Raw genomic sequence first — 537,431 nt, 5'->3', positions numbered from 1 at the left:
ACAAAACCAAAGTTTTGCTCTCGCAACACAACTACAAAATAAAATCACAAGACTAGTTATTGTTTACGAATAATAGCTCCTTCAAAGAGAGCGGGGCAGTCCCCTACCTCTCAAACCTTCTTAAAGGTTTGAGTGCATTTGTTTAATTTTAATTTTTTTCAAACATTTTCTTTTGGATTCCATTTTGTTTATACATAAAGAAAGCTGGGTTCCAACCAGTCAATGGCCTGTCTGGTAAATGATACTAGCTTGATCTCCCGTGTCAATCTTGAATTTCATACTAAAATGACTAGCGATTCTTATCAGCTTTATCCATGACTAATTCATGGATGAACAGTTAATCACTTTGTTGAGTCTCTGAACTAATAATTAATTTAAGGAACAAAATTCTCTAAGGGAAGTAAAGAGCGAAGTTGAACCTTAAAACGAACAAAAATTAATGCTTCACAGTCTATCTAACATATATCAATAAAGCTAGTACAAATAAACCAAATAATCATATTTCTCTATGTTTGTAGGATTATAGAAAGCTAACGCGAGCAGGACAAAATGAAAACCTACAGGACATAATGAAGTAATTAATGAGCAAAGCAAGATTCTTTGAATTAACAAATCCTCTTAAAATAATGATATCTCATACCCTGGTAGTGGTCTCGCGGATCTGTACGAATCATCCAATCATTGGATGTGAGGTTCAATCCCGGTCCGTGCCAGGGAACTGTTTCTAGCTATCAAGTGTTTAATTTTTTCATATATTTCAAATATTTTGAATTTGAGCTAGTACGAATAAACCAAGAAAACTATATAAATAAAAAACCCAACTAAACCAAGAGTATAGAAAACTAGCGCTCTACTGAAAACACACAAACCAAGCATAAAAAACAAGAATCTGGATTTATTAGTTAAAAGTGATTAAGTTGCCTGACAACAACAAACTAATCTATAAAGCTTTACATAGTCCTACACCAGCTATGATATCAGTAACTTTCAGTATACAGTTAAAATTATCTTAAAAACATAAGTATACAAATAAATACTTTTTTAGTAACGGCAAAGTCACTGAACAGCATACAGAAAAGTTGGATTGATTTATCAGGTATCATTTTGGTCTCACCAGCTATAATACAAATGGTGAGTAATAAACAATCTTTGATTGTAAGAAATACGCTTTAGTATTACTCAAAATGAAAATCAAATAAGCCATAATATGAATTCTGGAAGCGGTAATTTTTCTCTGTACAACAGAAAATTTAAAGTTATGATACAAATTTTAAGACTAGTCTATAGTCCTAGTACTATCAATATGGTTTCACTTCAAACTTGTCTACAATCGAATCATGACATGTCCTTTTCAGAACCAAAACGAGAGCCAATCATTGGACATTGCAGAAGTGCTACCAAACTAAACGAGAAGAAAAATTTAACAACAATCCTAAAATGCTTTTTTTTTATACTGTAAAAAGTGTCCTTAATCGGTTTGCTTTTACTTTACCAAAACTCCTATTTATTTTTTGTGGTTTCAGTTAAGCGCTAGTTCTCTATAATCTTTTAAACATAGGGAAATATTATTATTATTTGGTTTATTTGTAGTAATTTTATTGATATATGTTAGATAGACTGTAAAGCAATTATTTTTGTTCGCTTCAATTTTCAACTTTGTTCTTTACTTCCATTTTTTATCTTTTTAGGGGGGGGGAGGGCAGCCCCCTCATATACGGAATAATTTCTGTTCGTTTTAAGTTTTAATGTTGTTCTTAAGTTTCAGTTGAAAAATTATTTAATTTCTGACAGTTTTTCAAATAATCTCGATAAATCTATGATACACAAAATCTTGTACACCTTAACAGTCAGGCAAGAGTAATTATTTTTCTAAAGAAGGATTTTATGGTTTTCAAAACCTAAGCAAAATATTTGTATGTGCAATGTATTCCATTGAACGCCTCCCCCTCCCCCCTAATAAACACAAAAAACTTTAGAGATACAGGTATGGAATAGCAATAAAAAAGAAAAAGTTGGAAAGTAACCTGACAACTAGAAAAATATCACAGAAAAAAAAACAAACAAATAGGTTCTTAGTGTTAGGCCTATGTTGTCTCTATATACGTTACACATAGTTTTATTCTGTCTAATAAACAGTAAGACAACGAAATATAATGAATAAATAAATATAACAATAAGCAATCCTTCTTCGAAGATACTACTTTGAGTGGTTCCAGAACCATATGCCTACACTTCTCCGATCCCTAAGTGGCAAGGACATGGGGTCCAGGGCGTAATTTGTTCCAAAAATAGTGTATAAAACATTTCACAATTCACAAAAAAAAAAAATAGAGAATTAGCTGAAAAACAATCAAATATAACACCATGATTGATACAAAACCATGATTGAAAAAAAGCCTGATTAAGAAACTAAACCCTTGCCATTCTGATCATGTTTGCAGCGGTAGCTGCAATCTAGTAAAGAGCGAACCACAGCCCATAGTAGCCATAAGTTTAAAAAAAGCGTTTTAAAAAAGAAAACTGCATAGTGAAAGAAATAGCCATCTGACACTGACTCAGGAATGGTAACTATTATTTTGGTTCGTCTTAAAAGTAAAAGTTTATAGCGAAAAGAAATTTATGGTTTTCGAAAAAAAACTTCTAACCTTTCGAAAATGGCGTCAGATCAAAATAAAAAGTATGTTGGAATCAGCATAGTCAGAAACATCAATACAGGCTATTACATTTCCCCTCCTTGAACAACAAGTAATATCCCTTTTTTGCTTCGGTAGCACTGATCTCTCTCCCGTTTTTTTTTTTTTTTTTTTTTTTTTTCAATAGGCCTAGTGGGCTACCATAACATCATAGAGAGATGCTTTATGGCTCATTCATGTTATTTCTATGATGCTATTTATTTTATGACTATTTCTCATATGTACGTGCTTTTTATAAATTCTGCCATCTGCAAGTGTCATTTGGCACTAAAAGGGCACTTTTTGTACCATTTCTCAAGGGGTGGAACTAGCAGGCTATTAGAACATCGTAGATAGATCTTTTATAGCTCATATAAATTCCACATATGAGCTATACCGTCTTTCATATAAATTCCACCATCAGCAAGTTCCAAATGGCACTAAAACGGCGCTTTTTGTGCTGTGGCTCAAGTGGAAAAGCTGGGAATATTGGTAAAGCAGAAATTACAAGAGCGATGTTTAATGGCTCATTTGGAAGCTATTGTTTATATATACGTCCTCTTTTCTTCAATTTTACCATTCGTAAGTACGATTTAGCACTGAAAATAACACTTTTGGTGCCACTTCTTAAGGGGAAAAGCTCAGAAGTACAAAATATGTACTATTGTAATAGTTAGGTTCCAGAACCCTTAACTGGAGGTATACAAGAACCCTTCCTGTAAAACCCCCTCCCATCCCCCTTAGTAAGTTTCATAAATTGTCTGTTCATCAGTAAACTACTGGAACATTAGGAGGCTACCACACCATCGTAGATAGATGTTTAATGGCTTAATTCAAAGCTATTGCTTATATTTACTAGGTTCTTAAAAATCCTACCATCTCTTAGATTTCACAGATTTCTTTGTTAACTAGTTTCTAGAGAGAATTTGCAATGAACTCTTTGTCATGGTTGAAGCATTAGCTGCAACCTAGTAAAGAGCGAAAAACAGCCCATAGTAACTAAAATTTAGAAAAAAAATGTTAAAACGGTCTTTTGTTTCTTCTTTTTTCAGACATAGCAGGTTGCTAGAACATCAGAGATAGATGCTTAATAGCTCATTAAAAAGCTATTTCTCATGTGTACGTGGCTTATCTAAATTCTGCCGTCTGTAAGTGTCCTTTGGCACGGAAAAAGGCACTTTGTATGGCGTTTTTTAAGGGTGGGCTAGTGGGCTACCAGAACATCTTAGATAGACTTTTGGTAGCTCATATAAAAAATGCTCATATCTACGTTCTTCCTATAAATTAAACCTTCTGCAAGTTTCAAATGACACTAGACACGGCACTTTTGGTGCCATTTCTCGAGTGGAAAAGCCGGGGCTAGTGGGCTACCAGAACTTTTTAGAGTGATGTTTAATGTCTCATTTGAAAACTTTTGCTCATATCTAAGTGCTTTTTGACAATTTTACCACTCGTAAGTGAGATATAGCACTGAAAAGAACACTTTTGGTGCCACTTCTTAAGTGGAAAAAGCTGGAAGCACAAAGGGTATCATTGTAGTAATTATGGTCCAAAACCCTTAAGTGGAGGTTTGCAAGAACACCTCCCGCAAATTCCTCCTCCAGGCCCCTTAATACGCTATGTTATTAAAGTCCTACAAACACCAAAATTTTAAATTACATTATTAGAGGCGTGGTTCTGTTAGTACAGAGTGGACCTCAAGTTGGATTATCATGCGTTCGATTCCAGCTTGTATTTTTTTTTTACTATGGTCTGTCCCTTCTTATGATTACTTTTCAGATACTCCACTATTTTTGCAAATGTGTTGAACTCATTTTTAAAGCATATCCTGGGAAGGGTCAGTTATAACTTATTACTCATATCTACATGCTTTTTATCAATTTTTCTATCCATAAGTGCCGTATAGCGGTAAGAACGGGACTTTTGGTACCACTTCTTAAGTGGAAGAGTCTGGAAGCATAAAACAGTGCCATTGCAATAATTATGGTCCAAAGCCCTTAACTGGAGGTTTATAAGAAGCGCTTACATACAATCCCCCTCCAGAAACTCTTAGTAAGTTTCATAAATTGACTACTCATCTCGAAAGTAAAAGATTGTTTTGAAAACAAATTAACTAAAACCAAAACTTTTCAACTAAAACCAAAACTTTTCAACTAAAAATCTACCAAAAATTAAGTTTGAATGATCAACAGTTTTGAATTGAACCTTCAAACTTCACTCTGCGATGAAGCTTGTGTGCTAGTTGTAACGGACGTAATTGAGGGGAGGGGATATCGTTGCCCCCTTAGTTTTTGCTCCTGCCTGCGTTTCGAAAAACGTCTTTTTTGTCATTTCTTTGGAAAAGGCACTTTTTTACTTAAAAAAAAAAAAAAAAAAAAAAAAAAAAAAAAAAAAAAAAAAAAAAAAAAAAAAAACAGGGGGAACATCGAAAGTGCACTTTGTGGGAAAGAGCTATCAAGTCAAATTTATAAAAAGAGATCAGGTATAAATATAAGCTTTTAAATGAACCCTTAAACAGCTCTCTTTTGTTACCATAGCCTTTTAGCTTCTGCTAGTCAGTAGGTGATTTATGAACCCCTGTCTTTATTATGGCTTTTTCAGGCGAAGTCGACCGAGTAAAAAACAGCTTTTTGCTCATCGAAAAACAAATGTTCCTGAAAAGCATGTGTTGTTTTATATATCAGTAAAACTAGTACAAATAAACCAACTAATTATGTTTCCCTATGCTTTTAGGATTATAGAAAATTAGCGCTTTACTGAAAACACGAAATAATTTTTTTCGTTTTGGTACAGTAAAAGCAAACCAATTAAGGACACTTTTCACAGAATAAAAATATTATCAATCCCTTTTACGATCAATCATGTACAATCCTTTACGAGTTCAAAGTAAAGCCATCTTGATAGCATTGGGAATATAGACTAGCTGTAAAATTTGTATCATAGCTGGAAATTCAATGTTGCTTAGAGAGAAATAATTGGAATTCCATGTTATGCCTTATTTGATCTTCATTTCAAATATATTTCTAAAGCATATTACTTACAATTTAATACTGTATATTACTCACTATTGGTATTATAGCTGGCGAGACCAAAATACTACCTGATAAATCGATCCAATATTTCCGTATGCTTTTCAATTACTTCGCGGTTATTAAAAAATATTTAATTTTACACTTTTGTTTTAAAAATAATTTTAATTGTATACTGAAAGTTACTGATGTTACAACTGGTGTAACATTATGAAAAGCTTTATAGATTCGTTTATTGTTGTCAGGCTACATAGACACTTTTGACTCCCAAATCAATACTCCTGTTCTTTTTTTATGCTTGACTTTTGTGTTTTCAGTAAAGCGCTAGTTTTCTATAATCCTAAAAGCATAGGGAAACATAATTAGTTGGTTTATTTGCGCTAGTTTTATTGATATATATTAGATAGGCTGTGAAGTAATAATCTTTGTCCATTTCAAGTTTCAACTTCGTTCTTTACTTTCCTCAGAAAAACATTTTTTTAAAAATTAATTCAAAGTCTAACGCGCTAGTAAGTGAACTACGGTGGCTGAAGATCGAATTCAATCTATTTGTTCTTTTAGGACTGTAATTGTGTAACCTGAACCCCTTTTCCAAAGACTATGGAGAGTTATGTCTTCACCAAAAGCATAGTTATTGGACCTTATTTCGCAATTACATATGCAATTGGCAATTATAAAACATCGAGTTAATAAGGTTTTTATTATAAAGAGTGAGAGCATTAAACTATATTCGATGAAGCTAAACTTTTTTGAACAGGAATAGTCATTTGAAATTTCTAGATCCAATTATTTGTTATTCAATGAATTTCTTCCTCTTAAGAACATTCGATATTTAAAAAATCATTTTGCGAGCCTCAACATCGGCTGACCGCGTTAAAGAGCTAATAGCGTATTCTCCCAACGGACTAATGAAACTTACTAAGGGGGCTGGGAGGGGTAATATATGGGAAGGGCTCTTGTAAATCTCCAGTTAAGGGTTTGGGAGCATAATTATTAAAATGGTACCGTTTTGTACTTCCAAGCTTTTCCACTTAAGATGTGGCACCAAGTGCCATTTTAAAGCGCTATATGGTACATGCAGATAGTAGAACTAATAAAAAGCACTTATATATGAGCAATAGCTTTCAAATGAGCCATTAAACATCCATCTAAAAAGTTCTTGGTAGGCCACTAGACCAAGCTTTTCCAATTGAGACATGGCACCAATAGTGCCATTTGGGCACTTGCAGGTGGAAATTTTCTTAGGGAAAACGTAGATATGAAAAATAGACTTTATAAAAGCTATTAGCTGTTGGTGTGGCGCTTCGCGCTACACCAACACCTAGTTGGTGGGGGCGCTTCGCGTCCCCCCCCCCCAAGTCCCCCGCGCGCGTAAGTTGTTACGCGCCATTGTAGTTGTTTCCCTGTGTCCCACCTGTGAATATAGATAGATATATATATATGTTTTTAACTACGTAAAATTTGCGAATATACAATATTCTTCGCTGTCCCATTGTCAGTGCATATATATATATATATATATATATATATATATATATATATATATATATATATATATATATATATATATATATATTTGTAAGCCTCTACAAAACAAAAATCTTAATTTGCATTTCTTCTAAATTTGCACAAGGAGAAAATGTCACTTGAATGACATTCATCAACTTTCTTCTTGAATGTCAGTAGGTTTGTGGAGCAGATTACTCTTTCTGGTAAGTTGTTCCAATGCTGAATCACTCGGTTGCCGAAAGTCCATCGGCCCATGTCCTTGTAAAAGCGTTCCGTACTCACTTTGTACTGATGTCCTCGGAGATGATTTTTATTGAACTGCACGATTCTCTGGGCTGGTACGTTATCATAGGCTCCATTGCAGAGCTTGTACATTTCAATAAGATCACCACGATGGAATCTATAGGCGAGGGTTGGGATTTCAAGCTTTCTAAGCCGCTCTTCGTAGGGAAGGAAGCGTAACCTGGGAGAGAATTTAGTTATCCTCCTCTGAACATTTTCGAGAGCATATATGTCCTTGTTGTAGTATGGTCTTGTAGAACAATGTCCATACTCAAGAATCGGGCGGACAAGGGACTTATAGAGCGTAGCAAGCATTTTGTCGTCCTCGCACGAGAAGTTTCTTCTGATCATACCAGCAACTTTGGAAGCCTTCTTGACGACAGCTTCATAGTGGCTACTGAAGTTTAGTTCAGAATCCACGATGCCTAGGTCTCTTTCTTCTCTACTAAGAGTGAGTGCAGCAGAACCAAGAGAGTATGAGGACGAAAAGTTTTGTGGACCCAAAGTGAGGATATGACTTTTCTGGGTATTGATTTCCATGATCCACTTCTTCATCCAGTCATCGATTCGTTGGAGATCCGCCTGCAGGTGGTGAATGTCTTCACATGACGAGATGACACGATAGAGCTTTGTGTCGTCCGCGTAGAGAAGGATGTCAGATTCGATGCCCTCAACTAGGTCGTTGATGTAGAGATTAAACAGAAGGGGGCCGAGGATTGACCCCTGGGGTACTCCGCTAAGAACTTCCTCTTTGGTATTGCTGAGACAACCTTCTAGGCACACAACTTGCTTTCTGCCAGTTAAGAAGTCCGTAATCCATTAAAGAAGACTGGATGAGGATCCGGATGAGGAGAGACCATATTTCTGGATGAGGACCCAGAAATAAAGCAATATCAAAATTAAAACTCAATCGAACAGACGTTTCTATAAGTTGAAAGAATGGCATCTAAAAGTCTAGAAATAAAAATGATCAATAAATTCCATTTTAGAACGCAAAAATTACCATAAGTAAGAGCAAGACCCATATCCTCTCAAAATTTTTAGAGGCAGGCCAGATTTATCAAATGGCCCACTAGGCCAGGGGCGCAATAAATCATCCCTGAGTGATTTTTTCTTAGCATAAGTGGACTGATGTGATTTATCGTCAGGGTGCTAGTGCACTCCGCTGCCGCGCTGCCCGTTCAAAGAAAAGTGATTTAATAACACCACAGGAATTCCCTGGCCACTTGTAAACATTTTGATGCATACCAAGGATGGCAGCTGAGAATTCGGTATCACCTCTCTCTTTTATTACTTTTGGCTCACAACTTGCGCTTTGTTCAGTGCTTCCACTGTCCCTGAATTTCCAGAAATTTCCCCGAAAATCTTGCAAGAAATGATGCGGCAAAAACGCTTGAACCTAGAAGGGTCAAAGCTTTAAATTTGACCCTGCTTAAAGGCCAGCATTTGGAGCAATATCTTACATTGCAGAATAAACGTATAATTCATTATTTGGTACTTGTGTCTTATGGCCACCACACTCAAGTTCTGTTGAGAAGTGAAGTTTGGTTAATGCTAATGAAATAGAATAAAATATGACGGAAATATAATATTTTATCAACAAAATTGTGAAAACTACAACTTAGAAATATGCACAGGTTAGGTTAGGTGGTATTTGTGTCTTGCAGTCACCATACTCGCGAACATGAGACAATAACCGGTTTCACGGTCTTTATACCAGACAATTAGCTTCGGCTTGGTGGGAAAATACATTGTAGCTGTAGTTTAATTGAATAATTAATTGGTATTTTGGTTAGGTTGGAATAGGTGGTCCAAGGTAGTCTAATTGCCTATTCTTCAGTCATTGGCAAATCCCAAATTGTCATTTTAACATTCATGGTCAGACGCTATTTCCTATAAAAAAAAAAATTGTTAACTGAAATGAAATTCACCCCACTATCTGAAAAACTGGTATTATCTTTATTTTATTAGTACTAATTAAACTTCACTTCTCAACAGAACTTGAGTGTGGTGGCTATAAGACACAAGTACACATTCTTTGTTTTTTAAGTTTGAATAGAATGCGTGTAAATGAAAGTTTTTGAACTTTACACTTTCTGGGTTTTTTTTTTGTTTTGTTTTTTCAAACTAGACTGTACAAACTTTACAAACATATACTTATACGACATTTTATTTTTCCATCCCTTTTCAACAAACAGGGTATATTACTATGGGATCCGATTACAGGGATTCTCGGCGCCCCCTCATCTTCAAAACGCTTACGCTAAATTTTTACTTGAAACTAAATTGAAGTGCAAAACTGTAGCCAGCTGTTAGTTTATAGCGTTTTATTCACCGATTGCCTTTGATCACACTGGAACCCAAAATTGTCCTAAGAAGTGCTAATAAATAAACCCTTCCAATATCAAACTAAGACAAAATAAAAGATCTTTATGACACTGTTATTGTGTCTAGCGCATTTTTTGTTGAAGCATTTGGTAGTTCTTATGGAACTTGGTATCTAACAAGTGACATAGCGATCGCAAATTCTGTCAGTCGGTCTGTCGGTCCCGGTTTTGCTAGTTTAGGAACTTCCAGGCAAGCTAGGACGATGAAATTTGGCAGGCGTATCAGGAACTAGACCAGATTAAATTAGAAATTGTCGTTTCCCCGATTTGAATATCTGGGGAGGGGGAGTGGGGGACGGTTAAATCGGAAAAATTAGAAAAAATGAAGTATTTGTAACTTACGAACAGGTGATCGGATCTTAATGAAATTTGATATTTAGAGAGATATCGTATCTCAGAGCTCTTATTTCAAATCCCGACCGAATCCGGTGATATTGGGGGTAGTTGGAGGGGGACCTAAAATCTTGGAAAACGCTTAGAGTGGAGGGATCGGGATGAAACTTGGTTGGAAAATAAGCATATATCCTAGATACGTGACCGGATCCAGCGCCATTGGGAGGGTTGGGGGGGACCGGAAATATTGGAAAACACTTAAAGCGGAGAAATCAGGATGAAACTTGGTGGGAAGAACAAAAACATGTCGAAGATACATGACTGACATAACCGAACCGGATCCGGTCTCTTTGGTGGAGTTGGGGGGAGGGGAGTAATCCGGAGAAATTAGAAAAAATGAGGTATTTGTAACTTACGAACGGGTGATCATATCTTAATGAATTTTGACATTTAGAAGGATCTTGTGCTCTAAATCTCTCCTTTTAAATCCCGACCAGATTCGGTGACATTGGGGGGAGTTAGAGGGGAAACTGGAATTCTTGGAAAACGTGAAAATCGAGGTATCTTTATCTTACGAATGGGCGATCGGATCTTAATGAAACTTGATATATAGAAGTATCTTATGTCTCAGATGCTCCATTTTCAATTCGAATCGGATCTGGGGACATAGAAGGTTGGAGGGGGGAAAACAGAAATCTTGGAAACCGGAAATCTTGGAAAACGCTTAGAGTGGAGAGATCGGGATGAAACTTGATGGAAAGAATAAGCACACGTTATAGATACGTGATTGAAATAATTGGAACGGATCCGTTTTCTTTGGGAGAGCTAGGGGGTATTAACTTGGAAACATTAGAAAAATTGAGGTATTTTTAACTTAAGAACGGGTGACCGGACCTTAATGGAATTTTATATTTAGGAGAAAATCATGTCTCCTAGCTCTTATTTCAAATCCCAACCAGATCTGTTCACATCGGGGAGAGTTGGAAGGGGAAACCGAAAATCTTGGAAAACGCTTAGAGTGGAGAAATCGGGATCAAACTTGGTGGGTAGAATAAGCAAATGTTTTCATCTTATTTCAAACCCCAACCAGATATGTTGACATTGGGGGGAGTTGGAAGGGGAAACCGGAAATCTTGGAAAACGCTTAGAGTGGAGAAATCGGGATGAAACTTGGTGGGTAGAATAAGCAAATGTCGTAGATACGTGATTGACGTAACCGTTCTGGATCTGCTCTCATTGGGGGAGTTAGAGGGTGGGGTTCAGTGCTTTGGCGAGTTTGGTGCTTCTGGACGTGCTAGGACGATGAAAATTGGTAGGTGTGTCAGGGAGCTGCACAAATTGACTTGATAAAGTCGTTTTCCCCGATTCGACCATCTGGGTGACTGAAGGGAGCAGAAAAATTAGAAACATTGAGGTATTTCTAACTGACGAGTGGGTGCGGATCTTAATGAATTTTGATATTTAGAAGGACCTCGTGACTCAGAGCTCTTATTCTAAATCCCGACCGGCATTAAGCCTCTGATTTTCCTTTTAAATCAATCTATTGAGGCTTAGAATTTTTCTACAGCTCATACTATATGAGCTCTTGGCTCTTAGCTCTCCTGACCTCGTCACAAGTGCCATATGAGCTCTTAGATCTTGTTTTTTAGTGTAACACATAGTGTATAGTGTATACATTTAGTGAAATATTCTAAGAATAATGTTGTTTGTTTTAAGTTTAACTACTGCCATTGTACTTTTTGTACAATTGTACAAAAAAAAAAAAAAACAATTGCATAAAAAGTACTTAAAAACAATTGTATTTTTATTTTATTTTAAATTCGTTTCTAATTTAGGAATATATCTCCTGAATCACGTTTTTTCAATATTTCGCTCCTTTTCAGTTCACGTGTTACAACGGCATATACAACCCATTTAAAAAAAAAGCAAGGGAGAGACCCTGTAATCCTTCAATCCCTCCCAACTCATAAAAATGAGCATTCGCGAATTTAGTATTCGCAGTGTTTAATCAATAATCTTGTACATGTGAAATAATAAAAATTTTATAAATAATTCTGCTTTTAGATTATGATACTAGCTCATCGGCTTTTACTAAATATTTACTTACTATAGGGATTGGTATAATAGAAATTACTAATTCGATTTGAAGATATTGACTGCCACATTTTGTACCACACTTGGCACACATCGCCATGTTTGGCACAGTTCCGCTCCGCTTAACACAGTTTCGTCACGCTTAGCACAGTTCTGCTACGTTTGGCACAGTCACGCCACGCCCAGCACAAGTCCACCATGCCCGGCTCAAGTCCACCACGCTTGGCGGAAGTTCTACCAAGCTTGGCACCGTTACGCCACCCTTGATACTCTTGATACACGCCACCTGTTGTACATGATTTCTGAGTGTCGGCAACCCTTTGTTTTTATCAAGTGTACCTGCTTCACTTTTTAACTTTCCAGAATTACCTGACGACGTCCAAATCTCTTCAAAGTTTGTATTTGTTAATACGATAAAAGATTCACCCAGTGACGTTTTAGGGGAGTTCTAAATCACTTATTGGATGAGATAGCACTCCGTAGAAAGATCACCTAAAGAAGGTCCATGGTAATCTTGGGGATTTCTCCGTTATCTCTTGAATCTAGTATATGACTACTGAAGCATCTGGCCATTATAATATGTGTTTATTTTCTCTTATTTCCTTCTTTTAAAACAGCTAATTTCAATATTTCTAAGCTGAAAATAAATTCAGTTCTTGTTCAAGTGTGCGTCTGTTTTCCTTTTTTCTCTTCTTCACTGTCTTGTCACGATGCTCACCTTCTGACTCCAATACTTATATACAAACTACTATTATTATGTTACAAACGACTATGCATCTTATTTTAGTTTACTTACTAATACCCTTTTTCATAGGCTTCTGATGAAGCCCCTAAACTGCACGAACAGCAAGATGGCGAACACGCTGATTTGGGTGATCATCATTTAAACAAATTGTGAGCATAAGCGGTCATCTTTGTCCGTTTATAAGTTTTTCAGTGACTCTTATATGCTCCTGACCTCTACTTCCTACTGAGGTCGAACCATGAGAATTTGATCGAAAATCTTAATTTGGTAACACTTTCCCATGACATTCCGATTGGAAATTTGCGGGTTCCACTAAAACAAGCAGCACGACGGAAAGCCCAAAACATCTGCGATTAAATGTTTGATAATAAAACCACATTTCCTTATGCATGCCGTTGTTTAATTATAGCTTAATATTTACAAGAATGCTGTTATAATTAAACTAAAAGCAAACAAATAATTGCATCTTCTGGTCTTATTTTGGAGGACATGTAGTACTGTAGGCTAACCTAAAGAAGAACGTAAACATAATCAGGATACAGAACTAAGGCCTAGTCAGGATAACCCTTTTCCCACCAATTGTAGATAATATAAACAAAATTTGCTGTTTTAATATGCTACAATAAGAACATTACTTCCGTAGTTAATCCTCTCATCATTCCCAAAACTAGTTACGTTCCCCCTTCCTTCATTTAAATGATTTATAATCAGGGAAAGGATGTTTCGTCAATTAAAAATGGGCTTCACATTTTTTTGGGTTAGAAGCCAGAGGTATGATTTCAGAAAGGAAGAATACCACTTTTTTGTTCCAAGTTCAGTAGCGTCAATTAAGCGAGATCTTTGGGCACATCTACTTGACTTTATAAATATCTTTCTCATTTCTCGCTTTGACAACTTTATTAGAATTTACTTTTTTACTTTAGGATAGGGACAAAATTCGACTTATCTAGTTGTCCATGATTTGGGACTAATAGCCTCCAAATTGGATATTCTAAGATAGACCCTCGATTTCGAACTATAAATAAATTATATATTAAGCTTTCTAGTTACAGAGAAAGTAATGCGCATGGTGGCGCATTCGTTCCTAAAAAGTCACATAGTCCCTACAGGATAAAGGGTTAAAATGGATATTTATCTTGATGCTGGATTGAAATAAATTGATACATTTGATTTTTCACGGAATCCTATTTAGTGATCAATAAATACTTATTAGATATCATGAAGGAAGGGCGAAGGGTAATTGTGTGTGTGAGGAGGATGCCAGATTCCTAAAGAGTGCGCTTCAATTTGTGTCCCAGTGTCATTTGTGTCCCAGTGTCCCAGTCTGTAATTTCTCTTTGAGTGTCCCGGTGGTCATTTATATTCCCTGTGTCCCAGTATCTCGGTCCTCATTTGTGTCCCGGTTTCCCGGTCTGTAATTTATCTTTGAGTGTCCCGGTCGTGATTTATATGTCCCGGTCGTTATTTGTGTCCCAGTATCCCAGTCTGTAATTTCTCTTTGAGTGTCCCGGTCGTCATTTATATTCCCTGTGTCCCGGTTTTAAGTTTTCTTTTTCTCCTTTATTTTTCAGTTTTTTCCCTTTTTTTAATTTTTTTTTCTTTTTCAGTTTTTAGTTTTTTAGTTTTTTATTAGTTTTTAGTTTTTTTGTAGTTTTTACCTTTTTTTGTTTTTTTTAGTTTCTTTTCTTTTTTAGTTTTTTACCTTTTTTTATTTTTTTTTAGTTTTTTAGCTTTTTAGTTTTTTTAGTATTTTCTTTTTATTCTTTTTTTGTAGTTTTTACCTTTTTTAGTTTTTTTCTTCTTTTGAATTAATGCTAAAGCCAAGGTTCGAACCTGGAACCTCTCGGACCTAGAACCTGGAACATAACGCTTTACCAACTCAGCTACTTCGGCTTGAATACATTCGTTTTTGAATTGGTATATGATGACTAACTTCATGACGACATACGACTCAATCCTTATAATGACGTCAGTCGACAGACAGACAAACAACTTATTTTTATATATATAGATTTTCAGTTGAACCAAACTGATTTGCTTCGTATTTCACAAAATATCTACAAGGATGCGCAAGTGCATCAACTACTTCGAAGGAGGGGTGGTGGGTCATTTTTTTTAGGACGGGAGATGCCTCAAAGAGTCATCTAAACTAGAAGGCTATTGTAACAAAAGAGAGCTGTTTAAGGACTAATTTAAAAGCTTATATTTATGCCTAATCACTTTTTATAATTTGACTTCATAACACATTCCCATAAAGTGCACATGTGCACAAGAATCCGTAAAGTGGGATTCGTGTAAACCTCCAGTTAAGGGCTCTGGAACATAACTATCACAATAGTAATTGTTTTGTACTTCAGAGCTTTTCCATTTAAGAAGTGGCACCAAAAGTTGTTTTCAGTGCTACATTGCACTTACGAATTGTAGTATTTATAAAAAAGCACGTTGATATGAGCAATAGCTTTTAAATGAGCCATTAAACATAACTCTTAAAAGTTCTGCTAGCCCAATACCCTTAGCTTTTCCACTTGAGACATGGCATCAAAAGTGCCGTTTTTAGTGGCATTTGGAACTTGCAGATGGTGGAATTTATAGGAAGAACGTAGATATGAGCAATATCTTTTGCATGAGCTATCTATCTACGATGTACTAGCGTCACCGCTTGAGAAATGGCACATGGATCATGTAGAATTGTGCTTTAAGGCAACGAGTTTCGTTATTATGCTATTCAGTTTGTAATGACGTTCAATTAGCTTTTGTTTGGGTAGGCGCTAAAAACTAAAAATCCAAATTAAGAAATGGCTATTTTAGTGCCATATTGCACTTGCAGATGGCAAAAAAAAATCACGTGGATATAAGAAAAATCTTTTGAATGAGCTATCAAGCATCTCTCTATGATGTTCTGGTAACCCGCTGAGCCAAAAAAAAAAATGGGAGACAAATCAGTGCTACCGATGCAAAAAAGTGATTTTCTGTATTGTTCAAGGAGGTGGACTATAATTTCCCCGAAAGGTTTTCGACCATGATGATTCCAATGGTACACCTTTCATTTTGATGTGACGCCATTTTCGAGAGATTCAGGCTTTTTCAAAATCATCATGAATTTTTATGGCACTTGGTATCTACCAAGTGACATATAGCGATCGCAAATTCTGTCGGTCAGTCAGTCTGGCTGTCCCGATTGTGATACTTTAGGCACTTCCAGGTAAGCTGGGACGACGAAATTTGGCAGGCGTATCAGGAACCAGACAAGATTAAATTAGAAATTGTCGTTTCTCTGATTTGACCATCTGGGGGGGGGGAGAGTCTGGGGAGGATTAAATTGGAAAAACTAGAAAAAATGAGGTATTTTTAACTTACTAACAGGTGATCAGATCTGAACGAAATTGATGTTTGGAAGAATATCGGGTCTCAAAGTTCTTATTTTAAATCCCGGCCGGATCCGGTGACATTGGGGGGAGTTTGGGGGGAAGCCTAAAGTCTTGGAAAACGCTTAGAGCTTAATGAAATTTGATATTTAGAAGGATCTTGTGCTTTAAAACTCTTATTTTAAATCCTGACCAGATCCGATGACATTGTGGGAGTTGGAGGGGGAAACCGAAATTCTTGGAAAACGTGAAAATCGAGGTATCTTACACATGGGTGACCGGAACTTAATGAAACTTGATATATAGAAGAATCGTATTTCTCAGATGCTCCATTTTCAATTCGAATCGAATCCGGGGATATAGAGGGTTAGAGGGGGGAAACGGAAATCTTGGAAACCGGAAATCTTGGAAAACGCTTAGAGTGGAGAGATCGGGATGAAACTGGATGGGAAGAATAGGCACAGGTTATAGATACGTGACTGACATAATTGGAACGGAGCCGTTCTCTTTGGGAGGCTGGGGGCGTTAATTTGGAAAAATTAGAAAAATTGAGGTATTTTTAACTTAAGAACGGGTGATCGGATCTTAATGAAATCTGACATTTAGAAGGAATCCACGTCTCAGAGCTCTTATTTCAAATTCCGATAAGGTCTGTTGACATTGGGAGGAGTTGGAGGGAGAAACCGGAAATCTTGGAAAACGCTTATAAATGTCGTAGATATGTGATTGACGTAACCAGACTGGATCCGCTCTCTTTGGGGGAGTTAGGGGGTGGGGTTCAGTGCTTTAGCGAGTTTGGTCCTTCTGGACGTGCTAGGGCGATGAAAATTGGTAGGCGTGTCAGGGAGCTGCACAAATTGACTTGATAAAGTCGTTTTCCCCGATTCGATCATCTGGGTGACTGAAGGGAGCGGAAAAATTAGAAACATTGAGGTATTTTTAACTGACGAGTGGTGATCGGATCTTAATGAATTTTGATTTTTAGAAGGACCCCGTGACTCAGAGCTCTTATTTTAAATCCTGACCGGCATTAAGCCTCTGATTTTCCTGTTAAAGCAATCTATTGATTCTTAGAATTTTGCTAGAGCTCATACCATATGAGCATATGAAATAATAGTTACCATTCCTGAATCAGTGTCAGAGATGGAATTTTTTTTCGCGATGCAGTTTTTTTTCAAAACGCGTTTTTTAACTTTTAGTTACTATGGGCTGTGGTTCGCTCTTTACTAGGTTGCCGCTGCAACCTTGAGAAAAATCAAGAACGTTTTTAATACGATTCTTGTTTTTTTATGGCACTTGGTATTAACCAAGTGACATATAGCGATCGCAAATTCTGTCGGTCTGTCGGTCTGTCGGTCTGTTTGTCTGTCTTTCGCGGTGTTGCTACTTTAGGCACTTCCAGGTAAGCTAGGACGATGAAATTTGGCAGGCGTACCAGGGACCAGATTAAATTAGAAATAGTCGTTTTCCCGATTTGACCATCTGGGGGGGGGGGAGTGGGGGCCGATTAACAGAAATTATTTTTAACTTACGAACGGGTGATGGGATCTTAATGAAATTTGATGTTTGGAAGGATATTGTGTCTCAGAAATCTTGTTTTAAATTCCAATTAGATCCGGTGACATTGGGGGGAATTGGAAGGGGGAACCTAAAATCTTGGAAAACGCTTAGAGTGGAGAGATCGGGATGAAACTTGGTGGGAAAAATAAGCAGAAGTCCTAGATACGTGTTTAATATACTGGATCGAATCTGCTCTGTTTGGAGGAGTGGGGGGAGGGTTAATTCTGAAAAATTAGAAAAAATGAGGTATTTTTAACTTACGAAGGAGTTATCAGATCTTAATGAAATTTGAAGTTTGGAAGGATATAGTGTCTCAGAGCTCTTATTTCAAATCCCGACTGGATCCGGTGACTTTGGGGAGATTGAGGGGGGACCTAAAATCTCGGAAAACGCTTAGAGTGGAGGGATCGGGATGAAACTTGCTGGGAAAATAAGCACAAGTCGTAGATACGTGATTGACATAACCGGAACGGATCCGCTTTCTTCGGGGGAATTGAGGGGAGGGTTAATTCTGAAAAATTAGAAAAAATGAGGTATTTTTAACTTACGAAGGAGTGATCTGATCTTAATGAAATTTGATGTTTGGAAGCATATCGTGTCTCAGAGCTCTTATATTAAATCCCGACCGGATCCGGTGACATTAGGGGGAGTGGGAAGAAGGGGTAGCCTAAAATCTTGGAAAACGCTTAGAGTGGAGGTATCAGGATGAAACTTGGTGGTAAAAATAATCATAAGTCCTAGATACGTGACTGAAATAACCGGAACGGACCCGCTCTCTTTCGGGGGAGTTGGGGGAGGAGGGTTAATTCTGAAAATTAATCGGATCTTAATGAAATTCGTTTTTTGGAAGGATATCGTGTCTTGGAGCTCTTATTTTAAATCCCGATCGGAACTGGTAACATTGGGGGGGGGGATTGGGGGGACGTAAAATCTTGGCAAAATGCTTAGAATGGAGGGATCGGAATGAAACTTGATGGGAAAAATAATTATAAGCTCTAGATACGTGATTGACATAACCGGAACGGATCCGCTCTCTTTGTGGGAGTTGGGGGAGAGAGGTTTGATTCTGAAAAATTAGAAAAATGAGGTATTTTTAACATACGAAGGAGTGATCGGATCTTAATGAAATTTGATGTTTGGAAGGATATCATGTCTCATAGGTCTAATTCTAAATTCCGACCGGATCCGGTGAAGGGGAAGTCGGGGGGAACTTAAATTCTTGGAAAACGCTTAGATTGGAGGGATCGGGACGAAACTTGGTAGGAAAAATAAGCTTAAGTCCTAGATACGGGAGTGGCATAACCGGGACGGTTCTGCTCTCTTTGGGGGATTTGGGGGGAACGTTAATTCTAAAAAATAGAAAAATGAGTTATTTTTAACTTACGAAAGAATGATCGTATCTTAATGAAATTTCGTATTTAGGAGGACCTCGAAGCTCAAATCTCTTATTTTAGATCCCGACCGGATCCAGTGTCATTAGGGGGGGGGGATCTTGTAAAACGCTTAAAGCGGAGATATCAGGATGAAACTTGGTGGAAAGAATAAGCACAAGTCCAAGATAGTGACTGACATAACCGGACCGGATCCGCTCTCTTTGGTGGAGTTTTGGTGGGGGGAGAGTAATTTGGAGGGCCTTATGTTTTGGGTGAAAAAAAAGTACTTTAGATCCCATTCCCACTGACTTGGGTACTGATTTCCGTTAATCTCAAACAAAAATATAAGTTGAATGAAAGAATTCCAATGAAAGAACTGGACAAACTCAGCAGAAGTTAGGCAAAGATATATTAAAGATTGTTTTTGGACCTGTGCTGATGGGACTTTAGGATTGAAATATATTAATTTTGTTTTTGCTTATATAATGCACCCATGTTGAGACAGCCTCTTGCGCTTCACCTTCTTTTATTTTACGTTTTGTTCTTTGTTTGATTAACCAATTTTCCATGGTCACTATTATTATGAAGAGATTTCCATGAAGGGGTTAGTCTTTTTGGTATCACCAACTTATTAGAAGCAAGCTTTCCCTATAGTTTAAGGTCATTAGGCTTGGAGGTGACTCATTCAATTGGAAATTGATACGAAATTGAAACTTCCAAGGCATATTGAGGGGGATGTTGAGGAGTGATAAGGAGGGCAACTAGTCTCCCCTTGCCCTTTTTAGATCCCCCCCCCTCCCTGACACTGATAAAACTTTGAAAAAGCGATTTTGTCGAGAATAGTCAAAAGGTGTAATAACTAAATCTGATAGCTGCTATGCCCCCCCCCCCCACTGCTCCCGGGGCAATATTTTTTGATTATACAATTTGTACATTATTTATGAGAAGAATTTATAATTGAAAAGGATGTTTGATGCTGGGCTTGTCCGAAAATACTAAGGGTATTGATGTGAAATATCAGTGGATGTTGAGAGGTATTAAAACTATATCAAAAGACACTATGCTCATCCAGGGTATCAAAAAGGCGTACATGTAACATCTTGGGAGCAGCTAAGGACATTGACTTGAAACGTTCAAGGCCACTACTACTACTACTACTGCAACAGCTTGCCACTATGACTTTAACTACTTTCGACTGCGATTACTTATACTTGCGAAGATTATAAGGTAATTTTGAGGAGAATATTGAACAAAATCAAAAGACATTATGCGTGTGCAGGTCATTAAAAGGGTGCATCAGCAAAATCTCAGGTAGGATTGAGGATATTAAGTTGAAACTTTCAGGGCTTGTTGAGGGGAGTCTTAGAAAGCGTTCGGAGGGTGACCAGCCTCCCTTATCTCTTTTAGATGCTCCACCTCAACACTCATCGAAATTTTGAAAAAGCAAATTTGTTCAAAAGAGTTAAAAAATCTAAAAACTATTCCCCTGGGGATGTCGATCCCCCCACAGCCCCCGGGAAAAAGATTGTAAATTACAAGGTTGACCCATTGTTTACATTCAGGATTTATCATTTAGAAAAGGGTGAATATTTGATCCAGGGTGGGGACGAAAAGGCTAAAGGTTTCTAGTTGAAACTTCGAGAAATGTTGAGGGGTATGTTGAACTAAATTAAAAGAAACTTTTTGAAAATTGATTTGTGGCAACTACCTCACGGGAAGTTATGATGTTGGAAGACTCCAGGATGAAAATTTGAGAGAAACTTTCCAGGAACAGTTGAATACTAAACTTAGGAGTTTAAAATTTGACAATGTGGAGGATGGTTGAAATAATTTTAGAAAAATAATTCGTGAAGTTGCTGATGGTATATTAGGGAAGAAAGTTAAAACTGCAGCAAGGAATATTAGTGAAAAGGGTTTGTGTTTAATAGAAAGGAGAAGGGGTTTGTACAAGAATTATCTGAGTAATAGATCATATGAAAACAAAAGAAATGTAAAGAAAGAACATTTCGAGAATGTGCTAAACCGAGCTAAAGTTGCAGGAAGAAATATAGAGGAAAATGAAAAAGTTTGTGATACCCTAGATGTGAAGCATGATTTGTTTTGCGAGGAAGAATTAGTGACAGTACTAAAAGGATTAAAAAATAATAAGGCTCCTGGTGCTGATAATGTGGTAAATGAGTTTCTTAAATATGGTGAGTCCGAGGTTAGACATAAGTTACTGAAGATTATGAATATGATTTTTGAAAAAAGTGAAGTACCTAACGGTTTTAGGAAAGGCTTAATGAAACCACTGAATAAGAAAGGTGATGAGAGTGAGTGTCGTAATTATAGAGGCATTAGTCTGGTTTCTGTAGGTAGAAAATTACTTAGTAATATAATACTTTTTAGACTGAGAGATGCTGTAGACAAAGTTGTAAGAGAAGAACAGTGCGGTTTTAGAAAAGGTAGAGGATGTATCGACCAAATTGTTACTCTTAGGTTAAATATTGAGAAGTGCCTTAGCTGTCAAACACCTTTTGTCCTTTGTTTTATAGAGTATGAGCAAACGGTTAATTCTGTTGATAGAAGAGCTTTAGCAAAGGTATTATCCGTATACGGTATACCAGAAAAATAATAAAATTAAAGTGATTAGTGCTAGGTACGAGAATAATACTGAAAGATCTGTTTCGAATTCTTGTTCTCTCTTTCCAAAAACAATATTTGGAGGCTCGACTGTCTTTATAGTCGATTTAGATTTATGTCTGTTCGTAGAAACAACCCATGTTTTTTCCCTTTGAACTTAGTGGTTTTTCTCGTAGGCCACTTTCCAATAGAATTATTGGGATGACATTTACTTTCAGTGAGCAGAGATGCCTCAACTGAGAAGTTTCTCAAATTGATTACTGGGACTTGAAATAACGAAAGATCTGGCCTATAAATTTTAATCAGATGGTTATATTCCAATAAAGCATCTAAATCGAGTAAAATTTTCGGTGGATCGAGTTCTACTAAATACAGACCTGCACTACTAGTCACACGTGAGAAAGCGACGTAGATTATACCTGGACCAAAACAACGACTAGTTAGATTTTCCCGTACCGCCAAAGCCTGATACAACCATTTTCACTGACTTGGTACCATCTCTTTTGATAACAGATTCCACAATTTCCCAACATCTCTCTTTTGATCAGTGTTCAGTGACTCGTTGTCATTGTTTAATCTATCTTCCGTGTCAGCATCCAATTTCTTTCTATTTGCGTTTACCGAATCATCCATAGATTCAGCAGCTCTATCAATAACTCCTCCCTGAATTGCATTTTCTGGTTTGTCATCTTCACACTCCTCATCACATTTTGCTTTAACAACGAATTCCTCATGGTAAGCGACCATATCTCGAAAGCTTGCACTTTCCACACAGTACAATCTCGTAATTGCTCATTCCACTGATCACTATATCTTTTTCAAAATTGTCTACTGAATAGCAGAAACTAGACAGCTACTAGGTATATACCCATTTAAGTACCTATAGAGAAGGAAGCATGCAAAGTAAACAATTCTTACTTCATAATATGCTGAATAATTGTAGTTAACTCATTTTGCATGCAGCTCTGCTATACTTTAACCCAACCTCCCCCAATGGGCAAATATGTAGCCCAAATATAATTCTAATGCGTTCTGCCACCCGTCACTTGTTTTCACGTTCTTATTTCGTCAGAGTTGATTCAATTTACAGGCTGCACACGGGTTGAAACAAGAAAGCTGCATTGGAAGAATTGATGGGAAATATATAAATCACGCTATGTTCCAATATTAGGGGGGTGGTGGTAAAATATAGTGAGGCTTTATGCAAAATGTGTTAACCACAATTATTCTGCATATTATGAAGGATGAATTATTTCTGGATGAAGTAATGAAGTGTATCTTTCTCTATAGGTGCTTAACTAGGCATTTTTGTGCTTTTTATAAATTTAACTTGATAGTGCCATCATAAAGTGCCACATTCCTAAACAGTGGACTTTTGCAATGTGCACTTTTGGTTGATTCCCCTATTTTCAAATGAATCAATCGGCTTTTCCAATGAAATGGCTACAAAAAAGCTGTTTTTTCAAAACCTAGCTAGGATAAAAAAAACAACTAAATCTACAAGGGCGTCCCTCCACTCTCTAGTACCACCATTAGAACTAGTGCACAGGCCTCATCGCAGCGATATTTTAAGGCCAAATTCAAGGCTGTTGATCAGTCAAGCGTACTTTTTCGTAGAATTTTAGTTAAAAAGAGCACTTAAAAGTCGCATTGAGTGGTGATCAATTTTTGATGTCTACATTATCTTATTGTGCACACCGTTTTCGTGTGTATAATACCTTCCTAAAGTGTCAATATTATACAAAAAAAAATCAATTTTGGTGCCATATCTACAGTTAGCAAAAGTTTAAAATTGCGCTTAATTCTAAAAACGAATAAAAGTAATTAAAGGATAAGAATGGAAAAATAATTTTGTGGATGTTGAACCAGATTTGAGAACCAATATTATCAGATATGCCTATCCAAACCTGTTAAATATTGGATTTGATCATCAGAAAATTTGATATTGGACGTAGATAACTGTTTCTTTTGATATTGGAAGAAGCCAGGACCCAAAGGCCAGCGCTCCTTTGCATATGACTTCACCACCTACCTCCGCTTGTAACTAACACAAAACTCGGTCACTTAATTGGCTTAGTTTATATTAGTACAATCCTTCAACCAATTGAAACTGAATAGCTCAATAACAGAATCAATGCGTCAATAATAAAAACGTTGTTAAACGTTTGATCAAACATGGAAAGCAAACCTCCCATACCTGCAATTGACTAAGGGATAATATTGATAGAACATACGATACTTTTAAGGGGGTAAACTTGACGTTTACATTTAGGGCTTAATGGGGCAAAATAGAATGCCAACAAATTTGTCCAAATTTACATTATTGGTATCTGACTCATTTATAATTACATAAAAACAGCTGTAACTAATTGTTAAAAAAATTATATTTTGAGTAAAATGAGATTTAAGATCATAACACCCAACGGCCCATGTGCGTCAATCTCAGTACTTTCTCTATAAATGAAACAGCTGATAATTAAAACCACTAAGCTGTTTTTTTTTGTGTTTTTTTTTTATTTCAAGTAAAAATAGCAACACTTTCAGATTCAATTTATAGCCGAAAAATGAGTAACACGTACGTTGATATGACGCATGGCAAAAAAAAATGAATAAATAAATAAAATTTCAGTGAGTCATGATATTACTAAACAGCACATTATTCCCTGATATTCATTTCATGATAGAATAAACAGAACAAGAATTGGAAATTAAATTATGGGAATTAAAGCCAACACAAAGTGTTACTTCGCCTGAGATCGCTCTAAAATTGAAATATTTTTTTGAATTAAACTTAAAAAAAAAGAATAGAAAAAATAGTTTATGGTCTTATTTACAGATCAGGCTGTTGCAAGAAATGCGGGCAATCCGGAACAAGACGACTAGGAATTTAGCTTATATGCTTAGAGAATTATGTGTATTCTTATTTCTTTAGTTATTCCGTAAATGAGGGAGGCTGCTGTTTCAAAACACCCCACCCTTTATGCTAAATTTTATAGTGGTTCAAAAATACTTCTTATACCAAATTTAAACTTTACTGTAAAGAGCTGGATACCCAAGAGACGGCGCCCCCTCATGTATAGACCAATTTCTGCATGTTTTATTCATAATTTGGTAAACATTGAGCAGTTCATATTATTGACCTACAAATAAAGTGAACATGCCACTAGATGCCATTTTTTTATGCTCTTCCTGAATACAATAATCGCTTTTCTCACAAATTCAAGTTTTAAGCCTTTTTTTGACCCTTGAAAATGACAATTTCTTTATACGGTTTTTGGTATAAAAAGGGTTTAAACATTGGTCTCGAACTTACTATTTCATTAGAAAATTTATTTTGTTAAAGTTATACAATCTGCAAGCAGTGATTGGTCACAATTAATTTTGATGAAAATTCAAATAAATTCTCCATTTTCCATCTGCTGTGTTTCTTCTGTCGGTTTTGATATTTTTCGACATATAGGCGATACGGCAGTTTTAAACGACCTAACAGAATAAGAAGAAAACATGGTGGATTTGTTTATGAATTATACAAGTTTTTATGAATTATACAACTTTTTCAAAGTTGATTTATAATGAAATAGTAAGTTTGAAACAATTGTTATAACCCATTTTTATAGAAAAAAAATATAGAACAAAATTATTATTTTCAAGGGTCCTAAAAAGAGCTTAAAACTGAATTTGTGAGAAAAGGGACTACTACATTCATAAAGAGCATAAAAATAGCATTTAGTGGTATGTTCAGTATATTTGTAGGTCAATAATATGAACTGCTCGATGTTTACCCATAGTTTTTAATATCACTTCTTGTTTTCATTTGAAAAGCTTTGTTTTATTTAATGATAATAAGCATTGAATTAGCTGTTTCGTTATTTTCGATCTTTCGCGGTTGTTCAAATCTGCCCAATCTAACTTTGCTCAGTTTTCAAGCCTTATGTTTCGGGTGAAAAAAAAAGTACTTTAGGGTGGCTAAAGTGACAGCAAATTAACAGCATAGGTGGCTGTTTCTAGGGTTTTTATCTAGATGAGGTACAAACGGGGGGGGGGACTAAACTATAGAGAAGGCCCTTTTAAGTTTTTTTGATAGTAAATAAACGACACGTAGGAATAGCTTGTAATTTTTGATGCATTTGAAAGGAATAACGGTACTTGTGTATTATACCGCGAACAATCAAGTTTATGCTGTGTAAAACTCGAGAACAAACCGGTTTTTATCTGCCTTTATCAAGAAACAATTAGCTTATGAATTATATAATTTGAAATGTGTATTTGCACATTAGGGGGGCTGATGGTTAGGTAGCCTCCCCCCCCCTAATTTGCAAATATATAGCCCAAATTTGTTTCTAAAATATTCTATTTTCATCTTGTTTTCGTATTTTTCGTTAGGATTAACCCAACTTCACTTTTTAACTGTTGGCGGCATAATAGATAAGTGCCGGAATAATAAAAGCCAGACTAAGAATAAAAATGAATATGATCGAAATACATTGTTCCTTTCAAAATTTAGATCTTAAGATTTTAAAGTAACAGTGTATTTCGATCAAATTCATTTTCATTCTTAGTCTGGTTTTTATTATTCCGGCACTTATCTATTATGCCGCCAACAGTTAAAAAGTGAAGTTGAGTTAATCCTAATGAAAAATACCAAAACAGGATGAAAATATAATACTTTAGAAACAATTTTTGTACTATAAATTTGCAAATTAGGAGCGGGTAACCTAACCCTCAGCCCCCCTAATGTGCAAATTCATGGGTTCTTTGGCTAAGTGTGGAGCCTTGACACCCAATGAACGACCAGATCAGAACGATCCAGGGGATCAACTTTGTCAAGCGTGTGCACATATGTTTCTTGCTATAATTACAACTACACATTTTGGGCACGTAGATAGCATTATTTTTCATAAGGGACGGGGAATTGTTAGCAGGGTTACTATCAAACCTTTCAATAAAAATAATGAATTAAAAATATTGCCAGACACTTTGGGGAATCCTGAAAAATCATTGCATTCGGGGGGTGGGGGGGATTTCCCTCAGCATGTGTCCCTGGATACTTTCTACGACAATTGTAGCGATTTACATTTTGAAATCTGGAGGATTTTATAGAAATATCAAATAGGCAATGTCATATATAGTTTTGGCAATTTTTAGCAGGGTATGGGTTTTGAGATTACTTTATGGAATAATATATTCTTTCTAACTTTTTCTCCAGCTTTATTTTGCTCTGCATGAAAAACATGCTGTAATTATCACTTTACTAATTATGCAAGTGATATATGCATTCTTTGGCTCATGACCATCAAACGTTCGGTCTCCTCGTGAAAGGCCCTCCATTCGCTTGGGTGGTAAATTCTTACTTTATGCGGTTGTAAACTCGTGCCTTTGGTCCAGGGCCGTTCCTAGGGTTGGTGGGGCACGGAGAAAAATTAATCACAGCACCCTCTCCCGACTTAAACATAAGCAAAAAAGCCGAATAAAATGAAAATGTCTGATTTAAGTGGGCAACACCCCAGCCTGGACACCGCACAAACCTTGGTGCCCGGGGTAGCTATTCCTGTTGCCCCCGCCCTTGAACGGCTCTGCTTGGGTCTAGGCAATTTTGACAATTGGGTTATTTTGATGCTCTTGTCAAACTCAGTGATTTAAACTCAAATTTTCCAAAACATGATCAAGCAGCACATTAAAATAGGGCTTCTTAAACCTTCAAAATCAAGACAGTTCTACCCATCGATATGTATAGTTCACCTTTTTCTGTGGTATTTTACATGATAATCTACATCTTTTTAATGAAGTGAGGCATTTTAGCAAACGTGTTTTTACTCGTCATTCCTACTTTTTCAAAACTTCTTACTCTAATACTTTTTATTTCTATTCCTGCTCCCCAATCCTGTTTTTCAGACCTGAAAAGATCAACACCCGGGTATATTCATTTAATTTTTACGTTCTTCGGAAATTCTTCCGGAAATGCACGTTCAATAAAACTTGTAGATGTGGATATATAGCCCGAACTAGGGGTTAACATTTTTTCATGTTTCCCCTCGCATCCCTCCCTACTTTCCCAAGTAAGTCTTGAAATATTATAAGGCTAAAAAAAACAAAAAAAAATCAAGTTTAGCTTAGATTAGGCCTAGTGTCTAGTTCACCCGGACAGTGGGTATTGTCATGGTGTTTTTTTTTTTTTTTTTCAGATTTCAGATGTGTTCTTCACTTTTTTTTATTCTATTGACACTCTTAATAGCCCTATGTCGGTAAAAATTTAGGGCTTGATTAGCCACTAGTCAGGCCCTAAGCTTTTAGGGCTTGACTTTTGTTTATCATGACGCGAAAGAAAACACAACTGGACCTACGTTGCCCGGGCAACGTGAAGTGTTGCAGCAACCTTTTTTCGGCTTCGCCGACTAAAGTGTTGCGAGAGTAACACTTTGGTTTTGTTTCTTCAGTATCTGTTAAACGCTGAAGTTGTCAACCGATCTCGATTTTGAAAATGGTATGTTCTTTGGCAACCTTGACGAATTTAGTCCTCTCTTTGGTCCGTTGGCGGAATCAACTAAGCGATCTGATTGGCCGTGCATTAGGGAGAATGAAGTAAAGGTCTATTTTGCTTATTCGCGTTATTACAAGACGCACCAAGGAAAAGACGAATCTGTAATAAGCGTTGTATGCCGTTTTACATATTTGACCAATGTTTCAGGGAACTTGTAAGTAAGAACCGGTTGTTAGGCTCGGTGATATGGGGTTTGTAAATTTTGCTAGTTGGTGTACCCCGACCTTCGATATTTTTGTTCCTGATTTCAGACTTCCGTTTTCGTCAAAATGGATCTCGAAGGTGAATGTAGATCAAACACGGCTTACAGTGCTGGATGTTGTACGTCCCAGATTCCGCATGTTTCAAAGGTGTCATGGAGGCAACCCGATCGAGAGACACAATAAATATATAAATAAGCCCAAAGTGAACCGATTCTTACTTACAAGTCCCTCTCCCGTGATAGGCATCAAGTTCACCGGAAACAAATAAATGGGTACACCAAATAGCAAAGTTGCAAACCCCTCACCACTGAAGATGAATGTAGCCTAACAACCGATTATTACTTACAAGTCCCCCACATGTCTTACCACTGGAACCAAATTGGTTTTACCATCAAATACACTGGAAACAAATAATAGATACACCAACTAGCAAAACTTGCTAACCCCTCATTGCCGAAGGTGATTGTGACCTAACAGCCGACTGCTGCTCACAAGTCATCTACATGTCTCACAATTTGTATCGGCCTATTTTTGGTTTCAGTGTGTACCTTACTACTGAAGTTGTCAACCCCTTGAAACTTACTAACTGGTATACCTCATGAAGGAATTTTTGTACCAAAAAATGGATGACATATACTTTGATCAGCTCATCAAGAGGTATCGACTGCCGTCGAAAAAAATTCTATCTGTCTTAGTTCTAAAGTTGATTTTTTTTTTTTTTTTTTTTTTTTTGCATAGGCCAACTTTTTAACGTCACCACTTAGAAAGGAGCAGAGGATAAGCTCCAATTTCTTTAGCAATGAGATAACTTTTATAGTTTATTAGTCACACCTGATACCATTTCTCTACCGCAATTCCAAGTCCGAAAAACCGAATGATAAACTCAGTTGAAATCACGAACAGAAATGGGTAGAAATAATAGAAGACAGCACTTTCGGACCCGTGGGAAAATGCCGCTTTTTTGCTTCTGTCAATTTTTCTATCTATCACTCGAAGAAGATATATTGGCTGTAGGGCCGGATAACTGCCACATATATTTAACATTTATAGATTTTAGTCCATCTTCAATTTGAAAGTGGTGCCTTCCTGCTTGCTTGCTAGAACGTAGCTTTCCATTCGAAAGCAGAAACATGGTTTGATGAAACGAAAGCTTGGCTGCACAACTTCAGATACTCCTCTCTGACATAGGCTATATAACTCGACTTACCTTCGCACACCATAATCTCTGGCTCGTGGACAAGCAGAAACCATCCTTTTTGTCCCCAGGCAAGAGCTCTGCGGAGCTTGCTTTGCAAAATGTAATGCCATAGTCATCAATCTGGCCTGAGGTCCACACTTTCCGTAAAAACCGCACAGGTTAGACCCTTACCAGTTTCCAGGAATAAGCTGAGATCGACGGCATAGAAAAAAAAAACGGGACAAAACCAAAGTTTTGCTCTCGCAACACAACTACAAAATAAAATCACAAGACTAGTTATTGTTTACGAATAATAGCTCCTTCAAAGAGAGTGGGGCAGTCCCCTACCTCTCAAACCTTCTTAAAGGTTTGAGTGTATTTGTTTAATTTTAATTTTTTTCAAACATTTTCTTTTGGATTCCATTTTGTTTATACATAAAGAAAGCTGGGTTCCAACCAGTCAATGGCCTGTCTGGTAAATGATACTAGCTTGATCTCCCGTGTCAATCTTGAATTTCATATTAAAATGACTAGCGATTCTTATCAGCTTTACCCATGACTAATTCATGGATGAACAGTTAATCACTTTGTTGAGTCTCTGAACTAATAATTAATTTAAGGAACAAAATTCTCTAAGGGAAGTAAAGAGCGAAGTTGAACCTTAAAACGAACAAAAATTAATGCTTGACAGTCTATCTAACATATATCAATAAAGCTAGTACAAATAAACCAAATAATCATATTTCTCTATGTTTGTAGGATTATAGAAAGCTAACGCGAGCAGGACAAAATGAAAACCTACAGGACATAATGAAGTAATTAATGAGCAAAGCAAGATTCTTTGAATTAACAAATGCTCTTAAAATAATGATATCTCATACCCTGGTAGTGGTCTCGCGGATCTGTTCGATTCATCCAATCATTGCATGTGAGGTTCAATCCCGGGCCGTGCCAGGGATCTGTAATACCAGCCATCAAATGTTTAATTTTTTTCATATATTTCAAATATTTTGAATTTGAGCTAGTACGAATAAACCAAGAAAACTATATAAATAAAAAAAACTAACTAAACCAAGAGTATAGAAAACTAGCGCTCTACTGAAAACACACAAACCAAGCATAAAAAACAAGAATCTGGATTTATTAGTTAAAAGTGATTAAGTTGCCTGACAACAACAAACTAATCTATAAAGCTTTACATAGTCCTACACCAGCTATGATATCAGTAACTTTCAGTATACAGTTAAAATTATCTTAAAAACATAAGTATACAAATAAAAATGCTTTTTTTTATACTGTAAAAAATGTCCTTAATCGGTTTTCTTTTACTTTACCAAAACTCTTATTTATTTTTTTGTGGTTTCAGTTAAGCGCTAGTTCTCTATAGTCTTTTAAACATGGGGAAATATTATTATTATTTGGTTTATTTGTAGTAATTTTATTGATATATGTTAGATAGACTGTAAAGCAATTATTTTTGTTCGCTTCAATTTTCAACTTTGTTCTTTACTTCCATCTTTTATCTTTTTATGGGGGGGGGCAGCCCCCTCGTATATGGAATAATTTCTGTTCGTTTTAAGTTTTAATGTTGTTCTTAAGTTTCAGTTGAAAAATTATTGAATTTCTGACTGTTTTTCAAATAATCTTGATAAATCTATGATACACAAAATCTTGTACACCCTAACAGTCAGGCAAGAGTAACTATTTTTCCAAAGAAGGATTTTATAGTTTTCAAAACCTAAGCAAAATATTTGTATGTGCAATGTATTCCATTGAACACCTCCTCCTCCCCCCTAATAAACACAAAAAACTTTAGAGATACAGGTATGGAATAGCAATACAAAAGAAAAAGTTGGAAAGTAACCTGACAACTAGAAAAATATCACAGAAAAAAACAAAAACAAATAGGTTCTTAGTGTTAGGCCTATGTTGTCTCTATATACGTTACACATAGTTTTATTCTGTCTAATAAACAGTAAGACAACGAAATATAATGAATAAATAAATATAACTATAATCAATCCTTGTTATCTTCGAAGATACTACTTTGAGTGGTTCCAGAACCATATGCCTACACTTCTCCGATCCCTAAGTGGCAAGGAATTGGGGTCCAGGGCGTAATTTGTTCCAAAAATAGTGTATAAAACATTTCACAATTCACAAAAAAATAACAAAAATAGAGAATTTGCTGAAAAACAATCAAATATAACACCATGATTGATTCAAAACCATGATTGAAAAAAAAAGCCTGATTAAGAAACTAAACCCTTGCCATTCTGATCATGTTTGCAGCGGTAGCTGCAGTCTAGTAAAGAGCGAACCACAGCCCATAGTAACCATAAGTTTAAAAAAAGCGTTTAAAAAAAGAAAACTGCATAGTGAAAGAAATAGCCATCTGACACTGACTCAGGAATGGTAACTATTATTTTGGTTCGTCTTAAAAGTAAAAGTTTATAGCGAAAAGAAATTTATGGTTTTTGAAAAAAAAACTTCTAAGCTTTCGAAAATGGCGTCAGATCAAAATAAAAAGTGTGTTGGAATCAGCATAGTCAGAAACATCAATTCAGGCTATTATATTTCCCCTCCTTGAACAAAAAGTAATATCCCTTTTTTGCGTCGGTAGCACTGATCTCTCTCCCGTTTTTTTTTTTTTTTTTTTTTTTTTTTTTTTTTTTTTTTTTTTTTTTTTTTTTAATAGGCCTAGTGGGCTACCATAACATCATAGAGAGATGCTTTATGGCTCATTCATGTTATTTCTATCATGCTATTTATTTTATGACTATTTCTCATATGTACGTGCTTTTTATAAATTCTGCCATCTGCAAGTGTCATTTGGCACTAAAAGGGCACTTTTTGTACCATTTATCAAGGGGTGGAACTAGCAGGCTATTAGAACATCGTAGATAGATATTTTATAGCTCATATAAATTCCACATGTGAGCTATACCTTCTTTCATATAAATACCATCAGCAAGTTCCAAATGACACTAAAACGGCGCTTTTTGTGCTGTGTCTCAAGTGGAAAAGCTGGGAATATTGGGATAGCAGAAATTGCAAGAGCGATGTTTAATGGCTCATTTGGAAGCTATTGTTTATATATACGTCCTCTTTTCTTCAATTTTACCATTCGTAAGTACGATTTAGCACTGAAAATAACACTTTTGGTGCCACTTCTTAAGGGGAAAAGCTCAGAAGTACAAAATATGTACTATTGTAATAGTTAGGTTCCAGAACCCTTAACTGGAGGTATACAAGAACCCTTCCCGTAAAACCCAAATATATGAGCAATAGCTTTCAAATGAGCCATTAAACATCTATCTAAAAAGTTCTTGGTAGGCCACTAGACCAAGCTTTTCCAATTGAGACATGGCACCAATAGTGCCATTTGGGCACTTGCAGGTGGAAATTTTTTTAGGGAAAACGTAGATATGAAAAATAGACTTTATAAAAGCTATTAGCTGTTGGTGTGGCGCTACGCGCGACACCAACACCTTGTTGGTGGGGGCGCTTTGCGTCCCCCCAAGTCCCCCGCGCGCGCTTGTTGTTACGCGCCATTGTAGTTGTTTCCCTGTGTCCCACCTCTGAATTTAGATAGATATATATATATGTTTTTAACTACGTAAAATTTGCGAATATACAATATTCTTCGCTGTCCCATTGTCTGTGCATATATATATATATATATATATATATATATATATATATATATATATATATATATATATATATATATATATATATATATATATATATATATATATATATATATATATATGATATATATATATATATATATATATATATATATATATATATATATATATATATATATATATATATATATATATATATATATATATATATATATATATATATATATATATATATATATATATATATATATATATATATATATATATATATATATATATATGTATTTTTGTAAGCCTCTACAAAACAAAAATCTTAATTTGCATTTCTTCTAAATTTGCACAAGGAGAAAATGTCACTTGAATGATATTCATCAGCTTTCTTCTTGAATGTCAGTAGGCTTGTGGAGCAGATTACTCTTTCTGGTAAGTTGTTCCAATGCTGAATCACTCGGTTGCCGAAAGTCCATCGGCCCATGTCCTTGTAAAAGCGTTCCGTACTCACTTTGTACTGATGTTCTCGGAGATGATTTTTATTGAACTGCACGATTCTCTGGGCTGGTATGTTATCATAGGCTCCATTGCAGAGCTTGTACATTTCAATAAGATCACCACGATGGAATCTATAGGTGAGGGTTGGGATTTCAAGCTTTCTAAGCCGCTCTTCGTAGGGAAGGAAGCGTAACCTGGGAGAGAATTTAGTTATCCTCCTCTGAACCTTTTCGAGAGCATATATGTCCTTGTTGTAGTATGGTCTTGTAGAAAAATGTCCATACTCAAGAATCGGGCGGACAAGGGACTTATAGAGCGTAGCAAGCATTTTGTCGTCCTCGCACGAGAAGTTTCTTCTGACCATACCAGCAACTTTGGAAGCCTTCTTGACGACAGCTTCATAGTGGCTACTGAAGTTCAGTTCAGAATCCACGATGCCTAGGTTTCTTTCTTCTCTACTAAGAGTGAGTGCAGCAGAACCAAGAGAGTATGAGGACGAAAAGTTATGTGGACCCAGAGTGAGGATATGACTTTTCTGGGTCTTGATTTCCATGATCCACTTCTTCATCCAGTCATCGATTCGTTGAAGATCCGCCTGCAGGTGATAAAGGTCTTCACATGACGAGATGACACGATAGAGCTTTCCGTCGTCCGCGTAGAGAAGGATGTCAGATTCGATGCCCTCAACTAGGTCGTTGATGTAGAGATTAAACAGAAGGGGGCCAAGGATTGACCCCTGGGGCACTCCGCTAAGAACTTCCTCTTTGGTATTGCTGAGACAACCTTCTACGCACACAACTTGCTTTCTTCCAGTTAAGAAGTCCGTAATCCATTAAAGAAGACTGGATGAGGATCCGGATAAGGAGAGACCATATTTCTGGATGAGGACCCAGAAATAAAGCTATATCAAAATTAAAACTCAATCGAACAGACGTTTCTGTAAGTTGAAAGAATGGCACCTAAAAGTCTAGAAATAAAAATGATCAATAAATTCCATCTTAGAACGCAAAAATTACCATAAGTAAGAGCAAGACCCATATCCTCTCAAAATTTTTAGAGGCAGGCCAGATTTATCAAATGGCCCACTAGGCCAGGGGCGCAATAAATCATCCCTGAGTGATTTTTTCTTAGCATAAGTGGACTGATGTGATTTATCGTCAGGGTGCTAGTGCACTCCGCTGCCGCGCTGCCCGTTCAAAGAAAAGTGATTTAATAACACCACAGGAATTCCCTGGCCACTTGTAAACATTTTGATGCATACCAAAAATGGCAGCTGAGAATTCGGTATCACCTCTCTCTTTTATTACTTTTGGCTCACAACTTGCGCTTTGTTCAGTGCTTCCACTGTCCCTGAATTTCCAGAAATTTCCCCGAAAATCTTGCAAAAAATGATGCGGCAAAAACGCTTGAACCTAGAAGGGTCAAAGCTTTAAATTCGACCCTGCTTAAAGGCCAGCATTTGGAGCAATATCTTACATTTCAGAATAAACGTATAATTCATTATTTGGTACTTGTGTCTTATGGCCACCACACTCAAGTTCTGTTGAGAAGTGAAGTTTGGTTAATGCTAATGAAATAGAATAAAATATGATGGAAATATAATATTTTATCAACAAAATTGTGAAAACTACAACTTAGAAATATGCGCAGGTTAGGTTAGGTGGTATTTGTGTCTTGCAGTCACCATACTCGCGAACATGAGACAATAACCGGTTTCACGGTCTTTATACCAGACAATTAGCTTCGGCTTGGTGGGAAACTACATTGTAGCTGTAGTTTAATTGAATAATTAATTGGTATTTTGGTTAGGTTGGAATAGGTGGTCTAAGGTAGTCTAATTGCCTATTCTTCAGTCATTGGCAAATCCCAAATTGTCATTTTAACATCCATGGTCAGACGCTATTTCCTATAAAAAAAAAATTGTAAACTGAAATGAATTTCACCCCACTATCTGAAAAACTGGTATTATCTTTATTTTATTAGAACTAATTAAACTTCACTTCTCAACAGAACTTGAGTGTGGTGGCTATAAGACACAAGTACACATTCTTTGTTTTTTAAGTTTGAATAGAATGCGTGTAAATGAAAGTTTTTGAACTCTACACTTTCTGGGTTTTTTTTTTTGTTTTGTTTTTTCAAACTAGACTGTACAAACTTTACAAACATATACTTATACGACATTTTATTTTTCCATCCCTTTTCAACAAACAGGGTATATTACTATGGGATCCGATTACAGGGATTCTCGGCGCCCCTCATCTTCAAAACGTTTACGCTAAATTTTTACTTGAAACTAAATTGAAGTGCAAAACTGTAGCCAGCTGTTAGTTTATAGCGTTTTATTCACCGATTGCCTTTGATCACACTGGAACCCAAAATTGTCCTAAGAAGTGCTAATAAATAAACCCTTCCAATATCAAACTAAGACAAAATAAAAGATCTTTATGACACTGTTATTGTGTCTAGCGCATTTTTTGTTGAAGCATTTGGTAGTTCTTATGGAACTTGGTATCTAACAAGTGACATAGCGATCGCAAATTCTGTCGGTCGGTCTGTCGGTCCCGGTTTTGCTAGTTTAGGAACTTCCAGGCAAGCTAAGACGATGAATATTGGCAGGCGTATCAGGAACTAGACCAGATTAAATTAGAAATTGTCGTTTCTCCGATTCGACCATCTGGGGAGGGGAGTGGGGGACGGTTAAATCGGAAAAATTAGAAAAAATGAAGTATTTGTAACTTACGAACAGGTGATCGGATCTTAATGAAATTTGATATTTAGAAAGATATCGTATCTCAGAGCTCTTATTTCAAATCTCGAATCCGGTGATATGGACTCGAAGCCGGATTCGGATTCGAATCCGAATCCGGTGATATTGGGGGTAGTTGGAGGGGGACCTAAAATCTTGGAAAACGCTTAGAGTGGAGGGATCGGGATGAAACTTGGTTGGAAAATAAGCATATATCCTAGATACGTGACCTCGTTACGGACATAGTAACTCGGATCTCTTATTTTAAATCGTGACCGGATCTAGCGCCATTGGGAGGGTTGGGGGGACCGGAAATATTGGAAAACACTTAAAGCGGAGAGATCAGGATGAAACTTGGTGGAAGAACAAAACATGTCGAAGATACATGACTGACATAACCGAACCGGATCCGGTCTCTTTGGTGGAGTTGGGGGGAGGGGAGTAATCCGGAGAAATTAGAAAAAATGAGGTATTTGTAACTTACGAACGGGTGATCAGATCTTAATGAATTTTCACATTTAGAAGGAACTTGTGCTCTGAATCTCTCCTTTTAAATCCCGACCAGATTCGGTGACATTAGGGGGAGTTAGAGGGGAAACTGGAATTCTTGGAAAACGTGAAAATCGAGGTATCTTTATCTTACGAATGGGCGATCGGATCTTAATGAAACTTGATATATAGAAGTACCTTATGTCTCAGATGCTCCATTTTCAATTTGAATCGGATCTGGGGACATAGAAGGTTGGAGGGGGGAAACAGAAATCTTGGAAACCGGAAATCTTGGAAAACGTTTAGGGTGGAGAGATCGGGATGAAACTTGATGGAAAGAATAAGCACAAGTTAATGATTGCCACTTGCAGATGGCAAAAAAAAAATCACGTGGATATAAGAAAAATCTTTTGAATGAGCTATCAAGCATCTCTCTATGATATTCTGGTAACCCGCTGAGCCAAAAAGAAAAAAAAATGGGAGACAGATCAGTGCTACCGATGCAAAAAAAAGTGATTTTCTGTATTGTTCAAGGAGGTGGACTATAATTTCCCCGAAAGGTTTTCGACCATGATGATTCCAATGGTACACCTTTCATTTTGATGTGACGCCATTTTCGAGAGATTCAGGCTTTTTCAAAATCATCATGAATTTTTATGGCACTTGGTATCTACCAAGTGACATATAGCGATCGCAAATTCTGTAGGTCAGTCAGTCTGGCTGTCCCGATTGTGATACTTTAGGCACTTCCAGGTAAGCTGGGACGACGAAATTTGGCAGGCGTATCAGGAACCAGACAAGATTAAATTAGAAATTGTCGTTTCTCTGATTTGACCATCTGGGGGGGGGAGAGTCTGGGGAGGATTAAATCGGAAAAACTAGAAAAATGAGGTATTTTTAACTTACTAACAGGTGATCAGATCTGAACGAAATTGATGTTTGGAAGAATATCGGGTCTCAAAGTTCTTATTTTGAATCCCGGCCGGATCCGGTGACATTGGGGGGAGTTTGGGGGGAAGCCTAAAGTCTCGGAAAACGCTTAGAGTGGAAGGATCGGGATGAAACTTGATGGGAAAAATAAGCACAAGTCCTAGATACGTGATTGATACAACCACAACAGATCCGCTCTCTTTGGGGGAGTTGGGGGGAGAGTTAATTCTGAAAAATTATAAAAATGACGTATTTTTAACTTAAGAAGGAGTGGTCGGATCTTAATTAAATTTCATATTTATGAAGGACCCCGTAACTCAGATCTCTTATTTTAAATCCTTACCGGATCCAGTGTCATTGGGGGGGAGACCGGAAATTTTGGAAAACACTTAGTGGAGAGACCAGGATGAAACTTGGTGGGAAGAATAAGCACAAGTCCAAGATACGTGACTGACATAACCAGACCAGATCCCCTCTCTTGGTGGAGTTGGGGGGGGTGGAGTAATTCGGATAAATTAGAAAAAATCAGGTATTTTTAACTTACGAACGGGTGATCAGATCTTAATGAAATTTGATATTTAGAAGGATCTTGTGCTTTAAAACTCTTATTTTAAATCCTGACCAGATCCGATGACATTGTGGGAGTTGGAGGGGCAAACCGAAATTCTTGGAAAACGTGAAAATCGAGGTATCTTACACATGGGTGACCGGAACTTAATGAAACTTGATATATAGAAGAATCGTATTTCTCAGATGCTCCATTTTCAATTCGAATCGAATCCGGGGATATAGAGGGTTAGAGGGGGGAAACGGAAATCTTGGAAACCGGAAATCTTGGAAAACGCTTAGAGTGGAGAGATCGGGATGAAACTGGATGGGAAGAATAGGCACAGGTTATAGATACGTGACTGACATAATTGGAACGGAGCCGTTCTCTTTGGGAGGCTGGGGGCGTTAATTTGGAAAAATTAGAAAAATTGAGGTATTTTTAACTTAAGAACGGGTGATCGGATCTTAATGAAATCTGACATTTAGAAGAAACCCACGTCTCAGAGCTCTTATTTCAAATTCCGATAAGGTCTGTTGACATTGGGAGGAGTTGGAGGGAGAAACCGGAAATCTTGGAAAACGCTTATAAATGTCGTAGATATGTGATTGACGTAACCAGACTGGATCCGCTCTCTTTGGGGGAGTTAGGGGGTGGGGTTCAGTTCTTTAGCGAGTTTGGTCCTTCTGGACGTGCTAGGGCGATGAAAATTGGTAGGCGTGTCAGGGAGCTGCACAAATTGACTTGATAAAGTCGTTTTCCCCGATTCGACCATGGAGCGGAAAAATTAGAAACATTGAGGTATTTTTAACTGACGAGTGGTGATCGGATCTTAATGAATTTTGATATTTAGAAGGACCCCGTGACTCAGAGCTCTTATTTTAAATACTGACCGGCATTAAGCCTCTGATTTTCCTGTTAAAGCAATCTATTGATTCTTAGAATTTTGCTAGAGCTCATACCATATGAGCATATGAAATAATAGTTACCATTCCTGAATCAGTGTCAGAGATGGAATTTTTTCTCGCGATGCAGTTTTTTTTCAAAACGCGTTTTTTAACTTTTAGTTACTATGGGCACTTCCAGGTAAGCTAGGACGATGAAATTTGGTAGGCGTACCAGGGACCAGATTAAATTAGAAATAGTCGTTTTCCCGATTTGACCATCTGGGGGGGGGGGAGTGGGGGCCGATTAACAGAAAGTATTTTTAACTTACGAACGGGTGATGGGATCTTAATGAAATTTGATGTTTGGAAGGATATTGTGTCTCAGAAATCTTGTTTTAAATTCCAACCAGATCCGGTGACATTGGGGGGAATTGGAAGGGGGAACCTAAAATCTTGGAAAACGCTTAGAGTGGAGAGATCGGGATGAAACTTGGTGGGAAAAATAAGCAGAAGTCCTATATAAGTGTTTGATATACTGGATTGAATCTGCTCTGTTTGGAGGAGTTGGGGGGAGGGTTAATTCTGAAAAATTAGAAAAAATGAGGTATTTTTAACTTACGAAGGAGTTATCAGATCTTAATGAAATTTGAAGTTTGGAAGGATATAGTGTCTCAGAGCTCTTATTTCAAATCCCGACTGGATCCGGTGACTTTGGGGAGATTGAGGGGGGACCTAAAATCTCGGAAAACGCTTAGAGTGGAGGGATCGGGATGAAACTTGCTGGGAAAATAAGCACAAGTCGTAGATACGTGATTGACATAACCGGAACGGATCCGCTTTCTTCGGGGGAATTGGGGGGAGGGTTAATTCTGAAAAATTAGAAAAAATGAGGTATTTTTAACTTACGAAGGAGTGATCTGATCTTAATGAAATTTGATGTTTGGAAGCATATCGTGTCTCAGAGCTCTTATATTAAATCCCGACCGGATCCGGTGACATTAGGGGGAGTGGGAAGAAGGGGTAGCCTAAAATCTTGGAAAACGCTTAGAGTGGAGGTATCAGGATGAAACTTGGTAGTAAAAATAATCATAAGTCCTAGATACGTGACTGAAATAACCGGAACGGACCCACTCTCTTTCGGGGGAGTTGGGGGAGGAGGTTTAATTCTGAAAATTAAAAAATAAGGTATTTTTAACTTACGAAGAAGTGATCGGATCTTAATGAAATTCGTTTTTTGGAAGGATATCATGTCTTGGAGCTCTTATTTTAAATCCCGATCGGATCTGGTAACATTGGGGGGGGGGGGGGATTGGGGGGACGTAAAATCTTGGAAAAATGCTTAGAATGGAGGGATCGGAATGAAACTTGATAGGAAAAATAATTATAAGCTCTAGATACGTGATTGACATAACCGGAATGGATCCGCTCTCTTTGTGGGAGTTGGGGGAGAGAGGTTTGATTCTGAAAAATTAGAAAAATGAGGTATTTTTAACATACGAAGGAGTGATCGGATCTTAATGAAATTTGATGTTTGGAAGGATATCATGTCTCATAGGTCTAATTTTAAATTCCGACCAGATCCGGTGAAGGGGAAGTCGGGGGGGGAACTTAAATTCTTGGAAAACGCTTAGATTGGAGGGATCGGGACGAAACTTGGTAGGAAAAATAAGCTTAAGTCCTAGATACGGGAGTGGCATAACCGGGACGGTTCTGCTCTCTTTGGGGGATTTGGGGGGAACGTTAATTCTAAAAAATAGAAAAATGAGTTATTTTTAACTTACGAAAGAATGATCGTATCTTAATGAAATTTCGTGTTTAGGAGGACCTCGAAGCTCAAATCTCATATTTTAGATCCCGACCGGATCCAGTGTCATTAGGGGGGGGGGTATTGTAAAACGCTTAAAGCGGAGATATCAGGATGAAACTTGGTGGAAAGAATAAGCACAAGTCCAAGATAGGTGACTGACATAACCGGACCGGATCCGCTCTCTTTGGTGGAGTTTTTTTTTGGGGGGGGGAGTAATTCAGAGGGCCTTATGTTTCGGGTGAAAAAAAAGTACTTTAGATCCCATTCCCACTGACTTGGGTACTGATTTCCGTTAATCTCAAACAAAAATATAAGTTGAATGAAAGAATTCCAATGAAAGAACTGGACAAACTCAGCAGAAGTTAGGCAAAGAAATATTAAAGATTGTTTTTGGACCTGTGCTGATGGAACTTGAGGATTGAAATATATTAATTTTGTTTTTGCTTATATAATGCACCCATGTTGAGACAGCCTCTTGCGCTTCACCTTCTTTTATTTTACGTTTTGTTCTTTGTTTGATTAACCAATTTTCCATGGTCACTATCATTATGAAGAAGTTTCCATGAAGGGGTTAGTCTTTTTGGTATCACCAACTTATTAGAAGCAAGCTTTCCCTATAGTTTAAGGTCATTAGGCTTCGAGGTGACTCATTCGATTGGAAATTGATACGAAATTGAAACTTCCAAGGCTTATTGAGGGGGATGTTGAGGAGTGATAAGGAGGGCAACTAGTCTCCCCTTGCCCTTTTTAGATCCCGCCCCCCCCGACACTGATTAAAACTTTGAAAAAGCGATTTTGTCGAGAATAGTCAAAAGGTGTAATAACTAAATCTGATAGCTGCTATGCCCCCCCCCCCCACTGCTCCCGGGGCAATATTTGTAGATTATAAAATTTGTACATTATTTATGAGAAGAATTTATAATTGAGAAGGAGGAGGATGTTTGATGCTGGGCTTGTCCGAAAATACTAAGGGTATTGATGTGAAATATCAGTGGATGTTGAGAGGTGTTAAAACTATATCAAAAGACACTATGCTCATCCAGGGTATCAAAAAGGCGTACATGTAACATCTTAGGAGCAGCTAAGGACATTGACTTGAAACGTTCAAGGCCACTACTACAACTACTACTGCAACAGCTTGCCACTGTGACTTTAACTACTTTCGACTGCGATTACTTATACTTGCGAAGATTATAAGGTAATTTTGAGGAGAATATTGAACAAAATCAAAAGACATTATGCGTGTGCAGGTCATTAAAAGGGTGCATCAGCAAAATGTCAGGTAGGATTGAGGATATTAAGTTGAAACTTTCAGGGCTTGTTGAGGGGAGTCTTAGAAAGTGCTCGGAGGGTGACCAGCCTCCCTTATCTCTTTTAGATGCTCCACCTCAACACTCATCGAAATTTTGAAAAAGCAAATTTGTTCAAAAGAGTTAAAAAATCTAAAAACTATTCCCCTGGGGATGTCGATCCCCCCACAGCCCCCGGGAAAAAGATTGTAAATTACAAGGTTGGCCCATTGTTTACATTCAGGATTTATCATTTAGAAAAGGGTGAATATTTGATTCAGGGTGGGGACGAAAAGGCTAAAGGTTTCTAGTTGAAACTTCGGGAAATGTTGAGGGGTATGCTGAACTAAATTAAAAGAAACTTTTTGAAAATTGAGTTGTGGCAACTACCTCCCGGGAAGTTATGATGTTGGAAGACTCCAGGATGAAAATTTGAGAGAAACTTTCCAGGAACAGTTGAATACTAAACTTAGGAGTTTAAAATTTGACAATGTGGAAGATGGTTGAAATGATTTTAGAAAAATAATTCGTGAAGTTGCTGATGGTATATTAGGGAAGAAAGTTAAAACTGCAGCAAGGAATATTAGTGAAAAGGGTTTGTGTTTAATCGAAAGGAGAAGGGGTTTGTACAAGAATTATCTGAGTAATAGATCATATGAAAACAAAACAAGTGTAAAGAAAGAACATTTCGAGAATGTGCTAAACCGAGCTAAAGTTGCAGGAAGAGATATAGAGGAAAAGGAAAAAGTTTGTGATACCTTAGATGTGAAGCATGATTTGTTTTGCGAGGAAGAATTAGTGACAGTACTAAAAGGATTAAAAAATAATAAGGCTCCTGTTGCTGATAATGTGGTAAATGAGTTTCTTAAATATGGTGAGTCCGAGGTTAGACATAAGTTACTGAAGATTATGAATATGAATTTTGAAAAAAGTGAAGTACCTAACGGTTTTAGGAAAGCCTTAATGAAACCACTGAATAAGAAAGGTGATGAGAGTGAGTGTCGTAATTATAGAGGCATTAGTCTGGTTTCTGTAGGTAGAAAATTACTTAGTAATATAATACTTTTTAGACTGAGAGATGCTGTAGACAAAGTTGTAAGAGAAGAACAGTGCGGTTTTAGAAAAGGTAGAGGATGTATAGACCAAATTGTTACTCTTAGGTTAAATATTGAGAAGTGCCTTAGCTGTCAAACACCTTTTGTCCTTTGTTTTATAGATTAAGAGCAAGCGGTCAATTCTGTTGATAGAAGAGCTTTAGCAAAGGTATTATCCGTATACGGTATACCAGAAAAATAATAAAATTAAAGCGATTAGTGCTAGGTACGAGAATAATACTGAAAGATCTGTTTCGAATTCTTGTTCTCTCTTTCCAAAAACAATATTTGGAGGCTCGACTGTCTTTATAGTCGATTTAGATTTATGTCTGTTCGTAGAAAAATCCCATGTTTTTTCCCTTTGAACTTAGTGGTTTTTCTCGTAAGCCACTTTCCAATAGAATTATTGGGATGACATTTACTTTCAGTGAGCAGAGATGCCTCAACTGAGAAGTTTCTCAAATTGATTACTGGGACTTGAAATAACGAAAGATCTGGCCTATAAATTTTAATCAGACGGTTATATTCCAATAAAGCATCTAAATCGAGTAAAATTTTCGGTGGATCGAGTTCTACTAATTACAGACCTGCACTACTAGTCACACGTGAGAAAGCGACGTAGATTATACCTAGACCAAAACAACGACTAGTTAGATTTTCCCGTACCGCCAAAGCCTGATACAACCATTTTCACTGACTTGGAACCATCTCTTTTGATAACAGATTCCACAATTTCCCAACATCTCTCTTTTGATCAGTGTTCAGTGACTCGTTGTCATTGTTTAATCTATCTTCCGTGTCAGCATCCAATTTCTTTCTATTTGCGTTTACCAAATCATCCATAGAATCAGCAGCTCTATCAATAACTCCTCCCTGAATTGCATTTTCTGGTTTGTCGTCTTCACTGTCCGCAATGTCCTCTTCCATTTTTTCAATGTTATAAATTTCTTTCGACTGTTCTCGTATTCTTTTCTTTCACTCCTCATCACATTTTGCTTTAGCAACGAATTCCTCATGGTAAGCGACCATATCTCGAAAGCTTGCACTTTCCACACAGTACAATCTCGTAATTGCTCATTCCACTGATCACTATATCTTTTTCAAAATAGTCTACTGAATAGCAGAAACTAGACAGCTACTAGGTATATACCCATTTAAGTACCTATAGAGAAGGAAGCATGCAAAGTAAACAATTCTTACTTCACAATATGCTGAATAATTGTAGTTAACTCATTTTGCATGCAGCTCTGCTATACTTTAACCCAACCTCCCCCAATGGGCAAATATGTAGCCCAAATATAATTCTAATGCGTTCTGCCACCCGTCACTTGTTTTCACGTTCTTATTTCGTCAGAGTTGATTCAATTTACAGGCTGCACACGGGTTGAAACAAGAAAGCTGCATTGGAAGAATTGATGGGAAATATATATATCACGTGTTCCAATATTAGGGGGGTGGTGGTAAAATATAGTGAGGCTTTATGCAAAATGCGTTAACCACAATTATTCTGCATATTATGAAGGATGAATTATTTCTGGATGAAGTAATGAAGTGTATCTTTCTCTATAGGTACTTAACTAGGCATTTTTGTGCTTTTTATAAATTTAACTTGATAGTGCCATCATAAAGTGCCATATTCCTAAACAGTGGACTTTTGCAATGTGCACTTTTGGTTGATTCCCCTATTTTCAAACGAATCAATCGGCTTTTCCAATGAAATGGCTACAAAAAAGCTGTTTTTTCAAAACCTAGCTAGGATAAAAAAAAAACAACTAAATCTACAAGGGCGTCCCTCCACTCTCTAGTACCACCATTAGAACTAGTGCACAGGCCTCATCGCAGCGATATTTTAAGGCCAAATTCAAGGCTGTTGATCAGTCAAGCGTACTTTTTCGTAGAATTTTAGTTAAAAAGAACACTTAAAAGTCACATTGAGTGGTGATCAATTTTTGATGTCTACATTATCTTATTGTGCACACCGTTTTCGTGTGTATAATACCTTCCTAAAGTGTCAATATTATACAAAAAAAACAATCAATTTTGGTGCCATATCTACAGTTAGCAAAAGTTTAAAATTGCGCTTAATTCTAAAAACGAATAAAAGTAATTAAAGGATAAGAATGGAAAAATAATTTTGTGGATGTTGAACCAGATTTGGGAACCAATATTATCAGATGTGCCTATCCAAACCTGTTAAATATTGGATTTGATCATCAGAAAATTTGATATTGGACGTAGATAACTGTTTTACTTTTGATATTGGAAGAAGCCAGGACCCAAAGGCCAGTGCTCCTTTGCATATGACTTCACCACCTACCTCCGCTTGTAACTAACACAAAACTCGGTCACTTAATTGGCTTTTATTAGTTATTGGCTTTATTGGCTTTATAATGTGCTGTTTATTATTAAACAGCACATTATTCCATGATATTCATTTCATGATAGAATAAACAGAACAAGAATTAGAAATTAAATTATGGGAATTAAAGCCAACACAAAGTGTTACTTCGCCTGAGATTGCTCTAAAATTGAAATATTTTTTTTGAATTATACTTAAAAAAAAAGAATAGAAAAAATAGTTTATGGTCTTATTTACAGATCAGGCTGTTGCAAGAAATACGGGCAATCCGGAACAAGACGACTAGGAATTTAGCTTATATGCTTAGAGAATTATGTGTATTCTTATTTCTTTAGTTATTCCGTAAATGAGGGAGGCTGCTGTTTCAAAACACCCCACCCTTTATGCTAAATTTTATAGTGGTTCAAAAATACTTCTTATACCAAATTTAAACTTTACTGTAAAGAGCTGGATACCCAAGAGACGGCGCCCCCTCATGTATAGACCAATTTCTGCATGTTTTATTCATAATTTGGTAAACATTGAGCAGTTCATATTATTCAATCAATCAATCAATTTATTAATACTAAAGAAAACTATTACAAAAGTAAATCAATTAATAGGCCCAAGAAGCTATGCTTGTAATGGGCCACAGAGCACAAAAAAAAAAAAAACACTTATAAAATATATACAAAAAAAAAAAAAAAAAAAAAAAAAAAAAAAAAAAAAAAAAAAAAAAAAAAAAAAAAAAAAAACAAACACTGGAACAAGACAAGATTTTAAAAGAAGAGAAGTGACATACAAATTGGGATAGAATTAAAAGAGAGACAAAAATTATTTAACTGGAAAGACCCGACGAAATAATGCATTTGCAGAAAGAAAAAGAGGGACATCCAAAGGGATGGAGTTCCATAATAGAATTGACTGATATACAGGAGACCTCTGAGCTGCTGTAGAGGATCGTTTTGGTAAAATAAATCGTCGAGAAGAATTACGCAAAGAAGAAAAGTACCTACCTGAGGCGGTGGGAGAGTACCTAGAAAAGCAGAATGCGCAAAATAAAGGGTACTTTTACCTATAATATGATCCAGCGGAGCTATTCCAGTATCATTATAAAGATCAGAGGAAGGGTAAAGCCGAGGGAGAAGAAAAGTAGCCTTCACTGCCCTATTTTGGGCTCTTTGAAGTGAGCAGAGAAGAGATTTATTAGTATTGCCCCAGACAGAGCAGCAATAAGAAAGGTAAGGATGAATAAAAGCATGATAAAGAGAAACCATAATATCAGGAGGAAGAAATGAATTAATCCGGTGCAACATTGAAGACTGGCGGAGTATTAAGGAACGGGTGTGAGTTATATGCGGTTTAAAAGAAAGAAAACAGTCAAGATACACACCAAGAAGTTTCACCATAGTAGCTTGTGGTATAATATCATTCCCAAAAGTCAGGGTGATTGGCTCCCGTACGTCTCTCATGCGGTAAGGGGTCCTAAAGTTGACAATGGCACTCTTTCGGCTGTTAAGAGCCATACCATTTGACCAGCACCAATCCTTTACTTTATCAAGAAGACCTTGAGCTATAGAAGTGGCAGATGGCAGGTCCACCGCAGCAATGAAAAAATTACTGTCATCAGCAAAAAGAACAGGGTGAATATGGGGATGAATACCATCAACAAGATCATTAATGTAGATTAGAAACAAAAGTGGTCCAAGCACAGAGCCTTGTGGGACACCTTTCAATACAGGCAAAGTAGTGGAAGAAGTACGGTTAACCAAAACATACTGAGATCTATCTGAGAGGTAGGACCTAAACCAATCTAGTGGGACTCCATGCACACCAAATAAGGATAGTTTAGACAGAAGAACATTGTGGTCAACCATATCAAAGGCCTTTGAAAAGTCAAGAAATAGACCCAAAACACACAAGCCCTTGTCCAGATTAACACGCACAAACTCTGTAGCATCAGTAAGTGCATGTAAGGTAGAGAATGAGGGACGAAAACCATACTGATGGTTAGTGATGAGAGAATTTCCATCAGTCGAATTAGTACTAAATACAAATGAAGAGAGTCGACGATACACTACTTTTTCAACAACCTTTGAGATGACGGGAAGAAGAGAAATAGGTCTGTAGTTTGAAATTAGAGACGAATCACCTTTTTTATGCAAAGGTAGAACAGTAGCAACTTTAAATGAATGAGGGAAAATACCAGAAGAAAGAGAGAGGTTAGTTATGTGTGAAATCGGATGAGAAACAAACTGACTAATTTTTTTAAGGACATTATTACTCAAACCAAAACTATCAACTGAACGACTGCTAGGAAGTTGGGAAATAATACTAGAAATCTCAGTAGTACTACATGGGGAAAGGAAAAAAGACTTCTCTGCCAAGGGAAAACAACTTACTCTACTCGGGGGTGGAATTAGAACTGAAGGAAGTGTGGTGAAATACGAATTGAAGGCACTCGCTGAGGATTTTTTGTCTACAACAGAACCATCAGCATTTCTATAAAAACATGGAGAGGAATGTTTGTGTTTCTTGCGAGAGAGAGCTTCATTAATTACAGTCCAAACCTTGCGCAAATTCCCCTTGCATTCATTAATTCGACGCGAAAAATACAGCTTTTTTGCTACACGAACTGAAGAAGTGAGCACATTTTTGTAATGTTTATACTTCAAAAGATCATCCTGTGTCTTACTTTTACATGCAGCCTTGAACAAAGAGGCTTTCATATGGGTTGCATTGATCAGACCTCTAGACATCCATGGGCATTTGGGTGCAAAATTCCTTGGCTTATTTCTAAGAGGAAAATGCTTATCCAACAGAGTCCCCATACGACACAAAAATAATCTAGTTGCACAATCAGCATCATTAGCTTCAAGAACACTAGACCAATCATTACTCTGAAGACCATATATTAAATTAGAAATTTCCTTATCTGTAAAAGTTCTGAAAGAAGATTTACCTTTCTCATCCACAGTAATCTCAGTTTTAGGCACAGATAGTGATAGATAAATAGGAAAGTGATCAGAAAGATCAGTGAAAACAAGACCAGAAGAGAACTTCAGATTAGGAGAATGAGAAGTGAAAATATTATCTATTAAAGTGGCAGAATTTCTTGAAGGGTCAACACGAGAAGGAAAAAAAATTGAAGGAAGTAGCCCTGAAGAAGAAAATACATCAAAAAGATGGTCACATTCATCATTTGATCCGACATTTAACATATTGCAATTAAAGTCTCCCAAAACACAAATTCGTTTTTTAGAGAAAGTCCCCACACCAGAAAGCTGATCAAGCAAATCACAGAACAGATGTGTTGGAAATGGAGGGGGCTTATAAAACAAACAAACAGTATCACATGCAAACTGGCTTTTCAGATCAATGACAAGAGAATAAACTGTCCTATTATTAGACACAACTGATGTAAACAAGAATTCAAGGTCAAATCTTCTACAAAATTCAATATTAGATTTTATAAACAAAGAAATTCCCCAAGAACACTTTGTTACCATTCTAGGGACATGAATAGCAATATAACCATCCACATCATAAGCTGCAAAATTATCACTATCAGATAACCATGTTTCTGTCAAGCCTATGACATCAAAAGGGCAAGAATTATTAGACCACAAATATGATTTAAGACTGTCCCACTTATCTCTTATTCCACGCACATTCAAACAAAATACATTAAAGCAACTATTTGAAGAGAGTGAGGGCAAAATGTTATCACAATAATCAATGGTGGTGTGATAATTGCAGCTAGAACTAACCATAGATTCAAGGAGAGGGTCAAAAGTGTGTGCCTCCTGTCTACCAGCACTACTTGGTTGATCAAATATAACTGAATTAAGAATAGATGAATTCAAAAGAAAGGAGAAATCACCCATATATACTACACAAGACAAATGTATACAACAACTTTACAAATGAACACAATATCATACAAGCAGGCTGAAGTAAGAGAGGGTGGATTGAAAGGTAAGACATATAGGCAACAATAGAGAAAAACAACTGCAAGAACAAAGACAATAATAAACTACTAGGTTCAAAGGGAATAAAAATAATAAACAACATTATGCAAACATAAGAAAAACTATTAAATCATAAATAAATTTACAAAACAGAGCTGAAAAAAAAGAGAAATGATTTATTTCACTCCTGGGAGGGCTTTGATGGACTTGGATGAGCTGTAATTAACTGATAGAGAGTATCAACTTGAGATGCCTCTTTGACAGTAATCACTTTACCATCAGAAAGCTTTGTGAGTATTTCTCCTCCACTAGACCATGTAGACCTCTTCCCAAGCTTGATTTAGTATAATTAAGTAGCTGAAGTCTAGACTTTGTGAGTGACTCAGAAATAAAGACACCACTACCTTGCAAGCATTTCTTTTCTCTAAGAATGAGCTGCTGCATTCTAGAACTGCAAAATTCCACAACAAATGGACGAGGTTTCAAACCTGAGCCTTGCTTACCAATCCTTCTAGCAGAAACTATATCATTCTGGGTCACAGGAATACCAGGAAATCTAGTACTGCAAAATCCAAGGAATCTGCTTTCAGAAGCTTCTGGATAAGGGTCTTCTTTTAAACCAAATAGAACAGCTGATTTGAGAGTTTCATTTGGTCAAACTGATCACTCAGACGATCAACATTGGATTGAATTGGTTTCAGAGAATTTTGCAGCTTTGACAGACCTGAGTCAAGCAATTTCAGGGAGGATTCAAAGCTTTGTCATCCTCAGATCATATTGTTTGAGTGATTTTTCAACAAGCACATCAAAATCCATTTTCAGGCTAGAGTATACCTCTTGTTTGATTATTTCTATACTGTTGGCATCAAAAGTAGCAGGTTCATGACTAGGGGTAAGTTTTTTAACAGAGGCCTCAACCAATGGACCAACTTCAGTAGACAGTGCTTGACTGACAACTTCTGCCATTGTAGTTTTGAGCGTTTGATCATTCAGCTTCTGCTTATTCTTTAGGGTGTTTAAGTGAGAGGTGAGCAATGCAATTTGATCATTAATGGATTCAGTACCACTAAACTGTATGGAGCAGTCTGATCTCATCTCTCTGGTGTTAGGTCTATAGCTCTTTTTTGTATCACCCATGATTTAAAGATATAGCAGAGATATAGGCATCAAGCACAAAATAAAAAGACTGTACCTGGAGGGTCCCCAATTGCACCCCTGGGGTTGGGGCTGATAGACTTGCCTGCCTTTCCCACTGGACTGGTTGGCAGGCTAAACCAGCTCTTCATACAATTCTGAATTTAATGGATAGATTAAAGATGCCACATATTCCACTTAAATAAACAATAAAAATTTCCAGTGTGTATTTTTAATTTTGAATTTTCCGCCCGGAAAATTCCGGGCGGAAAATTGACCTACAAATAAAGTGAACATGCCACTAGATGCCATTTTTTTATGCTCTTCCTGAATACAATAATTGCTTTTCTCACAAATTCAAGTTTTAAGCCTTTTTTCGACCCTTGAAAATGACAATTTCTTTATACGGTTTTTGGTATAAAAAGGGTTTAAACATTGGTTTCGAACTTACTATTTCATTAGAAAATTTATTTTGTTAAAGTTATACAATCTGCAAGCAGTGATTGGTCACAATTAATTTTGATGAAAATTCAAATAAATTCTCCATTTTCCATCTGCTGTGTTTCTTCTGTCGGTTTTGATATTTTTCGACATATAGGCGATACGGCAGTTTTAAACGACCTAACAGAATAAGAAGAAAACATGGTGGATTTGTTTATGAATTATACAAGTTTTTATGAATTATACAACTTTTTCAAAGTTGATTTACAATGAAATAGTAAGTTTGAAACAATTGTTATAACCCATTTTTATAGAAAAAAAAATATAGAACAAAATTATTATTTGCAAGGGTCCTAAAAAGAGCTTAAAACTGAATTTGTGAGAAAAGGGACTACTACATTCATAAAGAGCATAAAAATAGCATTTAGTGGTATGTTCACTATATTTGTAGGTCAATAATATGAACTGCTCGATGTTTACCCATAGTTTTTAATATCACTTCTTGTTTTCATTTGAAAAGCTTTGTTTTATTTAATGATAATAAGCATTGAATTAGCTGTTTCGTTATTTTCGATCTTTCGCGGTTGTTCAAATCTGCCCAATCTAACTTTGCTCAGTTTTCAAGCCTTATGTTTCGGGTGAAAAAAAAAGTACTTTAGGGTGGCTAAAGTGACAGCAAATTAACAGCATAGGTGGCTGTTTCTAGGGTTTTTATCTAGATGAGGTACAAACGGGGGGGGGGACTAAACTATAGAAAAGGCCCTTTTAAGCTTTTTTGATAGTAAATAAACGACACGTAGGTATAGCTTGTAATTTTTGATGCATTTGAAAGGAATAACGGTACTTGTGTATTATACCGCGAACAATCAAGTTTATGCTGTGTAAAACTCGAGAACAAACCGGTTTTTATCTGCCTTTATCAAGAAACAATTAGCTTATGAATTATATAATTTGAGATGTGTATTTGCACATTAGGGGGGCTGATGGTTAGGTAGCCTCCCCCCCCCCTAATTTGCAAATATATAGCCCAAATTTGTTTCTAAAGTATTATATTTTCATCTTGTTTTCGTATTTTTCATTAGGATTAACCCAACTTCACTTTTTAACTGTTGGCGGCATAATAGATAAGTGCCGGAATAATAAAAGCCAGACTAAGAATAAAAATGAATATGATCGAAATACATTGTTCCTTTCAAAATTTAGATCTTAAGATTTTAAAGTAACAGTGTATTTCGATCAAATTCATTTTCATTCTTAGTCTGGTTTTTATTATTCCGGCACTTATCTATTATGCCGCCAACAGTTAAAAAGTGAAGTTGAGTTAATCCTAATGAAAAATACCAAAACAGGATGAAAATATAATACTTTAGAAACAATTTTTGTGCTATAAATTTGCAAATTAGGAGGGGGTAACCTAACCCTCAGCCCCCCTAATGTGCAAATTCATGGGTTCTTTGGCTAAGTGTGGAGCCTTGACACCCAATGAACGACCAGATCAGAACGATCCAGGGGATCAACTTTGTCAAGCGTGTGCACATATGTTTCTTGCTATAATTACAACTACACATTTTGGGCACGTAGATAGCATTATTTTTCATAAGGGACGGGGAATTGTTAGCAGGGTTACGATCAAACCTTTCAATAAAAATAATGAATTAAAAATATTGCCAGACACTTTGGGGAAGCCTGAAAAATCATTGCATTCGGGGGGTGGGGGGATTTCCCTCAGCATGTGTGCCTGGATACTTTCTACGACAATTGTAGCGATTTACATTTTGAAATCTGGAGGATTTTATAGAAATATCAAATAGGCAATGTCATATGTAGTTTTAACCCTTATAAATTTATAAACTAAAGCAATCATTCATTTGCTCAGTAGGGCAACCAACGCTTATTATTTTGTCGGTAACGCGGCGTGATCCCACTCAGCATATCATGAAATATTTTTAATGTGGCTTAGACTGAAGGTCATAACCTTTACTCTGAACTTGAAATGAAAGGGCAGTTTTACTGTGCCGACTATTCATCAAACTGTGTTCTATTTATATGAGCTTATTGCGTATTCCCATGGTACAAGGGTTGTTTTGGAAACTTTGGCAATTTTTAGCAGGGTATGGGTTTTGAGATTACTTTATGGAATAATATATTCTTTCTAACTTTTTCTCCAGCTTTATTTTGCTCTGCATGAAAAACATGCTGTAATTATCACTTTACTAATTATGCAAGTGATATATGCATTCTTTGGCTCATGACCATCAAACGTTCGGTCTCCTCGTGAAAGGCCCTCCATTCGCTTGGGTGGTAAATTCTTACTTTATGCGGTTGTAAACTCGTGCCTTTGGTCCAGGGCCGTTCCTAGGGTTGGTGGGGCACGGAGAAAAATTAATCACAGCACCCTCTCCCGACTTAAACATAAGCAAAAAAGCCGAATAAAATGAAAATTTCTGATTTAAGTGGACAACACCCCAGCCTGGACACCGCACAAACCTTGGTGCCCGGGGTAGCTATTCCTGTTGCCCCCGCCCTTGAACGGCTCTGCTTGGGTCTAGGCAATTTTGACAATTGGGTTATTTTGATGCTCTTGTCAAACTCAGTGATTTAAACTCAAATTTTCCAAAACATGATCCAGCAGCACATTAAAATAGGGCTTCTTAAACCTTCAAAATCAAGACGGTTCTACCCATCGATATGTATAGTTCACCTTTTTCTGTGGTATTTTACATGATAATCTACATCTTTTTAATGAAGTGAGGCATTTTAGCAAACGTGTTTTTACTCGTCATTCCTTCTTTTTCAAAACTTCTTACTCTAATACTTTTTATTGCTATTCCTGCTCCCCAATCCTGTTTTTCAGACCTGAAAAGATCAACACCCGGGTATATTCATTTAATTTTTACGTTCTTCGGAAATTCTTCCGGAAATGCACGTTAAATAAAACTTGTAGATGTGGATATATAGCCCGAACTAGGGGTTAACATTTTTTCATGCTTCCCCTCGCATCCCTCCCTACTTTCCCAAGTAAGTCTTGAAATATTATAAGGCAAAAAAAAAAAAAAAATCAAGTTTAGCTTAGATTAGGCCTAGTGTCTAGTTCACCCGGACAGTGGGTATTGTCATGGTGTTTTTTTTTCAGATTTCAGATGTGTTCTTCACTTTTTTTTATTCTATTGACACTCTTAATAGCCCTATGTCGGTAAAAATTTAGGGCTTGATTAGCCACTAGTCAGGCCCTAAGCTTTTAGGGCTTGACTTTTGTTTATCATGACGCGAAAGAAAACACAACTAGACCTACGTTGCCCGGGCAACGTGAAGTGTTGCAGCAACCTTTTTTCGGCTTCGCCGACTAAAGTGTTGCGAGAGTAACACTTTGGTTTTGTTTCTTCGGTATCTGTTAAACGCTGAAGTTGTCAACCGATCTCGATTTTGAAAATGGTATGTTCTTTGGCAACCTTGACGAATTTAGTCCTCTCTTTGGTCCGTTGGCGGAATCAACTAAGCGATCTTATTCGCGTTATTACAACACGCACCAAGGAAAAGACGAATCTGTAATAAGCGTTGTATGCCGTTTTACATATTTGACCAATGTTTCAGGGAACTTGTAAGTAAGAACCGGTTGTTAGGCTCGGTGATATGGGGTTTGTAAATTTTACTAGTTGGTGTACCCCGACCTTCGAGATTTTTGTTCCTGATTTCAGACTTCCATTTTCGCCAAAACGGATCTCGAAGGTGAATGTAGATCAAACACGGCTTACAGTGCTGGATGTTGGACGTCCCAGATTCCGCATGTTTCAAAGGTGTCATGGAGGCAACCCGATCGAGAGACACAATAAATATACAAATAAGCCCAAAGTGAACCGATTCTTACTTACAAGTCCCTCTCCCGTAATAGGCATCAAGTTCACCGGAAACAAATAAATGGGTACACCAAATAGCAAAGTTGCAAACCCCTCACCACTGAAGATGAATGTAGCCCGACAACCGATTATTACTTACAAGTCCCCCACATGTCTTACCACTGGAACCAAATTGGTTTTACCATCAAATACACTGGAAACAAATAATAGATACACAACTAGCAAAACTTGCTAACCCCTCATTGCCGAAGGTGATTGTGACCTAACAGCCGACTGCTGCTCACAAGTCATCTACATGTCTCACAATTTGTATCGGCCTATTTTTGGTTTCAGTGTGTGCCTTACTACTGAAGTTGTCAACCCCTTGAAACTTACTAACTGGTATACCTCATGAAGGAATTTTTGTACCAAAAAATGGATGACATATACTTTGATCAGCTCATCAAGAGGTATCGACTGCCGTCGAAAAAAATTCTATCTGTCTTAGTTCTAAAGTTGATTTTTTTTTTTTTTTTTTTTTTGCATAGGCCAACTTTCTAACGTCACCACTTAGAAAGGAGCAGAGGATAAGCTCCAATTTCTTTAGCAATGAGATAACTTTTATAGTTTATTAGTCACACCTGATACCATTTCTCTACCGCAATCCCAAGTCCGAAAAACCGAATGATAAACTCAGCTGAAATCACGAACAGAAATGGGTAGAAATAATAGACGACAGCACTTTCGGACCCGTGGGAAAATGCCGCTTTTTTGCTTCTGTCAATTTTTCTATCTATCACTCGAAGAAGATATATTGGCTGTAGGGCCGGATAACTGCCGCATATATTTAACATTTATAGATTTTAGTCCATCTTCAATTTGAAAGTGGTGCCTTCCTGCTTGCTTGCTAGAACGTAGCTTTCCACTCGAAAGCAGAAACATGGTTTGATGAAACGAAAGCTTGGCTGCACAACTTCAGATACTCCTCTCTGACATAGGCTATATAACTTGACTTCACTTCGCACACCATAATCTCTGGCTCGTGGACAAGCAGAAACCATCCTTTTTGTCCCCAGGCAAGAGCTCTGCGGAGCTTGCTTTGCAAAATGTAATGCCATAGTCATCAATCTGGCCTGAGGTCCACACTTTCCGTAAAAACCGCACAGGTTAGACCCTTACCAGTTTCCAGGAATAAGCTGAGATCGGCGGCATAGAAAAAAAAACGGGACAAAACCAAAGTTTTGCTCTCGCAACACAACTACAAAATAAAATCACAAGACTAGTTATTGTTTACGAATAATAGCTCCTTCAAAGAGAGCGGGGCAGTCCCCTACCTCTCAAACCTTCTTAAAGGTTTGAGTGCATTTGTTTAATTTTAATTTTTTTCAAACATTTTCTTTTGGATTCCATTTTGGATATCCATGAATAATTCATGGATGAACAGTTAATCACTTTGTTGAGTCTCTGAACTAATAATTAATTTAAGGAACAAAATTCTCTAAGGGAAGTAAATAGCGAAGTTGAATCTTAAAACGAACAAAAATTAATGCTTCACAGTCTATCTAACATATATCAATAAAGCTAGTACAAATAAACCAAATAATCATATTTCTCTATGTTTGTAGGATTATAGAAAGCTAACGCGAGCAGGACAAAATGAAAACCTACAGGACATAATGAAGTAATTAATGAGCAAAGCAAGATTCTTTGAATTAACAAATCGTCTTAAAATAATGATATCTCATACTCTGGTAGTGGTCTTCCGGATCTGTTCGATTCATCCAGTCATTGGATGTGAGGTTCAATCCCGGTCCGTGCCAGGGAACTGTTATCGAAGCTGTCAAATGATTAATTTTTTTTCATATATTTCAAATATTTTGAATTTGAGCTAGTACGAATAAACCAAGAAAACTATATAAATAAAAAAAACTAACTAAACCAAGAGTATAGAAAACTAGCGCTCTACTGAAAACACACAAACCAAGCATAAAAAACAAGAATCTGGATTTATTAGTTAAAAGTGATTAAGTTGCCTGACAACAACAAACTAATCTATAAAGCTTTACATAGTCCTACACCAGCTATGATATCACTAACTTTCAGTATACAGTTAAAATTATCTTAAAAACATAAGTATACAAATAAATACTTTTTTAGTAACGGCAAAGTCACTGAACAGCATACAGAAAAGTTGGATTGATTTATCAGGTATCATTTTGGTCTCACCAGCTATAATACAAATGGTGAGTAATAAACAATCTTTGATTGTAAGAAATACGCTTTAGTATTACTCAAAATGAAAATCAAATAAGCCATAATATGAATTCTAGAAGCGGTAATTTTTCTCTGTACAACAGAAAATTTAAAGTTATGATACAAATTTTAAGACTAGTCTATAGTCCTAGTACTATCAATATGGTTTCACTTCAAACTTGTCTACAATCGAATCATGACATGTCCTTTTCAGAACCAAAACGAGAGCCAATCATTGGACATTGCAGAAGTGCTACCAAACTAAACGAGAAGAAAAATTAAACAACAATCCTAAAATGCTTTTTTTTTATACTGTAAAAACTGTCCTTAATCGGTTTGCTTTTACTTTACCAAAACTCCTATTTATTTTTTGTGGTTTCAGTTAAGCGCTAGTTCTCTATAATCTTTTAAACATAGGGAAATATTATTATTATTTGGTTTATTTGTAGTAATTTTATATATATATTTTAGATAGACTGTAAAGCAATTATTTTTGTTCGCTTCAATTTTCAACTTTGTTCTTTACTTCCATTTTTTATCTTTTTAGGGGGGGGGGGGGGCAGCCCCCTCATATACGAAATAATTTCTGTTCGTTTTAAGTTTTAACGTTGTTCTTAAGTTTCAGTTGAAAAATTATTGAATTTCTGACTGTTTTTCAAATAATCTCGATAAATCTATGATACACAAAATCTTGTACACCTTAACAGTCAGGCAAGAGTAATTATTTTTCTAAAGAAGGATTTTATGGTTTTAAAAACCTAAGCAAAATATTTGTATGTGCAATGTATTTCATTGAACGCCTCCCCCTCCCCCCTAATAAATACAAAAAACTTTAGAGATACAGGTATGGAATAGCAATAAAAAAGAAAAAGTTGGAAAGTAACCTGACAACTAGAAAAATATCACAGAAAAAAAAACAAAAACAAATAGGTTCTTAGTGTTAGGCCTATGTTGTCTCTATATACGTTACACATAGTTCTATTCTGTCTAATAAACAGTAAGACAACAAAATATAATGAATAAATAAATATTTACAATAAGCAATCCTTCTTCGAAGATACTACTTTGAGTGGTTCCAGAACCATATGCCTACACTTCTCCGATCCCTAAGTGGCAAGGAGTTGGGGTCCAGGGCGTAATTTGTTCCAAAAATAGTGTATAAAACATTTCACAATTCACAAAAAAAATAACAAAAATAGAGAACTAGCTGAAAAGCAATCAAATATAACACCATGATTGATACAAAACCATGATTGAAAAAAAAAAGCCTGATTAAGAAACTAAACCCTTGCCATTCTGATCATGTTTGCAGCGGTAGCTGCAATCTAGTAAAGAGCGAACCACAGCCCATAGTAGCCATAAGTTTAAAAAAAGCGTTTCAAAAAAGAAAACTGCATAGTGAAATAAATAGCCATCTGACACTGACTCAGGAATGGTAACTATTATTTTGGTTCGTCTTAAAAGTAAAAGTTTATAGCGAAAAGAAATTTATGGTTTTCGAAAAAAAAACTTCTAACCTTTCGAAAATGGCGTCAGATCAAAATAAAAAGTGTGTTGGAATCAGCACAGTCAGAAACATCAATACAGGCTATTACATTTCCCCTCCTTGAACAACAAGTAATATCCCTTTTTTGCTTCGGTAGCACTGATCTCTCTCCCGTTTTTTTTTTTTTTTTTTTTTTTTTTTTCAATAGGCCTAGTGGGCTACCATAACATCATAGAGAGATGCTTTATGGCTCATTCATGTTATTTCTATCATGCTATTTATTTTATGACTATTTCTCATATGTACGTGCTTTTTATAAATTCTGCCATCTGCAAGTGTCATTTGGCACTAAAAGGGCACTTTTTGTACCATTTCTCAAGGGGTGGAACTAGCAGGCTATTAGAACATCGTAGATAGATCTTTTATAGCTCATATAAATTCCACATATGAGCTATACCGTCTTTCATATAAATTCCACCATCAGCAAGTTCCAAATGGCACTAAAACGGCGCTTTTTGTGCTGTGGCTCAAGTGGTAACTAAAATAATAAAAATAACTAACTAACTAAAATAACTAAAAAGCCCATAGTAACTAAAATTTAGAAAAAAATGTTAAAATGGTCTTTTGTTTCTTCTTTTTTCAGACATAGCAGGTTGCTAAAACATCAGAGATAGATGCTTAAGAGCTCATTAAAAAGCTATTTCTCATGTGTACGTGGCTTATCTAAATTCTGCCGTCTGTAAGTGTCCTTTGGCACGGAAAAAGGCACTTTGTATGGCGTTTTTTAAGGGTGGGCTAGTGGGCTACCAGAACATCTTAGATAGACTTTTGGTAGCTCATATAAAAAATGCTCATATCTACGTTCTTCCTATAAATTAAACCTTCTGCAAGTTTCAAATGACACTAGACACGGCACTTTTGGTGCCATGTCTCGAGTGGAAAAGCTGGGGCTAGTGGGCTACCAGAACTTTTTAGAGTGATGTTTAATGTCTCATTTGAAAACTTTTGCTCATATCTAAGTGCTTTTTGACAATTCCTACTCGTAAGTGAGATATAGCACTGAAAAGAACACTTTTGGTGCCACTTCTTAAGTGGAAAAAGCTGGAAGCACAAAGGGTATCATTGTAGTAATTATGGTCCAAAACCCTTAACTGGAGGTTTGCAAGAACACCTCCCGCAAATTCCTCCTCCAGGCCCCTTAATAAGCTATGTTATTAAAGTCCTACAAACACCAAAATTTTAAATTACATTATTAGAGGCGTGGTTCTGTTAGTACAGAGTGGACCTCAAATCTGTCCCTTCTTATGATTACTTTTCAGATACTCCACTATTTTTGCAAATGTGTTGAACTCATTTTTAAAGCATATCCTGGGAAGGGTCAGTTATAACCTATTACTCATATCTACATGCTTTTTATCAATTTTTTTATCCATAAGTGCCGTATAGCGGTAAGAACGGGACTTTTGGTACCACTTCTTAAGTGGAAGAGTCTGGAAGCATAAAACAGTGCCATTGCAATAATTATGGTCCAAAGCCCTTAACTGGAGGTTTATAAGAAGCGCTTACATACAATCCCCCTCCAGAAACTCTTAGTAAGTTTCATAAATTGACTACTCATCTCGAAAGTAAAAGATTGTTTTGAAAACAAATTAACTAAAACCAAAACTTTTCAACTAAAACCAAAACTTTTCAACTAAAAATCTACCAAAAATTAAGTTTGAATGATCAACAGTTTTGAATTGAACCTTCAAACTTCACTCTGCGATGAAGCTTGTGTGCTAGTTGTAACGGACGTAATTGAGGGGAGGGGATATCGTTGCCCCCTTAGTTTTTGCTCCTGCCTGCGTTTTGAAAAACGTCTTTTTTGTCATTTCTTTGGAAAAGGCACTTTTTTACTTAAAAAAAAAACAAAAAACAAACAAACAAAAAAAACAAACAAACAGGGGGAACATCGAAAGTGCACTTTGAGGGAAAGAGCTATCAAGTCAAATTTATAAAAAGAGATCAGGTATAAATATAAGCTTTTAAATGAACCCTTAAACAGCTCTCTTTTGTTACCATAGCCTTTTAGCTTCTGCTAGTCAGTAGGTGATTTATGAACCCCTGTCTTTATTATGGCTTTTTCAGGCGAAGTCGACCGAGTAAAAAACAGCTTTTTGCTCATCGAAAAACAAATGCTCCTGAAAAACATGTGTTGTTTGATATATCAGTAAAACTAGTACAAATAAACCATACTAATTATGTTTCCCTATGCTTTTAGGATTATAGAAAATTAGCGCTTTACTGAAAACACGAAATAATATAGGAGTTTTGGTACAGTAAAAGCAAACCAATTAAGGACACTTTTTACAGAAAAGAAATATTATCAATCCCTTTTACGATCAATCATGTACAATCCTTTACGAGTTCAAAGTAAAGCCATCTTGATAGCATTGGGAATATAGACTAGCTGTAAAATTTGTATCATAGCTGGAAATTCAATGTTGCTTAGAGAGAAATAATTTGAATTCCATGTTATGCCTTATTTGATCTTCATTTCAAATATATTTCTAAAGCATATTTCTTACAATTTAAGACTGTATATTACTCACTATTGGTATTATAGCTGGCGAGACCAAAATACTACCTGATAAATCGATCCAATATTTCCGTATGCTTTTCAATTACTTCGCGGTTATTAAAAAATATTTAATTTTACACTTTTATTTTAAAAATAATTTTAATTGTATACTGAAAGTTACTGATGTTACAACTGGTGTAACATTATGAAAAGCTTTATAGATTCGTTTATTGTTGTCAGGCTACATAGACACTTTTGACTCCCAAATCAATACTCCTGTTTTTTTTTTATGCTTGACTTTTGTGTTTTCAGTAAAGCGCTAGTTTTCTATAATCCTAAAAGCATAGGGAAACATAATTAGTTGGTTTATTTGCGCTAGTTTTATTGATATATATTAGATAGGCTGTGAAGTAATAATCTTTGTCCATTTCTTGTTTCAACTGCGTTCTTTACTTTCCTCAGAAAAACATTTTTTTTTTAAATTAATTCAAAGTCTAACGCGCTAGTAAGTGAACTACGGCGGCTGAAGATCGAATTCAATCTATTTGTTCTTGTAGGACTGTAATTGTGTAACCTGAACCCCTTTCCCAAAGACTATGGAGAGTTATGTCTTCACCAAAAGCATAGTTATTGGGCCTTATTTCGCAATTACATATGCAATTGGCAATTATAAAACATCGAGTTAATAAGGTTTTTATTATAAAGAGTGAGAGCATTAAACTATATTCGATGAAGCTAAACTTTTTTGAACAGGAATAGTCATTTGAAATTTCTAGATCCAATTATTTGTTATTCAATGAATTTCTTCCTCTTAAGAACATTCGATATTTAAAAAATCATTTTGCTTGCCTCAACATCGGCTGACCGCGTTAAAGAGCTAATAGCGTATTCTCCCAACGGACTAATGAAACTTACTAAGGGGGCTGGGAGGGGGAATATATGGGAAGGGCTCTTGTAAATCTCCAGTTAAGGGTTTGGGAGCATAAATATTAAACTGGTACCGTTTTGTACTTCCAAACTTTTCCACTTAAGATGTGGCACCAAGTGCCATTTTAAAGCGCTATATGGTACATGCAGATAGTAGAACTAATAAAAAGCACCTATATATGAGCAATAGCTTTCAAATGAGCCATTAAACATCTATCTAAAAAGTTCTTGGTAGGCCACTAGACCAAGCTTTTCCAATTGAGACATGGCACCAATAGTGCCAATTGGGTACTTGCAGGTGGAAATTTTTTTTTAGGGAAAACGTAGATATGAAAAATAGACTTTATAAAAGCTATTAGCTGTTGGTGTGGCGCTTCGCGCGACACCAACACCTTGTTGGTGGGGGCGCTTTGCGTCCCCCCCCCAAGTCCCCCGCGCGCGCTTGTTGTTACGCGCCATTGTAGTTGTTTCCCTGTGTCCCACCTGTGAATTTAGATAGATATATATATATATATGTTTTTAACTACGTAAAATTTGCGAATATACAATATTCTTCGCTGTCCCATTGTCTGTGCATATATATATATATATATATATATATATATATATATATATATATATATATATATATATATATATATATATATATATATATATATATATATATATATATATATATATATATATATATATATGTATTTTTGTAAGCCTCTACAAAACAAAAATCTTAATTTGCATTTCTTCTAAATTTGCACAAGGAGAAAATGTCACTTGAATGATATTCATCAGCTTTCTTCTTGAATGTCAGTAGGTTTGTGGAGCAGATTACTCTTTCTGGTAAGTTGTTCCAATGCTGAATCACTCGGTTGCCGAAAGTCCATCGGCCTATGTCCTTGTAAAAGCGTTCCGTACTCACTTTGTACTGATGTTCTCGGAGATGATTTTTATTTAACTGCACGATTCTCTGGGCTGGTATGTTATCATAGGCTCCATTGCAGAGCTTGTACATTTCAATAAGATCACCACGATGGAATCTATAGGCGAGGGTTGGGATTTCAAGCTTTCTAAGCCGCTCTTCGTAGGGAAGGAAGCGTAACCTGGGAGAGAATTTAGTTATCCTCCTCTGAACCTTTTCGAGAGCATATATGTCCTTGTTGTAGTATGGTCTTGTAGAAAAATGTCCATACTCAAGAATCGGGCGGACAAGGGACTTATAGAGCGTAGCAAGCATTTTGTCGTCCTCGCACGAGAAGTTTCTTCTGACCATACCAGCAACTTTGGAAGCCTTCTTGACGACAGCTTCATAGTGGCTACTGAAGTTCAGTTCAGAATCCACGATGCCTAGGTTTCTTTCTTCTCTACTAAGAGTGAGTGCAGCAGAACCAAGAGAGTATGAGGACGAAAAGTTATGTGGACCCAGAGTGAGGATATGACTTTTCTGGGTCTTGATTTCCATGATCCACTTCTTCATCCAGTCATCGATTCGTTGAAGATCCGCCTGCAGGTGATGAAGGTCTTCACATGACGAGATGACACGATAGAGCTTTGCGTCGTCCGCGTAGAGAAGGATGTCAGATTCGAGGCCTTCAACTAGGTCGTTGATGTAGAGATTAAACAGAAGGGGACCGAGGATTGACCCCTGGGGCACTCCGCTAAGAACTTCCTCTTTGGTATTGCTGAGACAACCTTCTACGCACACAACTTGCTTTCTTCCAGTTAAGAAGTCCGTAATCCATTAAAGAAGACTGGATGAGGATCCGGATGAGGAGAGACCATATTTCTGGATGAGGACCCAGAAATAAAGCTATATCAAAATTAAAACTCAATCGAACAGACGTTTCTGTAAGTTGAAAGAATGGCACCTAAAAGTCTAGAAATAAAAATGATCAATAAATTCCATCTTAGAACACAAAAATTACCATAAGTAAGAGCAAGACCCATATCCTCTCAAAATTTTTAGAGGCAGGCCAGATTTATCAAATGGCCCACTAGGCCAGGGGCGCAATAAATCATCCCTGAGTGATTTTTTCTTAGCATAAGTGGACTGACGTGATTTATCGTCAGGGTGCTAGTGCACTCCGCTGCCGCGCTGCCCGTTCGAAGAAAAGTGATTTAATAGCACCACAGGAATTCCCTGGCCACTTGTAAACATTTTGATGCATACCAAAAATGGCAGCTGAGAATTCGGTATCACCTCTCTCTTTTATTACTTTTGGCTCACAACTTGCGCTTTGTTCAGTGCTTCCACTGTCCCTGAATTTCCAGAAATTTCCCCGAAAATCTTGCAAAAAATGATGCGGCAAAAACGCTTGAACCTAGAAGGGTCAAAGCTTTAAATTCGACCCTGCTTAAAGGCCAGCATTTGGAGCAATATCTTACATTTCAGAATAAACGTATACTTCATTATTTGGTACTTGTGTCCTATGGCCACCACACTCAAGTTCTGTTGAGAAGTGAAGTTTGGTTAATGCTAATGAAATAGAATAAAATATGATGGAAATATAATATTTTATCAACAAAATTGTGAAAACTACAACATAGAAATATGCGCAGGTTAGGTTAGGTGGTATTTGTGTCTTGCAGTCACCATACTCGCGAACATGAGACAATAACCGGTTCCACGGTCTTTATACCAGACAATTAGCTTCGGCTTGGTGGGAAACTACATTGTAGCTGTAGTTTAATTGAATAATTAATTGGTATTTTGGTTAGGTTGGAATAGGTGGTCTAAGGTAGTCTAATTGCCTATTCTTCAGTCATTGGCAAATCCCAAATTGTCATTTTAACATCCATGGTCAGACGCTATTTCCTATAAAAAAAATTGTAAACTGAAATGAATTTCACCCCACTATCTGAAAAACTGGTATTATCTTTATTTTATTAGAACTAATTAAACTTCACTTCTCAACAGAACTTGAGTGTGGTGGCTATAAGACACAAGTACACATTCTTTGTTTTTTAAGTTTGAATAGAATGCGTGTAAATGAAAGTTTTTGAACTCTACACTTTCTGGGGTTTTTTGTTTTGTTTTGTTTTTTCAAACTAGACTGTACAAACTTTACAAACATACTTATACGACATTTTATTTTTCCATCCCTTTTCAACAAACAGGGTATATTACTATGGGATCCGATTACAGGGATTCTCGGCGCCCCTCATCTTCAAAACGTTTACGCTAAATTTTTACTTGAAACTAAATTGAAGTGCAAAACTGTAGCCAGCTGTTAGTTTATAGCGTTTTATTCACCGATTGCCTTTGATCACACTGGAACCCAAAATTGTCCTAAGAAGTGCTAATAAATAAACCCTTCCAATATCAAACTAAGACAAAATAAAAGATCTTTATGACACTGTTATTGTGTCTAGCGCATTTTTTGTTGAAGTATTTGGTAGTTCTTATGGAACTTGGTATCTAACAATTGACATAGCGATCGCAAATTCTGTCGGTCGGTCTGTCGGTCCCGGTTTTGCTAGTTTAGGAACTTCCAGGCAAGCTAAGACGATGAATATTGGCAGGCGTATCAGGAACTAGACCAGATTAAATTAGAAATTGTCGTTTCTCCGATTCGACCATCTGGGGAGGGGAGTGGGGGACGGTTAAATCGGAAAAATTAGAAAAAATGAAGTATTTGTAACTTACGAACAGGTGATCGGATCTTAATGAAATTTGATATTTAGAAAGATATCGTATCTCAGAGTTCTTATTTCAAATCTCGAATCCGGTGATATGGACTCGAAGTCGGATTCGGATTCGAATCCGAATCCGGTGATATTGGGGGTAGTTGGAGGGGGACCTAAAATCTTGGAAAACGCTTAGAGTGGAGAGATCGGGATGAAACTTGGTTGGAAAATAAGCATATATCCTAGATACGTGACCTCGTTACGGACATAGTAACTCGGATCTCTTATTTTAAATCGTGACCGGATCTAGCGCCATTGGGAGGGTTGGGGGGACCGGAAATATTGGAAAACACTTAAAGCGGAGAGATCAGGATGAAACTTGGTGGGAAGAACAAAAACATGTCGAAGATACATGACTGACATAACCGAACCGGATCCGGTCTCTTTGGTGGAGTTGGGGGGAGGGGAGTAATCCGGAGAAATTAGAAAAAATGAGGTATTTGTAACTTACGAACGGGTGATCAGATCTTAATGAATTTTCACATTTAGAAGGAACTTGTGCTCTGAATCTCTCCTTTTAAATCCCGACCAGATTCGGTGACATTGGGGGGAGTTAGAGGGGAAACTGGAATTCTTGGAAAACGTGAAAATCGAGGTATCTTTATCTTACGAATGGGCGATCGGATCTTAATGAAACTTGATATATAGAAGTACCTTATGTCTCAGATGCTCCATTTTCAATTCGAATCGGATCTGGGGACATAGAAGGTTGGAGGGGGGAAACAGAAATCTTGGAAACCGGAAATCTTGGAAAACGTTTAGGGTGGAGAGATCGGGATGAAACTTGATGGAAAGAATAAGCACAAGTTAATGATACGTGATTGAAATAATTGGAACGGATCCGTTTTCTTTGGGGGAGCTAGGGGGTATTAATTTGGAAAAATTAGAAAAATTGAGGTATTTTTAACTTAAGAACGGGTGACCGGACCTTAATGGAATTTTATATTTAGGAGAAACTCACGTCTCATAGCTCTTATTTCAAATCCCAACCAGATCTGTTCACGTCGGGGAGAGTTGGAAGGGGAAACCGGAAATCTTGGAAAACGCTTAGAGTGGAGAAATCGGGATGAAACTTGGTGGGTAGAATAAGTAAATGTTTTCATCTTATTTCAAACCCCAACCAGATATGTTGACATCGGGGGGAGTTGGAAGGGGAAACCGGAAATCTTGGAAAACGCTTAGAGTGGAGAAATCGGGATGAAACTTGGTGGGTAGAATAAGCAAATGCCGTGGATACGTGATTGACGTAACCGTTCTGGATCTGCTCTCATTGGGGGAGTTAGAGGGTGGGGTTCAGTCCTTTGGCGAGTTTGGTGCTTCTGGACGATGGAAATTGGTAGCCGTGTCAGGGAGCTGCACAAATTGACTTGATAAAGTCGTTTTCCCCGATTCGACCATCTGGGTGACTGAAGGGAGCGGAAAAATTAGAAACATTGAGGTATTTTTAACTGACGAGTGGGTGATCGGATCTTAATGAATTTTGATATTTAGAAGGACCTCGTGACTCAGAGCTCTTATTCTAAATCCCGACCGGCATTAAACCTCTGATTTTCCTTTTAAATCAATCTATTGAGGCTTAGAATTTTTCTACAGCTCATACTTTATGAGCTCTTGGCTCTTAGCTCTCCTGACCTCGTCACAAGTGCCATATGAGCTCTTAGATCTTGTTTTTTAGTGTAACATATAGTGTATAGTGCATACATTTAGTGAAATATTCTAAAAATAATGTTTGTTTTAAGTTTAACTGCTGCCATTGTACTTTTTGTACAATTGTACAAAAAATAACAATTGCACAAAAAGTACTTAAAAACAATTGTATTTTTATTTTATTTTAAATTCGTTTCTAATTTAGAAATTTATCTCCTGAATCACGTTTTCAATATTTCGCTCCTCTTCAGTTCACGTTTTACAACGGCATATACAACCCATTTAAAAAAAAGCAAGGGAGAGACCCTGTAATCCTACAATCCCTCCCAACTCATAAAAATGAGCATTCGCGAATTTAGTATTCGCAGTGTTTAATCAATAATCTTGTACATGTTAAATAATAAAAATTTTATAAATAATTCTGCTTTTAGATTATGATACTAGCTCATCGGCTTTTACTAAATATTTACTTACTATAGGGATTGGTATAATAGGAATTACTAATTCGATTTGAAGATATTGACTGCCACATTTTGTACCAGACTTGGCACACATCGCCATGTTTGGCACAGTTCCGCTCCGCTTAATACAGTTTCGTCACGCTTAGCACAGTTCTGCTACGTTTGGCACAGTCACGCCACGCCCAGCACAAGTCCACCATGCCCGGCTCAAGTCCACCACGCTTGGCGGAAGTTCTACCAAGCTTGGCACCGTTACGCCACCCTTGATACTCTTGATACACGCCACCTGTTGTACATGATTTCTGAGTGTCGGCAACCCCTTGTTTTTATCAGGTGTACCTGCTTCACTTTTTAACTTTCCAGAATTACCTGTGACGTCCAAATCTCTTCAAAGTTTGTATTTGTTAATACGATAAAAGATTCACCCAGTGACGTTTTAGGGGAGTTCTAAATCACTTATTGGATGAGATAGCACTCCGTAGAAAGATCACCTAAAGAAGGTCCATGGTAATCTTGGGGATTTCTCCGTTATCTTTTGAATCTAGTATATGACTACGGAAGCATCTGGCCATTATAATATGTGTTTATTTTCTCTTATTTCCTTCTTTTAAGACAGCTAATTTCAATATTTCTAAGCTGAAAATAAATTCAGTTCTTGTTCAAGTGTGCGTCTGTTTTCCTTTTTTCTCTTCTTCACTGTCTTGTCACGATGCTCACCTTCTGACTCCAATACTTATATACAAACTACTATTATTATGTTACAAACGACTATCCATCTGATTTTAGTTTACTTACTAATACCCTTTTTCATAGGCTTCTGATGAAGCCCCTAAACTGCACGAACAGCAAGATGGCGAACACGCTGATTTGGATGATCATCATTTAAACAAATTGTGAGCATAAGTGGTCATCTTTGTCCGTTTGTAAGTTTTTCAGTGACTCTTATATGCTCCTGACCTCTACTTCCTACTGAGGTCGAACCATGAGAATTTGATCGAAAATCTTAATTTGGTAACACTTTCCCATGACATTCCGATTGGAAATTTGCGGGTTCCACTAAAACAAGCAGCACGACGGAAAGCCCAAAACATCTGCGATTAAATGTTTGATAATAAAACCACATTTCCTTATGCATGCCGTTGTTTAATTATAGCTTAATATTTACAAGAATGCTGTTATAATTAAACTAAAAGCAAACAAATAATTGCATCTTCTGGTCTTATTTTGGAGGACATGTAGTACTGTAGGCTAACCTAAAGAAGAACGTAAACACAATCAGGATACAGAACTAAGGCCTAGTCAGGATAACCCTTTTCCCACCAATTGTAGATAATATAAACAAAATTTGCTGTTTTAATATGCTACAATAAGAACATTACTTCCGTAGTTAATCCTCTCATCATTCCCAAAACTAGTTACGTTCCCCCTTCCTTTATTTAAATGATTTATAATCAGGGAAAGGATGTTTCGTCAATTAAAAATGGGCTTCACATTTTTTTTGGTTAGAAGCCAGAGGTATGATTTCAGAAAGGAAGAATACCACTTTTTTGTTCCAAGATCAGTAGCGTCAATTAAGCGAGATCTTTGGGCACATCTACTTGACTTTATAAATATCTTTCTCATTTCTCGCTTTGACAACTTTATTAGAATTTACTTTTTTACTTTAGGATAGGGACAAAATTCGACTTATCTAGTTGTCCATGATTTGGGACTAATAGCCTCCAAATTGGATATTAAATGAACCATTAAACATAACTCTTAAAAGCTCTGCTAGCCCAATACCCTCAGCTTTTCCACTTGAGACATGGCATCAAAAGTGCCGTTTTTAGTGGCATTTGGAACTTGCAGATGGTGGAATTTATAGGAAGAACGTAGATATGAGCAATATCTTTTGTATGAGCTATCTATCTACGATGTTCTGGTAGCCTACTAGCGTCACCGCTTGAGAAATGGCACATGGATCATGTAGAATTGTGCTTTAAGGCAACGAGTTTCGTAAATTATGCTATTCAGTTTGTTATGACGTTCAATTAGCTTTTGTTTGGGTAGGCGCTAAAAACTAAAAATCCAAATTGAGAAATGGCTATTTTAGTGTCATATTGCACTTGCAGATGGCAAAAAAAAAATCACGTGGATATAAGAAAAATCTTTTGAATGAGCTATCAAGCATCTCTCTATGATGTTCTGGTAACCCGCTGAGCCAAAAAAAAAAAATGGGAGGCAAATCAGTGCTACCGATGCAAAAAAGTGATTCTCTGTATTGTTCAAGGAGGTGAACTATAATTTCCCCGAAAGGTTTTCGACCATGATGATTCCAATGGTACACCTTTCATTTTGATGTGACGCCATTTTCGAGAGATTCAGGCTTTTTCAAAATTAAATAAAAAAAAACTAATTTTTTTAGCTGAAAGTAAGGAGCGACATTAAAACTTAAAACGAACAGAAATTACTCCGTATATAAAATGATTTGTCCCCTCCGCAATGCCTCGCTCTTTACGCTAAAGCTTTTAATTGTTTTAAAAAACAGAATTGTGGCAAAGAGTCAAGTTTGTTTTAAATAGTAGAATTGTGACAAAGAATCAAACTTTAGCGTAAAGAGCGAGGGATTGCGGAGGGGACAAACCATTTTATATAAGGAGTAATTTCTGTTCGTTTTAAGTTTTAATGTCGCTCCTTACTTTCAGCTAAAAAAATTAGTTTTTTTTTTATTTAATTTCTGAACGTTTTTGAATTAATGCATGTTTGGTTTTGGCTCTCTGCACATAAACTATTAAAATGAAATTTGTATAATAATTCTTTTTTTGGCTAAATGGCTTTCTCTTAGTTCTGATCAGATGATTTTGAGAAATAAAGGGTGGAGAAGGAGGCCTAGTTGCCCTCCAATTTTTCGGTTGCTTAAAAAGGCAACTAGAACTTTCAATTTTTAACGAACGTTTTTATTAGTAAAAATTATACGTAACTTATAAATTAGCAACTTACGTAACAAACTTTCATAATCTTATATTTTTATTATGTATACAAGGGGGTTTGTATCCTCGTCAATACCTCGCTCTTTACACTAAATCTTAAGTTTTGTCCTAATTCTTTAAGAATGACCCCTGAATCAGAAAGGCTGTAGAATAAATAGTTGAAATTACTAAAAATACTTTAGCATAAAGAGCGTGGTATTTATCTCCTCCTAAATACCTCGCTCTTTATGCTAAAGTATTTTTAGAACCCCTCATATGTGTTATAATCTCTGTTCGTTTTAAGTTTCAATGCTACTCCTTCCTTTCATTTGAAACAACGTTTTCATGTTTATTTTTCATTGTTTTCTAATTGTAATGCTAGAAAATCGCCCTTTTCCTTGAATTTTTCTTCCCCCATGACGGATTCCTCCAAGAAAAGATCCTCCAACATAGCCCCCTCCCCTCAGCCCCACCCCCCAAACAAAATAAAATCCCCCTGAAAACGTCTGTATACTTCCCAATAACCATTACTATATGTAAACACTGGTCAAAGTTTCTAACTTGCAGCCCCTCCCCCAGGGATTGTGGGGGAGTAAATCATGCCCAAATACATAGTTATTATGGTTTTCGACTATGCTGAACAAAATGGCTATCTCAATTTTGATCCGTTGACATTGGGAAAAAATGAGCGTGGGAGGGGGCCTAGATGCCCTCCAATTTTTTGGTCACATAAAAAGGGCACTAGAACTTTTCATTTCCGTTAGTATGAGCCCTGTTGCGACATTCTAGGACCACTTGGTCGATACGATGACCCCTGGAAAAAAAAAAAAAACACGCACCCGTGATTTGTCTCCTGGCAAAAAATACAAAATTCCACATTTTTGTAGATAGAAGCTTGAAACTTCTACAGTAGGGTTCTCTGATACGCTGAATCTGATGGTTAAGATTATATGACTTTTAGGGGGTGTTTTCCCCTATTTTCTTAAATAAGGCAAATTTTCTCAGGCTCGTAACTTTTGATGGGTAAGACTAAACTTGATGAAACTTATATATTTAAAATCAGCATTAAAATGCGATTCTTTTGGTGTAGCTATTGATATCAAAATTCAATTTTTTAGAGTTTTGGTTACTATTGAGCCGGGTCGCTCCTTACTACAGTTCGTTACCACGAACTGTTTGATCATCATGAATTTTTATGGCACTTGGTATCTACCAAGTGACATATAGCGATCGCAAATTCTGTCGGTCAGTCAGTCTGTCTGTCCCGATTGTGATACTTTAGGCACTTCCAGGTAAGCTGGGACGACGAAATTTGGCAGCGTATCAGGAACCAGACAAGATTAAATTAGAAATTGTCGTTTCTCTGATTTGACCATCTGGGGGGAGAGTCTGAGGAGGATTAAATCGGAAAAACTAGAAAAAATGAGGTATTTTTAACTTACTAACAGGTGCTCAGATCTGAACGAAATTGATGTTTGGAAGAATATCGTGTCTCAAAGTTCTTATTTTAAATCCCGACCGGATCCGGTGACATTGGGGGCAGTTTTGGGGGGGAAGCCTAAAGTCTTGGAAAACGCTTAGAGTGGAAGGATCGGGATGAAACTTGATGGGAAAAATAAGCACAAGTCCTAGATACGTGATTGATACAACCACAACAGATCCGCTCTCTTTGGGGGAGTTGGGGGGAGAGTTAATTCTGAAAAATTATAAAAATGACGTATTTTTAACTTAAGAAGGAGTGGTCGGATCTTAATTAAATTTAATATTTATGAAGGACCTCGTAACTCAGATCTCTTATTTTAAATCCCTACCGGATCCAGTGTCATTGGGGGGGGAGACCAGAAATCTTGGAAAACGCTTAAAGCGGAGAGACCAGGATGAAACTTGGTGGGAAGAATAAGCACAAGTCCAAGATACGTGACTGACATAACCAGACCATATCCCCTCCCTTGGTGGAGTTGGGGGTGGGTGGTGGGGGTATAGTAATTCGGATAAATTAGAAAAAATCAGGTATTTTTAACTTACGAACGGGTGATCAGATCTTAATGAAATTTGATAGTTAGAAGGATCTTGTGCTTTAAAACTCTTATTTTAAATCCTGACCAGATCTGATGACATTCTGGGAGTTGGAGGGGGAAACCGAAATTCTTGGAAAACGTGAAAATCGAGGTATCATACAAATGGGTGACCGGAACTTAATGAAACTTGATATATAGAAGAATCGTATTTCTCAGATACTCCATTTTCAATTCGAATCGAATCCGGGGATATAGGGGGTTGGAGGGGGGAAACCGAAATCTTGGAAACCGGAAATCTTGGAAAACGCTTAGAGTGGAGAGATTGGGATGAAACTGGATAACTTCAGCGCAAAGAACGAGGTATTGACGAGAGGACGACGCCCTCGTATACGTAATAATTTCTGTTCGTTTTAAGTTTTGATCTTACTCCTTACTTTCAGTTGAAAAAACTTGTTTGTTTTTTTATTTATTTAATATTAGTAAAACACCATTGCGACATAGTGAATGGGTCTAAGTCATTTCCATTAGAAGAATTCTCAGCTGTTCAAAAGCTGTTCAACAAAAAACAAACAAACTTACTCAGGTTGATTCGTAGCTTTCCAAATTTATCGTAGATTAAGTAAGGTTGTTCGTCTTCTTTATTAATTCCATGTTAATGGGGTATTTTCAAAGCTTAATCAGGATCGATTGTGTCAACTGAGCAGTTCTTAAGAATGAGAAAATAATTATTAGAGAAATAGAGGAATAAGAAATTATCTCTATTTAGAAGTCTTGTCAATTGGTTCATACCCTAGTACAATGATAGAAAACAATTCATAAAAAAAATAAGGATACAAAGGACTTGTAGATACCGCTTTCTCGGCAAAAGTTTTCTACCTCTCAAAATAACAGTAAACAGAAACAGGCTGTCTATTTGTATTCAGTCGGTTTAACTGTTTCTATTTACGGAAAACAGAAACATTGTCGATGCATTGCTCAAATTAAATGCTTTTTATCATCACCTATCCCAGGGGTTTCCAACCCGGCGTGTAAGCATCCGAAGGGATACGGGTAAGAATTTTGGGTGTGATTTTATAAATATTACTAAAAACACCAAAAATATTGCGGTCGATTTAAAAGGAGGTGCAAGATATTGAAAATGTAAACCCGAGTGTAACTAAGATATCCTGATCTATCTGTTGTACAGTCTTGTCTGTCATTGTTTTTGTTTTTGTCTTATGTATGCAAAAAAAAATGACGAAATTGAATTCCAACACTTTGACACCGACAAAAGACTCGGAGATGCTGTTAGACTAATAGATCGGATTGCTAAGTTTCATTTTAGAGAAAAACAATTCTAAGACAATGTTCTTTAACTTTGTGGTCGGCAGACCACCCTAAGTTCACTGAAGTTTTCTTTTTTTTTCTTTTTTTTTGTGTGGGTGTGTGGCAAATTGTGTTCAAGTACATGTAGTCGCTTCTTGATTCAGTTTCTGTTTTTATTTTGTGCAAAAAAGGAGCTTTCTTTCTTCGAAAGCATTAAACTATCCTTACTGATTTGAAGTAAGTATCGGTATCAAAATTAATGCGAATCTTATTTAACTTGACCAACTATGTCCAACCTGTGGTCCTTTCAACCACAATTAGGTTCGCAATTGAACAAGCTCTCTTGGATCTCTCTTTTTTGCCTTTCAAGCTAAAATGCAAGATAAGTAATATGAGGAAAAAAATACTGCTGAATAATGGAAAATATATATGGTGGCTCAATCATTTTAAGCAAAAACTCTTGAAAGAAAGTTGAGAGAAAAGTTGATTGGTTATCACCACAAGAGCCCAATGTGTTTTGGGAAGCTAACCCCGTTTGGAGCGTGGGTCAGCGGCATGACTCAGTGAGCTCAGGGGAGAGTCGAACCAGCTCAAAAAATAAGGGAAGTGTCGGATGGTTTGCCCCCCTCCCCCAGCCATGCATTGCACTCCCGCCTGAAGGCATAGAGTCAGATACGCAAACCATTAGTCAACGTGCGAAAGAGATTTTTTAAGCATATGGTGTGATTCTGTTTCGTTGATGAAAGTGCGCCTAGCAGTTTTTTTTCCCTTTCCAAACTTGTTGGTACAAAGGCGTATTATCGTTGGTGAAGATACAAAAGCATATTTGAAACGTTATGGTTTATTCGAATATAAAAATTGATTGTAAAACATTTGTAAAACAGCCCGGGAAAGAACATGTAGTGGAGCATACATAGAATGAAGCAACTACAAAGATAGGTCAAAACTAGTTATGGAGAAACCCGATTATAAAATTTGCCACCTAGAATTGAGCCCTCTTTTGTAAGAGACTACAAATATGTTATTAATGAAACAACAGCACTCAAAATGGACACTTTTCGTGTAGGACTAAAAAAAAAAAAAACATCTGAGGGATCTCCTGGATAAAATAAGTAGTAAAGCAGGGGGAAGTTGTTTGTCAAATAGTTTAATATAGTCTATGTTGCACCAGGTCTGGAGATTTAAGCCTGACAGCCTTATATCCTCTTATGATATTAGAGGGCCATAATATCCTCTTATATTCTTCTTAAATAATAAAGCTGTCTTCACTTTGATAAATTAATAATTTCAATTGTGTTACACCAAATTAGAGTCTAAAATTAAAGGACCATTATTCAAATGACAGCTTTGCTGAAGTTTCTTGAAAATTGCAAAATAACGGCTCTGAACAAGAGAAGAATCTTACTTTCTACGGTGTTATTTCTAATATCATGAATATCAAAATTAAAACACTCATTTACCATACTATCAGGGGTTGCTGTTTTTGCATGATGAGCTTTTTTATTCAGTTAATCTCAGCACATACGATAATCCCTTCCTCCTAAAGAATACATTTTGGGCCAGAAAGTCGTATCAACATTCGAAGGGAATTTTTTTTGGTCTAATGGATTATTTTCATGCATTGACATTTAACACTTTACATGGACTAGTAGACTACGAAGAACTAAAAAATCTTTGCAAACAGTTTAAAACAACAAACAGCTATAAAAAGACTAATTGAGTCAGGATTTGCAATTCCGCTATTATTTGAACCCGGAATAAGTTGGCAAATATATTCCAAGGACCGATACCCACGATGAATCTTCATCATTACGTCAGGTTCCTTTACCGGCTTCTTTTTGGCTTGACAAATGATTCTTAAAATTTCTGGGATGGACCAAGAAAAAAGATTATACAACACGTCTAGGATCGATGATCTCATAATGTGTATTAATATTCTTGTTTGAACTCAAGTTTGTATCCAAAATCCAACACCTAAGAACTTCTCATGAGCATTTAATAATAGGCCTAAAACAACTGGAATGAAGGATATTATGCTCAAATGCTTATAAGGTGAGCAATTTTCAGCAAATTATCTCTTACTTACGTTAGATTGATAGCCTTGTTACTTTGGTTTATTTTAAAACTCATGCTACAATTTTCATTACACATATAGCTATCAAAGGACACCATAATTATTTAAAATTAGTAGATTTTTTTTCCTTTGGAGTAACTTATTTGTATTAATCTTTGATTTTTTTTCGGACTGTAAATAGCTTTGGTACCGTTGCCACCGCGTCCCAAAATATTATTAAACTGGGGTGCTGAATAGGCGGCTTTTTGATAATTTATATCGATTTGCTATATCGCAGAATTTGACCTCAAAGCACTTTGTCTACCTTCAGACCAAAATTATTGCATTGTGCCTCAAAATAACAGAAAACATTCACATTGCTGCGGCAAGGTCGTTACTTAAATCTTATTTAAAGCAAATGTATGTAAAATACAATGTTGAGTAGGGCATACAAGGTCTTAATGGAAAAGGTTTTTCTTCTTTTACATGGCAAGGAATCGCGTTGTACAGACAGAACTCAGAGAGCTTGCTGCCCTGACTCGGGGCAAAATCAAACCCAATGAAACAGATGACTGGAAGAATGAGCAGCTTTACGTTCCCCCTCTACCCCCTACAAATCTAAGAGGGTGCCATTTAATTAGGATACAATATGATATTTTTGTGAGTATTTTTTTGTTTCAGCTTTTTTTTATAGGGAGATAGGTTTTGCTTCGAAATTCTTGGTGTCCATCAGGAAGTCAAGCTCCTGTTTTGTGGTTTATAAGTTAAAATGCATATAAAGTTTGGCTCATATCCACCATTTAGCCATGGAATCAGTGGTATCCTCTAACCTTAAGTCCAAGCAGCCTAAGTCCTGTTGATTAATTTTGATCATTTCAAAGGATTGTCCTGACTGGTCAATGCTTTCCTTTGGATAAAAATGGCCACATATATCTTAATTCCTTAACTGATTCCTTCTTAATTCATTCAGTTGACATATTTGCATAGTAATTAAGGTCGAGTATGTTTCCTTCAAAAAGATAGTGGACACAAATTTCCCTCCTTTATGCTGACAGTTTGGTCCTCAGACTTTCCCAACAATAAAAACGGCTTCTAAAATTCGTTGGTGTCACACTTTGATTCATAATCTACACTTTTCTTTAATCAGGGACGTCTCATCTGATGAACAGTTATTTATCAATAAAAAGAAAACAAACCTAGATTACATGCAGAGCACTAAGTAGCTATCGCAAAACGACAGCAAATTCAGGTTTGAATTTGCTGTCGGCAAAAAGAAGCTCTTATTTATACGCGCATGTGCCTATGAAATATACTTTTTTTTAGAAATACTTTTAGCCAGAGTTTTACAATTTCGGATTCTAGATTCAACCTGCTAAACCTTAGCGATGTCTATCAGAGACTCATAACAACTTGAACAGTGGCGCCATTTCAGAAAACCTTAGGGGGGGGGCAAAAATCGATTTTGGGCCCCCATCCAGCCTTAAAAATTTTAAAATTTTCGAACATGCCTTTAGGTACCGTACTACCTTTGGGGTTCATATTTTGCAGCTTATTTAGGGACTCAAACCAGTACTAAAATAGAACATTTACTGTATAAATCAGAAACTTACGTACAGTTACTTCAGCAATGGATATCTCCTTTGCTTCATTTTTGCGAAGTCGTCGACAAGCTTCTCAAAATTGAGCTCCTTCACTGCAGCTTTCTCAGAGAATATAAGCAGCAAATGCGAAAGTCGCTCGTTTTCCATCGTTGTCCGGAGGTAGTCCTTCACAAAGGTCAACACAGAGAAAAAACATTCATTTGAGCACGTTGTGAGCGGGAGTGTGAGGACTACCCTGACGACCTTAAGAAGCTCAGAATAAGCTTCTTTCAATCCTCCGAGGCGTGCGAAGACATCTAAAGCATTTGCCGGTTTCTGTGGAAGCTGCAACACAAATGCACGAGCTATTAAAGCTTGACACTTCAGCTGCATAGTATCGATTCCCGCCTGATCGAAGTATGTCGCGATCACAAAAAGTAAATCTGAGTCCATAAAATCTGTGGATTTGGGGTTAAGGCAACGTGTGGCTTCTAGCACTGGCAGGTGGACAGAAAAACGCTCTTCAAACTCATTTAACACTCTGTCCAAAACCTCGTAGAACTCTCTCCGCATTTTGTCTTCCGTTGTTGTGCTTTCGGAGTCAATGTTGTGCTTTCCAATTGTTGTTGTCGTCAAATAGTCTCTTAGTCTTCCGGATATCTTCTGAACTCGTTTTGATTTAACAGGTATGGCTGAAGAGAGAGCACTTGTTTCCGACAGATCAGCTCCGACATTAATGGCCATCTCTTTAGACTTGCCGTATAGGACACGAAAATACTCGTCATCACGCATTTTCCTCAGTTCGTTCTTTGTTGCACTGATTAAAGTGCAAGCTTCTGAGATGACCAGATCTGCTGCCTGTAGTTGTTCAGAAAGAGGGTTTATCACTGCAAGAACTTCGTGAATGACATGCAAACTGAATATGAAGGGAAACGACTCTAGCTGGTTCTTAAGGCCCGTAGCTTCTGCCGCTGCCTCCCTGTCAGAAGATTCTTGAACTACTGACAGAACTGCGAGTATGCAGTCATATCTAACCAGGATCTTAGCCACTGATCTATACCAGTAAGACCAACGTGTCACTACTGTCCTTTCAAGCGTTAGCACAGGCACATTGGCAGTTTTCTGGGCTTCGACGAACAACTGGTATCGAGTGTTGCTGTTGGAGACGAAACTGTAAACTGTTTGCAAAACTGAAAATACTGATGAAATTCTTTGTATTTTCTGCATACAATCGCCAATGACAAGGTTAAGTCTATGGGAATGACAGTGTGTGTACACCGCTTGTGGTGCTTTTTCCCGGAGACGGGTCTGTACTCCTGAAAAGTGTCCGCTCATTACACTGGCCCCGTCATAGCACTGTCCAACACACTTTGACCAGTCAAGGCCGATACCCTTTATTTCGTTGTAAATGAAGTCGGCCAAACTCTCAGCGTCAACCTTGCGCATGTGGTAGCAACCTATGGCCCTTTCTTTGATTTTCAGGTCATGAACATAGCGCACTAAGATCGCGAGTTGTTCCTTTTTTGAGAAGTCTTTTGTCTTGTCAACAAGAACGGCAAAATATTTTGCTTCTCTGACTTCTTTCGCGATAGAACTTTTGATTTCATTTCCTATGACCTCAATGTAGTCGTTTTGGTACTCGTGTGACATGTAATGGCCATAGGCCTTACGAGAGTTTTTCATCAAGTCCGGGTTGATTTCTGTTAAAAGATGTACTGTCTCTACGAAATTCCCTTGATTGGCACTAGACTCCCCTTCATCATGGCCACGAAACGTAAGACCTTGCCGTCCAAGTAATGCTGTAGTTTTTAGTAGAGCTTTTACGTACTGTCTATTCTCTAGTATTTCTTTTTCGCGTTCTTTGGAGAGGCATGACGCAACAGATTCGGCCGCCTCCGTCTCAATAGCTTTAAACTGAGTCAAAGAAATGGTACATGCTTTGTGTCGGTCGCTGTTTTCGTTCTGCCGTATCAGTTCAGAAACGTCTTTCCACTTTCTAAATCCTATATCAATGAATGCTCTAGCTCCATACCTTTCGCCTGATCTTTGCGAGGATCCACTGAAATGTCGGCAATTGAAACAGAACACCGAGTCCTGTTCTTTCGAATATTCGAGCCATGGGTATTTCAAGAAATAGGAGCTGTTAAATTTTCGTTTGCGATTCCCGATGGTAGTGGCGGGATAGTCAGTCAAAACTGGTTGGCAGGGGTTATCATACGGGTTCACGGACAAATCGGTACTGATCGTTCTGGAAGCCATTTCCTCCGTTTGTGGTTCGCGCAGGTTTGTCTCCTCAGAAATGTGTCTCACGTCCAGGGTCTGCTCGTTTCTCGGTAAAACTTCGGTTGCCGATGGGTTGTCCCTTGACGTCCCAGCATCACTATCCTACAGAGTAATCAAGTTTTAATTAAAAACAAATTAAAAGTGATGTCCCAGTTACTTCTTTTACCAGGACGTGAATTGTACATAATTAACATAGAAAACAACACAAAATTTAGAGCAAGCAACAACAAAAAACATAATCAATTGAACTACGAAGCTATAATCAATTAGTTCGTGGTAACGAACTTCAAGTAAAAAAGCGACACGGCTCAATAGTAACCGAAACTCTAAAACACGGAATTTTGATACCTATAGATGCATCAAAAGAATCAGATTTGTACGCTAATTTCAAATATATAAGTTGTATCAAATTTAGTTTTACCCATCAAAAGTTACGAGCCTGAGAAAATTTGTCTTATGTCCGAAAAAAGGGAAAAACACCCCCCCCCCTGAAAGTAATATAACCTTAACAAAAATATCACCATTTAATTCAGCGCATCACTGAACTTTACTGCAGGAGTTTCAAGCTCCTATCTGCTAAAATGACGAATTTTGGATTTTCTTGCCAGAAGAAAGATCAAGGACGCGTGTTATTTTTTTTCCAGGGGTGATCGTATTGACCCAGTTGTCCTAGAATATCGCAAGAGGGCTCATTCAAAGGTAAATTAAAAGTTCTAGTGCCCTTTTTCAAATGAACAAAAATTTGGAGAGCAACTAGGCCCCATCCCACCCTCTTTTTACCCTAAGTCACCTGATCAAAATTTTGAAACAGCCATTTTGTTTAATATATTTAAAAATTTAATAAATATGTCTTTAAAGATGTCTTAATTGTCCAAAGTCTCTGGGGGAAGGTGTTCAATTTGTGGACTTTGCCCTTTTTTATAAATAGTATAGGTAATTGCGAAGTATACAGACATTTTCAGTTTTTTTCTGGTGGGGGGGCAGCTCGAGCAGAGGAGGTTATGTAGGAGGATCTTTCCATGGAGAAACTTTTCATAGGGGAGCTGAATTTTCGATCAAGGGGGCACTGGATTTCCAAGCATTATTAAAAAAAGAATAAGAAATTAAATGAAAAAAAAGTTTCTTCAACTCAAAGTAAGGAGCAGGATTGAAACTTAAAACGAAAAGAAATTATTACATATGAGAAGGTTCACCCTTTCGTCAATACCTCGCTCTTTACGCTAAAATTTTTTTTTTTAGTACAAAATTCCTATACAAAATTTCTTTATATATCTTGCTTTCTATTTACTGGCTCAATTTCACGCTTGGAAGTGTTAAGGGTAATTGTCCCAGTAAATTTTAACCAGGATTGTATTGTTCAGAGGATGTTTCCAAGGGGGATTTCTCCGTGGAGGTGAAGCCAGATTTCCTGGCTTTATTTAAAAAATGATCAGAAATTAAATAGAAAAACAAGTTTTTCAACTGAAATTAAGGAGCATTATTAAAACTTAAAAATAACAAGAATTATTACATATACGAGGGGGGTTGCCTCCTCCTCAACACTGCGCTCTTTATCCTAAAGTTTAAATTTTGTCCCAATTCTTTAAAAATGACTCCTCAAACACAAAGGGCGTTTTATTAAAACAGTAAGTAACTTTTTTACAAATGCTGAAAAACTTTAGCATGAAGAGCGGGGTGTAGAGGAGGGGGAAGACCCCCTCCTCTATGGGGGCACTGTGGGGGACTTGGGGGGGATCCGGATTTCTGGCAATTCCGCGAGATCGGTACTTCCTGACGCAATAGGACAAAATTTAAAATGTGGTAGATTTACTTACAGTCGGTTTGAAAAACGAAGCCAATCGTCGTTGCATCTTTATTTCTTCTTCTTTCCTTTGGGCTTTTATTTTCCTTTTTTTTGCACCACTCGCACCGGATGAACTCATGTTTCAATAATCGGATTTGAACTTGAACACAACTCAACACTGTTTCACGGTTCTTTATTTGATGAAGGGTAACGAGAAACTAAATACAAACCCTGGTCTGGATACCCTCTTTTCTAGATGTTAGCCTACACATAAATGTGCCGACTGACGGGATTCATTAATCACTGGAGAGACTTCAATGTCACAGAAGTACCCGAGCCCAGAAAGGACTTTACTTTACAAACCCCTGCCAAAAGGGTGACCATAAATTAATTAGAGAGAACGGCAAAAACAGGATATTTCTTGAAATGCAATAATCGTCGAGTATCTTGAATTTGCTATTTAGTAATAATTCACAGTAGAAATACGGTAAAAAAAAGAGAAAAAAGTAGAACAAGGACGAATAAACAAAGAATTACGTGGTTGAAATTGGGCCCCTCCAGAAATCAGGGGGGGCATGCCCCCCCCCCCCTGCCCCCCCAAATGGCGCCACTGACTTTGGGGATGGGGCATGACCTAAAATACATCTTAATGCAAAAGCACCAAATTTCCTAACCAATTTATCCCTTAACTTAACTCTTGCTACCTCATACTTTTCACAAGCAAAAATAATGTGCCTAACATCCCCATGAACACCACAAATATCACAATTTGGTGTAGAGCTTGCCCTCCGTTTATTGAGAGCTTCAATTGTTTTAGAACGTCCTGTTCTAAGTCCAAAAATTGTTCTAGCAATTCTCCTATGATCATGGGTCATACGAGACCCATGATCATATGGGAAGGGGGGTTTATAATCAGCGTTTCCCTTACAGATTTAATACCCATACTATCAAGAAACTACATACCAGTTTATGGAAGTCTTTCTCACTAAATTTAATTTCAAATTTATTCTAGTTTGTTTCAGACAGTATGTAGTCGAGTAATGTTCCACTTAATCTTTCAAACAATTAGATTATGTTCGCACCGTCCTTGGTACCTTTACAGGATTCGAACTAGTGAAATGGGTATCACAGGTGCCTAAAATTAAGGCTGAAGATGAGATAGTTAAAAAAAAAGCATTGGGAACAAATCGAAACAGGAGAAAATTTTAATATTTTTGAAAAGAAACATCCTTAAGCCTCGATATCTGGAAAATCGTTTAAGCTTAAAATTCGGTGGGTGAATTGCCACGCATAATATATATGGTTTATCAAAAATTCTCTAGATTATATCATGTTTTTACTCTAATTTCAAGACTTTTTAGGTCAAAACCCAACAACCCTTGGGTCTTGAAATTCCGTTAAACTCCGTTTTGTTTAAAATAATATAGAAGAAAAATGTTCAGCTGAAATCTAGTAGACATTCAGCGAGGCAAAGCGCCACTGCATGGTTGGTTGGACATGTCGTATTTTCGAATTCCGTAAAGCCTAATTGCTGTGCTAATGGACGAAATCGGCCATTACGTTAGTTTAGCTGTATTTTCGTTTTAAGCGTGAGAATTTTCAATCAAATTTCTGACAGACCAAGGAGAAAAAATTACCAAACTAGAAGGAAAACATGATATTTCCAAGGTCTCAATGCTTTTCTTTTATAATTAAATGACAATTATAATTAAATGACAGGTATAAGCACGACATTTTTGTTGATTTTCAGACATAAACTGCACATAAAAGCAATCCCTTATATTGTTCTTCCAAAGAACTTCTCTCCCCCCCATCCCGAGTAAGCTATCGTTTTATATACGTACATCTTTGTATATATGTTAAAGTGTATTATAGCTAGATTTTTTTTCTCAAAGTTTTTTCTGAGTTTTAATTTTTTGATGTTAAAGTCTTTTAACCACGTAAGTTCCACTGTATCCAAACTCAACTGCGCGGTTGCTGTTTCACTGTTTTATGTACACACTGAAAAATAAACTAAACTAGTCCTGCTAGGTAATTTATGCGGGATAATTTTTGAAATTATTGGGATGGACACAGGCTATACAAACCCAGGAAAAAAAAACTAAAAAAGAGAGCTAAAAAAGCATAGCCCAAAGCTGGAAATATGACGTCATTGAATCACATTCATGAGGGTCGAGCATCTGAGCTATATTCAATTTCAAGGGTCGGTGACCCCGGATGGAGACGAAAAGCCCGCGAAGGGGTCTCTTTTAGGCAGAAAAGTGGCATCGGCTCTTTGGCTAGTGCACATAAAATCGAATGTTCAAAGCTTTGTCTGTTTGTTTTCCTCTGTAAACCTTCGAAATTATTAGAACTTGAAATATTATTAATTTTTTTGAAATACTGCTTAAAACTGCAAAGAAAAGACTATTTAAATGAAATCCACCTGACTATCTTTACCTTTGCTATTCTTGAGGCATATCATAATTCCGACCTCTAAAAATCACAATAGAACTTTTATTTTTCCCATAATGATTATTGAAAAAATTTCCAAAAATCATTGAATGATCGAAATTTAGCAAATTTTGTACATATGATTTTATAAATTAATACTCATCCTCATGGGCGCCCTAAAAGGGGGGAGGGAGGCAAGGCTGAATGAAGCTTCCTTATATTTTTGTCTTGAAATTTCTATTATAGAACATAGGAAGTGGTGATTAGACCATTAAAGCCCCCCCCCTAAAATTCCAACTTATGGGTGCCTATGCTTATCTGTAGAGACAAAAATATACAAAACTGCTTAGTTGCCCCAACCTGGCAGTTACTGTTTAAGAAGGTGGTAATTTGAGACATTTACTTTTTAGACACTTTCACTTTCTTTGCTTTTCACAATCTCCTTATCTGTTATCTTACGCCCTTTAAGTTCACTCTCTCCTTCACTGCCACATGACACTCCTTGCTTCAGAGCACAGTTCTACAAACCAGATATCTCTTGAGCAATACCTCACTGAGTTTATTTGCAAATATATTGCTACTTTTCAAGGTTACCATTAATTCACCTCTCTAGTACTGTTAGAATTTCATTCTCAAAACCATTTTCTTTTTTTAGTTTCAAATTGAACCCAAAGGAGTTGACCGTCCCATAAAATTGCAGCTACCTATTATGTTGGCAACTTACCCATTAAGAGGTGCTGATGGAACTTTACGGAGGAAAAGAGGTGCGCAATATCCAGCAACCCTTCCCATTTTTCGACCATGGGTAGAAGAAAAATCTATTGAGTGACTATCTTAGCTTAAACGCGTTACAAATAATACGAGAATTAGCAGCCACAGGCTTTCTTAGAAGATTTGAAGATGTTTGTCTTACGTCAGTGATAGAGGGACGCCCTTCTAGAAAATGTATGAAACCAGTGAATACACATAAAGGAAAACGAGTCAATGTGAACAGATCCCAGTGCATTTAAAGCCATATGACGTGCGAAAGTTATTTTTTTCTTCATTTACGTTGTTCAGTTTGTTAATATAGTGTGCATTTAACATTTAGTATTCTTATCACTTTTATACTGTTGCTTTTCTTCAAGTTAGGCATATTATAATAATATATTTTTAAACTAACAAGTAGGTGTTGTTGTTTTGTATTTGAAAATACTTCATTCCGCATAATTTTTCCCATCGAAATAACTTTTTTTTTCTCTATTCTTCTTGCTGTTGTTGCAAGAATGTAAAACTTGAATTTTTTATTATTTTCAGCAGGTAAATAGCCTATAATCGGTCAATTTTGTGTAAAAAAAAAATATTTTCTATTATTTCTTTAGCATAGAAAGTAACTAAGTGGCTTTGTAAGGCACCATCAAGTAACAGCAACAAAGTAAGGTTGTAAAATGTTTTCATGTAACTAGTAGAATCAGCCACCTTACAAATTATTTGGTTTTTTGATATAACATATCAGACATCCCTGTTAATAATAATAGTGATAATTGGCAATTATGATTTTAATAGAAATCTATTTTACTACTATTGTTGTTCTTATTGGAAGACTAATACTTCCACGAACTGTTGTCATACCTGAGGTTGCGCAGAACACGGAAGAAGACTGTCAGGAACGCCACACCACAAAAAATAAACGTAACGCTATAGAAACGTGACTATCAGGGACGCCACACCACCAAAAAAATAAACGTAACGCTATAGAAACGTGACTGTCAGGGGCGCCAGACCACAAAAATTTTTTTTAACGCTATAGAAACGTGACTGTAAGGTACGCCCGACCACCAAGGACGAGGAGGACAAGGATTTTTTTTCAGCGAATATACGAAATTTTTTTTTCTAAAATCGAGGGGGGGGCAGTATCCCTGTTTTTTATTTCTTCAAATGAAATACAAAAAAGATGTTTGTCAAAATCTAAAGGGGGTATAAGACCTGAGCTCTTTGTTGCCTCGTCACCATAGATTGGCACCCCTTTTGAGTATTTCTAATCACACTAACGTTCTTTACAAGTATATCGGACAATTTATTTTTCTGAATACAGTTTTTCTTCTGTTTTGCTTTCATACTTTCTGACAGAAAAAAGTCAGTTTTGTATATATATATATATATATATATATATATATATATATATATATATATATATATATATACATAAATAAGTTGTCTGTCTGTCTGTGGATCAGGTGACGTCATGTTTCTGTGTCGGCTGACGTTATGTTTTCGACTGACGAAATTACGAAATTACATTGGGACACAAATGACGACCAGGACACCGGCACATAGGGAATATAAATGACGACCGGGACACTCAAAGAGAAAGCGACCGGGACACAAGGAATGTTCAATTAGCAATCACCATCAACAAAACACCGTCAACAAACCATCACAAATGACGACCGGGACACAGGGAGTATAAATGACGACCAGGACATAAGTAAAAAAAAAACTAAAAAAAAAGGTAAAAACTACAAAAAAACTAAAAAGAAAAAAACAAACTAAAAACTAATAAAAAAAACTAAAAAAACTAAAAAACTAAAAAAACTAAAAAATAAAAAAAACTAAAAAAAGGAAACAAAAAGAAAAATAAAGGAGAAAAACAAAACTAAAAAAATAAAAATAAAAAAAAAACTAAAAAGAAAAAACTAAAAAAACTAAAAAAATGTAAAAACCAAAAAAAAACTAAAAAGACAAAAAGGGGAAAAATACAAAAATTTATTTCATCATTTACCATTTCAAAAACGAATGTATATACAGACTGGGACACCGGAATACAAATGACGACCGGGACACAGGGAATATAAATGACGACCGGGACACAGGGACACAACTACAACGGGGACGCCGGGGGGCACAGGGGGATATATAAATGACGATGGGGATACAGAGAATGTTCGATTAGCAATCACCATCAACAAAGCTCAAGGGCAATCATTAGAATCATGAGGTATAACTAAAAAAAACTAAAAAAAAAGGCAGAAAACTAAAACCTAAAAAAAAGACCAATTCAAAAACGAATGTATATACAAACTGGGACACCGGGACACGAATGACGACCGGGACACAAGGAATATCAATGACGCCCGGGACCCTCAAAGAGAATTCACAGACTGGGACACCGGGACATAAATGACGACCGGAACACATGGAATATAAATGACGACCGAGACACCGGGGGGCACACGGGGATATATAAATGACGACGGCGACACAGGGAATCGTCGATTAGCAATCACCATCAACGAAGCTCAAGGGCAATCATTAGAATCATGAGGTATCGATCTGAATACGGATTGTTTTCCCATGGACCATTATATGTTGCATGTTCAAGAGTCAGTAAACCTGACAATCTATTTATATGCACAGACAATGGGACAGCAAAGAATGTTGTATATTCGCAAGTTTTACGTAGTTAAAAACATATATATATATATATATATATATATATATATATATATATATATATATATATATATATATATATCTATATTCACAGGTGGGACATAGGGACACAACTACAATGGCGCGTAACTAATATGGCGCGTAACGACTTACGCGCGCGGGGGGCTTGGGGGGCGCGATATATATATATAAATAAATAAGTTGTTTGTTTGTGTGTCGACTGACGTCATGTTTGTCGATTGACGTCATTATAAGGATTGAGCTATATGTCGCCATGAAGTTGCTTGTCGACTGACGTCATGTTTGTCGACTGACGAAATTACAGACCGGGACACAAATGACGATCGGGACACAGGGAATATAAATGACGACCGGGACACTCAAAGAGAAATTACAGACTGGGACACCGGGACACAAATAATGACCGGGACACAGGGAATATAAATGACGACCAGGACACAGGGACGCAACTACAACGGGGACGCCGGGGGCACAGGGGGATATATAAATGACGACCGGGACACAGGGAATGTTCGATTAGCAATCACCATCAACAAAGCTCAAAGGCAATCATGACGTCATTATAAGATGACACTAAATACCGGGACACCAGGACACAAATGACGACCGGGACACCGGGACACAAATGACGGCCGGGACACAGGGAACATAAATGGACACAGGGAATATAAATGACGACCGGGACACTCAAAGAGAAATTAGAGACCGGGACACCGGGACACAAATGACGACCGGGACACAGGGAATATAAATGACAACCGGGACACAGGGAATATAAATGACAACCTGGACACTCAAAGAGAAATTACAGACTGGGACACCGGGACACTCAAAGAGAAATTATATACTGGGACACCGGGACACAAATAACGACCGGAACACAGGGATTATAAATGACGACCGGGACACACCTACAACGGGGACGCCGAGGGCACAGGGGGGATATATAAATGACGACCTGGACACAGGGAATGTTCGATTAGCAATCACCGTCAACAAAGCTCAAGGGCAATCATTATAATAATGAGGTATAGATCTGAATACGGATTGTTTTTCCCATGGACAATTATATGTTGCATGTTCAAGAGTCGGTAAACCTGACAATCTATTTACATGCACAGAAAATTGGACAGCGAAGAATGATGCATATTCCTAAGTTTTACAAACATATATATCTATCTATATTCACGGGTGGGACACAGGGACACAACTACAATGGCGCGTAACTAATATGGCGCGAAAAAAGCTAAAAAAAGAAGAAAACTTCAAGATCTATATTCACAGGTGGGACACAGGGACACAACTACAATGGCGCGTAACGACTTACGCGCGCAGGGGGCTTGGGGGGCGCGAATATATATATATATATATATATATATATATATATATATATATATATATATATATATATATATATATATATATATATATATACATAATTGTCTTTAAATTTTGTAGTAAAAGTGGTGAATAAGCTAGACATGCTGTAGGCCATTATTTTTTTTCATTCTTTTTGCTGCTCTCAATGTCTTAGAAGGGGGTTTAACTACAATAACAATGAGTATCCAGCGTTTCGAAATATTAAACGATTTTGGAATATTTTGCCAGTTGAAATATATTAATATGTCATAATTAAATTATTACCTCATTAAACTTCCTTTTCTTTCTTTTTTATAGTATACAGAACATTATGTAATATCTTGCCAAAATATTTAGTTTAGAATCTTTTTCTACGGTATTGCAATCCATAAAAAGTAGTTTGACTGACCGATTGTCTTTGACAGTGGGAAATACCGTCAGTTGGGCTAGTTCTAAATCATAATCTTCAAAATCCCTGCAGAAAATTAAGATTTAATAAAATGCAGTTAAAGCAGCAATAGATTAAATGATGATAGTAAAATGGTACTAATTTTATTGTGAACGTTGTACTTAGGAAAAGAATAGATTAATACGATGGATATAATAGCCGTATGCAGTTAATGTAGAAGAGCTGATAACCACATATCGTTGGAATACCTCATGATATAGTTTTTGCAGGGATTGGTAATTCTAAATGAATGAGCTTCCACTTACAACCAAAATTTTTCGGAGAAAGCTAAATTTTTCAGAGAAAGCTGGAAAATAAATTTTTCAAGAAACCTAAGAATAATTAGTTTTATTTGGCTGCTTTTTAAAAGATCGTGAAAAATTAATTTTAGTGATGCAACAAGAAAACAATAATAAGATTTTGGGAAATGTTTTTCTTATTTTTATAAATCCGCACCTACCAATCATAAATAACCATTGCTTCTTCGAGGGGTATAACTGTAAAATTTATATGTTCAGTCAAAAATTAGCTGAGGCAAGTAATTACTGTAATTTCCTTTCTGCAAAATCTGATTATGTCTCATATGGTCAAAATATTTCTTAGCATAAATACTTCTAAAATAACCGAGCGTGTGCACCTCAGCTTGAGAATAGTGGCTTTTGGGAGCAATCTGATTGTTATTATCACATCTTCTAGACTTCACATTTACAAAATAACATTTTAGAAGAACGGGGTTAATTTTTTCACAAATGCAGCAAGCTGCTCGTATATTATTTTTTTCTCTTGGTAATTTTACACTATTTTCTGTTCTTATATTGTTAATTCCGGGATTCTTTTTTTCCGAAATAACCGTTTATTTAGACTCTGCTGTCTCTGTCGTCACATCGATGAGCCGTTCAGTTTGAAAATATTCGTTTATTACTTGTGAAAGAGAATCGTCTTCCATAATAGTTGACGGAGTAGTATAGACATAGTTAGGCCCCTACTGAAGAGGAGTATGACGGTTCAAGTGGAGAAAAAGTCAAGAACAAACGTAGCCGAAACAAGGCTACGTTTTTTTATGAAAAACATTTTTTCTTATTTCTATAATGAAATAATCGCTATAATCATTATTTTTCTCTAAAGAATAAACACAAAAATCTAAAAGTGTTCCGAGGATGTTTTTTTTTATTAGAAACAGAAGTTACTTCACAAATAACGAAACTAAGACGTTCTATACAGTCAACCAAATGCACACTAAATCTGTATGCAAACCTACAAACGAAAACAGCATTTTTCAAATGCCAATTAAGTAGTAAGCATGAGTGAGATCAAAACAAGGATTTTTATGATATGGGTCTATAATCAACCTTCAATTAACCCGTCAAAAGGAATGTAACACATTGTATTGACAAAACTATAAAAATAAATAAAAAAGCTGCTTCTTCTATCACGGATTGATTTCTGGAACAATAGACCTTTCTACAAGCTTTCACTTTCAACGTATATCAAAGAAGAAGATAATTAAGCCATACATGAAAACAGATCATGAAATTTAGAAAGATTCAGCGGACCGGTTCTGGAGAATTTTCCTTTTCCGCAGGAAATATATTTACAAACGAAGACACGCTATCATCATTAGACGAGAAAAATCCATAGAAAAATAATAATATCCTGAAGTTACAAAATTCAATAGATGGGAAAAAATGCCATCTACACTGGGAGTTATAATTTTGTATAGACATGCTTACGTATCTATAATTTTGAGACAAAATTTTCAAATCATTTTTATTGAATAGTTTCAAAGAAGTTATATGGGATAAACTTTATTTTTTTGCCACGAAAATAATTTGTAGAAAGGTCTATAAGAATTCATTCAAAGGAATTCGGAGGAGACAGAGAATAGGTAGCTGGAATGTGTCATTACAAGTGAAATCGGAATGCAACTTGAAGAATTGGGGGACTCATTAGCGACTCATAAAATTTAATTTAATTCTAAAGCAAGCTATTCGCCAAATTATACTAATACAAAAAAAGAAGAAGAAATAGAATTACTTGGGAAAAAATTCTAGAAATTCTTAATAAAAGATAAAAAAAATCATCAATTCAATTAATAATGCTTCAAATATGCAAAAAAGTTGTGCAATGTGAATTTCATTGCTTAGAACCCTATTATTTACATAAACATTTGATTTCAATTTTATCAAATTTCAGAAACCCCTTGAAACTTAATAATTCCTGCAATCCTCTTTTAAACGAAATTTAGATGAAATTAAGTGTTTTTAATAAGCATATATTCTTTAATGCCACGTTAGACTATTCGGCTAAATTCTCTGTCTTCCCTTGTTCAAAGCAACTGACAGAGAATAAAAAACGCATAATCGAAACTAAACCTGAAAATGGAATGTATACAAAAAATGAGATCGTAATTGACTAGCTCAGCATAGGGTAGTGAGGAATATAACTTAAAATGCCTTGAACGACGACCTTCTTAGCAACAGCCACTTTTAAGTACTCATACATAGCTCTATAAAATCAACTTGCATCAAAAAAACTATTCTAAGATATTGCTCATTGTAGGCCATTCAGCCTGTACTTAAATAAACAGCATATTGTACTACAGAGCCATCTTTAAACAATTTTTTCGGAAAAATGTATCGTGGGCCCGAAGCTTTGATAAAACAGTTTATTGTTCAGGATGAAAACGAAAAAAGTTATTAATGGAGAATTCTGATTTCTTGTTAGTGGTATTGGGTTTTCTTTACCATAGTTTTTAGTTTCGTATTTACATTTACTTTGCTTTCAACTCACCGATTGTTGTGATTTGATGAGATTATCATAGAGATAATAAAACAATAACATATTAGAAATGCCAACCTCTTTGACTTTTTTACGGCCATTTTTTAATTATTTAAAATCAGTTTGCATAAAGGGTTGTATGTACAATAGGAAATGGGCCTGAACCCGGGTTATATTAGAAAGAAAATAATAATACAATGCTACTTTTCAGGTCTAATAAAAATTCTAGACTGAAATTCGTCGCTTTCTTAAAACTTTATGTTTAGGAATAATATAAGAAGAGGCATCCATTTAGTGTTTATGAAAAGCAAATTCCCGAGTCGTCTTTAGAAGACTCGGCTAGCTAGGAGTGGCACAAGCGAAAATTACCAAATTTGAAATTGGATTTTTATACATTAGTTATCACTTATGAGAGTCTAATTCATAGACAAAAGAACTCTTCGTAGGCTATTTAATAGGAAGTGGTTAGTTTGAAAAGATTTCCAGAATTTTTTGGGAAACCAATATACAAAACTGTCATTCAAGGTAGAAAAACGTTTTCCTCGTAAGCTTCGTATCATAAAAAAGCTCCATCTTTTATATATGGATACAACCTCAGATGAAAGCATATGACAGAGGTGCTATTAGATTAGCGGCCTTCTTAACAAAATTAAAGCAAAAAAAGGGTATAAAGATGGTTCTGAACAGAGTACACTAATTTAGTGAATTAGGTGCATACATCAAGCGATACACTAATACTAAAATGCACCATTAATTGTACAAATGTATACGAGTTCTATAGCACTATAAAAGAGAGGTTTCTCAAATTTTACCATATTTATCTCTTCTTGCTATATTTTTTTTTAAACTTTTTAGATAACCTTATATACAATGGCGTAATTTTGTCAAAATCCTGGGGAGAGCGAAATTTAGAGCCAATTTTACCAATTCAAGCGAAAATGACAGTGAAACCTAAAAATGAGCCATATAGTGCCGCTGAGGCAAAAAAAGGGCAAATTAAGGTCTTAGGGGGGGGGGTATTTTCCTCCCCTGCCCCAAAGTAAACCTGCTGAAATAAGTATGTTAATCTAAAATAAAGGAAAATTCAGTTTTTGAATTTTTGGAATCCGACAACTAATGTCCCTTTTTGAGAAAAAAAAAATGTAACTAAAGGGAAATATATTTTAAAGAGAAAGCACATGTTTTTTTTTTTCTTGAAATACATCATTTTGAACAGAAAATTGGCTATTTAAAAATTGACTCAGCATGAACAATGAGTTAGACTTTAATCTGTTGGGGTAAAAATGATTTTCAGCGCTTTGATTTAATATAATATTAATACCATATCTTTCCTGTACGTATGCTATTTCAGAAACCTCTCTCGTCTCTGACAACACTTGAATGAGATTTCTACAAACTAGTCAAAGTTTTCGAACATAAATATTTATAGAGGACTCTCACTGTTTGAAACATAATTAAAAAAAAAAAACAACAAACAAAGGAGCTAAAAACAGAATATTAAAAGTATTTATAGTAACTTCGAAAGCTAGCTAGGCGGTTTGAGACTGAGGGGGTTATCACCTTCTAAAGAGATTGGTCATATATATTCCAATAGATTTTGCGGAAAAGAATTGAAATTAATAGGTAATATACAACCGCCATAGCGAATACATAGTTTTTTTTATGATACTAATAACTTTTTCTCTTAAAGGAATTTCAAACAAAACTTAAAAAAAAAAAAAAAAAAAACACTTTTATAACATCCATTAATTAGTTTTTCTGCTGTTTAAGTACAAATGTATTAAAACCCAAAGGGGATCACAAAGAATAAAGAGAAAATGCAGACACTCTTGTCACCCTCTAAAAATAAAGGAATAATCTTTGAAAATTTCAGCTTTTAAATATCAAATAAAATGTAAAGTACATGGTTTGTTACCCTTTTCGAAGTTCAAGCAGCTGGTCTAGAGGTCGTATTTGACACTTTCGAACTTCTAAGAAAATTGCCAAAAAGTGTTTTCTAAGCTTTTCTCAATGGGATGATTAACACGGCAATGTAAGTTCAATCACATTTCGATGCTCCTGATCTAAAATAACCTGATGATCATCCATTTGAAATCAGCTTACCAAGTCATGTTACCGTGAATGTCCGAAATTAGTGAATGTTTACGATCTCTGGTGAATGTCCGAAATACCATTTTTCTCCTTGGATTTAGTCAGCGTTGCCAGTCAGCTTTTTCGGTTTTATGCAAGGTTTGATGGTGGCAGGTAAGGTTAGGCTTTTAACCCATTTGTGAGATTTATAACCGAATTTCATCAAACTTTTACCATCAAACCTTGTATAAGAATGAAAAATCTGATTCACAAAGCTAATTGAATTCAAGCAGAGAAAAAGAAATCTCGGACATTGACTGAGTGTCGACACTTTGAATGTCGACATTAACCAGATTTTGAACATTCACAGTAAAATTCACAGATAGCAATTATATCCTATCTACTAGTATTTTTTTCTTCTAAACCCTAGTTCTTGATTTAATTTTCATTGGTGCAAAAGATTCGTTAACCGTTATATAAATTATACGAAAGGATTGTTATAAGTAAATTCCGAAATTAAATTGCTCAATTTTAACTAAGTCCATTGCGGTCTTGAATTAAGACTTATATAACTTAACGTCTGTAATAGAATGATTTAATAATATTTTAAAGTATATTTAAGAATATTTCCAAATAGGAAATCTTTGAGTTGGAGCATTCATAGCAGCTAATAAGCGCTCGATCCTCTACATTCAAGTAAGGACAGGGACATTAATAGAGCAGCACAACAGATTCACTTTAGCTCACAGTTACCGAAGAAAATTGTTTCTAGCACATGAATCCTATATCTTACTCAACTTACGACCTTTAATTGCAACCACTTTCCCAGGTATATCAGTTAAAAAAAACTATTATTTAAGCACCCATAAAAGTTGCCTTACGTAGCATATAGGAAAACCTTGAAAAGTAATAATATATAACTTAAGATAAGGTTCAATAAAAAATGAAAATATTTTGGCAGTAGCATTTCCCCAGATATTTCACACGAGAGGTCTGTAAAGAAATATTTTCTTAAAAAGAGTGACATTCCATCTGTATGTCCTTAAAAATCACATATTATCAGTTAATACCACAAAAGCGTTATAATAAGTAATAAGACTCCTCAATCGTATTAAAGCATTGCACTTTCAAAGCAATTAGCTTTCACTTTGACTAGGCGACGACAATATTTCAATAGTCGGAACACCAGTGGCTAGTTTCACCACCGAATGTCCCTGCTTTATGTCATAATTCTGATGACATTCCAAGTTGAAGCTGTGCCAGAGTTGCATGAGTTACTATATGACTTTGATCATATGATGCTAAGTTGGCATTAGATGGGGTGGGAGAAGGGGTCATGCCTCCGTCCGAGCAGCCGATGTTGCTATTGGACGGTGAGCGAGGATCTTGATCTTCACGCCATTTGTCCATCGAACGTCTTCGAGCGTTCATGAAGAAGTTACCGACAGTTGTTGGTTCAAGACCCAATTGTTTGGCAATAGTTACTTGCATTTCTTTTGACGGGCGTTTAGTTTCCTGAAAAATTAACAGAATTATAAGACTAGTTTTATAGCTGTATTTCCAAGTAAATAAATGGTGGCACTAGGCAATCAAAACTCAGAAGATAGATTGTCGGTGACGCGTGTATATAACTAAGCTTCATAATCTATAGAACTTATATTCATAACTTTACAAAAGGGGCTAAAGTGGAGTTTGCAAAACAAATTTCCTATGTCATCGCCATCTTTTTTTTAATCCGAATAATACTGAAAGAGCAAGCGCTTGAGTCTGTAATGTCATGTTATCGATGAGCTAGATGTCGTTATTGAAAAAATCATTGAAAACTTCACTGCTAATTAGGAATTAGTTATACCTCTGTAAATATGCCCAATATTTGTAAGACAGTTATTTCCTTAAAAGCGGAAGAACTCATTTTCGGATATAGCTTAAATACACAAATCAATTTTGAGCACGCTTTAAAAGAAAATAGCTTCGACATGGTATATACGGTATATATACGGTATATACCGACATGGTATATACGATATGGTATATACGACACATACATGGTATGTGTCGGCTCCTACACATTTGTTACCATGATGTGATATATCTGATTGGCTTTCATTTTCAGTTTTTTTTTTCTGGATATTCGTTCCCTTTGTATATTCTCATGGTTTCAAGACTATTCATAATAAATTATCGTATTTTTTAACGTGATTGTTTGCAGCTTATTTTTTCATAGTGAATAGGTATATTTATATATGTATATATAAACAAGATAAAAGAGCTCACGACACGGGCTTCTCGTCTAGCCAAAAAAAAAAAAAAATAAAAATTGCGGGTATTTTGATGATCCTGATTTCCCTCAGGCCTTAGGCATTTCACAAAAGGCCCTTCCTTCACTCGGGTGACTGCTCGGGTCTTTGGCCCTCATGAATAGATCGTGTCTAAATCAACAAAACTGACTATTTATGTCGATATATGACTAGGAAAAATAATACCAGAAAACAACAAAATTAATATTTTTTTTCCGATTTTGCGGATGATCCAGACTTACCCAGTAGAACGAGCAATGTCCTTTTCATTTTTCTACGTGTGCAGGTTAGAGCTGACTTAGGCTGCTTTTAACTTCTTGTTTGTTGCTAGTTACTCATTCACAACATTACTAGAGAGTAACTTTCAGTGAATATTTTCTTCAATATTTAATCAAACCCATATATATCAAGCCAACTAAAAGGGATGGGGAAAAGAAACAAATACCCTCAGTGCTAATAGCTTCTAATATCCAATGTAACGGCCAAATTTTCCCCTTTAAAACATTTAACACATTAAAACGCTTTTTAATTTAACATTTAAAAAAAAGTTAGCATCTACTTTAAAATACATTTAACTATTGTTCACACGATACAATAGCTATTGATACTATTGTAACAACAGTCGATAGTATCCAAAAGTCTCAATAGTCGTGATATACAAATATATCACGACTATTGACGACTATCACCTTTTGTCTAAATTTTGACATGTTTCTAATTTTCTCATGGTAGACTTAAGGCTCTTCATATTAAAGGGTTCTCGGTATCTTTTCTAGTACTTCCCTAGAATAGAAGAAATCAGATTCCATTTCAACGATATATTGTTATCACTGTCAGAAAGGCGGTCGAGTTTTTTATCCCAGCAAATGCAAAATCAGTTATACCCAGAAAGCAAAGTCATCGTTATTTGTCCACGATAGGACTGCCACTAAGATTTGAACAATATGCCAAGGTTCAGTTGTAAACAACCCTTATTTGAGCTAAGATATCAAGTTACAAATTTTTTTTTATGTGTGAACTTATTATACTTCTCATAAATTATGTTTAATTCGCGTTTAATACAAACTCCCAAATCCTGGAATGAATCGTAAGAAGTGGCATTCCCGGTCCGCAATATGGTCACCTCCAAATTGCAATTCATTACCGACCTCCTAATATATCTGTTAAAAAATTTATATTTTCACAGCCGTGAATATCGTGTAGATCCAAGTTTCGCAGTGTATTTGTTGTTTTTTGTGTTTAATGACAGTAGTATTAACAGTTTCAATTTTTCTTCATTTTTTAGTCTCCAATGAACCCTTCAATTCTTTAGTTCTCTGTTAAAGCTATTTATATTCAAATAGTATTTACTTAATATAGCTAATTCATTTACAATATCACCTACTTTCTGCAACGAGTTCAAATGGGCTGGCCGTAGAATTAATTTAGAGAACTTAAAAGCATACTTTAATGTACCTTAAAAATAGCTTGGAGAGTCCGTCGTTGTAGGTCAGTAAAAACCAAACGAGGTTTCTTCGGGTTCGATTGCTCCCCACTTGACATGGAGTCATCTTTCCGTTTGCAAACTAAAAAATAATAAACGGTTAAAAAACCTATTTTCCAAAAGCAAAATACCGACACCTTCCAGACTACATTCTCGAATATTAAGTGTCATTTGGGGTCACCGTTGGTTCTAGATCATTGGCCGATACAATTAAACAGAATGCCATCTTATGTAAAGCGTCAATATCTGTTTATCTATGTGTCCTCATTGGATAGAGAGAAAATTCCCCCCCCCCCCTACCCAACCAATATCTGTTATAATACACAAATTTGGATTTTTTTTTTCTAACTCGCGTAATTGTAAATATAGTACGAATTTTCAAATAACGAACAGAAATTTTTCGTAAAAACCCCCAAACCTGATTTATTTTTAGAAGCCATCCAATTTGTCCTTAGAAGCCCTTTGACTAAATACATGTTTAATTAACGGTACAAAAGTCTCCCTTACCATTATAAGCTAGTTCACAAGGCTCTGGTGGCATTGACAAGCAAGAAAGAGTAAATATTTTGATAAATCTCACAACGGGACTCTCATGCAAGGTCATCGCCCTCCATTCTATTATGTGAACAGCGCCGAGGCGACAAACTTGTTTTTAGGGGAGACAAAAGTGAAACGGATTATTTCCAAATTGAGGGGCGGCGTAAAACCTGTCTAATCACAACTAAAACTTAACATTTCCTAGAAACATGTGCAGAGTTAAACAATTATTAGGACATCTTTGAAAATTTAAGTTAAAAAACTGAAATAAAAACTAAAAACTAAGCGAAAAAATATGGAAAAAGGAATAAGATACACAATCTACATATATACCCAAACCAAATATCTTAAGAACACTTGATATCATACAACACTCAGGAAAGGGGGGGGGGAAACTCTACTGTTACAAAAGTACCACGCTTTACCGAACGTTTGAGAATCGTTGCTTCTTGTGTTTGTCTTTCATAGGGCATGGGCATTTACAGATGTACATCTTGCAGGTACTAAGACTCGAAGGGCTACCAGTTGAGGTAATGCTATTGGTTTCAATCAAACATTTGGTTTCCATAGATACGTAACAAGCATGTTCACGAACAGGACTGATTTTAGCTGGTTATCCAATTTTCTTCGTTTGTTAGACAGTAATTGACGCATTAAATATAATCTTTGGTCAAGGAAAAATTGTCAGAGAAATAGTTGGAAATCATTCCCTTGTGATTATTTTAACATCTTTTTCTTGTTTGGAAGGAAGGGGGTTTTCCAACCTTTTCCTTTTTGTTGAGCGCAGCTGTATACAGATCTTCGCTTTTATTTAAAGAAAGTAGAAAGGCAAATAGAAAATAGCTTATTCAGCATGCGAATATTCATAAAGTTACTGAAATCAAGAAATTTTAAAAGGCTCTATTGAGAGAAATAGTGGCAAAGCTGATGGAGGATAACGCATATTCCAGACTTCTGCTCCCTCTCCTATAATTTGAAAAAAATATGTGATGTACCTTATTTTTAATGTATGCATGAAGAACATACTTTGACAGGGGGGAGGGCAATCCCCCTCTCAAAACAACTATATGAAATACACTAGATGTCCAAGAATTCTCAGGGACAAAATAAAATCTTTGTACAAATATATCAAGACCAAGACTTGTAAAACCCACACAGATAACTGAGCCCAGAACGTACAAAATATACAATTCGGCTTCAACCTTGATGAAAATAATGAAAGTTTGCAATAGAACTTCAAGGCTCGACCAACGGCAAACTAGTCCCAGATCTACCGCTTCCTGCAACCTAGGCATAGGAAAGATGGCGTGTATTTTGAGACATCGCACCATAGACACTCTCGAGATCCCATTCCCACTGACTTGGGTACTAATTTCCGTTAATCTCAAACAAAAATATAAGTTGAATGAAAGAATTCCAATGAAAGAACTGGACAAACTCAGCAGAAGTTAGGCAAAGAAATATTAAAGATTGTTTTTAGACCTGTGCTGATGGAACATGAGGATTGAAATATATTAATTTTGTTTTTGCTTATATAATGCACCCATGTTGAGACGGCCTCCTGTGCTTTACCTTCTTTTGTTTTACATTTTGTTCTTTTTTTGATTAACCAATTTTTTTTCTGTGGTCACTATTATTATGAAGAGATTTTCATGTAGGGGTTAGTCTTTTTGGTATCACTAACTTATTAGAAGCAAGCTTTGCCTATAGTATAAGGTCATTAGGCTTCATTTTTTTTAGCCACTTCATATGGAAAGGGTGGTCGTAGAACACTTGGAGGTGACTCATTCGATTGGAAATTGATACGAAATTGAAACTTCCAAGGCATATTGAGGGGGATGTTGAGGAGTGATAAGGAGGGCAACTAGTCTCCCCTTGTCCTTTTTAGATCCCCCCCGACACTGATAAAAACTTTGAAAAAGCGATTTTTTCGAGAATAGTCAAAAGGTGTAATAACTAAATCTGATAGCTGCTATGCCCCCCCCCCCGCTGCTCCTGGGGCAATATTTGTAGATTATAGAATTTGTACATTATTTACGAGAAGAATTTATAATTGAGAAGGAGGAGGATGTTTGATGCTGGGCTTGTCCGAAAATACTAAGGGTATTGATGTGAAACCTCAGGGGATGTTGAGAGGTATTAGAACTATATCAAAAGACACTATGCTCATCCAGGGTATCAAAAAGGCGTACATGTAACATCTTAGGAGCAGCTAAGGACATTGACTTGAAAAATTCAAGGCCATTACTGCTACTACTACTGCAACTGCTTGCAACTATGACTTTAACTACTTGTGACTGCGATTACTTATACTTGCGACGATTATAAGGTAATTTTGAGGAGAATATTGGACAAAATTAAAAGACATTATGCGTGTGCAGGTCATTAAAGGGTGCATCAGCAAAATCTCAGGTAGGATTGAGGGTATTAAGTTGAAACTTCCAGGGCTTGTTGAGGGGAGTTTCAGAAATACTCATCGAAATTTTGAAAAAGCCAATTTGTTCAAAAGAGTCAAAAAATCTAAAAGCTATTCCTCTGGGGATGTCTATCGCCCCACAGCCCCAGGGAAAAAGATTGTAAATTACAAGGTTGGCCCATTGTTTACATTCAGGATTTATCATTTAGAAAAGGGTGAATATTTGATCCAGGGTGGGGACGAAAAGGCTAAAGGTTTCTAGTTGAAACTTCGGAAAATGTTGAGGGGTATGTTGAACTAAATTAAAAGAAACTTTTTAAAAATTGATTTATGGCAACTACCTCCCGGGAAGTTATGATGTTGGTAGACTCTAGGATGAAAATTTGAGAGAAACTTTCCAGGAACAGTTGAGTACTAAACTTAAGAGTTTAAAATTTGACAATGTGGAAGATGGTTGAAATAATTTTAGAAAAACAATTTGTGAAGTTGCTGATGGTGTATTAGGGAAGAAAGTTAAAACTGCAGCAAGGAATATTAGTGAAAAAGGTTTGTGTTTAATAGAGAGGAGAAGGGGTTTGTACAAGAATTATCTGAGTAATAGATCATATGAAAACAAAAGAAATGTAAAGAAAGAACATTTCGAGAATGTGCTAAACTGAGCTACAGTTGCAGGAAGAGATATAGAGGAAAAGGAAAAAGTTTGTGATACCTTAGATGTGAAGCATGATTTATTTTGCGAGGAAGAATTAGTGACAGTACTAAAAGGATTAAAAAATAATATGGCTCCTGGTGCTGATAATGTGGTAAATGAGTTTCTTAAATATGGTGAGTCCGAGGTTAGACATAAGTTACTGAGGATTATGAATATGATTTTTGAAAAAAGTGAAGTACCTAACGGTTTTAGGAAAGCCTTAATTAAACCCCTGAATAAGAAAGGTGATAAGAGTGAGTGTCGTAATTATAGAGGCATTAGTCTGGTCTCTGTAGGTAGAAAATTACTTAGTAATATGATACTTTTTAGACTGAGAGATGCTGTAGACAAAGTTGTAAGAGAAGAACAGTGCGGTTTTAGAAAAGGTAGAGGATGTATCGACCAAATTGCTACTCTTAGGTTAGTAATTGAGAAGTGCCTTAGTTGCCAAACACCTTTTGTCCTTTGTTTTATAGATTATGAGCAAGCGGTCAATTCTGTTGATAGAAGAGCTTTAGCAAAGGTATTATCCGTATACGGTATACCAGACAAATACATTAAAGTGATTAGTGCTAGGTACGAGATTAATACTGCTGCAGTTAACGTAGGAAATGAGGTTAGTAGCTGTTTTTGTATGAAATCAGGAGTTAAGCAGGATTGTGTTCTATCCCCCTTTATATGGATCATTTTGATGAACTTTGTCCAAAGGAGCACAGGAAAGGCAATAGGAGGCCACGGAATAAAATGGGGAGGAACAACTCTCCTGGACTTAAATTATGCTGATGATTTATGCATCCTGGATGAAAATTTGAGCAAAATGGATGAACTTTTAAAGGTTTTCCGAAATCAGGGTGCTAGAATAGGTTTGAAAAAATTAATGTTAAGATGACCAAGTCGCTAAGGCCAGGAATAAGTGGAGATAAAAAGGTGAGGTTGGGTAACGAAACGATAGACTAGGTTGGCATCTTCACTAACCTTGGTAGTATTATTAGTAAAGACGGTGGGAGCAGTGAAGACGTTAAAAGTAGAATAGCCAAGGCTCAGGTTTTTTCACAATTAAAAAAAGTTTGGAAGAATAAGAAGATAAGTCTGCAAGCCCAGATTAGAATATTGGAAGGCACAGTGACAGCAGCGGTCAAATATGGCTCTGAAGCATGGGCACTCCGAAAAGTGGATGAAGATTTACTAGATGTTTTTCAGAGAAATTGCCTACGGATTGTTCTGGGTACCCGGCTGACTGATCGTATTTCCAACAGTAGGCTATACGAAAAGTTTGGTTCAATCCCACTTTCTAGGGCTATAATGAAAGAAAGGTTGAGATGGTTAGGGCACGTTCTGAGGATGAAGGATGACATATTGCCGACGATTGTCCTTTTCGGCCAACCGTCTAGGGCTAAACGAAAAGCAGGTCGTCCTCGTCTGCGGTGGTAGGATGTCCTAAAGAAGGATTTAAAGGAAATGAGAACTTTTTGAAACGCTGCAAAGAGGGAGGCTCTGAATAGATTGGGATGGAGGAGGAGCGTGCGTAGTTGTGTTGGTCTCAGGCGGCTTGGTGCTGCGGTGAGTTGTTAGCAGTAGTAATATAAAGAATATTTCTCTGATTTTTCAGTTTTGTGGCTTAGGAATTAAAAAAGCCGATTCTAGCTTAATTTTTATGATGATCTTTTCTATATAAGGTGTTGGCTTCGATTTTATTCCATATAATTATTATTTAAGTTCCGTTCAATTTGAATTCAAGGTTTGGAACACTTTTTGAACTAAGATTTTGATCCAACGGTAATTTATGGATAATTTACTCAAAAGGATTCTCCTAGGAGAATGTTTTGAACCTGACATATGAATGAAAATGGAATAGGAGAATGAATAAGAATGTTAGAATGAATATCACTCAGCTTTCTATATTTCTGACTTTTTCAACTCTTTTCTTTGGGACTTCAAAATGAACGTTTGCTAGGTGTAGAGCAGAAAAAAAAATACTATTCTGACAACCTGGATGAAAATAACGTATTTTCATCGACATCCTTGACTTCCTGTTGTTCCCTTAGCCCCAAGGAATATATTATTGGGAAAGGGGAAACTTTTTTCCTGGTTGTGGCTGAAAAGGCTATGGGTATTACGGTAAAATTCAGGGATGTTGAGGCGATGTTGAACCAAATCAGAAGATGAAATAACAAAGTCATAAAGCCAAATGGCTAACCCGACACAACATAGGACAAAAGTAATTTTAAGGGCCGTTCCAAAATTAAATCGTCATTTATTAGGTGTTATTACCTTCAGTCTAAAATAACAATTAACATCACATCTAAACAATAGAATGCTTATTAGGTGTTATTACCTTCAGTCTAAAATAACAATTAACATCACATCTAAACAATAGAATGCTTATAAAAAAGATTGAATACTCATAAAAGGGCTAACATTATTGTACACAGCACTTAACCACAGAAGTACAAATTGCTGATAATTTTGCGGTGCCCTTTGTTTTGGAACCAAATATACTAATAATTAGTAATCATTAACAATAACTGAGTTCTGGAGTATACTCTAAGAAACAGGACTTTAGGGCAAAGTAATTCAAAAAAGAAAAATATATCGTGAATATTTTGTCTAAATAAACGACAAATCGTTTTCACTCAAGCCCAAAAAAAGAGAAGAAAACAACAAGCAAATACACAATTCAACAGTAAAAAATACAAACTTTAAAAACCCTAAAACTAAGGAACCGTGAAAATACACAGGAAATAAACTAAATAACAAAATAAAAGAAGAACGAAACTAAAACCACAAAAAACTATTAAGCACATTTATTCCTGTTTAATCCAGTCGGTAACTGATCTCGAATGACGATTAAAGAAAATGAAGACAACGTTGTTTATTGTTCAAATGATCATTTTACTATTATCCTTTACCCTCGACGAAACAACTTGGAATATCCGGAGACAAGAAAAGCCCTGTAACTGCCTTGGTAATAAATTATCGCTCAATGAAAGCAGCGAACAAATAATGGCACCTTTAAAACGGAGCATCCATATAAGAACGATACAAATTTTAAAAGTTTATAGAACTCAAAATTACCCGGCTTGGTATTACTAAAAGAAACTGGGAAAAATATTACAGTTAAAAGATGTCGGTAAATAAAAAAGGAAAAACTGATGGTTTTGAGGCTAATACAGGCTTAATATAATTCAAAATTAGAGAGCAGTATATGGAATATGAAAAAAACATTTGGCATGACCATTTATGATTGCAAAGGATACTATACCGCATGGCTATACATTCTAAATTTGGCAAGTTCCACCCTTTTATCCCCCATACGCCGATATTACAGTAGAGCCAATGAAACAGTAGAATCATTGTTTCTTCAAGTGCAGTATAGGCTCTTCCCAGAAAAAAGAAGCATAGCCTTTCCTGTGCAGTGAATTCTAGTACCAGAGGTTAGGCCTCTTCTCGAAAAGCCTAATATAGCGGCACCTTGTTAAAAGTGCTGAAACTAAACTTTTCAGGCATAAATTTAACGTTTCTAGCGACAAAAGGTATCACTCTCCCCTTCTAGCAGAAAAGTTAGGAAAAAATAAGTTAAATAGTATCAGCATAAAAGTTAACAACCAAAGAGGAAAAAGAAGAAGTTTGTGGATTTAATCAACTTTGTACCATTGTTACCTTGAATTTCCTGATGATACACCTGTTGTGGCGGAGGTAGTGGCTGATGTTGCTGCTGTTGTTGGCCGCCAACTAGAAAAAAGAATAGAACTCTTGTCAAACTCTCAAATGGCGAAGCTAAAGAAAAATCAATTCATTTTTTTAAGTTCAGTTTTGAACATGATACATAAACCTGAATTTTAGTCAAACAGTTCATTGTCAAAAACTTTGAGGAAAGAGCAACCCACGCCCGTAGTAACCCAACCTCTTAAAAAAAGAAGTTATGAAACAAAATATATGTAAATAAAAACTGCAGCACATGGTGATTAAGATACACAGGATTCATTAAGTTTCAATTTGCCAATCAAGCTATCCACCTAATAAAATGTGCATTAATTGAGAAAAAGGGGGAAAGCATTAAGAGAATTTGCGAAATCTCAAAAAAGGAATAGAAAGGTCCAAAAAAATATTCTGACTTATTTAAAACTTCCCCATTAAGTTCAGCATGCCTAAAAATATTTCAATAGAGTTTTCAACCCTTTAACTATAACAATACAAAGTTTCGTATCAAGTTTTAACGCTTATTTGTTTTTATTTGTCTTTTTTTCACTAGGAGGGATTGATGATAAAACCAATAGTCTCAGGGGTGATTGGCGACCATTGTTGACTAGAACAAATGCTGAAACGGTAGAATTTTAGAAACAGTTTTATTCAAATTAGCAAGTTCAAGTGCCCTTTCAAAAGCCAAAATTTTTCGGAGGACACCTAGACCCCCTCCAAGGTCATGATTTTCCCCAGGTTTTATTGCACTAAATCTTGTGTCAAGTCGAAATTCTAAGCTTGTGGATCAACGTTTTAGCCCGACTCCGTCGCCCACAAGATCCACTATAATAGCTTAAAGCGCAACTATAGGCTACAGTACTACAAGAGACATCATTATCCACTTCTGTCGATAGGGACTTGAAACCTTCCTTCTTGGGGTTCTTAGAGAAGCTGAAACTTTGTGAATTTAATTTACCTTTTCGGTGGAGTTTTCCGTTGTGTTTTTTAAAATCTGGAAATGTTCATATGCTTACAACTTTCGCTTCGTTAATTGAAAATCTAATAAATTTCACTACCTGGAATTAGCGTAAAAATAGAAATAATTTTATATTTTTGTTAGAGCACCGGCTTCTACTTACACACATCGGTCTTGACCAAGGCCGTATTCAGTTGGTGGGTGGTTACCGGGTTTGACCGCCCCACACCTGAACTTTTTGTACGACTCGTAAAACGATAAAAAAGCATATAAACAAGTTTTTGATGCGTTCTTTAAAGTTTTTGTACCTTCCCCCGAAAAAAAATCCTGGATACGCCCTACATTCTACAAGGTATTAAGATTATCGTATGCTACTTCTTATCGTTTCCGTTTTAAAATAGCTTTAAACGATCACTAGTTTCTTTCTAAGTTCATCAATTCTTAATTTTACAAATTTAATCAACATTTCCAAACAATTTGCTTCAAATCGTAGCTCAAATCATTCTTCCCCATCTCTTGAGCCTTGGACCAGTATTACACTTCGACTCCAATCCATTGTCACTCATTCTAAGCTATTCAAGCTCATTCAAGATTACAAAATTTCAACGGGTTAATCGGCAATCTTTCTCAGTCACTGCACATTCCCCTAGCTTAAAAGTTCATTTCAATATGTATGGCAGAGATCATTTCCTATTGAGAATTGTCCCTCTTCAGATTAACCCAGGATATTCATTTTCCTCTTTTTTTGAAAATTCATAGCTCGATTGCCCATACTGTATAGAAAAGAATGTCTAATTGCACGTAGCAATGGCAAATAGAAACTCATCATTTTGGGATTTAAGAAAGGAAAATTAGAGAATCTTTCATCCAAGATTAAAGATTTAAAATTTCTCTTTTCAATTCAGCACTTTTGTATTTGAACAATAAAAATTGCTTGTATATTTCTTTTCACAAGGAATTTGGAGATTGGACTGGAAACTCGCCAAGGTTTCTTAAGATATCGGATGATCACTAGAAAGGATCCTGTTCCTATTTAAAATTTTGATAGCCATCTCTTACAAATGAAATGGTATATGAACAGTTGGTTCACAAAGAAAAAGAAGGATAAATTAGTGTTCAATCAAAACCATACCTACGGTTCTCAATTTTGTTTTTTTTTAGAACCCTCAAGTCCAGGTCATTTTTTGTCAACCTCATAATGAGTTTTTCTTTTATTTTTCCATTTTTTAGAATTAATTGAGAGCAATCAGCACGCAAATTTATGTCTTTTTAACTTTAAATGGCTCCAGCTGCAAAGTCTAGACTTGTGGATTACTTAAATATCTCGAATAGATCCAGTAGCTGGTAAATATTTCTTTTAATATGCTAAATGTGAAATGAGAAAAAAAAAAAATCAGAAACACTTATGACATGAGACTTTTGTATTCCTGCAGAATAAAGGGAACTACCCCATCTCTTACGCCGAATTCACAGGAAATAATTTAACTCTTGGCGACATTACATCAGCAACCTGATCATTGACATTCACGAGAGACAGCGCCCTACCTTGTTTAAATTGAAATTGGAAAAATTTCAATTACGTCAACTTATATTTAGAAATTCTCTTACCCAAAAATCATTAAAACACGTTCTAAAATATTAACATTATCACTCTATACAAGCTTCAACCTTATAGATTAATACAAATCTGAATTACACTACATTGTGTACAGGTAACTCAGAAATGATGTGAAAAAAATAGTAAACTTAATTAGTATAAGTGTGAAACAACAGCGATAAATTAGTACATAAAATGGCATTTTAAAAGTTATACAACAAATTAATTGAAGACCATCACTTTATCGTACAATGCGAAAAGGTTATGAATTCATCTCCTCCCCCCACAAACTAATAAGGATAAAAAAGAATGCACGAAATGGAGAAAAGGAAGAATTTAGTACTTGTATGATATATCGACCACAGCTATATCATGCAAGTACCCGTGTTAAAAAAAAAAAAAAATAAATAAAAAAATAAAAAAAATCTTACTTCTGAACATGCAGAATTATCACAGTTAACACATCTTGCATGCACCCCCGCAATAATTTACCTCCAACCTTCCTGATGTGCAAATATATAGCCCAAATTATATATTTCCTATCTATTCTCCAAAAGCGTCTCAGTTGTTTCCACCCGTCTACCTATAAACTGAATCAACTTTGACGAAACATAAACTGGTAAAACAAGTTACGGGCGGCTGAATACTTTGGAAATATATAATTAGGGCTATATATTTGCACATTAGGGGCTTGGGGGTAAAGTGTAGCGAGGCTGCATGCAAAATGTGTTAACTAGTGTTAACTAGGATTATTCTGCTTATTCAGAAGTAAGAATTGTTTTCTTAACATGGGTACTTGCTGTGGTCGATATATCATACAAGTACTAAGAATTTAACTGAAACCAGTTGTCCTAATCTCAGAGCACGACAATAGAATCGAAACTTCATTTCTAATAATCTTGGTATCTCAGAACTAAAAAGAAAAAGATTTGAAACACATGACTCAAGGTTTCAAGTACAATAGGAAGACACCCTTGGGGATTTGAAGTGGCTATCTTGAATGAAAACCCTTCACTAAGACAAAAGATATTCTTGAAATACGAACCGAAAACTAAATTAAAAGGAAAACATTATGTGAAAGGAAGAATAGTCAAGCCCCACACCCCCACTTATTCTAAGAGAAGCCTATTGTTCAGTCTTTTGTTCGTTGCTGTTCTCTTGTCATAAGACTACAGTTTCATTTATTTTTCCCAGTAGTATTTTGAGATGTCTATTTTGGGCAACGCATTATAATGCTGTGCTTAGCGAAGAAGAAAAATACCAGTAGCGTCGGCTATAAGATGAATTTTATGGAAGCCATCTTTCATATCTGAATAAAATGTGCTATATTTTAGTCATTGTAAGCTACGTATGTTTTTTTTACTAAATAACAAGGGCAACGATTGCTCTATTGCACCTCAACCAAAATAGAAAAGTGAAGAAGTCATATGACTTCTTGATCACGACATAAAAAAAACTTAAAAACGCATCAAAACCGATTTTTATTACATATTACACATTTTTATTACGTTTTTACGAGTCGGGCAAATATTTCAGGGGGGAGGATTAAACCCCTTCCCTGGATACAGCCTTGCGTGCTAGGCTATTTAGATAGCCCAAACACTCGGCAAGCGGCAGGATATGGATCCTCGTTGTCAATTGTCTTCTAACCACAGAAAATTTGAGACAGTTTGCTGTCTTTTCATATTATGGTCTTTTCAAATATATTTGCTTATTAAAGCAAGTCCGATTTCTAACAACAATATCTACAAAGCTTCAATCTTTCGGTTTGCTTTTTTAGGGTTTTTGAATTGGTATAATCCCTTGTTAAAATATATGCAAATATTTTTGTAATTACCAGTTTTTTGCTCTTTACGCAATTTAATGTTTTTTCATTCTCTGTCTTTTCAAAGATGTTTGATTATTGAAGAAAGATCCTTGATTTTGTCACAGAACATTTCTATAAAGAAATTCCAAGGATAGCAATATTAAATCCAAGTCAACTCTATTGTTAGAAAAAAGAGATTTTGCTGACCATCCAAGAAATTTAATTAGAAAAGTTCGGACAAGAGGAACCTGATCTCATCATTATATTATCTTTGCCTCTTTTTTCAACTATATGCTTGTTTCTGATTAGAGCACGCGATATGGCATGTATTCTGATCCCCAATGATCCTTTTAGTATCCCTAATAGGGTCTTTACCTTAGACCTTTAGGAATGGCTCATTAAGCAAATCGAAAGATAAGGGTAATTCGTCAAGGTCCTTTTCTTTGTTAATGAGGTATTATTTACAATTGAAAGCCCCAGAATTTTTATGACACCTTGATTTTTATATATTTGAACTGTTTGCTGAAGAATCCAAAGAAAAAGGTAACAGCAAAATCACAAAACATTCCTGTTCTTTATCATTACCCTTTACGTTTTCTCCACTGATAGTGGTGTGCTGAGCTGTGCCAAGTATGAGTGAGGTACAACTTCCTTTTTTCCCCGTTTTAAATGTCGAAAGGCGAATCGAAGTTAAATCCAAACGGAAAAGTAATACTTCATTAAAAAAATTATTGAATATTCAGAAAAAAAAACAGTTTAAACAAATTCCGGATACTATACGTATTAGCAATTTTTCAACGTCATTATTCATGATTATTAATTAAAAAACGTTCTTGAAAAAAAATATTTCAAAGCAAAGTAAAGAGCCATATTAAAATCAAAGACGAGGATAAATAAATTCCAACAATTATTCAAACTTAAAAGAACAGAAATTACTATCAATGAATAAATGAATCTCAAAACGAAAAGGAATTAAAATAATCAAACATAAGGATAACAGATACACCTTTAGATGAGAAAATAAATCATAAAACGATAGAAATTAAAATGAATAATGGAGTCAAAGTAAAATGAACAGATATTGATACACACGGGGTAGAGGTTCTACCCTCTTAACCTTTTCAAGGGTGTAGTGTCATCTGCGCCTTACTGTAAACGATTTTTATCCACAGGCAATTTCACAAGGCTGTACCCACTAATAATTTCACATGGCTAATAAAGGTGTTCAAATTAGAGTGGTTATGCACCATCTCCCTCTCAAACCCTCTAAGCGGCATGAATGTCATTTTCGTTTATTGAAAACGATATGACTCCGAACAAGTCTTTCAAATTAAAGTAAGGAGCAACATTGAAACTTAAAACGAACAGGAATTACTATATGTGAAGGGGATTTCCCCTATCTCAATCCTCGCTGTGTCCTGATTCCTTAGGAAAGACTACTCAAACACAAAGGCCCGGGTTTTTTAATGAGAAGTTTTTTTTTAACTTTAAGGCTTTAGCGTAAAGATCGAGGGTTAAGACGGGGGCAGCTCCTCTCACATAGAATAATTTCTGTTCATATTATGTTTCAATGCTACTCCTTACTTTGAATTGAAAAACTTAGTCCTTTTCCTCGGGACTATAAACGGTCATGCTATCACCGAAAACATAGTTATTGGACCGTCAACTAAGCTGAATCAGATGGCTATCTGAAATTTCTAATCAGATATCTTTGAGGAAAAATGGGCGTGGGAGGAGGTTGGGTGCCCTCCAATCCTTTCGGTCGTTTAAAAATGACAGTTGAAAAGGGCTTGGCTCCACGACTTGGATTAATATGGCTATGTACTTGTCTTTGAAAACTTCTTCCGAAAACTTTTTTTTTTAATTCATTTTTGTTCGTTTTCGATTGGCATAGTTTTATTGCTGGTTTATATTAGGAATATTTGTGAAGTTGTTTTCGGTGTTTTTCTACTAAAGAATCAAAATAATAGATTGTTCTTTTTTTAAATGTTGAACAAAATTTAAATATTCAGATAAAGTTTTCGATTAACAATAGTTTTCAACAATAAATTTTGTGATAATATTTCTACTAGAAGAATCTTGGGTGGATTGAAAATGTGATACCTTCTATAGGAACAGCCTACAGGGACATCCTGTAAACACCCTGGAATAAACTCGTATTTTATACACCATTTTCTTCAGATAATTTCTTGTGGTATATTTTAATGCAATTCTTTGTTTGTTTAAATAATTGCATGTCAAGGTCATTTATTAAATAACAATACAAAGAGTTCTGTTTCGTCTTTCTTTTAGAGAGTCATGAATCAATACAGCTATATTTCTTTCCTATTTTTTTTTTCTTAATTGGGGTTACCTTGGTCCTGGGATTTTAATTGATGTGCCTACATGGCCTGAAACTTTAAAGCAGATCAGAGTGAAAAATCGGAATTTTTGTGATAAAAAATAGGTAAAATCATGCTTTACTTCTAGAATTCATAATTCTTGTGAAGGCGCCCCTGGCCAATTTTAAAAACCCTGAAAATTCACACCGACCGGAAAAAAGGTGTTTGGCCTAATCTAGAGTTTTGGGGATCATCTTCAGGAACAAATGCACTCCCACGTTGCATTGCTACTTCTGAAACTGGAAAGATCGATTCATGCATTTTAATTATTTTAACTCGATTTGCAATTTCAGAGTTTTCCCTTTATAACTTCTTGGCCCTCTTTGAGTAAAATTTTTGTCTTGTGCAGAAAATACCATTTTTTTGTGGCAAAATATTTTTGGCCTCATAGCTTAACAAGGGAACTAAAACATTCAATTTAATTTTGAATGAGCCTTCGCCCGGTATTGTAGGACCGTTGGCTCGTATAATCACCTCTAAAAAAAAATATAAAACACATCCGTGATCATCCTTCTCGAAAAAAAATCCTAAATATTGCATTTTAATAAGCTTGGATTTGATACATCTGCAATACGATTCTATGACATGTTGGATTTGATGGTGTATTACACCTCAGCCACGAACTCACTAAAGGCTAGAGTGAGATTTGAGTTTCACTAAAAACAAATATATTACCAGTACCGTTTCTTTTTTCGTTATAACATAAAAAAAAATGCAAGGTACTCCAGGAATTCTTTTCGTATATTAATTTTAAAAATTCATAAAAAGAAGTTTTCCGAAGAAAATTAAAGAGCTATTTTGAACTTAAGACGGGCAGAAATAAAGTGTTAAAACGACTAGAAATTACTATCAAAGAATAAATGAAATCCAAAATGAATAAAAATAAGAATTAATATTAATAAGAAACATAACAATATAAAAGTTTTATTATGTGTTAATTGTAGGAATATTTGAGAGACTTTTTGTATCTTTTTTCATAAATATTGAATTCCAATTTAAAGTTGAGTCGAGATTTGGGATCAGCCATAGTTTTGTGTAATACTTTTTAATGATATTTTTGCTAAGAAATTGAGAGTGGATGGAGAAAGGATTTTTAATCATACAGATAGAAAGCCTTTGCATATTTTCTGGTTTTCTATAAGGCTGATACTAGGCTGACCCCCCATTCTGTGTGCACCGTTGAATATAAACGAATCTTACTCCATCCTTTTATTAAAAGAAGCTTTTGCATTCTATTTTGTAGCAATTGTTAATGTTTTAAATAAATAGATTTTAGGTGATTTGCAAAATTGCAACATTGTGCTGTCTTTAAATAAAATTAATGGTACGTATTTTAATATAAATAACATCCAATGTCTATACGGATGTTTTTTTTTTTTTTTTTAATAAAACCTTTGAAGCATGGTATCAACAAAAAGAGTTTCGCTGAAGATACGATTTGCAATTATTTCATTATTTTATCCGAATAAAATTCTTATCCCTATCTATCATCAAAACAAATTTTCATTCTACTGCAGGAAATAAAAATTACTCTGTATATCAAACAAAACTCATCCTATTTAAATATAAATAACTATTTAATATAAATAGCATCCAATAGAATAACATCCAATAATAAAATAATACTATTTTAATATAAATAACATCCAATGTCTATACGGATGTTTTTTTTTGTTTTTTTGTTTTTTAATAAAACCTTTGAAGTATGGTATCAACAAAAAGAGTTTCGCTGAAGATACGATTTGCAATTATTTCATTATTTTATCCGAATAAAATTCTTATCCCTATCTATCATCAAAATAAATTTTCATTCTACTGCAGGAAAAAAAAAATATTCTGTATATCAAATAAGAGGCAGCGTTGGTGCCGTATGGTAAGGGAGGGGATGGAAGGGTTACGAAACTGTTTATACAACCAATTATACAGTATAATCATAAGGAAACCCAATCACAAGGTTGCACGCATATTATCGTGGGATACTTCTTATTATTGGTTGAATAAATCTGATTGATTGATTGATTGGACAGCTTTGGGTGGGGTAGGAATTAGTAAAACAGCAGAGCCAAGGGACAAATAACTATGTAGTGAGCTCCACAAAAGTAACTTGAATTTTTTTTTTAATGATTTGACTGACATTGGTAACTTCTGCGTTGGCTTGCCAGGGAGGCGATGAAAAACCTGAAGTGTTTAGATCCGCTTTAAATTTGGTGCGCGGGTAGGTAGACCAAGGAGAGTTATCCCAAGAAATATTAGGTCGCGCTGCTTTATATTTTAGGCACTAGTATGCTTCAAAGTTTTATGTTTTCAGGCCTACCTGAATTTTGAAACTTGGAGAGCTACTAGCGTTTCAGCCGGAAATCTAAAATTTCTTGGGGGTCGTTTTCTTTTGTCCTTAGCTATGGACCAGCCCAATTCCAGGTGGCTTCATGTACTTTCGTGCGGAATGCAGGTGGGGATCGAAAGTGGAGTACTCCTCAAAAAATCTGTTCCTTTTAACCCTTTGGTTCATGGCTATTTGTCATACGTTGTCAGTTTCTTCAAGCCTTGTTCCCTCGGCCCAAACTTTGTCCCATAAGATTTAAGTAGACCTAATCCCATTTATGTGAAGCTCAGAGAAAGAGAGAATGTATCATACCTATGCCTCACTGCCACAAGTTACTTGCCCTATAAAGTTTCAACATAATCCAAGAATAAAAAAACAATCCTAGCTTTATCCTGCAAAACTAGCTGCAGAAGTGCTGGTGAAGGGTTTACGGTCCCATTTTAGTCCTCCAATTATAAAGCTAAGAATCCCTTGCACGATTCACAAAAAAGACACCACATCCCGACCTTTCTGCTAAAAACTTGGCGGCGTGGCTATGAGGCCACGGGCACAATTGACGCCCCCAATCCTAAATTTTGAAAATCATTGGATGTTATCCATTTAAGGAAGACATAACATGTCAAACTTTCTGCAGAAAAGTTTGCAGTCAGAGAAGTAGAGGAGCGAAGCACTGCTTGGGTTCAGCTCGCTTTGCATCAGTTAAGGACTTAGCTCATTTTTGGACTGAACAAGCCCTCCACTGGTTTTTGCACCAAGTTAGAAAAAAAGACAGATAGAAGAAGATGATTTCAGCCCTTCCAGACAAGACTTTCGAGTTTTTAGCCCCTCCACGGGAAACAATTTGCAGGTGTGACTGTGTTCCTCTGTAATTTATTTAACACTTGACTAAAGCTTCATTAGATATGACTTACTCCATTACGTGACTGAGTGTCTAGCCCACTTAGCCCTAAACTAGTAAAACTGGTGCTTGCTTGAAATATTTTTTATTGCCCACTATTTATCTTTCAGGTATTCAATGTTTTTGAAGCTTCCTTTTCGCCAACGCCCATAAAAATTGATAGATAGTTCTTCACTGTCTAGGAACAATAGGGAAAATGCATTTTCCAAAATTTCCTTTTTGTACAAAGGAATCCTGGAGAAAATGACAGGATAATCAAAAGAAAATCCAGAATAAGGAATTTTAAAGGAGCCTGTCTTATTAGCTAATACACAAGTACCTTAAATTTGGAAAACTGTCTTGAAACTATTTGAAGAAAGGCAGATTTTATATGTAAGTAGTAGTGTGGTATTAATGAACAAGAGTCAAAATTTGTATTCAAATCAGTAGAAAAGATGAAAGTTCTATTTTTAATACAACTAAGAAAGAGTTTGCTGTACCACATAATAAGTATACACTATAACATAGTAAATATTACAAATTATGATTCAACCGATATTTTTTTAAATATTAAAATTTTATGACATAAATAGGGACCATAAGGGTCTCCCGAACAGTTTGACACAATAAAAATGACAGCTTGGCATACTATATCAAAACTAAGAACTGAATGAATCATCCTAGGCTTTTTATATCCAAAGTTTGACTGAACACTCTTGGAAAAAAACAGAGGTAAAAACACCCAGCATCTGTATCAACCAACCTTGCTTAACTTGACCCTAAACTTGGCTTGAATGAGTTCATCACTTGAGACCATCCAAAAACAGGCACTCAAGCAAAACTCGTATGCTCGGCTCCCAACCAGGCACTCCTCCAAGGCGAAGACATAGGAGAGTCGCTCTACTGTTAAAGCCTACTATATTATACCATTCACAAAATTCTGCACACATAATATACACTTTTTTTTAGAACAGCATATCTAACACTCTAATGCGAGAATTTGTTATTGCATGATGAACAATTATTTCCGCAGAGAAATCTATTTCTATTGTATAAAATTGATGCTTGGATTATTAGGCCTATTTCGAAATAATATTTTGCACATGATTTTCATAATCTTCCCAAGTAGTTAACTGTCATACTGGTAAGCTTACATTTGGACCTTCCAAATAAGCTTACAGTTGGACCTTCCAAATAAGGGTAGCCACCCAAGGGCTCCACAGGAATTTTTCCAAGAAGGCCGGCCTGCGTCATTTTTGCCTGGGGAAAGGGCTGGAGGTCTGAACAAAAGGGTTTTCTGACAGAAAAGTGTCAGATTTGTTCCAAAGTTACAGCAATTTGTACTTTTGCATGTGTTTGGTCTTCTGAACCCCACCCCCTTAATCCATCTTTTGTGGCTGACCATGGTAGCCCCTCTCATTTATTGAGGAAATAGAAATCCAACTTGGACAAAAAGTTACAAAGAAATATAAATTAGGTTTGAAGAACTATTTTTTCAATTACAAGTAAACAGCTATGCTAAAATTTACAATGAACAAAATAGGCCTGGACAGATGTGATGTCCTTCTTAATCCCTCTCATTTCATCAGAAAGCAATAATGCATGTTTTATCGATTAAAAAAAAGTATTTCTTGTTAAAAAAAATTATTAAAAAAAAAAAATCGAAAAAAGTGTAACGTTATGAAAGTACCTCTTCTGCAAAGGAAATTTTTATTCGTCTTAACACTTTATGCATGTAACCAGCTTCTGTTCCATTTTCACCGCAATGAAATTAACAGAAATGATGAATAAAATGAATTTGAGGCGTCATTCACAAGCACGGTTGCCACTTTACTTTTTGAAGCTCACTAACTTATCGGAAAAAAGGACTACAAGACGGAAAAACTTTCTTTAGAAATTCGTCACACGTTTTGTACTTAGCTGGCATAGAAACACTAAATAAACGTACAAAATCAAAAATTTTACACATAAGTTACCTAATTCTTTCAAAATTTAGTAACTTTAAAGGAAAATAATTAGAAATACTTCTTTCTCTAGATGTACTCATAACCCACTTAGTAAAACAAAAACTGCAAATGGTTGTCATTGGCAACCCTGTTCGTCAGAGCAATCATTAGTCCGTGGATTGTTAAAAAATCAGTCAATAATTGAACTAGTCCTGTCGGGCCCGAGCGCTGATTGACGCACAAGGAAAGAGCAAAACCAAAAAAGAATAGAGGGAGATAAAATATTACTTTTAGCCCGGAATCTCACTAAATTTCGAAATCATGGTCGTAACGGCAAGGTTTTAACAAAAAATGTCAAAATCACTATCGTCATTCTTTTTTAGGCCATACATAGCTAGTAGGCTAAGCAATTGAAATTACAATAATGAATTGAAATTCTCATGGAATTTAGTGTGACCCCGCACTAACGGCGAAACCTGACCAAACCATCCGGCCTCCATTAAAATAGATGTAAGAAAAGAAAAAGAAGTGAAGGTGAATGGTGCAGGCAATATTACATTCAATCGTAAAATATTGCAGTGTTGTAGAATTTTCGGCAACTCTCAGGGATATAAATTTCGGATTTGTGTTTTCTGCGTTTTGAACTTTCGGATAAGCGTGATAATTACGAGCTCAAACATGGAAAGTTCCAATTTCGGTTGGAAAATGATTTAACCTACAAAGTACCAGCCTAATAAGTAAAAAATCCAAAACCATCCCGCTTTTGTACATAATTTGTTTTTATTTAATACTTGTGTCTGTATTCGTGTTTCTTGTATGGCACAATGTTTGACATATTTTTACCATGCGCCACCTGCTGTGTGATTTCGGAAAGACGGCGACCCATAGATTTTTCCTAGCCATGACTATTGCCAGCTTTCCCCAACATAGTATGACTTGTGAGATCTGTTATTTAACAGTTTCTTATATAGCACTAATAAAGTCTCTTTATCAAATACATACAGAGAACTCTATTTTGGTAAAAGGAGCGGGGAAGGGGTGAATATTATCTTCGAAAACCTTGCAAATCATAAATGAAACCCAATTCATTAACGCTAGTTTATTGAAAATATTGAATATAACAATGAAAGCGTGATCAGTCTTTAAATAAAATTTTTGGTTACAATATGCTGTTGTTCGTTTTCTACTAGTAATAGTAAACATCTTTGCTTTACGTCTTTAATATGAAGTTCATCCTTTACTTGGAATTAATAAAAAAAAACTTTGCGAAAAAGAAGTTTTCTGGAGAAAAGTAAAGGCCATATTAAACTAAGATCAGAAGAAATAGAAACCTATAGAAAACGAAAAGTAATTAAATAAACAATCATTTTCAATGCTGCAATAACTGGAAAAGAAAATTTGTAACATAATTTGTTTTCAGTGAAGTACCAACGACGTAGTAGGCTTAAGACTTTTACAGTTAGGGAAGGGACAGTATACAAAATCTTGTTTGTACTGAAGCTCTATTTGTCATGAACAGCTTTGAAAGAACTAATAAAATTAAACTAAATATTGATGTATAATTATATTAATTGCTGAAAGATCATCAGTTCAGTTCAAAATATAACTTTACTGTAATTTTTATGTTTAAATCAAATGTTGTAATAAGTACAAAAGAAAATATTTGTGAAATAATTCGTTTTCAGTAAAGCGCCAATGACGCAGTACCTTTTAGACTTTTACAATCAAAGAAGGAGGCAAAACCCAAACTCTTCTTTGTAGAGATTTTTGTTCGTTTCAAGCTGGATTTGCATATTCAATTTAAGTTTCACTTGTTTTATTATTTATTTACTCATTTATATTAGCAACTATTGTTTGTTTGTTTGCTATGATTGTTTCTCACCTGCTCAAAATTTTGTTTCACCCAGGCCGGATTTAAAGCTTTGGCGCCTCCAGGCCAAAGCGTTTTTAAAAGACTTTTGGGGAAAGCCCCGAAACTTCGGGAATACTGAAAGCCGCAAACTAAACAAAGTATCGAAGTAACAATGCGCAGCTTGAACAACTTACAGCCCCTGCACCGTAAATCGAAGTTACACAGGAAATCACTAAATCCAAGCATCAAATTGAACAAAATATCAAAGTAACATTAAGTAAGTTCTGTAGCTCAGAACCATTTCCCCGAGGCTGGTGGAGGGGGTCAACCCTGGACACATCGTTATTGGCCTTTGAATTATTTTGAACAAAATAGCTATCTCCAAAATTTATCCGGATGCCCATTGGGAAAGGGGAACGTGGGTTAGTTGGCCATTGATCACTTTTGACTCTTAAAAAGAGCTAGAAGCTTGAAGTTCCAATAAAATGAGACCACCCCCCCAAAGTTAATACGACCACCCCTTCAACAGAACCTTGTATTCTAATAATGGGCAGCTTAAAAGAGTTACAGTCCTTGTCTCTTGGGCTAGGGAAGATTTCTCAACTCCTGAGTTATAGTAATTGGAATTTTGGACTATTTTGAACAAAATGGCTATTTCAAAATTTTGATAAGATGCATTTGGAGGAAAAAGGCACAAGGGGGGAAGGCTTGTTACTTTTGATCACTTTCGATTCTTAGGATCTCAAAACTTACATGAGTTACAATTCTTGTCCCGGGTACTATGGAGGAATTCTCAACCCCTAATTTATTTAATTTAATAATTTAATCTAATAATTTAGTAATTTGAATTTTGGACTATTTTGAACACAATGGCTATCTCAAAATTTGCATTGGATGTATTTGGGGGGAAAGGCGTAGGGGCGGGTAGATACCCTTCGATCACTTTTGATGACTCATGAAAAAGGTAGCTAGAACTTTAAATTTCCAATCAAACAAGCAATCTCTGAAGTTTATAAGACCACCCCTTTCATAAAACCTTATATGTTCTTAGAGCATAGCTTGCAACACTTGTCCCTGGGCTGTGGGGGGATGTAACGACCTCGGAGTATTTGTTATTTGATCTTTAAACTATTTTGAACTCTCGAATTTTGATTGGATGCATTTGGGGAAAAATGGCATTGGGAGGGGGGCTAGTTGCTCTCTGATCATTTTTTACTCTTGACTCTTATACGACCACCTCTTCCATAAAAACTTTATATGCCTCCGCGGATTGAGTTAAAACCTTTCCCCTGGCCGTGGGGGGGGGGGTGTTGGTAACGAAGTTCTTGTTATCTTATCGTTTGATTATTTCAAACGAACTGTCTATCTCAAAATTTTTATTTGATGCATTTGGGAAATAGAGTGTTCGTTTCAGGGAGGTGGGAATATATATCCTCCATTAACTTTTGACTCATAAAAAGGTAGCTAGAACTTTGAATTTTTAATCAAATAAGCCGCCTTCGAAGTTTATACGACCACCCCTTACATAAAAACCTTATACCCCTCCGGGCCATAGCTTAAAACACTTGCCCCCAGGCTCTGAGGGGTTGTATTGATACCGAAGTTTTTCTTATCTGACCTTTGAACTTTTTTTTTTACAAAAGGGCCATCTAAAAATTTTATCAGATGGGTTGGGGGAAAGAGGCGTGGGGGGCTAGTTGCCTTCGGATCTCTTTTGACTCTTAAAAAGTAACCTAGAGCTTTCAATTTCCAATCAAATGAGCCCTCTCTGAAGTTTATACGAGCATCATTTCCATAAGAGCCATATATGCCCACAAAGCATAACTTATAAGACCTGACACCGAGCCCTGGGGGGTTGCGTCGACACAGAAACTTTTTTGTCTGACCTTTCAACTATTTTAACAAAATGGCTATCTCAAAATTTTTATCAGATTGGCTTGGGAAAAAGGGTATTTGGCCCTCGGATCTCCTTTGACTCTCAAAAGTGAGCTACAACTTCCGATTTCCGATCAAACAAGCCCTCTCTGAAGTCTATACGAGCATCCCTTTCATAAGTACCATAAATGCTACCACGGTATAACTTACAACGCCTTCCCCTGACCCTGAGGGGTTGTGTCGACACTGGAGTTTTGTTATTCGATCTTTGAACTATTTTTAACAAAATGGTCATCTCAAAGTTTTTATCGGATGCATCTGGGAAAAAAGGTGAGGGGGAGGGCTAGTTGCCCTCCGATCACTTTTGACTCTTAAAAAGGGCACTAGAACATCCGATTTACAATTGATTGAGCCCCCTCCAAAGTTTATACAACGATCCCTTCCATATGAAGTGCCTCTGGGAAAAAATAATAAATAATAAAACATTGGAGCCGTATGGCCTTTACTATAGGCAACGTTATAGCGTTGCCTTTGACAAATTTTTGGTTTATGCTAGAACTTCATTATTTATTTGAAGTAATTTTTACTAGCCAATCTTATAAGCCAACTTTGATTTTATTTCTATTGGATATTAGCGATCGGCAATTTTAGCCGTTAACACACGGCTTGCTGTGGATAACCCCCTATAGTTAAACCCTGCTCATCAAAGAGAATTTGCAATGATTATCCTTGCTCCCTATTGGCCAGTAAGATAACACTGCCTAACGGGAAACACTGACAAAACAAAGTGAATACCGAGCGATTTCCGTTTTTATGGCACTTGGTATTAACCAAGTGACATATAGCAGTCGCCAATTCTGTCGGTCTGTCGGTCTGTCGGTCTGTCTGTCGGTCTGTCGGTCTGTCGGTCCCGGTTTTGCTACTTTAGGCACTTCCAGGTAAGCTAGGACGATGAAATTTGGCAAGCGTATCAGGGACCGGACCAGATTAAATTAGAAATAGTCGTTTTTCCGATTTGACCATCTGGGGGGGAGTGGGGGCCCGGTTAATTCGCAAAAAATAGAAAAAATGAAGTATTTTTAACTTATCAGCGGGTACTTGGATCTTAATGAAATTTGATGTTTGGAATGATATTGTGTCTTAGAGCTCTTATTTTAAATCCCGACCGGATCTGACGACATTGGGGGGAGTTGGAGGGGGGAAACCTAAAGTCCCGGTTTTGCTACTTTAGGCACTTCCAGGTAAGCTAGGACGATGAAATTTGGCAAGCGTATCAGGGACCGGACCAAATTAAATTAGAAATAGTCGTTTTCCCGATTTGACCATCTGGGGGGGGGAGTAGGGGCCGGTTAATTCGGAAAAATAGAAAAAATGAAGTATTTTTAACTTATGAGCGGGTGATTGGATCTTAATGAAATTTGATGTTTGGAATGATATTGTGTCTCAGAGCTCTTATTTTAAATCCCGACTGGGTCTGATGACATTGGGGGGAGTTGGAGGGGGGAAACCTAAAATCTTGGAAAACACTTAGAGTAGAGGGATCGGGATGAAACTTGATGGGAAAAATAAGCGCAAGTCCCAGATACATGATTGACATAATCGGAACTTATTTGGTCTCTTTGGGGTAGTTGGGGGGGGGGGAGTAAGTCTTAAAAATTAGAAAAATGAGGTATTTTCAACTTACGAACGGGTGATCGGATCTCAATGAAATTTGATGTTTAGAAGGATATCGTGTCTTAGAGCTCTTATTTTAAATCCCGACCGGATCTGGTGATGGGGGCGGGGATTTGGGAGGGGGAAACCTAAAACTTGGAAAACACTTAGAGTGGAGGGATCGGGATGAAACATGGTGGGAAAAATAAACACAAGTCCTAGATAGATGATTGACATAAACGGAACGGATCCGCTCTCTTTTGGGTAGTTGGGGGGGGGGGGTTAATTCTGAAAAATTAGAAAAAATGAGGTATTTTTAACTTACGAACGGGTGATTGGATCTCCATGAAATTTGATTTTTAGAAGGATATCGTGGCTCAAAGCTCTTATTTTAAATCCTGACCGGATCTGGTGACATTGGGGGAAGTTTGGGGTGGGGAGACCTAAAATGATGGGAAACGCTTAGATTGGAGGGATTGGGATGAAACTTGGTTGGAAAAATAAGCAAAAGTCTTGCATACGTAATTTACATAATTGAAACGGATCCGCTCAATTGCGGGGGGGGGGGGGTAATTCTGAAAAATAAGATAAATAACGTATTTTTAACTTACGAAGGAGTGATCGGATCTTCATGAAACTTCATATTTAGAAGGACCTCGTAACTCCGATATCTTATTTTAAAACTCAACCGGATCAAACGTAATTGGGGGGGGGGGCAGTTGGGGGGACCGGAAATCTTAGAAAATACTTAAAGCGGTGAGATCAGGATGAAACTGGATGGGAAGAATAGAAACCTGTCTAAGATACGTGACTGACATAACTGGACCGGATCTGCTCTCTTTGGTGGAATTGGGAGGGGGGAGGTAATTTTGAAAATTGAGGTATTTGTAACTTACGAAAGGGTGACCAGATCTTAATGAAATTTGATATTTAGAAGGATCTTGTGCTATAAAGTTCTAATTTCAAATTCCGACCAGATGCTGTGACATTCGGGGGAGTTGGAAGGGCGGATCCGCTCTCTTTAGGGGAGTGGGGGCGAGGGTTAATTCTGAAAGATTATAAAAATGAGGTATTTTTAACTTACGATTTAAGAAGGAAACATGTTTGAAAAGGAACCATGATAAGAAAACAATTTACAATATGCATAACAATTGTAGCAAACAGATTTTGCATGGAACCCCCTATATTTTACCTCCCCCCCCCCTTAATGTGTAAATATACAGTCGAAATTATATATTTCCCCTCTATTCCCCCAATGCGTCTCTCTTGTTTCATACCTTGTACTTATTAATTGAATTAACTGTTTAAAAGAACAACCGGAAAACAAGTGATGGGTGACAGAATGCATTGGTTTTATATAATTTGGATTATATATTTGCTTTTTAGGGGAAGGGGGGTTGGCGGTAAAGTATAGGGGGGATCCATGCAAAAGGTGTTTGCTACAGCTATTGTGCGTATTATGAAATGTTTTCTTTGCATGTTTCCTTCTCTAGGCTTATACCCCTAAGCTGTAACTATTGCTGACGAAATTGGAATTCCCTAAGAAGCAAAGTCCTGCGGATGTAACTGTTCCAGTCATCTATGCAGTCAGCACAGTAAAGCGAAAATATTTTTACACTGTGACAGTCATCAATGATGATTTCACATTGTTTTCCCAGATTCGACCATCTGGGGGGCAAAAGGGAGAGGAAAAATTAGAAAAATTTAGGTATTTATAACTTACGAGTGGGTGATCGGATCTTAATGAATTTTGATATTTAGAAGGACTTTGTGACTCAGAGCTCTTATTTTAAATCTTGACCGGCATTAAGCCTCTTATTTTCCTTTTTAAATCAATCTATTGATTTATAGAATTTTGCTAGAGCTCATACCATATGATCTCTTGGCTCTTAGCTCTTCTTGCCTCGTCACAAGTGCCATATGAGCTCTTAGCTCTTGTTTTTTCTTCTTTTTTCTTGTCTTTTTTTCCTTTTATTGTGAATTGGTTCGTGTTGGTGCAACGAGTCTCTACTACAAATTTTACGACTTATAGCAAGAAAACTGTTGAAAATTGGAAATGATCTTTTACTCTTATGCTAAAAAAATTAGAGTGAAAGGATTCCAGAACCAAAATGTTCTCCAAAATACTAGGTGAATCGACAGAAAACACCTGTTTTCATCGCACAAGCATTATGTTTTATTCAACAAGCCAAAACAACTTGATTCAATTTTTTCTACAATATCAAAGGAAAATGTAGAATCATTTATTATCACAAAAAAAATTCACAAGAGAAGTATAAAAAAAAATACTGTTTCTTTTTAAATTAAATAAAAAACAAGTTTTTCAACTGAAAGTAAGGAGCGTCATTAAAACTTTAAACGAACGGAAATTATTGCTTATATGAAAGGGGTTGTCCCATCCTCGACGCCTCACTCTTTAAGGTAAAGTTTTACTCTTTCTCACAACTCTACTTTTTAAAACAATAAAAACCTTTAGCGTAAAGAGCGAGGAGTCGAAGAGGGGACAACCACTTTCATATATGGAATAATTTCTGTTTGTTTTAAGTTTTGCTGACGCTCCTTAATTTCAGTTGAAAAAACTTGTTTTTTTAATTTAATTCCTGAACGTTTTTCAATTAATGCATGTTTTGATTTTGGCTCACCGTATATGAATAATTAAAAAGAAATTCGCACTTTTTTTTAGGGGGATGGGGCTAAATGACTTTCTCATAGTTTTGACCGGATTATTTTGATAAAAAAGGGGTGGGGGAGGAGGCCTAGTTGCCCTCCGATTTGTGGCTGTTTAAAAAGGCAACTAGAACTTGTAATTTTTTTTACGAACGTTTTTATTAGTAATAAATATATATAACTTAAGAATTAACTTACGAAACAAACTTCTATATTTGTAGATTTTTATTACATATATGAGGAGGTTCTCCCCCTCGTTAATACCTCACTATTTACACTATAGCTTGAATTTTGTCCCAATAATGCTAGAAAATTCTGCGCCTCCTTTGTAGAAATTCTCTTCCCTCATGATAAATTCTTCCATGGAAAGATCCTCCCACGTAACCCCCTCCAACCGACAACCCCTCTCCCCACTACGAAAAAGTCCCCTTGAAAACGTCTGTGCACTTCCCTATAACAATTACTATATGTAAACAATGGTCAAAGTTTGTAACTTGCAGCCCCTGCCCCGGGGACTGTGGGGGATTAAGTCGTCCCCAAAGACATAGTTATTAGTATTTTGAATATGTTGAACAAAATGGATATCTAAAATTTTGATCTGGTGAATTTGGGAAAATGAGCGTGGGAGGGGGCGGAGGTGCCCTCCAATTTTTACTCACTTAAAAATGGCACTAGAATTTTTAATTCTCATTAGAATGAGCCGTCTCACGACATTCTAGGAACACTGAGTCGATACGATCACCCCTGAAAAAAAAAAAAAAAAAAAAAAAAAACGCATCCGTGATCTGTCTTCTGGCAAAAAAAAAAATACAAAACTCCATTTTGTAGATAGGAGCTTGAAACTTCTACAGCAGGGTTATCTGATACGCTAAATCTGATGGTGTGATTTTGCTAAGATTCTATGATTTTTAGGGGGTGTTTCCCCCTATTTTCTAAAAAAAGGCACATTTTCTCAGAGTCGTAACTTTTGATGGGTAAGACTACACTTGATGAAACTTATATATTTAAAATCAGCATTAAAATGCAATTCTTTTGATCTCGCTATTGGTATCAAAATTCCGTTTTTTAGAGTTTCGGTTACTATTGAGCCGGTTCGCCCCTTACTAAAGTTCGTTACCACGCACTGTCTGACAGACTGTCAGTACCTTGGCGTTTTTCTGTTTGTTTTTGAAGAGCAGTAACTAGATTGAAATCAGCTAAGCAACTCCACAATCAACATGCACAGCACATTTACTATTATTAATAGTTTTTTTTTCGTTACTGTTAATATTAAAACATCGAAATTTTGGACTTGGACATCGTAAGAGTTAGCTGAAGTACAAAAAAATATAAAAACCTGACAAAATATATATAAATATAAAAATTAAATATAAAAATTAATTTGTCATTACCCTGTTTACAATAAGGCAAAGGGGATTTACGGCCAGGTTTTTCTGTTTAAATATGAAGTAAATTAACGGATAAGAATAAAAGACAAAAAGAAAGAAAAAACATCATCGCGTAGCCTACAGAAAACAGGCGTACCATAGGTAAGTACGCAAGAAGTTTTTTAGATGAAGAATTGGAACAATATGATGCAATGGTATGAACCTTTACAAAATTATATGAACAACTGTAAGTTTCAAATGTATGAGTGGGAGTGGGGGAGGTGTGCGCCAGAAGCCCCCCCCCCCACCTACATACATACATTAAAATCTGAACGTGGTAAAACTTGGCGAGTAGTATTAGCCAGTTGCAGCGACTAGTTTTTTTTTTTTTTTTTTTTTTTTTTTTTTTTTTTTTTTTTTTTTTTTTTTTTTTTTTTTTTTTTTTTTAAATTTACCTATTGCTACTACAGGTTGAGGTTCCCTCTTTACTAGGTTCAAAATCTCTTGTGTTTGCTGTTTGTACACGGGTATATCCATCCTGAATTTTACCCGACTGAGAGTAAAGCCATCTTTATCTCAAAGTAGAAAACACGCTCTTAGGTTGGTTACTAGTACTAGTATTAGGCATAGCCTTTATAAAATCCCCGTAAAACAGACCTTTGAGAATTAATAGCAAAATTATACTCCAGTATAGCTTAATGGAAAAAGTTAATAATTGAGCATGAGATTTCTAGCTAGCAGACTAAGATTCTCCAAAACGATAATAGCTATTGTTGTATAATGCCTGTCATGAACCGGCTTACTATTAAGAAAACATTTTCTTTTCAACTTTCTTTGAAAAAATTCCAGATATTAATCTATTGGTTGAAGACTCATAGAGCCAGTTCGACTCTTATTTCTATTTTACTAATAGCTATTTCATAAACCAGCTTACAATTCACACAATAAATTTTATTTCTACTTCCATTAAAAAGGTTTTCTGATTTCAATCTTCCGAGTAAAGACTCCGAAAACAGATCATTTCTTTCTTTCTTTTTTATGGCAAACCTCTAATGAGTTAGTTAATTTAGAGGTGGAAAAAATCAGTTTAGGTTTTAGTTTGGCAACGGCTTTATCTCCTATAATAATCATAATAAATCGGCGATAATACGCTCAAGGGGTGTATCAGACGTTTTCTGACTTCTAAGATAACTACCAAGCCGTTAGCTAATTTGAGTTCAAAGCAAGGATTAACAGGGTACCACAGATCATGAGGATTAAAGGATGATTGCATATATATTGCTCTGCTGATCCTCCCTTTGAGAACGACTTTGCAAACAGTTTTGAGAATTATCGCAGGAGTATGAAAGTGTTAGGTACAACTTTTTGGCACAAAAGCACATGAATGACTTAAAAACTTGCCAGCAAGACGAAGAGCAGACATCCTCTGAAACTCTGGCTCTTGAAGCCACTTCCACATTCTGCGAAAAGTTTCCCGGCCAGACTTAAGTTTTGACCACGGTTTAGGGTTTCTTAATAAGTCCGACAAAGTACCCTGAGACCGGCATAAGACTCGTTGAGCGAAAATGGCTTGTGGAATGCTGTACCGCTTGAGTTCTGCGCTTATTCTTTGAGCCAGATCTTTCGTGTTGATTTCCTCACCGTCTCCTAAAAGATGATACAAATAATGATACGTATTGGCTTGTAAAAAGCAGTAAAGACAAAACCAAAGAACATATGATATCATGGAAAACATGTACAAAGAAGTACTGTATCTTTCATATTTTATGCATGTATATATATATATATATATATATATATATATATATATATATATATATATATATATATATATATATATATATATATATATATATATATATTCTTAAAAATCATGTTTGACATAAGCCATAAATATTAAACTAGCATTTTCACAAGGAAATTAAGTGTAGTTGGTTAACTGTTCTTATTTAAGACATGAATTATATTTGCTTGCGAAGACTTAATTCAGGCACATCATAAAAAAGGAAATCAACTTACAAGTGAAATTCAGCTAGGACCGTTTCTTTTCAACAAACAAAACTAAATAATAACAAGAAGTTAATGAAAACATTTTCTGAAGACAGTAACCGAAGCGAATATTTCAGCTATATGACTGATAGCCGTCATAAGCAAACTGCAATGGAAGAACTAAAAGAAGAAAGTCAATCAAGAATCTAACTCGCTAAAAACCTCTTCAATGAAACAACGGTGAACTAAAATAGTAATTTAACTGAGACTTAGCTTAATTACCTAAAAAAAAGTTCAGCTATGACCAACAAAAAAGGCTACTGATTCATGTCATTCAGTTTATTAAAAATCTAAAAACACTTTATTATTGCAAAGAATTTAAAAAGAAAACATAGTTTTTCTTACAAAAGTAAAGAGCAAAGATAAAAATTAAAACGAAAATAATTACTGTTACGAAGATTACCCAAGATTTATTTGCAAAACTAGTTTAAACAAACTAACTCGATATATTTTCCAGTTTTTGTAGAACTCTAAAAACCCACAATTTGCTGAAAACACAAAACCAACCTAAAGAGAACAGGATGTTCTATTAAGAACAGAAAATTCCATGAGTAGCCTTCAGAAAACAAGACTAATTTATAAATCCCAAAATAGTCTTTCACCGTCCATGCTATCAAAACTTTTAGTTTGCAATTATAATTCTCGAAAAACTTTAAGCAACGTCGGTTTTCAGTAAAGTACTAGTTCTCAGTGTATTTAAGCTAGTTTTGTAGATGCATTTTGAGTAACCAGCACAATCTGCTAGAATCTTCTTTTTTAAAGTAATTTTGGCTCATTTCATTTTTTTTTAAAACACAATAGATTAAAAAAAGAAAAACCTTTGTTTAATTTAGGTGGTAAAACTACAAGAGTAATATGGTTTTTTGTTAATATACCAAAAATAATTTATGTTTTACTTTCTAATCTCCTCAGACTTTCCCTCAAGATATCTGTAACTTTGTCAAATAGCTATAAAGTTCAAGAAATGTGTCGTTATTGACATCTTTGAGAATTTTCAAATAAAAAATTAAGTGATTGTCGCAAATAAAACAATGACGAAATTAATTTTTTTATTATGCATCTTTTTAATTTTTTTTTAACTTTTCGCTTACTAAGGGGACTAGGAGAAGAAAAATATAAGACAGGGACTATACACGGTCAGTTAAGGAATTTTGACAATGGAGATTATAATGATACCCTTATTATATTTCCCAGACTTTCCACTCCATATGGTATCATATGGTACTTTCCGATGGAGTTTTTTTTTTTTATAAAAGTTAGGAGAGGCACATATAGAGAGGCGGTAGCTTTTAATGAGTCATTAAACATTCCAATGCGATCTTGTGAGAACCTGCTAGCCGTGGCAGAGCCAAGTTCTCTTTTACCGGGCTTCTTTATTATATTTCACAAAGTAGTGTCGTAAAGTAACTAGGCCAAGTCCTTTACTATAAATGCCATGTTTCACAAAGTTGAAACATGCAAATTAACGGATTTGAAATAATTAACCGTTAACCTCCGTCGATCTTTTTTCCTAAAGAGATAAGGAATTCATATGCATAGAAGTCGTGTGCATATAACTGAACCCTCGTGTAACTAAGCCCTATACAACTGAACCCTTGTAACTGAATACTCGTGCAATTGAACTTCCTAACAGCTGAACCCCTGTTTAACTCAATCTCCTTTCAACTCAACTCCCTGCAACTTAAACCCATTGAATTCAACCCCCATTCAACTCAACCACATTAAAATCAACCCTGTGCAACTCAAAGTACGTACAAGTCAACACCATTTAACTGATCTATCATTCAACTCAGCCCCTGTGAAACCTAACCCTCTTGCAACTCATCCTTATTTAAATGAAACCTTGTTCAACTCAACCCTCATTAAAGTAAACCCCCATTAAACTCAACTCCTGTTTAACTCAACCTCTGTTTGACACAAACCTCCACGCAACTCAATCCCCGTTTAAGTTAACCCTCATCTGACTCAACCCCCCCTTTAAATGTAGCCCTGTTTGGCTCAACTTTACCCAAGACCTAATAATAAGTTAAAAATAGTCATGATTAGAATCTCAAAGCTTGCTTCTCGCTTCGGTCACTGATCTAACTTTATAATTAGCTTGTTTTAAAACGTGTGAATGGAGAGGGTCGTTGAATTTGGGCCTTGGTTCCAAAATTAGAAATAGCTTTTTTCCCTGGTTGGGCTTGGAAAAATTGAGAGATATTGGGAAGAAACTAAAGCTTTAGAGGATAGGGTAGCAGGAAAAGAAACAGAGGAAAATGAAAAAGTTTGTGATACCTTGGATGTGAAGGAAGATTTGTGTTGTAGTATGCAGTATGCTCTGTAACACCAAAATCAGAGATCAGCTGATGCGCACCTTTATGAGGTGGGTGAAATAAAACCCCAATCCCAAGAACCTCGGATGGTTACACAATTCAGTGCCCCTCCGATGTTCCAATGATCCACAAGCGCTGGAGAAAATTTAATAAAAAGAAAACACAGCTGGGTATCACACACTTTTTCGAAATTCCCAATAACTTGTTTCGTAAGTATTCTTACGAGGCAGAGTTGTTTTTTAAACTTATTTTTTAAGCTTTTGGCTATTATGGGGTGTGTTTCCTCGTGGTTTCAGGGTTCAACTATTGCTTAAACCACAAGGTTCGAGTGTGTTCGGACACTGGGCATAAAAAGTTCCTCGAATTTTCAAATATATGACAGATAGATAAATTTGTTTTTTAGAGGGGGGAGGAATAGTTTTGCATTGAAGTAGCATAACACTAAAAAGCACGAATTAATCAGTAAATAAAAACCCTTTCATTCAAGTCAGTTTTTATCACTTCTAACAAAACAGGTAAAATTACATTTAAGGGGGGTTGAACTGAACGGAATAGATTCAAATGGGTTGAGTCAAACAAGGTTCGTTAAACGGGGTTGATTTGTATCAAGATCGAGTTAAACGGTGATGAATTACACATGGCTTGATCTGAAAAAGGTCTGAGCTGCATGGGGGTTGAGTTGAATGGAGGTTATGTTCAACGAGGCTTAACTTAAAGGGGGGTTGGATTGCATGAAGGTTCAGCTGAACAGGGGGTTGAATTTCACGAGGGTTAAGCTGAACGGGGGGGTTGTGTTGCACTAGGGTTCAGTTACAGGGGTTCAGTAAAACGAAGGTTACGTTATATGGGGGTTCTGTTGAATGGGATCAAGTTGAATGGGATCAAGTTGAATGGGATCAAGTTGAATGGGGAGTTCAGTTAAACCGGATACCAGTTAAACTAGAGCTGAGTTAAACGGCGGTTGAGTTAAACAAGGGTTCAGTTGCACGGGACCTGCACAGGAAAATATCTGAGCAGCAGAACAGCACTATAAAAACGTCCTAACGCCTCGATTAGAAGATATGCAGAAGTATGTAATACAAATATGTTTAATACAGTCGCTAAGAACTAAAGAGCAGGTATTGGAAATGGGACTCGCAAATGAAAATACATTGCCGCCTAGTTGCCTTTTTAGATTAAATCAAACGGTCGAATCAAGCAAAAATGCCGGCACATCAGATTTATTGTTAAGGGAATTATTCAAACTTTACTTTATCATAATGAAGAAACGATCAAAAATGGAGCTTTTAAAGCGAAACAAAAATACTGGAAAAGCACACAAAGCGAATATTTCGAGAGGACAACCGCCTCTCTTCTTCAGCGCGAACAAAAAAAAATATATTTAAGGAAAATGCCAAAAAAGACAAAGAAAAAAATCAAAAGCAAACGTGAAAAGTCGATTTGAAAAAACAAAACCAATGAAAAAAACAAAATTAAAAGTGAATAAGACTCATCTTTTTTTTATTGGTTTTTTTTACATTAACTTTCCACGTTTGCTTTCGGTTTTTTATTTGTCTTTTTCGCATTTTCCTTAAATATATTTTTTTTTGTTCGCGCTGAAGAATGGAAGCGGTTGTCCTCTCGAAATATTCGCTTTGTTTTTTTTAACATTTTGGTTTGGGCTTAAAAACCCTAATTTTTGATGGTTTCTTCTTTATATTATGGCAGGCCAATGTACTTTAACAAAATATCTTCAAACTACATCCTGCTCAAATCCTGAAATACACCTAAAAAGCTCAAAAACAACCTCTGCTCGGAAACACACTATTCCGTCATATTTAAGATTAAAGTACAATTTGCTCTTGGGCCGCGCAGGCAATTGCTGCTTTGACCCAGGATTGCTACTCCTAGACTTAATTGCGTCAAATCTTTGTGTGTTCACGGACTCTGTGGCGTCCTCAGAGTCATAGTAGTGAATGGATGGGTTGATGTAATCCACAACGATTCCCCTTTTATGCGGCCTGTACACTATTACATAAAAAAAACTAGTTTTTTTTAACTGAAAGTAAGGAGCGACATTAAAACTTAAAACGAACAGAAATTTCTCCGTATATGAAATGGGTTGTCCCCTCCGCAATCCCTCGCTCTTTACGCTAAAGCTTTTAATTGTATTAAAAAGCAGAATTGTGGCAAAGAGTCAAACTTTAGCGTAAAGAGCGAGGGATTGCGGAGGGGACAACCCATTTCATATACGGAGAAATTTCTGTTCGTTTTAAGTTTTAATGTCGCTCCTTACTTTCAGTTAAAAAAACTAGTTTTTTTTTATTTAATTTCTGAACGTTTTTGAATTAATGCATGTTTGATTTTGGCTCTCCACACATAAATTATTAAAATGAAATTGGCATATTAATTCCTTTTTTGGCTAAATGGCCTTCTCTTAGTTTTGATCAGACGATTTTGAGAAATAAGGGATGGAGAAGGAGGCCTAGTTGCCATGCAATTTTTCGGTTACATAAAAAGGCAACTGTAAACTTTAATTTTTAACGAATTTTTCTATTAGTAAAAAATATACGTAACTTAAGAATTATCTTACGTAACAAACTGTTATATTCTTTAATTTTTATTATGTATATGAGAGGGTTTGTACCCTCGTTAATACCTCGTTCTTTACACTAAATCGTTTTGTCCCAAGTTTTGTCCCAATTCTTTAAGAATGACCCCTGAATCAGAAAGGCCGTAGAATAAATAGTTGAAATTACTAAAAAATACTACAGAATAAAGAGCGAGGTATTTATCTCCTCCTAAATACCTCGCTCTTTATGCTAAAGTATTTTAAGAACCCCTCATATGGGTAATAATCTCTGTTCGTTTTAAGTTTCAATGCTACTCTTTACTTTCAATTGAAAAAAACTTTTCCATGTTTATTTTTTCATTGTTTTTTTATAGTAATTTTAGAAAATCCTGCGCCCTTTTCATTGAATTTCTGTTCCCCCATGACATATTTCTCCATGGAAAGATCCTCCTAAAAAGCCCCCTCCCCTCAACCCCACCCCTAAAACCAAAAAAAATCCCCTGAAACCGACTGTACACTTCCCAATAACCATTATTATATGGAAACACTGCTCGAAGTTTGTAACTTGCAGCCCCTCCCCCAGGGACTGTGGGGGAGTAAGTCATTCCCAAAGACATAGTTATTATGGTTTTTGACTATGCGGAACAAAATGGCTATCTCCAAATTTGTATCCGTTGACTTTTGGAAAAAATGAGCGTGGGAGGGGGCCTAGGTGCCCTCCAATTTTTTTGATCACTTAAAAAGGGCACTAGAACTTTTCATTTCCGTAAGAATGAGCCCTCTTGCGACATTCCAGGACCACTTGGTCGATACGATGACCCCTGGGGAAAAGAAAGAAAAAAAAAGAACAAACAAATAACACGCACCCGTGATTTGTCTTCTGGCAAAAAATACAAAATTCCACATTTTTGTATATAGGAGCTTGAAAATTTTACTACAGGGTTCTCTGATACGCCTAATGTGATGGTGTGATTTTCGTTAAGATTCTGTGCAAATTTTCTCAGGCTCGTAACCTTTGATTACAAAGACTAAATTTGATGAAACTTATATATTTAAAATCAGCATAAAAATCTGATTCTTTTGATGTACATTTTAGCATCAAAATTCCGTTTTTTAGAGTTTCGTTTACTGTTGAGCCGGGTCGCTCCTTACAAAAACATGTAATTTTTTTCTCCAAAGTCAACAGATCAAAATTTTGAGATAGCCATTTTGTTCCGCATAGTCAAAAACCATAATAACTATGTCTTTGGGAATGACTTACTCCCCCACAGTCCCTGGGGGAGGGGCTGCAAGTTACAAACTTCGACCAGTGTTTACATATAATAATGGTTATTGGGAAGTGTACAGTCGTTTTCAGGGGATTTTTTTTTGGTTTTGGGGGTGGGGTTGAGGGGAGGGGGCTATGTGGGAGGATAGCTTTTAATCGTTTCAAAAAGTAGAATTGTGGCAAAGAGTCAAACTTTAGCGTAAAGAGCGAGGGATTGCGGAGGGGACAACCCGTTTCATATACGGAGTAATTTCTGTTCGTTTTAAGTTTTAATGTCGCTCCTTACTTTCAGTTAAAAAAACTAGTTTTTTTATTTACTTTCTGAACGTTTTCGAATTAATGCATGTTTGATTTTGGCTCTCCGCACATAAATTATTGAAATGAAATTTGTTTATTATTTTTTTTTTGGCTAAATGGCTTTCTCTTAGTTTTGATCAGACGATTTTGAGAAATAAGGGGTGGGGAAGGTGGCCAAGCTGCCCTCCTATCTTTCGGTTACTTAAAAAGGCTACTAGAACTTTTAATTTTTAACGAACGTTTTTATTAGTAAAAAATATGCGTAACTTAAGAATTAACTTACGTAACAAACTTTTATATTCTTATATTTTTATTTTGTGTACGAGGGGGTTTGTACCCTCGTTAATACCTCGCTCTTTACACTAAATCGTAAGTTTTGTCCCAATTCTTTAAGAATGACCCCTGAATCAAAAAGGCCGTAGAATAAATAGTTGAAATTACTAAAAATACTTTAGCATAAAGAGCGAGGTATTTATCTCCTCCTAAATACCTCGCTCTTTATGCTAAAGTATTTTTAGAACCCCTCATATGCGTAATAATCTCTGTTCGTTTTGAATTTCAATGCTATTCCTTACTTTCAATTGAAAAACGTTTTCATGTTTATTTTTCATTTTTTTTATAGTAATGCTAGAAAATCCTGCGCCCTTTTCATTGAATCTTTCTTCCCCCATGACATATTCCTCCAAGAAAAGATCCTCTCACATAGCCCCCTCCCATCAACCCCACCCCCCAAACCAAAAAAATCCCCCTGAAAACGTCTGTACACTTCCCAATAACCATTACTATATGTAAACACTGGTCAAAGTTTGTAACTTGCAGCCCCTCCCCCAGGGATTGTGGGGGAGTAAGTCATTCCCAAAGACATAGTTATTGTGGTTTTCGACTATGCGGAACAAAATGGCTATCTCAAAATTTTGATCTGTTGACTTTTGGAAAAAAATGAGCGTGGGAGGGGGCCTAGGTGCCCGCAAATTTTTTTGATCATTACAAAGGGCACTAGAACTTTTCATTTCCGTAAGAATGAGCCCTCTTGCGACACTCTAGGACCACTTGGTCGATACGATGACCCCTGGGGAAAAAAAAACAAATAAACACGCACCCGTGATTTGTCTTCTGGCAAAAAAATACGAAATTCCACATTTTTTAGATAGGAGCTTGAAATTTTGCTATAGGGTTCTCTGATAGGCCGAATGCGATGGTGTGATTTTCGTTAAGATTCTATGACCTTTAGAGGATGTTTCTCCCTATTTTCCAAAATAAGGCAAATTTTCTCAGGCTCGTAACTTTTGATGACAAAGACTAAATTAATTGAAACTTATATATTTAGAATCAGCGTGAAAATTCGATTCTTTTGATGTATCTTTTAGCATCAAAATTCCGTTCTTACTACAGTTCGTTACCACGAACTGTTTGATTAGACAAAGTCTATTAGGCAAAATGGCTAGGAGAGGATTTCGAGAGCATTAAAGCTATTAACAGAAAGGGCCAAGATCATGTAGAAATAAGATTAATATATACATATATACAGTATATATATATATATATATATATATATATATATATATATATATATATATATATATATATATATATATATATATATATATATATATATATATCTATATATATATATATAAAATACATAATATATATATATATATATATATATATATATATATATATATATATATATATATATATATATATATATATATATATATATATATATATATACCAGTAACATTCAAGCGTCAAAAGGCTATTTAAAACTGTTAAAATCCCCCTTGCTAGTTGACTAATTAGTTGTCTAAATGCTTCTTACGGTAAAACAATACAAGGAGCAATTCTTCGTCAGGCTATAAGATATGGAACAAATGGGCATTATGTTAATTATTTACTAGATAAAAGCAGTCAGTAAAAATGATCTGCAAGTTGCTAAATTCTTCTGGCACCCATTATCAAATATTTTGGCCACAGCATTAAGCAAGCAGATCACCAACATGGAACCTACTGCCATTATGAGCTCCATACCTCATTTCCCTCATCGGATGATAGTGCTTTTTGCTCCTAACGGCATTATCATCCTCAAGAGGCCCGTGTTCTTTTTTCTATGCATAATAAGAGCTATTTTCTTAGAAATAACCATTTCGGATTTTTTTAAAGACCTAAATGATCGAAAACCTCACCCCGTAGTTTTGTATATGCATAATCTTCCTCCTAAAGTACTCGGCTGTCGTAATTCAAAAGGCAGTTTGGTATTTGTCCATTATTCAGAACACACCCAAAAAGTGAAGTTAGGTCAATGAATATACAATACTTTATTAACAAAATTATGGGAACTACAGCAGAAAATTATGGAAAGCAGGACACCCAGGATGCAATACCTAGCCAAACCAAGATACCAAATCTATATATTAAATATTTAATCAAAATATATCTACAAGGTAGTTTTCCCACTGAGCTTAAGCTAATTGTCTCCAAATACAGACAGCTAAACCGGTTTTTGTCATATCTTTCAGTTCATAATTATTGAGTGTGTTCTAGCGGCAGCTTGTTGCATAACGTCAATTTTAAAGGAGAACGAAAAAACTGAAAAATCTGTTTTGTTTTCTTTAGTGTTACGAACTGCAGTTAGTGACACCTGTTTAGACACTAAGATACGGCAAAAAAAATCAGATTAAATTAAATCAAAACCTTTAAACTTGAATCGAATTTTTTATTCAAGTTTTGATTCTATTTGATCCAACTGTTTTCGTATCTTGGTGTCTGAACAGGTGTCCGTTTTACTAACTGCTGTTAGTAACACTATAGAAAACGAAATAAATTTTTGAATGAAATTTGTTCATTTGTGATTCTTGGACAGGACGACCTTGATAATTTTACATCTATGTGGTATATGATAACTATATGGATCACGATAGTCTTAATAATTGACACACTTTGAATTTGAGGAACAAGAGGGGTTTATATTTGGAATTACGGCGTGCCAGAACATCGAGAACATCTACCTTCTGTCACACCTGTTGACAAAAACAAAACTAATTCCCAAATACAGTGGCCTACCAGTTCTGTGCGTAATTAGGTGTTAATCGCGGAACGTCCAGCTATCAACTTAGAATTTATGACACAAAAGCGAAATGAAGAATCCTCACTCTGCTAAAAAATATGCTGAAATCCTCACTAGGATTTCAGCACATATTTTTGGAATGAAAACATGATGGAAGGTTGAAAAGTGACCGGCGTTTACCCCCCCGCCGGAAAATACCCCTGGCGTTTACCCCCCGGAAAATACCCCTGGCGTTTACCTCCCCCCCACGGAAAATAGCTCCCCAGCGTTACCCCCCCCCCCCCGCGGAAAATATACCACCGCCGAAAATACTGCCCACGGAAATACCACCCCCCCCCCGAAAATAAGGCTTTCCGAATTTGAGAATTTCATTTGAGTTTTATTTGTTTTTTTCAGTAGGGGGAAGGAATTTTGGTACTTGCGTATAATACGTCACCCACTCAAGTTTAAGCTGTGTGAAACTCGAGAACAAACCGGTTTCTTAGTTAGTTTCTTTCAGCTTAGCGTGAAAAAAGACAAAGACAAGTGACAGAATAGATGAGAAATATATAATTTGGGCTACATGTTTGCACATAAGGGGGGAGGGTAAAGCATGTGGACAGTTTGAAGTCCGAAAACAATTCTTATTTCATAATATGCAAAATAATTTTACCTACCACACTGTGCATGAAGAGCCACTATACTTTACCCCCCCCCCCATGTGCAAATATATAGCCCAAATTTGTTTCTAAAGTAAAGAAGAAAACAACGAAAAAACTTATTTGCTCTCGAGTTTTACACATCGTAACTTGAGTTAGTGGCGTATAATACACAAGTACCGGAATTTTTCATAGAGAGAGAGCAAGATTTCCCGATTTTATTTAAAAACGATCAGAAATCAAACAGTTCGTGGTAACGAACTGTAGTAAGGAGCGACCCGGCTCAATAGTAACCAAAACTCTAAAAAATGGACTTTTGGTACCAATAGCTACATCAAAAGAATCGCATTTTAATGCTGATTTTAAATATATAAGTTTCATCAAGTTTAGTCTTACCCATCAAAAGTTACGAGCCTGAGAAAATTTGCACTATTTAAGAAAATAGGGGGAAACACCCCTTAAAAGTCGTAGAATCTTAACGAAAATGACACCATCAGATTCAGCGTATCAGATAACCCTACTGTAGAAGTTTCAAGCTCCTATCTACAAAAATGTGGAATTTTGTGTTTTTTGCCAGAAGACAAATCACGGGTGCGTGTTTATTTGTTTGTTTTTTTTTTGTTTGTTTTTTTTTTTCTTTTCCCCAGGGGTCATCGTATCGACCAAGTGAACCTAGAATGTCGCAAAAGGTCTCATTCTAACGGAAATGAAAAGTTCTAGTGCCCTTTTTAAGTGACCAAAAAAATTGGAGGGCATCTAGCCCCCTCCCACGCTCATTTTTTTCCCAAGGTCAACGGATCAAAATTTTGAGATAGCCATTTTGTTCAGCATAGTCAAAAATCATAATAACTATGTCTTAGGGGATGACTTACTCCCCCATAATCCCTGGGGGAGGGGCTGCAAGTTACAAGCTTTGACCAGTGTTTACATATAGTAATGGTTATTGGGAAGTGTACAGACGTTTTCAGGGGGTATTTTATTTTGTTTGGGGGTGGGGCTGAGAGGAGGGGGCTATGTTGGAGGATCTTTCCTTGGAGGACTCTGTCATGGGGGAAGAAAAATTCAATGAAAAGGGCGCAGGATTTTCTAGCATTACTATAAGAAAACAATGAAAAATAAACATGAAAACGTTTTTTCAAGTGAAAGGAGGGATTAGCATTGAAACTTAAAACGAACAGAGATTATACGCATATGAGGGGTTCTAAAAATACTTTAGCATAAAGAGCGAGGTATTTAGGAGGAGATAAATACCTCGCTTTTTATGCTAAAGTATTTTTAGTTATTTCAACTATTTATTCTACGGCCTTTCTGATTCAGGGGTCATTCTTAAAGAATTGGGAAAAAGCTTACGATTTAGTGGAAAGAGCGAGGCATTAACGAGGGTACAAACCCCTCGTATACATAATAAAAATATAAGATTATGAAAGTTTGTTACGTAAGTTAATTCTGAAGTTACGTATATTTTTTACTAATAAAAACATTCGTTAAAAATTAAAAGTTCTAGTTGCCTTTTTAAGTAACTGAAAAATTGGAGGGCAACTAGACCTCCTTTTCCACCCCTTATTTCTCAAAATCGTCTGATCAAAACTAAGAGAAAGTCATTTAGCCAGAAAAAGAATTAATATGCAAATTTCATTTTAATAATTTATGTGCGGAGAGCCAAAACCAAACATGCATTAATTCAAAAACGTTCAGAAATTAAATAAAAAAAACTAATTTTTTTAGCCGAAAGTAAGGAGCGACATTAAAACTTAAAACGAACAGAAATTACTCCGTATATGAAATGCGTTGTCCCCTCTGCAATCCCTTGCTCTTTACGCTAAAGTTTGACTCTTTGCCACATTTCTACTTTTTAAAACAATTAAAAGCTTTAGCGTAAAGAGCGAGGGATTGTAGAGGGGACAACCCATTTCATATACGGAGTAATTTCTGTTCGTTTTAAGTTTTAATGTCGCTCCTTACTTTCGGCTAAAAAAATTAGTTTTTTTTATTTAATTATATAAAAAATCAAGTTTTTTCAACTGAAAGTAAGGGTCAACATCAAACATTAAAACGAACAGAAATTATTACTTATGTGAAAGGGGTTGCCTCCTCCTCAAGACCTCACTCTTTACGCTAAAGTTTTTTTAAATAAAAATTTAAAACAAAGTTTATTATTCTGATTAAACGGCCATTGTGTTTAAGAAATCGTTCATAAAGAATTAGTACAAAAAGTCAAAACTTTAGCGTAAAGAGCAACGTCTGGTGGAACTCCTTTCATATACTTAATTATTTCTGTTCGTTTCGAGTTTTGATGTTGCCCCTTAGTTTCAGTTAAAAAAACTTGTTTTTTAAAATTTATTTTCTGATAGTTCTGATCATAATTTCTGATATATTTTCTAGACAATTCAATCCGGGTGAAAATTTACCCCGGACAACTGCCCTTAACATCTCTACGCGCAAAATTGAGTTGACAAAGAGAAAGCAAGAGATAAGAAGAATTACGTATAGGAATTGTTGCAAATTCTTATAGTTTAAATTTCCCCTGAGAAATTCATTCCCTTGAACTTCCCTCCCGACGGAAAATTCTTCCAGTAGAAAATGCCCTCAGCAGATAATTAGTCCCCACCCCCCGAAAAACGTATGCATACTTCCCAATAACAAATACTATACGTAAACAATGGGCAAATTTTATAACTGAAGACTATTCCCCAGGGGCTGTGGAGGATAATGATATCTCCAAAAGAATATTTATTCGGCCTTTCGGCTATCCTGAACAAAATGACAATCTCAAAATTTTGATCGGATGATTTTGAGAAAAAAGGGGCGTGGGAGAGGCCTAGTTGTCCTCCAATCTTTTTGGTCACTTAAAAAGGACAGTAAAACTTTTACTTTCCGTTCGAGTTAGCCCTCTCAATATTCTAGAACCACTGGGTCGATACGGTCGCCCCTGGGGGGAAAAAAAGACACATCCGTGATCTTTCTTCTGCCAAAAAATACGAAATTCCACGTTTTTGCAGATAAGAGCTTGAAACGTCTACAGTAGGGTTCTCTGATGCTCTGAATCTGACAGTGTCGTTTTCATTAAGATTCTATGACTTTAAAAAAGGGTTTCTTCTTTTTTTAAAAATCGGAAAGATTTTCTCAGGCTCGCAGCCTTTGATGGGTAAGACTAAACTTAATGAAACTTATACATTTGAAATCAACAACATAAGCCAATTCTTTTGCCATATCTATTGGTATCAAATACAGTTTCGGTTACTATTGAGTCTGGTCGCTCCTTACTTACGGTATTTTACCATGAATTGTTTGGATCAGAGCCAATAAATGCTCTAGCGTTGCCTCTAGTAAAGAGTCAAATGGCTTCGATGTATTTTTTGTTATTATTCATTTTTTCCCTGGGCCACTTCCTATGGGAGGGGCAATCGTAAGAACTTCAGAGGGGGCTCATCTGAATGGAAATTGAAAGTTCTAATTCACTTCTTCAAAGCCAAAAGGGGAGGCCCTTTTTTGCTAGCTGTGCTCTAGCCTCCAAAGACATCCGATTAAAATTTGAGATAGCCATTTCGTTTTAAGTTGTCGATAGCCATATTAAAATGGATGACACCAATCTCCACAGGCCCTAGGAAAAGGGCCAACAATAATACAAATTGGCAATTTTTTAACTCGTGTCTTATGACCGAAAAGGTGGGCTTGTTTGATGTTGGGTGTGTAATTGGCTCGACATGCACGGATCGTTCTCTGGGTTGAAAGAATCGTGGGCCAAAGACTTTTTGTCCCTTATCAATTTAAAACTAGCTATAATTCTATGCACCAAGAGGAGAATAATATACAGAGACATTCCAAGACACCACCCCTTCCCAAAAAAGAAACGGCATCCGAAAAAAGGCCCGACATTTTCGTTTCTGGTCGGCTCGAAACATATATCCTGAAGTCATCGGTCTACAGAAGAAGAAATACAAGAACTGTTGGTTTCCCCAAATCAGACCCAACAAAGGGCCGGAAATAGACCAAAAATGTTCCCTGCCATTTCTCCCGAAATGATGGTCAAATAAACATGGAAAGGGGCTCACTTAAGATTTCGATCTTGTTCAAAATAGTCGAAAAGCTGAATAAATACTCCCACGTAGATGGCAATACACCACAGTCCCTGATAGAAGGTCTGTGAACAATGCAAATTGACAATTGCTGAGACAGTTTTATAATGACAAAAGAGGTTTGTCTGATATTGAGTGTGCAACTGGCTCGTAGCTTTCTTCGTCTGAAGGTAAAAAGCATTAAACAATTTGTAGGGGGAGAGAACAGGGGGTCCCAAAAACAGGGGCAGAAAGTTTTTGTCCCTAACCTGTTTGAAACTCATAGCCGTGAGACTATGGACCAAGAGACACTTGATGTACGAAAACATATCTGGGTACGGTCCTACCATAATGGGACTAAAATAGGGCTAAAGAACTTTTCTTCCGATTGGATTGGAGCTGTTACATTTCAACCCATGGGTTAATAGCATACCCATGTAAAAGCATTTTTTTTTAAAGAATTGGTTCCTCCCAAAGATTCCAAAGATAAACAAACATTCTCAACGTTTCCAAAGGCATACTTTGTAGATGATATGCGCGCCTGAATTGATCAAAAGACGATATGTGCGCCAATGTTATCTACAATGTCTCAGGAATCGCTTGGAGTTCAGAGTTAAAACTCAAAAGTACGGTTGAGGAAAAGAAGGGGTAGAACGGGCAAGGGTACTTCAAATTCTTGTGCTTGGAAAGGGGTTAAACAATCTTTGTCTCTGATCTACTAAAACGATTTTACACTATCCACTCTTATGGGAATTTCAATCTCTGCCAATCTAAGTGGAAAATTAGTTCAAAACCACTATGTTTTGCCAGGTTATCAAAATGGCGTATCTGCAATGTCTCAGTAACAGCTTCGAGCATAAAGTCAAAGGTTTAAAGGAATACTGTGAGGGCAGGGGAATTAGATGTTTAATTATACCTTGGGGAAGAGGGTTTAGCAAACACTATTGCAGAAGAAAGGAGGAAGAGGTAGAGGCTTGAAATTTTGTGCTAGGGGTAGCGGATAAAAAAAGCTACCGTGTGTCTCTGATCCACCTGCGCGTTTTTGCACTAAATCTAAAGACACATTGTGATAAATTAACAATACTATGTTGAACGAAGTTTCCAAAATAGCAGTTCACCTTGTCTCTGGAATGGCTTGAGGTATCAAGTTGAAACTTCCAGCGAGTTTTAGGGGGTCAAGTGGACCTCAAGGTTTGGCTTGCGGGGGGAGGAAGAGAGTCCTCAAATTGTTTTTCTTTTATCTACTTAAATGTTTCGCACTATCAGCCTCTGTGAGACATAAAATCTGTTTAGTGCTAAGTAGGCAAACGGGGTTAATAAAAGGAAACTACAATATAGTTGAAAAAAAAACTTTTAATAACAATAATAGTCCGAATATTTCGGCTTCACGTTCAAAATTCTTTTCAGCGAAGAAAAACTAAACTAAATAAAACAAAACTTTTAAAGAGAAGGTAAAAACAAAGCAAAAAACACAAGCAAAAAGAAAAAAACTCACGTCTTAATAATGTCTGGCTTTAAGAATATTCATTGAAAGTTACAAGCCTGAGAAAATTTGCCTTATTTTCAAAAAGGGGCGGATGCAATCCCAAAAAGTCAAGCGATCTTGATGAAAATTCTACCACCAGATCCAGCATATCAGAGAACTCTACTGTAATGGTTTCAAGTTCCTATCTACAAAAAGATGGAGATTTGTATTTTTGCCAGAAAAAAGATCACGGATGCATGTTTATTTTTTGTTGTTTTATTCTAGAGGGGATTTGTGTCGACCCGATAAGACGAAAATCCAGACGAAAATTAAAAGCTATAGGGTCCTTTATAAGTGACCAAAAGGATTGTGCAGCAATCAAACCCCTCCCACTCCCCTTTTTTCCTCAAGGACTTCCAATCAAAATTTTGAGATACCTATTTGGTTCAGCATGTTGAAAGGTCAAATAACTATACCTCTGGGGATGACATGACCACCCACCCCTTGAAAAAAGGGCTATGAGTTATGTAATTTGCCCATTATTTGCACATAGTATTTCGTTTTGGGAAATATGCAGAATCATTTTTTGTGGAGAGGGGAATTTTCTGAAGTGGAGGTGATTTGCACTGGGAGAATTTTCCGGGAATATTTCCACCGAAGGCGAAATTTTCCGGCGTGATTTGAAAAACGACAGAAACTAAATTAAAAAAGCTGTTTCAACTGAAAGTAGGGAGCAGCATTGAAAAATAGAACGAATAGAAATTATTCTGTACATCAGGAGGGGTGTCCCCACCTCAATCCCTCACTCGATACGCTCTTTAGTTGTTTAAAAAGTTTCTTATTCCAACCGAACGGTTATTGTGCTTCAACAGTTGTTCTTAAAGAATTTTGACAGAAAGGCAAACTTTAGCGTCAAGAGCGAGGGATTGAGGAGGGAGCAGTTCCCTTCTTGCAAGGAATTATTTCTGTTCGTTTTAAGTTTTAACACTGCTCCCTAACTTTCAGCTGATATTTTTTTTTTTGAGCCAAAATTTATAAGGTTGAAACACGCCTAGGGCTGGTTATGCAAACAGTCACTATTTGAAGTATTTGAGGCTTTGCTATTTTTTTTTTAATTAAAATATTATGAATAGGATTTATTCTATATTCTTGTTCATCTATAATTATACTGTTGTTGCTTTATTGGGACATAGAAGAGAGACGGTGTAGTTTTTCCTGATTTTATTTGATTTTTTGGTTCGTGAATTGGTGAACATTTGTCAAATTGGACATTATCTAGATGTGGGCTTTTTCATTCTTGTTTTTTGTCATGTTTTTACCCTTTTTTTACATATATATTCTGTTGGTATTTATCTCTTATATCCTCCACAATCAAGTTCTTGGTCTGACAGAACCCCTTTCTTTCTGTACTTTCTTTCAGGTTTGCGTAAGAGAGTGTATATACACTGCATTGTAGGTATATTTTAATTAAGTATTTTAGTTAGTATTTCGGTTAGATTAGAAAACATTTAATATAATACACTCCGGGGGCCTGATTTCCATAATTCTCTGTTGAAGTTTCCATAATTTTGTTATTAAAGTATTTTATTTTCATCATACTTAGTTGTATTTCGTTAGGATTAACCAAACTCCACTGCTTAAGTGTGCTGGGTATAAGAGATAAGTACCGTTCTATTTAATTTGGTTTATTTTTTTTTCCTCTTGATAAGGACTTCCGAACGTGAACCCGAAATATTCAAACCTTAACTAATATTAAAATGTTTTTTTTCCACTGTCATACCTGAAATATTACACCAACTCAATATTTTCATTTGTTTTATTTGTAAATAGAAATGCAGTGTGGTCTAAATTCTTGACTTTTTCTACCAGAATTAGTACTTCTATCACGTTCACTTCTATAGCTACTATTTCTTGCACCTCTATTGTTTGCCCTTCCAGTGCCCTTTTCAGATACTCACTTCGATCGAGCGATTTTCTGCCACGACGCAAATGTTTGTTTGTACGGAGAAAAAAGTGAGATATATCCAGTAACACTATATTTTCGATGGCTCCCCTGACCCCTCCAACTACTTTCTAAGCAATGAGCTTAAAAATCATTCTTAATATTTCAGACCCCTTCCCTTCCCCGAAGAAATTGTTAAGGATTGTGGGATTTTTCACAGATGTTTATCATTTCTGAGCACTGTTATTATGCTAAAGTTATACTTCAGTATCAAGTGAGGGATCGAATGAGGTGGTAGCCCTCTCATATTTAGGGAATTCCTAAAAAAAAAAAAATTAATGGCAACAAAGGGGACGTAAAAGCTTAAAACGACGGCAAGTTTTCTTATATATAGGCTACAGACGTCTTTATCGCCCTAAACCCCACTCTTTGTTCATAGATTTAAAACATTAAAGATTCAGATTATATTCTGAAAAGAGTCCTGTGGTGGCGCAGTGGATTTGACCTTAGCTTGGTAATACGGGACCCAGAGATCGAATCACGCTGCAGGAATGCACTGCAGGGCCGACGCAGGGACCTTAGTAGTCAAGAAGCGTCGTTAATTCTTAAATCAAAATTCTGAAAAGATTGACGAATCTTAACATTCAGCGTAAATAACTTGAATTTACTTTTTATTTATCGATCCAATGAAGCAATCCAAAGTAATAATTAGCTACGACACAAAAGAACAAAATACATTAAACAGAGCTTACCACATGATGATGATCCACTGTTGCTATTCTGGCTTTGAACGACAGTCATTGGAGCAGATTTGCTAGCAACCACCACTCCGACGCTCCCGTTTGAGTATTGCACTTGATTCTGACTTAAAATGTGTTGAGATTGGGATACACCATTTTGATGACTAATATTCGACAACGAGTTAATCATGGCGTCCCTGGTGAGCACACTTTGAGAGGGAGAAGTGGGAGATGTAGGCATCAGGTCCCTAGTTAACTGATTTACTTGTTGAACTGAAGATCCAAGAGGTGGTGAAGCCGTATGTGGGGAAACAACAACCCCGTTTGGGCTTAGAGGTGGCAATCCATTTATATTTTGCAATGTTGAATTTAAAGCCGCATTCATACTATAGGAGGACATAAGCCCGTGAGGTGGGGAATTTAGTGAGTTGGACTGGGGACTTAGTGGAGCTGGGCTTGGTGGTTGATCTAGACAACCGGTTGTGGAGCTTCTCATGGTATAGTCGTATCCAGTCGGCGATAGAGACTTTGGAGAGTGCATTCCGCTATGACTGTATGCAGATGGAGATAAGGGTGAGGACTGTTGAATGAGACCAATTGCAAGATTAGATTGGTTATAATGAGGTGGTGGGGAAGGCGGCATTTTTTCATAGCTATAAGGAGATCCGTGCATAGTAAGCCCTAAACTGCCATTCTGCATCACTGTGAAAGAAGCAGATACAGCAGTATGCTGCAGCTGGTTTTGATGGATATGCTGGGTTTGGGCATATGAAAATTTGTCCGACACTGTCGAGATTGGCGGCAGTGGTTGAAGGGATGGCATGGGAGAATATCCATTATATGATTGCGGTGAAAGTCGTCCATTTAAACTATGGAATGTTTGATAGTTAGAATCATGTAGCCTATAATCAGACGCTTCAATCATTGCCAGACTTCGTGGAGATAATTCACTGGGGCTTAGTAACTCTGAATCTGATTTTAATCGAGATTGATCGTCACATTCTTGTTGGACATTCACAAAGAGGGCCTCATCAGCATTATTGTGGAGCCTCAAATTATCAAAGTCAGATTGCTGGTGATCTATTTCCTCACTTGAATTTATATTATGTTTAATATCTTCGTCAATCTCTCTTTGCAAGCTTAAGTCTTGAGGGTCTAGATCTTCTTCCTCTTGATCAAAGTGCTGATAGCTATTAGAGTATCTTTGACTGTCTTCAGGTGTGTGCACCCTATGTTCTTGTACTCTTAAATCTTCGGGATCAACTGTCTGTTGGAATTCTGCTTCGTTAATTTCCTGTTCCCTGGATACATTCTGGTAGTCACCTGCGACTACTAGAAAGCCGCGCGCAGATGGGCTCTCCACAGGAACAATTCTAGAGCCATCTAACGGAGAATGAGTCAAACTATTGCCAACTGTTACAGCAAAAGATAGATCGTGCCGTAGGTTATCTTTTGAATCCGTAGAATCATCGCGGAGAATGTAGCGTTGCTCGTCTTTTACTTCTGAGTTTTCGCGTTCACCAGCGTATATTCGTGGATCAGGAGAGTATTGGGTTGGAAGCGTTGTAATAATAGGTTTTCCCTCTATAGAATTATCTAATTTGACATCTGAGTAAATCAAAGTCCAGCCTTGGGCACCCCCTCTTAGGACTCCAATAGGGGCACCCGTTACGTATTCGCCGTTCGAATCCAGTTTAATATAATTAGTTACCGCAGCATGCATTCAATAATCTGAATTTTTAACTTTTACTAGAAAACAGTATGGCTATTTAAACAGCCTTTTGAAAGTCAACTTAAAAAATAAAATTATAATTTTTCAGTACAATAGTTACCACACTATTGAAAGCGAGTCTTCTCCAATTTGAACACGGTATTTTAAAACCCTTACTGTTAGTCTGATAATCCTTATTCCTTACAAAACTGCAGTACCATATCCTCCGATTTACCTTGTGCGAGTACAAGTAGTATTATATATCTTCTAGCCCATTTTTGAACGAAAAATAGGTTATCACTTTGTTTAATATCACCATTGAATGAAACACCTTCAAATCAATTAGAAATTATTCACAGTTGTATCCATATTAACACCACGTGTAATAATGATCACATAATCATTGATTTCCGATAAGGTAAATTTCAAAACAACACCTTCAGAAATTTGAGTTTATGGCACTTAGACAGTAGCATTGCAAATGCAGCTGTTTGATAGCGACTGGAGCGCAGGGCGTCTGACAGGAGTTGCTGGAGTCCGCGAGGTGATGACGCAATCGAGAGAGGCAATGGGGGAGTTTATTACAGCGGGATACTGCTTCCTTTGTTCCGGAAAGCAGTGAAGTCGCTTAGAACGAATACATGATTTTGTCGCGTATCTGAATGTAAAAAAGAAAAAGTAAACTCAACACACCTGTCCATTTTATCTTGACAAAATATGAAGTGATCATTTTTAAGCTTATATATGTTCAAAATATTTTTATATACGTATATATATATATATATATATATATATATATATATATATATATATATATATATATATATATATATATATATATATATATGTTTGTGTGTGTATAATATATTAGGAGGACATTATATATAAAGTATATATATATATATATATATATATATATATATATATATATATATATATATATATATATATATATATATATATATATATATATATATATATATATATATATATATATATATATATATAGAAAAATGTAAAATTTTGTAAAATAGGGAATTTATATGGCGAAAGAAAAGAAATCCAAACCTTAGCCCCTAACCTTTTTCCGGAATAAACACCTTAGGATAGCATCTATAAGAGTCCTTAGGGTTGTTTAATAGCCTCCAAGTCAAGTTGATCGCATCGGGTGTTTGTACTTACTGTTCTCTAAAACACAAATTTTTAATACAGATATTTCTTTGCTAATGTTCATAATGACTATAATATTAATATTTTTAGGAAAGATGTTTGTGAAACCTAAGTTTAAAAAATCAGGGAAATTAGGAACCAAGGAAATTTGAATTTGATAGATAAGGCGAATAAAAACACGGTCAAAATAATCTGCAAAATCTAAAAATTTGAAGGTCTTAAGGATAAATGAAAATCAAGCAGTAGCCTAATCAGACACGGTCTGATGCTTAAAGCTCACCCCGGGCAGGTACGCAGTGCGGCGGACCTCACGCACGGGCTTCGTCCCGGGAATGGTGACTTCTCATGTATCTTTTTAATTTTTCCTGTAGATCAATAACTTTGAAGTCTTTTTCTAATCCCTCCCCACAAGAATTTTTGTGCATACTCCAAAATAGATTCCTGCGTAAATACCTGCTCGAACAATACTGCTTAACATGAAATTAAATATAAAGAAATTTTTTTCAACGGAAAGTAAGGAGCACAATTAAAACTAAAAACGACCAGAAAGTATTACGTATAAGAGAGGGATTGCTCCCTCCTCAACACCTCGCTCTTCACACTAAAGTTTTTTAGTAGTTTTAGAAAAGCTTCTTATTGTTGTAATTAAAAACGAAACGAAAAAAATTACAAAAACGAAACACGACACTTGACAAAAAATATTGTTTAAAGTAAATTCTTCCTGCCTGAATGGGGATGGATGATTTTAACCTCGTATTGATATTTTGTTACTTATTGAACAAAACTTTCAAGCTTTATCAGTTTGTGTAAGTTTATTGAAGAAAATCATTTATTTTTTTTCTTTTATAAAGCTAATGATCCAGAACTGCTAAAACTTTCAAGAATGAATATAATCAACTAATAGGAATACTTAACTGTCAACATACATTCATTAGTTCTTTTCAGTACTTTTGGTTATTATGGTGATTTTCTTTCTCTTCGTTGTTGTTATAACAAATAAAAACAAACAGATTGAAATAGAAATTAATTCAGATAAAACACAAATGACTTTCAGGCCTTTTTTTCGTGCTTTGCTTAATTCCTGTTTGTTTTAAGTTTGATTTGATTTTTTATTGTAATTGCTGTTCGTTTTTTTTGTGCAGTGGCTTATTTCCATTTTGCGCTTGAATTATTATTCAGTGGCGTGACTCTGTAAGCTCAGCCAGGTTTAACCCAGCTCTAAATGAGTACCTGGAGAAACCTGGGGAGGGTAAGCTGGAAGCGTGTGCGGAAGCACAAGATGGCTGTCCCCCAACCTGTCCCTTATACAATATTGTATAATTGCACTTCCTGGCTAAAGGGCCGCAAAACAGAGATCAGCACCGCTGGTTTGGACCTTGAGGGCATAGCGCGGTCATACTTACTTACTTACTTTAAATTATGATTTGACTTCATTTCTGCTTGCCATGGTTTAATCCAGCTCTTTATTTTAATAAATAAGAAAAAACAAGTTTTTAACTACAAGTAAGGAGCGACATTAAAACTTAAAACGAAGAGAAATTATTCCGTATATGAAAGGGGTTGACCCCTCCTCAACGCCTCGTTCCTTACGCTAAAGTTTGACTCTTTCTCAAAACTCTACTTTTTAAAATAATAAAATACTTTAGCGTAAAGAGCGAGGCGTTGAGGACGGGACAACACCTTTCATATATGGAATAATTTCTGTTCGTTTCAAGTTCAGTGTCGCTCCTTACTTGCAGTTAAAAAACTTGTTTTTATATTTAATTTCTGACCGTTTTTGAATTAATGCATGTTTTGATTTTGGCTCACCACACATAAATAATTAAAACAAAATTCGCATATTTTTTTTTGGTTAAATGATTTTGATAAAAAAGGGGTGGTGGAGAAGACCTAGTTGCCCTTTAATTTTTGGTTACTTAAAAAGTGACTAGAACTTTTTATTTCTTTTTATGAACGTTTTTATTAGTAATAAATATAAATAACTTACGAATTGAATTACGTCACCAACTTCTATATTTGTATATTTTTATTACGTCTACGAGGGGGTTCGCCCGCTCGTCAATACCTCGCTCTTTAAACTAAAGCTTCAATTTTGTCCCAATTCTTTAAGAATGATCCCTGAATCACAAAGGCCGTAGAATAAATAGTTGAAATTACTAAAAGTACTTTGGCGTAAAGAGTGAGGTATTGTAGAGGAGACGAACCCCCTTACATACGAATTAATTTCTGTTCATTTTAGGTTTTAATGCTGCTCATTACTTCAAGCTGAAAAACTTTTTTTCTTATGTTTTTTTTAGGTAATGCTAGAAAGTCTAGCGGCCCCTTCATGGAAATTGCTATATCAAAATTTTTATCCGGTGACTTCGGGGAAAAATGGCTATATAAGCTATATAATGGCTTAGCTATATAAATAGCTATATTAAAATTTTTATCCTTTGACTTTGGGGAAAAATGTGCGTGGGAGGAAGCCTATGTGCCCTCGAATTTTTTAGGTCTCTTAAAAAGAGGACTAGAACTTTTAATTTCGGTTAGAATGAGCCCTCTTGCGACATTCTAGGACCACTGGGTCCATGTGATCATCCCTGGGAGAAAAAAAAAAAAATAAACACGCATCCGTGATCTGTCTTCTGGCAAAAACTACAAAATTCCACATTTTTATAGTTAGGAGCTTGAAACTTCTACAGTAGGGTTCTATGGTACGCTAAATCTGATGGTGTGATTTTTGTTAAGATTCTATGACTTTTAGGGGATGTTTCCCCCTACTTTCTAAAATGAAGCAAATATTACCAGGCTCGTAATTTTTGATGGGAAGGACTAAACTTGATGCAACTTATATATTTAAAATCAGCATAAAAATGCAATTCTTCTAATGTAACTATTGGTATCAAAATTCCAGTTTTTAGAGTTTTGGTCACCATTGAGCCGGGTCGGTTCACGAACTGTTTAATAAAGAGTTGGATTATCAACTTATGCAAGCTTCCCATAATTCACCTAATCCAGTATGTTGGTAATATTTGGGCAAAAATTATTGTTTTGCGGCACAATGTGGCAGAATATAACTCCTTTCTGTGAAACGACCTATCTGTTACTTAGAAAGATCATCAGGTAATTTAATTTTCGTTCAAATGAACCCTTACCCAATTTTCTACGACCGCTGGCTCAATAAAATCACTGCTGGTGAAGAAAAAGGAGACAAATCAATGGTGCCCATTCTGACAATCCTTGTTGTACAAGACAGGTGATTTTAAATCCCCACTTAATGGTATTCGACAAAGGCGATGTCAACGCTGAACTTTTTACTTAGATTTGACGTCATTTTTGGCGATGTCAGTCACTTTTTGAAATTCTCAAAATTTCCTCTTAAAATTTAAAATTATTTTTGGTTGCAACCGAATGAAAAATGCTATTTACAAAATTTGCATTCAACATATTCCCAAAATAACGTTCATAAGAAATATTTCTATTAAACGGATTCTTATTTTTTTTTTTTTTTTTTTTTTTTTTTTTTTTTTTTTTTTTAGCTTCTATGGGCCTTGGTTTGCTTATAACTAGACAACTGCTACTGCTGCAACCACGGAGAATAATTTAAACTTGTTTAAAGCCATGAGATACTATCCAATTCACAGATCAACTTCTTTGAAATGACTCCTTGTGCAAAACGAATTATTTTTCTAACAACAAATAAATCTTTCTTACGAGCAAAACAAATCTTTCAATCACATCGAACTGTACAAAAGCCTACGCGACAACTCCAATTCGTTAAATTTGTAATATTTCGTTCTAGCGTCAAAACATTTGATAGCAGTTGATTGGCTTTGAGCTTCACAAGGTTTAACTATATTCCCCAGTAGAAAGGATTAAAACTAAAAGAACAATAAATCGTATTTTTGAATTATGTTTAAACTGTAATTTCGGTTAAACTTTGTAGAATTGGCCTCTGTATTGCTCATTTAAAAATGAAAATATAACGGAAAACTGGACTGGTTTTCTCAGGCACCTCAAACATCTAAAGTATTATTTGCATTCAGTATTTAGAACCACTAGCTTTGCCCTGCTTCCATGGCAACTTACAAAACAAAAAGAAGGAGATAGCTAGGGGGAAGCATGTGAAAAGCTCTCGGGATGGATTTAAATATCACCCTTGTCGCTTCATTTTGTGATAAGCGAAAAAACGGGAATGATATTTATTCTAATTTGGCCACTTTGAACATTGAGGAGTCGGTTTTGGATTTTACTAAACAAAATTGAAAATAATAGTAACGAGTAAAGAGTAATAATAAGGATGAGTTTCATCTTTTATTTAACAGAGATGTTGCACTACATGATTTTATATTTTAGAAGTTGGAGAGCGAACATTGTCTATTACAGAGAATTAACAAAATGTTCAGGCCTTTTGAATTTGGCTTGTGTTCTGTTCAAAAAGTAAATTGTATTTAGCAAAAGTTAAGCATTAAGTTTAGTAAAAGAGAAGAAAGTGGATGAAATACCCAGTGGGGGTCGTCTGGAACTTGTTGCATACTCAAGGATTAACAGTATACTGACATAGAAGTAATTATAGCAAAAATTGTCAGACTATTAAGCAATAGGAAAAAAAGGGGGGAGGTTTTGACACGAGTAACAAATACGGCTAAAGACTGGATCTAACGGGTCTTTTTTTGGGGGCGAGGGCATTCTCCATGAAAATGATGTAAGCATTTAGGTCTTAAGGGGGAAAACTCGTTAAATCTCTGCAAAAGACCTATAAAATCCTAATTTGAGACTTACTAATTAAACTAATTAAAAGATCAAGACCATTCTTGGTGTGATGAGCAAAAACGAGTAAAGAAAAAAAAATCGAAACAGAAACGACCAAAGTTGCTTAAAAATTGTCAATTATTTTCTTAATTTAATATAATACCTTTGATTTGGTTTTATAAACCATTAGGCGCACATTAGTTTGGAGAATATTACAGATAAAAGAGGACCATACCTACACACAGGGAGGTTGGGTTTAAGACAACCTTCTAGGGGAATTTTGTCGGATATGTCCAGCTGTCCAAAAGGAAAGTTTTTGTCTTTCTCTCCGTCATATAGCTGAAAATCACACATTTTGTATAATTTTTCTTAAATTGAAGGGAAGGGAGCATAAAGCCGAAAATGTCCCTCCCCCAGTTAAGCCCATAGATTTGGTTAGCTTTCAGAGTCCTTTTAAAATGGTTTGGTAAGGGACAATAATTGACGCTCTAGTTTCGATTCAAGAAAAAGGTAGAAAATAAATCGCGGCTGCGCCTGTAGTCGAAACCACAGTGATTCAGCTTGGTACTAGCAACTTGGTGGTCTGTGATTGTATTTGTTTTTTTGGTGAAACTTCCACTTCTTCATTCCATCAGTTGTTTTAAATCAGATCATTCCAAATTACAAGGGATCAAGCATAGTAATTAGAAACTCGTTGGAATTTACTTCAACCAATATTAAAAATATGGTTTCCGTTTTCCGCCGGAACTTTTAAGTATCTGGTTACCTATGAAGTAAATAAAAAGTTTTAAAAAAGTAGTATAAAGCTAATGAGACAAGGGGATTAGTTTTATTTGAATTTCTTGCATGCAGAATATTTGAATATTTCTCAATATAGAACAAATTGAGTCACTCAATCTTATAACTAGTTTGTAAAAACTACATTAAACTTTTAAAATACGTGTCGTGAGAGACACGTGATGTATTGTCTTTTTTACGAAAACTGTATTGATAAATACTATAAATAAAAATCCTACGACACACACATATATATATATATATATATATATATATATATATATATATATATATATATATATATATATATATATATATATATATATATATATATATATGAATTTAAGAATTAAGAGATCCTGTTTTATTGTTTAAGGTGAGTACCCATAAAAGAGTTCTTTCATTGCTTAACCACACTTTTACAAATATCTACAAATATTAAACATTAGTATAAAGAGCGGAGGAAGGTTGAGGGGTAGTCGGATTCATCAAATATCTAGGGAAAAGCTTAGGTTATAATATCAAAAGTGAAAATGTTAATTTGTAAAAACAAATTTTTCAAGAATCGAAGGCAAAGCTAGAGCGTTGCGTAAGTATAAGGGCCATGTCCTTTCAATGTATAATTATTGTTATTCTCCGTACCCTCCATATATAATTCGTTGTCGTAGAAGCATTGAAAGCAGCTCGTCCAATTAAAAAATATAAGTGTAGTGCCCTGTTTTAGGGTCGCAAGTGATTTGAAAGGAAAGCAGCCCCCCACATGTGTCTTTTATTTACTGCCTGACCACCGTAACTACCCAAGATATCAGTTCAGAATTTTGATACAGCTATTTTCTTCAAAGTTGTCAAAAATCCAATTAATATGGCTCCAGGGATAACATTCACCCACCTCGCCCCTGAGACAATGTCCGAAAGTTATACAAATTTACAATTGTTTACAGATTAATATTTATGGTGAAAAATAGGGCATGTTTGATCTCAGGTGTTGGACTGACTCGAAGATTTCAGGAAATGTTCCCTGTACCAAAAGAAATCCATATTTTGTTGGAAGGGAAGGGGATTTTAAAGGGCCCGGAAACAGGCAAAACTCTTCGTTCCTGACCAGTTTGAAACTTAAAGTCATTGATCATTGGGCCAAGAGGAACCTAATGTCCACAAAAATTGTTTGGTGGTCCCTCCCCCAAAAACCAGGACCTCAAAAAGGGCTGGAAACTTTTCATCCAATCGATTCGAAATTGAAATCCTTAGTTCCTTAGGCTAAGGGCTCAAAGGTCACGAATGCAGAAGGAAAAACTTACAAATGTACTAGTTCCCCGAAAACAAGGCCTGGCAAAGGGCCAAAAAAAGAACCAATAAATTTCTTTCTGAAGGTGCAGTACTTAAAACTATCCCTGGGTCAACTGGACCCTACATATACAAAAATAATTTAGTTTCTTTCGGATTAAAACTTTCCATGCCATGGGGAGCACAATGCACAAGAAAAAAATTCAAACGAAATCATTTCCAAAAATGGTGACAGAAAAGGAATCAATATCGTTTTCAATAATAATAAAAATCAAAAGAGATCTAAGTACATCCAGGTTTTCAAAAGGGCTTATTTGTAGTATCTAATGAGCTGCTAAGGGTGTTAAGCTAAAACTCTTAGAGAATGGTGAGGGGGTTTAGAACTTAAGGACACTATAGGTCTTTTGATTACCAAAGGGCTTCAATACCTCAGAAACGGCTAATGATATTAAGTTGAAAATTTCAAGGAATGTTGAGAGGGATTTTGAACTATATTTAAGGATATAATGTGCATCCAGGTTGTCAATAGTGTATATTAAATGTCTCAGGAACGGTATTGACATTAAGTCCAAATTTTCAGAAGATATTGAAATAAATAAAATGACACTTTGCCCATCCAGGTTGTCAAAAGGGCGAATGTGAAGTATCTCAAGATTCTCAACAACAGCTGGGGTATTAAGTTTGAAATTTAAGGGGATACTGAGAACGGTATTGAATTCAACCAGAAAACATTATGTGCATTCATGTTGTCAAAATGGCATCTTTTCCATACCACACCAAGCAAACACTCCCATCAAAGTCAAAAATAAAAGAGTTTAAAGAGTCAGAAATAAAGAAAGCTGAGTGATAGCTTTCTGATATGCGAATGATGCCTAATAAATTTTTGCTCTTATTATATTTTCGTTGATATGTAGTTTTGGGAACGTTCTCCCTGGAGGATTCCTCGATTATATTATCGAGAAATTGCTGTTGAATCAAATCTTATGTTAGGAACTGTTTCAGACCATAGTTTCAAATTGAACGAAATTTATGCAATAATTACAAATAAAAGTTTGAATGTGATAAATCCTTTTATTAGACAGTGACAATAACAATCACAAAATATACTGGACATTTTGTGCTTGTTATTGTCACTGTCTAATAAAAGGATTAATCCCTATCCCAAATTTTATTTATTGTCATTAAAAGAGAGTATGGTTTTCTTAATTACCTATGCAATAATTGTACTGAATACAATAAAAGCCAATGCTCAGATCAACCCATACAACTTAAAAATTTAAATTAAAATCTTATATTTTAATTCTTAAGCCTACAACCTCAAAACTGAAGAATATTCCTAATTTTAACAAATAATAAAAAATAGGCAAACAAATGAACAAAAATTAATAAAAAATCTTTCTGAATATCATTTTTTCAAAAAAAGGAAAGAGCCATATTAAAACTTATGACGAGCAGAAAGAAAATCCTATAATAATTCAAACTCAAAATGACCAGAAACTACTATCAAAGGATAACTGAAACCCAAAATAAGCAGAAACTAAAATTAATAATCTTTTCGAACCTAAACATAACATACAAATATAAATGAATAAATAAATCCTAAAACAAGTAGCAATCAAAATGAATACTCAAGTCAAACTTAAAACGAACAGAACCCGGCCTTGTTTTCGGGGAACTAGTACTTTTGTAAGTTTTTCCTTCTGCATTCGTGGCCTTTGAGCCCTTAGCTTAAGGAACTAAGGATTTCAGTTTCAAATGAATTGGATGAAAAGTTTCCAGCCCTTTTTGGGGCCCTGGTTTTTGGGGGAGGGACCACCAAACAATTTTTGTGGACATTAGGTTCCTCTTGGCCCAATGATCAATGACTTTAAGTTTCAAACTGGTCAGGAACGAAGAGTTTTGCCCGTTTCCAGGCCCTTTAAAAGCCCACTCCCTTCCCAACAAAATATGGATTTCTTTTGGCAGAGGGAACGATTCCTGAAATTTTTCACCATAAATATTAATCTGTAAACAATTGTAAATTTGTATAACTTTCGGACATTGTCTCAGGGGCGAGGTGGGTGAATGTCATCCCCGGAGCCATATTAATTGGATTTTTGACAACTTTGAAGAAAATAGCTGTATCAAAATTCTGAACTGATATCTTGGGTAGTTACGGTGGTCAGGCAGTAAATAAAAGATACAAGTGGAGGGCTGCTTTCCTTTCAAATCACTTGCGACCCTAAAACAGGGCCCTACAACTTATATTTTTTAATTGGACGAGCTGCTTTCAATGCTTCTACGACAACGAATTATATACGGAGGGTACGGAGAATAACAATAATTATACATTGAAAGGACATGGCCCTTATACTTACGCAACGCTCTAGCTTTGCCTTCGATTCTTGAAAAATTTGTTTTCTCAAATTAACATTTTCACTTTTGATGTTATAACCTAGGCTTTTCCCTAGATATTTGATGAATCCGACTACCCCTCAACACTCCTCCGCTCTTTATACTAATGTTTATTATTTGTAGAAGCGTGGTTAAGCAATGAAAGAAATCTTTTATGGGTATTCACCTTAAACAATAAAACTGGATCTCTTAAATGTGAGGGCGCTTTCTTTTTCTCAACAAAGTCTTAGGGGCAGGGCTAGAATTTAGTTATTATTTAAAGTTGGAACTTTGAATATTCAAAATATACATTTGTAAAATGGTTTTCACTGGTATGACTTATTTTGATAGTTGTGTATAAATGTGTAAGTGAAAATTGCAAAAGAGTAACCTTTCGAAAACAAAAGAGGCAGTGGAGGTACATGTTGCCCTACTGGATCTATCTCTAAAGAATCACTTGTAAAATTATGATAATTTGTTCTAAAATGTAACATGTAAGGAACCCTTTTTTACTCAACAAATGTTTCTCTATCCCGCAAACACTTTGTAAGTAATTATTCAGCGTTGTATAAAAGATCTAACGCTCAAACCAACCAAATTAGTCATGTAGGAAGTGTTAGTTTGTCATAACCATTATTATGTAAGTCTTATAAAGGGAACAAATGTGTCACCCCATGGTTTTGAAACTTGAAGAAGGCCTCATTTGATCGCAAATAGCTTAATTAACAAAAAATCAATTTGGGGGCCGAAATCAATCACAGAGCAGCCTACTTCTCTCCTAAGGCAAATCTTTTTCTTATCGTTTATACTATTATACATATATATATAAACAAGAGCTAAGAGCTCATATGGCACTTGTGACGAGGTAAGAAGAGCTAAGAGCCAAGAGATCATATGGTATGAGCTCTAACAAAATTCTATGAATCAATCGATTGATTTAAAAGGAAAATAAGAGGCTTAATGCCGGTCAGGATTTAAAATAAGATCTTTGAGTCACGATGTACTTCTAAATATAAAAATATCATTAAGATCCGATCACCCACTCGTAAGTTATAAATACCTAATTTTCTTATTTTTTCCTCTCCCTTTAGCCCTCCCCCAGATGGTCGAATCTGGGAAAACGACTTTATAAAGTAAATTTGTGCAGGTCCCTGACACGCCTACCGATTTTCATCGTCCTAGCACGTCCAGAAGCACCTGACTCGCCAAATCATTGAACCCCTGCCCCAAACTCCCCCAAAGAGAAAAAATCCAGTACGGTTCCGTCAATCAAGTATCAAGGACATTTGCTTATTCTATCAACCAAGCTTCATCCCGATTCCTCCACTCCAAATGTTTTCCAAGATTTCCCCCTCCAACTCCCCCCAATGTCAAAGATCTGGTCGGGATTTGAAATAAGAGCTCTGAGACATGAATTCCTTCTAAATATCAAATTTCATTAAGATCCGATCACCTATTCGTAAGATAAAAATACCCCAATTTTCCCGTTTTCCAAGAATTCCGGTTTTCCCCTCCAACTCCCCCCAATGTCACAGGATCTGGTTGGAATTTAAAATTGGAACTTTAAAGCACAAGATCCTTCTAAATAACAAATTTTATTAAGATCTGGTCACCCTTTCGTAAGTTGCAAATGCCTCAATTTTCAAAATTACCACCCCCCCTCCAACTCCACCAAAGAGAGCAGATCCGGTCTGGTTATGTCAGTCACGTATCTCAGACAGGTTTTTATTCATCCCATCCAGTTTCATCCTGATCTCACTGCTTTAAGTATTTTCTAAGATTTCCGGTCCCCCCAACTGCCCCCCAATTACGCTGGATCCTGTTGAGATTTAAAATAAGAGATCTGGGTTACGAGGTCCTTCTAAATATGAAATTTCATGAAGATCCGATCACTCCTTCGTAAGTTATGAATACGTAATTTTTTCTAATATTTCAGAATTAACACCCCCCCCCCCAATAGAGCAGATCCGTTCCAATTATGTAAATCACGTATCTAAGACTTCTGCTTATTTCCCACCAAGTTTCATCCCGATCCCTCCAATCTAAGCGTTTCCCATGATTTTAGGTTCCTCCACCCCAAACTCCTCCAATGTTACCAGATCCAGTCGGGATTTAAAATAAGAACTTTAAGACACGATATCCTTCTAAATATCAAATTTCATTGAGATCTAATCACCCGTTCGTAAGTTAAAAATACCTCATTTTTTCTAATTTTTCAGAATTAACCCCCCTCCCCAACTACCCCAAAGAGAGCGGATCCGTTCCGGTTATGTCAATCATGTATCTAGGACTTTTGCTTATTTTTCCCACCAAGCTTCATCCCGATCCCTCCATTCTAAGTGTTTTCCAAGTTTTAGGTTTCCCCCTCCTAACTCCCCCCCAAGTGTCATCAGATCCGGTCGAGATCTAAAATAAGAGCTCTGAGACATGATATCCTTCTAAATATCAAATTTCATTGAGGTCTCATCACCCGTTCGTAAGTTAGAAACACCTCATTTTTTGTAATTTTTCATAATTACCCCCCCCCCCACTACCCCAAAGAGAGCGGATCCGTTCCAGTTATGTCAATGATGTATGTAGGACTTATGCTTATTTTCTCCACCAAGTTTTATCCCGATCCCTCCACTCTAAGTGTTTTCCAAGTTTTAGGTTTACCCCTCCGAACTCCACCCCAATGTCACCAGTTCCGGTCGGGATTTAAAGTAAGAGCTCTGAGAAACAATATCCTTCTAAATATCAAATTTCATTGAGATCCGATCACCCCTTCGTAAGTTAAAAATACCGCATTTTTTCTTAATTTTTCAGAATCAACCCCCCCCCCCTAACTACCCCAAAGAGAGCGGATCCGTTCCGGTTATATCAAGCATGCATCTAGTACTTGTTCTTGTTTTTCCAACTAAGTTTCATCACGATCCTTCCACTCTAAGTGTTTCCCAAGATTTTAGGTTTCCCCCTCCCAACCCCCCCCCAACCCCCCAATGTCACCAGATCCGGTCGGGATTTAAAATAACAGCTCTGAGACACAATATCATTCCAAACATCAAATTTCATTAAGATCGGATCAACCGTTCGTAAGTTAAAAACACTTCAATTTTCTTTTTCTTTTTTTCCGAATTAACGGACCTCCACTCCCTCCCCCCCCCCAGATGGTCAATCCGGGAAAACGACTATTTCTAATTTAATCTGGTCCGGTCCCTGATACGCCTGCCAAATTTCATCGTCCTAGCTTACCTGGAAGTGCCTAAAGTAGCAAAAGCGGGATCGACAGACCGACAGAATTTGCGATTGCTATATGTCACTTGATTAATACCAAGTGCCGTAAAAATAGTAACTTTTCTTCACTACCGCTTGAAGAAAAGTGTGTTATTGAAGACTTAGGGCAGGCACATGTTACCGTCAGTTTTGTCCCATTGTGTGTTCAGTGTCCATTATTAAATAATTTCCAAAAAGAAGTTTTTAGACATTTTGAAAACACATTTAGGCTTTATTTTTTTCGTATGTCCAAACACTCCTTTCCCCCGAAGAATATCCCACACCCTTACTTCCCAGATGTGGACCCACTATTGCTCCCCTCCTCCAAAAGATAAACTCCCCCTCAATATTTCCTAGAATATTTTACCCCTATAGTCGCCCCCTCCTCAATACCTCGCTCTTTACTCTTAAGTTTGACTTCTTGCCTCAATGAACGATTCCTGAAACAAAAAAAAGGTAGTTTAACTAGAACAACGAACTTTTTTTTGAAGTACTAGGCTATATAAATGTAGCGTGAAACGAGAATGATTGAGGAAGGATGGCCTCACTCATATACAGAATAATCTCTGTTTGTTCTAATATTGCCCCTTACTTTGAGTTGAAAAAATATTTTTTTTTAATTATTTAATCATAAGTAAGACGAATAACACTTTGTGAACAAATAATGCTGCTTCCGAGGTTTTTCATTGGCTGAAAAAAGCTATTAATTCCTGATTATCATTGAAAGATAACTGTTGCTGTCCAAACCCGGAATTGGAAAATAAACTAATACTAAATTTTGAATTGAGGTTTGAAAGACGTAGATTCCAGAGAGGTAGCTCGTAAACTTCCACTGTAAACACTTTAATTATAAAATGACCCTTCCTGAAATCAAGTGCAAGTTGGAAATATTCGTCATTTGTTATAAGAACTTAAAAATTGAATCTTCTGCTTGGTTGTGACATTTTAATTTAAAACATTTAAATTATATTGAACACCATTAGTTACAGAGATTGGGGTTTTAATTAGTGAAGAGGACTCCTTCTATGTAATTAATCTTACTGCAGTAAAATTGGCTTCTTTCTTTTTAGTTTAAGCATTTTTGTTTTTATAAACGTAACTCTAGTTATTATAAAGTTGTTAAATTGACTGATTTTATTTGGTGTAAACTTATTTTAATATATGATGAATTTTTAGTATATATATATATATTATTGAAGATACATTGAAAATGTTACAATGTTATAGAATTTTAGTGGAATTTGGTTTGAGTGTAATCAAATCAGCTTTTTTTTTTATCCTGATTTAGCTTTTGTTCATTTCTAAAAGCGTAATTCCTTTTCATATGAATATATAAATTAATAGCTTTATTTATTGTAGCCTTATTTATTATGAAAATTTAATTACGTTTAACATAAACATAACATGACTTGACTCAATCGAAAGGGTGATTTAAATTTAAGACGGTATAATTGCCACAAGCAATGATTTTAAAAAATACTAAAAATCGCTCAAAGATTCACCATAAATTCGGAATTATCCCTTTTTTCGTTTCGTCCCTTTTTTATCCCTTTTTTTTATTACCAAAACGTAATCCCTTTATTATTATTCACGGGCTTCTTTGAGATTTCCTCTAGTTGAATGACCTTTTCGATTAATATAAAGAAGTGTACTTTTTGCATAGTACCGTAAGAGCTATGTATAAGAGGGAAGGGGAATCATGATTTGTGAGATACTTGGGTGAAGGTGGCGAAATAAGATAATACTTTAATGACAAAAACTATCACTAGCTAACAAAGCCAAATTTGCGTTCCAGATCAAACAATATAATCTATGGTTCCCTAAATTCAATTATGCTGAAATAGTTTCTAACCATATTCACATTCAGTGTAAAGTATACTTAGAGCCACAAATTACTAAGGAACAGCTTTACTTTTACTACTCGCCTCCTTTCAAGGTCTTGTCTTACCTGATTACTTAATTTTTGTCATTGTTTGCTTATAAATTAGTAGGAATGTGTAAGTCGATAAATTGATTACGTTCTAATACTATTTTGTTCGATTTCCGAAGGCCAAGATATGTGTTTCTATCTGCATCCTTCCCCTCGTCGAAATCGGGGGAACGGATCGATACTAGGAAAATTACGTCACTTGTAGCCTTATAAGAGACTATTGAGGGGTGTTTAAAGCTCCTGCTTACTAAAGCTTTCCATGGTTTCTCTTCTGTTTGTTATAGAATAGTTGCGGTCAAAGTTTCAAAATCGGGCTATAATCAAAACATTGTTAAAAATTATTGTAGATTAAACATACTATAAGTTCAAACAAGAATAATGGTTTAGATTAATGTGAGTGTTTTAAGAACCTGGATTTTCTGATTTTTTTTTTCTTTTTCTCTCAAAACTTCTCTACTTTAAAATTTATTTTTTATTTTATTTTTTTTTACTCAGTGGCTGCTTTACTTCAGGTGTTTCCTCACTCTATTCCAGCAAAGTTTTTATTTTATTTTGCTAACGTATAAAATGTACAAGAAATCATGGAAAAGAATGTGTTTGCCAAACCAACAAAATAGCTGGCTATAAGCTGGATAAAGAAGCTAAGGTGCTAAGTTTTCAACTCTAGTATTTATATTATGATGACTTTACCGTATAGCTGTGGCGACTTAACATTCAACATAGAATATATTGCGAAAAAAATAGTTAACCAATGAATTTAAAGTGTCAAGAGATTTAAAGACAATAAAAAGCATCATAAGACATATATGACTTCCCCAAAAGTGTCAAAAGATTTACCGGACCTCCCTAATTGTACAAGGCGGTAATATTTTTAGACGGAGGCAACCACATTGACTTTGTAAACAGCCATGAATCTCCCATGAATTCCCTTCCCCCCTTCCTCATCACACAGAATGAATAAAAGCTTGTCGTGGAAACTTAGGGGAGGGTTCATTCCATCGCAAATTGAAATTCTTATTACCCTTTTGCACTATCAAAAACTGAATAAGGGAGTAACTTGCGATCCATTCAACACCTGAGAATTCCAAGGGCACACCGAACCCCACTTGGCACCAGGTTCAAAAATTCAAGATGGTCAATTGGTCATTTGAGTCGAAGCGGCTGACGATTCTACATATGTCTCTGGCACATTTAGGTGATATGATAAGTGCAATCCCTGGGACAAGGCTTCAGATATACAATTTAATAGAACACAAAACTTGTTAAAACAATTGAACTCAGAGTCATACAAAGGTATACAATTTACATGATTAAATGCTCTTGACAGTGCTTGGCTCATTCCCCCCGGAAAAGTCTCCCATGCGTAAGACTGAGCAGCCAATGAGAAAGTATGGCAAATAAAACATAATAAAAAAAATATTTCTGAATATTCTACCTATTTTCAAAGATGTGGGCAGAATACATTGTGCAACGAAGGAGGTCGGCAGCCTATGACCTGCAGATCACCAAGGGGATACCCCCAGAATTTCTTTAAAGTTTTTTATAATAACAATCTATAATACACAAAGTCCAGAGGGCATTGTAATTATTTTCTTAATACAGTTTTTCTTATTTTCCGCTAAAAGACTATTTCGAAATGAAAATATCACTAACTCAACATCCCTTTAATGTTCACATTGTGATTGATTTTGGCCCAGGGCCAAAAAAGGTTGCAAACCCCTAGTGTCCTATAGTGTTTATTTTCATAGTTTTATTTTATTTAATTTCTTTAATTCCTACTTCTGGGGGTTGAGTTATCATAACAGAGTAAGAAAAAGGCTAAGACTGGGACTGTGGGGGTGATATCAGCCCCAAAGGCAAACTTAGTAGGCATTTCGAAGGTTCTGAGCGAAATATATTTCTAAAAATTTTGATTCGATATCGTGGATGTTTGAGGAGCGCCTGATAGCAGAAACTGAGGGGAACTGATAGACCTCCAGTTGCTTTTGGACTTTAAATAGAGCGCTATAACTTTAAATTTCCAATCGAATTAGCCCCTCCAAGTTTCTAATTTAGCCCTTTCTGTTGGAAGTTAGTGGGAAAAAGTTTTTGGCCATTTTCAGGCCCTTTTCTGGGTTGTATTTTGAGGAGAAGCAACGTTTTTGTTTATTTTCCTTCTGCATTGAATACCATTAGCCCAAGGTTTCATTTACGAGTAAGATTCATAAGTTTTTGACCAATTGAAATAAATTTGGCTCTTTTTTGGAGGGACAAATCTCAATGAAGCAAATCCTTTTAAAAATAATTTTCTGCCATAGTCTCCTTGGCCCAAGGACTTACCGATGTAAGTTTGAAATTAATCAGGGAAAAATGTTTTACAGAAACACAAAAAAAGAAACAATATAAAAATTTGTAAATATACAGTATAGGATATTCTACACCACACATTCTGCCTACATTTGGAATATTGGTAGACTATTCAAAAATTCATTCTTTCCCATCATCTTTATTTGCTGAATTTTACATGTGGGGGAAATTTTTCAAGGGTGAGGGAAATTTCCCCAGGAAATTTTTCGTCGGGCCATTTTCCTTTAATTTTCCATTGAATACCATTAGCCCAAGGTTTCATTTACAAGTAAGATTCATAAGTTTTTGACCAATTGAAATAAATTTGGCTCTTTTTTTGGAGGGACAAATCTCAATGAAGCAAATCCTTTGAAAAAAAAAAATTTCTGCCATAGTCTCCTTGGCCCAAGGACTTACCGATGTAAGTTTGAAATTAATCAGGGAAAAATGTTTTACAGAAACACAAAAAAAGAAATAATATAAAAATTTGTAAATATACAGTATAGGATATTCTACACCACACATTCTGCCTACATTTGGAATATTGGTAGATTATTCAAAATTCATTCTTTCCCATCATCTTTATTTGCTGAATTTTACATGTGGGGGAAATTTTTCAAAGGTGAGGGAAATTTCCCCAGGAAATTTTTCGTCGGGCCATTTCCCTGGAATTTTCCAGAGGAATTTTCCCCGAGGGAACTTTTCTCCGGTGAAATTATTAATCATAAGAAATTAGGCAAATAATTCCATCAAAACTCAATATCAACACGCAGTTGGCATGTAGTTATTTCTCCAGAAGTGGTTGATTGCCACCAAAATTGGTATTAAAAAAAAAAACTTTTTCCATGCTTGACCAATGGTCTACGTTGCGCAGGTACCAACCTCCTGATACGATGCCTTCGGCCGGGAGTGCCATGCGTGGTTGGGGGTATATCGGAGTTGGTATTTAAGGATTATTAAAATTGGCGATTATAAAGCTATGGCTAATATCGTGAAATTGGAGTTCAACCTCAAAATAAAAGCATATTTTAGGCCATTTACACCTTATTCAGTATCTAAGTCATGCAAAGAATTTCAAAATGCATCATTTGAGGGTTCAAAGTGAAGGTTCTTCATTTACATCTCTTCTAACGCCACCCCTCTCAATCTCCAAATTGCTCATTTATACTTATTGCACCTCTTGCAGCTCATGGTCGTTCAGGAATTGATCATGAAGGAATGGTCGTAATTGATTAAATGTTAACAACTATCAAACAATTCATGGTAGCAAACTGTAACTAGGAGCGACTCAGCCCAGTAGTAACTGAACTCTAAATCACGGAAGTCCTATAACAATAGATTCATCAAAAGAATTAACTTTTTATGCGGATTCCAAATATACAAGATTCAATAAGTTTAATATTACTCGTCAAAGGCTATGAGCCTGAGAAAGTTTGCCTTATTATTGAGAAGGGAGGGGACATCCCCCAAAAGTCATTGAATCATGTTGCAAATCGCAAAATCAGATTCGATGTATCACAGAGCAGTATTGTAGAGGTTTCAAGCAAATGCAGAATTTCGCTTTTTTTTACCAGAAGAAAGATTACGGATGTGTGTTTATCTGTTTGATTGTTTGTTTTTTGTTTTTGCCAGAACAAAAATAAACCAATGTTCCGTGTAGAACCAAATGTCCTAGAAGATCGGAAGAGGACTCTTTTAAAAGGAAATTAGATGTTCTTGTGTACTTTTTAAGTAAGAGAAAAGATTGGAGGGCAACCAGCCCCCTTCCATGCCCCCCTATCCCCAAAATCGACTGATCAAAATTTTGAGATAGCGATTTTCTTCGGCATAGTTTAAAGGTCCAATAACTATGTCTTTGGGGATGACATGATTCCCCACAGCCCCCTGAGAAAAGGCTGCAAGCTACGGAATTTGCCCATTTTTTAAATCTGTTATGTGTTATTGGGAAATATACATACATTTTTTGGGAGGGGGTATTTTTCGCGGGGATATTTTCTAAGGGGAGAATTTTTGTCTTTGGAGGGAAGTTGCCGGGGATCAGCTTTCAAGCAGAAGTTTTACATGGGAGGGATTTGCCAGAATTCCTGTAAAAAATTCGTTTTATTTGTCTATTTTTTTTTCTTTGGTGACTTAAATTTACATGTTAAGATTTTCTGGGGGAAATTTTCGTTGAGGCTGCAATTCTTTGGCGGATTTTCCCTTGGGAGTGGGATTTTCCGCAGGAGAAATACTCCAAAGTGTATTATCATCAGGAGAAATTCTCCCTGGGAAAATTTTCCACGGGAGAAACTTTCCAATGGAGGGGAGAGTCCAGGAAAGTTTTTCAGCATAGGGGGTTTTCCGGTATAAATGTAATAACGATCAGAAAGTAAATAAAACAATTGCTTTTTACCAACGACAGTATGCTAAAGAGAATTTTTCAAGCAGAATCGTCCACAAGAAATTTCCTGGGTGGAATTTGCAACGAGGATGAAACTGTCCAGTGATAGTTTCCCGGGGATGATGGAGCATTTTTTGCGGTAGAACTTCCTATGGAGGAATTTTTCGTCGTTGAGGGAATTTTCATAGAGGGGGAGGCCGATTTTCTTTTGTTTCGGTTTTTAAAGAACAACTCCCCCAAAACACAAGGACTGTTTAGAAAGAACAAGAAACTTTATCATTATTGCTTCAAAACTTTAGTATGAAGAGAGGGATGTTGAGGAGGGGGCATCCCCCCTCATTTACAGAGTAATTTCTGTTTGTTTTAAGTTTATCGCCTAATGCAATCATTTTATGATTTCAAATTATTTTGCATAGTGAATCAAATTTCATTTTTCTCGGATTATGAATTTGATACAACAAAAAAAAAAACAAGTAAAAATGAAATTTAAGAAATTCGTATCTGTAATTCTTTTAAATAATTTATTACTTTCAAGCTTCCAGTTGCTTAGAGGTACTGAGGACGAGGCTTACTCCTCACTTGTTCGATTTACTTGCAATGTCCGTGGGTCTACTAAAGACAAATAGGGCTGCCCCTCTTCACAAGCCCACATTGCATAGAGAAAAAGTGGAAATAGATAGAACCGGAACTATTTTGAAGCTTTCTGAGCTACTTGATAACAGTCACTATATCTACCGGTAAACTACCATGAATATGTAAGGGGTACTCTACTACCCTATTGTCGTAAGTATAAAGACCGTTACAGTTTTGTCATAGGGGCATAGGGTGCGGGTATAGCAGGAGCAGATGGTAATCAGATGAGATGAGGTAAAAGGCTCGTGAATTTTCTTTTGATCCGGATGCACGAGATTACCAACATCTGTCTATAAGAGCGCAGATGGTGTTTGTCACGGGGACCTTTATTGTTAATTAGCGAGGTGCGGGTGAGCGGATTCACTGATTCTAAGCGCGTGCCAAGTTCTTTCCACGATGTAAAAGATAATGAAAATACACGAACTTTTTGTCAAGGAACATTTATTTGAATTTGTTACAAATTGTTCTGCGTCATGCAGCAATTGTACATCTACCGTATTTGGTATTGCACCTTGTTGGAGGGGGGGGGCTTTGGTCTTTTGTCTGATTGTGTCATCTCAATTATAAAACGACCTCGATCATGTGCCATATACCATTTTTGGTACTTCCGTATTAGCGAGTACACACTCAAGAAGTTTGCTGAATGTAAGATCTAAGAAAACCAGTTTCATAGCATCAAAGACATATGACGGGTGACAGAATGCATTGTAATTGTATAATGTGGGTTATATATTTGCACATTAGGAGTTGGGGGTGGGTTAAGGTTAGGTTACTTTACCTCCCATCCCCCTCCCTAATGTGCAAATATATAGACAAGTGTGTATTCTCCTGATGAGCCATTGTATTGGGTTGTTGCCTCTGAATTATTTGGCTTGTTTTACTGTTTTTAATATTTGGTAAATGACGACTTATACTTACTTACGACACGACTGCCTGTCCATGGATTATTCTTTACGGTTGATTGTGTATGGTTATGCTGTTTGACCAATGTGATTGTATGGATGAGTAGGGTTAAGGCCTCATTAAAGTACTGATCTATATTAATTACTAATGTAGGAAAACGGTCTTCCTTTTCTCCTTCTGTCTTCCTTTTTTTTTATGCGTTTGTTCTGTTGCATTGGTGATTTCTTTTTTAATTATATAATCTAAATTATATTGTTATATGAACCAAAGTATTATATTTTCATGGTATTTTTTTATATTTTATTAGGATTAACCTAACTTCACTTCTCGAGTGTTTACTGGATAATACAGAAGCCCTAAATTTTTAACTGACAAAATAAAAAAAGATAAACTATATGAATAGTGAAAATTGCATAAATGAAACATAAATACCACATAAATTACATGCTGTAAAATACAAGGCATTACTTTTCGACGAGACAACAACCTTAAGAAAATATATTAAACTTAAGAACACGCTTGGAGAGAGCTGAGAGATGTGGACGGACTAGACGTTGCATAAGACATGCTAGAAGGCACCTGTTTTATCAATGAGTCACTTTAGTTAGAGGCGGGAGGGTAGGGCAATTGGAGGTATTACAGGTAGGTCTAACCAGAGATTTGAGTAGGTTTTCCTGTTATCGTCGCTAATGATAATTTTTGTTCTTCGCTTAATAAATGTCTTGGAGATTAGAGCAAAAACAACAACTGGAAATAATTTTATTTAAATAGCACCCAAACATATATCAGCGAACCTATCCATGTGCCCACCTCCAACGTATCCAGTGACACAGTTATTAAATATCCCTCAGTTGCAGACAATAGGGAAAGACAAAGGCTTGATTTTAGTTTAAATTTTAGTATGAGTAAAATGATCGATCATTTAAGGGCGATATCCACAAACATTTTAACAAGAAAAAATAAAATGCTCCCGATAATTTTTCAAACCACCTTGTTTCATGTAAAAAACTGCTATTAATTTTTCTCCGTCCAATGAAAGGAGAAAAATCTTGGGAAGTTTTACAACAAACCAAACAAAATATTATAACTATATATGTATATTTAAAATTTTCAAAAGTTGCTTCTTCATACCTCCCATGAACATTAAAACCTTTCATACGACTTCTTCCCATTCCCTTCTGATTTGTACATCTAATCATCCGATTTCATCCCATTCTGACCAAATGATATATTAATACTAATAACTCACCGTTACACCAAGCCACCTGAGGCCAACACAGCTACGCGCACCCCTCCTCCATCCTAATCTATTATAAGCCTCCCTCTTTACAGCCTCTCAGGAATTTCATATTTCCTTAATTCTTCCTATGCGACTCCTATACAGACGACATGCTTTCCATTTAGCCCAAGGCGGTTTTCCGAAAACGATGATCCTTGGCAATCTGTCATAGTTAATCTGCCAAAGTGTCACAGCCATCTCAAACTTTCTCTCATTATTACCCTAGAAAGTATAACCACATTTTTCAAAAAGCTTACAATTTAAAATACGGTCTGTCAATAGGGTACCAAAAATATCTGTAAAAGACTCACCAGGAAAACATCTAAAAAATATTCCTTCGTCTTCTGTGGCACCCATATTTTTGCACCATACTGTAGTTTCAAATATTCTAGTTTTAATTTGCAGACTTATCTTCCTATTTATTCCTGGTCTGAATGACTTAGGCTTCTTACAATTAGTTTTCAAACCTATTCTTGCCCCCTGAACTCTCAAAACATCAAAAAATCATTCGTTTTTCAGACATTTTTATAAAGAACAATCAAATTGTCTGTATAATCTAACTTTAGAAAAGATTTATCTTTCCATTTGGTTCCACAATCTTTACAGTGTTCCTTAGGACAAAGTCCATCAAAGCGATCCCTGTAAGTGGGGATAGAACGCAAACACGCTTGTTCCCTAATTAAATATGAAACAAGCTACTAAGCTCATTTTTAGTCGCAGCAATATTGTTTTTGTACATAGCCTTCAATTATTGTACACCTTCAATAAACCTCTTCCATCAGCTAAATCAAACACGTGTTCATAATCTACGAGTATCAAACAGTTCGTGATAACGAACTGTAGTAAGGAGCGACCCGGCTCAATAGTAACCAAAACTCTAAAATATGGAATTTTGATACCAATAGCTACATCAAAAGAATCGTATTTTAGTGCTGATTTTAAATATATAAATTTCATCAAGTTTAGTCTTACCCATCAAAAGTTACGAGCCTGAGAAAATTTGCGCTATTTTAGAAAATAGGGGGAAACACCCCCTAAAAGTCATAGAATCTTAACGAAAATCACACCATCAGATTCAGCGTATCAGAGAACCCTACTGAAGAAGTTTCAAGCTCCTATCTACAAAAATGTGGAATTTTGTATTTTTTGCCAGAAGGCAGATCACGGATGCGTGTTTATTTGTTTTTTTTGTTTTTTTTTCCCAGGGGTGATCGTATCGACCCAGTTGTCCTAGAATGTTGCGAAAGGGATCACTCTAACGGAAATGAAAAGCTCTAGTGCCCTTTTTAAGTGACCAAAAAAATTGGAGGGCACCTAGGCCCCCAAAACGCTAATTATTTTCCCAAAGTCAACGGATCGAAATTCTGAGATAGCCATTTTATTCAGCGTAGTGGAAAAACCTTATAATTACGTCTTTGGGGACGACTTATTCCCCCACAGTCCCCGTGGGAGGGGCTACAAGTTACAAACTTTGACTTGTGCTTACATATAGTAATGGTTATTGGGAAGTGTACAGGCATTTTCAGGAGAATTTTTTGGTTGGAGGCAGGGGTTGAGAAGAGAGGGATATGCTGGGGAAGCTTTCCATCGAGGAATTTGTCATGGGGGAAGAAAATTTCCATGAAGAGAGCGCAGGATGTACTAGCATTTCTTAAAAAAAAAAACAATGAAAAAATAAATATGAAAAAGTTTTTTTCAGCTGGAAGTAAAAAGCAGCATTAAAACTTAAAACGAACAGAAATTATTACCCATATGAGGGGCTCACTTCCTCCTAATACCTCGCTCTTTACGCTAAAGTATTTTTAGTAATTTCAACTATTTATTCTGCGGCTTTTGTGATTCAGGGGTCATTCTTAATGAATTGGGACAAAATTTAAGTTTTAGTGTAAAGAGCGAGGTACTGACGAGGGAGCGAACCCCTCTCATATATATAATAAAAACATGAGAATACAAAAGTTCTTTACGTAAGCTAATTTATAAGTTACGCATATCTTTCACTAATAAAAAGATTCGTAAAAAATTAAAAGTTCTAGTTGCCTTTTTAATTAACCGAAAATCGGAGGGCAACTAGGCTTCCTCCCCCGCTCATTTTTTTCTCAAAATCATTCGATCAAAATTAAGAGAAAGCCATTTAGCCAAAAAAAATAAATATGCCAATTTCGTTTTAATTATTCCTCTGCGGAGAGCCAAAATCAAAATATGCATTGATTCAAAAACGTTCAAAAATTAAATAAAAAAACAAGTTTTTTTGAATGAAAGTAAGGAGCTGCATTAAAACTTAAAACGAACAGAAATTGTTTCGTATATGAAAGGGGCTGCTTCCTCATCAACGTCCCGCTCTTTACGCTAAAGTTTTTATTGTTTGAAAAAGAAGAATTGAGAGAAAGAGTCAAACTTTAGCGTAAAGAGCGGGGCGTTGATGAGGAAGCAGCCCCTTTCATACACGAAGTAATTTCTGTTCGTTTTAAGTTTTAATGTAGCTCCTTACTTTCATTAAAAAAAACTTGTTTTTTTTATTTAATAAAACTAAGAACTAAAGGAGTCTGATGATCAAGGCACTTCATAGTTATTGAGAGAGAAAAACCATTTATTATTAAACAAAAGCAAAAAGATTAATAACAGCCACCCCAAGAAGTAAAAAGCATGTCCAAGGGGGTGGCAAAAACACATTAGAAAATAATAAAGGGCAAAGAAAAAATTGTCTTTTATAAAACAAATAGCACGACCTAATCGACACCACAAGCCTTACAACAAACAAATTCAACAATACTAATAAAATCATAACCCTGGAGATTAAAATAAGTTACTTAATATTTATTTCCCCCCCCCCCCTAAAAAAACTAGAACAAAAGAACTAAAATTCATACTTAGTAAAAAGGATTTCTTTTATTTCTCTCTTGAAAAAAGAAATATCATTATTATTTTTTAAACTTTGATCTAGATTATTCCAACTTCTAACCCCCCAAGCACAGAAAACGTCCACCGGGTCGAAACAATCAATGGAATATTAATATCTCCAGAAGATCGAGTGTCATAATTGTGGATCATGAATCTCAAATTAACTATACTGTCAAAACATGACAAATTTGCACCCTGATGTAGCCTAATAATAAACAAAAGTGTAGTATCCTTATTCACTCGTAGACGTGCTGCACCAGATCCCGGGGTTGTAGGCCAACCAACAAACGAACAGCATTATTCGTACGGCTCGTACGGGACGGACAACGGACGCAAATGTACCAAGCCAAACACCACTACAATACAGAATATATGGATGGACAAGGGAAAAATGAAGGGGGCACAGGACATATGCAGGGAAAAAATGCTTAAGTGTTCTCATTATACCTTAGTTACTAGACAAAATTTTAATCACAGACTGTGCATGAAATTTGAATGATAAAATCTCATCAATATAAACCCTCAGGTACTTAGTCGATAAAGCACGCTTTAAACTGTGTAACAATTTCATTAATCCAAGGATAAAAAACAGGAGATCGAGAAAAAGACAAATTTTGACGTACCATGTCAAAAATTACCTTGCCAATTTACCCTCAACCAAGACTGTAACCAATACACATTATCTTTCATCAATGTCAGGAGTATTTCTTCCGTTTTTGCAGTACTGATATCCACTGTGTAATCCGCAAATAATGACAGTTTCATTCCGGAGACTTTTAGTCATGTCACTAACGCTAAAACAACAATTATGGATATTATTAGGCATATCATTAATAAACAAAAGGAAAAGAATCGGACCAAAAACAGATCCCTTTGGGACACCACAACTGACTGGGCGTAATTCAGATTTTAAGCCATTCATCTCTACAAACTGGTACCGGTCACCCAGGAAACTCCGTAGAGGATCAAGAGCTTTACCTCGGATCCCATAAACTTCACACTTCTCCAAGAGTAGACCATGGTCAACTGCATCAAAAGCCTTCATTAGGTCTAGAAATATTGCACCAACCTTCAATCCTTTGTCTATAGCCGCATTATTAATACTTGTCAAAAATATCAATGCATCCTCCGTCTTCCTATTCTTCCAGAATCCAAACTAATGAATATTCAAAAGAAGAAACTTCTCAAGAAATGTGGTTAACCGAGAACTAAAACATTTTTCAATCAGACGAGAAACAACTGGCAAAACTGATATTGGGCGATAATTACCAAGATCATTTCTGTCACCGCCTTTATTAACCGGTGTCACTCTTGCATAAATTAAACAATCTGAAAACTTACCTTGTCTGAAACAATCATTGATTAATGATGTTGGAGTGCTGATGTTAGAGATGCTAGAGTATTGCTCTAAGAGTGAAAATTTCGCCGAGGCATCCACTCCTCTTCCTAAAGCCATTCTTTTTAAACTTCATCTACAGCATCACTGAGCTAAAAAAGTATCATCATGCTAAGTAATTTGGTCATCCTCAGCTCACTCTTTACGCTAAAGTTTCATTGTGTAAGGTTGAGTTTGAGCTGTCGTTCTTAAGCAATTGAGAAAAAAGTTACAATTTAGCATAAAGAGCAGGGGGTTGAGGAAAGGGTAGCCCCCTCCTATACAGAATAAATAATGTCGTTTTAAATTTTAATACAGCTCCTAATTCCTTTTTAGCAAATTTAAGAAAAAACATTTTTTAAATGTAATTTCTGATGGTTTTTAAAATGATGTCTAGGCCTATCCAATATATACTGAAGGACTCAAGCCTGTCTCATAAACCCTCACTGCTTGCTGTTAAATTGTATAGATCATTACTTTTAAATTTATTGGAAGTGTTCTAGATTAGCCGCGGAAAAAAATACATTAAGTGCCAGAGACAATTTCTCTGGCACTTAATTTCTTTCATTTAGTAAAACTAAAGCGATCAAAAACATTTTAAAAGAGAAAACCGATGGCATAAGATTAGCTAGGATAAATTTGAAACGTCAGTTCAATTCACGAATGAAAGAACAGAGTTGCGAAATTGTTCCCCTTTTTTGTAAAATTTTTAAAACCATGGACTTCTTTCAAGTCATAATCAAGCTATAACTAAGAGAAAAGTAGAAACAGAAAACATATAAAGCATGTCAAAAAATCTTAGGTAAATTTTTGAAGAACAGATAAAGTCATACCTGAAGATATTATCATTTGTTTGCCAACCATTTTTACATCCAAATCATTGCAGATACACAATCAATCTTCCAACATTTGGCTGTAGACGCAAATACCTGAGTTGACATAAATGCAATTATGAACAACGATGGCAATTTGTTTGTCGTTTCTGTGGAGTGACTTGATAGTTGTTAGTCGATAAGTCTAATCGTTTTCATACTTACTTTAACTCCTCATTCTCATTTCTTATTTTCAACCGGCTTTGACAGTAATATGTATTGTAACACGTCAACTCTTAGCTGTTTTGTCTTGAAAAACACAGGTGACTGTTCAGTTTTATTGGTTTTTAAACTTTTTCGGGACATAGCTTCAAAATCCTATAAAGAGTAGAGTATTATTTATAATAATAAGCAACAGATATTGAAAAAATGCAGTTTTTGAAAAACCTCATTTTGCTCCAATGCAATCACTTTTGACTCTCACAAACCGCACTATAATTTTAAATTTCATGTTATAATAAATACTCTCCGGACCTTTTAGGACCATTGTTTCGATACGATCACCTCTGAGAAGAACGAAAAGAAATTTTTCTATGAAAATTCCACCTTTTTTTGTATTTAGGAGGAATAGGGCTCTACAATAGGGCCCTCTCACATGCCGAATTTGATAGTGTGATTTTTCAATCAAGATTACTTGCCTCTCTGGGAATATTTCCGCCTTTTTTGAAAATCAGACAGGCTTCTTGATTAATAAAGTTTAAAACTTTAAAATTAATAATTTCTGTACATTTGGGATCGTCATAAAATTCAATTCTTTTGATGTGTCAGTTGTTAGCATACTTTTTTTCTTTCAGCTAGTGGTAGCTCAGGTCTCTCCTTAATTACACCTAATAACAACGAACTGTTTTAAAAGGGTATGGGGAATCACACAATAATTATCTTTGACATTTGGTAATTGGGAAACTTATTGCACTTTATTAGTTTAAGATGGTTGACTTAAAACAAGATCAAAAAACTCCCTATTCTGACTGTCACTGGACTCCGTAGGATGTGACTAAGCGGAAAGGCCATTAAATTTCGCCATGCTAAAATTCCAAAGGCTCTTTTTTAAGGGAAATTCAATACATTGATCTAAGCAGAGATCCACATGGCGCGGTGACCGGTTTATTTACGTTCATTCAGATCTTCTATCGACCGAAGTTGTCTAGGTTTTATCCCAATCTTGTTTCTAGATCGATTGCTTTAAAAGCACTATGAAACCGTGCCGGGACAGAAATTATTGGTTTATTGAGCTACTTCTAATGAAAACAATAATAAAACGACACATGAATCGAGTTTAAAATGATGTACAGACCATATTTATTAGAAGCTTGATTATAGAAACTTGATTTTGATTTTTGAAAGAAATAAAGAACATCAGCTTTAGGCTTTGCTTTTTTAATACTGAATTACATGAATAAATGACGGGTAATTTAACCCTCCGAAAGGGGTGACAGTATTGTAGTCAAATTATAAACTTGTCATTTCTGATGGTTACAATAAAAGATTGGCAGAAATTCAAAGAAAAAGTAAGTTTACTTTAGCCTATAGAATATTGAAAAATATTATAGTTTCAGATATTGGTGAATATTGATGCAACAAATCTTGGATATGTGTCGTTTATAATAATAAACCTAATAAGGTTTGAATTTATAATTAAATAACTGTTTGTGATGTGTATCATTTTGAAAGCTTAGATCACCTTTAAGTATATATATATATATATATATATATATATATATATATATATATATATATATATATATATATATATATATATATATATATATATATATATATATATATATATATATATATATATATATATATATATATATATATATATATATATATATATATATATATATATATATATATATATATATATATATATATATATATATATATATATATATATATATATATATATATATATATATATATATATATATATATATATATATATATATATATATACATATATATATATATATATATATATGTATATATATATATATATATATATATATATATATATATATATTATATATGTTTGTATGAAGGTATATGTTTCCAGTTTACATTTCGCAAATAATACTAGCCTTGCGTATGCCGCAGTGCCACACACTACGGCACTACAAAATAGTAGTTCCAGTTTTGACCGATCAGAAATCGCTAAATATGAAATTGGGCCATCCTGTATTAATAGTATTAGGATTACTGGAAATTAATGTTTCCAGATTTTGTACAAAGGGATGACAACATTCATTTTGCAATATGAAACTCAATTTACTACTGAAAAATATAATAATTCTATTATAATAAAAAAGATGTCATCGGCTTTCTCGTTTTTTTTCTTTTTTAAAATGCTTGGCTTGATTCGTTAGAAAAGTTGCAAATTTATTTGAAATTTGTTGTTTCGCATCTTTATTTGCAATGTTTCATATAAAACCTAGTCTTCAACTGGTTTAACATCATGTTGCTGAAATTATGCGTTTGTCTTTCCTGCTTTTGTTAGCATAACCGTTAACGAACCATTTAACGAATCATTTATCAAACGGCTATCCAGTCAAAAACAGGACTTACAACCACATAAGAAAAACTGGGAAAAAAAAATCATCCCTTTTCCTTGGTAGAAAATGTCAGTTCTCTGAATTTATCTCCCTCTTAAAGTACTTCTCATCAATGTCTCTTCGAAGTTCCCCTAAGCACTTGACTTTCTCTTTTATAACAGAGAGCTAGAGGTGAAATAATCGGAAGGGAAATCATTCATCGTGCTAAAACCTCGATTTTCAATGCTGATGCAGGGGAAATAAGTAAAAACCAGCAAAAAGAAATTCTGCTTATGAAAGACACTTTCCAAAAAGAAAAACAACTTGAGTCGCTTTTTCGTTTATGTCAACAAGAAAATATATGCGTATGCGTATGTATGTAAATACATGTATTCATGCATATATATATATATATATATATATATATATATATATATATATATATATATATATATATATGTATGTATTTATATAGGCTATATAAATATACTGTTTGTTTGTCTGTTAAAAACAGTATAAATAAAAATAAAAAAGAAGACAGAAAAAAACAAAAAAAACGGCGCAGATAAAAATTAGTAAAAAAAAAAAAAAAAAAAAAAAAAAAAAAAAAAAAAAAAAAAAAAAAAAAAAAAAAAAAAAAAAAAAAAAAAAAAAAAGTCTACCGGAGCCTAGATATCCTGAACCTGGAAACTTGAAGTTAGCATTTAGGTTTCCGGCTTCAGGTTTTATATATTTAAAATATATAAAAATTATAGAACATTGCTTGTTTTACATACGAACGATAAAACTGTCTCTCATTAATTGGTTCAAGAGTCATTAATTCTGAACATCTTTTGTATAGGGCATCAAGGCTAGTTAGCCATACACATTTCACTCATTATAACTTGAAATATTCAAGCACGGTCCATTTTATATTTGAACGATTCTTTTAGCAGCATTATTTTGTGATTTTACTCAGGTGATTTTTTTTTACTAATAGAGTTTTTATCTATAACCAGCTCTTTTCGAACGGCTCTGAAAAGTAAATTAGTAAGATAAAGAACTAGCCAGTAGAGTCTGACACGCAGAAATAGAACATAGCATGAGATTTGCAAACAAAACAGGGAAAGAAGAGCAAAGTTGGCGTGAATAAGTATATTTTGGGTAATATAGGAAGCAAATATTTGTTACATTGCAAGTGAGTAATATATATTGCCAGTGGTCCGCGTCTGGTTTTCATAAAATAAATTATATATTTAGCTATTCCATATATCGCCATGTTAAATGCTGTTTCAGAGACAAATCAAAGACGTCCGACATATTTTTTTATAATCCAGTAAAATAAAACAAGCGAGATATTATATATTTGTTTGAAAAATTCCAGAGAAATAAAATAATTCCAATAAAAAATTCCAGAGAAATAAAACTTATTTTATAAAAAGGTTGTCAGTTATGTTATTCCCAGATGCATAGTTATTGGACCTTTCAATTATGGTGATCAAATGGCTATCTCCGAATTTTGATCGGATGTCTTCTGGGAAAAAAGGAAGAGGGACAGTTGCTTCAAAAAAGGCATCATAACTTTTATTATCCGTTCGAATGAGCCTTCTCTCGATCTTCCAATACCATTTGCTCGATATGATCATCCATAGCCAGGTTCTCTTCTATGCCGAATCTGAAGGTGTGATCACTTGTCTTTTTGTGGGTGTTTCGCCTTTTTTTTGAAAATCAGGTTTATTATTTCAGTTTTGTAGCTTTTGATGAGTCAGAGTTTCCGATACACTTATCACTTTTGCGGATGACAGTACTCTCGGAACAGTCGGTAGAATTGAGTCTGATTTCCCTTCAAAGATGGTTGCCCTTTTTTAAATTTATTTAGTGGTTTGATGTTGCCTTAAATGTTGGAGTCATGTTTTCTTATTTCCTAAAGAGTTCCAAGGGGCTGCACTGGTTTAAATAAAATAAATGTACCAAAGGGTCCCCTTAGTAGACTTAGGGATTGATTTGTAGGGATCTTGCTGGATGACCGTCTACTTTTCAAGCATCAGGTTGATTTCATTGAAATGAAAGTCTACAGGAAGCCATGGGGTTCTTAAAAAACTTGAAACATATATTTCCAGGGTCAATTCTTAGCATCCTGTTCTACAGCCTAGTTCATCTCTATGTTTCACACTCTTCTATTATTTGGATGTCACTTTTCTTTACTGAAGCCCTTTTAAAACCGTATAATAAAGCAAGGACTCTTATACAGGATACTAACCGTTCCCAACTTAAATCCTTGCTTGATTTGAAATCTCTTTATCTTCTGTCTTGTGCTTCTTTCAATCTTTTAAAATTACATAGTCAGCTTCCTGCTGCCTTATGTGGTAGTATATCTTTTATTGCTGAGAAATCGACTTACTGTTTCCACACTTTTAATAACTTAGATACCTTACTCCATCAATACGGTCTGACTTCAACCCTCTGCTAGCTTGCAACATGACATGGAACACTCCCGGAGTCTGCCCGGAGCTGCCACTCATTATGCATCTTCAAAAAGTATTTTAGAGATAGTTTTGTTAATAATTAAGTTTTCTTCAGTTTTCCTTGGAGTTGAGGTCTCTGGATTGGGTTTGTTGCTTATTTAAGGTGGTGGAATCATGTACTACTCCACTACCTAATTTGTGATTTTTAGGATTGTTCAGATTGGCGACGTGAATTCATTATGTTATAAATTTTCATTGGATGTATTTTTGCTTCTCCCCTATTTTCTCCTGGCCATAGAGCCTTAGGGGGGAGACTAAGTTGAAGTGTTTGTCGTAAATTTATCGATGAATAAAACTCTGAAACTGTGATATTAAACTTAATTTAATTTTATAGTTTTTTAGAATTAGTATAAAAAGCTTTTATGATGTATTAGTTGAAAACATCATAAAAAAGCTCTTATGATGTATTAATTCTTTTGATGTATTAATTATTATCAAAACTCCTTGTTTTTAAATATTTGGTTACTGTTTGGACCGAGTTGGCAAAACAAAAAGAATAATTTTCGGTTTTCTTGGCTTTCGGTGACGTTTTCACTAAAAAATTCATTTTGCTTTCAATAATTAGCTTCTGGAATAACTTATTCACATGAAGTTCTACACTGTATAATAAAAAACCAATAGCCTTGGTAAAGAATCACTAGTTTAAAAAATCATAAGAAATAGTGATAAATCACTAGAGGTGGCAACCCTGTCTCATGGAAAAAATCTCAGGGCTGCCAGATATCATGTAATATCATCAGCCTTATTACTATTCAGCAACCACTCGTAATACTTCGGTCGGATACCGTAAATGCACCAAATGTATTTAATCATACTTTCACGTTTAAATTAGCCTTTTGCACTCTTAACGTCTTTGCACTTAAATAGTTTTAAATAATACTTGCCCATTGAATAATTGTAAACATACCTTCCTAATTTTACATACAAGGGCTTTAGTTACGACAAAGAAATCTAATTAATTAGGATATTTTTTATATTTTACATTAAAAATATTGAAATCTGATGAATTACAAACTTTTCATATTAATACCTCTTGCTTGTGCAAAAAGTAAGAGGAATTCCCTATATCCGATCTAGTCCACGGAACCCAAAGCGAAACGATCTACCCAAAGGGGGGGGGGACTAGGTTTGACCCCCACCCCAATTTTTCTTATTAATAAAAACGTAACAAAAATGCATATAAACAAATTTTTATGCGTATTTTTTGTCGTTACCCCCCGTTGGCCTCATTCATACATCAATTCGAGAAGCGTGCGAGCTCTGAAGCCTTGGAGCCGGGCTTTGTCCTTCTGGCTAATTTCGTCATGATAAACAAAATTATAACTTGGCTCATAAACGAAAAATGACAGTTGGAAACAAGCTTGACTTGAGATAGAGACTATTTGTCCTCACGATCACTACAATTAATACCAAGACATACATGCAGTTCAACTTATTTAACTGCAGGCTTATCGGCCCCTCTTATTTCACCCCTATAATGGCTTAAATGGCTTGATAAAACTAAATTCAACCAGTAGAAAATTTTTATTCTAAGATAATTATTGCCAAGACGTCAAAATAGCATATAACCAACCGTTCCAAATACAAGAACAGTACACAGATAGTCACTAAAACAAGAGAAAATTATAGTATATATATATATATATATATATATATATATATATATATATATATATATATATATATATATATATATATATATATATATATATATATACATATATATATACTTAGGCTGCCTGAATTAAAAGTAGTAAAAGCTACTTAAAATAAAACATTTCATTTTAGTTTGATTGGTTCATTAATGGCACTTCAACAGAATATCAATATTTTCACATAATTCAACAAGAAATAACAATATTAAGCATCATGATTAGAAAACAAGTAGACTAAAAAACTAATTCACTACTGTATTTACGAAAAAGAAATAATAAAAAAGAAGCTTAGAGATTTTAAAATTTCAATATTATCACAAGACAGTAGATTTTTCCAAGTGAGATTCAAAGAATTACACGAAAAAAAGATGATTTTTCAATCGTACCAAAGAATTCGTAAAAGATTCATAGCTAGAAAAAAAAAAAGCTTTTCTTCTGACCAATTTGAAACCGAATATTCTCTATCTTTTATGATTTCATCCTAAACCTAATACTTTCTCAATCAAATTTGTTCGTAAAAACCGAGGGCATGTTAAATTGGTATCAGATTGTCACCCAACAGGAGATAAAAACCATAAAAAATACTGTTCTTTCAGTAAAATATTTAAAGAACGGGTAATAACTAACGTCTACTGGCAATACGCCAAAGCAATATTTCCTAAAACAAGAAAAATAATAATTAAAAAGACATTAATAGCATTGCAACTTCAAACAATTCGAATGGTAATAAACAATTTGTATTGACAATGCAAAAAAAACGTACAAACAATACCTAATTCAGCCATCTCTGATTAACGAACGCAGATGTGGTAATGATGGATTAAGAACATATATTTTGCTTGAATTGCATTCAGAATTGACTACTTGATGTCCTAGAACCGGCAAAGCGGTACATAGTCCTCTTCAACTAGCAAACTATGCATCTATTACAAGATTCTGTCAAATTATACGAATTCAATCTTTATGCTCATTTATGTACGGTAATACCTAAAACAAATTGAAAGCTAAGAAAAAAACAAATTAATAACCAATCACCAAAAACGGCTCAAAATTAACAATTAAAGGTATTTAAAATATTTTAATAATGCTGGAATGTTCACTGCCAATGCTGATCCGTGAATCTAGCTTTTATGAATGATAAAATCCCAAGAATCCTTCCATTTCAAGTCCAAAATTTCGGTTGCAGTACCACTACCAATTCCATAAGTTAAAATCTTGAACTTGTTAAATATATATACTGAAGACACAATCCAACCAATTATAAGGCCAACAACAAGCTGCCGCAACCATTTTCGATTATAAACATCCCTGAAAAAAAAAGAACAAGAGATTAAATATTAAATACGACCATAACTATGGAACAGAATTGTAGAAAAGAAAGGGAAAGAGAAAATGCGAGTTACAAATTGAGTAAAGGGAATGGTATCAAATTTTCTTCAAAAAAGGAAGGGCAAATCTACGACATTTTCCTATGAGGCTGCTTATAGGAAAAATCAGAACACGAGAAGCAGAAAAGTAGAATTTTAATAGGAAAGTTTAACTGCTCCTTCCATCTATTATCTGAATAAATAACAAAGCATACAGGGATAGAAAAGGAGGGGGTGGGAAGCTGAACAAACTATAAGTCATCATTTCATTAGGTAGACAACCTTTGAGACATATTTTTTTTATCACCATCACATATAGAAGGAGTAACAACAAATTTTCAATGGCAACGAAGAACCTAAGACTTATTGTAAACATTAGCAATCACTAAGTTTTCTGAAAAATTTGGTTTCGACTCATTTAGGTCAAAATTGTCAAGCACAAGCGAGAAAACCTCGGTCAAGGAGCTATTCGCTTCCATGCATCTCTTCATCCTTGGGTCCCAGCAACTAACCACTATGATTAGTCAAACTGAGCTGGCCCGAGCCCCTCAAGGGCTATATTTCAGCTACATTAACGAAAGTTGTAGTACAAACCTGGTAATTTGTGTTGCTAAGGTTAGCATTTCAGAAACTAAGACCACAGTGACCTAGAAATATCCAGGAATTATGTCCCCTTTCAGCTACAAACAAAGGCACAAGCATGATTCAGAAAATAAAAACATTTTGAGCTACCGAGTAAACGCGTTCCCTGCTATCATCTGGTTATTGACGGTGGCGTTGTTTAGCTTCAGCCTTACACTAACCGCGGTTGATTACGGTTGGTTATTACTCAGCTAAATGCCACAATTTATGATCCCACCACGTATGAGAATCGTAGCATTATAAAATTTCTGAATAAAAGAAAACTGAGACCAATAGAAAATTAAAGACACATCACTGAGGCTCACGGAAATGTAACGAACGAAACATCCGTTCACAAGTGGTATGTCATGTTGGATGGCCGACGGGCGGATGTGTACGATGAGAAAGTGCTAGGACCAGACTTCTATTATGACTGGTGAGCTCAAAGGAAGAATTAAAAAAGGATTAAAAGGATAGGTGACATTCCCAATTAACGGGCTGTATTCACTCTTTCCTGAAATTTGAAGACTCGTGTTATACAAAATTGTTAGTGGTACTATTGTTTACGAAACAACAACCCCGCAAGGTGGGCTCCTCAAATGTCGTCAGAACACAAAAACAAGCGAGTGGGAGCTACATTGAGTTTTCTCAGCCACTATTATAAGAATGGCGATAAGCTTTTGAATTATATTATTACTGATAAAGAGACTGGAATTTCGCATATATCTTTTGAAACAAAGGAATCAATCAGCGGAATGACACAATTTAAATTCTAGCCCAAAACAAAAAAAAATCCAACAAACTTGGAGCACAAGAAAAGTTAGGGCTACGGTGTTTTTAGATCGTAAGGGGTTTTGCTTGTTAACTACTGGTCAACAGGTCAGACTACATATTCAGAGGACTACTGTCAGATATCACTCTGGCTTCGTCGCGCGATCCAAAACCAAAGGTGCAGATTCCAGATCAGTGATTATATTAAGAGTTAACAAAAAAAAAAAAAAAAATTTCTAAAGTTGTTAATGAATATTAACTTTAATTATTATTAGTTATTACTTATTAAGTTATTGTCTTGTGAGAGCAGCACTTCGATATCGTCCAGTTTTTTTCTGGAATATATATGAATATATATATATATATATATATATATATATATATATATATATATATATATATATATATATATATATCATGAAAAGAGAAATCACCAATGCAACAGCACAAACACATAAAAAAAAAAAAAAGGAGACAGAAGGAGAAAAGGAAGACTGTTTTCCTAAATTAGTGACTAATATAGACCAGCACTTGAATGAGGCCTTAACCCTACTCATCCATACAATCACACAGGTCAAACAGCATAGCCATACACAATCAACCATAAAGAATAATCCATGGACAGGCAGTCACGTCGTCAATAACTATAAGTCGTCATTTACCAAACAATTGAAACAATAAAGACAAATAATTCAGAGGCAACAACCCAACACAAGGGCTCATCAGGAGAATACACTTGTCTATAGGATTTCGCCACATTAAATTCTCTACCCAGCCAAGTGTTGTGGCTACCATAGAATATCCATGGCATCCCCGTGTCAGGTATCACCCCCCAAATACATGCCTATGAGAGAAAATAAAACAGCAAATGTAAAACAACCAAGTAACACCAAAACAAGCTTATCCTGTTAATATATCCCTCTTTTTAGCAACAATAGGTAAACTAAATATGATAAATTTTACCAAATCACAAAAATTAACACATTACAAAAAACCTGAATGAACTAAACAATTATAGAATTCATCTTTACCATGTGGCTATTTTTTTTAAAAAATCCGCTCTATTAGAAACACAATTCAAAATAAATGGCGCTGCAACATCATTTCTCGAACCTCCGAAATTAGTTGAAAATTTCTTTAAGTATTTCCAGATAATTCTTCTGATATTTATTTAAAAGTTCGTTATAATGAAAACTAAATTTTTTAAATTGCCAAGTTAATTTATTTGCAGAAAAACCTCTTGATATCAATTTTTGGTTTAAGATTTTACATCTATTTTTAAAATCAATATAATTACTACAAATCCTTGCATAACGAAGCAACTGTGAGAAAAACGCTGAATATGTGATATTTGAGTGTATATTACTTTCAGGGAATGGGAAACTAATCACTTCAAAATCAAAATCATCCGTTTTATTATACATTTTAAAACTTAATTTATTATTATCACAAATATTAATATTTAAATCTAAGAAATGATCTTCATGACCAGCGCCAGGACTAGGTTCAAGAGTAAGCTCTGATGGATATATATTTTGAGAAATATCAATGAAATCCTTACAATTTAAGACCAAAATATCATCTAAATATCTTTTATTATTTGACAAAACATGTTTTAAATTATTTGGATTATTCTTATCCATCATATATTTATATTATAGTTGACTTAAAAACAAGTCAGCTATAAATGGGCTGGCATTCCCCCCCATGGGAATTCCCACGATTTGCTTGTACAAATCACCACCAAATCTTATATAAATATTGTATAAAACAAATTCTAATAACTCGAAAATCATATCCAAGCTGTAACATCTCAAGTTAACTGTAGTATCAAAGCAATTAGTCCATGTAGCTTTTTTATTTTAAGTGTCTATTTTTAAGAACCTTTTACCAGATAAGAGGAAAGATTTCTTGATAACAGTTTTTAAATTATCTAACACTACATTAAGTGATAATATATGTCACACTGTCCAAATACTTTACCCCCACCCCCCACAATGTGCAGATATATACTCAAACTTTATATTTCCCATCTATTCTGTAATTTCTTTTTGTCTTCAATGCATTAACAACTTGAGCGGTAGTGGTTATATCAAACAAGTACCATATAATACATATATATTATATATATATATATATATATATATATATATATATATATATATATATATATATATATATATATATATATATATATATATATATATATATATATATATATATATATATATATATATATATAATATATACTTTCAGCTGATCAATAATTATTGACCATCCCTTTGTCAATGCTTTATGAACCAAGCAAAGTTTGTGACATTAGTTTTTTCACACAAAAATACGCGCAGTGAAGTACGTCATTTAAAAATCTTGAGGGGTCGACAGCTTCATTGCTGCAGTAAAAGAGAAAAAAGAATAAGAAAGTAAAGCGATGAAAAACAATCGTAAATCGGCTTAATCCATGCCTCATTCAGCCCCCCCCCCCCTAACACCTTTCCAAACTTTTATTAGAAAGGTAAAGAGGCAGCTTTTACATTGGAAACATCCAATAATTTTCAATATGCACAGTGGGAAGAGCAAAATGGGCCTGTGGCTCCCCCAGCAACTCTTCTAAAGCTTCGCAACAAAAAGGTGAATATTTTACCCGTTGATTTAAACAGAATCACACACAGTAATCACATAAAGCCTGCTTACGGCCTCTAAAACCACCTCCTACCACCACTTATTAGTGGAACTTATTTGCATCTTGTAGATTCTCACAAATATTCTTGATCTGTATTCTGGGAGACATAAAGGTAACCCGTGACGCCTCTACCACGCTTCTTCCACCATTAGTTGAAGGGTAGAAATGCCGATCGGAATCAAGGAAATATTCACATGAAAATATGCACGCCTTTTTTCGTTGAAAAAAGCTTTTTTGGTACTTTTATAGAAAAAAGGACGAAATTGCACATCTATTTCTTAAAAAACATACCCCCCCCCCCTTTCCAGTTTATTTCTTTTCATTGACTGAAAAATCTTTTTCGAAAATAGCACAAAGACTGGAAAATAGTTTTTGGACAGGCGAGTTTTTTGTTGCAGTTTAAGGCAGCGTACCAGAAGTTTAACAGTTGCAGTTTTATGACGTGCAGCACATTTCTTTTATTTTCTTCACGTTTCCCATAATAATAACACGACTGGACGCCTCGAAAAAGTAAAACTTTTACAATACTGTTTTAAAATTAAAAAACACGCACGCCAAGAAAAAAAATAACAATTTAACACGGAAACTATTTTCAACCAACTTTCAAGCTCAAGACGAATTTTCTTTTTAAAGATGTTTGAAACATAGTTTGGAAAGAAAGAAAGAAAACATTAGTTGTATTTATTATCTTCAATCCTTTCTTAGATTTGTAGAAAATTTGCAAAGCAATAAAATTTCTTTCACTTTTTTGCTTAAAGTGCAAAATTGCGTTTTCCCAAAGATAGTTTCTGTCATGAAAACGGATAAACTCTCCACTGTGCTCAAACCAGTTAAGTGGCAGAACTGGATTTTATTTCAGTGAAGTTGGGGTTTTCCAAATTTTCTCACCTCAACACAAAAAAAACTAAAATTTCACTTATGGATCGATAACAAGTGTCACCCAATTCTATAATATTGATCAAACTCAAACGGGAGCCATATACTCTCAATTGTCACTTTGTGCACCTCTAAGACACTAGATATTTTTTAGGTTGATCAAATTAAAGGAAAAGGGACGAAGTGACGTCTGAATTTTAAATATGACTTAGATTCAGAGACAACAAAAAGAAAGAATTTAAAATGAGGCTCAAGGATAAATAAATTATATTACTTATATTTTAATCCCGAGTAATTGACACTTTATTATTCTTTTTTTCTTCAGCACTGATATTTTATTACTTCTGGAACTTATTAATTAGTTAGGACAGATTCTAAAGGAATAAATGGATAATGTACTATTTAGCTTGGTTCAAGCCACCTATTGGCCGAACTCACCCTCCCTGTGGGTAAGGTTCAAACATTGTAAAATTGTTCTCTTCTTCTTCAACGCCATAATAAAAAACATCTAACTGTACAAACATTCCTAATTTATTTCATTTTAGCCTAGTTTTTAGGTATAGTTTTAACCTTTTAAACCTCTAAAGATTTTTAATTAGCGGGATTACAAAATCAGAAGTTATTTATTTAAAGACAACTTTCATAGTCGTAGATAAAAATCACAAACTAAATTTCGTGAAAAAACATTTCCAGTGGATAGAGGACTTGCCCGAAGATGAGCGTCATCTAAGTCTTTTTCAAAGAGTATTCCAGAAATGGCTTTAATTATTCTTAATCCTTTCATATTTTTATCTATTAAGGATTCTCTTTCTAGGTTCAGGATTATAGTAAATATAGTGCTTGAGAAAATGATATATTTTAATTACGAGCGAAGCATCCCGCTTTCCTTTCTTTTTTTTTATTTTTTAAAATAAATACAAAGGAGGGCAATGTAAAATGAATGATACTTATATTTTCATTATGACGTTGCCCTTATCTTAAAAGACACAATTTTTTAAGCTAAGAAAATTGCGGAATACTTACCTAATAGCATTAAGAACATGTTCCGCCATTGCTCCAGCTAAAAGTAATTTGAAGGCGTAAGCCGGAAGATAGTGATGTAAAAACAAAGTATGGTCAACAAAGAAAAATGGAGCAAAATGTATTGCATAGCCAATAAGGAAAACTTCTCCGATTGTAACAAACTGATTCCATGTCTCTATAAAAAAAAAGAAGAAAATACAACTTAAAAAGGCAGGAGCAAGAAAAATATAGGATAGCGTAGAGGCTAATAATTTTCTTTTACTCCGATTTTCATGAAGAACCGATTGGTATAGCCAAACTCACGCCATATTCTTGATCTTTCTTTTCTATCCATTTAGTTTAGCTATGTATGTTATATCTAATAAAATGTGCATAAACTAGTAAATGTATACAGACATTAAAACGAATTTTCCGGAAGGGGCCTAGAGGCATATTTTAGTTTCAAGATAATGTTTTCATTACTCTCTTGCAATATTTTCCAATATTTTTTTTTTTCGAAAAAAACCAAATCAAAAGAACAACTAAAAGCAGTTCAGCCACTATGGGCACTTGTTATTGCAAAAGAAAGGAAGAAAATATTCCTTAATAATCAAGTATATTAGACAAAGTGCGTAACAGTTATTTATATAGACTTATATGGTATAAACTCTGAACTGCCTATGAAACTACTCAGATATTAAACTAATTGAGGCTAAAAATGTGGCTAGTTTACAAGGCCGCGGAAGAAATAGCAAGAGACCTCAGAGAAATGTGAGGATTTTTAGACATATCTACAAATATTTATGAAAAACAGAGAGAAAAAAATGTGCAGGATAAATCTGAATGGACATATCAAAGGATTGCACTTGTTTGGATTAAAAATACAATAATTATTAAAACAGAGAAAAAAAAGTGTGGGACACCTCTACTGTTGGTCGAGAAGAGCTCACCGCAAAAAAAGTGCTATCTGTAGTCTACTATATAATAATACCTCCATGGCGATAACTGGTCTTCTTTGATGTCTACTTATGCAAGTACATGTTCAGTCAATTTACACGTTTCTTTGTTCCCTTCAACGGCTGTTCATATAAATTTAATAAGATAAACAAGTTTTTTCACAAAGTAAGAAGTGACATTGAATCTTAAGACGAACTGAAATTATTCCGTGTATGAAATGGGATACCCCCTTCTCAATACCTCACTCTTTACGCAAAAGTTTCACTCTTTGTCCCAACTCTACTTTTTGAGTAATAAAATACTTTAGCGCGAAGAGCGAGGTGTTGAGGAGGGGGTAGCCCTTTTATATACGGAATAATTCCGGTTCGTTTGAAGTTTTAATGTCGCTCCTTACTTTCAGTTGAAAAAAATAGTTTTTTTTATTTAATTTCTGACCATTTTTAAATAAAGCTGGAAGATCCATGAGACACAGAACGGTGCACACGATTTTGAAGACCATGTGGCAAAACTAATCTATGAAGAAGTAATAAAGGAAATTATATTTCAATATATTGATAATGCAAATTATCTTTTTGTTCCAGAATTTCACAATTCCCTATCAAACTTCGGTGGTTTTTCTCCTTTTTTTTACAGTCAAGGACAATAATATTGTATTACGTGATATATGTCTCATTATATACTGATTGTTTGATTACATAAACTGCTTCCGAAATATTCAAACCTGACTTGGTTAATTTTAAAGCTTGCATCATAACATAGTTGAAAATTGGTCAAGTCTAGGTTAACTAAATAAATTTTAGGGAAAAAGCTTGAACTTCCACTATACTTTACCCCCAGCCCCCTAATGTCCGACGCATTTTGTTATACGTTACCTCTTGTTTTCACTGTGTACCCATAAATTGAATCAATGATAAAAAATCAAGAAAAATAAAAACACTCAAGAAATATATAGTTTGGGCTATATATTAACATGCAAAGGAGGGGGGTAAGGTATAGAAGCGCCTTAAAAAAGAGTTGAAATATTATTATATATATATATATATATATATATATATATATATATATATATATATATATATATATATATATATATATATATATATATTCCCGTTCCGACGGGAAGTCGGAAATAATATTTTGAAACAATGCTGAATCAGGAATCAAATGAAGCTACTCTCTTGTTACCACACTGCTTATTTCATATTTGGAATCTTGGTTCAAGATCACCATATTGCCTAAGGTATAACTGCCTCTTTAAACAACAGTCTAAACGTTGTTACTTATAGGGTACAAATTAGATATAAATTAAAGAAATATACAATTTGATTCCAAACTCATTTTTTTTTTTCAAACAGAATGGGCCTAATCACTGTTGTTGGTAGATTGACCTATGAATAGTTATCATTTCGTATATTAGGGAGGTCGCCCCCTCTTCAATACCTCGCTCTTCATGCTGATGTTCTTTGGCACTTTTAAAAGAGATTCTTATTCTAATTGAACGGCCCTTGTGTCTCAGGAGTCGTTCCAAGTCAAATTTTAGCGTAAAGAGCGAGGTATTGAGGAGCGAGAAACCTCCCTAATACACAAAAACAATTCCGTTGGTTTTAAGTTTTAATGTTGCACCTAACCTTCAGTTGGAAAAATCTGTTTTTTCCAAATTTCTGATAGTTTTTCAAATAACTTCAAGAAATCAAACCACCTTTCATGGACAATTCCCTCCCCCACAGAAAAATGTGAGGGAGGGGGCTAGCTACCCCTCAAGGCCACCCCTCTGCCTATCGTCTAGGACTGTTTTCGATACGACCATCTCTAAAAAAGGGCATCCATGATCCACAAAATACAAAATTACTCATTTTTATACATAGAAGCTTTCATCCACTCTGATACGATGAATCTTATGGTTTTGGTTAAGATTCCTTGACTTTGAGGGGATGTTTCCCTCCTTTTTCAAAAATAAGACCAATATTTTCAGGCTCGTATCTTGATAGGTAGCACTGAACTTAATGAATCTTATATATTTGGAATCAACATAAAAACCGATTCGTTTGATATATCTATTGATATCAAAATTCGGTTTTTTAGAGTTTCAGTTACTATTGAGCCAACTCGCTCCTTACTACAGTTCTTACCACAAACTGTTTGATAACATAGCTTAAATAATTCCTTAAAGGTACATATTTTCACATAAGAACGAAAAGATTGCATCTTCCACGAAAAAAAAAAATCTAAATTGAAAGATACTTTTCAGCAGTACACGACGAAATGGAAGAACATTGTGAAAGTGAAGTGACAAAAGTGAAAAAAAATTATGAAAGTGAAGAAAAAATTGTGAAAGTGAACGACGAAATGGAATAAAATGCATAAATATTCCCATCATCAAGTTTTTATTACTGTATAGAAAAAAGGGCAAGAATAAAATCTTACTTTCGGATAGGTCATAACACTCTCTTCGCTGTCTGAGCAAATAAATGACAAGCAATACAGCATACAATGTCAGCAAACCCGTGGAAGTGTACCAGATAGCCACGTTTCCTAATAGCTGAATTTGTGCCTGAAATGAAACAACGGATTTAGCTAACGAAAATTCAACATTGGCAATTGGGCAACACTGTTGCAGACCAGCTAAATAAGTCTGAATTCAATAATTTTCAATATATTATAACAATTTCTGAATTTTTGGATTTAACCCGAGTTAGGCCTGCTAACTAAGATTAATAGCTAATTTTTAGGGTAAGATCAATTACCCACTGAGCTTATCTAGTCACCCTATCACGGTTGATCCTTGTTGACTTACACATCTTTTATGTTTTGTTACGTCTGAATGACATTATTTCGAGAAACTGCCTTTGAACTTTTGGTAACACCTTTGTTGGGTAGAATTTCTTCATTTTCGTGAGTATTTGTAAGGGTCCCTCAGCATAGGATTTTAACTCTGAGTGACTCCAATTATAATCCCCAATTATTATATTGCTTTTCACTATCAGAAAACATTTCTGTAAACACTTATCGATCGCTTTAAATTATTTAGAGAGGGGAGAGAAGAGAGAGAGATAGAGAGAGAAGAGAAGAGAGAGAGAGAGAAGAGAGAGAGAGAAGAGAGGGAAGTGAGAGAGAGGGAAGAGAGAGAAGAGAGACAGAGAGAGAGAGAGAGAGAGAGAGAGAGAGAGAGAGAGAGAGAGAGAGAGAGAGAGATTATCATGATGCATATACAACACATCCGAGACACTATTTCTAATTTAATCTAGTCTGGTCCCTGATACGCCTGCCAACTTTCACCGTCCTAGCTTATCTGGAAGTGCCCAAACTAGCAAATTCCCCCAACTCCTCAAAACAGAGCTGATCCGGCCCGGTTATGTCAATAACGTATCTAGGACATGTGCTCACTCTTCTGACCAAGTTTCATCCTGATCTCTACACTCTAAGCGTTTACCAAGATATCCGGTTTTTTCCTCCAATTCCCCCAAATGTCACTGGATCCGGTCGGGATTCAGAATAAGAGCTCTGAGACACAAGATCCTTCTAAATATCAAATTTCATTAAGATCTGATCACCCGTTTGTAAGTTAAAAATACATCATTTTTTCTAATTTTCCCGAATTACCCCCCCCCCCCCAAGAGAGCCAATCCGGCCTGATTATATCAATCACGTACCTAGGACTGGTGCTTGTCCTTCCCACTAAGTATCACATCACGATCTCTCCACTCAAAGCGTTTTCCAAGATTTCCGGTTTCCTCCTCCAAGTCCCCTAAATGTCACCGGATCCAGCCAGGATTTAAAATCAGAGCTCTAAGACACGAGGTCCTTCTAAATTTCAAATTTCAGTAAGATCCAATCACCCGTTCGTAAGTTAAAAACACCCCATTTTTTCTAGTTTTTCCAAACTACCGAATTAGGTCGCCCCCCACCAACTCCCTCAAAGAGAGCGGATCCGGTCCAATTATGTCAATCACGTATCTAGGACTTGTGCTTAATCTTCCCACCAAGTTTCCTCCCGATCTCTCCACTATAAGCGTTTTCCAATATTCCAAATCCCCCACCCCCCAATGACACAGATTCCGGTCGGGATTTAAAATAAGAGGTCTGAGTTATGAAGTCCTTCTATATATCAAATTTTATTAAAATCCGATCACTCGTTCGTAACTTAAGAATACCTTACTTTTTCTAATCTTTCCGAATCAGGCCCCCCTCCAACTCCCCCCAAAAAGAGTGGATCCGTTCCAGTTATGTCAATTACGTATCTAGGACTTGTGCTTATTTTTCCCACCAAGTTTCATCCCGATCTCTCCAGTCTAAACGTTTTCCAAGATTTCAGGTTTTCGCCTCCAACTCTCCCCAATGTCACCGGATCCGGTCGGGATTTAAAATAAGAGCTCTGAGACACAATATCCTCCTAAATATAGAATTTCATTAAGATCCGATCACCTGTTCGTAAGTTAAAAATATCTCATTTTTTCATTGGAATTAACCGTCCCCCCACTCCCCCCCCCAGATGGTCGAATCGGGGAAATGACTATTTCGAATTTAATCTGGTCTGGTCCCTGATACACCTGCCAAATTTCATCGTCCTAGCTTATCTGGAAGTGCCCAAACTAGCAAAACCGGGACAGACAGACCAACACACCAAGAGAAACTGCGATTGCTATATGTCACTTGATCCAAGTGCCATAAAAAAGAATATGTCAATATGTCAAAAAATATTAAACCAATCCAGAAAAAAAATCAGGACCTAAGCGAGTATTTGAACTTAGAGTCAACATATAGAACAAATATGTGTAATTTCTTTTTACTATCTTTATGCTGGAATTTTTTTTTATTTAAGCCGTAAGCCAAATTTTTAAACCTGATCACAAATTAGCATCAACGCACTTAACTTTCTTGAACGCTGCCTCTTCGAAAGTATATGCGCTAGAAGTAAAAACCAATGACAAAAGATCATAGGAAATATCTTGGCCATTATTCGGTAGTTCTTTAGAAGTCAACAGCGACAAGTCCGTACTATAATGTACTAACACATTCTGTTTATTAAAAGATCTAAGGAAATGCCAAAAATATCTAGTACAATTTTCCCAACAGATAAATCGCATATTAAAACCAAAACTAACAGCATAGCTTCTTTCAAAATTTTTGCCGTTGGTTATTTTACGTACATCGTTACGTACTTTGCTGTACTTGTAGGATGAAATCCATAACAATTGTCCATATTCAATTACAAAGAGCAGTGTTGCTTAGAAGCTGAGATCGAATCAACTACTAATGTCGTTGCCTCCCTTAACCGCAAAAATATTAATTTTATCAAAAGCACTGATTTCCTTACCTACCTCAACTGCAGAAACATTAATTTTATCGAAAGCACTTATTTAGCGCTTTAAAGTGCTTCTTTAAGATACGACATAATGGCAGGGCCTTCACAGAAACGTTTTTATTGCCACAATCAATCACTCGATCATACTCAATAAACTTGGCCCTAAAGGTTTCTGATAACATAGACAACTCTCAGTTACTAACTTCACCATAAAAATTGGACCAATACAATCCCTCCCTTTCATAAAACTACACTCCCTCGTCTTACATCTCTACACATAGTCAAGCAGTCTCTTTAGTCTAAGCAATGCACAAACTGCTTAACATCATACTGAGCAACTTGACTCACCTCGAAATCAACCTACTGAATCTATGATTAAAAAAAAAATTATTTATCGCTTTTTTAAATGGTTTAATTAAAGTGTTCCTGTTATAAGTAGGTATTTCCCCTTTGCCTAAAATCATATTCATAATTCAGTATCATATTCATAATTCAATATCAGTATCTAAATTCATAACCACTATATTTCAAAACTTATATGTGATAAGGACCTGCCGTCTTATTATTTTTCACTGTTCTAAGAAACAAAGAAAGAAAGAAAGAAAGAAAGAAGAAGAAAAAAAACACGACTTGCTTCAATCCTAAATTACCAAAAATTATCAAAGCTGTATTCTATATCCTTTCCTAAAACTTTAAAACTGTTTAACCTATTCTCAAGATGTTCAGCTCATAGTTCTCTCTATCACCTTAACACGCAACACCTTAGCGCTCTCTATCATTAACTGAGGCCTTATTGCTACCTTTACCTGGGACTAGGACTTACAGATTATTCCCCTAGAATAACTTGAAGTACACAGGCATCAAAATAAAAATACTTTACCCCCCCCCCCCCTCAGGACACATTTTAGGTCTATTCATACATAAAAACCGAGATTATCTAATGCTTTGTTTTTGTTGTTACATAACTACAACAAAGTCTTTAGAGCATTGTCGCGTTTTCGTATTTGTTGCCACGCTGGACCCAGAAAACGAAAAAGCAAAATTAATTAGTAAAATCTGACAACGCTATTTGTCTATAAAATTCAAAAATTAAAAAAACCGCTGAATCCCACAAGCAACTATATCTTCGTAGAAAAGCTACAGCTTCTTCCGCAATTTGATGTCATGTGGTTTTATCTCATGTATTGGTGATTCTCCACCTGCTCTTCTTTTATTTTAATTTGCCACCCGCTACTAACGAAATCTGCATGACTGCAAATGGAGGTTTGTTCGTTAGAAATTGGATTCCTGAATTGTTCCTAATTATCTAAGGTATATGGTTGCGTAAGTTTCCCTTTAACCAATTCATATAATGAGATTTTAAGTTCACTATCCTTATTCTGCAAATCGATAGAGTATCTTGCCACGAATGGCTAATTATCTTATTATTCCATCTAGCTGCATGTTACAGATCTGTAACAATTTTAGCCATAGTCTCCTTGTCTAATCCTCTCAATTTATACTTTAATGTCTTCTCCATTTCCCTTGTTCTCGTAAATCTAAAAACTCATAAGCCTCTTATACGAAATGTTCTCTTCTATTTATGCTTTGAACAAGCTTTCTTCATTTATTTTTCTTTTTCTCTTTTTTTTACCTGGAAGCTTCAAATACTTTTACGGTGAAATTCCAAGCTACTTTTTTCAATTTCATTCATAACACATGGTCTGCTACTCTACAGAATATTTTCCTAAAATTGTCCTATCTATCTCATAAATTATCAAAGTATATTCTTTCCGATTTCGGAACTAAGCTCTTTTCGGAATTCCAAATATCCTCTCAAATAGTCATCCTAAAGTCTATAAGCGCCATATATACCTGGCAAGCAATCGCTCTTCCAGAATGTCAGCTTTAAATTAACTCTAAATAGTACACGATGGCGACCGTTAATTTCAACATAACTAATAGATTCCCAAACATCTCTGACCACCTGTATCAATCCAGCCAATTTTCAATTTATAATAACATAAAGAAAAAACTTTCGTCTTAAATCGTTTGCATACCATGTTAGATTAGGATCACTTATGACAAAGAACTGGATAGGATATAACTGGGATTTATTTTAAAAAAAGGTTGTCCCAAAAGAGTTTCAAAGAAGGGTGAAAAGCAATGCTGGAGGGTCTTTTTGCTAAGAGATTCATCCGTCAAGTAAAATTTCAAGAAGCCTCCTAAAAACGATTAAAGCTAAAATGTTTGTTGAATAGCTTACGTTTGAAGTAGGTGATATCCAATAGGCTATTCCTCTGTTTATAAGGAGCCATTCCCAGGGGCTTGACGTGTACATGTGATTTGGGACATTTTCATTGGTAATGAAAAGCATTCGGATTTGGAGTTCTAAAAACTTTTCAATGAAGTTCAATTTGACTGGCTCGAGCGGGATGAAATCTGTATTCATTAATTCTCGCTGTAAGTCCTCTTTTTCTTCATCTAAAAAAATAATTCACCTCTAAAACATACACAAGAGCAACAAGTTAAAACAGGGAAATAAACATTTTCAAATAACTCCTTTTTAATGAAGGTAATACTAGTGGTTAAAACTTTATTGTAATCAGCACCAAAATTAAAATTTGTTTTCTTACAACAGCCTTACAAATAAAGGAAGTATGGATATATAACATAAAAGTAAAACCTAATGGAGAAATCATCACGATTTTTGGAATGACACATTCTACAAAATACTCTGAGCAACATAGATGTCGTTACATTTTCTCATCATTTAAGACAAAACATGTTGTGTTCAAAAATGTTATATCTGCATAAAATTAGGTTATAGACATGTGTCTTACATTAGATGATGAAAAGAAAGTTGTATTATAATTAGACTAGAAAAATACGGGTCAGGAGCATGTTCAAAAAGAAAAGGAATTGGAGAACCAGAAGAAAAAAGAGAAAGAAGTTGACAGGAAAAAGGTCCGAGCCTCGAACCTTAGTGAGAGAAGCAAGGTGATGTCAGGATGTATTTGGGAGTCCTAAGACCAAACCCTGTTATCTGTGTGGACTGACGCCCCGAACTGCCGAGCGCATCTTCCTGTATATTCAGGTACATTAATGAATCTAAACTACATCAATAAAAATTGCATGTGCAACAATATGTTTTAAAAGTATTTGCATATATTTTAGTAAGGTAATACAATACTGAAGTATCGTTTTAAGAAAAAAAAAGTTACGTATATGCAATAAATACCTATACAAACTGCAATATATACAATTATGTGCACATACAATTATCTCCCCCTTGTATCCCTGGCCATGGAGCCTTTCTAGGGGGAATAAGTGTATTGTATTTCCATTTTGTATTGTATTGTATAAACTTCTTCTTCTTCTTCGTCTAATAAGATCTTCTGCCCAATTTTGGTGGAAAACTGATAACCCCTTCTGCTAAATTTCTTGACCACAAGAAATTAATAACTAAAGACCTAACTGACACACTTACTATTACCTCTTATACAGTTTGGCTGAAATTCCATAGCCCCTTTTAATGGACGTTCTGATGTCAAAAATTTGGACTCCCCCTCAACACAAAGGCTGAATCAGAAGTGGACCTCCAAAAAGTAAAACTAAGGACAATCACTTTAACCTTGCTCAAATTGAGATCCGACAACCTCTTCTACTAGATGTCCTGATGACAGGAGTTAGAGAGACCCACCTTCCATCCCCACAGAGGTTGGATAAGGTTCTAATCCCGAGATATCCACCAGGAAGACCCTAGTTCCCACCAAGTTCGGTTACGATCAAAGTATTCCTTGTGGTACATGTCGAGATAACGAAAATTCAGCCCCCCCCCCCCTTAGAGCAGAGCACAGGTCAGAAGTCAGTCTACAGCAGAGGTCAGAGTGGGCCCATAGAGCCCGAATGCACAATTAGGGCACTAGGTTCTACTTTCTCTCAAGTCTGGTTCAGATATAATAGCCCTTTCTGGTAGATATTCAAAAGACGTGATAACAGTAAACACCTCTGCCTTCCCTTAAACGTATGATCATATCACAGCAATACTTATTTAAGTTAACTTGTGGGTCCGAAACTTATACGCATACCAGATTTCATTAAATTTGATCTAAATCAAACATTTATATATATAAAAAAAAAAAAAAAAAAAAAAAACCAATAATTCTCGAATTTGGCCTGTCAAGATCGATGTTTCTGGAATTATCCCCTAAAATTAAAAAAGATAGGCAGAATTTTCTATTTCCGGATTCGAATAGAACATTTTTATTCTACACAAGCCTGGCATTACATTATCCATAAGAACGTTTCGGACAGTTTCATTTAGCTTCTTGTTTGTACTATTTAAGACAGCTAAAAAAAAAGAAAAAAATCTTTTTCTCTAGAAAGTAACTATACATTAGCAACCTTCAGAAGACTTTTTCCTTTTCCGTGAAAGCAGCAAGCTTACGAGAGAGCATAAGAAATCTTAACGAATGTTATTTTGCCAGAGAATCAATAAAACAATCATAGTTTGAACAAATCATTCGACAAAGGAAGTCTATTTATATATTGGTTTACAAGAATTTATTGAGGTTTACTTTTACTTCCATCGAAAGGTACATTCAAGTATGCTGGATAAACGGTCTTTCAGCCTGTTCAAAATATGAAAAGAACGTTCTTTAAATATAAAAGAACGTTCACCGATTTTGTTTAATACAAAGAATGGATAGCTGGACGGTCAGTCCTATTTTTACGTTTACGTAACCCACTTCTTTTTTGAGGAGAGAGCAATGAAATTAACAAAAATAATTCATATATAGCCTATTTTTTATGGGTATTACGACTCATATGTACAATGCAATATTCACCATCCTCAACAACAGCTTTTATTCTGATTTCAAATATCTCAGGTGAATGCAGCCATTTTTTCATGAGGATTTTATAACAGGCAACGAGACTGTTTTACCCGTATGCCTGAACCTGCCACAAATGAAGCTTATCTTTGGTTTCATTTAAATTCAAAAGGGTGGAAGATCAAGTTACCACTGGTAAAATATTTCCAGTAACTGAGAATAAAAGGAATTACTCACTACGTGTGTAACGATGCTCTTCAACATTCCAGTTATTGTCTTTATTGCTTAATTGTATATCACCAACAACTTCCTGTTGATGGAAACCCCAGTCTGGCAAAGTGCGGCCAGAATATGAAAGGGCAGCACTGGTGTTTACATGCACAAGGCGAACCTGAAAATGGAACAGAAAGAGTAAACAGATAATCAGATTATACAATAATTCAAGACATATGAAACATTTATATTTTTTCAATCTTCCATAACATTCAGAAAAAAAATTCCTTTGTTTGATTTGTTGTTTAGTGTCATAAATGAAATGACAGTTAAGGTCTTTTGCTAGCCTCTCGGGGAGGGGGGAGGTACCTTTTTGTTTTTAATTGTGCATAAAAATATATGCTGGATAAGAACTGGCGTAACGAGCCAATAGCTTCCATCCATTTTTTTTTAAATTTATGAGCAATAAAACGATGCTCCTAAAAAAAAAAAAAAAAAAAAAAAAAAAAAAAAAAAAAAAAAAAAAAAAAAAAAAACAAAAAAAACCGGAGATATGAACAGTGCCGCACCTATAAGCCCCAAACTGTAAAATTGGAAATTAACTGGAGCGCCCTTTTCCTCCAAAACTGAATTCATCTTAATCCTATGCGGTAAAATATTCTCAATGTTGACAAACAGTCTCCCGTTACTCCAGGAACTATCCAAATTTTACTCAAGATTGCCACAGGTAAATCACACCACAAATCGACCAGAAATCTCAGACTAAAAAAAAAAAAAAAAAAAAAAAAATATTGCGCTGTCTGAAAAGAACAAGCAAGTTTTCTGAAATACTTCCGACAGAGAATTTTATTTTATACTTTAAACTTTTATTTTAATTCAACTTATTTTAATTTGATTATTTAATTTTAACGAAAAGATCAAATATCCAGAAACCTTTTATTTAGACAGAGAAAAAGATTTCGTACAAAAACTCGTGTTTTCGAATGCCAACACAGCATACTTTTGAAGTTCTGTCATTTTTCTAATAAAATCTTCCTCTTTTGTGAACTGCCGAATCTGTGCATATATTGTGGCTTTTATCTGTTCAAACAACAGCTGAGGACATACTGAAATTAAGACAATTGAAACAGCCTTCCTCAATCAACAAAGCTTTGAAAAATTGCTTCATAAAAACATGCGTATGCAATAAATGAAGATATATACATAAATATGCGCATATATATATATATATATATATATATATATATATATATATATATATATATATATATATATATATATATATATATATATGCGAAGGTGAAAATATAATGTTCCCTCTCTCGACGAGTGGCTGATGCGAAATTTGGTATTACCTTGTTTCAGGTTAGATCTTGATTACCAATCGAACTGCATCCGAAACTATTCACGACCTCGACATTCCCCCCCCCCCCATACATTCATAAAACGAGAATTTGGTATCCATGCTGTTAGTAAAGGAAGATGCAGACCATTACATCTAATATTATAATAAATAAATTACGTATACAAAAAATTTTCACGCAAACAAGTTAAAGCTCCACTTTGAGCTTCCGACGAACAATTACCATTCATTTATGCCAGTATGAAATTCTCAACTCTCTCGTTAAATCATGTACCGTACGTTATGGTAGTACACAATTCATCCTCACTGTTACAAAAACGGACTTTCTCTTGATCGAAAGTAGAGTACCTTAGCTCCTTTTTCAAGCAAGTCTTTTCAGAGAATTCTTGATACTAGAATCCTTTTTTAAGACAAATGAACTACAGGCAGTGCTAGAGGGTGTCTCGTGGTATTTTAGATAGTCCTAAATCTCGTGCCAAATTTTTCGGTTCGTGCAGTTCAAATTACTAACGAATGAAATAATTTTTAATTAGAAAATCTTCATTGCTAGGATTACTTCGATTTCAACCAAAATCTGAGGCACTAGGGCTATAACTGATAGTAAATAAGGATACAATTACACTCTTTTATTTTATCAAGACCTGACGTTTTCACTACACAATAGTAACAATGACTCGAGTGAGCTAAAGATTCTTGCCAAACCACAGGTAAACCAAACTAAATTTACCAGAAGCCCTTTCTTCCACATACGCAAACTCTTGACATACAGCTTGCATGCTTTGTGAGACCCTCGTGATTTTGCCTCATCGCCAATTTTTGCCGTAAAATAGCCAAAAGCTATTTCTAAATAAAACTCACAAAATAAAAGTACTTATACTTGTCCTAAGTCTGGAAAAAAAATGCCACATATGCATAACACGAACTTAACAGAGACTGGTATAAGGAAAGGTTCCAGTTCATATATAAATACAAACTAAATGATACTAATCATGTATGCAAACAAGAACTCGGATTTCATGTCGGAATACGGTTCACTATATCCGAGTGACGAATAGCGTCCCGCTATAAAATCATTTTGAGCATAACTGGGCTAGTTTAAACGAGTGGGCTCCTGTCGTTAGTCTGATGTCATTGACCCCGGGATCAGCTGGAGAAGTTTCCAGTGAGAGCAATAGTGCATCCTAGAATTAGCAGCGGGCCCCGTGGAATGGTCCAAGCGACCATTCGTTTGGTATCGGAAAAACTTCGAGACGGTAGAAGCAAAATCACCACAATTTTGAAATAAGCATGGGGTTCAAATCCGAAATCAACACAAACTGTATTAAAAGTTGTTCCCACAATGATTGTTAAATAACACACTATATTATAATCAAACTATTGTACCCAATCAAGACTCAAATGTAGCCTACCGTATATTATAACAACTAAATAGTTCTAATAAAATCAAAAATAATTAGTAGCATACTTTCTACAGGTAAAGTAGAAACGACAAGCCGCGGCATGCAGAGACGAAACTTTTAGGTGGGATAAGCCACCCCAGGACTAAACGCCAAAAATTACAACAACAAAAATGTACAAACACAAAATTACTCTTTTTTTTAGAAAAAAGATTTTGTCAGAACATCAGACAAAAAGCAGAAACAGGTCGGCTTCTTTCACCAACACCCACATTTTATAGTTTCCTCCTTGATTTCTTGTAATATTTAGATAATTTGCCTGTTTTACGTTTTTTTTTCAAGTACCCTCCCCCTCCTTTGCAACGAATTCCTGTGTACGTGTCGTGACTAATCATACTTAGGTTGGAGTCCTTAAACTGTCTATATTCAAGTATGAACTCGATTGGCCCAATGAAATAAACAATTACCAGTTAACTGTTTGCTTAAGAAAATAAAATTCACACACAAAGAAAAAAAAACAAAAAAAACTAGCGACGAAAAAGATAAACAGACCACTTCAGAAACGTACCACAATTGACGTTTTGGGTGTTTTGGAAACTTATAGGATGTTTCTCTGGCGATTTGAGAACCTAACTTGAATTTTGTTCAAACATGGTCATGTCTAAAAAGCAATTTGTAACCTTTCCATGTTCTAGGCATTTATTCTGGATATGAACGTATTTTAGAATTACCGGCACTAAGAACCTAGAGACAAGAAGGGAACGACATAAAATCTAAGGTGACTTTAGTTGTGGACAAACCGCAGTTTGTATTTAAAAACGGTTTGTAGATTTCATCCTGAAATTTGGACTTTCTGTGTCGTTCTACAAGCCATCTTCACTTAATAATTCAGCATATTTTTAACCTAGCCAAAGTGGAGTTTGTGTTCACAAATCGTTTAGAACAAAAAAAAAGTCGAAGCTGGGTTTCCTTCATTAACAATATTTCCCAAAATATGGAACTCATTTGAGCCAAACATAGCTGTAGTAGTGCATATTTCATAACAAGACGATATTCCTGAGCATTTTTTTGATATTCCATCTGAACAAAACATACCCATCATATCAGTCTCATTAGCCAAAACCCAGCATCTCCACAGATTCCAGATCCACAGACGGCCAAGATTCCAGAGGGGTATCATCAGTTTACCCCAGCGAAACCAAGTATAACCATACTATAATCTCAAATTATTCGTCCGCAATACAACGGAGAGGCAAAGGCGGGAATAAAACGGCTTTGGGGCAACCTATCGACAGAATCCAGAATCTTCATCAATTTCTCCCGCTATAAAATGAAAATAAAAATCACCATTTTGCAATTATCTCAAAAATTTGAAAAATGTTATTAGCAACGCAAAATCAGGGTTACTAATATTATTTCAAAAGGATAGTTGTAATTGATGCACCATCTACCTTTGGAAATAAGCAAGATAGCTGAACATGGCGCCAGGACATCGTGGGATTCGGTCTTTCCTGGTCATATGTGGAAAAGCTAGATGACATGCTAAGTGCATTTTAAATTATAATGTACAACTACCCAGAGTCCAACAATAATTCATAGTCAGTCACTATGCAGGTCAAGCAGCGGAATAGAAGGGAACTGTCAACCAAACTCCTTGTTTTATGCAACAGCCAGGAATTATAAGACTAACATGACGTGATAAATAACCCCCTTAACCCCCTTTCCTGGAGACGAAAATAATTCTAAATTCATACCATTTTCGAAATCTTACAGGAAGAATATTAAAGTCGATAATCCTGAGGTGGTGCACTGAGACTGATATCTGCTCGGCAATACGAGACCAAGAGTTCGATCTCATCTGCAGCAACCCAACACAGGGTCCACAATTTAGTGCCGGTTATGGGATTATGCAAACCAGTCTCAATAGTGATCCAAACAAGAAGAAGAAGAAGAAAGGATATTAAAGATTAAGCTTTAGCAATTTGATGGGTTTTTATTGAGAAGCAAACATCAGCTATGGTGACATGTCAAAAAGGCAGGCTTGTCTAGAAATATAATTTTAAATTTAATCCCATTTTTAAAAACCTTAAAAGAAGAAAAGTTCTAAAGCATCCCAAATTATGGATTAAGAATGATCTTACAATGGATTCAAGAGCATGCCAAATGTCTCCAACTTCGTTTTTATTGACGATGTCGACACGCCACAAAATTTGTGGATCCATAGACACATTATAATTGATGTAACAGCTGATCTCCTGAAAGGAAAGAAATACTCAGTAACAACCAGAAATGCTCATAAGGATAAAGACTGACAATAGTAGCTCGTGAACTAACGCAAGATAAAGGCAAACATTCAAAAGCTCCAATCTTACAGGAGAGCAAGACATAGTTTAGAAGCATTCTTCCTTGGGACCTTAATGCGGTCGGGTCCGTTTGAAATTTATTTTCTCGAAGTCAAAATAATGACAATCAATTGAACTAAAAAAAAAACAAGGTGTTCCCATTGCATCCTTTGTTGGTCCCTATTTGAATTTGGTTATTTGAAGGGATTCAGACAAACGATCCATACCTTTAGATTCAACATAAACGCTTTACACAAAGGATGGAGGGTCCAGTTTACCACTTTAGATAATTTGTTCCCTTCTAGCACAAAATAGTCAATTAGTTACATGATTTTTTTCATTAGTAAAATTTAATCATTTTTAATAATAAATCTATTTTAGGAAGCCAGGATAGGAATATCAGTAGTAAATTAATTACTCCCAAACCACACTGTATAGGGATATGTTATTTGAGTGACATCATATTAAATAACATGCTGTGCGAAAGAAATTGGTTCCATCCCAAGATCAAGGACTCCATTGAATGAAAGATTATGATCGTTAGATCTCATTTTAGGGATGACAGATGATAGGTAGGGCGTATGCCAACATTTTTTTCGCCAAGGTTTTTTAAGCTAAAAAAAGGTTTTAGTAATGTTATTTTGGGGTGCTGAATCCAAATATGAATTTTTCTGTATAAGAACAATTCATATGAATTGTTCTGAAAATATATTCTTTTCTAGACACAGCACTATCATCAACAATTAATTTTACAGTTAAATCGATCTATATATCAATGAAGTATGATGATATATTAACTAGTTCCTGTATTTTATCTATTAGTATTATGGTTTGCCGCAAATTATAAAGTAATTCCAATAAAATAACTATACTTACAAAAATAACAGAAGAAACTGTGTTACTGTGCTACACATATAATAAATGTAACATGAGATTTTACATATTTTTATAGTGCAATTGTAGCATATACCCAATAGTAATGTCCGTTTTTAACTAGTGCTTCTCTCTGACGACTAACTCCAGTTAGTTTCAGAAAAATCCAGTGGAGTTTTAGCATCTGCCTGGCGGGCAATGGCGTGAGGGGTTACGCTGAAGTTGATTAGCTGGAGGGTTCTCACCGTGGTAGTTAAGTGGATGTGTCTCAGAAATAATATTTTTGATCAGGATATAGTTTTCATAAAATAAAAAAAAATGTGTCATATAGGTTGATGTGCTTTTATTGTGGCTACATTTTAGAATTATGAAAATGACTTCTGGTTTAAATAGAAGAAGTTGTGTGAATCATCCCAATAGGTTTTGCTACGTATGTGGAGAGTTCAATTTTCAAGAAAACAGGAAGCCTATTGCTAACTTTGTAAAGAAAACAAACCTTGGGTATTTTGGCGTCAAACTTGGTGACCAGAACAAGACATGGGCACCACCTACAGTCAGCATAACCTTTTAGGAACATTTACAACAGTGGACTATAAGGAAAAGAAAATGTCTCAAGTTTGAATGGTTTAGAGAGAACCTAAAAACCATATTGATGAGTGCTATTTCTGTATCGTAAATGTTAATGGAGTAAATAGAAAGAATCGCAGAAAGTGGTATTATCCTGATTCATCCTCTGTAAGACGACCAGTGACTCCCGATGACGCGATACCGATACCAGCATTTCATCAGCTACCAGAGTTCAGTGAGGAAGAATAATACTCCTTCAATGATTCTTCCGATAACCATAATGAAGATGACTGTGATTATGAGGGAGTTTCATCCTTTCCACAACGTTTTAACCAAGACGAGTTGAATGACCTCGTTAGAGATCTCAATCTGTCAAACGAAGCTTTAGCATTTCGCTTCTAGATTGCATGACAAAATTAACTGGAGCAAAGGAAACAAATCATACTTTATCGCAAAAGAGAAAAGAATTTCTTACGCTTTTTCAATCAAGATCACAATCCTGTACTCTATGATGCTATTAAAGACCTTCTAGAAGAAATGGGCATTCTAAAATATTCTGTGAATGACAGACGCTTATTCATTGACAGCTCCACGTGAAGTATAAAATATGTTCTTTGCACCATGGCAACAAATTTGGGTCCATATCAATTGCTCACTAGACGAAAATGAAAGAGGAATACGAGTTTTGGAGCAGTTTTGGAGCACTCTGAGCATCAGAGAGTCATTTGTGTAGAATTTAAGATGGTAAATTTTCTTCTTGTCCAGCAAAGTGGCAACGCAAAATTAGCTTGTTTCTTGTGTGTTTGTGGCAGTAAGAACAAGAAAAACCAGTGGGTAAAAAGGAGTGACTTTATAGAGACAAAACAGTTCTTGGGAAAAGGATATCATTAATGAACCTTTAGTTGAACGAGAAAAAATCCTCCTCTCTTAACTGCGTATTAAGCTGGGACCACACTGCCTCATGTGACCACAGAGAAGATTAAAGCTGGGTTTTTCGATGGACAAAAACAAGACAACTCATGGAATATCCTGTATTTGTAAATTCCATAAATGAAGCTAAGCGAAAAGGATAGACGTCATTTGTTTAATTTTATTGGGAAATTGAAAAACAAAAAACTATGTTTCTATGAAGGATTGTTACCAAGGAATATTACACATGTGATGGCGGATTATTCCTAAAGTTAGAAAAGAGAATGTTTCAACAAAGTACAATCAACAATGTCACACAAAAGAAGCCTCCGTAGTTTCAAGTATTGTTCGTGCATTATCAACTTCTTAAGATTAACATGTGACTGTGCATTTAGTTTAGTTTCTCCAACGATTTTATGTTGTTTTTTTTTATTGTCTGTAAAATAAAAATAATGTTTAAAAACATTGTTTATTTTTTCCAGATGATACTCAGTTTTCATTTAAAATAGTATGTCTTGCGTCGCATCACATTCCTGTATCCTAAAAATTTGAGCTCCTAGCCAATAACTTGTACCATATTTGAATTCAGCTCCTTAAATGCCTATACAATAAACACCAAAATCCGCGGCAACAAAACCAGCGTTGCCCAGTGAATTAACAGAGTCAAATTTTAAATGAGTAACATATCTAAGACAGAACTTGATCAGATAAAGAAAGACCAACATTTTTTTCTTTATTTTTATAAATGCTTTTTAAACAAGAGCTAAGAGCTCATATGGCAGTTGTGACGAGGCAAGAAGAGCTACGAGCCAAGAGCTCATATGGTATGAGCTCTAACAAAATTCTAAGAATCAATAGATTGATTTAAAAGGAAAGAAAGAGGCTTAATGCCGGTTAGGATTTAAAATAAAAGCAGGATTTAAAATAAAAGCTCTGAGTCAGGATATCCTTCTAAATATCAAAATTCATTAAGATCCGATCACCCACTCGTAAGTTAAAAATACCCAATTTCTTCTATTTTTTCTTCTCCCTTTAGCCCCCCAGATGGTCGAATCTGGGAAAACGACTTTATCAAGTCAATTTGTGCAGCTCCCTGACACGCCTACCACTTTTCATCGTCCTAGCACGTCCAGAAACACCAAACTCGCCAAATCACTGAACCCCTCCCCCAACTCCTACAAAGAGAGCGAATCCAGTACGTTTATGTCAATCACGTATCAGAACAGTTGCTTATTCTATCCACCAAGCTTCATCCCGATTCCTCCACTCCAAGTGTTTTCCAAGATCCCCCCTCCAAATCCCCCCAATGTCAAAAGATCTGGTCGGGATTTGAAATAAGAGCTCTAAAGCATGAATTCCTTCTAAATATCAAATTTCGTTAAGATCCGATCACCTATTCGTAAGATAAAAATACCCCAATTTTCACATTTTCCAAGAATTCCTGTTTCCCCCTCCAACTCCCCCCAATGTCATAGGATCTGGTCGGACTTTAAAATTAGATCTGGTTATCCTTTCTTAAGTTACAAATACCTCAATTTTCAAAATTACCCCCCCCCCCCCAACTCCACCAAAGAGAGCAGATCCGGTCCGGGTATGTCAGTCACGTATCTTAGACAGGTTTTTATTCTTCCCATCCAGTTTCGTCCTGATCTCCAATGACTCCAATTAAATTGAGATTTAAAATAAGAGATCTGAGTTACGAGGTCCTTCTAAATATGAAGTTTCATGAAGACCCGATCACTCCTTCGTAAGTTAAAAATACGTCATTTTTTCTCATTTTTCATAATTAACCCCCCGCACCAATAGAGCGAATCTGTTCCAATTATGTAAATCTCTTATCTAAGACTTCTGCTTATTTTTCCCACCAATTTTCGTCCCTATCCCTCCAATCTAAGCGTTTTCCATGATTTTAGGTTCCCCCACCCCAAACTCCCCCCAATGTCACCAGATCCGTTCAGGATTTAAAATAAGAACTTTGAGACACGATATCCTTCTAAATATTAAATTTCATTCAGATCCAATCACCCATTCGTAAGTTAAAAGTACCTCATTTTTTCTAATTTTTCAGAATTAACACCCCCCCCCCCCAGCTACCCCAAAGAGACTGGACCCGTTCCAGTGATTGCAATCATACATCTAGCACTTGTACTTATTTTTCCCACCAAGTTTCATCCCGAACCCTCCACTCTAAGTGTTTTCCAAGATTTTAGGTTCCCCCTCCCAGTCCCCCCCCCCCAATGTCACCAGGTCCGGTAGGGATTTAAAATAAGACCTCTGAGACACGATATCCTTCTAAATATCAAGTTTCATTGAGATCTGATCACCCGTTCGTAAGTTAAAAATACCTCATTTTTTCTAATTTTTCAGAATTACCCCCCCCCCCCAACTACCCCAAAGAGAGGAGGATCCGTTCCGGTTATGTCAATCATGTATCTAGGACTTGTCCTTATTTTTTCCACCAAGTTTCATCCCGATCCCTCCACTCTAAGTGCTTTCCAAGATTTTAGGTTTCCCCCTCCCAACTCCCCCCCCCCCCAATGTCACCAGGTTCGGTCGGGATTTAAAATAAGAGCTCTGAGACACGATATCCTTCTAAATATCAAGTTTCATTGAGATCCGATCACCCGTTCGTAAGTTAAAAATGCCTCATTTTTACTAATTTTCAAAATTAACCCCTCTCCCCCCAACTACCCCAAAGAGAGCGGATCCGTTCCGGTTATGTCAATCATGTATCTAGGACTTGTGCTTATTTTTCCCATCAAGTTTCATCCCGATCCCTCCACTCTTAAGTGTTTTCCAAGATTTTAGGTTTCCCCCTCCCAACTCCCCCCCCCCCCCAATGTCACCAGGTCCGGTCGGGATTTAAAATAAGACCTTTGAGACACGATATCCTTCTAAATATCAAGTTTCATTGAGATTCGATTACCCGTTCATAAGTTAAAAATGCCTCATTTTTTCTAATCTTTCAGAATTAACCCCCTCCCCCCCCCCCAACTACCCCAAAGAGAGCAGATCCGTTCCGGTTATGTGAATTATGTATCTAGGACTTGTACTTATTTTTCCCGCCAAGTTTCATCCCGATCCCTCCACTCTAAGTGTTTTCCAAGATTTTAGGTTTTCCCCCTCCTAACTCCTCCCCAATGTCACCAGATCAGGTCAAGATTTAAAATAACACCTCTGTAATACGATATCCTTCGAAACATCAAATTTCATTGAGATCTGATCAACCGTTCGTAAGTTAAAATACTTCTATTTTTCTATTTTTCGAATTAACGGGCCCCCCACTCCCCCCCCCCCAGATGGTCAAATCGGGTAAACGACTATTTCTAATTTAAGCTGGTCGGGTCCCTGATACGCCTGCCAAATTTCACCGTCCTAAATTACCTGGAAGTGCCTAAAGTAGCAAAACCGGGACCGACAGAATTTGCGATTGCTATATGTCACTTGGTTAATACCAAGTGCCATAAAAATATGACAAATACACTTGAACTCAGAATTGTTTCTGAGCCAAGATTTATTTCCAGCTCTAAAAGATTATGGTCAGATAAAGGACAATATTAATGCATAGTAAACAAAAAGAGTATACCTGTTTTGTAGCAGTAAGCGGTGCAGCAACGTTATGTGTATTTAATGGTCTTCCACTTAAACCATGCACCAATTGAATAATGTCACCATGTTTTATTCTGTCTAAAGGTGCTGAAACCATGATGTCATCTCTAAAATTAGGGAATTCATATTAAATTAAGAACGAAATAAGAGCTTAGTTTGCAAATAAATAGATTTAAATTAACGTAAAATCCCTGTTTATTGCTTTGTTTTTAGTTCAGCGTTTTTACAGCCGACAAATAAGATATTTTGGCTAAATTTTGACTGTTTTATTATTTTTTTAAGCGTCAGATATTTCAAGGATCCTCTAATTACCGAACACATTTAGACTGTGTAAACCTACGCTGTCATTCTAGGGAAAAAGCTGAAAGTGCCAAGTTGCACATGTATGTTATAGATGACTTTTGAAATCTACCATCAGCATGACTTTTTCAAAGTGGAAGTTGAATTGTTAGGTTAGCAGTTGCTTCGATCTGGAATCAAAGGTTAAGCAGGGTCGTTTCTTATCCCCACTCATATGATTGTTTTGATGGTCTTTGCACCAAAGTATCCAGCAACAGCTACGAGGAAACATGGTATGAAATGAGAACGTAGAACTCACTTAGACATGAATTACGCGGTGAACGGCGTTTAATCCCCCCCCCCCCCACGTGGAAAATAAGGCTTTCCAAATTTGAGAATTTTATTTCAGTTTTTTCTGTAGGGGGAAGGAATTTTTGTACTCGTGCATTATACGCCACTCACTCACGTTTACGCTGTGTAAATCTCGAGAACAAACAGGTTTCTTCGTTAGTTCCTTTCTTCGTTAGTTTCTTCGTTAACTGTGCTTGTTTTGAGTTTGAATCAGTTACTTATTGTAATTTCTACTCGTTTTGGGTTTAAACTATTTATTGATGGGAATTTGTGGTAGTTTTACCCTAGAAAAATTATTTGAATTTATTTCTACTCATTTTTGGCTTAACGAGGCTCTTTACTATTCTTTGACAAACTTGTTTTGTAGAAAAAGCTTTTTTAGATTAATTTCTGTTCATTTTTTATTGACCTAGTCTTTTTCACAGAAAATTTTTCTTTATATCATCTGTTTTTTTTTCTATAAGACTCCATAGTTTTAAGTTGAAAGAAACTAAGGAAGAAACCAGTTTTTTCTCGATTTTTACACAGTGTAAACTTGAGTTAGCGACGTATAACACATAAGTACCAAAAAATTCCTTCTCTCTACGGAAAATAAAAAACTCAAATAAAACCATCAAATTTGGTAAGCTTTATTTTCCATGGGGGGAGGGTATTTACCTGGGGGTATTTCCCGCCAGGGAGGGGGGTATTTTCGGGGGGTAAACCCCAGGGGGGGAGGGTAAACGCCTAGAACCCGATTATACATATGATTTGAGTGACCTAGATAAAAAAAAACTGGGTACATCGTGTCCTTTGGAAATCTTGAAGGTCCAGAGTGCGAGAAAGGGATTGACATTTAATGGCAAGGATACTAAATTGCGGAAATTTGGAACAAATGAGAAGTGAAGAGGTAATGTTAGGCAATAAGAAGATGAACCGGGTAGATAGCTTCATTTACCTATGTAGTATTATTAGTAAGTGTGAATGCAGTGGAAAGGTAAAAGCAAAAAAGCCAAGGCACAGGTGTGTCTCTTTTCTTTTTATTTTGCAGTCAGAAGAAGTTTGGAAGAATAGGAAGACACCTCTTTGCCCTTAGATTAAGATATTAGAAACCACGGTAGCGATAGCCGTCAAGTGTATTTCTGATACATGTGCCTTAAGGAATATATGCACCAGGACGTCCTCTTATGCGGTGGGAAGAGGTCACAAGGAAGGACTTAGAGGAAATAAGAACTTCATGAAAAGTCCTAAGGATACTTTGAACCAACTGAAGTGGAGGAACGTGCGCACCTGTGTTGACCTAAGGCAGTGTGGTGGGATGAGTTGTTAGCAGTAGTAGTTGCATGATACCTGCCAAAAGGTTAGTCTTCACTCTCATCGGGCCAAATCAACAGCCAGGTCAACATTTTCTTCTACTAATAGAAAAATCTAGATGAGAAAACAGTAAATTCTTTCATTTTTGTATGGTTTTAGGAAGCGATAAAGATTATACAGTTTAAGATAAGCATACTACTAAAGATATGAGTTAAAGACTTTTTTGTATCGGACTTCGTGTCTGAACTGCAGAAAAAAAAATCTTTTTTTCGGAAAAAACCTTCTTTTCTGAAAAAAAAGTCTTTTTTTTCTTTTTTTTTTATGTGAATTTATATAAGATAGTCTCCACACCAATGAAAAACTTGGCTTATTAGGCATAATGCTTATTAGGTTATACGATACCTTCAAATAAATTATTTCATAATAAAGATAAAATAAAGACTCTCCTCGTCAAATATTTTAAATGCCTGAAGGCATTATCATTAAATATTTTCCCAATAAGATAGAAAGTTTGTCCGAAAACAGGCTGATAAAAACACAAAGGAAAAATAAAAGACAATGTACCTTTCTGGTCTCTTGACAATCCACCAGTTGTTAACATCTTTATGTCCGTAACATGTTACTTGTTGTTGATGGGATGATCCACGGCCATCTGAGTACCTAAAGATTGTCTCGATTTAACAAAGGAAAGCCAATTACAGAATAGACACGATACTGAAGCAAACACATTTTAAAATCTTTAGGGTGGAAAATTGTGTCAGGGGACGCTATCTGGGTATCGAAGTATGACGATATGACGTTCCAAAACATTTTTTTAGCCTTATGTGATGTTTTGTAAGTTATCATTTAATTTTTTAAAATTATTTCTGGTGAAAATATTCCTCCATATAGCCTCCATATTCCCTAAATAGTTATGGGCGAAAAAAGTTAATCGTTAATTACAATCGCTAGTATTTGCTGTAAATAATCTTAATCACAATATGTGTAAATCTTGGATATATATACATCCCGATATCTCAAAGTTTTTTTTTATTTTCCCCACAAATTTAAATATGCACGGTTCATTTACTATACTGAAAAAAATATAAAAAAAAATATATAAATATTTACTTATACTGAAAAAAAAAACAAAAAAAAACAGACACTCAATTTCTGATGGTAAGAAACCAGTCATTTGGTGAAAAAAAAAAAAAAAAAAAAAAAAAAAAAAAAAAAAAAAAAACTTGTTTGGCTTACGTATTTGAGCATAGACAATGTGCTGTGACACTTTTTTTTTAAAACCAAACCTTCTTCATTAAAATCTCATTATATATTACGAGGCCAAATCTCCGTTACCATTTTCGGCATTAAGTTTTTCTTTATAAGTTTCCCTCTGGATGTTAAAAGCAAAATTTTCAATCATGTACTTTGGCACTGAAACACAGAATATTTAAAATTAGACTTCCAAAAAACCCTAACAGCTGTCATCATTTTCTACGATAATAAATCAAGATAATGGGTATTGATTATACAGAAAATGTTTATACACAAAAACGGAAAACATCGCAAGAACTGAAGCAAGAAAAAGATACAGATAAAGAGGATGCATGAGCTTAAGGCCTCTACGACTGCACCAGTGCCAAAATAGGCAAGATCATAATATATGAAAGACCGACGACCCCCCCCCCATGCAATGAAAACAAACAACAGATGTTTCCCATTGTAGAAATGAATAAACAAAGGATAGTAAATCTTGAAATATTCTCTTTCTTGAGTGAATGAAAAGAAGGAAAGATAAGAGCTACTTATAGCCCTTCTTAAAAAAAGTAAAAGCTTTCCATTTTTAAACTAGAAAATACTACAAAACAGACTAAAGTGAAGCAGTTTAAATTAAACCCAAGTCATTGGCTCAACAATTAACCTTATTTGAGTTCAGCAAAGCCACATGGACAGGTTTCTATTTATCTCCCTCTACACTACCATCACCATCTTCTCTTAATAGAATAAATAGGTATATTCTAAGTAACTGCTGTAAAGTAAAAATTTCGGCTCAAAAATTACACAATAAATGACACTGAAGAAAAGAAGGGGTATCCCAAACTATTCCTTAAGTTTCGCTGACTGCATATAAAGCCAATTAGCTTCCAGCATAAAAAGCCAAAATTCAAGGCTTTACAAAAAAAGAAAAGACTGACAAAGTAACAAGCTACAAATTATGTACAGTACTACATTTACTTAATAGGATATTTGCCATCGTGTGAGTGAAGCCAACATGGGTTTCCGTGAGTATGCCTGAGAGTGACTTGAGATCCATGAACTACTTCCAATGGTTGCCCTGACACAATTGAAGCTAGTCCTCCCTGAAATTAAAAAATTGTCAGCTGGGGCAAAAGAAAAAAGAGAGTAATAGACCAATGTATTAAGTCAAAATTCTTGCATGTAGCTCTGTTTAGTCTTTTTCATTTGTTTGGTAAGATTGATGACAGTCATTGAGCTTAGTAAACTAGAAACTAGTCAATATGAGGGGAAACTAATAAACTAGCCTAATTCTGTGCATTTTTTTTTTACTTATTCTCATAAGAAAATAAACAATAATTATTCTTACTGAAATTTACTAAAAAGAAATGAATGGAGATTATATTAGAGTAAACGTTTATCAGCTATAGGGGGCAAAGGATAACAGCTTTAGTTATAGGTAATTTCAAACAGCAACACTCCATTATGTTACGTATTTGGAATCTATACAGTGAAATAGGCTAAGAATAATTTTCTGGGAAATACTTCCATCGAAAGTTATAAAAAATACGAGCTTTAAAAGAAATTAACATTGGAATTCAAGGAAGGCAATTTTAACCACCAAGAAAAATACAAGTTAAATAAAAAAAAATACAAAGTAGGCTAATACTTCTCGTTTCGATTCTAAATGCACAACATTTTAGGGGTCGTTGCCATTTTAAATTTTAAAGCTACTCCATAATAACCCGCTTCAAATAAGGATGGAGGGGGTCATCTCCTACAGGTAATGCAATTAGCTTTCCCAAGCAGCTAATACACATTCATCTTACCAAAAAATTCACCACATGCTTAGTTTTTTTTTGTTTTTTTTTAAAGAAAGATTTGTAGTGTCGCCAAGACATAAGTCGGCTAAATACTGCACACAATCAGATAAGGAACTTTTTTGAATGCCTAAAGGAGGGCTGAGCCCTGAGTCACAGTGACGTCACTGAATATCAGTGATATTCACAGTAGCTCCAATTGAGAGGAGGAGAGAAGCTGTGTCCCGTGAGATTAAAATAAAAAACTTTCTTGGGATATCTTCACTGAAGAATACCTTTTTGGGTATTTTTATATATATAAACAAATTTACCCCTTCTTAGATATTAAGAAATTCATTGTGCCCCCACCCACCATATTTTCGTGAATTGATGCCATCGGACATTCATACATATTATATTACTAATCACAAGATACCAAGAATCACAAGAATCACATATTATATTACTAATCATGTTCAGAATCACAAGATACCAAGTTTGTTTTCATATCCTTCTCGTGGCAAAAACTTGCCTCGCTTGCTAATCTAATCGCCAGTATCTCCCGTTCGACATGCAATTTTCTGTGCAAGATAGTTAAAGGGGTGAAATGGCAATGGTTGAAAAATTTCCCTTTTCAGCTATGGGTCCTTAGGCGGTGCAATGTCGAGATCATTTTTCTTTGTACAGAGTCAACCTAATGATAAAAAATCGACTTCATGGCACTGGGCTTGGAGCAGAGTTCACCCCAGCAGATGCGAGTCTGAGTATTAAATTGTGATTCCCACCATTATGGTTCGGAACTACACCTTTACTTCACAGAGGGTATTATGATATGTAGAATTATTATAAATTTAACTCTAAACTCGCCATAGTTTCCTTAGCAATGACAGACTCAATTAGAGCGCCTCCAGTCATCCTGCACTAACATTGCATCCACTAAAATTACGAATTCATGATTACAAGCCACACCTCCCAGAGACCAACTTCTTGTTTAAAATTTCAAACTCCACGAGCCCAAGAATTTACTATTTGGATCTTGTTTTCTCTTCTTTCTTTCAAGTGTTAAGACTAATTACTGTACCCCGCAATTTGTCACATTTTTTTAAACAGTTCGTGTTTACGAACTGTTAAAAATTGATCACCCTTCATTCCCGGAAAAATTTTTCAAATATTTCCGGAACAGAGTATCTTACACGGGTATTGTAGCTTAATATGCCCTCTTTTATTCCAGTTCTGCATGACACAAGGTTACATTCTTATACTTAATGGCACAAAAAGTAGAGAGGTGAGGAAGGAGACATCATGAGCACCAGCAGGAAATTTCCCAGGAGGGGAAGGGGGCGATTGCTAGCAGTAATTTTGTTTTTAATTCAAACCCCTGTTGATTTCCATGGGAGACACTCCCATAAAAAAAAGGTTTGTATGAAGAACTCGCTTTGTAGGCCATGGAAATGATGATCCTATAATTCATTTTTGATATTTCAGACCCTCTCCCTTCAAACAAATATTTGGAGGGGTATACTTTTAGGGATGATTATCATTCCTGAAACGTTGTTACACAATTATCAAACCTGAATGTAAAAAAGAGGGTTGAAGGAGGGAGTAGTAGCCTCGTTCAAATTCAAAGGAGCCTAGGACCAAACGAGTCGTAAGTTAACAAGATAGTTAAGAAAGATCACTATCAATAAAAGCCGAAGCTCTAAAAAGCAAGAGCTAAGAGCTTGTATGACACTTGTGACGAGCGATCGGATCCGGTCCAGTTATAGTCAATCACGCATCTAAAACTTGTGCTTGTTCTCGAACTCGCCTAAGCACTAGAAATCCCCCCAACTCCCCCAAAGAGATAGGATCTGTTCCGGTTATGTCAATCATGTATCTAGAACTTGTGCTTATTCTTCCCATCAAGTTTCATCCCGATCTCTCCACTTTAAGCGTTTTCCAAGATTTCCGTTTTCCCCCTCCACCCCAATGTCTCCGGATCCGTTCCGACTTAAAAATGAAACATCTGAGACATGACATATTTCTATATATAAAGTTTCATCAAGATCCGATCACCCATTCGTGAGGTAAACATGCCTCAATTTTCACGATTTCCTCTCCCTCCAGCCCCCCCCAGATGGTCGAATCGGGGAAACGACTGTTATCAAGTCAATTTGTGCAGGTACCTGACACGCCTACCAATTTTCATCGTCTTAGCACGTCCAGAAGCACCGAACTCGCCGAAGCACTTGAAATCCACCTCCCCCAAAGAGAGCGGATCCGGTCCGGTTATGTTAATCACGTATATAAGGCTTGTGCATATTCTTCCCACCAAGTTTTATCCCGATCTCTCCACTGTAAGCGTTTTCCAAGATCTCCCCTCCCCCTTCCAGTTTCCCCCTTCAAAAAGCTTTGAGACACAAGGTCCTTCTAAATATCAAAATTCATTAAGATCCGATCACCTATTCGTAAGTAAAATATACCTCATTTTTTCTAAGTTTTCCAAATTAACCGTCCTCCCCCCCCCCCAGGTGGTCAAATCGGGGAGGCGACTATTTCTAATTTAATCTGGTCCGGTCCCTAATACACCTGCCAACTTTCAGCGATCGCTATATTGATCACGTATCTGGTTTCGGATCTTCAGCTCTAGACCAGCAAGCTACCCTTAGGAACAACAATTATTTGTTTTATCGGCAAATTCGATTCTCCTCAAATATCTCGTTCGCTTGCTCCCCCCCCCCCAGATGGTCGAATCGGGGAAGCGACTTTTTCTAATTTAATCTGGTCTGGTTCCTGATACGCCTGTCAACTGTCATTGTCCGAGCTTATCTGGAAGTGCCCGAACTAGCAAAACCGGGACCGACAGACAGAAATAGCGATCGCTATATGGCACTTAGTAAATACCAAGCGTCAAAACGAATTTTGATTAAAATATATGCAGCGATAAAATCTATTGTGTATGCTGATTCTAGATATGTAGGATGTACTAATGTTAAAGGTACTCATCAAAAGCGGTTAATTTCTTTTCTCAATTCTTATTTTAGGAATAAATTGCACCAGTCGCATACATCATATTGATTTCAAACAGAGTGGAGAGCTTGTCAACATTCAAAAAACAGGGAAATTATAAGAGTAAATAAAAAATTATGCAGGAAGTACAAGCAGGCAATAAGTTAAGAACCAAAAACCCTTTCCCACTCCCTGTGCAGGTACTTGTATGATACTAAACTATCTTTGACAATCAAGAAAATATAATCTCTTCCTGCTGTAACACACAATACAAAAAAAACTACACACAATTAAAAATGAAAACATGCAAATAAAGAACAAAAGCATAAGGGAAAAGGCAACAAAGAAAACAGAGGTCTAAAAGAGACAAAAGGATAAGGAGGAGCGCTTACTTCTAAACTGGCTTGGAATGCACTAGACATAGCAGAGTCATGCGGTCCAGCATTAGTCAAAATGCTTAAATGAACATAGAAAACTGCCAAATAAATAAAAGATGGAATCAGAGAAAAAGCAAGTCCACGAGTAATTATGTGCTTCCATAACAAAGGCCGAGAAATGTCTTTTCGGGCAAGAACTCGAACCCAAAATTCGTGACCGACCAAAGCAGCGCCAAGTGCAAGTGAATAGAATCCAACGTACTTCACACTACAAAAACAAAATAAGCAGCTAAACATAAACACAAAAAGCAGACTAAAGTTACATAACAAATACATAGGTTTTATTATAATCCAGTTATGCAGAAGGCAGCTTTTATTATAATCCAGTTATGCAGAAGGCAGCGAGCACACACAACCAATAACAAAATGAGTGCATCAGTCCTTGGTATAACACCTAATTAAGCTTAATTTCGTGGTAGTCAGTTGAGTTAAGAGCAGTCTGTGGCAATTTTAACCAAAATTAAGACAAGAATTTGACAACAAATGTACACCAAAAACTATTTTGATACATGCTGTACATAAATAGCTTTTCCTGGAGTTTCTGAATACTTAGAGCGATGTCAATAAAACATAACCCTCATCCTAAAACTAAGCATGTCTGAGGAGCCTAGAAATTCAAGATAGGGACAGGTTTGCACTCACACCCAAAGAATTACTAGTCGTAGTAAGTCAGGAGGGAGGTCATTCGAAAAGAAATTATAAAGTTCTAGTGCTCTTTCCCTAAGTTCAAGAACCGATTTTGTACCACAAAACAAATTCTGAGACGGTTAATTACATAGCCTTCCAGTTTCAGAGGCCTTACTATCACACAGTGGGGTTTTTGTTTCTATACATTATAAAACCAGTACAATTATAGAACTTATTACACATTCATCACAGTACGCATATGCACGATTACTAACGGTTTCACTGTGTTGCATAGTTAGACACTAACTATTGTTCTAAGGGTAGGAATGTCAGTAGACCTTTTTGTGGGAGGGGGGGAGTGCTTGAAGCTCCAAAAAGTACTTTTATAGGAGTAATGCATGTAGGTTTTCCCAGGAAGTATTTCACGGGCACTTGGATTGATGGCTTTACCCCTTAAAACTCCCTCATTTGGAAGTGCATATTTGAACTCAGCGTGTACTATGGATGTTGAGAGGGTAAAACCTCATCTCTGGCTGCAAAATGTTTTAAGTAAAATAAAGTATCGCATTCATATGCTTACCACTCCGACGTTTAGAAGGGCAACCCCAAGGAAGCGCCCCCCTCCCTTTGAAAAATATGAACATCCTGACCTGGAAAATCATTTTTGGCGTTCTCTTTCTCATCGCTGAAAATATAAAAAAATGCAACAAACCTTTTCAGGGTGAATTACACTTTCAAGCATTGTTATGCAAAAGTTAAACTTTAGCGTAGAGTGTCGGTCAAGGGAACGGCAGCCTCACTCATGAACGCTGAATGATATTAAAACGGAGAGAAATTAATAAATACATTAAACTTAAGTGACGTCAAAACTTAAAAGGATCATAGGTTTCATAGCCCAACAGATCAAAGGACCCGAGTGTAAAAAAAAGAATTGCTTGATGATAACAGGTAGACTTTTTACAGTTGTTTACAAAATTTACAAATATTCTTTTGGTTGCAAGAAAATGTTTTTACTCAAAGAAATTATATCGGACTAGGCCTAGGAAACCTCTCTTTAGTGTGACAACATCGGCTTCTTTCAGCGTAGAAAAAAAAGTAACATAAAATATTAAGGTATACCTTAAATTAAATCACTAAAGTTCCTATTTTAACAAACTTATATTTGAAACAAAAGTTCTAAAAATGTTGCCTACTATAGCAAGCAGTGATTCGCCAACCCCCGTATTAGACTTTCATTTTGCTAAAAGTTACAGATTAGATACCATGATAAAACTTTCAAAACCCTACAAAGTGTTTTAACCACTTTAAGCCTGTTCCCTACCCCTAGAAGTTTTTGTGATTTTGCTAACAGCTCATTACCTTTTCAATAACATTTGCCAATTTTTGGCTATTACAATAAACCATTCAAAACACTACAAGAGGGAGATTTATTCCTTAAAGAAGAACGGAGAAAGAAAGTGCTTGAAAGGCAATACACAACAACAAAGACATCACAAATCTAATAAAAGGGATAAGAAAACAAACCAAAAACTGAAACTCAAATACTAAAAAGTAATAAAACAGGAGGCTAAATAAGTAAGAATACTAACCAATTAGCACAAGTAAGAAGTGCAACGCCAGACGATAGCCAAAACCACCATCCAAAAGAAAAATCCTTAGTACTATTTTGTCGGAACCTCAAAATGCACATAATTCCAGACAGAGAAAAAAACATCAAAATTGACTCCATCAACATAAAATGAGACTGAGTTACAAGGGAGTTGTCTAAATAAAGAAAAAAAAATTATGAGAAAACACTAGTTCCAACGCGGAATAGTAGGAATAATGACAATAATAACAAATATAAAAACAATAATAACTTATAACAAGCAATAATAGCATTAATAATAACATACAATTATGAACAATATTAACAATAATACTACCATTACTGCTAACAACTCCCTGCAGCACCAAGTCACCTGAGGCCAACACAACTACACACGCACCTCCTCCATCCTAATCTATCCAAAGCCTCCCTCTTCACATATCCTCCTACCCTATTCAGGGGCGACCTACTTTTCGTTTGGCCCTAGACAGTTGCTCAACAAGGACGACCTTGGGTAATCTATCATCCTTTTTCGTAGAGCTTACTCTTAGAGACACGGTCAGTCAGTCGTGTACCCAAAACAATCCGTAGGCAATTTCTCTCGAAAAATATAGCAATTCATCTTTTGTTTTTCAGATTGCCAATGCTTCCATACCTGACCACTGCAATCACTGTAGCTTCCAATATTCTTCCTGGTTTGCAGACAAAGAAAAATAACAAATAATAATAATAATAACAACAGCCATATACATATACCGGGCAAGTTTACTGTTATGCAGTTAAACCACCAGAATAACAAAGTCAAAGTATAGATGACTGAAAATTGAAAGTATACGTGAAAGTCCCCGTTCTTATAACCAGTAAAACCATATATTACAGCTCAGGTGTAGCTTATTATTCAACGCATGGTGTCATCTTAAAAAGTAAAAAATTATTTTGCTTAAAACGTTTTCTGTTACATCCGTAACATATTTTGGTCGTGCGTGTGTAATATTAGAAAAGAACTAAAACATTTAAAAAATGATTGTCAATCGGCCTCTCCAGTCCCTCAACTTTAGGTTGATTCCCTTTAAAACTAACGAGCTGATAAATTCCATTTTACGAAGTCGGTAATTAGGATGTAAAAAGTGGATAAGCTTCAACTGAATCAACTGAATTTCAACTCACCTATACAAACAGCTTTTATTCAAATGAACAACTTTTCCAGCCGCAAATGAAAAAAAAAACTTGTAGTGTTTTTTCTAACTTTATTGTTCCTTGAAGAATTTAAACGGTCGTATCTGCACATGACTATAGACTTGTATTCTCTCTCTCCCTTTGAAATGTTACAAACGTTAATCTGTTACTCATAGCCTTAATCATGAACGGGTTCTAAAAGTTTCCTCATCCATCATAATACCCAAACCCTGTCAACGCGAACCCACTTGTCCACCTTTTTAAGCCTATTTGTTCTTCCTCCTAGTCTCAAAAACCATAATGCCACGCTGTATCACATTCGTCCCTAAACATATACGCAATTCATAAACATAAACAGCTATTCCGGAAATTATTTTGGAGCTGTCCTTAGCTGAGTTTATTCATTTGAGGTTTCCTCGATTCTGCCCATGAGTCCACAGCTACTAACCGAGTATTAGGAGGGATTTCAGTGGATCTTTCCATGAGTGTAGGAAGGGGGGTATCTCAAAAAGTGTATTTTAGGCCCAACTTTAAAATTTTCAATGTGACGTTTATGAAAGAGCATGAGGAGGAGAGGATAATCATCCCCCCAACCTCCTTCATCAAGAGGAATACAGTTGGACAATACATCACCCCTTTTTGCTGTCATCTAAGCTCGATCGCAATCCATTTTTTTGGCACACAGGAGCCAGAGCTCTAGGAATACCAGAGCTGCAATAGGGGCACTGCAGATGACAGTTCCTCTTTTACTAAAGGAATATTGTGACTGCCGCATAGAAGGCTACGTTCACATGTTTAATTACAGAGAAGGGGGAGGATGGAGCCGTGCAAATCTACCAATGACGGATGTTTGCGAAAAACTACACTAAAAAAATAAAAATAATAGGATAGTCCTCTCCACATCTAAGAATGCGCCAGATATGACATTAAAATGAGCAGAAAGGAAATACAGATAACATTTTTTTTTTTAAATAAAAGTAACAGGTAACGATAAAGTTTAAACCAAAAGAAATGTTTATGAAAGGGGCTCTTGTCATTCTCGACTTCCCAATCTTCACGGTAAAGTTTAATTATTAGACTTTAGATGTCAAAATTATTGCTGGTCGATAAATGCAAGTGTTTATTTACCAATTGCTTTCCAAAATCTTGCAACTGAAAGTTTAAAGCAATTGTGAATGCTTCCCAAGGCATTGTGATAAAAAAAAGAAACTTTCTCGCTGTTTGTGCATATGTGCATTCATCATTAGAGCATAGAAAAAAAAAGAAGTCAAACTTGAGTTTGGAAAGTCAATGGTTGAGCAGGGAGGCAGAGCGTGGGAATAGTAACCCTCATCAATAGGATTATTTCTGCTCGTATTTTCTTAGATTTTGTATTGCATTTTCTTTCATAATTTCTGTGAAAGCAATATCATTATCAAAATAGATACTTCATTTTGATACTTTTTATTAACGTCTATCCAGATATTTAGATATTGAATACTACACACCACTGACATTAGTTAACATACCGAATGCAAACAGGAATGCAGTTAAAGCAGCCGTCCACTGATGAAACCCAAGGAGCAACATGATCTGGTAAGCTAATGGAACAACCAATGAACCACAAAGGGCCGGGACCATCCTCATCGCAAATACTGGAACTGACTCATTATAGGCGTTGCCAATTTTTTCAAATTTATACTCCGTAGCTAAAAAAAAACAAAAAATAAGTGGGTACTGACAAATTAAAGTAGTCACTTACACTTTCTTTCTAGACTAAACTGAATAAAAAAATGTGTTGCAGATTTTGTGTTAGCGGAATTAGCTGAATTTGTGTTAGCGGAATTTGTGTTAGCTGAAGTTAGCGGAATGCCACCTAATATAATCATCTAAAACAGCAAGATTATCTCAACATTTTTATTTTTTAAGAATGGCTCTAATACGAAGTCCATACCAGCACACAGAAGCTACATAGATGAGAAGAGAATTTACAAGGAGAATTATCAGAGAGACATAAACACTGAATTATTCAATTCGAATGCTAGTCTATAAAAGAGCTTTTTGTGGAGTGTTAGACTTATCCAGATATGTTTACCCCCTCCCCCTCTGAAAAAATTTAAGAATAAGTACACCTATTATAATAGATGTAATTCAATAATTATTTAGTCTAGGAATGGTTTACCTTTAAATCACAAATTTCTATTCGAATCAACAAACTTTACAAGTTTTAATTTTTCATGTTTAATTTTTAGGTTAAACATAAATGATGAAACGAAATACGAATGATATCTTAATCAAAGATATAACTTTCAGGCCACATTTGACACTTTCATGTATCTTACCATTAAAGCCAGCTAGATAGCCAGCAAGAGCCAACATCTGCTTCCCAAGCGGTGGATGAGAATCGAAGAAAAATGTCTTTTTCAAATATAAACCAGCATAACGACCATAATGCAGCTCATCAAACCTAAAAAAAAGAAAAAAGTAACAAGAATGCAAGACGACCTCCGAAGTTCCAAGGGCCTGCTAATCGAGCCCTAAATGAGTAACCCCTCACAATATGTAGCAACGAAAAAAGTGGAGGTTGTCCTTTCAGGGGGTGCAGTCAAGCATGGTAAGGTACTGACTATGAATATAAATTCTGAATTTTCAAGATGTGTATTTTTTATCGGGGAGGGAGAAATGTTATATGTTTTCTCAATAGATTTCCAGATGGTAGAAAAAAAAATTTGGAGCACTAATTTCCAAACGAAAAAAGTTTCTTCATTCCAGAAGATTAATAACGTCACAACGACTTTTATGACTACGACTTTTCCGAAGAAACAAAATAATTTTAATATTGTGACCCAATAGAAAATACCTTCAAACTCATGCTCTGAAACGTACAAACAAAAATTGGACATGGGGATGATCAAGAAATTTCACACACTACATTTCAAAAGGCACAAGAGAGGTTTTCGAAATAGCATCGCACTTTATTATCCTGACTAGACTAAGTTTCAAAAATGTGATAAACTTAATTATTAAGATTTAGGTCTTCTTAAGTCTTGAAGCAAATAAGACAGTAGCAGTTGTCCAGTAAGTTGCAAGATCCTGGGTTAAAGACCAAAGCTCCCCCATTGCTTTCTTTGCCGTATCAGCCTCCTTTTCTAGAAAGGGACCTGGTGTGGTCTGCTACCTACCACCTCTCGACCGGCTAGGTAGTTTCCAGGTCCACGCATGAAAAGGTAGAATTTTTTTCGTCATTTACGTCATACAGCCCAATACTTCCAACGTCTTTAGTGAATCTCCTCGGTTATCAACTGTTCTTTTTCCGTTACTTTAATCTCTGAATCCCTACTCTTTCATAATAATAATGAGCTATGAGTATTCTTCTTAGGCAGTTATTTTCACATTCAAGAAGCATTTTATGAAGTATTTTATGAAGAAAATTTCAATGAAGCTTCACTTGTGGTCAATAGCCCAAATAAAATAATTTATAATTATAAAAAGTTTTTTATAAGTGGTTAAGAAATAAACAAACAAAACAAGAAACCATAGAAATTATAGTGAAAGCTTCTTAGGAGAAAAAGTAACAGAAACACCTGGACTCATTTAAACTACTTCTGAAAGAACTGCCAAGAGGAGGAGCAGTATAATTTGTTTCGGGGAGGCAGAGGTTTGGAAAAAAGGTTCCTTGAAATAAAACTTATATATTTCTGAATTTTGGAAAATTTATTGCTTTTGCATACCCTCCGGGCTGGAAACCCTCCGGGACATTCAATTTATTATTTTTTTTTTTAGTGCATCCTATATTTCATTATAATCAGAATTATTAAAGAAATGCATCTCTAATTCATAAAGAAATATGGTCAGTCCGTTATTTGACGCCCGATATTGATTCAAAAGGCGAATTTGTTTATTATTTGGTCGCCTGAAAACTAAGGATAGGCTTTTCCAGCAACAAGAATAGATTTTTAGATCACCAGGTAATTAATGGTTTTCACAAAAAACTCCTTTTTTCGACAAGTCAAGAGTTTGTGAACATTTTTAAGTTCTTACTCTAAAAGAGGATTATAATTTGCAATTAAAAAAGAAACAAGGGGGCCTTAAAAAAATGGTGAATGATTTATAAAATATAAATATTACATGTAAAATAGAAATCACATAAGTCTGGGGGGGGGGGGGGGGCTTTGTAAGTACCTGACACTTGTATTGAAAGTGCTAGTGACAGTGGAATTTAAAGTTCCCATGGAGTCGATTCAGTTGCTAGTTGTTAAATATAAGGACCCACCTTCCTGTTACCTTATTCATTTTATCTAGAGGCATTTAAGCCCGAACCCCTTTATATCTGTCACGAGAAACTGTGCATGAGTTTTGGCTCAATCCACCTTCTCCATCACATCAACAGGAAAATCATTTCGTCTCCTTTTCTCCCTCTTAGATCCTGATTTCCCAGAGAAGCAGCTGTGAAAGTTCCTAAATTGACACCGGTTTCCTCCAGTTCACACCGCTATTCGCGAAGCTTTGTGCCAAGTTTTGTTCGTGTTTTTAATAATTAGTAATTTTTAATGTCTTGAGCAATTTTAATTATCATAGTATATGTTGCATTATTATATTTTCTTTTTCTTAAAAATCCCATGTTTGGGCCATTTGATTTGATTCTTAAGTCTTGCGTAAAATAATTCCCATGGAGTCTTATGTTTTTATTATGTAAAATTTTTGTAGCTAGCCAAGTTTTTATGTTACTGATTGAGTTATGGGCACAAACTTTGGCAGGAGGAGGGGCTAAAGACGCCACTAAATCCTAAAATCAAATGTCCTGAGGAGGAACCCCCGCACAAAAAAAGCTTGATTTATTCCATAGGAAGCACAATTACTCATTTTTAACATACTGGAATCAGATTGGGTTAAATATGACAAAACCACGCCCACTCTATATATACAGAAAAAAAGGGTCTCAACTTGGAAGAAAGGTTAAAACGGCAATGCACTTTACATTTCTCACCGTGGTGCTGATCTCCGTTTCACGGCCCTTCAGCCAGGAAGTGCAATGGGGACCAGCCATCCTGTGCTTTCACACACCCTTCCTATTTACCTTCCCTAGATTTCTCCAGGTATCCATTTAGGGGTCGGTCGAATCTGGCAGAGGTTACAGAGTCAAATCACTGACCTCGTCCCAAACCGAATAATCAGTGACACCAGGACTCGAACCCCTGTCCTCACAGACAAAGGGTATCAAGTCTAGTGTGCTACAATCAGCTAGAATGACACTTATAAGTAGATCTTTATTAGTTTAGGACGAGTATGTTTCAATCACTACAAAATAGGACATTCAATGACGTCTATTTGATAGGTTTTGCTTCTCAGCATCCAAACTATTCCTATTTTTCTGTCCATGCATTGCATATGAGTCAACTCACATAGACAGGCAGAACACTACGTCAGAACAGAACTCAGCAATTTCTTTCATCAAAGAATCATAAAAAAGAAATTCGAAGAAAAACAGTAGAAACCCCAACTCAACGAAAAAAACTTAGATGCTGCCCAGTTACAACATTTTTTTTTAGATAATAAGAATAAATAGCTCAAGAAAAATAAAACTTACACTATGCTGTTTGGCTCAGATAGTCGATAGAAACGTAGCCCTGCTGCAATGGCAAATAATAGAAGCATCATGACACCTGGCCGCCATATTGTTGAGAGTGGCACTTCTTTTGAGTCTCTTCTTTTCAATTTTTCTTTTCCGTGCTCCTGAAAAAAATAGAAAAGGGAAGAATGAGCCACTCATTCATTGAACAACTTGAAATATTTCAAAGCAAAATAACAATACTTCAAGCATGCCTGCACAGGAGAACCAGGAGAAGAGAATCCGCCCTATTCAGGAAACCGTGTTAAGAAATTCAGGAGCGTAAGAAACCTCACTACTCAGGAAACCGTGCTAAGAAACATGAAAATCAGCATATTTTGGATATAAATCTACTCCCTAAATCATTAGGCCTATATCCCCCTCCCCACGAAATCAAATATATTACAACATTTGTCGAATGATAAAGCATGAAGCTTGAAAATAATAGAGCATATGCAGTTAAAAGGGACTACGATAATTAAAAATAGAATTAAATATCAACATTAAAACTTTTTTAATGTTTTTAATGTTAAAGTTAGCATAAAACTTTTCTTATACCTGGCCATTTATAAATAAGGACTGATTAATGGGCCTTCCCTTGGAGGGCAACTTTGGTTTAAGTTGCAGGAGGGGAGGAAATAGTTCCTGGGTCACCGAGATAATTAAAACCTTTTGGCCAAACCTGACGTAAAGGGTATCATATCTATCACGTAGGGTGTCCACCTTCTATAAACAATAAGCATACGTCGTTTGTGCTTCTATATAGTCTTTAGAGCTCTTTTTTGAACTACTTCGATTTTGTTCACATTCCAATAAAAGGCAAGCAAAAGATATTTAAATACGAAGAACATGGTTTAGTGGGCATCAAAATTTTGAAAAAAAGACTTGGGTAGAGTAAGGAATAGGTTAGCCTACTATTACTAAGAAGTCTAATTTGAAAAGTAGTTAATCTGGGAAGTATAGGAATTAAAAAAGATGGGGTTGAGGAAATTAAATGTTAGAATTAAAGACTTATTTGTATTAAGTTTCATCTTGCTAGACAATACTTTATTGGAAATGTCACCAAGAATATCAAATGCAGAGCTTTTTATAGCTCCCTTACTTTATTTTTATAGCTTCATTTACAGAGTAGATTCACAGTAATCTACTCTACGAATCACAATAATGATCAACATGAAATTAACGCAAAATTTACCAATAACCACAATAGGATCCAAAGCCAATTGAAATTTGAAAGTGTGATAGTCTACTATTCTCATAATCAAGGAAGAAAGTGATGTGTTTTGGTGGAATTAGTTTTGTCATCCAAATGACAATAAAAAAAGAAGTGTTTACATTACTCCAATCAATCATACCCTTCACAGGACAAACAAAAAGCACTTTCAAATAAATTAAGCACACTAACCAGAAAAAGGTGTTTATTTTAACTTGTCTCTCAATGTGTGTTAAATCTACTCTGCAAAAGGATTACAACTGAGATCAAAATACAATAAAAACACACATAAGATTTTTTTTTTTTACTCAATAATGACAATAAAAACAACAATTAGAAATATTAAAGCATAATTTAACAGTAATAAATCCTATTAGAATTGAAAAATGTTTTCAATTCCAAAATTAATTTTAAAATTGAAATTGATTGCATACAGAAGTTTCTTTCATCTCCTTTTTATAACATATAAATCAACATGTGCCAGTATTAAAAAAAGCTAAGATTAAGCTTCATTTTGAAAGGTAAAAAACTCACTATCAGCTACTACAGAATAACAAAGCCGTTTATTTATTTTAAAACCTGTTCTGTGGGCTTTTTTGTGCATTCCCTATACTCTGCAGTCTAGCCTACTTTATGGGCAAGTTGTATACTCTTACAAATCAAAGTATGTTTTTTTTTTTTTTTACTTTTTATTTTTGCTTTTTTTTTCTTTACCTTTGCAGATACTTCTTTTATTTCTTCTGTTTTCTGCTCACTTAGAGCTGATTTTTCTGGTTCTGTTTTATTTCCCTTCCTTTTCCTGACTTCAGTTGCTTTGGGGCTTCCAGTTGCTTCTATGGGATTCTTTGTTACAATTGCCATGGAGATAATAAAATTGGTCTGAAAATAAAGAATAAGTAGCCCAAAGTTCACAAAGACTAGCTTTAGAAACCCCAATAGCAATGTTTTATTATCAACAGAATAGTTACTAGCCCCCAGAGGGAAATAAATGTGTTATTAAATAGTTTATAGGCTTGCTGTTAAAATACAAAAATGTCTTTCAAGCAGTATCTAAAATAATGGTGCACATAGTCTCAAAGGTGATTACTTCAATACAAAAGTAGCATAAAAGATGTAAAACAAGAAAAATCGAGAAGATGACGTGTTTTGGTCATTGGAAATTAAGAATTATCTGATCAAGCAAAAGGCACTCATATTCTGATTATGTTTTTGTTAGTGTTTGTTGGGGGTTCTGGTTCATAACATTCCTCCCAAGCTATCCTCATTTCCTTCTAAAATGCATAGACTCCTGACAAATGCCCATTGCCTAAGCTTCTCAGCCTTTTTAATACAAATCTCTCATTGAGCTATGTCAATCCCATCCTATCCCCTAGAGTCCAACAGTGCAATGAAACATATGGCACTGTCTTTTCCAGCGTGTTTGTCAAAGCAGATAGGCCACTTGTCAGGCCATTAGGCTGCAGCACTTCAGCCTGTGTAGAGCAGCAGCATGTTACAAGAGGGATATCACCCACCATTTGGCACCAGAAAAAAAGCTGGCTAAATAGTTAAACAAACGAGACTACAGCCAAGAGTGAAGAAGAAGATAGCCATTGTTGCTACCATAATATTACTATGATTATCAGACAACTATCAATGGAGACTCTCAGAGGCGTTGTTAAATAAGAATAATCCAATTTTATTGCCCTTCCCCAATAAGCACCTTTCTAAAATTTATCATAGAATTCGGGCTGGCTCAAATCAGCTATATTTTCAGGCGTGTTCATATCAGTTCCCTAATTCAAGTAGCTCAGTTCCCTCTTCCCCTCTTTGCGGGTATTGTAATTTAAAAAATGAGACAATTGACCATTGCCTATTTGAATGTAATATGCTGACGTCTGCACAGTATATCCTGCAATGTAAACTGTTAAAATGCTTCAAACACCCCAAAATCTCACAATCAGCTAAGATTCGATCTGACTATACCTGAACACAGAGCTCAGAAATCAGTGTTTATCTTCTTATATTTCAACTCCCAGAATCAAAAGATCTGCTGAAAGAAATCTGAGCAGATTCAAGATGAATAGGAAGCAACCAAATCAGTAGCTCTGTTCATCTCACACAGTAATTCAAAAGGAAAAGGGCTGGATAGTCTCAACTGAAAAGCCCTTGTTTGCTGAAACAGAGAAGAATATTAACATTTCAACAGAATATTGACTGTATTTTAAAGCTAATTCAAGGTGCAATTCCAGATGCCAGCAAGTAGAAACATAGTTTTAACTGTAAAAAGATGACTTGCACCATACAAAAGTTCAAGAAACATATATCATTGCAAACTGGAAACAGCAGAAATTTTGAAACTTCCAACTTAAACAATAACAATCTAACTCGTACATAAACAATGTTGCCATGTAATTTTTAATTTCCTTAAAGTAAAGGTCATTATGTGCCAAATAGCAACCATCTAAAAAACAGCCTAAACCTGCTAAAAACTAAGAAAAATTGGTATAAATTAAACCCAAATAAAAAATGAACACTTTTTGGTCCCACTTTTTGAGGGTCTATGTCCCCAGCCTAAACATCTTTTGTACATGAGGGCTCCTTTGGCCTAAGAACTTGTGGGTGTATGTTTCAAGCTATTGGGAGAAGTTTTGACTCTTTAGTGGAACAAATACTTATTTTTCTTGTGTGTATGGGTCAGCAGCACCAATTCATGAAAATTTAGCAGGAAGGGAGCAAAATATACTTTTCAAAGTCTAGGGGGGGGGCAAAATTGTCGTTTCTTCATTGAAATAAAAAAAATAATCATTTTTTAAAGACAACACCCAAAAAAGAGGCTTTTCATTATCAAGGGGGGGGGCAAAGATCTAGGGAACCTGTACCACTCCCCATTGATTGGAGTCCTCTAGATCCAAAGACTTAAGGATAAAAGTTTCGAGACAATAAAAAACCAAACAGTTTTTGGTTCTTTTTTTATGGAAAAGTGTCCTCAAACTGTTCCTTTTATATTAGATTATCCTTGATTCAAGGACTTGTGCCTACAACTTAAAAAATAATAAGGAGCAACAAGTTTTTTACCCATTTATAGACCCCTGATACTTTTCGCCTTCCCAACAAAATGTTTACTCCCCTTAACAAAAATTAACAATACTTGGAAGGTTCAAGCCAATTGAAAAAAAAAGATTTTAACCCTTTTTTAGGAGAAAATAACTTTATTTTACTTTTTCTTTTTGGAATTAGGGTCCCCAAGGTTTAATTACTTAAGGACATTAGTTATGAGACAATTAAAAAAATTGCTACCCCTTTTCTGCTCCCATTTTTGAGGGGCTCATGACCAAAACTGAAATTATCTTTGTTCATTACAGTCCACCTGGCCCAAGGACTTAGTTTTAAGTTTCAAGCCATTTGAAACAAGTGAAACACGTTTTTTGAGGCCCTCTCCCACCTATGGCTGTAACTTTCAAACTGATGAGGAATAAACATTTTTAGGCTTCCTAAGCCCCCCCCCCCCTCACCCCCAACAAAATGTGTTCCTCTTGACCCAAGGAACAATCCCTGAAAGTCTCAAGCTGATCTGAAACCCAAGATCAAACAACATTCTAATCCTACTATAGAACCACATTTGTCAGCAATTAGCAATATACATAATTTATTACCCGTGCAGCTCTGGGGACCAAGTCATCCCTAGAGGCATACTTATCACACCTCTCAACTATTCTATACAAAATGGCTAGCTAAAATTTGGTCTATTATTATGGTGGGTTGTAGTGGGGGGGTTAGCAAAAATGGGCATGGGAGAGGGTGGTTGCCCAGTAATCACTTTAGCCCTTAAGCCAACACTAGAGAATTGCTTCTGAATGGGAAGATATTTGTATTTTTCTTAACTTTTTACTACTAATAATAGCTCAGTGCAGCACCAAGACATCTGAGGCCAACACAGCTGCACACACTCCTCTGTCCATCCCCATCTATTCAAAGCTTCCCTTTTTACACCCCCCACAAGAAGTGTCAAGTTCCTTTAAATCCTTTCTCACAACCTCTTCCCACCACTATTGGGTACAGCCTGATTTTTGTTTGGCCCTAGATTGGTGTTAAAAAAGGATGATGTCTGGCAATCTGTCATCCTTTGTCTGCAGAATATGTCCTAGCCATCTCAACCTTTTTCTCATTATATTCGCCCATGAAAGTGGAGTAGAATCATGGTCTCCATACATCATACTCTTTCAAATACAGTCAGTCATACAAGTACCCAAATGGATCTGAAGACAACTCCTCTTTAAAAATCTAACAAAAATCTAACTCTTAAAATCTCCCCAAAGCACCAGCACTTCTTCAGAAGGATCAGCATTTATCAAAATATTAGTGATTACAACAAGGGCATCAGCACATCCTGATCCTTGCTTAAAACCAAACTGATGTAGAGGAGTATACATGTTTCAACAGGACATATTATAGAAAAGAAGGTTTCCAAACCAGGAAGAAACCTGAAAACCATATTCCAATCTTATTTTGGATGTGTGGAGTTTTTAATGAAAAGATTTTTATTATGCACAGCAAGAAGCTTGGAAAACTTTCTCTTTGTGAATATCCTTATCCTATTGATAAGCCCAAAATTTGGATGACCACATTCTTTTCACACAGAAAACCATAATTTGTTTGAGTACATCAAGTTTAAAGATTGAAGTTTGGTGATGATTCAGGAATGAATCATTTCCAAATTTGATGCAAAGGAACTGCTTGTTTTTTTCTGCAAAATGGGGAGCAAGACATACATCAACACAGTACAAATCTAAACAGGTCTGGATCCCATTTCCTGGGAATTTCCAAAGGGGGTTAAATAGCAAATGCATTTTTATTTAGAATAACGTCAATGATTCAGTGAATAAGGCTTGGTTGGATTTTTCACCAATCATGACAAGATTGAGGTGCTTAGGGACCATATGGAATATTTTAGTAGCCTGGAAAAGGCACTGGAATTGAACCTGTTATTAGTAAATGGTCAGATAACTTAAAATCAGCTGAAATACTTGGTACATCACCTTTAGAAGAAACTGCAATGTGATTCAAGTTAGATGTTTGCAAGGGTACATAGATAGATATAAATTACCTTATCTTAAGATAGTCTATACAAAATCATATGATTAATCTATTTCAAACCACCAAACAGGCCCTTGACAAGTACTGAAGTTCTACTCTGATAATGCACCCAACCCCCTCAAATGGTCCCAGCTACAGCATTAAATAATCTATGTCTCTATTGTTTTTAATCTTATAATGAGTGCGTACCTAATAGCTGTATTCTTGACCTGTCAAAAGTATTACTTGATTGAAAATGAACTGTTCTTTAAGAACACAGACAGCAATGGAAGGACACATAATAGCCTGATCCAATTAATAGAAATATACTGTATATTACCAGAATCCACATAGGGCTGACTACCTAATTAAGTTCAAAGCTGCAAAGGGACAAAGTTCAAGCACTGTCCAGAAAATTGATAGGTAATTACAAGGAGGTCATTACTACAACCTCAAAAACCAACCAATCCAGTCAAATGACCCCCCTAAAATTGTTGATGCCTTGAATCAACAGTTTACATCAGTATTCACATCTACAGACACTGCCCCCCTCCCAACCCTACCACACTACATAATTAACACTCACATGTCTCCAATTATACTGGATGAGGCTGAGTTTGCATCTTGCCTTAAAAAGCTTAATCCGAAGAAGTCTGTTGGGCCAGATCTCATTTACCCACAACTCTTAAGCCAAAGTCCAAGCATTTTACTCTCTAGTAAATTCTTTTTTCTGATGCAGCAACTTGGTAAAGACAAAGGTGTCAGTTTTCTTTGTTGCTTCAACTAAACAAACATGAGAAGGATGGACTTAAGGGGTTTCTCCCTCAAAATTATGATGATTGCATTGTTATTCTTTGTAATTTGGCAAGTAAATAGGAAGATTTATTTGCAAAAGAACTATTATTGGAGGAGAAAATTTGAGAAATTATTATTTGAGGAGAAGTTTTTTGGGGGAGGGGGAGGGGTTCAACTCTTATGCAAGAAATACTAGGAAAAGACAGGAAAATTAAGCATTTTGCAAAGTCTGGGGGGGCGAATCACTCCCCTGCGCGCATGCCTGTGGTCTGGCCATCATTATTTGCCAGGGTGCGCTATAGAACTTGTGGAAATTGCAAATAAAAAGTACATGTTTTTGGGTTTTTACTTCATGCAGACCTATTTACACCAATAAAATTTTGATTATTGCTTGTAGCAAAGTGGCCAATTTACTCTGTTTTATTTATCTATGCAGGCCCATAAAAAGAATTCTAAAGCTTGAGTGCTGCTTGTGTATTTGTATATCTGAATTACTCCTGTACAATCAAAGTGGTTAGTCCCTTGGTCTAATTTATGCATTCTCATGTGCTCTAATTACAGCTACATCAAGTCTTTTGAGGGAAATTTTTGACTTTGGAATATAAATATGTGAAGTATTTGAAGGGACTGCAGCCAACTGGTATATATCATAGCAATAAGTTTCTGATTGCTGAATAAAATATTTTTTGGTCTATTTTTTGATATCTTACAACAACAGTGTCAAGTGTAGCAATCTAGAATGCAAACCCAAAATAGGTTTTATAATTATTTTGGAATTATATTCACCAGATTTTTTCTATTTAATTTTTTCTATAAGAGCCAAGAGCCCATATGGCACTTCTGACAAGGTCAGAACCTAAAATTAGACTTAGTATTAGAGTCATTGATTTCATCATCCTAGCACATCAAGAAGCACTGAACTCACCAAAGCAATAGAAATCCCTTTAACTCCTCCAAAGAGATTAAATCCAGTCTGCTTATGTCAACCATGTATCTATAACTTGTTCTTATTCTCAAACTTACTGAAGTACTATAAATCCCTCTCTCCAGCCACCCCCAGATGGTCAAATTGGGGAAACAACTGTTATCAAGTCAATTTGTGCAGGTCCCTGACATGCCTACCAATTTTCATTGTCCTGGCACATCCAAAAGCACCAAACTCACCAAAGCACTGGAAATCCCCCTGGCTCCCCCAAAGAGAGGGGATCTGGTCCAGTTATGTCAATTATGTAGAACTTGTGTTAATTCTCCCCACCAAGTTTCATCCCAATCTCTCTACTCTAAGCATTCTCCAAGATTTCCAGTTTCCCCCTCCAACTCCCCCCAATATTACCAGATCTGGTCATGATTTAAAATAAGAGCTTTGAGACACGAGGTCCTTCTAAATATCAAGTTTCATTAAGATCCAATCACCTGTTTGTAAGTTAAAAACACCTCATTTTTTTAATTAACCAAATAACCCCCAACTCCCCCAAAGAGAGCAGATTTGGTCCAGCTATGTCAATCATGAATCTAGCACTTGTGCTTATTCTTTCCACCAAGTTTCATCCCAATCTCTCTACTCTAAGTGTTTTCTAAGATTTCTGGTCTCCCTCTCCAACTTCCCCAAGGTCACTAGAACTGGTCAGGATTTAAAATAAGAGCTCTGAGACATGAGGTCCTTCTAGATATTAAATTTCATTAAGATCCAATCACCTGTTTGTAAGTCAAAAATACCTCATTTTTCCAATTTTTTCAAATTACCCTCCCCCCAACCCCCACAAAGAGAGCAGATCCATTCCAATTATGTCAATCATGTATCTAGGACTAGTGGTTATTCTTCACACCAGGTTTCATCCAGATGTCTCCACTCTAAGCATTTTCCCAGATTTCTGGTTTCCCCCTTCAACTCCCCCCAATCTCACCAGATCCAGTTGGGATTTAGAATAAGAGCTCTGAGACATGAGATCCTTGTAAATATCAAATTCCATTAAGATCTGATCACCTGTTTGGGAGTTAAAGATACCTCATTTTTTCTAATTTTTCCAAATTAACCATCCCTCTACTCCCCCCAAGATGGTCGAATTGGGGAAACAGCTATTTCTTATTTAATCTGGTCTGGACTCTGATACACCTGCCAACTTTCACCATCCAAGCTTATCTGGAAGTGTCCAAACTGGCTAAACCAGGACCAACAGACATAAATTGTCATTGCTATATGTCCCTTGGTAAATACCAAGTGCCATAAAAACTGCCAAAATCACTAATTCAGGAACATCAGGCATACTCCAAATGTTTAACATGGGAGGTGTAGGAAGATTCCTTGAGAGCCCATCCTGCCTTAAAGGAAGCTCATGCCCAATTAGTATTGCTACTCTCAAGGCTCTTCCAAAGACTATTGATGCCAAGGTCAAACCATTGGACTGGAAAGTTCCCCATATCTTGCCAACACACAAAGGAGGTAACAGGCTTAAAGCTCCCAATTATTGGCCAATCTGCTGCTGCCTCTGCTGTCAGGAAAATCTTTGATGGCATTGTAAATGCTGCCATTCTCAAAGATCTGGCCACAAATAACCTTCTATCAAAACACCAACACAGATTCTGACCTGGTAGATCAGTTGAAACAAATCTGATTGACTCATACAATTACATAACTGGGTAAAATTCTAGTTAATACACTTTTTGCTATCTTGGAAAGGAGTTAGGTTAGGAAAATGAAACTTTTGGGGATGAATCTACAGACTAAAGTATCTCCTGGGAAGGTATTTTGAAGCAACTACCTCTACTCCTTCTCCCTCTAGAGGGCCTGACCTTTGATAACCTTTAAAAATATGTGTTATAAAAGTGAAACCTCACAAAATAGATCTTCTGCTTAATTGAAGTACAACAAAATTGTTTTCAGCTTCTTAACTTTGCTCAGTTCCATTTTATAAGGTTTTAAAGATATGCAAATACATTTCCTAAATTTTGAAAAAAAACCATTGAAATGGCTCAAAATTCTACTCAAATAACAGGAATCGCAATTTCAGAACTAAAGGCAGAGAAAAAGCAACTAGTAACTGAAAATTCAGGTAAAATGTTGTTTTGTCAAAATTTCAATAGGTATATACACCTTTCATGTAGGCAAATTTCAGGGCCCTCTAGAGAGAGAAGGAGTGGAGGTGGGTACTTTAAAATACCTTCCCGGGACATACTTTAGTCTGTAGTTTCATCCCTGAAAGTTTCATTTTCCTAACCTAAACCCTTTCCGAGATAGCAAAAAGTCAATTAACTAGAATTTTACCCATAACTGAGCTCTTTGGCCAAAGTCTCCTAGTTGATATGGTTCTGCTAGACTTCAATTCAATGTTATCAAATTCTAGTGAGAGAAAACCAATTTTCAAGAGTACCTCATATAGAGATTTGGGGGTTGTTGTAGATGAAGACCTTAGATACATCTGCCATACCTGCGCTGTAGTAGCATGTAGGCTGTAGTAAAGCATCAGTATGTTAACTTTATCTGATTTAGGCTGTCAGTAAAATTCAACAAATTTTTCTATGTTACAAAAGTTTTAATGAAAAACACTCCTTACTTTGTAATACACAGGAAATCATAGCTCACAAGTTTTGAAAGCAATTCCACTATATTTTACCCTCCCCCTAAAATGTGTAAATATATAGCCAAAATTGTACATTTCCCATTTCTTGGGTAATGGAATAGCACATGGGAAATGTATAATTTTGGCCATGTTTGCACAATAGGGGGGTCGGGACACCTGCTTTGCCACTATTGAGGTATATAGGGGCCTAAATAGACCTGATTCACAAAACTAAACCAAAAAAGACACCCTTGACAACCGTGGGGTTTAGGCAAAACTATGCAAAGAAAAATTACATAGGCTTAGAATAATTTTATGTAATGTCTTATCCGATCAAGAAAAAGCATGAGTGTAGTACCAGTACCTAAATCAGCTAACCAGTCAGAACCTGTCGGCCAAATAACGGTTCAACGAACTGAAAGTCCTTCTATTTCTTCAAAAAACAATTAATATGAGAAGTAATTATAAATCAATAAAGGTAGCGCTACTTGCACTTAGGAGGCACAGTGGATTGGTCTCTGCTTGGTAATACAAGATCTGGGACTCGATCCCAGCTGCCACACACAAAAGCAAGGACATGTGTAGTAAATAATTGTCATTAATCCACAGTCTAGACAAAGAAAATGTACAGCGGGCTAGCGTTCTATTTTTCTCACAGACATTCGAAACATAAATCGGGCTAGGATAGCTATGTAGGCAACAGTGGTTAATTTCGAGGTACAATTCTTTTTAATTAGCTCTTTCACTTCAATAGCTGTTTATCCAAAGTGCATGGTCCTAAAGTCTCACCAGTGAAAAGGTGAACTAAATGTCGTCAACACCGTCAGTAATTGGTTTGAAGAAAGTGTTTATTTTCACCGAATCTTCTGAAAAACGTCTGATCTGCCCTGAGAAAAATCACACACCGTGTTTTGTTGTTAAGTTTTACTAAAATATATGATTTTGTGTTTAAAGTTAACATCTTCACAAAACACTCGCTAAATTAAAAATAATACTAGTAGGATTTAGAGATTTCTTTGTTTTCTTTAGCACTTTTTAAGTCTAGATTACTAACGACTGATGAAGTCGTTCAATACTTGAAAAGACCAGGTCAAGTCCCTCTAAAACACTTAACAATTAGCATTATAAACTTGTTGCCGATATTTTCATAAAGTTGTAGATGAACATGAACAGTGCTTTATCAAAAACATAAAATCCGCTCCGACAAAAAAAAAACAGAAAACAAAAAATCATTAACTAATTTGTAGAAAGGAAAAGTCAAGTTCGTGTTCATAGTCGTAGAATTTCACGGTACGATCCGATTGTTAAAAAAATAGTGTAAGTCGTAAGACTTTTAGCACATCTCATTAAGCATCCATTTGACAATTCAGTAAAGGAGCCAATTAGTAGATTTGGCCTATTTGTTGTACCTAATCAAGCAATTTAGACAAAATAAAATACCTTATTATGCTTTGTTATTTTACCGTAAAAACACTTTATAGTTCCTCAGGCGTCTTCTGTAAAAAAAAATGCTCTTCAACAATGTTTGATTTCCAAAATCCTAAAAAATATTAAAAGCATCAGCACACACATTATCTGTGCTAATTTTACAAATACATATTGCATAGACTAAGAAAAGATAATTTTTTATTTTGTTGAAATCTTGATTTCACTTTTTAATTCATCACAGAAAATTTTTACTTCGGTAAATTACGCTTGTTTTTTAAATAGTTTTTACTATAGACTAAACCTGACTAAAAACTCGTTGTCTAACTTAACTGATAATATTAAAAAGTTTAACGGAGGTCATTTTCAAAAAGTGGTAATAAGTATAAGTTTAACTCTTAACTTTATTTAAACTTTCCCACGAATATATAGCAGTCCCCCACTAAAAAGGACCACCATCCATTTATTTTAAAATGAATTTTGACGATCTATGAATCTATTGGTCTGATTATAGATATTAATTCTATATGACATATATATAGGAATTTTACAGAACCGGCGGCATATTAATAGTGATTACAAGAAGCAGAAAGATACAAAGAGTAACACAGGCCCTGCTTCCATCTAGTGAATATGCTAAAAGCCTTTTTTATAATATATTTGACTGAGTTAATCGCTAAGCTAGGAAAATGATTCTTTGCTACAGTTTTAAAGCTGTAACTTACAGTCAAAGTTAAACCACCGTGCATTATTATTAAAGTCTTTTACTGAGAAAAAAATCTATTATATCCCATTTCAAGGGATTGAAGCAAGGCTTAGTTTGTAATCTATAAACATGTACTAGTATTCGGTACTTTGATCCCGCAAAAAATAGAGATGAGGTACGCCATCTGAGAACATTTCTTATTATTTAAGGACAAGATAAGCAAACTATCAAATCTTAACTCCATTTGGCACCGTCTCATCTGGCGCTTCAAATTTGTTTCCAATTGAGCTGCTATTGTTTAAAAAAATTATCCTTTGTATTATTTTTATTAAGAAGAACCAACTCTGTTCTCTAACGCTTTTATTATGGAAATGACATCTAAAATTGGCACTTGTCAATGTCACAGGGTATGAGAACGTGACAGTATCAGTATCAGTTTACAACTATATGTTGGAGTCAAGACAAGCTTTTTTTTACATAATTAAATAAGAAAACAAAGTTTTTCAACTGAAAGTAAGGAGCAGTATTAAAACTTAAAACGAAAAAAAATTATTACGGATATGAGGGAGGTTGTCCCCTCCCCAACACCTCGCTCTTCACGCTTAAGTTTTTAACACTTTTCAGAAATCTTTTTATTGTTCTAACTATCGACTTTTGTGTTTCAGGAGCGGTTCTTAAAGAATTGGGGCAAAATTCAAACTTTAGCGTAAAGACCGAGGTGTTGAGCAGGGGGAAAACTCCTCGTATACGTAATAATTTCTGTTCATTTTAATTTTAATGTTGCTCCTTTCTCTCAAATTAGAAAAATTTGTTTTTTACTTAATTCCTGACCATTCTTAAAATAATGCCAGGAAATCTGGCTCCACCTCCACGGAAAAACCCCCGTTTCCAATGGAAATATCCTCTAGATAATTCAATCATAGTGAAAATTTACCCCGGATAATTATATTTAACATCTTCATGTGTAAAATTGAGTCGATAAAGAAAAAGCAAGACATATAAAAAAAAAAATTATATATAAATTCTGGCAAATTTTCCCAGTTTAAAATTTCCCCTGAAAAGTTCATCCCCTGGAAACTTCCCTACCTAAGGAAAGTTTTCCTGATGGAAAATCTCCCCAGCAGAAAATTCACCCCCAACACCCAAAAAATATATGCATACTTACCAATAACAAACACTATATGTAAAAAATGGGCAAATTTTATAATTTAAAATCCTTTCCCCAGGGGCTGTGGGTGTCATGTTATCTCCAAAGGCGTAGTTATTAAGCCTTTCAACTATGCTGAACAAAAAGCCTATCTCAAAATTTTGATTTGACGATTTTGGGTAAAAAGAGGGTGTGGGAGGGGGCCTTGTTGCCCTCCAGTTTTTCAGTCACTTGAAAAGGACACTAGAATTTATAATTCACTTTCGAATGGCCCTTTCCTAATATTTTAGGACCACTGGGTCGATACGACCACCCCTGTGAAAAAAAAAACAAACAAACAAATAAGGACGCATCCGCGATCTTTCTTTTGGCAAAAAATTACAGAACTTTTACAGTAGGGTTATTTGATACGCAGAATCTGATGGTACAATCTTCATTAAAATTCTTTGATTTTTAGGGGGTGTTCCTCCTCTTTTTTGAAAATCAGCAAAGTTTCTCAGGTCTTTAGCCTTTGATGGGTAACACTAAACTTAATGAAACTTATATATTTTGAATCATGGTTGCAGCGGTAGCTACAACCTAGTAAAGAGTGAGCCAAAGCCCATAGCCATCAAAATTTAAAAGCTATTTTTAGAAGAAAACTACCTAGTAAAAAACAAAAACCATGTGAAACTGATTTAGGAATGGTAACTATTCATTCGGTTCGTCTTAAAAGTAAAAGTTTATTGCGGAAAAAATGTATGGTGAATTCGAAAAAAGTCTGAAACCCCTCAAAAATGGCGCCATATCAAACTGAAAAGTCTACCATTGGAATTACCACGATAGATATCCCAGTAAAGGGAAATTACAGACCCCCTCCTTGAACAACGAGGAAGATCACTTTTTTGCATGATAGCACTGATCTGTCTCCCTTTTTTCTTCATTTTTTTACTAGCAGAGCTATGGGGTAACCAGAACATCATAGAAAGATGTGTAATAGCTCTTTAGAAAAAAATTACATTTTTTAGTGCCCTTTTGAAGTGACAAATAGATTGAAGGGCAACCATCCCCCCTCTCTAAAGGGCCCCAACCCCCAAAGTCATCCAGTCTAAATTTTGAGATAGCCATTTGGTCCATGATAATTCAAAGTTCCTAATGATGTGACCCTCCATAGTCCCTGGGGAAAGGGCTACACACTGTATCGGTATCAAACGTATTGATATCACGCGTGTCGGTATGGGTGTATTGTTATCGTGTGTATTGGTATCGCAGGTATAATAGACAGATTTTCAATAGCTCATATAAAAGATATTGCTCATATCTGCAGCCTACCTATAAAATCTATCATCAGCAAGTTCCAAATGGCACTAAAAACGGCACTTTTGGTGACATAGGTCAAGTGGAAAAGCTAAGACTAGGGGGCTACCAGGACTTTTTAGAGTACCGTTTAATGGCTCATTTGAAAGTTATTGCTCATATCTACGTGATGTTTATCTATTCTATCATCCGTAAGTGTGATTTAACACTAAAAACAATACTTTTGATGTCACTTCCATGGGTTCTGGAGGGAAGCAGGGGGGCATGGCCCCCTAGAAATTTGGGGCTATAATGTAATTATAAAGAAACCAAAGGAAAGAGAGCACCATGAAAAAAAAATGTTTGTTGCCCTATTTTTGGCTGCCTGTCAACAGATTTCGACCCTTAATAAGGAAAATATAGGTTCTAATTTGTGACTGAGTGACCTCTAGCAATTTTTATACGTTTTTTTTATCCTAAAAATGCATTTATTCATTTATTTATTAGTTATTAACGCAGTTATTAGAACACAAGAAATGTCGTGTAATTATAGAAAACACAAGAAAAAGAACTTAACAAGGGACAATTTTGGTAAGAATATGCCGTCAACTTTTGCTTGCATTGCAAGACTACCGATGAACTGATATATGAAGCCACTACAATTAGAAATGTTTCCCCCGAACGGAATGCTGGGAGATTTTAATTTTTTTACCCCCTAAACGGATACGTTTTTGCGTTTTATCTATCTAGATTTTATTTATCTAGTTGTCACTTTGAAAAAGACTTAATTTTTTACAGTTATGAAGTATAAAGGTGTCAAATATACTGGCTTTTGGTATTTAAAATTAATTTAAAAATATTGAATTAAACATTTTTATTGATTTTATTAATCTTAGTTTTAATTTTTTTACTTTGAAAAAACTACTTTGATATTGCGTCACTTCTTATAAACACCAAGTCTAAAGGCATTAAATATTTTGGTGTTGGACAACCAAGTTCAGAACTGTCGAAATTGTTAAATAATATCCGTCCAACGCTTCGGCATTTCTCAATAGAACTGAATGCAGGGAGTTTATATCTTAGTTATTTTTCAAGTCGTCTATTGTTTTGTGTTTTTTTTTGTAATTACTTACTTTTTTCATTTTTATTTACTTTTACTTTATTTGACATACTTTTTCCATTGTCTTTAGAAAAAAGTTTGTCTCTAAGTTTCATTAAATAAAGAAAAAAACTAATTTTTTCAACTGAAAATAAAGAGCAACATTAAAATTTAAAACGAACAAAATTATTATGTATATGAGGGGGTTCACCCCCTCCTCAGCACCTTGCTCTAAACACTACAGTTTTTTGGCACTTCAAAAAAAAGTTACTTATTGTTGTAAATAAATGACCCTTGTGTTTCAGAAGTCATTTTTAAAAAACTGGGACAAAATTTAAACCTTAGCGCAAAGAGAAAGGGGCTGTGTCAATGCGATCATCCCTAGAAAAAAAACACGCATCCGTGATTTTTCTTCTGAAAAAATTCCAAAATTCCACATTTTTGTTGATATGAGATATGAGCTACCTCTACAGTAGGGCTCTTTGATACACTAAATCTGACGGTGTGAATTCTATGACTTTGAGGGGTCTTTCCCCCTTTTTTCGAAAATCAGACAAATTTCAGAAAATATATAAACTTATATATTTGGAATCATCATAATAAGCCAATTCTTTTGATATATTTAGTGTTATCAAATTTCCGTTTTTTAAAGTTTTGGTTTACTATTGAGCCGGGTTGCTCATTGCCTACAGTTCTTTACTACGAAATGAATTGCCTTGAAGGGCATCAAGGTGGGGGTGGACTATGAAAACACGAACCAATGGATTTAAAGCCTATTTTTATCATGACCATATGTGAGAATGCCTTAGGAATGATAAGTTGTGCCAGAGGGTGCTGTGTGCAACCCATTGTTTGCCACGATGGCGTAAATTGCTATGGAGGGCATCACCTTAGGGGATGCCCTCCATCCTTAGTGAAATTTAGCTCTTAATATAGCTTAAATTTACCTCTAACAAGACTATGCGAAATACGAAGAAAAATATTATTCAAATATGTGCCTGTCAATCAGAAAGGCCTAGTCTTGGCCCAAAGAAACGAGGCATTTTCATTAAAACCTCCCAGACATATCTCTTAATATGTCTTAAATTTACCTCTAATATCAACCCCTGTTGGAATTGGTTGCTAGGGTTCCCACCTTTCTTTAATTCACACTTTTTGCTTATATTTTATCCTATATCAGCTTTCTTAAGTATTCTTAAAGTATTATATAACATCCCACGTGTACGCGGTCATTACATAACAGTAACGTGTACGCAACCATTACTTAGCATTACTAACATTACTAACACCATTACTAACAAGACTATGCGAAATACGAAGAAAAATATTATTCAAATATGTGCCTGTCAATCAGAAAGGCCTAGTCTTGGCCCAAAGAAACGAGGCATTTTCATTAAAACCTCCCCGACATATCTCTTAATATGTCTTAAATTTACCTCTAATATCAACCCCTGTTGGAATTGGTTGCTAGGGTTCCCGCCTTTCTTTAATTCACACTTTTTGCTTATATTTTATCCTATATCAGCTTTCTTAAGTATTCTTAAAGTATTATATAACATCCCACGTGTACGCGGTCATTACATAACAGTAACGTGTACGCAACCATTACTTAGCACTTACGTATGCACCGCCATTACGTAACACCCACGCGTGTGCCCTTGTCAGTTACAAATGGGGGGTCCCCCACTTGACTGTAATATGTCACGTGGGATTATGTCACTCTCAATAAATCTAACATGTCAAGTGACATTAGGTCATCATCAACGTAAACAAACACTCCCTATTAATTAGGTTTCCCCGCTTACCTAGCGGACCTTGAGATCTAACAAGCCCCTCTTACGTAGCAATCAGGTGTACTATACCATTACAAGCGCACTATAATATTGCGTAAGTGTGCGTAATAACATCTTGAGGGGTTAGTAGCTCCAATAGTATACCCTCTATGGCTGTTGTGGAGTAGATTGACCTGTCACTACTAGCAGCATCTTAGGAACGGCTATCATTATTAAGTTAGACAATTGAGGGTTAGTTGTGGTGGATTTTGAACTAGTCAGAAGACACAATTTGTATACTTTTAATACTGTTTTTACGGTTACTTTAGTTATGTTACTAAAGCCATTACGGTGAAACTTTTAAGGAAGGTTTAGGGAGTGTTTATATTAAACGAAAAGACTGTATAGGTTCAGGTTTTTAAAAGGGCATAGAAGCGATACCATAGGTAATAGTGCTCTATCATAGCTAGCAATATTATTGCAAATTTTACAGGTGCTAAGTCGATTGGAAATTAAAAGTTCTAGTGCCCATTTTAGAGCCAAAAGTGATTGGAGGGCAAGCGGCCCTCCTCCTTAGCCCATAAATTTCCAAAATCTTCCAATCAAAATTTTGAGACAGCCATATGTCAACCCCCCACAGTTATTCAATTTATCCATTATGTTATAAAATTAAATCAAAAGGCACTGTGTTTATGCTGTTTGCCAATAAGACATCTCAAAACAGTATCGCAAAAACGACTGAGGGTATGAAGTTGGAACATTCAGGGCAACTATTATTACTACTTCTTCTCTTACAATTTGACTAAATCTAAAGAGTGTAAGAGTATCCTGGTTGTCCAAGAGCATAGATAGTATCTTTGGGAATTGTATTAAGTTTTATTTTTCAGGTCAACTCGAGGAGGTTTAAACAAAATACTATTGTTTATGTCAAGATTTTCAAAAGGGTGCATGCTGTTAAAAATTGTTGAAAAAGTTTCTCCAACATACAATTGATGGCTACTTGATTTTAATTCAAAAAATTTAATTCCAAATTTAATTTGAATTTAAATCAAGTTGCCATCAAGCCATTGGCCAATTGGAGACAAAGCCAAGACAGATTAGTCTGAGTGAGAGGCAAAGCTGGCATAAGCCTTTTTCAGGATTGTATAAAAATTATGTCTTTTCACTTGTTGATAGATAGTCTATCGCCCATCCATCCTAGGGCAGAGCTAAGTAACTACGACTCTCAAATTGGAAAAATACTTGTCTGTAAGCTTTTGAAGAGACACGCCCGCCTAGAGTATCAGGCAGCTGACCAAGTTTCAGAATTGACGCATTAAGAAAAAGAAAAAAAAATTATGAAGTTAAAAAATGAAACTATGTTAAGGAAAAAACCTATGAAGCAGATTTTGAAGCCGAGCCCCAGCACTTGGCGTGTGGTAGGCTTGTGTATATCAATTCTCGTCATAAGTAACGACTTACAAATGAGTCATCTTTGTTTGCTACTCTTTCCTAGGGAGAAAAAGAAGGAGCCCAAGGATATATATATATATATATATATATATATATATATATATATATATATATATATATATATATATATATATATATATATATATATATATATATATATATATATATATATATATATATATATATATATAAAATGAAAGTTTTATGAAAGTTTGAAAGCACTGTGAAAGTTTTGTGTTAACAGCGAAAGTTGAGGAGGGAGCTGTCCCACTCATATTACAAATATTTTTTTTTGGTCTTTTCATATTTTAATGTTGCTTTACTTTCATTTATAAAAGAATTGTTTTTTTTTTCATTTCATACCGACGAAACACCAAATGAATGAACCAAAGAAAAACTCCATTTTCTTTTGCTGGTTTGAAATAACAGTTTTTTGCTTTTTCATTGATTGATTAGTTTTCTAGTGTGCCTGTAAAATACCGAATACAAATATGTTAAAACAAAGGTTGAATTCAATAAAAATAAGTACTGAAATTTACCTCCCTATAATGTGCAAAACGATGTCGCCTAGTCCAATAAATACGAGAGGGAAACACAATATGATGTTAAATAGTCTGGCTAGCTAATTCAATTTTTGTCAGCACTGGTTCTTTTAAGTAAACGAGGAGGTTCAATACTTCCCTGTGTCATAAGGTCAAATATTTCAGTTTTAGGACATTGGGATTTTTAGAAATTATGATTTTTCATTTTTCTCTATTGAGAACATAATAATGTTGGGCACTGTGGTACCGGACCTACCGCAATCAATTCGCATTTGACGAAAGTTCCTGTGTGCTTTCTTCCTTAGCACGGCAGTGTAGTTGATTGTAGGTAATATTATACCCGATAATTGCATCTTATATTTGAACTCAATCTCATCCTCTTCAATATTTTCCTAAAATCAAGACTGCTCCGTCCAGAGGAATTTACAAGAATTGCAACAGTTTTGTGTCTCATTGTGTTTTAGGATGTGAATGCTAGAGGATCGTACCTGAATCAAAGTGCTAGTTAATTATGGAAACCATGTGGGTTTTATACATTTGGATCGGTCTCAAAGGTGAGAATGTATTTTTTTTATGCTAGTGGTGTTCTGGTTCGTTTAACTTAATCGTCGATGCGGATAAATCAAACCAACAATAAAAATATGTATTCATACTGATTAAAATTTATATGGCCAAATTTGATTATTGTTCCTGAAATACACTTTTTTGGTAAAGTTCTAGAATAACGGCTCTTCAAAAGTTTACTTTTGAAAGAAAGACACTTTTAGATTGCTAATTTTATGTTCATTTTAATGTCTTTGTTTGCCTTTTTGACAATTTATCCACAGCACTAATGGTGTCATATAGCCGTAGACTTCATAAAAACTTACCAAAAAATAATTGAATTCCTACTTTATAATATGTAGCAAATATTAATGAATCATACTTCCTTGTTTTCCCATTTTTTTCTATTTAGAGTCAGTTTTCATCATTTATTATGTTAGTTTTTTTCCATAGCCTAGGTCTATATGAGATCATCAGAAGGAGGCTGGGGAGGAATTTTCAAAAACGCAAACACAGCCTCTCTTTTTTTCTAGCATGTCTTCTACTGAAAAGCCACTATTCTAGACCTCCATCTCTTCATTAGGGCTCGATTTTCTTTTTACGAGAAAGGAAATCCGGCAATATTTGCTTTTTAAAATAGTTTTCAAAATAGCGCTCAATTTTAAAATCATAAAAAAAAATCGCATTCTTCAGTATTAACGTGATGTAGTAGACCAGGTTAAAATAACTGCCCGTTAGCGAAGAGATGTGCGATGATTCAAGCTATGAAAAAAAGTCGCGCCATATCTGACACCACTGGGGAGTTGTGTCTTTGTCATGGCAGGGACCGTAATATTCGGAAAGAATGTTAACTGGGAAATCGAACAGTACATCTCTTCTATTATTCTTGTATTTCCTTCGGAAGGGCAGATACTAAACCGTTACCGAGGACTCGAAGCTCAGACACCTGGAAATGAGAAAAATTGTAAGAAAATGTAAGCCTATACTTTTTAATTATTAAGCCTAGTAACTATAAGAACAAGTTTTACAGTAGGAGTTACCCCCCCCCAAATAGAATCCTAGCTAGACAACTAATGGGGTACAGCCAGGGGCAAATCTCCAGCTTTTATTGGGGGGGGGGCAATAGGGGCTCATATCCAGATAATCGAGGGGCACGGGCTGTATAATAGTTTTTTTTCCAAATTATTGAGAGAGAACTGCAACCCCCCTTGCCGACCCTCCAAACGACGCCCCTGGGTACAACTGAAATTTGGTATGGAAGACTAAAGCCCTAAAAAAGACTTGAAACATTTCTACCAAAATTTATAATTGTTTATTTTCCTTTATTTATATAGTATATAATCAACAGGATATGAGCTCCAAATAGTGTACATCAAATTTCGTAAGTAATTTCTACTTCATTTAAAAGATGCATTAGCATACGTTACTTTTAAAAGCATACGTTACTCGCTGAAAGTGGTAAAAATTTATTTTTTACCACTATGTATGTTGTTGTTGCGGATTACCACACAGTGGTATGTTGCGGATGTTATTCATTGGAAGTAAACCCACACGCATAGTCTCCTAACTATTTGATAGACAAGTTACTTAATACAGAAGTAATTGTTGAATATTTACTAGGCAATTAGTCCGTGTCCAGTGATTACTTAGGACATTAGTTGTAATGGAGAACCGCGGTTTCCACTCCGTCAAAGATGGGGAGTGTGGGAACAGTTTTGAATTATAACTATAAATTGTCCTACGCTTCAAAAGACACTTTGCGTAACGGTTGATCCCTGTCATGTTCAAGAATAGAACAATCATTCCCGGGCAGGGGAGCGGAGAATGACTGGACCCTAGGGGACAAAGCTCTTCGTGGCTCCCTGTACCCCTTTTTCCCACTGTGCCAATGCGGATAAAATGAGAAGTCATAGGCTGTTGGTAATGGAAACAAAGAGCTGCAGGCGACCCCCTTTCTTGCCCTCTTCTGCAATTGTAAATAAGGTGGACTTGGAAGGAGAAAAGCAAAACAAGAAAAAAAAAAATCCCCAGTCGATGGCACTCTCCGGGGGAATTTTCAGTGGGTAAAATACCTAGCGCCATCACTCTTGCATTAGACTTCGAATTTGTTTTCTTGATGCTTCAAAAACGAATGTTCCAACTGAAGGACAAAGGGACAAACAGTCTGAAGTTTGTATCTCAATGCTTTGAGAAGGAAGTTCTTATCTATTCTAATCTGCTTTAATCTGAAGTTTTACAGTAAATACATTTGAAAGGCCAAAAAAAACAGGAGTTTATTATAAATGAAAAAATGAAGCCGAAAACGAACGGAAATTAAATGAAACCAAGTCACACTTTCAACGAACTCAAATTACTACAAATAGGAGTAGGGCAACTGGCCCTTCTACCCCTAACCCATGCGGTGTCATTTTCAATTCACTGAAAAAAAACTGCATTTCGAATGGTGTTTTTTTGTTTGTCATAACATGAATTTAGGTCAGCGCCGAAATAAGTTTCTATGTGTGCTATGCATCCAATTCTGTTCCCGAAAAATTTCTTGTGGACGATTCTGGGTGACAAATTTTCCAAGTCCACTTTCATTTGAAAAAGAATTTGATTTCTGATTGTTTTTAAAATCATACCGGAATTCTCCTCCTCCGTGGAAAAACCTTGCCCCTCCCCCTCCCCCTCCCGCCCTCTAGATAGTTGCTCCCGCAAAAAATTACCTCTAGAGAATTTATCCCGTGGAAAAGTCGCCTATGGAGCATATCTCACGAGGAAAATATCCCCATCCCTATAGTAAGATACTCTAGACAGTTCCAACATGGTAAAAATTTCCCCACGGACAATACCCCATAACGTTTTAACGGACAATTCTCCAAATGTAAAATTGAGTTGGCAAAGAGAAAGTAAGACAAATAAAAATAATTTTGCATAGGAATTCCCACAGATTCCCCCTGTGTTAAATTTCTCCTGGGAAGGTCACCCCCAGAAACTTCACTCTCCACGAAAAATTCTCCCCGTGAAAAATCCCCCAGCAGAAAATTCATCTCCCCCGAAAATATTAGTATACTTCCCAATGACAGATACTATTCGTAAACAATGGGCAAATTTCATGACTTGTAGACCTTTCCCCAGGGGCTTTGGGGGGTCATGCTATCCCCGAAGGCGTATTTACCGGACTTTTCAACAATGCTGAACAAAACAGTTATCTCAGAATTTTGATCGGACGCCTTTAAGGAAATAAGGGGGAGGGGCTAGTTACCCTTTAATCTTTTTGGTCATTTAAGAAGAGCACTATGACTTTTAAATCCTGTTTGAATGAGTTCTTTTCCAATATTCTATAACTATTGGTTCGATGCGATCACCTCTGGGGAAAACAAACAAACAACAACAAATAAACAGGCATCCGTAACCTTTCTTCTGGCATAAAATACAAAATTGCACATTTTGCAGATGGGAGCTTGAAACTTCAACAGAAGGGTTTTATGATGTGCTGATCTGTTGGTGTTATTTTCATTAAGATTCATTGACTTTTAGGGGTGTTTTTCCCCTTTTTCGGAAATCAGGCATGTTTCCTCGGGCTCGTAGCTTTTGATGGGTAGCACTAAACTTAATAAATTTAATATATTTTTAATCAGCATAATAAGCCTATTCTTTTGATATAGCTAATGATATCAAAATTCCGGTTTTTAGAGTTTCGGTTACTATCATGAACTTTTTAATATTCAAACTTCTTATTGATTATCGTCTCTTTAACTTGGTTCTACGATTTAGATGAAGACTAATTCCCAGTGTTTCGTGTTAAATGAAAAAAATATTGTGGTAAAAAAACAATAGAAAACAAAAGTGCTGTACTGTCCATTTTGAAAACAGTGGACCTTGGTGTAGTTTCCAAATGAACTACTGGGCTGCTCATATGCTGCCATCCCATGTCCTGAGCAATTTTATGCCTAGGAAATCTATTCTACAAAGATATATTTGGTTAATTTTTTTTCATTATCTAGTCGAAACGATTTATAATGTTGCCTAAAATAGTCTATATTTATGTTCAACGCGGGGTACTAATCTACATTTATACTGGACAAGTCGTGATTAGCTTTGGCATATTTATTCGCCAAGGATGCTATGATATGATCAACCACAATCACGTTAGTCTATTGTGTGTAAACATGACCCACCGAATAAAGTAAGCCGTCAATCATGTTCGATGCCTTGCAATTTAGTTCCACTGCTAGTTTCTTCCGGTTAACGGATGTGCATTCTTCCGTTATTTTGAAAGTCTTCGGAAATTATTTAGAAAATTCTCGCGACTTTACAAACGTATTTACACTTTTACCTTGGCAAAAAAAATGCGCCTTGTTTGATTTACATTCTTGTTGAGTTTTGTTTAAAAAGATTACTTGTCTTATAAACAACTTAATAAAAATACTCAAAATAAAACTTTTTTGAAAACGACTTTGTTTCTAAACGCATTAAAAGTACAAAATAGTTTTTTGCCACCCAGAATAATAAGGAAATTTTACAAGACTAGAAATAAAAGCAAGGGACGATCATTGTTTATTTTATGACTGTAAAGCTGGATATAAAAGTAAAGCTAAATGTAAAACAACGTAGCTTTAAAATCACAAGAATAAATATAAAAAAAGCGAGAATATTTATTAAAAAATGTGGTCGCAAATAATATTCCGACTGTTTTCGTATTGCCACATATGGTGGGGGTAAAGAAATTCCTTTAAGTTTTACTCGTGGATTCCATCTTTGGAAAATTGGCGAAAACCTAGGTTCTTCCGCCCAAATACGCGCCTTTTTAATCATCGTCCTTGGAAAAATCCTTTAAACCTCTCATGGTTTTTGGTAGAGCCTCTATCGTAGTATTTCCGCCACTTGGAACAGACAGAGGCTATAGATGTTTTTAAGGGCTGCAAAAAGGAAGATTTCTAATTGTAACAAAAATTGTACATTTCATTATTAGTTAATTTAAAGTATTATTCGTGTCAATCCAAACTATTTTTCTTTCTTTTCTTTTTTTTTACGGTAGGTGAATTCTAAGCAAGGTGAAACTCATCAGGCTCTTAGCTAGGGTTGTATGTTCATATCCCTACCACTCTTCCCAAAGTAACAGGAATTTAATGATTTCCCTCATATCCTAATCAATTTTTCGTGTAATCGGTTTGTTTTTGCATATTTTTTTTTATTTCTAGATTACAACTTATAATTGTCCAAGGAATTTGGGCTCCATAAGGGATTTAGTCTCCCTTGTCAATGTGTGCAATATGTCCTTATTCAACTTATATTAATTTATTTAGGTCAACAAAAAGCTGAAAAGGCCTAATCAGGACCTCCTTTTCCCTCTACTCTAGCCATTCAGTTTTAAGGGGATGACGTTTCTCTTAAGAGCTTTTTCATAAGTGTGCCCAGAATATTGTGAATAAAATTGAATGTAAAGAGACAAATAGAAACTTCAAGGGTCATTAACGCTGACAATGTTAGCTTTAGCTCTGAAATATATTGCGGTGCCTGGAGAAAATCAGTCTTAGAGATTGTTCATTCTAACTCGGTGACATGTAAAATGTGGCTTAAAGAAATATCGTATATCACATTAGAGTTGGCATTTATTGAGAAGGGTGAATTAAATACGAATAACCGACATATTCCAGAAAAGTGAAAGACAGATGTTAGTTCACACACTTTCTGATGATTTTTTCTTTTTTAATTCGTTTTAAAGATAAAAAGTGTAAATTCAAGCTGATTGTACTCAAAATAGCTTAAAACTTTGCTTTTTAAATTATCTGAATGTAATATACTTTCAAAAATTGAAATTATTGAGAATATTTTATCCGTAGATAAATAACTTTCGAAAAAAATTAGAAGTCGTGGATTAGACACACTCGATCCGTAAGATTATTAAAAAGGGTACACAATTTTGACACCATGTAATAGACACAAAATGTTTCAATGTTACAGTATTTAGTTGGAATTTATTTGCATTATCTTTTTTGTTTTGTTTCGTGAATTGGATGCTTAAGTGTGTGTTAGTTCACACACTTTCTGATGATTTTTTTTTCTTTTTTAATTCGTTTTAAAGATAAAAAGTGTAAATTCAAGCTGATTGTACTCGAAATAGCTTAAAACTTTGCTTTTTAAATTATCTGATTGTAATATACTTTCAAAAATTGAAATTATTGAGAATATTTTATCCGTAGATAAATAACTTTCGAAAAAAATTAGAAGTAGTGGATTAGACACACTCGATCCGTAAGATTATTAAAAAGGCTACACAATTTTGATACCATGTAATAGACACAAAATGTTTCAATGTTACAGTATTTAGTTGGAATTTATTTGCATTATCTTTTTTGTTTTGTTTCGTGAATTGGATGCTTAAGTGTGTGTTAGTTCACACACTTTCTGATGATTTTTTTCTTTTTTAATTCGCTTTAAAGATAAAAAGTGTAAATTCAAGCTGATTGTACTCGAAATAGCTTAAAACTTTGCTTTTTAAATTATCTGATTGTAATATACTTTCAAAAATTGAAATTATTGAGAATATTTTATCCGTAGATAAATAACTTTCGAAAAAAATTAGAAGTCGTGGATTAGACACACTCGATCCGTAAGATTATTAAAAAGGCTACACAATTTTGATACCATGTAATAGACACAAAATGTTTCAATGTTACAGTATTTAGTTGGAATTTATTTCCATTATCTTTTTTGTTTTGTTTCGTGAATTGGATGCCTTCCACATAACTGCGACTCAGTGCCGTTCGAGAAATAATAAATTTTCAACAAAATAATAAATTATTGTTGTTGAAAGAAATTTTCAACAAAATAATAAATAAACTTTACTTGAAAAAGGCTTGCAGTCAGAGATAAATTTCAGAGGAAAGGGGAGGAGATGTCAGATTTCAGGAAGGGCCTTTTTCATAATAACCAACCACAAAAAGCAAACGATTCTTGTGCAGACTGTAGGAAAATTTAGAAAAATCGTAAATACCATTCAAATTTCTGAAGTTAGGAGGGGTCTGTGAACATATCGCCCTCCTTTCAAGGATAAAAAAAAACATGGTTCTTTTATGACAGCTTGAGGAAGAGGATGATCACGGTCAAATTGTTACACTAAAATTTATCGTTTCCGCAAGTACCTGTAACTATCGAAAACATTGAGCATTTTATTCTGTTTTGACTGATTTTCCCCTATCCAGACATAGATCCATCCCTTTAGTCTAGGGAAGGGTCTTTCTTCAAAAGGCCCGAAGTCTGTTTTTAACTGTCAAGCTAGCGAAGACATTTACTGACAAGTGAAATTGCTTCTGATACTTTCATACTCGAACATCGGATAGTTAGCAGAATAATACGGATCACGTTAATGCAGCATTAATAATACAACAAATAATACAACAATTGCCTGTAGCACATGCATTTACAAAATGGAATCGAGGTTCGTGGGACCTCTGTGAAACTAGTGGTCGCTGTTTCAGCGTTGACATAAATTTCACATAGGCTGTTAAAAGAGGGGCTGGGCTAACCCATTTGGGCCCATAGCCTAGTTTTAAGTCTTCGCAGGGCTGAAAGGCTTAGGTTGGCCAATGTAACACTCACTTCTTGTGGTGCGAAGATGCAGAGACTCTATGGTGTGAAGATGAAGGGGAAACTAACCCCTTAAGATTCCTTTACAGTTTCTTCAAGCCGAAAAAGCAAGGAATCAATGTAAAAGAACTCAAACTCTGTTTCCTTTTGACTTGTGGCCACTTACTAATCCACATCGATGTCTCTGTCAATACATGGGTTTTTATTGTTGCTTATAAGGACGGCCCAAAAAGCTGAACGTCTGTACTGCAAATGTCCGTAACAGCTGACATGAATAATTCCTCCGTAGCATTCACAACGTTCTGACGTAGATAAAGTGATAGCAATAAGGTATCAGCTTGTCCTTTGTTTTAAAAAAAAACAAATTTTTCCGAGGGAAGTAAAGAGCGAAGTTGAAACTTAAAACGAACAAAAACTATTACTTCACTGCCTATCTGACATATATCAATAAAACTAATGTAAATAAATCAACTGGTGATATTTCCCTATGTTTGTAGGATTACTGAAAACTAGCGCTTTACTGAAAACACAAAACAATATAGGAATTTTGGTACGGTAAAAGTAAACCTTTTATGGACACTTTTAACAGTATAAAAGTAAAACACATTTAGATCGTTGCTTTATTTATTTTTTTTCGTTTAATCTGGCATCATTTCTGCACAATGAGCTCAGTTCAATGATTGACTGTCATTTTGGATCTGAAAAGGACATTTCATGATTATTTTGTAGACAATTTCGAAGTGAAGGAATCTTACTAGTATTAGGACTACATACTCGCTTTAGAATTTGTATCACAACTTAAAATTCTCCGTGTTATAGAGAGAAATAACTGGATTTCCAGAGTTCATATTACGGTTGATATGTTCTTCATTTCAAGTAATACTAGGTGAGACCAGGATGTTACCTGATAAATCAATCCATTATTTTATATGCTGTGTAATGACCTTTAACTTATTATTTTTATGCCTAAGTTCTTAAGATAATTTTAATTTTATACTGAAAGTAATTGATATCGTAGTTCCTGTAGGAACATGAAAAGCGTTATAGATTAGTTTATTGTTGTGAGGCTACGTATTTACTTTTGTCTCCTAAATCAATATTCTTGTTTTTTATACTTGGCTTTTGTGTTTTCAGTAAAGAACTGGTTTTCTGCAATCCTACAAACATAGAGAAATATCATCAGTTGAATTATTTGCATCAGTTTTATTGATGTATGTTAGATAGGCTGTGAAGTAATAATTTTTGTTTGTTCTAAGTTTCAACTCTGCTCTTTACTTCCCTCGGAAAAACTTTGTTTTTTTAAAGTAATTTATGCTCGTTTTTGATTAAAGTTTAATTTAGAAATAACACTGTCATGGTCTTTTTTATTTACATGGAATAATTTCTGCTCGTTTTAAGTTTTAGTGATGCTTTAGTTTCAGTTTAAAACTTATATTTTATTTAATTTCTAATCAGCTCTAATCGAGGGGAGATAAGACACCTCAATCCTTATTATGGAACTCAACTAAGAAGCCGTACAAGAACTGAAGGAAAAAATAAGTTTAGAGTGGAAAAAAATCGAAACATAATGTCGTTTCTTTTTCTAAAAAAAAAAAAAAAGAAGAAATAGATCTTTAGTTCTTTATTTTAGTAAATTAAGTTTAGCCACACTTAAGAAAGTAGCTCTAGGCGAGTAGCTTCGACACAAAAGGTTAACTGAGCGGACAGGTTTGTATATCGACATACTTGCGGAAAATTTTGCTAGCTCAACAGAATTGTGCCTTTAGGCTTTGACCTAAAATAAAGAATTTAGGCTTTGACCAGTCCCTAAATAAAAAGCCACTTATTACTCAGATTTGAGTGAAAATTTCAAAAAAAGATCATTTCTTGTGTAGGTATGATAAATGGTATCATAAACTAAATTTGTTTTCATTTCAAAAATTTTGGGAAGAATTACCTGAATTTTACTACAGAACTGTTTTCATTTGTTTTGCTTTTTCCTCTTTGGATGCACAGTCTTACGTGTGGAGAGAATATTACGGTGGAATTGTCAAGTAAATAATTTGAATAAGTTACCCTTCTTTTAATATGCAACTTTGAGTGGTTCCAGAACCACATGCCTACACTTTCCAACCACTAAGTGGCAAGGGGTTGGGGTCAGAGACGTAATTCGCTATGGGGTGAGGGGGCAACATCCCCTCCCAGACCTCAGTTTGTCCCCCCTCCCTACCAGCGGAAATTTAGTTTCTCCAAAAATGTTTTCAAAACTAAGATAAGCCTATATAATTCAAGCATCCAGTGAAACAGGTCAGTTTTTTTTTAGTACGTCTTTACCCTTTTTATTACTATTCTGCTAGTTTTTCATTTTTTTTGTAATTTTCACTTGATTTGAGAAAATTGGCTCCAACTTTCACCCCCCCCCCCTCACACACAGGATTTTGAAAAAATTACGCCATTCGTTGGGCTATGGATTTAGTGATCTACTCAGAATGTCGTTGCAAGCCATGAACTGGATGACCTTTATTCCCTTTTGGATCAAAATGCTCGACCAAATACCTTCCTGAGACATGCTTTAAAAAAATGACATTTACAAAAATAATGAAATTATTTGAAAATGATCGTATACAAAGGAGAGAACCATGATTAAAAAAAAACACCCTAGTAAGACACTATAATTCAAAGTCGAACGCTGTACTAACAGAACAACGCCTCTAATAATCTAATTTGGTATATTAGTGTTTGTACTTTAATTGCGTAGCTTATAAAGGGGGCTTAGAGGAACATACGAGAGGTGTTCTTGCAAACCTCCAGTTATGGGTTTTGGACCATAATTATTATACTGATGATACTTTTTATACTTCCAAGCTTTTCTACTGAAGAAGTGACATCAAAAGTGTTGTTTTTAGTGCTATATCGTGCTTACGGATAGTAGGAATGATAAATATCAAGTAGATTTGAGCATTAGCTTTCAAATGAGCCATTAAACGTCACTCTAAAAAGTTCTGGTAGCCCACTGGCCCCAGCTTTTCCACTTGAGACATGGCACCAAAAATGCCATTCTTAGTCCCATTTGGAACTTGCTGATGGTTGAATTTATAGGAAGGACGTAGATTTGAGCAATATCTTTTATATGAGCTATTAAAAATCTGTCTAGATACCTGAGATACCAATACGCCCAATAACAATACGCCAATACCGATACGCGTAATATCAATACGTCCGATACTGATACAGTGTGCAGCCCTATCCCCAGGTACTATGGAGGGTCATATCACCAAAACCAAAGATATTTGACCTTTGAACTGTGTTGAACAAAATGGCGATCTCAAAATTGTGATTGGATGACTTTGGGGGAGGGGAGCTAGTTGTCCTCCATTTTTTCGGTCACTAAAAAAGGGCCACCCCCCCCCCCCTGGTCACCCCCTTGCCAGAAAAAAAACAAACGGAAACATATCAGTGCTACCCATGCAAAAAAGTCATTTCCCTTGTTGTTCAAGGAGGGAGGCTGTAATTTTCCATAACCAGGTTTTCGACCGTGCTAATTCCACTGGTAGGCTTTTCATTTTGAACTGACGCCATTTTCGAGGGGTTTTAGAATTTTTTTTTGAAATCACCATAAATTTCTTTTCGCAATAAACTTTCGTTTTTAAGACGAACCAAAATAATAGTTACCATTCCCAAATCAGTGTCAGATGGCAATTTATAAACGCGTTTTTTAATTTTTGGTTACTATGGGCTACGGTTCGCTCTTTACTAGTTTGCAGCTACCGCTGCAACCATGAAAATTTCCAAATCGTTGTTGATAAAATCGATCATCGGTATGCCAACAGCGCACTGATGAAAGTCTTCGGAATAAGAGCAGGCTGGATTACTACTGTGGAGTTGTATTTGATTTGTCTTTAGAGCTTCAACCGTTAAGCTGATCCGCTCTGCAAGATCTTCGTTTTGGTCAAATCTTCGTAACATATGATTATTTTAATAAAATGGTTGATTAAGATGCATATATATTCAAGAGTCTCTAAAGAGTGGGGTTCAGGGGGCTTCAGTCCTATAGAAGACCGAAACTTACACAGATTTTCAATTCAAGTGAATTACGATCCCATCCCTTTTACCTGAGATTCTATAGTAAAACTATTATTAAAATTTGATGCAGTAAAACTATTGCTGATGGAAAGTTATGCTGAATATTCAAATTTTGTCGAAATTTTGACTGAAAATACTGAAAAGCAGATAAACTGAAAAAGATACTAATATTCCCAATATTAACCAATATTGAAACTATTTCAACTGAAAACAAACGAATATTCTATTTATAAAAATATTTTCCATAAAAGAATTTTTCGTAGAAAAGTAAAGAAATAAACAACAAAGAGAGATAAAACTCCACACACACAAAAAAAAACCTCAAACGAGACTACGGCCAGTAGAGAGGAAAGACTAAAAATAACGCGGATATTTCGCCTGTATCCAAACTAGGCTTCTTCGGCACAAGATAAAAAGAAAAAATACTAAACTAAAAACAAATAAAACCACCACCAATAATAATAAATACAATTGTCACCACTGATTCACGTAGGGAAAAGAAGCTATTAGAGTTACTTCAATGAGAACATCAAAGCAACTGAGGAAAAATTACGAAAATTGAAACTTAGTTAACTATTCTGTTGCGAAATAATCCTCTTGTAAGCTAATATGTTTTATGATTATAACTTTTTAAGAGTAAAAGATTCCTGAAACTACCCGAAAATTATATATTAAACTTCCAGTCTACGTTCATAAGTTCTTTCTACTAATACTTATTTTTATGGTGATTGTGTTTTGACAGATAAAAGACCGAATTTCTATCATAGCCTATATATCGTTTTCAATAAAATACAAATGGAAATAAATCGGTTTAGAAAGTTTGAAGGGGGATACTAGTCATATTTGGGAACCTTGATTGGCCTTGTAAATGTTTTTTTTTTTCGTTACTGCTGTTTAAATTATGGCAAATTAAAACACAGTGTTCGGAATAGTAACGTCAGAGTTACAAAACAGACGTTCTAGGCTTAGGGGGTGAAAGACCTACTCCTATTTGGGGTAAAATCTGTTGGTTTTATATTTGACTTTATTACTCATTTGATTTCTGTTTGTTTTAGAATTTATTTATTCACCTATTGCCAAGGGTGTCTCCATATTTTTTGTTCGGATGGGGGGTACAACAAAAGTTTACAAAACACATAAAAAATTTGTTTATATGCATTTTGTTACTTTAATACGAATTGGCAAAGATTTTGGGGGGGGGGGTCAAGTCCATTACCCCTTCCCCTGGACATGGCCTTCTGTCAGCATGTCTATTATTTTAATGGGCAATGTGATTACTCATTTTAATTTTTCTTCGTTTTTCGTTTGTTTTTGTTCGTTTTGGGTTTCATCTATTCATTGATAGCAAATTTTGTTCGTTTGAGTTTGGATTATCATAATATTGTATCTTTGCTCTTTTTAGGTTTTAATATGATTCTTTACTTTTCTTGAAAAACTTGTATTTTGTAATGCACTTTTAAATTAATATATGAATGCACGAGTTATAGAGATATAATATTACAAAGGGTAAAACTACAAAATAAGTTGATATTCAAACCACAGATGCACGATTTCACTTTTTTTTGGAAGAATGTTCAGTAAAAACACACATTCTTCTGTCATTTCGATCATTCATTTTCCTTTTCGGCCGAGCTCCTTGTCACGTAACCAGACTGGCGGTACTGAATGGGACTAAGCTTGCTATAGAAATTACTCACAGTGTCAAAGGAGATATGTGTCAAAAAGGATTTAAAGTGTCATTTTCAAAGGATATTGAATTTTTAAAAGGTAACCAGTAATTTATTGCCATTCCGATTCTAAGTTCCAGCCTAGCAGATTGTCATAGGCTGGTGTATAATAATGCAGTTAAGATGGATCAGAAATATTAATCAAACAGTTCGTGGTAACGAACTGTAAGTAAGGAGCGGCGCGGCGCAATAGTAACTGAAACTCTAAGAAACGAAATTTTGATATCAATATATTAAAAGAACCGGCTTATTATGCTGATTCGAAATATATAGATTCATCAACTACGACCCTGAGAAAATTTGCCTGATTTACGAAAAAGGGGGGGACACCCGTTAAAAGTCAAACAAATCTTAATAGAAATCATACCAGCGTATCAGATGAAGCGTATCATAGAATTCTACTGTAGAAGTTTCTAGCTCTTATATACAAAATGTGGTTTTGCATTTTTTGCCAGAAGAAAGATCACAGATGCGTGTTTATCTTCTTTTTAGAGGTAATCATATTGAACTAATGGTCATACAAGATCAGGAGAAGATGCTTTCGAACTGAAATTAAAAGTTCTAGTACTTTTCTTAAGTGACCAAAAAGATTGGAGGGCACCTAGACCCCTTCCCAGGCCCCTTCTTTCCTCAAAGACGTCCAATCATAATTTTGAGATATCCATATTATTCAGTATAGTTAAAAGATTAAATAACAATGCCATTGGCGTAATACGACCCCCATAGCCCGCGGGGCTGTAAGTTATGAAATTTGCCCATTGTGATCCTATAGCATTTGTTATTGGGAAGTATACAGACATTTAGTACTTGTATGATAAACGCCCTACCAATCAAGTTCATTCACTGACCCGTTATAATTCGGGGGGTGGGGGATTTTATGCTTGGGGTGAGTTTCCATGGCAAGAATTCTATGTTACATACCTTGTTCTTTATGATAAAGTTTGACTGTTTGTCTCAATTGTTTAAGAACAACTCCTGTAACACAAGGGTCGTTTAGAATACGAATCTTTTTTAAAAGTGCTAAAACTTACGCGTGAAGAGCAAGGTATTGAAGAGAGGGGCATTCCCTTCAAATGCGAAATAATTTATGTTCGTTTTGAGTTTTAGTGTTGCTTCTTACCTTCAGTTGGAAAAAATGTTTTTTTTTATTATAATAATAGAACGTGGTCGACATAGTTGATGTTTTTACAAACAGAACCTGAAATATACATTTTCATTTTACAGAAGCCACACTGAGCTGTCACAGTTGCACAATAATACAGTTCTTCAATCACAATAAAATTGCAGACTAAAATATCCAGAATTTAATTCATTTTCACAATTTAACCAATAATCCTTCCTGTGCTGAACTGGCTATCCCCGAGATGATGCTCTTTCGTAAGACGAAATATCTCAAATTGTAGTATTCCTGGATTCATTTGTTTAACATGACGTTCCCCCATTGTTGTTAAGTTTCAGACTTCCTCTTCAGTTTATTGAAAGGTCTTCATTAGTCAAAATGATTGATGCACTTGAAAATAACGACCACGGTGATTCAGTTAAACGTCACAATTGACAAACCATCCGTCTCTTTCGGAATTTTGAACAGAGAGCTCTGACGCTGGAAAAATAGATATCTTGAAACTACAATCCTACAAGCAATTAATTACTAAACTCCAAATTATAACGAAGGACATTCGGAGCACTGGAGTCAGCCACATACAGTGGGACTTTATTGGGTATAGGTAGGGTCGGATCTATATTACCTACTTGTGGATCTTAGGTCAAGCATGTTCAATGGGCACATAAGGGTGTTCAAATGCATGTTTTATCATTGGTCTTAAAAATCCACATTAAGTGTTTTTGACAATTAGACAAATGAGTCTAATTCCCGCCTCTCCAAGACTTACACACATTTCAACCTATGCTTGTAGGGGGTAAAAACACCACAAAGAGCCTTCAAATGGTTATTGACAGTCTTAATTTTAGTACACTGTTGCCATATAAATTGAAAATTTTGGAAGTGCGGTTTCTATTGACCTCAGGTGGGGAGACTGGATGCCATGTCTACCCTTGATTTGCTCTCAAAATGCTAGTGGAGGTTCAAGTTCCACAACAAAATCTTGAAAGGGGCTTATGTAATCTAGTAGGTCTTACTTTTAAGTCCATGAAGGTCTAATAAACTTCAAAGCAAACTTGCTGAAAGAGAAACCCCAAGTAAGGAGATAAGGCGTATTTTCCTTTAAGAATAACAAAATCAAGACAAAAAAAAAATATTGGATTTCCGTCTCATCAAACAACAAATTAGTAAACATATAAAAGCAAAAAAAAAAAACTAATCACTAAAAAATTTATCGCTAAATGAAGTATTGACTAAATTAATACTGTCAACAAATTAAACCCACAAAGTAGAGGCCATTCAATTCGGCTGTCATAATTAAAAGTGTAAAAATATGCCATTTTGGTCGAAAATGAGTGTCGTGGGTAAACTCAGCACGAGGAATCAACAGGTGTAGCCAGTGTTTAGAGTATGTTTCCTTTTTCTCCATTAGCCTCATCCTTCAGAGCGACCACAGCCAATAAACTTTTTTTCCGTTTTTTTTTTTTTGGCTCTCCTGAAAAGGTACAAGGATGGCTATGTCTCCCCTTTAATTATCACAGCCGAATTATCGAAGGATAAAAAACAATAATAAAAGGACGTCGTTAAAGAAAAACACAGTGTGAATCGTAGAAAATAACGAAACAAATGGAATGGAAAAATTGATATAAAATTGGTTCAAGCGAAGTGTCAAAGGAGCTAAAGTGAATATAAGGAGATTAATATATCCATTATCAACTTTCAAAAAGTTTGTGGTAACGAACTGTAGTAAGGAGTGACCATTATCAACTTTAAAAAAGTTCGTGGTAACTAACTGTAATAAGGGGAAACACCCCCTAAGAGTCATAAGATCTTAACGAAAATAGCACCATCGTATTCAGCGTATCAGAAAATCCTATTGTAGAGGTTTCTAGCTCTTATCTACAAAAATGTGGAACTTGGTATTTTCTGCCAGAAGACCGATCACGGGTGCGTGTCTATTTGTTTGTTTGATTTTTTCCCCATGGGTGATCGTGTCGACCAAGTGGTCCTAGAATTTCGCAAGAGGGCTCATTCTAACGGAAATTACAATTTCTAGTTCCCTTTTTAAGTGACCAAAAATTGGAGGGCACCTAGGCCCCCTTCCAAGCTCATTTTTCCCAAAGTCAACGGATCAAAATTTTGAGATTGCCATTTTTTCAGCATAGTCGAAAAACATGATAAGTATGTCTTTGGGGCTGACGTACTCCCCCACAGTCCCAGGGGGAGGGGCTGAAAGCTACAAATTTTGACCAATGTTTCCATACAGTAATGGTTATTGGGAAGTGTACAGACGTTTTCAGGGGGATTTTCTGGTTGGGGAGAGGGTTGAGGGGAAGGGGATATGTGGTAGGATCTTCTCTTGGAGGAATTTGTCACGGGGGAAGAGAAATTCCATGAAGGGGGCACAGGATTTTCTAGCATTATTTAAAGAAAATGAAAAAATAGATATGAAAAAATTCTTTCAACTGAAAGTAAGGAGCAGCATTAAAACTTAAAACGAACAGAGGTTACTACGCATGTGAGGGGTTCATCTCCTCCTAAATACTCGCTCTTGACGCTAAAGTATTTTTAGTAATTTCAACTATTTATTCTACGGCCAGTGATTCAGAGGTCATTCTTAAAGAATTGGGACAAAATTAAAACTTTAATGTGAAGAGCGAGATATTAATGAGGGAGAACACCCCCTCGTATACATAATAAAAATATACGAATATAGAAGTTCGTTACGTAGGTTAATTCGTAAATTACGTAGATTTCTTACTAATAATAATGTTCATTAAAAATTAAAAGTTCTAGTTGCCTTTTTGAGTAACCGAAAAATTGGAGGGCAACTATACCTCCTCCCCCACTCCTTTTTCTCAAAATCGGCCGATCAAAACTAAGAGAAAGCCATTTAGCAAAAAAAAAAAAAAAACTTAATACGCAAATTTCGTTTTAAATTTTCATGCGCGGAGAGCCAAAATCAAACATGCATTAATTAAAAAACATTCAGAAACTAAATTAAAAAAATAAGATTTTTTAACTGGAAGTAAGGAGTGACGTTAAAACTTAAAACGAATAGAATTTACTGCGTATATGAAAGGGGCTGTTCCCTCCTCAACGCCCCGCTCTTTACGCTAAAACCTTTGTCTTTTTATTTAATAAAATTAAAAACAATAGATTTAACAGAACTCCTCCAGTACCAATCCGTCTAGCAGAGAATTTAAGTGAGAATGGTATTTTACGGCCGTTCTCACTTGGAAGTTGACTTCATGTTGGGCTGGGGGGGAGGTATGACCCTTATGTCCAAGGGCTAATTCAAATCACTTGGCAAAAAAGCAGGTACAAAGGGCCTCAATTTTGTCGAACGGGTCAAATAAACCTGTCTTCTTTAAAAGACGTAAGACAAATGTCTTTAAAAAATAATTTTTCTTTTCGATGTAACACCTTAAATTAGGTGTCATTTTTTCAGACCACACTGCCTTTCTATGACGAACGAATAAACTTTGAAATGGGGATAAATCCATTTATTGAGACAGCGAAAACAGATACAAAGATCTAAATATTATGATCACTGTGTATTTGATCGAAATATTTAGACTTTTGTTCCTGTTTTTGCTGTCTCAATAAATGGATTTATCCCGAACTTGTTCGTTGTTGTTGTTGAACTTGTTCGTTGTCCGAATTTGTTAGTTAAAAAATAATCTTGAACAGATCTCTTAACATACTTAGAGATCATATTTATTTTTCTGAGATTCGTCTATGCCAAACGGACACCCATATCAGTGAAATTGAAGCCCCGCGAAAAAAAGCTTGAAAAAGTGCAATACAAAATATTTTCTTTAAGAGATGCCAAGGTTTTATTATATTGAACATTTGGTCCTGGCCTCCAGTCCCACACACAGGGGGATTCCCCCTTTCCTCCTAAAAATATGTGCCCCTTGCCCCATTAAAATTTCTAAATTTCAACTGTAAGTTCTCGCATTTCTCGTAATGCCTAAATGAAGTTTTATCCCTCCTCTTCTCTAAACAAATCCCTCAGTACCTGCCTGTCAGCCCACCTCGGAAAAATGGAGATACGGCACGAATGAATGTGCTTCTATTTAGCAATGAATTGAAAAATTTCAACAACAGGAGTTTTCAAAGAGAAGTAAAGAGCTACATTAAATCAAAGTCGAGTAGAAGTAAAGTCAAATAATTTTTCAAGCGTAAAACTACCATAAATCATCATCAATAAATAATTGAAACCCAAAACGAACAGAAACTACACTAAATAACCAAGTCAGATTCAAAATGAGCCGAAACTACCACAAAGAAAAGTAGGGCTTGCACCCCCTGCGGCTTGTAAAGACTAGATCATAATTTAAAATTGATCTTGTTTTAGTAAAGTGCAAAATACGTTCCGGTCTTTAGAAGGTATCCGGGGTGGGGGGTTGCAAACACCCGTCACCGCTTATATCAATGGTATACCCTGAGGATACCCATCTAATTGCTTGTCTTCTTAATTGAGTGGGGGGGGGGGGGGGGCCAAAGTTCATGATAAACCGGTTAAACACGTATGTGTGATCACCTGCTCTAAGTTAGCTGAAAGTAACCAGTTTTCCAAGTGGATTGCCTCAGAGTGGCCTTGGAAGGATGCCAAAGGAATATTTTATTGTCTACTTCCAAGATAGGTCTCTACTCGTGGTTTTCAAAAAAGAAGGGAAACATCCCCCAAAAGTCAAAGAATTTTAATGAAAGTCACTTCATCAGATTCAGCATATCAGAGAACCCTATTGTTGAGGTTTAAAGCTCCCATCTGCACAAATATATGGTTCTGTATTTTTGCCTATGCCTCTTTCTTTCTTTATTTTTGTTTCTTTGTTTTTCTTGGGGTGAATATATCGAGCCAAGTATCCTCGAAGATCGGGATAAGAATAATTTGAATGGAAGTTGAAGTTCTAGTGCCCATTTCAAGTGATAAAAAAACTGGAGAGCAGCTAGTCCCCCTCTCACGTTCCTTTTTCTCCAAAGTCATATGATTAGGATGATACGATACCCATCTTGTTCAGCATATTTGAAAGGTCTATCATCTATGTTTCTGAGGATGACATAATCCCCCAAAACCCCTGCGGAAAGGGTAGTAAGAAGCGAAATTTGACCCTTGTTTACATGTAGCATTGTTATTCGGGTATCGAAAGGACGTATCTCCATAATTGTAAATGCTCAGAAGAGCAACAAAAAAAATCTCACAATTTTCTTATTTCCTTTCCGATAACCGTGAAACAAAAACAGATCGATATGTAAATCAACACACATCAATCTTTTCTTTTGTTTTACAGTTATTGGAGGGAAAATAGAAAATTATGAGGTTTTGTTTTTCCTCTTCTGAAAACTTGCAATTATGGAGATACGTCCTTTTGATACTCAACTGACGATATTGGTATGTATGCAGATATTTTCTGGGGGGATTTTAAATGGGGAGAATTTTCCATTTGGAGGGAATTTTCCGGGGATAAATTTTACCAGGGTAAATCTTGCACTGGGGAATTTGCCAGAATTCCTATACGCAATTCTTTTTATTTTTCTTACTTTCTCTTTAATAACTCAATTTGTACGTGGAGATGGGGGAGGGAGTTATCCCGGGGGAATTTTTAGTTCGATTGGAGTTATATGAAGGGTTTTTCCGTGAGAGGGGGTTTCTTATATGAAAAATTCTTCATGGGAGAATTTTTTGCGGAAAAAGTTTCCATTGGTGAGAGTTTTGGGAAAAATTCTCTACGGAGGAAGAGATTTCTAGTATCACTTGAAAACAGTCAGAAATTAAATCAGAAACAAGTCTGTTTTCAATTGAAAGTAGGCTAACGATAACTTTCCAAGCACAATTGTTCGCAGGAAGTTTTCTGGGGGAATTTTCAGTGAGAATGGAATTATCCAGGGTGGAGATTTTACGTGGGAGGAACTTTCGAAGGGGCGATTTTTTCGGGGGGGGGGACTTTCCAAGGAGGGTGGAAGTAGATTTCCAGGCATTATTAAAAAAAGATCAGACATAAAATAAAAAAAAACAATTTTTTTTTACTGAAAATAAGGAGCAACATTAAAATTTAAAAGTTCAGAAATTTCTCTATATGAGGGGGCTGTCCTTTCCTCAACACTTCGCTCTTCACGCTAAAGTTTGCTTTGTCCCCAATCCTTTAAAAACAACTCCTGAAACACAAGGGCCGTTTGATTAGAATCAGGAGTTTTTTCTTAAAGTACTAAAAAACTTTAGCTTAAAGAGCAAGACATTGAAGAGGGGCAGACCTACCTTATGCGGAAGCCTTTCTATTCGTTTTGAGTGTTAATGCTGCTCCTTATTTTCTGCTGAAAAACTTTTTTTTTTATTGAATATTTCTCTATAAGAATCCAGATTTTACGTCTCTATTTATATGTTGGACAAAATTTTTCAACAATTTTCAATAACAGATGTGCTATAATGTTTTAGATTGATGGTTACGGGAAAAAATATTTAAATATATTTGGTGAAATCCGCATAATCGTTGGGGCTCTACAGGGCTGATGGAATTGCAGCCCCCATTATGTTACAACCTTGATTATTGACGAATATTAATCAGCTGTCCTCATCGACATGCTTTGAAATTTTCATCCTGATTCATATAATATTTCCTGAGATATCGCATATGCACCCATTTAACAACCTTGGATGACATAGTAAATTTTGTATTGGTCCAATTTATCACTCAACATACCCTGACAATTTTAACTTAATACCCTAAGTCGTTCCTGAGATATTGCAGATGTGTTATTTGAACAAAATTGGATGCACATAGTGTGCTTCGATTTAGTTTAACATATTCGAAAAGCATACCCTCTGGGTCCTACGTAATACCTTGAATTTTTCCTTGGAATCAATTAATAAAAAAAGCTTTACAAAAACAAGTTTTCAGAGAAATGTAAAGAGCCATATTAAACTTAAGACTTAAACTTAAGACCAGCGCGAAAACAAATTTCTGTTACTCAAAACGGCCCAAGAATAAATGAAACTCAAAACGAACATAAATTAAAATACACGATCATAGCAAACATAGAGGCACTAAGTTTTGCTATAGATGAATAAATAAATCTTGAAACGATTAAAAATTAAACGGAATGTTCAAGTAAAACTTAAAACTAATAAAAATCACTTTTACGGCCAGGGAAGAGGGAAAAGGGCCGTAGCCAAATTAGTGTAAAGCCCTTGTTTGCGCATGATACAATTTCTTCTTTGCCAAGCGTCTTGGGGGAAAAATATAATAATACATAGGGTACACTTCGTTCTTTACTTAGACCCCAGCTTAGATACCAATACAGTTATGAAAACTCCTATCTTGCCCATGAGAAGCTTTTGGTACAGAGCTCTGAACTTGGCGCCTTCTCCAAGCCCGCGCTCCGACGCGTAGATCGTACTACAACGCCATAGACAGGAACGCGATTTTGTTTTGTTGCATACAGAGCTTAGATACCAATATTGGTATCTAAGCTGTGCTGCGAGTTTCCTGTCTCCAGCCGCTAGCATCGCTACCGCGCATTGTGTCCCAAAAATAAATTGAGTTTTCATAACTGTATTGGTATCTAAGCTGTGACTTAGACAGTACTATTGCAACGCCTACGATAACTATGTCAAAAGAATGGAGCACAAAAAGATGTCTTCAAGTATTTTCGAGGTATTCACACTAACTGTAGCTCACGTTTTACATTTTATTTTTGACCAAGATAGCCTATTCAGACAATAGATTATTAGACATGTTGGGAGATCACCCTCCATGATAAAAATTCAATCTTAGTTATTTATGGGTAGCATGAATCTGATACGAGTACCTTTGAGTTATTAACGTTTGACATTGATATGCAGCTTCTCAGCTTTTAAAATATCAAGCGACCCAATTGTAACCAGCTAATTCCATTTCATTTTTATGTTTTCCTAATCCTGTATAAGGAGGCTAGATAATGGAAAACCAGATCTTTGAACATTGTTTTCGTTGCGGCAAAAGCTGCCAATGCCCTTCAAGAATGAAACGATAAATGCAATAACTGTCGGAAATTTTAATTCGTAGTAAGGGAGGATAGTGTGTAATGCAACGGTACATTTGGAAACGGATTCGCCATTGCACAAGGAAGAAATCGGAATTTTTACTCGAAATAGTCATAGAAATACTTATTGCCAGACGTAGAAATACTTCTAAGTATTTTTAAATACTTCTAAATATAGGAAAACTTATTGCTACATGTAGCAGTAATGTGTTTCTCTTTGGAATGGTTGGTAAAGCTGAATATCTTAGGAACTTCTACTCTGCCTTGTTAAAGAAGAGTGTTGCCAGGCAGACACAATGGATGAACTTCTAGCTTTTTGAATTTTGGTTATTGCTGCCATTTTTACGATAATAACCTGGGGTTTATGTATTATTAGCCTTTCAGGCCAATTCGACGGAATTGAACAGCAGAGGAAATTACCCAGTTACAAAAAACGCTTCGCCAGGTCTTGGCGAGCAAATCCGCCCACTTAATGGGTAACTCTGTCACCTTTCTACACTTAAGATGCTGACACACTTTGTGGCCCGGCTAACGCTGCTTTGCTCAACAGTTCGGATATTTGGCACTCGTAACCAGGCCCTTGCTTTGCTTAGCAGGAGCAGGGGCTCAAATCATAAAATGTAGTGGAAGACAAGAATTACAACAATTTTTTTTATTAAGAAAATAGAAATACTAAAAAAGATAGGCCCCCCTGACCCATTAATTGGCACCACAGGAGGGGTATTAGGAATTTGGTCCTAAAAACTGATTCCTTGCTTCCCTCAGACTGGGACAGGGACTTCAATCCCTACATATAGGCTCTTGCTTGAATCAGACAGGAACAGTGGCCTTTCTCACTGCCGATGACGTCGTTCTAAGTTCAGTTTTTTTTTGTATTTAATCATTTTTTAGTTACAATTGTGGTCGTTTTGCATAGTCTGTTGTCGTCCATATAGTTTAAAAACAATTTTAATACTATTGAAATTCATAGATCCATAAACTAATTCACGATGCATCAGTAGGCCAAGCAACAGATAATTATCAGTTGTATGGGTGATTAGACCATACAATAAGCAATAATCTTGTATATGATTATTTACCTTATGATTTTGGAAATGGTCTATGACCTAATCCTTATCTTCAGGAAACGTGATGATTGCCCTCAAAGTGATGTGTAGCTGGTACATTGGAACACCAACAACCTCAAAAGATGTCTTTATTTTATCAGATTTGTATAGATATATCCTATTGAAACATATCTACCGAAAACCAAGTATTAAAATGAATGCAGGCCGATCAAATTATTTCAATCTCTTCCACAACAGTTGCATTGGCTAGAATATCTTTGAATATTTTGACTTCTGACTCACTGATATTTTTCTTTTCTTTTATGCACTGACGCTAAGAAAAAAAAAAATCAAAACAAGAATCTTGCTATGCAAAAAAAAAGAATAGATATAAAACCCTGACAATTTTCTTGTTTAATTAAACTTTGGATAAGATAAGCATACTATTGCCTCAATGATGGTGGTCTCTAAAAAACTAGTATTATTAAAAAGAATTACCTACATCCAAGCTAAATTTGCCGTCCAGTACAAAGTTAATAAACCCTCCGTAATACTTGTCTTTAAAAATACAAAAAGAGGTTTTTTCAAACGAAAACAGATCCAGAGCAAAATCTTGGAAGGGGGGAATGTGATAAGGGAGCTAATGAGCAAAATCATTGGGGGGGGGGGGCAATCTGACAAAGATACCAATAATTGACCAAATTGACAAATTTATTCTTAAAAAAGAGAAAAAAGAAAAAAAAACAGGGAAAGGGGCATCTGAAAAATCTTGGGGGTATGGTCTCCCCCGCCCCCTGGATCTGCCAGTGAGTAACAGGAGTGACACGATATAAAAGGGGGTAGCATCCCTTCAATTCCTTCTCTTTGAGCTGAAGTTTGAATATATCTTTGCTAGAAGCATTTTAGAGGACAACACATATTGCCACTTCGTAAAAACACGTTTTTTTTTTCATTTATTGACTGTCTTTCAAAATATTTGTGATGAAAATTTTTATCTCCGAAGCAATTGTGAAAGAGGGATTCAAGCAATTGGTAGTACATAGGCCCTTTAGTTCTCGAGCCAACGGGATAATATTATTAGAATAATTGTTTATTTCTCTTGTGCGAGATGCATTCATTCTTCAATCGCTGGGGGTAAAGTCACACTTCAGCGCAAAGAGCGGAATGTAATTATATATAGGGGTTATTTCTGTTCATCTTCTGTTTTGAAGTCGTTCTTTACTTTAATTTGAAAAATTGTATAATATACAAGAATTTATGGGGGGAGGGGGGTTTGCTATCGCACTTCCTTTTTGGGTTCACTTATTGGGGCAGGGGATTAAATAACCTCTCTGTGTTCATCTGAATGACCTGTCATGGAAAGTTTGAAATTTTGGAAAAAACACTTTTCATACTTTATCTACCTATCTACCTATCCCCTTCCCCGACAAAAATCTAAGAGGTTTTAAAATTATCTTTTTGATACTTTAAACTGATTTTTTATCTCGAAGTTGTCACTTGACAACATTTTATCATTCTTAGGACCAGCATTCTTACTGTGTGTTGAAATGTGTTGTTTTTGTGTGTCAAAAATTACTGTATTGAAAATGGCATAATTTGGCACTTTGCAAAGACATTATGATGTTTGAAATCTAATTCGCACCTCTTTTTGGTAGTGGCACCCCTTTTAATGCCAGGTTTTCCAGGTTATTAAGTTCTTTGGGGCAAAATAAATTTTAAAAATGGTGGTATTGGAATCAGCAGAAAAATAAAATGTTTTATAGTTATATATTGCAGCGAAAATTCTTTTTTTTTTTTATTATTTGTTTCTACTTGTTTTGACATGGAAGATCTGTATCTTATACATGAGAGGGCTTTAGGGTTTTTGCGCTAGTGTTTCAACATGCTATAGATACCAATTTTGCTCTCAATAAATCATAAGCTAGGCTTTACCATAAATAATGAGATGTTTAGTAAAGGGTTGTGATCTCATCACGTATTTTGGTTCGCCTTAAGTCAGTACTAAGGATAATATCTGTTGGTTTCGTGTTTTAAAATCATTATCTACTAGATTTTAAAAAATCTCGTCTTTTCTGTATGTTCTCAATATCAAACAGTACGTGGTAACGAACTGTAGTAAGGAGCGACCCGGCTCAATACAAAACTCTAAAAAAAGGAATTTTGATACCAATAGCTACATCAAAAGAACCGCATTTTAATGCTGATTTTAAATATATAAGTTTCATGAAGTTTAGTGTTACCCATCAAAAGTTACGAGCCTGAGAAAACTTGCCTTATTTTAGAAAATAGGGGAAAACAACCCCTAAAAGTCAGAGCATCGTAACAAAAATCACACCATCAGATTCAGGGTATCAGAGAACCCTATTGTAGAAGTATCATGCTCCTATCTATAAAAATGTGGAATTTTGTATTTTTTTTTGCCAGAAGGCCGATCACGGATGCGTGTTTATTTTTTTTTATTTTTTTTTTCTCCCAGGGGTGATCATGTCGACCCAGTGTTCCTAGAATCTTGCGAGAGGGCTCATTCTAATGGAAATGAAAAGTTCTAATGCCCTTTTTAAGTGACCAAAAATGGGAGGGCACTTAGGCCCCCTCCCACGCTAATTATTTTCCCAAAGTCACAATATCAAAATTCTGAGATACCCATTTTATTCAGCATAGTCGAAAAACGAAAAATTTTATAACTCTGTCTTTGGGGACGACTTACTCCCCACAGTCCCCGTGGGAGGGGCTACAAGTAACAAACTTTGACCTGTGCTTACATATAATAATGGTTATTTGAAAATGTACAGACGTTTTCAGGGGTATTTTTTGGTTGGGGGGTGAGAAGAGGGGGATATGTTGGGGGAACTTTCCTTGGATGAATTCATCATGGGGGACGAAAATTTCCATGAAGGGAGCGCAGGATTTTCTAGCATTATTAAAAAAAAAAGAATGAAAAAATAAATATGAAAAAGTTTTTTCAACTGAAAGTAAGGATCAGAATTAAAACTTAAAACGAACAGAAATTATTACGCATATGATGGGCTCACCTCCTCCTAATACCTCGCTCTTTACGCTAAAGTATTTTTAGTGTAAAGAGCGAGGTACTGACGAGGGGGTGAACCCCCTCATATACGTAATAAAAACATGAGAATACAGAAGTACGTTACGTAGGCTAATTTATAAGTTACGTATATCTTTTACTAATAAAAAGTTGCCTTTATAAGTAACCAAAAAATCGGAGGGCAACTAGGCCTCCTCCCCCGCTCATTTTTTTCTCGAAATCATTCGATCAAAACTATGAGAAAGCCATTTAGCGAAAAAAATAAATATACAAATTTTGTATTAATTATTCATCTGCGGAGAGCCAAAATTAAAACATGCATTGATTCAAAAACGTTCAGAAATTAAATAAAAAAACACAAGTTTTTTTAACGGAAAGTAAGGAGCGACATTAAAACTTAAAACGAACAGAAATTACTTCGTATGTGAAAGGGGCTGCTTCCTCATCAACGTCCCGCTCTTTACGCAAAAGTTTTTACTGTTTTAAAAAATAGAGTTAAGAGAAAGAGTCAAACTTTAGCGTAAAGAGCGGGGCGTTGATGAGGAAGCAGTCCCCTTCACATACGAAGTAATTTCTGTTCGTTATAAGTTTTGACGTCGCTCCATAGGTGCACAGCTATGCAATAGCACATAATCAATAGTAATAGTGGGTATTGTTCTATAGAATAATCTTTAATTTTATATGCATTACAGATATGCAGGGAAGGGAGAATGGGCCACCACATGGTGGTAGCGCTTCTGACAGTGGGAGGCTTTATATATACCTTTTTGGGGATGTTTCCTCCCTTTTTCTGAAACTAAGCATACAATTTTTTCTACTAATATCATCTGATGGGTACATTTAAACTTAATGAATTTTGCACATTTGGAATCAAAACAAAATATACTCCTTTAATGCGCATTTTATAATAAACAAGAGCTAAGAGTTCATATGGCACTTGTGACGAGGTCAGAAGAGCCAAGAGCTCATATAGTATGAGCTCTAGCAAAATTCTAAGAATCAATAGATTGCTTTAAAAGGAAAATCAGAGGCTTAATGCCGGTCGGGATATAAAATAAGAGCTCTGAGTCACGAGGTCCTTCTAAATATCAAAATTCATTAAGATCCGATCACCCATTCGTAAGTTAAAAATACATCATTTTTTCTAATTTTTCCTCTCCTTTCAGCCCCCCAGATGGTCGAATCGGGGAAAACGAATTTATCAAGCCGATTTGTGCAGCTCCCTGACACGCCTATCGTCCTTTTCCTTTCATCGTCCTAGCACATCCAGAAGCACCAAACTCGCCAAAGCACGGAACCCCACCACCTAACTCCCCCAAAGCGAGCGGATCCAGTCCGGTTACGTCAATCACGTATCTACGACGTTTATAAGTGTTTTCCAATATTTCCGGTTTCCCCTTCAACTCCCCCTAATGTCAAAAGATCTAGTCGGGATTTGAAATAAGAGCTCTGAGACATGAGTTCCTTCTAAATATCAAATTTCATTAAGATCCTGTCACCCGTACTTAAGCTAAAAATACCTCAGTTTTTCAGATTTTTCCAAATTAACAACCCCCAGCTCCCTCAAAGAGAACGGATCCGTTCCAATTATGTCAATCCCGCATCTATAACTTGTGCTTATTCTTCCCATCAAGTTTCATCTCGATCTCTCCACTCTAAGCGTTTTCAAAGATTTCCGGTTTCCAAGATTTCTGTTTTCCCCCTCCAGCCCTCATGTCCCCGGATCCGATTCGAATTGAAAATGTAGCATCTGAGACATAAGATTCGTCTATATAACAAGTTTCATTAAGATTCGATCACCCATTCGTAAGATCCCTCGATTTCACGTTTTCCAAGAATTCCAGTTTCCCCCTCCAACTCCCCCCAATTTCACTGGATCTGGTTGAGATTTAAAATTAGAGTTCTAAAGCACAAGATCCTTCTAGATATAAAATTTCATTAAGATCTGATCACCCGTTCGTAAGTTACAAATACCTCATTTTTTCTAATTTTTTCGAATTAACCCCCCCTCCTCCAACTCCATCCAGTCCGGTTAGTTCAGTCACGTATCTTGGACTTGGGTTTATTATTCCCACCAAATTTCATCCTGATCTCTCCGCTTTAAGCTTTTTCCAAGATTTCCTATTCAGAAAACAGAATCCGGGGGAAAACAGAAATCTTGGAAACCGGAAATCTTTGAAAACGCTTAGAGTGGAGAGATCAATGACACTGGATCCAGTCGGGATTTAAAATAAGATATCTAAGCTGCGAGGTCCTTCTAAATATAAAATTTCATTAAGATATGATCACTCCTTCGTAAGTTAAAAATACTTCATTTTTTCTAATTTTTCAGAATTAACCCTAGCCCCCCAACTCCCCCAAAGAGAGCAGATCTGTTCCGGTTATGTCAATCACGTATCTAGGACTTGTGCTTATTTTTCCCCACCAAGTTTCATCCTGATGTCTCCACTTTAAGCGTTTTCCAAAATTTCCGATTCCCCCTCCTCCCCAACGACACTGGATCCAGTCGGGATTTGAAATAAGATATCTAAGCAACGAGTTCCTTCTAAATGTAAAATTTCATTAAAATATGATCACTCCTTCGTAAGTTAAAAATACCTAATTTTTTCTAATTTTTCAGAATTGACCCTAGCTCCCCCCCAACTCCCCCAAACAGAGCGGATCTGTTCCGGTTATTTCAATCACGTATCTAGGACTTGTGATTATTTTTCCCACCAAGATTCATCCTGATCCCTCCACTCTACGCGTTTTCAAAGATTTTAGGCCCCTCCCAAACTCCCCCAGTGTCATCGGACCTGGTCGTGATTCAAAATAAGAGCTCTGAGACACGATATCCTTCCAAACTTCAAATTTCATTAAGATATGATCACTCCTTCGTAAGTTAAAAACACCTAATTTTTTCTAATTTTTCAGAAGTAACCCTCCGAACCCCCAAACAGAGAAAATCCGTTCCGGTTATTTCAATCACGTATCTAGGACTTCTGCTTATTTTTCCCACCAAGTTCCACCCCGATCCCTCCACTCTAAGCGTTTTCCAAGATTTTAGGTTCCCCCCTCCAACTCCCCCCAATGTCATTGGATCTTTTTGGTATTTAAGATGAGTTCTCTGAGACACGATACCATTCCAAACATCCAATTTCATTAAGATCCCATCTCTCGTTCGTAAGTTAAAAATACTTCATTTGTTCTATTTTTTCCGAGTTAACCAGTCCCCCAACTCCCCCCCCCCATATGGTCAAATCGGGAAAACGACAATTTCTGATTTAATCCGGTCCAGTCCTTGATACGCCTGCCAAATTTCATCGTCCTAGCTTACCTAGAAGGGCTAAAGTAACAAAACCGGAACCGACAGACAGACAGACCGACATACAGACCGACAGAATTTGCGATCGCTATATGTCACTTGATTAATACCCAGTGCCATAAAAATCTATTTTTTACAGTGTCGGCTTCTATTGCTAGGGAATCATTGTAATCTTATTCAAGAAAAGAGGTTTCTCGTAAGACTTAGAAATCTTCCGAAAGGGATGTATCCCTGGAAGTCCAATCAAGGCTGCAAAAGCAGGACATACGGCATGGTAGACACATTGGACCAAGGCAGCATCTCTCGCCGTCTACATTTAGTCAATCAGACATGAAGGGAGGAATGACATGCTAAAGTGAGGCTTCAGGGGAGTTATGGAAGGTGGGATATTTTCTTAAGGGGTATTTCACTGACACTTGGAGAACGAAGGAAGTCTTTGGGAAGGCTTAGGTCATGAGCGGTTTATATTTTTGTCCGGTGTAAGGGAAATGATGATTTGAAGCACTTGCGCGTATTTATAAGGAGTAGAAAAACTTGATGGATAAAATTTTGGTACTTGGCTATAAGAGGAAAGGAATTCGTATTTATTTATTAATTGTTTTAACCTAATGACAGCTGTTGAACAATATAAACTACGATGATCGAAGTACAGATACTGATTTATGTCATACTTGTAGATTGGTAGGTAAAAAAGTATCACGACTTGTAATGCAACATTCTCTATTTGAGACTTTTAAAATACTGCAATTACGCTAGGCGAATCTCCTAAGAGTCGGCTATACGCACAAGACGAAAAATGTTATTATGATAAATGTTTGTGACGATGCAACTATGTAATGATGTAAGCAAACAGTCTGTGGTAACTGAGAGTAAGTAAGGATCAATTTGTAAAAAGTTTTGATTACAATGTATGCATCAAAATAATTGGCTCTTTATGGGATTCTAAATATGTAAAATTCATAAACTTATCCACTATCAGCTATGACTCTCAGAAAATTTGCCCGTATTTTGAAGAAGGGGAAAAATACCCCTAGAATCATTTTATTCCTTTTTTATGGCACTTGGTCTTAACCAAGTGACATATAGCGATCGCAAATTATGTCGGTCGGTCTGTCTGTCCCGGATTTGCTAGTCTAGGCACTTCCAGATAAGCTAGGACGATGAAATTTGGCAGGCATATCAGGGACCAGATTAGATTAAATTAAAAATAGTCGTTTCCCCGATTCGACCTTCTGTGGGTGGGGGGGGGGGCAAGTGGGGGGATGATAATTCGGAAAAATTAGAAAAAAGAGGTATTTTTACCTTACGAAGGAGTGATCGGATCTTAATGAAATTTCATATTTAGAAGGACCTCGTAAATCAGATCTCTTATTTTAATTCTTGACCAGATCTAGTGTCATTGGGGGAGTTGGAGGGGGGACCAGAAATCTTGGAAAACGCTTAGAGAGGAAAGATCTGGATGAAACTTGGTAGGTAGAATAAGCGCAAGTCCAAGATACGTGACTGACACAACCGAACCAGACCCGCTCTCTTTTGGGGGAGTTGGTGGGGGGGTAATTGAGAAAAATTTGAAAATATGAGGCATTTGTAACCTAAGAACGGGTGATCAGATCTTAATGAAATTTGATATTTACTAGGATCTTGTGCTTCAGAGCTCTTTTTTAAGTCAAGACCAGATCCGGTGACATTGTGGTGAGTTGGAGGGGGAAACTGGAAATCTTGGAAAACGTGAAAATTGAGGTTTCTTTATTTTACGAATGGGTGATCGGATCTTAATGAAACTTGATATATAGAAATATCTTATGTCTCAGATGCTCCATTTTTATTTTGAATTGGATCTGGGGACATAGGGGGTTGAAGGGGGGAAACAGAAATCTTGGAAACAGGAAATCTTAGAAAACACTTATAGGAGAGATATCGGGATGAAACCTGATGGGAAGAATAAGCACAAGTTCTAGATACGTGATTGACATAATTGGAACGGATCCGCTCTCTTTAGGGGAGTTGGGGGGATTAATTCGGAACAATTAGAAAAATTGAGGTATTTTTACTTAAGAACGGGTGACATTTAGAAGGAACTCATGTCTCAATGCTCTCATTTTAAATATCGACCAGATCTGGTGACATTGGGGGGGGGCGTTGGAGGGGGAAACCAGAAATCTTGGGAAACGCTTAGAGTGGAGAGGTCGGGATGAAACTTGGTGAGCAGAATAAGCAAATGTCGTAGATACGTGATTTCCGTAACCGGATTGGATCCGTTCTCTTTGGGGGAGTTGGGGGAGGGGGTCCAGTACTTTGACAAGTTTGGTAATTCTGGATGTGCTAGGACGATGAAAATTGGTAGGCGTGTCAGGGACCTGCAGAAATTGACTTGATAAAGTTGTTTCCCCGATTCGACCACCTGGAGGGGTTGTATGCTCATGCCATATGAGCTCTTGGTTCTTCCAACCTCGTCACAAGTGCCATATGAGCTCTTAGCTCTTGTTATCTTTCCTTTCGCATTTTCCATCTTGGTGATAAGTACACCACCAACGTTGGCATATTAGAAAACCGATTGCCGGGGTTTCAGGCCGTAATCTACTAAAATGCCAAATGCTGTACTGTTTATGATAGGGATGACCACGGATGCGCATTCATTTTTTTATGGCACTTGGTATTAACCAAGTGACATATAGCGATCGCAAATTCTGTCGGTCTGTCTGTCCCGGTTTTGCTACTTCAGGCACTTCCAGGCAAGCTAGGACGATGAAACTTGGCAGGCGTATTAGGGACCGGACCAGATTAAATTAGAAATAGTCGTTTTCCCAATTTGACTATCTGGGGGAGAGTGGGGGGCCGGTTAATTCGGAAAAAATAGAAAAAATGAGGTATTTTTAACTTACGAAGGTGTGATCGGATCTTAATGAAATTTGAAGTTTGGAAGGTATCGTGTTTCAGAGCTCTTACTTAAAATCTTGGAAAACGCTTAGAGTGGAGGGTTCGGGATGAAACTGGGTGGGAAAAAATAAGCACAAGTCCTAGATACGTGATTGACATAACCGGGACGGATCCGCTCTCTTTGGGGGAGTTGGGGGGGTTAATTCTAAACAAATTAGAAAAATGAGGTATTTTTAACTTACAAAGGAGTGATCGAATCTTATGAAATTTTAAGTTTGGAAGGATATCGTTTCCTATAGCTTTTATTTTAAATTTCGATTGGATCTGGTGACATTGGGGGTACCTTAAATCTTGGAAAACGCTTAGAGTGGAGGGATCGGGATGAAACTTGGTGGGAAAAATAAGCACAAGTCCTAGATACGTGATTGACATAACCGGGACGGATCCGCTCTCTTTGGGGGAGTGGGGGGGAGGGTTAATTCTGAAAAATTAGAAAAACGAGGTATCTTTAACTTACGAAGGAGTGATTGGATCTTAATTAAATTTGATATTTGGAAGGATATCATGTCTCAGAGCTCTTATATTAAATTTCAACCTTATCCGTTGAAGGGACTGTTGGGGGGGCGGAATCTAAACTCTTGGAAAATGCTTAGAGTGGAGGGATCGGGATGAAAATTGGTGGGAAGAATAGGCACAAGTCCTAGATACGGGATCGACATAACCGAAACGGATCTGCTCTCTTTGGGGAGTTGGGGGGGGGAGGTTAATTCTAAAAAATTAGAAAAAATGAGGTATTTTTAACTTGCGAAAGAGTGATCGTATCTTAATGAAATTTCATATTTAGAAGGACCTCGAAACTTAGATCTCTTATTTTTTTCATCCCCAGCGGGTCCAGTGTCATTAGGGGGGGGGGGACCGAAAATCTTGGAAAACGCTTAAAGCGGAGATATCAGGATGAAACTTGGTTGAAAGAATAAGCACAAGTCCAAGATAGGTGAATGACATAACTGGACTGGATCCATTCTCTTTGGTGGAGTTGGAGGGGGGAGAGTAATTCGGAAAAATTAGAAAAAATGAGGTATTTGTAACTTACAAACGGGTGATCAGATCTTAATGAAATTTTATATCTAGAAGGATCCTGTGCTTTAAAACTCTCATTTTAAATCCCGACCAGATCCGGTGACATTGAAGGGAGTTGGAGGGGGAAGCCGAAATTCTTGGAAAACGTGAAATCGAGGTATCTTGCGAATGGGTGATCGAATCTCAATGAAAATTAATATATAGAAGAATCTTATGTCTCAGATGCTCAATTTTCAATTCGAATCGGATCCGGGGACATGAGGGCTAGAGGGGGGAAACAGAAATCTTGGAAACCGGAAATCTTGGAAAACGCTTAAAGTGGAGATATCTGGATGAAATTTGATGGGAAGAATAAGCACAAGTTATAGATACGAGATTGACATAATTAGTACGGATCCGTTCTCTTTGGGGGAGCTGGGGGTTGTTAATTTGGAAAAGTCATAAAAATTGAGGTATTTTTAATGTAAGAACGGGTGGCCGGATCTTAATGAAATTTGATATTTAAAAGGAACTCATGTCTCAGAGCTCTTATTTCAAATCCCGGCCAGGTCTGTTGACATTGGTGGGAGCTGGAGGGGAAAACCATAAATCTTGGAAAATGCTTATAAATGTCGTAGATACGTGATTAACGGAACCGTACTGGATTCGCTCTCTTTGGGGGAGTTAGATGGTGGGGTTCAGTGCTTTGGCGAGTTTGGTGCTTCTGGACGTGCTAGGACGATGAAAATTGGTAGGCGTGTCAGGGAGCTGTACAATTTGACTTGATAAAGTCGTTTTTCCCGATTCGAACATCTGGGGGGCTGAAGGGAGAGGAAAAATTAGAAAAATTGAGGTATTTTTTACTTGCGAGCTGGTGATCGGATCTTAATGAATTTTGATATTTAGAAGGACCTCGTCACTCAGAGCTCTTATTTTAAATCCCAACCGGTATTAAACCTCTGATTTTCCTTTTAAAGCAATCTATTGATTCTCAGAATTTTGCTACAGCTCATACCATATGAGCTCTTGGCTCTTCCGACCTCGTCACAAGTGCCATATGAGCTTTTAGCTCTTGTTTTTCTTGAGGGTGGATATATCGGAGCAATGATCCTAAAATATTGAAAGAAGGATGATTCGAACGACAACTGAACGGTCGGTACTTGTCTGTATAACGAAACACACCCAACACGTGAAGTTAGTTTAATCCTAATGAAATATACCAAAACATGATGATAATATGATACTTCAGAAATAAAATTGTGGAAATTATATCGCAGAATTATGGAAAGAATGTCGCAAAGAACGTATTATATTAAGTACCTAACCTAACTAAACCCCTAACCACCTCTATGCTTAAAACATTTGATTAAAATATAGCTACATCGCAGTTTTTCTCACTCAAAATAAGCAAATCACAACCGATCCCGATCAGGTGAACCGGCTATTGTTAGATCCCCTTTTTGAGTCGCAAGAGATGGATTTACATCATAGTGGCGTTTTTTGCCATTCTGCCATGTGGCGATTAGCCATTTCTTCTACATTGTCCAACGAACAAAATGAAGTCAGTTAATGCCAAGGTAAGAATAGCGGGTGCGAAAATCCTTATCCCTGCCGTCATCTATACCTCAGAATATTTCAATATCCAATAGACAATTGTATATTATCAGCCCAAGTTGGCTTTAACTGCTCTTGGGTGGCAAAACCTATTAAAATATTCCAATACGATAAAATTATTTGATTTCTTAAAAAAGGTAATAGACTATCAGATGACATTTTTAGCACTTACTTCACAGGTCACAAATGTATATTTTCTCAGAACTATAAAAACCGCTAGTTTGTGAGCAAGATGTCAGTTTACACATTTGTCGGTGGCAAAAAGCATAGTTAATGCAATGGCGTTGACTTAGCCCAGAGTGTGCTACTATCATGTACTTTTTTTTCCCAGGAGACATCTTACAGAATTGGCTATTAAACTTGGAGAAGGGCTTTCCAATAGTAAATACTCAGTTCTTGGACCCTATTAAAGGGTGAAACTAGCTCAGGAGCGGCCTACCATCTCTTCCACTCCCCTTCTGCTCATGTGTGACCTCGTAGCCCCAACTGATGTATGATCAAACTCAAGGTTAAAACGTCAAATTGTGGGAATAGCAACAATAACGTAGATTTGTAAACTTAATTTATAAACTTATTAAATTTATAAACTTAAGTACGTTACACCTATTTTGACAGCTCGTCTTGTATTTTTATTTAAAAACACTGTTCAAAATACAGCAGATTTCCAGCAAATCAAAATTATTCAGAGTTACAAAATTCGTGAAAGCTTAGGGGTTGGCAAGCACTTTTCTTTATCTTTTATGAATATGCAAGAATAACAGCAAAACATTGAGCAAATATACTTAAAACCGGCGGTAGCTGTGTAAGGGGTATTAAATAGCCATAAAAAAATCACAATGATAATGTACAGGACCAGTGAGCCAATCTGACTGGCTCAACACAGCACATAGCTAAAATACGGAATAGCTAATAGATAGATATAACAAGGTATTTTTTCAGAATATTTGGTGTCCATTGTCTCCCTGATCTCCTTCCTTTCGGTGCCCCTGAATGTGTCTCTGGTTCTTAAGGGGATTTTCAGGGGTAGCAGATGAACTCATATGTATGGTAATTTCTGTTTGTTTTAAATTAAACTTCACTATTTTAATTTGGATTTATTCATTCTTTATGATCTATGACTCATCTCGTTTCAGGTTTTAAAATTGCAGTTTAATTTCATTTTACAAGGGTTTAAAAAAAACTGTTTTTATTTGATAAATAGAAAAGGTTAAAGTTGTCAAAATCCTGTAATGCTGGTCTTTACCATAACAGGCGTATAATTTATTTATGCAACAACTAGAGAAGACTGCCAACGTAAAATAATTCACCATAATTTGCATTTAAAGAGATTTCATGATTTTAATCAGAAATGTAATAGCCTTTAGGGCAGGATTTTTGCTAGTAAAGAATTTTATTCTTCATTAAACCTTAGTTTTTTACTTTTTCTGTCAGTAGAACATGAGATTCTTACCGTAATGTGACATATACTGCCTGTGAACAACCTTTTTGGAGATATTAAATTTCAGCTGGGTGGGAATGAGGTCTGGTGGAAGGCACCCCGAGGTCCGGGAAGGGTAGTTGCCCCTCCCTGACCCTTAGCAACTTACTTCCCTGCCTATTAAGGCAACTCGAAAATTCTTCTCTTTCAATCATGTCTTTTCGGTTTAAATCAAAAGGAGCTAAAAGCCTCGTTTGGCCCTCTAGGTCTCATAAAGCTGACTCAGAACAATGTTTCTTTCACGATGCTCAACGTAGGCGTATCCCAAAGTCGAATAGTAAAGTTAAGAAACAAACAATTTTTTTGGTTACTCGCGATACAGCTGATCTTCCAAGGTAGCTAACACGTTTAATGAAATATTGATAGTCCCTGAGGTGTAATCTTTTTATAGCCTTTCATTATTTCATTATAGCCTTTTCATTAAAATCACATTAATTAACTTTTGGAGTCCATTGTGGTTTTAAAATGATTTTTGATCAGGTTCAGTGTAAAAAGGACACTTACTACTAGCAATTGTGCCAAGCAGAATTAGTGGTGAATTTTTCTGAGTATCTGAATGCGTTATTCCTGTTCATTTAAGGAAATTAGAAAATTCAAAGTCGCTTTTGTGTCCAGGTCCCATTGCAGTCATAATTGTGGATCCCAATTACGCACCACTGCAATATCAATGAAATATCCCCTTTTTAATTTGTTGAGTTGAATAATGTTCAAATATAAAATTTATTATTGACCCTTCGGAGTAACTATTCAAGGCATACTTTTTTGGTATTGGAAAGGATTGAAGCTCGGAGAGACAGTTCTCCTATCTGTGATGTGGATTTGAGAAAAGACACTAAGATAGAGTTGATAAAAGAAGGTCCTCCAGAGCCATTACTGGCGCATCAGGTTTCGAATCAACGTTTTAGTTGATGGGTCTTTTTAATAGGGACAAGAAGCAAGCTTATCGCATTTTTTCGTAGAAATTTCTTCATTTGAAAAAGAAGCCGTTTTCCGCTGCTTTAGATCAAGTAAGACCTTAAAATCAGAGGAAATACGTATCATTCATAAATACTAGCTTTATTTATGGATACATGCGACTACGGTATCACTCGTTAGTAGACATTTCGCCAAGGAGAAGATGAATATTCGCACAAAAGCTATTTTATTGATTAAAAAAAAAAAACTTTTCCCCTTATAAACCTCACCTCAAAACAATCTGTTACCCTTTATCTCCTGTTTTTCATTTTTAATCCAAATAAATTACTCGAAATCCGGAGGTGCTAGAACCCCTCTCCTACTCTGATCTCTAATACATCCAATGAAATAATTTGTAGTGCTACTTTTTAAACTGTCCAGAATAACTGTTTCATATTTCTGAGATTCCTATTCTGAGAATAACTCAGAATAACTGGTGAAAAAAACACCAGATTCTTCAAAAAAAAATCACTAAATCAGCACACAAATCACTTGATTTTTGACAAGAAATCACTAGAATTATAAAACTCTTTATCATTGTAATTAATAATTGTTTTATTTCTTTGCCATGTTCTATACAGGCGCACCTATAGGAAAGGGGGTAAAATTACCTCCTAGACTTGTAAAATACCTTTCGATTGATGTTTTGTTGTTTCTAAAGCGAAAGTTACCCTAGGAATTTTGAAAAATGCTAAAAATAAAAATGCTATTCAAAATGAATTTTGAATAGATGGAAAATTTAAATTTTTCATGTTTATGCAGAGAATAGAGCAAAATCCTTGCTTCCTCCCTTTATTTTCTCGAATTGGTACCCCCGGCTTATACACTGATCACTGAAAGTTTGGTTATCGGTGATCTAATCAAAATATATCTTTTTTCTTTTTAATTTGTTTTCCTTTCAGATCCAAAACCCCGGTTTTGTTCCAAAAAAAAAAAAATATAGAAAATATTTTTGGGTACTTGTCTGTTATAGCGCCGACCGATCAAGATATTCTTCCATTGACGCATTGCAGAACCGATTTCTTTCGTTAGTCTCTTTCAGCTTAGCGTGAGACAGTGCAAAGAGAAGTGACAAAATAGATGGGAAATATATAATTTGGGCTATATTTTCCCACATTAGGAGGGCGGTAAAGTGTTTGGACAGTGTGAAGTTAGGAAACAATTCTTACTTCATAATATGCAGAATAACCCTATTTTCTTTTTACTCTAGTTGAGCTAGTAAAGTTACTGGGACACCAGCGACAATTTTAAAAATGGCATTCTTTTATGTTCATTAAAAAAAAGGTGTCCCACCCTTTACAAATTTCGATAAGATCGGTCTTATTGCTTCTTCAATAAAAAAAGGGTACTTGTTAATTAGAAGGAACACACCCAAGAAGTAAAGTTATGTTAATCCAAAGGAAATATTCCAAAATGTGATGAAAATATAATACTTCAGTTTAAACAACAATATAATTTGGGCTACATATTGGTACGTTAGGAGGGTGTGAGGGTAAAGTAAACTAACATTACCCCAAACCCTCAACCTGTAAATATATTGCCCTATTTATACAAATCCAATGCATTCTGTCACCCATTATTTGTCTTTGTGGCTATGAAACTCGTTTTCATAGATTGTACATTATCCTTATTATCCTTAGCAAATTATCCTTAGCCTACTTTCGTCCCCAGATCTATCCTCTGGGGCTCCGTGGGTCATGTTAAGTCTAAAGGTATAGTTTTGGAACCTTTAAACTATTCTAAACAAAATGGCTATCTCAAACTTTTGATCGAACAATTTCTGGGTAAAAAGAACAAGGGAAGGGGGCTAGTAGCCGTCTGATCCTTTTGGTCAAATAAAAGGAACACCATAAATTTTAAATGAGCCCTCTTCCGATGTTTTAGGACCGTTGGTTCGATACGACCACCCATGGAAAAAAAATTAAGTCGTAACCATGATTTTTCTTCTTGCAAATAATACAAAATTCAACACTTTTCCAGAGAGAAGCTTGAAACCTCTACAGTAAGGTTTTCCGATTCGCTGAATTCAATGGTTTGATTTTAAATAAAATTCTTTGCCTTTTAGTGGGTGTTTCCTCCCTCTTTCAAAAATCAGGCAAATTTCCACAGTTTCTTTGCCTTTTATGGGTAAAACTAAGGTTAATGAATCTTATATTTGGAATCAACATGATAATCTGATGATATATCGATTGACATAGAAATTCCGTTACTAGAGTTTTGGTTACTATTCAGCCTTGAAGCTCCATTCTTACAGTTCGTTACCACAAACTGTTTGATATGTTAGCACAAAAACTTAAAGAATCAGACGTTATCTGCACTTGTAAGGTGTTTCAATTACAAATGAGAGAATTTGGAGAATTATTGGAGTTTCGATTAGATATCAGAAGTAAAGATTAAAATCAATAGATAATTCTCAGAGTAGATACCCCCTCCTTACTCCTTACTGACTTCAATCATCAAACTACAATCGATTTCATCTGTCTAGTTATATTACAAATCGTATTATAAAAACCATTAAATCCTATTTTCTTCTTCAATGATTTTTTTTTCATCTAGAAAATTATATCTAATGTATGCCTACATTCTTATTTTTTAATGATTTCATTTCTGTTCTGTTGTCAGATATAGAAGGTGTATTCACTTCCACCATTCATTCCACTTTCAAAGGTTTTAACCGAAGAAAATTTAATTTAGAACTGATGATTTAAAAACCTAATTTAGCAATTCAGAACTGAGATTACAAAGAAAAAAAAAAACATATGAATGTGAAGGCAAAAATTCAGCTTAGCAGATATTGTGAAATAAGAAGCATTGAACACTTTTGCAATTTTGTAATTATGTAGGTTCGCCCATTGTCTTAATGATAACGGGTGGGAAATTGAAAGTTTCAAATGCGGTATATTTGCATAAATGCTAATCTGGAATATATTAAGAACTGTTATGAATTATTATTTTGCGTTTTTTACTAATTAGTTTCCTCTATTACTTATTCGATTAAACTATGAGTCGACGCGCTATATCGTGAAAATCACTAGATTTAAGAAAAAATCACTAGTTCTAGAACAAAGGTCACTATAAATCACTAGCTAGAATAAAATCACTAGGCAACATGAAAAAATCACTACCAATAGTGATTAATCACTAGTAGTGACAACCCGGACTGTTTTTCTTGTATGTTTCATGTGGGTATGTTTAGGAAATAATTGCTCTACTACGCGGTAATATTGGCTTTAAAAACTGAGAGGTTGGAAAAATAGCTTTTCGATAGTTATAAGCGATTGGAAAATCTGAGGATTTCCGCTAGATGGAATTTTGGCCCTTCTCATGGCAAAATTGTATTTTTGTAGCACAAAATGTCTGCACTATCCTGTTGTAGTGCCTGTTTTGTTGCTTAAAAAGCACACCAGAATTTTTTATTATACGACACAGTTGAATATGGTCACCCATAGGGAAAAAAAAACAGAAATCTTTGACATTTTTTTTCTGGAACTATTAAAAGTGAGTTTTTTTTTGTTAAAGCAAAGATTGATTGTAAAACCCTAAACGGGCCGAGTATTTTATGAGTGAAAAAATTGAACCCCCCCCCAAAAAAAACAAAAATATTTTAAATCGAAAAATCAAGTATCCGAGCCAACACACTAATGTTGATTAAGCGAAGTGCTATGTTTCATTCCCCTCTAACCATTGCGTATAGTCGGAATTGCTTTGGGGAGAGGTCATACGATTAGAATTCGAAAGCAACAACTTGTTCTTTAAAGGATGAAAAGTGACTAGAGCTCAGCCATCCCCCCCCCCTCAAGCTCTGTAATTTAGGCACCCTGATATCTAACGAAGCTTCAGTTTCATTTGTCCCTCTCCCAAGTTTTTCAAATACTTTACTTTGGTATTTTCGTTGAAAATCGGCTTTTTTTGCATTTTCATTCAAAAAATAGAGAAAACAAACTGCCCACCACTAGGTCCTAAAAATATATTCCTCTCCCTAATTTCTATGAATTGATGTCACTGAGCCAAAAAAATACAAATAATGTGCAAGATCCCCATTTTCTTGAGAAAGGTGTGTGGTAAAAAAGTATTTTATTCGTTTTTTATAATTACTACTTGGGTGCCACACTGCACCCTAACTTATTTTCTTTTATGATTCGGGCAAGTTGTATGATCAATTTCAATAATCCCCGACTAAAAATGGTCCTTTATTAGCTTAAAGATTAAGCTAAAGATTTTTTATTTTTTTATAATTTTTTGTATCAACCGTTGGCTATTTTACCAGCAATGTCCAAGGTTAAAAAAAGATTCTTTTGCTGATAAGCTGTATAAATGCGTAGAAAGACATGAATTTATCCCTAGTTGAAATCAGTTAATGCGACACAAAACAGCTAAACAAGCAGCGATGTATGTAAAAAGTGCTACAAAAGCTGTTCCTGATCATGGACGGAAAATCTTAGAATTTTTGAGATTGTGGTTTTGAGCTGTCCTGAAAATCAAATTACTTCTGTTAGGAATGGCCCCTCTTCCCAATTGGTACGCTTGGTTTTCTCTACAAATTGGCTTACCTAAAAGTGTGACTACAACTCAAACAATAAATGGTTTCGTCAATACAGGTGGAGTTATGATGTCTTCCTAAATATCTTGCATTAAGGATGGTATTACATGAAAATAAGTTCTTTGCCTTGTCACTTTAGCCAGATGTGGGCGATAGATTTCTGCAGATGATCGCACGTGGTAATGAGTTACATGAAATCATTGATGAGAGAGAATCGTCAGTGTATCAACATGTGAATATTGTTCTCACACATCAACACTCAAAAGCTTTAAGCTAGACTTTATCTAGATTAATCATGACTTATTCTCTCCTTTTAACAATATAATGAAAATTTCCATGCCCTTTCAGACAAAGGTTTCATCCACTTTCATTGTTCTTAAATTTTATTCAGTTCTATAATGTGGGAATTCGTTTTTTTCATTGTAACCTCAGTGATGAAATTCGCATAGGATTATACTCCATCCGTTATTAACATTTTGCTTTTCAAAAAGATTGATGAGATTTAGAAAAAACTTATTCAGATTGATTCTTGGTTATTCAATTTGTGTGAGCATATTTGATATGAGCTATGTTTTACCATTACTTCATGAAAGCAGGGCAAGACCGTAAGTTTAACTGAATTGATCCCATAGACTTCTTCTTATTTGCCTTCTTAGCCTTCATAGTTTAACCATTTCGTGTTTCAATTTTTCAACCCTGGTTACTTTCAAGCAGTGGCGCCAGTAGTGATGGGACTATGGATTTAGAATGATCTATAGCCCCTACTCTTTTCTTCCTTTAATGGCTTAAGCTGACAAAGAAACTTAACGACGTCCCTCTCAGGGAAAGACGCCAATGTATTTGCGTAATAGGGAGGGTTTTCTAAACGATGCAGGTGTCAATTACGTAATTGAGAGGGCTTTCTAAACGATGCAAGTGTTAATTACTTAAAATCACTGCTAGGGGCAGGGTTTGCTTACTTCAGGATTACTTTGGTTTTTCCGTAATAGGGAATGTTTAAGCGTTAGTTTCTTCTTTGAGTGTTTAAAATACATAAGGGTGTAGGGAGAAACCTTCAGGGGCCCGCCAAATCAGGACTTCTTTGTTGTTACGTAATAGAACTTCTCTTCAAGAAGTTTTGTAAGACGTTTTCAAGACGTCTTACAAGACGTTTCAAGATGTTTAGTATGACATTTTTCTTCAAAACGTTTTTCAAGCCATATTAAGAGATATTTTTGAGAGGTCTTAATTGAAATGACTCGTTTCTATTGCTTTATTGGATGCGCATACCTGTTAAATTCCCTTAATTCAAATCTTATTACTAGCAAAATCACATTTTGAAAATGGAACACGCAAGCAAAGAAAAAAAAACTTATTTTTACATTCGGTTATTTCCAAGAGATTTTTAAAATATCACGCTTCTTTGAGCCAAGACTATGTATACATGCCACCGTGACAATATGTGGCTAAGCCACCCTAGCAAGCAATTCCAGAGGGAGAGGTGTGTCATTAGAGGTAAGGTTCAGCCATCTTAAGAGATATTTCTGGTAGGTTTCGACGAAAATGGCACGTTTCTATTGTCCTATTGGATGCAACTGCCTGATACATTCCATTGATTTAAATCTTGATACTAGAAAAGTCACAGTTGGAAAAATGAAACATGCAAACGGAGAAAAAAGAAAGACATTTTTGAATTCGGTTATTTCTGGGAGGTTTTAATGTGAATACCACATTTCTTTAAGCGAAGGATTGCATATTCGCGTAAACCTGGAAATATGTGGCTAGCCCACCCTAGAAAGCAATTCCAGAGGGGCAGGGTTCTTATTAGAGGTAAATTTAAGCCATATCGAGAGATATTTCTGGGAGGTCTTGACGAAAATACCTCATTTTTATTGCTATGTTAGATGCGCCTGCCTTTTACATTCCATTGATTTAAATTTTGATACTTGTAAAATCAAATTTTGAAAAATGAATCATGCAAACGAAGAAAAAAAGGACAGATTTTTGCGTTCGGTTATTTCTGAAAGGTTTTAATGGAAATGCCAAGTTTCTTTAAGCCAAGACTATGTATATTCACGCAATCGTGACAACATGAGACTAGCCCACCCTAGCAAGCAACTCCAAAGAGGACGGGTTTTATTAGAGGCAAATTTTAGGTGTATTAAAAGATATTTCTGAGAGGTCTTAATGAAAATGTCAATAGGACAATTTAAATCTTGATGCTAGCAAAATCACATTTTGAAAAATGAAACATGCAAACGAAGAAAAAAGAGAGATTTTTATATTCGGTTATTTCTGAGAAGTTTCAATAAGTATACCACGTTTTTGAGCGAAAAAATGTATTTTCATGGCACCGTGTGGCAATATGTGGCTTGCCCACCCTAGCAAGCGTTTCTTTGAGCCAAGACTTTATATTCACGTCACCGTGACACTAGTGGCTATCAAACCCTAGCAAGCAATTACAGAAGGGGGGGGGGGTTATTAGAGGTGATTTAAGACACATTAAGAGGGTATTGAAGGTCATAATGCCGATATTTTATTTTTATTTCTATATTAGATGCACCTGCCTGTTACATCGCATTAATTTAAATCTTTATAGTAGGAAAATCATATTTTGAAAAATGAATCGCAGAAACGAAGAAAAAAGAAACGAATTTTTGTTTTAGGCTGTTACGGAGAGGTTTTAATGAAAATGCCACGTTTTTTGAGCCAATAGTGTGTATATTCACGCCACCGTGGCATTATGAGGCTAGTCCACCCTAGAAAGCAAATCAAGAGTTGGCGGGTTGTTATTAGAGGTAAATTTAAGCCACATTCAGAGATGTTTCTGAGAGGTCATACTGAAAAAGTCTCGTTTCTATTGCTCTAGTGCTTGCTCCTGTCTGGTAAAATTAAGCCATAATAATAGATGTTTCTGAAAAGTTTCAATGAAAATGTCACGTATCTCTGAACCAAGACTATGTGCATTAACGCCAACGTGGCAATGTATAGCTAGCCCACCCTAGCCAGCAACTCCAGAGAGGAGGGTTGTCATTAGAGGTAAATTTAAGCCATATTAAGAGATATTTCTGAGAGGGCTTAATGAAAATGCCTGGCTTCTATTGCTCTATTTGATGCGCTTGGCTGTTACATTTCGTGAATTTAAATCTTGATTCTAGTAAAATCAATTTTAAAAAATGAATCACGCAAACGAAGAAAAAAGATACAGATTTTTGCAGTCGGTTATTTCTGTGAGGTTTTAATCAAAAGGCCGTGATTCTTTGAAAGCCAAGACTCTGTGTTTTCACGCCACTGTGGCAAAATGAGGCTAGCCCACACCAGCCAGCAATTACAGAGAGGGTGGATTGCTATTAGGGGTTAATTTAAGCCATATTAAGAGATATTTCTGAGATGTCTTAATGAAATGACTCGTTTCTACTGCTCTATTGGATGTGCCTACCTGTTAAATTCCTTTAATTCAAATCGCCCCCCCGCTACAGCGGGTACCGTGCCTTCTGGCCGCCTCCGGGGAGAGGCATCCTCAAGTGTTTTCTTAATGTCCAAATGTTTTTAAATGTCTCTGTAGATATATTTAAGTGCCCATGTAACTATGTTTTAAAAAAATTTAATGTTTGTTTACTTTTTTAAGAAGCCATATATCTTATTTTTTACATTTTAGTATTTATTCAACAGATTGAGGTTATATCAGCTGTATTTTGACAGCGAGAATTGTAATATGCATCAATTTAAAAATTCTTACACATCATTCTTTTTGCGGACCTTATACGTCTGACAAAACAACACTTTTAACGAAAATTATTCAAAATCGGTATAATATTTTTCTTAGAAAACCTGAAAATATCCGTTTTTGCTATAGTATGTGGCAAGAGCCCTGTGATAAAATAAAGACTCTTTCACCAGACATAAAATTCATAGGGGGACTTGACTTGTTTAATATTATTGAACCAAACTCGTGGTTGATTATTGATGATTTGGCTGATTCCATTGAAAAGTTGTCTCAGAAGATGTTACAGTTATTCACGGAAATATTTCCACAACTATTATTCTTCAAAATCTCTTTCATCAAATTAAATGTATGAAAAAACTTGCATTGAATTGTTCTTACTTTATCGTCTACAGGATTGTTCGTGATTCAAGTTCTCTAATAAGTTTAAACAAACAAATGTATCCCAGTGAGCCGAAGTGTTTGCTTTCGGCATACAATCAAGCTACGAATAAACCCTGTGATTACATTTTATTGGATCTCAATCAAATCACACCCGAGTATTTACGTGTGGTCACAGGTATTTTTGACAATGACATTAAGGTATATCTACCCCCAAATAGTAAAAAAGGGTCATTAGTTGCTATCATGCCATTGAAGAAACTACATTAAAACAGCCATTTACTTTCTGTCCTAGGTAATTCAAAGCCGCGATTTATGAAGGCTATACACAAGCATGGTATTTACAATGAATTCATTAATCTCCTATCTGAGCTTTGTTTAAATTTAACTGATGGCAATGGTCAACTGCCAGAAGTAGTTAAGCAACAGACTAAGTAACATCGTCCACTTATACGTGCCTTAGCTTGCTAAAAGAAAGAAAATATAAAAAAACGACTTGTTCAAGCGGGTGGTAATTTCTTGTCACTGTTACTGCAAATAATCGTCGGACTTGTAGAATAGACGAATAATCGTCTATTCTATGGAGAATAGAAACACTATTCTCCAGATGAATAATACATACAAATTTACGCCAATAAAATAGCTCTTTCACCGAAAGAGCACTTTGAAGATAATTTTGAAACATTTTTTACCAAGGAAATAATTTACGACAATGAAAAATTTAATTTGCTTCAGAATAACCTTCGACGTGTCGACAGAAATAAACCCTACCGTGAAAGACAACTCAAATAAAATGTCATTGATCATTCTCAAAATTCTGGAAGTTCAACATCACTACCACCCCCGCTACCATAACCGAAACAAGAAGAAAATTTATTTAAAATTTGTCAAGTTTTGTAGACCTAATGTGTCAATCCTATCGCGAGCAAGTAAAAGACTCTTGAACTATTTCACTTAAAATGAACATATAAAAATTGATTACAAAAAGAATGAGGTTATAATCTACGACAGGAGTTGCAATTTAATTGATTTTGTAACACATATAATTGCAAATGGTAAAAGAATTGAATCATTTGATAGTCATTGGTAGTAAATTTTGAAGTCATCAACCTTTCCAAAAAGTCTTAATGGGAATAAAAATATTTTAAGACGATTAAGGGAATATGGAGAAATATCAAAATAAGTTTTAAATCGTTTCTGGGAAATACTAGCACGGCAATGGACAATAATGATTTAAAAGTATCAAATGAAAGCGTCTTAATATCAGCGCATGACCTATTAGCATGCAAAAGGGTAGCGCACGCTTCACAACATGTTTACGTTTAAAATGGCACTAGTTTTGAAACATGCTTATGAAAATATTGGCGAAGCATTGAGTTTAAGTTCCCCCACTACCCATGCCGAAGTCGCTGGAGTTTGTGACAGAGTATTTACAGAATAAACCCAGTTACACTCTTCATCGAAATCATAGAGTTTGCAGTAGTCATTATCGAAAATCTAAAACCTTTTTACTATTGCATATATTATAAGTGGATCTGCTGACTCTAGACGAGATTCACCAACATATATTTATACTTGCAAATATATTTTAATTGCAATCAGTGGTTTTAGTTGCTATGCAGATGCCAATCCATTACGTTCAAAGAGAAGAGATGCAGCTTCTAGATCGTCTGCACCTATCTTTGAACAAGATTCACATACTAAAATTCAAACGGACTGAGGAAGTGAATTTGTTAATCCACATGTAAAAAACGTTTTATTGAAATATAATACAATATTCTATTTTAGTCATAGTCCAATATATTTGGCATTGACGGAACGTTTAATAAAAACAATTCGACTTTTAATCTCGAGATATTGTACATTGAAAAATATTGCTGCTTTTATTCAAGATTCAGATAAATCATGGTGATTTATAATCAACGTCCTCATCAATCCCTGTTCAACAATAGTCCTCTTGAGGTTCATCACAGTAACGATACACTCGATATTTTTTGTATCAATGTTCCAATGAAGCGAGGGGGGATAAAACAATTTAATGTTAGTGATACAGTCCGAATTAGTTGAACAAGTAACATTTTTGAAAAAGGAAATTACTTTGGTCTAATAAGCTTTTTAAAGGGTCAAAAGTCTTAGTGACTAAACCTTTAGCGCATATTCTTTGGGGTTTTTACTAGTATGAATCTCAAAAAGTTAAAAACAGTAGAATGTATCAAATTTAGAAGATATTAAAAATTTTACCTCGCAAGGGTGAGAGATATTTGCTTGTTCGCTGGCTAGGATACAACTCTGATTTTGATTTTTGGATTGTCGCTGAAGACGTTTACAATGCCTAAATATTTTTATGTGAAATTCTTGTCCAATTTCTCTGTCACCCTCTATGATGATTTGAATAAAACAAGGGATTTTCGGACAAAACTCTCCCGCACCACCAAATTCCAGGAAAGGTGTGAAGTTGCTCCTACTGATTGCATTCTCAAAAATACTAAATTATGTCCTGAGAAAAGATCGCACATATGAAATCAAAGCTAGACCACATGATATGCCAGTCTATGTTGAGGAAGAGGAATAGGTAAGATCACTTAACTCTGATATATATCCACATCTCACCTTAAAATACAAGGACAATGGTCGTATGACTGATTTGTGTTGTGCTATCAATATATAAATATCCACCTTTCTACTTAACAATTTAATGGAACATGGTAGGGTTTACATTACCTCTCCCATTGAGAACGAAATGATTCATCTCAATGATAATCTGAGAGATGTTCTTGGTTATAAACGTAGTATAATCGAGCTTAAAAGGGCTGGAAGCATCAGTGGTATGGAATTTGTTGTTTTTGCAGACTATCAACCCGGTTTCTCATCTGACAACTGTATATTTCTTTATGCATCCTTTGTTGAGACATCGAGAGTCGGTAATATCAATGTCCCCCTCCTGCGTGTTCTTAAACGAAAAAACACTCACGAACACATCCAACACTATAATATAAAGCACCTTCAATATATTCCAGTCAACACTTCGTATTCGGTACTCTGTCAGTTAGCGTCAAGAGGTGAATTGGGCGATCCTTTAGTAATAAAAAAAGGTTTGACTGTGATTGCTTGTCATTTTTACTCATTCAGTAAGATGGCTGATATAGAACATACTTTTTTGTCCCGATATTGATTTCTATGTCGTTACTGTAAGACCATGACAATTGGGCCATGGAATGGACTGCTACATGGGTCGTTTGCCAATGTATGGTTATGGTCTCGGCAATTGGTTTATGAAGTTGTTTCGCTCTCCATTTCTTCTTGCTAAAAAATATAATTTTTACCGATTGACATGGATTTTGCGTCCTCTACAATACACGATTGGAGCCCTGGAAAGGTTTTTAAAGAAAGCGTTTCACAAAATCTACGGTCTGAAGCGCGATCCTTCGGCGAGCGATTGAAATTAAGACAAAGTGGAAAAGGTTAAAAAAAGTGAGAAACACCTGATCATTCAACCGTTTCAAATCAGGCCAGAAACGTAAAACATCGCTCTTGTCAAAGAAGAATAACAAACCAAGAATAAAAATTGTTGGATCGAAAAAGGATTTCTTTTCTTAGAAATGGCATATTTACCACATAAAGAATCTCATCCTTCAGTCACCTCATCTCTAAATGTTTCAATGCGGAAAATACTGATTTTAGTGTAAAATACGGTTACTATGAATAATTTTTCCACAATAACTACTTTCCGAAAACTTTCATTTTCAACTTCATTCGACTATTTCATTTGACTTCCACATTTATGGATTTGTATGTGGCTGTCAAAAAATTTAACAATGAAAAACCTAGTTCAGCCGAGGGGTTATCCTAGAAAATTTTGTACCACATGATTTGTTTAGACAAAATCATTATCTACATAAATGAAACATTGGATAGCACAAGCAATAATTTTTCAAACTATGCAAGTTTTATACAATATATGTTGATGACTTCAATGTCCTATAAGCTATTAAGAGGTTTGGCTATAGGATATGAATATAAAACGAAAGCTGACACTAACAATTTACTTAGAGATGTGACAACTAAAGATTTACACTTGGTTGGGCAAATACACCATGAAATATTTAAAATACCTCAACGGTTACCTCCCAATGTCAAGTTTGATATAAGGCTACAACTCGCTCCGTCCAATTTTATTTTGCGTAAAGTACTTGGCACTGAACCTGATACAACAGTCTCTCTCACCTCAGAAATACCTTATGTACGAAAACAACAAGTAATAAGTTCTGCTGCTTTGGCAATTGAGAAATTAAGAGCTACTGGAAATAACATCAAATTGCTCGGCAAAACTTGCTTTGACTTTTGTGAAAAGTTCTAGTTCCATAGGACCATGGATAAGCTCCCCATATAAATTTGAAATGTTTGGACTTCCATCTTTTGTATTTAAAGTAAATAGAATTTCACTCTACACTTTAGCCATTAATAAATCCTACAGGACCCTATATGAATTGACAATGCAATCCCTGGATCGAGGTTCACAACTATTTGAAAACTTTATAACCGAAGAAATGTTTGCAAAAGCACATGGTATCATCGTATAGGATCTGTCTGTTACTCAAGATATGAGGACTTTCCGAACAGGTACAGTACGTTTGGAGTGTACCTTTTGCTGAACAATTGGAGGAGAGTGTGGCATTGTTCTCGCAAAATCAATTTGAAATTTATTGGGAAATTACTCTTGATGGCAGTGTTCTACTACACTTGGCACCATGAACACAAATCAAATAATCTATGTATTCCATTTGGATTCGTACATGTCCAAATACAAATCGTATTGCATACCCTCAGATTTCCTTGGTCATATTCAAGTAGTTAACAATAACCTTATCATTGTTAATAGTATTCCACCAACAGCAAAGACAGGACATCGGCTATGCATATTTCAAACTGCAAAGAATATTCAGTTTTTCGATCATCTTGGCCTACCGTAGGCTTTCTACCCACCTCACATCAAAAATTTCTCGAGTAAAGTGGAAAATCTACTATTCAGAAATTGGATGTGAGAACAAGACTTATCAACGAAAAGCTGTTATTTTCATGATATTTTTCAGCATTTATGGTGACAATCCTCGATGGAATGATTTTCTAGTTGAAAATACTCTAGCCTACCTGTATAATATAAATCTCAGTGCCCTAAGAGCGAAATGCTTTAAAAATGTCTGTGAATTTGTTTACTGATAAAACTTGTATGTAAAAAATTATGGATCCTTTAGGTTTCTTCTTCCACATACAGGTAACTATCAGTAAGAATAAATGGCTTTCAGCTCGTCAGGATTCAACTTGTATTCATCCTGGCAAGTCAAGTCAGCATCACTTTTTCTACAGTATTATGTAACTTCACTTTTATTGTATCTCTTTGTAAGGTCAATAATACTATTCTGATTCATGTTATAAAATTTACGTCTTTCAATTTGCTTATTTGAAGCAATGTCACACACGATATTCTCATGTAGAGAATCATTTTCTGAAACAGTCAAATAAAAATCTGTGGGTTTAAATTCATAGTAGCTGGTATCTTCACAGCGATGCCGTAAAAGCCAAACTTTCTTATTATTCCAGCAATTGAAATATATACCAGGTTCTTCCTCCCAAAACAATTTAAAACCACAACGATACAAGTCTCTCACAATGAATTGAAATCACCTTTAGGGTTTTTGCAATCATACCAGGGTAAGTATTTTTCTATTGATCACAATTATTATAGTTACAATTGGAGTATCGGAAACCTCTAGTGTGCGAGTCACAAATATGTTCAATACAGGACTTACAGTCTTTAATTTGTGCTGCATATCCTCTAGGCAATTTACATGGATTGCATAATCTACACTTTTTGGTATATCCACCAATATTGACTGTCTCACTGCAAAAAAAACTGACTCGCGACCAATAAGATGAATGTCTTCTAGGAGGAGGAGTGATCGAGTTATGTCACAAGACATGTATAGACAAGATTTTTCAATTATTTCTTGGTGTCTTGCAAAAACGGCCGTCTTAAATGAATTTGTAGGTAGTGTTCAAAAGTAAATCTACATGATCATTTTGTTTTTTTTTTCAATTTTTTTTTTGTTTTTTCCAAAAAAATCCTTTCAAAGAAAAAAAAGAGTAATACTTAAAACAGATATTCGTATGAATGAATAAAGGAAATCTCCAACGGAAAGAAAGTCATTGAAAGGTCAGTTGAAAGTTCAAAATCAATTATTACTATGAAATCAGACTATCAATATTTGATGTTTTTAGGTCTTTTATGCGCTGAAAGCTATACAGTAAGTGTTCAACGAGTAACTGCAGGCGAAACTCTGCGGTTAGAATGTCAAATTAGAGGGAGTATGGAAGATTCAGAAGAAGAAGAAAAAGCAGAAGAAAATATTGGCAGCAATTTTCCTCTTATTTGGATCAAATATGATATAGAGGGTAGGTCTATGACTTCCATTAAAATAAAATTTAGTAAATGGTATTAATAGCCAGAGTTTGATAACAATATTTTATTCGGGAGAGAGATTCTTGCTGCGAGGGCTGGGAAACTATTTGAAAAAGTCGTCAAGCTTTTTATGAAAAACTGGAAAATTCTAATGGGAAGAGTAATGATTGAAAAAAACAAAACATTTCGCTGTAGTCAATTTATTTTTATAGGAGACTAATCCTAATTTAATCTGCGTTTTAGGAGGCGCAAATTTTTTTTGAAATCATCTGCCAGAATGAGGGGGGGGGAATTGTAAGGACTAGAATTCAAAAGCTCGTTGAGTCTAAAACTATATTAAACAAAGATAGCATTGCATACTATAGCCAAATATAGACTATTTGTAGATATTATAAGTATAAGTTAATTTTTAAAAACAAAGTTTTCTGAGGATTATAAAGAGCGGAGTTCAAGCTTTAAACGAACAAAAACCATTGTTTCACAGTCAATATAGCATATATCAATAAAACCAACTAGTTTATTTCCCTACCGTTCTAGGATTATAGAAAACTATCACTTACTGAAAATCACAAAAGCCAAATATTAAAGAGAAATTGTATTTAGGAGACAAAAGTGAGTAGTTAGCCTAAAGACAATAAACTAATCTATAAGGCTTTTCATATTCTTACACGAGCTGTGATATCAATAACTTTCAGTATAAAATTTAAATTATCTTACAAACTACAAACATAAACATACAAATAAATGTTTGTTTTAATAAACGGAAAGTCATTGAACAGCATACAGAAATATTGGATTGATTTATCATGTTACATTTTGGTCGCATCAGCTATAATACCAATAGTGAGTAATATACAATCTTAAATCCTAAAAATTAACTATTTGGTTTGGGAAACTATTGGGAAACTATTTGAAAAAGTCGTCAAGCTTTTGATGAAAAACTGGAAAATTCTCCAACATTTGATTTTAATTATGGTGCAATGAGCCAGTTCAACCTCGTGAGCATACCTCTATTGAAACTTTTTTGCTTAAAGAATGATATTATTTTCTAATGGGAAGAGTAATGATAGAAAAAAACAAAACATTTCGCTGTAGTCAATTTATTCTTATAGGAGACTAATCCTAATTTAATCTGCGTTTTAGGAGGCGCAAATTTTTTGAAATCATCTGCCAGAATGAGGGGGATTTTTTTCGTTGAGTCTCAGAATTTTTGTGCCTCGCAGCACAGAATTTTCGTTGAGTCTAAAAATATATTAAACAAAGATAGCATTGTATACTATAGCCAAATATAGACTATATGTAGATATTATAAGTATAAATTAATTTTTAAAAAACAAAGTTTTTCTGAGGGATATAAAGAGCGGAGTTCAAGCTTTAAACGAAAAAAATCATTGCTTCACAGTCTATATAGCATATATCAATAAAACCAACTAGTTATATTTCCCTATAGTTCTAGGATTATAGAAAACTATCACTTTACTGAAAACACAAAAGCCAAATATTAAAAGAGAAATATGTATTTAGGAGACAAAAGTGAGTAGTTAGCCTAAAGACAATAAACTAATCTATAAGGCTTTTCATATTCTTACACGAGCTGTGATATCAATAACTTACAGTATAAAATTTAAATTATCTTACAAACTACAAACATAAACATACAAATAAATGTTTGTTTTAATAAACGGAAAGTCATTGAACAGCATACAGAAATATTGGATTGATTTATCATGTTACATTTTGGTCGCAGCAGCTATAATACCAATAGTGAGTAATATACAATCTTAAATCCTAAAAAACACGCTTTAGTATTATTCGAAGTGAAGATCAAATAAGCTATAATTTGAACTCTGGAAATCCGGTTATTTCTTTCTCTGCAACAGAGAATTTCAAGCCATGATACAAATTCTAAAGCAAATCTATCCCTAACACTATGAAGATGGCTTCACTCCGAACTTGTCTACAAATTAATCATGACATCTCCTTTTCAGAACGAAAACGAGAGCGAATCATTGGACTGAGCCATTGTGCACAAGTGATACCAACTGAAATAAAAAAAAAAAAAACAATCCTAAAATACTTTGTTTTTTAACTGTAAAAAGAGTCTTTATTCGGTTATCTTTGACTGTACCAAAACTCCTATATTGTTTTGTGTTTTCAGTAAAGCACCAGTTTTCTATAATACTCCCTTACTAGATGGCTCCCTTACTAAATATCCAAGTCTTACATGACTTCCCTTTCCTACCTCACTACTTTCATGAGAAAAAACAGCATTATTTACAACGAACTCCTTGCTTGAATTCAGAGTAACACAGCCAAGGAAATTCAGGTAACCACTAGTCTTTGGAATTTTAGGTTTCTTTGATAATGAGGAAGTTTGTACATCTCAGGAGGATTTCAGACATTTTTAAGTAAAAGTATATTTCACTTCACTGGATAAAACTAAAGCTCTGTCACTATACAGGCCTATGTCAAAAGCATTACAGATCTGAGCATTAGCCCCAACTCCGGTTGCTATATCAGAATTGTCATGCATGATGTACCTGCCTTGATGCTGGGATCATAACAAGACGTAGGTTCAGGTTGTAAAGGTGAGAATTCACTATCCACTTGTTGATCAATCTTATTGTCACTATTCACCTGGCTCCTGCTATCAACCCACTGTTTCTTTTTTTTAAGTCTATAATTGTTGATTTCCGTTTTGGCATGATGGACGACTAATTAACAAACGTAGACCTCTATATAAACGCTGAAAAAGCACATGCGTGATTTAAATGAAGTTCAACGGTCTTAGGAGGCTATAGCAGCGCATTGATTACTTGGCGGCAGCCCGGCATTGTTCCCAACTGCATGTTCATAAAACGAAAATTCACGTGTGGAGATCGTCACCCAATACTTACTTATTGTACATATATTACTCTATTTGGATCAAAACCTATTCTGAGTTTGGTTAGTTTTTAAGACAGTTTCGTTTTAATTTTTTTTTTATAAAATAAATAAATCTTTCATTTTTTTTCCTCGTCAAAGTAATATTTACGGCGTACATTATCCTTTCGTATTAGTCAAGATCTATAAGAATGTCGACATTTCAGGACAAATTTTCCGAATTTCAGGGGGGGCTGTAACACCGTTATCTCTGCCCCCCCCTGGGTTTGCCCCTGAAGTAAGTAAAATTAAAAACGAAGAGAAGTTACTATGATTGAATAAATGAAACCTAGCATCGAACGAGAGTTAAAGCTGATATTCAAATTAAGCTCACACTCCGCCCTTTAGAGTGCTTGATGGGGAGTTACTTCCAGTCTCACATGTGGCAGTTATTGTTCATGCTATTAATAGCTAAAGAACCAGTGTTGCTATGGGGTAGTAAAATCGTACAAAATTCAGTACATTTTCCTTCGACCTGTACATCTTTACAATTTGTTCTTTAAGTCAAAAATTTCGTACAATTTTGCCAAACTGGTACAAATTCAGTACATTTGCTACAAAATCTGGCGATTTTTTTTGCCAGAATCAAAACTCTCAATTTTCATTGTTATAAAAATGCTGATGTCTCGCGACTTGTCTTTCTCTTCTTTGTGACTTTGAACTTCAAAGTCACTGAATTTGCAGAATCTCGGCTTCCAGATTCTGGGTTTACGCTTTCTGTGCACTAGATCTGGAACGTGAAGCCAGACCAAAGTAGCCCAGACCAGCTAAGAATAAAAGGGATATTTGAGCTTCCAGATTTCTGGAATCTGGGAGCTTTTGCGCTGAAAAATTTTTTTTATGGTGGAAGAAACAGAACAAGAAATAAAAAATTGACTGATTGGACATGACAACATAGACATGACAAAAGTGCTGGAAAATGGTAGTAAAAAAATCATCCGAAGGATCTTTTTTTGGACTGGTTTCAATATCAAGAAAACCCAGAAACTAGAAATTCTGGTAGGTGAAGTTCTAGCTTTAGATTATGTGTTCTTGTTCGTAGAAAACATCTGACAATTCGTATGATGGAAAACAAAAATATGATTAGGGTATTATGTATTACATTGACAACATCTTTTTCTTTTTGGTGCTCTTCGATTTTGAAGGAAATGAATTAATAATAGCACTGATAAAAAAGGGGGAAAAGAGAAAAGAAGGGCAGAGGAAGAGATTGTATATTTTTTAGAGTGTACTGCTCGAAGGCATTAAGGTCATTACTCCAATGCTCTGTTTTTGTGTAAGCAGAATATCAAGAGTGTATCTAGAAAAGTTTCAAAACATGCAATTACCTGATCATTTCCCATAGACGCCCTTAAACTGAGATAACTAAATTATTACCCTTTGCTTTACCTTTAAAAACGATACCTTTAATACCCCTTTACTTGGTATATGGGTCCCTTGTACCAAATCCAATACTAATAGATATCGAATATTTCAGATCCTGAAAACCACTTGCTCATTTCACATGGTGAAACACTTCTTGTAGAAGATAGTCGGTACTCTCTCAAGGTAATCAGGGACGAAGGAATAGCTGTTCTAAATGTAAGTAGTTGGGTTGAAATGATGTTTGCCATACTATAATGGAATCCTCATTTTTATGAAAATCTTAGATACCAAACATCATCTGACGTGCTTAATTCAAGTCCATGGACCTTAAATCATGCCATTTTAAAGCAAAGATATGATAGAGATATTCTTGTAGAACAGTAGGCCAGTTATATCAAGTAAAAATCAGACAAGGCTTTTCGCCTATAATTAAGGGCCACAGCCGCAATTCATGGTTTGAAATATCAAAGGGTGATAAAACAATACACACAAAACAACAACCCCAAAATCTCGAATAAATTTTCCGGTTTTTTATCTCAGGCGAACGACCAAAGTACTACTAAAAACTAAATTTTCTACTAGAACAATGTAGGTCTCTAGTGTAAAACATTTAGAATAACGGGTTGTATAGCCATTGCAAAAGGTTTGGAATTTTGAAGAAGGGAAACTGCAAAATTACGAGAGAGAGAGAGAGAGAGAGAGAGAGAGAGAGAGAGAGAGAGAGAGAGAGAGAGAGAGAGAGAGAGAGAGAGAGAGAGAGAGAGAGAGAGAGAGAGAGAGAGAGAGAGAGAGAGAGAGAGAGAGAGAGAGAGAGAGAGAGAGAGAGAGAGAGAGAGAGAGAGAGAGAGGAGAGAGAGAGAGAGAGAGAGAGAGAGAGAGAGAGAGAGAGAATTTATTCAAAAAACACAAAAAAATACAAAAAAGAAAAAATTTCCAAAAAGCCTTATGGCTTGTGCGGCAATTCTAGAAACTACAAAACAAACTACTTATCAATGGATTCCCCTAAAAAGCAAAAAACAAAACAAAAACAAGCAAAAAAAACTGTTCTACACTAACCTAATATAACAGCACTTTCACGCACTATTTCCCTACTTTATCTATATATGGAAAAAAAAAAATCATAAATGCCAAAACAATGGTCCCTAAGCAACCCACGAAAAGTCCGCCTATCAGTCTCTTGAACTATATCATAAGGAAGGGACTCCCATATAGAAGGACGAACTTGGCGAATCGAAAATACAGACCTTGTAGACCTTTAAATCGGTTTTCTAACCGCTGACGAATTCCTTGTCTCATATTCAGGCTCATCTCTCTCAAACACACCAACCAAACATTCAGGTGCATTTAATGCAATATATCAACAATAAATAGAGCCTTATAAAAATTAAAAGACCTGAAACTGGTAAAATATAAATTTTCTTATAACTATCTCTAACTGACATACGATTATCACAATTAACAAGAACCCGAATCGCCAAATTTTGGAGAGCACGTAATGACCTCAAATGTGTTTGAAAAGTAGATGACCACACGGAACAACAATAAATCAAATAAGGGAGGACATTAGAAAAATATATATATCTAAGTATATTTAATAAATCCACATCTGAATTAAAATAGAAATTGCCAAATGGTATCATTTTAATTACTCGCGGCAAAAGATAAAAAGCGTCAAGGAAATGATTTGAGTACCGGGAAATGGGGTACAAATCACAAAGAAACGCGAAGTAATTTTTTCGAGGTCCCTGTCATCGAGTCATGGAGGGAAGAAATGTCGATGCCATCACAGGATAAGAATGGGGTAGGAAGCTAAAGCGCAAATGTTTTTCGAGAATGCGCAATGACTATTAATGGGAGAGAGTATTTCCCAGGGACCATAATTATGTAAGTCTTTGCCTTGATGAAGGAGTCACAACTGGCCATGTAATTCCACCATCAACTGTTGGTTGAACCATATGACTTTCCTCTCCAACCTACTGAAGGATTTCCTCCCCCCTTCCAAATTAGACAAGGCCGACTGCCTCAGAAGGTTAATAGGAACAACCTTATACCCCTTTCTCGGCTCTCCCAATCCGAGCCAAACTTCCACAATGCCCGATATTCCGAAACCCAGTTTGGTCCCTTCAATTCTACCTTCCAGATATCTCCGTTTTCTACCAAGAAGACGGAGACCTGCTCCCCTTCCCCCTGGCTCTATTTTCCTCCTGCAGTTTGGAGATAATAAGCCCAATTTGTCTGTAATACTGTCCGCCATCACATACTGAATTTCCGAATTATGTGTCTTTTTTGTATTTCTTTTGTCTCTTGTACCTTTTCTCAATTTTAAATTAAACCAATCAGGGCCGAATCTTCAGCATTTTTATTGGGGGGAGGGGCAGGGGGTCCATATCCGTATAGTCAAGGGGCAGGGGATGTATAATAATTTTTCTCTCGATATTATTAGGGGAGCACCCCCCCCAAACGACGCCCCTGAAACCAATCGAACAATCTTCAACTAGGAATTGAACTCTAGTGTCTGTTATCTTAGACTAAAGTTTTAATTGCAGTCTCTTTCCGCAGTTCTTTTCTCTCTTTTAGTTAACTTTACCCTTGTCGAAGAAATAAATAAATCGTCACAGAATGGGAACTAAATTCCCACATTAGATTTTACATATTGGGACATAACGCACGCAATCAAAAATTTTTTTCTATCTTGCCTTGCACATTAAGTGTCTCATCCTGGTGCCTGCTTATCTGTGCCTCATCTGGGTAATGCAAGGTTCGAGGTTTAGCATTTTCAGAGAGGTCTCTCAGAAAAGGACGAATTTCAGAAGTATTTTTACTCAGAACCGGAATATTACATGTCTTGTTTTCTAGACAGGATGGCCTGGTCACTTTCTTCTCCACTCTCCCACAGAATCCTACACCCATCCCCACTGCCACTGAAGTATTATGTGCAAGAGAATAGTAATCGTTTTGTCACGAAGCACTGGAGTATTCTTTCTTTTTATGCAACAATAGAAGATACGATTCAACTGTCATTAATAGTTAAAAAGAAAAAAAAGAAATGGTTTTATGTTTTATTAACTGTGTAATCACCTTATCGATATGATACAGTCTTTTACGTAATTGCTGATTCATTCTATACAACAATAAAACTTAACCAACGACTCTAGCCAAAGCGACTATTATAATTGAGCACGAACTTTGTGTACAAGTCCCACTCTGTTGCCTATAGGAGGTTGATATTTAAAAGGAGCTTATAAAATAAGCTGAACACATGCACGAAATGGTGGGGGGGGGCGCTTTCAGCTCGATATCCTGCAGCATTAAAATTTCGATGGTTGCTATTATAATTTAACATATTTTTCGTATGAACGAAATAAATTCGTGCGTAAGCACCTCAAATGAGCTCTTTGACATTTCCGTCTAATCTCTCCTTTCGCCTGTCTACAAGGGGAGGGGGTTTAAGGCTGGAGAGCACAATATTTTGAGTTTATTTTCAGAAAAGCTGTTCTTTTTGCAGTAGTTTATGTTAGAATTTTCTGAGTCATCGGGGCTTCTGATCCCTGGCTCTCTTAAAGATGATGTCTTTTGGCTTTACTAATATGTGTGAGGGATAAAATGAGGATGTGGGTTGAAGGACAAGGCTGGCCTGTGAAAGCAATAGAAATGTTTGACCTTCTGAGAATAACTGTAATTACTCGTTCAGGTTGAGTAGAAAACACTTATAAAACAAAATTGTAAAAGAAAGAAAAAATGTCACGTGAAGTATAAGAAGAGCGAATTCTTCTGCTAGTCATGCAATTTTGATGCTGTCGTTTAATCATAATCACCAGACCTGTATGAGATGATTGGTGGGCCACATAAACCCTGAGCCGCAATTGGTGCCCAAGTCCTCACAAAGCAGCCCAAGGAGCAATTTGCAGTGACGCCAATTCCAGAAATAATGAGGGATTCGAATTTATTTTCTGAGTCAAATGAGGGTGGGCAATATTTTTTGTGAACATGTTCGTGCAATAACTTAAATTTATATTTTAGTTTGAAATACTGTATTTGTTAAAAAACAAAAATAACGCAAGTTTTTGCTATTCTTTTTCAGTGTACGCGTTTTGAGATAGATTTTATTCCAAACTTTTTGTATGATATTTTACATGTTATCTGTTACTATGAGAACCAGAGTATTGTCTAGCTGTAGTCATTGGCAGTCGGTTTAATTAATTATCATTGTTCCACCTCTGATTTGAGCCGGGTAGACATTCTTTGGCAAAAAAAAAACAAATAAAAAAGGAGAGAACATCCAAAAGTTACAAATAGATTCCTACAAAACAAAATTCTAGACTACGGAAGTAAGACATGTCTTTCTTTCCTTTTTGATTTTATATCATTATATAATGTTCGTTCTTTTACCCATAATCGTTGTCCAAAACACTTACTGCATGTTTTATTTACTAACTTTATCTAGAAGTTATATAGACGGTAACATTATGATGAACTGAGCATGCGGATGATGAAATGTTAACCATAGTAATTGCCACATCTTAATTAGCTCTTTGGTTCAGTTAAAATTGGCTTTCATTTGCATAAATATTGATATAGCCCTTGTCTAGCGGCAAATTCAAGTACCTCCTTCTGCCTTTCAGATTTTGCCGCAGGTTCAGAGGTTAAAGATATTTATTTTTCGTTTTAAGAAAGGGACCGTTAAATATCCAGTACATGGTAAAGGTGTTTTATTTGTATTCTGGCTTACACTTGTAGGTCTCTAGATTGTCTTCGTGCAAATTGATTTTAAGAAACACAATGATGATATAAATCAAAATTGTTCTTAATAAATAACCAAGATTCTTTGTGGCTCAAATTACCCCAACTAACCTTGTCAGTTAAGCAACCGAATTGAGTTTAGTATTTTCGAAACCTTTTAGTCAAAAACATAATGAATAGTCGCTGTTCGACCACGGGAAAATTTTTAGAATTGAATTGTAAAAAGCAAGTTTGCAAACTCCTTTGGTGTTTCGAATCCAATAAATTCTCAAAAACTCAAGTAAGTTCTGTACCAATCCAGTTTATGTTCAAACCATTGTATGAGCAACAAACATCTACTTTTTTGAAAATTGCTTGCGCAGTCGATGTTGTGGAGTGAAAATTGGTAGTAATTTAGTTCTGACTAAATTAATTAAGATCATATCTAAAATCACAAATTTTTACTTTGTAGTTAGTAAATACCTATATAGGTAGCTATTATGGGCTAAAGTGTGTTGTCAAGAAGTAGGAGTTCCCAATTATTTGGCTCCTCATGCATCTGAAGTTTCTGTCAAAGTCATGCCTTCGTTAACTAAATGAATTAGGGCCAATGTCACTTCCTTTAAGACTCAAGGAGTCAAAACTGAAAATACAAACCAGATATTATATTTTTTTTTGTGAGTTTACCCCGCAGTCCTCTTTTAACTGATATTTCCTTTTCGTCTTCCCTTCGTTAACTAAATGAATTAGGGCCAGTGTCACTTCCCTTAAGATTCAAGGAGTTAAAATTGAAAATACAAACCAAAAATTAAGTTTTTTTCTGTGAATTTACTCCACAGTCCTATTTTAATTAATATTTCCTTTGCGAAATAATCCTGAATCAATGGCCTTAACTAAGGTGAGGCCTTTTGCAATTACCAGTATTTTGCTCTTTACAAAATTTAACGTCTTTTCAATGATGTTATTTTCAAATATATTTGTTTATTAAAGGAAGTCCAATTTCTAACAACGATTTCTACTAAGCTGCAAGCGTTTGGTTTTCTTTTTTTTAGGTTTTTAAATTTTTGCAATCCCTTATCAAGCTTAGAGAATCGTCATTTGGGGAGAGAATTCATTGGGATCTTTTTTGGGGCTTTCCTACTTACATTATATAACTGGATGCGGTCAAAAAGATGTTTTTTAAGGTCTTTTCATTATTGCGATCCCTTGTTCAATTAATTTTTTTTTGCAATTACCAGTTGTTTGCTCTTTACGCAATTTAATGTCTCTTCAAAGATATTTGATTATTGAAGCTAGTCCGATTGCTCGTAAAACTTGAAACTTTTGGTTTTCTTTTTTAAGATTTTTGAATTGTTGTAATCCCTTGTCAAAATAAAGCAACAATTGTAACAATTGCAAATTTTCGTAACTTATGTGAAATTATGTAACTGGTTACGTTCAAACCTGTAAGCTTAATCACGCAGCGAGTTGATTTTATCTAACCAAAAAAAAATATTAATTTTCGGGTATTTTTCTAGTTTGAATTAAAACGTAAAAATTATTTCTCAGGCACTGTAGATATTTTGCAGTTTACGTAATAACTTTAGCGATTCTGAACTGAACCTGAAAAATTTTTCAACTGTTTTCATTTTGTTCAACCTTTTTTTCGTCTTAAAAATATAGTTATAAGATGCATATACTTATAAGAAAAGAAATTTGGTAATGATGTTTTTCTAACAACGATTTCTACTAAGCTTCAAACTTTTGGTTTTCATTTTTAAGGTTTTTGAATTGCTTTAATCCCTTGTGAAAATACATACAAATAATTTTGCAATTACAAGTTTTTTGCTCTTTAAGCAACTAAATAATAATAAACTCTTGAAAAACTCAAGTAAGTTCTGTGCCAATCCAGTTTATGTTCAAACCATTGTATGAGCAACAAACGTCTACTTTTTTGAAAATTGCTTGCGCAGTCGATATTATGGAGTGAAAATTGGTAGTAATTTAGTTCTGACAAACTTAATTAAGATCATATCTAAAATCACAAATTTTTACTTTGTAGTAAGTAAATACCTATATAGTGTGTTGTCAAGAAGTAGGAGTTCCCAATTGTTTGGCTCCTCATATATTTGAAGTTTCTGTCAAAGTCATGCCTTCGCTAACTAAATGAATTAGGGCCAGTGTCACTTCCCTTACGACTCAAGGAGTCAAAACTGAAAATATAAACCAGATATTACATTTTTTTTTGTGAATTTACTCCACAGTCCTCTTTTAATTGATATTTCCTTTTCGTCTTCCCTTCGTTAACTAAATGGATTAGGGCTAGTGTCACTTCCCTTAAGACTCAAGGAGTCAAAATTGAAAATATAAACCAAATATTATTTTTTTGTGAATTTACTCCACAGTCCTCTTTTAATTAATATTTCCTTTTCGAAATAATCCAGAATCAATGGCATTAACTAAGGTGAGGGGTTTCACAGTTCTTGTCATCTGGTGTACTTCTCGACTTCACGTGTGCCACACAGATCTGACATGTTCGGCAAAGTTCCACCACACGTGGCACAGCTATGCTACGCTTGGAATAGTTTTGTAACGCTTGGCACAGTTTAGCCACGCTTGGAATACCTCTACCACGCATGGCCTTCTCCTGCCACGCCTCACACACCTCCACTAAGCAATTTTTCACATCCATTCTTCAGTCATTTTATGCGTAGGTTTCATGCGGAAATTTTAAAATTCTTACTCAGGATGTTTGTACATTGGGCTAAATATCACTAGCTAGATTTTAATTTTCGGAATTTTTTTCACAGGATTTGTTTGACTTTATTATTGTCGAGAAAAAGTTGAACTCTCCTTAAATTTTAATAGAAATCAATCAAAGGTTAGCCAATAGCAGAAGACTTCTGCGACATATCAAATAAACCACATAAATATAATCATGTTTGCTGTGATATCTGCAACCTAGCCCATATTGAATCACAGCCCATACCAGACAAAATCCTTCTAGTGAGAAAAATTACCATTTGTAATTTTGATTAGCCTTAACAGTGAAATTTTATTTTGAAAATAAATTTATGGACATTTGAAGACAGGTCTAAACCGCCTAGAAAATAGTGTAAAAAATGGTGCAATTTTCTTTCCAAATGAGTGAAACTGTTCGTATTTTTTTTTTTTTTTTTAACAGAATGCTTCAGTCTTTCAAAATACAGTGAAAAAGAAAAACGCAATTACCGTAATGAATCAAGATGACTGGAAAGAACTATTGAAAAAGAACTAAACCCTTAATACACTATGATATTAGTTACTGTGAATCTCAGAAATTCAAGATTAAAAATTTATTTCAAGGCTATTTTTTATATTTCAATGTTGAAATTGCAGAAATTCAGTTTAAAACTTACCTGCAAGGATAGTCTCCCTTAAAACTGCACGGATCAGGTGAACGGGTACTAACGCTTCCCTTTTCATTTATATTTCCCCTTGTTTGCCACTTAGGATATTTCTCGTGTATCATTTATTCTCTTGGCTCTACATATAAACCCTATTTTTACTTTTCTCCCGTCAAATAGAAACGTGGATTTAGCTTTCCAATCGAAATTAACGCTCGACTTTTTCGAGCTAGCTGCATTACGTGAAGCAAAAATGGTACTCCTTGAACTCAGCACAAGCATCCCAAGCTGCAAAAAGCCGAACAAAAGACTTGGCGACTTCAGAAATATTGGACCTTTTAGCTGAATGCGACAAGAAAAGCATTCAGCTTCCATCTTTGTTTCTTCTCACCCTTCGAATGTCCTACAGATTCCGGGACAAACTTCTCTATTTTGCTAGGAAAAATTCGGGATCTCAAAGCTCTATGTCGGCGATAAAACAGTGCACTACATGTGTTAACTTGGCAGCTTCCCTGCCAACAGGTACTGCTATGCAAACAGTCAGTGAGACTCCGGCTTGCTTTGTAATCAAAGAAGGCGCTCCTTGCATAGACCCCTTGTCTAGACAGCAGACATTTAGTCAACTTCGATCTGAAGATCGGATACAAGGGGTTCTGCACTTAGAAACAACAACTACAAGTCAAATTTAGTGACATCGTTAAAGCTAAAACTTTTTACAAAGAAGCTCCTAGTGGTGTCTTTTCAAAATTACCAAATGGTAGCCCAAACAATATCAAATGTAAACTTAAAGAGGAAAAACAATTTGGCGTTACTCAAGGTCTTTCTACAGATGTCCGTGCAAGTGTGCTGGCAATACGCAACTCAGACCTCATAGAGAAAGCCTCACGTTGTGGCCAACAAAACTGTGACAGCGACTTTAAAAAATAGATAGTCAGTGACCTTGGCAATTCCTGGCGGAATTAAATTGGGAAAAAAAATTTTCCAAGTGGCCAAGTGCACAGGCCCCACAAAAGTGCTTTAGTTGTCAAAGCTACGACCACCCTATTGAAAGCTATGGAAGTGATCCCAGATACGTGATATACTTCGGACCTAACACTAGTAGCAGAGATTTCCCATGTAACGCAGAGCCCAAAGATATTTCTAACAATAAACCACAGTCTAAAAGAGATTCGAGAAATAAGAGTTACTCATGAACAGTTCCATGAAACTTCTAAACCCGAATATATAATAAAGCGCTACAATAAAGAAAATACTCTGGATGACCTCCTTCAACTATACAATGTTCTAGTCATTCAGAAATATATGGTCTCTAGATTGAATGCAAACTTCTTAAATAGATCCAAGTCGCATGATATTTTTATACAGCCTGCAATGTTAACGGCAGGACGTCCGTCTCGAGGCGTTGTAACATATACAAAAAAAGAACTATTAGCAAAGCTGTCGATCAAAAACAGTAACGTATTGTCTGCATTAGCTATGGAACTGAGTTAATCAATGTACACATGAATAATAATAACAAAAACACTATATTAGTAAGAAAAAGATACAGAAAAAAATGGCCGAACCAGGAAAAATTGATACAGAAATTATTTTTTTGCACGAATTTGTTCAGAAAAGAGAGCTCTACAGCATATCAAAAATCTAAATCTCCATCGTGTTGTGAAGTTATCTTTTTTCTAGTTTTCTTCTGCTATTTTATTTTTGTTTTTCCAGAATTCGAGAATAAGGAACCATGAAAAGAAAACCATCCTGTTGATGGTTTCCTTTTCAAGAAATGGTTGTATTTGAGTGGATGTAACATAAATGTCACCTTTTATTATTTCATTATTTTTATTTTTGCCTTTTAAAATTAAAAAAAAACGTAAAAACAAAAAAAAACACGCAAGTGACCTATGTTCATAGGGTACAAGATGAGCAAAGATTTTCGATTCATTTTCACCATTATCAACAAATAACGATTTCCTAATAGGTATCTATTCCTACAGACCTTTATAAAAACCGTACTGATATTCAGTTTTTGCTACAACCATGCATTGATCTTATAGGCTCTTTTCAAAGTTGTTTTTTTGTGCTCAGCCTTGCAGAGCCACCTATCCGCAAAAAAACTTTGCAGATTAAAACTATTTCGGAGTCTAAGCAGATATTGAAAGACAGGTAAGTTCTTTTCTTTTTTAATCTTGTCATTGTTTTCGTTACGTAACTACTACGGAATAGAAAGGAATTGAAAAAAGAAAATGCGGAAAGGAAAGCGACGTTACGCTTTTTCTACCTCTTTTTTCGACAAATATTTTGTCAGCGCCATCTAACTGACGAAACTTAATTAGAACCAACATACCCGCTGAATGCAGCACGGTAGATGCAGTTTGTGCTGAACGAAAATTTTTTAGTGGAAGTGAGAGTACTATTGCCCGCCAAAGAGCCATCCGTCACTTTTGCAGAAGTGATTGTACCCTTTTACTATTTAGTGGAAGTAAGAGCACTATCACCCGCAAAAATAAAAGTCGCCGGTCACGTTTGGTTTTTGCCGAAGGTAGCTATTGAGTACTAGCTTTTGGGGGCTTTATGCTCGACATTATTGGGACTTGGCTGTAGATTTTCCGATCCAGACCATGATATTTCTTGTAACGTATTCACTGACAGTCTTCTAATTCTCAGTTCTCTTTTCTAGATGGCAGATCCTACCGACACTTTATGTCCCTTGTGTGAGCGACCGATAGACACCTCAGAATCGTCAGTACTGGTAGAGAAATGAGCTAAAGCGGTCAACGAAGCTAGCAAAACGCGAGGTACTAGTATCTCTGTCCAGGCAGGGAACCAAGATAATTTTGCTTGCAGAAAGGCTTTCACAAACAAAATATACCTGTCAAAAATTGAGAATGATAGAACCCAGGCCTTGTTAGAAAAGATGGACGCAAAAAATGTGGTATTGCGATCATGGACTCCCAGTTTCAATTTCCAAGAGTGTTTCTTTTTCTGCGCTACAACGATAAGTGCCAACACTAACCACAAAAAAGGCCGTGAGTGTTACAAGGTTCAGACCAAAGACTTTGAAGAGAGTATAAAGGCAGTGTGCAAAAGCCAAGGGGATGACTGGGAAATAATGTTTTCCCAGGGAAAAACTGATAATGAAGACATTAAAAAAAATCAAGCTTATTAGAGTAGCAGCAAACATTCTCAAGAGTGGTATCAAAGGACTGCCAGCACAGAGGGAATCATATATGACAGCAAAGCAGTTATCTTCTGGAAAGCAGCTGGAAGATTCTCTACCTGGTAGTCTGATGGTGTTCTTTGATGAGCTGTTTGTTGGAGCCGATATTTCCTTCATAGTGCTAGCCACTGGCAATTCCATCGTCCAAGCAGCTCGTCCACGTGCCCTAATTTGTCCGCTGCAACTAGGCTTAGTAGTCCAACTGGATCACTATTTCAAGTCCGAATTTCTTATTGACAATTTTATTGACAATCTGTTCCTCCTGTGCTGAAGTCCAGAAATTTAAACTTTGTGCACCAGTCCATGGTGAATCTAGCCTTGTGGGAATTACCTCCACACATGCTGTGCAGCATCTAGCTGACAATGCAGATCAGTATGTATGCACGATGGACAGAAGAAACATCTTCCATCGGATGGCTTTACTAGCAACAATCACGCCTCCTCTGGGTAACAGTGTATCGCCCATTCCGAGAGCTGAGATTTCATTAAATGAAGTAGCTCAAAAAAGATAAATTCCCATTTACCCTTACCGCATTTGCGAGACGGTGCTTTCAGTGGTGAAATATGAGAAGATTCCTGAAAGAACTTTTAATGACCCGTATGCTTCACTCGATCAGCTGTGGTTAGCAACGGGGTTCCAGAATGTTACAAGGTTGAGCTGGAATGGTTTCATACAGTCAGTTTTCTCTAACAAATTTCACAATGAAACGGGAAACTTTCGCAGTAAGGCAAGCATCTTGTTTTTGCCCTGGATTGATCTCCCGTTTAGTTATGAATCCTGCCTTTACTGTACCTTGTGCTTTGTTGCTTGGCGTGGAAGAACATACGAATTCGCACCAGTTCTCAAATTTGATCAGCCGCTCTGGTGGAAGTCAATGAAGATCCTGAAGATACAATGTACCTTGTTCTAAATGGTCTAGGGCACTGACGTGTTTTGTCACTCTCGTTTATTCGTTTTTTACTTTTGAACCTATTTATGTACATTACCAAATAGACTCTAACAGACGATAGTAGCAGTTTTCTCAAAATACATAGTTTATTTTCTTTTAAAAAATATGCTTTTTTGCTAATAAATAGTTTTATTTTGGTCTGGCGACGAAATGAACACCAGAAATGAATTTAGAGTCAAAAGTTGACCATAAAACGTGTGGAACACTTAGGTTACATTTTTTAATTTTTCTCAGTTTTTTAGCTAATAAATAAAGAAACATAAAAAAAATCACATCGAGCTAAAGGCTTAGATTTTTGATATGTTGTTAAGTGTCTTTTTCTTGTTCGGAAGGTGAAGAAACCATTTCTGTATCAATTCTTCCCCGGTCAAAACTTTTTTTTCCTAATGCATCGCTGAAAAAATTTTCAAAAATATTTGATACCATTGGAAGACATTTGGAATTTCTTGAGCATAATGGGAGAAAATGGCTTATGGCTTGCGACTTGAAGTGCAATCCACCCAAGGACAACACCCTTTCTGATATTTTTCTTAATTGCCTCCCCGTATCTTTTCAAACTATGCCGAAGTCTCTAGATATTACGCATAACCATTTTACTAGACACAAACCCAATATTGACTATGCTCTGTCGTGCAGATCCATTTCTTGTCTCCCCGTCACAGTTTGCACAAATGGTCTAATTAGTCACCATGGTGTACTATCTTTTCATCTACAGTCATTAACATTAATATTCTAATCTACCTTAATTCTTCTGTCCTAGGAATGACGCATGGACGGATAATAGGTAGACTTATCTATTAACATATGAACTAACATCATTTTTTTATACAATCATAATAAGGGGGTTAATGTCTAATTTGCCTCTCACTCGATCAGATTATCCGTCTTGGCTTTTTCTACAGTTAGTCATGGCTTAATGACCCCAACTACTTGATTTTTATTCAAAATCAGCGGAATTTCGAGTCCGTTGATTTTGAATTAAAATCAAGTAGTTGCGATCATCAAACCATGGCTAATTGTAGAAAAAGCCAAGACAGATAGTCAGATTGAGTGAGAGGCAAATCTGGCATTAATTCGGTTATTAAGATTTTATAAAAATGATGTTAGTTCATTTGTTAATAGATACGTCCATCTATTATCCGTCCATGCGTCATTCCTAGGGCAGAAGAACTAAGGTAGACAGTCATAGAACTAAGACAGTCATAGAACCTATAGTTCTCTAAGTGTTTGGTTAAATGGCACGGGTAAACGGCGGGAGTAAGTAAGACTCTCTTATTAGACCAATGCTTAATGGCCAGCTTTTAGAAAGGTACGCCCGCTTATATGGGTGCAGAAGAAGAATTGGAATAGATCTGATACTGATTTTATATGACCATTTTTTCCACTGTCCTTCGCCGCATCAAAGTGTTGTTCCACTTACTCAGCTTGAGTCCACCCAAAATATCTTCCACAAAATTGTTCATCCAAAAAATGTTGAAAAATCCACAGCTGTCTAAGATTGGCTCAGAAAAACCAAGATGGTCCAAGTCTATTGAGCTTCAGACAGCAAATCACCATGCAAAAATTTAGCTGAGCATTTGGATTGCATGCTGAAGACCACTATAAGGAAGTGTATTTTAGTGGAAACGGAGCAAAAAACACAAGTACAAAGCTGAACTAAAAAAAAACCTGTTATCGGAATACATTTCACTGGAAACAAGACATCGTGGCAAAATATAATCCGACCTAATGGAAGTTCACCTAGCTCTTCGGTGACTATTGATAATTGGAATTTTTACTATACTTAGTCTACTAAATTGAAAATCTTGCCATAAGCAAAACTCACGAAGATGAGGTTTCTAGCTGGCTTGAATGTTTTTTGAGGGAGCGTTTTGTTGTTGCTATATCACTGAAACTGGTTATAATTGTCGTTAGAAAAGCTCTGTCTAAAGCTAATAACAGGATAGACGTTGATGTCCTTTCAACAATGCACTACCTGATTGTTTCTATTCTCAGATTCAACTTCTTTTCCAGATGTGCATCACCGCGGATATTGCTTGGGACAGTTTCCTAAAAGGAATTATAACATCGGTTGCGAAGAAAGGAAAATAACCCAATTATTGTAAGTCTTACAGAAGTATTAGCATATCCTGCATCTTGAGTAAAGTGTTTCGATGTTCTATTTTTCCCGAGCTAGAAACTGGACTTTTTAGAGATAACCAGCCTGGATGTGCAAAAAGGTGTTTGCTGCCGAGACGCACACAAGCTTGTAGAAAATGTGCTGATGGATTCGAAGAGAAAAAGACGCTTCTTTATTCTTACACCGTTGATTTATCGAGAGCATTCACTAGCATCAATCCCATTCTTCCTTTTCTCGAGTGTTCGTGTGTATCCTTCTGCTTTCGTGGCGCTAATGAGAGCTTGTGTCAACGTTTCCTACGCGCCAGAAGGATTTAATCAGTTCTGATAATATTTTGGCCAACGCACCTTGCGGGCTGTTGGTTGATGGACCAGGAGCAGGACTGGCGTCTGTTGATCGTCGAGGAGTAGAACTTTCAGCGTTGGTCAATGATTGAAAAATTTCATCGCGTTCCAATTATGATTGGCTAAATTTGGGAAGGGGAAATCCACCTCACTGAACATGTTTTTGTCAAAACGTCATTGTCCAGCCTTTGTAAAAGAAGAAGTGATAATGGCCGGGAGTTACTTCCGGCCATGAAAGCTCACCCATCTTGAATAAACAGCGGATTGAACAGGGATTGAACAGGAGTTATTCATTGAACTTGAGATTAAGACCAGTCTTGAAAGGACCAAAAACAACAAGATCTAAGGGCTGGAGTTGGTTGAAACAATGTGGTGGAAGAGTTGGAAGAACAGCACCGTTTTCTTTCCAGAAAGAAATACATTATGGATCAAGCGGACTCTCCTGATTATGAAGCTAAAGGAGAAGGATTGTCCTTTGAAGACGGTTAATGCTTTCTAGAGTGCCACAGTATATGCGTTCAGATTTGAACTGATGCCTGCCATTGACATATACTAGATTATCAAATTAACATTGAATTGACTAGTCTCTTGAAGCCACTCACCCTAGTTTGGCTAGTGGGCTTACGTGTGCGATCTGAGACATCGGAGTGTATTTTCAAAAAAAAACATTGTAACTTTCAAAAGTGTTTTGTCGGATAATTTGTCCCCAACCACGCGTTGCACTTCCGACCGACGACAGTGAGTCATGAGATCAGTGCCTGTGCAACACAAACCATTGGTAAGCATGCCAAAATTTGTGTTTTTAAGTTTTTTTTTAAGCAGTAAGCCATTATTTTGAAGTCCACGGTGGTAGAGTTAAAATTTCATTTGTAACAACATATTAAAAGTCCATCTTCTTAGCATAATTTAGGGTAAGACCGTAATTCATCCTTTGATGCACTGATAATATAGTCGCACATGTTCCTTTCTTTTTTGTTAGAAAAAATCGGCTGAAAAGATCAGCCAATTGTGCTCTAGACGCTTTTCAACTTTTCTGAGTGCTGTATAGATATTCACTCCAGGCTTATCTTAAGTACAGTTTATGCCTCTTTCAGTAACATATTTAAATAACATTTGCCTCTTTCAGATAATCATAGAAGGGACTTTTCTTGATTTTGAAGTTAGCTGCGGCCTCTCTGCTCAACATTCTCTTTTCTAAATATGCACAAACTGCATCTCTTAGATTTCCTTCGGCGGACTTTGGTACTCTAACTTTTCCATATAGATTATCTGGACATTCCAAAAAACCCTATCGCAAGCAAATAGATAAGATAATCTTCAACTCTTACCCATGTAGGATTTAAGTGGACACCCTATAGTTTAACTTGATTAAAATGTCAGGATCAGCACCTCCCCCACAAAAATCCGAAAGAGAAAGCCATCTGGACCAAGAGCATTAGAGATAAGGTACATAGCGCTACTTTTTTCCGATTCCAGAATAACAATAGAATTTAGAGAAACAAGCAGAAAACTTTCCAGTATTATACTTAAAAGGCTAGATGGCATTAAGGCTAGATGATACTCTTGTTAATTTTCGTTGATAATTGAGAGTGCCTGGTTCAACCTACGTCTGATTCAACCCTGATGTCCCCTAGTAACTGCACTTACGAAGTTCTCCAAAGTTTCAAATTAATATTCCTAATCTTTTCGCATCCGCTTAGAATCTAAACCTTTTTTGATAACAGTGAGCAAATTTCGTAATAGCCCTCGCCCCAGCGGCTGTGGGAGATCATGCCATTCCCGGAGACGTAGCTATTGGACCTTTTGACTATTTTGAACAATATGGAAATATCAAAATTCTGATCAGTGTTGACCTAAAAACATTCTAAGACCGCACTGGGTGTGCATAATGTATGAAACAAAGAAGAGAAATCACTATAAAATGAGAAAAAATCAATTAGTAGAATAAAACAAGGGTAGTGTCAGCCAGTGGAACAATATGAAGCGAAAATAAGCAATTATTTTGACAAGGATCCGATGATTTTTGACTCTAAAAAGGAATCTAGAACTTTCAATTTCCAATCGAATCGGTCCTTCCCAAAGTTTATATGACTACTCTTTCCGTATGAAGTGGCTCTGAGGGGGGTAAAAATAGTAAATAAATTGCACATTGAAGTCTTATAGGCAACTGTAGAGTATTACATCTGATTAATTTAAGCTAAATTTTTATATTCAGTGAAAATATCTGACCTGCAGTAGTTTTTAGCCATAATATTTTAATTATTAATGTAAAAAGACTTAAGATACTAATTTTAAAGTCTGTAAAAATCAACAGAAAGCAAAAATAACTGTTGCTGTTTTCGGGCCTTATTGCCAGCAAACCAGCATCTAAAAACTGTTGGGCGAACTATTTTTATTTGTGCTTTGTTGCATAAGAATCAAGTGTTCAAGTGTAAGTGCCTGGCTTTTTCATCAAGCAAATTATCAACCACATTTACTTTTTGGCAATTTTTATTCATTATTCTTTAATTTTCTTAAAGTTTAGTATTACGCAGTGTTTAATATGTAATCTTTTAAATGAGAAACAATAAAAGTCGTATATATGATTCTTTTTTCTACGCTATGATCCTACTTCACCCCCTGTTTTTCCCAGTATTAATAATACATAACTCAATTAATGGTAATATTCATTTTTAATTTTCTATAATAGTTAACTGCACGTCCCTGTACCAGCCCTGGCTCATCATCGCCCCGATTAGCACAATTCTGACTCGCTTGGCAGGTATTATGTGCATGTATGATATCTGAAAGTGAGCAGTCCCTCGAACATAGACTTGTATAATTGTCTGCCACTTAAAACACAAACTGGTTAGCTTTTACTCAATAAAAAATCAGTAGCATTGCCTTCATACCCATACCCTAAGAGGTATTTTAAATTAATAAAACTCATTTTCTTCTTTTCGGTCTCTCGTGACTGTGCTTTGAGCATCAGTTTAACTTTAAGCATGTGTGAAGCAAATCTTAATTTTGTTTTCCTTTATAATTAATTCTTCCTTCAGTTAAATATATTGTTTTTAACTGTTTTTCTTTTTAAGACATAGATTATAAGTTTTTAATAGTTATAATGTTAATTTCAGATTGAAGAGGCACTGATGTCCGATAGTGGAATGTATCAATGCCAAATGCCTATAGATGGGGGCACAGGTCCAACTTCACCAATAGAAGTAAGTTATGTTTGGTTTTTTCTAAGTCAATTTCCGTGGAAGACGCTAAAGGAACAAAAATGCTCCACAAATGCAATAAAACAATCTAATTTCGAATACGGTTGTGCTCATTAGTCCAAACAAATGTATATCAAGACACTCTTCCTTTTGGTAACAAACACTTAAATTTGAGACACTTAGCACACTTGAAATATTTTTTTTGTCATTCTGTATCATATCTAAGTACTGCATTATTTTCTGCAAGGGTTGGAAGTCTATCGATGACCAATTTTGAAGATATGTAATCAAATTAAGCTAAATCGTGCAAGCCTAAATTACTCAATGGTTGAAAAAGGAGGTAATAAAGTGGTTTTTAACGGGCTCAAATCCCTTTTTTTTCAAGAGAGACTATGAAATCAATTTCATCTTGCGGACCTTATTTACAGGTCTGAGCCAAGATATAGCCTTCAATTGCTTATAGTTTTTAACGGGGCTTTTAGATTTTTGAAGGGGGTAAAAATACCCGATTGTGATTTAAAAAAAAATCAAATTATAAGCTGGAGCAAAATCTTGGTGTGCTACGGGGTTACCTTGCATACAATCAAACTGTCAAAACTATTTAATAAAAGGGTTCAGAAATTATACCCATTTCTTAATTTTGAATTATGTTCATTTTCTGACACACCAGCCAAGGTATCAACATTTACTTCCTCATTGTCGCTAAAATAAATAAGATCCAGTGGAATACAATTAAATTACTCCTACGTAAAAAAAAACTTAAAAAAAACCTACGTAAAAACGTAAACTTGGATAACCTTTTTTTTTTAAATACTATGCCGCCTGTTGCCATCCTTTAAAGAAACACCAAAAATTACACTAAAGAAATACATTAAATAAAACACATTTTTTATCCCTTTCACTCACTCTCTCTCGCTCCCTCTGTCTGTCTCTCCCTCCCTTCCTCTGATCCAACGTCGTTATGAATAAATAAGGAGTACTTTTCTGATTTATATAAGGTTTGTTGCGTTCCTCTACTTTATTGGTAATTTTTCAATATTATTACCTTGCAATTAAAATTTTAATGTTATTTTGTTGAAATTTAAGTTTGTTTTTACTGCGTAAAATTATCTGTTATGTTTTGGTTTTGGCCTAGTGGTGGTTCTCAACAGGTTTGTAACTCGCAAAAAAAAACTTTGTAGAAACGTTACATAACTAAATAAATCCAAAAACAAGCCTAAATAATTCCATTTTGGAACTTACACATCTTGTTTAATTCTTACTCAAATGTTCTTCATTTTTTTCTCTGCTTTTTTATTTCCTGATGTTTTTTTTACGAATACACGCAATGCACGCCAATTGAAAACGTAATTCTACCTCTTGCCTATATATATATATATATATATATATATATATATATATATATATATATATATATATATATATATATATATATATATATATATATATATACGTATATGTATATATATAACCTGTTGTAGCACAGTGGATTGATGTTCTTCCTTGGCAATATGGGGCCCAGGATTCGATCCCTGCCGCAGCAAGGTTGGGCGACAAGCTTGCTACTTGTCCCTGTAAAAAACACCCAGCAACTGAAACGTCGATTCGACGCCCTATGCGCCGGCAATGGCTCTGGAGGATCTTTATCCTTATATATATATATATATATATATATATATATATATATATATATATATATATATATATATATATATATATATATATATATATATATATATATCATGAAAAGAGAAATCACCAATGCAACAGCACACACACAAAAAAAAAAAAAAAAAAAAAAAAAAAAAAATATATATATACACAAAACGTAGCTAACAGTAAAACATAATTCACATCATCATATAAATACATTCACATAAATAGTTGAGTCAGCGGTGAATCTGAGATTGTACGGAAGCTCTAAGCTCTATGTCGATCACTTCAGTTAATGATTTGATTATTCCGTATATCGACGGGATCTCCGTGTCAAAGAACCTGAGTGAAAGTCCCAGCAAAAATTTTGCGTATCGATAATAAGTGCTCCGTATTTTTAGGGGCTCGGGGAGAGACACGCTTCCTACAAGGGCGATATATACCAAATTATGGGATAGACAACGGCGTTGAAAAGTTTTGAATAATAAAGCGATTGAATGACATCTTGGCTTTGACAGTTTTCCCATAAGCCGATCGGATAAATCTACAGATTGATTTGGTTACAAGTGCCATCTATTACTCTAATTTGGCTAGAGTGCTCTATTTTTAAAGAAAAAAATGAACCTGCGGAAACGCGTCTTTCTGTATAACGAATCAAGTTCACATTTTTGACTAAGCCATAATATTGCGGTTCCTAGAAATGAAAAGTAAAATAGATTTATTTTTTCAGGTAATCATCGAGGAAAAAAGCAAGAACTCATTTTACAAGTCAGGTTCCCCAATTTCCTTCCGGAACATTTCGGTTCTATTATTTGGATTTTTCTTGTTTTTATAGTCTTATCTTCCAAAATTTTATACTTTTTTCGTAATTAAATTGCGCTGTACTTTTTTTTTTCAAATGCACTGTATTCAACCAGTCTAATAGTATCATATGTGTTAGTTTTTCTTTTATTAACTTAGACTGCATGCTTTGTATAAATTTTGAATCGTGTTTGAGATGGATAAGAGTATAAAGACAATATTGTGCCTGCTTCGTCCATGTTTCTTGAACTTTATATTTTCCAAACAAATAAGTTGTGTCTTATTTTTAACACTTTGGCTTTCCCATTATATTAAATGCTGTTTTTGCGTACAGCAGCTCAGCTCGCTATCTTTTTTAGCAAGCAGTTTATTTGTTAATTCATAGCAGGTTGAATATAGCAATTTAATGTTCACTCGTGTAGGATCCAATAAGACGAGCCAAAATCAAACCAAAAAAAAATTAGTAACGAAGCAAACGTATATCATCTTTTAACAATCATCAGAAAAACTCATTGGGCTGTATACGATGGTTGTCTCTTTTACAAATAATCTACTACTTTATATTCATACTTGGACTAAAAATTAAAAATTACAAAACTGAAGAAATTTACAGAATTAATAAAAATCAATAAATAACTTTTAATTTAAATCATTAACAACTTCCCAGGAATTAACGTTTCAACCTTCTCTTGAACTGGCTAACATTATTCACTAGCCGAAAGCATCAATTTCTTTTAATTTGAAGCCTCAGAGAAAATGAACTGTTAACATAAGTACTTTTGTCTAAAATAGACTATAAATTTCCTCTTTACTCTGTAGATTTCCATCACTAAATCATTACTTCTTTAATTCATATTTACTTCCATCGTTACTTCCAAATAAAGGCTTCTCTAGATCATTTAATATTTAAAACACTTTACTTCTTGGCATTTCATCAAGCATCTTTATTCAGAGCTGACTATTAATTTTCTCAAAACTGAGCTTCTCGCACCTATCTTGACTTCAAACAAGGTCTTATTGAAGACTCAAGAGCTTAGTCAGGCACAATCAGGCCCACTCACTCCTGCTTCACGAGCTACTGGTTTGGCGGTGACTCGGTTGTTAACTCCACAAGTGAAGTTAAGACTCGGAGGGATTGCTCTACATCTACCTGATAGTAACTTTTTATTAAAATAGTATCTTAATATAGCTATTTTCAATAAAAAGTAGTTGAACATTTTTTTCTTAGAATTTCTTTCCGTTTCTCTGAATGTCTTCTTATTTTTATATGAAATGTTCCGTTAGTCTACTTTACCAATATCACTCCTTGCAGTCAGTAGGCTACAGATTTTTATCAAGATTATGCTTAGAATTATACACTTCGATGCATGTGTGGCGTATCTACACATTTTAATTTGACATGAATGACATCCTATAAAAACATTAAAGGACTTTAAATACCAAAAATGCCATTTAACGAGTCGCAGTGTCGGCTGACAGTATAAAAGACAAAGAGTCTATTAGCAAATTTTCTCAGCACCACAGAGCACTTCTGATACATTTTTGGTATAAATTGATAGGGGATCTTAGACATATCAATAATTCGAAAAGCTAACGAGAGGCTAGTTTAAAATGAATGAATTCTATTGTCTCTTACTAATTGTTAAGCAAAAACGCTGTCTAATAAATGTACGTAATGCAGAAATAATGTGCATCCTATGTCCGCAAAGATCTCAATCAAGGCAGTGAGCACAGCAGGGAGTTTCCAACGCTATCAAGTTATTCAATGAAACTTCTTTTGAGCTGATTTTAATGTTTTCCAAGTAGTTATACTAGAATAGTTTCACGGACTGCCCTTTCCTGAACTTTAGAAGGAAAATTTTTCTCTGTTCAATAAAACAAAGCATGCTCTCTAAAGATGTTAGTTTTCGTTAAATCTAAATATCTTAATCGCTGGCACGAAATTGACAAAGTTAAATGGTTTTCCTAAGTTTTTGGGGAAAGTAGGTATAGGCTTTTAGTTTTCTTTCGTTTATTCGGATTCTTTATCTAAGATATGGCAAGATCGCCCAATCAATTCTAAGTAGTTCAACCACACAAGCTTGTAATTGACAAGATAGGGTGATTCTTTTAAGGTATCGAACGACCTTAAACTTGTATATAGCTATAAAAAAGAAACAAACTCTGAAAAGAGTTTGAATTACGAGCATCAGAAAATGACTTGAGGAACAGATGTTACTTGAGCTAGTGATTGCACTGTAAAGTCATTTGCACTAACCAGATATGCCAAACATCATATGTAGAAAGCAATATTTTGGCTGCAGACTCATCCTTTTCTTAAGAGATAAATAAACCAGACACTTCCTCATGACTTTCTAAAATAAATTATAAAATACTGTGCACCTATTAAAGCAAATTCAAAGTTGACACGCTTGACAATATTTGACGGACGTTGTTCGCGATGTCTTTGGTTCTGAATAATTCATATCTTTCCTACTTTAAGGTCAAAATTTCCATGACCAAATGACGATGAATGGACATGGCAATTTGTGCTTTCTCGCTATTTTAGGTTTTATTCCTCGTAATTTAGCATAAGTGTGTAATATGAAGACAGTGTCGCTTAAGATTGTTGTCCTAAAGTTTTAAGCGAGGAAATCAAAATTAAAAGAAAATAAAGAAGAAGGTAGCTCAAGTGAATGAGCGTGGAATTCAGAAGGTAAAATCACGTAGGCTGAATCATATAAAAATGATGATAGTTTTCCGCTAAAACCATTGCCTCTTGATCCATTCATAGTAAACACTTTAAAGTCTACCGAAAAGAGGTGGAGACATGTCTTGTAGCACCAAATAATAGCGATAATATGTACACTGTAAAACCTTGGCCCGGAAAAAATCTAAGCAAATAAGTTTTTAAGTTGAGTCCAGTAGTGACTCAGGTCTCTTTTGCACCCGAGACAAAATCTTGATTAGCCCCTCCCCCTCCATCCACCTTTCTCTTAAAAATTTCAGGCAAACTTTAACAAAATTTTCATTTACCAAACTTTCCTCGAACTTGCCAAGAAAGTAGTAATAGCTCCGCAAAAAATTAGTGAAACGACGTGGGGAAGCTCAGGAACATCCTCTCTGCACAGTACACACCTATTAAAATAGTGATTTTCATTTACCTGGATTTTTTTTAAGAACTAGGCGATATCTGGTCCGAAATAGAGTAGAAAATTATTGTACAAAATTGTGGCCACTCGAATATCTTAATTGAACATTCAAATTTTGCCTAATGAAAAAATTTCAATCTGAAATTTCTTTACTAGGGCAATATGCCATGAATCATAAAGATATGAAAACTAAAAAAAGAATTTAATCTCCTAGGGCGCTAAAGCCATCCAAATTGTGGATACATTTGAATATCATTGCTAATCACTGTTCCATCATTTTTAAAAAGACACTTTTAATGGTCTTTTTTGTTGTAAAAGTTAATGTGTATAAGTAAATGTATGCCCAAGTTCTATAAAAAAAATTCTGTTGTGGTGTCTTCATTCAAAATTAATATTAAGTCTTTCTTAACTTTTTTATAAATTTTTATATTATTTCGGAAGATAATTTGCTGAAGATTTCATATACACTTATTATCCTTAGAAGGTTTGAATTCTTACCCATATCTTCATTTCGGAGCCTTATTTTCCTTATCTAACCCCTATTTTATCCCTTCTTCATGCTCTTAAATTGCTACCATCAGCTAAAAAATGTTTATGTTATGAAGAAAGTGGAAATTATTGCAGAGAGATCGATCAAGAAATTGCACTGTTGAACAGGGAAGGGAAACTGGTGGAATCGTGGACTTTCGTTGTGCTTCTAATCATAAAGCACAATCACAAGAAGATATAATCACAAGTATTCATACTGTTATAGTTTCTGGTTGGGAGGCAGGAAGCGAAGCTGATATCCAATAAGATGACAGCAGAAAGGGACGCTCTTGAAAGGAGTGGAAAGAGGTTCTAAGAAAAATGTTTAAAAGATAAGTAAATTTTATAGTAGGGAGTAAAAAGAGAAACTCTCAATAGTTTTGAATATAACAATAGCTTAAACACCTGTTACGACCTCAGGTGGCTCTGCACTGCGTTGAGCTGTGAGTAGTTGACAGAAGTTGGAACTTAAAAACCTTTATGATTGATTCACTGGTAACTCTTACTCTGCTGGTAACTCTTTTAGGAAACGGATTGGAAATCGAAAGTGGTTACTAATCTGTAAATCAGTTAATTTAATACACTGTACTACAAATACAGGACAAATATATCAAGGCAGTGGAAAGTTATTCCCTGGGCTAAGCCTGTTCAGGGTGAATCAAGCAAACATATCAATATTTTGATCATTTCAAAAAGGATGTTCACAAACGTTTCGGGAAGACAAAGATAGAGTGGCTATGATGCATAGACGATAATTTTGTAGTAAATAAGTATTTTTCTGTTCCAGAATCACCAAACCAACAAGAAAACCATTCCCTAAAATAGAAGACATTACTCCATTACCTCTGGCTATGAGGTTCATATGAATTTGCTTCATTTACCGCTGTTGATAATAATAAAATCAAGCTGAAATAGAAATATCTGTCTTATAAAATAGATGTTGCTTGGTAATACCAGAATCATCTTTGTCAAACGTATTTACTTTTTTATCTGAAATTACATTAAATATCTTGCTACCTAAATGATCTGTATCTATCCTAGGTTTAGAGGACTGGAGATCATTAGCTAATTTTCATGTCAGAACACAGTCTTTAGAAAAGAAGGCTATTTTTCTCGAAGTTTAATAGTTGGTTCCCGTTTCTCCACAAAGCTATCAACCGTTTTAATAAAATCAAAAACAGTTTCAGCGACAATACACTGTCTTGCCTCACTCTCTTCAAATTCAAAAACAGATAAGAAATCAATTTGAAGTCTGCAAATTTAAGTCATATCAAGATATTTCGAATTCCTGAATTCACAAAAACAATCACAAGTAATGGGAGACGAATTTTAACTAAATAATTTATTAGAAAGAAGAGGCTTGATCAACCGTAGCTTAACCTATATCACAAAAAGCGACAAAACGCACCTTAACTCACACGGTATCTCTGTACAGTTGTGCTTAAAATAAAATATGTATAAAAACACCTATGGACCTATGTAACTAAATCAAAAAGAGTTTAAGTGCATCTATGCTGCCAAAAAAAGTAATACTACCGTTGAAATTAATCGAAATGACAGTTCATATTCCTAAATCGGATTCAAATGGCAAATTTTCGTTGGCAAAATTTTGGTGGTTAGGCTAGAGTATGGTCTTTGCTTGGTTGTATCTAACGCTGCAGCCATGACGATGCAGGAGGCTTGAGATGCTGTACAAGAGGTCATGGTTAAAATTCAGAGGAGCCAAAATGTATGAACATAATGGAACAAGAATCGCTCCACAAATGTGTATTTATTATTCAAAGATTTAGGCTCTTGGAAATTATCCAATTTGTGTTTTTGTGATCCTGTAGCCATTAGGGTTGAAAATATATTTAATTTTGAGCGTCAGGTGTTTATCTTAGTATAAATACCTTGCGATTAAATCGCCAGTGAAAAGAACAGAAATGGTGGAATGCCAAAGAAAAAAGAAACCCCTGTAATTTTATAATGTTATGCCAATAAGCTTCAAACACTGTGCAGAAGTCCTAACATAAATATGGGACGTGAGTTTTTCTCACTTTCATAACAAGAATTAAAAAAGAGGTCTCACATTTAACAACAATTTCTTCCTGGCATAAAAGATTGACTGGAGTGAGGCGTGTGAAGGATATCCCATCTTCCTTAGACTGTCAAATTATAAGACTTAACGTCAGTGTATCCAGAGTTGGATCCACGTGGAGAACACGGGGGAAAGGGCCCCTTTCCTCCTAACGTAGTTGTGGAAATAGGGATAATATCATTTTGTCATATTAAATATCACATTTTTGTAGGGGATGAACAGCTTTTTATTTTTTTTATGGCGGGGCGGCTTTTATAACTTACTATTTCTTGTATCAATAGAACTCCATCATTTTAATTTAAACACACTTATTAGAGCTTAAACCCTAAACAGAGTTTAGATTAAATTTTCGACCATTTCCACAACCTGCCTACTGCGCATAATTGTCGAGGTTCCCTTTAAAGTGCTGGCACTTCCTTGCTCGCAAGATTATCGGAGTAAAATAATTTGCGCAGTAAAAGAAGCCAAAAAATATTGGCTCACTTATAATCAAGTAGTATAATCAAGTCACTTTTAATAAATAAAAAATCGATAATCTACCTTCTATCCTAAGTGAAACTGAGGAGGATCTGCATAAAAATTGCTTTCAATCAGTATCTCCCCTTACATCGACAAATGAAAAGTTTGACTCTTTCTCTCAATTCTACTTTATCAAACAGTAAAAAACTTTAGCGTATAGAGCGGGACGTTGAGAAGGGAACAGCCCCTTTCATACACGGAGCTAAGGCATTTTTAAGTTTTAATGTCACTCCTTACTTTCAGTTAAAAAAACTAGTTTTTTTTAATTTAATCTTTCAGGGAGCAACGGGTGAAAAACGCTATTGAAGACTTTTGGCCTTTTGAAGCCTCAGCACTGATAAGGCTTATGTTTTTAAAAAATTTCAAGCCTGATAAACAAATTGGCACCTGAGTAGTCATCCAGGGACGAAAAATCGGATTTGTAAAAACCTATTGAGTTTAAAGCCAGAAGCTCCACAGAAACAGCTGTCCACCATAACAGACTGTTGGGCTGCTGGGCCAAAGCAAAGACTTTAGTAGTCAAGAAGCGTAGGTAATTCAATGCACGCAATGATACATGCAGTTGTACACTACCCAGTATCATTATTTTTGGTAATTATGTATTATAGTGCCGACTCACAAGTTCTTCTTCCATTGATGCACTGTGGAACCGGTTTCTTTTGTTTCTTTCAGCTTAGCGTGAGACAAGACAAAGACAAGTGGCTGAATAGATGGAAAATGTATAATTTTGGCTACTATGGGGGGAGGAGAGTAAAGTATTTGAACAGTGAGAAGTTAGAAAATAATTCTTATTACATGATATGCAGAATAATTGTACCTAACACATTTTGCAAGCGTACCCGCTATACTTTATCCCTACCCCTCCTAATATGCAAATACATAGCCCAAATTTGTTTCTAAAGTAGCATATTCTCATCATATTTAGGTACATTTTATTATGATTAGGATTTATTCACGTTGCTCCTCATAGAATAATTTTTTGAGTCAGAGTCGGTGCTTTGTAGGTCCGGAAAGATTGACTTGGTCCCTCTTGGCATGATTTTGGAAATCATTACTGGCTACGATCCATCCGATCTTGGCAGCATATTCCATAAAATAGTCTGTTCCATGTTCAAACAATAGACGGGAAAGCCCTTTACCGTATTACTACTACTACTAATAACTCACCGCAGCACCAAGACGCCAAAAAGCACTTTTCATGTGTATATCCCATCCTTACGGAGGGTACAGCTTATTATGGAGCTATAGCAGCAGAGAACTTGAGAGACGATTGTCTTTTTGTACTTTCTGTGCCTTTGAATATGCATAAATATATAAGGTATATAGGGTAGGCATTATTTCCTATATTTTATATGGAATCATCTTTCACTACATTTCATCAAAACTTTGGTTTGAGTCAATAGGGCTTTTTAATCAAATGGTTTAATCTAAATGACATGGCTAGACAGGAGGCAAAAAATGAAGACAAGTTACAATGAAGAGATGTTTTAGTAGATCATTTGGGACTTCACTGAGCTCAAAAGCTCCTCCCCTTGATATGATATACCCTTGAATAAAAAGAAGTGTCCTCGGAAATAAACACGAATTCTTAAAAATATTTACAAAGGTAATAATCAGACATTACTGTCACTTTCCGTCTTAAATCTTACAAGAAAATTTAGGCAATGCCAAAAATTTTTTTGTTCTTTAACTTTACGTAATTGTATTACGAAACACAGTTTGTGAAGTATGTGTACGACAAAAACCGGATCAGAATTTTGTAATAGCTTTTATTCTTGATAACTGCCTTTAAGCCAAGGAGTTATATAATTCCGCAATACATACGCCCGTAATAATGATAATCACTAAATTCCTCTAGATATTCTTTCGTCATTTTCTTCACCTGATGAGAGCCTGGCTGAGGATACAAAAGCTGAAAACGGAATTGTGCTGAGGATACACGGTTTTGCGCGACAAACTGTGCATTGGGAATTCTTCCAGTTATATCAGCCAATATTTGAATCGTATGAATGAAATTTTGGAAATGACTACTTTTAAATATTACTGAGGGTTCAGACCGACGATTGTAGCAAAAAGTACTTGAACAAGTGAAATCTACTTGTAGATGAATAAATTATAAAATATATAGATGGGAATCCAAAATTTTTGTATGTACCATTAAACAGTGAATGGTACATCCTAGTGGATAGCCTATGAGTTGAATAAATTGTTTCAAAAATTAATTTAGTGCTAGAAATTCCCAACAGCCCATCACCACCTTCAGAAATTCATCTTTCAAAGGGTTCTCTCAGTAGACCTAGTGATCATGACGTTCGGCTCTAAGGTATTCTTCTTGATAAGAATCTCTCACTCAAGGATCATAGTAGTGAAATTAAAATGAAGATATCGAGAATTCAGAAATTTTAGAAATTTCAAATTTATATTTCCTGAGTCGGATCTAAAATTTTTCCTCTACGTTTAATTCAGTCGTAATGTTCCTCAATCGCTTATTGCGACACTATACTGATGTCAACATTTTCTTCCCTTCTGATACCACTGTAATGGGTGGTGACCGGCGTTTACTCCGCCCTCCCCCCAAAAGATACGCTCCCACATGAAATGTCTCCCCCTGAAAAAAACCCCGTGGAAAATACCACCCATGGAAAATATCCCTCAGTAAATAACCCTCCGGAAGATCCCCCCTCGTGAAAAATAAGGCTTTCCAAATTTGGGAATTTAATTTGAGTTTTTTTCCGTAGGAGGAAGGAGTTTTGGTACTTGTATATTACACGCCAATCACTCAAGTTTACGCTGTGTAAAACTCGAGAAAAAACCGTCTTCTTCGTTAGTTTCTTACAGCATAGCGTGAGACAAAGCGAAGACAAGTGACAGAATATATGGGAAATATATAATCCGGGCTATAGAGGCTATTTGCACATAGGGGGGGGGGTCAGTTTGAAGTCAGAAAACAATTCTTCGCAGAATAATTGTAGCAACACATTTTGCATGCAGACCCGCTATACTTTATCCCCCACCCTTGATGTGTAAATATATAGCCCAAATTTGTTTCTAGGGTACCGAAAAAACTAAAGAAGAAACCGGTTTGTTTTTGAGTTTCTACGTCGTAAACTTGAGTGAGCTCCCGATAATACACAATTACCGGAATTGTTCATGAAGAAAGAGCCGGATTTTCCGGTGTTATTTAAAAACAATCAGAAATTAAATTTAAAAAAAAAACTATTTTTTAAACTGAGATTAAGGAGCAGCATCAAAACTTAAAGAGCAGAAATTATTGTGTATTTGAAAGGAGTTGCCCCATCCAAAAGATCTTGCTCTTTACGCTCAAGTTCTTCTTTTTGTCCTAATTCTATAAGAACGATTCCTGAAACACAAGTAATGAGAGGGTTATAGATTTGAATGGAACCATAACCACTACTCTTTTCTTCCTTTAATGATTTAAGATGACGAAGAAGGTTTAACAGTGATTCCCTCAGAGCAAGGTGCAGGTGTTTGTTACGTAATAGGGAAGTGGGATGTTACGTAATGACGATGTACACGTGGTTGTTACAAAATACTTCTAGAGAACTTTTCTTTCAAGGCTTTTTTTCTCAGAGAACCATTATAATCTAACAATTTTCTGTCCGCATTAGGATTAGAGTATAAGACCAGAGATTTCCCCCGATGACCAGACCAGAGCTTTAACCATCTTGACTAGCGAACGATTCATAGTATTTTGATTCGGGTAATAGTTTCTAAACTATAACCTATTGCAAGCAAGGAGAATCCCCAGTTCCCGCTTACTCGAATTATTAAAAGGATTGCGTCTTCCCAAATCGATAGGGGGGGGGGGGGAATCGATTCCTAGAAATTGCTTACATTTAATATGCACCTGCATGTTAAGTAATGTTTTAGAGAATGCTATCAGGTAATACTGGGGCCAGTTAATAACGCATTTTTTTCAGTAATAGTCCTTTACTCCATTGGAACTTGAATGTACTATCAGAGACGAAATAAAAGGGACGAAATCACCTTCATATATGATCAAAATTATTTCTTCTCCTCTTCACTACACAGAATTTAGCACTTGTAGTAGAGGCAATCTTGAACAAGCATACCTATGTACACAGGCTACAATATGCTTAATTTGGATTAGTGAGATATATTGAAGTTGTATCCTGGAACAAGAAATATAAAAATGAAGGCTTTTGTACATACAAATCTTATCAATAAAAAATATTTTCAAGCATTATTAAAACACAGAAAAAGCAATTAAAACTCAACAAACGAAAAACAAAACGTGAAAAAAGCTTATAATGCATAAAATATAAGCAAAAAAAACATGAATTAAAGAAAGGTGGGAACCCTAGCAATCAATTCCAGAGAGGGGGTTGTTGTTAGAGATAAAGTTTTATTTGCGCTTAAGTTCATGTTTTACAAGGCTCCTATAAGCACAAAATAAAGAGTATTTGCCAATTCTATGCTGAACAAAATAGTAATCTCGAAATTCTGATCGGACGACTTTAAGTGGAAGTGGACTTGAGGGAAAATGGCTAGCTACCCTTCAATCTCTTTGGTCACTTACTAAGGAGTCTAGAACATCTAATTTCCCTTCGAAAGTCCTACTGACGATCTTTTACAACCATTGATCCGGTACGATAACCCATGGAAAAAAAAACATCTGCAATCTTTCTTCTGGAAAAAAATGGAAAATTACATATTTTGCAGATGGGACCTTAAAAAAACACTACAGTAGGGTTCTCTAATACACTGAATTTGACGGTATGATTTTAATTAGGGTTCATTGAAAGGGGGTGCTTCCCAAGCCCTTTTTTTAAATCAGGCAAATTATCACGGAATGTTAGCTTTTGATATGAAACGCTAAATCTAATTAATTATCATGTACAGCTACAGAATTCCTGTTTTTTTAAATCATATTTCTATGAACAGACAGCGCAGTAAAGTGATACCCGGTGCTTTTTTCATTTTTGTTCTTTCACTGTGCATTCCCAGCCAGAACAGAATTCTGTGGTTTCTTCTTCATGGTATTCTGATCTTATAGTCCGTATTGCTTCTAGAACTTTAATTTTTTGTAATGAAACAGTCAAAAGATTATTTAAATAAGTACGAATATTATCATCTACAATTTTTAATTTGTTTTTGAAAGACATGTTTTGGCTTAACTATAAACGTCATTTATTTACTTGGCTATCAAAATTAGCTATTTGGCATACACTGATGACATTATTTAACTTAGTCGGTCTAAAGTTTTGTTAGTCTGTTATCTGACAATTAAGATTGAATGAATTAAAAGAAAAAAGTCTGGAAACTAACGCTGCAAAAGTAAATATTTCCCAATAAAATGATCCCCTTGTCCCCCCTCTCTTGGTTTAAGCTGACTGGATTTTCCATTTAATGGTAACTTCTTTAGATACAAAGATCAGAAGGGCTGTTAGTTCTCTTATTTATCTACATAGCTGTATGAGAAGAGACATTAGCTAGATTTTATCAGGTGATGGTTCTGCCTTTCGTTAGTTTTCCGGCAGTAATATAAAAAAGCTTTCGGTCGCATTTTCCTTCTCAAATTTAAATTGCAGATTTTAAATTAGAAAAATTTAAATTAAATTAGGTTGAATAAATTAGTTTCCCTTCAAGAACTCGTAAGACATCCTCAAAAAGCACGTATAGAATTAAAAAAAAAAACAAAAAAAAACGCTTGAGGTAGCAGAATATTTGAAAAAAATTTAATCTTTCACTCATCATCTTACGTATTCATTTTCACGTAATATGTTGCATACGTTATTTTGTGTTTGTTATTATCAGATCAAAATTGATTGTTTGAAAGAATTACTCCTCAATTTACATTTAATAAAAAACAAGTTTTTCAACTGAAAGTAAGGAGTATAACTCAAAACGAGCGGAAATTATTACGGATGGGGGGTTTGCCCCTCTTCAATTCATCGCTCTTTTACACTAAAGTATTTTTAGTACTTTCAAAAGAGCTATTTATTCTAATTAAACGGTCTTTGTGATTCAGGGGCCATTTTTAAAGAATTGGAACAAAATTTGAACCCCGTCATACACGTAATAATTTCTTTTCGTTTTAAGTTTTAGTGTTGCTCCTTACTTTCAGTTTAAAAAAATGTTTTTTTAATTTAATTTCTTATCTTTTTTTAATTTAATTTCTGATCGACCCCATTAAAAATTCCTCCATGGAAAGATCCCCCACGTAACCCACTCCCCCCAAACCCACCAGAAAAAATCCCCCTCCCCCGAAAACGTCTGTAAACTTCCTAATAGCCAGTATTTGGTTATTATTATCTGTAAACAATCGGCAAAGTTCATAACTTGCAGTCCTTCCCCCCGGGGACTCATGGGGATTAAGTCGTCCTCAGAGACACAATTATTAGATTTTTCGACTCTGCTGAACAAAATGGCTATCTCAAAATTTTGTTCCGGTGTCTGAGAAAGTGAAAATGAGCGTGGGAGGGGGCCTACTTGCCCTCCAATTTTTTCGGTTACTAAAAAGGGCACTACAGCTTTTAATTTCCGTTCGAATAAGACCTCTCGCTACATTCTAAGACCATTGGGTTGATACGAACACCCCCTGAAAAAAAGAGCAAATATACTTCTCTCTTCTGGCAAAAAAAAAAAAAAAAATAGAAAAATCCACATTTTTTCCAGATAGGAGCTCGAAACCTCTACAGTAGAGTTCTCTGATACACGACATCTGATGGTATGATTTTCATTAAGATTCTATGACTTTAGGGGGTGTTTCCCCTTTTTTTCGAAAATAAGGCAGATTTTCTCAGGTAAATTTTCTTTCGTAACTTTTGATGGACAAGACTAAACTTAACGAACCATATATTATTTAATTATTAATAATATATTTGAAATAAACACAAAAATCCGATTATTTTGATCTATTATTGGTATCAAAATTCCGTTTTTTAGAGTTTCGGTTACTATTGAACCGGGTCGCTCCTTACTTACAGTTCGTGTTTGAAGGAAACAAAAGTATAATAATAATGTTCTTTTATTTGGATGACTTTCAATACCAAACAGAAACAAAGTGAATTCTGAAACTTATTTTTTATATAAACCTGACCCACGAAGTTTGCAATAACAGAATGTTGACCAAATTTTGAAATCGGCAACCGTGCTTCAGGAGTTTTTCAAGTTAGATAATAAATCTTATTGAGAAAAAAAAAGAATCAAATAGCTAAAAAGTTTTAATTCGATAAAAAAGGCAATAGAAAGCACCGAATAAAAATAACATTTGAACAAATAATAAACAGTTACGCCCTTCGCCTCGAGCTTGTCAAAAACTTATCCACCGGTAGTGATGATAATCCATCATTCAAAACTTTTTGCACAAAATCGTTGAGAATCTTTGAGATTTCAGGTCGCACCTCATCCAACACATCTTCCGAGTTGTCATTCAAAAAGTTGTTCACAGTGTCACCTATAATATACGAAGTTAGTAAATGGGAAGTAATGGTTCTAGACAGAAAAGATAGAAACCCTTATCCTACCTAGCCTATTTTTGGACGTAATTTACTCCAGGGAAAAGCAAACGAAATTTTAATAAGAGGATTACAAATTTTCGGACTGAAAAACCTCTTCCTAGCTAATTTATCTACTATGGGTTGCCTCCCCGTAGTAGCATGACATTTGTAGGCATGAATATATGAGTCAGAGGTAATAGGCTTGGGACTGTCTGTGCAGGATTTCAACTCTTGTTCGTAGAAGAGCATCACCAAGTGCTGAAAATCATGTTGTGACCAAGATGGGCCTAGGATTGCACAAAGCCTCCATTCATACTGGAGGTTTCAGGGACTTCTTGCTCCTAGGTTCTAAGCCGGCTTAAGCACTTCGGTATAGACTTGAGAAGATATGTTGATCCCCGTCCTGCACTGGTATTCGGAATCATTGCTTTTTCCGAGGCCAAATTAATTTAAATGATTTTAATAACATGAAAATTGGAACTTGAAATATTACAACGTTAAAAAATGACTATCGTATCGAAATTTTGACTGACTGAGTTCACATGATTCGAACTGGACTTTTTATGAGTTTCAGAAACTCATATCCCGGGAGCAGGAAGCATAAAATTAGGTGATATAGAATGTGTTTACTCAGGCAGGAAGGATGGAGTACATAGACAAGGAGTAGGACTCACGATGAATAAGGAAGCGGCGAAACTTATAATCTGTTTATAACCCTGTTTAGGTTGGGAAGGTACTAATAATAGAGTACTAATTGCTCATTTTATAACTAAAAAGTTCAGCAATCTAGTTATAACCAATATGACAATCTAGTTATAACAATCTAGTTATAACCAATGCACTGTTTGGTCATAAAATGGTCCATAGGTTGACATGGTATTCACGTGATGGTAAGAAAGGAAACCTTATTGATCATGTTATAGCAAACCGAAGATTGGCAGGATCAACGCAAAATATTAGGGTATATAGGAGTGCTGTTATTGATGTTAAAAGTAAAGATCACACTCTAGTAGAGGCTAGGGTTAATTTAAAGCTGAAATTTCGGAATGGTAACTACCTCAAGGGAAGTTATGATGTTGATAGGCTCCAGGATGAGAAACTTGAGTTTAAAATTTGACAATGTGGAAGAGGGTTGGAATAATTTAAAAAAAACAATTTGTGAAGTTGCTGATGGTATCTTAGGGAAGAAAGTTAAGACTGCAGCTAGGAATATTAGTGAAAAGGCTTTAGGTTTAATAGAGAGGAGAAGGGGGTTGTAGAGGAATTATCTGACTGATAGATAATACGAAAACAAAAGCAATGTAAAGAAAGTAGAGGAAGCATTAAATATGAACTAAGGAAATGTGAAGTGGAGGTCACGGATAAAATTGCCCAGGATTTATTTAATATTTCATTAAATACAATACAAATATTGTACTGACATGTTAATAAATTGGGAGGGAGTAGTCAATCCAGCCTTGCCCCACTTTAAGACAGGAACAAGGCCACATTTAGTAATGAGGAAGGAATTAAAAAAAATGGGCGATACATTGAGAATGTCTTAAACCGAGATACAGTTGCAGGAAAAGATAGAGGAAAATGAAAGCTTGTGATACCATGGAGGTGAAGGAAGATTTGTTTTGTGAGGAAGAATTAGTATAAGAAATTATACTAAAAACTATAGTATAATAATTTCTTATACTAGTATATGAAATTATAATTAGTATTAGTATAAGAAGAATCACTGTATAAGAAAGGTGATAAGAGTGTGTGTCATAATTATTGAGGCATTAGTATGGTCTCTGTAGGTAGCAAATTACTTGGTAATATGATACTTTTTAGACTGAGAGATGCTATAGACAAAGTTTTAAGAGAAGAACAGTGCGGTTGCAGAAAAGGTAGAGGATGTGTCAACCGAATTTTCACTCTCAGGCTAATAATTGAGAAGGGCTTTAGTTGTCAAACACCTTTGGTCAGTTTAATAAAATATAAGCAAACGTTCGATTCTGTTGATAGAAGAGCTTTAGCCTAGGTCTTATCTTTGTATGATATACCAGACAAATACATTGAAGTTACTAGTGCTATGTTTGAGAATAACACTGCTGCGGTTAAGGTAGGAAATCAGGAATTAAGCAGAGTTGCGTTCTATCCCCCTTTATATGGATTATCTTGAAGAACTTTGTCTTAAGGAGCACAGGAAAGGCAATGGGAGACCACGGAATCAAATGGGGAGGAAAAACTATCCTAGACTTGGATTATGCTGACGATTTAACCATCCTAGATGAAAGTATGAGCAAAATGAATGAACTTTTAGAGGTTTTGCGAGTTGAGGGTGCTAGAATAGGCTGGAAAATTAATGTTAAGAAGACTAAGTTACTAAGGCTAGAAATAAGTGAAGATGAAAAGGTGACGTTGGGTAACGAAAAGATTGATCAGGTGGGCAGCTTCGCTTATCTTGGTAGTGTTGTTAGTAAAGACAGTGTGAGTAGTGAATATGTTAAAAGTAGAATAGCCAAGTCTCAGGGTGTTAATTTCAAACTTATAAAATAGTTTCGAAAGCATCGGATGATAAGCCTGCAAACCAAGATATGGCTCTGAAGCATGGGTGCTCCGAAATGCGGATGAAGATTTACCAGATGTTTTCCAGAGAAATTGCCTACGGATTGTTCTGGGTACCCAGCTGACTGACCGTATTTCAAACAGTAGGTTGTACGAGAAGTGGTTCGATCCTGCTTTCTAGGGCTATAATGAAAGAAACGTTGAGATGGCAAGGGCATGTTCTGTGGATGAAGGATGACCAAATTGCAGAATATTGTCCTTTTTGGCCAACCGTCTAGGGCTGACGGAAAGCAGATCGTCCTCGTCTGGGGTGGGAGGATGTCATAAAGATTTAAATGAAATGAGAACTTCCTGGAAGGGTGTAAAGAGGGGGGGTTTGGAATAGATTGTGATGGAGGAGGAGCGTGCGCAGATGTGTTGGCCTCAGGCGGCTTGGTGCTGCGGTGGGGTTTTGTAGTAGTAGCTGTAAATGTAATTGAAATATCTATAAATCAAACAGTATTTATATTTCTTGATGTCATTTTCTATTGATAATTCATTATCAGTTAGCGGACAGAACTCACAAGTTCTAAAACTAAAGGGTACTCCTTCCACCTTTTGCTTTTCTTATCTAAGTTTCCACAACCTAAAATCAAATTAAACAATCAATTAATTTGATTTAGTCAATACCACGGGTTTAGGAAAAGCGAAAATTCAAGCTATAAAAACTTTCTTGTATTATTGCAACATTTATTGCCAGTCTGAAGCTATGTAAAAGAAAACAATGGATGATTCAGATCTATTCCTTTGCGGTTGGGATGGGCAAATTCTTTTTATGAGAATGCAACAAATACCAATTCGTGAGTGAAATCTTGGGAAAATATACCTTGTATATTTATCGAATCTGATTAAAGATAAACAAAAAGGCGTATTGTTAAAAAACAGGGCTTATTACTTACTTTATCAAGGGGATGTGAAATCAAAACTCGAAACACACCCAAAAAGTGAAGTTAGGTTAATCCGAAGGCAAAATAACAAAACATGATGATAAAATAATACTTTAGAAATAAAATCATGGAAACCTATCCCAGCCTAACATAACCTAAACTAACCCCCACCCCAAATGTGCAAATATAAAGCCCAAGTTATTCTTTCCAAGTCAAATGCATTGTATCATTTCATCATTTGTTTTTGTAGCTATTAAACCGGCTTTCTGAGATGTAGCCTAAGCGTAATTCTTGATTGTGTTTCTAGTAACCGACAAGTACCCATTGGTATTTTATTCGTGTCAAAAGCACTTAGCAAGTACATTTTATTGTTTTAAAGAGATTTCTCGATCTAACTGTGGATTCATTTTGAGCAGTTACAACATATTTTTATGAGGAACGATAAATTTTATCGCTAGAAATTGTAATTTAAAACTTAGTTAGACCAAAACATCTTTGTCATAAAAATTCCTGACTTAAATGGATGACAAGTAAAGATAACTTTCCTTAGAAGCTATATACGAAAAAGATAGTTCACGGAACTTGGAGGACAGAGACAGTCCATATTATTGACCCATTTACTGATAACTAATACTAAATTGAGCATATGTCCCCCTCCCTCTAACAAAGATTAAAGAATCTAGTGGCCAATAGACGGTGGTTGCTGAGATTAAGCGGGAGAAGATCGTCAAGGATTTTCAGAAAAATGCTTACCGAGAATTTGGTCACCATTGAAAAGGTTGTTCAAACGTATTCTAGTTTTGTCGATCTTGAAATTAATTTGGGTGTTCTTGGCTCGGAGAAATTCATTTGGTCTTCTTCCAACAATCTCAAGGTCTGAACCACCTGTGGCTGTTACCCCATCTGTCGAGTAGAAAAAAGTTAGTTAGTTACCGTAACTTTTTATCAAAAACTTGGAAACCACTACTTAGGAAAAATCCTTGATATCGTGACAATCTCTGAATTTGTCCAATATATACTGACATAACAAAACAAAATTAGTTTGGAGGGCACAGAATTTATGGAGAAGAATAAAATGGTACGCAAACTTTTTTCACAACAGTACCTGATTGAGAAACACAAACAAGAACGACAAAATAAATAGGATTTTTGTTGCAGTTTTCCTGCTTCTTTATGAATTGAAATTTATAGGTTAACATTGGGTTGTCGATTATAGCACCATTTTATTAGTTATGAAATGAGAACCGAAAAAAAATTGCTAGTAACAAACCTGGCAAATAATCAGTTACCTTAATTGCGTTAACAGTCAAAAAAGAATTATTGGGTTATATTCATGAGTTAAAAATGAAGATTTAGTAAAGGACAGATATAAGAGCCAAGAATCCTTGACACAGAAAAAGCGGTTTAATGTGGTACAGGGACGAACCCGCTGCCCATTCTTGGTCTACAATTTATAATAGCTTGTATCACCATGATCAAGCAAATATCTAAAACCAGTAACCCAACCAAGGAGATGCTATGAGGAAATAAGTTTTTTTTGTTCATCAATGAAGCTTAAAAAAAGAATGAGAATGCTAAGTGATATTTTCAAAATAGATGTTTCTATGTGGTTAACTAACATTATTTCAGCCCCACAGATCCAAAATTGACTGAACCTGATTAAACATAAATAAAAGGTTCATTTGGTTTTATTTCGATTTTTGGAGAGAAAGTGCCTTTTTAACTTTACTCTGTAATCCAGTTGAAGGTTCAAACACTAAAAACAAAACTAACTGTTTTTTATTTTATTTTCTCTTCTACTTTTTTTTTAGACTCAACTCAACATCAGAGTGGCTCATTTCGGTGGGATGATTCTTCCACCAAGTTTCTGGGACATCCTATGTTTGAATTCTTAACTTAAACGGCAACCTTTCTCAAATAAATGTATACTATAGGCAAAAGGAAAATGTAATGTGTTTAAATGTGTACGACTTAGCGTATTTTTTTTCAAATTCACTTTATTTTGCCTTAATATTCTTGTCAATTACAAAAATAACAGCGGAGGTCAAAAACAATTTAAAAACGCCTAAAAAATTAAATTATGCACACATGGTTTATTAACAACTATTTTCCAAGTTACCATTATAATAATTTACGAAATACGGACCAAATGACTCCAGGTGCCGCTCGGATGGGTGGATCGACGGTTGCTCCAGCTTGAACAACCTATTTTTTATTTCCCCTAATTTCTCCCATTCTCTACTTTTCAAAAGAATTTTTTTTTGTTAAAATCGAACATTTTATTTCTTTCTGTTCCTTTTTTAGTTCGGTAGTTTGATGAAAGCTAAAAATGAGTTTCATTTGGGCTCTTTGAAGCCTCATTTTTACCCCGCTATTTTGAAAGCCTCTTCACTAGCATTAAATCGTGTTGATGTTGCACTGTTTTTCATTCATTCGGGTCTCTTACCTAATCACTGAAGCTTCAGCATTCACTGCCACCCTGTTTCAGACTTTACCCCAACCTCCTGATGTATCTTATAATCGTATTACTGGAGTCTTAAAAATGATTTTGCACACTCAGTTCTGCTCAGTTTTTTTTAATGGGGATTCAAAAAGAGATTGTTCCAAAATCTAGGGAGAGGGGTTATTTTTTGAATTTTTTCAATGATGCCCAAAAAACATATTATTTAAGCTGCAAAATTATTAAAGCTGCAATATATAAAGGAGTCTTTTATATTTAAGCTACATGTTGATAAATTTCGGCATTATCCTAATAGATATTATCAATCGAGTTGATAAAAGATAGGAGCTGTTCGAGTAGTTACGACACATTTTATCTAAAACAACAAATTTTATAGGTAGAAATTAGCCTGTGTTGGCTTCAGGCGACTTGGTGCTGCAGTGAGTCGTTAATAACAGCAGTATTTGAGTTGGTAAAGATTCTGTAGTTGGTGAAAATAAATAAAGCCTACTAGGCTAACTTTTCATTAAATATTCTGTTTTTAGTGCCTTCCATTGATATTATCAAGCTAAAAAATATTTTTCAGTAATGCTGAGAAACTGAAAGTTAATGAATAGTTTAAAAAAACACACAGCAGCAAAAAAAAACTATAAGGCTCAGAAAGAACTTTTAAAAGGTGTTGACGCAAATAAATAAGATCATTGCATGGGGTCAACGCCTTGAAAAGGTTGGTTAACCCTGAATCAAAAATATATACCAGTCATCGCTAGAACAATCACTTTTTCGTTGGATGCAATGACTTCTTTAGTCAACTAAGCTTCAGTGACTAGAAATTCAAATTAACCATTCTAACAAGTCATACCCGTTGGGTAGCATACCAGTACTATTATATTCACATAACAATTAAAATTTGCTGTCCTGTTTAGACATGTTTTGGGCGGACTGACAAACACTGAGATCAGTATTTTCATAGATTTCCTGAATTAGACAACTCCTTTGACTGTCAAAAAAGCTCAACTTCAATAAATACACAGTTGTGCAAGATCTGCCCTAACCTCACGTAATCTGTACCCCACTTTGGTTATCAAATGACAAAAGTACATAAGACATAAGTTCTATTTGTTTATTGTTTTCAAAAATTGAAGACAAATCAAATACCCACGTTTTCACGAAAACTTTAAACTTACTATAGCATAAAATAAGTCAATTTAGTTGCATCAAACAGTTCGTGGTAACAAATTATAAGTAAGGAGCGACCCGGCTTAATAGTAACCGAAACTATAAAAAACGAAACTTTGATACCAATAGATACATCAAAAGAATCGTATTTTATGCTGATTTTAGATACATAAGTTTCATCAAGTTTAGTCGTACCCATCAAAAGTTACGAGTCTTGAGAAAATTTGTCTTATTTTTGAAAAAAAGGAAGCACTCTCTAAAGGCACAGAATCTTAATGAAAATCACATTATCAGACCCATCGTATCAGAGAACCCTACTGTAGAGGTTTCAAGCTCCTATCTGCACAAATGCGGAATTTTGTATTTTTTGCTAGAAAAAAGATCACGGATGCGTGTTTATTTGTTTTTTGTTGTTGTTGTTTATTCCCGTGGGTGATCGTATCGTCCCAATGGTCGTAGAATTTTGAGGGAGGGCTCATTCGAACAGAAATTAACGGTTCTTGCGCCTTTTTTAAGTGACCAAAAATTGGAGGAAAACTAGGCCCCCTCCCACGCTCATTTTTTCCCAAGGTTACTGGATCAAAATTTTGAGACAGTCATTTTGTTCAAAATAGTCGAAGTATCTAATAACTGTGGCTTCGAGGACGACTTAATCTCCCAGTCACCGGGGGAAGGGCTGCAAGTTAAGAACTTTGTCCATTGTTTACATATAGTATTTGTTATCGGGGAGTATACAGACGTTTTCAGGTGGGATTTTTCTGGTGGTGGGGGGTCGGAGAGAGAGGGTTACATGGGAAGATCTTTCCATGGAGGAGTTTTACATGGGGCAAGACATTTTCCATGAAGGGGGCGCTGTATTTCCAGAATAAAAAAAAACAATCAGGAATTCAATAAAAAAAGAAATTTTTCTAACTGAAAGTAAGGAGTAACATTAACGTACACGAGGGGATGGGTATATGAGGAAGTTCACCCCTCGTCAATATCTTGATCTTTACGCTATAGTTCTTATTTTGATAAATAATGGCCGAAATAAGCAATAATTTGTTTGTATTATTTTCCGGCTAATCTTAGCACTTAATTTTACCTTAAGCAGTTTCATAACTATGATTTTTATGTGATAATAAGCCAAATATATTGTATGTCTTGGGCTTGTGGTTGCTATTAAATAAAAAACAAGTTTTTTCCAACTGAAAGTAAGGAATAAGATTAAACTTAAAACGAACACAAATTATTACGTATATCTTTTAAAGATCATTTCTCTCATTCATTTGAGGATTGCTAAACTTGTGACTCATTTTCATAAAAAGTTTCGACCTTTTTTGCCGTTTTTCACTACCTTACAAAATTAGTTCTAAAAATATCGCTAATTTAAGCTACGTGGGAGAATCTTACCATGGAGAAATTTCCCGTGGGGGAAGGAATTTTCCATGGAGGGGGAGCTGGATTTCCCAACATTGTTTAAAAAGGATCAGCAATTAAACAAAAAGAAATTTTCAGCTGAAAGTAAGAAGCAACATTAAAAATTAAAACGAACAGAAAATATTACGTGTGAGATGCATTGCCTCTCCTCAATAGCTCACTCGTACGCTAAAGTTTCTTCTTTAACTTTGAACAGAAGTTGCTATCCTAATTAAAAAGCAACCTTTGTGATTCAGGAGTCATTCTTAATCGATTGGAACAAAAATCAAACTTGGTTATTATAAGGTTATTATTAGTGAAAAAGCAAATATGCAAATTTCGTTTTAATTATTCGTGTTCAGTGAGCCAAATTCAAAACCTGCATTAATTCAAGAGGTTCAGAAATTAAACATCAAAAAAATTCTAACTGAAAGTAAGGAGCGACATTAAAATTTAAAACGAACAGAAATAATTCCGTATATGAAAGGGGCTATCCCCTCCTCAACGTCCCACTCTTCACGCCAGTTTTTTATTTTTTTATTAAGTAGAACTGTGAGAAAAAGTCAAACTTTAGCGTAAAGAGTGGGGCGTTTAGGAGGGAACACCCCCTTTCACATAAAAATTAATTTCTGTTTGTCTTAAGTTCCAATGTCGCTCCTTACTTACAGTTAAAAAACTTATTTTTTTTTTAAATTTAATTTCTTGGCATAGAATGAAGACGTTTTATATTAAATATATTTTTTGAACAAAATGATTTTAGCTATTCGGTTTCAGTTGTTTATGAAGTGAAAGTATCCACCTATCTAATTTTAAATATATATTAAAAATCGCTCTTAAAAAAAACGATTTACTACGGTGATAATTCGAAACGTTCCGTTTATTATTAACAATGATTTTCGACTACCAAGGTCAATCATCATCCCTGTGGCAGCTGGGATCAAATCCTCGGCCAGGTATCACCAGGCAAATCAAAATTTTGGGGCTAGTTCTATTTTTGTTTTTAAAGTATTGGAAAAAATGGGATGGTATCTATTCACAAAGAAATGAACAAATTATCTTTATTTGTGGTCAAAAGAGGATATTGTCTTTGTTATAAGAAATGATTAATGTGAAAACTTTTAGGCCCACTACTACAGCTACTACCGCAGTTACTTTGGACTGCGACTACTTGGAACTGACTACGACTACTGGCGATTGTGACTACAACTACTTGTAACTGAATTTTTGTGACTTTGACTATGACTACTTGCGAGTGCGACTGTGAGTAGGTGCAAGTGTGACTGCGACTACTTCTACTTGCGACTACTTTCAGGAAATGTTGAGGGAGTTGTTGAACAAAATCAAGGAGGGGTATGCTGAATTGAATCAAGCCACTGAATTAAGCACAAAAGAAGGTATCTGCAATGTCTTAGGAACGGGTATAGGGTATTAAGCTGAAACTTTCAGGCCCACTACTACTCGTGCAACTAGTACTTAACTTGTAGCTGCGACAACTACTAAATGTGTAACATTTTGAGACTGGAACTGCTTGTAACTATGACTACTTGCAACCATATATACTTTCGAATGTAATTCCTTAAGACCGTGAGTACATGTAATGACAACTTCTTGAGGCTGGGGCAACCTGTGACGAGCGAGTGCTACTGTGACTAATTGTGACTGCTTACTCTGGACAATTACGACCATGACTACTCACAACCACGACTATGACTACTCGCGACGGCAAATACGACAACTTGTGTCTGCAAATGTTACTACTTCAGACTGCGACCACTACTGTTAGCACTGCTGCTATTATTGCGATTGCAACTGTGACTGCAAATACTACTTCTTCAACTACTACTGCAACTAGAACTATTGAGCTAAAAAGTTAAGCTCATCACCCTTGTTAAAATGGCATGTTGCTTCCAGGTTGTCAAAAGGGCATATCTGCGACATCTCACGAATTGTAAATACTAATGGAGTGCTGCACTAAAGCACAAGACACTAAGTGAATCTGAGTTGCCAAGAGGCCATTTCTGGGCGTGTCTACATTGGTCTCAGAAATGAACACGAGTAGAGTTGATACTTTCAGGGAATGCTAAGGGAGATGTAAACAAATCGAGATACAAAATGCATCCACGTGGTTGATATTTCAAGCAGTTAGGGAAGGGTATGTTGAAACATTCAGAAAATCTTGAGGGGAATGTTGAGCTTAAAGACACCACGTGAATCCCAGTTATCAATGGGTGTAGCTGAAATATCTCAGGAACGGCTAGAAATCACAATCAATGAATAAATGTAACCCAAAATGATAAAAAAAAAATAATCTAACCAAACAAAAGATAACAAATACTGATGTAGCTGACTAAACAAAGCCAAAAACAAGTAAACATTACATTGAATATTCAAATTTGTCAAATTTGAAAAAGAGAAGGTCAAATTTTTTGTCAATTTTGAAAAGATAACGCACTAAGGAAAATTTGACTTTTGTCCGCCCCCCTCTTCACGACCCGTAAGTTCTAAAGCTCATTGCATCAATTGCACTTTACTGAAAAAAACAAATTATAAACATTTTGTCTTTAACAATATTGAAAAAAATTAGAATTCAGCTAAATAAAATCTTGAATTGTAGAGATTTTAAAGAATCAATATATCATAGTATATTAAATATCCAGTTTCTTTTCATTAATTCTTTCCAATCATCCTGATTATTATAGCATTATATGTGTTTTTTTGTCGATGTTTTGGAATACAATACACGTATAGGTCCAAAACACGAAAAATTCATCAGCCATAGTATTACTTTCTATTCAGGGTTGGAATTCTTTAATTCCAGACAGGTCCTTCTTCGTGTGAGCAGGTATGGAAATAATAGCTTGTTGGGTCAATTAGCCCCCGCGAGGAAAACAATTTCATGTCGCCTAACGTAGAGCAGCTAATAAGTACTAGGTTTGAAAGGCTGTTGAGGCACAGGCCCGACCTATAGGGATAAGTTTTATTACTTCCTTTTTAAATCTTCTAAGGTAAAAATGGATACAACAAGTTGATAAATAGTCTACTTGTCCACAAGGATAAGTTTTCAATATCAAACGATACAAGGCCTAATAAATGAGAACAGGCAACAAAACACTACTTTGTTTGTAGGGTGGCCAAAAGTAAATTGTATGCCTTCATAAATCAATAAAAATAAATAAAAAAAAAATCTTACTTAGTATAGACCATGAAGAACCAGTTCCAGAAACAGGCAGGACAAAGACGTTTCCATTGATTTCATAGTTGCCTGTGGATCTGAGTTCTGGGATTCTCAAAAATACATCCATCCTCATTCTGTCAGGATCCACACTATAAGATAAAGGTTATTTAAAACTCTAAAAACGTCAATTAATATCCCCTAATTCATAGACTTGAATTTTAATATACACTACGCTATACTCAGTACATTTTAGCATGTTCATTCCAGTTTATGAATTTCAATATTTGGTAAGACTTAGATTGGCAAAACCATAAATATTGCCTCACTACTAGATCATATCCCTCCCTACCCATACCCCCAATACTTTCAAGGCCAAGAAGACCCCCGAAGCCTTGAGAACTTCCCCCAGATACAAATTATTGGAACTTCGGAACTCATTCTAGTCTCGTCTAAAATGGCTTACAAAAGAGCTTGTGAAGTCTTGTAGGGCTCCAATTTTTAGGAAATTTAACTCTCATGCTTTCATAGAATGGCATCAATATTTAGCATGTAACAAATACTCATCTGCTTTTCGGAGCGCCCATGCTTCAGTTAGACTTGACAACTGCCATAACTGTAGCTTCCAATATTCTAATCTTGGTTTGCACACTTATCTTCCGATTCTTCCAAACTTTTTCACTGTGAAAAACACCCTCAGCCTTGGCTATTCTACTTTTAACATCTTCACTGCTCCCACCGTCTTACTAATAATACTACCAAGGTAATTGAAGCTGCATTGAATCATTTCATTGATTCAAGTCCCCCTTTTGAGTGAAAAGTCCCCTTTTCATCTTCACTTAATCACCGCCTTAGTGACTTAAATCACTTACCATTTTATTATTAAACCTATTATAGCACCTTGAACTCGCAAAACCTCATTCATTTTGATCACCCTCTTATCTAGGATGCTTAAATCGTCAGCATAATCCAAGTCCAGGAGAATTTTTTCACTCCATTTGATTCCGTGGTCTCTCATTGTCCTTCTAGTGCTTCTTAAGGCAAAATCCATCAAAATGGTCCACATAAAGGGCGATAAAACACAACCCACCTTAACTCCTGATCGAATAAGAAATCAGTGGCTAACCTCTTTTCCTACCTTAACCGCAGCAATATTATTCTCTTACACAACATTAATCACTTTAATGTATTTGTCTGGTATACCATACAAGGATAAAACCTTTGCTAATGATATTCTATCAATAGGATCGAGCACTTGCTCATAATCTGTAAAACTAAGGACCAAAGATTGTTGATAGCTCAGGCACTTCTCAATTATATACCTAAGAGTAAAAATTTATTCAACACATCTTATAACTTATCTAAAACCACACTACTCTTCTCTAAAAACTTTGTCTACAGCATCTCTCAGTCTAAAAATTATATTACCAAGTATTTGCTACCTACAAAGATAAGACTAATGCCTCGATAATTACCACAATGACTCATATCACCTTTCTTGTACAGTGGTTTGATTAAGGTTTTTCTAAAATCGCTAGGTACTTCCCTTTTTTTAAAATCATAATCTTCTGTTACTTATTGCTAACCTCAGAGCCGCCATATTTAAGAAACTCATTTACCACACTATCGGCACCTGGAGCCTTATTATTTTTTATCCCTGGAGTACTGTCGCTAATTCTTCCTCACAAAAAAAAATCTTCCTTCACATCCAAGGTGTAAGAAACTTTTTCATTTTCCTCTATATCTTTTCTTGCAACTCTGTCTCGGTTTAGCACATTCTCAAAATGTTTTGCCCTTCTCTCTTTAACCCTTTCCTTATCACTAATTGTGGCCCCACTCCTATCTTTCATTGGGACAAGTCCAGATTGACTACTCCCTCTCAATTTATTGACATACCAGTACAATTTTTTACTATTATGCAGTCTAGCTGCATCTTCATTGTCCTCAGCAATCTTACCATGGGTTCTACTTCACATCTCCGTAATTCATATTTTTAAGCCTTTTCACTTTCTTTACGTTCCTATTGTTTTCATATCTATCACACAGATAATTCTTGTGCAAGCCCCTTCTCTTCTCAGTTAAACATAAAGCTTTTTCATTAATAACATCATTAATTAACATTTTTCATTAATAACATTCAAACATCAGCAACTTAACAAATTATTTTTCTAAAGTTATTCCATCCATCTTCCACATTGTCAAATTTTAAACTTTAGTTTAGTATTCCTCTGTTCCTCGAAATTTTCTCTCAAATTCTCATCCTGGATTCTACAACTTGCCAATAGGTAGTTTTACCCTTTCGAAATTTCAGCTTCAAATTTACCCTAGACACGACCAGATGGTGGTCTTTACTTTTAACATCAATAACAGCACTCCTAAATACCCTTGTATCTTGTATTGATCCTGCCAGTCTTCGGTTTACTATAGAACTATAACACAATCAATAAGGTTTGCTGTCTTGACCATCACGTGAGTACCATCACGTGAATACCAGGTTAACTTATGGGACATTTTACGACCAAACACCGTACCGGTTATAACTAGATTGTCGTTTCCTAAAAAACATGTAACAGTCTGTAGCCATTGCTGTTTTCTTTTCTACGCCAAATTTTCCTTGGGTAGGATACCATTTATCCCTATTTTTACCGACCTGGGCATTAATGTCTTCTGAGCAAAAACACCATATTTCTACCTGGAACCCTGTATATTTGCTCCCGTAACTGTAAGTAAAATTCATTGGAGTGACTAATATCTCCATCAGTCGGTCCTACAGGGACCTATACTACTATAACTGATACCCTGAACTTTTTAGTCATAAAATGAGCAATTAGTATCCTATTATTAGTACCCTCCCAGCCTAAACAAAGCTTAGCAGCTTACTTATTCATCATGAGCCCTACTCCCTGTCTATGTATCCTATCCTTCCGGCCTGAGTAAACAGATTCTATATCCTCTAATTTTATGATACCCACCCCTAGGATATAAGTTTCTGAAACTCCTAATAAGTCCAGTTTGAATCCTCTGAATTCGTCAGTCAAAATTTCGATACGACAGTCATTTGTTAACTTTGTAGCATTCCAAGTTCCAATTTTTAAATTCTTTAAATCATTGGAATTATTTTGGCTTCAGGAAAAGCAATAGTCCCGGATACCAGTGCAGGATGGGGACCAACAAATCTTCCCAGGTCTACACCGAAGCGCTTATGCCGGCTTAGTGCCGAACAGCAAGAGATACCTGGGACCTCCAGTAAGATAGAGGCTTTGTGCAATCCTGGGCCCACCTTAGTCACATGTTTTTTAGCGCATTATATATCCGTGCCTACAAATATTATGCTGCTACGGGGAGGAACCCCATATTAGATAAATCAGCAAGGAAGAGGTTTTCATTCCGAAAACGCTCACCAAAACAGACTCAATCTAGAAGAAATATTCATTAATCAAAATCATGCACGAATGCTGTATCGTTTACTAAGCTTTCCTCGAAAGGTGCCACTCCTCAAGTGGGAATAAAGTTGAACACAAGATTTCCAGTCTTGCAGCTACCCCGAAAGGGTCGAGGCAGCGCATTACAGAGGCCGGTGTCCATAGATCTAAATCTTACGCCCTGTCGCAGTTGTCCTCCTATAGATAATCCTCCCACGATGGTGCTCTGCATTACCATACAATTTAACCCATTACTGGGAGGCGGCTTGTAACTGACGGGGCATGTGCACACGCCGATGGGCCCTTTGAAGTACATAATATACATTCTTACATATTAAACAGGAAGATCAAGGGTCGCTTTTTTACTTACCTCTATCATTGCAATAAGGGATTTGATGCTAACAGAGCATAAAATTTAAGAACTATTCTCAAAATTTCATGTAGTGCTTCTGCTAGCTTTGCCGCAGAAAAAAAAATAAACAAAACTGACTTATAATCAAACATCAGGCCTTCAACAAGGTTGATTAGTCCCAACAAGGTCTCAGCTAGGATGTTCCATTTCTCCTTGGTCTAGTAGATGGCAAAATAAGTCCGGTCTCCACTTGGTTTACATTGTAGTTAGAGATTTAGTTGACTAAAGTGATTCTCAATTTGAGCAAAGTTCCTGCTCTTTTATGCATTCATAATCTCTGATTATTCCATATTTCATTTTAAATTTAATTTTTTTAGTGATTCCAAAAAAATTCTTTGAACCAGTAATACCAATAAACCACCAATTTTTTTCTTGGATGCAGATCGATTATTCCTTGAAAATAAACGGATGCACACACTTTCTATATATTCCAGAAATTTAACAAACTGACAGTAGTTAAAAATTGAGGGATCAAAAGCCTCCGTAACAGACTTTTGCAACAGAAGTACACCCTATGCACAATACATTCTACCCTAGTGCATACGAACCCTCGTCTAATGGTGAATTATATTGGTGATGAAGCGTTTAGTGCAGCATTAAATATAGAAGCAAGAATTGACATAACTTTACATAGTTAATCTTATACGTATATGTAATTTTAAATTGGTATAAATAACAATCAAACGACTTTTATGCTTAGCTGATGGCCATTACTTATTAAACTGGAAGTCTTGTATACTCGTTTGGATATAAATGTAGGCTATATTTGATGTTGGAGCAAGCCCAATTTTTAAACAAAATATCTGAGTCAACCGATTCATTTTGGTCTAGGTCCCACGAGTCTTTCCAGCCCTTTCCCTGCTACCTCCCATCTTTTTCAAAGGTTAGATGAGTAAATAAAGTGAAAAAAATGCAATCATACTGTTTGAGAATATATCTAAGTTGTCAGATTCAATTCTTTAAACCCTCTGATCATTCAATGAAAATTAGACAATGCCATTGATGCAGCAACTAATTTTTTAAGTTCTATAATTTTAACCTAACAAAACGTGTTTTTGATCTGACGAAACTACCAGAATGGGAATTGGCATGACAATTAAACAGGATTTTACGCACTACCAACCTTGAGATGAAATCCAAGGACTGAACAAATTATTATTGGCTAATATTTGAGCAAAAGCCGGCTGAGGTACGTGCAACAATTGAAATCAACTATAACTCCTTTGACAGAGATATTTTAGCATATCGTAACGTCATATAACACAGTATCATCTAAATAATAACACAAAAGACACTAAAAATAGTTCGTGTGACAATTTTATCGTACTTCAATCCTCTGCTGAAGCATTTATAAAAAGCGTATAGGTATCAAACAGTTCGTAGTAACGAACTGTAAGCAATGAGCCACGTAAGTCAATACCACTGGTGGATCCAAGGGGGCCAGGGGGCCCTGCTCCCCAAGATTTTTCTGGTGCCCTCTTTCCCTGTTGAATAAATTTATCAATTTGGACAATAATTGGCACCTATGTCACCCCCCCCCCAAAGATTTTGCTCCTTGGCACCCTTGTCACATTGCCCCCTCCCCGATATTTTGCTCTAGATCCACCCCTGCTCAATAGTAACCGAAAATCAGAACTACGGAAACTACAACAGAGAATTATGGAAATCAGGCCGCCCAGAACACATTTTATTGAATACTTAACCTAACCAAGTATATATCAAATATTTAATTATACCTGTATAGCAGTTTATCTCACAGAGACTAAGCTAATTATCCCCGAATGCAGATATAGAAACCGGTTTTAAACAATCTAAACAGATCAAACTTCTTGTGTGGTCAATATACTTGATAAGTACTGAATTGACTTTTTACGCTGATTCCAAATATACAAGATTCATTGAGTCTAGTGGAAGGGTATTTGTCCGGAATAAATTTTCACCGGAATTGAATTGTCTAGATAATCTTTCCGTTGGGGGAGGGGATTTATTCGCGGAGGAAGAGACGGTTACCTCGCTATTAATTGAAAAGCTATCAGAAATTAAAAACCGTATTTTCAACTGAAAGTAATGAGTCACATTAAAACTTAAAACGAACAGAAATGATTGCGTATATGAGGGGGATTCCACCCTGCTTAGTAACTCGCTCTTTACACTAGTTTGACAGTTTGACCTAATTCTTTAAGAACGACTCCTGAAACACAAGGGTAGTTTAATTAGAACAATAAGAATTGTTTTTAAGATCTAAACACTTTTAGCCTGAACAGCGAAATATTGAAGAGTCTCATATGCGCAATATTTTTGTTCTGAGTTTTAATGTTGCTCTTTACTTATCAGCTGAAAAAACTTGCTGTTTTTATTCAGTAAGCATTAGATTTAAAATTGAGTCGCTTAGGCCTAATAGCTTTTTGTGAAAGGACACATCAGTGCTGCCCCTGCTAAATTGTTATTTTAGTTGTTTTTCGACCCTAGTGATTACAATCGTACACTTAACTTCAATCCGTCGACATACCTTTGTCTATTACATTATGAGTACTGTGTATTGATCTTTTTTTAAGTTCATTAGTAGGTTTTTCCCAACAGTGTTTTTACGATACTTGTGTCTTATAGCCCCACCCAGAGAAATTATATTGCAAGCATGAGGCAATAACCGGTTTTCATGGTCTTTATACGAAATAATTAGCTTTGGTACGGTGGGAAACTACATTCCAGCTATATTTCAATTAAATATTTAGTTGGTATTTCTTTTAGGTTAAATTAGGTTAGTTTAGGTAACGTATTTAATATAATGCAGTCTTGGCGGCATATTTTAATGATACTTTGGTATATTTTATTATGATTAACCTAACTTCACTTCTTGAGTGCGGTGGCTATAAGACACAAGTACCGTTTTTACTAATTGTTTTATATATATTTTGTTTTAGTTCCAATTGCGATTGGTTCTCTTCTTTTGTTTTCTTTTTTTCTATTGTTTTTAAGACTTCTTTTATTGTATGACTGTTTTATTCTTTTTTTTTGTGACCCAGTTTCCAACTTGAAGGCTTACATCCACAGAATAGTTCTTTAGAAACTTACCGAACTTGAGCATCAGTGAACTTGGCCATTCCCTTAACTTGCACCTGATTAAACTTGGCATTTATGCTAACAGGTCCTGTTGGCTGTCTGAAGTTAATAACAGGGATAACCATTGGGTCAAGAACTGGTACATTGAGCTCAGGGATACCTGCAAACGAAAATCAATCATTTGATAGATGTTAATGTCTCATGCAGTAGCTTTGCTATATCTAAATTTAAGGCCGTGATTAAGTGAACTGATGGAACTCGAAAATCCCATGTTAAATTGAAAATTTATATTTAAAAAGTACTCAAGTATTCATTGGCGGAAGATGCCGCTTTTAATATCAGGCCATAGCTTCTTGAAGATGCTACAAAATGTTTGAAAGGATTTTGCTCTATTTCCTCTAATTGCTTAGAAATCTTAGAAAATGTCTAGGTCTTTTTCACAAGTGTACTCGATAAAGGATATTGCTTTTAGAACAAAATCGGTACTATCATGAGCAGAAGACAATAACCTGTAAGATGATTGGAACCATTTTTCGATTTATTTTCCTGTTTTCTAACAGTCCCATAGAATATTTTCAGCTACCTGAAATTTTTACAAGTCAGTTGCCAGAAAGAATCTTTTCAGATCGCCGATAATACCCCCTAGAGACCAAAATGGCAAGCTGGTATAATCAGCTGCTTGTTAATAGAGTGTGAAATTTTCATAAATTATTTCAATGCAATGAAGAAACGTCGAAATGAGAAATAGTCAGGAGCCTTCAGTAAAGTTGTGCACACAAAGCCGAAATCATGGGGAAAATTAAATCAAAGCGAGGTATACATCTTAAAAGTGTTACCACACATAGACAGTTACCACACATGCTACCGAAAAAATCGGAGGGCACCTAGGCCCCCGTCGCACGCTAATTATTTTCCCAAAGTCACCGGACCAAAATTCTGAGATAGCCATTTTATTCAGCGTAGTTGAAAATCCTTACAACTATGCCTTTTGGGATGACCTACTCCCCCACAGTCCCCGTGGGAGGGGCTACAAGTTACTAACACTGACCAGTGCTTACATATAGTAATGGTTATTGGGAAGTGTACAGACGTTTTCTGGGGCGTTTTCATTTGGTTGGGGGCAGGGGCTGAGAAGAGGGGGATATGTTGGGGGAACTTTTCATGGATGAATTTGTCATGGGGGAAGAAAATTTCCATGAAGGGAGCGCAGGATTTTCTAGTATTATTTAAAAAAACAATGAAAAAATAAATATGACAAAGTTTTTCAACTGAAAGGAACAGAATATTCCTGTAAATATTAATTCCTGTAAATATTCCAGAATAATTTCTGTTAAAAGGAACAGAAATTATTACGCATATGAGGGGCTCTCCTCCTCCTAATACCTCGCTCTTTACGCTAAAGTATTTTTAGAAATTTCAACTATCTATTCTACGGCTTTTGTTATTCAGGGGTCATTCTTAAGAAACTGTGACAAAATTTAAGCTTTAGCGTGAAGAGTGAGGTACTGACGAGGGGGTGAACCCCATCATATATGTAATAAAAATATGAGAATACAGAAGTTTCTTTACGTAAGCTAATTTGTAAGTTGCGTATATCTTTAACTAATAAAATTTATTTTTACTAATAAAAACATTCATAAAAAAATAACAGTTCTAGTTGCCTTTTTAAGTAACAAAAAAATCGGAGGACAACTAGACCTCCATCCGCGCTTCTTTTTTTTTCCTCAAGATCATTCGATCAAAACTATGAGAAAACCATTTAGCCAAAAAAAAACAAAAAAAAACGCAAATTTCGTTTTAATTATTCATTTGCGGAGAGCATAAATCAAAACATGCATTGATTCAAAAACGTTCAGAAATTAAATTAAATAAAAACAAGGGTTTTTTAACTTAACGTAAGGAGTGACATTAAAACATAAAACGAACAGAAATTACCTCAAAAATGAAAGGGGCTGCTTCTTCATCAGCGCCCCGCTCTTCACGCTAAAGTTCGACTCTTTCTCTTAACTCTATTTTTAAAACAGTAAAAAACTTTAGCGTAAAGAGCGGGGCGTTCACGAGGAAGCAGTCCCTTTCATATACGAAGTAATTTCTGTTCGTTTTAAGTTTTAATGTCACTCCTTACTTTCAGTTTTTTTTCAATTCGTAAGAACACTTTGGTTTTCTGAGAATCCTCGAAGAAAGCTTTTAACTAATTTTGGTGTTTAGTTTCGAATTAATCAACTGAGGTATTTTAATTAGCCTATCCCTAGGAAAAAAAGTGGAAAAAGCAATGAATTTTCAAATGCACTCTGTGCATGCCGTCCATCCTTTTTCTTTTAATGTGTTGATTCCTAAAGATAACTAATTTTCTAAAATGTTGCTAATACCAAAAACTGTATAAGGAGGTCTTATTTTCCTTTAGGTCCAGATTTTCCTCTTTCCTGAGGATCAATGTGGTCACGTAAATTTCCACTCAACCAATTAAAACTATCATTTCCGTTCAGCCAATTAAAACTATCAGGTTTCGTTTTCATTGTTCTAGGCACACTAAACTGTATAGAACACGGTTCTGAGGCTGACATTACTGAAATGGGTACATATGGGACATGCACTAATGACTAAAACCAAGTTTCGAATAAGTTCTTCGCTTTGTAAACAATTATTCATAAATGTTTTACCTTTGCGGGGCTGAACCTCCCCTAGGTTTAAGTAATGAAGACATAATGGGATCTAAAGATTATGGCAGAACAAGAAAGATTGCAAAATATGTAAAACTAGGAATGACAGATTTTTGTAAGGGGGGATCTATCTTGTTGAAAACCTATTATTCTGCATCCTGATTTGCTTCTGTATAATATTAGTTTCTTAAAAGGTCACACGATTTTATTTTAATTATGTAGTTTTTAACTTCAGAAAATGTTTACCAGACACGGTAGACACTGAACATACGAAATTACTCGGAAAAAATGGGAAAGTACAGCGTGCGACTTCGCACTTTCTAATTTTCAACATATGGAAAAATTCTATATGCTGTACGATAATGACATTGGAATCTTGAAATTCAAAAACTTTCGTCACATCCTTCTTTATTAGATCCTTATCCTTCAGATTGTAAATTGGTCATAATAATTAAAAAGCATTATTTTGCAACTAGTAAATTTTTCATAAACAAAACACTTCAAGTTCACTTTTTTTTTGTTAGTGACAAGACTACTGAGCAGGAAATGATTTTTTAGATCACCAAGAGATGGCAAGATAGATTTAGCATACGTATTGAATTACAAACAGCCAAAATTCCTATGCAACCACCTATTGAATCAATTAGCTTTTAAAGTAACCATCACACGGGACAAAGAGGAAATAAAGAATACTACTGAATATTTCTGCTTTTTTAATACAAATGAGAAACAATTTTTAAGTAGTTGATTAAAAAAAATTATCTAGAAGGGGAGGAAGGCTGCCCACACTACAAACAAAAAACTATTAGAGATCACCATGAATGAATAAAAGAAATTGAACATAAATCAAACGAGCTATCTAGACTAAACTGAAACGAACAGATCAAACAGTTCGTGGTAACGAACTGTAGTAATGAGCGACCCTGCTCAATAGTAATCGAAACTCTAAAAAATTGAATTTTGATACCAATAGTTACATAAAAATCGTATTTTAATGCTGATTTTAAATATATAATTTTCATCAAGATTAGTCTTACCTATCAAAAGTTACGAGCCTGAGAAAATTTGCCTCATTTTAGAAAATAGGGGGAAACATCCCCTAAAAGTCATACAATCTTAATGAAAATCACACCATCAGATTCAGCGTATCAGAGAACCTTATTGTAGAAGTTTCAAGCTAATATCTACAAAAATGTGGAATTTCGCATTTTTTGCCAAAAGACAAATCATGGATGCGCGTTTATTTGTTTTTTTTTTGTTTGTCTTTTTTTCCCAGGGGTGATCGTATTGACCAAGTGGTCCTAGAATGTCGCAAGAGGGCTCATTCTAACGGAAATTAAGAGTTCTAGTGCCCTTTTTAAATGACCCAAAAAATTGGAGGGAACCCAGGCCCCCTCCCACGCTCATTTTCCCCCAAAGTCACCGGATCAAAATTCTGAGATAGCCATTTTATTCACCATAGTCGAAAAAATTAATAACGATGTCTTTGGGGACGACTTACTCCCCCGCAGTCCCCGTGGGAGGGGTTGCAATTTACAAACTTTGACCGGTATTTACATATAGTAATGGTTACTGGGAAGTGTACGAACGTTTTCAGGGGGATTTTTTTGTTTGGGGGGGGGGGAGTTGAGGTGGGGGGAAAAACTTCCATGGAAAAACTTCTCATGGGGGAAGAGACTTTCAATAAAGGGGGCGCAGGATTTTCTAGTATTATTAAATGAAAAAATAAATATGAAAAGTTTTTTTTTCTACTGAAAGTGAGGAGCAGCATTAAAACTTAAAATGAGCAGAAATTATTACACATATGAGGGGTTTACCTCCTCGTAATACCTCGCTCTTTACGCTAAAGTATTTTAGTAATTTTAACTATTTATTCTACGGCCTTTGTCATTCAAGGGTCATTCTTATGGAATTAGGACAAATTTAAGCTTTAGTGTAAAGAGCGAGGTATCGACGAAGGTAAACCCACTCATATACGCAATAAAAACATACGAATATAGAAGTTCGTTAAGTAAGGTAATTCGTAAATTACGTATATTTTTTACTAATGAAAATGTTCGTAAAAAATTAAAAGTTCTAGTTGCCTTTTTAAGTAATAAAAAAATTGGAGGGTAACTAGGCTTCCTCCTTCGCTCTTTTTTTTCTCAAAATCTTGCAATTAAAACTATGAGAAAACTATTTAGCCCAAAAAAAATTAATATGCAAATTTCATTTTAATTATTTATGCTCGGAGAGCCAAGATCACAACATGCATTAATTAAAAAACGTCCTGAAATTAAATAAAAAAGACAAGTTTTTTAAATGAAAGGAAGGAGCGACATTAACACTTAAAACGAACAGAAATTACTCCGTATTATGAAAGGGGCTTTTCCTCTTCAACGCCCCGCTCTTTACGCTAAAGTTTTTTTTTTACTTTTTTAGGAGGTAGAGTTAAGAGAAAGAGTCCAAATTTAGCGTAAAGACCAAGGCGTTGAAGAGGAAAAGCCTCTTTCATATACGGAGTAATTTCTGTTCCTTTTCAGTTTTAATGTCGCTCCTTACTTTCATTTAAAAAAAGTTTTTTTTTTATTTAATTGCCACAAAGAAGAGCGGAGCTTCTAGCCTCTCAAACTCCTAATAGCCCAGTTAAAATACGGTTTTGACCCAACATGTGAGCAACATAAGTTTTTGACATTTGCTTATTCTATCCACCAAGCTTCATCCCGATTGCTCCACTCTAAGCGTTTTCCAAGATTTCCAATTTCCCCCTCTAAGCCCCCCCCCCCCAGTGTCAAAAGATCTGGTCGGGATTTGAAATAAGAGCTCTGAGACATGAATCCCTTCTAAATATCAAACTTCATTAAGATCCGGTCACCCATTCTGAAGTTAAAAATACCTCAATTTTTCAAATTTTTCCAAATTAACCCCCCCCCCGCTCCTCCAAAGAGAACGGATCCGTTCCAATTATGTCCATCACGTATCTAGAACTTGTGCTTATTCTTCCCATCAAGTTTCATCCCGATCTCTCCGCTCCAGACGTTTTCCAAGATTTCTGTTTCCCTCCTCCATCGCCCTATGTCCCCGTATCCAATTCGAGTCGAAAAAGCGTTTTCCAGGATTTTCTGTTTCCCCCTCCCAACCCCCCCCCCCCCCCAGTGACACCAGATCTGGTCGGATTTAAAATAAGAGCTCTGAGACACGATATCCTTCTAAACATCAAATTTCATTAAGATCTGATCAACCATTCGTAAGTTAAAATACTTCATTTTTTCCGAATTAACCGCCCCCCACTCCCCTCCCCAGATGGTCAAATCGGAAAGACGAGTATTTCTAATTTAATCTGGTCCGGTCCCTGATACGCCTGCCAAATTTCATCGTCCTAGCTAACCTGGAAGTGCCTAAAGTAGCAAAACCGGGACCGACAGACAGACATACAGACAGACAGAATTTGCGATTGCTATATGTTACTTAGTTAATACCAAGTGCCATAAAAACTTGTGACTGTGACTGCCTGTAACTGACACTAAACTTACTTGTGACTGCTTTCAGAAAATTTTGCACTATATACACACTGTCAAATGGGCGCTTCAAATCAAACAGTTCGTGGTAACGAACTGTAGTAAGGAGCGACCCGGCTCAATAGTAACCGAAACTCTAAAAAATGGAAATTTCATACCAATAGTTATATCAAAAGAATCGCATTTTAATACTGATTTTAAATATATAAGTTTCATCAAGATTAGTCTTACCCATCAAAAGTTACGAGCCTGAGAAAATTTGCCTCATTTTAGAAAATAGGGGGAAACACTCCCTAAGTCATATGATCTTAGCGAAAATCAAACCATCAGATTGAGCATATCAGAGAACCCTTTTGTAGAAGTTTCAAGCCCCTATCTACGAAAATGTGGAATTTCGCATTTTTTGCTAGAAGACAAATCACGGATGCGTGTTTATTTGTTTTTTTCCAGGGGTGCTCGTATCGACTCAGTGGTCCTAGAATGTCGCGAAAGGGCTCATTCTAACGGAAATTAAAAGTTCTAGTGCCCTTTTTAAATGACCGAAAAAATTGGAGGGCACCTTCGTAATTCGTAATTACGGTAATTCGTAAATTACGCATAGGTAATTCGTAAATTACACATATTTTTTGCTTATGAAAACGTTCGTAAAAAATTAAAAGTTATAGTTGCCTTTTTAAGTAATCAAAAAATTGGAGGGCAACTAGGCCTCCTCCCTCGCTCCTTTTTTCTCAAAATCTTCCGATTAAAACTATAAAAAAGCCATTTAGCCAAAAAAAAAATATGCAAATTTCGTTTTAATTATTTATGTGCGAAGAGCCAAGATCAAAACATGCATTAATTCAAAAACGTCCAGAAATTAAACAAAAAAAAACAAGTTTTTTTAAATGAAAGTAAGGAGCGACATAAAAACTTAAAACGAACAGAAATTACTCCGTATATGAAAGGGGCTTTTCCTCCTCGACGCCCCGCTCTTTACGCTAAAGTTTCTTACTGTTTTAAAAAGCAGAGTTAAGAGAAAGGGTCAAACTTCAGCGTAAAGAGCGCGGCGTTGAGGAGGAAAAGCCCCATTCATATACAGAGTAATTTCTGTTCGTTTTAAGTTTTTATGTCGCTCCTTACTTTCATTTAAAATAACTTGTTTTTTTGTTTAATAGTTTACAGAATGTAGTAGATTGTGATAGGCCAAAAGGTCAAACACTGAATGATGCCTTTCTTGGGGATTGGAATGAGATAGTCAATGTGAAAAGAAGACGATAATGTAAAAGTACCAAAAATAATTTGCATGAACCTTGAACCTTCAGTGATTACTGCGGGGATGTGTTAAGTTAAATCAAAGACACTATTTGTATCCAGGTTACCATAAGGGTATACATACATTATATTAGTTGCAGCTAAGGGTTAGAATATACAAAGAAAAGATACTATGTGTATCTCAGTTGAAATATCATAGGAGCAACTAATGGCATTTAGTTGAAACTTTCAGGAATGTAAGGGGGGTTGAAATAAAAAAGTCACCAATTAGAACTATTAAATTAGAATCGGATATTTTAATTTTTGCACAAGAGTCATGAAAAAATGGAGAAATATTCATTATATTAACCAAAAACCAACCTTTTGCTATGAAAAACGAACAAAAACTAATAGAAAAAAAAATCTGAAAAAAAGCTTTTCAAAGAAAAACAAAGAGCCCAAGCGAGTGTCGAGGAATTAATGTAAATATGCGCTAAATATTTAGCTTATTTTCAGTGGTTCTTTCCAGTCACCTTGATTATTAAAATTAGTTTATATTAATTTCTCATCGATGTATTAAAAAACGAAAGTATAGTGTTCAAATACATATGGTTTTCGATAAAATGCTCCAATGTAGTTTCAATTCGAATCTATATTAGTACCTGTTATCTGTGTTTCCTATGATCCGTTTCCTATGGTCTCTTTACTTTTCTTTGAAAAATTTCTTTTTCAGAAAGTTTCTTTTTTATTAATTCTGACAGTCTGACATCTGCCTTCAGCAAAAATATTTTTAAATGCTAAGAAAATTATTAAACGAGGCTGAGAACTTATAATTTCTGCAAAAAGTTGAGAAATTATTGCTCCGTTTCACGACTTGGCTTTTTTCACATATATATAAAAGTAACTTTACTTTTGCACCAGGTAATCGGAATTCCAAAACGTGAACTTCTTATTCATTCTGGCCTTAAATAGTCCTTGCACTGAGTCACCAAAATTTCCCTAGATTGGGATTAGCTCCTGACTGCACTGAGATTGTGATGAATCATGCAATATTCTTTTGTTTGGTCCGTGTTCAGTAAGTGATTTTTCAACTATAATATCTCTGTGAAAGACTAGCAAATTTTACAATTTTCAGGTTTAAGAGCTATATAGACTAGACTCCCCTTGGGGTGCATGTAATCGTTCATTCATGGTGATGAACTGTAAGTAAGGAGTGCCTCTAGCCTATAGTAACCAAAATTTGACCAAGAATAATTTTGATAACAATTAATGCATCAATATATTTATGTATTTCATTGCTGTCAAGGCTTTCTGCTGAAAGTTCAAAAATTTTGCAGTCAGAAATTTTTCCAGTTAATTTGGTTTTCTCGACGAGAATGTTCAAGTCGAATCTATGAAAAAAGCTTTGTGTTTGGTGTCTAGGTCAACGGGTAGAAGCTTTGAGCTTATTACCAAAGACTTGCAAATATAACAATTTATGCAAGCCTGTATACAGCAATGTTTTTTGAGGAGACTAAGGGAAGGGCATATCCATGAAAAACAGACAATGGAAATGCAGACGATAGATGCGCCATTTTTTTTACATTTTACGTCAAAAAATTTAATTCCTTCACGATTTTTGCAGCTTTTGAAGACCTAAGCAAGGGCTTCCTCTGGTGTGCGGATATATTTGTCTTATGGAAGGGGTCTGATTGAATAATAAATGCTAAAGCTAGGGGCGTAAATTTGCATCAACATTGGAGCAGTGGTCTTACAGACATGACTTTTGTAGATAACAAAGATAAATAAAATCCAGAATTATGCTCAAACAAGTTGGAGGAACAAAAGATGTATTTGATATGTCTATTTCGGCGGGAAAATAAACTACATGACCTAAGATCATTTGCCTTTAGAAGTGGGAAACTGTTTTTTTTTTTGCGATGGGAAAACTAGGAGAATCTTCCTAGGGGAAACGGCAATAGATTTCTATGAATGACCCTAGCCCTATATTCAGGTAAAAATCGTGAATACCACATTTAATCCATACAAGAAACTTTGATTTTTACTATTTCTTGAGAAAGGGGGAGGGTACTGTTTTCACAGGAACTTGCCCGGAAAAAGCCTTTAAAGTCACTATAGTTACTTTATATACGCATTAAAAGCTGCAATAAATGTGATTCTCTAAATATTTTTCTTGTCAAAATGTCTTAACTAGACAAATAGAAAATACTAGATTTTCTTTGCAATATTTAGGTTGTTTTTCAACACGAGACATCTAAGGAGCGAGGAGGAGGGCTTTAGCCATGCTAAAGCAGTAGCGCACACAAAATTTTAAACTAATAGACAACGTGCATAATTTGCATGAAACTAGTGGAATAGACTTGAAATACTTTGTTCCTGTGGATGGGTCTTAAAGTCCTGGTGGACTAACAAAATTAGGACAAAAAGTCGAAACTTTAGCGTAAAGAGCAAGACCTTGGGGAGGGGACAACTCCTTCCAAATACGTAATAATTTCTGTTCGTTCCAAGTTTTGATGTTGCTCCTTACTTTCAGATGAAAAAATTTATTCTTTTAATTTAACTTCTGATCGTTTTTAAACAATACCAGAAAATCGGGCTATCTCCATGAAAAATTCCGTTACTTTTGTATTACCCGCTACTCACTCAAATTTACGATATATAAACTCAAGAACAAACCAGCTTCTTCGTTATTTTAGAAAAAAACTTGGGCTATAATTTTGCACATTAGGGGGGGGGGGGGTAAAGCATAGTGGGTCTGCATGCAAAATGTGTCGGGTACAATTTTTAACACATATAATAAAGTAAGAATTGTTTTCTGACTTCAAACTGCCCCCCCCCCCCTATGTGCAAATATATAACCCGAATTATATATTTCCCATCTATTATGTCACTTGTCTTTATCTTGTCTCACGCTAAGCTGAAAGAAACTATCAAAGAAACCGGTTTGTTCTCAAGTTTTGCACAACAGAAACTTGAATGAGTGGTGTGTAATACATAAGGACCAAATTTCCTTCCCCCCTACTGAAAATAAACAAAATATAAAATTCTCAAATTTGAAAATCCTTATTTTCAACAGCGAAGGGGGGATATTTTCCACGGGGGGGGGGGGGGTGGTTCCTCGGAGGGTATTTTCAGCTGGGGTGTTTTCTGGGGCGGGGGTAATTAAGTTTATAGTGATTCTAAAAATGGAAAGTCATTAAGCTTAAAGTTGCCCACATAAGGTTGCGAGGCCTAAAACATTTGCCTGATTTAAAAAAAAAGGGGAAACACCCTTAAAGAATTGTCTTGATGAAAATTAAACTATCAAATTTAGCATATCAGAGATCCTATTAAGGGGGATACAAACCCCTAAATACAATAATGCATAATTTTGAAATCTTCCTGAGACGGGTGAAACACGAATGTGTGTGTGTTTTGTTTACGGGGTTCAAGATTCATTTAATAAAAACAGTTTCCATAATTTTGGAATAGACTAAATTACGCTGTTTTACTACATCAATAAATTACAAGGTGAGTAAATTACGAACGATTAAATGTACTGACAATTAAAGAGGAACAAAAGAACTCCTAAAATTGAAGGTGGTACAAAAATATCAACGCACAGACTGATCTTGGTCCGCAGAATAATCTTCCTATTCTTCCAACACTCTTTTTGACTGTAAAAATACCCTCGGCCACGATTATTCTACTTCTAACATCTTCACTGTACTCACCGTCTTTACTAATAATACTATATAGGTAGGTTAAGCTATCCACTTGATCGATCTTCTCATTGCCCATTATCCCCTCTTCACTTACAGTTTTTCTAAATCTTAAGACTTCTTAGCATTAAATGTCAAACATATTCATGTCAAACATATTCTTGCACCAAGAACTCGCATAACTTCTAAAACTAACATTTTCATCTAGAAGGCTTAAATAATCAGCATAATCTAAGTTTAGGAGCGTTTTCCTTCCCCAATTAATTCAGTGTTCTTCCACTGACTTTACCGTGCTCCTTAGGACAAAGTCCATCAAAATGATCCATTTAAATAGGGATAGGACACAACCCTGCTTAATTCGATTTGATACGATACCAGTTACTAACCTCATTTTCTATCTTAACCGCTGCAATGTTATTTTCGTGCTTCAATGTATTTATCTAGTATGCCATACAAGGATAGGGCCTTCGCTAAAGCTCTTTCTATCAGCTGTGCCAAATGCTTGTTCGTAATTTATAAAACTTAGAAGTAGGACTAAAGGATTTTGATGAATCAGCACTCCTCAATTATTGATCTAAGAGTGAAAATTTGATCAACACATCCTTTTCCCTTCCTAAAACTTTTATCGACAGTATCTCTAAGTCTAAAAAGGGCCAACATAAGAAATTTGTTTCCTAAAGAAACCATGCTAATGCCTCTATAATCACAACACTCACTCTTATCACCTTTCTTATAGAGGAGTTTTAATTTAGAGTTTCCTAAAATTGATGTCATGCAAAACTATCTTTAGCTATAGATTTGCCAAGGACTTGCCTGTTGTCATAAAAGGTCTCAAATCTTCCATTTGCCTTGTAAAGCATGCATTGAGAGACGCTCTGTTGTCCAAGTTGCATTTTCTTACTTGATCAGCTGAAATATAAACAGAATAATCACAGTCTTAGTCTAGAGGGTAAACTTTGTGTGTCAAAAAATATTCTTAAAAGGTAAAGTATATGCATATAAAATCTGTATTTTTAAACAGAAGCGAATACAATCGCGTTTCTGTTGGATTGAGACAGAGACAACCCCATTTGGCAATAGCTATACTGTACTGTCAAGGTTATCATTTAAAAGTTGAAAATCATTTATTGATTTCTTGAAATTTTTATTTCAAGAATTTTGGAAAAAATGCATACAGCATTAAATATTTTAAACAATATCTAGAAAACTATGTTCTTTACTTTCATCTATAAAACAGCATGTTTTCTTTTTTACAACATTACATGATAGACGACAAGAAATATAAAAGGAAAAATCAAATAAATTGGTAAATATACCATTATATTGTCATAAATCTAAGACTGCATCCTACAGTAAGATGAAGAGAAAGGAGAGAAATGAAAATAAAAGCAGTAACTGAAAAAACGGGCACTGAAAATGTTCCTAAATACCATGGCAGGGTTCTTTATCTGGACGCATGGCTGCTGTAGTTATGAAGTATTTTTCTTTGTTTTTGGGGATTTTCGAATCTAGCGGATCAGTAGCGGTTTTAGGCATCATAACCGAGGGTAGAGGGAGAGGGGGGGCAATGTATACCGCAGGAATGTAAAAATATAAAATAAAACGAATTAAATATCAGATGTCGGAAAAACTGGGGGGAGTTCTCCCCACTTTTAAGCAGGCCTAGAACCGCTGCTGGATTTCATTTTGATTATTATTGCTGCATTAATAGTCGATCAGGGTATGTGCAGAGATTGGACAATAAAATAAGAAAAGATCTTGAGCCTACGCGTCCAAAAATGAAGAACACTCAGTTTATCTCACTGCTTGTAGCCTATAATAATTGTGTCTTATCGTCATAGGATTGCATTATTGGTGTTCAGAGCAGGAATCAACCTATGAAACGTAAAGCATCCAACATTCTAGGTAGAGGGGGGGGGGTAGAATCCGGGAAATTATTTTTCCTTGACAAATTAGGGTCATAAATAGGGCTATATCCAGGATTTGTTTCGGAAGAGGTAGGGTTTTATAAGAGAATTTTTCAGTGGGTTACAAAATAAACTTTAAAATACCCATAAAAAATTTGTTTATATCCATTTTTGTTACGTTTTTACGAGTCGGACAATTCTGGGGGGGGGTTAAACCCTCTTGAATATGACCTTGGTGATAAACGTTCAAATCCTATAAAATATCACTCATTGTACATTTCCGGCTGTGTAAGGCTAGGAGACCAAATAACTTCCCCCTTGCAGCTACCCAAGGAGATAAAAGTCTAGTTTAGGAGCTTTTTGCTATCTTGAAAAGTATTTGAGTTGGGTTAATGAAATTCTTGGAGAGTAGGGATCGAAACCGTTTTTGTTTGTTTTTCAAAAAAAGAACAGAAAATAGAAAGAGGTTATCTGTTTTTTTCACACCTGTTTCAGTTTTTTTTTACATGTTTTTTTCCTGTTTCTGTTTTTTTCCTGTTTTCCATATTTTTTTCAATTTGCGCTATTGTCGAACGTTATTGTAATGTTTGCGCTATTGTCTAACGGATAAAGGTCAGCAAACTTTTCCTCTGCTACCTAGCAGCATAAGGCTGGAGCGCCTGGATAATAGTAGAAGAGAACGAAAAGAGGAGACCGAAAAAAAGAAAAAAAAGGTCAAGTTTGCGAATAGACACTGCAGAGGTAAAAAGTTGAGCGTAAGATTGAATGTGTATTGTTACAAATAAACTCTGATCAGAAAAGGTTAGCCCCCATAGGTCCGAAGTGAGCCGAACCTTAAGCCTTAAAACTGCCTTAACCGTTTCAGACCGCATATAAACATACAGTTACTGGTTACGGTTAGTTCTCAATTTTCTCACCCTTTCGATTCTTCTTAGCAGTCTGTAAAGCACACCATCTCGTAGCTCAAAGTGATCAGGCTACAACCTGCCACAAAGTCAAGCAAAAGTCTTCTATTTCGGGTGGAATAGCAGCAGGTGAGCAATATCTTTTAAACAGATTTGTCTTGTCTTTTTGTGAAACTGAGTTAGAGCATTAGAAGTTTTCTTCCAAAAGTTAAAAAACACCAGATACAGTAAGGTTATTTCTCAAACCATGGTCGAATCGTTACGTTATGTCTTTGTGGTTGTGTTTCCCAGGTGTTGGACGACTTGTATGTTATTTAGCTGAGATCTAGCGTGAAACAGCTAAGTAAATCTCGAATAACAGTATAGGGCAACCGTGATCATATGCTTATATCAAGAACAGAGGGGTATTCTACAGAATGATGTACGGATTTTGTAGGGTATAGCAGTAACTATGAGGATTTTCTAAGTGATGAATAGATGGGACTTGGCACACAACTGGCTTTGCATTCACATTCGTCAGAGGGAAGTATTTCCTGCGAGAGATCAATAAGAGTTGCGGATAAAATGACGGCAGAAAAGTGGTAAAAATGCTCTCATTCCTGCTCAATGATCTTTCTGACTTGGATATGTCATCTGGATCATGACGAAGACCCTTCATGGGTATTTCAGTCTAGCAAAATTTCTGAGCGTTCCGATAAACATTCGATTCGACATTCGATAAAGAACAATCTGTCGATCCTATAGAAGATCTACCTGTATCAGCTTCAAATCTTCAATTTAGACCTTGCTGAAAATTATTGCAAATCTCATGATCCAGTACCTTGTGGCGAAAGACAAGATCCAGTACCTTGTGGCGTCTGGGGGGAGGGGGAAAGCAGAAGATGAAAGAGTACCGATGGTTGGAGATTGCAATAGTTGATACAAATTGGATGGGAACTGAGCCATTGGAGTGGATCAACTTATTTGCAAGTTTATAACTGAATCAATCATCGCCAACTTAGCGGACAAAACTAATTTGAATGCTTTCAGAAAAAAACAGGTAACTGAAAGTTTCCTTTGAAGAAATGCAAAGATATCTCGGCGTTCAGCTTCTCATTTATGGGTACTGTGAAGCCTCCCGCACTGCAGATGTACTGGGAATCAGGCATTCTCCGGTTGCTGATTCAATCAGACGAGATAGATTTATGCAACTATGCACAAACTTCTACATCTGCGACGATGGGCTCACCAAACCAACAAGGCACATTACACATGATAATCTGTTCAAATAAGACCCTTGTGTGATGCGTTTAGGGAAATCCTCAAGTTGATTCCATTAGAAGAACAACTTAGATGAACAGATGATCCCTTTCAAAGGAAGAATCGGGTTAAAAAATACCTGTGTGTATAACTGGACCGCCGTGTAACTGAACACCAAGCAACTCAACCCCAATATAACTGAATCCCCGTGCAACTGAGCCCTCGTGCAACTCAAACCTGCGCAACTGAATTACCGTACTCAGATTTTTAGTATCCTACAAATTTGAGGCAATATCATTGGGTAAAACACAAGTTAGAATCCTTACATGTTCAGCCTTGTTATAACCGTTTGTTTTTTTTTAAGTCATGTAAAATGTCTGTCAAGATGAAACATAAAAAAGCTGTTGATGTCAGAAAAAAAAAAAGAAAATCGGAGGTCATAAGCCATTAAAGCCAGGGTAAAATTCTAGTTAATTGACTTCTTGCTATCTCAGAAAGGGTTTAGGTTAGGAAAATGAAACTTTCAGAGATGAGTCTACAGGCTAAAGTATGTCCCGGAAAGATATTTTGAAGTAGCCACCTCCACTCCTTCTCCCTCTAGAGGGCCCTCAAATGTGCCTACATGACAGGTCTATACCTATTGAAATTTTGACAAAACAACATTTTACCTTAATTTTCAGTAAACCGTTGCTTTTTCTCTGCCTTTTAGTTCTGAAAATGCAATTCCTGTTACTTGAGTAGAATAATGAGCCATATCAATGTTTTTTTTTCAAAATTTAGGAAATGTATTTGCATATCTTCAAAACCTTATAAAATGGAATTGAGCAAAGTTATGAAGCTGAAAACAATTTTGCTGTACTTCAATTAAGCAGAAGATCTATTTTGCAAGGTTTCACTTTTATAACACACATATTTTTAAAGGTCATCAAAGGTCAGGGCCCTGAAGAGGGAGAAGGAGTGGAGGTAGTTGCTTCAAAATAACTTCCCGGGACATACTTTAGTCTGTAGGTTCATCCCTAAAAGTTTCATTTTCCTAACCTAAACCATTTCTGAGATAGCAAGAAGTCAATTAACTAGAATTTAATTAAGTCAATTAAGCTAGAAATATTTCTCCTATTTCAATGTCTGTTAAAGGGGGTTTCCTTCACCCTGTCACTGTCTAAGGGTCTAAGCATCCCCCTGCAGCTAGTTGGTTTCCGATCATTTTTGAATCGTAAAAAAGGACTAGAACTCTCAATTTCGAATCGAATGAGCATCCTCCGGAGCTTCTACGGCCATGAGGCGGAGGTGGGAATGAGGAAGGGGCACTCCTGCAATTCGGCGTTAAAGTCTGCTCATTTTGGGGTTTAATGTTGCTCTTTACTTTCATAGTAACAGCATGGACCAGAAATATTCACAGAAATCATGAGAAATTAAATATAAATTTCATACTTTCGATGTACATGACATACATGACAGTTTTGATGTACATGTAGGACATGACATTGGAGTAGAAGTAAAGAATAAAATTAAACTCCATAATGATCAGAATTCATTCCGTATGAGGGGACTGGATAATCGCCTAAACGATTTAATGGGGGGAGGGATAAACACCTAGACTTGTACAAAGTGACTTAGCGAAGAGAACCCCATTAACATACATAAAAAGGTAGAAATAAATCTGGCTTTAATGGTTTGTAACGTCCGAGTTTCTTATGTTTTTGTTACAACAAAACAGCTTTTTTTATCCTTCTTGACAGGCATTTATATTATGACTTTAAGAAACAAAAAATCCAACAAGGTTGGACATGCAAAGATTCTAAACTGTGTTTTACCCAATGACATTGCCTCATATTTGTAGAACACTGAAAAACTGAGTACGGTGGTTCAGTAGAAAGGCGATTCAGTTGCACGAAGGTCCAGTTGCTGCGCGATGGTTCAGTTAAATTGGCTCGTTTCAGGAGGGTCCAGTTACATGAAGGCTCAATTGCACGGGGGTCCAGTTGCTTAGGGTTCAGTTATACACTGGGTCAGTTGCAATTGAACTGAGCGATATTCGCAGTAACATTATAACATAAGCAGCCTTGAAAGAGGAATCACTTGGGTCATGTCTGTATCCAGGGAGGGGGTGGCTACGCAATTTGAATACCGCCTCCCTTAAAAAACTGCGCTGATTCGTACATATGTAACAAAAAATGTAAACGAGTTTTTGCCTACAAAGCCCTTGATAAATATACAAAGTGTACTTATGTATTATAGCGACCCCACTCAAGAAGCTTGATATGATCTGTCTGCGTAACTCTTTTGTCTGTCTGCATTCGGAGACAATTAGCTTTGAAAGAATGAGATAAACTACTATATGGGTAAATTTTAACTAAATATTTAATATATAGAGTTGGTATTTCGGTTAGGTATTTAAAATAACGCGTTCTTCACGGCCCTTTTTCCATAATTCTTTGCTGTAATTTTGTTAAAGTATTATATGTTCGTCATTTTCTTGTATATTTCATTAGGATCGACCTAACTTACTTCTTGAGTGGGGTTGCTATAATATATAAGTACCCTCGTCTTTTTGTATACCACTCCACAGAATTTTCCTGCTCACTCCCCACCCTTCCCCCTAACAAAATTCTTGGGTATGACCCTGCAAACGATGCTTCTCTTATGTTATTGAAGTGCTTAATTCGTAATGAGAATCTTGGCGGAAGATTAACCTAGATGTGTTACAAGTGTTCTAGAGTATGGAGAGGGTGGTTATAGAAACTTGCTAACACCTTCACCATTCCTTACCCACATTCCAAGATAGTGGAAGCACAATCAATTTAAGCTCTTACCATGCTTTCAATACCTTTAGCTCGAAAACTGTGTTAGGTAATTTTATGGCCTAGTCACCAACAAGATGCCACCCTTTAATTCAGGTAGGCTACACAGATTTGAAACATTTCTTTCCGAGCTTCCATGCTTGAAAAATCACGGCAAATAAAAAGGTACGATTATAACTTACCAAATCTGGCAGCAAAAGAAAAGCCAATTGTTCCTAAGAAAAGTAAACACCATCTTACAGAAAACATTGTTCAAGTATTACTTGTGCTTAGTTTGAAAACGGAGGACGAACTAAAAGTTTTGTTAAACAAATCTTGTTATACTATGCTTGTGCCACGGATCTAAATTAGCGCAGTTCTACCCGGTCAATACCCTAGTGATTTGGGTATTTACTAACATATACTATTTATCTTTGCTAATTTTACTCCCCTGTTTAGTTATCAGGTTTTTAGGCTTAGGTGGCCTAATTCGTGGAAAAGTTAGTAGGCTTATGCTGTTTTCTTTCTTAACCAAATGATTGGTTTTAAAATGAAAACAAAAGTAAACGATTTCAGAAATAGCATGATCTTTGCGACACGTGCTGAAACATTTCGAGTGAATAGGGGTAGTAATTTTTAATAAAAACACACAAATAAAGTAAATAGGGAACAAGATTATATTTTGGAAGTTGCATGAGCCATTGTGGGGGCAGTCCAACTATCCAAAATTTCTTGCGGTTAACAATTACGAGTTTTTAATTTCAAATTTGATGGGAGGCCTGAAAAACATTTCTCTAGTTGTGCCACTTAAGATAGTACAGCATTGGTAAAGTTACCTGCAGGCAAAAGTCAGCCCACTCAAAATTTAAGTTACAAAATCAAACAGCTCGTGGTAACGAACTGTAAGTAAGGAGCAACCCGGCTCTATAGTAACCAAAACTAAAAAACAGAATCTTGATATCAATAGATAGGCTAAATAAAAAAAAGTCGGCTAATTATGTTGCTTTCAAATACACAAGTTTCATTAAGTTTAGTCTTACCCATCAACGGCTACGAGTCTGAGAAAATTTGCCTGATTTTCAAAAAAAGGAAAACTAAGTGTCATATAATCTTACTGAGAATCAAAACATCAGATTCAGTGTATCAGAGAATTCTACTATAAGGATTTCAAGCTCCTATCTGAAAAAACGCAGAATTTTGTACTTTTTTGCCAGAAGAAAGATCACGGATGCGTGTTTATTTGTTTCTTTTTTTAGATGTGATCGTATTAAGCCTAGAATGTCGGAAGAGGGCTTATTCGTGTTGATTTAGTCTTCTCGTTTTTGATTTAGTTGATCATGAAAGTCGTCTCCAACTTAAATTAATTCACTGACCTGTGTTAATTCAATTACCATTCTTTCAAAACACAATGATACGGATATAATTTATTACGATCTACTGACCTAGATTCAGTGGTTGTGTTAACATATCGGCTGTGTAATTGATAGCCGCTGACGTCATAGCAGTGACTATTTTTGAATGCACCTAAATTTGACTGGATTTGGATAATTTGAATACAGCAATGTCCACTAAAGATAAGTGAACTTTCGATTTACTGATCATTATGGTACAGTTTCAGAAGGGAGATTTGGCAACAACTCAGTTCAAGGGATATCCCCTCTGGCCAGTGCGGATTGCTAGCATTAAAAACCAAGAGAAGTCTACACCAAAATTCGTTGTATTTTGCTACGGATCCCATGACTTTCAGACTGTGGTGGAAGCAAATCTTCTCTCTTACGAAAATAATTATCTGAAAGCTTCGAAAAGTACACTTAAGGGCGTCAATCATGCTTTCCGCGAGTGTGAATCTTCTCCTGATATTTATTTTCAGTTTCTGAAAAAGTCAGTTAGGAAAACCCCGGATACTGATTTAACTGCTTCGAGCAAAACGTCTGAGCTTCCAAGTCAGCTTACTTTAGCACAAAATGAAGCAGTAAAGCTTAAGGCTGGCCTAGCCAAAGAAATTGAGAAAAAGTTCAGGAAAAAAGTGCTTCCATGGCAGGAGCAGAAGGCTCCTATCAGCAAGCCGCTCTAAACCCTGAACCGACGATTACGAAGAGGAGCGTTTGCTTGGTTCCTTTTTTTTTGGAGTGAAACAGGACCCTGGAGCTGACCAGGGTACTACTGTTCTGGATATAGCAAAGAAAATGGGTGTAATTGTTCAGAAAGAACAGGTGTTGCCGTGAACTGCTTTAGACTTCCGAATGCTACGGTGAATATCCAGACACCTACGCCTGTTGCACCAGTTTTAGTTAAATTCGTGACTAAAGATATGTTGTACACTGTTTTCAAAGCGAAATCAAAGCTGGCAAAATCGGGTATATTCATCACTGAATATCTGACGAAAATGAGAAAAGTGATTCTCGAAGGTGCTAGAGACAGATATGGTGTAAGGAACGTCTGGACTTACCGTGGCCGTATTTATAAACGTGAGCAATGTGATATCCACCCAATGTGCATCTACTCGCTTTTTGACACCCTATTGCTTTTAATAAAGGTTGATTATTTGTGTTTATTTGTATTACTTTTTTTTTCGTATTCAGTTGCTTTATTATTTATGCTCTATTATTTTTGTTTATATTTATCGCGGGTAAGAAAGTTAGTTTACTTCTTTATTAATGATGAAGGATTTTTGTTCATTGAGTAGATTTATGTCTAATCCGCTCCGTGTTGAAGATCATTTGGAGGTGCAAATTGGACGGGACGATTTGCTTATTATTGATTCAAAGCCTCTTCGTGAAAGTTCTTACATATTACCGTCACAAGTTAGTTCAGATATGTCGCTGTGTCTTTGCTCGTAGAATTGCCACCTTGCTACAGGATATTTAGACGTTGTGCAATTAATTGAGAAATCTTCTTTATAATTTGATATTAAGGGTGTTCGTGAAACTTTTTTGAGTGCCGACCAATCTCTCTCGGCCTATTATTTTCCAGGATATAATTTTGAGATGACGAATCGATCAGCTATGAACCGAGGAGGCCTGGAATTTTTGATTAAAAAGAATATGAGGTATAGGGTGAGGGATGATTTGGGTATGTGAATAGAAGGTAAGTTTCAAAGTTTTTGTTTAAAATTGGAAATTGAAAGAAATTTTGTTTTTTAGTTAGCATGGTGTTTAAGCCGCCCAGCGCTCGCTTGGATGAGTTTGTCACAGGCTTTGATGAGTTGATGTGGTTGGTTTCGTCTACAAGAATGTTTTTTTTTTGTATGGGGGATTTTAATCTTTTAGAACTTTCAGGTGATAATTTGGATTTTTTAATTTACGGTTTCGAATGATCTTTACCTTTTAACTTGTGTACCTACCCGACTTTCTAGACATTCTTCTACCCTAATTGATAACATTTTCGTGGGACATAGTTATTTGAGTCAAAGCTGTTCTGATGTGATCGTATATAAAGGCTTTTATCATCTCCCAGTAATTGCTCATGTGATGTGTCTCAGATATAGACGTATCCAGTAAACGAAAATGCTGAAATATGAACTAAAAAGGCAGAATGAAAGGCTAAAAAGAACTTTGCCATGGAGTTGAGTTGCATTAAGTGGGACTCTGTCCTTGATATTTCAGGTGATTCTTCTATAGCTTATGACCATTCATGTCAATTGTTCATGTCCCTTGCGACTTGTAGAGCAAAAGAAGGATGACCCCCGCAAGCCATGGATTACAAAGGAAATAATATATATGATAAACAATAGAAACTTATTATATGAGCAGAATCTTAATAGTCAGGATGACGCAGACATTACAGAATTCAAAGGAGTGAGAAATAAGGAGAATAGTAAGAGAAGGCAAATAAAGAAGAAGTACTTTGAGGAGAGGTTTTCTGATAATAAAGGAGCTTAATGGCAAGTTATCAGTGAGTTCATGGAAAATCAGAAAAATAGCCAGTCGCCTTGCATTGATATTAACGGAAGTTCTATGAGTGATAAAAATATAGTTGCGATTCATTTTGGTCAGTTTTATTCCCAAATTGGATTCTCTGTTCAAGAGAGTGCAAGATGTGACAGGGAAAATGTTCTCAGTGAGGAATTCGAGGACTCTCATGGTGACAGAGTTGAGTTACAGTTTGAAAAGTGTGCAAATGACGAAGTTATTAAGATAGTGAAAAACATAAAATCGGATTCTGCTGGGTAGATGGGGTGAATCTTAGAACTTAAAGCTATTATGACGTATATACTATCATGTATCCTACATAATATCAACCTGTCCCTGAAACAGGGACCTTTCCGGAAGTGCTGAAAAAAGCTAAAGTTATCCCGCTTTATAAAGGGGGTGCCAGGTCAGATGCCGGTAATTAGAGACCGATTTCGACGCTGCCTCTATTTTCAAAATTTTTTGAAAAGATGATTTATCGTCGTCTATATTAAGTTTTAAACTTGCTCTTTACTTTAGTTTGAAAACCTGATCTATTTGTTTGATTACATTTTATGAAACTGTAAAGTTATATGAATAAAACTCTTGGTAACGCAGAAAAAACGATCAATATTTCAACGATCTCTGCTTAGATTTTGATGGGTAATCAGACAGTTCATGGCAACGAACTGTAAGTAAGGATCGATCCGGCTCAAAAATAACCAAATCTCTAAAAACGGAATTTTGGTACCAATAGATATATGAAAAGAATTGGCTTGTTATGCTGATTCCAAATATATAAATTTGGTCGGACCAATTAAACATTAAGTTTGGTCGGACCCATCAAAAGCTACGAGCCTGAGAAAATTTGTTCTATTTTCGAAAAAAAGAGGGAAAGACCCCTTGAAGTCATAGAATTTTAATGAAAATCACACCATCAGATTCAGCGTATCAAAGAACCCTGCTGCAGAGGTTTCAAGCTCATATCTACAAAAACTTGGAATTTTGTAGTTTTTACCAGAAAAAAATATTACAGATGCGTGTTTTTTTTTCTTTCAGGCTGATCTTATCGACCCAGTGGACCTAGATCATCAGCAGAGGGCCCATTCTAACGGAAATGAAAAATTCTAGTGTCCTTTTTAGGTAGCTTGAAATTGGAGGGCAACTAGACCCCCTTCCACGCCACAAAATTTTGAGATAGTTTTTTGGTCAGCATAGTTGAAAGGCCCAATAACTATGTCTTTGGAGATAAAATTACCCCCTACAACCCCTGGTGACATGTTTTTAAATGACAAGATTTTCTTATTGTTTTATTTGTTATTGGGAAGTATGCATACATTTTTCGGGTGTTGAGGGGATGACGAATTTTCTGCTGGGAGAATTTTCCATGGGTAGGGAAGTTTTCAGGGGGTCAACTTTTCAGAGGAAATTGTACACTGGGGGAATTTGCCAGAATTCACGTACAAAATTTCTTTATACGTCTTGCTTTTTCTTTACGGATTAAATTTTACGCGTGAAGATGTTAGGGGTAATTTTTTAAGTTTTAATGTTGCTCCTTACCTTCAGTTGAAAAAGCCCGTTTTTTCTTTATTTATTGAAGCCTAGAGAAAAACATTTTTCTAAAGGCAATGGCAAAAGTATGTCAATTAAAGTAAAAGTATATAAAAATTAAAAAAGTAAGTAATTACAAAAAATACACAAAACAATAGCCTGCTTACAAAAACTAAGATATAAACTCCAAGTTTTCAGTTCTTTTGAACAATGCCGAAGCGTTGGACAGATATTTTTCAACAATATCGACAGTTTTGAACTTAGTTATCAAACACCAAAATATTTAATGCCTTTAGACTCAGTGTTTTTAAAAAGTAACGCATTACCAAAGTAGTTTGTTCAAAGTAAAACATTAAAAATAAGGTTAATAAAGTAAAATATTTTTTTAGATCAATATTTTTAATTTAATTTTGAATACTAAAAGCCAGTATATTTGACACCTTTTTCATAACTGTGAAAAATGGAACGTTTTTCAAAGTGACAACTATATAAATACAATCACTCCTGAAAAAAATTATAATAAAACACAAAAAACGTATCCGTTAAAGGAGAAAATACAGAAATTCCCAGCATTCCGTTCAGGAGAAACATTTCCGGTTATAGTGGCTTCATTTATAAGCTTATGGGTACTCTTGCAATGCAAGCAAAAGTTGACTGCATATTTTTACTGACATTGCCCCTTTTTAAGCTGTTTTCCTTGTCTTTTCTATAATAATACGAACTTTTTTATGTGCTAATATCTGCACTAATTACTAATAAACAAATATATATTAATAAAAAGTGGATTCTTTTATTGAATGTTGTCAATAGTTAGGCTCTTACACTTTCGTCATTGACAAGCATCGTTATTTGCTTACCATTCATTACTATGAAGAATTTTTTTTTGTTACTCCAACCAAATCATATAGAAAAAAATGTTTGTGGAAAACTGGAAAGGGGTCATTCAGTCACAGATTAGAACTTTATTTTCTTTATTGAGAGTCAAAATCTATTGGCCGGCAGTACACAAATGGGGCAACACACGATTTTTCCATGTTTTTCCCTATTTTGCTCTCTTTTCTTTGGTTTCCTTATAATTACTTTATAGTCCCTAATTTCCAGGGGATATCCTGGCCCTCCTACCGGCACCCATGCATTCCCCTAAGCTTTTCCTATAAGTTTCAACTTATTTTCCAATTCTGTTCCTAAGAAATTGCATGTGTACCATTTTGGCAACCTGGACGCACTTAATATCTTTAGATATACTTCTATAGCAGTAGTAGTAGCAGCATTAGCAGTAGCATTACTAGTATCACATTATGTATGGCAGAAATTGCAAAGTAAAATGTATGGCTTATACAGGAATAGCATCGACTTTATTGTCATTTGGATTAACAGCACACACGACCTTTGACTCTGAAAGCAGGGCTGTACCCAGGGTTTCCGTTCGAGGGAGTACAAAAAATTCTTCTCGTGAACTTAGTCTAACGTTCAAAGTGAAGACCGTCAGTCCACCCCTTGCGAACAATGGCACGTCAACTAGGCGTACTTTCATATTTTTAAGGGACTTTTTTTTGACAGTATCGGATTAGGAAACCAAGTACTAAAGTATTTATGTACATAATATATCTACAGAGGCGACCAAGAGTTTTTGTCAAATAAACTAACTACCTACAAAATCTAAACGACGATTTTTCTTCCGTGCAAAAATGTCTATGATTTTTTGTGGCAGACATCAATGTCTATATGGTTGGCAAGCAGGGCTAAACCATTCAGCCTTTTTTGTCCCGTTGAATTTCTTAGCCAGGTTTTTAACCTTCCAGGTTTATAACCTTCGTTGAATTTCCTAGCCAGGTTTTAAGTGTAGAGAAGCTTCTTTCTGGAGTAGCAGTACTGATAGGCAACGTTGCAAGGAGAGTCAATAGAAGAAAAATATTGTCAGATATTGGAAAAGTATATGCAATATCTGGAGTCCAAGGACTCTTTAGCAGACGAAGTTTGAGCGCTTTATCAAGTGACGACGATTTGTGGACAAACCGTCCGACGACGTTTGGAACCAAATAAGATTGGGTAATAGAGCGTTGTGAAGTGACTGTATCGAGTGGACTGGAATATGAATCAATTTCAGTGTTCTCAAGTTTAACCTGAGCACTAGCAACCGCTTCCGTGGTATTCAAACCCGCAGGTGCAGATGAACAATTCACAGGCGACCCGTCAACGTCACTATTAGAAATAACTAACCTTGTTCACTTGGGTGCAAAAAACCATGTTATATCACATTTCCTTTTCATTTTTCGAATCGTTCTTCACTTAGCAAAGTCGGATACTAAATTGACAAAACAAACTGTCTTGTGACCCCTTTATATTTCTTGTTTAGTTCCGCAACGTATGACCCCCTGAATGCAATAGAGTAGTGATTATCAAGGTTACTGTTTGCAAAAATTAGTTTATTCGAATTTTTGTTAGTTTTGTACGATTCAAAAAAAATATTTCGGGGTGAGGGTCATACCAGGTAGCCCCCTTCCCCCTGGGTACGGCCTTTCTTGAAAGTTCTATTCTTGTCATATTTAATTTCTAGCATAAGACCTAGTTCAAACAAAGCCTTAGAATTAGCTCAATAGGATGTTTTCCCACATGACAAAGCACCGATATTACCCCAGTATGGCCTACAAAATGTGGATCAGATACTGCTGTCCATTGTAAATCCAAACTTGCCATTTGGAGAGAAAACTTTAGTTGTTGGAGGTGATTTCCAACAATATTTACCAGTTCAACTCCGAAGCAACCGCAGCAAAACATTTTAATTTTCAATAAAAAAAAGTCATCTTTGAAAGAATTTCAAACAGATTTACTTAGAAAAAAAAATATGCGGGTCGATCCTGAACAGGAAGCATTTGCAAAATACATCCTGAGCCTGAAAAATGGAAATCTTCCCAAAATTACTTTATTGAAATGAAATAACTGAAAGAAGCAGTTTCCAGTGGTAAATTAATTGAGGATGTATTTGGAGAATATATTTCTACTGAAACTTTCAATTCAAGGAAATATCGCGTAATTTTAGCTTTGATCAAGAAAGGAGTTAGTAAAACAAATGCAAAATTGTCCATCACCTCCCAGGAGAACAAAATCTTACGAGAGTTATAATTCTGTAAAAGAAAAAGCAAAATGAGGAATTGAATTCATCCAGAATCCCTCAATTTAATTGATACTGCAGATTTGCCACCCCATGACATTAAAATAAAGAAAAAGATACTAGTTATATTTTTGTGTACCTTAGATATTTCAGGAGGGGTGTGTAATAGAGCCTGCCTTATTGTTACTGAAATATTTAACAACATAATTAAGGCGAATATAATTACTGGGGATAAATCAGGAAGCGGAGTTCATATTTCTCGAGTTACGCTCGACTCTAGTAAAGGTCAATTTGGATGCACTGTTCAACAACATCAATTTCTACTTCGACCTGTTTTTCAAATGACTATACAGAACTTTTGAATTTATTGACGTTGCTATTCTCCAGCACCTTCTGATCCGGATTACTAGTCCTATTTAGGCCAGCCTTGTCTTAAATCAATGGGAATCGAGCCCGTATGTGAGTCCGAAATTTGTAGCATTGGTTCTTCCCTACAAGGCACTTCGTCGCCAGGCCCTGATGATATTCCTACTAAGGTCATCTAGTTCATTTTACCAGCAATTGTCTCACCCTACACTGAGCTCGTTTAAGCTTCTTCTGATCTCGGTCAAGGAGCAATACTTCAAATTACAGACCAATCCCTCTCCTGTCAGTATTCAGCAAGATTTTTGAAAAGGCCATGTTTTCTAAACTCAAAGCCTTCCTTCATGCGAAAGAGTTTCTTCATGACTTTCAATTAGGGTTTCGTACCAGTTACTCGACTAAGCATACGTGTGCTTCATTCCTTAGTTTCATTCACTGACCATTAGACTCTGGTTTAATCCCAAATGCTCCTTTTTTGGACGTAAAGAAGGCGTTCGATGCCATAACACATGACATTCTTCTAATAAAATTTGGCTACATAGGAGTGCAAGAAATCGCTCAATCTTAGTTCCATTTATATGAGTCAAATATGAAGATTTTTACTGGCGAGAACTCTCTAAATGTCTTTAAGGCTGAAAATGGAGTACCCAATGATCTATCCTCGCCCCAATGCTTTATTCGATTTATATCAATGATCTTTTTTCTGCAATAAAGATGTGTGTTCCAAAGTTCTGTTGGTGTGCTATCACCCCACCCCTGTTGGGGAACCAAGGCTACAGTCAAACTCCGACGACAGCATAGTTGCCTTCGCTGATTAAAGTACGTTAAATACAGTGGGATTTGACCAAGGTTCACTGGAGAAAATCTATTGGGGAAAGTTCTTTCATGATTTGATCTTGTCTTTACATTTCCAAGTCTAAGTTTTTGGATTTTTCTAGAATTTTTTTCCGAGTATTCGTATGTTACATATGTCACATGGTAGGCTACTCTCCTTTCATCTGAAAGTGGCTATTTCCGATTCCTTGGAATCCTTCTTGATGAGAATCTGTCTTACAAATTCCTCATTAATGCTTTAAAGTGGAAGATTGCCAGAAATCTTTGCATATTAAGTAAGCTGAAGCACGCATTTTTTGGATCTATCTGACGTCTTCTTTTCTTTATTTTGATTCAGTCATATATTTCTTATTGTCCTATCGTTTGGATGCCTACTTTTCAGTCAAACTTACGGAGTTTAACTTCTCTTGAGAGAGTCAGACTAGTAGGAAAACCTGCAAATCCATTTGCTGTTAAACCCTCTTAAATCTCCGTTCGGTTTATGTCCTTGCATGTGCTTAGTTTACTTTTGAATGGTTACATGGAACTTTTCCAGTTATATTTCAGCTTCCTATTTTTGAATCTGAACGCTCCTCATATTACCTGCAATGTTTCGATAATATAAGAGTCGTTGCCTCACCCTGCGTTCGGCTCGCTGGTTGCATCTTCAAGAGTGTGGAATAAACTTCCAGCTGTTGCTCGGGGCTACCATTTCTTTGCCGCACTCAAAAGTCTGGTGGTTTATTTTTTTAAAAGTTAGCCTTACTTTATAAACGGTCAGAAAAAAAAAGTTTTATTTATTTATTCTTTTCTTCGTTTCTGTATATTGGATTTTTTTCCATTACGTGTCTTTTTTTTATAAGTGGTTTATTGATTATTTGTTTCTAGTTAGTCATAACAAAATGAATGGTTTAAAAAGTCTAGTGGCTGATTTCCTATAGTTTAATTTCTAACCTGTAATTTACTATGTGGGATTCTTTTTTTGCCAAATTTATGGAGTCCTGCATCACCTGATTTCAGAGTCATGATTGAAGTCCCTTTCATTATGCAACCTCTTCTCTTTTCTTTTCTGTTCCCCATTATTGTGAGTAGGTGTTTTTGCATTTTATACGCTCTGAGACCATACTGACTATGCATGACGTATGAAAACAAAGAAAGGAAATAATAAATGAAAAGAGAAAAAAACAAATAGGTGAAAAACGAGGATTTTATCATCCAGTAGCAAAATATGAAAAACAAGCAAATATTTTGACAAGGACCTCCACCAAGTCGTCCTCAGTGCTCAAAAAAAAAAGAAAGAGGGAAACAACAAAAAACAAAGAAGAAACAACAGCAAAATCTAACCTTTTTAAGTGAACTGCACAAGAGGAAAAAAGACACTAGATCAAACAACAAAAACCAACTTGAAATCAATGAAAGAGAAGTTACCAATTAGATTGAATAAGTATCCTTTGCCTTGCAACAGATTTCGCCTGTCTACAATTTCGGTTTTCATTAGATATGCGGACACGTTGTCTTAAATTAGACTGGGCGAAAGTATTCATAGAGTCTTTTAATATTAAATTATTATAAATTGGGCTTAAGGAATTATCTCCCGTGTCTCTATTTATAGCCAAATTTCTATTTATATGTTGTTTTTTTTTTAATCTCAATTGCCTTCTTTAAAAGATTGCGGTAGGCCATTTACGGTAGATATTAAAGTTGCCTCTTCAAAAAGAACTAAATGGTCAGGATTTTCGTATTTATGCTGGAACAGAGCTGAATCAAAGTTTTTTTTTTTATTTTTCAATCTCAGGGACTTATCTATCGAAATTTTGTGTTTTTGTAATCGTTCCCCTAGTTGTTGATGGGTCCTTCCAATGTAAAATTTTCCACATGAACACGAGACTCTGTAGACACCACTACCTAGTATAGGGTCCGTTTTATCCTTTCCCGAGTTGAAAAAATGTTCAACTTTTTGTTCAGTTTTGAAAGAAACAGAGAGATTATGTTTTTTTTTAAATTTTTCCAAATTTGTCGCCAAGTTTCGAGACGTATGGTAATCTAGTGAAAGTTTTTTTCTCAATTGCAGGTGTAACTGAATTAAGGGGGAACGGGCTCCCTATTTTCCTGTTGTTTTTTTTTTAGTCGTCTATCTATTATATTTTCAATGAGGTTGATTGGGTAGCCATTGCAGAGTAGAATATCTTTAATATAATCTAACTCGGATTTTACATGATTACGTGAACATATTTTTAGAACCCTGTCGACTAAAGAAATTACTACTCCTCTTTTTACATAAGGAGGGTGATTTGACGAGAAATGTAGGTACCGATCATTATGGGTCGGCTTTCTATATATAGAAAAATCAAGGCCAGGAATATTTTTTATAATTAAAACATCCAAGAAAGGGAGCTTTCCTTTTTTTTGAGCACTGAGGACGACTTGGCGGAGGTCCTTGTCGAAATATTTACTTGTTTTTCATATTTTGCTACTGGCTGATAAAATCCTCGTTTTTCACCTATGTGTTTTTTCTCTCTCTTCATTTATTATTTTCTTTCTTTGTTTTCATACGTTTTGCATTTTATCTGCTTAAATGATTCATAATTTAATACTTGTGTCTTGTTTCCTGACCCCACTCCTCTTTTACAGGCAATGGAGCATTTGCGGGGGATTTGGGACTGTGCTATTAAGTTGTTTTCTGTGTGTTGAAACATATCTTATATGGCTAATTACAAAAGCGAGTAGATGTCGCAAATAGATGTCGAGTAGCGAGTAGATGTCGCAATTTCCTTTAAAATGAGCCATTAAGCAGCTCTCTGATGTTCCAGTACCCAGGTAACTGCGGAGAAGGAGAAACGGAAAAATATACTTTCAATACAATGCAGAAATTCATGGTTTCAGCCCCTTTCCTTGTTTTTCTAACCAATAAATTTCCCTTGTTGTTCAAGTCAAGGGATTATATGCTTCCTTTATAGGGTTCTCGGCCAAGGCGATTCCAATGGTGTATTTTGTGTCTCGTTCCGACATCATTTTAGGGGGGAATTTCGGGTTATTTTCTGTTACTGTAGGAAGTGTTTGTCTCTTACTAGGTAGCAGCTACCGCAGCAACCACGAAAGCCCATCTGTGAACAATGGGTACTTACATAATTTAGGACCATTGTCCTTAGGTTTACAGCGGTTATGTCGACCACGATGACATACTTTTTAAATCTTTTGTAATCAAGATCTTTCGCAATCAAAATTGTAACACGCTGTCATTGGAGTAATTAGGGGGCATTCAGTGCTGAAGGATAGCCAAGGCGCTTCTAGCCCTCAAAAAGGGCATTAAGAATTTCAGGTTGCATAGTGGCTAGGGAAAACAGTACATGTGAGTCTTTAGTAAGTGCTGAAGACCAAATTGAAGTGAGAGTTTAATGACTTTTTAGGCATTTCCATACTTCAAATTTCCGTGCTTGTGTAATTATCAAATTGCTTATATTTATGGTTTATCATTTTTCTTGAGAAAATTGAGACATGCTAAATGAATAGATGTTACTTCCTTTGAATTTGAATAATTGAAATGAACTGGAAAAAATGTCGGCTCATTAAATAAACCACTGATAATAAGACAAAACTATAGGGTACTCACCCATTACTTCCGGCTGTCCACTTTAGGTGAGTAACTTCGATGTCATAGACCTTTCTATCAAATTTATTTTAAAATAACATAGAGAATAAGAAATTTTTTCAAAGAACAATAAAGAGCCATATTAAAACCAGACAAGCAGAAACAGAGTCCTGTGATATTGATTAACAGAGAAGCCCGACCATTATTCGCGGTAATTTTTATTCTTTTTAAGTTTAACATAATCATGGATTGTAATTTCTGCTCGCTGTAAAGCCTCGAATTATTTATATCAACATTTGTTATCTTTATGTTTAATGTGATTATTCATTTTAATTTATGCTCGCTTTAGATTTTACTAATTCATTCACAGTGAATTCTCTTCTTTTCAAATTTGACTTAGTACTTGAAATTGTTTCTGCCATTTTAGGTCGTTGTACCACCCTTTACTTTTCCTTGAAAAATTCTTTTTATGGAAAAAGATTTTTTTTTTACTACTAATATAAAAAGCGCGTAATATGTTGAACCATTGCTGCATTTCAGCATTGGCTTATTGCTTTTGACACACACCCCAAATAGCCTGGCTGCAAGAGTGTATAGAGTTTATTTTTTAAAGGTTAAGCAGCCTAGCGGTTTCACAAGAAACTGAATCGGAAATAAACGATTGAAAAACACCTTGCTTTTATCGAAACACATATCACTTCAGTGTGAGATTTGCTGTTTTCATCTAAGCTCTTTCATACTGGTTTTATCATTTATGAATTTATCCTATTAATTTTTTATTTATTCTCCATCCCCGAAAACAAGAAGGAAAATATTACCAAGATTGCCTAAAGGATCCCTCAAGAATTTTAAAATATTGATGATAAATGCACGTTTTAAGGTGTGTGACCTTGACCCACATACTCCAGAAGCCTTTGAATACAACCCCGTCCGCCCAAAGTCAGACTTATGTAAACTATGTGTCTTGTACTACCAGCACCAACCCTGCATGGGCACTGCTCTTAATTGTATATGTTACGTGCTAATTGTTTTACAGTGAGAACTAGAGAAAATATCCCCATCCCCCGATAAATTGGTTGTGTTCTAAAAAGAAGCAAATCATCAAATTATTCACGTCTATCTTAGACTGATTGCTCCGTGAATTAAAATCAATGATTTTCCTGCTGGATCTCGGAATAAATATTTTCAGGGTTTAAAAAAAGGAAGAAAGTTTAAACACTATTCTTTATTTCTCTATTAATATACCAGTGTCACTCTACATAGATTAATAACATTTTGTGTTTAATTGAAATTGGTCCGTTCACTGAAAATAATGACAATGTCTGGTGGCAAAGAAAAATAATTGCATTAAAGCTCCATCAAAGGAGTAAATTAAAATTTTACTTCGAATATTGGTATGGAATACTTAAGTCATTAGCAACCGCAAACATGGACTAAAGCAACAAAAATAAGAAATGAGAAAAGTGATAAACGTTTCTTAGCAAAACAAAGTTTTTGCGTCAAAATTATTAACACCCGAAAAAAAACGATAACAACGACTTCACCTGGCTGTGGTAAAATGCTTCTATTTTAATCAGTGCCATTCCAACTTATCATTAATCCTGATCATATAAAATTGCCAATTGAGACTCCAAGTCTTGCTTAAGGCTCGTTACAGCTGCCCTCCCAGCAGTTGAAATACTGGAGCGTCTTACAACACGACGAGGCGTTTTCAGGAACCTATGATCGTTTTTCAAAAAGTCAAGCTTTTCTCCACTTAAAGACTTTCGCTTTCCACGCATAGTTTCATCCTTACAATATTTTAAGTCATTACTTATGCTTGGAAAGGGATTATCGTTATTCCTCTCAGCCTGAGTGTTTCTGACTTTTAAGGAAGAGCTAGTTCTCTCTCTAATTTCCTTAGCTTTAGCTAGAATATCCTCTCTCGCTTTCGAGTAGAGCCCAACAGTAGTCTCAACGATCTCTTCTCTTTCTTTTAATCTTAGTTGAGCTTGGTTGACAACTAATTCATGCTTCTTTAGTTCATCAGTAAGCTGTAAGAGCTCAGAGTTACGCAGCACTGACCAATCTGTTTTCAGCAGAATTTCGTTTAAGTTAGAAATCAGCCTTCTTGTTTCTATTAATGAATCTGACTCATTAACTCTATCTTCATTCCCATTAACACAAATTCTCGGTGGATTAATTTTTTCAACATATTGACTAGATGGCCCTTCATTTAGAGTCGGAATTACTAATTTCTTATCAGTCGTTTTACTGACAGCGCTATTTCTTGTTTCTCTATACTTTCCTTCTAATTGTTGACTTGAATGTGATTTACCACTACCTTCCAAATAAATATTTGATTTCTTGTTTGCATTTCTAAGCAAAGATGAATCATCAGAAGAATCTCTATCAAGAGATGGGTTTGGAGCAACGAGTAAGGGTGAACCATCTTGCTGCACAAGCACAGATCTTCTTGTACTTCTTCTACCCTGGTGTTTCGGAGTTGTGGATTCACAATTTCTTCGATAAGCTTGGGATGTTTTTGACTTTCTTTTATTATTTGTAGGCGTTATTACCCTAATATTTCCATCTTGTTCATCCTGGCTTTCACTCTCCTCAGTAATTTGGGAAAAATTATGAGCCTGTTTACTCACACTTCTTAGAAACCGGTCTTTTGTGCTCACACTTTTCCTTGGGTTAGAAGCTTCTTGCAGCTTCTTCCTATCATCATTATTAAATGAGGTCTCGTAGCCACGAGTAAGAGGAGGTCTCGAAGACCGTGGCGGAGGAACTGGATAGGACACATATTGTTTGTTCGCTGCAAAAGTATTCCTCCTTTCATCATTTTCGGTCATATTCGATATTACAGTATTATCATTATCGGCGTCAAAGGTAATCTTTCGTATACCAGTAATCTCGTCATCTAATTCATCAAGATTTGGATTGAATATGGTCTGCCTTCTGTTATTAGGCCTGAATGACTTATTAAAATTGTTAGTCGTGACAAGTTCTTTTTCTGTTTGTTTATTGTGGGCAAGACGAAGAGAGCGTCGGACGTTCAAACGATTTCGTGGCCAAGGCTGCCGCTGTTCTACCTAAAATAACAAGAAGAGACCTAAAACGTTTCAGCAGAAGCTTAATCAAACAGTTCGTGGTAACGAACTGTAGTAAGGAGCGACCCGGCTCAATAGTAAACGAAACTCTAAAAAACGGAATTTCGATACTAAAAGATATATCAAAAGAATCGGATTTTTATGCTGATTTTAAATATATAAGTTTCATCAAATTTAGTCTTTGTCATCAAAAGTTACGAGCCTGAGAAAATTTGCCTTATTTTGGAAAATAGGGGGTAACACCCCCTAAAAGTCATAGGATCTTAACGAAAATTACACCATCGCATTCAGCGTATCAGAGAACCCTATAGAAAAAAATTCAAGGTCCAATCTACAAAAATGTGGAATTTCGTATTTTTTGCCAGAAGACAAATCACGGGTGCGTGTTTATTTGTTTTTTTGTTTTGTTTTTTTTTTTTTTTCCCAGGGGTCATCGTATCGACCAAGTGGTCCTAGAGTTTTGCAAGAGGGCTCATTCTAACGGAAATGAAAAGTTCTAGTGCCCTTTTTAAGTGACCAAAAAAATTGGAGGACACCTAGGCCCCCTCCCACGCTCATTTTTTTTCCCAAAGTCAACGGATCAAAATTTTGAGATAGCCATTTTGTTCCACATAGTCGAAAACCATAATAACTATGTCTTTGGGGATGACTTACCCCCCACAGTCCCTGGGGGAGGGGCTGCAAGTTACAAACTTTGACCAATGTTTACATACAGTAATGGTTACTGGGAAGTGTACTGATGTTATCAGGGGGATTTTTTTGGTTTGGGTGTGGGGTTCAGGGGAGGGGGCTATATGGGAGGATCTTTCCTTGGAGGAGTATTTCATGGGGGAAGAGAAATTCAATGAAAAGGGCGCAGGACTTTCTAGCATTACTATAAAAAAAAACAATGAAAATATAAACAAGAAAAAGATTTTTCAATTGAAAGTAAGGAGAAGCATTAAAACTTAAAACGAACAGAGATTATTACGCATATGAAGGGTTCTAAAAATGCTTTAGCATAAAGAGCGAGGTATTTAGGAGGAGATAAATACTTCGCTCTTTATGCTAAATTTTTTTTAAATAATTTCAACTATTTATTCTACGGCCTTTCTGATTCAGGGGTCATTCTTAAAGAATTGGGATAAAACGTAATGTAAGTTACGTAAGTTATGTACGTTTGTTACGTAAGTTAATTCTTAAGTTACGGTTTTTTTTTACTAATAAAAACGTTCGTTAAAAATTAAAAGATCTAGTTGCCTTTTTGAGTAGCCGAAAAATTGGAAGGCAACTAGACCTCCTTCCCCACCCCTTATTTCTCAAAATCGTCTGATCAAAACTAAGAGAAAGCCATTTAGCCAAAAAAAGAATTAATATGCAAATTTCATTTTAGTAATTTATGTACGGAGAGCCAAAATCAGACATGCATTAATTCAAAAACTTTCAGAAATTAAATAAAAAAAAACAAGTTTTTTTAAATGAAAGTAAGGAGTGACATTAAAACTTAAAACGAACAGAAATTACTCCGTATATGAAAGGGGCTTTTCCTCCTCGACACCCCGCTCCTTGCGCTAAAGTTTGATTCTTTCTCGCAACTCTACTTTTTAAAACAATAAGAAACTTTAGCGTAAGGAGCGGGGTGTCGAGGAGGAAAAGCCCCTTTCATATACGGAGTAGTTTCTGTTCGTTTTAAGTTTTAATGTCGCTCCTTACTTTCATTTAAAAAAACTTATTTTTTTTTATTTAATAGCGTTGAAGAGTTGAACAAAGTTTCAATTAGAAAATTCACTAGTTGAAATCCACACTTACAAGAAGTTGTGAAATAAATACAACTTCCCATAGCGATTTCGAAGAAAGTTTTTGAAGGAACAAACCTTCCAAATTGATTTTTAAGTTTTGTTTTGACAGTTGGCCTATGATGTTTAATCTCTTTTCATAGATATTTCCCCCTAACTCTGGATTATTTAGGATTTTTTATACAAAATTTAATATTGAGCATGTGATATACAATATATTTCGCTGTGAAAATATTCGTTATATCACTATGTATTTATTTTTCATATTTCACACATATTAAGGAACACAGAAACATCAAGACGAGCTACCGAATATGATAGAATATATTCGATCAGTCGAGGACAAAAGCAGCTAATTGACTAGAAAAATTAGATTATCCCCCAAAAAAGCGGTTAATGGAACATTTTCGATAAACCTCAGACCCACCAAGACCAATACCAAATAGTGACCAAGACCAAATAGTATTCTGAGAAAGTTTTGGACGATCGATTCTTTTTTTTTTCGATCGGCTTGAAACTTCCAGGACATGTATCCTCGTCCAAAGGCATCTACAAGCACCATTAAAATGCGTCAAAAGGGCGTAATAGCATGAAATAAGTTTCAGACGTTAAATCTCTTAAAATTATACAGGGTATGTACCTTGAGCCATAAGAACCCGAAACCGCGGAAAAAGTTCCAGACAAAAAGGGTTTAATTATAAAATGGACAAAAAATCTCCAAATCCACCATTTTTTGGAAAATTGAACCTAGCCCTAGCACTACTATGGCGTGCAGTAATATTCCGCAGTAAATTGAAAGAAAATGAAATTGGAGAAAACCTGGAAGTGCAAGCTCTTCGGATTCCTCTGCTGCATGGGTTTAAAGTTGAAAAAGAAGGAACTTTAACGATTTTTGGGACAATCCCAACCTAGGGCAGAATCAATCTTAGAGCAGAATCCCAATCGCACCTTTTTTTTCAACTTCCTTCTCGCTTATTGATTCAGTTAAATATTCTGTGACAAATATAGACAACAAATATCGCTATAACAGCGAGCACTAGTAGATTTATTTAAACCAAATTTGAGAATATTTCCATCTTTTAAACATCACTTTGCGGGGACGGCGGGAATAGATAAAGAAAATGAATAATATCAATCCATACAATCACAGAACTAGCAAGTAGAAACTTCTCTTTTAGCACCCCTGGTTTTGCTTAGCACTGTTTGAATATTTTGATAGAAGTTTTGATGTGTTGAAAAAAAACCCGGGATATTATAAATAATAGCATGACATTATTTTTAAATTGAGCATAACACTTGTGTCATGAACACTTTCTTAGAGAATTAAACGTTACCTTGCAAAATTTTGCGGAACCATTCATGTCAGAACTAGCCCTAATGCTCACTTTCCCCACTAAATATGAATCAAAGTTTTTCTTTCCTAAGGCTTGTATCAAACTGTTTATAAATTGTAGATGAATTTCTCCTGTTGGAAAAGAGATGATAAATCCAGTTCTGAATTTTGAGCATCCTTGGAGATTTCATAATCACAGCAAAAATTAAATACAAGCCTTACTTCTTGTTCCATATTTTCAGGCTGATTCAATTGCTTCGAAAGTATAGATGGAATTTGCTGGCAAGGCGAATCGACCATAGCAGGTGTCTCGAAATTTCTCACATTCACAGCTGTAGTTGTTTCGTCAAAAGCCAATGCTTTCTTTGCGGTTGCGCTACCTATAAAAACACAAATTTTCTAATGTCTTAATTTATGTAATCGCTAATTGTCCATAGCACCTAGCCAATGGCTAATCTGAAAACAATTAAATGATGCTAAGAAACTAAAAAGTTTTTTCCAGAGTAATTTTACCGATTAGCTGGTTTTCAGATGCTCAAAAAAGATCACATTTTTTTATTCTTTTTTTTTATGCCAAAAGCCTAAAGGCAAGCAAGTATATGACATTATAGAGATTGCACAGATTCGGTTTCAATAAAAGGTGATATATATTATACTTAGTTTGGTAAGTACAGCTTGTTTAGTTACTGGACTCGGAAATGGAATTTAAACTTTCAGTGTTTTTTTTTTGGTAAGGGGAAGGAGTGACCAGAATTTATGTTTGAGGTAAGGGGGCAAACTATTTTTTATCCTTTAAGGACAATAAAAGTATAAGTTGTGTTTGTTCTCTTTGTATGCCTGTTGTCTGACAGGCTCTTAGGGTAGTCAATGCATGAAATTCCCAATTGAAAAATGAACAAAGAGGAAATAAAGCTTAAGACGAGTTAAGATTAGGTGAAACGAGCCATTTATTTAAAGCTAAATAAATACTTTAAAATATTGCGAAATATTCATGATTTTGAAAGCTGGATGTAAGTAAAATCTTTTATAAACTTGAAATAAAAAGAGGAAGAAGAACAGTAATGGCACAAAGCGGTATCTTACAGGAATCGAGTTATTTTTTTTTCTTGACGACTATAATATTTTGTCAGTTTTAAGGTTTTCGTAAAAACAAATAACAGCATTCAAAATATATTTTGTTCAAAATGTAGCAGTCTACCAATTACAAACTGATATTTATCAAGTTTTAATCGGATATCAATTTTTTATATGTTTTGAATGGAATGGTGTAAAAGGAAGACTGATGAAAATATACGTCATTCTACAATATTGAAACAATGAGATATTTCCATGAGTATATTCATAGGAAAAAAGTTTTTCTTCTAGTATCTTGATGAATATTCTTATCTTTTTTAAAGTTTTATGATAAATATAAGTACCCTATTCAACATGCCTATTGCTTTCAGTGAGGCTAAAAAAACAAAAACTTAAACATTAAGGAGAGTTCGAAGAAGATGACTGCTTAATTCTTAATTAGGATCATTTCTGTTCATTTGAATTTTTCGGTTTGTTTTGGGTTTCAAATCTTTGTTCATTGCAATTCTGCTCGTGCGAATTCTAAATTGGCTATTTAGGCTAGTTTTCTTTGAAACAGAATAACTTTTTACATACACATTTAACGTTTCTTTTTTAATTAACATAGCTTTAATATGTATTATTTATAATAGTAATGTATCTCTAATTCCAGTAATCGTAATCTTAGTACAAGTACCGAAAGAAAAGTGCTAATACCAAACAACTTATCGGAATAATTGTAATACAGTGACCAGCTTCTCACCAAACGATATGCTAATACTGTCTTCCCAACTCTTTATTTCTCCCTACCGTTGTGTCTAGAGCCTCCTTTATTACCACCATCATCACAGCCGCCTGTAATTTTGAGTCGTCACTTGGGTCCTGAGACGGGATAAAACACTTCAGGGTTCAAACTGGGGGGGAGGGAATAAAACGGGGCTCCTATCCTCTTTATTTTTTTACTAATGTTAAACCATTGAACAGGAGTTCAAATGCGTGACAATGGGCCAAACTTTTTGACTTATTGGCGCTGTTAGTTCCTCAAGAGTGAATTGTCTATAAAGAGTCGAACAGGTTGAGAATTCGACTAACTGAACTTATTGTGTTGAGCAGACAATATTGAGTTTATTCTGCTCGTTTGAATGAGCTGAGCCGTCTATGTTTTGTTGAATCAGTTGTATATAATACGTTACGATGACTCAATTGAATTGTCTTTGTTGAATTTCGTGAGATTCATTGATTATATTCGGTCAACTAGATTAAAAGTGACTGAAGTGTCAGGCCTTCTAATCAAACAAATTGTAAATCTTGACATGTTTCAGATTTCAGCCGGGTTTAATATGTTTTCTTTTAGTGGGGTGGCAAAGCTTCAAAAATCAAGAATCCTTCAGTGTTTGAAGAAAGCATGAAAATTGGTACGACTACGCTGAATAATCCTGGAAGTGGAGGTAAAAAAATGCGTCACTATAACGTTGTCAGAATGTTGCATAACATTGCAAATTGTCGAGAAAACTCAAATCAGATTTTGAAAGCACAAGATAGTTGATCATCGCTGGTCGTCTCAATTTTATCCTCACATCAAAAGAACGTCGTCTAAACATTCAACGAGTTACCTTTCTTGAAAAAATAAATAAAATCTATTTTACTGATTTATGAGACTCAGTAAGCACAAGTCCCCCCTTTTGCATAAAAGTCCAGTCGTCATTGTTCGTCATGAATCAAAACAAAAATCTCGATCATCTCTTAGTTCTATGGCTGTAATTCTATAGCTCTATGACACCATTTTTATACAATCCTGAAAAAGGTTTATGCCAGCTTAACCTAACCTCATTCAGACTATCTGTGAGAGGCAAAGCTGGCATAAGCCTTTTCCAGGATTGTATAAAAATAATGCCATTTTTACTTGATGATAGATAGTCTATTATCCATCCATCCATCCTATAGCAGAACTAAGATCGCTTGTCGTCACATCCCAGAACTAAGGACTAAGGGATGATCAAGATTTTTTGTTTGACTCATGACGAACAATGTCAACTAAAATTACATGCAAAAGGGGGGACTGAATTTGCTTGGACTTACGAGCGATCAAGTGACCTAAGCCTAATAGGCTTGCCTGCTTAGAGTCTCAGGCGGACTACCGTTTTTTTAGAATTGAAACATGACAGACAAATCCCCTGAACTCGCCTAAGTCTCAACTGCGCTGAAAACTCCTATTAAGGAGGCGAAAAATTTGAACACGAGAACGTCGTCAAAATGTCGTCCAACGTAGAGAATTGTTTGAAAAACTGGAATGTGGTTATATTAAAAAAAAAATGCGACAACTTAACAAAACCCGTTGCGCTATATTAGAAATTTTTGCCTTCACTAACTTTATTGTATTCGATACTTCTCTCTTTCTCTCTCTTTCTTGGTTTCTCCCAATGCAGTTTAGGGTTCTCTATAGGCCGGGAATCCCTCTAATTCTCTGCTACTCTTATGAACTGTTCTAGTTTTCCTTTTTCACAAGTGAGAAATACAGTCAATAAACCGGGTCATTTACCGAGTATGCCAAAAATAAGCTTTTTCTGGGGAGCAATAGAACCTAAGCAAGAACAGGAATGCGGTGTCGCATTCTATTTCGAGAGCAATGCTAGCCGGAATAAAACATCAACTGATTATCAATCAGCAATCTCTCTAGAGATAACTTACTAAGTACGAAAGAACTGATCCTGCTGAAATCTGTCACATTAGGCCTCTTCAGTAAATAAGTCAAGGATGAAGAAAATGGCTTACACATTGTAATTTTTTTATCAAATCGGGAAACGAAAAGCATTGACTACCTAAACTCATTGTTTTTGAACTGAGGTTTCAGCATGCCGAGAAGAGACATGTAACTACGTAACAACTAAAATAAATGATATGTGTCGTCGTTTCGAGGGCTTCATGGAAAGTTTTGAATAAAGGTGACTTGCAGTAAAGAGCTGACTTACACTAAGTTTCACTACCTGGCTGAACGCTCACACAAAAACATCCACAGTTGTCACTAACCCTCCAGCGCTGTAAACCCCATCGGAAAGGAAAGAGCTTAAAGAGTCTGTAAATGGTGAAATCTTTAATGCTTCTGACATTTCAGACCAGGGGAAAAATGGTAGTGGTTAGCTATTGCACAGAAGGCTACTGCGGAGAAAATAGCACTAACAATTTGTACCAAAACTTCAAAACTGGCAAAAAAAGACTCCCTTGCATACCGAAATAGCTTGGTTCCCGATTCATTAATGGGGATGATTGCAGAGTCTAGTAACCGGTTGTGAGAAAGCTGAACACGCTTTCAAGCTATATTTTCAAAGAAGAGTACCCTCATATTGTCCAAAAAATACCGATCAAAACTGACTTGAAGACATCAGAATCCAAGAATTTATTTAAATCGCAAAAAGTTTGCTTCAGTTGTCACAACATCGACCTGAAAACGACTCAGCGCAAAAATGCAAAGAAACGTGGCCGTTGCGCTAAAAGTGCAACTAAAGAAATTCTGTGTCAGAGCCTGATCCGTTTTCTTAACTGTCAAAGCACCAAAGACATGTTCAACCATGCTTGCTGCCCTTTAAACAAGACTGTAAAATCGACAAGCCAATCTAATCGGGATGGTTGAATCCTACATTAGAAAACGGTTCGTGTCATACAGCTTTAACGATAGTCTCATAACCAGAATCACCAGGACAGAGCAACTTTGTCTTAAAGAAGAAATCATACTTATGCAGGAATATTTTCTCTCTATTCAAAGTATGAGCAAAAAGTTTCAAAATAAGGAAACCTTATTATGAAGTAGACTTGTAAAAATCGTAATTTTAAATATTAATTCTAAACTGTTGGCAAGATCTGACCATTTCCTTGCAGGTAAAGTGGGTGATACTGTCAATGTGAATGTATACCTGCCAACAGAGTACAAGAAAAAATTTTCTGGAAGAAAATTTGCTCTGACATACAAAGAATTGTGTAAATGTGTGTGTAAAATTACAAATTCACACCTTCAATGTTTTTTTTTTTTCTGGGGGACTTAAATTGTGACATGACGAAAAGTAGTTGCCTACCTATGGCTCTACCTCGTAGTCTTTTTCCAAAGTGCTCTTCTACCCAAGTCAGCTGATTTTAAAGTACATTCACACTTCAGAATCAGTCTAATCTAGATCACATATTTGTTTCCAGTAATATTGTTGGCGCTGAAGTAATCGTAGCTGTGCTCAGTGGTTTTGTCTTTTCTCATTCTTCCTCAATGTCTATCGACGTTGTGGTTCCATTTAACCCTGCGAGTAACTAAGGAATTCAAGTTATGCGCATTTTATATGAGGTGTATCCACTTTCCTTTCTAGAGATTACGCCTTTCCTTTCTAGAGATTATATGTACATCCATTTATGTATCTTATGGTTTCCTAGTCCGGAGCAGTAGCGTCTATAGTAATTTGTAAGTCTATAAAAGATGTAAACGATACATACCAATGTTACAACTCTTTTAATTTGCTAATTGTAGATGAAAAGGTGACGTTGGGTTAACGAAAAGATTGATCAGGTTGGGAGCTTCACTTACCTTGGTAGTATTATTAGTAAAGACGGTGGAAGCAGTGAAGATGCTAAAAGTAGAATAGCTAAGGCTCAGGGTGTTTTTCACAGTTAAAAAAAGTTTGGAAGAATAGAAAGAGAATAGAAAGATAAGTCTGCAAACTAAAATTAGAATATTGGAAGCTAAAGTGATGACAGAGGTCAAATATGGCTCTGAAGCATGGGAGCTCCAATAAGCAGATGAAAATTTACTAGATGTTTTCCAGAGAAATTGCCTACGGATTGTTCTGGGTGACCGGCTGACTGACCATATTTCAAACAGTATGCTGTACAAAAAATGTGGTTCAGTCCCGCTTTCTACGGCTATAATGAAAGAAAGGTTGAGATGGCTAGGCCACGTTCTGCGGATGAAGGATGACAGATTGCCAAAGATTGTCCTTTTTGGCAAACCGTCTGGGGCTACACGGAAAGACGGTCGTCCTACTCTGGGTTGGGAGGATGTCATAAATAAAGAAAGTAAAACAGTTCAAAATAGGGATGAAACCTTTTAATTGACATTGAACAAATATAAAAATTTTTAACTGGATATTCCGAACACATATACAGTGTTCATCATCAGCGTGATGTAGATAACTTCGAAGTTATCTACATAAATAAAGATTTAAAGGAAATGAAAACTTCCTGGGAGGGTCTAAAGAGGTAAGCCTTGAATAGATTAGGTTGGAAGAGGACGCCTCAGGCGGCTTGCTGCCGCAGTGACTTATTAGCAGTAGTAGTAGTAGTCCCTGATTATCAGGCAGCATTTTTCTCTGATGGCTTAATAAATTAGTTCTAAAGCACTTTGCGATTTTATCGTTCACATAATTAACTTTTACAAGGATTATACAAGGAACTGCAACGACTTGTAGAGTGTATGTCTGGTTCCTAAATGACCACTTGTGTTCTAGCGTGTGGAACGTATTAACAGTGAGCCTTAGGCTGGTAGGACACCTACTTCTGTTCAAAAATAGATTAAAACATCTTTTTTTTTGTATGACAAAATTCTTTTTTCGGATGTAGACATTAATAGAGTGGTTTAAACATCTTTTTACTAAGTATTTTTATGTTTTGATTTCATTTCTCATCATATTCTTTTTTATCCTTTCTGTTTTTTTCTATTTTGTGCATTTATTTAGTTTATCAGTTAATCTTGAATATTTTTTCTCTAGTACTGTGTCACTGATTACATTTAACCGTTAATTAACGTTAAACGATCAGCATTAATTAATTCATAGCCTTTGAGGAAAATAACCCCGAATGATCTTGATTTCAAGAAGGCTTAACTTGTCCTTGTGTACAAGTTGACGGAAAGGAGCCTTGTAATCCCAAATTATGCAAATCATCGATTCTGGCAAGATCCTGATTTGGTCATCACACACATTTCATACGGCTATTGACCGTGTTTTGATGTTGAACTTCTATATTACGGCCTTGTCCTCAGATTTCATTTCACCATTCTAAAAAAAACTGAGAAGCCAAATATGAGGAAAATCAAATAGTTTTATTAAGTATGCACTTCGTAGGCTTTGATTTAGCCTATATAAAATATTAACCTATGATTTTTAATGATTAGCATCACGATTCTCGAAATACTGTTGGATATTTGAATTTTCGGACGCATAAGTCTCGAAATAACAAAGTTGGGCATTACCAAACACTATTTATGAAATATGAACTTAACTTCGGATGTTAAATGACTACCTGGCCTTCCTTCGTCCTTTCTATGGATATTGTGTCGACTTTAGACTGTTTTCATCATCATCACTAAAATCCGTCAAAAGCAAAAAGAGGGAGATTTGGAAAAGTCAAGAGTAGAAACAAGAAAAACAAAAATTAACAGCCAAAAGGAAAATATACTTCGACAACTACAAACACTTAAAAGTCATTACTTACTTCCAGGTTCCTTAAATGTGTCCAGTCTTCTTGGGCGTGGAATACTTTTCTTTTCACTTTTTTTGGCTGTCAAAAGGAGCACTCCTGTAGGCCTTACCGGCTTAAAGTTACAACTTCTTCGTCTTTCAATGTTAACCTTTTCACCCAGCGGGATAGAAAATGGGTTGGTCTAAAATAAAGAATTAAGGAATTAAAAAAGGTTGCTAATGTGACAATATAAGCTTTTTTCAGATTCAATTTCATTTAAAATACGAGCAATTTTTCTAGGGTTTGTCATGTTGTTATTGATTTCGCATTTTTTTTCTACTTCAAAAATTTTGAATTATGAAATGAACCTTGAATATTAAAATTTCAAGCGGATTTACAGTGAACCAAGTTATCTTTCGCCTAATGCTTGGAATTATTACAACCATGTACAAAAAAGGAGGAGGCTAAAGTCCCGTGACCCAAAATGTCATAAATTTCACGTTTTCTAAATGTCATCCTATGAATCACGCTGTTTTGACAAATCTCCCCCATACGACGTTTTGCATGCTTGTACAATCACTGGACGGCATAAGTTTCAATATTCTCGAGTAAAACTCACCGTTTAAAGTTGGAAGGTAAAATCAAAATCATTTAGTAAAAAAAAAAAAAAAAAAAAACAACAACAACATGAAAATAGTCCCAAGGTAACTAAATCAGGAAGCTGGAAAGAGAAAATAAATCTGGAGAAAGGGAAATTATATGAAAGGAAAAAGCATTAACGACGTCTTTTTAAATGCACGACATTCAGAGTAAAAGAAGAACTACATTTAAACTTTTCCCCCTCTTTGATTTATCATACTATTTAAAGCTTAAAAATCGAGGGGGAGGTGAGGGGGACCAAGAATTCCTTCTCCCACCATGGAAAAACTTGAACATTACATTGAGATATAAAGCATTTTTTTTTCAAGCATTAGACCACAAATACCTCCACTCACAGAGGTGTGTCCTCTCGAGGTTGGCCTGAAGGAACACTTTCCTGAAAATTTGTAGCACAAAATGCACTGTTTCGCAGTTTTGACTCCACTCCTATTCATTAAGTAGAAAAAAGTCCCATAGCTCCCCTAAAGATCAGATTTGTATGCATTTCTGAGACCACATATTATTCAAACAAGAAAAATCAACAGCTTCAACTAGTTACAATAGCATTAAACTTCCCAGCCAATTTCTTTCCAGGTACAAAACTAGACAATTGCAATTTTTCTGCTTATCACATGTCCTTACAGGATTGTGTTTGGGTGTGGGATGGGGGGATTTGAAAAAAATACAACTTATATAAAAATGTAGAACATTACGCAACAAATCGCAAACACTTGCTGGGGATGCGGGGATAGGCGTAAGAGCATGAGCACATCTCACTGCAAGGATAGAGGCAACAAAAACCCTCGTAGTTGAAAACATCAATACCAAGAGTCTTTTAATTCCTACTTCTGAAGACAAGGCAGATAACAATTAGCTAGTAAGCTGATTGAAGAGATATCGTCAACAGCTTCCAAAGTGTAGGAAGGACAAAGACCTGAGTCTAGAAGAGCCCTAATAGAAATACCCAGGCTATAGCAACATAGAAGCTACCGACTGCTCGGGGCCTTTAAAGCAATTTCTTGGCTTTGAAAATGCCTCTTATAGACAATTGAAATAATATTTCCAATGAAGTCCTGCATCTCCAGGAGCTTGTAAATCAAAACGAGCAAAATTTTGCTCGTTGGACTGGAAGCTTGTTTCCAAACAAGCAAAATATGAAACTGTCCGTACAAAATGAAGAATAAAGTTTATATGCTTAATTATATATTCGGCATAGTTAGATTTTTGCACTTTGGCTTTGAATTTAAAAACTAAAAACAAAATACTCACTCTCCAATCCTCTGAAGGCATGGCAATTGTATTCTTAACAGGTAGCAATTTTGGCTTTTTCGTAGACGGATTGTTATTCATATTAAACGTTGTCAGACCATCAGCTTCTGCTGTTATCTTCCTCTTACTAACCAAACGATGGGGTGTGATAGGACAAGGCATTTTTGGTTTCTTATTGCCTAAACAGAAAGTAAAATGATATGTATAATATTTGAGAAGTAAGAACTCAAGCTGCTTACTGGTTAAAGTGTTGGCCTGAAAAAGTACCTTTTTGTATTTTCAATCACTCTGAAAAGTTTAGCCCTTGATAATTAACCAGCAATAACTATCTTTGGCAATCTGCCATCTATCATCTACAGAACAAATCCTAGCCACCTCAAATTTTCTGTCTTTATGGTCTTAGAATACGGGATTGAACCACATTATTCGCACGGCTTACTTTTTGAGACACAGTCGGTCATTCGGGTACCCAAAACAACCGTAGGCAGTTTCTCTGGAAAATATGAAGCAAATCCTCCCCAATCATTTGGAGTACCCACGCTTCAGAATCATACTTGACCACTGGTATCAATATAGCTTCCAATGTTCGAATCTTTGTTCACAGGCTTTTCTTCCTATTTATCGAAACTGTTTGAATGTGAAAAAACACACTGGGCATTTGCTGTTCTACTTTTAACATCTTCACTGGACCTACCGTCTTTACTAATAATACTACCAAGGTAAGCGAGGCTTTCGACATGATCGATCCTCTCTTTACCCAACATCATCTATTCACCTTCACTTATTCCTAGTCTTAGCGACTTAGTCTTCTTAACATTAACTTTCAGACCTTTTCTCGCATCCTCAACTCTCAATACTTCTAAAACTTCATTCATTTTGCTGACATTTTCATCTAGGATCCTTAAATCATGAGCATAGTCTATGTCTAGGAGAGTCTTACTTCCCCAACTGATTTCGTGCTTTCCCACTTCCTTTGCTGTGGTTCTTAAAACAAAGTCCATCAAGATGACACGAAGAAATTTGAACAAGACACAACACTGCTTACCCCTAATATAATAAAAAAGCAGCTGCAAACCTTATTTCCGACTTTAACTGTAGCAATTTTATTCTTGTACAGAGTACTAACCACTTTAACGTTTTGTCTGGTATACAACGCAAGGAAAGGACCTTCATTAAAGCTATTTTATCAGCTGAGCCAAATGCTTGCTTATAATCCACAAAACTGACGTGTAAAGGGAGTTGATGACTCAGAAACTTCTCAATGATTACTTCAAGGAGTTGAATTTGGTCGACACATCCTCTGTCCTTCCTAAAACCACACTGTTCTTCTCTTAGAACTTTATATACAACATCTCTAGGTCTAGAAAGTATCATCATACTGAGTAATTTACTCCTTTTTTTTTATTTGACAAGTTTTTTCTGATTGTAATACCTCTTGTAAAGCGCTAATTCGGCAGCACGCGCTGTGAAAGTCGTTTTTGAAGTAAAAAGTCTCTTTGCCTCTCTCCTATTTCTTATAGAGGGGTTTAATTAGAGTTTTCCTAAATCGCTAAGTACTTCCTCTTTTTCAAAAACCGTATCCATAATCGTCAGTAATTTACCTCTAAATTCATAACCACCACATTAAAAAAAAAACTCATATACCACATTATCATCAGTCGGGGCATTATTATGTTTTAATCCTTTTAGTACTTTCACTAATTCTTCCTTCACACCCTAAGTGTCACAAACTTTTTTATTCGTTTCTATATCTTTTCCTGTAACTTTGTAATGATCTAGCACATTCTCGAAATTTTTTACTCATCTTTCTTTAACTTTTTCCTTATTACTAATTGTGGCCCGTTCCTATATTGAACTGGTAGAAGTCCAAATTGACCACTCCCTCTCAATTTATTAACATGCCAGTGCAGTATTTTACTATTATATCGTCTGGCTTCACCTTCCAGATCTTCAGCAATTCTATCAATGGCCTCCCGCACCTCCTTAATTCACATTTTAGTTTTTTCTCCACTTTCTTTACATTCCTCTTATTTTCAAATGATCTATCACTCAAATAATCCTTGCAGAAGCCACTCCCCTCTCTATTAAACATAAGCATTTCCACTAATATTCCTGTCTGTATTTCCAAGGTTCTTCCCTAAGACACCATTAGCAACTTTACAAACTATTTTCCTATAATTATTCCGCCCATCTTGTACACTGTTAAATCTTAGACTCTTCAGTTTAGTATTCAAGTGTTCCTGTGAAAATCCTCTTATATTCTCATCCTGGAGTCTACCAGCGTCATAGCTTTTTGGAATGTATTTACCCTACCCTTCGGCTTTAGATTGACCCTAGACACTACTAGAGACTGATCTCTACATCTATCTTCTATATATAAAAATAAGTTGTCTGTCTGTGGATCTGTGGATCAGGTGACGTCATGTTTCTGTGTCGGCTGACGTCATGAAATTAGTTGTCGTCATTTTTGCTATGACGATGCTTAGTATATTGTAAAACACATTAATTTGGTTAATAATATACCATTTAAAACACCAAATTGAACATGATGGAGTAGTCACTCGGTGAGAGAGGGTGTCAGAACGGAGAATGAAGGTCCCAGGTTCAAATCCTGGTTAGGCTAAAAAAGGTAAAAAACTAAAAACTAAAAAAAAAACTGAAAAACTAAAAAAAGGCAAAAACTACAAAAAAAAAACTAAAAACTAATAAAAAAAAAATGGCGACCGGGACACCGGGACAGGGAATGGTCGATTAGCAATCACCATCAACAAAGCTCAAGGGCAATCATTAGAATCATGAGGTATAGATCTGAATACGGATTGTTATCCCATGGACCATTATATGTTGCATGTTCAAGAGTCGGTAAACCTGACAATCTATTTATATGCACAGACAATGGGACAGCAAAGAATGTTGTATATTCGCAAGTTTTACGTAGTTAAAAACATATATATCTATCTATATATATAAAAATAAGTTGTCTGTCTGTCTGTGGATGGATGGATCAGGTGACGTCACCTGAAAAAACTGGATCAGGTGACGTCAAAACTGAAAAAACTAAAAAAAGGCAAAAACTACAAAAAAAACTAAAAACTAATAAAAAAAATAAAAAAGCTAAATAACTAAAAAAACTAAAAAAAGGCAAAAACTACAAAAAAAACTAAAAACTAATAAAAAAGCTAAAAAACTAAAAAAACTAAAAAAAGACAAAAACTACAAAAAAAACTAAAAACTAATAAAAAAAATAAAAAAGCTAAAAAACTAAAAAAACTAAAAAAACTAAAAAAAGGTAAAAAACTAAAAAAACTAAAAACTAAAAAAAACTAAAAAAAAAGGAAAAAACTGAAAAATAAGCTAAAATAAAGGTAAAAACCAATAAAAAACTAAAAAAAAAAACTGAAAAAACTAAAAAAAGGCAAAAACTACAAAAAAAAACTAAAAACTAATAAAAAAAGTAAAAAAGCTAAAAAACTAAAAAAACTAAAAAAACTAAAAAAAGGTAAAAAACTAAAAAAAATAAAAAATAAAAAAAAACTAAAAAAAAGGAAAAAACTGAAAAATAAGCTAAAACAAAGGTAAAAACCAATAAAAAATTAAAAAGAAAAAAAGGAAAAAACTAAAAAAAATTTTCATCTAAAAAACTAAAAAAAACTAAAAAAGGTAAAAACTAAAAGAACTAAAAAAGAAAAAAATAAATGACGAAACTCAAAGAGAAAGCGACCAGGACAAAAGGAATGTTCGATTAGCAATCAACAAAGCACCGGGACACAGGGAGTATAAATGACGACCAGGACATAAGTAAAAAAAAAACTATCTATATATATAAAAATAAGTTGTCTGTGGATCTGTGGATCGTGGATCAGGTGACGTCACCTGAAAAAACTGGATCAGGTGACGTCAAAACTGAAAAAACTAAAAAAAGGCAAAAACTACAAAAAAAACTAAAAACTAATAAAAAAAATAAAAAAGCTAAAAAACTAAAAAAACTAAAAAAAGGCAAAAACTACAAAAAAAACTAAAAACTAATAAAAAAGCTAAAAAACTAAAAAAACTAAAAAAAAGGCAAAAACTACAAAAAAAACTAAAAACTAATAAAAAAAATAAAAAAGCTAAAAAACTAAAAAAAACTAAAAAAACTAAAAAAAGGTAAAAAACTAAAAAAACTAAAAAAAAGGAAAAAACTGAAAAATAAGCTAAAATAAAGGTAAAAACCAATAAAAAACTAAAAAAAAAACTGAAAAAACTAAAAAAAGGCAAAAACTACAAAAAAACTAAAAACTAATAAAAAAAGTAAAAAAGCTAAAAAACTAAAAAAACTAAAAAAACTAAAAAAACTAAAAAATAAAAATAAAAAAAACTAAAAAAAAAGGAAAAAACTGAAAAATAAGCTAACATAAAGGTACAAACCAATAAAAAACTAAAAAGAAAAAAAGGAAAAAACTAAAAAAAATTTTCATCTAAAAAACTAAAAAAAACTAAAAAAGGTAAAAACTAAAAGAACTAAAAAAGAAAAAAATAAATGACGACACTCAAAGAGAAAGCGACCAGGACAAAAGGAATGTTCGATTAGCAATCAACAAAGCACCGGGACACAGGGAGTATAAATGACGACCAGGACATAAGTAAAAAAAAAAATTAACAAAACTAAAAAGAAGGTAAAAACTACAAAAAAACTAAAAAGAAAAAAAAAACTAAAAACTAATAAAAAAACTAAAAAATCTAAAAATCTAAATAAACTAAAAAAGAAAAAAAAAGGAGAAAAACAAAACTAAAAAACGAATGTATATACAGACCGGTACACCGGGATACAAATGACGACCGGGACACAGGGAATATAAATGACGACCGGGACACAGGGACACAACTACAACGGGGACACCGGGGGAAACAGGGGGATATAAATGACGACCGGGACAAAAAAACTAAAAAGAAAAAAAAACTAAAAACTAATAAAAAAACTAAAAAATCTAAAAATCTAAATAAGCTAAAAAAGAAAAAAAAAGGAAAAAAATAAAGGAGAAAAACAAAACTAAAAAACGAATGTATATACAGACCGGGACACCGGGATACAAATGACGACCGGGACACAGGGAATATAAATGACGACCGGGACACAGGGACACAACTACAACGGGGACACCGGGGGAAACAGGGGGATGTAAATGACGACCGGGACACCGGGACAGGGAATGGTCGATTAGCAATCACCATCAACAAAGCTCAAGGGCGATCATTAGAATCATGAGGTATAGATCTGAATACAGATTGTTTTCCCATGGACCATTATATGTTGCATGTTCAAGAGTCGGTAAACCTGACAATCTATTTATATGCAAAGACAATGGGACAGCAAAGAATGTTGTATATTCGCAAGTTTTACGTAGTTAAAACCATATATATATATATATATATATATATATATATATATATATATATATATATATATATATATATCTATCTATATTCACAGGTGGGACATAGGGACACAACTACAATGGCGCGTAACTATTATGGCGCGTAACGACTTACGCGCGCGGGGGGGCTTGGGGGGGGGCGCGAAGCGCCCCCACCAACTAGGTGTTGGAGTGGCGCGAAGCGCCACCCCAACAGCTAGTATATATATATCTATATATATAAAAATAAGTTGTCTGTCTGTGGATGTGTGGATGGATGTGTGGATGGATGTGTCAGGTGACGTCACCTGAAAAAACTGGATCAGGTGACGTCAAAACTGAAAAAACTAAAAAAAGGCAAAAACTACAAAAAAAACTAAAAACTAATAAAAAAAATAAAAAAGCTAAAAAACTAAAAAAACTATAAAGGTAAAAACCAATAAAAAACTAAAAAAAAACTGAAAAAACTAAAAAAAGGCAAAAACTACAAAAAAAAACTAAAAACTAATAAAAAAAGTAAAAAAGCTAAAAAACTAAAAAAACTAAAAAAACTAAAAAAAGGTAAAAAACTAAAAAAAAAAAAATAAAAAAAAACTAAAAAAAAGGAAAAAACTGAAAAATAAGCTAAAATAAAGGTAAAAACCAATAAAAAACTAAAAAGAAAAAAAGGAAAAAACTAATAAATGACGACACTCAAAGAGAAAGCGACCAGAACAAAAGGAATGTTCGATTAGCAATCAACAAAGCACCGGGACACAGGGAGTATAAATGACGACCAGGACATAAGTAAAAAAAAAAAAAACTATCTATATATATAAAAATAAGTTGTCAAACTAAAAAAAGGCAAAAACTACAAAAAAAACTAAAAACTAATAAAAAAGCTAAAAGACTAAAAAAACTAAAAAAAGGCAAAAACTACAAAAAAAACTAAAAACTAATAAAAAAATAAAAAAGCTAAAAAACTAAAAAAACTAAAAAAACTAAAAAAAGGTAAAAAACTAAAAAAACTAAAAACTAAAAAAAACTAAAAAAAGGAAAAAACTGAAAAATAAGCTAAAATAAAGGTAAAAACCAATAAAAAACTAAAAAAAAACTGAAAAAACTAAAAAAAGGCAAAAACTACAAAAAAACTAAATACTAATAAAAAAAGTAAAAAAGCTAAAAAACTAAAAAAACTAAAAAACTAAAAAAAGGTAAAAAACTAAAAAAAATAAAAAATAAAAAAAAAACTAAAAAAAAAGGAAAAAACTGAAAAATAAGCTAACATAAAGGTAAAAACCAATAAAAACTAAAAAGAAAAAAAGGAAAAAACTAAAAAAAATTTTCATCTAAAAAACTAAAAAAAACTAAAAAAGGTAAAAACTAAAAGAACTAAAAAAGAAAAAAATAAATGACGACACTCAAAGAGAAAGCGACCAGGACAAAAGGAATGTTCGATTAGCAATCAACAAAGCACCGGGACATAGGGAGTATAAATGACGACCAGGACATAAGTAAAAAAAAATTAACAAAACTAAAAAGAAGGTAAAAACTACAAAAAAACTAAAAAGAAAAAAAAACTAAAAACTAATAAAAAAACTAAAAAATCTAAAAATCTAAATAAACTAAAAAAGAAAAAAAAAGGAAAAAAATAAAGGAGAAAAACAAAACTAAAAAACGAATGTATATACAGACCGGTACACCGGGATACAAATGACGACCGGGACACAGGGAATATAAATGACGACCGGGACACAGGGACACAACTACAACGGGGACACCGGGGGAAACAGGGGGATATAAATGACGACCGGGACAAAAAAACTAAAAAGAAAAAAAAACTAAAAACTAATAAAAAAACTAAAAAATCTAAAAATCTAAATAAGCTAAAAAAGAAAAAAAAAAGGAAAAAAATAAAGGAGAAAAACAAAACTAAAAAACGAATGTATATACAGACCGGGACACCGGGATACAAATGACGACCGGGACACAGGGAATATAAATGACGACCGGGACACAGGGACACAACTACAACGGGGACACCGGAGGAAACAGGGGGATGTAAATGACGACCGGGACACCGGGACAGGGAATGGTCGATTAGCACATACCATCAACAAAGCTCAAGGGCAATCATTAGAATCATGAGGTATAGATCTGAATACAGATTGTTTTCCCATGGACCATTATATGTTGCATGTTCAAGAGTCGGTAAACCTGACAATCTATTTATATGCAAAGACAATGGGACAGCAAAGAATGTTGTATATTCGCAAGTTTTACGTAGTTAAAACCATATATATATATATATCTATCTATATTCACAGGTGGGACATAGGGACACAACTACAATGGCGCGTAACTATTATGGCGCGTAACGACTTACGCGCGCGGGGGGGCTTGGGGGGGGCGCGAAGCGCCCCCACCAACTAGGTGTTGGGGTGGCGCGAAGCGCCACCCCAACAGCTAGTATATATATATATTATATATATATCTATCTATATTCCCGGCGTCCCCGTTGTAGTTATGTCCCTGTGTCCCGGTCGTCATTTATATTCCCTGTGTCCCGGTCGTGATTTGTGTCCGGGTGTCCCAGTCTGTAATTTCTCTTTGAGGTTCCCGGTCGCCATTTATATTCCCTGTGTCCCGGTCGTCATTTGTGTCCCGGTATATAATTTCATCAGTTGACAAACATGATGTCAGTCGACAAAAAACTTCATGACGCATACAGCTCAATCCTTATAATGACGTCAGTCGACTAACATGACGTCAGTCGACACACAAACATGACGTCACTCGACACACACACACAGACAACTTATTTTTATATATTACAGCCGAGGAAGCTGCTCAAAGAGTCTATGCCAAAAAACTTGCGGCTGATAGAGAAAGTAAGAAAAGAAAGCGTGCCGAGGAATCACAAGAACAGCAAGAAAACAGGCTTGCGGCTGATAGAGAAAGTAAGCAAGAAAACAGGCTTGCGGCTAAAGAACGCAAAACCGCGCAGTTAGATGAAAATCCACCTGGACAGCGAGAGTCAAAACATATCAAAACTGGAATGATAGCGATGATGATTGGGTTTGGGATTTTGACTTGGATAAGGTCATCAATGCCTACCAGATTTTAGTTAAAAAACAGGTTCGGCGATATATATTTCATAGTGACGCTGAAAACTAAAGAAGAAAAAGAAAAGTGAAACAAGAGCTAAGAGCTCATATGGCACTTGTGACGAGGTCGGAAGAGCCGAGAGCTCATATGGTACGAGGTCGGAAGAGCCAAGAGCCAAGAGCTCATTTGGCACTTGTGAGAAGGTCAGAACCTAAAGTTAAACTTTATAGCACAAGATCCTTCTAAATATCAAATTTCATTAAGATCTGGTCACCCTTTCGTAAGTTACAAATACCTCAATTTTCAAAATTACCTCCCCCCTCCCAATTCCACCAAAGAGAGCAGATCCGGTCCAGTTATGTCAGTCACGTATCTTAGACAGGTTTCTATTCTTCCCATCCAGTTTCATCCTGATCTCACCGCTTTAAGTATTTTCTAAGATTTCCGGTCCCCCCAACTGCCCCCCCCCCAATTACGTTTGATCCGGTTGAGATTTAAAATAAGATATCAGAGTTACGAGGTCCTTCTAAATATGAAGTTTCATGAAGATCCGATCACTCCTTCGTAAGTTAAAAATACGTTATTTTTCTTATTTTTCAGAATTACCCCCCCCCCCGCAATTGAGCGGATCCGTTCCAATTATGTAAATTACGTATGCAAGACTTTTGCTTATTTTTCCAACCAAGTTTCATCCCAATCCCTCCAATCTAAGCGTTTCCCATCATTTTAGGTCTCCCCACCCCAAACTTCCCCCAATGTCACCAGATCCGGTCAGGATTTAAAATAAGAGCTTTGAGCCACGATATCCTTCTAAAAATCAAATTTCATGGAGATCCAATCACCCGTTCGTAAGTTAAAAATACCTCATTTTTTCTAATTTTTCAGAATTAACCCCCCCCCCCCCCCCCCAACTACCCAAAAGAGAGCGGATCCGTTCCGTTTATGTCAATCATCTATCTAGGACTTGTGTTTATTTTTTCCCACCATGTTTCATCCCGATCCCTCCACTCTAAGTGTTTTCCAAGTTTTAGGTTCCCCCTCCCAACTCCCCGCCCCCATCACAAGATCTGGTCGGGATTTAAAATAAGAGCTCTAAGACACGATATCCTTCTAAACATCAAATTTCATTGAGATCCGATCACCCGTTCGCAAGTTGAAAATACCTCATTTTTCTAATTTTTAAGACTTACTCCCCCCCCCCCCAACTACCCCAAAGAGAACAAATAAGTTCCGATTATGTCAATCATGTATCTAGGACTTGCGCTTATTTTTCCCATCAAGTTTCATCCCGATCCCTCTACTCTAAGTGTTTTCCAAGATTTTAGGTTTCCCCCCTCCAACTCCCCCCAATGTCATCAGACCCAGTCGGGATTTAAAATAAGAGCTCTGAGACACAATATCATTCCAAACATCAAATTTCATTAAGATCCAATCACCCGCTCATAAGTTAAAAATACTTCATTTTTTCTATTTTTCCGAATTAACCGGCCCCTACTCCCCCCCCCAGATGGTCAAATCGGGAAAACGACTATTTCTAATTTAATCTGGTCCGGTCCCTGATACGCTTGCCAAATTTCATCGTCCTAGCTTACCTGGAAGTGCCTAAAGTAGCAAAACCGGGACTTTAGGTTTTCCCCCTCCGACTCCCCCCAATGTCATCAGATCCGGTCGGGATTTAAAATAAGAGCTCTAAGACACAGTATCATTCCAAACATGAAATTTCATTAAGATCCAAATACCCGCTGATAAGTTAAAAATACTTCATTTTTTCTATTTTTTGCGAATTAACCGGGCCCCCACTCCCCCCCAGATGGTCAAATCGGGAAAACGACTATTTCTAATTTAATCTGGTGCGGTCCCTGATACGCTTGCCAAATTTCATCGTCCTAGCTTACCTGGAAGTGCCTAAAGTAGCAAAACCGGGACCGACAGACCGACAGACAGACCGACAGACAGACCGACAGAATTGGCGACTGCTATATGTCACTTGGTTAATACCAAGTGCCATAAAAAGAAAAAAGGTAAAAAACTAAAAAGAAAAAACACTCAAAGAAAAATTACAGACCGGGACACAAATGACGACCGAGACAGAGGGAATATAAATGACGACCGGGACACTCAAAGAGAAATTACAGACTGGGATACCGGGACACAAATGACGACCGAGACACAGGGAATATAAATGACGACCAGGACACAGGTATTTAAGAAAATCGTTCAAAGACAAATTTTTAATTTTAAGAAGATCGTTGAAAGAGAAATTTATAATTGTAAAATGACTGAAGAACCTACAATGGCAACAGCCGAGGAAGCTGCTCAAAACGAATGTATTCAAGCCGAAGTAGCTGAGTTGGTAAAGCGTTATGTTCCAGGTTCTAGGTCCGAGAGATTCCAGGTTCGAACCTTGGCTTTAGCATTAATACAAAAGAAGAAAAAAAATTAAAAAAGGTAAAAACTACAAAAAAACTAAAAAAAAAAAAATAAAAAAAAAATAAAAAAAAAAAAAAAAAAAAAAAAAAACTAAAAATGACGACCAGGACACTCAAAGATAAATTACAGACCGGGACACCGGGACACAAATGACGACCGGGACACAGGGAATATAAAAGACGACCGGGACGCTCAAAGAGAAATTACAGACTGGGACACTGGGACACAAATGACGACCGGAATACTGGGAATATAAATGACGACCGGGACACAGGAACACAACTACAACGGGGATGCCGGGGGCACAGGGGGATATATAAATGACGACGGGGACACAGGGAATGTTCGATTAGCAATCACCATCAACAAAGCTCAAGGGCAATCATTAGAATAATGAGGTATAGATCTGAATACGGATTGTTATCCCCATGGCCAAATTTACGTTGCATGTTCAAGAGTCGGTAAACCTGACAATCTATTTATATGCACAGACAATGGGACATCGAAGAATGTTGTATATTCGCAAATTTTACGTAGTTAAAAACATATATATATATATATCTATAACGAAAAGAGAAATATTTTCTCTTTTATCTATATTCACAGGTGGGACTCAGGGACACAACTTCAATGGCGCGTAACTAATATGGCGCGTAACGACTTACGCGCGCGGGGGGATATATATATATATATATATATATATATATATATATATATATATATATATATATATATATATATATATATATATACTATTTTATCTATGCCCCAAAAATACATTTTTTTTTAATTAGATACAATTGTATTGTATACAATACAAATTTTAGCTATATCTTTTTTTGTATCTGGGGTTTCTCAGATTTTGCATCATGTCCGGTAACTGTGTTTTTAAACCTGTCTTTACAGATTTAGGAGAAATGAGGTGGAGGTGTAGCTGTGCAAGTAAAAAACCTTTTCCAGTCCCTAACTTGGATTCTAGATCTACAACTGAAGGTTGAGTTCAACTCAACATAACAATTTCAACCAGTACAACAATGACTTAGCTCACTAGACCTCATATTTCCATTCACTTCTTCCTTAATGTTGGAAACTGTGCATGCAAACTGATGTTGGTAGTACTTACTTCGAATACTCATCAGAGGATCATGGGCTGATATACTCTTCCTTAACGAGATTTTTCTTACATGAGTCCTATCAGGACTTTGATCACTTGCTTTGTATACATTAGATGGCCGACGAGGAATTATTGTCGATCTTCTTTTAATTTTCTTAACTGATAATGTCAGGCTGGAATGCAGATGGTCTTCCATATTTCCTGCAAAAAGACGTATCTTAGGATTAAAGGATTAAGATTGTTACTTCCTATCTTTTTCGTATATTGCTAAATCATTCTTTAGTTTGCATCCTTTTCCTTGAATAAAAGTAACGCCAATTGCCTCAATCACAGCCATATTTGAACTGTTAATACGCCCAAACAACCACATTGATAAAAGAAATTCAAAAGAGAATTAAACATGACACAATTTTGTTAGTTTCGACCTGAAGATCCCAATTACCTTGTCTTTTTTTTAGAGCATATGAGTCAATTAAATGCATTGATGCTAAAACTAAATGAAATGGGAGAAAAAAGAAATCAACTTAACCAAATTGGCTCCTCAATGACTTTTATAAAATTCTATAACTTAATGATTTAAAGAACTCAAAATTTTTTTGAATTAAGATTGAAGCTCTTTTTTGATTATTGTATTGCATAATTTGTACGATGACAAATGCAATATTGGAATTGTTTGCCAGTGAGAAACTCTATTTTATCTTAAAAGCCGCTGATCTCAGAGCAAGTCCTCTGACATAACTTGCCATAAGGCTTAGAGCCATAAGCACAATGGCGTTAAAAAAGATTTTTGAGAATTTAAGATCGCCAGGCATTTTCCCTTACATTTAACACACAATAAAACAAATAAGAAGTTTTCATACTGCAAGTTTAAGATAGAAGTTACCATTTCTTGATCCTTGATTCTTCAATTCTCAAGAAAAACTAATTGTAAGTGTTCCATATGTAAAAGATTAGAATATCGATCTTGATCAATTCAAAAACCTTTTTCCAAAAATATGTTTTTCAAAAAAATTGGAAGAACTATATTTTTTATTTATTTATTAACAGTTATTGACTCAATGGATAGCCTACTCCTATAAAAAAAGAAGAAAAAAGCAAAAAAAATAAACCACTTCAGACCCTGTACCACAGTATTTCTAGTACAGCAATACTTTTCTATGCTGTTTCCCTACTCTAAAAAAAAAAAAAAAAAAAAAAAAAAAAAAAAAAAAAAAAAAAAAAAAAAAAAAAAAAAAACATTAATCATAACCACTAAAACAATGATCCTAAATCGATTTACAAAAAGTCGACCTTTCTTCCTCTTGAATTATATCATAAGGAAGGGACCCCCATAAAGAAGGAAGAACATGGCAAATAGAAGATACAGACCTTGTACACCTCCTAGCCTGTTTTCTTATTAATGACAAATTCCTTGTCTCATATTCAGGCTGATCACTCTCAAACACACCGATCACACATTCAGGTGCATTTTTATACAATATATCAAACATAAAAAGAACCTTATAAAAATTAAAAAGACCTGAAACTGTTAAAACATTAATTTTTTTTATAACAATCTCTTACTGGCATCCAATTATCAAATTAATAAGAACCCAAATCACCGAATTTTGAAGAGCATGAAATGACTTCAAATGTTTCTGAAAAGTAGATGACCCCACAAAACAGCAATAAATCAAATAAGGGTGGATAATCGAAAAATATATCAATCTAAGTATATTAACTGGGAAAAATATTTCAGGTTTCTCAGAATTCCTACATTCTGAGCAATTTTAGGTGATATGCATTGTATGTATTTTGAGAAACTAAGAGTCTTACCCACAATTATGCCTAAATATTTCACAGACGGTACACATTCAATACAGTAAGATTTAACATTTAATTTCTTTAACCAAGGATAATAATTTGACTATCTAGAAAAAATTACCCATTGAGACCTCTAATGATTCAGCATTAGGTGATTTCACTTTTCAACCCTTGGTGTACTATCTCTTGTCATAGTTAGTAATCCTCATTCTATTTTTTCTGCCACTTGTAAGACATGTGTTTTCAGTAAACAGAACTAAAGCTTGATTTGGGTCCTCTTGTCTTTGGGCACCTCCAACTTCAATATACAGCCCACCAAGTGCTGAGCATAGGTTATTTACATACAATGCGACCAATAGTGGTCCCAAAGGGGGCCCTATGGAACTCCACATCTTAATTTATGATCTACTGATGGACCAACAATTTCACAAAAAACGATTCGATTTTTAATATAAGATAAAAAGTCACAGCGCACTCCCCCTAACCTCTCAATTTCCCAATTTCTTTAATAAGATCAAATGATCACAAGTATCAAACGCCTTTAATGTATATAGAAACACTGAACCAACTTTAAATTTATTATCGAGTTCTTCACATAGTGGCTCAGGGTATGGGGAAAAGACCAAGTCTTCGTAAAAAAAAGAGAAGTTTCTTAAGAGAATCATCAACGTTGGGGTCTTGGTATTGAGGCAGGTGTCCCAGCACTTTCAGCTGTCACAACTTAACTTACTGACTTGCGTCCTAGACTACCTCTTGGGTTGCATTGGGGCCATCTTGTTTACACGTTCAAGGATCAGCTTTGTGTCGGATATTCGGTCATTTGCTTGGTTGAAAAGTTGCAAAAGGTCACTTACAAAGTTGTCTCACCAGCTCTTCCTTGGTCTAATGGGGCGGTGACTGCTGTGTACTCTACTTTCAAGAATGACTTTTGGCAGTAGTGACTTCTCCATCTGATGAACGTGACCCAGATATCCCAGTTGTTGTTGGGGCACTCTCTGGAGTATTGTTGCTTCTTGGCTACAGACTCTGTTGAGGTATGTCATACCGGCTATACAGTGAGTGAATTTTATTTTGAATGCTGAAAATTTTCACTCGCCCTCCAGCTTCAGAGTTCACGTCTCGCAGGTGTATAGGTCGAAAAGAAAAATTAAGAAGTCGAAGAGTCGTAGCTTTAGTCGTATTGATAGATATTTATTCTTGAGGAGGAGTGCACTCGCTTGAAGCTTGCACTTCCTAATGCAAGTCTTCTTTTTATGTCGTCACTGCAACTACTGTCTGGTTTTAGAAGGCCCCCTAGTTATACGAATTGGGTAACAGATTCAACTACTTCGCTGCTTACTATGACATGAGCGGGAGGTGTGCAGGGGTCTCTTGTTGTATCCACGACTATCGTCTTCTTCAGAGTAATGGTCACTCTGAAGCTATTTGCAGCGAATTATAGTTCAGAAGCTTGGGACTGTAATCTAGGTATAGTTTCAGTAAGGATATTGAGGTCATCAGCATAAGCTAGGGCGTCTATGGAGACTCCGCTAATATTCAGGCCTAATTTATTTTCTAGTGGAGGTAGGATAGCAAGAAAAAGCAGCTTGAATAGTTGGGGAGAAAGTATGCAACCTTGAAGGACACTCGAAGTCATTGAAAACCCTTCTATCCGCCCTTCTAGGGTATGAACGTAGCTGTGGTAGTCATTCATATTTTGGATAACATCAATTAACTTTTCAGGCATATCACAGTGTGCCAGAATGTGTCATAGCCCGTTTCGCCATACAGGATCAAAAGACTGCTTGAAATCAATGAATTGTTCAAGGATTTCTTTACCAAAATCAAGATGCTTCCCCCCAAGTTGTCTTACTACAAAATTTGAGCTGTGGTAGATCATCTAGAGCAGATACCAGCCTGATAATCACTGATGATGTGATCTGTAATGCCGTTTGGTTATTGTCCAAACGGCAACAGCCACTTTATGAGGTATGTTCTCTAGCAATTTTTCATCCAAACGGCTTTAACATATTTCTTTAATGACTTCATTATTGCCAAGTGGCCTACCATCCTTGTCCAAAATACTGCCAACAATAGCATTAAAGTCATGCATCACTATTACAAGATCTTTCTTTGGGACTTAGTCAGCTAGAACCTGAAGTTGTTGACAAAAAAAACTCAACTTCTTCATCTGATTTTGAGGAGTCAGGGGTGTACACTCGGATGCCGGAAATGATCTGCACTTTTGCTCGTAGCCAAATCATCATGAGATGCTCTAAGACTCATTTTGTGACTATGAATGCGGATTTGGCTTTACGCGTCAAAAGAAACCCAACGCCCTACTGGTGTTGACCATTGTATCTACGGGAGCATGATAGCGTGATATCGCCTTATCGCTGTTCCCCTGAGCCATGATTCTGAGAGCCCTATGAGGTCCTGTCTGCATCTTTCAAGTTCTTTGACCATTAGTTCTAGTTTCCAAGGTTTTGCCAAAGTCCTTACGTTTATAGTGCCAAGATAAAATGCTAGAGCTATAGCCTGAAGTTGTTGATAAAAACAAACACCTTCTTCATCTGGTTTGGAGGAGTCCTGGGCATACACTCGGATGAAGGAACTGTTCTGCGCTGTTGCTCATAGCTGAATCATCATGAGACTGGTTTTGTGACTATGAGTGCAGAATTGGCTTTATCCGTCAAAAGAAACCCAATCAGTCAGTGTCTTCTGTAACATTTATGGGAGTGTGACGTTGCTGCATTGCTGATTTCCTCAGTCAGTTAGATGGGTTTCTGAGAGCCCAATGAGGTCCTGTCTGTATCTTTCGAGTTCTTTGACTATTACTTCTAGTTTCCTAGGTTTTGCCAAATTCCTAACGTTTAAAGTGCCAGGATAAACTGGGGTCTTCTGAATTAGGATAGGGCTTTTCTCTTCTGCACCACATTCATCCTCTAAAGGAGAAGTTGGAAATTGCTGAAATCTTCCCAAACCGTCTGGTCGTTGAAATCTTTGTGTGCAAAATATAACTAGCTATTTCATCTTGGCTTTCGTTGGTTGCCCTGAACGCAGTAGCATGTTTTTTTCTCTTTATTCAGCTGATCCATTACAATTTTCTAGAAGAAGATTTCATGGCTGTTTAAGGACAGCACTAGGCCACTCCCCTCTGTCCTTTGCAGCCAACTGTTTCCTCCATCTTGGGTGTGCTCCACCCTCTCAGCTTTCAGCTAGCTGACTATTTAACCCATAGCTGGGACTAGGACTTGATTAGCCCTGCAGTTAGGAGCCCCAGTTTTATTTAAGGACACCAGGAACAGGGTCCTCCTTGGTCCGCACCTTCTCATTAGTTATCCGAAGGAATCTCCTGATATCCGAGGGGTTTTCTCATATCCACCACCTGAGTCACCCTGAGTAGCCTTGGGGAGGCCCCCATTGAGAAGCTATATCAGTAGGTACTGCTTTTCCATAAACGGAAGGGAAATTTGCTTCCACTAGCTCTTTTAATACAGACTTGCATAGATTGATATGTTCAAAGTAGGTGAGTATCTAAATTTTCTTTTTGCAGATAAAAAGAAGTTGAAAGCAGAATTGAACCCACTTTTTCACAAAAATCAGAAGGGAAATGAAGTGAAACTAGGTAATACTTACTTACTTACTTTACTTAAGTCCCGTCCATCCTCGCGGGACGTTTTGGGGCCACTTCTTTTGACAGGGCATGAACTAGGGCTCGGTACGTTGTTCTATCGTGTGCAGTTCGAGTCAACTCAACGATGCGCTTTCGGTCAAAGTTTTCAATCCACCTCTTGCTAGGTCTTCCTCGTGGTCGAGATCCGTCTATGGTTCCTTCGAGGGAGATTTTTGGTAGACGGTCGTGGTCCATTCTCTTGACATGCCCGAGCCATCGCAGTTGTTGTCGTTTGATTTTATTTAGGATTGTGTCGGGGGACTTCAGCCGTCTTCGCACCTCCTCATTGGTCACATGTTCAGTGTAGGTGATTCTTGCGATGCGACGGAGACATCTCATCTCGAATGCAAGTAGGTTGCGGTCATTTTCGATCTTCAAGGTCCAGGTCTCACACCCATATATAGCAATTGGCACAATCAGGCTGTTGAAAAGTTGAACTTTCAGCTGGTTCGACAGGTTTCGGCATTTCCAGATATTTGTGAGCCTTTTAAAACTGGAGCTAGCAAGAGCTAGGCGGCGTTTGATGTCGGAGGTATGACAATTGTCCGCTGTGAGGAGACTGCCCAGGTAGACGAATTGGTCGACCGTTTCAACTGGCTGGCCGTCAATCATTATGGAAGGAGTAGCTGCTTGCTTTTGGCGTGACGTGACCATAACTTTCGTTTTTTTGGCGTTAATTTGCATGCCAAAAGGTTTTGTGGCTTCGTTGAGACAGTCTGCTTGTCTTTGGAGATCAGCGGCCTTTGTAGAGAGCTGGTCGATGTCGTCAGCATAGACGAGCTTGTTTACTAGGACTCCACCTATTTTGGCTCCATGTTCGTCTGGTATCAGTGACAGTATGGCATGAAGAAACAGGTTGAACAGGTGGGGCGACAAAATACATCCTTATAGAATTCCCGAGGATGTTGAGAATTTATCAGAGAGTCCATCAGTGGTGAGTATCCGGCTTCTGGATTGGCTGTATATATTCTCAATAATCGTGACGATTAGGTCGGGGATACCGTAATGTCTTAGGATGTGCCACAGACCTTTCCTCCAGATTAAATCGAAGGCTTGCTGAAAGTCAATAAAGAGATGATATAGGTCTCTGTTGAACTCGAAAAAGCGTTCCATGAGCTGGCGAACGGTGAAGATTTGGTCAATGGTCGATCGTCCAGGTCGGAAGCCAGCTTGGTATTCACCCAGAACGGAGACTGTAATTGCTTGGATTCTACGTAGGAGAGTTTTGGTCAGTATTCTAGTTTGATGACTGGTCAAGCTGATCAAGTGGTAGTTCTCACACTCTCTTCTTGAGCCTTTTTTGTGGATTGGGACCACTGCTGCCTTACACCATAGCTGTGGGACGTGGCCCGTTGACCATGCGGCTGACACAACTTTGTGGTACAATTCGACGACGTCCTCTGAGTCAATGTTAATTAGTTCAGCAGTGATACCGTCCGGTCCTGGGGCCTTCCCTCGTTTCAGGGATCTTATCGCTGCCTCAGTTTCTGATTTTGAGAGTGGTGGTGGAGGTTCTCGATCATTAATGGGGAAGGAGTTTAGGATGCTGGGATCGGCAATGATCTGCGGATTTAATTTATCTTCAAAATATTCCTTCCATCGTTCGAGCTTCATTTTTGCGTCGTTGATGGGATTGTTTTGTTTGTCTAGGATTGCTGTGGAGATGGAATCTTTCCTGCTAGACAGTTCACGAACTGTTTTGAAGAGTTTTTGACTGTTTCCGTTCCTAAACTGGGTTTCGCATTCCTTGCATTTCTCGGTAACATGGTTACGCAAGGCCTTTCGGACTTCCCGTTCGATTCTCCCTTTGAGATATTTATAGGTGTCTCGGCTGCATGGGCCAGCTTTGATGTTGCAGAGACGCTTTTGGTTACACAGTTGGATTATTTCTTCAGTAATCCACGGCTTTTCGTCTTTCGTTTTTCTCCCGAGGACATCATTTGCTGTCTCCAAAACCGCAGAAGTTGCATGCTCAGCCAGTTCATCAATCTCTTTGACGGTAGTGAGGGAAGTGAAGTTTTTTTTATGGGGTCGCGAAGCAGCTCTGTCCTGAATCTAAGGATTCTTGTCGTCTTAGGGAGTCGTTTCAGTCTTAGCTTGAGTTTGGACATCAGGAGTGAGTGATCTGAATCAAAGTCTGCACCAGGAAGGGATACAGTATCCATTATTGAGGACTTCCAGCGTTTAGATATCAGCACATAGTCTATCATGTTTTCTGTTACTCCGTTGGGGGATCTCCAGGTGACCTTACGGCGGTGTCTGTGTTTAAAGGCGGTGTTAGTTATATACAGGTCGTTTTCTCTACAGAAACTAATTAGCCTTTCACCTCTTCCGTTCAGTCGGCCGTGGCCATGCGGTCCCATTACATCTCTCCGATCAATCTGATCGTTGCCCGTGATAGCGTTGAAGTCGCCCATGACGATGAGCATATCTTTCTTTGGTGTTTGGTCGGTGACACTTTGAAGTTGAAAGTAGAACTGTTTGGATTCTTCATTGCTTTGGGCAGAGTCAGGAGCATATACCTGGATGATGGTAAGGTTTGACATGGATCCCTTTAGTCTAATGGTTGCTATCCTTTCTGATACGGGCGTGAAGGAGATCAGCGCCTTTTTTGTAGTTGGTGAGAGGATGAATCCAACACCCTGTCTGTGAGTGCCATCGGTGCGTCCCGAGAGTAGGAGGGAGGTTCCAGAGATAGTTTCTTCACCGGTTCGGGGGAGGTGTGTCCAGATAGCCCGAATAAGTCCCACTTGTATCGGTTTAGTTCTCTCAGTAGTAGATCCATTTTTCCTGGTTTGGCTAGAGTCCGGGTGTTGAGTGTTCCTATGTTGAGTAAAGTTTTAGTGGAGATGGGTTGCAGGGTATCCTCATCCCGTCCGGGGGTCGTCATAGGCCTATTATGATCGTCGGTTTCCCTGTACGCAGTAGCATGTTCGTCGGTTTCCCCGTACGCGGTAGTATGTTCGTCGGCTTCCCCGTACGCGGTATTATGTTCAATATTACTTCCATTCGCCATCATCATCATCATCATCAAATTGCTAGGTTCGTCGGTTTCCCCAGACGCGGTAGTAATTCTGCTTTGATTTATAGAGCCCATAATTCATTTGTTAAAAGGAGAGGTTTCAAGGCAGGTTAGGAGACGGCGGTAAGCCACTCCTCTCCATCAACTTGCAGAGGCCGCTGTTCGTCGCTGAATCATCCGCCCTTTCGCAGTTGTCCTCCTGAAGAGGATGCTCCCACGATGATAATCTGCCATACCATACGATTTTACCCATTGTTGGGAGAAGGTTTGAAGCTGACGGGACATATCCACACGCCGGTGGGCCCAGTTCAGTCTACATCAGAGGGGCCTTCTTCCTCCTCCGCCTGAATTTATGTCCCCCAGGCGAGGGTATCCCAGTTATATTTTAGGACTCCCAGGGGCTGGGTCCCCCCTTGGTCCGCACCTCCATCACCACCGGAGGTACCCTGCATATCTGCAAGGGTTTCCCCTATCCGCCACCTGGGGACGCGCTGAGTAGCCTGGTAATGGCTACTATTAAAGAGTTGGCTTATGCCATTGAACCTGAATTGGACTGGTTGTCAACACAGCTCTCCAGTACAACAACAACAGCAGGGAAATGATCAAGAAAAGTGACAATACTATCATGCCTTTCCACTCACTATGTGTCATAAAAGCAAAGGACCTTTTGCTTTTTTGTATGTGGCAAAGCAGAAGTTAATGACTCAGTTCATTTGAGAGAAAAGGAAAATAATAACAACTTCTTACAAGTATCCATATAGTGTTTGAATTTAGTTCAGTATCAAGGTCTTCACCAGGGCAAGGTTTGAACAATTCAAAGCATAATGCATTTAAATTGCAAGTGGACACCGCTTTTGTATCTCTGCTTGAATACCCTTGTAGAAACCAGATATGCTACTACCTCCATTAAAGTCAATTCCAACTAACTTGTTCATGTCTAATCCAAACTCTAAGCAGAGTTTAATAATCCACTTTGCAAAATCTACGCCAGTCGAGTCATTTGTGATGTCAAACTGCAAAAAGTTTTCTTCTATTTGATGATTATTGTAGAAACAGACAATAAGAACAAGCTGTTTTTTTTTATGTTACCCAACTCGTTTCATCAGCCAATATAAAAAAAAATACTTTGTAATTTTTGCTCCCCATGGAAATTACTGTTGCATAAAATCCCCCTTCCTGAAAGATTCCCTCCATACATTTCTATCCTTGCCGAAAATTCTCCCAGAAAAATTTCCTGTATAAAATCCAATCTGGAAGACTGCCCTTACTTTCATTTGAATTTATTTTTATTCATTTCTTATTGTTTTTCAAATCATGGCAGAAATCCCCCTCTCACTGGAAGCTTTTTCCCTAGAAACCCTCATCCCCCCATGGAATGTGTTCCCCAGAAGAAAATTTCCCCTTGGAAAATTTATCCCATTGAATAATCTCAACAGACAATTCCATAAGACAAATAAAATGAATTCCATATAGAAATTCAGATTAATTCCTTCATGTAATGTTTTCCCTGGAAATTTCTCTAAGATACTCCTACCCAACAAAGAATTCTTCCCAAGGAATACTGTCCCCTGCTGTACCCCCCCCCCCAACAAAATGTCTGTGTATTTCTCAATAACAAATACTATACATAAACAATGAGCTGATTTCATTACACATTTCTACAGGTGCTGTGTAGAGCCATACCATCCCAAGAGGCACGGTTGTTGGCCTTTTTCAACTATGCTAAATCAGATGACTATCTTGAAGTTTTACAATGTGCCTTTCTCCAAATTGTGATTGGATGTCTCTAGGGGGAAAAGGGCATGGAAAGGCAGCTAGTTGCCCTCCAATCTTTATGGTCATTAAAAAGGACACTAGAACTTTTGAATTCCACTTGAATGAGCCTTCTCCCAATCTTCTAGGACCATTGCTTTGGTACCAATCGCCCCAAGGAAAAAACAAATAAATTAAAATTCATCTGCGTTCTCTCTTTTGGCAAAGACTAGAAAATTCATTTTTTTTGCAGATTGGGGCTGAAACCTCTATAGTAGTTGCATCTGATACAATGAAATATCATGGTATGATCAGTGTTGTTACTATCCAATATGTTTGGGGGGGAGGGAAGGCAAGAAATTTTACTGACTGGCTGGTCATTTTTACTGACCTTTTTTGTCAATAATTTTGAATACAATATGTGTATTCAAATACAATATGTAAAATCACTGCACAAGTTGGCAAAACCACTGCATTTACCAACCAAGATTTAGATTTTGGTACATATCATGCCAATATTTTAATGCTGTTTATTTAACCAAATGGAAAGTTGTGGCACCATCTGTAAAATCATGGCAGGAGTCAATGAAAGTGCTGTGTTTACCAACCAAGTTCAAAATTTCTGTAGATGACATGTCAGTATTTTCATGGTCTTTACTGAACCAAACGAAGAGTTTTAGCAGCATCAGAAAAATCATAGCACAAAGTGTCATGATTTTACTGATTTTTTTTTTACCAAGTGACCATAAACATTAGAGGCAGTGCCCCCTCCCACCCAATAATTGATGACCCTGGGCGTGATTACCACTAAGATTCCTTGACCTTTTCAGGGTATATCCCCTTTTTTCTAAAAAATCAGGCAAATTTCCTCATGTTACCTCACTTGCAGTTTGCTAGCAGGAACTGCTTGATAAATATGTTGGCAGATATATATTTCATGAATGTAATACTTTAAATTCAATTAACATAGCCCACAACCATTTTACTAGGCTTAGGCTATATTTGAGAGAGTGAAGTTCTTTTTAAATCATTAATATTATATATCTCTCAAAAGTACTGGAGATAAATTGTGAGTCAATAAAAGCAGTACTTTTGATAAATGACATAGATGTAATAAATGCATGCTGGTATCATCTTTTTCCCATGTAATATATTCAACTTTCAATCTAGACAAAAATTGCAATATTTATAGTATGATATTGATGGTGCAGCAAGGTATAGAAAAATCTGCATTGTGGTACAGCAGGGTACAGCAAAATCTACATTTGTGGGGCAGCTGGGTACAGCAAAATCTACATTTGTGGGGCAGCAGGGTACAGTGAAATCTACATATGTCTTCCCCCTGAGAAAAAAAGAAGATCCAGCTCTGACAATGTTACAGTACCGCAGTGAATATTATATTTAAAAGAAGTACATAATAAAGAATACAATGGTACTAGTTTTATTTGATTATGATGCTTGAGTTAGTCTATGGAAAAATTATAGGATAGAATCCTAGTTTAGAGACTTCTGACTATCTTGCAAAATAGCCTAGGTGAATTAGGCAAATAAAATTTTCACAAACGAATTCAGGGCCAAAAATATGCCCTGTGAAGGTATTCCCAACCTCCTATGTATACCCTTTTCTTATTTCTAGGATCTTGGAATATTGTATACACAACAGGTCTATACTAATCAGGATTCTAACAAAAAATACTTTACATTAATTTTGAGCTTTCAATCTCTTTTTCATTGATTTTAATTTTTTTAAATCTAAACCCTGTTACTTTGGTAGAAGATAAAGCTTAAAAATAGCATCTTTCCAGGAGTAGACATTGCAAGAACAAAAAGAGACATTTTTTGGGTTTCCAATTTTATGTCTGTCTCATGTTTTTTTTGGGGGGTTTTGCAATTCACCCCTATCTACATGCAGCTCTATGCTATATACAAAAAGAACATTAGAAACAATTATACCATAAGATTCCTTATTTTATTCTCCTTTTCAAAATAACTGTCACTATCCTGACAATGCATTCCAAACACCCTGATGAACAATCCAATAATATGTTTGCTTGTTGTTATTTCTATTTACTGATCTGTTGTAAAACTGGTTACTCTGTGTGGACTTGGAAATATCCAGTCTAGTCTGAGTGATTGTACTGAATATCATATGAAAAAAATTACTATGTTAAATAAGTTAAAATGTGATTAATAATAGAAAGAAACATGATAAACTAATTAATGTTAATATGCTGCCTAATATGAAGAAAGAAGTTTTTCATGTTAGCTCTTTTCCATATTGCCTAGGGCTATATGAGACCATTAGGAGGAGGTGAATTTTCAAAGGTTCAAAGAAAACCATAAAATTAGCAATCTATGCTTCTAATTTGTAAAAGGTGATTGTAAAGGTAAAGGCTGCAATTTTTAGCCTTTTACCAAGTTGGTTAGAACTTTAAGTAAAATCAAGGTTTTTTCCTCAAGAAATAATTTTATAAATTTTTAAAACCTTAAATATTGAGTTGGTACTTGTTAATTATACATAACACACCCAAGAGGTAAAGTTAAGGTAAGGTAAAGAATATGGCATTGGACTTTACAGTCCCTACTGGTGGTGCTGATCTCCATTTCTTGGCCCTTCAGCAAGGAAGTGCAATGGGGGGTTGGGGGCCAACCATCCTGTGCTTTTGCACACTCTTCCTGTTTACCTTCCCCAAATTTCTCCAGGTACTCATTTAGAGCTGGGTTGACTCTGGCTGAGCTTATGGAGTCACACCAATGACCCCATCCCAAATTAAATAATTGGGTACACTAGGATTCAAACCCTTGTCCTCTCAGACAAAGGATCTTGAATCCAGCAAACCAATCCACTTGGCCATAACTAAATATACCAAAATGTAATGAAAATATAATACTTTAGTAATAAAATTATGAAAACTACTACAAATAATTATGCAAAGCAGGCTGCCCAGAATGCATTATATTAAATACCTAACCATCTCTCTCTATCTATTAAATGTTTAAGTAAAAGACAGCTATATCATAGTTTATTTCATAAAAGAATAATCTAATTATAACCAAACACAAGAGAAAAACTAGTTTGCTCAGATCAAACAAAGCAAATTTCTTGAGTCTGTTTTGGATATTTAACTAGTACCAACTACTTTCCTTGTACCTTATTCAAGTAGAAGATCTACTTTGCAAAGTTTCAATTTTATTTCACAAAGATTATCAAAGGTTATTGCCCTCTGGAGAGAGGAGCAGCAGAGGTAGGTGCTTCAAGGTATTTTCACAGGAGATCATTAAGGTTCAGGATGTACTCTGGTGTAAGTCTAAGAGCAGTCCAGTACATAAGGAAACATGTTATGAAAATAATTCTTATTTCATAATATGCAGAATAATCCTAGTTAACATATTTGGCAGAGAGAGAACCTTTATCTGCACTTCTTATCTTGAATTTCAGGTTTTCCATTGAATGTTTAAATATTTGTGTCTATTCCCTAAGTTTTGAAAATCCTTCATAAACAAACACCCAAGAACCATCCCACTAATCTAACCTAAATAATCAGTATTTGTCTATTATTATATTTTTGGTAGGTAGCATTGATGGTGCCTAACTACAAATTTAGATTATTAGAAAACAAAACATTAAGTGGAATTCATGTTTATCTTTCATAATTTTGTTTAAAAATCATACAAAGTGAAAGAAGAGAAGATAAAGGTTCTCCCCTGCAAAATATGTTAACAAGGATTATTCTGCATATTATGAAGTAAGATTTTTTCCTTAACATGTTTCCTTATGTAGTGGACTGCTCCTAGACTAAACCTGAAGTCCTGAAAGTTGTATCTATTGGTAAAATTCATGATAAGCTACTTTTTCCTATAAAATAAAACTTTCCTTAATGAATCTAGGGTTAAATATATACTCTATGAAGATATTGCCAAGCTACTAAGTTAACCCTCTTCTTATTTCCATGTCTTCAAAATTTTGCCTATCTGATGGGTCTATAGCCTACCTATTAGAATTTAGACAAATCCACATTATACCTAAATTTTCAGTTTCTTTTTCTTAGGTTTTAATACTAAAATGGGAACCTTGTTTTTTGAGTAAAGTTTTAAGCCATATCAATAGGTTTTTCCTAAATTTAGGAAATGTATTTGCACATGTTTGAAGCTTCATAAATTGGGATTGAGCAAAGTTGTGAAGCTGAAAACACTTTTTGGTAAAATTCTAGTTTGGCTACTTTTTGCTATCTTGGAAAAGGGGTTAGGTTAGGAAAATGAATGGGTAAAATTCTATTTAATTGACTTCTTGCTATCTCGGAAAGGGTTTAGGTTATAAAAATGAAACTTTCAGGGATGGGTCTATAGGCTAAAGTATGTCCCAGGAAGGTATTTTGAAGTACTCACCTCCAATCCTTCCCCCTCCAGAGGGCCCTGAAATTTGCCTACATGACAGGTCTATACCAACTGAAATTTTGACAAAACAACATTTTACCTTAATTTTCAGTTACTAGTTGCTTTTTCTCTGCCTTTAGTTCTGAAAATGTAATTCCTGTTATTTGAGTAGAATTTCAAGCCATATCAATGTTTTTTTTTTTCAAAATTTAGGAAATGTATTTGTTTATCTTTAAAACCTTATAAGATGGAAATGAGCAAAGTTATGAAGCTGAAAACATTTTTGTTGTACTTCAATTAAGCAGAAGATCTATTTTGCAAGGTTTCACTTTTATAACACACGTATTTTTAAAGGTGATCAAAGGTCAGGGCCCTCTAGAGGGAGAAGGAGTGGAGTTAGTTGCTTCAAAATACCTTCCCTGGACATAATTTTGTCTGTAGATTCATCCCTGAAAGTTTCATTTTCCTAACCTAAACCCTTTCTGAGATAGCAAGAAGTTAATTAACTAGAACTTTACCAATGAATGTTACAGGGATATGTCCACAGACTATAGTATATCTAGGGAAGGCAGTGACCTTTGATGACCTTTAAAAATCTTTGTGGTATAAAATTGAAACCTTGCAAAATAGCCTTGATTTTCTGTTTAAATAAAGTATAACAAAACTGTTTTCAGCTTCACAACTTTCCTTAATCCCAATTGATGAGGATCAAAAGATCTGCAAGCAAATTTCCTAAATTTAGAAGAACACATTGATACTGCTTAAAATTCTACTCAAATAATAGGAATCACATTTTCTAATGCAATTACTGATAATTGAAAATTGAGGTTTAAATACTGTCTTGTCAAAACTTCAATAGGTATAGACCTGTCAAGTATGCAAATTTTTAAGACTTAGAAATCTTAAGAGGTTTTACATAGCCTATAAGCTTGGCAATACCTTCCCCAAGCATAGCCTAGGCTATTTTGGACCCTGGATTTGTTGCTGAAAGTTTCACTTTCCTAGCCTATCCCCTTTCCAAGATGAAGTAGCTAAACTGGAATTTTACCTACTTTTCTAGTACTTCATTTAAGAAGATCTACTTTGCAAGGTTTCCCTGAAAGTTTCCAGGATTTCAGGTAGGCCCTATCCCTGAAAGTTTCATTTTCCTAACCAAACTACTGTCCAATATAGTAAAAAATAGCTTATCTAGAAATCTACAAATTTATCCAACCCAACCAGCCTACTTTTCAAGTTAGAAATAAGCCCCAAAACTAAAACTTTGCAAGTTCATTATGAAAGTTGTTTAGTCTATTAAAAATGAATGAAAGCTGTTTACACCTAGTGAATCAGTTGAGCACTGTTTTGTATGATAAGATTTTTTTCTTCAAAAGGGTGAGAAATTTAAACTGATACCCAAAGCAGCTTAGCCTAATGTGCAAATCAAATAAAATGCTTGAAACTATTATTGTAGTTATCTTACTATATTTGGCATATGCTATAACAGGATGGCTAAACAAGGGCGTTTTGAAATGTCTGCGGAAGCTTGCTTTAGCTGTAGGACTTACAGAGCAAATAAACAACTTTACTTTAAATTCAAATTTCTCGCCTATAATGGACACTGTCAAATGTTTACGGGCGGATTATTTTCAAATGAGTTTAGATCAGTATTACTATCCTGGCGTGGAAGAATTCACTAAATCTGAGGTATCTCGCATCTGTTTTTACTATAAACTTAATTAAAAATTTGCGCGTTTGCTACCACCACACGCGCACCGTCAAGCATCGTTCTTTATTATGGGAGGATAATCAATAGGATTTTCACATTCTTTTCCCCTTTTTTTTCCTTTTTTCTCTGTCTATTTCTATTTTCTTTCATTTTCATTCAAATAAATCTACTGCTGTCACTCGTCACTCGAATTTTATTTTTTTTTTAAATAAAAATTAAAACATCAGATCTCGCTACAAAGGCTGTCAACATCGATTCCTTGGAGTTACGGGAAGGAGAATAGTTCTTTTACCTAAAAAGCGTAGAGCTGCTTTTGATTGGCTGATGGCAAGAACGGGCTTGTACAGTACAAAAGCAACCTGCACCTTAAAGGGTGTCTTTTTTATGACTCCTTAATAAGTCTGTTACTAGACTTCTTTCGTTCGATTGGGGCCGGTCACGATAGTCAGAGAAGGAGAAACAACAACATGCTTCGAATTTTCACCAGTCGATAAACTACAGTTCTGTTTTTTTCAAATCCCTTCTTGCAGACTTGACCGAGTCGGAAAACAGTTGTTCGTTTGTGCCTGCAAGAAGTGAATTCAAAAAGGCAACATTTGTCTCATAATTCTTAAAGTATCTTGTTGGCAGAAAAAATTCTACCGGAGACGGATTGCTAGAGAAACCCTGCCTATTCAGCCTTGTCTCCACTTCACGGCTTTTTCTTACCATTTTCTTACGGGATGCTGTCCTGGCAACAATGAAGCATCCAACAACCTCGAATGCATCGGATACATCTGTTGCTTTGTGCAGTTCCGTAAATTACACAGTAAGTTACTATCTGAGTAAACTGTTGTTTGTTGCTATTGGTTGTTTTTGGTGCCTGACAAACAAGAAACTGCCATCGAGAGGAAACTTGTTTCCATCTCGAGATTCTTGACACTAACTGCGGCGGTATGGACCAGGTCGCTACTCCCCCATTTTCATTTCTCTACGCACCAATTGTTTCGTTTGCATCATCGCAGCAACGTTGTCCGTCTTTAGCCTATTCCAAAGCTTTGTCTTCATGTTCGACAAAACTGAGAAGTGTCGGTCTTACTCTGGAGACGAATGGGAGAGACAACATAACTGCAACATAAATTCGAAAAGATTCTCAAACATAGGTTTCCCCGCACTATTTTCCACCAACCGCAAATTTTTCCAGAACATACCTGGTTCAAAAATGTCGCTATGTCTATTTTCCAGAGAGTCTGTCCTAGACTCTAATTCTAAGCACTGCACATCAAGGATGTCTCTTTTCCCCTCTATTTTCCCATCAGCATTCGCTAACCAATTTCGAAATCAAACCATATGTGGTACTAGTGCTCTGACCGATCCGCTCAAAGCAACGGCAGGATCGATGCACTCAAGGCTCTTGAGTTTCATCTTCGCTTTCGTACTTCTTGGCGATCTGCCTGCAGAACTCTACATAATACGACCGGCAGTTTTTTCGGGATTCTGCAAGCTTCAGCAGAATTCGACTGTAACAAATGACACCGAATGTTTGGACCGAGGATCCGTTCGCTCAGGGGAAGAACTACAATTTGGAGTGTCTGGTCCTCCAGCGAGAGTTTCTAAAATTTCTCATGTGCAGCCCTTTCTAACACACTGGACTTCACAAAGCACCTCAATAGCGAGGTAAATATAGTTCTGATGTTATTTAGATTCTGGTGCCCTGGGAACCGGAGTAAGAGTAATAGGCGGGACACCAGCAAAAAACTTGTTTACTACCCTTCTTTTTTTTTTTTTTACAGGAGTAATAAAACATAATTTCCAACAATCAGGGAACTTTCCAGTGGAGATAATTTCATTAAAAAGTTCGGATAAAGGTTCTGAAAGAATGTCTGCAAAGGCTTTAATTAGTACAATTGGGATTTCTAGCGGACAGGTGCTGCACTTTTTAAAGTTTTAAATTTTTGCCTCAACATCCGAGGGCAAAATAATAAGGAAATTGTGAGAGTGTAGATCATAAGCAGTATTAGCAGAGAGGGGAGGGAGGCTTTGAACTATAGAGGAAAGAAATTTATTCAGATTATTGGCTGTAACTGGTGATCTTCTTGTAAATGGATATCAATATTATTATATGTTTTCCCACAAATTTTTTTCATACTTTTGTACCACTGTTTTGGCTTAGTAGAAAACAAATCCTTGACTTTATATTTGTAATACGCAGAAGCAGATTTAGGTATTTCTTTTTTTATACGTTTACGCAGTGAGTTAGCTTCAGATGTTTTACCATTCTGAAAGATTAATTTTAAGCCTATTTAGCTTTTTTAACTGACTAGTAATGTAAGGTTTGTCGTTAGAACACGATTTTACTTTTTTCTCAGGGAAGGACTCTAGGTATTTGGTTTTAATCAGATTTTGGAAGTAAGACACTATAACATTAATGTCATTATTCCCCTTAAGAGCTGGCCAGGTTTCATTAGTGATCTAAGATCCAAACTCGAAAAGGCCTTCATTGGAAATTGGACGATAAGAGAATTGGGTAACAGAAAATGTATGATTAAAGCTGGAAAGGGGCTTCATTAATAAACAAAATGTGCATATTCGTGCAAATCATATCAAGAGTAGTACTTTCATTCGTTGTTAGTATTTTTACTATCTGTTTTAAATTAAGAGAACTACATGGGGAATTTAACTTCAGGTCCATTAGCATCGCCTACAAGGAAAATACCGGCATTTGGGAATTTGCAGGGGACAAAGTCGGCATTAGTATGCAGTTACTGGAAGAACCGCTGTCTTTGTGCAGCATTTTGATTTGAGGAACAATAAAAGCAGCAAAAACAATCAAATTAAAACGGCGTGGCAAAACATTGGGTCTCACACTTACCCAAATGATTTCATCATAATCTGAAAGATTGGGAGTATGAATTAATTTAGGGAAGATATAGTTACCTACTAATAATAATATTCCGCCTCCCATTTTACCTAGGGGGTGGTAATGAGGACAAAGTTTTATGAATTGGTAGTAGTTATTAATTTTTAAAAGGTCGAAGTTCTGTGCCTGGACCTTTGTTACAGCAATTATACCAAATTTTGTGTAATTGAGAGAGGGTTTCTAATTCGGTCAATTCGTCAAAATTCAGGCTCTCAGCGTTCGTAACAAGGAACTTAGGAAAAGTAAAACGGTTACTAAAGCGAGCAGTTGTTTGTTTGCTAATTGTAAGAGCCAGAAGGGAGTAAGAGGAGCGTGGGTCTGGGGAAGGAGAGCATTATTTTCAACAGGGATATTTTTAGCTTGGCTGGGAATTGCAGTGGAATGGAGATGATCTTTTGAACGGCTATTACCTGGTAATTACCATGGTGGGAATGGTGGTTCAGGTCCGTCAAGAAATTGCTGATTTGCAGCAGAGTAGGGAGGTTATACGGCAGCATACTGTAAGTGGGGAGGAAATAAGACTTCTGTATGCGGGTAGGGGGAGGAGGTAACAAAGGGTAAGGGAGGGGAAATCTTCATCGTGGAGGGTTTAATCATTATTGATCTGTGTCCGACGAATTTCGATGAAAGATTTTTGCCTGGGTGCGCTGAACAAAAAAAAAAAAAAAAAAAAAAAAAAAAAAAAAAAAAAAAAAAAAAAAAAAAAAAAAAAAAAAAAAAAAAAAAAAAAAAAAAAAAAAAAGCAGAAGGGAGATGAGTGGGCTCTTACATTTTTTATCTTTCGACAGGGACACTGGAACAGGGCCCAAGGAAAGACGCTTACCCTCTACTACTGGTGACGTATGAGCAAAACTACAACATTTGTCAATGCAAGCTAAAACTAGAAAAAGGTCCACATGGTCAAATTGTACTTAACGGAACTACAAATAACTGACATAAAATTCCAACAAATATTTAAAAACTTGCACTGCTTACGAAATTTACAGCGGTTATGATTAAAATGCTTACATATCACATTTTTTTTTTCCTGCTGAATTTTCCTTAGCTCCATTATAGAAAATTTTTACTGGAGCTTGGTTGAAGCACGAATGTGTTCAGATACACAATTGTCTCCTAATTGGCAAGAACCTGCCAAAAGTATCCCAATAAAAGGCCTATTGTATGTTTTACCTAAATTGAAAGGAAACAGCCATTATAAAAATCAGCCAATATTTGTCTGGAGGACTCAATAGTTTGCGGTTTCTGTCCACCCATTAGAAAAAAACAAAAACACTTCATGAGTCTGTTTTTCCGCCCTCGTAAGGAGTTACCACACCAGTGGGTGCTGTACATCCTTTTTTGTTTATTTTTTCACCCCTTTTGAGCAAAAACTGACCATGCACTCTTGTACTTTGAACACACCTATCGTGTTATTCAAAACTATCATTAAAAATGAATTACTGACTACAGAATTGATTACTCAATAAAAACGAAATTTCTTGGTTGTATCCACGCTTCATGATGTTGATGAAGAGGTGAAAGGGACTAAAACTGAAGCCATAGAATAAAAAATATCAATTCAGACAGAGAAAAATATTCGAATTTTGTCCAACAGAATGAAACTTGGCACAAAAATAACTAAACATTTTTTTTTCATATTTCCGGCAAATTTACTAAAAAACTTACTAAATTTGACCTCGATTTGCTATATTCACTAACTCGGGTCCGTTTTTACTAAATTTAGTGAAATTTTACTAAGTGTGGCAACACAGGTTTAGATGGGTCTTTGCCTTGTTATATAAGTGATAATAACACTGGTAAAAAGGGGAAAGGGCAATCATCTCTACTGAAAAATATATTTTTCTGTATGTCCAGGAAAAATTTAAAAAAAATCCTTACACAACACTTTTTTTTTGTGAATTGGCGTCCCTGAGCGAGACCTACACGGAGCTGCAGATTCGCTTGCCTCAGAAATCTTGTTATATTAAGTAAAAACCCATAGTAACACTATTAGCTCAGCCTGAATTAGGATCTATTTGACTAGTTTTCACATTTCATCCTTTTATCAGAGGGTAGCTGAAGACTTGACTCTTTCTATTTGCGGCAGTAGTTACAGTTGCGCAAATTCAAGGAAATTAGGAACGGGGTAAAAAAAAAAACATTTTGATTATATACTAGGGTGCAATTGTATTGATTCTAGAATTTTTACAATAAACATCACTCAAAGCCATTTTCCTACAAAAATGTAAAAAGAAGCATTTTCAAAATTTTGGGCATGGGCAGAAAACTGAGGGCGGGCATATGCCCTTTTTCACAATTGAAGCACACGGTAGGTTCTAGTCTCTACAAATACTTGTGGTACTTTTTTTGGGGAGACTTCAGAATGCTTTTTTCAGAGTTTCACGCAACATTTTCATTTTAAGCTGTTCTGTCTGTCCGACTAGGATTTTTAATGCACTCAAAACTTTTTAACAACAACATTGGAAAGAGGAAGAGCATGTCCAAATTTTACTGTCATTTTCATATTTAGGCTCCGATGACGCTATTCGTTAACAAAATAATGCCAATAGTTAACAGGAACAATGTTTTCAAAATCAGTGAGACTTGACCTTCTCCACTCCTGGTCGATTTGGTTTCCAGCTCAAAATACTTTTCCATACTTACCAGCGTAGGGTTGTAGAAAATTAAGCTGTATTGGATTAAGCTGTATTGGATTAGCTGGTCAAGGGTTAGCTATTTCAATATATTAGTAAATGTCACAATCGAAATCAAACTAAGCTTGGACCCCTTGCTCATTGAATTCTATGTCAATTAAATTGTTTTCAACGGCATATTCAGGTCTCTTTTATACACAACGTGCTTCCGATTCCACATTTTAAAAAGCAAAGACCTTATGGTTCATCTTTGTTCTCATTGGCTAGAACCTTTAAAATCCAGAATACTAGTAAATTTTTTTAGCCTCCTAAGACCCTAGGTCCACCCCATGGACATTTTTGTCTGAATTTATTTACTTGTGAAGATACAGTCCTTTATCAAATATAGCACTTCCGGCAAATTCTGTTCGATTGATACATAGATACGACTTTTTCCTTTTTTATTGTCTTTACATAATTTACGATTTGAGGATCTAAAGACATAAATATTAGAGAAAATCAAAGAGTGAGGGGAAATCAGTAGAAATGGTGAGACATTCAATAAAAAATGTAATATTGAAAGCTAGCTCACTGAAAACATTCAGGATGGAAAATGATATTACTTTTCATTTTAAGAAACAAACTGGTGGGTCCCTTTCACCATCTCTAGTCCCATTCGGAAACATCACGTCCACTCGACTGGACAACCAATTCCAGTTGAGTAGAATCTAGTTAAGTTTAAATATAGTTATTTCTCTTTATACAAAGGAATAAAGATGTATTTGTGCTAAAACTGGATTCTTAACCTTTTCTAATACTAAGCTAGCTCTTTTTACAATTACCATCCAAGATGCAGCTATTACGTTATTCCGTGCTGAGTACAGCACTAGCAGCCTACAAATACTGCTTCAGAAACTGAGTCGAAAGATGAATTTCTTGCTCCAAAAGCTATCCAAGGCAGTGATCACTCTTTAGTATCTTCTAGTTTTGATTTTGTTGGAGACAAAACTGATGAAATAAGTAATATAGGCTTCCTTAATATTATCGTCAGTCTTGTTAACGTTAGCAGAAAAAAGTTTCGGTTAATTTTAAAGCATAATCTGTTGCACCATGTCTGAGTAATTTATATGACACACAGGATATTATGAGATCATTTAATTTGTTAGCTCAAAATGATTTAAATATTGTTATAATCAGAATAAAAAAGACCCCAACATAATTTTATGGTACATAAAATTAAAAGTAACAAAAAGAATAACGACCGTGAATTAGCTAAAATTCTCCTTACCAGAATTTAGAGGTTTTTGATATCCGGCAAATGCATCACATACAATATTCTTTTGTAAGCGGATTAGTTCATTTTTAAACGATATATTTTGCCTCTTAATAAGAATCTATTGACTTCTCAGCATTTCAAAGGTGGAAAACCTGGGATCAATCTTTTATATTCTTCAATCTTCTCTACCAAATGTCCTTATAATAGATGTACCACTGTTACTCCTTACAAGGAATTAGAAAAAAAGGCAACTATATTTTCCGAACCTATAATAATGATAAATGGTTTTTCAGAGACATTTTTCATCTTGGCAAGCCACAATAAAACTTTTGGCAATTGCTGCAGGAATAGCTTCAGCAGTTCTAGTTCTATGCACATCCAAGAGACTTGGTTCATGGCGGATACCGGTCTCTATCTCGTCAACAGCAACCATTAAGTCATAGTTGATTTCTTCACTGACAACAGAGTCAAACCTAAAAAATAGAGTACTTACGTTACATTATAGTAATAAGGCTACGTTATAGTAATTGATTTTAAGAAACAGTTTTCAAGAAAAGTAAAGAACTGAAAAGTTACTAAGTTCTTATTATTGAAATTTATTTGTTATCAGATACAAACTTCATTCAAGTTCAAAATGATGTGTCGTCTAAAAAGAGGATAAGCTTTACGACCCTGCTTAAAGACGACAAGGCGCGCATAGTTTATACCAGTTAAATAATCCGGCCTCAAGCCATAATTTTCTTGTGAGTTTTATAAATGTTGTTTCACATACGAGGTTGTTGACGTAAAAACCTCGAGAAGAGCCGGGTGAATTTGACTTTTTGCTTTAGAATGTGCACATTCAGCTAGAGTAAGTTTTCGAGTTCCAATCCTTCTCACAAATTTTATTTTATTCAAGATTAAACACGAATCCAAACTTTACTTTTTTGGGGATTTCGGTTTTACCTATTAACTTTGCTGAAGGATGGGATACTGAATCTTACTATTGTCATTAGTTTAGCTAAAACCTGCTTGAAAATAAAATTATTTTACAGTTACAAGGAAAGCTGAGAATATTACAAACCTGTTCTACATTAAATTTGAACTGGTTCATATTTCGTTTTTAACAAAAACTCTAGTTGTTCTATGTATGGCTATGCAATGTTCTAAGTATTATGTTCTATGTTCTAAGTACTAAGTTCTAAGTATGGCTAGCAATGACAACAAAATACCAGATTCTTCTGGTTTAGAACTTGTTGCAAAGGGTCGGGGAAATTTGTTGCCACGTCTACAACATTTTTAGAGAGGGAAAAAGGAAGAAAAAAAAAGTGCTATACTTTGAAATGCATAATGAAATAGCAGTCTAATTCCCTCTCTGTTTACAGAACAATATTAAAACTCAAAATGAACAGCAATTGCTGCGAAATGAGCAGATAGAACCTAAAATAAATAATCACATGCAACTTAAAAATCATAGATATATCTACGGATGCTGTGAAGAAATCAGCAATGAACAAAAAAATTACCACAAATAAGACCGGGACTACCACTTTCCTAAACCGTCTAGAGGCTGGATTATCATTTGTGCTCTACTGAAAACTAGCCTTAACTCGAAATGTGTGTTTATTATTTGTAATGACATTCTGTTTCAATTAGTTATTATACATGAGTTTGAGACGAAAGTGTTGCGCTCCATTTCATCAGTTCGTGGTCTATTGAATCGATCATGCCGGATTTTGGCGTCCCAAGGCACTGTCTGTTCTGTCAATGTGCTCGTTGAAACCAAGACTTCTAGTTTCCCCTATTTCTTGGAGAACTTGATACCTGTCAGGCCTCTGACTCGCTAAATCATACGGTTATGCTTCTTTCTGCCGTTAAACGGGCGTAAATCATTGCCTCATTAAGGAATTGACGTCAACGTTGGGGGGGGGCAGGGGGGGGGGGGCAGGTGCAAGTGCTCCCCTGGGGTTTTGCCCTCCCCCTGGATTCTGAAAAATTTCTTTTTTAGGGTAATCTAAAAAAGGCCATTTTTCTGTATTCTCGTAAAAAAAAAACTGACAACTTTGCCCCCCACACTAGGCATTGAAAAATACTTATTGTTCCTCCTCAATTATCATGAGTTGATGCTCTACATTAAGGTTTCCCACGATATGTACTCTTGCCTTCAAATTCGTCGGAAGCTTTCTCTTCAAAATCTAAAGAGAGGGACCTCGAGACAGAAGAATCTCTGTCTGAAAAGGAGTCCACGAAGACGTAATTTCTTCTTCTGTTCTGTTTAAAAACTATTTTGTTGTGCCACATGCACATATCCCGTTTTCTTGCATTTCGAATAGCATCTATAAGCCCTCTCACTTCATACACCGATTATATCCTTCACATCAGTCTAACTATTGAAAGACTTTTGGAAACTTTCAAAAGCCTGCAAGATGAATTGAGTTTGGTTTTGAATTTAATGGCAGTAAGTGCCAGTTCCATGGTTTCAAATATAAAGAGAAGTTCTTTAATGCTACTAAAGGTTTGATTCATGACTACTTCAACTCACAAGATAGGCCTGAAATTTAAGAATAGTCAGGAGGACCGGAGTAGCCACCTTTAAGAGCTGTGACTTCATCGAATGAAAACTATAATAGAAAGATGATGAAACTTCCTTGGTACCCCCTGCTAGTACATTGTGCATATTTGACATTTTTTATTTATTTGACATTTTATAATATAAAATAATGTAACTTGCTAAGACAATATTACTAAAACAGTGTAAATGCAACTAGCTATTAGTTTTATTTGTTTAAATCCAGTTTCTGTTTATTTTTGGAAAGTTAGTTTGCATTTTTTTTCCTTTTCTTTGTTTTCCGTTCTGTCAGTATGTGCTAAAAACGATAATAACAATAAGAATGAATTAGCAAAATACTAAACAAAATAGCATCAAAGACGTCAGCATCAAATATTTATCAGAGCGTAATGTATGAGTGTTACAAGGAAATGACAAATTGGGGCTAATATCAACGTGATTTATGTTGCAATAGCTAGATCTGATGGGGATAAATTAAAGCAGGTTTTGTGCTCAAAGGTAGTAATATCTTTCTTAAAAATGAAAATCGTTTATTTTTATGTAATCTCAGGACAAACAGGGGCAAGGACAAATCAGCCTAGGCCCTAAATTGAAATTTAACACATTTTTTCCAAGGGAGCAATTCCCCACCCTCACCTGCCAGCGTCCATATTATGCATGCTCCCACTTGCTTTGTAAACCCCCTTGTGAATCACTTGTGTCCGTATAATGTGAATTTCAAAATTAAAATTTTGCTCGCCTGTTTTTAAGGTATGTCAAAAAGAAAAACGGTTCTTCCCAAGGTGCAATAAATAACAGATACAAAAAAAACAAAAAAACATTAGAATAGTTGAAAGCCTTGAACTAGTACTGTTTTTACGTAAATAAGTTAAAAAAATATCTTAGCAACCCAAAAGAATAAATGTCTCTGTGGACTCACTCTGTAGTTTCAGTAACATTCTTAATCATTAATGACTTGCATGAACTTACGAAAATCAAGTACCAGATGGGTAGCATTAAAACTGTTTTTAACCATTATGTTATACAAAATTAATTGACCAGGAAGACTACATGAACTAGTTTCACAAAGCCGCGTTTTTTCCGACGCAAAGCGCCTAGTGCACAGTACATAAAGCACAATTTCAGAACTACTCATTCCAAATAGGTTCCTTTTATCCGCTATAATGCAAACGGCAACATTATAAACATAGAATTAGATAAAAAGCACTAGTTTCTTAACCGATGCGTTTTCCAATTGCTCAATTGAAATATTTAAACACATCTGTTGAATCGTCATGACACATGTAGTTGCAGCAAAAAATGGACGAAATTTAAACCCGTTGAATAGTTACAAAGATAAAAAAGAAGAAAATATACAAAATACATAAAAAACAGTATTATGCCAGCTAAATTAGAAATGAATTACTATAATAAATATAGTGAATAAATAGTAAACACAAAAGAATAGTGGTAACAACTTTAAAGAAGTGCGATTTTTTTTGTAACTTAAAATGCAGTAAATTCATAGCTTTCTAAGACGTAAAAGCACAAGAACGGCCAAACGCCATACATTAACTGATGTAGCATTTCAAGGATTATTATATTTTATAGCGGTCTATAGCTTCGTAGTTGCATTCATGCATTTATTCTTGGGGGTCTAAGATCGTTTTTGAAAGGAAAGGAATCTAACAAACATTTAAAAAAGTTAAGATTTTTATTCGTAATTATATTATACAACTACATGGAGATATTATTAATAATCCACAAAATAATTCTTGTATTATAGCTAAGCTCAAAGAAATCTCTCAATAGCTATCCCAAGTTTAAAACCTTAGAAGAAAAAAAAAGGGTCAATTTAATCGGTGGAAGCAACTTGAATATTTGATATAAAATTGATCAAAAGTAGGCACCCATCAAGTTACCATAAAAACTATTTACTTGTATGCTGGGTGGCTACGGACAAAATTTCGAATCCAAGAAGCTGTCGTTTCGAGATCTCCACTTGCACGTCGTGAAATAAACTTGAGGTATTGACGGATGGTACAATGAGTATCAGCATCCACTTCAACAGAATTCAGAAAATTTAAGATCAATGGAATAAGACCCGGAAAAAATCCTTCCTGAAAAAGTTGTGTTATATTGCCAAGATTATATGAGACGGCTACTGCGTATACACCTCGTCTGTTATATCAGTTTGGGTTTTTAATGCCTAAATTTGCCCATCTTCAGGCTCTAACCAAAAGATTGCATCGTTAATGTTTCCATGATCAAACAATCAAAACAAACCTCATTTTTGGGTCAGTCCGCACACCCCATCATCCACCCAAGAAACTTTGAAACCCTTATCCCTTTAATAGCATTAAATGTTGTTATTTTTTTCAGATTTCAGGGGAGTCAAATTTAAAAAAAAAAAAAAAAAAAAAAAAAAAAAAAAAAAAAAAAAAAAAAAAAAAAAAAAAAAGGGTTTGTATGTATTTATCTTATATATTCAAATTGACCTATCTTAGAAGGGGAGATTTGAAAGAATAAATCAAGGGAAACCAATGACCCCAAACAGTTGCGACTGGGCAGCCCGATTTTTTAATCCTTGTTAAAGTTCAATATATTACCTCTAAGAAAATAAACTAGTCCTTTAGGGTAGATAAAACATATTAACGTAAATGAAATCTTTAAACTCGTCTGATATCTGAGTTTTAGGCAAGAAAAAACAAAACATAGTTTTTAACACATTTATCCCAGTCAATTCATTCTGAATATTTAGGGTCTGAAGTATGAAACCTGTATATCTTTTGAAAGCTGAAATACCTGAACATTACACTTAACCAAAAAAGAAAAAAAAGAACTGCTTGCTTTTTCTGGATTGAGATGCTCAAAAACTTCTTCAAAGGCATAATAAATGAGTAAATTTCTTTATTGTAGGCATCAGTTTTGAACATTTTCTAGATTGCAGAATTTTTGTCGAAAAACTGGCCACTCTAATATCTGCACTTTACTATTAAGGCATAGAATATCTGAACATTAAAAAAAAAGACATAAACGGTTGATATGAAAATTAAACGGTCTTTCATACGGTTGGATTATTTGGCACAGACAAAACGGTGTATATTACAATGCATAAAAACAAATAGTTTTCTGTCTTCTTGAATAGTTTTATTTCCTTACTATACGAGACATGCAAAGGGATGTCACTTACTTCCAACTAAATATGCCATTTCACCAGGAAAGAGCATGATCTCAGGAAAACAGGACTTTATCAAAGGTATTTCCCATATATTACACTATAATCAAAACGCACATTACCGACCAATATTATCATTTGTGTTCCGAATCGGCCAGACAGGACGGAAAAACAGAAAAAGAAACAAACGTTATTAAGACAACAAAGAGCGTAGCCGTTATTTCGGACTGATATTCAGTGTCCGTCTCTAGTGTTAGTTCCAGATAAATAATGCCTAAAGAACTTAGGTGATACAGAGTAAACAATTACAAATTATAAGATACACAATTCAAAACACAAAAATATAAACTATAACCTGAAGAAACAAAACATACATAATCTATGCATGATATATTATATAAATATTACAGCACGATATACTTAATTTTATGTAGCAAAACGTTTAATTTAGGAGTTCAGAGAAGAAATTTCTATTTTGAAAATCTAAGCAACCCATTACATAAAAAAATTCCAATTATTCATTAGCTTTTTAACATGAGAAAAAAATTCCAATTATTCATTAGCTTTTTAACATGAGAAAAAATTATGGTTGTTGTAACATTCATTTCAAGTAATCTAGTTCTTTATTTTTCATAAATCTAAGAATTTAATATGTACAGATTTAGAATTATACTGTCTCCTCTTAATTTTTGGCGTAATCAGTACTTGTTACCAGTAGAAAAAGTACGAGATTTACTTCATTCCTTCCTTTGAGAAGTTGAAAATTTTCACCATATGAGATTTGCAAGCGATCACTGCAACAGATTTAACCATTCATAAAAATTAAGCTATAACAAAATAAGAAGAAAGAAAGATTCAGATAAATAACAAAAATTCTAAGAAATATCAATTTTTCATTTCTGATGAAAAAAAGGTAAGTTGGATCAGGACATTGAGTAATTTCAACAAGACATAAATTCTAGAGTACGAGAGAGGGAGAGAAAGAAAGAAAGAAAAAGAGATAGAGAGAGAGAGAGAGAGAGTATACCTCCTACCTTACCTTTCCATTTACAATCTCATTAACTGTCATTTCTTCACAGCTACTATTAGCAGTGAGTGGATCTTTTCTAAAGAAGAACTTTTCGTTTTTAACTGCATCTCGCTTTTGGGCTCTTTGCATGTTGTCATCAACCTGCAATGAAAGCACCAAGAGCCATGTACATGATAGATAGATAAGATTTTATTTTCACCAGAATTTTCATGGCACTGCCAAATTTCTTTGGTACAGTCACATTAATAAGAGACAAAAAAAAAAAAAAAAAACATCACACTTATCAATCCTCCTGACTTTCGTTATACATTGTTACAAAACTAGGTATAAACCTCTTCGCTAACCGCTGGTGGTCACAGCGTACCGGCTAGAGTTTGTCAACAGGCACTGCAACCCTGCGCGGGGAGTCATTTTATTGTGGATTGAAGGGGAGAAAGGGTTTTTTGGATTGGGTGGATCAAAGATTTTCTTCCGAAGTCCATGCAGAGTTTCTCTCTTCTTTTTTCCAGAGTTTGTATTTTGTCAACAGCTCTTCATACAACATTTCTGCCTGCTTCGAAACTATCATTAGAGCTCTTTCTTAGCTCTTTGGAGCCTGGCGCTTTGCTCAGCCGTCAGTCCAAAATGCCATACAGGAGCTGCAGAATTGGGCGAATAATAGATGTTGGTTGGTTCAATATCAAATCGAAATAAATCAGTTTTCCGTTATTTTTTAGAATACCGATGACCCAAATTGTTGATGATGGACTACATTCTTTCTAAAACTATGACAGGACATTAATAAACAGTATTTTTTTTTCATGAAAAAGACAAGATTACAGCAGGTGCTACAATGCTCTGAAAATGTCTTCCTTTTTTTAGAGCAATAATAAACCAATCCATCTCATTTCGTTTCAATTTATTTTTCTCAGCTTCTATTGGAGGTTGATCACATTTCTCGCAGCAAATTGGCGGCATAAAATTGCAACTAAAATAGAGAGATCCCGTTTTAGCCGCTTAGCTTCAGGAGCCTATATTTCGAAGTTTTTTTCCAACCTGGCACGTTCTAATAAAAACAAAGCAAGTAGCGGTAAACATGGACAAAAGCTACCGTGCTATGCCAAAAATAAACAAGTAAAGAAAAAATCGGTCACCAGGTTGTGCAATAAAAGCAAAATAATTCTCGTATTTTACAAGGAAGTTACACAAGCATCCTTTCTTCACCGAAACATGCTCTCTGATTAGTTTTGTTTTTGGAAAATTAAAACCGTTTGCAAAATTATAAAAAAAAGGATTTTGTTCCGTTGGATTTTTCTTCTCTTTTTCCAGTTATCTTCCATATACAAAGATACTAGACAAAGTCAGGAAAGAAAGATATTTATCCCAGTTTCTTTTTAGAGGGGTGACAAAGGCGAAAACAAGCTGTCTCTTAAAATTTATCCCTGATGAGGATTGAATTAGAACATTGATTCACTTTTACTCGCATAGTTGTCTTTCGATTCGCGAAAACGTAATTTGCTAATTGGAAAAAAAGATATAGATATTCAAAATCAGCAAATCAATTCTGTGCAGAGAGGACTTCAGTCTACAGCCTGGATTACCAGCTTTGACTTATCGGAACATGTCTAAACAAATAATTCTAGGTCAAGAACCAAGGCACCAAATCTTACCTTTGAAATAGGCATTAGGAAATTAAGATTGAATGACAACATGACTCTGGTCAGTAAAACAACAAAGCATACAATGGCAGCATTTTCAAAATCAGTGAACTGGACTTCACAGGGTCGAAATTCGACTCTCCAACCAACTGAACTATGTGGGGGTGGCGGCTTAAATCTCATTGTTTGCCAGTTTGTGGATTGTATATTCTGAAATCACAAAATATTAGTTATCTTAGAAGGGTCTTTAATACCACAAAAGCCAGATACCCTGCTTTGGTAGGAAAAGGGGTACATCCTAAAAACGGAACCTCTTGTTCTACGAGAATGAAATTTTTAGGAATAGATCTACAGACCAAATTTGGGTTTTCTATTTCTGCCTGCTTCTATTTCTACTCAAAGTATTCAAAGCTTTTAATTTGTTCTTCAAGTTTAATAAAGTGTATGCTTCTCTTCAAATTTAGATTACCAGGTCAAGGTGTTTCCTAGGATTGGAGAAATATTTCGAGCCAAATCGAATTTCTTTTCAAAGTTGGAACATATTTCCATGCGCAAAATTCGCCTTTATATCGTGTCAGCATTAAACTCGCAGCTATAGAGAGTCACAGTTAAGCTTGTTTTTATACCGAGTAAGGTTTGTCTCGTATTTGCGGTTAGCATCTTTTTTTTTCGACATATACCACAACGATGCTAGCCCCTCACAATATCCATCAACTGAGCATATTTGTGGACTAAAAAACTAATGTCACGCTATGTGATCTGCTCGTCAATAATAATTGATCTTCTTTCAAAAAAGCTACTTGTCTTGGCTTTAAAGTTGATGTACCAACCACGAGCCAAGTTTCTAATATCACTACTCCTATTCTAACTATTGAAAAACTCAGTTACTAAAAATTCACATTACCAAGTATCCATACAACCCAATATACCCTAATCTTAACTCTACAAAGCTTAGCCCCCCTCCATCCCAAAAAAATAACAGAAAAACTAAAGAAAACACGGTTCGAATGGCAAATCCACAAACATAAAAACCATAAAACAAAACATGTTCATTTCGACTCCCTTCCAACTACTTATAGCAACAGCTAAAAAGAAATACGAGATAAAAGCACAAGAAAATAATATCAATTAAGCATATCCAGGATACCTTGTTAGTTACATTCATGAATGTTATTCACAATTTTAAATTTCCTATTTAGTTATTTCACCAAATTCAACTCAAATTATGGAAATTTACGTCATCGTCGATTTGAGGCGTTCGTTCACATACCCCCAACAACAATCACCCTTTCATCTTACTTAACCATTCAATAATTTTATGATGTTTCATGACGATTCATTAGAGGTATTCTTAGATTTTGGCTAAATTTATTGGTATCCCGTAGTTCTTTCACATAAGATAGCAATATGTTCCAAAGTTGGAATCGAGCAGAAGGCAAAGACCTTGCATTTACTAGATTGAGATCCGAATGAGGTTAGCACTACGCAAGTTGTATTCATACGGTGAATCTACAAATAATAATAATAAAAAAGCAAGACATTGACCACTAACATACATGTACATACACCAACGCAAAGTATAGCCAACCCGGAAAGTGGCCTAACTTGCAACTCTTGCGTAGTCAGTCGTACACACTGAGTTCTAAGTATGATGACAACTTAACACTCTTATTGCTTTATTTTGCCCAATACTAGAAGGAATATTATGCTTATTAAAAGCAGGTTAGCGAATACTAACGTAATACAGTAAATATAGAGTAAAACATACTAAGAAAAAATGAAAGTGTAAGCTCCGATTTCTTCAGTAATAAGAGAGGTATTAAAGCTTAGGAAGCAAATGCGATGATGCAATAATCCCAAACGCAGAAAACAAGCTGAAAAACTCAATTGAATTCATGAATAGAGAGACCGAGTAGCAGAAGATGGCGGTGCTTAAGAAAATGGTAGAACTAGTGAATATGGCACCAGTAAGAAAATGTTCATTTTTTGGATGCCTAGGTTTTCTATTTGTTATTGTAAGAAATTTTCTTTGGAAATAGGGCGAGGAAGCTGTCACATATCTAAAGAACTGTGAGATTTTAATTAAACTTCAATTTGAAACTGGCACTTTTATGCTTGTCAGCTAGAAAGAAGCTGCTCACTTGAAAAAAGATAGATGGCTCTAAGAAACGAAAGCTTTAAAGTGGAACAACTTTAAACAGTCGTTTCCGACATTGACGATTAACTCAACTTTTGACTAGAAACAATAGGTTATAACCCTGGGAAATATACAAACCATGCTTTTTAGCCCAGAAATTATGCAAAACTTTTCAATATGTAATATCACACTCATTTGAGAGAGAAAAATGGGTTTATTAATATAAATAACAAAATAAAACAAGCAAATTGCCCGAACCAAAGCTTAATCCCACCTGAGGTCAAAATTTCCGTAAAAACTGTTAAATTTAGCCCTCAACGCTTTCAAACAGTTAATGGGTGTCGAACTGTAAGCAAGGAGCGTCTCGGCCCAATAGTAATTGAAACTCTAAAAAAAAAACAATTTTGATAAAAATTAATTCTTCAAAAGAATCGGCCTTTTACGCTGATTCCAAGTAGATAAAATCCATTGAGTTTAATACTACCTATCAAAATTTACGACCCCGAGAAAATTTGCCCGAATTTTGAAAAAGTAAGGGAACACCTCTAAGAAGTCAAGTGATGTTAATGAAGATAACACCAAAGATTTGACATATGAGAGAATCCTGTTGAAGAGGCTTCAAGCTCCTATCTGCAAAAATATGGAATTTTGTCGTTTTTTTTTACCAGAAGAAAGATCACGGATCCGGGTTGATTTATTCTTTGTTTTCCTAGGGGTGATCGCATTAAATCAATTGTCCTAGAGGATGGGGAGAGGACCCATTCAAACAGGAATCAAAAGTTCTAATGCTCTTTCTAAGTGACAAAAAGATTGGAGGTTAACTCTCATAGCCCTTTTTTCCCCAAAGACATCCGGTTAAAATTGCAAGACAGCCGATTTGATTTAGGAGTTGAAAGGTCCAATAAATATACCTCTGGGAATTACATGGACCCCAACAACCCCTGGGGAAAATGCTTTAATCTATGCAATTTGCCAACGAGCGGAAATTATTCCATATATGAGAGGGACTGCCCCTTCCTTACCCCTCACACTTTCCGCTAAAGTTTGAATTTTCATCCCAATTCTATAAGAACGACTACTAAAACACAAGGTTCGTTAAGTTTAAAGGAAAAATATTTCTAAGGAACTTTGATACTTTAGTGCAGAGAGCGAGGTGTGGAAGGGGTAACCCACGTCATTTACGAAATATTTTCTGTTCATTTTAAAATTTTAACATTGCTGCTAACTTCCAGTTGAATTTTTTTTTAATTTCTCGTCCTGAACTCAAATGGCTGACAGAAAAAAAAAACAAACAGGAGAAAACCAAAATGTTGCTACCGCAGCACAAATAGAAAAAAGAACAGACAAGAGGAGTTAAACAAAGAAAGAAGGGGAAAGCATGAAAATAAAAAAGATAAAATACTTCGAAATGGTCAGTATTTTCCTCATCATCTAAATTGATTTTTTCACTGAAGAGCGAAACTGGATCACGAATGAAAAGATGCGCTACATGTCGAGCAATGGGTTCGCTGACATTGGCCTCTAACAAAGTTTTATACGCTTCTTCGTTTATAACTAATGGGATGTCATTATATCTAAAAAGAAAAAGAACTCAAACAAATATTCAGTGTTTATACTGCAAGTTTATGACAAACTTTAATCCATCACAACTTTCATACCGAATGATTCTAAAACAGAACAGAGATGGTAAAAAAGAAAGGAATTAAGTGCCCAGCTTTTTTCATTTCTTATTATCATCGTTATGACAAGTTCGTAGGGTTCAATAAGGGAGGAGGAGGCGCTACAGCATTATCAGGTAGCCTAAATAGATTCATGCCTAGCAAAGCATTGGAAATAATAAAAAGCTGACAGTTAAGTACAACTAGAGGAATAAAATTACAGTAGAGCATAAAAAATAGCCTAAACAATTAACATCTTTTAAGTTGCTCTCTTTTATCAAAGAATCGATCACTCTATCCTTCAACGTCTTTAAAGTGAATTGACAACTCAAAATCAGCATATTTTTGTTCTTTCCACTGAGTGGAGCAATTATTCATTCCATAGTGGTTTTTTTCTGAAGAAATCTTCACAATATTAAGATATCTTAAGTATTTCATCCTATCGTAATATCTGAATTCCCACTTCTTTCTATTACTAGCATTAACGGCATTGCCAAAACATCTGAGATTATGTTTAGTTTATGTCTTGATAAAAAATCTTATCTTTTTTGTTGCTGAATATCTTCTTTGTTTATTAGAATAAAAAGTCTAAAGCGTGAAAGATAAGGAAAACCAACTAAAAATAAGTTCATTGGCAATGCTGCGATATTTGATTATTACGAGTTAACTACATAATACATATTTTAAGTCAAACTACCATATTTTTTAGCAGCTGGATAAACCAAATGCTTACCTTGTACCTTCCTCAGATATATAAGAACTGATGGAATCATATCTTGACTTAGGAATAAGATATTTATCCTCCTTTAGCGGCTCCAAGCCCCTTTCTTCTCTAGTTCTACAATCAACAGATTGAGCAATAACGTTCCATCGACAGTCTGTATCTGCTAGAAGTCCTCGGTGAACTGGTGAAGCCGCAGTGAGAGCTAGCTACGAAAAGGCCATTACTCAACTTCAGATAAACTATTTATTGGTTAAATAATAATTTCGAATGTTAAAGATCACAAAAGCACATGTGACTTGAGATAAAAAAAAAACTGCTCGTTTCAATTAAACATTAATAACAACAAAAATTTTTACCATTTAGCGTTCATGGGCAGTATTGATAGTAATAAACTTTGCCAATATGCTAGGGAATTTTACGAATTTATTAGCCAAGTTTGAATTTACGAGTATTATGCAACTTTACAAGATTTATGTTATGTTAACCTTTTCTGAGGGACAGCGCTAGCCTTCGGCCCTTAGGAATGTCTGATCTATATTAAATTAAATAAAAAAACTAGTTTTTTTAACTGAAAGTAAGGAGCGACATTAAAACTTAGAACGAACAGAAATTGCTCCGTATATGAAATGGGTTGTCCCCTCCGCAATCCTTCGCTCTTTACGCTAAAGTTTTTAATTGTTTTAAAAATTAGAATTGTGGCAAAGAGTCAGACTTTAGCATAAAGAGCGAGGGATTGCGGAGGGGACAACCCATTTCATATACGGAGTAATTTCTGTTCGTTTTAAGTTTTAATGTCGCTCCTTACTTTCAGTTAAAAAAACTAGTTTTTTTATTTAATTTCTGAACGTTTTTGAATTAATGCATGTTTGATTTTGGCTCTCCGCACATAAATTATTAAAATGAAATTTGAATATTATTTCTTTTTTTAGCTAAATGGCTTTCTCTTAGTTTTAATTTTAGTTTTCTCTTAGACGATTTTGAGAAATAAGGGGTGGGGAAAGAGCCCTGTTGCTCTCCAATTTTTCGGTTACTTAAAAAGGCAACTAGAACTTTTAATTTTTAACGAACGTTTTTATTAGCAAAAAATGTACGTAATTTAAGAATTAACTTACGTAACAAACTTTTATATTCTTACTTTATTATGTATATGAGGGGGTTTGTCCCCTCGTTAATACCTCACTCTTTACACTAAATCTTAAGTTTTGTCCCAATTCTTTAAGAATAACCCCTGAATCAGAAAGGCCGTAGAATTAATAGTTTAAATTACTAAAAATACTTTAGCATAAAAATCGAGGTATTTATCTTCTCCTAAATACCTCGCTATTTATGCTAAAGTATTTTTAGAACCCTTCATATGCGTAATAATCTCTGTTCGTTTTAAGTTTTAATGCTACTCCTTACTTTCAATTTAAATACTCTTTCATGTTTATTTTTTCATGTTTTTTTTTATAGTAATGCTGGAAGATCCCGCACCCTTTTCACTGAATTTCTCTTCCCCATGGCATATTCCTCCAAGGAAAGATCCTCCCACATAGCCCCCTCCCCTCAACCCCATCTCCAAACAAAAAAAATCCCACTGAAAACGTCTGTACGGTTCCCAATAACCATTACTGTATGTAAACACTGGTCAAAGTTTGTAACTTGCAGCCCCTCCCCCAGGGACTGAGGGGGAGTAAGTCATCCCCAAAGATATATTTATTATAGTTTTCGACTACGCTGAATAAAATGGCGATCTCAGAATTTTGATCCGTTGACTTTGGGAAAATAATTAGCGTGGGAGGGGGCCTAGGTGCCCTCTAATTTTTTTGGTCACTTAAAACGAGCACTAGAACTTTTCATTTCCGTTAGAATGAGCCCTTTTGAGGAATTCTAGGACCACTTGGTCGATACGATGACCCCTGGGGAAAAAAAACCCAAATAAACACGCACCCTTGATCTGTCTTCTGGCAAAAAATACGAAATTCCACATTTTTGTAGATAGGAGCTTGAAATTTTTTCTATAGGGTTCTCTGATACGCTGAATGCGATGGTGTGATTTTCGTTAAGATTCTATGACTTTTAGGGTTGTTTCGCCCTATTTTCCAAAATGAGGCAAATTTTCTCAGGCTCGTAACTTTTGACGACAAAGACTAAATTTGATGAAACTTACATATTTCAAATCAGCATAAAAATCCAATTCTTTTGATGTATCTTTTAGCATCAAAATTTCGTTTTTTTAGAGTTTCATTTACTATTGAGCCGGTCGCTCCTTACTACAGTTTGTTACCACGAACTGTTTGAAACAGGCATCTGATTCATAGTATCAAATTGTACTTTTATAAAGGTAGATGTGTTTTGGAGTGCCACTACTACTTTCGTAACATTTTTCTGATTAAAGAGCGAGGTGTTGAGTAAGAGGGCAAACCCCCTTCATTTACGCAGTAATTTCAGTTCGTTTTAAGTTTTAATGTTGCTCCTTACTTTCAGCTGAAAAACCTGTTTTTTTTGTTTAATCTAAATAAGGTTTGGAGTCTGAAGCATACAGAAACAAATCTAACTGCAGCCTCAGTCACAAGTGAGAGCGGAAAGATGAGGAATGTATCCAAAATCTTGGAATTCACGTATCTAACAGAAGGGCTTGTCAAATCTCAACCAAAAACTTCTTAGTAACTAAAAGGCAATGTCCTAAACGTCCACTTGGGCCGTTTGGACACATCTAAACTGTTCCAAGTTTATGGAGGGGGGAGGGAGATACACAAATTATTATCACCGAAGTTAAGAGTCAGTATCCTAATTATACCAATAGTGAAAAATGTTTGCATTGGATTTACTAACGCTTCAAAACCTTAGCAAGCGTCTCAACTTCAATTTAAAAAAGAATATAGTTTTTAAGTTTTTCAGATCCAAGTTTGTATATCGCAGATGTTTTAAAACCCCAACCAGGACATCTCATATAAGAAGTTGCTAGATCTCAACTAAAATTGGTCGAAAGTAAGAATAAGCGCCCTGGTTTTGCTTTTCGCCTTTAGCCGGGCCGCCCTTGGCGGAAGGGGGATAGGCGTGTTAACTAAATTCCTGTCAGAAGAATATCTAACCAAAAAGGTTTATCAGGCCTCAGTCAAACTTTGTAAAAAGCAAGAAAAAGTGTCCCCATTGATCCGTTTGGAGATGGACGTAATCCGTTCTAAGAAGGAGAGAGGGAGGAAGGATCCCTTAATTTACGCTAATGGGACATCTGACAGAATAAAAGATATGAGCTCGACCAAACTCTGTTGACGTTAGGAGTTAGTGTTTTAATAAAATTGTATTGTAATATGGCTAATTATAAAGACATCTCTGTTTTTTCTTATAAATAATTGATTGATTAAAATCAGAACTGCGATAAAATTAAGATGAATCATTTTATAAAGAGATTACTGATTTTAGTGAACCTATATCACCATGCAACAGGATTTTCCCAATTCTTCCAGAAAAGTAATCTAAAATACCTTGGATATAGCATAAAAAAAAACAACAGCAACTGCAGTTGGTTAAGCATCATTTGGCCAATAATCAGCGGTGAAACATTATAAAAAATATATGGGCTAAACTATTATTTTCATTGATAGCATGTACAACTTAAAAACTAGCATATGTTATAGAGCCTACGGTTGAAATCTCTGTGGGGCAGTTTCACAAATGAAAGGAGTTTCATTTTTATTATCCAATTTACGGGTTATGTGAAAATCTAAAAAAAGACCACACAGTTTTTGCATCCAAAGGAAACACACAAACTCCCGAAATTAGAATTTTTTTGGAGCAAGTGTTAAGCATGTATCACGGCATACTCCACTTACCCTCAATCTATGGATAAGGACTCGTTTATTAGTGTGCCTAGGTTCACCCACTTGAAACTTTCCTATAATTTATTATAAACAGAAAATAAATTAACAAATTAGAGTTGAAACACGACTATTAGTAACACCAGTTAATTTTAACGATCATTGTTTCTTTATCGTATAATCGCTACGATTATTAACACCAGAAGACAAACTAGTAATCCTGAAAACTTTTCAAAGTCTTAACTTGGTCTGGAAATATATGCACGCCTCTCTATGACTCATTCATGTTCTAGCAAACTTACAGAAATTTGATCTGTCACTTGAATATTAATTGATATATTAACGGAAATCATCTACAGCCATAATCCACTCGGGAGAGCAGTATTTTCCGAGGTTGGGGGTATCCCTCGCGAATGACATACTGCGTTATTTATTAAATTTACTATGCTTTGTTTTTATCTCATCTTCCTTGAAAATATAATTTTATCTCAATATTCCCAAATCATAAATGATTTTTCTACTTAGAGGAGGATTTGTACAGTGCAGTAAATCATAAAAAGAAGTAAGAATAATTATAACAGGCACATTGAGAAGGTAAGATGGCTTTTAACCGAAGGGGTAAGAAAGTTACAACATGAATCAATGAATTGACTAAAAATGAAAACTATCTAGGACAATGCAATTTTGAAATGTTGAAAGAGCTTTTCAGATTAAAATAACAACAATAAACCTAAAAAACAAAATTACCTACGAGTAAATCGGTCATACGTAAACCAATAGTCAATTTCTGAGAGATACATTTTTTGGTAGAAATGTTTACAGTGATTACTCGGGCAATTATTACTTCCGATAATCTGTAACTTACCCTAGTTTCTTTTTTCCACTATGCATTCAATGTGGTCAATTGGAGCAGGGACTATGCCTCCTTGGACTTCTTCACCCCCTTAGATTTAAAAAAATACCTTTCTGGGGGTATTTACATTGAAAAATACTTTCACTTAGTATTTTCCCTAAGAAGATTGAAAAAAAGACAGATTTGTCCCAATCCTAGACATTGAAAAAATACACCCCCCCCCATTATTTTTATGATAGGAAAACTAGTGTCCTTATTATTATTTTTTTAAAGCAAATATTCCTGGTAGCGCAAACAATTCAGTTAACAAATCAAAATCCCTTGTTCAATTTTAAAAGCAACATTCAACAGATTGTTACAACTTTAAAATAACAAAAAGAAAAACCTTTAACATCGGGGTTTTCAGGTATGAAGAGACTTGAGTCTATCCAGAGGCCAAGAAACGTTTTATTGGATGCCCTTAATACACTAATAGGTATGGAATTGACGTTTATTCTTTGCCATAAATTGAATTTATATCTGTATACATTTTATGTAAATAGAATTACATAGAAGATATGTAAAAGAAAACAGATATAAGGATTATTGGTGGTTTCGAGCAGTAATTCCTAAAGAGGTCCAGCTGGACCCCCAGGTATGCACGGGAAACTTGACGGGGGTCTACGTTGGTGTGAAAAAAAAATGCGGGGTTCACAATTAGTAAAAGAGAGTCCACAAACTTTTATCTGTTTTCGATAGTGAATATTTAAAATGTTGGCTTGACTTCACCCGTTAATATGGGCATATATTATTTTAAGAAGCTCAGCGACTGTTACTTCTAAAATTTGGCATATTTCATATTCACTATAACATGACAATACTTGCAAAGCACTGCCGCTGCCGTCACCACCTTCCGCAACACTTGTTTAAACGTGCAAAAAGACGAAGTACGACTTGTGGTGAATGTGCTTGCGATCTTGCATGAACTTGTTTGATTTTTCACCAATATAAATAAGAATGCGGAGGAAAACGTTTTTCATTTGTTTCCGAATTTTTTAAAAGAAAAGTAAAGTGAATCGATGCTTGTGTTTGTCAGTGTAAGTGATCACCTGCCTGTGTGCCATAACTTTATATTTCTAATTTGTTATTTAATAATTTATTTTACACATAAAAAAAAAAAAAAAAAATGCAATCGGCTCAGTCGTTTTCATAAAACTCTATTATTTATTCCTTTTAAGATAAGGAATCAGTTTGCTGTTGGTTCTTTGTTTATTTAGCTGCAATAATTAATTTATTAATTTCATTGCTCCTTTTCTGTTCAAATAGCCATATCCTGTTAAGTAAGACCGCCATAAATTTACTAAAACACGTTTTTCTTTTTAATGTATAGGTCGGTAATTGATACGAAACACAGCTGAATCCAAGGAGAAATGTCGACAATACAGTGTTGATTATTTAAAATTTTGTTTTCTACCATCGAAGGCAGGCAAGCGGTTGCCATATGCCTTTTATGCAACAAAGTTTTGAGCTATGAAACCATCGAAGCTCGAATATCATCCAAGAAGGTGTCATCCTGATAAAATAGATAAAGATTTAGAATATTTTCAGAAATTGAAGATAAAAAAAAAAATGAAAACAGACCCACTGTGCACAGTATGTTTGCTTCAATGTCTGAAAGAAACGATGATGGCTTGCGAGCATTTTACAATATCCCATGACTTATAGCGAAATCTGGAAAACCGCACACCATTGGAGAACAGTCAATCTTAACCCCTGATAAAGAGGCCTTAAAAACTGTTCAGCACAGATCCACGTTCGAGATACTCAAAAGAATTCCTTTGAGCAACAACACTGTACAAAGACGTATTGATGAAATGAGCTTATATTGAAAGTTTCTTATGGAATTATCTGCAAACAACTTATTTTTCTATTCAACTGGACGAGCCAACATTAACCGGTAATGACGTATTATTATTGGCGTATGTTCAATTTGAAATTCCTGAAGACTTACTATTCGCGAAAACTTTAAAGACGGGCACGAAAGCCAAATCAATATTTATTGTCCTGGGTGATTTTTTTAAGGAAAAGTTGTTTCCATTCACATACGTTATTTCGGCGGCAACAGATGGAGCTCCTGCCATGGTCGGGCAATATCGTGGGTTAATAAGCCATCTTAAAGAAATTATACCGGAGGTAACTGCAATTCACTGTGTCATCCTACGACAACATCTAGTAGCGAAAAATTTGAGTGAGAAAGTGCAGCAATCACTTCAATTTGTGATTAATGCAGTAAACAAAATAAGAAGTACTTCATTGAATTCACATTTATTTGCACAATTGTGCTATGAAAATGATGAAAAATTTCAACGATTGCTCTTACATATTGAAGTACGCTGGTTATCTTAGGGTGCATGTTTAACAAGACTTTACTCAATTTTTTAATTAGTGTTAGAGTTTCTGGAAAGTAAAGATTCAGATTTAAGAGAAAACCTGACCAATTCGAAAGCAGACATCGCGTATTTGATAGATATGTTCAAAAAATTTAATGACATTTACTTAGAATTAAAAGGGACAGTCTCAATTAAAAAAAAAACAAAAAAAAAACAAAGGGTGTAATTTCAGCTTTTCTTGGAAAATTGAAATATATGAAGCAAAATATTAGTCGGCGTGAATTGTCCCAGTTTTTAAACTTGTAACAGGTAGAATGCCTTGACGAGGATATTCTGAAATACGTTCAACATTTAATTGCCCTGCATGATGACTTCAAAATCGATTTGAAGATATTCTGACGATGGAAACACCACCATGGATCATAAATCAATTTCATAAAACGGAATTGGGCAATGTTATATTACAAGAAGAGCTACTTGAGCTTAGCACTAATCAGGAACTGAAGGTGAAATTTAAAAGAGAGTATCAAACATTTTTGTTGCAGGCTGAAACGCCCGAAAAAATCCTGGACTGTGGGTAATTGCGAAAAAGCTTTTGATAGCATTTCTCTCGTCAAGTCTTGACGAAAAGAGTTTAGTGTCGTCACAAACCTTTTAATGGAAAAAAGGAGCAGATTGAATATCACAGAACAGGGAGATATGCGGTTATTCCTAACAAAATTGAACTCTAACATTGATTATCTGCTGTCATTTCATCAAGTACATCCTTCCCATCAACATCTGGCAATTTTTTGGAACTTACTTTACGTTATTAATGAGGAGTGTGCTGTGAGTATATGTCAAAACATTAATTGAATGGACACAATTTTTTGATTGGTCAATATTACATTTTGACAACCACTCCCTGTACAATCTGTTTATTAATCAACCAATCAATTTTCCCTTTCTTCTCAAAAACTGTTAACTCGTGGAAGGAACTTATCCACAAAGCTGATCTTCACATTTTTGTCGAATTTTTGAAATATGGTAGAGATGCAGTTGACGGGAGTCAAACGGAAACAATAAAATTTTTAAAGTGGTCTACGAAAAAAAAGTTTGGGAACCTCTGTTTTAGAGGGATAATATTGGTAATTTAGACATGAAGTATGAAATAAATAGAGAAACAAGACATCCGCCCTGGACTTAATAATTTTGATCCACCGCGTAGATTATAAAAGGCTATGTAATACTCACACTTGATATATTACTTACAATTAATTACATAATGCTCACATGATAATATTGATAACGCCCACAATTTAATTTACCATAAGAAGTATCCCCGGGGAAAGTATGATGTAAAGTTGATTTAATATTGAGACTAACAAAATACAATATTCAATAAATTTACTCTTATTGTTTAACGGGAAAACAACACCAAATTATAAAGCTGTGTAGCGTATAAACAACTTACCATTATGGGACAAAGTGGTGCTAATTGGTCATACAGAGTTCTAGCTTCAGCAATGTTACAAGCCTAAAAGACGAAGAAAGTTGATCATTACTAACCTTTTTTTTTAAAGTAGAATTATTCGTTATCACCCTAATAGTATTGCGTTTGAATTTTTCATTCCTTGCATTTGTCAACATAAATTTCGTAGGCTAATCAAATTACAGCGTATAAACGCTCGTTCAAGACTGCCTTATTGAATTTTGACACTTTTTGTTACTTTTGAAGATTTTGTGTTGCCATGAACAGTGTAGATTCAAAAACATACTGGTAAAAGAACTAGCCATGCCAGCTACATTTTTAAGTCCCTACTAAACTATGGCTTTATTATATGTAGATTATTTTCATGGAAAAGATTTGTGTTAAATTTTCTTATTATTCTAAAATCGTCCTTCAAGTTGCCAATAGTCTCAGACAAAAAACAAAAGCACTTTTTCAAAACTAGATGACTCTTACTTCACAATAAAAAAGGAAACCAAATTTCCATACAATTTTCATGTTGTCCAATGAGCAAGTTTTCGGTACTTATAGTTTGGAAAACAGCCATTTTTTAACTTGCTCACAAAAACCTGAGCCCGTACCTCAAATTTTAAGTTGAAATTTATTTAAAAGAAATAGCTATCGCAAGCCCGGCTGGACAAAAAACTTACATGTCAAAGTGAAAACAAAAACAGAATAACATCAGAAAAGTTTTAAAAACACGTAACGTGAAAAATTATGGTACGCAAAATAGTATTTGCTAGTGATAGTCACCAGGGTTGACACCATGATAGGGTGATAATCGGGATTCGGAGAGCCAAATTTTTTTCGGGGAGATATAGATTTTCGGGGAGACCCCTGAAAATTCAGGGATAGTGGAACCCCAGCTTCGACTATACATCATACTATGATGGTCTTTATTTGGAAGTTTTTCTATTCGCTTTTATTTTATTTTTATGTAACGTTTTTGTCTTTTTGTTCATTTTCTTGCCATATTTATGTGTTTGTTTAAACTAAGTTTTTAGTAGTTTGTTTTTTCGCTGAATCACTAAAAAATTTCTCCTTTTTTGAATATTTTCTTGTCGTCTTAATTACCCATAGAATGGATTTTTGTTTTGTTAACAGAAACAATAGATCAAAAGTAAAGCATAAAATCGATAGTTGAAAGTAGCAAGGAATTGTTTCATTTAAAAAAAAATCACTAGCACCTTTTCGCACCCCCTCCTGCAATATTAAAATGAAAAGACAAAGAATTAAAACCATTGCAAACCATACAGATACAAGTAAACTGGCAAAACAATGCATCATCATTTTTATAAAAGTTGTAAAAAAAGAAACAAAACAATAAAATTAAAAACATGAATATACATGCATACATAAGGTTCATAACTGTCCAAAAAATAAAAAAAAATATAACAAACAAAACTAGGAAATCAAAAAAGTCAATAAAACATAAAAAAGAGGCGAAAAACAATCAGATAGAAAATAAACAAGCGGTAATTTAGTTGTACGTTTTCTTAATTAATATATTGACCCTTGAGTGCTGAAGAGTTTAGTTCCCACGGGGCCCTCTCGCTGTTTACAAGGGTTCATTTTTAGGCCCTACTCCTTGAAAATTCAACGTCTTAGCAAGCCAAATACAAGGTCTGGGGCTGAGAGGGAAGAACAATATCGTTCCTCATCCCCCTGCATGTATACACAATTACAAACATTCAACAAATAAATAAGACAATTTGAGCAACAAAATATATTTTTCACTTAAGACTGATGGCAAATTTATGTACTAGCTCAGAAAATAGTCATTAGAAAGATAAATCAATAAGTAATTTATTACGCCTTCTACAATTTCTGCGATCTGTAAAGATAATTAGCTTCTTTTCAATGATAACGATAATTAGACTGTCATCTTAGTTTTCTTTCAATTCTCTTAGCCTTCGTCATTTTTTTTCGTTGGTTCCTTTTAAACCTTGTCTTAATTGCCAATACACCTTCTTTCCCCTTTTGGCTCTTATAATCGACCCTCTTTGGAATGAGGACTCTTTTGAATATCTTAAAGACAAGCATGATTGGACAACTAGATCCATGAATCTGGATGGCTCTTAAGGACACGCACAAGGGAATGCAAGAGGACAACAATTACCCTAGGGAGACCAAATATGCATATTGTACAACATAATATGAATTTTCCAAAATAAATATAACATTTTTCTGGCAAATGATCTTCTTTTTACCTTTCACCCCCCCCCCTTCCCCTTTCAAATTCCCAAAGGAGCCCGTGTTATGCATCCGCGGTGTTATTTTGTTAAATTGTAATTGTTAATCCCCCTTGTAACATTTAGTAGTTGTTTGTATTTTCTCAACTATTTATTGCGTGGGGATTAATTTGAATGAAAACCAAGTTGCCGTCAAGCCATGGCTAATTGAAAAAAACAAGAGCTAAGAGCTCTTATGGCACTTGTGACGAGGTCGGAAGAGCCAAGAGCGAAGAGCTCATATGGCATGAGCTCTAGTGAAATTTTAAGAATCAATAGACTGCTTTAAAAGGAAAATCAGAGGCTTAACGCCGGTCAGGATTAAAAATAAGAGCTTTGAGTCATGAGGTCAAAAATCCGTTAAGATCCGATTACCCACTCGTAAGTTAAAAATACCTCAATTTTTCTAAATTTTCCTTTCCCTTCAGCTCACTTCATTTTAGGTTTCCCGACCCCAACTCCCCCCAATGTCACATGATCCGGCCGGGATTTAAAATAAGAGCTCTGAGACACGATACCCTTCCCAACATAAAATTTCATCAAGATCCGATCACCCGTTCGTAAGTTGAAAATACCTCCTTTTTTGTAATTTTGCCGATTTAACCGCCCCCCCCCCAGATGGTCGAATCTTGGAACCGACAGTTTCTAATTTAATCTGGTCTGGTTCCTGATAGGCCTACCCAATTTCATCGTCCTAGCTTACCTGGAAGTGCCTAAAGTAGCAAAACCGGGACAGACACACCGACAGACGGACAGACAGACCGACAGAATTTGCGATCGCTTTATGCCACTTGGTTAATAACCAGTGCCATAAAAACAAGACATATAGTCTGAGTGAGAGGCAAAGCTGGCACGAGCCTTTTTCAGATTGAATATACTCATTGAATATACAATCTGACCGTAGGATAATGTTTTGCATGGTGACAGGAACCGTGAATAACTAAATTCATAAAGGATTTAGGAGACCTTTCCTTTGTCATCAGCTGGGATGCAGAAAACCTAGAAAATACGTGAAACTTCAATGAGAATTCTGGCCCAAAATCTCACCAGATCTTCTGGCAATGTTTGTTTGTCTGGCAATGTCTTCTGTGAGCAAACAGGAGATGATTTTGTTGAGCACTTTGCAACTGGACTAAAAATTGCTGTTCATGGTTTCAATAGCCTTGTTATTTAAATTTCAAGAGGAACTAAATTGTCGAATAACTTCTTTAAAAACACATAACATCCTCGTTCAACTTGAAGTAGATTTTACTCTAGTCCGATCTATAAGAATAGCCTAAGCCTTCACAGAGACTCAGGTTCAACTCAAGACATCTTTTCCAGAGCAGGCCAGTTACATATCTCACTCTACTTTGAAACGAGAAATCAACGCTATCAGAAAAAAAAAAGTAAAGACTATTTCTTTTTATTCCGAAAAAATTGTATTGCGATGGACCGTACGTCCCTAAACGCGAATTTTCAGCAAAAAGGGAAAACCTGTAGTGACAGTCAAGAACAAAACCATAATACAAGAGTCTGTGGAAGTAAAGGAAGAGCTATCAACTCAATGTAAACATTGATAGGCACAGATTTCACTCGATGAAGCTAGTACCTTTTGTCAGACTTAAATTTACTCCCTATGGAGAATAGGAATACATTTAAAAATGTGCCAAAAGAGAAAAATTCGAGATACTCTCAAATAAACCAAGTTCAAAAAAGAAACTCCTGGCAATGCTTGCTACTCGGGGAAAATTTCTTTCTGACCCTCTTGGAACATATCCTTGCAAGCATTTGTGGTCTAAGAGTGAGAATCATCAGCCCAGATGAAATACGCTTTACATAGAAAAATGGCAGTGTGCATCGTTGTGAACCCCCCCCCCCCGACCGTTGAACCAAACCAGTCTGTTGTGATCACTACGGACTCTGAAAATAATAATGATAACGCGCCCTTATTCAAAGAATCTTCATACCTTCTTTAATGTATCGGGGAAGTAGAAGACAAACCCAGAATTACCCTGAAAGATGATTATCATCCTTCTATAAAACCAGCAAAACATGTCCCATTAGCGCTAAACAGTATAAACTCAATTATAATAACGATGATCCAGAAAGAATTGAGCCAATCTTCTGGCCACTAATTGGGCTTACCAAAGGAGTGGTCGAAAAGTCCAGTGGATAACTGCGTATCCGCATTGCCCACAAAAACTTCACAAAAATACCGATTAAAAGATCTAACCATCCTGTATTTGCGTTTGAGGAGGCAATTCAATGAAATATAAGAGCTACATCCTTCGCTAAAATCGATTCCTGACATGATTATTAGTCACCCTGCCTAGACGAAGAACTATAATCGACACAGACAAAATGTACACCCTTTGGCCGCTCGATATTCAAAACGATGCCCCTTGCATTGATTTTAGCTCAGTGGGAGTTTCAGAGAAGGGTGAAGCATTATTCGAAGACAATCATTTATGAAATTAACAATTGTGCTTCAAAATCCAAAGAGTGTAAGGCTAACATGACTGCTGTACTTATGCGAGCTAGACAGAAAGGCGTAAAACTTAATAACGGAAAGTTCTTTCTCAGTGCAATATTAAACCTTTCCTCATAGCGAGTTGTTTCCGCTAAATCTCGACTTGCTGCTGTTCAGCTTCAAACAAATAAAATCCTATCCTTTGCACCCAGAATGCTTAATAATATCGAGAAACCATACTCACAAACTGAAACGAAACTTTATGCAATCTTATTCAAATATTGTCATTTTTAAGAGTTTCTATATGCTATTAATTATTTATTATTACTGAGCATTGACCCTGGAAACACTGCTAAATAGAATATATAAATACGTCTAAGAGGTTATTTTTTTTTTCAACATCACTATCACTGTAAAGAAAAACACCAGAATAACAAAAAACAAATATTAACAAAATAATGTTTGAATCACGGCTACAGCTCTACATAATCACCTACACGATTAAGGCATTTGTCATATCCGTGAACAGGCTTAATAATTCTACATAAAATGTATCGCCTATAATTTGAATTAAGTTGCAAAGGTTTTTTAGAGCTTCTCGTCAGCTCGGAAGCGCTGCCCCTCCTCCTAAGGCACTTCTTTAATGTCAAGAAAAAGATGGAAACCACAAGGCACTAAATCGGGACTATATGATGGACATTCACAAAAATACGCAGTAATGAATTTACAAAAATTACCCGAACAAGTCCCAAAATTCAAATAAACGTTCAACAGCCGCAAGGTTATGATAACTGTTTTCTGGACCGAAAAGGCGTATTGCTTGTGGAGTTCAGGCTGCCAGGCATAACAATTACTGTAGATTCCTATTGGGATTAAATGAAAAAACAAACAAGTTGTTTCAACTGAAAGTAAGGAGCGACATTAAAACTTAAAACAAACAGAAATGATTCCGTATATGAAAGGGACTGCCTCGCCCCAACGTCCCCCTCTTTACGCTAAAGTTTGACTCTTTGTCACAATTCCACTTTTTAAAACAATGAAAACTTTAGCGTAAAGACCGGGACACTGAGAAGGGAACAGCCCCTTTCATATACGTAACAATTCCTATTCGTTTAAGTTTTAATGCCACTCCTTACTTACAGTTGAAAAAAGCCCTCTTTTTTTTAATTATTTTCTCATTGTTTTTCTTAAATAATGCAAGAAAATCCTGCGCCTCTTTCATGAAAATTCTCTTCCCTCATAATAAATTCCTCCATGAAAAGATCCTCCCACGGACCCCCCCCCCTCTCCCCCCCAACGCGAAAGAGTCTCCCCTGAAAAAGTTTGTACATTTACCAAAAACCATTACTATACGTAAACAATGGTCAAAGTTTGTAACTTGCAGCCCCTCCCCCGGGGACTGTGGGAGATTAAGTCGCCCCAAAGACATATTTATTAGGTTTTTCGACTATGATGAATATCTCAAAATTTTGATCTGGCGAATTTGGGAAAAAATGAGCGTGGGAGGGGGCCTAGGTGCCCTCCAATTTTTTGGTCACTTAAAAAGGATACTAGAACTTTTAATTTCAATTAGAATGAGACCTCTCTCGACATTCTAGGACCACTGGGTCGATACAGTGACCCTGAAAACAAAAAAACAAAAACAAAAAAAAAACAAACAAACAAATAAACACGCATCCGTGATCTGTCTTCTGGCAAAAAATACAGAATTCCATATTTTTGTAGATAGGAGGTTGAAACTTCCATAGTTGGGTTCTCTGATACGATGAATCTGACAGTGTGATTTTCGTTAAGATTCTATGACTTTTAGGAGGTGTTTCCCCCTATTTTCTAAAATAAGGCAAAGTTTCTCAGGAACGTAACTTTTTATGGGTAAGACTAAACTTGATAAAACTAATATATTTAAAATCAGGTTCTACGATTTTATAGTAAGAACAAGAATCGTACAATACGATTCTTTTGATGTAACTATTGGTATAAAAATTTCGTTTTTTAAGAATTTTGGTTACTATTGAGCCAGGTATCTAGAATGGGCAATCAAAGCAGACGAAGAAGTACGCCAACTTAACCTGATTCATAACAATGCTAGTCCTCACAGCGCTCGTGTAACCCAACGAAGATGAAGCTTGAGGGGCAGGCGCTTCCAAACGGACAAGGGGCTCAAAAAACAGCCATAAATCATTTTAAATTACCGACGGCGAAATTTTATGAGGAAGGTAATGCATAGTTTGCTCACAGATATAACAAATGCCTCAATCGTCAAAGTGATTACCATCTAATCGTTATGTTATTGCTAGGAACCCTAGGCAATTTTACCTGGAATGTCATTTGAAGGCAGCAGCATCCCATACCAAATCCCATAGCATCCATATAAATAGAATTAGGTTTATTAGAACCGGCAGCTTGTTCATCCGCTCCAAATTTGGTAAGGTCTTCCAAATATGGCCAAGGTGTCTTTACATCTCTAAATACTGTTAAAAGTTTAATATGCAACGAATTGTAAATTACCACAACAGCAAATAATAGGGTTTTGAACTTTGTCATTGGTACATATTATAAAATATAAGAACACGGACAATTCGTAAAACTGTGACATAGTACAAAATCAAAACTTTAAATAATTTCTTAAGCAACACTGTCTTTCATCTAAATAAAAATTAACAAGAAACTGGCAAAAAACCTTTCACTTTCTTAATTAGTTTTTTTTTGGCCCGTTTTCCGTTTCTTCTGAAATTGAATCAACAATTTTATCTAACTTTGTATATGAAAAAAAGAGGAGTCCCGTGACACAATCAATTTAGAATAAAGAATAAAATGAGAAAAACGGATGGTAAATATCACAACATACCCTGAATACAGCTGGGAATATAAAGAAACTACAAATAGGATATATTACACGAAGAAAATTTAGATAGCAAACAATAACGGGATGGAATTTTCCAACATCTTGGATGAGGCTTAAACATCCAATATTGCTTCAAATATGTTATTTTTTGAAAAATCTGTCTGTGCTTTTTTCAGCTAATGATAGTCACTGGATGAGGCCAAAATATTTAGCGTTTGAATGGTTTAGTTTTATATACTGTTGAAAGCCTTATTTGAAGTTTTTCTTTTCTTCTCATAGGCAGCGCAATAGCGCTGCCTAAGTAAAGAGTGATGTGGGTATAATGTATTATTTAGTCATTTTTTTTTTGGTTTTAGACCAGGCCACTTCGCAACGAAGGAGTTGTCGTAGAAGCTTTGAAAAGGGCTCACTCGATTGGAAATTCAAAGGGCTAGTGCCCTTTATAATAGTCGAAAGTGATTGGAGGGCAACTAATCCCCCTCCCACGTCCACAATTTCCCCAAATACACCCAATCAAAATTTCGAGATAGCCATTTTGTTTTACGCATTTGAAAGGTCCGGAAATTATGTATATGAGGATGACACCCACAACCTACACCCCTCTGGGCAAGGGTTGTAAGTTAAGCCCTGGGGACACATAAGGTTTATAAAAAAAAGGGTGATCGTATGAACTTCGCAGGAGGCTTATTGGATTGCTAATCAGTAGTTGTGATGTCCTTTTTGAGATTAAGAGTGATGGGAGGGTGGATACCCCCTCCACACCTCGTATTTTCCCGTAATGATCTGATGGAAATTTTTGAGACGGCCATTTGTTGCCGTAGAAACTTAGGAAAAAGCTCATTTAATTAGAAATTGAAACGGATAGTGCCTTTTTTAATAGTCGAAAGTGATCAGAGGGCAACTAACCCCCCACCCACAACCAGAACTTTCCCAGTCAAATCCAATCAAAATTTTGAGATAGCCAATTGATCTGATCAACCGTTCGTAAGTTAAAAATACTTCAATTTTTCTATTTCTTCCGAATTAACGGGCCCCCCACTCCCCTCCAGATGGTCAAATCGGGAAAACGACTATCTCTAATTTAATCTGGTCCGGTCCCTGATACGCCTGCCAAATTTGATCGTCCTGCCTTACCTGGAAGTGCCTAAAGTAGCAAAACCGGGACCGACAGACCGACAGAATTTGCGATTGCTATATGTCACTTGGTTAATACCAAGTGCCATAAAAACTTTAAACGTTTTTATGCCGTCTTTAAAAAGAATTATTAGTAGATATGTGCACAGTTATGCTAATACTACTTTTACTGCTACATTTACTACTACTACTACTTCTATTGCAACTACTCGTAGGGCTGAGAGCATTGACATGAAATTTCAAAAAGTATACAAAGGTACAGGTTAAGCTTTAAGGTTTAAGGGTAAGTTGTGGGGGATTTTGAACTAGCCAGAAGGAACTATATGTATACTTTTAATACTATCACTACAGTTAATGTAACTAATGACGCTAAAAGTATTAAGATGAAACTTTTAGGGAACGTTTAGGAGTTTCAGCTAAAGGAAAAACTGTATGCATGCAGTTTTAAAAAGGGCATATAAGCAATACCATAGGCAGCATCACTCTTTAATAGCTAGAAATATCATTGAAACTTTTAAACGAGCTAATTCAATTCGAAAACAAAAGTTCTGTTGCCCTTTTTAAGAGTAACAAGAGATTGAAGGGCAAGCAGCCATTCTCTCAAGCCCCTTTATTTTCCAAACGCATCCAGTCAAAATTTTGAGACAGCCATTTTGTTCACCATAGTAGAACGGTCCAGCGACTAGTGTCTTTAGGAATACTAGGCATTTCAACCCCCTCCCTAATTATGAAATTGGCCCGATATGCTTTAAAACTAAATGTTACTTTAAGGCATTGTGTTTATGGTTGCCAATAAGACACCTCAGCAATATATTGAGAGCGATTGGGGGATACTACAACTACTTCTGCTCTTACAATTTAAATAAATAAAAAGAGTGTAAGTGTATCCAGGGTGTCAAAGAGCATAGATAGAATCTTTTAGGAATGATATTAAGTTTTATTTTTCAGGCCAACTTCAGAGGCTATAAAATTAAAATAAAAAATACTCTCTGTGTCAGGATTAAAAATAGTTGAAAAATCTTTTCTAACATACAAATAGCAACCCATACTATGGATTCTTTGAGAAACAAGAGCTAAAAGCTCATATGGCACTTGTGACGAGACAAGAAGAGCTAAGAGCCAATAGATCATATGGCATGAGCTCAAACAAACTTCTAAGAATCAATAGATTGATTTAAAAGGAAAATCAGAGGCTTAATGCCGGTCAGGATTTAAAATAAGAGCTCTGAGTCACGACGTCCTTCTAAATATCAAAATTCATTAAGATCTGATCACCCACTCGTAAGTTATAAATACCTAATTTTTTCTAATTTTCCCTCTCCCTTTAGCTCCCCAGATAGTCGAATCTGGGAAAACGACTTTATCAAGTCAATTTGTGCAGCTCCCTGACACGCCTACCAATTTTCATCGTCCTAGCACGTCTAGAAGTACCAAACTCGCCAAATCACTGAAAACCCCTCCCCCCACAACTCCCCCAAAGAGAGCGAATTGAATTTCAAATTTTTCAGAATTATCCCCCCCCCCAATAGAGCAGATCCGTTCCAATTAAGTAAATCACGTATATAAGACTTCTGCTTATTTTTCTACCAAGTTTCATCCCGATCCCTCCAATCTAAGCGTTTTCCATGATTTTAGGTTTCCCAACCCCAAACTCCCCCCAATGTCACCAGATCCGATCGGGATTTAAAATAAGAGCTTTGAGACACGATATCCTTCTAAATATCAAATTTCATTGAGATCCGATCACCCGTTCGTAAGTTAAAAATACCTCATTTTTTCTAATTTTTCAGAATTAACCCCCCCCCCAACTACCCCAAAGAGAGCGGATCCGTTCCGGTTATTTCAATCATGTAACTAGGACTTGTGCTTATTTTTCCCACCAAGTTTCATCCCGATCCCTCCACTCTAAGTGTTTTCCAAGATTTTAGGTTTCCCCCTCCCAACTCCCCCCAATGTCACCAGTTCCGGTCGGGATTTAAAATAACAGCTCTGAGACACGATATCCTTCCAAACATCAAATTTCATTAAGATCTGATCGACCGTTCGTAAGTTAAAAATACTTCATTTTTTCTACTTTTTTCAAATTAACTGGCCCCCCACTCCTCCCCAGATGGTCAAATCGGGAAAAAGACTATTTCTAATTTAATATGGTCCGACCCCTGATACGCCTGCCAAATTTCATTGTCCTAGCTTATCCGGAAGTGCCTAAAGTAGCAAAACCGGGACCGACAGAATTTGCGATTGCTATAAGTTACTTGGTTAATACCAAGTGCCATAAAAACTGAAAAGATATAAAATATTACTTTTTCCATGCAAAAGACTATGTCAATAAAAACGAACAGAAATTACTTCAAAAAACTTTTCCGCAAAACAAGTTTTTCAAAGATAAGTAAAGAGCTCAATTAAGCCAAGAATGAGCGAAAATAAAATAAAAAAATCATCCAAGCGTAAAACTACCACAAATCACTATTAATAAATAAATGAAACTCAAACCTAATGGAAATTACACTAAATAGCCAAGTCAGACTCAAAACAAGCACAAATTAACATGAATAGGGCTGATAACGCCCATGCCTTCTCAAGACCAGAACACAATTTGCGCTTTACTGAAAACAAAATACGTTTGAAATGTTTTCATTTTTTTTACTTCCATAAATAAAAATTATCAAAACTTTTAAGGAATAAACATCAGTATATGTCAATCAAAATAACAATCCACGATCATTTATTTGATTTTGTTGTTTTGTTTTTTTTTTCAGTAAAGCGCAAATTGTGTTCTGGTCTTGAGAAGACATGGGGGTTATCAGCTCTACTCATATTAATTTTTTCTCGTTTTGAGTTTGACCTGGCTATTTATTTTAATTTCTGTGCACTTTAACCTGGGATGATATGGATAAATATTTATAGCACCGATGGAAGTCAAGTGTCCAGTGAATTCATTTAAAAAGGCAAGAAACTGGAAATTCAATATATTATTCTGCAATATTATAGGATAACAAGCAAAATTGCTCTGTCAGTGATAATTAATTAGCATTCTTTTTCAAGAATTAAATAAAAAACAAGCTTATTTAACTGAAAGTAGGGAGCAACATTAAAACTTAACACGACCAGAAATTACTCCGTGTATGAAAGGGGCTGTTCCTCCCTCAACGTCCAGCTCTTTACGCTAAAGTTTTACTCTTTCTCTCAATTTTACTTTATTAAACAGTAAATAACTTTAGCGTTAAGAGCAGGACGTTGAGGGAGGAACAATCCCTTTCATACACGGAGTAATTTCCATTCGTTTTAAGTTTTAATGTTGTTCCTTATTTTCAGTTAAAAAAACTTGTTTTTATGGCACTTAGTATTAACCAAGTGACATATAGCAATCGCCAATTCTGTCGGTCTGTCTGTCTGTCGGTCCCGGTTTTGCTACTTTAGTCACTTCCAGGTAAGCTAGGACGATGAAATTTGGCAAGCGTATCAGGGACCGGACCAGATTAAATTAGAAATAGTCGTTTTCCCGATTTGACCATCTGGGGGGGGGGGAGTTTAGAATGATATTGTGTCTCAGAGCTCATATTTTAAATCCCGACCGGATCTGATGACATTGGGGGGAGTTGGAGGGGGGAAACCTAAAGTCCCGGTTTTGCTACTTTAAGCACTTCCAGGTAAGCTAGGACAATGAAATTTGGCAAGCGTATCAGGGACCGGACCAGATTAAATTATAAATAGTCGTTTTCCCGATTTGACCATCTGGGGGGAGGAGTGGGGGGCCGGTTAATTCGGAAAAACTAGAAAAAATGTAGTATTTTTAACTTACGAATAGATGACCGGATCGTAATGAAATTTGATTTTTAGAAGGAATTCATGTCTCAGAGCTCTTATTTTAAATCCCGACCGGATCTGATGACATTGGGGGGAGTTGGAGGGGGGAAACCTAAAATCTTGGAAAACACTTAGAGTGGAGGGATCGGGATGAAACTTGATGGGAAAAATAAGCGCAAGTCCCAGATACATGATTGACATAATCGGAACTGATTCGCTCTCTTTGGGGTAGTTGGGGGTGGGGGAGTAATTCTTAAAAATTAGAAAAAATGAGGTATTTTCAACTTACGAACGGGTGATCGGATCTCAATGAAATTTGATGTTTAGAAGGATATCGTGTCTTAGAGCTCTTATTTTAAATCCCGACCGGATCTGGTGACGGGGGCGGGGAGTTGGGAGGGGGAAACCTAAAACTTGGAAAACACTTAGAGTGGAGGGATCGGGATGAAACATGGCGGGAAAAATAAACACAAGTCCTATATAGATGATTGACATAAACGGAACGGATCCGCTCTCTTTGGGGTAGTTGGTGGGGGTATTTCTGAAAAATAAAAAAAAGAGGTATTTTTAACTTACGAACGGGTGATCGGATCTCAATGAAATTTGATATTTAGAAGGATATCGTGGCTCAGAGCTCTTATTTTAAACCCGACTGGATCTGGTGACATTGGGGGGAGTTGGGAGGGGGAACCTAAAACTTGGAAAACACTTAGAGTGGAGGGATCGGGATGAAACTTGGTGGAAAAAAAACTCGAGTCCTAGATACATGATTGACATAACCAGAACGGATCAACTCTCTTTGGGGTAGTTGGGGGGGAGGGGTTAATTCTGAAAAATTAGAAAAAATGAGGCGTTTTTAACTTACGAACGGGTGATTGGATCTCCACGAAATTTGATATTTAGAAGGATATCGTGTCTCAAAGCTCTTATTTTATATCCTGACCGGATCTGGTGACATTGGGGGAAGTTTGGGGTGGGGAAACCTAAAATGATGGAAAACGCTTAGATTGGAGGGATTGGGATGAAACTTGGTTGGAAAAATAAGCAGAAGTCTTGCATACGTGATTTACATAATTGGAACGGATCCGCTCAATTGGGGGAGGGGGGGGGGTAATTATGAAAAATAAGAAAAAATGACGTATTTTAACTTACGAAGGAGTGATCGGATCTTCATGAAACTTCATATTTAGAAGGACCTCGTAACTCAGATATCTTATTTTAAATATCAACCGGATCAAGCGTAATTGGGGAGGGGAGCAGTTGGGGAGACCGGAAATCTTAGAAAATACTTAAAGCGGTGAGATCAGGATGAAACTGGATGGGAAGAATAGAAACCTGTCTAAGATACGTGACTGACATAACTGGACCGGATCTGCTCTCTTTGGTGGAATTGGGGGGGGGTGTAATTTTGAAAATTGAGGTATCTGTAACTTACGAAAGGGTGATCAGATCTTAATGAAATTTGATATTTAGAAGGATCTTGTGCTTTAAAGTTGTAATTTCAAATTCCAACCAGATCCTGTGACATTCGAGGGAGTTGGAGGGGGAAACCGGAATTCTTGGAAAACATGAAAATTGAGGTATTTTTATCTTACGAATAGATGATCGGATCGTAATGAAATTTGATTTTTAGAAGGAATTCATGTCTCAGAGCTCTTATTTCAAATCCCGACCAGATCTTTTGACATTGGGGGGAGTTGGAGGGGGAAATCTTGGAAAAACACTTGGAGTGGAGGAATCGGGATGAAGCTTGGTGGATAGAATAAACAAATGTCCTTGATACGTGATTGACAGAATCGTACTGGATTCGCTCTCTTTGGGGGAGTTGGGGGGGAGGGGTTTAGTGATTTGGCGAGTTCGGTGCTTCTGGACGTGCTAGGGCGATGAAAATTGGTAGGCGTGTCAGGGAGCTGCACAATTTGACTTGATAAAGTCGTTTTCCCAGATTCGACCATCTGGGGGGCAAAAGGGAGAGGAAAAATTAGAAAAAATTAGGGATTTATAACTTACGAGTGGGTGATCGGATCTTAATAAATTTTGATATTTAGAAGGACTTTGTGACTCAGAGCTCTTATTTTAAATCTTGACCGGCATTAAGCCTCTTATTTTCCTTTTTAAATCAATCTATTGATTCATAGAATTTTGTTAGAGCTCATACCATATGATCTCTTGGCTCTTAGCTCTTCTCGCCTCGTCACAAGTGCCATATGAGCTCTTAGCTCTTGTTTTTATTTAATTTCTGAACGTTTTTGAATTAATGCATGTTTTTATTTTGGCTCTCCGCACGCGAATAATTAAAACGGAATTTGCGTATTATTTTTTTTGCTAAATGGCTTTCTCTTAGTTTTGATCAGACGATTTTGAGAAAAAGGGTGGGAGAGGAGGCCTAGTTGCCCTCCAATTTTTCGGTTACTTAAAAAGGCAACTAGAATTTTTAATGTTTAACGAACGTTTCTATTAGTAAAAAATATACATAACTTACAAATTAACTTACGTAAGGAACTTCTATATTCGTATATTATTATCATTATGTATATGAGGGGGTTTGCCCCCTCGTTAATACCTCAGTCTTTACACTAAGGCTTTAATTTTGTCCCAATTCTTTAAGATTGACCCCTGAATCACAAAGGCTGTAGAATAAATAGTTGAAACTACTAAAAATACTTTAGCGTAAAGAGCGAGGTATTTAGGAAGAGATGAGTCCCCAATATGCGTAATAATCTCCGATCGTTTTAAGTTTTAATGCTGGTCCTTACGTTCAGTTGAAAAAACTTTTTCATATTTATTTTTTCACTGTTTTTTTTTAAATAATGCTAGAAAATCCTGCGCCCCCTTCATGGGATTTCTCTTCTCCCATGACAAATTCCTCTCAGGGAAGATCCTCCACCGTAGCTCCCTGCCCTCAACCCCCCAACCAAAAAATTATCCTGAAAAGGTCTGTACACTTCCAAATAATCATTACTGCATATAAACGCTGGTAAAAGTTTGTTACTTGCAGCCCCTCCCCTGGGGACTGTGGGGGAGTAAGTCAGCCCCAAAGACATAGTTATTATGTTTTTCAAGTATACTGAATAAAATGGCTATCTCAAAATTTTGATCCGTTGACTTTGGGGAAAAGGTAAGCGTGGGAGGGAGCCTAGGTGCCCTCCAATTTTTTTGGTCACTTAAATAGGACACTAGAGCTTTTCATTTCCGTTAGAATGAGCCCTCTCGCGACATTCTAGGACCACTTGGTCGATACGATCACCCCAGGGAGAAAAAACAAGCAAACAAACAAATAAACACGCACCCGTGATTGGTCTTCTGGCAAAAAATACTAAGTTCCACATTTTTGTAGATAAGAACTAGAAACTTCTACAGTAGGGTTCTATGATACGGTGAATGCGATGGTGTGGTTTTCGTTAAGATCGTACGACTTTTAGGGGGTGTTTCCCCCTATTTTCCAAAACAATGCAAATTTTCTCAGGCTCGTAACTTTTGATGAGTAAGACTAAATTTGATGAAACTTATATAATTAAAATTAGCATAAAAATCCGATTCTTTTTATGTCTATTGGTATTAAAATTCCGTTTCTTAGAGTTTCGTTTACTTTTGAGCCGGGTCGCTCCTTACTACAGTTCGTTACCACGAACTTTTTGATTACTTATAAGTTAAAATCTAGCTTGCACTAACTAGGGCTAGGTTAGCTTGGAAAAACATTTCAGGCTAAGTAGGCTAATTTACTGTTAGCTGGCGGGCCTTTGGAGGATAAAATTCTACTCTCCTCATTCTGCTCTGCATTTTAAAGCACCAGAAGGGAGAGCTACACAGTAGTTTAATGTTAAATTGACGTCAAGAATAGATGGTGCTTGCGATTTTCTTTTCGACACTAGCGCCAGCTTCCACTGTTACAAGTTGCCATACTCTTTGATATACACAGCTTGCAAAGCCAAAGTTAACACGAATTCATGTCATACGAACTCTGATAGCTAATACTGAATTCAGCCATCACTCCTTATTAGTGAACTGCAGTAATTTTGTTTCGATTGACCTCTGATTTTTCATGATGTGTTGATAAATATGTACAATGAAAATAAAAGGGTAATAAAATATTCCATTTTCACAGACGCGATATACGCTTCAGATAAGACTACTGTCAAGATGAAGACTTGGTGCATTATAACAATGCAAATGAGCTTACAGAAAATTTAGAAATAAGACTTGAGGTTTCTTAATGATACTTGTTTATTGACCCTTCCAAGCAGTTTTACTCTATCATTGAAATACACTTCCTTCTGTAACACTGTCTTATGTCCCTAATAAGAGGCAAACCTATGAAAACACGAGAATATAAAGCCAATAAATCAAACATTATAAAAAATAAGTATTAAATAAACCTGAGACCCAAACACAAAAGTGAGGCATACACAAGGATCTTTAACTTCAGGACAGAACAATGTGAAAAATTTACCTCTTGTAGGCCACTTCATATTAGATCATGCATAATGAAAAACCAATTGAAGCTAATGTCACAAAACAACAGGAGATTTCGGTAACTAGAAGTTGTACTTAATTTTCATGTTATGCCTTCTCCAAATCTAGGATCAATTCAACCTCATCGAGTGAGGAAGATGAGACAATGTCTCTAAATTATCCCTTTAACACATATACAGGAAAGGGACGTCACATCCAAGCTATACTTACTGGGAATTAAGCCCTCTCCCTTCCAATTTGTGGGAGGGGACATGAAAGATAGGTTTTCAAAATAACTCTTCATTGGTTCATTTATCAGGTGAGCTAGCACAAATTATTCAAAAAAAATCTGGTCAAAAGCTATACATTATGGACTTGGGTGTCCATGCTGAATCGAGCCTATGTGTGGGTAGGCTACATTCTTGTCAATAGTATTTATATGAAAGGCTAATTAGATCAGATTACATTTAGTTAGAGATAGCACTGAGTATTTTTGTCGCACCTTCAAAGGGCTCGGGGCCAATCCAATGAACATGGTCATTTGTTTTACTCCGCAACTGTACCGCACAGGAGACGCTTCCCTAACTTTTCACGGGCCCTTCGAACAAAAAATCTGATTTTCCCTTTCCGTTCCACAGTTTGTGCACTTAAGTCTAGTAAAATGACCCGGTAAATATAATACGGCCGTGCAAGATCAAAATATAGTCCCTTCAAAACGAGTTTTAGGTGACTAAGGTTTAATGTTACTTAACTGTATGAAAAATGATGGTAAACATTGAGTATTGTATCGAAAGAAATTGTATTGTATACAATATTTATAACGATTATCTTATAACCAAAATTATAATTTGGATATTTTGTGACGCTGAAATGCAAGTCTGGAAGTCGGAAACGTGAAATATAATTATTTAATAATAAAAATTAGTTAAATATAATTTAGGCAACAGATCAAAAAGACGGGATATCTTTTAAACCACTAATGTATTTTTTATTTATATTTTCGGTTAAGTTGATGCACGTATCTAACTCAATAAACTGGGACGTATTTTGTATTCCAACATACTCAGTTTCTAATCCTTTCCTCTCCAGCTGGCACGTACGCAGGGGGGAGGGGCTTCGGGCTCGCCCCGCCACCCGAAATTTTTGAAATGTTTAATTTCCCCATGGTTTCTTGGGTTTTCTGGGTAAAGTAGGACATTTATTAAGAATCTAGATATATGTGTAAAGCCTTTCTTTGGAATTTTACAGCATGCAATTATGTGGGCAAGTCACTGCCCAATTATTAACCCATTTTCTGTCTAACTTTTTACCCTCTTTGAAGTAAATAGCGATTGTACTGTTATTTTTTTTTGTAAAGAGAGTTGCTTTCCACAGCAAAATAGAATTATCCTTGATATTAGGGCGTTTATCCCCCCTTTTCAGGATGAAGTACAGCTTTTAATGGATCAATTTCGGAAACTATCATTTTTCATTAAAATCGACGTTTTCGCAATAGAAGAACTACATATTGCACTATTAACCCTAAAATTTCCCTTTCAGTGGGATATAATAGATTAATCACGGGTTCTAAATCGCTATAAACATAACCTGAGCATAACCTAAAACGTACTTTTGAGGCTTCAGTCTCCTTCCCCCCATCTGCTACAATACGACAGATTAAAGTTAATCTGTATTTTCCGATATACGTGCTTTTTGCATTTATTTAGTTACTAAATAAGAAAAGTGCTACTTTATATCTGCTGTTTCGAAGGTTTTGCAACCCCCCCCCCAAAAAAAAAAAATCCTGCATACGTGCCTGCTCTCCAGTGTTGCTTCCTCCCGTTGGTGGACTATATTTCCTTGCAGATTTTTAGAGGGAGGAAAAGCTAGGCAAAAACAGCATATAAAAAGCGTTTTTAAATGGTTATTAGCTCTTGTATGTCAACTAAAGGTGCAATTATTCAATGGTAAAAGTTTCTAGTACTTACAAGGAATGTTAATGGCAACTTTTTCTTTCCGTCGCTCCCTGATATTCCTAGTCAAAGTCCTAAACCTGGGATGCCTGGAATATATTGCATCATCTGGAAAAAATAATGACCTTGATTCTCCTCTATCTGGTGTTGGCTTGCTCACAGGCTCTGTAAATTCGGGACAGCCAAGTCTATAAAAAAGACATGATCACTGTGAAATTCAATTATTCAGTGACGGTATGTTGGACTAGGACAATTTCGATTTGAAGACCCGACGTTTTAGACACTACAAGCTAAGGCATCCCTCCTCTTGTTTAGTTTTGACCAGTGATATTTTTCTAAAAAACAGTAGCCAAATTCTAACTTTACTGAAATAATTGACAGAAAATAGTCCAATTTTGGCAACAGAATGCTTATCCTAATATTTCTATTTTTATGTTTTATTTTTTTTTACATTTCAAAGTGCCTATTTCCAAATTATAGCTAAAAACTTAAGATAATTGAGCAGTCATAAACCAGCCCTAGTTCATACGTTCGCCGAGATCTCTGAGTAACTGTTTAAGTGTCCCAAAACAACTGATTTCCTTTCTTATCATCAAGTGAACCATACCCACTCTCCTTTTTTTTAATGTTTTCTTTGTTTTAAAGGGTTTGATAAACGATAGTTTATTAAATAAAAAAAAGCTTTTTTTCAACTGAAAGTAAGGAGCAACATTAAAACTTTCAAGAAACAGAAATTCTATCGTGTATGAGGAGGGGGGGGGATGCCCTCTTTTCAATCCTTCACTCGTTACGCTAAAGTTTTCTAGTACTCTAAAAAGCTTATAATTCCAATTCAACGTCCCTTGTGTTTCAGCAGTCATTTTTGAAGAATTGAGACTAAAGGTAAAAGTTCGACGCAAAGAGCGAGGGATTGAGAAGGGTATAGCCCCTCTGATATGCGGAATGTTTTTGTTCGTTTTAAATCTTTATGATTCTCCTCAATTTCAGTCGAAAAAAAGTTTTTTTAATTTGTTTTATTTTGGATCAATTTCCAAATTATTAACCAATTTTATAACCATTTAGACATTTTTTAGATATTATAAACATTTTTTTTAATACACTCTTGTTTCTTTTACAGCAAATCAGAGGTTCAGAAAAACAATGAGTATGTATTTACTAACTGTTGAATCAAGACCTTAATTATTGCTGCTTATGGTTTGAATTTTTGTGACTAAGGCACGAAAGGGAAATCCTCGATTTATATTTGATTACTAGCACTATTCAGCGTTCTCCTAAATTACTTGTTGATTTACTTAAATACTACTACTACTACTAATAATAATAACTCACTGCAGCACCAAGCCGCCTGAGGCCAACACAGATACGCACACTCCTCCTCCAACCTAATCTATTCAAGGCCTCCCTCTTATTCCTTCCCAAGAAGTTGTCATTTCCTTTAGATCTTTATTTATGACATCCTCCCACCCTAAACGAGGACGATCTGCTTTCCGTGTAGCCCCAGTTGGTTGGCCAAAAAGGATAATCTTCGGCAATCTGTCATCCTTCATCGTGCGAACGTGGCCTAGCCATCTCAACTTTCCTTTCATTATAGCCCTAATAACTGCACACATTTTACATTGTATTTAAGAACTGACGTATTCAGTTTCAGGTTTAATCTTGTGCCTTTATACTTACGTAAGAAAATTTTAGTTTACCACACACAGTTGTACAGTTTCACCAGTATTTTAAAGTTTAAGATAAAGGGCCTAAATCTAGAGCACCTCGACACTGTAAGCGAAGTAAATCCTATACAAATAAATGTAGAGTTATACTTACAATGCAGATAATTTCACATAACATTTGGTAAAACCCTCTAGAGTGCCCTAACCGGTTTCTCTTTTTACTAAAAAATTTTTGTCTTTTGCAAATTTACACAAGATGACAAATGACTCCGAGCAGCTAAAAAAAGGCAGGAAACAACAAACAGCAAAAATCACATTGAATTACGAAGGAAAACGTTGCACCATTAAATCAACTATTAGATGATAAAGCAGAATTACAAATGGAATGAAGGAACGTGTTAGTTTAGCATGCACGAGTCAGTGAAGGATAAACAGAAAGGAAAAAATTATTTTCACGCCAGAATTATTTATTCAATTGAAGTTGCTGATTTTTCACACTAGAATAAGAAAACATGTTACTATATGACACGTAGGAAAAGGGAAATGAATTCACACATAAGATTTCTTAACTACCCTGGAATTGAATGAGGTTATTAGGATGTGTGTGAAGGGCAGACAGAAAAAAGGAATGAATTCATGTCACAAAAAATTATGCGAGTTACGTCACATTTATATACATTCAAAGAGCAAAAATTAGATCATTTTTTTCAAGAGGTGGTCGCATCGTTTTTAGCATCAATATATATATATATATATATATATTGGAGACCATGGAATCAAATGGGGAGGAAGAACGCTCCTGGACTTAGATTATGCTGATGATTTAAGCATATTAGATGAAAGTGTGAGCAAAATGAATAATTTTTAGAGGTTTTACGAGTCACTAAGGCTAGGAATAAGTGAAGATGAACAGGTGATATTAGGTAACGCAAAGATTGATCAGGTTGGGAGCTTCAGTTACCTTGGTAGTATTATTAGTAAAGATGGTGGGAACAGTGAAGATGTTAAAAGTAGAATAGCTAAGGCTCAGGGTGTTTTTTCACAGTTAAAAAAAGTTTGGAAGAATAGAAAGATAAGTCTACAAACCAAGATTAGAATATTGGAAGCTACAGTGATGACAGTGGCCAAATATGGCTCTGAAGCATGGGCACTCCGAAAAGCAGATGAAAATTTACTAGATGTTTTCCTGACTGACTGACCGTATTTCAAACAGTAGGTTGTACGAAAAGTGTGGTTCAATCCCGCTTTCCGGGGCTATAATGAAAGAAAGGTTGAGATGGCTAGGCCACGTTCTACGGATGAAGGATGACAGATTACCGAAGATTGTCCTTTTTTGGCCAACCGTCTGGGGCTACACGGAAAGCAGGTCGTCCTTGTCTGGGTTGGGAAGATGTCATAAATAAAGATTTAAAGGAAATGGGAACTTCCTGGGAGGGTGTAAAGAGGGAGGCTTTAAATAGATTAGGTTGGAGGAGGAGCGTGCGATGTGAATTGTGAAGAAAAATTGTTTTAATTTTTTCAAAAAAAGTACTCTAAAAGAATTTTTGAAGTGGTTTCTGCTAAAATTAAGCGCAATTTTAATTAAAATTAAAATTAAGTGCAACGCACCTTTAAATTACAGACGATTAAAAATATTTTGACGTTATAATATTGCAATCAGATAATGGTAGAGAATTCAGTAATTAAGTCATATCCAGAATTTGCGCTATGTGAAATTTTTTATTACTATTGTTTTCTTTTCTCATAAAAAATGTACTGTGTGTTATACGTTCTCAGCCATTCCTTCCAGAAAGAGAGGCGAAGAATAAAATATAGACATTAGAGATGCTTAACATTCACCATTGATGCATGGTGAATGTCGACATTCTTTGGTGAAAGTCAGAAATAAGGATATTTAACAAATATTTTGGACATACACCAAGCGACTATATTTTTGCTGACATTCACCAGATTTCAGACATTCACGGTAAAATATATATATATATATATATATAAATAAGTTGTTTGTTTGTGTGTCTGTCGACTGACGTCATGTTTGTGTGTCGACTGACGTCATTATAAGGATTGAGCTGTATGTCATCATGAAGTTGTTTGTCGACTGACGTCATGTTTTTCAACTGATGAAATTACAGACCGGGACACCGGGACACAAATGACGACCAGGACACCGGGACACAGGGAATATAAATGACGATCGGGACACTCAAAGAGAAATTACAGACTGGGATACCGGGACAAAAATAACGACCGGGACACAGGGAATATAAATGACGACCGAGACACAGGGACACAACTACAATGGGGACGCCGGGGGCACAGGGGGGATAGATAAATGACGACCAGGACACAGGAAATGTTCGAAGAGAAATTACAGACCGGGACACCGGAACACAAATGACGACCGGGACACCGGAACACAAATGACGACCGGGACACCGGGACACAGGGAATATAAATGACGACCGAGACACTCAAAGAGAAATTACAGACTGGGACACCGGGACACAAATGACTACCGAGACACAGGGAATATAAATGACGACCGGGACACAGGGACACAACTACAACGGGGACGCCGGGGGGCACAGGGGGGATATATAAATGACGACCGAGACACAGGGAATGTTCGATTAGCAATCACCATCAACAAAGCTCAAGGGCAATCATTATAATAATGAGATATAGATCTGAATACGGATTGTTTTTCCCATGGACAATTATATGTTGCATGTTCAAGAGTTTCGTAAACCTGACAATCTATTTATATGCACAGACAATGGGACAGCCAAGAATGTTGTATATTCGCAATTTCTACATAGTTAAAAACATATATATATATATATATATATATATATATATATATATATATATATATATATATATATATATGTCTCCGCGGTGATACAGTAGATTAATGGTATGCTTGGCAATGTAGGGCCCGGGGTTCGATCTCAACTGCTGCAAGGTTTAGCGAGAGCCTTGCTAACTGTCCCAGTAAAAGGAGACCTAGCAGCAGAAACGTCAATTCGACATCCTATGCACCCACCTATGTCCTTGGAGCCTCAATTGGAGAAAACGGTAAACTACTTTGAGAAACAAGCTACTAAAAGCTATGATTTCATTTCATTTGCGCCAAAACATATTCCGAAAAAAGGCACATTCCAAAAAAAGGCATATTCCGAAAAAAGGCGGGGTTCGATCTCAACTGCTGCAAGGTTTAGCGAGAGCCTTGCTAACTGTCCCAGTAAAAGGAGACCTAACAGCAGAAACATCAATTCGACATCCTATGCACCCACCTATGTCCTTGGAGCCTCAATTGGAGAAAACGGTAAACTACTTTGAGAAACAAGCTACTAAAAGCTATGATTTCATTTCATTTGCGCCAAAACATATTCCGAAAAAGGCACATTTTCATTTGCGCCAAAACATATTCCGAAAAAAAGTCATAAACAGAAATCTAAAGAATAAGAAAATAGTTACCAACTATTTCACAACAAGAACAATTTTGGAAATATTCAAAATCCTTATTATTAAGGTATAAAGAAGTTTCAGACACTTAAGAAATTACTGATTAGGACTATCTATAGACACAAAAAAAAAAATTATAGTGAACCAAAAGGAACATTGCCTTGGAAAGCTTGTTAGTGTAGCAAGTGTTTCGCCATCAGTCAAACATTTTCGCACCTCTTCACGGCGTTTGATCATATTCGCCTCAACTACATTGAAGTGCGACAGAAGTCCCCCATAAGGTCTGCCAGGAGTCCCTTCAACCATGTACGACGCATATTCTGGATGCCAGGTTGACTGTATTCCACTGATAAAATAAAACCTCTCATTAATTCTTTAAAGTTACTGCTTGATGCTGAGCTCTAAGAAACTAAAAAAACCTTAGGAGCACATTGTAGGTTCGATAGTTAACAGTTTATAAGTATGATAAACCATTAAACAATTTCTTATGGTAGATTTGTTAATCCAATTTTAATGAATAACTAAATTTTTTCTTGAAAACTGGGATATAAGAGTCAGTTGAGCATATTTTCACCCAGCTTTCATCGATAAAAAGCATGTCCTAACAATTTTGGAGTTCAAACTACCATTAATAATTTAAAAATACGATTTGCAAAACGAAAAATTTGGTGGACAGCTAGACCCCCTCCCACGCCCCTAGTTTTTTTTTTTTAAATCGTTTGATGAAAATTTTGAGATAACCCTTTTGTTCAACATAGTTGAAAGGTCAAATTATTACTTATATGAGAGTGGCTACCCTCTCCTCAATATCTCGCTCTTTGCGCAAAAGTTTTTTTAGGACATTTAAAAAGCTTATTATTCTAACTAAACGACCCGTGTGCTTCAGGAGTCATTCTTAAAGAATTAGGACAGAAAGCAAACTATCACGTAAAGAGCAAGACATTGAGGAGAGGGCAGCCCCCTCATGTCAGTAATTGTTTCTGTTCGGTTTAAGCTTTAACATTGCTCCTTACTTTCATTTGAAAAAACACTTGTTTCTTTTTAAATTTATTCGCTACAAATAATTTTAAAATTCGTTTCAGCGACCTACTCTAAACTGGGTTGAGAAGTCAAAATATCTAATTTAAGGTGCAACAAGAAGTTTAATATATACTGCAAGTTATGCTGAAAAGCCTTAATATTGAGTGTAAATAGGAGGTTCTAGAGGGGGGGTGAGCAGCTGCAACCTTACCCCCCCCCCCTTGCATACGCCAATGGATGAAAGAGAAATTGTTTAAAATATTTCGTATTCTTATAAAGCACAAATAACGCTCTAACCTTTAGACGGTTTGGGGGAGGGGCAGTCCTACTCTTATTTTTGGTAATCTCTGTCTGTTTAAGGTGGAATTTGATTTTTCATTCCAATTTCTGTTCTTTTACGATTCATCTGTTCATCCTTAAGGGTGTATATTGTCCTTCTTTTTTGAGGCGATTATTCAGTTAAATTTCTGCTCGTTAGAGATTCGATTAATTGATTCTTAGGAATTTTATGTTTGAATGATTATGTGACTTCATTTCATCTCGTTTTAGGTTTTAATAGCGCTCTTTACTTAAAAGGGGGGAGGATATTTTCGGTTTCATAGATTGAAATTCTGCGTAAATTAGGGTCTTTTATAGGATGAAGTCACTCTTGGATATATGCGTATCTTAATACACCATTTAATTCAAAGAATCTTTTACTGTTCTATTTGGGATTACTGTTTACTTGTTTAAATAAACGCATGTTAACGCCATTTGCAAGAAAAAGAGTTCTGTTTTGCTATCTAAGAAAAGAAAACAAAATTGGACTTTTGTTTTTCCAAAATTGGAAAAAACTCGGATCAATACAGCCATATTTGTTTCCACAATGTTTGTTTTAATGGAGGCTCCCTTTGCCCTGTCTGTATGACTTGAAATTTCCAAGCAGACTGCAGAAAGAAAATAAGAAATAAAAAATACCAGTTAAAAATTGATACCACCAAATTTTCCTTCCGGATTGGTTGTCCCCGCTAAAGCTCTCTTGCCAAGTCTACTTATCCTTAAAGTTTCATGCCGATCAGACCAAAAAATTCTATAGTTTTGTGTTGCAAGACTTGACATATCTAGTTTTTCAAAATAAATTTCTTCTTTTGGGTTCTTTTGCCCAGAGCGTATGCCATGGATTGCCAATGGGAAGGGGATCAAACGTCCCATTCTCTAGATTTTGAATTGATCTGGAAAAACAAATTTATTTCTGTGGAAAGCGAAATTGAGACTTAAAACGAACAAAAAGTATTGTTTCGCAGTTTATATGTATAACATACATCTGTAAAACTTGTTCAAATAATCTGACTTAATCATCCCTATATTTGTAGAATTCCAAGAAACCTAGGTCTTTTCTAAAAACAGACAATTCACGCAAGAAAACAGGATTAGGAGCAGAAAAGTACTTAATTAGCCTGCAGAAAATCTAAGACTAATTTATTAGGCTCTAAATAGTCCTTATTGGTCATGAAATCAACATACGTTTATACACAATCTTAATGCTCTAGAAAAATTGAGTAAGCTCAGTTTTCGGTAAAGCGCAATTTTTTCAGAATTCTGCAAATATAGGAAACTGTCACAATTCATTTTTATTTGAAATAGTTCACAAATATAAGTTACACAGACTGCAAAGCAATAATTTTTGTCTGTTTTACATTTCAACTTCGCTCTTTATTCTAACAAAAAACTCCGTTTTTTGTATGAAGTTTCTGTCCATTTTTAGGTTTTAGAAATAATTACAACAAACCTTGCAAAAAGATCTTTGTTTAACTCTAGGGAAGGAATTTAAGAAGTGAACACAAGTTTTTGTTGAAAAGGGGCATTAAATATTAAGTTTAAATTTTTAAACACTGAGTTCTAAACGCTAAGTTAAAGGGGCATTAAAGATTTTACTTCGCACCTCTCTTTATAATTTCCCTTTGAAAAATCTGCAATGTCAGATAAAGAGTCCAAGGGGTATATTATCCTAAGTATCTTTTAGGAGTTGCAGCTAAAGATTCAGTAAACTATTTATAAAGTATTGTCCTGTATGAATCTAGAGAGATTTTGGAAAACCGAAGGGTATAGAAAGAATTTAGAATTGTAGTTAACATACTTTAAGGATATTTGTGCTATTATTATTGTAATTTTGCTGCCACATTGGTACAAAAATTACAAATGTTCACTTTCCAAAGTTTATTGAGGCATTAACCTACCATATACGTGTTTAAAATAAAATTAATAGAAATAGAATTGATGACAATTATACTTTTAAAGTAGCAAAATTAAACAGAGTCATAGATGTTATTACTCTAATAAAAATTATTTTCTTTAGTGCAAACCGGATCGTGATCGCGATTTTCTTTTGGGTTGTCAACGTTTCGAGAAACAAAAGCCCCTCTGTTCAATATGCATATGGGTAAAGCACAAACAGCACTCTGGCCGTTAGAGGGTTCAAGGTAGCAGTAGCTCAGCTCTTCTTTGTGGTGATTTCTCTTCACTTTGAAATTACTTGATTTTTTTTTTGTATGTTTAAAGCCAACTAAATTCCTTCTGCAAAACAGATATCCACCTAAATTGTTGATATTACACCATAAAGTTGTAGCCCGATCAGGGGCAACATCGGAAGAAGTCCAGCGCATTTTTGATGGCTCCAATCCCCTCTTCCAGGCTAACACTACTGGCGTAGGTAGAGGCAGTTTCCACTCCCCCCTTAAAAATAATTGTAGAAATTACTATTTAAGAATATATTGGCTATAAACATATACCTTTCAAGGTTTGAGCCCTTCCATTTGAACGCATGGCTACACCACCTTCTATAATCAACAACAATTGCTCATATCTCCCACCAAGATAAGTTCAACCCGCTCTAACACAGTTCAACCTCACAGACAACATCATCATTGCGATGCAGCTCATTTGGAGGGAGGGGGGGGGGGGGGTAAAACCTTCAAAAATTTCGTCAGTAAATCATAAGTAATTAAAAAAAATTTTGCATCCTCATTCCTCTTTCTTTCCCTAAACGATGCTATGTAGCCACAAAGACTGTAACATATTCAATCATATAGCGTTAATTGCTATCTTTAATACCTGTCAATATTTATCAATATTTAATGCGTCAATATTTAGGAAGTATCCTTCTGCCCCGTGTAAAAACACATTGGTTAATGACAATAACAACCGATAGTGGTAATAATAACAAAATTCTTGCTTAATCTGAAAGTTTAAACTTAAAGAATGTCTCCTTGTACTTTGCAACACTAACATTAGGTGAGGAAGCTTTTCATAGCTCTTTAGCTTGGATGGGTCCTTAATCGAAAATAAATGGTAATTAGAAAACAAAGAAACATTTGGTTCGACTTACTTTTCGTTTTGTGACTCTTTACTTTGTAATTCTTCAAGAATATCACAACCTCTGAGAGATAATCGAGCTATCTTAGCATCTTTGTTAAGGCTCAGGATCATATATTCTATCTAGAAACAATAGAAATTGAAAAAAAAACTCATAAAGAAGCGGAATCAATCCTTTGTCACGTCACTAATATTACTTTTATAGAGGCTAATAGTGATGATTTTGACTGATCTATTATTATTGTTCGGTTTAAATAACTTCTTTTCTTTAATTTTAGTGACTATTGTAAAGAGCGATTGGGATTACTATGCATTTTATTTGGTCACTACATACAGATGGGGTGGTCATAGTGTTATTTTTCAGGGCGGAGGGTGAGTAGAGGTCAAGAAGTCTAAGAATATGCTTTCGCAGTGGACTTGATCCAAACAGCTCCAAGTTATACAGCTGGCTCATTCTGAACAAATACAGTTTAGCAGAAAACGTTGCCTTTAGTAGAAGTTTAATCAGGCAAGGAATTAGAACATGTGGGTATTGAGGTACTAATTAGACCGGTGATCCACTAAGCCACCAGCGCCCTATTTGCCCACACAAACCCTAGATAAAATCGGGTCATAAGTTTCGAGACAGGTTTTTGCTCAGAATAGTAGGAAAAAAGTCCAATAAATTTGCCTCCGAGGATGATAAGATCCACTCGACCACCGTGGTAAGGGCTCTGAATTATATTGGCTATTTTTCATCGATAGATTTTAGTAGAGAAGATGTTTAAATTTGAGTCATATAAGAATTGCCGGTCTGGGAGTACAAACACCCCTCCTGGGCTTCGTAGCTCAAGTGGTGACCAAAAGAAATTAAGTCGTGTGTTTCCATCGTCTAGGGGCTTGGCTAGGCTATGGAGCCTGGTGTCACCGGTCCCAGGCAGCAATTAGACTAGGAAGCAAACAGTAACCAAAAGAAGTTACAGAACTTGGAATACATTCTGTCAGGCCAAACGAAAAAAAGCTTGGAATTTTCGGAGCAATTCCAAACTAGGGGTCCAGCCTACTCTCGGCTTCCTACTAGTCTAAGCCCCCGCTGCGGAGTTTTAGTAACGTAGTGTAAAAATAATTTAAGCCCTGATGAGCCAACACATGCGGACTAACTAGGTGGGCATCATATAGATTGACATCTTGCACCTTGTTTGAACTTGAATAACACGTAAAGTTTTAATCTGTGTGACTGGAAAACCAAAATTAGCCAGTAGGCTAGCTCCCCCCCCCACCAAGTTCTTAGCAAAAAAGTAGGCATATTGCACCTTTTTGGTTTGTAACCAGCTACTATGCATCCAACACCCTTCCACTACCCACAATATGTCGCAGCGTAATATTAATTAAAAAATTAAATTTGGATCAAAAGGTAGGTTTACTCCAATTTATACAAAAAGTGGGCAAGGGCTGTAGGATTTAAGAAGAGAGAGAGAGTTTCTAACTAAGACAGATTATTTTGGCAACATTGAAAGTCCTGTCTTTTTAATGGTAAGCCTTTTTTAGTTTACGATCAATGTCAACTAAAGGTTGCTGGGTAGGGTGATTCCTTTATAATATTTGTTTTAATGAACAAAAGCGCTAGTATCCACCATCTAATGACCAGCAAAAAAATTAACTAAATTACTACTGATAGACATAACTAATTTTGATATCTGGAAGGTAAATAAATTTTTATTATACTTGATAGAACTCCGGGCCCTCAATTCAAGAAATTTTTAGGGAAGGTGCAAAATCCATTTTTCAAAATCTAGAATAGGAGGGGGTACATTTGTCAATTTCTTCAATGCAAATACTAACAAAAGGTATTTTCGATGAAAATACTGCCAAAAGACGTATATTTAATAAACACAGAAGGAAGAGGGGGGGGGGGCAAAGATTATAGGGAGTAAATATCCTATGTCATCCCTAGAATTTTAGGGTGGATATAGAAGTAGGTCCATGGGGACCTACTCATGGAACTGCAAGACAGGTCCACTGTGCGGCCGTTATTCGCGAGAAGACATGAATTGACCCGATTTGGAAGCTAATCCATCCCACAAGCGGAAAATGTTAAATTTTGGTGCTAAATTAAAATTACCACCATCACGACTCTATTAAAACTTTAAATTTCGATTTCTTTCTTTATTTTGTAACCAGCAACTTAAAGAAATAATTAGTATTTTTGAAAAACTTGCAAAATCATGACAAACACCAAATATTAACGCTACGTTTTCGAGTAAAAATGGTTAGTGGCAGTGGATACGTGGTCAATTTTAAAATTAATTAAGAAAATGTTTTCAAAAAAAAGAAGATTTTCGAAGAAAAGTACAGAGTCATTTCAAAATTTAAGACGAGCAGAAATTAAGTCAAACAACAATTCAAGCTTGAATTGACCAGAAATTACCATCAATGAATAAATGAAACCGTATACGAACAAAATTTAAAATAAACAACCGCACAAAACATAAAAATAACAGATAGTGATATAAATGAGTAAATAAATCCTAAAATGAGTACAAATTAAAGCGAATAATCAAGTCAAGCTTAAACCGGACAGAAATTACTACAAGTACGAGTAAGGTTAAAGCCTTCCTCCTCTAAACCTTTTAAAGGCTTTTGCGTCATTTGCAGTTTGTTGAAACTATAGGTATTTTCAACAGCGTTTTTTAATGTATCAAGACATCAATGAAAAATAGAAAATTAAACAAAAATTACCAAAATATTCAAGATGACTGGAAAGAACTAATGAAAACGAACTATAGGCTATGTTTAATACAATATGAAATCAACTCCTGGAAGTCGGAGCAATTTGATATTTAAGATTTTTATGACAAGATTTTTCAAAGGTACATTCATTAAAGAATAACAGTTTAAATGTATTTGGATTTCCAGTACGGTGCAAATAACCTTTAGAAGGTTTATGTCCATTTTTATCCATTCTCCTATCGATTCGATCATCTTTGGTAGCCATGTTCATCACTGAAAATACTGGCCATTATTAATTGTATGGCATAAAACGATGGCACTATTGTGATGACAAAAAAAAAACGATGGGAATGTGTCAGATGACTGACAAAAACAGACACATTTTGAAATGACAGAAAAAAAATGCTACTTTGTCCGATGAGAGAAAAAAACAATGACGCTTTTTCCAACAACAAGAAAAAGGGATGACACTTTTTGCAATGACGAAAAAAACATTGAAACTTTTTCGATGATAGAAAAATACAAACGTACTTTCTCTGATAACAAAAAAAAAAAAAAAACAAAAAAACATAAGACTCTGTAATGACAATTTTGGCAATGACAGGAATTGGTGACACAAAGAGTGGTGACAAAATGTTATAAAGCCATTCAATTTGGCTACTGAGAGGGCTGCAGCTTCAGATCAATACACTAGCACCGAGCTTGAACTGAAAAACAGAAACTGGATATTTATGTTGTATCGAAGCTAAGATTAACCAAAAGTTTGACACAAAAGAAACTCAAAACCCATTCACATTTCCGACTTACTTCATCTCCCCACTTCAAAACATCACACTTTCTGTCATTCAGTCGATGGTAAATATTTATAAACTGCTTAATGCCGTGATGTTGAACATGAGATGCGAACTTCTTTGTTTCTTCCCAAGATAGAGGACTACCGATTGACAACAACCCCATTGCTTCACAAATATAAACTAAATTTGACGAAGCAGAGAATCCTAAAAAAGACAAAAATTTATTTAGCAAAGTTGGAAAGTCCAAAAACTATACCTTTAGGGATGACATGACCCCCAATAGTCCCCGAAGCAAGGGCAGTAAGTCACACCAATGTTCACATATAGTGTTATCCGGGAAGATTTTACAAGGGGAAGGAGGGAAGAGGATTTCCTGGTATGATTTGAAAAAAATTCATAAATCAACTACAAAATCAAGTTTTTTCAAGTGGAAGTAAGGAACAAAATTAAAACTTAAAACGAACAGACATTATTCCGCATATGAGGGGGCTACCCCATCATCAACCTCGCTCTATACGCTAAAGTTTGACTTTTTGTCATAATTCACTAATACTCCTCAAACACAAGAACCGTTGAATTTTAAAGAGCACTATTTTTAAAGAACTTTAAGACTTAAGCAGAGAGAGCGAGGGTTGATGAAGGGGCAGCCCCCTTCATATACCGAATAATTTCTGTCAATTTTAAGTTTTAATATTACTCCTTACTTACAATTTTTTTGTTTTATTTTTATTTTATTTAACCGTTCATAGAAAGATGAAAGCTTTATAGGTACCTGAACCCTCGTGCAATTGAACTCCGTTTAACTGGACCCTCGGAAAACCGAACCCATGTGGAATTCAGCCCAATTCAACCGAACCCTAGTGCAACTGAACCCTTCCTTAATTGAATCTCCCTGCAACTCAATGCAAGCACAACTCAGCCCCATTTAACTGAACTCTCATGCAACCAAACCCCCGTTTAATATGACCTCCGTAAAACTGAATCGCACTTTAGCTGAACCCTCGTTCAACTGAACTCCCATGCAACTCAACTCCATTTAACTGACCGCCGATTTAAAATAACCTCCGTTTAACTCAACCCTTATGTCACTTAACGCTCATTTGAATCAAGCCCTATTTAACTAAACTCAACCCAAGCCCTAATAGTAAGTTTGAATTAGCCTTGTTTAGAAGATAGCGCTGATTAGTGCTCCAGAGCCTTTTCAAATTGAAAGAAACTTTCAGGAATGTGTCTTTACCAAAACCTATGTTCGATAGTGTTATTTTTTCCTTTTTTGGCTTTATTGCGAACTATGCAAAACTATGAGCTTATCAGTTAGTGGTCGGGTAAGAATTTGCTAATGGGCAAGTGAAAATTCTGATTTTATATCTGATTCCCTAAGCTTAAAGTTACGAAAAAGTATTTTCTTTGGGTCATCAAACAGTTCGTGGTAACGAACTGTAGTAAGGAGCGACCCGGCTCAATAGTAAACGAAACTCTAAATAACGGAATTTTGATGCTAAAATATACATCAAAAGAATCGGATTTTCATGCTGATTTTAAATATATAAGTTTCATCAAATTTGGTCTTTGTCATCAAAAGTTACGAGCCTGAGAAAATTTGTCTTATTTTAGAAAATAGGGGAAAACACCCCCTAAAAGTCACAGAATCTTAACGAAAATCACACCATCGCATTCAGCGTATCAGAAAACCCTGAAGCAAAATTTTCAAGCTCCTATCTACAAAAATGTGGAATTTCGTATTTTTTGCCAGAGGACAAATCACGGGTGCGTGTTTATTTGTTTGTTTTTTTGTTTTTGTTTTCCCAGGGGTCATCGTATCGACCAAGTGGCCCTAGAATGTTGCAAGAGGGCTCATTCTAACGGAAATGAAAAGTTCTAGTGCCCTTTTTAAGTGACCAAAAAAATTGGAGGGCACCTAGGCCCCCTCCCACGCTCATTTTTTCTCCAAATTCAACAGATCAAAATTTTGAGATAGCCATTTTGTTCAGCATAGTCAAAAACCATAATAACTATGTCTTTGGGAATGACTTACTCCCCCACAGTCCCTGGGGGAGGGGCTGCAAGTTACAAACTTCGACCAGTGTTTACATATAATAATGGTTATTGGGAAATGTACAGTCGTTTTCACGGGATTTTTTTTTTTGGTTTTAGGGGTGGGGTTGAGGGGATGGGGCTACGTGGGAGGATCTTTCCTTGGAGGGAAGATATGTCATGGGGGAACAGAAATTCAATGAAAAGGGCGCAGGATTTTCTAAAATTACTATAAAAAAAAGAAAAAATAAACATGGAAAAATTCTTTCAACTGAAAGTAAGGAGTACCATTGAAACTTAAAACGAACAGAGATTATTACGCATATGAGGGGTTCTAAAAATACTTTAGCATAAAGAGCGAGGTATTTAGGAGGAGATAAATACCTCGCTCTTTATGCTAAAGTATTTTTAGTAATTTCAACTATTTATTCTACGGCCTTTCTGATTCAGGGGTCATTCTTAAAGAATCGGCACAAAACTTACGATTTAGTGTAAAGAGCGAGGTATTAACGAGGGTACAAACCCCCTTATATACATAATAAAAATTTAAGAATATAAAAGTTTGTTACGTAAGTTAATTCTTAAGTTACGTATATTTTTTACTAATAAAAAAATTCGTTAAAAATTAAAATTTATAGTTGCCTTTTCGTGTAACCGAAAAATTGCATGGCAACTAGGCCTCCTTCCCCATCCCATATTTCTCAAAATCGTCTGATCAGAACTAAGAGAAAGCCATTTAGCCAAAAAAGGAATTAAAATGTAAATTTCATTTTAATAATTTATGTTTGGAGAGCCAAAATCAAACATGCATTAATTCAAAAACATTCAGAAATTACATAAAAAAAACTAGTTTTTCTAACTGAAAGTAAGGAGCGACATTAAAACTTAAAACGAACAGAAATTACTCCGTATATGAAATGGGTTGTCCCCTCCGCAATCCTTCGCTCTTTACGCTAAAGTTTGACTCTTTACCACAGTTCTGCTTTTTAAGACAATTAAAAGCTTTAGCATAAAGAGCGAGGGATTGCGGAGGGGACAACCCATTTCATATACGGAGTAATTTCTGTTCGTTTTAAGTTTTAATGTCGCTCCTTACTTTCAGTTAGAAAAACTAGTTTTTTTATGTAATTCCATATGAGATCAACCCGGACATGACACAAAGTGCCATAGATTCTGAAAACAACCTGGTAGTTTTTTCCTGTCTTGGATATAATGAACCATAAAATATTTCTGGTCACTTTCAATTTTTGCTTTACAACCATTCATAATTTTGACGATTTTGAATTATTTCTATAACTGAATAAAACTGATTCTCTTTTGAAAATAATTTCGTATTAACAAATTAATTTAAACGAAATCTTTGAATCTTTATAAAAAATCAAAAAAATAGTTTGAATCTCCAGATAATTCCAAAGTATAGAAAACTGTTCTTATTAATAAATGTATATTTTTCCAAAAAATTCCATCTCATACTAATGGTATTATCACAAAACATATAGTTAAAATATTGTTTTTTTTTTTTTTTATTTTGCAATAGGGTCTATTCTATACTGGTGTAAAAATAAAATGGGTGGGACCAGCAGACATTCACGGTATATCTTTTTCTTTGTTTTCGTTTGGTTATATTAGACAATACAGGACTCGAGGTTTTTTAGTTAAACGAGGGTTAAGTTGAACGAGGTTCAGTTGCGCAAGGGTTCAGTTGCACGACAGTTCAGTTAAATAGATGCTGAGATGCACGAGGGTTCAGCTAAACGAAAGTTCATTTGCACATGGGTTGAGTTGCATGAGGGTTCATTTGCACGGGGGTTGAGAAACCCGGAAGCTTAGTTAAGCGGGGGTTCAGTTAAAACTGGGGTCAGATCCTCGAGGATTCAGCTATAAGGGTTCACTTGCACGGGGTACAATTACACGTGGGTTCTATCCCAAACGAACCACAAAACTTATTTATCGACAATTCTGTACAACCAAAATCTGGGTTTATGTCCAACCCCATAGAATAGATCCAAAATATATTCAAACAACACTTAATGAAAGTATAACATTTCGATTTTGTGGTTACAGTATAATATTATTCACAGTGCCAGGGGAACGACCTTCGCTCGGCGAAAATAAAGACAGTTTTCAGTTTTGCACGGTGAAAAGAAAGATAGTTTTTTTTAAACTCTTTCGGAAAACAACTTCACTTTCATTTTATTCGCTGTAAAAAGTAAAACCATGAGGGTATTGTATGTTTGGGTATTTAGAGACTTCATTCATACAAAAAATGTTTTCGTAAAATTAATTAAGGCCATAAACGAAATTTCCTAAATTCGTGACCTATCTATATCGTTTTCATACCGTAAAATAGTAGTATGTCAATATTCAGAAAAAAAAATTATTGTGTTGTTTTCAAAAAAAATATATACATGTAAAATATATGCTACTAACTTGAGGCGACAAGTAGGGAGGCACTGCCCCTATCGTTCGACAAAGATTTCTACTGTTTCTTCTACTGACCTTTAAAAGAAATGTCAATATTCTTTCAAAGAATTAGTGCAAATGACACTAGCCTTTCTGAGGTTTATGGGTCGACATCAGGCTAATTTTGTCTTTTTATTTTACCCTGTTGATTCCATTTCATTCCATTTCACTTTACTAAGATGCAGCTATTGCTTCGACCATTCTTCTTCTTGATTGCATTAATATGGAGACGATTTCGTTTCATGTCATCACCGAAATCAAATTCTATGTTGTGTAGTATATTGCTACTGCTGAGCTCGAACTCTGTGTCCCGTACTGCCAGGCTGAGATCAATTCCACTTCGTCACTACAGAGCCTGCAACCACCTTTTCTTCTTCTTCTTCATATTTGTATTAGCATGGAGACACTTTCGTATAATCCGATCGCCGGGATCAAATTCCGAGCCCCGTAGCGTGTATCTGCAGCTGATTTTAAACTCTGGGTCCGTATTACTATGCTGATATCAAACCCAGATCGCCATTACAGGAGTACCTTTTAAAAAATGAATTGCCTCCTTATGATAGTATCTCTTCTTCACATTTGTACTAGCATGGAGACACTTTCGCACAATCACTAGAATCAAATTCCAAGCCATGTAATGTGTATCTGCAGCTGATTTCAAACGCTGGGTCCTTATTACTAAGCTGAGATCAAACCCAGTGCGCCATTACAGGAGTGCCTTTAAAAAAATTATTTACCTCCTTACGATACGCGGGATTGAACCACTTAACTTGTAATCTTGAAGCGCCGTCTCCTCTGCGCCATTGCAAAGAACCTATAACCATTATTTTTCCTCTTCTTCTTAATACGGAGCCGCTTTCGCATAACCTCATTATTTATCGACAATTCTGTACAATAAAAATCCGGGTTTATGTCCAACCCCATAGAATAGATCCAAAATATATTCTAACAATATTTTATGAAAGTGTGACATTTCGATTTTGTGGTCACAGTATAATATTATTCACATAATCTCATCGGGCTCGGAATCAAATTCCGAGCCCTGCAGTGTGTTGCTACAGCTGAGCTCGAATTCTAGGTGTAGCATTACCAAGTCAAGATCAAATCCGCTGAGCCATTTCAGGACACAATATAATAATGCCCTCGCTAACTGTAGTATTTTATACACAGGATTCTATCAACTTTCTGTTCGGCTAAGACACAGTATGGTTCACCCTTTTTAATTCAATTCCCGAATAGATCTAGAAATCAATAGTTATCTTATACACGCGGAACAGAAATGCTCCATTGGGCGAGATATAATTTCTAGAAATTTTGTGAAGCAGAACACGTATCACTCAAAAATATTTGCGATCATTACTCAGGATAACGATGTGAAAAGAATCGACACACCCCTACATTAGTTCGGCTACGTACTCGAACACCTTGATGACGCGATATCAAAGCGATGACTGACTGTCTCCCATAAACGTCTTGGAGGGTGCGATCAGACGCTCAAAGAAAAATTTAGCTATATACCATCAAGTCTGACTTGGTGCCATTTGACAGGATTAGTAATTATGGCAGAAGAACGATCGAGATTGATTGTCAATCGTCAAGCCATCAACTTCGGGAAGACCCTCCTGGAACCAAACATACAACTGAATCTCGAACCTCACGAAGAGCCAAGGGCCTGCAGTGTGAAACAGGTGGAAGCAATTAAGAAGCGTATCCCATAAACTTTTTTCACCTGCCATTTCGTCTACAGTGGATGGAGGAAAAAACTTAGGAGGATACACATTCGATTAGAAACCAACAGTCACAGAGTCCTATTTGAAGGTCAAAAGTGACTGAATGACAACTAGCCTCTTACCCATGCCCAATCTACCTTTACCCCTTGTGGTATCAAATAAAATTTTAATAAGATCACTTTCCTCTGAATGGTCGGATGGTCGAACAGGTATGCCTCCGGGGATGCCATAACCCATCAAGGCCCAGGGGCTAGAGACTTAAGGTATAAAAATTGACCCCTATTACATACAAGTTTTATCATAGGCAGCGCAATAGCGTTGCTTAGGTAAAGAACGATGTGGGCACAATGTGTTCTATATATTATCTTTTGGTCTTGAGAAGGTATGGGGGTTGTCAGCCGCTATAACTAAAAGTTATAGCGGCCTTTTACAGAGTCAAGCGAATTGAGGGCTAAGCCATTTTTGCTACTCCCTTCCACGACCCACAAGACATCCGATTAAATTTTGTGTCAGCCAATTTATCTGAAATAATCCAAATGTCCAAGAAATACGCTTCCAGGGGTGGCATGAGCCCTACTGTCTCAGGGACTAGGGCCGTAAGCAATGCAAATTGTCCGTTGTTTACAAGTAGTTTTTTTTTAACTGAAAAGGGGGACCTTGCTTAAAGTTTGGTGAACGAATGGCTAGAAAACTGTACGGGATGGTTCTCTCAGTTAAAATGACTAAACATTTTGTGGTGGAAGGAGAGGGATTAAGGGGTCCACAAGTTGGTAAAAAACTAATTTTTCTTGATCAGCTAGAAAATCACAGCCTAAGTGTCTCGCCAAAGAGGAACTTAATGTACATAAAATTGTTTTGGGGACCCCCCCCCCGGAAAAAGAAAAATCTGCTCCCGGTAGTTTCGAAACTTGTATCCTTAATTCATTAGGATATGGGGACCTCGACGAAAAAGAAAAATACATCTGTTCTTTCCAAACGAGCCAGACAAAGGGCAAGAAAAGGACCAAAAAAATGTTTTTCTGGTCACTCCCTGAACCTTCTAAAGACCAGAGCGTCACTCGGGTTTAATTCAAAATGAAGTATATCTTAAATATTTTCCCTTGTAAAATTATAACATAGAAAAATGAAAAATTGTAATTTTGACCAACAAAAACCACATTATAGGATTTGAGACGGAGTATTATTTTTGTGCTACTTTTTGTTGTGTGGTTGTTGACATTAGGACAAATAAAAATTATGCTAATGAAAATACAAATCGTTTTCAGTAAACCACAAATTACGCTCTGTTTTTTTTTTGTTTTTTTTTTTGCTTGAAATTTTAGGGGACTGTAACCCTTCTCCTGTTCATGGTAATATCTGTTTGTTTTAAGTTTGACCTGATTATTAATTATCCTTTCTGTCCAATTTAGTGTTTGATTATTTACCTATAGCAGTATCTGGTTTCATGATGTTTGTTGTGACTACTCATTTGAATTTCTTTTCATTTCGGGTCAAATTAATTCATCGATAGTAACTACTGCTCGTTTCAAGTTTGAATCACTATTTGACTATTTCTGCTCCTCTTAGGGTCTAATTTCGCTTTTTGTTTTTTTTGAAAAGCAAATAAATCCTAAATATTCTATTCTAAATCCTATTCCAGAACTTTCTTTTAACCTAATCCCAATTAAACAGTGAAAAAATACCCGGTTACTTACAAAAAATACTAATAGAGGTTCAAGGTACGGTGGACAGTGAGAATATTTTTTCCTTTTTCAAACACAATTTGATTTGTTTGGAAGCATATCGTCAAGTTGAAGTCATGCGGATACAAAATCCCCTGTAAAATACTTAATAAAATTTATTTCGAAGGGAACAAAAATTCTAAAAATGAAAAAGTAAGTACCCAAACTATCCGGTTAATGTAGGTCATTATAGTAAAAATCGAAACATTTAGGACAAAGGGGGTTCAAACCCTCATTAAATAATAAGCCCGTAGCCTACCTTACTCAATTGTCAGATAATTTTCAACTCTAAATCTTCGATTGATGTTGGTCAAAAGGCAAACAAATACTGACAGATAAATTAAAAAAAATTATACTCTGAACGCGATAATTAATTCCTAATCACTAATCACACAATGAAATCTCCTTCATCATGATGAGACGAATGTCCCAAATATTATTCAAAACTAAGAGCGAGCAGCAAGAGTAAAACAAAAGTTGTTAGTTTATGGGCGTGTTTTCATCATCCCAATAATCGTATTAGCCACAAGGATAACTTAGGAGGTACTCCGCCTTCCCAAGTGTAGTCATACCTTCACTTCGTAAGAAACGTGAATTATGAAACTTTCATAATGAATTATGACATTTTCAGCAAATCAACTGGTGAAAATGACCAACCTTTACAAAAATCTTTTCGCACCCCTTACTCCTAAAAGCATACAATTTTGCCATTTATATTAGTTTTATGTGTGTTCAGGTGCGCTGAAATATTTGATTTGCCGTAAAATTTAAATGAAGCCATAAAATATTAACAAAGATTTTTGAGCGACATTTAAGATCAAAACAAGCATAACGTAAAATTTAAAATTGCAAAACAAAAAACAGCCTACAATTATCGCCTACTCGCAAAAAATTCAAACTATTTGATAATCGCACATAAATGCAGAGCTTCAACAAAATTTTACACTGACATTCCCTAGGGATTCCCTATCCTCTGTCACCTGCAGTACATCTTGGACTACCCTTTTTTTATCACACATGGCAAAACTTTCATTACACCTCGCCTGATTGCGTCATGCAAAACACATTTTTGCACACTGGGCACATTTTCCCCACGTAGGGCACATGTCCTCTGGAGTAAAAAGAAAAAAAAATTAAGCAGGCAATCCCCACACAGGTATATCCAGACAGAAACAAAAAGAAACCAACATTTGTAAAAAATAAAAATGTGAATCCCAGTGGTCTATTTGATATAAATAAAAAAATCTGAGAGAAGTAAAGAACGAAATTGAAACTTAAAACAAAAGAAAATTAATACTTCGCAGCTTCCGCAAACATACATTTATAGAATTATCTTCATTAATGTGTTAAATATAGATAGATTGCGAAATTTTTCCACTGTCCTGCTCAAGAACTGTAATGGTGGATTGCAGTTTAAATTCAAAATCAGGAAAAAATTTCGATTGGCCGTAATCAATACACTGAAAATGAGTTTCATTCTTTTCTTACACCCAAATTATTTTTCCGAAGTGTTTTATTTTCGTTGAGGTCTACCTGAGTCTGTTTACATGCCCTGTAAATTTGTAAGACTATAAGCCCATTTTTGTCCAGGCTGATTGAAAATATTCTCTATGAGACGATCAGAAAAAGTTTTTTTTGCCGAATTATGGAGGAAGCAAACTTCTTTTTCCAGTTTTTTTCTGTACATTGGCCTAACCCAGTGACTTGACATTTAAATTTCAATCAATTCAGAAATGTTGCACTCAGGGGTCCATTTAACCCAGTGACTTAGGATACAAACTTCAAGCAAATTCTGAATAAAGTGCACAAAGACTGAAAATGTGTTTATCCACCGGGATTCCCTTAGTCACAAAACTAACCAATGTAGATTCATGTCATTCGAAAAAAAATATAGCCGTTTTTAGACCCCAGTTTCGAGCAACCACCTTTATTTATGCATTGGGATCCTCTTGGGCAGGGGCACCACTAGCTTTTTACCTCTATGGAGGGGTAAAATGGTGCCAACGAATTCGGGTACGTGCCAATAACAACTGATATTTTATACTTCGTTTTTTTATGAGTTAAAATAATATTTATTAACAGTAGAAAATCGTCATATATTGTAGACGAAAAATTCAGGTATAAAAGCAAAATCGAGGCATAGGAAATAAGCTAAACTTTAAGTCTGCACGGCTTTTCAACTTTTTGCTTTTCTAAAACTATATTTAGGTCATTTTTTGCCAGCAGGTACTTTTCTGACATCATGAGTGTGAGATGGTCAAGTCAACCGATTCCCATAGTTGACCTCAATCTGTTCTTGACGATTTTCTTTTTGTTAAATATTCGTTCGCATTCGTTCGATGTCATTGGAATAGTTTTTTGCAATAATCATTGCTCTCTAAACCAAAGGCAACCCTCGTCTGTTCTTTTTGCTAGAGACAGCAATTTGGTAAACTCAATGATACTTTCAGAGCTCTTACAAATCTTAGAAAAAGCTCTATTTCCGACTGGAAAGCTTGAACAGATATTTTCGTTATAGGAAAAGAAGCACAGAAAGAGTGGCACTGTTAAGGATTAATGTTAGCTAGACAGTAGAATACAGGTAGGGCCAGCTCTTTCGTCTTTTTATCTGTAAGCTTCAACTCACCACCAGCATCTGCAAAAACTTTCTTGAATTCTACTATATAAAACGTCAAAATGGTCATTGGTAGCACTTCAATTGTCCTTTCTCCATCAACGAATATTCTAGGAGGCCACCACTGCGACGATATTTACCATGCTCACTCTCTAGCCACGACTGGAACCCTAGACCTGACATGCTATTTTCATCAGACCCATCTTCTCCCAAAATTAATTGTTTCGTCAAGCTGATCTATTCTGTAATTTGACCTGTGAGTTCACTATTATGCGACATGCACTGACGATATCTGGCTTCAAAGCTGGTAGTTTGCGAATCAGAGTGTTGGTTCGTGAAAGTAACACCCTCATGAGCATCAGTTGTACAATAGGTCTGAAACCAGTAAAGACACTGAAAAGCCCGTAGGACTTCAATTTGGTGTCGGCATCAAGAGTACCCAAATTTTCCATTGCTCTCAGCAATGCTAGACCTGTCGGAAGAATGCTCCACAGGGCTTTGAGTAACTCAATTCTGGAAGACCACTTTTTTCTGAAAGTCTCTTAAGATAAAACTTCCCTTCAACATCTTCTACCCTTTTACGAAAAAAACTGAAGCGCTTGGATCCCCTGGCGAAAAAGTTATAGATTCGTTGTAAGACACCAAAAATATTGCACATCAAGGAGCTTGATTCACAGCAGTGTTCAACGATAATATTCCCTCTGTGGGCTAGGCATCCGAGGTATCAAATATTTATTCCTAACTTCTTGGAAACGTGAACTTTTGTTCTTTCAAAGCACCCACTCATGTTACTAGCAAAATTCTTGCATTAAGATGCCAGTTTGTCTTCATTGACATGAGCCTTTCTTAATACTTGTAGAATTTCTTCTAAAGATCGACTCCTTACTCAGAATCTACAACATCCAGTAAACACTCTTCAGCAGCACCCTCTTTACCAATGTACCATACATTTATAAATAAACGCTCTTCATGGCTGACAGCAGATGTTTTGTCAGCAAAAATACCAAAGAATACAGGTTCATTAACTTCTGCTACAATTTTTAAATCAGCTTGGTTCCAACAATCTCAATTACTTCATTTTGGCTACTACTCAACATATTGCTGGTGACATTAGGCTTGTTCTAATTTTGCATCCAACGGCCCATTTCGATGGGCCGACTGCATCATATACATGTTGCTATATGTTATGACCACTGTAGGTAACTACAGTGGTCATAACATCTAGCAACATGTATATGATGCAACACCCTCTTTCCCTTTCTTTTCTAACTCTGAATCTTTCATTAATTTCTGCTTATTAACTAAGCTTGGCAATGATTTATCTCTCTATATAAAACAAATAACATCAACTACAGAAGCTTTGTGACCATTTGATTGAAAGTGAGGGACAAAAATTTCAGTTATGACGCCCTTGCTTCGCATTTTGCACCAGTTTTAGTTTCTGTTGTAAAAGAAAAATCTTTGTTTCTGCATTCGTAGCCACATCCAGTTGGAAACAATAACCAGGCAAAGCAGTAGGCTAAACCCTTCTCGGCACTATACTCTAGGTGAAGGTACTAGTTGTAGCAGTTTCTAACAAACTGGAAGTGGTGTTCGGAACTCAGGACTTAGATTTCCTTGTTTATTGGAAAATTGATTTTTGGCTGAAATAGTCTTAGTTTGATAAGCTTCAGCTTTATGGAGTCTGAAAGTTATTCTTTCCTGAGCCCGGGATCGTGCTTCATTCTTATGATTCCTGCTTGTTGTAAACTTTTGGCTTCAGATTCTACACCTTCCATTCTTCTTATTTTCTCAGACAGGAATTACTCTGACTGACTAATAAGCCTAGTTCTATATTCACTTATTGATCATCCTATATCTAGTGTTTGTATTGCAGCATCAATTCGTTAGCGACGAAATCCAACTTAACTTCAAGTGTCAGTATGTTTGCTGCCTTGGTACAGTCAATAATGCAAGAAAGAAGAGCAAAGGTATTCCAACCATTTCTTCGTGATCAATTTCTGAGCAGCAAACTTTTCCCAATGCTTTTTTTCTTATGCCAGTCCTGAGAGGACAAGTAACTTTGTTTTGTTTTTTTTTTCACCTGCATCTTCTTCTATTGAGACTCCAATATTTATCAAGGGACCAGGACGAACTTACCCAAGAGATGTATGAAATATTGCTTAGGTTATACCACAGTCGTTTTATTTCACATATTCGAAAAATTAAAAAAACAGGGAACTATTTCGAAAACTTTTATAAGGAAATATGTCCATGGCCTATTAAACTTGAAAGATAATTTCAAAACTATATTGTTCTTTGTTTCTTGCAGGCAATTTGGTACACTTTAGTTCAGTTCAATTTTAAAGCATGCCTCAAAAGAAAAGAGAGTAAGGATCTCAAAAAAAGAGAGCAAGCATCTGACATGCAAGGAATCTTCCTCCTCTTTGTTTTATTTCCAATTTCTAGCTTAGAAATTGCCAACCTTTTCGTTCGTTTTCTTATCCCTTGGCATGGTGACTCGCTGTTTAGGCCACATATCACAAAGAAGCTCCCCAAAGATATCAATTGACTGTCATCTTTTAGGCAATATTTTTTACTGCAAGATGATAGTCTAAGGTCAAATAGTACTGCGTTATTTTTCCATAGCAATTACCTCTGTAGGGTCACCGTATCTTCTTCTTAATAGCCCCTACTCTAGACCTTCACCATTTTTAGAATCAGAATTTCATCATGAATCCAAGCATGGCCTTTATTTTTGTTGGAGATTAAAATTTTTATATAAACCAATCTCTAGCCTGCAAAAAGAAGAGAGTAATTGCATTCTATTCTTTATTCAACACTTCAACTGTTTTTGCAGTAGACTTATACAGATGTAGTGTAATACTACTTTCTTGTCCATGTTTGTTTCAAAATATCTATTTGGACAAAAATAACAAAAACTAGCCTTTCCTTTAGTAAAGTAGTTTTAATACCTTTAGTTTAATACCTTCCTTTAGTAAAGTTCTGGAAAGGCTTGTCTTATCAAAAATTGAGTGGTTTTCTGAAGTCAACAATCTCTTTCCTAGTGAACAAACAGGTTTCAGAAAAGGACATAGCTCTTTAGATAACATTACCCGGCTAGAAACTGATGTTTGTAACTCTCTCAAAAAAAGACATGTCACAATGGCTGTTCTGTTTGACTGGTCGAATGCCTATGGAAATGTAGTCCACAATAAATTATTGGAAATCTTAATAAATCTTGACTTCCCGTATCCTTTTATAAGTTTTATAAAGTCTTTTCTAACTGATAGATATTTTTACGTTCAAGTAAATCAGTCTAGAAGTGAGCAATGCCCCATTACGAGAGGACTTCCTCAAGGTGCAATATTGAGTCCTCTTCTATTCAACTTGTATGTTTCTGAATTTCAAGTATATCATGCATCATTTGGCCTTTATGCAGATGATTTGATCATTTGGAAGTCAGGAAGGGATATTAGCCTTCTTCAAAGCCTTATTCAACAGGATACAAGTCTAGTCCAGAGATTCTCTTTAGCATTTGGCTTCCCAATATCAATCAGTAAAACTAAAGCCATTATATTTACTAATGGTACTCTAGATCCTCCTAATCCACTGACAATTTTCTCAAGGGAGATCCCATATTGCAATTCAGTGAAGTTACTTGGTTTATTAATGGATTCTAAAATGCAGTGGCATGAACATATTAATTCTTTGAAACCTCTGATTATTCAGAGACTTTGTATTCTAAAAAGACTTGCTGGAAGTAAGTGGGGATGTCACCCAAAAATTATTTTGGATTTTTACAAATTATATATTCGTTCAAATATAGAATATGGGATTCAAATATTTTCAGCTCGTCCCCCATCCTCATTCAAAATCCTTGAATCTTTACAAAATTCTGCTATTCGAATAGCTTTGGGTGTGCATAAGCATACTCCTCTGTCAAAGTTAAGAACACTGTCGGGATTGGTGTCCCTAAGTGAAAGAGCATCTAGTCTAAGGATAAAGTATTTCTCGCAAATCCAGGCTTATGGAGCCAAGCATGCTGTATATGCACATATCTTTGCTGAGAAGTCAGCCTGTCCCAATGCCCATTCATCATGGAATCAGTTTCAACTGGAGGTCCCAAACTGGAATCAACATTCGCTTTATGCATATCCCTTTACTGAGTCCCCCCCATGGGAAATGAGTCCTCCAAGCTGTCAAGTAGAACTTATCTCTATTAGTAAAGATTTGATTCCTAATTATGAGATCCAGACTATTTTGGCTGAACACATCTCGAAGGCTTACCCCAACTATAGAAAAATATATACAGATGGATCCGTCCAGAGGGAAAGAGCTGGAGCAGGAGCATGTATCCCATCCCTGAATTTGAATATTTATTCTCCTCTCCCATTGGGATCTTCTATCTTGTCTGCTGAATTATGTGCCATCCGCCTGGCCTTGGATGCTCTTATAAATTATAACATTGAAACTGAAAATATACTCTGTCTCTCCGACTCTAAATCAGTATTACTACTGATCCAAAATATTAATAGAATTGCTAATGACAAAGATTTATATAATATTAGAAGACAGCTTCTTAATCTTAAGATCAAGGAAAATGAAGTTTATTTTCAACATGTTCCTAGTCATAAAGGTATAAAATATAATGATATGGCTGATTCTCTAGCAGCAAAGGCTTCCATGTTATCTCCTAGTCCTTCCTCTGACCTCAATTCACAAGATATTATCAGGCAAAGATCCAAAGTTAATCACAGTACATTAATGTTATCTCCATTTCATACAAGATTAAATACAGTGCTATATTACCAGCTGAAATCAGGTGCCCTACTTCTAAATAGCTTGTTATTTAATTGGAAGCTACATCATTCCCCTTTATGCCGAATCTGCTTTTCAACAGAGGAAACAATCCAGCATATTTTATTTGATTGCCAGGCTCAGAGTGAGGAGACTGTTGCTCTTAAGCGTTTCTGCTCTGTGGCTAAGATTCCAAATACTTATACAGCTATCCTGGATTCTAACCTGCCATGGGAAATTGATCGTAAGATATTTAAGGCAGCAATTGATACCTTAAAGAAGAGAAATATTGTTTAATAAAGATTAAAGCTTGAAGAAGTCAATTTTTAAAGGGACACGATTTATCCATAGTTTTTGATTGTGCAGAAGAGAGCGGGAATGAGTAGGAAGAGCCGTATTGGTACCGGCCGGCCTAGTGCCTTAAACTGCTGGGGACAGGTAGCTCAGGTACTCGCACTTCCCACAATCAATAACAGTGTATTATTGTTCATAATCGTATATATCCATTGTTCGCAGACTGGAGGAGAATAGCGCTTCCAGTAGCTAGTTTTTCTCTGAAGAAGAAGTCAAAGAGGTGAAAGGACTTGTTGTTAGTCCATATACCTCCCTACAATTTTTGGAACTGGAACTGGGAATTTAAAAGAACATTTTGGTACACTATTTTATTTTATTTTATTTTATATCATCAGTGCATGAAAATATTTGGAGAACAAAGGAAATGATCCAGAACTAGAATAAAGGTTGTGGCTGAAGTTTGTTTCAAAAGTGGAAAGGTATTACAAAGTTTGCAATGATTATTAAGCCTCCCACATTCAAAAGTATTATAGTGAGGAACTGAAAAATGGTACCAAAGTGAAGATTAGGTCCAGGATTGTTGAAAATAACTCTACTTGATATACAAAATGGCTCTGGCCAGGAATCTTAAATAGAACTGCAGAAGACCTTGTCATAAGCAAGATTTTATCTTGAACAGTAACATAGTTCAATTTATTTCAACTAAAAGTTTAGAGTCAGTCTTCAGTGGCCCCTCTTGTTTTAGTGCTTTGCAGTCACAGCCACCTCACATCTCACAGTCTGAGATTGATAAAGATGTTTCTTACAAAAATTCAGCATATATCCTGGTTGTAATCACACAATTTAATAGAATAGACTCCAAAAGTCCAAATAGAATTTTATTTGAAATTAAGTCCCATTCTTTTTTTTTGAGATAAAATACAGTGAGCATTTGCAAAAGACAGGGCTGTCTATTACTAAAATGTAAAGTATACTAAATTGTACCAACTGTAACAATAACCCAGGTATCAAACTTTCTGAAACCTCATTTGATTGCTTTAGTTTTTCCACATTGGACTAAGAAAGAGAAAACAATTTTTTTTTCGTCTCTACAAAGAGTAGAGAGTTCTTTGCAGACTTTATGAGCAAGGCCTGTTTTTAGAAAGAATCCTGAGTAATAAGAAAGCAATTCTATGCTGACAAAAAGTATCTAAATTAAGTTTGTAGTATGATTCTAACTGTAAACAGATAATGTAACTTGTCATTTTTTAGGTTTTTGCATGCATCATGTTTAAAATAAGTAAGACCATGGCAAATTTCTGGCATATTTACAATCTTCAACTTTTTTCTAAATGTTAGTGAATACTTATATGATAACTGACACCAACAGAAAGTTAATTATCAAAATTCAAAGATCAAGGTGTGCCACAAAGAAACCACTAGCTAGTTGAAATATGGAATTCAAGAGAAATTTGATCAATTTTGATCAATTTGGGTCAGTTTGTCAAAGGAGTGATAATATTTAAAAAAAAACAAATATTGAAATACTCAATAATTTGTAATTGATAAACAAGGAAATGATGAAAAGATTACGAATATTTTGCAAAAAATATTTCCTTAATTTTGTATTAGCCTATATGTGATAAAAGAATGAGATATATTGAAATGTAGTTTACACATCTTTTTAATATGCAAACTCTTTGTATTTTTACCTAGTTAGATTTTGTTTTGTAAGTTAGGGGCCAGTCCTGGTAAGTGGTCTTCCCTACAGGAATAGAGTACTGGAACCACATGAATTTTAGAGATACTGGATTATATGTAAATACATGTATCATATAGTAGTTTGACTATACTGAAGATCTCTCTACATGTTTGAGCTTGCTCTCTTCTTTTGAGATCCTTACTCTCTTTTCTTTTGTTCATCTCCAACAAAAATAAAGGCCATGCTTGGATTCATGATGAAATTCTGATTCTAAAAATGGTGAAGGTCTAGAGTAGGGGCTATTAAGAAGAAGATACAGTGACCCTACAGAGGTAATTGCTATGGAAAAATAACGCAGTATTATTTGACCTTAGACTATCATCTTGCAGTAAAAAATATTGCCTAAAAGATGACAGTCAATTGATATCTTTGGGGAGCTTCTTTGTGATATGTGGCCTAAACAGCAAGTCACCATGCCAAGGGATAAGAAAACGAACAAAAAGGTTGGCAATTTCTAAGCTAGAAATTGGAAATAAAACAAAGAGGAGGAAGATTCCTTGCATGTCAGATGTGTATGAAATATATGTAATTTGGAATTACTGTAGTTGAAATTCACAAAACTTGCAAGAATTTGGATCAGTAGCAAGAAAAATTTCTTTGTGTTGCAAAAATACAACATTGGATGACTGAGGCTCAAAATATCAAACAAATAACTAAATAAATAGACTGATGAAACGTAAGGATTGTTGGATTGGAAAAATAAGTTTTGTGATACCACTAAAAAGATTTAGTGTAACAACCAAGGCAGTGAGCAGTGGGCAGCCTCCCTTATATACAGAATAATTCCTGTCTTTTTTAAGTCTTAATTCTGCTCCTTGCTTACAGTTGTAAAACTTGTTTTTTTTTTTAATTTATTCTGTAGGATCCATTCTTATCTGTTCTTTCTTTCAATTCTTCTATTTGCATTATTGGGAGCTGGCAGTTGAGTGATCATAGCAGGGTAATATACAGGTTAAAGACATTAATTTTCTTGCTTTTATGAAGTAAAGAGTTCTGCTCACCAATTATAAACCAAACACTGGCATGATTTATACAAGATACCAGGGCATATAGAAGTGCTTTTATTGATGTTAAACAATGATCACCATCTAGTAGTGTCTAGGGTTAATCTGAAATAGAGATGCTGGAATGGTAGCTACCTTCCAACCATTTCAACAACAATAATCACCTTACCTTAATCCATCTAAGAGCTTTATGGTCTTCCAGACCTGTAGTGCTCTTGAGTTGATGACTGCCAGTCAAACCTCTGTTACTTCTTTTCCCACTCATTGTCAAGTTGGTTTTTGAAGGACTGGATGGAGGGAGCACTGACAGTTGAATCTTTCAGCTGATTCCAATGGTTGATGACTCTTCTCAAGAAGAATGTTAGGCGAGTTTTTGTTCGGGAGCTTGACTTTGGTAGCTTCTTGGAGTGTCCTCTTGTGTTGTGCTGGTCAGTACTGAGATGGCCACCAAAGATTGCTGACTATTTGTTTTGCAGCTTGTAAGTAAGCATCATATTGCTGCACAAGCATCTGTAAACCAGAGTGGGTAGTTTAAGGTACCTGAGGCAGTCCTCATTTGAGGTTGATCCTAGACTTTGTATGCATTTTGTTGCTTGTCTCTGTATGTTTTCAATGAGCCTCACATCTTTTTGATAAGAAGGACCAGCAAGACATATGCCAAAATTGAGATGGGGTCTGAAAAGAGCCTTATATAGTTTTATAAATATAGATGCCTGTCTGCTGTTGATAGTTTGTTTAAGTAGTCCAAGACTGGAGCTTGCACGGGAAACAACATGCTGGACATGGCTGTGAAATTTAAGTTTATCATCAATGATGACACCAAGATCCCTGTAAGAAAATTCATCAGCCAGACTATGACAGCCTGATTGATGCTGATAGCAGATATTTTGGAGTGCAGTCAACTGTGAGGAACCTTGTCAAAGGCCTTAGCAAAGCCCAGCAGGAGCAGGTGATTATTAGGTCTGTGATTTCCTTGTATGATTCCAAGAGGTTTGTTTCAATTGATTTCCCTGACTGGAAGCCATGCTGCTTGGGGGACAAGATCTTGTTGGTTGTCAAATGCTTAAGAATGGAATCATTGACTATGCACTCAAGTATTTTGACAACAACTGAGATCAGGCTAATAGGCCAATAGTTTTTAAGCTTAGAATGATTACGTTTCATGAAAACCAGTGTAATGTTGGCTATTTTCCAGTCTGCTGGCAGCTCTCTAGAAGTAACTGATGTCTAGAAAATTCTCCTAAGTGGTTTTGCTATGATACCTGCAGTTTCTTTTGATAGCCTGGGATGTAGGTTATCTGGTCCTGGCAATTTGTTGGTATCTAATTTCTGTAAGCATCTGAGAACCTCTGTAAGCAATGGAGTGATGCTTTCCATTGGGGATTTTACAATGTATTCCACTGAACAGGGTAAAGGACCATCTGGTTCAGTGGTGAAAACAGAGACAAATTGCTGATTTTATGAGTTTGCAAGCTTGTTGAGATCAGTTATTTCTTCACTTTCCTCAGTTACAAGTTTCCTGATTCCTCATCTATTATGGTCTTGACTAGAGACATAACACCAAAATTTCTTTGGATTTGTCTTAGCTTTGTCTGCAGGTTTAGATTTGAAGCTTGTGTATAAATCCCATGTTAAATTTTTAAGTTTATTCCTGCTCTTTGAAAATTTTTCTTTGTTTTCTGGGGATGGATGCTTTTTGTACTTCCTCCATTGTCTGTTTTTTTTTTTTTTTTTTGGTTAATATCTTCTTAATATCTTTTGTCATTGTTGGTAGTGTTCATGGTTTTGGGATGAGCTTGCTTGAAGTGTGCTGTTCAGCTTTGTTTAGCAGTAATTCTTTGAAGCATTACCATTCTTGTTCTAAAGAGCCAATTAGGACATCACACCAGATGATGTTGCTAAGATCCATTCTAATCTTCTCATAGTCTATGAAGGTTCTTTTGATGTATCTGTTAGTTACTTTGAGAAATATTGTTTTTATTTCTATGGCAACTAAGAAACATGGAGAATAAGGATTTGACAAGCTACACAATATTTGACCTCTCCTGGGTCATATGCAATCCAAGTTTCTTGACATCAACCCCAAAGAACAAAATTCAATTGCAAGCAAATGATTGCTTTTAAGGGGTAAAAAAAAAACTTGAGACAATATCTACAAAAAAAACAACAAACAACAAAGTGGGGGGGGAGTGCTCACAAGAGCTGGTGTCAGGTTTTTGACACCATGTCTTTTTGACACATGATTTTGAGGTTTATCATGGGAAGAGCACTGTTATTGAGGATGACATATAGCTAAATCTTGGAGCTGGAGCCAACATAGTTATATGTCTGATGAGTACCTTGCCATGGAAAATGAACTACAAGATTTAATTTGACAACTGGTTTTTGAGCTGGAATCTAATAAGTTTACTCAAAATCAAAGAATTCTCTTGCATTGGTACACTATACAAAGCATAACTGAGAGCTACCCAAACCTTCACAGATGGTGAAATGAAGAAGTGAGAGCAAGGAACATAAGATTACAGATCTGATATTCATTCCTGTATTATTGTAGTGAACTGGTTAGATAAAAACATGGTTTGCTTTTCTTCAACATATTCAGGAATAATGCCACAGGATATGTTAAGATGCTGGAACATCAAGAATAAATCCAGGATTGAAGTTTCAAGCTGAGTCATGTTTATGAGTAAAACTGCCACATGGTAGAGTAGATTTAGCAGACATGCAGATAGAGATGTGCCAAACTCATCTTTAGACACAAAAAGGTATATGAGAATCTTCTGGTGGCTTTTGACACAGCAGGGTACAATATCTGGCTTCTTTTCAGGTCAGATCAGGTCTTTTCAGTGCTGACTTCATGGACAGACAAACTGGTGATCCTGAGAGGCTTCAGGTCTGAAGTTGCTGCAGGATTATATTCCATGGCACATGTGATGCCCCAATATAAATATGGTTGACCATCCACAGATGACAAATGAAGTCTACAAGCAAATCTGACCAGCAATAATTGCTCAAGCCAATGGACTTGGTCACTGGCAGAAAGACTGACAAGCAGAGCTACTGTAAAGAGTGCAAATCAGGATATGCCATTTTTTAATGTGAAAAATGACCTACTACTATGCTTTACTGCCAAAATAAAAATGTTTTAAAGCCTTCTATACCAAGTGAAAGTGCCCATTTTGTATATAGGCCTACCTGAGTGATATAGCAAGAAGTCAATTAACTAGAATTTTACCATGTTAAAGACATACATTTATACAAATACATTTCCTAAATTTTGAAAAAAACATTGATGTGGCTCAAAATTCTACTCAAATAACAGGAATTGCATTTTCAGAACTAAATGCAGAGAAAAAGCAATGTGTACATACTTTAGCCTGTAGACTCATCCCTGAAAGTTTCATTTTCCTAACCTGAACCCTTTCTGAGATAGCAAGAAGTCAATTAACTAGAATTTAATCAAAATGGTAAAATTCTAGTTAATTGACTTCTTGCTATATCTAAAATTCTAGTTAATTTCTAAAATTCTAAATTCTAGTTAATTGACTTCTTGCTATATCAGAAAAGGTTTAGGTTAGGAAAATGAAACCTTGACCATATTGGCCAACAACTTGGAAACAATTGGCCCTGACTTTGACTTTTCTCACAACTATTCCTGTTTTTAATTTTAATACCTGTTGAACATGTGACTGTCTTAATTTGTCCATGTGGTGCTCTATACCAGCTTCTTTCTGCATCAGCCAACTTTCTTCTCTACTCCTCCTCCCCCTAGAGGACCCTGACCTTTAAAATTATGTATGTTATAAAATTGAAACCTTGCAAAATAGATCTTCTGCTTAATCAAAGTACAACAAAATTGTTTTCAGCTTCATAACTTTTAAAGGTCAGGGCCCTCTGGAGGGAGAAGAAGTGAGGGTAGTTGCTTCAAAATACCTTCCCAGGACATACTTTAGCCTGTAGACCCATCCTTGAAAGTTTCATTTTCTCAACCTAAACCCTTTCTGAGATAGCAAGAAGTCAATTACCAAGAATTTTACCAAAAAGTTAACATACCACTTGAGTCCATGCTCTTTCTGAACAATAATTGCTTTAGATGAAAATTAAATTTTAAGCCCATTATGGATCCTCAACAATGATACTTTTTCTCTTACTTTTAGTTGCGTAAAAGGGCTAGAAACTTCATATCTTACTTCATCATATGAAGAGCAATTATAGGCTAGTTAATACATGCCAACTGCAGCTTTCACATACTTTACCCTATCCCACCCCTTTATGTGCAAATATATCACCCAAATCATACAGGTTATTTCCCATGCATTTTCTAGTTCTTGGTTTTGTCACAGTTAATTCAATTTAGGCTTACAGGTAAACTAATTTAAACAAGAGTGACACCAACAGAGGTATAAATTAAGGGAACTGGATTACACTTATTCTTTTATTAGCAGTGTCTCCTTTAGAAAAGGACATAGACAAGAATAATACTCCCGAAAAAATTATTGAATTATTTTTAGTCATTGAAAACTTACATTAATGTGTTAGCAGTTTGTTGTTTTTATTTTGCTAATGTTGGGAAAATGAATTCGAACTCTCAAGAGATATTTTCCATTGTTTCTTCTTCTGTTTTAATGTGGTTATTACGACGTCCAGAAAACACTAGAGCGTTCAGACCTCAAAACTATGAGGGTGTTCCAGGTGAAAAATCAAGTAATTTTAAAGTAACTAAAGAAGTTACTTGAATTTTACATTAAGCAGGAACGGCTTATGAAGTAACTAAGGTCTTATTCAGATAGAAAAAAATATTACGACCAAGATTTTGATAACATTTGTTTTAGACTCATTTAGTCTGAATTTAGAATAACTTCCTGTGCATAAGTACTTGTAAATATTGTAGCTGAGGCGACCGACCAGTAGAGGAAACTCTTAGAATATTTTGGAACTGATCTTGAAATCAACAAAATTAGATACACTCTAAGGGTGTATGAATAGGATATTCTAGGCTAGTTGCATGTTTAAACTTGTTTGTCTTGTGTATAGTTTAAATAACGTAACCTCTTGCCAAGATTGCTAAAAGTAGCTAAACTAGAATTTTACCACAATTATTTTTTCTGCATTGTTTCCTGATTGATTAAGCTAGCCGAACCTATATCTTAAATTTAACCCACTGTATAAAATTGACCTACATTGTTCACAAAAAGAAAAGCAGAATGCTGCATAAATAATTTAATGCCAAATTCATTATGGAAAGGTATTAATTTTGCAATAAATCTGTGGGCATTAACCTAGATTTGGTTTAAATATCCTGTTTCTATATTAATTTCAGTGCATTAGTGTCTGAGATAGCATACAGTAGTGTTGATTATTGAAACTCTTTGGCTTAGGCCTATCACTTTCTTAAATTCAGTTGAACTATTAAGGTTAGAATTTTAGACTAGGCTAGTTAAAATTTCCAAATGATGGCCTTTTCACTAGGCTATCTTGAAAAGTATTTGAGCTTACTAAATGATTTTTTAATGATGGATCTGCATCAAATGAGAGGGAGTTCCCCTAGATTTGGCAAAATACTTTGGGAATTTTCATTGAAATATATATATATTTTGGTACATCCATCAAGGAACCCCCCTCCTCAGATTTTCAAAATAAATTCCCTTCCCCCTCCCATTTACAGTTTTGTAAATTAGTGCCATTTGTGAATTAGCATAGCAGAAAGACTGGTTTTGTCCTGGATTTTGTTTTATTTTATACTTGACTTATTTCAGCTTATTCATAGAAAATTGTAAGGGTTTCATGTCTTCATTTTTATGGAATTCGTTTTTTTATTTATTTGCATAATTTTATAGTATTTGCTTATGAATAGGTTAAACTTGTATCAGATCAAAGGTATAAGCTATATAAAAAATGCCAATTTTTCATGATAATTAAAAATGTTTTCTTGGGCATTAATTTGTGAACACAGAACATTTTGTTGTTAGGGCAATATGATTTTCAGAAACTTGTTTAATAACCAAATCAGGCTCATACTTAGGCCCATGACCTAAACTTAACAAGAGAAAGAAACAGAAACTTGCAGGTAGGATTTAATTTAGAGTAAAGTGGATGACATATATTTGAAATATTCAGTTCACCAAGTTTAACCTTTATAAAGCAGAGTAGTGACATCACAGTTTTCAGTTTACTGTATTTGCTTCTAATTAAATCTAGGCTTTCTTTGAGACCACAGTCCAAGATAAAAATGATTTATTCAAAGCCCAATATAGGAACAAAATTTTTACAGCCTCCATCAAATATTCCAAAATTCATGAAAAATATAGCATAGAGATGGGTGCATAAAAATTCATGGCTGATTTAGGATTTTTCTGTGAAGGGAAATTTCTCTCTTCTGATGGCTGTTCAAAAACTGTTGTCTTTTGATAGATAGGAAACAAAAATAACTGAACCTATAGACTTTGTATGCATTCCTTTCATCTCTAATACTTGATACTCTTCAGAACACTCACTAATATTGAAACAGATATCTTACAGAATCCTAAAATATCAAATAACTTCAAAAATTCAATAGATTATCTCAGCTAGAAACAATTTTAGATTTTACAATTTTACAGCTTTTTTCAAATCTTCATACAATGAACTCTGCCAGTGGTATGTCAGAAATGACACAACATTATTTAGTTCTACAGTTGCTTATTGATGAAATAATGGATACTGATGTAGGAACAGATGAAAATGAAGAAAAATGGTGGTAAGTTGTTATATAATATTCAATTTAATCCTGCAAGTTATTATTTTTCTAGACACAATCTTGTATATTCAGGTATGGACAAAGTTCCAAAGCTGCCAATAGCACAATTAAATAGAATTCCAAAAGCTGCTGACACTTTAGCAACAACTGCCAAATAGCATTACTACTTAGCTACCCCATTTTCTCTATTGTGGGGTATATGTATAAATGAATGTTGGAGTGGAGACAAGTATTATGTTGACTAATAATTTGTATTTTTTTTTTTTTTTTTTCATAGAAACAGTTTTTTAGGACCAAGAAAAAAGGATTATGATTTTATTTAAAATACATTATTTTGTTTTGCTACAAAGTCATTTATTGTTGTAACCTGCAATTATGATGTTATTCATCATCTTGTATACAAAGATGTCATCTTGTATACAATCATTGTGAGTCTTTATTTTGATGTGCATATTTGAAGAAAAAGTTTACCATATATATGGACCAACTAACCCAATAGGAACATTTTGACTAAATACCTGACAGCCTGTACAACTAACAAGTCTCTTTTTGCTTCCTGGCTTTTGGCTATGGTCTGTTTTATGCTTTCTATTTAGCTAATTTTGTTTTGCTGGTTAAATAGCAGAAATATTCTTTATTTGACTATGTTTTTGAGTTTAGGCTATTTTATGGTTTTCATTTAGTTATTTTCTTTTTTCCCAAGAAAGAATGTCGGTTAAATAGCAGAAATAATCATATAGGCTACATCACCTATCACTGTCTTTGTAGAATAAACTTCTAATTTCTTGGAATTATTTTTTTCAGGTTTGGCATTAATAAATTTACTCATAGATAACATTGGCCTCCAAAATTACAGTTTTGAAAATTCTGTAAAGTATTTTGCCAAGTTTCATGCTATTTGATATGTTAATTCCAAAAATGGTTCCCATCATTCCCGTAATGTCAGGATTTTCTTGAAAAATACATATTATTTTAAACAAAACCCAATTTGGAAAAGAATGATGTTGCCCAATTTCTTGTGTACTATCTGGTAACATTAGTTTCACCCAAAGCCAATAATTTGTTATTTCTTTATATTACATAGAAACAGTTTTTTAGGACTTAAAAGTTTCTGATTTTATTTAAATGGCCCTTGTGTTTCAAGAGTTAAGACAAAAGGTCAAACTGTAGCATAAAGAGCAGAGTATTGTGGAGGGGAAATCAAATCACATAACTTTTCCTAGATAGAATTTCCTCTTTGTGGAGAATTTTTCCTGCAGAAAATTCTCCCATCAAATATTTTTTTTCCCTCAGAAATGCATTGATAAGCATCTTATCATTTTGGTTATGGATGCAGTTGTTGGCTTGTTGCAAAATTAAAAAATTTCTGATGGAATGTAAACATTAACTTGCTTTTCTGAATTTACAACAAATTAGTGCAAACATAAATGCTTAATTTGGTGGTGTCCATTGTAATTCTGAGTAACTTGCAATATCAAGGATAATAACATCTTTGTTTTATTATACTTGACATCTAAAGTTTGTGTTTCCAAGATTTGTCAGGGGCTAGTAGCTACAGTAAATTCTTAAATGATTCATAAATGAGGGTGGCTTCCCCGTCCTTAATAACTCATTTTTCACCCTGAAGTTTTTAATATCTTATAAAAGTTTCTTAGGGGCCATTTTTATAAGGATTCAAGTTCAACTAAAATCCTTGTGAAACCAACAAAAGATGGATAAAATTCATCTTTTGTTCAACTTAGAGATGGGCTTCATAATCCAGTTAAAAATGCGGCAAAAAACATAATCCATCTCAGTGATACCTTAACTCATATAGCAAATTTCAAGCAGAACTAGCTTAGCCTACTAGCAGTTGTCTTTCATTTTGGAGAGGCCAGGCCACCCAAGCAAAATGAGCTGGTGGAAAACTATTAGGAAAGTTACTGTTTAGAGATTAGGATATCACAAAATTGAGCATTCAATATGCTTGTTTGTAAATCTTAAGTAAATACAAACCCTGTTGGAATTTTGTTGATATCCATCTCACAATTAGTGTGTCTAAAGAAAGTTTCCAAAGAGCATTCAGTTTTCAGCATGCATTTTATCTTTATTGATGGTTAAAGAAAGCAATAGATATACCTGCTGTAGCTGATTAGTAATAAATAACTTGCTGCCTTTCTGCATAAAAATGTGCATTTTTATGTATAATGTATAGCTTTTAAAGTCATTAATTCCTGAGAAGCCCCTTCTCCAGTTATGCCAGCTTTATGGGTAGTAAAACCTATATATTTACCATTGAATTTGCCACAAAAGAAATTTCTAGCTTCAAGAAATTCAATCATGCCTTTAGAACAAGGGATCCTAAGTTAGGTCAAAGTCTTAAAAATGTGCTTCTAGTATAAGTAATTTGTAAATAAATTTTTTTATCTTTCTAAAAATGAGACAAAAAAAATCCTGCAGAAAAGAAACAAGGAAGATTAATAAAGGAAGAAATACCATGGATGCCCATGAAATGTAAGATAGAAATGAACAAAACTTCAATTATGCATCTGTTTTCTTTAAACAGACAGGAGGAATAAACCTCCAAGCTTTGACAAATTCAATCTCACTTTTGGAACCAGGTATAAGACTAATTTCCAGGGAATGAAAACAGTAAATCCCTGGCTTTTCTATTGAAACAGGCAGTGAAGGGAATAAAAACACATTTATTGTTCTGCCTATTTGTTCAACTTCTCTGTCTGTTCTACAAATTCTGTATTATATTTATTTGAAAAAAAAGGCAAAATGTCATAGATAAGATTTATTTGCAAAAAAGCCTGCAGGCCATAGCAAACACATGCAACTTTATACAAGCACCTAATTCCAAACAACTTAAAAAAGCAAACAAACTTTCAAACACTTTATGAATTCAGAAACACCCATAAATAAACTCTTACCAAGCTAACTCCTCAAACATGATTCCCTATGCTTAATCCCTAAACAAAGATTAAATAAAAAAACTAGTTTTTTAAACTGAAAGTAAGGAGCAATATTAAAACTTAAAATGAACAGAAATTACTCCGTATATGAAATAGGTTGTCCCCTCTGCAATCCCTCACTCTTTACACTAAAGTTTTTAATTGTTTTAAAAAGTAGAATTGTGGCAAAGAATCAAACTTTAGCATAAAGAGCAAGGAATTGCAGAGGGGACAACCCATTTCATATACAGAGTAATTTCTGTTTGTTTTAAGTTTTAATATTGCTCCTTACTTTAAGTTTGAAAAACTAGTTTTTTTATTTGATTTCTGAACATTTTTGAATTAATGCATTTTTGATTTTGGCTCTCCGCACATAAATTATTAAAATGAAATTTGCATATTAATTTTTTTTTTGGCTAAATGGCTTTCTCTTAGTTTTGATCAGATGATTTTGAGAAATAAGGGGTGGGGAAGGAGGCCTAGTTGCCCTCCAATTTTTCGGTTACTTAAAAAGGCAACTAGAACCTTTAATTTTTAACAAACGTTTTTATTAGTAAAAAATATACATAACTTAAGAATTAACTTACATAACAAACTTTTATACTCTTATTTTTTTTTATTATCTATATGAGGGGGTTTGTCCCCTTATTAATACCTCACCTTTTATACTAAATCTTAAGTTTTGTCCCAATTCTTTAAGAATGACCCCTGAATCAGAAAGGCTGTGGAATAAATAGTTGAAATTACCACCACTACTACTATATCATCTACAAATAATATACATGATAGCCTGAACCAATCCAAAGATACAAATGGGGCTCCATTATTTTTTCATAAAACTGTCTAAATCATTAACAAACAAGGAGAAAAGCTTTGGGGATAAAGTACATCCTTGTTTACACCCAAATGAGACATAACTAGTCTAGAAAATTTCCCCATCACCTTTACATCAAACTTCACCCCCCTATACATAGCTGCTATTATTGCTACAAATCAAGACGGCAAGCCTATTTCTAACAGGCTTTCAATTAACAACCTCCTATTTACTGAATCAAAAGCACTTCTTAGGTCTAAAAAGATACAAATAGCCAACCATTTTTCCATCTCAATATTTCCAAAGTAAAAATATGGTCAATAGTGCTGAATGTCAATCTGAATCCCACTTGTACTGGACTCAGTATTTCCTCTTTATCTAACCAATCTCTTAGCCTAAATTCCAAAACCTTATTTGCACATTAGGGGAAGGGGGGTGGGGGGTGCATTATATCAAATACCTAACCTAACCATCTCTATATATAAATATTAATTTAAATGTAATTGCATCATAGTTTGTTTCACAAAAGAACCTAACTTTACTTATTGAGTGTGTTCTGAATAACACACAAGTACTAACAACAATATTGATGCATAGCTTAGATTTTTTGTTATGCATTGATGTATACAATTCTTCTCAATTCCTATTTTGATAGCAATACATGAGGGTTTGAGTTTCACATTATTTTGCATAATTGCATAGCCTACTAGTTTTGACCCTATTTTCTAATGTAGCAAGAAGTTAGGCCTACTTAAAAAAGAAAAAAATTATATGCTGACCAATGGTCAGCATTGCACAGCAAGTGATACCCTGATTCAATGTCTGTAGCTGGGAGTGTTACAAAACATTGATTCTTCATTTGAATTCATTTGAGTGCAAAAAGCATTTGATTCTTCTTAAGTTTTTCCTCTAGATTTCTCCAGATAGGCTAATCATTATAGCTAGGTGTACTGTGGCTAAGCTTACAGAGTCACACCATTGACCCTTATCCCAACCAAAATAACAGCAACACCAGGCCTTAAACTCCTAAGCTTAGGTTTTCAAGCCTGGAGTAGCCTACAAGAAACTTTGGTAGGAGGGCACAAATGTATCTATAAATTAATATTAAAAAGTTGTTACAGGCTACCAATAAACTGCAAAGTTTTTTGAAGCACTTCAATGAATTACAGGATTCAATCTAGCCAAGGCTAGCTCAAGTAATTATCATTGAATGTTTTAAATCAGCTTCCAGAGTGACACAGTGTTTCTTTCTGTCAAGTGAGATTGAACTAAGCTTTCTTTGAACTATATACATTTTTTCTGGACAATTAGACCTATTACTCACTCTAGGCTATGCCACCTCTACAAACAATTTACCACTGACTCTGGATAGGCTAGCAACTGTCCAAGGATTACAGGAATTTAATTAGAAACTTCCTAAGGCAAGACCTGAAGACTTCACCCCTACAAACTATTCAACCAAGCTTCTCTAGATATGCCTAGATCACATTAATGCTTGAACTTAGCAATGAATTTTTTTGTAAAAATCATTTTAAGGTCAAAATAAGATTGTTTACCATCACTGGTTCTTTGAACAATTGCAGTTCCATTCTCTTCCCTGCATAAAGGCTCATGGTCTTCAAACTTTTGTGTTAGCCACTATAAAAGTTTTATATATTATTCTGGTGATGATAATGATGTTAAGTTACTTAACTAAAGATGCTCGTTAACTATCTTTAGTAAAAGTTACTGAAAAAGTTACTTTGAAGTAACTTTTCTGTCGTTCCAGCTGCTAAATAGCATCAGCTGGAACGGAAAAAGTTACTTTTAGTAACTTTTCCGTAACTTTTAGTTACTTTTTGTCGCAGCTGGAACACGCTCTATGGCAGTCGGCTCGGATTTGATTTGCCATCATTTTATCTGTCATTGTTGCCTTTCATAAAATGTGTATCAATTTCAAAATTTTCAAAGTAATTTTAACGGAGTCCTTTTCTATTACCCTAAGATCATCTCTTTTGAAAATTTTGAATCTATTTTCATTTAATTGAAATTTCTAAACATCCTTGAGTAGCTACGAAGGGTAAACGAATTTGAAGTTGATTGTAGTTAAACTATAATAAAAGATAGTCCAGAGTTTAAACACACTCAAAAAAGTTTTCAAATATGTCTACATGCCTGCAGTGGCGCAGGAAGTTTGACCCACCTTGGTAATATGGGACTCGGAGATCAAGCCTGAATAAAACACACTGTACGACAAACACAAGAACCTTAGGAGTTAAGAAGCGTCGTTAGTGGATCTTTTACACATTGTGGAAATCCGTCCGTATCTTTTTGAACGATGGCTTAGAAAATGCTACGCTTTAAGACAAAGTTTTCAAATAATGGATTAACGTGGATGAAGATAAGTTCTAAAAGAAGATTATTGGCTAATTTGACTCTTGCTTTAGTCTTTATACTGCAAAGGGGGCACAGAAGCCGAAAAGAGAAAGACATTCAGTCTGAAATGACAAAAATTTTAATGTTCCATAGTTATGTTTTTATTCGTTTAAAAACCTTACCAGGAATCGGTCCTGATTTGACAAAATCGTTGCAGAAAGCTAGAGAGTTTTTTAAGCACGAAAAATGACCGAATCTCTACACGGATTGCTAAACCCAGACCGATTTCTGCAATGTTCAAATGAACCATAATCCAATACAATAGCTGCGTTTTTAGTTGCCGTTTTACTTAAAATCTATTTTTGATGGCAAATAGGTTCACCATTATGTTTATTTCCGTTTTTGCTCGAGTAAAACTATGAACGACGACCGGTGATGTCAAACGTCCAAGGCGAAAAGCAATAGAACGTCGAACTTTGATTAGAAGGACGTTGGAAGTTGATGTTGGAATCAGTCTGGATAGAATTAAAATTGGAAGACAGTAATTGGGAAAGGTGGAGACTTAATAAAAATAGAATGCTAAACCTCCAAATTGTAATTAGGATTATAAGCACTAATTTCCCAAAATTAGGATTAATATATTTGTGTATATATAATAGAAATCATGTCACTGACCAGTAAACACAATGATATTTTTCTATTATTTGTATTTTAGTGTCTTTTTTGGGTGGACGAGATTTCATATATAAATAACTGTCAATACAGTAGAGTTTTAGACAAGGTACTTTTCATTATCTTGGAAAGTAGTTAGGCTAGGAAAATGAAACTTTCAAAGATGGATCTACAGATTAAAGTATGTTATGGGAAGATATTTTGAAGTATATGCCTCCACTCCTTCTCTATCTAGAGGACACTGACCTTTAAAAATATTTATTTTATAAAAGTGAAACCTTGCAAAACAGATCTCATGCTTAAATAAAAAGCAAACTATTTTCAGACTCACAATATTGCTCAGCCCCAATTTATAAGATTTCAAAATCTTTAATTAGATTTGGTTAAGAAAAAACACGCTGATATGGCTTAAAGTTCTATTCATGTAATATAAATTGTATTTACAAAATTAAAACAAGAGAAAAGGAGGCTGAAAATTAAGATATAATTTTATTTTGTCTTAATTCCAATAGGTTGGCTTTTTATTTCCTAACCTAACCACTTTTCAAGGTAGTAAGAAGTAGCTTGTTTAGAACTTTACCTGTTTTCTTTCTATGAAGGGAAAAGTAGAGGAGCATTCCACCTGTATTTACAGAAGACAAATACATATGTCTTTTATTTAATGGAGGTAAAAGGGTGTTTTTTTTATTCATTTATCTTGTTTTCTTTCCGCTCTCTTTGAGGGAGTTGGGGGGAAGGGTTACTTCTAAAGCATTAACAAGAGCTAAGAGCTCATATGGTAGGAGCTCTAGCATAATTCTAAGAATCAATAGATTGCTTTAAAAGGAAAATCAGAGGTTTTGTACCGGTCGGGATTTAAAATAAGAGCGTTGAGTCACGAAGTCCTTCTAAATATCAAAATTCATTAAGATCCGATCACCCACTCGTAAGTTAAAAATACTTCAATTTTTCCTCTCCCTTCAGCCCCCTAGGTGGTCGAATCGGGAAAACGACTTTATCAAGCCAATTTATGCAGCTCCCTGACACGTCTACCGATTTCCATCGTCCTAGCACGTCCAGAAGCACCCAACTCTCCAAAGTACTGAACCCCTTAACCTAACTGCACTAAAGAGAGCTGATCCAGTCCGGTTACGTCAATCACGTATCTACGACATTTATCAGCCTTTTCCGAGATTTCCGGCTTCCCTCTCAAACTCCCCCCAATGTCAAAAGATCTGGTCGGGATTTGAAATAAGAGCTCTGAGACATGAGTTCCTTCTAAATATCAAATTTCATTAAGATCCGTTTACCCGTTCTTAAGTTAAAAATACCTCAATTTCTCTGATTTTTCCAAATTAACAGCCCCCAGCTTCCTCAAAGAGAACGGATCCGTGCCAATTATGTCAATGTCGTATCTATAACTTGTGCTTTTTCTTCCCATCAAGTTTCATCCCGATCTCTCCACTCTAAGGGTTTTCCGAGATTTCCGGTTTCGAAAATTTATGTTTCCCCCCTCCAACCCTCCAAGTCCCCTTATCTGATTCGAATTGAAAGTGGAGCATCTGAGACACAAGATTCTTCTGTATACCAAGTTGCATTAAGATCCGACCACTCATTCGTAAGATACCTCGATTTTCACGTTTTCCAAGAATTTCGGTTTCCCCCTCCAACTCCCTTCAATGTCACCGGATCTGGTCGAGATTTAACATTAGAGTTCTAAAGCACAAGATCCTTCTAGATATCAAATTTCATTAGTTACATTCGTAAGTTACAAATACCTCATTTTTTCTAATTTTTCCAAATTACCCCCCCCCCCTAACTCCACCATAGAGAGCAGATCCGGTCCGGTTAAGTCAGTCACATATCTTTGACTTGTGCTTCTTCTTCCCACCAAGTTTCATTCTCATCTCTCCGCTTTAAGCGTTTTCCAAGATCCCCCCCCCCTAATGACTCTGGATCCGGTCGGGATTTAAAACAAGAAATCTCAGTTTCGAGGTCCTTCTAAATATGAAATTTCATTCAGATATGATCGCTCTTTCACAAGTCAAAAATACCTCTTTTTTCTAATTTTCTAGAATTGACCCCCCCCCCCCCCAACTCCCCCAAAGAGGGCAGATCCGTTCCGGTTATCTCAATCCCGTATCTAGGACTTGTGCTAATTTTTCCCACCAAGTTTCATCCCAATCCCTCCATTCTAAGCGTTTTCCAGGATTTTAGGTTCCGCCCCCCCAACTTCCCCTTCACTAGACTCGGTAGGGATTTAAAATAAGATCTCTGAGACACGGTATCCTTCTAAACATCAAATTTCATTAAGATCGGATCACTCCTTCGTAAGTTAAAAATACCTCTTTTTAATTTTTCAGAATTAACCCTCCTCCCCCAACTCCCTCAATAAGAGCGGATCCATTCCGGTTATTTCGATCACATATCTAGGACTTACGATTATTTTTACCACCATGTTTCATCCCAATTCCTCCACTCTAAGCGTTTTCCAAGATTTTAGCCCCCCCGCCAAACTCCCCCCAATGTCACCGGATCCCGTCAGGATTTAAAAGAGGAGCTCTGAGACACGATATCCTTCCAAAAAACAAATTTCATTAAGATCCGATCACTCCTTCGTAAGTTAAAAATATGTCATATTTTCTAATTTTTCGTAATTAACCCTCCCCCCCCCCCAACTCCTTCAAAGAGAGCGGATCCGTTCTGGTTATGTCAATCACGTATCTAGGACTTGTGCTTTATTTCTCCCACCAAGTTTCATCCCGCTCCCAACTCTAAGTATTTTCCAAGATTTAAGGTCCCCCCTCAATTCCCCCCAGTGTCATCGGATCCAGTCAGGATTTAAAATTAGAACTCTGAGACACGATATCCTTCCAAACATAAAATTTAATGAAGATCCCATTACCCGTTCGTAAGTTAAAAATACTTCTTTTTTCTATTTTTTCCGAATTAACCGACCCTCCACTCTCCCCCCCAGATTGTCAATCGCGAAAACGACTATTTCTATTTTAATCTGGTCCGGTCCCTGATACGCCTGCCAAATTTCATCGTTTTAGCTTACCTGGAAGTGCCTAAAGTAGCAAAACCAGGACAGACAGACCGACAGAATTTGCGATTGCTATATGTCACTCAGTTAATACCAAGTGCCATAAAAAAGTGAGGTATAAAAATAAGCGTTTTCCAAGATCCCCCCCCCCCCAAATGACACTGGATCCGGTCAGGATTTAAAATAAGAGATCTAAGTTACGAGGTCCTTTTAAATACGAAATTTCATTAAGATCCGATCACTCCTTCTTAAGTTAAAAATACCTCATTTTTTCTAATTTTTTAGAATTAACCCTTCCCCCTAACTCCCCCAAAGAGAGCGGATCCGTTCCAGTTATGTCAGTCACTTATCTTTGACTTTAGCTTATTCTTCATACCAAGTTTCATCCTGATCTCTCCGCTTTAAGCGTTTTCCAAGATTTCCCCCCCCCCCCTAATGACACTGGATCCGGTCAGGATTTAAAATAAGAGATCTTAGTTACGAGGTCCTTATAAATATGAAATTTCATTTTTAGAATTAACCTCATTTTCAGAATTAACACTTCCCCCCAACTCCCCCGAAGATCCGTTCCGGTTATGTCAATCACAGATCTAGCACTTGTGCCTATATTTCCCACCAAGTTTTATCCCGACCCCTACACTCTAAGCGTTTTCCGAGATTTTAGGCCCCCTCCCCAACTCCCCTCAAAGTCACCGGATCCGGTCGGGATTTAAAATAAGAGCTCTGAGACATGATATCCTTCCAGACATCACATTTCATTAAGATCTGATAACTGCTTCGTAAGTTACAAATACTCGATTTTTTAGAACTAACCCTCCCCCCCCCAACTCCCCCAAAGAGAGCGGATCCGTTCTGGTTGTGTCAATCACGTATCTAGGACTTGTGATTATTTTTCCCACCAAGTTTAATCCTGATCCCTCGACTGTAAGAGTTCTCCAAGATTTGTAAAAACACATCATTTTTCTAGTTTTTCAGAATTAACCCTCCCCCAACTCTCCGAAAGAGAGCGCATCCGTTCTGGTTATGTCAATCACCTATCTAGGACTTGTGCTTATTTTTCCCACCAAGTTTCATCCGGTCCCTCCATTCTAAGCGTTTTCCAAGATTTTAGCCCCCCCCCCAACTCTCCCCAATGTCACTAGATCCAGTTGGAATTTAAAATAAGAGCTCTGAGACACAATATCCTTCCAAACATCAAATTTCATTAAGATCTGGTCAGTCCTTCGTAAGTTAAAAATGCGTCATTTTTTTCTGATTTTTCGGAACTAACCCTCCCCCCGACTCCACCAAACAGAGCAGATCTGTCCCGGTTATGTCAATCACGTATCTAGGCCTTCTGCATATTTTTCCCACCAAGTTTCATCCCGATCCCTCCACTCTAAGCGTTTTTCAAGATTTTAGGTCCTCCCCAACTCCTCCCCAACTCCCCCCAATCTCACCGGATCTGGTCAGGAATTAAAATAAGAGCTCTGAGACACGATATTCTTCCAAACATCAAATTTCATTAAGATCTGATCCCCCCTTCGTGAGTTAAAAATACTTCATTTTTCTATTTCTTCGAAATTAACCGGCCCCACTCCCCCCCACATGGTCAAATCGGAAAAAAGACTATTTCTAATTTAATCTGGTCTGGTAATTGATATGCCTGCCGAATTTCATCTTCCTAGCTTATCTGGAAGTGCCTAAACTAGCAAAACCGGGACAGACCGACTGACAAAATTTGCAATCGCTATATGTCACTTGGTTAATACCAAGTACCATAAAAAATTCAAATGATAGTATAGAGTCTGTTATGTGATGGGGGCTGACCTCCTGAACCCCCATATTTTCTAATGAAGTTTTACTGAACACATCGAGTGCAAAAAACATAGTCAGTTAGTACTTAAAAGGGTTTTACAAACTAATTACTTTTCAAAACATAAGAACTGAAAATGTCGTTTTTCAAAGCAAATGTTGATCAATAAGGCGTTCCATTCTTGAGATATTGCTCACTATACATTTTGCCCCATTACCTTCGCGGCAGAGTATTCCTTCTTAGTATCCAGGAAAGAAGTCAAACTTAAAGTAAAAAGCAGGGAGTCGAGGGGGGGTTGTTAATTTCTGCTTTAATTTAAAAACTTTCTTACATTGAATTTATTTTGGTTTTAATGCTACATCCAAATTCCAAAGAAAAACTAAAATCAGCTTGTGAATTTTTTTTTACTTGTTTACTACCCAACACCTTCCAAAAAAAATATTTTTTTTTCTAACTTGTTATTCTAGCAAAGAAGTAATTTGAATTTCAGGCAAATTTTTGTAATAGTGTTATAAAGTCCCTTGAAGGTGTTTTCAAATCCTCCGAACCGCGATTTTTTGAATTTACTGATATGTTATTAGATGACCAAATAAACTTCAAACTCAACTTCAAACGAACAAAAACTACCCTTATATGAGGGGGCTACCCCCCTCCTACTCTTTTCACAAGTTTTACTATTGCTTAACTCAAAGTATTTTTCAGACCAACAAACACAGGCAGTTTCCCATTCCCATTACCCTTGTACGCAAAGAGCAAGGCTTCAGGTACAGGTCTTCTCATTTACAGGATAATTTCTATTCGTTTTAAGTTTCAGTGTCTCTCTTTACTGTTATTTGAAAAAAAGCTGTTTTTTGGTTTCTGGATGCCAATAGTTACATCAAAAGAATTGTATTTTTTTGCTGATTTTAAATATACAAGTTTCATCAAGTTTAGCCTTCACCGTTAAAAGTTACGACCTTGATAAAATATGCCTTACTTTAGAAAATAGGGGGAAACACCTTCTTGAAGTCATAGGCTTCATAGTTAAGTCATAGACTTAAAGAAATTCACAACATCAGATTAAGCGTATCAGAGAACCCTACTGTAGAAGTTTCAAGCTCCTATCTAGAAAAATGTGGAATTTTGTATTTTTTGCTAGAAGACAGATCACGGATGCGTGTTTATGTATTTATTTGTTTTTCCAGGGGTGATCGTGTCGACCAGAGGTCCTAGAATGTCGCGAGAGAGCTAATTCTAACGGAAATTAAAAGTTCTAGTGCCCTTTTTGAGTGACCAAAAAATTGGAGGGCCATAGGCCCACACTCTTTTTTTCCCAAAGTCACCAGATTAAAATTTGGAGATAGCCATTTTGTTCAGCATAGTCAAAAAACATAATAACTATGTCTTTGGGGACGAATTAATCCCCCGCATTGCCTGGGGGAGGTGCTGTAAGATACGAACTTTGACCATTGTTTACCCATAGTAATGGTTATTGGAAAATGTACAGACATTTTCAGGGGGACTTTTTCAGGGTAGGGGGGAGGGAGTTGCTTTGGAGGATCTTTCCATGGAGGAATTTTTCATGAGGGAAGAGAATTTTCATGAAAGGAGCCACAAGATTTTCTAGCATTATTTAAACGAAAAAAAGAGAAAATGAATAAAAGTTTTTTTGAACTGCAAGTAAGGAGCAGCATCAAAGCTTGAAAAGAACAGACATTATTACGTATATAAGGGGGTTTTGTCTCCTCCTCAATACCTCGCTCTTTATGCTAAAACATTTTTAGTAATTTCAACTATTTATTCTACGTCCTTTGTGATTCAGGGGTCATTTTTAAAGAAGAGCGACATTAAAACTTAAAACGTACAGAAATTATTCCGTATATGAAAGGGGTTGTCCTCTCCTCGACACCTCGCTCTTTACGCTGAAGTTGTATTATTTTAAAAAGTAGAGTTGTGAGAAATATTCAAACTTTAGCGTAAAGGGCGAGGCGTCGATGAGGGGCAACCCCTTTCATATACGAAATAATTTATGTACGTTTTAGGTTTTAATGTCGCTCATTACTTTCAGTTGAATAAACTTGTTTTTTTTATTTAATAGAAACAAAGAATGGGTTAAGTTTTATGTTTTGGAATAAAGTAACAAATTAGCTTATAAAAAAATAGCTGATATGTTTGAAAGGAAACATCATTTTTGCGCTAGGAAATACAGAAGAGTTGTTATCTAACACATTTCGAGATTATTCTTCAAAATGTGCTAAAAATTTTATATGTATAAAAAAATCTTGTTTAGACAAATAATTTTGAAAGTGCTGAGAGATAAACAACTACAATGTTTAATCGATGGGAAAGAAAAAAAAACAAAAAAAACATTTGCTCTTGCAATATTTCTTTCGGGAATACCAACTAAAGATAGCTACAGAACTTTCGCGTTGCCTGGCAACGTAAATATAGTTTCTGTCCGTTTTAAGTTCAGCTCGTTTTAGGTTTTACTACTGCTATTTACTTTTCTTTGAACTATTACTTGGAAAAACTACTTTTGACATAATTTTCTGCCCAAGAACTAGAATGATGGAGTACCAAATAAAACTTAAAGAGAATCCAAACATATACACTCTTTCAAGATACACTAAATGGTACCCACGAGAATTCCTTTTTAACCTTTAATTGTGCTTCAGCTTCCCCTCCTCTAAGGGGCTAGATGTAGCCCTAACCTATATACCAAAGCTTGCTTATTTTCTTTAAATTGGCTATTTTGGGGATAATGAACCCACTACCGATGAGAAAATAATGCAAACCAAGAAAATCAGCACATTTTTGTATATAGTATATGGCTATATCTAGTCCCATACGAGGGGGATGGGCGGGTTGCTATTGAAACAGCAGAGATAATTCTATTTGGAAATAATACTGAATGTTCAATTTGACTCATTTTCAGTAAATTTTTTCGAACAAAAGTAGTTCGTAATATATCTCAGCCACGCTTAGAATCCATTAGTGGATTATTGACAACGTTGGAAAACAGTAAAAATATAAGATCTGTCAGTTGACGACGAATTTGATCGTAGTAAATCCAGGGATGGGGAATAGATGGCTTTGAAATAATAAATTAACATCAGATTTCGAGTTAAATGGCATGTGTTTCTAATAGTCCTATTAGCAAAAAAAAAAATTATCACATTTCGTGTCCATTTATGAGCTGAAACGAGCTGTGCGAGGGTAGCTATTAGTATACTGGGAAAAAGCTATAAAAGATTCATCAAGTGATACATTCATCTTTTAACATGCGAATTAACCGAGAAACCAATACATTTACAAGCATTCCAATAGAACCAGTCCTTGTTTTTTTTTTTTTTTTTTTTTTTTTTTTAGCTTTTTTTCTTTTGAAGCTTAATTGTTTATGAGATTAAGTAAATAGCTTCAAAACCTAAAATGGCAGTCTATAAAATATTACATATTTGGAATTTACAAGATAATGAAGCAATTATCCCCCTCCCTTGTGTGGAAAGTAAACATTTTCACAAGCAAAATACCTAAATACTTACCTAATACAAACCAAACCAATTAAAATGGAATT

General features: G+C 35.7%; 8 protein-coding genes and 3 long non-coding RNA genes across 20 annotated transcripts in view; 4 read left to right on the top strand and 7 right to left on the bottom strand.

Annotated features, from left to right (window-relative positions):
- The window catches only part of LOC136031229 (uncharacterized), an 89,204-nt gene extending 77,089 nt beyond the window's left edge, over positions 1 to 12,115 (top strand). Inside the window, exon 3 of one of the 3 annotated variants that reach the window (XR_010618467.1) lies at positions 12,048 to 12,115. This is a non-coding gene — a long non-coding RNA (uncharacterized LOC136031229). Of the gene's footprint in view, positions 1 to 1,045; positions 1,155 to 5,273; positions 5,294 to 12,047 lie in introns of those variants that run through there. The other 2 variants (XR_010618469.1, XR_010618468.1) reach the window with 2 other exon arrangements.
- A 64,773-nt stretch (positions 12,116 to 76,888) lies between these two features.
- Positions 76,889 to 86,119, top strand: LOC136031228 (uncharacterized). The gene is made up of 2 exons (XR_010618466.1): positions 76,889 to 77,536; positions 85,611 to 86,119. It is a non-coding gene; the product is annotated as an uncharacterized LOC136031228 (long non-coding RNA).
- LOC136031535 (zinc finger MYM-type protein 1-like) lies at positions 77,664 to 82,731 on the bottom strand. Its single transcript, XM_065711204.1, has 3 exons — positions 82,554 to 82,731; positions 78,712 to 80,841; positions 77,664 to 77,783 (listed from the first exon to the last, which is right to left on the bottom strand). Exons 1-3 carry the CDS (start codon positions 82,659 to 82,661, stop codon positions 77,664 to 77,666), a joined length of 2,358 nt encoding a protein of 785 aa, XP_065567276.1. The 5' UTR covers positions 82,662 to 82,731.
- An 8,069-nt stretch (positions 86,120 to 94,188) lies between the features above and the next one.
- On the bottom strand, positions 94,189 to 150,071 carry LOC136031227 (homeobox protein onecut-like). The gene is made up of 5 exons (XM_065710625.1): positions 147,888 to 150,071; positions 128,891 to 129,136; positions 106,148 to 106,219; positions 98,816 to 98,925; positions 94,189 to 96,578 (listed from the first exon to the last, which is right to left on the bottom strand). The coding sequence occupies exons 1-5, from the start codon at positions 149,596 to 149,598 to the stop codon at positions 96,288 to 96,290; spliced, it is 2,430 nt and encodes an 809-aa protein (XP_065566697.1). The 5' UTR covers positions 149,599 to 150,071; the 3' UTR covers positions 94,189 to 96,287.
- A 34,240-nt stretch (positions 150,072 to 184,311) lies between these two features.
- LOC136031226 (protein O-mannosyltransferase 1-like) lies at positions 184,312 to 234,668 on the bottom strand. The gene is made up of 16 exons (XM_065710624.1): positions 234,646 to 234,668; positions 233,395 to 233,559; positions 231,447 to 231,592; positions 228,202 to 228,326; positions 227,389 to 227,568; positions 224,706 to 224,880; positions 222,445 to 222,697; positions 218,265 to 218,389; positions 216,615 to 216,710; positions 214,105 to 214,234; positions 207,969 to 208,082; positions 203,092 to 203,245; positions 200,286 to 200,503; positions 195,163 to 195,289; positions 191,803 to 191,977; positions 184,312 to 185,769 (listed from the first exon to the last, which is right to left on the bottom strand). The coding sequence occupies exons 2-16, from the start codon at positions 233,539 to 233,541 to the stop codon at positions 185,583 to 185,585; spliced, it is 2,352 nt and encodes a 783-aa protein (XP_065566696.1). The 5' UTR covers positions 233,542 to 233,559; positions 234,646 to 234,668; the 3' UTR covers positions 184,312 to 185,582.
- A 17,236-nt stretch (positions 234,669 to 251,904) lies between these two features.
- On the top strand, positions 251,905 to 333,678 carry LOC136031224 (lachesin-like). Of its 2 annotated transcripts, none has more exons than XM_065710622.1 (5): positions 251,905 to 252,059; positions 304,814 to 304,987; positions 309,394 to 309,497; positions 327,103 to 327,189; positions 333,396 to 333,678. In XM_065710622.1, exons 1-5 carry the CDS (start codon positions 252,017 to 252,019, stop codon positions 333,564 to 333,566), a joined length of 579 nt encoding a protein of 192 aa, XP_065566694.1. In that variant the 5' UTR covers positions 251,905 to 252,016; the 3' UTR covers positions 333,567 to 333,678. The 2 variants fall into 2 exon arrangements, with proteins under 2 accessions (XP_065566694.1, XP_065566695.1); XM_065710623.1 differs by lacking the exon at positions 333,396 to 333,678 and adding an exon at positions 329,570 to 329,738.
- On the bottom strand, positions 252,652 to 307,795 carry LOC136031225 (uncharacterized). 3 transcript variants are annotated; one of them, XR_010618463.1, is made up of 3 exons: positions 307,535 to 307,795; positions 266,530 to 267,009; positions 252,652 to 252,994 (listed from the first exon to the last, which is right to left on the bottom strand). It is a non-coding gene; the product is annotated as an uncharacterized LOC136031225 (long non-coding RNA). The 3 variants fall into 3 exon arrangements; XR_010618464.1 differs by lacking the exon at positions 307,535 to 307,795 and adding an exon at positions 301,259 to 301,836; XR_010618462.1 differs by lacking the exon at positions 307,535 to 307,795 and adding an exon at positions 300,779 to 301,250.
- Positions 333,679 to 343,093: 9,415 nt separating the features above from the next.
- On the bottom strand, positions 343,094 to 380,253 carry LOC136031223 (protein takeout-like). Its single transcript, XM_065710621.1, has 6 exons — positions 380,052 to 380,253; positions 373,831 to 373,926; positions 361,942 to 362,089; positions 355,054 to 355,187; positions 347,600 to 347,749; positions 343,094 to 343,339 (listed from the first exon to the last, which is right to left on the bottom strand). The coding sequence occupies exons 1-6, from the start codon at positions 380,116 to 380,118 to the stop codon at positions 343,173 to 343,175; spliced, it is 762 nt and encodes a 253-aa protein (XP_065566693.1). The 5' UTR covers positions 380,119 to 380,253; the 3' UTR covers positions 343,094 to 343,172.
- A 1,198-nt stretch (positions 380,254 to 381,451) lies between these two features.
- LOC136030800 (hepatoma-derived growth factor-related protein 2-like) lies at positions 381,452 to 381,922 on the top strand. The gene has a single exon (XM_065709848.1). It carries the CDS (start codon positions 381,452 to 381,454, stop codon positions 381,920 to 381,922), a length of 471 nt encoding a protein of 156 aa, XP_065565920.1.
- A 12,450-nt stretch (positions 381,923 to 394,372) lies between these two features.
- Positions 394,373 to 443,996, bottom strand: LOC136031222 (uncharacterized). The gene is made up of 6 exons (XM_065710620.1): positions 443,900 to 443,996; positions 420,796 to 420,987; positions 408,763 to 408,941; positions 406,888 to 407,056; positions 399,592 to 399,749; positions 394,373 to 396,243 (listed from the first exon to the last, which is right to left on the bottom strand). Exons 2-6 carry the CDS (start codon positions 420,980 to 420,982, stop codon positions 394,762 to 394,764), a joined length of 2,175 nt encoding a protein of 724 aa, XP_065566692.1. The 5' UTR covers positions 420,983 to 420,987; positions 443,900 to 443,996; the 3' UTR covers positions 394,373 to 394,761.
- Positions 443,997 to 444,122: 126 nt separating this feature from the next.
- On the bottom strand, positions 444,123 to 520,222 carry LOC136031221 (glutamate--cysteine ligase catalytic subunit-like). 5 transcript variants are annotated; one of them, XM_065710615.1, is made up of 14 exons: positions 520,072 to 520,222; positions 510,363 to 510,504; positions 497,179 to 497,369; positions 493,676 to 493,785; positions 489,452 to 489,637; positions 484,178 to 484,350; positions 472,289 to 472,443; positions 465,254 to 465,316; positions 456,788 to 456,984; positions 455,799 to 455,970; positions 452,272 to 452,469; positions 450,632 to 450,763; positions 448,353 to 448,534; positions 444,123 to 444,360 (listed from the first exon to the last, which is right to left on the bottom strand). In XM_065710615.1, exons 3-14 carry the CDS (start codon positions 497,326 to 497,328, stop codon positions 444,177 to 444,179), a joined length of 1,902 nt encoding a protein of 633 aa, XP_065566687.1. In that variant the 5' UTR covers positions 497,329 to 497,369; positions 510,363 to 510,504; positions 520,072 to 520,222; the 3' UTR covers positions 444,123 to 444,176. The 5 variants fall into 5 exon arrangements, with proteins under 5 accessions (XP_065566687.1, XP_065566689.1, XP_065566686.1 ...); XM_065710617.1 differs by lacking the exon at positions 510,363 to 510,504 and adding an exon at positions 505,087 to 505,208 and having other exon boundaries at positions 520,072 to 520,215; XM_065710614.1 differs by lacking the exon at positions 510,363 to 510,504.
- Between the last annotated feature and the right edge of the window lie 17,209 nt (positions 520,223 to 537,431).

This window comes from Artemia franciscana, chromosome 9 (genome assembly GCF_032884065.1).
Source record: "Artemia franciscana chromosome 9, ASM3288406v1, whole genome shotgun sequence".
NCBI classification, from domain to species: Eukaryota; Metazoa; Arthropoda; class Branchiopoda; order Anostraca; family Artemiidae; genus Artemia; species Artemia franciscana.
Note: the sequence above shows the minus strand (reverse complement) of the source record. Positions and strands in the feature narration are given on the sequence as shown.

Excerpts from the sequence above, each read along its gene's own strand:
- LOC136031535 (XM_065711204.1), bottom strand. The coding sequence starts at position 82,661 with ATGAGTTCATCCGGTGCGAGTGGTGCAAAAAAAAGGAAAATAAAAGCC. Across the intron at positions 80,842-82,553 it reads CTTCGTTTTTCAAACCGACT|GATAGTGATGCTGGGACGTC; the intron begins GTAAGTAAATCT and ends ATTACTCTGTAG. Across the intron at positions 77,784-78,711 it reads AGCTTCTTAAGGTCGTCAGG|GAAAGCATTGACCAGTCAGG; the intron begins GTAGTCCTCACA and ends TTTTATCCAAAG.
- LOC136031227 (XM_065710625.1), bottom strand. The coding sequence starts at position 149,598 with ATGCATGCTGCGGTAACTAATTATATTAAACTGGATTCGAACGGCGAA. Across the intron at positions 98,926-106,147 it reads GTATCATCAGGAAATTCAAG|TTTGCAAACGGAAAGATGAC; the intron begins GTAACAATGGTA and ends ATTATTTTTTAG. Across the intron at positions 96,579-98,815 it reads CTCTCCAAGCTATTTTTAAG|GAAACTAAACGCCCGTCAAA; the intron begins GTACATTAAAGT and ends TTAATTTTTCAG.
- LOC136031226 (XM_065710624.1), bottom strand. The coding sequence starts at position 233,541 with ATGGCAATTGTAACAAAGAATCCCATAGAAGCAACTGGAAGCCCCAAA. Across the intron at positions 203,246-207,968 it reads GGCATGCTCTTGAATCCATT|GTTCGCCTTGTGCATGTAAA; the intron begins GTAAGATCATTC and ends TTCCATTTTCAG. Across the intron at positions 195,290-200,285 it reads GGATATCACCTACTTCAAAC|GCACAAATTCAGCTATTAGG; the intron begins GTAAGCTATTCA and ends GTTTCATTTCAG.
- LOC136031224 (XM_065710622.1), top strand. The coding sequence starts at position 252,017 with ATGGAAACCATGTGGGTTTTATACATTTGGATCGGTCTCAAAG. Across the intron at positions 252,060-304,813 it reads CATTTGGATCGGTCTCAAAG|GTCTTTTATGCGCTGAAAGC; the intron begins GTGAGAATGTAT and ends TGATGTTTTTAG. Across the intron at positions 327,190-333,395 it reads GTCCAACTTCACCAATAGAA|AGAGATCGATCAAGAAATTG; the intron begins GTAAGTTATGTT and ends AAATTATTGCAG.
- LOC136031223 (XM_065710621.1), bottom strand. The coding sequence starts at position 380,118 with ATGTTTTCTGTAAGATGGTGTTTACTTTTCTTAGGAACAATTGGCTTT. Across the intron at positions 373,927-380,051 it reads TTCTTTTGCTGCCAGATTTG|CTGATCAAGTAAGAAAATGC; the intron begins GTAAGTTATAAT and ends TTTATATTTCAG. Across the intron at positions 355,188-361,941 it reads TTCACTGATGCTCAAGTTCG|TGTGGATCCTGACAGAATGA; the intron begins GTAAGTTTCTAA and ends TTTATCTTATAG.
- LOC136030800 (XM_065709848.1), top strand. The coding sequence starts at position 381,452 with ATGGTACAGTTTCAGAAGGGAGATTTGGCAACAACTCAGTTCAAGGGA.
- LOC136031222 (XM_065710620.1), bottom strand. The coding sequence starts at position 420,982 with ATGGAAGACCATCTGCATTCCAGCCTGACATTATCAGTTAAGAAAATT. Across the intron at positions 407,057-408,762 it reads TGCCTTCAGAGGATTGGAGA|ACCAACCCATTTTCTATCCC; the intron begins GTGAGTATTTTG and ends TCTTTATTTTAG. Across the intron at positions 396,244-399,591 it reads CTGAAAATATGGAACAAGAA|GTAGAACAGCGGCAGCCTTG; the intron begins GTAAGGCTTGTA and ends TTGTTATTTTAG.
- LOC136031221 (XM_065710615.1), bottom strand. The coding sequence starts at position 497,328 with ATGGGGTTGTTGTCAATCGGTAGTCCTCTATCTTGGGAAGAAACAAAG. Across the intron at positions 489,638-493,675 it reads AAAGAGTCACAAAACGAAAA|TGGAATACAGTCAACCTGGC; the intron begins GTAAGTCGAACC and ends TTATTTTATCAG. Across the intron at positions 456,985-465,253 it reads CACCACTTTGTCCCATAATG|CTAGCTCTCACTGCGGCTTC; the intron begins GTAAGTTGTTTA and ends GCCTTTTCGTAG.